At 37.1% G+C, this 576,716-nt stretch overlaps 1 protein-coding gene across 7 annotated transcripts; it reads left to right on the top strand.

Moving 5' to 3' along the window:
* Window positions 1-140,658: 140,658 nt before the first annotated feature.
* Window positions 140,659-568,838, top strand: LOC142323195 (Fanconi anemia group J protein-like). 7 transcript variants are annotated; one of them, XM_075362514.1, is made up of 18 exons: window positions 140,659-140,789; window positions 153,540-153,706; window positions 156,572-156,683; window positions 306,950-307,213; window positions 448,811-448,908; window positions 458,118-458,350; window positions 460,454-460,543; window positions 464,688-464,823; window positions 468,264-468,482; window positions 472,303-472,473; window positions 479,413-479,580; window positions 485,593-485,757; window positions 490,537-490,770; window positions 497,968-498,152; window positions 517,757-517,967; window positions 538,802-538,914; window positions 542,265-542,391; window positions 568,027-568,838. In XM_075362514.1, the coding sequence occupies exons 2-18, from the start codon at window positions 153,578-153,580 to the stop codon at window positions 568,099-568,101; spliced, it is 2,730 nt and encodes a 909-aa protein (XP_075218629.1). In that variant the 5' UTR covers window positions 140,659-140,789; window positions 153,540-153,577; the 3' UTR covers window positions 568,102-568,838. The 7 variants fall into 7 exon arrangements, with proteins under 7 accessions (XP_075218629.1, XP_075218627.1, XP_075218631.1 ...); XM_075362512.1 differs by having other exon boundaries at window positions 448,808-448,908; XM_075362516.1 differs by lacking the exon at window positions 568,027-568,838 and adding an exon at window positions 553,152-553,982 and having other exon boundaries at window positions 448,808-448,908.
* The last annotated feature ends 7,878 nt before the right edge of the window (window positions 568,839-576,716 follow it).

The following is a 576,716-nucleotide window of genomic DNA, read 5'->3' as shown; positions in this document are numbered from 1 at the left end:
CTCTGAAAGCACGTCTGATCGCAGTGACATCCACAACACTCCTGGTAATGCTTGACCTGGTAGCAACAACGTGTACAAAATAATCATTTAATCTCTCCCGTTTTGTCTAACGGTGGTAGATGTGGTATTTAAAGATTTTCATGAGTTTTACACAGTCTCAACGTTCATTTATTCTTGAGAGTTATTTTAAATCGCAATCGTTTTTAAAATGTCATGAAGACATTGCAGTAGCTTTTCTTCGATCAAATATACGCAATAAATCAACAATTTTAGAGAAATCGGTAGTGTAAACGAACGAAAATGGCCGACATTTTTAAATTACGGCCGTAACTCATTTAGAACGTGTACATGCGTCCTTTGCTTTATCACCTTTTAAGTCATGAAGAAGGCTACCTCACCTAATCAGAATGTCATACGGAAGTGTCCGTAAAGCCAGAAAGAAACTAAAATTACGTCTGCACGTATTCATGTTGTGTAGGAATCGCGAGAACCCGATTATGGAAAAAGACTCAATAATTAAAAATGTGTTTTATTCGTGGCAATATTCGGATCTCGGATAAAACTTGTTTTAGCGATGAGGCATGGTTTCATTAAACGGCTATGTAAATAGCCATATAGGTTGTTTGCCTTTATGCAGCCAGAACAAGCGATATCGGAGTGCAGAAAACCATCACGTTTTCCACTAGACTAATTACTTGTACATTCAGAAAAGATCGGAGTTTGGTGCACGATTTCTGGATGAGAATAGCGGCAAACAATAACATCTGAATTCTACCAGCAGACTATAACCGACTTCATCGAGCTGCTACAAGAAGGTGAATGCGAATTCTGGTTGCAACAAGACGATGCAACTGCCCGCATTACGAACCACTCAATGTTGCTACTACGAAAGTTCTTTGGGAAGAAAGACTTTTCCTGATGTTCATGGCCGTTTAGGTAGCAAGATTTATTTCTCAATAATTTTATTTCTTCAGGGTTGATTAAATAAAAGGTTCAGATATATTTATCGCATAATCGATCGACTCAAACGGAACACTGAAATCGAAATATCTCGCAACGTTAAAAACTAGGCTGCTGATATGAAGAAACGTTTGTTGCGTGTATCGCTGCAAACGGATGGCATTTTATAATAATAATATTTATCTTCCAAACACAGCATACGATCAAAATAAACAATTACAATTACAGTATGTTACTTCCTTAGACAACTGCGATTGTAACAAAATCATGTCTTTCAATAGTGTGATACTTTTAACGATATACTACTTTTAATTGTGTATATCTAACGGTACGGTAATATTTACTGTTGTAATCTTTTGTAGTGAGGAAAAAAATTTGTTTCGTTCTTTTTAAACTTACTTTTATTTAACCAAAATAAAATTCATCTTCTGTTTTTAAATATTGAAGACTAAAATAACTCAAGTACTGTACAGCATCGTTTTGGAAAATCTGGTACCACTTGAGGATAAAAATCCTGTTTTAGAGGTCGCCTACAGATTAATAATGATGCTTATTGCACGCGGTCAGAAATGGCGGAAAAAATTACAATTACTGAACTGATAAGCAAAATATCAATAAGGGGATATAAGTCACGCAAATTTTGTCATTTATTGACCGTAAGGGTGCCTACCCCTAAAATATAAAACAAATAATATCGTATTAGAAGTGGAGTATTACTTCAGTTGCAGGATATCTTGTTAAAGTAAATTTTAACACAGGAACCGAAAAAGTGCTCGGTAGTTTCATATCGGATAAGACAGCATTTTATAAAGATTTTAAATGAATTTATATTCTTGCACTTATTAACATAACTCGGCAAATTGTTAAAAATCTTTGGAGCTAAATCTTCGAAAATACATCTTACGAAATTTAGCAGGCAAAAAATTTCCCGTGCTTCTTAATTCTACTGACGATATTTAAGTCCCTTATCACCACTCATAATAAACAAAATTAGTAGAATCTTATAAAATTATAAATGTGTCAAAGGGACCAACTGTAGAAAATGAAAGAGTTGGAATGAATTCGTAACGGCTGGCATTTTACGTACAATATGAATAGAATATTTCTGGCCAATAACTAGGGATCGTTTTTTATTTAAGTACGCACTACCCCGACACTCGATTCCATTTTTATTCGATCTCTATCAAAGCTATGTAAAGCAACATTAAGACACTGCACAAGAATATCTAAGATAGTAACATTTGCTCACCTAACAGTAGATTTCATTTTTTACAGTAAGCATGTAAAACATTACTGTCAATAATTATACTAAGTATTTTATACTGTCTACGGTCAATATTTTCCACAGCTACACTCAACATCTCAGGGACAACTGAGCCTATGTTATTTATGTTATGCGAGTTACTATTTATTTCACCCTTTAACTAAAAGATTATGTAAACAGAAACGTTTCATACGATTACATTTTTTTAACCGTAACTTAATCTGGAACAAATCTTCTTCAATAAATGTTAAAACTTGGTCGACATTTTTTCCTTTGTAAAAAGGGACAGTATCATCAGTAAGTGAGGTCAGATGACCTGGAAATTTCCCAGAACAGAAGTCATTAATGTAAATTAGGAATAGAAGCGGGTTCAAGACCAAACTTTGCGGGACATCAAATTCCATTACTCCTTCCTTACTAGAGTATTTTAAATTTACCTTTTCGGGTTCTTCCCCTATAGTAGGATTTAAACCGATCATGAGCTAAACCTCTCGCACCTACTTTTCTACCTTACTTAGCAGTGTACGTGGATGGACGACTTCAAATGCCTTTTGAATATCCAAAAAGAAAGCGGCAATCTTAAAACTATCATCGATGCTATCGACCGATTGTGAAACAGATTTTAACATAGAATTTTCAGTACCCAAATTCTTTTGAAAACCAAATCGATTTATATCGAAAAAGTTATTTTTATTTAAAAAAATTAACTAATCTTATCTTAACAATGGTTTCCAAATCCTTAGGAAACCGTGATAGTAGGCTACTGGTCGGAAATTTTCAAACATAATTGCTATCATCTGTTTTATAAATCGGAACAACTATCGCTTTTTTAAGTTTCTCAGGAAATTCACCTGGATCCAAACTTAAATTCCATAAAAAAACAAAGACATGAGATATAAGAACATGTACATACTTAAGGGAAATAAAAGATATCTCGTCATATTGTCAAAGGGGAAAAACGAAATGGAAAAGAGAGAAAGGGTAAAAGAAAAAAAGGGAAAGCTTAAATTTTGTGAAGTTCCGTATAATGTCCATTTTGTTAATGTTTTATCGAATTTTCAATTGTGTTCATTTAATCTACATATATACTCAAATCTAGCAATAGCGAAGCATTGCCAGGTCTGCTAGTTTAAAAGTGTATTTTTTCTAGTTTTGTAAGTGTATTAACTAGGGATTCCATACCGTGAGTATAAAGCAAGAATTTGTAATCGTTACCAAATAATTAGATTTAAAATTTCATCCTCCATCACCGAAATGTCATAGGCGTATTTTTATGAACTAAGAAATACTTCTTTTGCCGATCACTAACATCTGTAAAATTCAAAAATACTACAAGCACATTTATCAATAGATAGCGAAATTCAAATACCATCCACCGATAAGAAGGTCATTTCAAATTTCTTGACCTCGCGAGGAATGTCACTTCGTATATATAACGACTACCCCCCCCCCCGCAATAATATGGTTATAACTGGAGTAAAGATATAACCTTCAATTCTATAATTATTTAATTCTACCTCGTAGAAATCTAAATCTCAGTTAATACAATGATTTTTGGAGATAATTTTAAACCGAGAATTTCATATAAAAATAAATCAAATTTCCTGAGCAATTTCCTAATATTCTGATTAAAAATAAAAGTATATCTTCTATTTTCAATTAAGAAATAAAATTGAAGGATAAAAAACTAAGCATTAGTATAACTTAAGTAACATGTCAAAACACATAAATAAAGTTTTTTTTAATATCATCCCCCGTAGTAAATACGATTACAGGAGCTCCGTAAGTTTTTCGTAGAACGTACCCACAAGTATTTTCACCGCCTTTCCTTCATCGATTCTCTTGCCGTTAAAAACACACATTCCTACGAACAGCCGAGAGAATTTCATTAATGTATACACGGGTTCATCCTTAGGCAGTCCTCAGTTTTTTGTTGGGAAATCTCTTTTAGCACGTCTTTTATCAAGATGCTTTCTTTTACCGATCTTTTCGCAAAGCGACTATAATCGCTGCCGAGATATTCTAGCTCGGCAACTCGTATCGGTTTCGGTTACATGGTAGTCTAAACTGTTAGTAATATTTCGAAGCGCTAAATCTAAATCTTCCTTTTTCTGCTTTGTTATACCTTGAATTTCTAAATTCTGTTACCACATACATGCCTAATTTAATATCGGCGCACGAACACGGTGTAGCAACTCAGATGTAAGCTGGCGCACATCTGGTATACGGACGCGCTGATACAAGCATCACTACCGCCGCACCGATGACAGCGTAGTTCTCCCACCATAGCGGCGCTGCGGCCCCACCGCTCTCAGGTTCCAATAAAAGAGCGCGCACGAGAGTGAATTTTCAATTGTTGACCACCACCTGGAGAAGACCAAGAAAAAGAAGATTGAAGAAGACAGAAGTTCGCTGGCCGCCTCAACGTGAGACCTCCCGGCGGATGCCAACATCCCCGCCGACGGAGTTGCTGGACGCGAATGCTACCTTACCGCTCCAGCTCCAGCTCGCCGGGCTTTAATCGCCCTGGCCGGCAGATTCAGCAGCAGGAGACGGCCCAGTGTGGGCGATGGACGACCGACGCCGACCCGATACTGCGGAGCTCTGGGGGCCCTCACTGCCACGCCGTAGTGGGGACTCAACTGCCACTGAGGGAAAGCCCGGTCTGACTTAAATGGACGAGCCGCAACTCCCTGATTTTGCCGGAGACCAGCTTCCGGACCCAACAGCTCTTCTCAGAGCTAACGCAAAAAACGGCCCTTTTCAGAACCACCATAACGTTAGTAAATGCCACATGCCGTCGAAGCCATTCGGCGACAATACTTAATAGCCTACCCGAAACTGTTCGAGGTCGCTAATTTTTTTTGCTAATTTACGTTTAATATTTTTTCTGCGTTTAGCTCACCAGAAAAATTGACTACCTTATTAAGGATATGATGTATTTTTTCTCTTGAGCTTCGAATTTTTCAGTCGATGTCTCGATCACTTTACGTCATCCCTTGATCGAATAACCCAAATTTCTTTCCATTTTTCAGTTTTCTCTTTTCGTTTCGTTCAATAATTCCACTGTATCCTTCATTGTAGTCGAACTTTCTTCGTAGACAGATTGCTAAGCGACACTCCCTTTTTTACGTAGAGTACATCTTCAAATTTTATTTTCTTGTTCGATAAAAATAACATCTTCTTGAGTAAAATTAACACATCGGTGTGAGATTGCTGTGTCGGTTTTTTTGCACATAGTACTCCTCACTCCTCTCAATGTTTTAAGATAAGATGAACAGAACATACTACGGCCTACGTGAAAAACTACAAGACGAGAAACACAATTATTATAACTAAATAACTATTTTAATTAAATAAATTAAATGAAAAATTACTATACGATCGAATAAATAAGTATTAAATAATTACCTAACGCGTACCACTGTCCAGACAAACCTTACCGTACAATCGTTCGATCATCAATCGGTTTCGAACATTTATTGTAACAAAACATTTAAGTTAAGTTAGGAGATTATTTAGTATTTATTTATTTGTTTCATAAAATTTAATAATTTTTTTCAGATATTAGTTCCAGTTATGTTTTTTCTGTACGAGTTGAGTAATTTTTCACTCGCCCAATATTTACTGAATTCATTTTTGCACCGTATAATAACGATTAAGTCGTAATCTTAATAACATACAAACAGCAAGAGACTTTACCGCTCTTTATAAGACTATCTTTCTACCCGGCAAGGTGTAAACTGAAAACACTTATGTCGTCGTCTAGATCAAAACTACGATTTTGCAAATCATAAAGGCAACATAAGTAACAAGGTAAAAAATAATGAAATATAAAAAATACTTCGTGATGTATAATCAAGACAAAGCAATTACCAAATAAATTACTGATTATATTATAATTATATTATATTATATTGTTACTGATTACTCAATATAGATTATATTGTTAACTACACATTATAATAGTTTTTAACAACATAATCTATTTTGGTTACACACCTTGAGTTTCTTCGGATACTACGAGTATTTACAGATATGGTTTTCAGTAAGACGTCTTAGTATTACTCATCGTTCAGCTTTTAACGACCTTCTGATTTAATAAAAAATAAAATTACGTGATTTATTAGAAAACACCATAAAAACTATTGATTTACAGCATTATTATAAGAAATTTTGACAAAATTGCATATCCGCAGACGGCACATACGCGGTAGCAATTTTATACATTCGATCAGAATGTTTTAAAATCGATCATATAAATATATTACAAATTTATCTAAAACGATATAAAGATAAAAGAATAACGAATACGTGTTTAAATAAACACTGAGACTAGATTAAAAACTAAAAACATTTAGAAGTAGCCTATCATAACTTACAATCGCACGCTTCGATATTCTTAGTTGAAATGAGCAGGAAACGTACAAAATATGTGTTAGTTAATTTGAAGGCACCTCTAATCAGACTTTCGATCGAATCGGTAGTTCCACAAGATCACAACCGGAATTTCCGCTTGTGATCGGTAGTTGACTAACACTGCTGCACACATATCCCAATACGTTGTACTTCCAATACCAGTTTCCTCCTTCCATTTAAACCGTTTGCAACAAAGTGCGAGATGATTTTTCTTTCCTAAACGCTCAAGTACCTAATAACAAAAGCCATAATATATTCGTTAAAATTGTGCGAGCAAAAAAGTTTTATTTAAAAACAAGTAATAATAATTTTTAATTATCAAAATCATTTTTATAGTAACAAATTATGCGTCCAAATTTCAGTTCTACTTCAAAAAGTACGCATTTTTTTAACATTTAATTATAATGATCTTTTTCATAATAAAATAAATCGATATCGGCTTAGTATCATTCCATAAAGCGTACTGAAAAGTATTCAAAATTTAAATTTAAGAAATGTTTGACTTTCATATAACATAAAACTTTTGTTTTTACTGGTAGAACGAATCAAAACTTGTTTTAACTAATCGATTAAAAACATGTAACGTTTTAAAGCAAAAATATGTTTTCTATTTTGTTTTTTAAATTCTAATTTGAAAATACAGAACAATTAGTTTAACTAGTCATGCATCAAAAATCATAACTAGAATTCTATACAGAAGAATTGACAGGAGAGTGGAGGAAGTGTTAGGAGAAGACCAATTTGGTTTCAGGAAAAGTATAGGGACAAAGGAAGCAATTTTAGGCCTCAGATTAATAGTAGAAGGAAGATTAAAGAAAAACAAACCGACATACTTGGCGTTTATAGACCTAGAAAAGGCATTCGATAACGTAGACTGGAATAAAATGTTCAGCATTTTAAAAAAATTAGGGTTCAAATACAGATATAGAAGAACAATTGCTAACATGTACAGGAACCAAACAGCAACAGTAATAATTGAACAACATAAGAAAGAAGCCGTAATAAGAAAGGGAGTCCGACAAGGATGTTCCCTATCTCCGTTGCTTTTTAATCTTTACATGGAAGCAGTTAATGATGTTAAAGAACAATTTAGATTCGGAGTAACAGTACAAGGTGAAAAGATAAAGATGCTACGATTTGCCGATGATATAGTAATTCTAGCCGAGAGTAAAAAGGATTTAGAAGAAACAATGAACGGCATAGTTGAAGTCCTACTCAAGAACTATCGCGTGAAAATAAACAAGAACAAAACAAAAGTAATGAAATGTAGTAGAAATAACAAAGATAGACCACTGAAAGTGAAAATAGGAGGAGAAAAGATTATGGAGGTTGAAGAATTTTGTTATTTCGGAAGTAGAATTACTAAAGATGGATGAAGCAGGAGCACAATTAGCTTGTGCCGAATAGCACAAGCTAAACGAGCCTTCAGTAAGAAATATAATTTGTTTACATCAAAAATTAATTTAAATGTCAGGAAAAGATTTTTGAAAGTGTATGTTTGGAGTGTCGCTTTATATGGAAGTGAAACTTGGACGATCGGAGTATCTGAGAAGAAAAGATTAGAAGCTTTTGAAATGCGGTGCTATAGGAGAATGTTAAAAATCAGATGGGTGGATAAAGTGACAAATGAAGAGGTATTGCGGCAAATAGATGAAGAAAGAAGCATTTGGAAAAATATAGTTAAAAGAAGAGACAGACTTATAGGCCACATACTAAGGCATCCTGGAATAGTCGCTTTAATATTGGCAGGACAGAAAGGACAGAAGGTAGAAGGGAAAAATTGTGTAGGCAGGCCACGTTTGGAATATGTAAAACAAATTGTTAGGGATGTAGGATGTAGAGGGTATACTGAAATGAAACGACTAGCACTAGATAGGGAATCTTGGAGAGCTGCATCAAACCAGTCAAATGACTGAAGACAAAAAAAAAAAAAAATTTGAGAAGAAACTTGCGATAAAATAAAATAAAAACTGAAACTGAAAATTATTCAATAAAACTTTCCATTAACATAAAAAAATAATTAGAAAATTAAAAATAGAAATTAATATTAGAGTAATACTGAAATGTAATCCTACATAAATTTTCTAAGAATCACATTTCTGTTACGCTTCATGTAGTGAAAAAAAAAAAAAACAAATTTTTCCCCAATAACAACAGTGGATTATTACGTACATACAGTATTGTACTTGAACAACAATGTTGTTATAGGAACAAAAGAAAAAAAACAATATATTTCTGAGAAGTAAATAAAATCAATTTTTGATATTCCATGTTTCTTTTTTTTATCTCAAACTTCTATTTCTATTATATTCTCCCTTACTTTACTTATTGGCGTGTAGTTGATGAGGTATTGACAAAAGATTTGATTTATATCCTTTAAAATTGGCACGATCATAATTCTGTTTTAAATTATATCATAAGAGAAACGCCTGGAAATAACATTTTTTAAATTAATTTTTTACAAAAGCTGCATAAATAAATAATTCTTATTTTAATAATAATTTTAGCTCAGAAATACGGAAGTAAATATTGTATTAATATTTTATTTAATTTATGTTATTTATATATAACTAAACATTTTTGAAGTAAAGATCTGATCTGAAATAAATAGGTAATACATTTCTTGTCCCAGATTTGTTTGAAAAAAAAATTGCTATTGACTTACTACGGCGTTCTAGTTAAGCATGAACTTTTAGGATTTCGTTTAGACTTTTATCATATCTCTGTTTTTACAATACTCCGATATTAAGATAGTTTTTTAATTGTTCCTATTGTTTTTCTGATCTCTAGAATTTACTTTAAAAGTGTGTGTGTGTGTGTGTGTGTGTGTGTGTGTGTGTGTGCGCGCGCGCAAGTATATTACGAAGTTCTCACAGGACTTTGGGACTTTTATAACATATTCTTCTCGTGAAAATAATGGGAAGATTCATATAACATACGTCCTAAATGCTTTCTTTGCGAGTTATGGCTAGTAAAAGATTTCTCTCGGATTACAGCTACGGTGCAATGAGGTCGTACTGAAATTTTTAAGACATTAATTAAGGAACAGAATTATAATTTTCTAATGGCTCTTATGGTTTTTGATCTGCAAAATAGGATAAAATAGGTCCCAGAACCGTATCTGCAGTAGTTTTTGAGAAATTTCGGGTGAAAGCCAATTAATTGTGGTAAAAACCCCTGTTTTGTATGTTTGAGTTATATTATTAACTTTGTTAAATAGGTAATAAACACGTAAAAAGTTTAAACAAAACTTGTTGAGAATTTAATTTATTTTAAAAAAACATTCTTGTAGTTGTCGATTTGTATTCGACCAGTTGCAGAACTCCAAGCGAAGCGGATCGTCTCCTGGGTGTAGATGTTGAACTGACTGTTTATGATAAGGATAAAATTTGTTTTGTTTTAGTGTTCTCCAAAACGTCATTACTAATACCTGGACTACGCTTAATTTATCGATAATAATTTCAATAATAAACGCGTCGTGTTGGACAGATCGTTCATAGCCGGTAAAAATACCAGGTAGTGAACCTGTTTTCCGAAAACTGCGTAAAGTCGCGCTAATCGTTTTGGGATCTAGAATCCTGCGATTTGGAAATCGTATTTCATATTCTACTGTAGCAGCTGTGACATTACCATTACACATACCCAAAATGAATACTCTATCGGCGTATTAATCTGTTGTTAATAAATACTGCATTACTTCAAACCGAAGATTACGGCATTACGTAATCGCAAAACTAAAATTTAGAGCAAACCTTCGCTAACGACAGCACAGTTCACAGAAACCGATATATTTAATGTACCTTACAGAATGATTTAAACATTAATACAGAATTGCGCATTTTTGATCAGCTGTTGTTCTTTTATTGTCAATTTTTAAATAATAATTTTTTTAAATAATTTATTGTATTTCTGTCGTTAATAAAAAAAAACTATTATCTATGTAATCTTTATTTATTTATTTTTATTTTAGAATTGTTGTGTAATTTGCAGGTGTTTTTAAATGTTTTATTAGATTTTATTTTTACAAATTTTTCACATCATCAAAAAAAAATCCTAAATAAATTTACTTTATTTTTTTTACTTTAAATAAGTACTTTTCTGACAAATGTAGTGATATACTGTTTCTAAATAAAATTAGAATTTTTCTAAATTTACTTTGTTTGATTCAAGTTATCTTACATCATTTTATTCAGAATTAAATTCTCTACAAGTTTTATTTAAAATTTTTATGCGTTTGTTACCCAATTAAAAAACTTATTGTACGTCAAACAAAAAAACATCGGTTTTTACCCCAATTTATTGGTCTTCACCCCATATATCTCAAAAACTACTGTATATTCGGTTCTGGGACCTATTTATTCATTGTTTCAGATTAAAAAGCACAAAAAATCACTTATTCTGCCCCTTAATTGTTTTAAAAAATTTAGTACGACCTCATTTCACCAGAGTATCTAGAACCCGAACAAAATCTTTCACTAGCCGTAACCCGCCAACAAAGCATTTAGGACATGTTTATATGAATTTTTTCTACTATTTTCACGAGTAGAGTAGCTTATGAGAGGCCCGGGATAATTAAGTGATATATTCTATATACACACACTAAGTCCAAGATTAAATTAATATATATATATATACATACAAACATACAAGTGTGTGTGAGTGTGTTTATATTATGTATAAATCCCTCCCTTTCACAAAATCTGTTAAAATTAACTATCGTTAGTAGATTACAAAAATACACGATTGGCCAAAATCGGCTGTCGGGTTCACCTCAAAATAGCAGCCAAAATTTATCTCTTCTAAGAAGCATTGCGCAGTACGGTATAAGCTATCAAGTCGTTTCGAAGGCACTCATGTAAGGTTTACTAGAAGGCATAAAATATATAAATATCGTTTTTTTAAATAAAGTTTAAGATCTCAAATCGACGGAAAAAATAACTTCTCAATAATTAAAAAAAAAAAAAAAATTCAACTAAAGTGCTAAAATACGAAATAATTATATTAGCTTATACAGCGTAATTAGAAGTTAGAGACAATAACTTTGATAAAAGCGAATAAATAATTGAGACAACAGGAATAATAATAAGACGTTCGTTCGAGAAAATCTTACTAGAATTTTTCGTTGATAACTGGTTTTCACAATATCTCCTGTAGTAAATTTTTTCATGGTATCGTAAAGTAGAATTAGTAAACTTTTATATAATCTATTGTTATCATGATCATTTATACATTTTCTCTCTCTCTATATATATATATATATATATATATATATATATATATATCATATAACCTGTTAAATTGATTAGATTTACTCCTAATTTGGAGAAGATGATATTTTATAGTAGATATCAGTATATTTCTTCAGTTTGTAAATAATTCATTTCGTTTTATCTTGAAAATGAAGCTTTGTGAGGTTCCTTCTACCGAGGAAGCCACAATTACATTTCTTCGATAGCGTCGTGGATCGCTTTTTGACAGAATCAGAATATTTAGGTGGGTCTATTTTTTTCATATATACACTATACGTTCATAAGACAAAAGAAATTAAGGGACAAAAGTAGGTTAACTAGATTTAGGGTTAGCAACTACTATTTTTTAATTACACAGTTCATGTGATTCAGATGCACGGAGGTAACATTTACAATTATCAATTAATTATAATAAATAAAAACCACAGCTACGTACGCAAAATGGTATCTCCAAACGTACAGAGGACTTGATGAGAGAAGATGAGCAGCCCCAAACCTTTCAGCGAGGAGTGTATCCGATCTAGACTTGGATGCAATACTCCCCCACACCGCCCGGGCCGGTATCTTCCGATACCGGCCGCAAAACACCCTCTCAATCACCATCGGTGGTATCAAAGACGAATGATGATTCCATCTCCGTGGCCTCAGACCCACTTTCTTCAGAGGTAGAAGCCGTCAGGAGAATGGAAAAATAAATAAATAAGGTAGGCCTAAGGGAAATAAGGCGAAATGTGTATGTGATAAATTTAATGCCAAGAGGACTGTTTATTGACGATATTTTATGTATTTAGTGTTTTCTAAGCTACTGACAAATTTATTTTAAGCATGTACTTTTTAATAACTGCGGGCCCTTTGCACCCGTTTTTAGTTTTGACAACATTTCTTAGAAACGTATTATATGTTTTTAAATGGTAAAGGCTCTATACGCACTCGTCATCTTGTGTTTTTTGGGGATTTCTACGACAAGCCTGTTTTTCAGGATGATTTGTTTGACAAGACCGGTCTATTGACTTGATTTTTATCCGGGTAGGAATATTTTTAACCTGAATGAAAAGCTAATGATCGTACTAGTTGAAGCCCACATCCCAAAAAAAAAATTAAACTTAAAACTTTAAAACTTCAGACATGTAACGTTCAATCGTCTATCCGATTGAAAGCAATCAAGGTAAAGATTGGGTTCGGTCGATCGTTATGTCAAATCGTTTGAAAGAGTAAAAAAACGTGTGATGTACTAGATAAGTTAGGTTTTATATGCATGACAGTAAATCATTGTTACGAACTTGGAGTCGTGGACGGTTGATATTTTTTCAAATTAACATAGTCATTATTGATATCGATCATTTACATTTCAAAAAACTTTACGTAAAAAAATTCTACTTTTCCATCTTATTTTTTTTCTAATAAATTTCAAAACAAAAATTTAAATTCTATGGAACGATTGAACATACTTAGATAAGAATAAATTGTACTGTAATGTAGTATAATTAAACGGTTCAAACAGTATATATGCTTGTCAAAGAGCGATGTACAGAGTGTCCGAGAAGTCCCGCACCGTAGATGAAATTTTAATTTTTTCCAGTTTTTTTTTTTGTCTGACTGCAGGTAATGTCGCTATCTCAGGAGTAACGTGTGGAAATCATGCTGTTATGGGGCTATGAACATTATTTTACAAAGAATTTGTAGTGCATTTAGTTCTGAGAGAATATATGTGTGTGAAGTAAGGTCGACTGAACATGTACAAGTGTTAAAAAACTTTGACCTTAATTAAAAACAAAAGGAATCGAAGCATTTCCAGACATTTTTCTTTATTTTTACTTGTAGAACATATTTTGAAACTTTTTCATTTCTTGGGAAACACTCCGTATATTTATAAAGCGGTGTAAGTTCAGGGAAATTAGATGGCATACTGTAATTAAGTGAGAAATTCCTAAAATCACACAATCCTCTCTTAGATTTAACCGATTAATTTGCATGTCATAGAAGCGAATTATAATCGAATAACGTTTATCTCCCCGTTTCTTTATTTATTTTTATCAAACATGGGACAAATTATAATATCGTAAAATACATCGAACATCGATCTATAAAACACGTCACAAATGATGCAGAAAATAAATGGTAGCGGCATAAATGCAAGAATTTACGATACCATGTGCTAAATAAAATATCGGTTCTAAAAGAAGCGAGAACCGTAGCTAAAACTCTGCTTTTACTGTACACTCGTTTGTCATTATTTGCATTCTTAAACGGATCCGGATGCTGCTCTCCGCCCGGACATTTATCGACGAACTACGGTGCGACAACGAAATGAGTCTGATGCTGCGAGCGACAATATATTCGAAATGTTGCGACGCCCTCGTGTGCACGCCCGTTACGACATCGAGTAAGGTATCTCACCGAACAAATAACGACGCTACCGTATAAAGATTATACGTACTTTAGTGTGTGCGCAACTTCCATCGCCGTTATCTGATCTCACATCTTAAACGACATCGGCGAATCGAGATCTAGATACGTATTTTACATAAATTGTGAATAAAATTTAACCTCTACCGATTGTAAAATCGTATATACACCGCACATTGATCTAAACAAATCCTTCGCGTGTATGTATTTATCTTATAAAAATTTTGCAATCAAAGAAATACAAATTTTAAACGTACAAACAACCGTTAATTGTTATACATCAACTATTTAGTATTATATGAAAAAACCGTTTTATTATAATCAGTATAAACATGTAAACAAAAACGTACATTAAAGAAAGTAATAAAAAAAATTTAAGTAAAATATATAACTGTTATATTATATATAACAGGGAATACCTTTGATACAAATCGACTAAATAATAGTAATAACTTACGTAAAAGATTGCATCTAAAAGATTGTTTCTGCAGTTCTCGCTTTTAACAATACTAAATATCTATTAGAAAACATTTGAATGTCGTGTAATCATTTATTACCGAGGAGTGAAATTGAATTTGAAAATAAATAAGAGTAAAATAATATAGATTTTCGAAGTAAAATAATTTTTTTATGAAGAAACAAACTTCTAAAATTAAGCTAAATTCAAAAATTTTATTACGATAGGAAAATAATTAATAACGATAGAAACCTTGAAATACAGTGCAACAAAGGAACGCTGAAAACCGGATGGGTATACAAAATTTGAGTCTTAACAGGAAGAGGATCGGGGTGAAATTTTTTACATTTGTAAACTGAATATGAATCATCTCCCTCTATGAATCATGAGACCTTGCCGATGATGAGGGGACTTGAGTGCTCAGTGATACAGAGTAGCTAGACCGAGGGTGCAACCACATCGGAGAGGTATCTGTTGAAAGCCGGACTAAGGAATGATTCCTGAAATAGGGCATTCCAACACCATAGGGGGAACACACCCACCTTGTGACATTTCCGGTTTCCACACCAATCCCTCATTCCGAGCCCTAAGGGACTTTATCGGAGGTCGTCTTTAGACCCTGATTACATCTCAGTCATCAGCCAAGACTTGGATGACACTGATGTAAATGCCTCGGCAGACATTTGCATCAGTAAACAGTAAAATACAAATCAAATTTTGCCTTCACATAGGCTTCAAACGGACATCTTCACATCCAACCTAACATGATTCCCTCAAACTAACTGACCGAAACCGTGGAAGCGCAAAACCCGCGCCTAGTCCAGATTTGGCAGCACCGTTCGTAACTGAGAATGCCTCAGAAAACGAACGAGTGATAAAAATAAATCAGTGCTACACTCATACCAATCAAAATTATGTTTAACGCAACATAGAAATTCAAACCTACACCGAAATAAGTCGACCAATTTAGGTCACCTAACAAGTGGAGCGTAACCTCATTCCAGTCCGCACAGGAGCCGAGAACAAACCACGCACAACAACCCGATTCCATCATGGAGTCTTACGTGGCATTACCAAGTCACGATCAGGACCGCCACCGGTGGAGGAAGCCACGCCGGCGGCGCGGCCACCCCACCAGCGGGAGCCCCAAATCAAATCACAAACAACACCAATGTAACCGTGGCACGATGCTCTACCTCCAACCAATCCAATGCCTAAACCGAAATCCTAGCCAACCGGGATCCTACCACGATCGAGTACCTCGATTAAACTACCTCTGCAGACCTACACATCGCAAGGGCGCGAAGAAAACCAGCCACTATAGACCACTCCTCGCGGGTCATCCAGTTAATGCGCTCATTCCAGAAAGGAATGTATTCCCTCAAGTTCTATAACAGCCCGTGAACGTTCGACCTCGTATCGGGGAGAGACGTAGAGGACGTGGTACACTGTATCATCAGTCCTACAATCCGGGCATTGACTCTAATCCACCAAACGAAACCTAGCCAAACTCGCCCGCAAAGCTCCATGACTGGAGAGAAACTGTTTGATATACCGATTGGGGGAGACACATCCAATCGCACCTAAATCAGACACTATAGGAAATATACCATGCGCGTAGCGACCTGTGGGGGGTTCGTTCCACCTGACCTGCCAAGACGCAAGGCCCCGGACTTCAATCTCCTGCTTTCGTTCTGATTTACCTTGGAGATGTAGCGTTCCGTCCGCAAATTATCCAAGTTATCCGTTGGTTTGACCCCGGCTATAACACAGACTGCCTCCCGCGAGATTGTTTTATAACCGCCTATAACAGCCAGAAAGAGGAGGCGCTGGAACCGCAACAAAATGTCCGCGCAATACCTAAAAGTCATGCGGTGAGCGCAGACAGGGGCAGCACACAGCATAATAGCTTCACTGAAACCTTTGTAAAGGATACGCATGGTACGGTAATTCAACCCTCAATCGGAATGAATGACTGTACGGATTCCATAAAAAACTTCAACGGCCTTTTTTCCACATAATGTAGATGTTTCTTTAACCGAAAATTTTCATCAAGGATAACACCCAGGTATTTTTCAGCCGTAACGTACCGAATGGGGCGAACAGCCATCCAAACCGGGATTCGTCGGGCAGAAGTCAATCGGCCTTTAAGCAATATCATTGTGGTTTTTTCTGGGCTGAAAATCATCTTTAGTTGGAGACTCCTCAGTCAAAGTGCCTCACAAGCATGAGCTGCCCGGAACTTTATCTCATTACGTAAATCCCCCTCAATCAGTAGCAGCGCGTCGTCAGTATAAGCGACGACATTACAACTACATGACAGCCTTTAACGCAACATGGAATCGAATTCTATGATCCAAAGAAAAGGACCCAAAATACTACCCTGAGGACATCCTTAGTTAAGGTCTTAAGAACCTCCGAACCGCCGTCACGCAGGGAAACAGTTCGATGGCTGAAATAACTTGAGAGCACTTCTAATTCATACCGTGTACACTTTTGCTTCTGCATCTTAAACAGGGTAGAGGGCCACCATAAGATGTTAAATGCCCCGGATATGTTCAGAAAAATCCCTAATACATATTTAAATGGTCCAGAGGAAGCTATATCCATCACCTTTAGTATGACATCATCAGTGCTCTTGCTCGGTCGGAAACCATACTGGTTGTTCATTAGGAAATGAACAGTGACCAATCTAACATTAATATGCAAATATAGGACCTTCTCAGAAATCTTTCCAATCGCAGACAAGAGCGTTAGTGGACGGTAAGAAGAACTAACAGTAGGATCTTTGTCACCACCTTTGAACAACACCACTCCAAGTCTTCACGCTTCCAACACGCTGGAAAGTGGCCAGCGAAAAGCAACCTATTATATATGTTCTAGTTAGAGGAACAAGGACTACTGGAAGCGCCCGGACGAGGAGCTCCACTGTAATACAATCATATCAGGGGGATTGTAAGTCACTCTCGAAAATAGCGACTTCCCGTCTGACACGCTGGTGATATGAAACCTCATACACCATAGTGTTATACGGGAGCAAATCATTCAGCAAAATATTAAGGACACGATCCTTATCAATTACTATTTCATTGCGGGTCAGCAAAGCTGACAAGAGGACATCTTTCCTGCGCATATGTCCAAGGGCTCTATACACAATGACCCAAGGGTCTTTATTCCCTTGCTGCTGAACGAAGGAATGCCAGGAATTATTTTGGAGGACCTAATGCTATGATAGAATCTAGCCCTTCTTCTCCAGTAATCCGCAGTTAGGGCCGCACGCCAATCGGGATCACCCTCTCATTGTGCATCCCTTCTGAGTCGATTCACAGACTGCTTCGTTGCTGTCAGATTTCGAGACCACCAACCAGAGATACGATCACGGCCAGTGCCTCCAGGAATGGCGGATTTAGCCGCCGCCACCACCGCAGAAGTGAAATTTTCTGCCAGAACATCTAATGGCAGGTCGTCAAGATCTCGAGAAAAAATATCCAGTCTGGACTCCAACAAAGAGAAGAATTTCGGCCAGTCCGCCTTGCTATGCAGGAAGGGCCCCCAGTAAACAGGAAAGTGTCCCTCATGGCCATCGCGCAGCTTATCCGCTGTTTCAAAAGTATTAACCGATGATCAATAGAATAGTCGTCGACCACATACCAGTCAAGGTTCCTGCCAGGATTGTCCCTACCAGTGTTGATGTCAATATTTGTACCTGAAAAGGGCCTTGGTTCGTTAACCATACGGACTAAAGTGGCCATCTGGTCTGCAGCATTAAAGACCTCAAAATTGTGCTGCGCAATGAAACTATCAATTAAACTACCGCCATGATCAGTGATCCCAATGTGCCAGAAAACCGACTCTGCATTAACATCTGCACCAATGAGGATTGAGCCATTACCCACAATACCAAGGATCCTATCCCATCTTGCTAGATGTTCCTCAGTGGAATTCCTGTATTGGGAATATGAACTAACAACTGTAAGGTTATGTTTGCGAATGGCAAGTCTGACTACAACATGATGCGCAACAGAAACCTGCCGTATAAATACACTATCTAGCGATTTCCTGCACAGAATAGCAGACATATAGGTATGCCTTACACAAAACTTTTCCACATGTGAAAACCGGCATATTACCCCTAATTATATGTGGGTGTTGCAGAAGAACAACATCGAGACACCGTCTCTCTACAACCTCACGTGGACTACATAAGCACACTGGGCAATTAGTTGATCGAAATTAATCATCCAAGGAATTAAAGTGCAGCGCAACGGCCTTTCCGTAACAGCCACACTCCTTACTAATAACTGGGTGCTTATGATTCTTCTGCAATCTGTTACAATTAGCACAAGCCGGAGCCTCGGACCAATGCGAACAATCATCACGCTTCTGGTCCTTCTCATCACAATGGGCACACACCAAGAGAAACTTACAAAATTTAGCCACGTGACCAATTCTGCAGCACTTGAATCATCTTTGGACATCCACGTACCTTTTTACCAGGCAGGACCATGAATCGATAAACAGTCTGCCTGCAGACGTAAAATTTTGAAACAGACCAGAACCTACATTAAGACTCCGTGATATTTCTGGGTATCACGGCTACCCGCCTTAAAGACCAGCCTGCAGTCCCGCCGTAAGGCGGCTTCATCCAAATCAGTGTTCGAAGAGCGAAAATAGGGACGAGGTGCTGGCGATTGAGGAAAGCGTTTTGTATGGCTGTTTCCATTAACACTAAATGGTCAATGGAAGATCGTCCTTGTCGGAAACCACACTGTCCTGGAGATAGAAAGCCATGTTTCTCCAAGTACCATGTAAGCCTGTGGTTTACCATTCTCTCCATGAATTTACACAAAACTTGTTAATGAAATAGGGCGGTAGTTTGAGGGGTTGGTTTGGTCTTTACCAGGTTTTAGTACTGGTATAATAAATGTTTCTGACCAGTCGGGTGGGAAGACTTGTTCGGAGAATAAACCGTTGTAGATATTCAAAAGATGTTGTAGGGCCGAATTAAGAAGGTGTGAAAGCATGGCAAGGCGGATGTTGTCTGGTCCAGGGGAAGTGCCACGTGTGTTATTAAGTGCATGTAACAATTCCTTAAATACGAATGGGGTGTTTAAATCACCTACCGAATCACCTATGTTTAACGACAATACTTCTACCTGTATCTTGTACATTTGAAAATCGTTATTATACGATGAGGTGAGAGACACCGAGCAGAAAGATTTTGCTAGAGTATTTGCCACAGCCGAAGGTGATAAAAGGAGTTCTCCTTCGTCAATAAGACCGAGAATAGATTGTTTCGTGATCCGAAAATTGCACGGATTTTTTTCCACACAGTAGACGTGGGAGTAGTGCGTGAGATAGTGTTCACGTATTTCGTCCATGAACTCCTCTTAGCGTTCAAGAATACCCGACGGCATACTGCTGTAGCCCTGCGGTATAAATTTAGATATTCAGGTGTAGGCCTACGATTAAATTTGCGTAGTGAAATGACGTCTAGGATTACCCGATGTTTGTGGGATATATCTGTTTGCATTCTCAAGTATCATGGACGTAAAAGAGGAATATTGGTCAAGGATGTTCGCACCATCGTCATACTGTGATTGGAAGGCTTTATTGTATCCATTCCAATTCACCTTATCAACAATCCATCTCCGTGGCCTTCTTTTAATCTCACAGTCTACACCGAAACCAATAATAATTGGTCTGTGATCACTGCCGCGAAGTCATCACAAACAGACCAATTAAGATGACGGAGTAAATTCCCTGAGCATATGGAGAGATCGACGTTAGAGAAAGTACCAGATGACAAGGACATAAATGTGTGTGATCCATTATTCAGTAGACAAAGGTCCAAGTCTTTTCTCATTCTATTTATCATATTTCCCCGAGTGGAGCAGAAGGTTGAGCCCCAGGAAATATGGTGGGCATTGAAGTCTCCTACTATTAACGATGGAGATTGTATTTTGGTGAGGAGATCTGAAATATCTAAAGCACTAAACTCAGTGTTCGGTGAGAGATACAGATTGCAGATATGCAATTTGAAGGGGATAGAGACCTTTACTGCAATAGCAGGAATGAGAGTGATTAGTAGAATCCTTGCAGCCGACACTCCATTCTTATGAAAATAGCCACTTCATTACTCTCTCTACTGTCTACTAGACAGTCGTATGTCTCACAGAAGTACCCTCTGAGTGTAACTGGTTCATGTTGTAGAAGGTGAGTTTCTTGGAAACACATGATTAGTGGATCATGTGCGTGCGCCAGTAATATCTTCAATGCGGGACCAAATACCTCTAACATTCCACTGAATAATGTTCATAAGTGTACAAAAAATAAAATAAATAAATAAATAAAAAAAATAAATAATTAAATTTCGGAAATTATATAAAAATTATATTATACGTGATTCGGTTTTTCTTTTTGTATTTTTTATTTTAAAGAACTCCGATGCCCTAGGGTGGTTCTTCAACCATATCTTCCAGTATATGAGGTGATGGTATAGAGGAGGAGATTTGTTTGAATGGGATGCTGCAGTTGACGTCCCAGAGGGGGTGTTTATGTGGGATCCCTTTACGAGAAGCTTATTAGGTGGCTTACTGCCAGCTGTGATAGTCCCTACTCGGAGCCGGTAAGACTTTAGGAACAGGGACTTTCGTATGTATCACACTGTTAGATTCACTAACTGCGAAGAAAGACTTTTTATTCATCTTTGTCAGCTCTGATATAGTGGCTGTAAGTGAAGCTACTTGAATTTTAAGCTCATTGCAGGATCCGCACTGCAGGTTATTAACATTTGTAAGAGTTTGTTTCGATGTAGCGGTGGCAAGAGATACATCTGGTTTAACCAGGTTCCATGAATTATTTATCTTTTTATGTTCTCTGCGTGCAGCCGGGAAAGATAGCTTTTACTCCGTACAGATTTTGAGAATTGCCTTTTCTTCTTTAAAGGTTAGGCAGTTTCGGGAGCGGGCTGAATGTGAACCACTGCAGTTTGCACATTTTTCACTTTCTTCGCAGTTAGTGTCATTGTGACCTTCTTTAGCACATCGAGCACAGATCTCAGTTTTCGTGCAAGATGTTGTAGTGTGACCAAAACCTTGGCATCTGAAACATCGGGTTGGGTATGAATGGTCGTACCCGAACCGAGAGATAACCCACGTTAATCTTCTCTGGTGGAACAGGGAGATTGAATGTCAGTATAAGAGACGGTGTCGGTTCTTCTGTTCCGCTCTGCCGTTTCATTATACGTTTCACTTCAATAACATCTTGGTGGCGAAGCTCATCAAATATTTCAGTGATATCTACATCTAAAAGGTCTCGACAAAAAATTACACCCCGGCTCGTATTTAACGTTTTGTGGCACACTGCACTGATATTTATACCACCCATATTACGGAGGTAAGATACATCGACTCTGTTCATCGTTGAATGTTTCGATTAGAATCGATCCGTCACGAAATTTCCTGATGATCTTCGGGGAGTCACTTGCACCTGTTATAGTTTTGTTTATTAAGAAAGGTGAAACCTTTTGGAGGGAGCCACCTTACTGACTATTTCGGCGAACAACGAATCTAATATTTTTAGAATTCAATTCTAATAATTTGCGGTTCTCTTCGGTAGGACTTTTATCCTCGTCATACAAAGCTGACCAAGGTCTCTTCACAAGACTAGATTTGGTGGTTTTTCCAGATGGACCACCAACCATCATTGTATTTATTAATGGAACTGAAAGTTTGGTCACGCGAGTACCGGCGAAAAATTGACCACTTCAGCAGAGCTCACGCGTACTGGAGCTAGAGCTAAATACAACTGGGATCGCCTTGGTGCCCAGAGGACAACATTCGAGACTCACTAAGTAGAGCCGTTCACCCATCGGCGCGATTTGTTCCCTCCTTGGGTTACGGTTGCGTATCGTAAGATGTCGCAACACCACTGAGTGTAAATGTAAGAAATATCAGTGTAGGGTGTTGTTATGTAATTATGTAAGTGTGTATGTTGTAAATTATGTAATGTTCTTGGTGTAGTATATGTGTACAATGTAAAGTATTCTGTAGCTCACTCTATAGTGGGAAGAAGAGCTGCAGAGGCTAGGCCCGTGGGGACGGCAACCCCCAAAGTCTTAAAGAATAAGACTCCCCATAGGGGCCCCACGTTACTTGCCGTGATACGGTTTAACAGGAGTCGTCTTATTGACCTTCAACTGATTACATCTCACAGTAATAAGCCAGACCTCAGTTACGATGCCACCGATGTAAATGCCTCAGTAAACATTTACATCGGTGATTTTTTTAACTCAGATTTTGCCTTCGCTGCAGGCCTCATACGGACATCTCGAATGTCCTTAACAACCGCATTAGGCATGTAGCGGGGGACGCCGTCCCTGTGATGTACAAGCATAGGAAGATTGCTCGGATGGATTACACGGTTTTGGGCCGTCATTTGTGCATAGTGTACGGAGGTGTCTTCGAAAGTATAGTCTCTTATGCTGCGTCTATTTGAGAGCATAGGTTGACAGAAATAGAGTATTTGTTCAGAATTTAACGAGTGCCCAGCGCAGATCATTAATAGTATGCATTGGTGTTTTTAAAACAACCTCCTACGAGGCTACTAACGTATTGGGAAAGTCTCTCCCAGTCGATTTATTGGTGAAAGTTCGAGTGGCCAGGTGGAAGTTGAAAACAGTTACGGAGGTATTTGGGATGCGGTTTTGAGCCGGGCTTCTACCGGAGCTCAACGGTGATCACAATGCACCGGTTCTAAATTTCAATGAGTTGCATATATCCCGGTTGAGGAGAAGGCTTTACAGTTTTTCTATGGATGCATGACTGCAAGAATGGAACGCTACGACTAAAGGAAGGTCCTTATATAGATTTATACAGTACTTGGGGGGATCGTGTGCCTCTTCTTCGTTTTTAATAGCAACGGATGCCCAGGTCCCCTCCAAACACGCTTACTTGAACCAATATTTATATTCGGTTCCGCCTGGCAGCTCGTGAGCTGTGCGTCTGCGGGTAGGTCCATTCGAACGAACACATAATTTTCGACTGCCCAGTTCTTGGGGGGCCAGAACTCAGGCCACCCTGGAACTTACAGGTCAAGGGGAAAATTGGCTTCTCATAAGCGTCGAGTCAATCTAGCATGAGCCGCTTTGTCGGGCCGTGTGGGTGTTCCTTGATGCCGTTGCTTTGGTCAACCGGCATCAGTAGTTAATTTAAGGGAAAGACTCCTATGTCGCTGGTGTGGGAAGCTACCCGAGAGTTACGGCTGGCTATCAGACAATTAAAGTTCCAAGCGGTTTAATATTTGAAGACAGGTACTTGCTGGCATTCAGCGACCTAGGCGTGGCAGTGAATTGCTGTCCTGATGACATAGATTTAATTTATTTAATGTCATATATATTGTAATAGTTGATGGGGTGCGCCGACCCATTTTAGAATATATGACAAGTAAGCGGTGGGACACGAAGGAAGTGATATGTGGCACCATGCTTAGCTTTAGGAGCTAATTAAGACACTAGTCGCTAAACCGATTTGAGGTTCAGTAGATTTTTGTCGCACAGACATTTTATCTTATGCTTTAGGGCGACCGAATGGGGTGGTGGCGGGAGAAGTAACATGCATATCAATCTTGAATGTCCTACATCGCCCTCTAAACCAGCGAACCGAGTTCGCGGAAGCACGAACCCTGCGCCTAATTTGTATCGAGGAAATAGAAAAAATAACATACCACCAGCAATTTTGTTCGCAACTTCCTTAGTTAACTCATTTAAGTTCATACCCGAGATTCTCGCTTCTCGGCCTCTGGGCCCGTACTATAAAGCTTGTGTTTTGCAACCGGTGCTGTCTGATTTTGCAAGCGGCAGTGTCCTACGTTCACGTCGTCGGGGTTGACAACTATCAGCAGCGGTTAGTCAACCTGCGTTGCTGTGAAGTTTCAACCGAGCGGCAGCGTAGTGTGTTGCAGTAGTGCTGCTGTCGGCTAAATAAGGACGTTTCCTTTGAAACAACGTGTCCCCATTTTCGTAGTTGGTGAGGACAGAAATTTTTTCAGATCCTCTGGCAGGTTCGAGAAGCGGTTTTCCGCTCCAACCTAGCCGGTGGTAGGAGTGCTTTATTCTTCGACTCCCCGACTGGGCTGCCGAACAGACGGTCCGTCGGGGTATAAGAGGTTTAGACGCTCACCTAGTTTTGTGGTAGGTGATAGTTTTAAACAAGCTGTGATTGTAGTGTCTGGCAACACAGTTGGTGTAGTGTCAGAATCAGCGATGGAGCAACCCGGGGGAGGTTGCATGGATGACTTGGTTGGTCTGGCCAAGGACCTGGTCTCCGGTGACCCCTTCTTGCCGAGGAGGTCACTCGGCAGGTCGCCGCCGAGGCCCCGGTCCTCCGATAAGGAGGTCACAGAAGCCCCTCGGGCAGTGGAGCGTCCAAGCGCAGCGGCATTGCAGCAAATCCTGCCCGAAACCGCGGTTCCGAACTGTCCGGTGAAGGCGAAAGCCGGGCCCGTCCAGCGAGGACCAGGCAAAGAGGGGGGCGCCAGGTCAGAAGTGCGGCGATCTACGAAGTCCGGGAAGGAGGAAAGCGGAGACGCCAAATCCGTTCCCGCGCCCAAGGCTCCGGAGGTTAAGCCTGTCGAAAGGCGGGATGCCTCGGGGGCTGGAAGTGTGGGACGGATTGAGGAGATGAGGGCTGTGGGCCAAAATCTCCTCAAAGAAGGAATCTAGAGTCGCGGTGGAATTACGCCACTTAGTCGACTCTTATTTGAGTGAATGCACGTTGTTGGTTACCGGGCTGGCATTAAAGTGCGAGGACCTCCAGGGGGCAAACCTTGCGCTGGATTCAGTCGTCAGTCGACTATTCGGCAAGGTGGACCAGGTTGTGGAAGGAGTTCGAAACTTCAAGCCTGTAACGGGTGAGGCTTTGGGCGAGCTCCACAAGTCAATAAAGAGAGTGGAGGAGAAGGTAAAAAAGCCTGTCTCCTTCGCCTCTGTAACTGCCGCGCCTGTGCCTAAGCGGGTAGGTCCGCCGCCTCCAGCACAGGCGCCGGCCAAAATTAAGCGGGCCACTGTAAAGGTGGTCCCAATTAAGTCTGGTCAGGGGGCTTCGTCGGCTATGACGGAGCTAACCCTTAAAAAGATCCTGGACCCGAGGAAGGAAAAGTTCCAGATTTTCCGGGTCACGAAAACCAGGGATCATGGTGTAGTCCTGGAGGTCATAAATGAGCGGCAGGCGAAACAACTGCTGGAGGCCGAAGTTCTTGTTAAGAACGGACTGAAGGCTCAGCTGCTAGCCGAGCGGAAGCCGCAGATATTGGTGTATGTTATGCCAAGGGCAACGCGGGTGGAACAGCCTGAAATCCTCGCGGCGATACAAGGTCAAAATCCAATGTTGGATATGTCCGTCGAGGACTTCCTTAGGGAAACTAAGGTGATCCGGCAGCTGGGGAGAAAGGAATCCCTGAAGAGTCACTGGGTACTCGAGACCTCGAGTACCCAGTGACTCTTGAATAATCAAAGATTATTCTTTGAGTGGACGGCCTGTAGAGTGGTCGACCATATCCAGGTAGCCCGATGTTTTAAATGTCAGGGATTTGGGCACACTGCTCTCCGATGCCGTGCGCAGAAGGAGATGTGTGGCCACTGTGCCGCTCCGGGGCACAGGGCAACCAACTGCCCTGACAAATCGACGCCACCGAAGTGTGCCGCCTGCTGCCAGGTGAAAGGCAGTAATGCTGGACACAGGGTAGGGGGCCGGTTGTGCAAGGCGTACGATATAGCACGGACTCGAGCTGTAAACAACACAGCTTATGTCGACGCTTGAACGGTCAGAAGCCCCAATATAAAAATTGGAAGAGAAAAGATTACGGAGTAGAAGAATTTTGTTATTTGGGAAGAATTACTAGATGGATGAAGCAGAAGCGATATAAAATGCTGAATAGCACAGGCGAAATGAGCCTTAATTCACAAATATAATTTGTATACATGAAAAATTAATTTAAACGTCAGAAAAACGTTTTTGAAAGTATATATTTGCAGCGTAGCTTTATATGGAAATGAAACTTGGACGACCGGAATAAGCGAGAAGAAAAGATTAGAAGCTTTTGAAATGTGGTGCTGTAGGAGAATGTTAAAAATCAAATGGGTGGATCAAGTGACAAATGAAGAGGTGTTCTGGCAAATCGGTGAAGAAAGAAGCATTCGGAAAAATGTAGTTAAAAGAAGAGACAGACTTATAGGCCACAAATTAAGGCATCCTGAAATAATCGCTTTAATATTGGAGGGACAGGTAGAAGGGAAAAATTGTGCAGGCAGGCAACGTTTGGAATATATAAAAAACTTGTTCGGGATGTAGGATGTAGGGAGTATACCGAAATGAAACTACTGGCACTAGATAGGGAATCTTGGAGAGCTGCATCAAACCAGTCAAATGACTGAAGACAAAAAAAATTGAATAATTAAATCTGATTCGTCGGCAATATTTTAAGACGCCAAGATTGAGTTAACTTAAGGATCTAATGATTAAGGATAAGATCTTAAAGATCTAAAGATGTTAAAATCTTTAGAGGAAGATAAGAGTTTTATACGAGTATTTTATGAATTTTTAAAAGTGAAAATTTCTAACAAGATAATTACTAAAATTCTGACGTATGTAACACTTGCAAGATATATCTTTCTAATACCTCTTCTTTTTTTTCTATTCCGTTTGGGATACGCATGACAAAAAGTAGGTAGATTATACTAGTTTGTTAATTTATATTAGAAGTTATGGCTTTACCCGACATCTACTTCGACCGTCAGACTTACCACACAGCCGACGGGTAGGAAAGAGAGAACCTGTCTAAAGACAGCTTCCCTATCGAAGAATTTCAAGAATGCATTGGTTCTGCAGGTCTGAGAATCCTCGACTTGAACTTAGCTATACGAGTTCTTCAGTCGCAGAACTGAACTGAAATGAGGAACGACGGGTCGAGGTTAAGAAAAATTAATAGGTAGTAAGAAAAAATGTATTGTAGGAAAAACTTAACAAGAGACAAGACGCTTCACCCGAGAAAAACTCAAGATCTAGGAGGTCCGACGTTACAGTGTCAAATGCGCAGAATCGCCTGGATACATTTATAAGATTTCTTTACAAGTAAAGTTCAACTACTTTAAAATATAATGTAAACTCAAGATCTACGACCCGATTCGTGCAACGGACGTCCATTTTGTTCACAATTCTCCAGAGATTGGTGAATTATTTTAAATAAAGTTGGTACATTTATGTATTTGTATCGAACAGTTTAAATGTGTGCTGCAAATAAAAGTTAATTTTCCTCCGGAAATTACAGATCAATCCGGCAGCAGTCTTAAGAGATAATTTCGTCCCTCAACAATCGTGTGGCGTTTAGAAGTAGCCGACGTAAATATAAACAGTTAACTTAGATTCCCACGGAAGATTTTTAATCGAACGTAAAATACATAACCGTACCGTCCTGTCGCTCTTCTTGAAATTCATCATTTATGTTTTTAAATTTACGCGCGTTTACAATAGACGACTGTATGAAAGCGATTAATAAAATAATATTACAGTTTAGAAAACTTAGTTATTAGTACTCGATGATAAAATTCATTGTATCGACGTAAATTGTAAAGAAGTGAAGAGTATAAAAGTAAATAAACGGATGTGTTATTTTAAAAATTGAACTTAAATAAAATAACGCGTTGTTCTGACAGAGTCGGTAGACTCTTGTTGAGCTTTTTTTCCTGCTAAGAATAAAAGAAGAAAGTTATTTGGCGAACGGAAGCGGTTTTGTATCTTTGTATTTCAAATCATCTTCGGGTACTTGAAACATCAGTGTCAGAGTAAGAAGACGTATGACGGTGGACGGAGAAAGAGAGGACTCGCTCTTACGGAGACAAATTGCAATCAGTACGGATGCTATTATAATTTGAAAAAGGCAGAAAGAGATATAACGAATAATTACAAGATCGACCGGAAGAGCGCCTAAAATAAACAGAGACAGCACAGTAGAGACGGACTTTAAATAGCGGTCGACCGAGTTGCGTCTTTAAAAGGCAGCTGTAGAAGAAAACTTGTAAAAACGATTGACATTCGAGACCGGACGCGGTGACGGCGTGAAAAATAGGACCTGTACGGCGTGAAAAAGAAAGCAACCTCCGGCAGATCAGAGCCTCGTGAGTCAACGGGTCACATGTCGATTTATTGAACGCGGATCTAGGTTCCGACCGTCGTCTGCCGCAGAGCCGGGCATCGGCTTTCTCTGCCTCTTTTTTTTTTACATGTGATCTTTTTTTCTCTCCCGTCAACAATTTGAAGCTCTTGCATGAAGAAACTCCCTGCATGCACCTTATTTTATAGCAGCCAATTAAAGTGTTTTACGCAGTCCTCGCTTCGTGACAAAATTTACAAGAATTTAAAATAATGAGACATCCTCTTTCTATCCTCGTTTACTTCATTGTTCTGAGCGAGCGACGGACACAGTGTACCACCGGATAACACACTCCACTTATCAAAATTTACTACGAAACTACCACACTTTATACCGACTTAAAACATTCCACAATAAATAAAAAAAACTTCCAAACAGACGCACGTGCACACGCTAATACACATGAACACGAACGCATTCGCACTAATACATAATTAAACGCAGTACATTTTTATAAAATAAAATTGTATAGTAAAGGCTTAATACCGCAAAGATAATGTTACGAGATAAAATTACACCGTTATGTAGAACTCTGGAATCTAAGTCGGTTAAATAATAAATTATACGAATCCGTGAAATTTAAATGTTTACAAAATAAATAAAAAATCATCAGGTGAAAACACTGTTAATTTTTTCTCCTACTCTCACAAAATATTATACGTAATGATTTTTTTCTCAGAAAAGTGTACATTAATTTACTTTTTTCCAACACCTGCTCCAGTATTTCTTACGGTTGTGACTAACATAAAACGGCTGACGTAAAAGCGGTACCGGTTAGATATACTCTTTCTGAGAGTAATTATATTCAAGAAACAACCGGTCTCTGGTAATAAACATTCGAAATAAAAGGGCTTCGTATATTGATCGCAACCGTCTCAATACTTCACGTTTAAACTTTACCAGCTGTATTAATTATAAAAAAAATTTCAATAGCTTTAGAGTATTACGTAACTCATAGGGTAATTACTAGGTATATAAAATCTAAGCGACGAATATGTAATTAAGCTTTTAACAGTAATCGTATCTATGAATACGTCTCCCGAGAGATGAATCTGAGTAAAAAATGGTCCTTTTGTAAAACCAATAATCGTTTACTCTTAAAAAATAAGAATATCCGCTTCTGCACAATCAGGTAATGAATTTAACGCGATATTTCAGTTTACGTAAAAAAGTGCCCATAATCTTTTTTTTTTTTTTGAGGGCGATAAACGCCTGCGCGTTATCATCGCCCGGAATCTTTTTTTTATATAAAAAATTAAAGGAATTAAAGCTAATCTAAAAGATGAATAAAACTTACAACTAATATCACAGATAAAAACTAAAATAAATCCAAGAGTAAACAGAATTTTACAAAGTCCGAAATGGGTGTAAAGGGCCCATTCTCGGATAACAAAAAGACTAAAAAGAAAACTAAAAACCGTAAAGGATCTGACATAAAACTTAAAACTAGGTTAAAAACTAAAATAACAAAATTAAATAAAACTTAAAACTAAGACAAATTATATAATTAAAACTAGGATAAAAACAAAAATTAAAAAAGTGAAATAAAACTTGAAACTAACATTACTAAACTCTTACAACTAATATCACAGACAGTCTTTAAAACATAAAAGTAAAAATAACTATATAAAATTTAACAAATTCCGATAGGGAGTGTAAAAGGCTCCTAAATCAGATTAAAAAATTTAAAAAAAGAAACAAAAATATTTTTAAAAAAACAAAAAACAAACTTATTAAAAACTCTTCCAGCATTAAAAAAATATACGCAACAATATTAAATTTTTTGTATTAACCCAGCACTACGCAAAAATAGAAACATCCGGGTTAAAATTTCATTATCATTGCACAAGACACCACGGATGTTTCTGGGTAGATTAAATTTGCGACGCAACGTCGCATAACATAGGCCATCCCGAAGTATGTGGCGCACAGTCATGCGGCAGTTGCATCGGGCGCATAGGAGTACTTGTCCTCTTTGTCATCTGGTACTCATGTGTGACCCTCGTGTGTCCTGTCCGCAATCGACAGAGGACTACTTCCTCACGCCGAGTTTTTCTGTATGAGGAGTCCCATGGCAACACAGAATCTTTAATCTGCCGGAGTTTATTATCAACGGTAGCCGTCCAGTCAGCTTGCCACTTTGCTCTTAGTGATTGTATTACATAATTAACAAAATCAGAAGTAGCAACTCGGGTGGTGAAAGGAGGCTGATTACATGCTTCTTTGGCAGCGGAATCTGCATGTTCATTACCTGGAATCCCTACGTGGCTAGGGACCCGGCCAAAACTTACTTCTGTGTTGCGATTATTCAACTCGACGATTGCGTTGTAAATTTCAATGACGATAGGATGTGTGGAATAAAAGTTTTTAAGGCTTGGAGAGCACTACACGAGTCACTGCAAATAAGAATTTTTCTATATTTAGGGTTAATGATATTTAGAGCCTTATTTATAGCGTATAGTTCAGCCGGTAAACACACTCGTAATACCGGGTAGACCAAACATATAAGTTCTTTCATCGACAACAAATGCACAGCCAACTGTATCGTTTTGTTTCGATCCATCAGTGTATACAACATTTGCTTGAAGAGAATAGGTAGTTTTGATTGTTTATTTTATGTCGTAAGGTCAAAATTAAAATTCATAAGGTTTATTCTCCACGGAGGATATGAGCAAGGATAAGTAGGAAAGAATGACTGTGTGTCAACATTTATATGCTACAGCAGACGTCGGGTACGGACACCTACAGGTGCAGTACAACGTGGATGGTCCTCGTACTTTCCTAGCTCAGTCTTAAGGATTTCTAAAGACTGAGTCAAGAGCCGGGTGATTTGGCTGTCTCGTCTATCCCAAAGTGATGATTCACCACAGTCTACAAGTAAGCTTGCGAGAGGACGTGATCTAAACGCGCCTGTGGTAAGCCGAAGGAAATCATGATGTACATCATCCAGCATTTTAAGCACGGTTTGACGAGCTGAAGAGTAGGCGACACAACCACAATCTAAACGGGAACGAACAAAGGAATAGTAAAAACATATCATACATGACCTATCGGCTCTCCAGTTGGTGTTAGTAAGGACTCGCATCATATCTAGAAGTTTGGAACATTTTTTTTTCAATTCTTTTAAATGTTTGACCCAAGTAAGACGGCTATCAAAAAATAAAGGGTTTCGTAGCCGAGAAAAGACTACACATTTTGTGTTTTCGGATGAAAATGTGAAACCAGTAATCCTGGACCAACCTTCAAGGTGAGATATAGTGTTCTGCAGTAGTCTCTCTGCTGTGGGTGTTAAACGGCTTGCAATATAAATAGCAAAATCGTCAGCAAATAGAGAACATGAGACAGGAGCCTGCACACATTTGGTAATACCGTTTATGGCTACAGAAAATAAGGTGGCACTTAATACACTACCTTGGGGCACTCTATTCTCCAAGATGACACTATCTGAGAGCGAATCATCCACACGAACACGAGCCGTTCGGTGATTTAAGAATCCCCGGATAAAAGCAAGCATATTGCCCTTGATTCCCCATTCTTTGAGAGCGTTAAGAATACCACGTCACCAGGCTGTGTCATACGCCTTTTTTATATCGAAGAAGATAGCAACGAGGTGCTGGCGATTGAGGAAAGCGTTTTGTATGGCTGTTTCTAGTGACACTAGATGGTCAATGGAAAATCGTTCTTGTCGGAAACCACACTGTTCTGGCAATAGAAAGCCATGTTTCTCCAAGTACCATGTGAGCCTGCGGTTTACCATTCTCTTCATTATTTTACACAAAACGCTTGTTAATGAAATAGGGCGGTAGCTTGAGGGGTTGGTTTGGTCTAACCTAACCTAACCTAACCGGGTTGTGTGATAAGTCGGCCTGCACACTTGTGTGTAGTGTGTCGCAGTAGGGGCACAACTGGCTGATACCGCCTGAATATGGAACAGTGGGGTAGCAGTGAACGCTGGGGCTGTAGAAATCTCGCTAGTCTGCAGCTTCTTTTCGTAACTCGGTGTGACAAAACGTAGTAGCTGGGAAACCTGCAACCACTACAATAGTTCTGGCTTTTCACCTCCGGAAAAGTTACTTGACGGCAAGATTTGAAAAATATGCTATCTTGGTCGCCTGTCCGGTGACGGGTAGATGATCCGAGTCCGCTAGTGCGGGCGAACCTGAGAAGTTCTCTGTGTGTACAGACGGCTCCATTGGCGTAGAAGTGGGTCGTAGAAGTAGAAATTGGAAGGAGTTACGGCACTACGACGGGTATATGTACAGGTGCACCCCTGGCGGTTTGTGCTGTTGGGCAGCGGGGCGGGAAGAGAGTCGGCACGGATGCAGCCCTCATAAAGGCCTAGCCAGAGAAGTTGGCTGTCGCTAGGCCGGTGGTGCTCAGGTGTCCTCTCCCATCTCGTGGTTCGCGCTGTAACCAGTAGAGGAACAGTTGCTGCCATGTCTGTGGTAGTGAGCGGGGTAGCGGCTGGGCATGCGCATCCAGATGGTGAACTCTGCCTACGCCGAACTCACTCGTCCTACTCCGGTAGAGGACCCTGTGATTTTAGGCGCGTGTACGGTGCACCCCTTTCAGGATAATATAGAGATAGGCCTGTCTCCTCTCGCATGCAGGAGTCAGGTGTGCCTTCAGTTTCGTGACCCTGCCCGGGTGATGGTCCGTGACCGATGCTCGGGTATGGCTGGCCGGCGATTATGCGGCGTCCGGAGGGGGCTGTGAGGACCTGTGAGCCCTGGGACATACTCACTGACTCCCTGTACACGCTTTCTAATAACAGGTGCGTCCAATTGCCCATTATGGGTAAAGTTCACTACTGATCTTTGCTTTTCTGTCGCTGACTGCAATTTTCACTCTTATCTGCTAGCCTTGTTTTCTTAACTTACCTAGTTGAATTTGCGATCTCCTCGATTCTCTAACTTTTTCCCTTAACAAAACAAGGCACAGATTTCAGTGAAAACCAATCACAGCAAAACTCTCTCATCAGGATTTCGCTACAAATCCCTCTTGTTCGTTTGGAATACGAACAAATGGCGAACCCGAACCCAGGAGAGTCGGGCTAGAGTACAATGCAGGGTGGACCGGTATCCTGCAACCTGCCTGAAGGCGGTAGTTCTCTCTTGCGTATGGAGTGGGAGAGACTCGACAAGTTGTGCTCCGACGTGGTTTGAGCGTTGGAGAACGATAAGGCTTGGAAGTTAAACCGAGAGACTTAGGACAAGGTGGCGGCGCCCTCCGGGGCATTCGCTCCCTGTTTGAAGAGGTGTCCCTCGAACAGGCCAAACTGACAGGCCTGAAGTTAGGCTTACAGCATGCCTCAAAGGAGGCCGTTAACGGTATACGGGCTCTGTTTACAGAGCTTAAGGGTACCGTGGTGTCGGAGGTAAGTTCTGCGAGCGCATCGTCCGTTCAGGGAGGGATGCAGGAGGAGCTGATAACTATCCGCAAGGAGGTGGCTACGCTATCTTTTGCTGAAGTAGCCAAGAAGGTGCCGCCTGCCATCCGGGGTGGCAAAAGTGTTGCCCCAGTGGTTCAAAAAAGACCGCGAAGGACAGTCCGGCCGTACTCTTGTTCCCCGAGGAAGAGAGCAAGATGACGACTATGGAATTAGAAAAGAAGACGAAGGAGGTGCTTCGTCCTGTAGTTAACGCCCTGCAAGTCAGGCACGTTAAGCAGATCTCTGGTGGTGTGCTAGAGGTGATCAACAAGGCTCAGACGAGCCTTGTTATCAGCCAGGAGTGGGCTAAGGCCGGTATTAAGGACAAAGCTCCAGTGAAGAGGGACAGAAGGTACTCATCTCTGATGTGCTCTCGGACGCTGACAAGAAGGACTTGTCGGCAGCACTATTGCGACAAAACTCGCAATATTTGTCAGGAATCACCAAGAAGGACTTCCGCACGGAGTTCTCCGGGAGGTTCCGCCGCCACAGTCGTGCGTGTGATGCAAACACCGTAGATGTGGAGTGTACTCCCCGGCTAAGAGACCTGCTTCGGAGTCGGGACCGGTGGTTCATCGGTTTCGGCTGCTGCAGGATAGTGGATCACGTAGCTCCGCTACATTGCTTTAAGTGCTTCGCGTTTGGCAGCCTAGCCAAAAGTGATTCAAGTGAGCCACTCTGCCGCATGTGCGGCAACGAGCCATAAGATGTGGAACTGAGTCAACTTACTTGCTTGAATTGCACTCGAGCCGGCAAGTCTGGGGCTGATGTTGATCACGCCACCATTAGTGTAGACTGTCCGATAAGGAAGAGGGCCTACACAAGGGAGTTGCAGCAAACTTTCTATGAGTAGGCTACAGATAGGTCAGGTTAATGTAGACCGTTCCAGGACTTCCCTGGATAACTGTATGAGAATCGCGGAGAGGCTAAAATTGGACATTATGCTCGTTCAAGAGCCTTATTGTATCCGTAATCGTATCCCAGGGCCGCGTGGGCAAACGTTTTACGTGCGAGCGGAGCCGGACCATATTTGGGCGGCCACTTATGTGGTAAATCCAAGATTGGGTGCAATCATGGTGTCGCAATACTCCACTGCGCACTATGTCTGCGCGGAAATTAAATTTGAAGCGAAAACCGTATTCGTGGTTAACATATACTATCAGCACTGAGACCCGCCGAACAGATATATCGACATGGTTAGGCAGATTTCTCGTGCATACGAGGGTGCGAACTTGATTGTGGGTGGCGATTTTAACGCGCAGTGTGCGCTGTGGTAGGGTGAAGGAGTTACCGATAAAGGTAAGGCATTTGAGGAGGCGTTCATTGAGTCAGGTCTCTTTGACCTGAATCAGCCTTCGAGGTCTCATACGTTTGAAACCCTGTTGAGCCGGGCGAATATAGATATCACTCTTTGTAATGGGAATATCTTTAATAGAAACGAGATTGGACGGTACACCCGGAACAGTTCAGTGATCATCGCTTGATCACGTTTGACATTTGCATGGTACCTGGCGAGAGAGTCAATCCCTCGGTTAAGGGAAGGCTACTCACGCGAAAAGCTGATTGGAGGAAGTTTGATGAACTTCTGCGGTCTACGAATTAGGTCGAGGGTGGAATAACGCCGAACCCAGTGGCGCGAGTACCTCGACGATTAATCGATATCGCAGAAGCTTCCATGCCACGAGCGAGGGGAGCCGTTAAGTCCTATTCTTGGTGGTCTGGTGAATTACACAGAATGGGGAAAGAAATGTATAAAAATCGAAAGCTATTCCAGTGGTATCGGAACCCCGAAAGGCGGGCTGTCTTGCTGGAGGCCTGGAAGGTTAGCAGACGCCGCTTTGTGAACACGGTGTTCACTAAGAAACGTGCTGCATGGCTCAAGTTTGTCATGAACAGCAGAGAGGACCCTTGGGGGCGGTATATAAAGTCGCACTCAAAAAGAAAGTTAGTTCGGAAGTTTCTTCTACCCTTCGTGCGAGTGCCAGTAGTACTGCGCCATATGCGCTTCGTGCCTTTCTGCCAGCGGACAGTGGCCGATGGCCGGGACTAGGAATCTTGAGAGATGCTCAGACCCTGTTGGAGATTGGAGTGAACAACAGGTAAAGACAGCGGTCTTTTCCTTGCCAAATAAGAAGATACCAGGCGTTGATGAAATTACAGGCGAGCTTGTTAAGCGAGCGTGAGGTAAGCTGAGAGACCTCTGGTCCGACTCTATAGTGCGTGTCTGACCCAGGGCGTCTTCCCGGATGAGTGGATGGTCGGTGATCTCCGACTGATCCTCAAGTCTGCTGACTTGGATAGGACGGTTGTGAAGTCTTATAGGCCTATAACCTTGCTTCCCGTTCTCAGCAAAAGTTTGGAAAAACTGATTTCATATCGCCTCGATGAGCTCATGAGGATATGAGTAACAGACAATTTGGTTTCACACCCGCTGTGGGTACGAGTGATACTATCGACTTTGTGGACAATAAAGTAAAGAATAGAGATGTAAAATGATGCTAGGAATTAGCCTAGATATTAAAGGGGCGTTTGACAAACCTAGGTGGCCGTATATCCTAAATGGTCTACTGGATCTATGATGTCCTGGGGATATACATAGCTTAATCGTAAGCTACTTTGAAAACATGCGAGTCCAGCTTACTATAGGCCGTCATACGCTTATGCAGGAGTCGTCGAAGGGTTGTCCACAGGCGTCTGTTCTCGGGCCGGTATTCTGGAATTTGATTGTTAATAAGTTACTCATCTCGGATTTAGGTGACGGGTGTACCTGCATCGCATATGCAAACGATGTTATGGTGATTGTGGAAGGTAAAAATAGGGTTCACCTAGGATTCAAATAGGGTGGACCGAAGCCAGGGCCTGCACAGCCCTAGATGTGATCTCGATTCGGGGCAAAAAAGAAAAAATGCAGTTTTCCCCTGATAAGAGCAAATTTATTAGCCTCCGGAACATGAAATCGTTTTCGGTACGGAGAAATGTTAAAGTGGACGGGGTCCCTATTCCGTACGCGGAAAAAATTAAGTATATAGGCATCTGGATCGGTGAAGAATGCTTCTTCCATAATGTTAGCTATCTGTGGGATAACGCGTTATGCTCGCTCATGAATTTGAAGAGCGTTTATAATAGAGAGTGGGGCCTTGGTGTCCGAGCGTGTAAAGAATTTACGGGGTGGTGTTTGAGGCTATTCAGACTCACCCGTCTCATAGCTGGGAAGGAATTGTTACGAAAAGGACGGTTCGGGAAAAACTGTTGCGCACCCGGCGCCTTGCGCTTATCACAGTATATAAGTCGTATAAAACGACATCTACTGCGACATTGCCTGTACTACCGGGGGTGATTCCGATAGATCTCCTAAAAAATGAGCGTTTGGAACTTTATAGGCGAGTGAAAAACGGTGAGCGTAAGAGTGTATTTCGAAAAGAACTGAGGGAGTCTACGTTTAGGAATTGGGAACGCCGTTGGGACAACAAGACCACGGGCCGGGTCACGTTTGAATTCTTTCCGAATGTGAAGGATCGAATGAAATTGAAATGATACAATTGGGATCATTATACCTCCAAATTCCTGACGGGCCACGAGAATTTCAATAAAATGCTGTATCATCTCGGACTCAAGCAGAGTCCGCTCTGCGGCGATTATGGTGTTGAGGAGACTAATTTTCATGTACTGTTTGACTGCGGGAAATACGATGTAGTTCGTGAATTAGCCGAGAGAATTATCGAAACATCGGAGTGATTTAATTGGTTAACTGGCATTTCTCCCGCCACCCCCCCATTCGGTGGCCCTAGACCATAGACCAAATGTCAGTGCCAAGATACGGCTACTGTGCCTCTAAAACAGTTTAGTGACCTCGTTACCTTAAAGCTCCTAGTGAGCTACCTATCAGCGTGAGCGGATTAAGCAAGGTGCTATTCACCACCCGCTTATGTGTCCCAACCGCTTACTTGTCAAACTAAATCTAGATCGGGGAGGCGCACCCCTTGTTAAAGGCAGCCCAAATTAAAAGGACTAAGGTAGTCTCACTTAAACCTGGTCCAAGGGCTTGATCGGTAGTGACGGAGCTAACCCTTAAAAAGGTTATGGACCAGTAGAGAGCAAGGATCCAAGTTTCCCGGATCACGAAAACACGGGACCATGGCGTGATTTTGGAAGTTGTTTGTGAGCGGCTGGCGGCTAGACTTCTAGTTGTGCTAATTGCACAACGCCAACATCATGGGAGTTACTGTGTTAATGAAAACGAATATGAGCCCTATATAACCGTTCCACATATCCAAAATTTGTCTGAAAAACTTAAAAAAGTTTTGAAACAAGAATTCAAAGTCGTATTTAAAAATTTCAACAATTTTAACCATCTTTTCTCCAAATTGAAATCGCCAATCGTCAAACTTAAAAAGCCCAACTCACTATGTAATATTCAATTTAATGATTATCAGGAACAAAATATAGGAAAATCGCCCGGTATTTATGGAGGCCCATAAGTACCGAAAACATAGAGTTACTGCCTTATCCAAACATGAAAAAGAAAATAAACACAGTTCTAATTCTGAACTGTGTTCATTTTTATAACGTTCCAATTATAAGATTAGAACAAGAAAAAAGTTTAGTTTATGGTGTAAACAATTCTAGAAGGTTGATACTTGAAACTATACATATTTTCAAATGTAAAAATTATATCGACAACAGAACGGATATTAATGGTTTTAGTGATGTATGTGCTAGTATAATTTGTTATATATCTGATTTAAATCGCATGATTAACGATTAATATGTAGGATTAAATTGTATCTTATAAAAGAACTGCTATTTAGGTATATGTATATGATTTATTATTATTTATTAAATTTCCAGTTTGGCTGAATAATAAGACCAGTCCAGTATTGTTTAACATACGATTAAGTAGGTTATGTTTTCAGTTATAGTTGAGAAAGCTTCCAATTTGGAGCAAAACTTAGTTTTCTTCTGTTTCGTATTTGTTTATATTTATTTTTGTATAATAATATTCTAACTTTATAAAATGGTTCTATTACCTAAAGAGTTATAAAATAAAATATTTGTTGTCTACTAAACAAACAACCAAGAAGTTTCTTTTATGATTATGTATATATAATTTGACGTTCCTTTCGTTAAATTTAATCAACTGATTTGAACTACTTTGAAATTTACATAAGTATTTACAGATCGAAGAAAATAACCCTGCTGACTGTGGCCCAGTCAACTAACAGAAGAGTTCATTTTACATTTTCTGATTCTGTATCAATACGCTGAATATCATAAACAAAGTTTTGACAATCCCGGTTTATATTTCATAAAACGTTTACAAAAATATTGTTTAAAAACAAAATAATTCTTTTGTTTTTTTTAACCGAAAAACAAAGATAATCCTGGAAAAGTGTTTTTATTAAGTATAACTTGTATGTGAAATATTCATGAAATAAAATGTGTCCGTTTTAACAAGCCCCGTGGATTTAACTCGATAAAGAATCGACTTTCAAAATATTCTTACCGCTAACGTTATTCCGTTTCTATAAAATTACAGATGATATGAATAAATCAAACGGAATTAAAAAGAAAAACTGGTATTTCATAGAGTACACACGAAGGTTTTTCTTAAATAAACAAATTTTGAAAGTTAATTTCCTTTGACGTAAACGCAATTTTTTTCACAAGATATAAACCCTTTAATCTAAACAAAGCCGTCGGTAAATAAAAAACGTTCCTGCAATTTTTTTTTAAACCTTTTATCAAAGCAAGGATTTTTCATTAAATAATATAGTTAAATTTCTGCGATCTGAATTTTTAAATACTTTAAAACAAATCCTGAAGATAAATTCGATATTTGTATATCGTTATGAAAAGCTTAAAACCCCGTATCAGAATGATACCCGAGAATATTTGCGTGAATAAGACGAATCGTAGTAATTAGTTTTTATGTCGATGTTTTTATAATGATGTTTGAAAGAACTGCTAGTATGTTGTGACGTCGGGTCTACCAGAGGCCGGTCCGCAGTCGCGGGACAAGACAATGAGATAGGAATGTCGCCGGCTGAGACAATTGACGAGCTAACACCGTGCATGTGCAATCACTGCACAGGCCTAGCTGCCCTGCCGGCTCCTTTGTCTCTCCCTCCGGCTACATATCACACCTGCTCGTTCACCGTTTCATGTCGAGCTTACAGTTCGAAAGTCTCTACAGCGGTGCTTTCACTACTGTAATTCTTTGCGATCTCCCTCTTATTCAGCGGCTGACCGGAGTAAGTTTCTGTTCCTTCCCGCTGACCGACACGCGCCGATCTAGATCGTACGTTCTATTTTGCTCTAAAAGTATTATCATTAAATCGATATTAATTCATCATTTATTTAACATTAAATTTAAAAAAAATATCTATTTTACTTAATAACTTAAAATATTATCTTAATAACATTAATATTGTTACATGTAGTAAATACGTTGAAATTAAAAGATTATAACACAAAATATTTTCTTTAACATATATGATATACGCGGAATGTAACCAAAGACATATAGTGACTTGGGTTACATTTCACGCACCGTTTTACCTAGCTAAGAGATTAATCACTAGACGCCCATCAATAAGCTCCCTTTAATGAATAATCCACCTTCAAAATCTAAGTCGCAAAGATTCTATCAACGGCAGAAAATGATATAGCAAAGAAAATTATAACACCTACGAATTTAAATTATACATTTAATAATTAAAATAAATAATCGGGGTCCAGAGCGGATGGAGAAAAAAAATTAAAAATTGCATAATACCCCGAACCAATAATTTCATTACTTTGTCTTAAGAGACTAATGTTAATCTATTTTCGTTCAGTTCCAACTTTATAATAATTATTTGTTTATCTCCTAAATCAAAAACGCCTGATATTGAACAAATGAAAATCTTTCTACTTTGCTTCTATAATTCTGAACAAAAAGTATAACTATTTACGTGGTTATAATTAAAACGTAACAAAACTAGAAGATAATAAGGCTGTTTTCCTCGGGTAGAGTAAGCGTATTGTTCACATAATGGCAAAGATTATCTGTTATTCTACTAATTTAATTTTATTACTTTAATATGACACCGAACATTAATTTAATAAAAATAACATTACAAAAGTGGTTTTTTTCCTTTGTTTTATGATAATCGCTCCGGTTTTGTCGATCGAGCAGGTACAATGACAGCTTACTTTACAGATCTTACAATAAACCCTTAACCGGGGTGTAGTAAACAACCGGTTCATTTTTACTTTACCGATCCTAATATAAATATCAATTAAACTGCGGAATGTGTTTGCAGTTATATTATTGTTTAAATAAATACTATGTTGTTATTTTCATGAAATGTAAATTCATTTTGCTTCTTTCTTTTTAATAATACTTACGTTCCAGATCGTAAAAATATTTCGTGCAACTCGTAAGCAAATTTCTGCAACATAGCTTCCGGTTTCAATTGACAGAGTCGCCACCTTCAATATAAAAATCGCTCGGTAAATTTGTGGAACGCGCTTACCATCTGCCTTATTCATTAATGAAATTAAATCTCGACTGACAGTAATAATCTAGAAAACCGGTTAGGATTCTTACAGAAGATCTCGAAAATTCAAAATAATAACTTGAAACACGGGAATATAATAACGATGACAGTAATTCTTAGTAGGGTAGAACTGCCTAGGATCTTACTCTCGGTTTCAACCGATCTAAAGCTTTTCGGTGAAACTGTATGTAAACCGGGTACGGAAAAAACAAATCTTCAACTTGTGAACGAGTGGGAAATTTTACCTACAATTGAATGTGACTGCTGACTGACGATGGAGGACTTCATCGGATAATGTTTGAATGGAACCTACGGTGAAGGTCCATAGGATATTTATAAAGCGACGCTGTTAACATCGTCTCCATGTCGCTAACGTTATATAATTTACCGATGTTGTAGCATATTACAAACATTGTCTGACAATTATAATTATTTTAATAGTAAAAATTAAAAGTCATCAAAAACCATGAGGTAAATAAAAATAACTGATTTTATATTATATAAATTTTACATTATATCTTTCAAATTGATTTTACATTTTCATACAGATTACTTTATACACGCGATACTATCTTGTGTAGATAATGCGGTACAAGAATTAAAGAAAAAGCAAAGATAGAGATGTTAAATTAAAGGAAGAGAAAACAAAGATACAATGAAAGTATATCTGGATTAATAATCTGTTCGACCATGTAGAGGTCACGACCATGCTATAAGTGTCACGGCTTTGGGCACACCTCTCTCCGATGCCGTCCGCAGAAGGAGATGTGCGGCCACTGTGCCGCTCCGGGGCACAGGGCAACCAATTGCCCTGCCAAGTCGTCGCCTGTTAAGTGCGCTGCCTGTACCAAGGTGAAAGGCAGCAATGCTGGACACCGGGTAGGGGGCAGGCAGTGTAAGGCGTACTAGATCGCTTGGACTAGAGCTGTAAACAAACAGCCTAAGGCGACGCCTGAACGGCGGGAAACCCTTGGGGACAGCTTTCACCAATTCGAACGCCTGCACCTGGGGCAGCTAAACCTGCACCATTCCCGGGCGGCCACGAGTGAGGCCATGACGCTCCTTGAGAAGTACGACCTCGAGGTCCTCTTGGTCCAGGAGCCGTACGCGGTCGCGGATAGGGTGGTCGGCTTCCACGGGTGAAAGTGATTCATTCTGGTGGGGAACGGCCGCTCTCTGCGATCGTGGTGGGCTCTGACTCTGTGGGTGTCTTCTGGATGCCCCAGTGGTCTGACGAGCAATTCACCGTCGGGCGGATCACGAGGGGTACGCTCGATGTCGTACTAGTGTCGGGATACATCCAGCTTGAATGGAGTATCAAAGACGTGCTAGCGAAGTTGGGCAGGATTCTGGATCGATAACTACCCATCATCCTCTTGCCGGTCCTCAGCAAGTTGCTGGAAAGGCTGGTTGCGGAACACTCTGGGAAAACATTGATATGAACTGATTTCTAAATCGAGATGAATATGGCTTCATGAAAGGAGTTGGCACCGAAGATTGCATCATAAATGTCTTACCAAGGTGGAAAGCGCCGACTGCAAATACGTTTTGGCCATTTTTATTGACATTGAGGCAGCCTTTCCATCCTTGTGTTGGAGTTATATCCTCTATGAATTGCCACGCCGCAATGTTTCCGAACCCCTGTAGGCCGTGGTAAGAGACTATTTGTCTAGCCGCACGGCTCTGATTAAAGATGCGCACCTAGTTGTGGAATAATCCGTCACCAGGAGAAGCCCGCAGGGTTCCGTTCTCGGTCCTCTGCTGTGGAACTTGGTGTTTGATGGATTTCTGGGGTTGACATTCCCAGAAGGGGTCACGGCCCAGGTTTTCGCCGATGATTGTCTCCATTTAGTTCGTGGTAATTCACGACCGCAGCAGGAGAATAGGGCGCAGGCGGCTTTGTCAACCGCCGCGGGCTGGATGTACATGCAAAATTTAAAGATTTCTGTGCACAAGACGAAGTTTATATTTCTGAAGGGTACAGACAAACTATCAAGCAGTCGTTACCCCCACATTGAGTATAAAGGCTGTGTAATCACCCGAGTAAGGGTTCATAAGTACCTAGGTGTTTTGTTTGATGACAAATTCCTTTTTAGTAACCACATTAACAAGTTGCGTCGGATGCCGTCTCTGTGATGCACAAACTTAGAAGGATTGCTCGGAAGGATTACGGGCTGTCGGGCCGTCAAATGTACTTGGTGTACCGAGGTGTCTTCGAGAGCATGATCGCATACGCGGCGCCAATTTGGGCGCGTAGGTTGGATAGAAATAGAGCACTGCTTCAAAATGTATGGATTGCCCAGCGCAGAGCTTTTATAGTATGCACTGTTGTTTTAAAAACAACCTCCTACGAGGCTACCACCGTATTGGGAAAGGCTCTCCCAATCGATTTAGTGGGAATGTTCGGGGAGCCATGTGGAAGTTGCGAAGAGATCGGTAAGCCGAGGCATTTGGGATGCGATTTCGAGCCGGGCTAGAACCGGAGTGGAACGGCGATCACAATGCACCGGATCGAAATTTCGTTCAGATGCCCATTTCCCGCCTACGGAAGAGGCTATGGAGCCTCGTGATTGAGGCATGGCAACTTGAATGGCACACCACGACTAAGGGAAGATCCTTGTATAGGTTTATACAGGATCTGGGGGATGGTGTGCCTCGAATTCATTCTTAAGGGGAGCGGGTGCCCAAGTGTTCACAAACCATGTGGATTTGAAGGAATATCTGTTTAGGTTTTGCCTAGCGGCTGATGAGTTGTGTGTCTGCGGGGAGTTCCAGTCGAACGAGCATATGATGTTCGACTGCTCTGCTCTTGGGGGGGTGCAGAGACCTTGCCACCCTGCAACTTAGAGGTCAAGGGGAAAATTGGCCGCTCATAAACGGCGAGTCAGTGTGGCGAGAGCCGCATTGTCGGAATGGAGTTGCTAGATTAGGTTGCGAAATTCAACCGTCATCGCTAGAGTTTTTTAATTAATCTGGGTTATACTGATTCTTATAGCGCCGCTGTGGGAAGTTTTTCCTGAGATAAAGGCTGGCCACCAGCCAGATTCAAGCTCGAAGCGCTTTAAATGGTGGAAAGGCACTAGCTGGCATACAGCGACCGAGGCGTGAAAGCCTAAATTGCTGTCTTTTATTTTATTAACGTTAATGACTTTTATTAATTAGTAACAAGGGGTGCGGCTCCCCGATCTAGATTTAGTTTGACAAGTGAGCGGTTGGGACACATAAGCGGATGGTGAATAGCACCCTGCTTAATCCGCTCACGGTGATATGTAGCTCACTAGGAGCTTTTAAGAAACGAGGTCGTTAAACTGTTTTAGAAGCACAGTAGCTGTTCTTGGCACTGATATTTGGTCTATGCTCTAGGGCGACCGAATGTGGTGGTGGCGGGAAAAATGCCAGTTAACCATAATAATACTCTGTTTACCACCTAGTCCACCGTAACCAGCCCATGTACCAGTTATCAAAATTACGAGGGCCATTTTAAAGGTGGTCCCGATTACAACTCGTTCTGAGGCTTCGTCAGCTATGATGGAGCTAACCCTGAAAAAGGTAATGGATCCGAGGAAAGAAAAGCTCCAATTTTCCCGGGTCATGAAAACAAGGGATAATGGCGTTGTGCTGGAGGTGGTAAATGAGCAGAAGGCGAAGCGGCTGCTGGAGGCCGACGCTCTAAAAAATGACGGGCTGAAGGCTCAGTTGCTGGCCGAGCGAAGGCCGTAGATGTTGGTATATATCCATGGCCGGACTCCACCATGTCGAACGCTTGCGCATGGAACAACTAAACCTGCATTATTCGCGGGTGGCCACTAGTGACGCCATGAGGCTCCTGGAGGAGTACAACCTTGAGAACCTTTTGGCCCAGCAGACGTACGCGGTCGGGAATAGGGTGGTCGGCTTCCGCGGGTGGATGTTATTCATTCTTGTGAGGTACGGCCGCTCTCCGCGATCGTGGTTGACTCAGATTCGTTGGTGTCTTCCGATGACCCATTGGTCTGATGAGCAATTCACTGTTGTGCAAATCACGAGGAGTACGTTCGATGTCGTACTGGTATCGGATTACTTCCTGCTTTGATGGAGTATCGATGACTTGCTGGCGAAGTTAGGCAGGATTCTGGATGGTCTCCCGGGCATTAGATTGCTGGTTGCTCTAGACGCTAACGCCATGTCTCCCGCCTGAGTTTCACCAGTCACTGGCCCCAGACGCGCTGGTCTCGGAACAGTTCATTGAAGCCAGGAACCTCTACTTGATTAACGACGCAGAAACACCGCCAACGTTTTTTCTGAACTGGGAGAATGTTCCATCGATGTCACGTTGGTGACGGGCGACTTGCTACGAAGTACAAGTAGGTGGAATTTCTGGCCCGTGGTCATTGTGACTGATTATAGGCTTATAATCTATGAGATCGATTACGGAGGCAGCCTAAGAACTCCAGATTCGGGTCACTACAACCTAAGGAGCCTGGATCAGGACAAGCTGCGGCGCGAGTACACAGCTGCCTTGCAGCGGTTGGAATAGCGCATGGAGCACAGGGAGGTGGTGAAATTGGTGGCTAAAAATTCGGCCGGGCCATCAACGCTGGCTGCGATAGGGTCTTACGGCGGCCTTGGCAATAGACAGACCTTTAGATAGTGGCCAGTCCGCTGATTTGATAGTGCCTGGAGCCTTCATAACCGCTGATTCCGGGGAGCCCTGTCTATTAAACGTAGGGGGAAACTTGGGAAAAAGTGGTAGTCCTCTGACCTTAGTGTGCTGCGCGCAAGAGATAGGTCCGCTATGAATAGATACCAGCGTCGTCCCTAACGGGCATTATTGTTGATGACGTGCGCGCTGAGGGTCTGCGAATTAACCGGCGTGCCCGTAATGAGTATGTTCATGCTATTAAAAAAGCCAAACTCAAGTTTTGGCAAGACTCCATGCGCGAGTTGCAGCGCAACCCCTGGCAGCTCGCAAAATCATGTTACCGGCCAAAGCCATTGCACGTGCTGTCCAGTGTTCGATGCGGATTTGGCAGCGGACCTACCCGCTTAGACGCAGGCAAGGCTGCTAGCGCGGCAAAAGAGACAGGCTTTTTCACCTTCTCCACCACACGTTTAATCGATTTATAGAGCTCGCCAAAAGCTTTACCTGTCACTGGTTTGAAGCCCCTAACTTCCTCCACAACCTGGTCGACCTTGCCAGACAGCCGTGTCAAAACTCAGTTCAAGGCAAGGTTGGTGCCCTGGAGGTCCTCACATTAAATACCAGACCCGAAACCAGCATAGCACATTCGCTCCAGTAGGAGTAGACCAACTGTCAAAGCTACAGGACAACTCTTGACTCGTTTTTAAAGGTTATTTTGGACCACTCGGCCCGCATCTCCTCGATCCGTCCCAAGCCGTCAGACCCAGAATTCACCTCCCTCACATCAGGCTTCCCTCCAGCGACTTCCCTCTCAGGACCGATCATCGCTCCCCCGCTTTCCGCCTTACTTCAAGGGAAGCCGCTCTTCTGGCTTGGCTTTCCCTCCATTGCCGTGCACTCCTTGTGCGGATCCGACCACAGTCTTCCCCGCACAATTTGTAGCAGAGGTTTCAGCAATGATTTTGGTGCAATCCGCTGCGCTTGGGTGTTCCCCTACCCGAGGGGCCTCCGCGACCTCCTTTGCGGTGGGCCGGAGCCTCGGCGGAGACCTGTCGATTGACCATCTCGACTGGAAGAGATCACCGGACACCAGGTCCCAGGCAAAAATGACCAAGTCCTCCAAGCAACCTCCCCCGAGTTGCTCCATCGCAAATTAAAAATACACAGACTGTGCCGCCAGAAACTACGAACATAGTATGAATGAAGCTATCACCTAAAACAAAGCAAGGTAGCGTTTAACTATTTCTATTAATGCGTCTGTTCCGCAGCCCAAGTTGTAAGTTTACAGAACGGGGCCAGAGGCCGAGAAGCGGTCATCAGGATACTGCTAATGTTATTTAGTAGCTTAAATTTGCGACGTAAGACCGCATAACGTATGAAATTCTCAAGGATGTAGCGCACAGTTAAGCGGCAGTCATCTTACGCATAGTGGTGCATTTTCCGATGACAACAGATAAGAGTGAGTTGCTCTCGTATGTCCTATCCGCAATCAACAGAGGATCACTTCCTCACGACGAGTTTTTCGGCATGAGGAGGCAGAATCTTTAATGTGTCGGAGTTTATTATCAACAGTAGCCGTCCAGTCACCTTTCCAATTTGCACATAAGGATTGTTTTATGTGATTAATAAAATCAGAAGTAGTAACATGAGTGGTGAAAGACGGTTGATTACATGGGTCATTTGCAGCGGAATCTGAATTTTTATTACCCGGAATCCCTACGTGGGTAGGTACCCAGCAGAAACTTACATGTACCACAAATAAAGATATTACTGTCCTTAAAGTTTTTATATTTATAGCCTTATTTATAGCGTATAATTCAGCGGTAAACTCATTCGTAATACCAGGTAGACCAAACATATAAGTTCTATCGTTGACAATAAACACGCAACTAACAGTAAAGTACGCCAGAGTAGGCGACACAACTATAACCTAAACGGGAACGAACAAACGAATAATAAAAATATATCATGCATGACCGATCGTCTCCCCAGTTGGTGTTACTAAGGTCATGCATCATACGTAAAAGTTTGGAACATTGTGTTTTTAATTCTTTTATATGTTTGACCCAAGTAAGACGGCTATCAAAAAATAAACCGAAAAACTTGACGTGGGAAGAGATAGGAATAAGTTCTCCATTCAGAAAAACTTGCAAATCAGAAGGGTTCTGTAGCCGAGAAAAGACTACACAAGTAAATGCTAGACAATGTTTCAAGGTGAGATACAGTGTTCTGTAGAAGTCTCTCTGCTGTGGGTGATGTTCGGCCCGAAATGTAAATTGCAAAATCGTCAACAAATAGAGAATATAAGACAAGAGCCTGCACACAATTGGTAATACTGTTTATGGCAACAGAAAATAAGGTGGGACTTAATACACTACCTTGAGACAATCCATTCTCAAATATGACACTACCTGATAGCGAATCGTCCACACGAACACGAAACGTTCGGTGATTTAAGAATCCCCGGATAAAAGCTAGCATATTGCCTTGGATTCCGCATTCTTTGAGGGTGTTAAGAATGCCAAGTCGCCAGACCGTTTCGTAAGCTTTTTTTATACCAAAGAAGATAGCGACGAGGTGCTGACGGTTTAGGAAAGCATTTTATATGGCTGTTTCCACTGACACTATGGTCAATGGAACTATGACCACTATGATACTAATGACACTACTGTACTAATGACACTATGGTCACTAATGGTCAATGGAAGATCGACATTGTCGGAAACCCCACTCTTCTGGAGATAGAAAGCCATGTCTCTCAAAGTACTATGTAAGCCTGTGGTTTACCATTCTCTCCAATACTTTGCACAAAACTATTTTTAAAGAAAGAGGGCGGTAGCTTGCGGGGTGGCTAGTTCAATCCTTGTAGACGACACCCCATTCTTCATGAAAATTGCCACTCCACCACTCTCTCTACTGTATACTATACAGTCATATCTCTCACAGAAGTACCCTCTGAGTGTTATTGGATCATATTGTAGAAGATGTGTTTCTTGGAAACACGTGATTAGTGGATCATGTGCGTGCACCAATGCTCTAATATCTTCAGTGCTGAACCTATGACCTCTGATATTCCACTGAATAATGTTCATAGGTATAGATAAATAAATTCAGAAAAGTATAAATAATTAGTTTTACGTGATTAAGTTTTTCTTTTTAGTATTTTTTGTTTTAAAGAACTCCGAAGCTCCGGGGTCGGGTTGTTCTTCAACCATGTCCTGCAGTATATGAGATGATGGTGGAGGAGATTTAGTAGATGGGATGCCGCAGATGACATCCCTGAGGGGGTGGTTTCGTGGGTTCCCTTAAGAGGGAGCTTATTAGATGGCTTACCACCACCAGCTGTGATTATCCCTGTCCGTAACGGTCAAACCTTGGGAACAGGAACTTTCATAGGGATCACACTGTTGGATTCACTAACTGCAACCAAAGACTTTTTGTTCATCTTTTTTCAGCTGTAAAATAATGGCTGTTATTGATTCAACTTGATCAGATAACCTTTGAACAACATTTTTTACCTCACTCCAGGATACGCATGGTGATTACTTAAATTTGTAGGAGCTTGTTGTGATGTAGCGGCAGCAAAAGGTACGGCTGGTTTGACCAGATTTCTTGAGTTAATAGTATTTTTATATTCTCTGCGTGCCACCGGAAAAGATAGTTTCTGCTCAGTCGAGATTCTGAGAATTGCCTTTTCTTCCTTAAAAGTTGGGCAACCTCGTGAGCGAGCTGTATGCGAACCACTGCAATTATAACACATTTTTCATCTTCTTGGCAGTTAGTATCATTGTGTCCTTCTTTAGCACATTTACTTCATACCTCTGTTTTTGAGCAAGATATTGTCGTGTGACCATACCCTTGGCATTTGAAACATCGTCGAGGGTTGGGAATGAAAGGTCGTACTCGAACTGAAAGGTAACCAATTTTTATTTTTTGCGGTGGGACTGGAAGGTTGAAGGTCAGTATAAGAGAAGGTGTTGGTTCTTCCATTCCGTTCTGCCTTTTATCACACGCTTCATTCTATGATAACTTGAGCAGGAAGTTCATCAGCATAAATTTCGTTTATATCCATTTCCAGAAGATTGCTGCAAAAAATTACTCTCCGGCTGGTATTAAGGGTATTGTGGTTGTCGCACTTATGTTTTTGCTGCCTACATTGCTGAGACGTAACAGGAACGACCCGGCTCATCATTAAATGTTTCTATCAGAATTGTTCCGTCTCGTAGTTTTCTGAGTTCTATGAAGAACCAATAGAACCGGTGACACATTTGTTAATCAGGAAAGGTGAGACTTTTTGAAGGGAGCCTGCCACCTGATTACTCCGAAGAACAACAAAACGAACATTCTTATATATGACATTAGAATATATTATATTCTCTTTTGCAGTAACATTATACTCGTCAGATAAAGCTGACCGAGGCCTTTTCACTAGACTAAAATTTGTTGTTTTTTCAGATGGATCACCAACCACCATAGGATTAATTTTTGGAACTGAAATTTTGGTCCCAAAATACCAGCGATATAATGGACCACTCCAGCAGAGCGCACGCTTACTGGAGCTAGAGGTAAATACAACTGGGTTTGCCCTGGTGCCTAGAGGACATCGTTCGAGACTCAACACGTAGAGCCATTCACCTATTGGCACGATATTTCCCATTTTGGATTACGGTTGCATTTCGTAAGATGTCGCAACACCACCGAGTGTAAATGTAAGAGAAAATTGTGTTGGATGTTGTTGTGTAATTGTGTAAGTATGTATGTTGTAATTTGTGTAGTATTCTTGGTGTAGTATATGTGTGTAGAGTAAAGTATTCTACAGCTTAGTGTGTAGTGGCAAGAAAAGCTGCAGAGATTAGGCCCGTGGTGAAACCAACCCCCAAAGTCTTAAAGAATAAGATTCCCCGTCGTGGAGTCGTGGAGGCCAAACTCTCAAACACACCTCGGTGTGTTTGACAGTATGGCCTCTTATGCTGCGTCCGTTTGGGTGCATAAGTTGGATAGAAATCGAGCACTTATTCAGAATTTAATAATTCCCACCACAGAGCCTTAATTGTATGCTCTGGTGTTTTAAAACACCTCGTATGAGGCTAGCATCGTTAATGTGGCGAGAGCATCACTATCGGACTGTGTGGGTGTTCTTTGCTGCCGTTGCGTTGTTCAACCGGCATCAGTAGTTTATTCAGGGAAAAGACTCCTACCGTGCTACTGTGGGAAGCTATCCGATAGTGATGACTAGCCACCAGCCAATTAAAGCCCCAAGCGCTTTAATATTGGTATATAGGTACTTTGTGGCATTCAGCGAATTACGTGTGGCACGAATTGTAGTCTTGACCAAGAATTTAATTTATTGAATGTCATATATATTTTTATTAGTTGTCGGGGTACGCCTACCCATTTTTAGTAATATTTGACAAGTGACTGGTGCGTGCCACCACGCTTAGTTCGCTTACGAAATAAGGTTAGTTCTAGGAGCTAGTTCAGCTTAACTGATTAGTCGCTTAACTGATTGGAGGCTCAGTAGTCGTTTGTGGCACATACATTCGGTCTTATGCTTTAGGGCGACCGAATGAGGTTGTGTCGGGAGAAATGCCATGCATACCAATAATCAATAATACTCTGTTCATTTGGTTATGAAGTAGAAGAATAATACACAACAGGATGATTCACCGATAAGAAATAATGTAATTTTAAAATATGTCACAATATAAGAACGGGATTAAAATTACAACAACAAAAAAACCGATAATCAATGAATTACTACGAGAACATACCGTACTTTACTAAGCTCATTCCACACTTCTATAAGTCGCACACCCGGATATTTGGGTCGAAATATTTGAGTTAATATGTAAATTCAAGTAATTAAACAAAAAATGTGCAAAAGGTAAATAAAATTAATTAAAACAAAACTAAAACTTTTTTGTTAAATGAGTTTATCACTTTATCACTTTTTTGAAAAAATAAATCAAACCGTTATAACTGGTGTCCCAAATGTAAATGGTAAATTTAAATGTTTGTGAACATTGGTTTACTATCACAAACATTTAATTTACTATCTATTCAAAGAACAATAATATAAACAACAATATTAGTATATCAATTTCTATTTGCAGGAGTTTGTTAGTACCACAACCATTTACCTCCACGCATGCTTGAACATGTTTGAAAATGTTTGAAACTAGCGAAGGAGCGATCGCTTTAAAAATTCAGTTAATGTTATTTTTTCAATTCCTCCAAGGTACGAGGATCGTTTTTGTAAACAGATCCTTTCATTGCTCCCCGTAAATAAAATCAGTATGTTTAAGGTCTGGGTATCTCCGTAACCGGATGTTCTTCGTAATCAGCCTATTCCTCGATCTTGTTGGAAGTAAGCTCCAGCAATTTATTCCTTATCGTTTGGCCGATGAAAGGATAAGTGATTTTATTGCGATAACATTCCGACTTTACTACGGTCGGGAAAACGTGGACGATTATCCTGACTCGATGTAATCGCATCTGACTTCAATTTTTTCGTCATGTAACTAAATGTCGTTCCAAGATTTCATAAGGGTTATTCAAAGACCACACCCGACCGTTCCGACTGTTGATACGGTCTGATAAATAAAACCGGCTTTCGTTTGACAAACATATTAAATCGAGAATGTCTCCTCCTTTTCCGTTTATAAAATCTGAAAACCACTGGCAACATTCAACAAGTTTAGGAAAATCTGCATCGTGTAACTTATGCTCTGCAATTTTATTTTTTAGTTCACGCTGTGTGCGTGTTATCCCTTGAAATATTTGCTGTTTGCGTCGATTTTCTGATATAACACATAACTTTTCCTGTAACAGGATACAAGCAGATGGTATTCCAGGCTCCAGTGAGTCTTTAATAGATTCGATTTCTCGGACCTTATCGATTGAGTTTTGCACAACATCGCGATGCGCAACACCGGTATCTGGAAACCATTCATGAAACATTTTCTTCGCATATTTTGTGTACTCTCTATCACAAATGTGAGACACATTTTAACGAAAATAAATCGCCAATTATAGTGTTAAAACTACTATCACGCACTGGAAACAAAAGAATGAATAAAAAGAATTTCCAAACATGAATCATGGAAATCAGCTCTAAACAACGTCAGCTGTTAGTTTCGCTGTTGTCAATATCAGAAAAAAGTTAAAAAAAAAGTTTTTTTGAATCGTATTACGGTAACCGAGAACCAAAATCTTTTGTTCATATGTATAATTGCATTTGGGACACCCTTTTTAACATTGCTTCAGAAAAAAATTCTAAATACTATCTTTTTTCTTATAAGCTTTCGTTCTGTAGGAATTTTTAATCCTAGCAAGGAAAAAAGTGATTTTAGATAAATTTCAAAGGTGACTTTAAAACGTATTAATAATTAGTTTAAAATTAGGAAAACTTACTGAGGGATAAAACCGGGAAATATAAATATTTAAACACTAGACGTATAATAAAAAATACATAGAAAATATAACGTAAAAAGAAGGAAATTCAGAATCGATTCAAAGTAAAACCTGATTTACATTTATTGTCATTGCGTTTAGGTACTTAGTCACTTGCTTCAATTTAATCGTTTTTAAGTCTCTGATGCAATTTATTTATTCAAAAAAAATTACATTAAATACTCCACAAAATTAAAAGATTTGATTACATTCTTACGAAAAAGATTGTTACGTAAACCAAGTTAACCGTACTACAGTCAAGGTCACCGTACATATATCAAGAGTACAATCCGTGAAAAAGTTTTTCCGTTACGTTAATTAATATTTAAACGATATAGCGTCCTATAGAGCTATAAATATCGATTAATTTAGTAAGTGTTCTCTTTAGTTTTTGATTTCAAAATCGAGATTTTAAATCCCTTATAAAATTCTTCTGCTTTAAGTAAAATATATTTACAGCGAAACAAACGTACTCTGCTGCAACGTTGTCCGTTTGTTTATTTCTGTTTGCTTTTTTTTATCTTCGCTTTTCTTTCGACTACATACCATTAAACCTAGCCGACTAACATAAAAGAATCCTCTTTCTGCGATCATTTTGGAATTTTATCGAAGAGGTGGCTAGTACTCAACGGCAGCGTACGTATCAGCCGCACATACATGTTCGCCACATTTTCTTGTATTAACAAGCCGTCCCATCCCTCAGTAGTTCAAACAGCAAAAGCGCCACCGATTCTATTGCCACAAACGATTAGCGAATGCCATTCTGATTTTTAGCATCGCGTTTAATATATCAATCCTCGTGTAAAAACATAAATATCCGTAAGTCAGCGTGAAACCTTTATAACTGTAACACACTAATAGGCTATAACTCTTTAACAACTACAGAATAAACCAGTTTTCAGTATCTCTATAACATTTTTTTTTAAACATCACTCGGTCAATAGAATATTTATTTCTAATTATTTTTTATTTTATTTTTAACACCGTTTTCAATATTAATTTTAAAAAATGCTCTTAACTACAAAATTGTTACAAATTTAATTTGTATTAATTACTTTACTATTAATTTTTACAACCTAAATAATAATAATAAGAAAAAATCCGATAATTGCCCAATATATATAACTTTTCTGGTCTTAGACGAGATGAATTTGATATGGTTTTTACAGCCGCACAGCGTTTCTAATAATAATTACAATTATTTATGACAAATAACAAAATAGTACGATCAATTAACACAAAGTTTACTTCTTTATGTCTAGTAATTTATATTCAATGGATTTTTTAGATTAATCGATAAAACAAAATTTAATTTCCTTAAATTAAATAAAATGTATTAATGCAAAATAAATATAAAATGCAAATTAAATACAGATATCAGGAACTGTAGGTTTAACAGTATCTGGTAGACTATCGTGGGACCCGAAAGAGGTACGACACCGATAAAAATCCTTTAATCGGGTTGTAACTCGACTAAAAGTTAGAAAGATAAAGTTAATACATAAGAAATAAAAAAAGGTTAAAGATTAAGCCAGAGAGTATTATGAATCGATATCTAAACACTACAAAAAGTTGTATAAAATATAATAAAATGGAATTCAGCCCCGGACAAATCCAAACCCACGTCCGCGCAATATAATCTACGCATACGTCCAGGGTGGGCATCAACATAGTACTTCGGTATTTCCACGTATGTCAGTCAATACGGCAACGGTCTTGCTCAGAAGCTCCCTCATGGAGTACGGGATTGGCAGTCCCGAGCTGTCCGAGCTGGTTGCGGTTGTGCTTCTCGGTTTCGCAGATTGTAGCGGTGGCGGAAAGCGTGATCGTGAACTGTTTTGCAGACGCTGGGCGGGGGGAGGACGGGAAGTGCCCATCCATTTCCCGGTTGGGGTGCCGGGTTTAGGTTGGGCTGCTGTGAGCTTGCTCTTCCGAAGTCTTGCGCCGCCTAGTGTGAGTCAGTCACTTTGGCCCTTGGCATGGATTGTCCCATGGTGGAAAGTATCGGAGCCCTTACTGCTGTGTGCAAGCCCTGGGAAGTCGGTATCGTGCGTCAGGCAGTACCCCCCCCCCCCCCCGAGGTTTAAGTTTTGGGAAGCGGCTGACTGAGGAATCCAGGCTGGATAAATGATCGGGGGCACGCCCAACCGTCTCTCCGCCCGCACCTAGCAACATATTGACGGGCAAACCATAGGATAATGGAACTTTCAACTTCCACAACTTCCGTGGCAGAGGGTCGATATAAAAAGCCTCGTCCTGATAAGCCTTTGTTTTAGCAAGCAAAGAGGAGGAAAAATGTCAAATTTATCGATAAAGAAGAGTTCATAGTTTTTGAAAAGAAGAATCGAACCGATTATCGACCTAAGAGTAGTGGCCAATTCCCAATTATTTGGTAATTTAGAAGAAAGGAGGAGATTTTTCGAAATACAGTCCTTTCGTGATTGCTTGTGGGATCATGGAAGCTGCTGGAGGACTTGTTAAAAACTAGGAAGACGGGTATGGAACTGTTTGTAAAAACTGTAAACGACCTACAGGCATCACGTCTTTTGAAAACCACGAAGATTGGTTTATTTGATATTAAAGTTGTTCCGCATTGCACACTTAATACGTTCAAAGATATTGTAGTATACAGAGATTTGCTAAATTCCACTGAAGAAGAAATCGTTGAGGAGATTCATGCACAAGGAGTTTTTGCACGCGACGCAACAGAGAAGTTTTACCCTCTGCATCCCATGTTCTGACGTTTAATAAAACTAAGTGCCCGGAAAAAAAGGCTGGATTTCATAGATTGGATATTGGATGAAAGGACGTCTCATCCCAACTTCACTACGGTGTTTTGAATGCCAGAGGTTCGGTCATGCAGCTGCGCGATGAACGAGAAAACAAGTCTGTGGTTGCGGGGACATATTACATTCAGATGACTCCTGTAGGGCGTATCAATCCACCAGATTGTGTGAACTGCAATATACATCGCTCATCGAGATCAATGAATTGTCCAAAATACAAGGAAGAATTGGCAATACAGGAGCTAAAGACTATTCAAGAGATCATTTACTTTGAGGCCAGGAAAATCGACCTCAGCAAATCGCCAAAGGTCACGTCCTACGCGCACGTTCCTTTCACCCGTGTTGCCATCTTTAAACCAAAGAACGTGTTAACTGGACTGCGCCAGCCTTAGTTAATTTAGTGGAACAAATTATTAACCAGAAGATCAAGAACCGATAAAGTAGAGGAAGCAGACCTACGTCGTCAGACTAGAGAACTGACGCTAACGAACGAAAAGGTTCATCTCCACCAAGGAATGATCTTTCAATAAGTTCCAAGGCAAAGGAGAGTGAGCGGGTAATGAACAAGAAGCCTGTAACTAAGATATAAATCGCAAAAATCCCAAAAAAAGAAACAGAAAACAGAAGTAAAATTATTAGAAAAATAAAACGTAAAAAAAAAACAAAAATGGAGCTTCTAAAAGCGCAGAGGCATTTAAGTGCGAAAGCGAGGATTTTCGCCGTCTAACATTTTTTAGCGGTGAGTGCATCCAATCCTAACTGTTATATACTTCTCACCACGCCACCGGAGCTGGTTTTGTCTGATGCCAACAGCGGGAGTTCCTCGGTGATTTCCAGCGAGGAATCTGTAGATTCCATCTCCGAGGCCTGGAGTTTGATACCTTGGAATTTGACATCGAGGCGTTTAGGAAGATGGAGAAGGGAACTAAAAAAGGATGGCCTAAGGGGAAGCAAGAAGAATGAAATTAAAGTAATTTTATTCATGTGATATATTTGCAGCATTTAAATATTTGACGTTTCATTGGAAATGGTGCAAATGTTTTAATGTGTAATTTTTAGGTGATTTTAAATGGAAAGGAACCTTTACATCCTTGCCATATTATGTTTCTTTTGGGGTTTTGTAATATACCTTGACAAGTATATTTCTGGATGATTTGTTATGACAAGGCTGTCTACAAACTACGTCGGTCGTGTTTTTAACAGGGTGTGAAAAGTAATTTTTCTCTATTTTTTCTTTTGATGTGGAAGGGGCTAATGACTATTGCAGTCGACGCCTCTAAAACTTCAAAAAAAAAAGTCGAATTAAGACGACTTTTGGAAGTTTGGGTCCCGTATGTTAAATTCTTAGACTATTACGAAGCTGATAAAACTTCACGTACAAACCGTTGAAACTTTCCCTAGAACAATTTAATTTAATTTAAATTGGTTATTTAGTATTGGAATTTACTTCTGAACAATTAATCAAATAAATAATGCTGTTAAAAATGTTCATTCCTCTTTGAAACGTATTAGCCCACCTAATTTACATTTGGTATGCTTGGCATTTCTCACGCCACTACCCAATTCGGTCGCCCTAAAGCATAAGACCGAATTTCTGTGCCACAAACGGCTTCTGAGCCTCGAAACAATTTTGCGACCAGTGTTCTAAATAGCTCCTAGAGCTTACCTAACAGCGTGAGTGGACTAAGCGCGGTGCCATACACCACCGGCTTACGTGTCACAACTATTCACTTGTCAAATATTTACTAAAATGGTTAGGCGTACCCCGTCAACTACTAAAAATATATATGACATCCATAAATTAAAACTTACTTTTTCAAGACAGCGATTCGCTGCCAGGCCTAGATCGCTGAATGCCAGCAAGTATCTGTACACGATATTAAAGCGCTTGGAGTCTTAATTGGCTGGTGGTAAGCCATATATCTCAAGGATAGCTTCCCAGAGCAGTGCGTTAAAAGTCTTTCCCTTAAGTAAACTACTGACCTGGACCCGGCCGGCGTGGCTGGTTTTGGGGGTGCGCGCGCTCCTTGTGCTGGTCGCGCTGGTTTGAGGCAAATGGCATAAAGAATGAGACCCGGTTTCTGTCTGCGGGGTTGGGGAACGGCATAGCCGGGCTTTGCCCTCGTCGGCGGGAATTAGAAGCAGGCAAGAAAAGATCTAGTACCGGGCCGGTTGACCTGTCGTGCCGGGTGTAAAACCGGTGGGCGGGAAGACCGCCTTAGAGTCAAAAGACACGTCTTTGGGCCGAGTATACTTAATTGGATGTCCGGTCCAGGGATGTAGGGGGGAAAAAAAAGAAAGTAAACTACTGATGTCGGTTGAACAACGCAACCGCATCAAGGAACTCCCACACGGTCCGACAATGCAGCTCTCGCCACATTGACTCGCCCCTTGTGAGTGGCCAATTTTCCCGACAATTTTATTTTTGGGTAAAACGGTTAATAAACACATAAAGGTTTTAGACAAAACTTGCAGAGAATTAGATTCTGTATAAAACGGTACGAAACTAAATACAAACGTAAGAATTTCGAAGTTTATTAATAACAAAATATACAAAATGTGGCTTTTTTTATGACACGTTTGGACTATTACATGTGGGGCCGCTGGAAAATATTAGTATATGAAGAGAAGTATAGAATAAGAGAAGAAAGGGTTAGTTATTGTACCGTGCGGTACAACAAACACAAAAAATCCTGTTGAAATACGGAAAGCCACAAAAAATATTGCTCGTTGGGCAGAGTGCTGTATCCACTATGGTGGAGGACATTTTAAGCAGTTTATTTAATCGTCTGTGTTTGTAATTGTTATTTTCTTTATGTATTTAATTCTTTTATTTTGTAATATTAATTATTTTTTCGTTAATACCTACTTAAAATCTGTTTAATACCCGTTTAACAAAATTATTTTACGCCAGACATAAAATAGTGTGTTTTTCGACTCTGCCTATTAGCACATATTTCTCAAAAACTACAAAGACACAGTAGTGGGACCTATTTTTTTTTTCAATTATTCAAGTCAGCTTTCATGTAAAACCAACAAATTTACGTTTTAGGTCGAGTCCCATGAATTACAGTCTCGCTTAATTTTACCGAAGGTAAACTAGCAATATCATCGATAAAATATTTGAAATTTCTGTTTATATATATATATGTGTGTGTAAAAGAGAAAAATCACTAATCATAGAATGATTATAGAGGAATGTAATTTTATTTACAGATCTTCTTACAACAGCGTTTATACTTTCATTGTTAAATTTGTAGAGAGAATTTGAAGAGTAATTATTACTATCGTCAGCTTCTTTTTATCTTGAAGTGTGTTATACTTCTTCATGAGGACATAACATCATAAAGATAATTGCCCAAAAAAGAAAACAAACTAGAAAGATGACAATGAGTTGCGTGAGAAAAAGAACGAAATAAAAACTAGAAAAAAGGTGTTTGTACCGTGATGAACATATAACAGTCTTATAATGGAGTAAACTGGTATTGTCGTTATAAAAATAATAAGTACGGAAATATTTATTAAATGAGACGACATATGTGCATATAGTAAATGGGGCACGTGCTGGAAAAAGAAGACTACGCCCGGGAAGTCAGAATATATTAAACAAGCTTGTACAGTTTACATATAAATATACACCTCAGGGCGTTGCTTGTGTGGGCGTATGCTTTTACTGAGTCTGCTAATGTTTTTGTCCGAACCGACTTAGTCGTCCGAACAACTAAAATCAGACATAAAATCTTACAAAATGTGTCTTCCTTTACGACAAAAAAATAAAAACTAAAGATCATATTGTTTTCATTACGTCACGTTATTTTGTCCTATAACATTACAGTGATAAGCATACGTCATCCAGTTTTATCTCTTTTATTTATAAATGCTGGGCTTACTTACGGGAACTAATTCGATAAATTAAATTGCCCGTATCAGTTTTTATTTACTTATTTTTAATTATAGTTTTCACGACATATACCATTGCCGATGTGTTCGAAGCTTATCAACTCGCTACATAGTAACAGAAAAAATCCATCGCTTTTGCACATGTCGGTTGTATATGTATAAACTACGTACATCCGCGCATAAAATCAACATATATAATCTACTACTAGACTATAATACTAGAATGTAATGTCAGTAGATTTTACTTTAAATGCCACAATATGTATAAAGTCAAATGAAAAAATTATGTAATAAAAATATTAAAAAAACATCGAATTAAATTTAAGATAAGTCAACAAATAAAATTAGAAAATTTTTCTTTCCTGACAAACGGTTTGATATTTTTCCTTAACTGAATTGTACTGAAGTTTTGATGAAAGGAATGACTCTTCAGGGACACAACCAGGGCGTTAATATTTACGCGCGAAGAATGATAAAGCAAAACTAAGGGACACGGAGTGAATGTAGTAGATATAGAGAATGATAAACGAGATATACAGTGGGAGTAGAACGGATGTGAAGAAGAAGGCAGTAAACGCTTGGCTTCTTCGTTAGGTCGGCTCGTAAAGATGATCGGCATATAAGATAAACCACGGCAGTAAAACTTAACATGACAGTTTGCTACTGGACTTTCCCTTGTGGTAAAATTCAAATGAAATTATTCGGTTTACGTAAAATAATATATATATATATATATATATATATATATATATATTGTGTGTGTGTGTGTGTGTGTGTGTGTGTGTGTGTGTGAGCGTGCGCTTTACCAAATTTTTTATTAAAAAAATGATAAGGTCACATAAAATAATTTTACATAAATAGCATAATATTTGAGCATGAAAGAATACAAAAAAAGGCGTAAAATGTAAAACCAAAAAAGGTAATGAACTGATATATGTAGCCTGCATTTATCTAGAATTTCTCTACGGGGAATGATGCAGAATTAAAAAAAATATATATTGAAAATGGTGAAAGAACACGTATCATTTCCTTAATTTTTTTAAGATAACCATTATATTAAACAATTTTAATTTTACTTCAGAATTATGATAATTTTTAAATTATGTTAATACAATAATTTCTAATTTATATTTTCGTTTTATTATTAACCTTATGGATAAAACCTTATGTTTTAATGAGGCAAAACCATATTGTTTTCATCTGGTAGATGTCTAAGAGAGAAAAATGGTGAATTTTCGCTATTTTCGGTTATTACATCCTGAAATCTGACAAAATCATTGTACTTTGGAGATATTAATGAAATGCACAAACACTTACATAATAATAGTTGATTTTTTCTTTTAATTACATATTTACATAAGTCTGTTAAAACCCTAACATTTTGGAATCGGAAATTTTTTCCTGTATATGTGGTGAACAGATATACAAGTCTTTCAAATTTCAGGCTGAACGTTTCACTTACAATATTCTGAATCAGATAATCAGACGGACACGCGAGTATTGTCGTGAAGAGTTCGACAAATTCTAAAACCCAAACGGAATAAATTAATTAAACAAAAATTAAATCACAAGAAATATATATCCGTACAGAATGATTATACATATTAGGTTATACATATAACCCTATACATATTCGGTTGAAAATGTATAGCGATTGCTAACGAATTCAGGCGATACCCAAAATCGTTTATTAAAGATTGGCATAACGTTTACAGCCAAAGGCATCAATTATATTTAAAATATTAATTATTTTTCTAGCGTATTCCTGTTTTTTCTTTCAATTAATGGAAGGAACATCTTCCTCTGCCCGTAATAAGTATTCCGAAGTATTTAACACCGAATGTACTATAACACTTATTCTAGACGATTAAAAAGAAAATTATCGGTAAATCATTTGAGACATAAATTAATAAATAAATCATAACTGCGAAAAATAAGTTTTAGTTCTGATCCGTTTTATATATTTTTAATTGCGTAAATTGATTTTTGTTTAAATTAAATCTTTTTTCAACGAAAAAATTTCTTGATTTCTTACATACAAGTAATGCCTTCGCATTATTGAATATGTCAATTATAATTACCTAATACACAAATAATATCACAAAAAATTTAACTTAACGAAGATGGGAAGCAAAGAACTACGTAAATAATCAGTATTCTGTGATTTCAAGGCTTCATTTTATTAAAAAAAAAAAAAAAAAAAAAAAAAAAAAACAATTTATTCGTTATAAGAAATAAAATAAACGGTAAAAGTGTCCTTTAACGCTATTATCATTTTTTATATCAGCTCACACAGTGTCATTACAGAAAATTCAGTGAACAACATTTTGGTCGATTTCTATGTATTTAAAATTCTCTGTATGTTTCAGGTATGAAAGTTACGTGTAATTTTTAATTGTCTAAGTGCTGGACGATAATCTCGGCTGTTAACCAGGCTGAATACTATCGTCGGGATGCGACAGTCGGGACAGTTAGTAGTCGACTTATTCGATTATACAACCGATTATCATCTGAGAGTCGATTAATTTGATATTTTTGGGTTGTGCCACCCAAACAGCGCGACTATGTGCTTCTAGAATTGAACGCCCTTCGCATTTCAATCTACAATTTTATTTAGTTACAAAACGAGTTGTCGTCGATTATCGATTTATTTTCGATTATCTGATTTTTACTCCTGATTCAATGCGTCTAACCCACAACGTTTTTAATTAATATACTGTACATTAACTTTACTTGATCTTAATTTTTAAATCTACAGGTAATATTTTAACAGATTTTATAAAATGTGTGTGTACCATACGTACACGCATTTTAAAAGCTTATTTACTAACGATTTAATATTAAAATAAAATAATCCTCCTATACTTATTACGCAGTAGAAATTACTTTAATAGCTTTAGAATTAAAATAAAAACTACGAAAATATTACAAAATGTTTATGAAATCCTTTATTTTTTTGAGCGATTTAGCAAAGTGGTTTTAAAAGTAAAACGTTCCTGCTGTTTCAACAGTTTCATTACGTTTTTCTTTTTTATTAGTTAAATTCGTCGATGTCTCAAGAAATGTCATCGTCATCCATTTAATTATTTTTCTACCACTGCCTTATAAACTTTAAATTATAATCTGAAAATCAAGATCATCATTGTTACGATGAACAACCGATCTACTCATATCGTTTTCGTTTGAAGGTAATCGGTGAGTATTCTTACTGTTTTTTTTTTTACTCTCCGACTCCGAACGGATTGGGAAGAAGAAAGGATTGCAATAAAGCATTGTATTTTCAGTTTACTGTAATTTTTGTGACTTTTTTTAAAAATAAATTCTGTTGTCAGTTTAGGTACACATGTTTTTAAAAATGAAACATACGATATCCTATGAACATGGAAGAATTTTACTTTTTAATCTTTACAACTAGAAGAAAAGGTTTTTTTAGAAATTTTTAACGAAAAAAATATATTTTTAAAAATAATCTAGATAAACAGTCGATAGACGTTTTGATAACCGATATTTTATTATATTACAATCTTTTCATCAGACATCAGACACGATTGTGTTTTGTTGAGAGATTAAAAATCATAATTTGAAGATATTATATCGATTAAACGATCACGCAACTGTTTATAACTGAAATTTCAGTTATTTTAATAGTATCCGCATATATCGGGGAACACCATGTTAGTACCCTTACCCTGATATTGAAGCAAATCCGCATCCTAACTTTCGTACAATGACGAAATTGCGATAAACTAAAAACATGAAAGTAGACTGCAAACATTTTTCTTATTTATTTGTTTTACGCAATTCACGATGCATTTTTGTTTTTGATTCATATAAAAATGATTTCGATTTTTAATGACTGTATCTGTTACGATTACTAAACCTTTTAATAACCAAAACTATATGTAATTAATAGAATTCTTCTAGTAAGTAAAAAAATTGTATAAGATGTATACACTGAGAGATTTATTATTATAATTATAGATATAATGCTTCGGTAACAATATAATCAAGTATTTTTTTCGCAAAGTATGTGAAAGGATTACATATAAAGGTGACGCGACGGTGTTTTACTGAAAAAACCGACATGTACAATATGTAAATTCTACTCATCTATTTATGTATTCGTGGAAAGCACAAAGTGTCCGTGTCCAGCGGGAATTGCCTTTGTCTCCCACGTAAAGCGGCTGTGTCACGTAGCAGTTAGACCTGCGGTTGATTTATAACACGTCTTTTAAGAAGAAGAAATCTCAGGATGAATCTGAGAACGTCTACTAAGACTTTGTAGTACCGTTAACGTGTCGTTTGTTTGCCAAATTTCTCAATCAGAATACCTATTGATGTATTTAGAATTCGTCAGTATATATACCGATGAGTTCTAAAAGACAACTCTTTACGAAAAAATAAACATTTTCTAAATAAAAGCATTCGATCGTTAAAAAATAATCTTTTTATCATAATTTAAATAGATTACACGGTAAATAAATATTATAATAAAAAATCATTTTTTTATGTGACTACAAATTTCATATTTTTAACAAGAATTTTTTATCGATTAATCCATAAAAGATTTTATTAATTAATTTTATTGGATTTTTATTAATTAATCGATTTATAACATCATTATAAAAAAAAATATTACCAGCCAACAGACATAATTTCAGGATTTCCTTTTATTATAAACGCTCAACCAAATTTGAATGGTGACTTATTCAAGGTTTCCATACATTAACTGCTTCCCATATACTCTTCTCTCTCACTCATTCTCTCACTCACTCTCTCTCTCTCTCACACTCTCTCTCTATCTATCTATCGCTCTCTCTCTCTCTCTCTCTCTGTGCAGGTGCGCGAGCGCGCGTGTGTATGGATTAGAGCAATAATTCAACGTTCGTTTAAAACTTAAACGCTCCTTTGGAACAATTATTTCACGTATTTTTTTCTCCGGACTGTACTTCCCGCATGATAAGATGAAGAAGATAAATAATAATGCACGGCCCATAATTATTGGTGCACAAGGTGAAATACTCAACACTCTGCATGATTCAGTGAAAACCCAAGGCGTTACCTAATCTCTACCTCACTGTGCAGAAATTTGTAGTTTTGGAGATGTGCGCATTGAGGAAATACTTCTCTTCTGTCTTGGGCAGCTGAAAAATCTATAAATTCGGAGGCACCCGGCATCTGGTCAATTCGGCCTTATATTTAATTTTTGATTTTAGACATTTTATTAAGTTTTCCATAGCAAAACAAGAGTTCAGAATGCATCCTTTGCTTAAGCCGGCTGAGACATTTTAAATACGATACAATAGTAATTTTTTCTTTGTTTTGTCAAGGATGCCCTCCATATCTTCCCTTAGAGTCATTCCGCATTCCTCCAAGAAGATAACCCTTTCGACTGTCGTAGGCGACCTATCCAGTGTTCGGAAGAAGGTACAATAGAACAGAACAGAAGATTCTTAGTGTAATGCATCTTACCTAACCGGAAATAGGAATGGGAATAATCTAAAACAAACTTCATTTAACCACTATGGACTAATTTATAAATTATTTATCATTTCGAACCGAGTCCTCCTATCCTAGTGTGAGAAGGCGGCCACTTAGTTTCCAACTGGCTCAGGGCGATCCAGGTCGCCCTTTTTGGCCCTGAGGTCGCCCCGAAGAATCGGGTCACATTCTTGGAAACATAACCGCACACACATCGTGGTGGGTCGGCACTCCAATATCCGCCTTTAAGGTCCCTCGATCTGCTGCCCACAGAGCATTCACGAAAAAGGTGCGGTCGGCGCTCGTATATCAAGACAATAGAGGTAGTCGGTGAGTGGCTCTTACCCTTTGACAAGCGTGGAAGTACCCGCACCTGTTAAAAGCGATATTCGCCATAAGCCGGTCGTTACGACCCTCCCGGCTTTGTCGGTAGCTCTCCGTAGCTGAGTTTCAAATCAAGCATCATATCGAGGTACTTCGCGCGACAATCATCCTCGACTCAGATATGGAAAAGAGTACCATTAAGCTTCTTTGTTAGATCCACGGTATCAATCTTGTCGAGAGCTACAGACAACCCACGGTCGTCCAGCCAGGTAATAGCCCTGTGTATCGCCCGGCTGAGCCTCTGTTGGGCACGCGGTCTGCAACAAGCAGTGTAACATCCAACCGAGGCCGACTATTTCGGCAACTGCCGAAATAGTAGGCCTCGGTAGGACACACTTTCGATCTTATGCCTAAAGCATAAGACCGAATGTCTGTGCAACAAACGGCTACAGTACCTCAAAACAATTTAGCGACCAGTTTCCTAAATATCGCCTAGAACAGCGTGAGGGAACACTTTCTAGTCGTCCTAGAAAGTGTTCCGAATGTCAGGGCCGAGGATTGACCCCTTCGAAACCCCTGAAAGCATTGCAGTCCTACGCCAGTCTGCTGTGGTCTCGCAGATGAGACCGCCGACTCTTACGTCTACGTCCACCAATCTGAGGAGGTACCGAGACACGTGGAACGAATGCTCCTGGACCCAAAATATATCGCTCCACCGTGTGGAGCTGAAGCGTTTTTCACGACTACCGTAAAGAGGAGGACCATACGGCGCGAAAAATAATTGTGCTCGCCGCATTGCCTCATCAAACACTATCTATTTGATTGCGCCCAGAGTCGAAAGATCCTGCCGGAAACCGTACTGTTGGATGACACACCACCTGCCTGATTAATCGCCCCAACTTTCCTCTCTCTTAAAAACTTCTCCAATATCTTTCCAGCTCTGTCGAGCATACACAGTGTATGGTAGGAGGACGGCGATCCGGGTCTCTTTTGCCATTGGGATTAGCACAAATTGCACGGTCTTCCATCTGACACTGAAGGCCCCAGACTCTAAACATACACTGTACATGCCTAGAAGCAGACGGGGCCTGCAGTGCCCCATCAACTTGAGGACTTCAGTCAAATGCCATCGAGGTCAGGGGCTTTTCTGGCTTTCAGCGACGGTAGGACTCCCTCCAGCTCCTCCATCGAGAAGAGTAGGATCACCCAAGTTGCCGAAGTCCCGCACGGTACGAACCAAGTAAGCCAGAAACAGCGTCTTAATTACCTGCTCCGCGTTAGCCACATATAGCGGAGCTGGTGACCGCAGAACCACAGTCGCCGGATCATTATTCTGTAACAGTCGCTAAAAGTCTGTATCGATCTTGGCCAGTTGATGCCAGCAGCTAGCTTTGCTTGCGGCTGCTTCTTTGCCGCCTTTTTTCAGCAGACCAGTCGTTTGCATCCATTAAATTTTTTGCACGATGCGCCACTCGTCTCAGCCGAAGACAGTCCTGGTGTAACCCCACAAACTCAGTGGTCAGCCATTGCCGCTTAAATAACTATGAATATATATAAAAGGCTATAAAACCAGTCGTCAAGGAAAGCCTTCGTCTTCACATGCAAAGAGAAGAAGAGCGTTGAATGATATAAAATTAAATTAAATAAAAAGAAAGATAGAACTAAGTTATGAAGAAAAGGTACTGAAGCGATGACAAAATATATAACGTTAAAGAAGAAAGAAGGGGATTTTACCAAAATCAGTACTGATCTTGGTGTTTGGATCTTAGTTGTTTGAGGGACCAGAAGTCCTGTTAAGGAGACAAGGAAGAAGACTGTTATGAAACGTGTGTTGAGATCGTCAATAAACTATAGTCGATACGGCTACTCAAAGCCAGAAAGACGAAACTTGTTTCATAGAAAGTTAAATGGCTCCAAGTGCGTTATTCCGTGCAGGGGCTTGCTAAACATCATAAAAGTAGTTTGCTTGGCATTTGTCCCACCACAACTCCATTTGGTCGCCCTAAAGCATAAGACCGAATGTCTATGCAACAAACGGCTACAGCACCTCAAAACAATTTAGGGACCAGTGTCCTAAATATCGCCTAGAACAGCGTGAGCGAAGTAATTATGGTGCCATCCAACTTACGTTTCCCAACCGCTCACTTGTCACATATTTACTAAAATGGGTAAGCGCATGCCGTCAACTACTAAAATATAAATGACTTACATAAATTAAATCTTACTTCGTCTAGACAGCAATTCGCTGCCAAGCCTAGGTCACTGAACGCCAGCAAGCACCTGATCACTATATCAAAGCGTTTGGAGCCCTAATTGGCTGGTGGTCAGATATATATCTCTAAGTTATCTTCCCACGGCAGTGCAGTAGGGGGTTTCTCTTAAGTAAACTATTGATGTCGGTTGAAAAACGCAACCGCATCAAGGAATTCCCTCACGCTCCGACAATGAGTCTGTTGCCACATTGACTTGCCGCTTATGATTGGCCAATTTTTCCCTTTACTTCTAAGTTACAGGGTGGCCCGGTCTCTGTCCCCCGCCCCAAGAGCAATCCAGTCAAAAACCAGGTGCTCATTTCACTGGACCTGCACGCAGACTCACAGCTCATCAGCTGCCAGGTGGAACGAAAACAGATATTGGTTCAAATTAATATATTTGGTGAGCATCTGAGCACCCGTTGCCCTCAAAAACGAACTCGAGGTATATCATCCCTCAAATCCCGTATAAACTTGTACAACGATCTTCCCTTAGTCGTGATGTCCAGTTCTACCTTCGATTGCGAGGTTCTGCAAACCCTTCCGCATGCGGTAGACGGGCAACTGAACAAAATTTAGATCAGGTGCATTGTAATCACCGTTCCGTTTCGGTACCAACCCGGCCCAAAACAGAATCCGAATATCCTGTATATGGCTTCATGAAAGGGTTTGGAACCGAGGATTGCATCTTAAATGCCCTTGCCGAGGTGGAAAGCGCCGACTGCAAATACGATTCGGCTTTTTTTATTGACATAGAGGCAGCATTTCCTTCCTTGTTTTGGATTTTAGTCCTCTATGAATTGGAACGCTACAATGTTCCCGAAGCCCTGCAGGCCGTGGTAAGAGACTATTTGTCAAACCGCACGGCTCTGTTTAAGGATGCGCACCTAGTTGTGGAAAAATCAAAGATGCCTGGGGAGGCCCGCAGGGTTCCGTTCTCGGTCCCCTTCTGTGGAACTTGGTGTTTGATGGATTTCTGGGGTTGACATTCCCATAATGGATCACGACCCAGGCTTTCGCGGATGACTGTCTCCTTTTAGTTCGTGGTAATTCACGACCGCAGCAGGAGAATAGGTTGCAGGCGGCTTTGTCAACCGCCGAGGGCTGGATGGACATGCAAAATTTAAAGATTTCTGTGCCCAAGACGAAGTTTATGCTTCTGAAGGGTACAGACAAACTATCAAGCCGTTATAACTCCCACATTAAGTATAAAGGCTGTGTAATCACCCGAGTAACGTTTCATAAGTACCTAGGTGTTTTGTTTGATGACAAATTGCTTTTTAGTAACCACATTTAGCAAGTAGCGGCGGACGCCGTCTCTGTGATGCACAAACTTAGAAGGATTGCTAGGAAGGATTACGGGCTGTCGGGCCGTCAAATGTACTTGGTGTACCGAGGTGTCTTCGAGAGCATGATCGCATACGCGGCGCCAATTTGGGCGCGTAGGTTGGATAGAAATAGAGCACTGCTTCAAAATGTATGGATTGCCCAGCGCAGAGCCTTGATAGTATGCACTGTTGTTTTAAAAACAACCTCCTACGAGGCTACCACCGTATTGGGAAAGGCTCTCCCAATCGATTTAGTGGTGAATGTTCGGGCAGCCATGTGGAAGTTGCGAAGAGGTCGGTAAGCCGAGGTATTTGGGATGCGATTTCGAGCCGGGCTAGAACCGGAGTGGAACGGCGATCACAATGCACCGGATCTAAATTTCGTTCAGATGCCCATTTCCCGCCTGCGGAAGAGGCTATGGAGCCTCGCAATTGAGGCATGGCAGCTTGAATGGCACACCACTACTAAGGGAAGATCCTTGTATAGGTTTATACAGGATCTGGGGAATGGTATGCCTCGAATTAATTTTTAAGGGCGTCGGTTGCCCAAGTGCTCACCAACCATGTGGATTTGAAGAAAAATCTGTTTCGGTTTCGCCTGGTGGCTGATGAGTTGTGTGTCTGCGGGGAGTTCCAGTCGAATGAGCATATGATGTTCGACTGCCCTGCTCTTAGGGGAGCCAGAGACCGGGCCACCCTGGAACTTACTGGTAAGGGGGAAAACTGTCCGCTCATAAACGGCGAGTCAGTGTGGCGAGAGCCGCATTGTCGGAATGGAGTTGCTAGATTAGGTTGCGAAATTCAACCGTCATCGCTAGAGTTTTTTCAATTAATCTGGGTTATACTGATTCCTATATCGCTGCTGTGGGAAGGTTTTTCCTGAGATAATGACAGTCCAACAGCGAGATACAAGCTTGGTCAGCTTTGTATGACGAGGATAAAAGTCCTACCGAAGAGAACCGCAAATTATTAGAATTGAATTCTAAAAATATGAGATTCGTTGTTCTCCGAAATAGTCAGTAAGGTGGCTCCCTCCAAAAGGTTTCACCTTTCTTAATAAACAAAACTATAACAGGTGCAAGTGACTCCCCGAAGATCATCAGGAAATTACGTGACGGATCGATTCTGATCGAAACATTCAATGACGAACAGAGTCGATCTATCTTACGTCTCCGTAATATGGGTGGTATAAATATAAGTGCAGAAAGCCACAAAACTTTAAATTCGAGCCGGGGTGTAATTTTTTGTCGAGACCTTTTAGATATAGATATCACTGAAATAGTTGACGAGCTTTGCCACCAAGATGTTGTTGAAACGTATTATGAAACGGCAGAACGGAACAGAAGAACCGATACCGTCTCTTATATTAACATTCAATCTCCCTGTTCCACCAGAAAAGATTAAATTGGGTTACCTCTCGGTTCGGGTACGACCATTCATACCCAACCCACGGCGATGTTTCAGATGCCAAGGTTTTGGTCACACTACAACATCTTTTACAAAAACTGAGATCTGTGCTCGATGTGCGAAAGAAGGTCACAATGACACTAACTGCGAAGAAAGTGAAAAATCCGCAAACTGCAGTTGTCCACATACAGCCTGCTACCGAGATTGCCCAATCTTTAAAGAAGAAAAGGCAATTCTCAAAATCTGTACAGAGTAAAAGCTATCTTTCCCGGCCGCACGAAGAGAATACAAAAAGTTAAATAATTCACGGAACCTGGTTAAACCAGATGTATCTTTTGCTACCGCTACATCGAAACAAACTCTTACAAACGTTAATAATCAGCAGTTCGGATCCTGCAATGAACTTAAAAAACATGTTCAGATGCTTTCTGATCAAGTAGCTTCACTTACAGCCACTATCTCAGAGCTGACAAAGATGAATAAAACGTCTTTCGTCGCAGTTAGTGAATCCAACAGTGTGATACACACGAAAGTTCCTGCTCCCAAAGTCGTACCGGCACGAGTAGCGCTGTCACTAACGACACTATCACAGCTGGCAGTAAGCCCCTAATAAGCTCCCCGTAAAGGGAACCCACATAACCACCCCTCTGGGATGTTAACTGCAGTATCCCATTCAAATAAATCTCCTCCACCATCACCTCATATACTGGAGGATATGGTTGAAGAACCACCCGATCCTAGGGCATCGGAGTTCCTTAAAATAAAAAATACAAAAAATAAAAACCGAATCACGTAAAACTAATTTTTATATAATTTCCGAAATTTAATATTTTTATTTTTTTTTTTTTATTTTTTTTTACACTTATGAACATTATTCAGTGGAATGTTAGAGGTATTTGGTCCCGCATTGATGATATTATAGTACTAGCGCACACACATGATCCACTAATCATGTGTTTCGAAGAAACTCACCTTCTACAACATGAACCAGTTACACTCAGAGGCTACTTCTGTGAGACATACGACTGTCTAGTAGACAGTAGAGAGAGTAATGAAGTGGCTATTTTCATAAGAATGGAGTGTCGGCTGCAAGGATTCTACTAATCACTCTCATTCCTGCTATTGCAGTAAAGGTATTCCCTTTAAATTCCATATCTGCAATCTGTATCTCTCACCGAACACTGAGTTTAGTGCTTTAGATATCTCAAATCTCCTCACCAAAATACCATCTCCATCGTTAATAGTAGGCGACTTCAATGCTCATCATATTTCCTGGGGCTCAACCTTCTGCTCCACTAGAGGAAATATGATAAACAGATTGAGACAAGACTTTGACCTTTGCCTACTGAATAATGGATCACATACATTCATGTCCTTATCAACTGGTACTGTATCTAACCTTGATCTTTCCATATGCTCAACGAATGTGCTCCATCATTTTAATTGGTCTGTTTGTGATGACTTTCACGGCAATGATCATAGACCAATTATTATTGGTATCGGTGTAGACTGCGAGATTAAAAGAAGAGCACGGAGATGGATTGTTGAAAAGGCAGATTGGAACGCATACCATAAAGCATTCCAATCTCAGTATGACGATGGAGCGAACATCCTCGACCAATATTCTTCTTTTACGTCCATGATACTTGAGAATGCCAACAGATATATCCCACAAACATCGGGTAATCCTAGACGTCTTTTCGTTCCATGGTGGAACGATGATTGCAAATATGCTATTAGGAATCGACGGCAGGCACTACGCAAATTTAATCGTAGGCCTACAACAGAACATCTAAATTTATACCGCAGGGCTAGAGCGGTGTGCCGTCGAGTATTCTTGGACGCTAAGAGGAATTCATGGACGAAATACGTGAGCACTATCTCACGCACTACTCCCACGTCTGCTGTATGGAAGAAAATTCGTGCAATTTTCGGATCACCGAAACAATCTATTCTCGGTCTTATTGATGAAGGAGAACTCCTTTCATCACCCTCGGAAGTGGCAAATAGTCTAGCAAAATCTTTCCGCTCGATGTCTTTCACCTCATCATATAATAACGATTTTCAACGGTACAAGATACAAATAGAAGTATTATCGTTAAATATTGGTGAATCGGTTGGTGAATTATACACTCCATTAGTATTTAAAGAATTGTTACATGCACTTAAAAACTCACGGGACACTTCCCCTGGACCGAACAACATTCGACATTCCATGCTTTCCCACGTTCCTAATACGGCACTACAACAACTTTTGATTATTTTCAACGGTTTATTCTCCGAACAAGTCTTCCCACCCGGCTGGTCAGAAGCATTTATTATACCAGTACTAAAACCTTGTAACGACCAAACCAACCCCTCAAGCTACCGCCCTATTTCATTAACAAGCGTTTTGTGTAAAATAATGGAGAGAATGGTAAACCACAGACTTACATGGTACCTGGAGAAACATGGCTTTCTATCTCCAGAACAATGTGGTTTTCGACAAGGACGATCTTCTACTGACCATTTAGTGTCACTAGAAACAGCCATACAAAACGCTTTCCTAAATCGCCAGCACCTCGTCGCTATCATCTTCGATATAAAAAATGATGATACCGGCAATAAATTGATTCCTTTGTTTACAATTTTACCCACCACCTTTTTGACACCTTTTAATGCTTTATCACCAATATAAAATCCTAACACCCCTGCAGCTCCTACTGTTATAGTTAACAGTCGACCGCCTCGTTTAAGACTGGCTATTCGTTTAGATCTTCTCACCTAATCCTTTCGAACAGGAGAACGTTTTGACCTCCTCACTCTTGCCATGTTGGACAGACAATGAACATATTTACAATCTTTCACCCACTTACATTGGATCCGTGATCAGTGGTCGTAACATGTTTTCCTCCTCCTCCTCCTTCTTCTTCTTAGTAATTCTGTCATTGTTTAATAATTCCATTAGCACTTTTTAATCAAAGTGTTTATTAGTTTTGACGTCAACGATTATAAGAAATCTGTAAAATTTAATAGATGCTTATCGACATATCCCTTAGTAGCGAGATCGGTAGATTTTATAGGTGTCGTGGTGTTCATAATACTACTCATTAATTTTCGTAGATGCAATTCCATATCGTCTACGTAGGACTTTGTAGCGAGATCGGAGCTATTCTTAGGTATACCAGCGTTATTGATAACTTCTCGCTTTAATTGTCTTCTTTTCATCGGAAAGGTTTGTCTGTAAATAGTTGACAGTAACGACGTCTGTTTTTTCAATTGGTTAACTGATATCGCATAATCGCTTCTTTGAAAAGAAGAGTGCGTTGTTATCCATCGGTGAAACTGACAGTAAGTATTTATTATTCTAATCGATTTGGTTTACCAAATTTTCTACGTAACCAATTTTCTACTATCGTCATCATCAAAAGGCGTTCCAACATTGCACAAACGTCGTTTTTCGATATCGAAATTCCAGTCGGCTGTTTTGTCGAAACAATTTGAGTTGGTAGTTGGGTGATGGCGCGTGCACCTTCAACGCGAGAACGTCCGAACTTGTCGATACTCACCTTCCGACTCTTTAAAATAAAACGTTTTCTCTACCACCCCACTCCTTTATGTATCCACCTTCTTGCAGTTCTTCTATGATCGAAACTATTTCGTTATTATGACCAGTATGACCAGCACGCTTTGAAGCCACCAATAGACGCAGTCTATCGCAAAGTTCTTTCGGATCGTCCCAGTACACGTAATCTGGTCTAACCGTTTTCTTCGCCTTCATAAGCAGACCTGTTCCTGTTATTGGACTTTCGTTATCGTTTTGACTCGCGTATCGCTTCCAAGGAAACAGTTCTTTAATAATGGTATTGTATTTGTTATATTTACTGGAGATTATACGACCGGTACTATGATTCTTATGCGCTTTTGTATATTCCAAGATTTTCTTATAGTTGTGTAAATATTTTTCGTGTAATTGTGGGGGTAAATAAAAAATATCAACTGATACAAGTCAACGGTTCCAATATAACTTTTTTTATCCATAACAACTGTATTTCCTTTGAACACAACCTCCTTTTTTCCAATCATGCACCGATCGTTACTGTTTTTCACTCCGCACACGTTGTTGGTTCTCTTATTTTTATCGGTTACGGCTAGATTCAAGTAATTATTTGCATAAAAACCCGGTGATTTCGATAACCGCGTGTCTACAGTTTTGACAATCTCTTATTTTTGGAGAACTAAACAGTCTTCTCAAAGCCGTTGGTGAAGATACGCTACCCTCATCCTTTATATTCATCACCTCCTCCTCCTTCTTATCCTCCTCTTCATTTGTTTCATTTTCAATATTATCGTAGTTTTGTTTAAACATCTTATTAAGATCGCAAAGCGGATCGACAATAGGCTTAAAACGCTTTTCCATAACTTGCTCCGATTCCGTTATTCCTTGCGTAACAGCGCGATGTTTTCTTTTAATCGAATCTCGTATTCTATCGATTTCTATTACCAACTTCGCAGACGACGACGACGAATCGACTTCATTCTTCTTCGACATCATGGTTACCAATGATCGGAAAACGATCGATCACATCACCAACTTAGTTTGAAAAAATCCGTGTCGTTTCTTCCAGGCTATACCGCACAGACTTTTAAATCGATCGAATTTCATATCGGTATTTACGTGATCTTGATGGATGTGACGTAAATTGAGATCGTCCCGTTTGAATACGAGAGCCCAGTGCAGAGCGGCTGACGGAATTTAGTAATTAGGAACCCGGGTGGCTAGGTTCCGCCTGGGCAGTTGATTGACCGAAGATAAGCGCTTCGGCAACGAGTCACGATTAGTTTAAGAGGTGTCAATTTGATTTGATAAGCCGTCGGCGGAGTTGCGGCTGCTGCCAACGGGCATGAAATTCCTTGTCCAGGTGGGTGCGGTCACGCTTCGACGGAGGCATTTTCTGAGCATACGACACTGTCAGCGGGACGTGGCTGCGTGCCGCTTAGGTGGCATGCAGCGGCGTTTCGACGGCGGTTGATGGAGGAAGGTGAGTGTCACGCAGGACTCCGCGATGGAGCTGAGTGGAAGTAGGCGTTTATTCTTCTCTCCCCGGTAGACCGGACCAGAGTCCGTTAAACTTTGCATTCATGATGAGGTTAATATTAGCGGGGTTCTTTAAGGAAACTAGGTCTAAATTTCGTTGCGATTAACACTTTTAGTGGGAAAGTTGTTGTTGTGGTTAGTTATTGCCTCGGATCCGAGACGTTCAATGAAATTGGCTCATTAAATGATTAGAACTAGGCGCGGGGTTTTCGGTCCGCAGTTAGGTTTCTACCTTAGTTTCTGGGGGCGACGTGGTAGCTGGAGGTGTCCGTTGTCTTCTTCTGAAGGCATATACCTAAAACTATCTCGGGGTGAATTTAGTGATGCAGATGTCCCTCAGAGCATCTGCATCACTGGCATCTCAGCGGGGCCTGAAACGAACGCTGTGGTATGTGATCAGTTTGAGGGCGAGAAGATGTCCTACGTCAAAAGCCACTACTGGCTAGGAACAGAGGGGATGGTGTAGCGACCGGACACGCTACGAGGCGGGATCTTCTCTTAGCGGAGGGGGGAATCGAGATGTTTGAATACGAGAAGAAGGTTGGTGTTGTCCTGTACAAGGTGCTTGCCAGCCTTGGAATATGTCTGTGTGAGATAAAAGCTATCGATGTTGTGACGTCCCATCGCAAAGTACTGCCGAATATTCTTTTGCTTTTCGCAGGCTACATCGTCGAAAATCATTATCGAATTCGTTTCCGCATCGTCGGGCGCCATAACATGATCGTTTTCAGAATAGGCAAAATAACCGATCTTCTGTATTCCAGTCATCACTTGTTCTAGAAATTTATATTTCGGTTCGGACAGCGATTTAGAAAACAAGTATATATTTCTTAACCTAGAGCCGTCGGGTGAAAACAACAAGTTGAAAAGAAGATTTGTTTTTCCGAAATTGGACGGTCCACAGATATTATATCTTATTTTCGGTAGAAGAGGACCATGACGTCGGTCTTTTCCCTCACCACACCCGGCTTCTGTATATTCGTCAAATTTTGCAGCGTAATATTACCGACCTGTTGACGTTGCAACCTCATGTTTGGGACTGACCAGTTCACCGTATCAAATCGGCCTTATTTATCCAACTATTGTGTTTTCCGTCGAACCCTTGCCACTTTACAAATAATTTATCACATTTTCTTCGTAAGACTTTCTCAAGTAAATACAAGTTATTTTTAACGTTAGTTTGAGTGAGCTTTTCACCGTTTATTTAGCTATTAGCCCTTTATAGAGGCAATGGAAAATCCATCTATTTGAATGGAATTCATTTTACTATCAATGTTAGGTTTGATGAAGCGATTTATTTTAATTGATTCAATCAAATGCAACCAGCTGTATAAATTTGCTTATTCGTACTCGATCGCCGACTTTAAATTTCGGTAATGTAGGCTTTTGATACAGTACCGTGTTGAGTCGTCTTAAAACGACGGATTCGTTTCTCTTATTTACATCTTTAGGTTTCATTCCGATAGACCGATGGCGAGTAACGTTATATTTAACGATCAATTTCGGAAGTAAATCCAACCACTTTTACGTATCCTGTTCCGTAAACTTTCTCCACATCATTGTTTTCAGAGTTCGGTTAAATCGTCCGACGATAGAAGCTTTTTTATCCGAATGTGTAGAATAATGATTTATATTGTACGAAGCCAATAACTTTTTCAGCAGCGGATTGTAAAACTCCTTGCCCGAATGGGTTTGAAAATGTCGCATCAGATGTTTATCCAATATAGGTTTAAGGACCTTGGCGATTTCCGCACCGGTTTTGTTTTTCACCGCCACCCCGATCGCCAATTTAGAAAAACCATTTATCATCGTCAATATGTAATGATAACTTTTGTTGGATTTAGCATACGGTAACAAGGTCATCTTGATACAGGTCTGAAATTCCTTTCAATTCAACGCATCTTGTGGGGTAAATTCGACGCGCCTGACGATGGAGCTCTTTAACTGTTGACGCCTTCACTTTCATTTTTGTACTGACTTTGTGGGTGTGTGTGTGTGTGTTTGTGTGTGTGGGACAGGTTCCATCGAAGACGGATCACATTTTTGTGTATTGCATGGATAACCGCTAGTAATGCCATTTCTGGTTATATCTGAACAAATTAAAATAGATTGTTAGATAGTTCTTTTTTAACACAGAAAGATGTTATTTATTCTGTGTTTTTGTGAGTTTCAGTTGGTGAATAAATGTAAATAATTTTTTTATTTTATGTAATAAATGTTTTACCAATTTTTTGATTGTTTAATACTTTTTTTAACAATTTTTTAGTTATGTAATAAAGTTTTAATAATTATTATTTTATACAATAATATACATATATTTTTTTAATTTTATTTTTTTGAAAGTTATTTAAACTTACCTTGTTAATTAAGATGAAATCACACGTGGTAATTTGTGAACAGATATAAGAGATAATGATTTTGCAGCAGACGATGTGATCGCATTAAATGAAAAATTGCGAACGATGAAATCGCGCGAGGTTTTTCGCTTACATATACCACCTGCTGAAAGAATGCGTGGTCGTTTCTTAGAATTACACGATAAACACTGTTCAGAAATGTTCAAGGTTACTACTAACTGACACCAGGCTTAGACGGTTGTATTCCTATTGGTTGTGACGTGTGTGTGTGACATCAAGATCAAACTATAGATAGTCGTTATTTGTGTATGGTAATTTTCCTGTTCAATCATGTTGGAGGTCGACCGGAAGCGTAGCCATTGTAGAAGGGGATACGATGGCCTTGTATCTGTGTTGCGCTATCTGTGTTCCGCTTTGAATCCGGCGCTGCGATTGGTCCGTAGGGTGTCAGTCTTAACACACACATGCACACAGCTGGTACTGCTTCACTAGTGCCATGTTCGTCAACTGTTCTTCAGTCGCGCGCCACACCTCGCACTGTCAACAACTACGCGCCGCTACGTCAACGCATACATGCAAACACACACGCATTCTCGGCCGCCGCCGTTGCCTCCTGGTGCACGAACCACGTCAGTTTGCTGGAATAGCGGGTGACGCCTCCCGGTGAAACGGTCACGACGATCAGGATTATCCTCTAGGTACGTTAATACTTACTTAATGGTGGTGGCAGTAGTAACTATCTACGTGTTTCGCATGCGTGGCCGCTTTGAATCCAGCCTGGTATGTATTTATACCTCTATTTATTTTTCCGATCGATAAAATTTTAAGAAATAATAATATTAGTGCCACCATTTATTTATTGCAAATAAATTTTGTAAGATAATTCTATTATATATAAATGGGCTTTTCATACAATCATTTAAATGAATTCAAGGTTTTTTTTATTCCATTAAATAAAACTAAAAAAAAAGAGTATATACTTTAAATTTTCTTCTGTTACAATAATACATGTTATATATGTCACCTTTATATTAGATGTGGGGGCGTTAAAAGAGACTTTTTTTTCTTAACAGGTATCAATTAATTGTTGCAAACTCTGTGTTCATCAATTATATTTAATTCCTGTATGTAAATTTACTGCTTTATTTGTAATAATAGAAATAAACAGTATAGTGTTTGTGTGTCGCATGACGCTACTGTCGATATTTGGAATCTCATAACACACACACTTCCTAGATATTTTATTTTTTATTTTTTTTATATACAGGCATCATATAAACAATGTCTTAATGCTTAATGAATGGTTACGCAATATATTAGTGAAAGTTTACGATCTCACACACACACATACACACAGAGTGAGAGAGAGAGGGAGGGAGAGAGAGTTTTGCGTTACGATAATTTAGCATATTCCTATGTTTGTGATTAGTGTTGTTTTATTTTACATGTAGGCTCGTGTCTGCATCGGTGGTGGTAGTTGCAGTAATGATCTACGTGTTGCGCATGCGCGGCCGCTTTGAATTGGCGCTGTGATTGGTCGGTAGGCTGTCGCGCTTTCGCGCCTACCACTGTAACAGACGTTCAAAATAAAACGCTCAACCTTAGGCCATGTTCGTCAGATGTTCTTCAGTCGCGCGCCACACCTCGCACTGTCAACAACTACGTGCCGCTACGTCAACGCACACACGTGAACACACGCAGCCGCCGCCTCCTGGTGCACGAGCCACGTTCGGATGCTGGAGTACCTGGTGACGCCACCCGGTGTAACGGCCACGACAACCAGGATCATCAAGGTACGCCTAAATTTTTATTCACATATACCCACACACACGCACACAGATAATATATTTCATTTTTCACAACTTAAATTCAACACTTTTCACCGAATACAGAAAAAACGGGAAAGGGTAAATTCCAACGGAGGAAAAGGGAAATTCCAATATGGCTGACGCCTCCATCTTGTCAGGGAAAAAGTGAATAGGGAAATTCCCTCAGTGAAAAATAGAAATTCCAAGATGGCAGACTGTCCGCCATATTGGAGTTTGACGCCGTATCCCCATTTCCGTATTACTCTGGTGTTCTTCGGAGAACCAATAGAATCTGTGACACATTTGTTAATCAGGAAAGGTGAGACCTTTTGAAGAGATCCACCCTCCTGATTATTCTGAAGAACAACAAAACAAACACTCTTATATTTGATATTACAATTGTTTTTTGCAGTAACATTATCCTCGTCAGAGAAAGCTAACCGAGGCCTTTTCAGTAGACTAAAATTGTTGATTTTTTTCAGATGGACCACCAACCATCATAGAATTTATTGTTGGAACTGAAATTTTGGTCCCACGAGTACCGGCGATATAATGGACCACTCCAGCAGAGCGCACGCGTACTGGATCTAGAGCTAAATACAACTGGGTTTTCCCTGGTGCCCAGAGGTCATCTTTCGAGACTCACTACGTAGAGCCATTCACCCATCGGCACGGTAGTTCCCACCTTGGGTTACAGTTGCGTTTCGTAAGATGTCGCAACACCACTGAGTGTAAATGTAAGAAAAAATTCTGTTGGATGTTTTTGTGTAGTTGTGTAAGTGTTTATGTTGTAATTTGTGTAGTTTTTTTGGTGTACTATATGTGTATAGTGTAAAATATTCTGCAGCTCAGTGTGTAGTGAGAAGAAAGGTTGCAGAGGCTAGGCTCAACCCCCAAAGTGTTAAAGAATATGAACCCCCGTCGGGGACCTCCTTTGCCTGCTGATCTTGTTCAGTTAAGACTTCAAATTAACGCCCGACTTGCTGGCTACAGTCTGGTTTGAATGCGCCTTCAGGCATGTTGTATGTCACATTACAAATGGGACCCATATCGAACCAAAGAGAACGTTGGGTGACAAACTTTACATGGTTTACTATGAAATGAGATATATTGATCTTATGAATACTCAGACTCTAAAAAAGTAGAGTTTGAATCATATATAATTAATCCAGAAAACAAAATCATAATTTCGATTAATTGAAGTTGATATTCGAATAACAATACCAGACGATTAATAACTAATACCATCAGTAATAATATCAGTAGAATAATAGCAGTATAGTATTAACAGTCTCAACCGAATTGTAAGGTATCTTAATAAAATTTTAAATGCCTTTAACTTTGTGAAGTCCTTTTGGAATCACCTGGTAGTTAAATTCCGTATTGGTTAAAATTACGACCCTTAATCCCCACCTAAATTTTAAAATACTTAATTTAAGAAACATGTATACACACACACACACACACACACACACACACACATATGCACATACATATATAGAAAAAACTTACAAGTTAATTGTTCAAGGATTATCATCCCCTCCATTTAAAAAATTAACTATCTTAAATATTCATATATATTTACTTTGAAGAATATATTTTTCTCATCTATACATTATTCATTGTTGCAATCACTGTCGCCTTATTCAAGATCTACATCTTGTTTATATCTTTTATTAAAGTTATTTGCCGCCGTGGCCGTTTTTAAGACCGTGATTAGCTTTTACTCCGGTTCCCAGAAACGTTTTCGCCGCTTTCATTCTGAGTATGTAAAACTATAAAAAGATCATTTGAAAAATTTTAGTCGAGAATAGTTTTTGAATTAATGAAATAACGCATTTATATTTTCTACTCGGTAGAAAATTTCAGTGACTAACACCTGTTAAAGAAAATAGTAAATGAAAGAGCAGATAATTTTAATGAAGAACGGTTTTTAAATTTTTTTTAACTAAAAGAAGCTGAAAGATCAAGTAAAAAAATTTGTTCAAAAATTGTTGTAAAGAGAAAAAAGGATTTAATAAATATAAAAAATAAAAAAGCTCGTAAAATACTGAATAACTTTCCCGGCTATTAATAATAAAAATTAAAAAGGTTAGAGTCAAAAAAAAAAAAAATAGAATTAATATTTTAGAGGTGGGGAGTAAATTTTAAGAAAACTTTTCTAAATATAGTCATATATAGGTTAAACTTAATTTGCTTAGGTAAAGTCTTTAAATCTAACGCGCCTTTAATGAAAGTTAAAATAAGAGAGGAAATTTTCTAAAAAACTTTTCAATATTTTCGGTCCAGAGCCTATAATTTAAAAAAAAAATTAAACTTTTTGGATCTTTATATATGAAGTATAAACTTTTAAAACGTCTTTGAAATTTTCAAAACTAAAGGGAGATAGAGCAAAAGAACAAAAAACATATGTTTCAATTTTAAGAGGTAGAGGAGGTGATTTATTTTGAAAAAGATTTTGGATTATTTATATATGCGTTGCAGGAAACAAATTTGTTTTGATAAAGTTTTCTTTAAAATGCCGCATAGAAAATCAAGATTGTTTTTCTCGCATCTCCCCCCTCCCCTACAAAACTGCAATAACGAATTTTGAAAAACGTTAATACGATCAATGCTCCATGGGTAATAAACCGAGCTCCAGTTGTTGGAGCTCGGCTTTCCTCGTAATTATAGAAACATTTGAGTCAAATTTGAAGAAAATCGGTTCAGTCAATCTGAGAAATAAGGCCAAAACCAGTGCGACACACATACAGTACGCACTTCCGTACATATATCTGTTATTTTTTTTGTCTAGTTGAACTACTCCGACCTTAAAACAATACAAATTTGCAAAAATAACCGGTAATCGATTATTGACACGATCACCATAGTTCCACCTTTAATATAGCTCTTCTAGTTATATTTGTCCGGAAAGTAAAAACTTTAGCAAAAAAACTGAAAAAAGGATCGAATTTGTATTCACGAATAAAAAAAATTACTAAAGAACAAATTATTTTAATTCTGAGAGGTGATCGTTGAGTCCAGCGAGCATTAAAACACTGTCACCTAGTTTTTTGGGTTTTTTTAATACACGTATATATATATAAAATTTTATTAAAATATTTCCTAATATATGTATTTAAACTTACATAAGTAGACAAAGAAAATTAAGCGTTTCCAGACGCTTAACAATATAAATTCTATTATTTATATTAGTGGAAAAAACACGCTAGTAAAATGTTCTTTACTTTTTACACCCCTTAAAAAAAATAATCTGACGCTCCATGCTGTAGTAAATAAAACTATTATAACTTTTCAGGGAATATTAGGAAATAACATCAAACATACAAAAGACTGATGAACAAAATTTTATATTATTAAAATTAAAAATATCTTTAACGCTATATTAAAGAATAATAAATAAAAAATAAATAAACATTTTTTTAATAATTAAAATATATTTAAATAGAAATTATCAGATGAAATAAAAGCGTAATTAATGTTGTCTTTATATTTGCTTCAGAGTGGATCACAATAAGCCAACCGTCCTTATGCCAAGATCTCCTTGAAATATTGTAAAGCAAAATAGATGGGTTAGAAGTAGAGGGTTATAGCGTCGTCTAAATAATGCGTCTTAGTACGTCCTCTTTCATTGCTTTATAAGGCGTTTACAAGACGTACAAGTTGCAGATTTCAATTATGAGATAGGACTCACCGTTTAAACCGAAGCTGTCTAGGAATAGGAGTTGAGAATATGAATGAAATAGAAGCGAACGGTGTACATTTCATTAATGTCGTGTCAGGGATATGATACAGTATACAACATTTTCAAATATTATTAAAGAAAGAGAGAGAGAAAAAAGAGAGCAAGTGAATGAATAGAATGAAACTGGAAAAGAGACTACGCACTTTATAAGAACTCGTTATTCCAAGCTAAGATCTTCAAAAGAAGCATTACTGATATTATATCAACAAAAAACAAATGCTAAAAGAAATTTTCTTTACGAAAACCATTCTTTGAAAATTAAAGTATTTAAAAAAGGAATTAAATATAATGCACCATTTAAACTGTAAAAATTTATATTTTTGAAGGAGATACGAGTATTCGTAAATAAGTCGGTCAGGTATTACAGTTAAGGTTTTTTAAATCTTAATATTTTCATCGTTCGACTAATTAATTTATAATGTGTACTTCGATTCTTTCTATTTTGAGTAAATATTTTAATTGAAAAATTGTACTGTTTCTCTTACCGTTTCTCTCCCTACAGTTAATATAATTACAACCTATTCTACTAGTCATAGCAAATTTTATCAGAGATTATCTTACTTCTGTATAAAGAGACGACCTCTTTTACGTCTGCTTCCGATAACGGCGAAAACTACTGAATTGAATGTTACGAAATTTTAAATGTAGCTTTCTTATGGCCTCCGGAATGTTTACCGCTGTTCAAATTTCACCGATCTCACTACTAAAAAAATCACAAATTCAATAACCTAGCATAAATAAATAAATAACGTAGAATCTCTTTTATTAAATTTAATGTCGCTGTCTATACAGATTGACAACGTATATAGCTATCACTGTTTACGTCAATACAGACTTCTTCAGACAGTTGTTACGTGATTTGGTAAATTTAATGTCATCGTCTATAAAAGGTCAATTTCTATTAGAATCGTAATATACGTAAAAACAAATCAGCTTGATAATAAATTTAAAGGGAACAACGAATATTTACACGTTTAATTAAGTTCTGATGGTTTCAGGAACATTGAATTTCGATATCGACTTCTTCAGGAAGTTTTACTAAATTTAATGTCATCGCCTAATCTGACGGCAATCCGCATGAGCTCATCCTCACGAAAATAAACTAGCATTATGTAGAATTTTATATCTTGAACTAAGAAGTTCCATCGGTGCGAGTCGTACACACCATCGGATAGATTCGACTTTCATTCGGTATTAATATTTCTACAACGCCCAAGTTTGCGAGGTCACAGACGATAGGAAGAATGTCTAGGAATGCTAGAATTTAAGATCGTATACGACGTGAATCTACGACAGAACGTTCTCAAAGAGTTACGAGCTATAAATTAAGTTCGATCTTGCAGAAATAAGTTAGCTCTCAAATTGGTTTTTGATTATCACCCTGAAATTGACTTTCAAAATTTAAAAATTGAAATAAGTAACATCATTAAAGTACGTAAAGTGTGCGATCCCAAAAAAAGGTACGATAAAAATTTCTATACTTTGTTGTGCCGAGGACAAAGTTTTGAACGACTTCAGTATTCTGATTTCATTAAAAATTTGATTTTGGGACAGATCTATTATCTAAAGACTACATTTTATCAGGTAAGTCGTGAATAACGATAACTCTGAAAGCGGTAGCCCACACTCAATTATTAAAAAAGATTATTTCCAGTTTTTGAAGTTCTATACGAATATAGCGCGGGCGAAGCCGCAACGGCGTATACTAGTCGTTTATAATTCAAAACTTTAAAAGTCTCGATCATCTTATTTTCTGCAAAATAAGATAATATTATCTTATTATTAAAGTAGAAATATTACTTAAAATATAAAATATCCTAATGAATAAAATATTACATTCGAACACGCAAAAATACATTATAACTCCTTAAAGTATATTTTATACTGTAATTAGCGGCGTATAATTTATTCGTAACTGTTTTTAATTTGAAGCGGGCATCAAAAATCTGAAATTCAAATAAAAATTGAGAAAGCATATTTAAAATTATAAAAAAGAAAAACATTATTTTGTGTTTTTTATTTATTTTATTTATCTGCAATAATTACATGTTTATAACAAATATATATCTGTAGGGATATAATTTTATAGAATAGCTTGAAGAAATCGCTATTGACCTCTACAGCAGTGGATTCGATTTAAAGATATCTGAAAATCATCGCCCGGATCAAAAGAAAACTAGATTAAAATTAATCTGTAAAAGAAAAACAACTACAGTGAATGTAAATTACGTAAAATATGACTAAACAACTTAAAAATTAACATCATTAACAACTTATTAAATATCACACACAACAGAAAAAAAATAAAATAAAAACTAAAAGAAGATTAAAATTAGAATATTAAAAGAGAGGAAAAACAATTAAAACTTAAAGCTAATATCACACGTATCACTAAAAACTTAAAACTAAAAACACAAAAAGATTCTTACAACTAATATCACAGTCAGAATCTAAACAGTAAAATAAATTTATTTAAAAATAAGAACAAAATTGAAAAAAAATTTTAACAAAATGCGTAAGGGGTGAAAAGGGTCCCCTTCACGGAAAACAAAGTAAGTTTATAATAAAAATAAAATAATAAACGGTCATTAAATGTTGTCACGTAACTTATTAATGTTCTTCGGGAATCCACTTGAACCTGTTACAACTTTGTTTATTAGGACCTTCCTGACTATTTCGAAGAACTAAAAATCTGATGATCCTGTACTGCAGACTTGACTTGTCACTGTTTAAATTAAAATTACGTTCTGAACGGTTTCTTATCTTGTTTACAAATCAGTCAATACACTGAAAAATTTCTTTGTACACAGCGTTTTCATAATGGTTCGATAATTTATCTGAACGGATTACAATTTTTGATTCCAGTGACTCAAATTATAATTGCATTCTGTAGGTTGTGACTTTAAAATTATCGTTTACAATAACAGTAGTTATATTATAGCTTACACGAAGCGTTTTTAATTAAAACAAAATATCGGATCGGTTAAAACATAAATTAGTTTCTAGTAGTGCGGGAAGATTATTTAAAATTAATTACCATCGATTCGTTTTTGGTGATAAAAGATTATAAATAATTGTTTGCGTGGTCGTGTAAAAAATTACAACCTGATTCTTATTGTTAATTAATTTTTAAATTGTGTAAATGAAATTTTTATAGAGAAGTAATTATCGGCTAATTATATAATTATGAGTGAGAAAGCCCGTTGACCTCGGGGTTTATAATATTGTTGTCGGCAGTCTGTTTCATTAAAATACAAAACGCGGAAGCATTTGCAGCATAATAATTCTTCTAAGAAAAAATTCCTTTCGTTTTTGTGTTTCGAAATTTTTTTATTATTTTTTTTTTGTACGAGGTTTAAGGTTTTTTTTTACTGTTGTTTCTTACCGTGCGTAAAATTTATATTATACATTTGTTTACAAATCGCTCAAAAACTGTGAAAGATTTCTTAATATACAGCGTTTTTTAAAGATTATGTAGCAGAAATAAACCGACGACTAGTTCGTTAACTTCTATAGTGAAAGGAAATGACGCGGAATGAGCGGAAGGAATGATGGTTACTCGACTTCTGAGCTAACACTGCCTTGACGAAAAACGAATTTTCAATTGAAATTGTGGAAAATCGATCGATGCGGGAAGAGTAGATGCGTACATTTTCACTAAGGACATTTATTTTTCAAAGCGGAACACGAATGCGTCGACCGTTAACAACTGAAAATACTTTTTAAAAAAATCTGCGGCCAACTGAAAGGACTTCATGCGTTGTTAAAACCGTTTAAAGTTTTCTGGGTCAAGGAATCGATAAAAAAGGTACCGATTTCATATCTTGAAAGATTTGATAGCTTTTCACTCAAAATTCTTTAAAATCGGTAAGGTAAAACTCTAGAAATAAACGTGTTTTTATACAAAAAAAATCTGTCGTTAACCCAAAACACTGTTTCACCCAAGCCTTAAGACGTTACAACACGGTACAAGAAGATATCGATCTGTTAATTTGTTAAGATTTATAAACGACTACAGAAAGTAAGAACGCTGCGTTTATGCGTGTTTCTGAGTATGTTGTAGTGTACTGAATCGAACACGGTGCTTCAAGGATAATATTGAGGAAGCAGACGCAGACGTTAAGAACATGAATAGAGTATACCGTTTGGAACTGCCGTGATGATACAGAAATAACAAATAAAATGAGCCGAGAGTTATTAGACGTGAAATTACGTCATCCGTCAGTCCATCCACTGCTTATTAAACTCAAGACTGGGGATGTCGTACGGTGAGAATCGCCTTTAAACACGCCAGCAATCACGCGCGGGTAAGACTAAGCGCGACTAAATCCGGCAGCGGTGGCGTCTGTTTCGCATTAACCGAGACTAACGACTCCCGTTCGTCTTATCCCACCTGACTTTTCTCACCACCCGTGTATAGAACCATCGATCGTTCCCCTCTTACCTTTTAATAATTTCCTTTTAAGAACCAGAGTCCTATTATATTAAATAAATTCGTGTCTCATCTCCGCTCCCTCTTTTATTTTACTGACAAAAGTCATAAAAAGACTTAATAAATATGTTCGTGTCAACGCGACCGTTAAGTTAACGTCACACGCTGGATGATTTCTCCCGCTATAAACAATAATAAATATGGAATAATGGGCTGACGACTTAGGTCTTTTGAAAAAGTACAGTAGATATGCGTAAAAATATTTTAACTAATTAATCTCGGATCGATTACCATCGAATTAATCAACTACATATAAAACCAGAACTGTTTTTTAATTGTTCAAATATGTTGGTTTTTTCATGATACTTTTGCAATTTTCCCCGTTTAGAAACAATACAAGAGATAAATATTGAAAATTAAAAAACAGGTCTGCCGAATAAAAAACATTGCTGACAAATATTGCTCTTTAATATACGATAATTGAACAGCGTGCGGGTAACAATTTTGTATATATTTTTTTCAATTTTTCTAAATCTATTTAAACATATATATATATATATATATCGTCAGTCAATAAGTAATAAGGTGCTAGCGGAGAGACGAGTGGGCGTACCCGAATCATTGATCCTGCCTGGGTTTCCCCAGTCAGCCGCCTCTCACAGGTTTAACAGAACCCGGGGAGCCAGGTACTGCCTGACCCACGATACTGATAACCCAGGGCTCGTGCGTAGCAGTAGCAGCTCCAATAACCTTACTCATGGGACAATCCCTGCCATGGATCAAAGTTACTGAATCACGCTGGACGGCGCAAGACTTCTGCAGAGCAAGCTCACAGCAGCCCACCCTCAACCCAACTCCACAACCGAGAAGAGGGATGAGCACTCTCCGTCCGCAACTCGCCAAGCGTTGGCAAACAGATCACGGTCATGCCTCCCACTCCTACTGCAAACAGAAAAACCGAGAAACACCATTGCAACCAGTTCGGACAACTCGGGACCGCCAATCCCGTACTTCATAAAGAAATCCTGAGCAAGACCATGTCCCCGTTGCCCGAAAAAAGTGCAGCTACGACGGTACCATGTCGTTCCCTGCCATGGACGTGTGCGTACATGTTGATTCATGGACGTGGGGTTGGAATTATCCGGGGAATTACCCGCAATGGTGTTGGGATGAACGGACGCACATCAAACCTATGAAAACCTACCATTATTTTCTCCGAACATTCAGGTCTGCTTATTGTTAACACGTGTAACGCGGAGGATAAAACTTCTCCGTTTCGTCGCGTGCTTAACCGTCGACATGCAATGACTCCCTGTGCGTTAAGCTCATCAAAAATGTCATCTTCGGCTTAATTAAGCAAATCTCTGCACACAACTATTTCTTTAGAGGTATTTAGAATAACGTGACCGTGTGGTAAAATTTCAACGACGATAAGTCCAATCTTCTTTGCTTTTAATAATCGAGACGACTATAAGTCGTTAACGGTTTCAACAAATAATCCCGTCGCAGCCTTCTTTGTATCTTTAATCGGTCCTCCAGCAGCTCCGGTGATGCCACGAGCTATCACGTAGGGGCTGATATTAGAAAAAATCACCACATATCTGCGAAACTGCTCTACGCGGAGAGAGAGGTGACCAAAGCCTTCACATTTGAAGCTCCAGGGTACTTCTGTATGATCAACGACACTGCATGAAGTCCACCCAAGGAATAGTCGACCACCGGCTACCAAGACCTGCCAGATATTAAGCAAGGTCTCAATCACCCAGTGGCCCATTGAGGCTTCTTTCCACCCCAACTGCCGGACCACTCTGGTTTCCTTGAGGAAGTCCTCGGCAGCCATATCCAACGACGGATTTTGGCTGTGTAACGCCATGAGGATTTCGGGCTCCTCTGCTCTCGTTGCCCTTGGCAAATCGTACACCATTATTTGTGGCCTCCGCTCGGTCAGCAACTGAGCCTTCAGTCCGTTCTTTTTCAGAACGTCGGCCTCGAGCAGCGGCTTTGCATGCTGCTCATTTACCACCTTCAACACGACGCCATTGTCCCTTGTTTTCTTGACCCGGGAAAATTGTAACGTTTCTTTCCTCGGATCCAGGACCTTTTTCAGGGTTAGCTCAGTCATGACTGACAAAGCCGCCGGACCAGGTGTAATTGAGACTACTCGACAGTGGCCCTTTTAATTTTTGCAGCCAGAGCCTGGACTGGCAGCGATGGAATAAACCGCTTAGGCCCAGGGGTGGCAGTTACCGCAGCAAAGTAGATAGTTTTCTTAACCTTCTCCTTCACCCGTTTAATATTTTTGTGAAGTTCGCCAAGAGCTTCACTTATCACCGGATTAAAACCCCTGACTCCTTACACCACCACTACCTCCATAGCCACGCTCACCCTGCACGGTTCCATTTACTGTTTTCCCCGCACAGCTCGACGCAAAGGTTTCTGCAGAATTTTTAGTGAAATCCGCCAGCAAACAAGTACGCTCCACTAACCTTGTGAGACCTCCGAGACCTCCTTTGCAAAGAACAGGGGTTTCGCAGGAGACCTGCCGATTGACCTTCTCGGCAAGAGAGGGTGACCAGCTACCAGGTCCTTCGCCAAATCGACCAAGTCGTCCAAGTAACCTTTTCCGGATTGCTCCATATCAGTTTTAAATGAAATAGCACCGACTGAAACGTGAAGGAAACTATCACTTATCTTAAGATCTGCTGAGCGTTCACAATCTCTTTCCCGAGCAAGGCCGTCCGTTCTCACACAACCCATTCGAGAAAACAAAATCTAAAAGCTCCGAACTTATACAACCCGCGAGGTCAGTATGGCTTCATGAAAGGGGTTGGCACCGAGGATTGCATCTTAAATGCTCTTACCGAGGTGGAAAGCGCCGATTGCAAATATGTTTTGGCTATTTTTATTGATATAGAGGCAGCATTTCCTTCCTTGTGTTGGAGTTCTGTCCTCTATGCTTTGGAACGCCGCAATGTTCCCGAAGCCACACAGGCCGTGGTAAGAGCCTATTTGTCTAACCGAACGGCTCTGTTTAAAGATGCGCACCTAGTTGTGGAAAAGTCCGTCACAAGGGGAAGCCCGCAGGGTTCCGTTCTCGGCCCCTGCTGTAGAACCTGGTGTTTGACGGATTTCTGGGATTGACTTTCCCAGAAGGAGTCACGGCGAGGCTTTCGCCGATGACTGCCTCCTTTTAGTTCGTGGAGATTCACGAACACAGCTGGAAAGCAGAGCGCAGGCGGCCTTGTCAACCGCCGAAGGCTGGATGGACATGCAAAATTTAAACATTTCTTTGCCCAAAACGAAGTTTATGCTTCTAAAGGGCGCAGACAAATTATCATGCAGTCGAAACCCCCACATTAAATATAAAGGCTGTGTAATCAGCCGAGTAAGGGTTCATAAGTGCCTAGGTGTTTTGTTTGATGATAAGTTGCTTTTTAGTAACCATATTAAGCAAGTTGCGGCGGACGCTGTCTCTGTGATGCACAAACTTAGAAGGATTGCTCGAAAAGACTACGGGCTGTCGGGCCGCCAAATGTACTTGGTGTACCGAGGCGTCTTCGAAAGTATGATCGCATACGCGGCGCCGGTTTGGGCGCATAGGTTGGACAGGAATAGAGCACTACTTCAAAATTTAAGGAGTGCCCAGCGCAGAGCCATGATAGTATGCACTGGTGTATTTAAAACAACCTCCTGCGAGGCTACTTCTGTATTGGGAAAGGCTCTCCCAATCGATTTAGTGGTGAAAATTCGGGCAGTCATGTGGAAGTTGCGAAGAGGTCGGGAGGCCGAGGCATTTGGGATGCGGTTCCGAGTTTTTCTGCGTGAGGAGTTCCATGGCAACACAGAATCTTTAATCTGCCGGATTTTATTATCAACGGTAGCCGTCCAGTCACCTTGCCACTTTGCTCTTAGTGATTGTTTTACATAATCATTAAAATCAGAAATAGCAACGCTGGTGGTGAAAGGAGGGTGATTACATCCTTCTTTGGCAGATGAATCTGCATGTTCATTACCTGAAATCCCTACATGGCTTGGGACCCAGCAAAAACTTACGTCTCTTTTGCGATTATTCAACTCAGCGATTGCGTTGTAAATTTCAATGACGATTGGATGTTTGGAATAAAAGTTTTTAAGGCTTGGAGAGCACTAAACAAGTCACTGCAAATTAGAATGTTTCTATATTTACGGTTAAAGATATTTAGAGCCTTATTTATAGCGTATAGTGCACCGGAAATTACACTCGTAATACAGACTAGACCAAAAATATAAGTTCTATCATTGACAACAAACGCACAACCAACGGTATGGTTTTGTTTCGATCCATCAGTGTATACCACCGCGTCTGGTTACATCTTGGAGAGATCACACTGAAACATTTGCTGGAAGACAGTAGGTAATGTTGATTGTTTTTTGTATGTCATAAGGTCAAAAGTAAAATTTATAAGGTTTATTCCCCACGGACGATATGGGCATGGATACGATGGAAAGAATGACGGCGTGTCAACAGTTATATGCTTCAGCAGACGTCGGGTATGAAAACTTGTAAGTGCAACACAACGTGGATGGTCCTCATACTTTCCTAAATACGATTTCTAAGGAAAATTTTGGGGTATATAAATTAAAATCTAATAATGTGTTAAACAAAGATGGTACACCGATTTATAATACGAAAGGTGAAGACGATAGGTGGGTGGAATATATTGAAGAGTTAAACGGAGCAAATGAATTAGAAAATGGAGGTATAGAGGAAGAAGAGGAAGTTGAAGAGGATGAAAGGGGAGAAACAACACAGAGATCTGAATTTAAGAGGGCATTAAAAGATCTGAATGGCAGAAAGGCTCCTGGAATAGACGGAATACCTAAAGAATTACTGCGCAATGCAGGTGAGGAAGCGATTGATAGATTATACAAACTGGTGTATAATATTTATGAAAAAGGGGAAGTTCCGTCTGACATGAAAAAGTGTTATAGACATGATACCAAAGAAAGCAGAGGCAGATAAATGTGAAGAGTATAGAACAATTAGTTAGTCGATAACGAGTCATGCATCAAAAATCTTAACTAGAATTCTATACAGAAGAATTGAGAGGAGAGTGGAAGAAGTATTAAGAGAAGACCAATTTGGTTTTATGAAAAGCATAGGGAATAGGGAAGCAATTTTAGGACTCTAGGAAGATTAAAGAAAAACAAACCAACATACATGGCATTTATAGATCTAGAAAAGGCATTCGATAACGTAGACTGGAATAAAAATGTTCAGCATTTAAAAAAAATTAGGGTTCAAATACAGATATAGAAGAACAATTGCTAACATGTACAGGAACCAAACAGCAACAGTAATAATTGAAGAACATAAGAAAGAAGCCGTAATAAGAAAGGGAGTCCGACAAGGATGTTCCCTATCTCCGTTGCTTTTTAATCTTTACATGGAAGCAGTTAATGATGTTAAAGAACAATTTAGATTCGGAGTAACAGTACAAGGTGAAAAGATAAAGATGCTACGATTTGCCGATGATATAGAATTCTAGCCGAGAGTAAAAAGGATTTAGAAGAAACAATGAACGGCATAGATGAAGTCCTACGCAAAAACTATCGCATGAAAATAAACAAGAACAAAACAAAAGTAATGAAATGTAGTAGAAATAACAAAGATGGACCACTGAATGTGAAAATAGGAGGAGAAAAGATTACGGAGGTAGAAGAATTTTGTTATTTGGGAAGTAGAATTACTAAAGATGGACGAAGCAGGAGCGATGTAAAATGCCGAATAGCACAAGCGAAACGAGCCTTCAGTCAGAAATATAATTTGTTTACTTCAAAAATTAATTTAAAGGTCAGAAAAAGATTTTTGAAAGTATATGTTTGGAGTGTCGCTTTATATGGAATTGAAACTTGGGCAATTGGAGTATCTGAGAAGAAAAGATTAGAATCTTTTGAAATGCGGTGCTATAGGAGAATGTTAAAAATCAGATGGGTGGATAAAGTGACAAATGAAGAGGTATTGCGGCAAATAGGTGAAGAAAAAAACGTTTGGAAAAATATAGTTAAAAGAAGAGACAGACTTATAGGCCACATACTAAGGCATCCTGGAATAGTCGCTTTAATATTGGAAGGACAGGTAGAAGGAAAAAATTGTGTAGGCAGGCCACGTTTGGAATATGTAAAACAAATTGTTAGGGATGTAGGATGTAGAGGGTATACTGAAATGAAACGACTAGCACTAGATAGGGAATCTTGGAGAGCTGCATCAAACCAGTCAAATGACTGAAGACAAAAAAAAGGTGTAGTATATGTGTATAGTGTAAAATTTTCTGCTGTTCAGTGTGTAGTGAGAAGAAAAGCAGCAGAGGCTAGGCCCGTGGGGACGCCAACTTCCAAAGTCTAGAGATTAAGATTCCCCGTCGAGTAAATGCTGTTTCCGAGGTGGAAATCGCCGACTGTAAATATTTTTGCAATTTTTATTGATCGCATTTCTTTCCTTGTGTTGGAGTTCTCTTCTCTATGAGTTGGAACGCCACAATGTTCCCGTAGCCCTGCAGGCCGTAGTATGTGACTACTTGTCTGATCGCACTGCTCTCTTTAAGGATGCATACCTAGTTGCGGAAAAGTCCGTCGGCAGGGGAAGCCCGTAGGTTTCTGTTCTTGGTTCCTTGCTAAAACCTGCAAGGGTTCCACTGTTCCGTTATTATTATTATAGGGTTCAATTATTTTGCGGGAACCTGGTATTCGACGGATTTTTGGGACTGAAATTCTTGGAAGGGGTCACGTCCCAGGATTTCGCCAATAATTCACGACTAGAGATAGAAGACCTGGCTACGGCGGCCCTGTCACTGCAGAGGGCTGGATAGACATCCAAATTTTAATGATTTCTGTCCCCAAGACGAAGTTAATGCTTCTCAAGGGTGCTGATATGTTATCATACATTCGCAACTCCAGTATTAAGTATAAAGGTTGTGTAATCAGCCGAGATCTAGTACAAAAGTACCTAGGTGTTCTTTTTTTAATGAGAAGGTGCTGTTTATCAACCACATTAGGCAAGTAGAGGCGGACGCCGTCTCTGTGATACACAAGCTTAGGAGGATTGCTCGAAAGGATTACAGACTGTCGAGCTATTATTTGTACATGGTGCACCAAGGTGTCTTCGATAGTATGAGCTCTTATTTGGCGTCCGTTTGGGCGCACTTATTCAAAGTTTAAGGAGTGCCCACCGCATCATCCTATGAGGCTACCACCGTATTGGGAAAGGCCCTCCCAATCGATTTTGTAGTGAAAGTTCGGGCGGCCATGTGGAAATTGCGAAGAGGCAGTGATGCCGAGGTATTTAGGATGCGTTTTCGTGCCGAGTCTGTACCGTAGTGGAACGGTGATCTCAATGCACCGGTTTTAATTTCGAACATTTGCCCATCTCTCTCCTGCGAAGGAGGCTACAGAGCCTCGCGATGGCTGCATGGCAGCTGATTTTCATGATCGTGGATATTCACCAGAAATTATAATTTGGTTAAAGAGTTCTAGTATTTTCTTCCTTGCAATGACATCTGGCATTCTATTCATTTATATCGGGGTTGTCTGTCGGGCGTTCCCCGGATCATAGATCCTGTCTGGGTTCCCCCAGTCAGCCACCTTCTACAAATATAACCCGGGTCGGGAGTAAGGTACTGCCTGACGCACGATACACCCCACAGCTCGCACATAGCAGTAAGAGCTTTGATACTCTTACCCATAGGACAATCCCTGCCAAGGCTCGAAGTGACTGACTCATACTAGACAGCGCAAGACTTCGGCAGAGCAGGCTCACAGCAGCCCAACCTCAACACGGCTTCACAACCGAGAAGAAGGATGAGCACTCCCTGCCTGCATTCTGCGTCAGCAAAACGGATCACATTCATGCCCCCCCACCACCGCTGTAAACAGCGAGACCGTAAGCACAGCCGTTTAATCCGTACTATTTATTTCTCTATAACGTCGTGAATAAATTAATGACAATGTTCCAATTAAAATTTAGTGTGATTCCCTATTACGTCGTCCATGATAACATTTGCTTTTCCAGAAACACTGTTTTTGGTACAATATTCCGAAAAATAAGATGAAACATTCTCTTTATTAGAACAAGGCATACCTATAGCTTTTGCCGCTAATAAGGAAACGACCAAGTTTTTGTCAAACAAAGACCCTAATCAACGAAACTTTAAAGAAGAAAGGGCGTAAAAAACGTACGATGAACTTTACAACGAAAAACTAAAAAAAAAATATTAGCTGAATAAACATTGTTTCTTAGAATATTTTTTATACCTTACTATTGTACTTATGTAGATTATCGATTTAGGTTAATAAAAAGATAAACAAAAATCTTTAGAAAAAGATGCAGTTCAGTTAATTTAATTTTTTTTTATACTAATATTAAGAGAGAGTTTCGCTGTAACGAAATCATAATAGAACCGAAAAAAATTTTAAAATACTTAACGTAGAAACCCGGTTCAAATAAAGTCATTTCGGCTAAAATTTCTGTTTTTCGGAGGAGTAATTACGACGTTAAAACTGGACATATAATAATTTAATTTAGCGTTCTACAGATAGATATGTGAACAATAGGAAAGTCAGAGGGGAAAAAATAAAAGTTTCTGAAACGCGCCGTTTCATACATTTTCGAAATTAAAGTGAACCCTACATAACGGGAAAGTCGTAAAGCTATATCGGAACTTTATAAAATAAACTTCCGTAAATTCTTACGTTTGAGATAAGAACAGTTCGAGCAAAAAAACTAATAAAAATATCGAGGTTAAAGTTCGGAACGTATAAACGATACAAAGAGTTTTAACCTCCTCTTAAATCGTTTTTTTTTTTTTTACCTAAAAAAAATTACAGAATATTATAATATTATACGAGTAAGTTGAGTGAATTGATGTTCCTACAGAACCGAAGATGAGATACGGGATACCGCAACCCTCTGTCCGACGTCATCCGCTATCGGTTCCCCTAGAGGTCGATTCGAGGTCATATTATCAAACGACAACATCGCGCTGCTCGATATCTCAAACAGGGATCTAGCACCGAACTATTTGTGCGGATCTCTATCTGAAACTACCCTCTTGAAATAACAATCCGGCCGCAGACCGCTGACCGTAAAATCTTCTAAATTACGCCGACGATTCATTTTTGATAAGGTCCACTTCCTCTAGGAAGCCCCTATGTGACGAGTACGTAAAATAATAACTCGTGCAGTCGTGCACAATACCACCGTATTGATCCTTTTTCTTTCGAATTATTCGGTACGCTTAAGAGCAATCGACGAAAAAAAATATTATTTCATTTAAGTTTTTATTTTCACTTACAAAGAATTCGATACGATTTTTTCACGATATTCGAATTAATGCTATAACGTACAACGGTAGTTTACAAATACAATTAAACTTTGCTATAACGTGTTAAAACTGTCACGTTTTATAGATTATTAGTGTTATTTAAGTTACCGATATGTATTAGAACAAAATTGATAATAGTTTGGTGATACGTTTTAATTATAATGGTAAATCTACATTTCCGCTGAAACTAGCAAATTACACAGTTCACTGAAACAATCGTGGTAAAATATAGGAGTGCTAATAGTCATCATACGGGTATCTAAGGCAGGTCCCTGGTACCATTTCTGTCTCTATTCTCTTCTATTTCGGCTTCCTTCTCTCTTTTAAAGCATCTTAACCGATAACTTATCTAAGCACTATTATTAAATATTTATTATATCTACGTCTATAATATATTTATAATACTCCCATCTAAAATATTAAGTTTCATTTTTAGGCTAATACGGAAATTCAGAACTGGTTTTCAGGTTATAAGATTTCAGGTTTCCAGGGAACTACTTTTCAGGTTGCCGGTTTTGTACCGGTAAGTATGATTTATTTAAAATTATTTTTAATTAATATAAATTCAATTGATTAACATTTATGAATGTGCAACTTTACTAAAACCGTAAGTCATTTGTTATTAAAATACAATATTCATTTCTATCAGAGATAAACAACTACTTTCATGTTACAAAGCATAATCGGGCAACGACAAAAGGATTTTATTTATTATGTTTCAATTGCTATTTTCAGTAAATTTCCTGACCATTTAACAGATCTTACGACCGATATAATTAAAATAAACCTTTCTTTGAATAGAAACAAATTTCAGTTTGAAGAGAAAATATTTTGTACCTTTTTTTTATATAAATATAAATAGCGTATTTTTGGGGACTTTTAAAATTCTATTTCCGTTCTTCTTAGGTAAAAAAGGGAATTAATTAGAATTTTCTTATTCTTAATAGATAAAACTCACATCAAATTGTAAAAAAATTAAAAGGAATTGCATAAGACCCACTTATCACTTAGAAACTTTTTTAAACTGAATAAGTGCCTTAAAATTTCAATAAAAGTATTCATTATTTTTACCGTACCGAATAATTCATGGTGTTAAGAATACTACGTCGCCAGGACGTGCCGTACGCTCTTTTTATATCAAAGAAGTTATCGACGAGGTGTTAGCGGTTTAGGAAACCGTTTTGTATGGCTGTTTCCATTGACAGTATGGTCAATGGAAGATCGTCCTTGTCGGAAACCACACTGTTCTGGAAATAGAAAGCCATATCTCTCCAAGTACCATGTAAGCCTGCGGTTTATCATTCTCTCCATTACTTTACACAAAACGCTTGTTAAACAAATAAGGCGGTAGCTTGAGAGGTTGGTTTTGTCTTTACCAGGTTTTAGTACTGGTATAATAAATGCTTCTGACCAGCCGGGTGGGAAGACTTGTTCGGAGAATAAACCATTGTAAATATTCAAAAGATGTTGTAGGGCCGAATTAGGAAGGTGTGAAAGCATGGCAAGGCGATGTTGTCCGGTCCAGGGGAAGTGTCACGTGAGTTTTTATGTGCGTTTAACAATCCCTTAAATACGAATGGGGTGTTTAATTCACCAACCGAATCATCAACGTTTAACCATAATACTTCTCTCTGTATCTTGTACATTTGAAAATCGTTATTATATGATGAAGTGAGATACACCGCGCGGAAAGATTTTGCTAAAGTATTTGCCACAGTAGATGACGAAAGGACTTTTCTTTCATAAAGAAGACCAAAAATAGATTGTTTCGGTGATCCGAAAATTGCACGGATTTTTTCCACACAGTAGACGTGGGAGTAGTGCGTGAGATAGTGCTCACGTATCATATAGTGCTCACACAGAGACTTTCGTATGTATCACACTGTTTGATTCACTAACTGCGACTTCTTATTCATCTTTGTCAGCTCTGAAATATTGGCTGTAAGTGAAGCTACTAGATCAAAAAGCATTTGAACAAGTTTTTTAAGTTCATTGCAGGATCCGCACTGCAAATTAATAACACTTGTAGGAGTTTTTTTCGATGCAGCGGTGGCAAAAGATACATCTTGTTTAACCAGGTTCCGTGAATTATTTATCTTTTTATATTCTCTGCGTGCAGCCGGGAAAGATAACTTCTGCTCAGTACAGATTTTGAGAATTGCCTTTTCTTCTTTAGAGGTTAGGCAATTTCGGGAGCGGGCTGTATGTGAACCACTGTAGTTTGCACATTTTTCACCTTCTTCTCAGTTAATGTCGTTGTGATCTTGTTTAGCAAATCGAGCACAGATCTCCGTTTTCGAGCAAGATGTTGTAGTGTGACCATATCCTTGGCATTTGAAACATCGCCGTGGGTTGTGTATGAGTAGTCGTACCCGAACCGAGGTAACCCACTTTAATCTTCTCTTGTGGAACAGGGAGTTTGAATGTCAGTATAAGAGACGGTATCGGTTCTTCTATTCCGCTCTGCCGTTTCATTATACGCTTCACTTCAACAACATCTTGGGAACGAAGCTCATCAAATATTTCAGTGATATCTATATCTAAAAGGTATCGACAGCAAATTACTCCCCTGCTAGTATGTAACGTTTTGTGGCATTCTGCACCGATATTTATACCACCCATATTACGGAGACGTAAAATAGATCGACTCATCGTTGAATGTTTCAATCAGAATCGATCCGTCACGTAATTTCCTGATATTCTTCGGGGAACCATTTGCAACTGTTATAATTTTGTTTATTATGAATGGTGAAACCTTTTGGAGGGAGCCACCTTCCTGACTATTTCGGAGAACAACGAATCTAATATTTTTAGAATTCAAATCTAATGATTTGCGGTTCTCTTTAATAGGACTTTTATCCTCGTCAGACAAAGCTGACCGAGGTCTCTCAGTAGACTAGATTTGGTGGTTTTTTCAGATGGACCACCAACCATCATTGTATTTATTATTGGAACTGAAAGTTTGGTCCCACGAGTACCGGCGAACAATGGACCACTCCAGCAGAGCGCAAGCGTACTGGAGCTAGAGCTAAATACAACTGGGTTTGCCCTGGTGCCCAGAAGACATCGTTCGAGACTCACTACGTAGTGCCATTCACCCATCGACACGATTTGTTCCCTCCTTGGGTTACGGTTGCGTTTCTTAAGATGTCGCAACACCACCGAGTGTAAATGTAAGAAATATCAGTGTAAGATGTTGTTGTGTAATTGTATAAGTGTTTATGTTGTAATTTATGTAGTGTTCTTGGTGTAGTTTATGTGTATAGTGTAAAGTGTTCTGCAGCTCACTGTATAGTGGGAAGAAAAGCTGCAGAGGCTTGACGGACGGCAACCTCAAAATTCTTAAAGAATAAGACTCCCCGTCGGGGCTTCTGAATAGGTGACCTACTGACCGATCTCACCCTTTTGACCTTGTTCTAGGCTACTCTTTCAAAATAAAGACCAATCCTTCTATTATTCCTGCGACCTGCTCCTAGTCACGCTAGCCGCATCACGATCCTCTACGCCAAAGACTACATTCTGCTTTGCTTGCAGAAATATCTTCGAAATTTCTTTCCTAAAATGGAGGATGTTTCCATCCCCGATCGGTAAATGTAAAACGGAAAACGATTAAAAAAGTGGATAAGGGGGTAAGATATTAAAAGAGGGGAAAAAAGGACGGTAAGAAACCGGGTCCAAATCGGACCACGGGGGGAAGAAATCCCCAAATTAAATTCGGTGGTAAAGGGGAAGAAAAGGGGATGGGGGAAATGAAGAAAGGTAAAAACCAGGTCAAAAACGGACCACCGGGTAGCGAGAAATCCCCGATTTATAAAACCGACTCGTATCCCTGTACTTATCCTACTATAGTATACATTGTCAAGTATCTTCACTACAGAAATAGACTATAAAATAATTAAATTTAATAAATTAAGTCTACTCTTATCAACGATAACACAAAGATTATAAATTTTGCATGTATAAATCAGAAAAAAAATACACGAAAAATATTAAAAAAGCACATTGCACACGCACTCTCGCACAAAACGACTAACACTCAATTATACTACAAAATATCACGCACAGATACATACCAAACATTCCATAAAAGCTTCACAAACCACTATCAAAAAAGCAAGTAACTCAGACACAGATCTGGAAGATCTAAACCATCTCAACAGGTCTAAACTAACAGACAATCGTAAATTACATCAAATTCGCGCATTGAAACAATTAGAATTAACCAGAAAGAAGGACGACGAGGACTTACAGACCTAAAAATATTACACAACAAGCGAAATAACAAACGTAAGATCTTATTTCAAGAAAAAAAACACATAAATTAACAAAGCAGACAAACAATGTACACCAATCAATCTACAACAAAAGGACACTTATAACATCCATACAACTACAGAAAAACATAAGAAAGAATCATGGGCATGAAAAGTACCCCACGGTAATCACTACAACATAATGCAAGACCCAAACATAGAACGAACATTATCATATAAATGGCTCACAATAGGACAAGTATTCCCAGACATTGACGGATATGCACTACCCACACAAGATAAATTAATAACCACGAAAAACTACAGAAAATACAAAAACATCGAAACAGATACTTGCAGAAAATTACTACAATTCAAAGAAAGTATCTAACGTATAACAGGAAGTGTAAAATACTCGCTGGAACAGACTACACTGAAACAAACAATGCAACACCGAAAATAGTTCACCAAGAACTTGCAATTATATATGGACTTATCACAACAAACTTGTCTTACTTGTATTATGTTTTTTTATTTTTTGTTTTGGTAGGCGAAAAATGCTTTCGCTTTATCATCGCCCGGTTCATATATAATTTAAAAGTTAAAAATTGTTTAAAATAAAACAAGAACATAAAGGAATACTAGATTAAAATTAAAGTAAATATAAAAATAATAAAGGCTTAAAATCTAAAAGTTAAAGACTATAAAAACTACCAACTAATACCACAAAAGCTAAAAAAAGAAAACTTAGAACAATTATCACAGAAAAGAAATCACTAGAAACTAAACTAATATCACGTAAATCTTACAACTATCACAGTCAACAATAAAATAAAATAATTTCAAAACAAACCCTAAAATATAAGTAATTTAACAAAATCTGAAAGGGGTGTAACAGCCCCTTCACGGATAACAGACATTAACTTTCTGAAAACCTACGACTAATCTACGAATACTAAATAAAGGTATATATTATATTTTATTAAACATATTTTTTTCCGTAGGAATAAGAGTATCTGATCTACCACTGTCCTGTCTTTGCATAGAATACGGCAACTTTTTCGAGATATTTTAAATTTGTGACGAAAGGCCGCATAACATACACAATCAAAAGGATGTGGCGCACAGTTAAACGGCAGTCGCGTCTAACGTACATTGGTGCGTGTCCTGCTGACATGAGGTACTCGTGCGTCACTCTGGTATGTTCTATCCGCAATCGACAGAGGACCACATCCTCTCGACGAGTTTTCTGCATGAGAAGTCCAATAGCAACAGAGAATCTTTACTGTGCCGGAGTTTATTATCAACGGTAGTCGTCCAGTCACCTTGCCATTTTGCTCGAATAGACTGTTTTATATAATTAATAAAGTCAAAAGTAGCAACACGAGTGGTGAAAGCAGGTTGATTACATGCGTCTCTAGCAACGGAATCTGCATGTTCATTACCCGGAATCCCTACGTGGCTAGGATCCAGCAGAAATATACTTGTTTGTTACGATTATTCAACTCAGTGATTGCGTTGTAGATTTCAATGAGATAGGATGTCTGGAATAAAAGTTTCTAAAGCTTGGAGAGCACTACACGAGTCACTGCAAATAAGTATATTTCGGTGCTTAGGGATAATGATACTTAGAGCCTTATTTATAGCGTATAGTTCAGCAGAAAACATACTCCAAGTAGACCAAACCTATAAATTCTATCAATGATAACAAACGCGCAACCAATGGTATCGTTCTGTTTCGATCCATCAGTGCATACCACCGCGTCTGGGTTCATCTGGGAGAGACCACAATGAAACATTTGCTGAAAGACATTAAGTGGTGTTGACTGTTTTTTTTTGTATATCGTAAGGTTAAACATAAAATTTATAAGGTTTATTACTCACGGAGAATATGAACACGGATATGTTGAAAAGAATGTAGATGTGTCAATATTTATATTTTGCAGTAGACGTCGGGTATGAGCAGCTACATGTGCAGTACAATGTGGATGGTCCTGATAACTTCCTAAATTAAGATTCCTAAGGACTTAGTCAAGAGCCGAGTGATTGGCTGTCCTTTGAGACGAGCAAAATATCATTCTAAAAGCTGGTCCTGTCTACCCCAAAGTGATGGCTTACCACAGTCAACAAGTAAGCTTGCGACAGGGCTTGATATAAATGCGCCTGTGGCAAGCCGAGTAAAGCATGATGGTTGCGTTTCGTAAGATGTCGCAACAACACCGAGTGTAATTGTAAGAAGAAAAGCATGTTGTTAAGTAATTTTTTAAGGGTATACGTTGTAGTTTGTGTAGTGTTCTTGGTGTCGAGTATCTGTATAATATAAATTGTTCTGCAGCTCTGAGAATAATGGAAAGAACACCTGCAGAGGCTGGGCGTGGGGATGCCAACCCCCAAAGTCTTAAAGAATGAGACTCCAGGTCGGGGTCTTGTAGTATGTGATAACATACACTTGTTATCACATACTTGTTGTTCTCTAGTACGTAGACACTTGAAAACATACTAGAAAACGCAAACAACAAACCATAGTGAGACAAATCATTAATCACAGATAAAACAATTACATGCAATAGACAGATATCATATTAATCAAGAAATCAGAAGAACATACGTACATAATAGATACTGCTATACCAAACGACAATATTTTAATATTGAAAGAAAGAGAGAAAATAGAAAAAAAAATTGCAATGGACCTGAAAAAAATCCGGAAACAGAACTTTACAACAATAGTACCGATCACAATATCAGTCAGAGGCATAACAGAAAAAACAATGACACGATGCCTGAAGAAATTAGATCTCCCAATACATATTCACGCCAACATACAGAAAGCCATAATTGTAAAAACAATTGCGTCAGGAAGTACCTACATTAGAAAAATATGTGAATTGGTACATTCTCGTCACATGATCTGAACAACCATTACGGTGAGAAGCTCAAAATAGTAATAATGAACCGGAAAATTCAACCCACGATCGTGCAATAAGATCTACGCACACGTCCGAAGCGGGCAACGACAAGATGCTTCGATACTTTCACTTATGTCAGTCCACGGGCTAAGGGGTATGCTCAGGAGCACCCCTATGGAGTACGAGAATGGCGGTCTGGAGCTGTCCGAGCTGGTTGCGGCTGTGCTTCTCGTTTTCGCTGTTTACAGCGGTAACGGGAGACATAACGGTTAACTGTTTTGCCAACGCCGGGTATTGTGTAGACAGGGAGTGTCCATCCCTTTTCCCGATTGTGGCTCAGCGTTGAGGGTTCGGTAGAGCTGCTATGAGCTAAGCTCTGCCAAATTCAGCGCTTGGCAAGGATTGTTCTATTAGTAAGGGTATCTGAGCCATCACTACTACTACGAGCCCTAGGATGTCGGTATCGTGGGTCAGCCAGCATCTGTCTCCCCGGCTCGGGATAAACTTATAGGAGGCGGCTGACTAGGGGAACCCAGGCATGATCTACTATCCGGAACACGCCCAGCCGTCTCTCCGCCCGCACCTTATGACATATTGACTGACAATACTATAAGGTATGAATAACTCTACATCCACATCTTTCGTAGCAGAGGGTCTACGTAAAAACTCTCGTTCAGGAGAGCCTTTTTCTTAGCAGGCAAAAAAAGGAAGAGCACCGAGTTCATAGAGACAGAGAAGAACACCCAACCTAAGTTTCCACCAATGAGCTTTAGACTATTTCCAAAGTATCTGCTGATAAAGAAGAAAGAAGGGGATTTTTCTAAAGTTAGTCCTTTCGTGATTGCTCGTGGGATCACGGAAGCAGCAGGATGACTTGTAAAAGAGACCAGGAAGATGGCTATGGGCTTGATTGTGGAGACCATCAATGACCTACAGTAAAAGCTACGGAGTTACGACTCATCGATGTTGAGATTGTACCGCATGGTACACTAAATACCAAGGGAGTAGTTGTATGCAGGAACTTTCTCAACTGCACAGAAGAAGAGTCGACGATCTCTTCTTCTGAAGAAGAGATCGTCGAGGAGCTTAAAGAACAAGGAGATGTTGCATGTCGACGTTCGAACACCCGATGTCACAGAGAAGCTGTACCCTCCGCGTTGCATGTTGTAGCATTTAACACACCCAACTATCCTGAAACAATAAGGCTGGTTTTCATAGGCTGGATTTCCGTCCTTTCATCCCGACTCCATTGCGGTGGTTTTTGATGTCAGAAATCTTTAATATATATTTTATTGTTTAACATCCACCTTGAGCTATTCCGGTAGCTCACCCCCCTGCAGTTCCTAACTATATGGCTTACCTGCAGTCCTCAAAATGCCCTTGGACTTTGTGTTGCAGCACCAGCCAGGCGTTGATGTGCTCCCTCATCCGTTCTCAGCAAAACCCTCCGGCTTCTTTGGGTAGTGCCTTAAATGGGTACACAAATACAGACCCAGTCATTTTTTCAACATACATCGCCATTCGTCCTGGTCTTGCATTCGTCCCGTCACCAAATAATAATTGTATCATCACCGTATGCCACGCATTCAAACACAAATTTCAATTAATCAAACACATCTTACGGGCCACCCTACTCTAAACAGAGTTCCCATTAACCTTAACAAAGAGAACGACCCCGAAGAGCCCCACATCTCTAGTCCATGCGGCTGTCTGTACTCTAATTACCTATACGATTTTGTAATAATTCTCGTGCCCGCTTATGAGCAGGATATTCATCCGACCAGCTATTACGTTGGGCCGGTTTCCCAACCCGATCACAATTCGGTATGTAAAACATTCGAACATACCGCAGTGAGTAGCACCAGAAAACAGTTGCTGTGGTGATCCATTACAACCGGACGACCCTGCAAGGATCCGCTGGTTTGTTTTAACTGCCATGGACATCATTCTGCTAGATCGCGAACTTATCCGATCTATGAGGAGGAAGTAGCAATACAGGAGGTTAAGATATTTAAAAGGTCAGCTACTTCGAAGCCAGAAAAATCGTGCTCAGCAGATCACCAAAGCTTAAGTACTATGCTCAGGTTGCTGCGGCTCCTACAGCTTTATTTAAGCCAAAGGACATAATTTCTGAACTGCCACCAGCATTGGCAAGCATGGTCGAATGTACCATCGACCATTTTGGAGTCCAGGTGGAGATTTTTTCTCGAGACCTTGACGGCCTGCCATTAGATGTACCATCGGTCATTAACTGAAGAATAGACCGATTATAGAGAGTAATCGAAAGCCGATGAAGAAAGAACCGGATGTTTCAACATAAAATATTGTTACTTAACAAAGGAATCAGTCTTCAACCAATCAAAAGGCGAAGGAAAGCGGAAACCGAAATGAAGAATCTGAAGTTAAAATACAGATTGAAAACATCCCCACTCAGGGACCTGTGAAACCAGAAATAAATATTTAGGAAAAGGAATATTTCAAAAAACCAACAATGGAGCCTCCGAAAGGACGGAGGCCTTTAGGTGAGAAAGCGAGCATTTCGACCTCCCCACACCCTTCTAGCGGTGAGTGCATAGAGTCTCAACTGCGATGTACTTCTGATGACGCCGCCGGAACTCGTGTCATGGGACCCCGACAGCAGGAGATACTCCGCGATTTACTGCAGAGGATCTGAAGACTCCATCTCAAAGGCCTCAGATATCTTGGAATTCGACATCGAGGCCTTCAGAATGGAAAAACGGAAGAAGAAAGAATGGCCTAAGGGAAATCCTAGGCGATAGAAATAATGATAAAGATAGTTTTTTCAAGAATTTTGAAGAAACTTAATCAAAGGAGTTTTAATTTCTTTATGTTTGACAGTGAATTTAGTTTTACTGTATCGTAACATTTCATAAGAACTGGTTTGGAAGCTAATGTGTATTTGAAGTGTTTTTAAAGTATCAGTTTTATATGATTTTTAAGTGGCAAAGGCCCTTTACACCCTTATCATGTTGTGTTTCTTTTGGCGTTGTTATTTCCCTTTGACAAGTCTATTTCTGGATGATCTGTTATGACAAGACTAGTCTACTGACTATGTTGCTTGTTTTTTTAACAGGGAGGGGAAAATAATTTTACTTTTTTCTTATTAATGTGGAAAGGGGCTAATGATCACAGCAGTCGATCCCCTAAAATTTCAACAAAAAAAAATTAATAAGATATTACTTCTACTTATTCGATTTTCAGCATAGAAATAAACTGGAAGTAGAATGTGAACTCAGTAGAATATAAAATAAGCAAATTTTTTTAGAATATAAAATTGTAAGAAAATCATTTCTGGTCCCCCATTCGAACAAGTTGGATATGGTTTTCAGTTGTATTCATTAGTATAAAAGAAAACTTTTGTTCCACTTTCAATCTCTTTGTAATCTTTGTCAATTTATTTTAATAAAATTAGACTTTCTAATACTTGATGAGAATGCTAATTTATTGACTTCCTATGATATATAGGAAGTTACATCAGATGAAGAAAAAAGGATATTTGAAGTTAACAGATGATAATTTCATTGGCAAATAGGAAATATTGAACAATTTCACCATCGAAAACCGAAGTGAAAAATATATAGACGAGAAAAATCCAAAGTAATGAAAATAGCAGGACAATTTTGAATAGAATTTTTGAAAAACTGAATCGTTCAATTCAGTAACCACAGGAATCAGTTTACGTATAAGCATGTACTTAATAGAAGATTATCGCAAAAAAAGTCACTTTAAAATCCCAATAAATATGCCAACGCCGAAATTGAACTTTTATTAGTAAACCAGTTGGATAAAGCCCTACAAAATTTGAACGAAACATTTCTAGTAAGTTGGATATTTCACGCAGTAGTGTACATAGCAATCTGAAATTAAAAATGTATATTTAAAATCGTATAAAGTCTAACAACAGATTTCTGTTTAACAGATGGCGCTAGTTTCCAGCTCGACGTTAGTAAAATGATAAAAACAGATTTACTAGAGTGACTTTCTTAATTTATTTATTTAACGTGCAGTACATAGTTGTGCTGTGTTTAAGGTATTAAAACTAAAGATTCAAATAAGCATAACAAATAAATAGGAAATGATGTATATATATATATATATATATATATATATATATATATATATATATAATTACATAGGTGCGAGTACAAATTTCAATTTTGCTGCAAATTACCATCCAGTTTTTCAGCCGTTCGACTCCAGGCGGAGTAGCACGATTTAGTTTGCTTGGCATTTCTCCCGCCACCACCCCATTCGGTCGCTCTAAACCATAAGACCGAATATCTGTGCCAGAAACGGCTACTGAGCCTCGAAACAGTTTAGCGACCAGTGTCCTAAATCACTCCTAGAGCTTACCTAACAGCGTGGACTAAGCGCAGTGCCATACACCACCGACTTACGTGTCCCGACCGCTCTCTTGTCATATATTTACTAAAATGGATAGGCGCACCCCGTCAAATACTAAAAATATATAAGACATCCATAAATTAAAATTTACTTTGTCAAGACAGCAATTTGCTGCCACGCCTAGGTCGTTGAATGCCAGCAAGTACCTGTCCACCATATTAAAGTGCTTGGAGCCCTAATTAGCTGGTGGTCAGCCATATATCTCAAGGTTAGCTTCCCACAGTAGTGTGTTGGGTGTCTTTCCCTTAAGTAAACTACTGATGTCGGTTAAACATAGCTACCTCATCAAGGAACTCCCACACAATCCGTCAATGCAGCTCTCGCCATATTAAAAAGCCGCTTGTGAGTGGCCAACTTTCCCCTTGACCGTGCTACTTTTAGTATCACGATATACATTTTGTGGGTCTCCGTTGGATGCTCACTGCGGGAAGTACTTAATTAGATGTTCAACAGTTCGGAGTGGCTCACCGCACTCAGAACCAGCCGTAAATGCCATTCCCCGTTTGTTCATTAGGTAATTACATCTACCATGTCCAGTTCCTGCCATACTGCCTTGACAGACTATGCGATAAAACTTGTGCATGCACCGCCTCTATCCATCGGCTGCCGTAGTTTTCGTCCTGAGATCTGCCATTGTTGTTTGGTATTAGTCTTCCTCCATCAGCTTTTGGGCCGGTTTCCAAGCATGTTTCTGAGATTTCAAGCGCCGATTAGTCGATTCACCAACTGTTGGGTAAAATTAACAAAAAATAAAATGACACATAGCTCGATCAGGTGGAGGGTTTTTCACGTGCTACAAGATTCATAATCATCCATCAGTTATCGGAACTCAGCCTGTTGTCGAGTAAATAAAAGATTAACTAAACGGAATGGCAAACATCTAAAATAATTTGTATATATGTTATCTCCTTACTGTCGTCTTTACTGAGACGACTTTTTTGTTTGTGACCGATAACCGCGAACTTTACTGAACCGATCGTTACGAAATTTTAATTGTAGCTTTTTTATGATCCCAGAAAAGTTTACCACAGTTCAAACTCCACCGATCTCCCTATTACATATATCATAAATATATAAATAACCTAGAACTTCTTTTAATAAATTTAATATCGTCATCGATATAAAATATAATTTTGTATTATTATCGTAGTACACGTAAAAACACATCAGTTTATAATAAAGTTAAACTGTATGACTACCGTTTTACATACTTAACGACTGAAAATTTATTATTCATTAAAATAATTGTATTTTATCCGGTAAGTTGTGAATAGCGAAAACTCGTAGAGCAACAGCCCACATATAATTACTAAAAACTATTTCCAATTTCCAATCTTTGAAGTTCTACAAGAATATAGAGTGAACGAAACCGCGAGAAATGCTAATAAAATTATATAAGCTATTACAATTTTTTGTAAGGAGATTATAAATTATACAAGCATCAATTGTTTTTATTCTTTTTACTTTATTTGGTAAAACGATTGATGGAATAATCTTAATCTTAATTGTTTTCTATTAGTAAAAATTGTCCATATCACGACCTAAATGATGCGTTCGAACTCCGTGAAAATCATAGCTTATAATTTGTACATCGTAAATCGATCTAAAAATAATCGCTGAAAATTCTACGCGTTCTATTCAAATATTTTAGTCCGTTACGTAAGTAAAAACTATCAAACACCGAGTGATGTTCGGTTGATATCAAAACAAAAGAATATTCGTTTTAAACAGCCGTTTTTCATCGAAAAATAAAAAATTGCCAAATATTTTTAACACAGAGCGACAAATTGACTCATTTCTTTTCGAATATACGTATACAATAATTTTTGTACAAATATAAAAGAAATACAGAGAACTGTGACGAATAAAAATGGAGTCGCACATACAGTATGCGTATAAAATAAATGAACTTTATGAACAAGAACGTTGTTGGTAAAATTGTATTCTTTAGGGGAGAGTTGATTCGTATACTGATCCTATGCAATATTGGATGCAGGACGGTTAGACCTGAACCGAGGCAACAGTTTTATTCAGTAAATCCACCCCATCAATTTGTGATAGTATCTCTGCCCTGAGGACCGGGATCGAATCAATTGATAACGTGGGGATCAGGTGCTCAGTCTTTAAGCTCCTCTCTCTCGCTTACCGTCCCTCTTTTCTCTTTCTTTCCCACTCTAACACTGTCCTTTGTTTTTAATATCGATCCTCTTTTTACAATTCTTTATACGCAATCAATAATTTCACGGATATTTACTATGAGAAATTTTTATACTTTTCCTTAGCCTATCGAATTGTTAAAATATAAACAAAGTACGAAGTTGTATAGACAAGTATTCGGTCGGTTATTTCAGTTGTAGCAATTAAAATTTAAGAATAATAGCTTAAAAATACTTTCATTTAAATCAATAAAAATTTTATCGAATATTTTCCTACGTTCAAGTCAGCGAACTGAAATAAAAATTACAGTTTACCAGCGAAAGAATCTGAAACGTAGTTTGCTATATCGAAGCCAATAATTTTACTGATGTCTGTTTACTGACACGCACGAGCGAGCGCGAGAAAAAACACTAACTACATAGAATAAATTTCCAATTTGAAAGAATATTTTACCGTTAAACTGTCACGTTATTAATTTTATACAAAAATAAACTATAAAATGTTTCTTTATATAGATTTCTTCAATGAAATATATTTATTTATATCAAAAATCTCCCTCTATGAATCATGAGATTTTGCCGTTAGTGAGGAGGCTTGAGTGCTCAGTGATACAGAATAGCTGGACCGAAGGTGCAACCATATCGGAGAGGTATCTGTTGAGAGCCAGACTAAGGAATGATTCCTGAAAGAGGCCAGCAGCTCTTTCAGTAGTTGTTATGGGCGTAGGTCAGGACGATTTAAACGGTCATATGAACATCACTCAATCTACTGAGAACTGCGCAGCTAAATCAATGGAAAACTACAGCTGTTTTTTTTCAAGAAAATGTAGCTCTTTGCATTTTCATACAAACATAATGGAGACGCCTTCCTTGGTAAAATATTCCGGAGGTAAACTAATGCCCCGTTCGGATCGCCGGGTGGGAACTACTAAGGAAGGGGTCACCAAAAAATTAAAAAATAACATTCTACGAGTCGGAGCGTGGAATGTTAGAAGTCTAAAAAGGTTGGTAGGTTAGAAAATTTAAAGAGGGAAATGGATAGGATAAATGTAGATGTAATAGGAATTAGCGAGGTTAGGTGGGATGAGGAAAACGACTTTTGGTCAGGTGATCTTAAAATAATTAACTCAGCTTCAAATAATGTGCAGGCAGGAGTAAGTTTCGTAATGAACAAGAAGATAGGGAAGAAAGTAGAGTATTTCAAAATGGATAGCGATAGAATCATTGTAATAAGGATAAAATCGAAACCTAAACCAACAACGATTGTTAACGTCTATATGCCTACATGCGCCCATGATGATGATGAGGTAGTGTGTATACGAAGAAATTGACGAAGTAATTAAACACGTAAAAGGAGATGAAAATTTAATAATAGTTGGAGACTGGAATGCAAGCATTGGAAAAGGCAAAGAAGTAAATATAGTGGTGAGTACGGGCTGGAAAAAAGTAATGAAAGAGGGGATCGACTTATAGAATTATGCACGAAGTATAATTTAGTAATTATCAACACCCAGTTTAAAAATCATAATAGAAGAATATACACTTGGAAAAAGCCAGGTGATACTACAAGGTATCAGATAGGTTATATCTTTAAGCAAAGATTTAGAAATCAACTCGTTGACTGCAAAACTTACCCTGGAGCAGACATTGATAGCGACCATAATTTAGTGTTAACGAAATGTAGATTGGGGTTTAAAAACCTGAAGAAAAGGTGTCAGATGAATCGATGGAATTTAGAGAAGCTTGGAGAAGAGGAGGTAAAGAAGATTTTTGAGGAGGACAACACAAGAGGTCTGAGTAAAAAAGATAAGGTAGAAAATGTACAAGAATGGGTGAATGTTAAAAAGGAAATTCTTAAATCAGCAGAAGCGAATTTAGGCAAAGAGAACTGGTAGAAAACCTTGGATTTAGATGATGTATTGCAGCTGATGGAAGAAAATAGAAAATATAAGAATGCTAGTGATGAAGAAAGTAAAAGGAACTATCGACAATTACTTTCACAGTCCTCTGGACTGTGTGACAGGTAGTCACTCAAGTAGGAGTTGATTACCTGTAAAAGGTCCAACGGAACCCTCGGCTTCTTTTTAGAGGAGATTTTTTACCATTCTGGCCGCATCTTCTCGTTCCGCCCCAAACTGTCGTACCCAGAGTTCAACTGCCGCACAGCAGGCTTCCCTCCAGGAACCTCCCGCTCAGGATCGATCACTGAACCGCTGTTTTCCGCCTTCCCAGACGTCGCGGGAAGCCGCCCTTCGGATTTGGCTTTCTCCCCATTGCCGCGCAATCTTTGTCCGTATCCGACCACAGTCTTCCCCGCACAACTCGTGACAGAGATTTCGGCGGGAGTTTTAGTGCAATCTGCAACATAAGGGCGCTCCACTACCCTTGTGGAGACCTCGGAAACTTTCTTTGCAGACAACCGGGACCTCGACGGAGAACTGCCGATTGACCTTTTCGGCTGGAAGGGTTCCCCGGCTACCAAGTTTTTGGCCAGGCCGAACAAGTCCTCCAAGCAACCTCCCTTGGACTGTTCCATCACAGCTTAAAAGAATAGCACCAACTGTGACGCCAGGCACTACGTACACATCCTGAATGAATCTATCACCTAACCCAAAGCAAGGTGAGCGTTTAAGTTCTTCCTCGAAAGGGGCGTCCGTTCTCATACAACCCACTCGAGTGGTAAAAAGGTAAAAGCTCCTACATGACCACCGGCGAGGTCGGAACGAAATCGCTTCCCGAACCTGCTAGAAGATCTGAAACTTTCCTTGGCCTCACGAACTACGAACGGGGACACCGATATACAAAGGAAACGTCCTTATTTAGCCGACAGTGGCACCACTGCAACAGACTACGCCGCTGTTTTGTTTGCACTCCACAGCAACGTAGGTTGATTAACCGCCACCGATCGTTGTACAACCCCAACGACGTGTACATAGGACACTGTTCTTGCAGAAAATTGCACCGGTATTGCAAAGCAAGTTTACAGTACGGAGCCAGAGGCCGAGAAGCAATCAATGCCATGTGGAGAAGATTATATCACCAAATCAACCGGATTCCGATGTGGCAGCCCCAGCGCTTCTAATCTGTGTGCATTCTTATCAACTACTGGTCCCGCCGTTCAACAACGAAGACAGGTCGATGTTCTCTATTTTTACCTGCAAAAGGCCTTCGAAAAGGTACCATATCATTTACTGTTACATAAATTGTTGTTCGATTTTGGCTTTAGCAAGAGTTACATTCGCTGGTTTGACTCCTATTTGCGTGACAGAATGTTTTGGGTCTGTTATGGTGGTTCTATCTCATAGCTTAGTTTTATGACTTCCGAAGTTTCTCGAGGCTCGAACCTCGGCCCTCTTTTGTTCCTATTGTTTGTTAACGATATTTTTCATGTGGCTGACACTAATTCTCTACTGTACGCAGACGACTTAAAACTGTATACTGTTACAGGGCACTGTATACTGTGCCGCTCATTTAAAGCTTCAGGACAATATCTCTAAGATATGCTTGGACCCAGACCAACTTGATGCCTCTTAATATTGACAAGACAAGAGTCTTGTCGTTCTGAAGACGTACAGTCTCCTCATGTTTCCGCTGCGTCAATAATGGAGTTCCAGTTTCGACAGTTGACGAAATTAGGGATCTTGGCGTACGTTTTGACCAAAAACTCTCTATGGTCAGGCATGTTGAGGAGATAGTCAGCAAGGCAAGGCAGAGTCTTGGTCTCGTTCGACGGTTGGCGAGGAAGTTTAGAGATGTAATCACCTGTCTCACTCTGTATAGATCCCTGTACATAACTGCATTGTCATCCTCATGTCGTCATCCATACGTTGTCATCTGAAGTATCTTACAGTAGTTTGGAACGGAGACAGGGATTTTACATCTGCAGTGAACGAGGATACCCAAGGGAAATTTATCTCATGGCTTCTGCGAAAGTTCCGTTTTCCCATCGATTATATATTAGAAGTTCGCAAACAACTTGGCCTTCCTTGCTTAAGTAACAGAAAAAAATGTTTTGATTTGTTGCACTTCCATCGTGTGTTACATGATCAGCTTGATAACTGCTCTGGCTTGGCTCTACGCGTCCCTTTTATGAAAATAAGCGATTTCAAACCTTTAAGACTGAACAGAAATCTTATTTGTCTCCGAATGCAAGGTGCACCGATGTTGCTAATGACTATAATGAGAGGATTGACTTCTTTATGTGGAATGAAAGATCATTAGTTAGAAGCTTTAAGTAACATTTGAATAACATGACATTTGCATTGATTTATGTTGTTTTGTACTGAGGTTGCACGAGAGGTAGTGGAGGTGTAACACAAAAGTAAACAGAATTCTTAAGGTAATTGCTTAATAATCATCGAAATTATAACTGTAGTTGTTTAGTTTTTTGGGTTGTTTTATTTAATTATAATATTTCATCGTAATTTGTAATTATTGTTATTTTTAACGAGTATTGTTATTGAAATTATGTTCTGGGTTTTATATATTTGAATTATATGTTTTTTTAATTGTAAAAATGTAAATTGTTACGTATGTCATTGTTGTAAAATTGAGTTATGTAAATAAAAAAATAAAATAATAATTATTGTTATTATTATTATTAAATACTTATGTATATTAGCTTGTTATTGATTTGTATCATGTATCATATGTACTAGTACCAATACTCATTATACTTGTATCATGTATCACACATGCCCTGTTTCTTTTGTTTTTTTCTGATGTGAATGTATTTAATTAATGATTGTATTTGTTCTTGTTTTTAAATTATTGTCAAATTGTTTAATTCACTTTATTATCGATTTATTGACATCATATAATAAAATTAAAATTGCATTTGTTGTGTTTTGGATTATTTCTATTATCATGTTATGCGTAGATTCATTACTTATATTTATTACTGCTTATGTATATATAAACTGTTATTTATTTGTATATGCTAATTTTATAAGTACATTATTGGTTTTTGTGTTCAATGTACAATATGCAAAAACTAAAGTTCTTGTTCTATTGCACTAAATAAATAAATTATTATTATTATTAACTTCTTTATGTCAAATTGGAGATCATTCGTTAAAGCCTTAAGTAACTATTTGAATAGCATGACATTTGTACTGATTTATGTTGTTTTGTAGAGGTTGCACGAGGGATGGTAAAGCTACAACACAAAAGTCAACAGAATTCTTAAGGTTAATACTTAATAATCATCAAAATTATAACTATATTTGTTGTTTAATTTTTGTAGGTTTGTAATTATTTAATCATAATAACTGTAATATTTCATCGTAGTTTGTAATTATTGTTATTTTAAACGGGTATTGTTATTAAAATTATATTCTGGGTTTTGTATATTTAAATTTTGTGTTTTTTGAATTTTAAAAATGTAAATTGTTAACTATGTAATTGTTGCAAAATTTAGTTATGTAAATAAAATAATAAAAATAATATAATATAATTATTATTATTATATTAGTTACTTATGTATATGTTAACTTGTTATTGATCTGTATCATGTATCACATGTGATAGTATCAATACTCATTAGGCTTGTATCAGGTATCATATATGCCCTATTTCTTTTTCTGTTTTTTTTTCTGATGGAAAGTGTTTAATTAATAATTGTATTTGTTCTTGTTTTCAAATTATTGACAAATTGTTTAATTCATTTTAATTACCTTTTTTTGGACATCATATAATAATATGAAAATTACATTTTTTGTGTTTTGGATTATTATTATTTCTACTGTTATCATGTTAGGCGTAGATCATTACTTAAATTTATTACTAATTATGTATGTGAAAACTTGTTATAGATTTATATATGTTAACGTTGTATGTACATTATTTGTTTTTGCGTTCAATGTAGAATATACAAAGGCTCAAGTGGCTGTTCTGTTGTACTAAATAAATAAAAAGTATTATTATTATTACTTTATTCAGGTAAAACGTTTTTATCAAACGTGTAGACAAACGAAATATTATATTTATAAGATTGTATTATAAAAATTAATTTAACGTAAACTTTCTTTATTAATGAGCGTTAGTTTTTGCACTTTTAGTTACTGCTGGTTACTAAAGATGAAAGATGAAAATATGGACTTACCCTTGTGAATTTAAATAATCATTATATTTGTTTAATGACATTTTTGTAATGTTAGCAACTTAAATAATACTTTAAAATTGTACTTAAAACCAGTGATTTCTGTGAGAGTGTTAACTGAATAAACAGCTATGTATTATAAATACATATTATATATATAATATTTCTGCTCTTTTCATTGGTGTGGTCAAAATAGGTCATTCTATTTGAAAAAATCGTGTTAACCTTGAAACAAGATAAATTTCAAGCTAAAGGTCAAATAAAAGGTCAGCATGAGGTGTCCCTCTTCAATCTCAGTAACTTTTGTTTCTTTTTTTTTATTGTGCGTAGTTTACGAGAAAATGAGACACTCTGTATACGTATAATATATTGAGACAGATGTATGTATATATATATATATATATATATATATATATATATATATATATATATACACATACATATATATACACACACACACACTCAAGTTTTATCTTTTCAAAAATGTTTTATTCATTTCTGTAATCAGGAAAAAAAGAAGAAGAAGAAGGAAGAAATCGGATATAAATGGTCGTGGTAAGATATACTTTACATATGTATGGGTTTTAGGTATATATGGGTTAAATAACATAAAATTAAAGAAATATATAACCCTTCTTTTAATTTATACTTAATATCAAAATAGATAAATAAATGGGAACAATTTATTGCGTAGTACAATAATCACTTATATAATATATCCACTTGTAATAATAATAATTACGATAAAATTAATAATAAACGGTTGACATCATGGTTGCGTGAACACTTTACTACGTTCGTTACAACAGTGAAAAGTATAATATGAAATGTAGTATATTATTCTATAAGGAAACTCTTAAATAGTATATATATATATATATATATATATATATAACAAACGAATTAGTAACTATCGTCTGGTACAAGGTACGAACAAACTATAAGGGAGTTTATAATATCTCCCCATTACTTTTTCTACGCTCGTTTCCCAGTTTAACCGCCACAATGAAAATAAATGTAAATTATAAACCTTATATATACTAAATTTTAATATTCTTTGTAATATTCTTAGTGTTTTATCACAATTAGTCTCAACTCTTGAGAGTTCAGTATGTCATCAAATGAGTTCACGCGAAGTTTTTATAATATTTATATAAGACAGAATTCATAATTCGTTATATTACTACACAAGTTTAAATGTAAAAGTTCGATTATTCGTATGGTTACAATAACAAATACTTAAAAATGAAAGAAAAAAGTTATTAAAAATCGTACGATCGATTACACTGATAAAAATAATTTTTCTTTCCTTACATGCGATATATGATTTTAATCTGATTTTTGACGCTGAAAACGAATATGAACTCAGAACGTAGCTGAAAGCATAGCTGTGTTGTTTATATTAAGCACTGGATTTAGGAATGAATTAATTTTGTTCAGTCTTATTGCTGTCTTAAGTTTGTTAACAGTGCAGTGTCATAATGTCTCGAAACGGTATAAATGATGTGGATGCCTTTTGTTATATATGTGGTGAGTTTACCGTGAAATCAAATAGAAAAAAAAAATTACACCTTTAATTAAAAAAGCATATCGTTTGTACTTTCAGTGTAAACTTGGAGATCAGGATAAGATGTGGGCTCCTCATATAGTATGCACTAATTTTTCTGAAAATTTAAGAGGATGGCTGAAAGGTACACGGAAGGCTTTGCCACATGGTGTACCTATTGTTTGGCGTGAGCCAAACGATCATGTAACCGATTTTTACTTTTGTTTAATAAGTGTGTCTGGAATTTCTAAAAATCTAAATATCCCTCATTGCAATCTGCAATCAGGCCTGTACCTCACAGTGAAATTATTCCAGTTCCTGAGCCAACTGTTAATGTATGTTCCGGCTCTCCGGGAATCGACGGTTATGACGACTTCAGGCACACGCAGGTCTGCAGACTGGCTACTACTCATGGGTACGTTCATTGCCCTAGGCCGCCGTAGAACTTTAACGCAGCCATCCCAACCCCTTAGGGGAAGACCCCCACCTAGTGACGTTCCGTTCGATACCCCCTTGCCCGTTCATGGTTGGGCTTTAACAGGAGTCGTCTATCACTCTTTGAATTTTTACATCTCAAAGTAATAAGCCTGGCCTCGTTGGGATGCCACCGATGTATATGCCCCGGTAGACATTTCCCTTTCAAGCAACCCCAGGAGTTCCCACCCCATCACCGGAACCCGCATACCTAAGCATACGGGCCCTCCGGGGTGGGACTATCCTCCCTCCCCTATCCTCGCGCCTATCGTCTGTGATGCCTCTCCTCTTCCTCTTTAGATTTGAGGACGGTGCTCGCAAAATTGGAAAACCAATCCCAGTTGTTATTGGATTGCATTAGCCGGCTAACCAGGATGTCAGGTGTCAGGTTATTATGCCTTATTTCACGTCTGAGACCCTCCCATCTATAGCAGTTGAATGAATGTGTGTCCCGCGTCGTCTTCTTCCTGACAGTACGGACACCTTGACGTCTGCCTTTTCCCGATTCTATTAAGGTATTTCCCGAACGACCCATGTCCTGTCATCAACTGAGTGGTGTGGAAATTTAGTCCGCCTTTCTCCCTACCCAACCGCTCTTTCAGATTGGGAATAAGTCTCCTTGTCCACTCACCTGTTTGAGCGGATGACCATGCGGTTTGCCAGTTGCTAACGACTGTGTCTTTTACCTAGGCTCTTGGCACACCTGCCGCCCTCATGCTTCGGCCTATTATCTGTAATTCAATGGGAGGCGTTTCAGCTAAGACACAGCTAATTTCTCTGATGAACGGATTTTAGATGTGATTTGAATGCCTGAATATCAGTCGCATTTCTTTGCACTTGGCATTCTATTATGCATAAATAAATTAAAAAATTTCCTTTAAACTTCTTATTTTTTATTGAAAAATATGTTTCATGAGATTCAGAATATTAATTTTATGGAATATAAAATTCATTCATGTTTCGTAAATATAAAAGTAAGTTTTCTCAATGCAAAAAATACATATATATAAATCGTAATCACGTTTATACTGCAAAACTCATAACCAGCTTTTGCATTGTGCTATACATTCGTTATACATTTGATCGCAGCACTTCTACAAACGGAAAAAATGAATTTATTCGTTCCCCATATGTCCTCTGTCCTTCGTATGTAAGAACGAATATAATAAAAGTAAGAGATACGGTTTATTCGGTAGGCGTCGGATCAATTAATTTGCCTTATTGTCCGTTTCCCGTAACCGATACAGAGTCACTGGACAAGTCTGCTTGGCGAAAGGAATCCGATGACTTTACGTAAGAAAAAATAACGCACTAATATGAATCATTTAAAGATATTTGTTAAATGTAAATTCCTTGGAATTATAATCAATAAATATTTGTTATAGAAAAAATTTACGATTAACATCTGTAGAAGACTACGTATTTTAAGATAAATTACTAAAACTAACGAGAAACAAAATTGAATTTGAAAAAATTGTTCGTAAACTAGTAAAAGTACAAACACTTTTACAGATTTTTAAAATCGATGTTATTTTAAAACAAACAACTAATAAACATTAATTTGACGCTTACTTCAAAAAGAAATTTAAAAAATTGAAAATGTTTTTTTTTTAATTTTAAGAAGATTCTTTTTATCGATTTTATTACGATTAAAAAAAAATCAAATTATTTAAAATTCTGTTTTATTTTTATGTTGTTATTTGTTCTATTTTTGATGAAACATGGTTATACCTTCAAATAACGCTACTCATTTGAAAAAACCCGTTCATAAGAACCTCCAAGTCAAAGAGAACTGCGTTTTGATAAAAATAAGGAAAGGAATGGAGAGATAAGAGTTAAGAGATAAGAGAATGTTAGCGAATGATAAATTAAGGCTCTGTGTAATGCGAAAAATATGTATTAATTCTTTACCTTTCGTTTGCCAAATAATTTTATTGATTTTTCGCACGAAGTTACTTTTTAAATGAGAACGATATCAGGCTATATATAACTACGCTATAAAAATTCAGCAGGAAGAAATTATAACGAAAATGAGATGACAAATATCTTCAAACATTCTATGTAGACGATATGATTTTTCTTCAAAAATTCTTTCACTTACTTTTCTGAAAAAAAATCTACCAAAAACAACCAAAGGAGAATTTTTTGTAAAAAAATCACCTTAATCGGAATATTTGGTAAAGATTAAGTCAAACATAAAAAATATAGGTACTTACGTATTAACGCCACCGTAGCTACAGCTGCTGTTTAGGTTATGTTGACTTCGTGCACTGACATATCGTACGTATATCAAAATAACCTAAGCTCTTACGTATTAACGCCACCGCAGCTACAGCTTTATTTAAAAACAAAGTAGTCAATCGGATTTCGGTGGATTAACATTAATTGGATTTCGGTGCTATAACATTAAGGTTATATTATTACTAAATTGTATATATTATGCATATTTAATGTTAATTATAAAAGGTTAGCGAGCGAAGCGAGCGTAGGTTATATTTAGTTATATACGTAAGTACCAAAATATATATTTGCGTAGAATTGAGAACCTTTTTTTTTAAATCAGTTAAAAATTATAGAGCGATGCAAATAAAACATTTTCTCATCTATTATATGTAAGCAATCGTTTTGTTACAAAAGGTATCCAAGTCCTAATTAAGAAAGAGTTAATTAACTATAAGGATCTAGAAAAAATAAATAAATCCTTGTTTTAAGTTGTCATTGCGAAAAGCTGCAACTTTAAATGAAAAAACTTCTATTGTACGTAAATTTTCGTATTATTTTATTTTTTATAAAAATTTGATGGAAATAAAATGTAATTTAGTTGAATTATTCTTTTCATAGTAAATTACTGACAAAATGAACAAAAAGAATTTATCGGAAAAACTTCTGTGGATCGTTATTAAATTCAAAAAAAAAAAATTTCCGACAAAAAAGTCAATGTTAAGACAGAAAAACAATTTTTATTAAATTAGTATAAATACTATACACGAATGAACGCATCTGCATCATCTACGAACGGTGTAGATCAACTTATCCACGCACAATAAACAAAACCGGAAGAAATTTAATTCCGCAGAACGCGTGTGCACGCAATAAAATTTGCACATTAAAGTGGTGGTCGTTTTTCCCTCTTCTTGTTAAATGAAAAAATATAAATGCGTTAAACGCCTTGGAAAATAATTTCACCCTTTATATTCGGTCGATAGATTTCATACTGTCGATCCATATGGCTTAACGGATAGGGTCCGCTCTTACAGCGTAATTATGTATCGATCACAGTCCTTTGGTCTCTTTGACTTGCACAGATCTTTTCAATATTTTATTTTATAACGATGCAATTATTAAATTATTAAATCACTGTTTACGTCAGAAAATGAATGACGTAAAACTTCAAATGTATACGATTAAAATATCATTAATAATTATTTTTTTTTGTTTTCATAAAATCGTTCTAAAAAATCTGACGTGACAAGTAATGATTTTCTTATAGCCGATTGGTTTCCACTAACAGAAGTTTTTTATGCTAAAATAAAGCAGTGATCGGTACGTTGTATAAAGTACATAAGATAAATTGACCTTAGAACAATATCTATAAAGAAAAAAGGGGAAGATAATACTCGTAATAGTATCAGCCGTACCGTTTTGTTCTTAAGTAATAAAATCGTGAGGAAAAGATGATTAACAATCCGTTTGTAAAACACTTAAATCTAAAACTACAGCAAAAAGAAATGTAAAGTGTCTCGCGGTAAACTAATACGGAACGAGCGCAGTTTTAACAAACGTTCTCGACACAATATCCACACTAGCAAATCACGCAGCTTTTCGGCGTCCAGTCCGTCGATGCACATATTAAATTCGTTAATATTAATTTCAGATTAAATTAGCATAAGGACATTCAAAATTATTTATAATTCCTTTATAATTTACTGTACTCCTTTTTTTAATGATTATTAAAAAAGGAGACTATTAAACCGAATGGCGTGCCTATGAAATAAATGAGTTTTTTTTGTTTTTCACAAAAATTAATTAATTAATGATTTTTACTGCTTATTTTTCTTTTTTCACGTATTTCAGAAGTTTTCTTGTGAAAAGATATACGGCTTAAACAAATTATTCTCAAACGACAGAATTAGTATTTCTCAAGACAAAAATAAGGTTTTACCGTTTTTATCTTCACACGGTTATTTACATTGAATTAATAAATACCGGCAAAATCTATTTTCCTTCGATTGTTATAATTTGTCTATTAAAAAAAGTAACCGAATATATTACGTACGACTTTGGGTTATTATTAATACGCAGGAAAAAAGGCCCCGGCTAGCTTAAGCAAGACGTGTGTGGTCTGAACGCTTGTTTTGCTATGGAAAACTTATTAATGTCCAAAATCAAATATTAAATGTAAAGCCGAACTGACAAACGCCGGGTGCTCCTGAATTAATCGAATTTTCAGCGTCCCATGTAAGAAATAAATATATTTCCGTGTCAGTTATACTTCCTCAACGACGTGTCCAAAATTACGGATTTCTGCACAGCGGGGTAAAAGTTAGATCAGGCGTGGCCAACAGTTGTTGCCTCCGGGCTGAATTGAAAAGAAAACTTTTTTCACGGGTTGTACGAAAGATTACAATTAAAAAATGTTAAATACAAAAACGATTCATTTAAGTAAACAAAATTTTATTATGGAATTTGTTTTACTTTTATTTAGATTCATTAAAGAAAACGTTTCTTCACAAATATAAGTTGAGCTAAAGATTACTAAATGTTTCTAGGCAAGTTTTTTAAATTTCTCTATTTTGCATTATTCAGTTGCTTATAAAAAAAGCTAATATTGAAACATTTTTCGCGGGCCGTATGTTGACCATGCCTGGGTTAGGTGAAACACCTACGGGTTCCAGTGACCCTTGCAAAATGTTGAGTATTTCATCTAGTGCACCGATAATTATAATTACGGGCATCGTTTTCACTTTACTCTGACCCTAGATATCCCTGATCTTATTTACCAAGTCCTGGTACTTGGAGAACGTTTTCGTATATTTCCTCTTCATGTTGGAGACCGACGGTGTGGAAACGACAACAATCCGGGTGGTCTTCTCCTTCTGCAATAACGCTACGATATCAGTGCGATTATGCTTCACCGGTCTCTGTGAGGATAGTGCGATCATGATAGATCTTACATTGATTATTCTCCATCACAAAAAGCGGAGCGTATCGATAGTACGGAACGGTCTCGTCAAGGGGTCCCAGGTATAGAGCAATCTTCTGATAGAGGATTTTCGTTATTTAGTTATGACGGGACGTGTACTCTTTCGGAGCCAGTACCCGGGAACCCCCGATCTCGTACTCAATGGATTCATTCATGGTGTCACACAGACGACATCGGTCTGAAAGTTCCGCGGTATCCTCGACTGTGTGCTTCTGATAACTTAGCTTGCCGATAGTGGAATCCTGAATCGTAAAAGCAAATCCCTGATTCGGCAAACTGCCTCTATTCTTGAGCCATGCGAAGGAAGCATCATAGTCCACTCCATCGTCCAACACAGGTTTGATAAACCACCCGTGAAGCTCACCAGCTCGCCACTGCTCTATGTCTTGTCTCATCAAGACAAGATGCTCTTGATGCTCTATGCTCTATGTTTTTCTTGTCTCATCAGTCGGGGCATCTCCTAGGGATTCGAACCCAGCATCTGCAAGGCGCAATGGAGTCAGACAGTCGTCTTCCTTCACTATTTCCCTGTGCAACAAGTCGGTAGTGCCTTTCTCATTGAAATAATCTTCGAGATTTTACAGCTGTTTAGTAAACCCCGAGAAAATTCAGGACACCTCTCCCCCTTTTTCCCTTGGCAGATGTAATTTTTTTTGTGAGCATCGACGTCTAAGGTCATTAACCCTCGTCACATTCTTTAAAGAGAATTGTAAATCACCAGAAGGTTTGTCAAATGTAAGGGTATAAAGGCCCCTTAAATTTTATTTAAAAACACAAAAACAAACATATAACATCAATTATTTAAAACATAACGCAGAAGTATAACGCTTAGAGGGTGTAAAGGGCCCTGACATTTACATAAAAACACAAAAAAAATTGTAGACATTAAATGCAGAGTAAAAAATGAAATACGAAAAGTCTTGAAAAATCCACGAATATTTGAAGAAATCTACGTTCGGGAAAAAGTAACTTAACATTAAGGATTCTCAATCAAACTAACTCATACCGACTTTATAAACTTGCTAATAGTCCGCTGGCATGTAGGTAAGCAACTATCTTTTATTTTTCGCCGTTTTCTAGATTACCAGCAAAATTATTTCTAGTTTGTACCTTTTTCTGAGGTCATATATTGCACCCTACGCTAGTAGATGCTAGACAGTAAGTTGTTTATCACATACATCGCACGTTGGTTTTTCTTGCGGTTAATAAATAAGAATTCGGTAATCGTGGGTGACCTATTCTGAGTCTGGTCACCACCACTTGTTCTCGGCGATTTGGTTTCACATGGCTATTCCATTTGTATGGAATAGTTTAAATTACATTTAATTTCTTATTTAGTCTTCTCCATTCATTACTCTACGTGTTTTTGATATTATTCGTTAGACGATTTATAACGTCTGCCACACGAATAGGCATTATATCAATATTCTCCCAAATTTTTGCCGTTCTGGCAGCTTCGTCTGCGCCTTCATTTTCTGAGATACCAGCATGCCCTGGAGTCCATATAAATACACATCGTTGTTATCCATTCGGTTTAATGTATTTAGAATAGACAGGATGTTTCCGATGAGGACATCCTCAAAGTTCTTGTTCCAAGTGGCAGTTATTACACATAACGAGTCATATAATCGTCAATTAACGAGACATATAATCACTCTCTCTTTGCAGAAATGTCCTGTATAGCGAAGATCTTGCTGTATAGTAATGAAATTTACCATATAAACACTGCCATTCTGGCAGTTCCCATGAATGCTCGAGTTCGGCTTAGAACGATCACTATAAATATTTATATATTTTTCATAGCTACTGACGATTGACAAAAAATGCTGTTGGATGATCACTGTTGGTTTCTCTTTTATTTTTCCGTAAGAGAGATCCGATCTTGTGTATGGCTGGTAAAAGCCACGGAGGTATTTTTCTTGTATAAATTGCTGATGTACTCGGATAAAGCGATTCCGTGTTTCGTTGTTAATTCACGATATCGTACTCCGGCTGGTCAGGAATATGAAGCACGATGTTCATATAATATCACAAAAAAAAAGGTTAAAGGTTTTACGGTTTATACCAGTAGGATAGGCCCACATATTTGCTGCTTATCTATTAATAAGGTCTCTGTTCTGTAATGTAATGGCATTATGTCGGCTTCTGAAATTAAACTGGTCGCTGGGCTTTTACGGAAAGCACCTGGGACATATCTGATTTGTTGCTATGTATTACGTCTAACTTTCTTAGATGGGACTTCCTAGCGGACGAGTATGCAATACACCCGTAATCGAGCTTCGATTGAACCAATGCTTTATATAGCCGCAGTAATATCTCTTACCTGATCCTCAGTTTATATTTGGTAAACAATTAACAATGTTTACGACTTTCTTCAATCTAACACTGAAATTCTGTATGTGTAGTCCCGAAGTAAGGAATTTATCTAAAATTAGATTTAAAAACCGTACGTACATAATTTTTTTATTGGATTGGATGATGATAACAGGACAACGATGAGTAGTTTTCTTCCTTCTGAAGTGCACAAAGCATTTATTCCTTGCAACTTCGTTAAGGGCGTTTGTTGCTAGTTGCAATTTATACCTCACCATAACTGTAATGTAGCTGGCATATACAATTGCCAGATAGTCGACATAAACACTTTTGCTGATTTCTGCTGGAATGGCCAATATCAGTTTATCGATGGCGATCGTGAATAAGAAACTGCTCAACGGCAAGTCTTGTGATATGTCATTTTCTAATTTTTTTTTTTACGAATACTCACAGCAAACGCGTACTTGTTAAGTACGGCCGTTCATGCAGTCGCAAAGTAACAAAGGTAGATTGCCGCGAATACCCCATTCATGTAGTTGAAGCATTATTCTATGACGCCAGGTTATATCGAAAGCCTTCTGCGGATCAAAAAAGATTCCAATAGAGTGTTTCCTTATGATGTAGCTGTTATACACGAGTATAATATTCTCTAATCATTTTATCAGCAGTTGAGTGGTATTGTTTAAAACCTGCTTGATGTGCTGATTAAGGATTTTCTCTTTCTAAAATCCGAACGAATCGATTATTTATCGTTTTTTTGAAAATATTTTCCTTAGCACACGTCAAGGAAATAGGACGGTAACTATGGGGATCTGTCAGAGCTTTATCTTTTATTGGAACTGGAACAATGTATTCTTTCTCCATTGCCGCGGGTATATTCCAACCCGCCATATCTGATTATGTAGTTCTAACAACCTACGTTTTGTAGTGGTGCTTAGCTGTCTCATAATGACGTAATGAATTTCGTTCGGACCAGAAGCTCTAATACCGGTTTTCTCCAACGTTTAACAAGTTCTTCTATTCTAAATGGTACATTATAATAATAATCCAGTTCTGAAATTTAGCAGACCCTAAAGTTCTGTTTTTCCCTTCTAAAAAATTCATCAGTTAGCCGATTTACTGGCTTCTTCGAAATGAATGGCTAGTAACTCTGCAATTTCGTTTGGAGAAATAACTTCATCTTCATACTGAAAGCTAGTTAGGGCAGTAAACTTTGAACGCCCACAAATGGCCTTCACTTTCTTCCAAACTATCTTTTGGAAGAACGTTTATTACACGACTGATGCAGTCGTGTTTCTGGTAATGGACAGATATTGTTGCCAGAATCGATTTTTAGAATCTGACATGTCTTTTTGCATACGCCCTGTATTTTTTAAATGTAATTGCATTTTCTAGTGTTGGACATTTCTCCAAAGAGTTGTATGCTTTGTTCTTTCTTTTTATAGCTTCATACTGTTCCACAACGGAACGGGTAGCTTCTTGAGTTTCGGAGTAAAATGTCCGCAGAGACATCTCTTACAAATTTTTTCCAGTAAGTTACAGCGATACTACCTATACCAAGTTTTTAGATACAAAACTTAAAACTCGTATATTCCCTAGTTCATACGTACAGGAAATAAACAACTTCCGATTTCAATGTGCTGGATTGCAACCGCATACTGCTCCTTAGATGAGCAAAATTGCGACTAGTCGCCTTTGTGCAATGCCATTTACCTTCCTGCCGCTTAACGAAAGAGACATTTCATGACTATGTACGCCAAACCTAGGATTATATAAAAATCTTTTGCTTGTAAAAAAATAAAACAGCATGTTGTTTATCTGGGACCTTACACATTAACTTAACAAAACCCATATAGGATGAAAATAATGAATACTAACACAGCAAATACACAGAGTTCACGATTAAAATAATCGACTGCACCGACTAACACACAGCCGGGGATATACCTGCGATAAGTCAGGTTAAGACGTAACAACAGGTATAAAGAACATTAGCGATTTAATATCGTTATTATTACTTAATCTATAAATATCTTATTTACCGATATTAGTAATTCAGAAAATGAAAATTAAGGAATGTGTCCGCTTTCGGAATAAAACCCAAATTAAAAACTGATGGATGTCTTTTCTCCTAGACTGAAGTGTTATATTGCTTAACGCGAAAGTATTTCTTTTGTCTTAATTTATTCAAACTATATTGTTATATTTTAGTAAGAAATGACTTCTTTGTCGTCATATGTTGGACATTCATAAATATAAAAGCACGGAAAATTTATTTACCGGCACCAAAGCTCTTATATCCCATTTTTATATCCTGGAAACTATAAATAACCGATAATTAATACAAATCCATCACTATATATATATATATATATATATATATATAGGTATTTTTATAATGTTTCCATTATGCGTATATTGTAAGCAAAACTTTCATTTAAAACATAGGTCTACTAGTAGTAATCAAGTAGTCTCGTTCGTGTCCAAAAAGAAAAATAGTGATTCCTTCGATGAGAGGGGAGGTTACTAGTAATGAAATGTGAAATGGCAAATTGTCCGAAAGTTACTATCAGCTTCTGCTAGAATCCGACCCTTCCACTAGGGTAGAGATGAGTTGCAGCCAAGCGATAGATAATCTTTATCAACCCTTATTAACTCAATATACACAAGGAAAAGTATCAGAGGGTTCGGTAGGCTCTGCAATTATCCCTTAGCAGTTTCTAACTTTACATGTTTCTCTTATACATGTCACCTTTGTTCCCTATTTTAATCCGCTTCCCCCTTCTAAAACCTTCCTTAGCAATTATCGTTTGCATAGGCCTATTAACTAGGTATTATAAAACTCAAAAAGAGTGAACGCGGCTGCTTCTATACGCGCGTAGCTTAATCGGTTATCGTACTTTTAAAAGAATACAGTTGTATCGCGATTTATTTACGTAGGGTATCTCGTGTCCTAAGCTCAAATAAATAAAGTAAAGCCCAGATTTCTAAACCGGGATCCAAGTTAACCGAAGCTTAGTTTATTTTTGATTAGGTTTCAAAAACTTTTATCGCAGTAACACACCGTTAACTTCATTCGATATTAAGAAGAACCACACACAGCAACGTTTTCATTCAACGACGGTTACAATACCGTGTATTTCAAAATGAATATCGGTATTTTAAAATATGTAATATTTGTTAAGATTTACTTACACTGATAAACTATTTGTGAAATTAAAGAATTCAAACAGCTTTTTTTATAAGTACTCGATATGAGCACCATTCGTCAAGCGGCACACATCCAGCCGATAGGACAGTTCATCCCATACCTTAATCAGCAAGTCTGGAGTAATCGATGCAACAGCTGCTTTAACCCTGTCTCAAGTCAGATAGGTTAGCCGGTAACGGTGGCACATGCACTTGATCCTTTATAAACCTCAACAAAAAAAAATCGCACGGGATCACATCGGGCGAACGTGGAGGCGACGGTAAACAAGCTCTGTCATCTGGTTCCCGGCAACCGATCCAGAGGTCGCAGAGAATTTCATTCAACCGATCGGTCGCGGACATAACGCTGCCGGTGAGGGTTTTTTTTGGGCGAAAAACGTTTTCGTGTTATCATCGCCCGGAATAAAAGCTTTCATAAGGAATTACAATAAGTGTAACATAATCAAATAAAATTATATAAAATTCAACTAAAATTAAAACTATATAAACTCCGAGAAGGAATGTAAAGGGCCCCTCCTCGGATAACTGAATGACTAAGAACTATAATTTAAAAAACCTACAAGTAAAATAAAAGCTATAACTAACAAAAAATTATACCTAATGTAAAACTAAAATATTAAAAATGAAATAAAACTTAAAACTAATATCACTAAACACTTAACCAATATCGCAAAGGACTTATAACTAATATCACACTCGGAATCTTAAAATAGGATAAAATTAATTTAAAAAAGTAAATAAATAAAATAAAAACAAAAAACACAATATAAAATTAATATAAATATAGAAATTAACAATATCCGAGAGGGGTGTAAAGGGAAGAGAATAAAAAAACACAAACAGAAAAAAAAAACAACACTATACACCACAATATAAAATTTTAGTTATAAGACCAGCACGATGCAAAAGCAAGAACATCCGGTCTAAAACTTCGTTGTCAGTAGTACGGAAATGGGGATACGGGCGCCAAATTCAAGATGTGAACGTGAAAACATTTGAAGTGAAAAAAAGAGGATCGACTAAGTTAGGAACCCTGGATGGTTGATAGTGTGTGTGTGTGTGTGTGTGTGTGTGTGTGTGTGTGTGTGTGTGTGTGTGTGTGTGTGTGTGTGTGTGTGTGTGTGTGTGTGTGAGTGCTATGGCGGTCGGTCGATAGAGTGAGTGAAATTTGTTCTACGTAATCGGTGAAATGATAATTTTTATAAATTTTAATTGTTAGTGTCTGTAACCGCCGCCGCCGCAGTGATCACTGACGTTGAGTTTTAACGTCATATCAGTCTGTGTGTGTGTGAATAAAAATTTAGATGTACTTTGAGGATGTTCCTGGTCGTCGAGGCGATCGCGCCGGGAGGCGTCGCCGTGTGCAACTGAGAGAGAGAGAGAGAGAAAGAGAGGTTCTGTCGTAGATCCGGCACGGGAGGCAGCGTCTTCGCGTGTGTTCGCGTGCGTGTGTCGACGGAGCGACTCCTAGATGTTTACCGTGCGGCTGGCAGCGCTCGAATGAAGAATCGACCAACCGACGCGGTCTTAGGTCGGCGCAGCGTTCCTCCTTTATAAAAAATCCATCTAAACTTGTAAAAAGAGAGGCAATAATTAATATAAAAAATCCGCATGATGAAAAATGTTTCCTTTGGTCCGTGTTACCATACCTACATGACCAGCCAGGTCGTAACTATCGTCAGAGTTGGTATGCCAGTTATGATCATGACATTAACTGACCGGGATATCATATCCAGTAAAATTAAATGACATTGATCGCTTCGAGGTGTTAAACCCCACAATAAGCATCAATGGCTATGAGGAAGATAATGATCGTCTGTACTCGGTACATGTTACAGAAAACCGCGATCGTACCAGCTGCATACACCTATTGCTGCTTACAGGGGAGACGAGAGATAAATTCCATTATTGCCTTATAAATACCAAACCAGGTAAAAATAGGCTATCTCGTCTCCTTTCAGGTTTTACGAAACATCGTTATAGCAGTCAATATTGCCCTTACAGTTTGGACCGTTTAAGTTCATCAGATCCACTTGACGCTACACAAAACCTAGACAAACATTTGATCGAGTGTAAGACAGGGTGCACAAAGGATAAGGTTACCCGATTCCAGTAAAGAAAAGGAATGCGTGATGAAGGTCAGGGACTACTCGTCCACACTACGCGTTCCGTATGCGGTGTATGCAGCTTTTGAATCGTTTGTACATCCGATGGACACTGCCAACCCAACACTAGTTTTACCGATAAGGTAGCCCATCATCTTCCGTCCGGTTACGCATACGTGATCGTCGACGAGGAAGGGCAGATTTGCGAATGTCCTGTAGTCTACCGAGCTAAAACTGAGGGTATTCAATTTTAATTCTTATTTTAATTAAAAGATTATTTTAATTTAAAAATGGGAAGATTTACCAATCCTACAGTTACTCTTTGATAAGATAAACAGCCCGTAGCTCTGATAAATGCTATTCATAATCGTCCAGAAGCGTCGCTCGTATCTTCTGAAGATGCTAAAGGAGTGTTTGATCGCGCTTTTAGTTAAAGGAGGACATGTTGTTCTAAGAAGAAATCTTTTTACCGCAGCTAACGGATCAGTAGAGACGATAATTGATAAGATATCATTTCGTGCGACTGAAAACGAAACTTACAATGATCATGTAATTGAGGCTTTTGAAAAACGCACAGGATCGGCTGTCTTCGATAACTCTGTGATTTTTACAGAAATAATCCTCGATTCTCACAGAGCTCAAGGAATAACTAGATAAGGCGATTCTGAATATCGGAGATATTTAAAGGAGTTTAAAGTCGGCCTAATTATGTCGCAATTTCACGGACAGAAACATTAAAAGGGCTGCTATTAAAAATCATCATTCAACTTTTAAAGGTTATTGAAAACTAATGAAAGTTCAGTAACGGTCAAACAGCGAGACTAGTTACTAGTCAGAAAAGACAGACCGCGGCCGGTACGATATGAGACTGGATTTTTTTATAACAGCAATCAGCTCCTTTTTTTTAGTCGTAAAAAAACATTGCGAATATATCATAGCGGCGGGAGAGGTTAAACGTTCAGAATTACTCGACACAAAACAATTACTGTATTTTTTTTTATTCCATTTATTAGCAACTTATTTACACTATAACAAGATCACTTCTCGGCCTCTGGCTCCGTACTGTAAACTTTCAATCTGCATTACCGGTAGCGATTTCTGCAAGGACAGTGTTCTACATTCACGTCGTCGGGGCTGTACAACAATCGGTGGCGGTTAGTCAACCTGTGTTGCTGTAGAGTGAAAACAAAGCAGCGGCGTAGTGTTTTGCCGTAGGGCCACTGTCGGCTAAAAAAGGACGCTTCCTCATTTTGTGTCGGTGTCCCCGTTTCGTAGTTGGTGAGGCCAGAAAAGTTTTAGATCCTCTGGCAGGTTCGGGAAGCGATTTCGCGTCAACCTCGCCGTTGGTCTTTAGGAGCTTTCAGCTTTGGACCTCGAGTGGGCTGTGGAACAGACGGTCCATCTTGAGAAAGAAATAGTTGAACGCTCACTTTGCTTTGTGTTAGGTAATAGCTTCATTCAGACTGTGTTTATAGTGCCTGGCGGCAAAGTCATTGTTTTATTTTAACTTCTGATGGAGTAACCCGAGGAAGATTACTTGGAAGATTTGGTCGGTTTGGCCATGGACATGGTTGCCGATGATCCCTTCCAGCCGAGAAGGTCAATCGGCAGGTCTCCGCCGAGGCTCCGGTCCACCGCAAAGGATCTCTCGGAGGCCCCTTGGGTAGTGAAACGCCCGGGTGCAGCGGCTTGCACCAAAATCTTTGCCAAAACATCTGCTACAAATTTTGCGGGGGAGACTATGATCGGATCCGCACAAGGTGTACACGGCAATGGAGGGAAAGCCAAGCCCGAAGAGCGGCTGAAACCTGGTCCGAGGGCTTCGTCAGTAGCGACGGAGCTAACCCTAAAAAAGGTTCTGGGCCCCAGGAAGAAAAGGATCCAGGTCCCCTGGGTCAACAAAACCAGGAACCATGCGCATTTGAGATCATAAGTGAGCTGCAGGCAAAGAAGCTGCTGGATGCCGATGTTCTAGTAAAGAGCGGGCTGAAGGCTCAGCCGCTAGCCGAGCGAAAGCCGCAGATATTGGTATATGATATGCCAAGGACAGCTAGGATGGAGGAACCCATCCTAGCTGTCCGGGATCGGACAGCTAGGATGGGTTCAACAGTCCCGACAGTAAGCCATAGGATGGCTTACTGTCGGGACGGACCCGTAACAGTAAGTCAGTCCGCTGATCTGAGAGTGCCTGGAGACGTCATGACCGCTGTTTCCGGGGCGCTGTTTGTTAGACACAGTCGGAGGCCCGGGAATAAGTGGTGGTGCTCTGACCTTAGTGTGCTGCGTGCAAGGGTTACGTCCGCTAGGAATAGGTAACAGCGTCGCTCCCAAACGGGGATCATCGTCGAAGACGTGCTCGATGAGCATCTGCAGATCTACCGGCGCGCTCGTAACGAGTATGTTCTTGCCATCAAGCAACCCAAACTCAAGTTTTGGCAAGAATCCATGCGAGAGTTGCAGCGCAACCACTGGCAGCTCGCGAAGTCATATTACAGGCCAAAACCATTGCAAGTGCTGTCCAGTGTTCGATGCGAGTTTGTGATCGAGACAACACTTTAACATCTGTGGCGACTTACCGAGCGTTGCTGGATACTTTGCTTCCTGATGATCCGAGTGGTGAAACGGAGATCGGCCTCAGGGCGGGTGATACACCATTCTCTGGCGTGCGGACTGTGGATCCCGTAGTTATAGACCAGGTGGTTTCTCGAGTGGCTCTGAGGAAGGCACCGGGGATTGACCAGCTTGACCCGGATATATTTTATCATCTGCTGCCTGTCATAAGAGAGCCGCTTGGCAGAGACTGTTCTCGGAGTACCTAAGATGGGGTTGCTTTTCTGCTTGTTGTAAGGTGGCTTTGGTGAGTGTGCTCTTAAAACCTGGAAAGGATCCCAGTGAGGTCAGTTGTTATCGACCCATCAGCTTTTCCGGTCATCGGTAAGTTGCTGGAAGTGGTGGTTGTGGAATGGCTATGGGAAAGCATTGATATGAACAGTTTTCTTAATTGTAGCCACTAAGGCTTCATGAAAGGGGTTGGCACCGAGGATTGCCTTTTAAATGATCTTGCTGAGGTGTAAAGCGCCGACTGCAAATATGTTTTGGCAATTTTTATTGACATAGAGGCAGCATTTCCTTCCTTGTGTTGGAGTTCTGTCCTCTATGAGTTTGAACGCCGCAGTGTTCCTGTAGCCCTGCAGGCCTTAGTACGAGACTATTTGCCTAATCGCTCCGCTCTGTTTAAAGATGCGCACCTGAGGGATGGTATGCATCAAGTTCGTTTTTAAGGGCAACGGGTGTCCAGGTGCTCACCAACCACCATGTAAATTTAAGCCAATATCTTTTTCATTTCTGCCTGGTAGCTGATGAGCTGTGCGTCTGTGGGGAGGTCCAATTAGGTTAAAATATAATGTTTGACTGCTCTTCTCTTGGTGTTGGGGGGTGGGGCGGTCAGAGACCGGGCCATCGTGGAACTTAGAGGTCACGGGGAAAATTCGCCGCTCACAAGCGGTGAGTCAATATGGTGAGAGCCGCATTGTCGGATTTTGTGGGAGTTCCTCGATGCGGTTGCCTTGTTATACCGACATCGGTAGTTTATCTAAGGGTATAAGACTCCTACTGTGCTGCTGTGGGAAGGTAATCTAGTGGTATTGGCTGGCCACTAGCCAGTTAAGGCTCCATACTCTTTAACGTGGTGAACAGGTACTTGCTGCATTCAGCGACCTAGGCGTGACAGGAAATTGCTTTCTTTTTAGTATAATAACAAGGGGTGCGCCTCCCCGGTTTTAGTTTTAGTTTTGTGACAATTGAGGGGTTGGGACACTGAAGCCGATGGTATATGGCACCGTGCTTAGTCCGCTCACGCTGTTAGGTAAGCTCATTAGGAGCTATTAGATTATTGGCCGCTAAACTGTTTGAGGTTTAGTAGCCGTTTGTGGCACAGACATTTGCTCATATGCTTTACGGCGACAGAATGGAGTGCCAGCGGGAGAAATGCCAGTTAAGCCAAATATACTATAACAAATGTGATCACAATGCACCGGATCTAAATTTCGTTTAGTTACCAATCTTCCGCCAGCGGAAGAGCTGCAGAGCCTCGCGATGGAAGCATGGCATTTGGAATGGGACACCACGACTAAGGGAAGATCCCTGTACACGTTTATACGGGATCTCGAGGGATGATATGCCTCGAGTTTGTTTTCAAGGGCAAAGGGTGCCCAGATGCTCACCAACCATGTTAATTTAAACTAATATCTGTTTCGGTTCCGCCTGGCGGCTGATGAGCTGTGCGTCTGTGGGGAGGTCCAGTCAAATTAATATATAATATTTGACTGCCCTGCTCTTGGGGGGGGGGGGGGGCAGTGATCGGCAACCTTGGAACTTAGAGGTCAAGGGGAAAATTCGCCGCTCACAAGTGGCGAGTCAGTTTGGCGAGAGCCGCATTGTCGGGCCGTGTGGGAGTTCCTTGATGCGGTTTCTATGTTCAACCGCCATCAGTAGTTTACTTAAGGGAAAGACTTTTAACGCACTGCTGTGGGAAGCTAACCTTGAGATATATGGCTGACTACCAGCCAATTAAGGTTCCAAGCGCTTTAATATCGTGGACAGGAACTTGCTGGCATTCAGCGACCTAGGCGTGGCAGCGAATTGCTGTCTAGACGAAATAAAATTTAATTTATGGATGTCATATATATTTTTAGTAGTTGATGGGGTGCGCCTACCCATTTTAGTAATTATATGACAAGTGAGCGGTTGGGACACGTAAGCCGGTGGTATGGTACCGCGCTTAATCCGCTCACACTATTAGTTAAGCTCTAGGAACTATATAGGATACTGGTCGCTCAGCTGTTTCGAGGCTTAGTAACGTTTGTGGTACAGACATTCGGTCTTATGCTTTAGGGCGACCGAACGGGGTGGCAGGAGAAATGCCAAGTAAACCAATAAGTACACTATAACAAAACCTACAATTTGTATACTTTATGTATTACGATGTTTTTTATTTATTACTCACTTATAATTATTCATAATAACCGAGGCTACCTACATTTTATCTGACCGTTTATCCGTAACAGGATTTTTTTCATCGAAATTATTATTCTTTTACTATTAACAATCCTGAAAATATCAGTCGTTTTGTCGATCGCGATCTAATTATAACATGTTATATACAGATTATTGAAGTCGTGACAATTATACCGAATAAGAATACATTTACACTAGTCGACATTAATATAAAAAAATTACCTAATATATATCTATTACCGAGTAGAGGCAAGATATAAAATGAACGTCTCTCAACAACAAGGGATGCATTAATCTATTTCTTTACATTACTTCATTACTTGTATCAGACTTTCTTAGACTGTGATGCAGGTTAAAACATCTGATGCGCAAGAGGAATCGGTCGCTTTCTTTGAGTGTAGTTGCGTATCGGCTCTTACAGCGAACAAATGAAGATCGGATTTTCGTTGGCATCGGGGATGGGGGTTTGATACGCTGCTACGCAGCAATATATTCGTCCCGATAAAGAAAACAGCAGGAAATCAATACAATTTTTATCCTCCTAGTTAACCTAGCCCGGATCCTCGTCATATTAGAAGACAATCCCCATTTACAAAACCGACTTGAATCTCGCTTCAGCTCCCTCTATCTTCAACCTCTGCTTTGCCGCTTTGCATACGTAATTTTTGTTTACTTTTTTATTTCAATCGTTTAATCTTTAATTCTGTATTCTTAATTTTTTTTTACAACTTGAAACATATAAATATTAATTAAACAATTAGTAATAAATACGATTTTTTTAAATAAAATTAAACACACCTAGCCACCGATACAATAGACCCTATTTTATCGGGGAAGTGCACAATTATTTTATGTTCACTATACCATAGACGGGTAGAGAGGTAATTACTGAATAACACTCGGAGGTTTGTAATAACCAAAATTAAAGTCTATTTTCAACTTTATTTATTTCAATTTTGTGTATAGTTGCTGTCGGATGAACCAGTAAAATATGGATGCATATGGCAATGGAAAAGCTATATTTGAAAATGTTATTTAATCGATAATAGTTTTCATTTGATTTTACCTCTATATGTTAAAAAATATATTTTGAATTTCGTGTATTAGCAGTGTACTATTTTTTAATGTAATAAAAATATTATAAAACAAAAAACTAAATAATACAATTGAAGTGTTGTTAGCTTGTATTTTATTTAGGGTACTTCGTATGTACTTAATAATTATCTTATTCTGTTTCACGTATACAGAATATTTTCAGGACGTATACAGTATACAACGATGCATTCGATCGCTGAATTGTAAATTCAAGGACTGCTACAACGGATTACAGAGTATCAGCCTTATGAAATACAGAACAAAATCCGGAGTAAAGCTATCGATATAAAAATGTTTTTCGTGATAAATGAAATATAAATTGCTTTTTAGTTAGTTCTACCGTAAGCATAGAGTGTTTATTTATAAATAAGTTTTTCTAATCCTACGCATACAGAAAAACAAAACAAGATCTCAGGGTTCTGTTACAAGAAAATTGATCGAATATCGATACGGTATCGCAAAGAAATATTGTGTGTAGTTATTACATGAAGACATGATTTGTGTTATTTAAAAAAGGCAGTCTTATAGTGCGGTGGAACTATCTGTAATTTTTTTTTAAACTTACAATACTTTTTTCATTTGCATTTCGATTTGTTAATAAGTAAAATTTGTACATCAGGTAGCTAATTTACTGAAAAAAATTACGTCTAAAACTAAAGTAAATGATGTTTATTTCATTTACTTTTCTTTGAATAGAGTAGACACCGTTATTATTTCCTAATAGTTACGATTATGTATTATTGCTTTATCGATACTATGGAAGTGTTAATCGATCGTTAATTATATATAAGTCGAAAGAGTATGTACTACAGAAATAATTCCTCGCACGCTAAGAACTTTCACAATATTCAAGTTTTTTGCAAAACTCACTGTATTAATATTTTTAGAATCGCTTAAACTTTTACATCCGGTGGATTCTTTCTAATTTATTAGTTAAGAAAAATAACTAGCTACAAGTGTAGCCTATTATAGAAGAATATCCGATAACCATCTTGTCTGTGGTCATTATAATAACATATACGAGTTGAATCGATTAATATTTCAATAATATAGATATCAACGTTTCAATAAGTTATAATGCAGGTAGATAATATTTCAATAAAATTCTGGGTATACAAATAATTTTTGTATTTATTCAATTACTGTAGATTTTAAGAATTTTCATAATTTTAACTGTCTTTTTATTTTTAAATTTAGAAATCTCATCGTAATATTAAACTCCTATAAATAATATGAAGATTATAATTTTTGGTAGGAATACACGATACGTCTTTTGAGAGAGTGAAAATAATTACGTAAGTTAGTTCGGAAAACATTTTGTGTAATAAGAATGGTTTTAACTGTCTTGTGTTCGCATTTTACACGCTAGAGCCTTCGGTTTTCTCAGCCCGCGTTTAGAAATATCGTCGGGATAGTTACAAAAATAATATTATGCTGTAAAAAAAGCAAAAACGATAACAAAAGTAAACTATTTATTATTTTTGTTATCATCTTCTAAACACTGTAATTGAAATTTTTTATAATATAAGTAAAAGAATGATGTTTGTTAAAATAAACATTTAATTAAGAAAGCTGTGACTTCAAAAGCGGGAAAGGTCACATTGAATGTTTAAGGTTGAATTAGGTTATGATTGTGTTTTGCTTGCTTGTCCTACATGGTTTATAGCTTTAGAAGTTTTGTTTGTGTATTAATGTTTTATCAAGGATATTCCTTTGACTGGTAATTCTTATACTTACAATGATTATCTTCACTTAAATTAAAATAGTGTTATATTTTGAAATCATCTGTGCTTAACCTGTTTGCTACTTATTGCAGATTTGAAGTTTAACTATACAGAATACAGTATTCTGATATTCAGAGTTACTTTTGTGTTGTCATTATATTATTACGCTGAATAACAATTAACTAGTAGTTATTAATTTTGTATATGATGTTTAATTCTGTCTGTAATTTTTTAAATAGAAGTGTATCAGTTTCAAATTTCTTTACCTTTAGATAAATTATCCTGCAAAATGTACCATATTGCTTAAAAATTATAAAGTGTAAACAGTTTTTTTGTCCTTTTGAACTTTGAAGTTTCAGGATGTTTTAGTGTGATATTTATCTTCTGAAGTTGATTAGTACAGTTTCTTTCCATTTTGGCAATATGGTTTGTTTTTTTATTATTATGTTATATTAAATTGTTATAATATTTTGATACCAGTATGTTGCTTTAAAGATTCATAAGTTTGAATATTTTGTAGTGCTAATTGTATCTCATCTTGTATAGCAATTTTTATTCTTTTTTCTTCATTACTGGTGAAACCAGGAAAGGTTAGTTTAGAAAAGACTTAATCATGCAAGGAAAAGAACGTTCTTGTTTATGAGTATTCAGTTAATTGTCATGATGTAAACCAACGTGTACAAATTGTGATGAGAATATTGCTTTGTTTATTTAATAGTTTATGTAGTATTTATATGTGTGACCCCCAGACTAGTGTCCTGCTTTTTCCAGAATTTTAGCGATTGTATTGAACACTAAATACAATTGCTTTTTAATCATTTATAAATAATGTTGGAAGAAATAGTAATTAAAATAATATTGCTTAGAAAGTTTCTGTGAATAAATTTTATTGTATATGGGCTTGTATTAATTCTCTGTCATTCCAGTCTTGCCCAGTATGTAACTTTTACAGAATCTAACAAGCTATTTCCATTTGAATTTTTTTATCTGTGATACCTAACCTTTAAAAAAATATAAAAATTGTTTAAATGTCATTGTTATATCGCTTTTAGATCCATCTTCTTTTTAATGGATATTTGTGTAAAAATTTATTTCTGTTACAAAGAAATTTCTCTGGTAAGCATAAAGATTTGGTATGAACAGTTTCTAAGGAAATTTAGAATAAAATTATGTACAATAGCATTTTCTGATTGAAATTTCTTTTAGAAAGAGAGATTCCATGGTTTGTGTTTATGGGCTATTCATTTACAGCAATACCGCACATGAAATGACAGTCAATCTGCGATAGCCTAAAGGTCATCTACATCATGTGCCACCTGTTACCAGAATCACATGCTACTGTTGACTTTGATAATCAAAGTCCTGTAATAATCAACCTGATGAATGCAGCACTGGTTGTTACTTCATTAGGCCACAAATGATCATCCAACTACTCATACTGCTGTGAGTTGTCAAATAAAATTTAGTGCTCTGTTCACTGTCATTCCTTGCCACAAATCAAAGTCTAATATGCCTACCAATCATTGTTAGGTAATGATTAGGAGGAGATAGATTTTTGTCACAGTTACACCTGATCCAGCATAGGCACAATCTTCCCTACTTTGGAGTGATAAAATGAGTCTATAGTATAAATTTTCAGGTTATTTCATTTCAAAATTCAGTTGATATATACTCTTGTATACATAAACATCTTTGGGAATAAAATTAATGAATGAGTAAATATGCTTATTTGGGAATATGTCTTACACTATTTTTTTAAATTATGTAATATCTATTATTTTCGCTGTTGTAGTAGTCAAATATTTAGACAAAAGGTATCTAGAATTCTTTAATCCAGGTTTTCAAAAAAAGATTAACACTGAGATGGCTTTTTGATTCACATTCACTCACTTTGTTGATCGATTAGTTCAAAATGGTATTCTATCCTATGGTATCTGCATTTCAGTATGTTGCAATTCTCATACTCTTTTTTCCAAATATTTTACAGTCTGATAAACCCAAGGTACTACAATTTAATATGTTGATAAGCATTTGATAATTAGTAGGTAACCATACTAGAGGCGGTCAACCGACATGAATTAACTTTTATGTTTATTGTGAATTTATGTTCAGTAATAATATATGCAGCTATAAATCAAGAAACCAGTTGTAAAAGTACAGTTTTTTCTAAATTATCTAATTAACTTTTCCTTAAAACAGAATTGAAGATATAACACTTATATTTTGTTGTTCTTTAGTGTCTATTATTTAGATTTCCTGATACTTTTGACAGTAAATATAAATGATATTGTGTAGAGCAGCATTTTCTGTAGAACTTTGTTCACTTTATTAAATGAACTTACTGAATCTCTCATGTGGTATCCAGTTTAAAAATATATTCTGTATTGGTTATGGATACAGATCTGTCTGAAACCTGTAATTATATGTTTAATGTTTTCTTGTTTTTGTCATTTTGTGTATGGCTTCTATGTAAGTGGTTTGCAATGGAGATGTACATGTGCTTTGAAGTTATCATAAATACTCCATTTTTCATTATGAAGGGAGTAAACATGAATTAAGAATGAAGTAATATAATAATCCCAAATTATTGTTATTCTGTTGTGTGCGTTTGTCTTATTATCCTGCTTTTCCTGTAAAAGCAACTAAAACAGTATGTGTTAAGTGATGTGCTAGTTACTTTCCAAGGTAGGATAGTTGTAGATTTTCTAACTAATTCAAAATTTATGTCAAGAAAAAATCACCAATAATCACCATTTTGGTTTTGATTAATGTCAGATGAACAGTGATATCCATTTTGCTGATAAAGATAATTCACTACCATTTCAAAAGAATTCCCCTCTCGTATCCAATCTAAAACAATAAAATGTTCCTCCATTCTCTTTTCTGGAAAAAGTTATCTTCAATCAAAACAAGAAATTATGAATATCTGTAGGATAAAGCTTTTCATTTGCGCATACATTTGTTGGTTACAGCCAATCTTTTGTAAGTCTATTGAAAAGATACTGTCTTGAGTAATGAAAAAAAATACCTAATATATTATGTAGGTCATGTTAGAATGGGTGGGTATGCTATTCCACAGACAACAAAGAAATATGCCTTAGCATTTGCTTAGATCCATCAAGGGAAACCATGGTAAAACGTTGATCGCAGAGCAGTGTCACAAAACCAACAATTAATTATAAAATAAAGTTAAAAATGTTTGAAATCAATAGTTGTAATTAAAGTAATTAACATATGCAATATTAATAAATTAGATATCTAATGATACTAAATAAAAAGAATAAATAACAATTTACAAGACATTAATGAATATTATTCGAACACATATTAGTATAAATTAAACAGAGTTGCAGAAAAGTTCAGGGTGTTTTTTTTAATTTTGTATTATTTAAAAATTCACAGATTAAGATTATTTATGTAAAAAAAATCATTTTATTTTAAAGAAATTGATGGGGAGATCTTTTAAATGGGTTAGTAATTTATGAAAAATGGCAACAAAAAGCATAATTAGGATTCTTGTAATGTTAAACTATTGCTCTAAGTTGCCAAGAAAAAGGTATTACTTGGTTTGATAGAAGTGATGGATATTATTATTTTTTTTTACCATGTTTGTATATACAAATGCATGAATTCATTAAAATGTTTATTTTTTACTAAATCTCCCATGTCTTGAATACTTATACTGACTTTTTGATGGTGCCCAAAGAGATGATATATTATGCAGAGATTAATTAATGTATGTTGATATAATAAATATTTAATAATGATGACAAGTTTAGTCTCTCGTAAAAACATTTCAAGTATAGTTTCATGTTATTGCAAAAATAATTTAAATTATCAAAAATAATTTGATTGTACCATGAGATTGGCACCATTTTTTTTGGCATCCCATGTTCATAAATGATACAAGAAGAACGTGGCAGTGTATCTGTGTAGTTTCATGTGGTCAATTTACATTTTAAAATTTTTATGTTTATAAAATAATTTTAAGTATTCATTAAGGTAGAGCATTAATGGGCCTGTTACAAACAAAAAATTTCATTTATTTTCCTTGTATTGTTATTAATTATTTTATTAATATTATTATGGTACTTTCAGTATTACCCAAATCATTCATAAGGCATCCGCTTTGAAACACAACATTCCTAAAATCTGCATGTTCTCCATATAAGTCCTTGTCATGTGTAGAATTTACTATAATAGAAATGTTACATAGGTATACATTTAATTATTTTCAAATTTCTCTTGAATTACTCAAATTGACTTAAACATGAGATTAATGTTTAATGTTACAAGATGAAGATAATCCAAAAATATCTTAGATATTTGGTACAGCTTTATTCTTTATTTTATAAGGATGTGTCAGCAGTATCCATCCCATCTCTATAATGGACTTAAAGTGTTGCTAAATACCAAAAACTTGAGTTGAATTGAGTATTTCATAGTGAGTGAACGTGATTTTTTGCTCTGCATTTATATTCATCCCATCTCTATAATGGACTTAAAGTGTTGCTAAATACCAAAAACTTGAGTTGAATTGAGTATTTCATAGTGAGTGGACGTGATTTTATGCTCTGCATTCATATTGTGTGTCATTTGGGTTTTTTGGTTTGGAGTATCAGGAATTGTTGGTGGAAAGTTAGTGGACATTTGTATAAAGTTTTATGAGTTTTGGACTACGGATTCACCTGATATTTCGTTTTTTCTAGTGTGTGTTACAATGTCTCCATAAGACATTGTAATATAGGAATTTATAACATAAGTGTAGTTCAGATTTTTCTAAGTCGTTAGACAAGTTTGTATGAGATTGTTACGTCATATTCTAGGTCGTAAACAACGACTTAGAATATTTTCAATATTTTACCAGTGAGTGAGCATTTATTAATAAGTGCTACACTAGTTATATAAGGGGAAAATTCCTTCCTCTGTATCTCCTACACTGTTCCTTACTTATCCTTCTCCTTCCGGATCTCCACCGATCTGGATCTTCCCGAATTTTTTTTTTACCCCCCCGGCAATCCGGGGTCGGATTTGGTGAGATAAATTTTTCTGCCCCCTCACCTTCAACCACCTTAAAATTAGCTGTGGGGTATCGTTGGTGGCAGGACGAGGTGTACATCACAGATCTAGTGAAATTATTCCTGTCCATCCCACCATAACGGAGAAAACTTCAGACAAAGAACTAGGAACTACTATGGAGTCGATAACTTTGCGGCAGGAGGACAATGGGGCCCTGGCCATGCAGCCTACCACCGGTGCAGCTACTGTAGAAGCTTTGGTCAAGGGTCAAGTAGAGGAGTTGGTCCGGAGGTTTGAGCTGCAGTCATTGATATGCATGCCATGAAGGAGGGTATGGTAAGGTGCTACAGACACTAGCTACCAGGCAACCACAGGTGGCTTGGTTCCTCAATAGGCTCGGCATAAAGGCAGGGACTGTTGTATCGGTTATAGTTGAGACTCGGCTGATTGGCGATGGTGGAAGTGATGACCGACCGATCCCCAACAGATTCCACGTGGTATATGTGGACTCTGATGACGATTCTGACTTGATCCAGGCGATAGTTGACACATTTGAGAAAGTACGAGTTAACAGTGATGGTAACATAGGACCACTGCAGACGAACTGTACGGTCAAGACGGCCATTTATGTGCGCAAAATAGTGTGGTGCGAGGGGAGGATGACTGGGTGCAAGTACCACCTCATCGCATTGGAGGGTAGGCTCCCTCCTGCATGGAGTGGTGATGAGCCGGCACCGCAGACGCATAAGACGGAGACTATTATGATTAAGACAAGCTTGACATATGCGGACCTGTTTAATATTCAGGTCAGAGGTGGTGGACCCTTTAGGTATTGAAATCTTATCCATTAGGAAGGCTTGGAATAAAATGGAGGTCAAAGTGAAGAAGGAAAAGGATACATCTGGAGCCTTGAGACAAGCTATTCCACGGAAATTAAGGAAGGTAGTGTCTCATGCAAACTAGGACCATTTCTCTCCGTATAAGAGACTTGAAGCAGAATATACTCCTTGAAGAGATTATACTAGGACTATTTGCGGTCTCTGGGAGGAATTGTCGGGGACCTGAAGGTCATGATTAGACCGAGCTGTGGAGAGACGGGTGGCAATGTGTCGCCTTCCGGCGCCATGTGCTGCTTCCATAGTACAGAAAGGTCGCCCCATTTGGTCGCCCTAAAGTATACGATAAAAAGTCTGTTCCACAAACGGCTACTGAGCCTCGAACCGTTTACCGACCAGTATCATAAATAAATAAGTAAGCTCCTAGAGCCTACCTAACAGCGTGAGCGGACTAAGCGCGGTGCCATATACCACCGGCTTACGTGTCCTAACCACTCACTTGACATATATTTACTAAAATGGGTAGGTGCACCCCGTCAGATACTAAAAAAATGTATGACATCGATAAATTAAAATTCATTTCAAGACAGCAATTCGCTGCCACGCCTAGGTCGCTGAATGCCATTAAGTTCCTGTCCACCATATTAAAGCGCTTGTAACTTTATTTGCTGGTGGCCAGCTATCACTCTCGGGTGGGTAGCTTCCCACAGCAGCACGGTAGGAGTCATATCCGAAACCGCATCCCAAATACCTCGGCCTCACTGCCTCGTCGCAACTTCCACATGGCTGCCCGAACTTTCACCACTAAATCGATTGGGAAAGCCTTCCCCAATACGACGGTATTCTCGTAGGAGGTTGTTTTAAAAACACAAGTGCACACAATTGAGGCGCTGCGCTGGGCACTTCTTAAATTTTGAACAAGTGCTCTATTCATATCCAACCTATGCGCCTAAATGGGGGCCGCGTTAAGTGATGCTTTCAAAGACTTCTCGGTACACCATGTACATATGATGGCCCGACAACCCATAGTCTTATCGAGCAATCCTAAGTTTGTACATCACTGAGACGGCGTACGCCGCTACTTACTTAATGTGTTTGCTAAACAGCAACTTCTCATCAAACAAAACACCTAAGTACTTATGAACTCTAACTCGGGTGATTACACAGCCTTTGTACTTAATGTGGGGATTCCGACTACGATAATTTGTCTGCATCTTTGAGAAGCATGTATGTCGTCTTGGACACGGAAATCTCATATTTTGCACGTCCATCCAGCCTTATGTGGTTGACAGAGCCGCCTGCGCTTGATCTTCTAGCTGCTATCGCGAATTACTACGAACTAATAGGAGGCAGTCATCGGCGAAAGCCTGGAGCCTGGGCCGTGACCCCTTCTGGGCATGTAAGTCCGAAAAATCCGTCAACGACAATGTTCCACCGCAAGGGACCGAGAACAGAACCCTGCAGGCTTCCTCTGGTGACGGATTTTTCCACAACTAGGTGCGCATCATTAAACACATCCGTGCGGTTAGACAAGTTTTCACTTACTACGGCCTGTAAGGCTACGGGAACATTGCGGCATTCCAACTCGTGGAGAACAGAACTCCAACACAAGGAAGGAAATGCTGCATCTATGTCAATAAAAATTTCCAAAACATATTTACAGTCGGCGCTCTTCAGCTCAACAAGAGCGTTTATGATGCAATCCTTGGTGGCAACCTCCTTCATTAAGTCATACTGCTCTTCATTTAGAAAAATAGATGCTTTGCCAGAGCTGTTCCACAACCAGCCTTTCCAGCAACTTACCAATAACTGGCAAGAGGCTGATGGGTCGATAACTACTGGATCCTTTCCTGGTTTTAAGAGCACCCTCACCAAAGCCACTTCACCAAGCCGGAAAGCAGCCCCAGCTAAGGCACCTTGAGAACAGCCTGCGAAGCGCATCTCTTGTGACAGGCAGCAGATGATAGAATATATCCGGGTCAAGCCGGTCAATCCCCGGTGCCTTTCTCAGTGCCATTCGAGAAATTACTCTGTTTATATATACGGGATCCACAGACCGCACGCCAGGGAACGTTGTCTTATCCGTCCTGACGCCGACTTTTGCTTCACTCACCGGAGCATCTGAAAACAGAGTATCCAGGAACTCTTGCCAAAACTTGAGTTTGGCTTCCTTGATGGCATGAACATACTCGTTACGGGTGCGCCGGTAGATCTGCGCACGTCGTTGACGATAATCCCGGTTAGGGGGCGACGTTGGTATCTATTCCTAGCGGACCTAACTCTTGCGCGTAGCACACTTACGTCAGAGGACCACCACTTTTTTCTGGGTTTCCGCCTGCGTCTAACAGACGGCTCCTCGGAAGCGGTGGTCATGACGGCTCCAGGCACTCGTGATCAGCGGACTGGTCACCGCTTAAGGGTTCGTCGATTGGCCGAGGCCGCCGTAGGACCCTATCGCAGCCAGTCTTGATGGCCCGCTCGAATTGCTTAGCCATCAATTTACCTCCTCCCTCTGCTCCATGCGCCATTCCAACCCCTGCAAGGCAGCTTCGCACTCACGCCTCAACCTGTACTGATCCAGGCCCCTTAAATTATAGCGTCCCGAATCTGGAGCTCATAGACCGCCTCCGTAAACAATCTCATAGGTTATAAGCCTATGATTGCTCACACTGGCCTCGGACCAGACAGTTCAACTACTTGTACTTTGCAGCAAGTCGCCCGTCACCAAATTGACGTCTATATAACTTTCTCCCAGTTTGGAAGAGGACGTTGGTGTTTGTTCTGCGTCATTAATTAATTAAGTAGAGTACCTGGCTTCCACGAACTTTCGAGACCAGCGCCTCTGTGGTCAGTGTGTGGTGAACCCCAGGTGGGAGACGGCATTGGCATCCAGAGCAACCAGCACTCTGGTTGCTCTGGCTGCCCGGGAGATCGTCCAGAATCCTGCCCAACTTCGCCAGCAAGTGATCGATACTCCATCCAAGCTGGAAGTATCCCGACACCAGTACGACATCGATTGTACCCCTTGTTATTCACACGACAATGAATTGCTCATCAGACCAATGGGAAATCTAGAAGATACCCAACAAGTCTGAGTCAGCCACAATCGCGGAGAGCGGCCGTTCCTCACGAGAATGAATAACATCAACACCGCGGAAGCCGAACACCCTATCCGCGACCATGTACGGCGCCTGGACCAAGAGAGCTTCAAGTTTGTACTCCTCAAGGAGCCTCATGGCTTCACTGGTGGCCGCCCGGGAATGATGCAGATTTAAATGCCCCAGTCCCAAGCGTACAACATCGTGGCGTCCGTCCTCAAAGGCTTCCCTTAATTCAGGCGTTGCCATAAGCTGTATTTTTCGCAGCCCTCGCCCGAGCAATATCATTCGCCCTGCACTGATTACCTCCGACTCGGTGTCCAACATCGCTGCCTTCACCAAGGTACAGGCGGCGCACTTGGCAGGTGCAGACTTGGCAGGGAAATTGGCTTCTCTGTGCCCCGAAAGAGCATAGTGCCCATACATCTCCGACTGCGCTGTGCAGCGGAGAGAGGTGTGACTAAAGTCCTGACACTTAATGCATCGGGCGACCTCCATATGGTCAACGACCCTACATGAGGTCCACCCGAAAAACAAACGTCCACCGGCCACCAAGACCTGCCGGATCTTAGGCGAGGTCTCCAACACCCAGTGACTGGCGCTTTTTCTTCCCCAGCTGCCGAACTACCTTGGTTTTACCCAAGGAAATCTTCGACTGCCATATCCAATAACGGATTTTGACCGTGCATGGCGTTGAGGATTTCGGACTCCTCTACCGTTGTTGCCTGTGGCAGATTATATACCAATACTTGTGACCGCCGCTCAGCCAGCAACTGAGCCTTCAGCCCGTTCTTTTTCAGAATGTCCTTACTTAGTCGACAGTGGCACTACTGCAACACATTACGCGGCTGCGTAACCCAAAATCCACAGCAGCGCAGGTTGACTGACAGCCACTGATCGTTGTCAGCCCCGACGACTGGAAAGTAGGCACGCTGTACTTATTATGGGTATTCTGTTTGCTTTGGCAGATGGTTTCGAGACGTTGCGCTCCAAGCCCGCGCGGAGGTCAGGGTAGTTAGGTCCCGAAGCCTGCTCCGAGACAGCAGAAGCGTTACGCTGATGACAGAGACAAGCGTGAGACTAGTCAAGCCTCGAAGCAGCCCGAAGTCATTTTTGTGAACAATCCTGAGGGGTCTACTAAGACCAGTAAACAACTGAAGTAGGATTTCCAGGTCGCTCTTCGTAGAGACCGTAAAAGCTCAAGATCAGGGAAATTAAAGAGACCTTCAAGGGGCTGGTAGTGGATGCGAATGATAAGGAGACAGTCCAAGTCATCTTGGAGTCTCCTGAGGTAAAGAAGCTCCCGTAGGCCCCGGGTCATTGTCTACGACATTGACCGGCGGCTATCCGATGAGGAGGTTCTGTCTCTCGTTAGGGAGTAGAACACCGAAATGGATGAGGCCGACTTCAGGAAAGAGTGTAGGCTTACTCTTCAAGATTGGTAAGATTTGGTGATACCGCTGGGCATCACCCAGTATGTTTTTTTACCTGGCGCTGGTCTCTTTAAGAAGTTTGTGTCTGAGGGTAGGTTGTACGTTGATCTCACGTCCTGTAGGGTTAAGGAGTACGTGGATGTACAAAGGTGCTTCAAGTGCTGTCGTTTTGGTCACAGAACCAAATTCTGTTAGTATGCGTCGGTCTGCGCGCATTGTGGCGAGGAAGGTCACAAGCGCGACGAATGTCCGCAGAAAGCCAACGTTGTTCGTCAACTGTAAAAGGTTGCGCATTCGATCAACAATAAGGACTGTGGCTGTTACTTTCGTGCGGTATAATTGTATTTCAATTCCTTGGATAGTTAGTATCTTTTGAAGCTTGCTGTTTGTATGCAGAGTTAGGAAATTTGTTCTTGTGAGTCTCGGGGTTGTTTTCTACAACACCCATCGCAAGCTGGGTGATCTGCCAGGTCATTTTGTTGTCTGTTCTCTGATGTCATGATCCATCTCCTCTCGGATTCGGAGGGCTGTAGGTTTATTTCTTGCAACGCCAAATCCCTTCTTTAGCAGTATTAAGTTTCGACCGTGGGGTTCTAGTGTGGTAAGACGGTTAGCAGAGTCGCTTCCGCATCGGACAAGAGTGGATCTGTCTTAACTTCGCTAGTCTCAGTCTTAGACTGAGTTGCCGTACTTACTGATGGTGTGGACCTGGTAGAGTTTAGTTTTTTCCTTGCGGTTTCTACCGTCGTTGTTACTTGACTAGTCTGCTGCTTCTCTAACCTGCGTTAGCGTTTGTGGGTACCTTGTCCTGTTTATGATCTTGGTTGGCTAGGGCTCCGCCCAGGCAGTTGAATTGGCCAGAGGTAGGCGTGCTAGGCACCGTGCCTCAGTTAGATTTTCTAAGTTTTAATGGAGGTTGTGCCCGGGGAGTTTTCTCCCCGGGTGTGATTTACTAACTATCATGGCGATTGGTCAGGTGCACACTTATTAATAGGGTAATAAGTTAAATGTCTGTTGCGATCAACCTAGTGCCAATCCGAGTGGTTCTCAAGATGGAACTGAAGTGGGAGTGTAGAGGTTATACTCAGCTTCCGAACGGACCAGACCTGAGGTCCTCTGGGACTTGGTTTATGCTGGCTGCACTCCAGTCGCTTAATTAACGATATGTCGTTGCGGTAATTTAGACTGAATTTGCTGTTTTGATATGCTGTCATGGCATACTTGTTGCGTTTTACGTACTGGGTACTTATCGTTTAGGGCGCACTAGTGGTGACAGGCGTGGGGTCTTCTATCGTCCGTGTGTACGCTTGTAGCTTAGTTCCTGAGGGTTACGTGGTAGTATTAAGTGTCTGATGTCTTCTTTGAAGGCAAAATTTACTGGGGCGAAATAACTGATATAGATGTCCTTCGGGGCATCTGCATCGGTGGCATCTCACGAGGCCGGACTGAGCCCTGTGGGTTGTGATCAGTTTGAGGGCGATGACCTTTGATTAAGCCACACTTAGCTAGGAACGGAGGGGGTGGTGTAGCGACCAGACATCCGAGGCGGGATCTTTCGCCCCTCGGGGGGGAATCGAGATGTACTTGTTAAAGCAATATATCGCTACTGGTAGCAGTAAATACAAGTTTTACAGCACGGGGCCAGAGGCTGAGAAGCGATACAAATGGGCAGGATACATTTAGTATTTTACACACTAAAGGCATTTTCACACTACAAAATTGCCGTTTCATCTCATCCTCTTAAACAATATCTAATGGTGGTCCTAGCGGTTAATAGTTGTGGGTAATCGGACTTGTCATTCCCAACAATGAAGCCAGTTTCAAGAATAACAAGAATCCCATGCCAGGCCTAATAGAGAAATGGAAAACTAGGTGGTTTCCCATTGCCATTATCACTAACCTAAATTTGCAACCGCACTGAGTTTCAATAAAGAAATGGTTGTTATATCAACATTAGAGTGTTATTATAGGGCTAAAAATGGAACAAGGGTTCTGACCGATCCAATTCCTTACCACTCTTTCAAGGAAGAAGGAATAAAGATTGAAGAGGAAGAGGTCGACCATCTCATTGAGGGGCTACCTCTGGTAAGAGTATATGTATTGTCTTGCCCAGAACCCTGATTGCTGTGTTACTCCAATACATTCTGTATAATCTTTGAGCTATATAATTTGAAGAATAATATTTCAATATACTGCTGTATGTTGAATTACTATTTATAGAGTCCATAAATTATGTACTGTTATTTTTTTGGCCACCTTTTATTTACCTTAGTTATTTATGAAATAAATTTTAACTAAAAATTTGACATTTTTTTAATTTTAATATATAGTTCACATAATTGTTTTTGTCTCTTTTTCAGTAATTAAATTGGAATTGGAAACCGTAAATTTGGAAAAAATGTCTCTATGCAACCGTACAACTGTTCAAAATGAAATTGGTAAGCCTGCTTATAAAATAAATCTGCAAGACATTGAAGTGATGTTTCCTTTTTATCCATATGAATCACAGCTTGTTATTATGAATATGGTAGGTGTTATTTATATGTAAATTAGCTAATTTTATAATTTAATGATTGTGCTTTTGCGATGCTATATTAGTAATAAAGTATGTCTTGTGGTAATTTATGAATCGGTATTGCTGTTAATAATTTAAACTTGGTAAAAGTTGGAAACAAGTCGGAAACCAAATTACCAAAAGGAAACTTGTACCAAAGGAACGCCTTTTGTTCTTACAAAATATTTAGCTTAATTTACTAAGTACCGATAATTAAGAAGTCTATAATTTCATCAATGTTTCAAGGTATCGTAACATAATAAATAGTTTATAGACTGATGTGTTGATGAGTGCACTTTCATGACAGTAATATCTTTAAACAAACCCACTCTTGACAAATCAGCTGATTTCGAAAGGTGGGGTGTTGCAACGTTAAAATCCTAGTAAAGGCAGTTACATTAATTCGGATTTGAATACTAGATCGTGGATCGCGTTCTTTGGTGGTCGACCTGAGACTATGCAAGACTACACTTCACGTACACTCATACATATCATCCTCTTAAGTAATACCTGACAGTGATTCCCGGTGGCTAAACGGGGAAAAAATATATCTAAGCAAATTATGCATGGAATAAATACACAAGTGAATTTTAATATAGTTTTATAGATTTAATGAAATTACCTTCAACATTATTACCGATAACCATTGAGGGAAAGCTTATGTAAAATATTTTAACCTTGTCTTGGCTACTTAATGGCATGGTATACGTTGCCGTTACAATTACAAACAAATATGTGATATTTTCTATAATTTTTAACAGTGTAAACTTAACAACAATATACTATTTTTATCACTATTGTAATATTTAGATCAAGTCAGTGTTAAACGAGTTCGCAGTGACAAAATTAACATACTATACTGGACGATTTCCAGTAGTTTCTGATGGCTTGTAAACACATACGGTGAAAAATAGCGGAATATTACTATCTGTAAAAAATCAAAAAAAAGTATTTTGATGTGATATTAGTTTATTGTGGTAGTGAGAAAGTATTGATCTGGTAATAAAAATTGTATTAAAATAGATTGAAAAGGAAGTTCGAGATATCATTCTATAGTGTCTGATTATAAATGAAGATTATGTGTAATTGTACTTCATCATGATTGTTTAAGTCTATTTTCTTTAGCGAAGTATTATATGTTAATAAAATAATGTATAATTTTGTTTCTTCTACAGCATTTTTACAATGTTTTCTTTATTATTTCACCGATAAATAATCTGTCTACATTATTGATGTTAAATGCAATTTTTCTTTTAATTTTTTTTGTATCCTTGATAAAACCGTAAACTACATTCTCTTATAACCTGATGGTTCTGTAATGCCTGAATCTTTTCAGTGAGTAGCGTCTGAGTAATTGAAGAATGTAAAATAACTTAACAAGCCAATAGCTAAATCCAGGTTCTCTCGATCACTCAAATTATTTTTGATTTGATCCAGCATTTTTATTGAGCGTAGTACGTCGTGTACTGATGGAATATTTTAGTGTCTAATAATTAAACCATCTATACTGATATCCGATAAATTTGATTTCTGTTAAATAACTTAAAATTATATTTAGGACTTTATAATATCTCTTAAATAAATAGACTTTTTCAGATGTGGATTTCCATATTATATACCCTATTTTCGAATTATTTAAGCACTTTATCGTACCGCAATTACTATATATTATAATTTATAACTTTATTGCAATAATACAAAATCTACGTATACATTATTTGATGTCTAAAGTCGTAGATTGTACCGGGTGGGATATGCTGAACGGGGAACAAAAGAGTAGCTATTAGGGTTAAAGTTGGGAAACCCAACCGAACAACTTTTTTTGGTAGACCAAGACAACTTTGGGAAGATAACATTTGGTTTGTACTGATTGGGGCAAGTCAGGTGTAGTGATTGCAAATAGGTCAGGTTGGCTCTAGATAGGGAGAATTGGCGGACCGTTGTAATGCAGCTATTAATTTAAGAATTCCTGAGAACAATAAAGTTAGTAAGTACATTTATGTTTTACTTAATAATTTTCATTCACCAATTTTTCATACATTTATGAATCTAAATAATCCATCAATCAACCTGGTAGATTTTAGAGGTTGGACTGTATTTTCATAGGTGATGAATGAAGACAACGCCTTGTTGTTTGTTTAGTAATGGTTTAATGAATTATTGTTTTGTATAACTTGACATAACTACGTATAACTTGACATATAAAAATAAAAAATAAAACATTAACACTAGCGTTCATCCGACAAAGAATGGAGTCCATCCGGACTAAGAGTATGACGTGACCGCCTTGGATCAGATTCGAGCGCCGAATGCTAGTAACTATAAGAAACACTGATTGTCCATCCGGACGAAATGAAAAATGGGATTCTAACATAGAATTCTAGTACGGCTTGACTCTCTGGCGAGCGCTAGCACCCACTTGATCGCAGCACCGGATGGCTCGACGTGGAACGGAACACAACCGTAAGTTGTTTGCTTCTAAAAGATTTAATGATCTGCACTTAATCAGCGTAGTACATCTGAGCAGTGTTCCTTGGACTTCATATAGCAGTTAATGCTACTATCAGCTGCTATACAGTGTTAAAACAGCCTTTAGGATGATGAGTATATTCGCAGAAAGTAAATAATTCTGTTTTAATTATGTGTGTTGTATATATCAATTATTTACATACTTAAAATGTCCTTGAGATTTGAATAAATTATATCTTAGACATATTTCAAACGTATGTCATAATACAGTTGATTATAAAATTGTAAAATGTTTAGTTACTTAGAAAATGTAACAAATCATGTCCTGTTTCTACTTTATCCTTAATTATTTGCAATAACATTTTTTAGGTCATAAATGCATGCGATCGAGCCGAACATTGTTTAATTGAAAGTCCAACGGGATCAGGAAAAACACTTGCATTTTTGGCGTCAACATTAACATGGCAAAAGGCCTATAAAGGTATTTACATTGTATACATTTTATTTTTTTTATGTATGTAAACATTTCATTTAATTTCTTTCTAATACCAAGGGAGATTATATCAATTAGGTTTAAATTGCGTTGCTATTAACTAATTCTCATAATTTTTTTTTTCATTGTTCATGCAGTAATTTGAGATGCAAGTTATTGTGATAGTAATGAATTCGTATGTGTCAAAGTGTAAAATCTAAAAAAAATTAATTGCAGAATTTATAAGGTGATGTTTGTCGGGGAGATTTCACTTTCAGGTTATCAAATGATATTATTTTTAATGTTTACACAGTACCTTGATTCAAAGAAGAGAAATAAATCAAGAAAGAAAATTTCGGCAATCAACTTTATGATTTCAAGATTTGTTATCTTTCATGCTGCATCCGTGACAGATTTGTAGGATCTCAACATTTTATGTAGAAGGTCTCAAGTTCAAATTGAGTCCAGGCTTGTCAGATTTTATTCATTTAAAACATTTTCATTCTATATTTATACTTTTGTTGTAATCCCGTTTTTAGTATGACACGTTAATGCGCTATTTTTATTTTCTGTCTGATTTTTATATTTATATCGATGCTGTATAATGTGTACATTATGTTTTTCTTGTAATTTCGATTAAGTGACTTCATATTTAATCCTGCTAGTCTATAATACTTGCTGATTTTTTTCTGTTGTAATGTCGCAATTTTCTTATTCCTTTAAGATATAACTGTAGACACAGTGGTAGTGGGGATGTTATCCCCCACCATTTGTCAGTTTTACCGTGTACGAGTGTATAGAGCTTTGTGTACATCTTCGAGTGAACAATAAATACCTTTTTTGGCTAATTCCTTCTTATTCAACGGTAGTTTACATTATTTTTTCGTTCTTTGTAATTCAACTTATTTTTAATATTTTTCTTCTCTACACGCGACTTTTTTCGTTCTTTGGTCTTTAATGTCCTTTTATTCATTTTCTTCTTTACTGAAGCCTAGTCACCGTCGTTGTTATGTGAGGTTTCCCCCGTGATCAGCAATGACTGGTCGGTATTGTTCTGTGAAGTTCCTTCCATGACAGTCGCTGAACTGCGATTGAGGTCTGACACGATTTTCTGACTGCTTTCTGATATAACTGTAGATGTTTTTTGGGTTACCCCCACCACTTTTGACGAACTTTCATTTTGTTCACGTCTATCTTCAAAGTCAATATAATCATCCACCAGGGGTCACGGCCCAGGCTTTCGCCGATGACTGTCTTCTGTTAGTTCATGGTAATTCACGACCACAACTGGAAGACCGAGCGCAGGCAGCTTTGTCAACCGCAGAGGGCTGGATGGACATTCATAATTTAAGGAGTCTGTGTTGCCATGGGACTCATGTAGAAAATCTCGGCGTGAGGAAGTAGTTCTCAATCGATTGCGGATAGGACACACGAGTACCTGATTACAAGAGGACACGCACCCCTATGCGCACGAAGCAGCTGCCGCATGACTGTGCGCCACATACTCGTGGACTGCATATGTTATGCGGCATTGCGTCGTAAATTTAAACTACCCAGAAACATCCGTGATCTCTTGTGCAATGATAAAGAAGTTTTAAACCGGATGTTTATGTTTTTGCGTAGTGTAGGGTTAATACAAAAAATTTAATATAAAAATTTAATTTCTACAGTCCTATGTTTTGTTTTTGTTATCCGAGTAGGGAGCCTTTTACACTCCCTATCGGAATTTGTCAAATTTTATATATATATATATATATATTTATTTTGCTTTTATGTTTTACAAATTTCGTCTGCGATCTTAGTTGTAAGATTTTAGTAATATTAGTTGTAAGTCTTTAAACATAATAGTTTTAAGTTTTATTTCCCTTTTTTAATTTTTGTTTTTTAATTTAGTTTTAATTTTTTATGATATATTTTGTATTAGTTTTTTTTTATATTCTGTTAGTGCTTTTGTTATCCGAGAATGGGCCTTTTACACCCATTTCGGGCTTTGTTAAATTGCATTTTCTTTTATTTTTATTTTTTTACCTGTGATATTAGTTTTAAGTTTTACTTTTATCTAATAGTGATCATGCCACCTCGACAGTGGCCCTCTTAATTTTTGCAGCCGGAGACTGTACTCGCAGCGGTGGACTAAGCCGCTTAGGCCCAGGAGCGGCATTTACCGCGTAAAAGGAGATACGCTTCTTAACCTTCTTCACTCGTTTAATAGTTTTGTGGTGTTCGCCAAGAGGTTCACCTGTCACCGGCTTGAATCCCCTGACTCCGTCCACCTGGTCAACCTTCCCAGAGATCATTGAACAACTGTATCAAGGGCCCGGTTGGCGCCTTGGAGGCTTTCATACTTTAAAGCCAGCTCAGCAACCATCAAACTACACTCTTACAGGTGAGAGTTGACTAACTATCGAACTTCCACCGAAATCCAAGACTCCTTTGAGTAGAACTTAGTCCATGCGGAGCGCATCTCCTCGATCTTCCCCAAACGACCTTCCTATAGAAACGATCTTCCAGAACCAGACCTTCCTATAGAAGGCTTCGCCCTCGAGACCTCCGGTTTAGGGCCGACCACCACATCACTGTCCTTCACCATACTCGATTTCGTAAGGATGCGCCCCTCGGAATGGTTTCGTCCTCCACATCGCAACCTCCGTAGGGGAAGACGCCACCTTGTGATGATTCTGGTCGCTACACCTCCCCCGTTCCTAGCCATGATGGGCTTTAACAGGAGTCGTCTTATAGATCATCAACTGTATACACCTCACAGTAATAAGCCACCGCAAGCCTTGGTTAGGATGCCACCGTTGTAAATACCTTTGTAGATATTTACATATCTACAAAGATATGTAAATATAAAAGATATCACACCGGTGATTTTTAACTCATCTTTTGCCTTCGATGCAGGTCTCATACGGACTTGATTGTTCTACATCGTTGGCCTCTAAACTATCTAACCGAGTTCGCGGAAGCAGAAACACCCAAGCCTAGTTCTACATTTTACAGAGACATACAGGACATCGTCTACTCTACAGTCAGGGCATATGCCCGACTCAACCAGACCAAATGTAGCCTTACTATCCCTAAACGCACCATGTTCTAAGAGCATTTGCGTTGAGTACCGATTGGGAGAAACCCAACCAATTGCTCGCAACTCCCTAACATATTGATTTGTCTAGCATTTCTCCCACCACCACTCCATTCCGTCGCCCTAAAGCATAAGACCGAATGACCGTACTTCAAACCGCTATTGTTCCTGAAAATGGTCTAACGGCAAATTTCCTAATTAGCTCCTAGAGCATACTTATCTGCGTGGGCGGAATAAGAGTAGTGCCCTACACCACTCGGTTGCGTATCAGACCGGTCACTTGTCATATATTACTAACACGGGTAGGCGTACCCCGTCTACATACTAAAATATATGACCTGTCGATAATTTTAATTTTTTTCTGTCAAGGACAGCAATTTACTGCAACGCCAAGGTTGCTGAATGCCAGAAAATACCTGTCCACCATTTTATAGCGCTTGGAGGTATATTTGACTGATGGCCAGTCATTTCTCGAGGGTAGCTTCCTACAGCTAGCGGTAAAAGTCTTATATCCCCTAAACTATTGATGCCGGTTGAAGAAAGCAACGGCATCAAGGAACTCCCACACGGTCTGACAATGCGGCTCACGCTACATTGACTCTCCGCTTATGAGTGGCCAATTTTCCCCTTTACTACTAAGTTCCAGGGTGTCCTGAGTTCTGCCCCCCCCCCCTCAAAGAGCTGGGCAGTCAAACATCAGGTGTTCGTTCGACTGGACCTCCCGGCAGACGCAGAGTTCATCAGCTGCCAGATGGAACCGTAACAAATATTGGTTCAAATTCGCGTGGCTGGAGAGCACTTGGGCTCCCGTTGCCCTTAAAAACGAACTAGAGGCGTACCCTCCTCTCCAGGTCCTGTATAAATCTATACAAGGACCTACTCTTACTTGTGGCGTAAAAAGCCTCCTCCGCAGGCGGGAAATGGGCAACTGTTCGAAATTTAGAACCGGCGTATTGCGATCACCGTTCCGCTCCGGTACAAGCCCAGCTCGAAACCGCATCCCAAATACCTTGGCCTCTCTGCCTCTTCGCAATTTCTACATGGCTGTCCGAACTTTCACTACTAAATCGATTGGAAGAGCCTTTCTCAATACAGTGGTAGCTTCGTAGGAGGTTGCTGTACAACACCAGTGCATACGACTAAGGCTCTGCGCTGGGCACACCTAAAATTTTGAATAAGTGTTCGATTTTTTTCCAACGTATGCTCCCAAACGGACGCAGCATAAGAGGTCATACTTTCGAAAATGTTTGCAGAAAATTTTTCTGCACCGTTGAGAATCATACACTTCGACTTGGGCAAAGAAATCTTTAAATTTTGATGTCCATCCAGCCCTCTGCGGTTTACAAAGCCGCTTGCGCTCGGTTTTTTAGCTGTGGTCGTGAATTACCACGAACTAACAGAAGATAGTTATTGGCCAAAGCTTTTGCCGTGACCCCTTCTCAGAATGTCAATCCCAGCGTTCTGTCGAATACCTGGTTCCACAGCAGGGGAGTGAGAACGGAACTCTGCGGGCTTTCCTTGGTGACTGATTTTTTCACAACCAGATACGCATCCTTAATCAGAGCCGTACGGTTAGACAAATAGTCACGTACCATGGCCTGCAGGGCTACGGGAACATTGCGGCGTTCCAACTCGTAGAGGACAGTACTCCAACACAAGGAAGGAAATGCTGCCTCTGTGTCAATAAAAATTGCCGAAACATATTTATAGTTGGCGCTTTCCACCACGGCAAGAGAATTAAGATGCAATCCTCGGTGTCAACTGCTTTCACGAAGTCGTACTGTCCTCGATTTAGAAAATCTTCCATATAGATCTTTTTCCAGAGCCGTTCCACAACCAGCCTTTCACGCAACTTGTCGATTACTGGCAAGACGCTGATGGGTCACTCCACAAGATGCTGACCTCACTCTGATCCTTTCCTGATGTTAAGAGCACACTCACCAAAGCCGTCTTCCAACGAGTCGGAAAGCAACCCCAGCTAAGGCACCCCGAGAACAGCGTGCCAAGCGGCTCTCTAATGACAGGCAGCAAATGATAGAATATGTCCGGGTTAATAGATGGTAATAGAGTTTGTCATTGAAAAAGCGTTTTTGATATCCGTCATTATGCCTACATTTCTTACCGAGGCTACTTCTTGAGCGTTGATATGATATCGTATATCCTGGTATAAAAAGGCGACGGCAAAATTAAGTAATTCTGAAGTAATCGATTTTTCCGTTTTCTCCGACGAGTTTTCCAAATACATTCAGATAACTTTCACCTGGAACAGTGTACATATCTGATTGATTTATCGGGATTTTAATCTTCAGTTCTCCTCTTCAATTTTATTCGCCAATGAATAATAATTATGGAGTTGATTATATGTTAGGAAATCATCTGAACGCGCTACTTTATTGACTGTTGAATAATTCATCTTATACGTTCTATAATATGGAATTTTAATTTTAAAAAATAAAAATTCAGTTACAATTGTTTAGATTCTTTCAATGCCAACAACATGTTTTCTCGTTCGTCGTGCAGATTTAATAAATTATCATTTTCATCGGTCAACGATATAACTAAATCGTAAATTTCTCTCGCATCTACCGGTAGAAATTCAATATAAAATGGATATTCTTCAATCTTCTCATCGGGGTCTGCACTCAACGGAAACTCATATAAAAGAAGATCTTGATATTCGTTTCTAAAACTACCCGAAATAATATTAAATTTTACACGTACTAGGTTTACGAAAGCGACTTTATCATTTGATTCGAAAAATGTGTTATAGTGAAAATTAGTATGAAATAACATATTAATACAACTGAAACAATCAATTGAAACTTATGTACGAGTCTATATAGAAATAAATAAAGTGATTATCAAGAAACTACTGATCTAATGTGGCTGATATGTTTACTGTAAATGAACCAATTGAAAGTAAATGATAAGGGCATTTTGCCAAATCATTTCCAAATTCCTCATCAAAATCATTTTGATAATCATAATATTCATCTAATGTTGTGTAATCAAGTGTACCATCACTATGAAGAGTTATTTTTATGCGTCATTCATCCCATTTATAGAAGGCATAAAATGCAATAAAGTTATCAATAAATTCAGTAATTTGAGATTTTGTTGGTTTATTCCTTACCTTAAAGGACCAAGGGCACCAAATCCAGGTCGCTACAACCTAAGGGGCCTGGATCGACACAGGCTGAGGCGGGTGTGCGATGCTGCATTGCAGGGGTTGCGGTGGAGCATGGAGTCTAGGGAGGAGGTGGAATTGATGGCGGAGCTAATCGGCCGGGCCATCAAGACTGGTTGCGACGAGGTCCTACGGCGGCCTAGGCCAATGGACGGACCCGTCATAAGCAGCCAGTCCGCTGATCTGAGCGTGCCTGGAGCCGTCATGACCCCATTTTCCGGGGGGTCGTCTGTGGAAGGCAGACGGAGGCCCGGCAAGAAATGGTGGTCCTCTGACCTTAGCGTGCTGCGCGCAAGAGTGAGGTCCGCTCGGGCAAGATACCAGCGCTGCCCCCTAACGGGGATTATCGTTAACGACGTGCGCGCTGAGCGTCTGCGGATCTACCGGCGTGCCCGAAACAAATATGTTCACGCCATCAAGGAAGCCAAACTCAAGTTTTGGAAAGACTCCATGCGGGAATTGCAGCACGATCCCTGGCAGCTCGCGAAGACTTGTTACCGACCGAAGCCATTGCACGTGTTGTCCAGTGTTCGGTGCGGGTTAGGTGGTCGTGACCACACGTTAACATCTGTGGCGACTTACCGGGCGTTCCTGGATACTCTGTTTCCAGATGCTCCGGAGGGGGAAGCGGAAATCGGCGTTAGGGCGGGTGAAACACCATTCCCTGGCGTTCGGACCGTGGAACCCGAAGATATAGACCGAGTGGTTTCTCGAATGGCACTAAGGAAGGCACCGGGGATTGACCAACTTGACCCGGATATTTTCCATCATTTATTGCCTGTCATAAGAGAGCCACTGGGCAGACTGTTCACGGGATGCCTAAACTGGGGCTGCTTTCCGACTTGCTGGAAGGTGGCTTTGGTAAGGGTAATCCTGAAACCTGGAAAGGATCCTGGTGAGGTCGGCAGTTATCGACCCATCAGCCTCTTACCGGTCCTCGGCAAGTTGCTGGAAAGGCTGGTTGTGGAACGGCTCGAAGAAAGCATCGATATGAGCTGTATTCTAAATCGAGGCCAATGAAAGGCTTCATGAAAGGGGTTGGCACCGAGGATTGCATCTTAAATGCTCTTACCGAGGTGGAAAGCGCCGACTGCAAATATGTTTTGGCTATTTTTATTGATATAGAGGCAGCATTTCCTTCCTTGTGTTGGAGTTCTGTCCTCTATGCTTTGGAACGCCGCGATGTTCCCGAAGCCATACAGGCCGTGGTACGAGACTATCTGTCTAACCGTACGGCCCTGTTTAAAGATGCGCACCTAGTTGTGGAAAACTCCGTCACCAGGGGAAGCCCGCAGGGTTCCGTTCTCGGTCCCCTGCTGTGGAACCTGGTGTTCGATGGATTTCTGCGGTTGACATTCCCAGAAGGAGTCACGGCCCAGGCTTTCGCCGATGACTGTCTCCTTTTAGTTCGTGGAAATTCACGACCACAGCTAGAAAGTAGAGCGCAGGCGGCCTTGTCAACCGCCGAAGGCTGGATGGACATACAAAATTTAAAGATTTCTGTGCCCAAGACGAAGTTTATGCTTCTAAAGGGCGCAGACAAATTATCATGCAGTCGAAACCCCCACATTAAGTATAAAGGCTGTGTAATCAGCCGAGTAAGGGTTCATAAGTACCTAGGTGTTTTGTTTGATGATAAGTTGCTTTTTAGCAACCACATTAAACAAGTTGCGGCGGACGCTGTCTCTGTGATGCACAAACTTAGAAGGATTGCTCGGAAAGACTACGGGCTTTCTGGTCGCCAAATGTACTTAGTGTACCGAGGTGTCTTCGAGAGTATGATCGCATACGCGGCGCCAGATTGGGCGCATAGGTTGGATAGAAATAGAGCACTGCTTCTAAATTTAAGGAGTGCCCAGCGCAGAGCTTTAATTGTATGCACTGGTGTTTTTAAAACAACCTCCTATGAGGCTACTACCGTATTGGGAAAGGCTCTCCCAATCGATTTAGTGGTGAAAGTTCGAGCAGCCATGTGGAAGATGCGAAGAGGTCGGGAAACCGAGGTATTTGGGATGCGGTTTCGGGCCGGGCTAGAACCGGAACGGAACGGTGATCACAATGCACCGGGTCTAAATTTCGAACAGTTGCCCATTTCCCGCCTGCGGAAGAGGCTTTGGGGCCTCGCGATGGAGGCATGGCAGCGTGAATGGCACACCACGTTTAAGGGAAGATCTCTGTATAGATTTATACAGGATCTGGGGGGATGGTATGCCTCAAGTTCATTTTTAAGGGCGGCGGGTGCCCAGGTGCTCACCAACCACGTGAATTTGATGCAATATCTGTTCAGGTTTCGCCTAGCGGCTGATGAGTTGTGCGTCTGTGGGGAGGTCCAGTCGAACGAACACCTAATGTTCGACGGCCCTGCTCTTGGGGGGGCCAGAGACCGGGCCACCCTGGAACTTAGAGGTCAGGGGGAAAACTGGCCGCTCATAAACGGCGAGTCAATGTGGCGTGAGCCGCATTGTCGGACCGTGTGGGAGTTCCTCGATGAGGTTGCGATGTTCAACCGTCATCGGTAGTTTAAGTTTAATTTTATGGGGATTTATTGATTCCTGTGGCGTGTCGGTGGAAACCTTCCTGGAAATAATGGCTGCCATCAACCAATAAAGCTCCAAGCGCTTAAATGGTGGACAGACACTAGCTGGCAAACAGCGACCGAGGCATGGCGGTTTAAATTGCCGTCTTTTTATTTTTTTGTAACTATTATAGTTTTAATTGTAACAAGGGGTGCGCCTCCCCGATTTAGTTTTAATGTGATAAGTGAGCGGTAGGGACATATAGGCAGGTGCTGTACGGCGCCCAGCTTAACCGCTCACGCAAGATAGGAGCTCATTAGGAGCAATTAGGATAACGAGGTCGCAAATCTGTTTCGAGGCTCAGTAGCCGTTTATTGGCACAGTACATTTGGTCTATGCTCTAGGGCGACCGAATGGGGTGGTGGCGGGAGAAATGCCAGCTAACCAAATTACCTTAAAGGAAGGTTCGGGAAGCGATTTCGCTCCGACCTCGCCAGTGGTCATATAAAAGCTTTTAACTTTTGACTCCTCGGGTGGGCTGTGGAACAGACAGTCCGGTTTGAGAAAGATTAAGTTGGACGCTCACCTTGTTAACAGGTGACAGGTTCATACAAGCTGTGGTTGTAGTACCTGGCGACACAGCTGGTGTATTAGAGAGCTCGTCCAGCGATAGAGCAACCCGGGGGAGGCTGTTTAGAGAACTTGGTTCGATTGGCCAAGGACCTGGTTTCCGGTGACCCCGGTCTTCCGCAAAGGAAGTCTCGGACGCCCCTCGGGTATTGGAGCGCCCGAGCGAAGCGGCATTGCAGGACATTCTGCGGGACACCTCTGCTTTGAGCTGTGCGGTAAAGGTGAAAACTGGATTCGCTCAGCAAGGGCATGGCACTGTGGGGGGGGGGGGGGCGCCAAGTCCGAAGGACGCCTTCCAATGAAGTCAGGGAAGGCAGAAAGCGGTAGCGCTAAGTCCGTTCCTGGGCCTAAGATTTCTGAGGGGAAGCCTGTTGAGAAACAGGTGACCTCTGGGGCTGGAAGTTTGGGACGGATTGAGGAGATGCGGCCCGAATGGTCCAAGATCTCCTCTAAAAAGGAATCTAGGGTCACTCTAAAGTTACGCCAATTGGTGGCCTCGTACCTGAGCGACTGTGCGTTGATGGTATCGGAACTGGCACTTAAATGTGAAGGCCTTTTTTTTTTTTTTTTTTTTTTTTCACACTACTCCCCTGGGCCGGTCCGACTGGTTGGTATTGCGCCACCCAGGGGAGTGTCTGGTAAACAATAACGAGCCTCTCCGCCTACCGGCTGAACATCCGGCATGGCAGGTCGGCTCGCCGGTGTCAGCTCTTTTGAGTGATTTTCTGTTTGCCCATTTGGAAACCACGATATACCTCAAATAGCCGTAACGTGGCACCGGGTCTTTTCTTACTCTTCTTCTTCATCGGAACCTATGTAAACCCTTGGAGTCCTCAGTGGATCATTGAGAACGACACACCTCAGCGTGCCGTCTCTGATCACTGAGGCTGTCCACCCTACCCTATTCTACACTAGTAACCTAGTTGCCTTTCATGTATATCCTTCTCTGTTAATACTGCTACTATAAATTCCGTAACGTTCTTCCAGTTTATTTCGCTCCTCAACATGTGATCTAGGACCTCTGCTGGGCTCATACCTATTATGCCACAGTTCCTCCTTTTAATTGCCCACCTCTCGCAGCAGAAAAATGTGTGTTCTGCATTGTCAATTCTCTCACAGTACATACATTCTGGACCTGGCCTTCTTCCAACACGATGGAGGTACTCATTGAAATTGCCATGACCTGTAAAAAAACTGCGGGATATGATAATTTAACTCACCATGTTCCCTGTCTAACCATAGTGCAAGATCTGGAATCAACTCCTTGGTGCATCTGGCTGGTCCATCCTCCTGCCATCTATTTTGCCATCTATGTCTAAGTGTATCTTTTGCTTCATTTGCTTCGAGGCCTTGCGCCCTCTCGACTATATTTAGGGCCATTAAGTCTATTGGTGGCACCCCAGACAACACGCACAACGCCTCATAGGAGACCATCCTGTAAGCTGAAACAACCCCCAGCAACAGCCTCCTATGAGTACTAACCAGTCTGTTCAAATTTATTTTAACCCTGACTGAGTGCCACCACACTGGCACTGCATATAACATCATAGACGTCACTGTGGACGCTATCGCCCTTCGCTTAGTGGGTCTTGGAGCTCTCTGCGAAGACATTATTATATTCAAATTCTTAGTCATCTGTTCACCTTTGGCACATATGTCTATTATATGCTGGGTGAACCGGCAATTCCTCTCATAAGTCACACCCAGGTGTTTAATCTTTTCGACCTCTGTTATTTGTTGGTTTCCAATTTGGATAGCCGGACGGTCTAAAATCCTCTTCCCTGTGAACATAATATATTTACATTTTTCTATTGCCAGCTGGAGTCCCCTCTCTTTCAACCAATTATGTATCGTCCGTAACGTGTTGTTAGCACTCTCTTGTACATTGACAGTTGTTTTACCCTTGATGAGTATCGCCAGGTCATCGGCATAGGCAATTACTTGTACCCCATCCTGATAGTCTAGTCTTAATATCCCATCGAAGGCCAGTATCCAGAGTAAGGGTCCCAGTAAGACCCCTGTGGCACACCGCCATAAATATTGAAACGTAGGCACTCACTCTGCGTCTCCATCAAGCATTCTCTATTTGAGAGGTATTCCCCTATCTGCCTTCTTAAATAAGGACTGATACCTTTTTCCACTAATGCCCTATTTATTGATTCCCACTTAATAGAACCAAATGCATTTTTTACATCTAAAGCTATGAATAGGGGAATACGCCTCGTTCTCCATGTGCCGCTACTAGTATCCTTAGCCCAGTCGATCACCTTTGTCGCCGCCTGTATCGTCGAACCACCCTTCATGAATCCAAACTGATTTCTACTAATGCCTATTCCTTCCTCAAGTTCCTTAAAGATTCGGCCAGCGAGCATCTTCTCCACTACCTTCGCCATGGTATTTAAAAGACTCAATGGTCTGTATAAAGGTTCTCCATTCTCATTTGTGCCTTTTGGGATAAACACCACCCTAGATTCCTTCCAGATTCCTGGAAATGTCTTGTTTTCTAATCCATGGCTGGCAACATCAAGCATTTCATAAGGAATTCTCTTTATCAGCCCTTTAAGGAGTGCCGCTGGAATTCCGTCTGGACCCGGGCTCTTCCTATTACCCAGTTGTGCTACAGCCAAGTGCAGTTCAGAGAACGTGAAGCGTCTGGGTTCGCAATCTATAACATTTCCTGCAGTTTCTAATCTACCGGGGAATAGCTCATTAAATTGTTGTTCTACCTGCTCATTATTTAATACGGACAGACGCCTTCCAAATCACTTAGTGATTATTTTGTTTGCCTGTCCCCAGGGGTCTCCGTCAAACTCCTCGCAGAGTCTGTGCCATTGTTTTTTTCTTAGACATACGAATAGCTTTGTTTAAGGCCCGTCTGGTCTCTTTATAAGCCAGAGATGCCTCCTCGTACTCCTGTCCGCCTCGCATTCTGAGTCTCTGCTTCCTTCTTCTGCGCGATTGTAGGAGCCCTCTCAGTGTTTCAATCTCCATATTCCACCAATACACTGAGTGTCTGTTGGCTCTTCTGTGAGCTACTCTGCCCATTTCTTGTCTTATAACGTTAGTCAGGGCAACTGGTGTCAGATTCTCTAAGTTGATAATCCTTTCGGCCGTTCTATCGATTATGATCTCGATCTTTTCCTTTGTAAAACTACTATAGGGCATTTTCTCTCTATAGTCTGAGCCTTTTATAATAATCATAGTGGCATGATGGTCACTCGCCACATCATGTGGTAACACTCGCCAGTCCCAGTGTTCCCTACTCCATCTATCGTCTATGATTGTTAAGTCCAAGACTGACGAGTGTCCTCTCGCCTCATATGTAGGGGTGCCATCATTTACACAATGACAGCTAATTGCCCCCATCATATCCGTAAGGATCTCACCTCTGCGATTGGTGTATGCGATCCCTGCTGCAATCGCTTTACTATTGAAATCACCTAGAATAATGACTTTCTTCCTAGCGTTATTTACTACTCCTTGTATTATGTCTAGTCTTCTAGTAAATTCATGTATGTCACAGTTTGGAGACACATAGGCACCAATCGCTAGTGTTGAATCTGACTCCACCGCCAACATGCCTCCAGATCTGGACGTCAATCTCCATGCTATCCTGCCACTTACATCCATAATTGCCACGTCACCATTTGTATCCACCATCCAGCCTGATCTAGCAACAAAGTACTTGTTCGGCTCCGTGATTATCAGTAAATCAGCCCTCTGCTCTATGACCAGTTCACTAACCAAATCATGAGACATGGTGCTTCTGTTTGCGTTAACCATTATCACCTTAAGCATTTTAATGTTTTGAGCACCCCCAGCCCCCGGTGCGGTGTTCTTGGCTCCCACAGTCCAGGCAGCTACTATTCTCCCAGCATTCAGCAATCTTGTGTTCTCTGCCCCCACAATTGAAGCAGAGATCCATTCTCTCAGGGCCCTTGCACTCATGTTTACGATGTCCAGTATTCCAGCATCTGAAGCACTTTTCCTCTGATTCCCTAATATATGCCCGACAATTTACCCAGCCAATCCTCAACCTTTGTTCCACCAGCTTACAGGCAACCCTATACGAGGTGATAACTGTAACATTTTGGGTCTCTGCGTACCCTTTTCTAATTGACGATATCTTGATGTCCTCATCAGTACCTACTCTTGCAGTAATTGCAGCAAAAATTTCTGTCTCAGGGGTGTCATATTCTACATCCCTGATGTGAACTATTGTGCGCCTTCCCGCTTTTGTACGCAGGTCAACATGCAAATCTGCCGCCTTATCTCGTAGGTTACTTGTAAACTCAGCAGCTTTCTGCGCTCCCTGAATTCTCACGTGGAGTTCTTCATTCCTGCCCTTACGTAAGGAGATGACCTCTTTTGCATCTTCGCTACTTACTGCAGACTTCATCGTTTTAAGTAAATCAGAATAGGATTTTCCAGCTGCTTTGATAACCACAGTACGACTGTCAACTGCCGGTGGTGTCGACTTTTTAATATGGGCTTGTCCAGACTTGCCTTGTATAGCTTTACCTTAAACTGGGATTGTAAGCACTTTAACCGCTACTTCCTCGTCTCTCCCCAAATAAGATATTAATTTCTTCATATAGTTTCCAATATTATTATTGGGGACGACAAAAACTAAATTACCAGCCTGAGGAATAATCTTCCTTAAAGCCCTCAATATAGCTCCCATTGTGCTCTTCTCAGTAGCATTACCATCATAGTAGATTTTGTATTTACTTTTCTTAATGTTGTCACAGTCTCCAAGAATTGATTGTACATCTTTACGAATGTCGCCTACTTTGTATTTGGTACTAATACCTTCTTTTTCATCCCCTTGACTTGATTTACTTAAATCACTAACAGTACAAGAGTCCACCACCTCAGAAGCAACTCGTTAATCAAACTAATTTTGTTCCGCAAACTATTTGGCCACCTTTTGGGCAGTAGATCTATTATTTGCTCATCTGTCAGCTCCTTAGTAAGAATTTGCTCCATCTGAGTAGCCTGCGTAACAACTGATAAAGGGGACGAGACTTGCGTCAAGGCATTAAGCCCATCATATATGCCTTTGAGCTCCTGCTCATGTGTACTTATGTATTTTGAGAGACCTGGTCCCATATGCTGTCTCAACGCCACCATAGTTAATCCCAATTGGTAAACCAGATTGCTAAGGCTCTCCGGCGGTCCTTCTTCTTCTTCTGAGGACCCATGTCGGGGTCTCTTTTTACATTTACCCTCCGTTTTCTTAGTAATGGTAACCTTTTGTGAGCTAGAAGCTCCCTGCGATGATCCCTCTAAAGGGAGTGATCCTCTTCGTCTCATATTAGCGCTGTTGGACTATGGGGACGATCCCGAGTCTAACAAGTACCCACTCGGGGATGGGAGCCCCAAAAGAAATTTGGGGGGGGGGGGGGTCGGGGGTTTGGTTTAATGTATCAACCCAAAAATAGGGTCCACAATTTGGGGGGGGTTGGGGGACAGTGGGTAGGAAACTTTTTGGGATGGATTTATAACTTGGGATGAGGGTTGTAGGACGAGTGGTTCAGAAATTATTAAGGAACAAAGAATTCCCTAATAAAAACTAGTCTAAGGACTTAGAAAAATTTCACTCATATAACTACTAATACACGAAAAAAATTCCTAAGTCCTTGTTTACAGTTAATTTCAGACTGGTATTAGCCTGTCGAATAACTTAGAATAATTTGCTATTATAAGCTCTATTATAACCTCACAAAAACTGTTAAAAAGTTATTGTACAATAAGTTTACTCACTTTTTATACACACTAGTAGTCTTTTCGTTATTGATAAAAGTCACCAACACTTTAACACACTATAATATCTAAGATTTAGCGAGTAAAAAACACAAAAATATTGATCTCATTAATGAGAACAAAAAACTATAAAAAACTTGATAAATCCGCAACCAAATAACTCAAAAATGATAGCCCGTATTCCTTGTCCAATCCACTTATGGTTCCAGTCCACCAAATAAATGTAAAAACCAAAAAACCAATCGAAAATAACAAACAACGCGGAGCTCTAGAAAGACACTCAACACACCGTGCAGTCCACAACTCGACAGAAAAAATGTGAAGGCCTCCAGGGAGCGAACCTTACCCTAAAGTCAGTCGTCAGTCGACTGTCCGGCAAGGTCGACCAGCTTGTAGAGGGAGTCCGCGGCTTTAAGCCGGTAACGGGTGAGGCCTTGGGCGAGCTCTAAAGGTCTATAAATAGGGTGGAGGAACAGGTCTAAAAGCCTGTCTCTTTCGTTTCGTAACGGCCCCGCCTACGCGTAAGCAAGTAGGTCCCCCGCCGCCAGCCCAGGCGCCGGCAACTAAATTTAAGCAGGCCACCTTTACGGTGTCCTGCTTAAATAAAACCTGGTCGGGGGGCTTCGTCAGCTATGACGGAGCTAAACCTAAAGAAGATCCTGGACCCGAAGAAAGTAAGGTTCTAAGTCTCCCCGGTCACTAAAACCAGGGATCACGGAGTAGTCCTGGAGGTAGTAAATGAGCGGCAGGCTAAACAACAGCTGGAGGCCGAAGTTTTTGCCAAGAACGGGCTGAAGGCTCAGCTGCTGGCCGAGCGGAGGCCGCAGATATTGATCTATGAAATGCCAAGGGCAACAAGCGAAGAGGGGCCCGAAATCCTCAAAGCGATTCACAGCCAAAATCCAGCGTTGGATATGGCGGTCGAGCACTTCCTTAGGGAAGCCAAGGTGGTTCGACAGCTTGGGAGGTAGGAATCCCCGAAGAGTCACTGGGTTCTCGAGACCTCGCCTAAGATCCGACAGGTCTTAGTGGCCGCTGGAAGGCTGTTTTTCGGGTGGATTGCCTGCAGGGTAGTCGACTATATTGAGGTAGCCCGATGCTGTAAGTGTCAGGGCTTTGGGCACACCGCTCTCCGAAGCCGAGCGCAGACGGAGATGTGTGGCCACTTTGCCGCTTCGGGGCACAGGGCGACCAATTGCCCTGCCAGATCGTCGCCTGCCAAGTGCGCCGCCTGTACCTTGGTGAAAGGAAGCAATGCTGGACACCGGGTCGGGGGTAGGCAGTGCAAGGTGTACGAAATTGCTCGAGCTAAAGCTGTAAGGAACACAGCTTATGGCGACACCTGAAAGGCACGAAGCCCTCGAGGACGGTTTCCACCAATTCGAACGCCAGCGCCTGGGGCAGTTAAACCTGCATCATTCCTGGGTGGCAACGAGTGAGGCCATGAGCTCCTTGAGGAGTACAACCTTGACGTTCTGTTGGTCCAGGAGCCGTACGCGGTCGCGGATAGGGTGGTCGGCTTCCACGGGGTGAGTGTTATTCTTTCTCGTGGGGGACGGCCGCTCTCTGCGATCGTGGTGAGCTCTGACACATTGGGTGTGTTCTGGATGCCCCATTGGTCTGATGAGCACCGTCGAGGGATACGCTCGATGTCGTACTAGTGTCGGGATACTTCCAGCTTGGATGGCGTATCGACGACTTGCTGGCGAAGTTGGGTAGGATTCTGGACGGTCTCCCGGGCACCAGAGTGTTGGTTGCTCTGGACGCTAACGCCAAGTCTACTGCCTTGCGAACTGGGAGAAGTTATGTAGATGTCACATTGGTGACGAGCGACTTGCTTCGAAAGACAAGTATTTGGACTGTCTGGCCCGAGGCCAGTGTGAGCGATCATAGACTTATAACCTAGTATTGCTTACGGAGGTGGTCTAAGAGCACCAGCTTCAGGTCTCTTTAACCTAAGGGGCCTGGATCTATACAGGCTGAGGCGTGTATGCGATGCTGCCATACAGGGATTGGAGTGGCGGATGGAATGTAGGGAGGAGGTGGAATTGATGGCGGAGCAAATCGGTCGGGCCATCAAGACTGGCTGTGATGTGGTCCTACGGCGGTCTATGCCAATGGACGGGCCCATCATACGCAGCCAGTCCGCTGATCTTAGCGTGCCTGGAGTCGTCATGACCCCCTTTTCCGTGGGGGCGTCTGTGGAACGCAGCCGGAGGCCCGGTAAGAAATGGTGGTCCTCTTATCTTAGCGTGCTGCGCGCAAGAGGTAGGTCCGCGCGTATAAGGTACCAGCGCTGCCCCCTATCGGGGACTATCGTTAACCACGTACGCGCTGATCGACTTCGGAACTACCGGCGTGCCCGTAATGAATACGTTCACGCCATCCTGCCAAGTTCTGGCAAGATTCCATGCGTGAGTTGCAACGCAATCCGTAGCAGCCCGCAAATACTTTTTACAAACCTAATCCATTGCACGTATTGTCCAGTGTTGGGTGCGGGTTTGGTGGTGGAGACCACACATTAACATCTGTGGCGATTTACCAGGCGTTCCTGGATACTCTGTTTCCAGATGCTCCGGAGGGTGAAGCGGAAATCGGCGTTAGGGCGTGTGAAACACCATTCCCTGTCGTACGGACCGTGGAACCCGAAGATATAGACCGAGTGTTTTCTCGAATGGCATTGCAGAAAGCACCGGGGATTGACCAACTTGACTCGGTTATATTTAATAATTTAAGAGAGCCGCTTGGCAGACTGTTCTCGGGGTGCCTAAGCTGGGGTTGCTTTCCGGCTTGCTGGAAGGTGGCTTTGGTTGAGGGTTCTCTTAAAATCTGGAAAGGATCCTGGTGAGGTCAGTAGTTATCGACCCATCAGCCTCTTGCCGGTTCTCGGCAAGTTGCTAGAAATGCTGGTTGTGGAACGACTCTGGGAAAACATCGATATGAACTGTTTTCTAAATCGACATCTTAAATGCTCTTGCCGAGGGGGAAAACGCCAACTGCAAATACGATTTGGCAATTTTTATTGATATAGAGGCAGCATTTCATTCTTTGTGTGGGAGTTCTGTTCTCTATGATTTGGAACGCCGCAATGTTCCCGAAGCCTTGCAGGCCGTAATAAAAGACTATTTGTCTAATCGCTCGGCTCTGTTTAAAGATGCGCACCTAGTTGTGAAAAAGTCCGTCACCAGGGGAAGCCCGCAGGGTTCCGTTCTCGATCCTCTGCTGTGGAACCTTGTTTTTGACGGATTTCTGGGATTGACATCCCCAGAAAGGGGTCACGGCTCAGGCTTTCGCCGATGATTGTCTCCTTTTAGTTCGTGGTAATTCACGACCGCAGCTGGAAAGTAGAGCGCAGGCGGCTTTGTCAACCGCCGAAGGCTGGATGGACATGCCAAATTTAAAAATTTCTTTGCCCAAGACGATGTTTATGCTTTTCAAGGGCGCAGACAAATTATCATGCAGTCGTAACCCTCACAGTAAGTGTAAAGGTTGTGTAATCAGCCGAGTAACGATTCATAATTATCTAGGTGTTTTGTTTGTTGAGAAGTTGGTTTTTAGTAACCACATTAAGCAAGTTGCGGTGGACGCTGTCTCAACGATCACGAACTTAGATTGCTCGAAAGGACTACGGGTTGTCGGGCCGTTAAATGTACTTGGTGTACCGGGGCGTCATCTAGAGTATGATCGCATACGCGGCGCCAGTTTGGGCGCATAGGTTTGATAGAAATTGAGCACTGCTTCAAAATTTAAGGAATGCCCAGCGCAGAGCCGTAATATTATGCACTGGCGTTTGTAAAACATCCTCCTACGAGGCTACTAACGTATTGGGAAAGGCTCTCCCAATCGATTTAGTGGTGAAAGTTCGGGCAGCGAAGTGGTCGGGAGGCCGAGGCATTTGGGATGCGGTTTCGAGCCGGGCCAAAACCGGAGCGGAACGGCGATTGCAATGCACCGAAGCTAAATTTTGTACAGTTGCCCATCTCTCGTCTGCGGAAGAGGCTATGGAGTCTCGCGATGGAAACATGGCAGCTTGAATGGCACACCACTACTAATGGAAGATCATAGGTTTGTACAGTACAGTACAATAGTAGATTATAAGTTTATACAGGATTTGGGGAATGGTATGCCTCTATGTTCATTTTTAATGGCAACGCATGCCCAGGTGCTTACCAACCAGGTGGATTTGAAGCAATATCTGTTTCGGTTCCACCTAGCAGCTGATGAGTTGTGAGTCTGCTGTGAAGGCCAGTCGAATGAGAATATGATGTTTGACTGCTCCGCTCTTGATGGTTGGGGGGGGGGGGACAGAGATCGAGCCACCCAGGAACTTAGAGGTCACGGGTAAACTAGGCCGCTCACAAACGGCGAGTCAATGTGGCGAGAGCCGCATTGTCGGACCGTGTGGAAGTTTCTCGATGAGGTTGCGATGTTCAACCGTCATCGCTAGAGTTTTGTTAATTTTAATTTTTGGTTATATTGATTCCTATAGTGCCGCTATGTGAAGTCTTTCCGTAGATAATGGCTGGCCACCAGCTAGATATAAGCTCCGAGCGCTTTAAATGGTGGCAGGTACTAGCTGGCGTGACAGATAAATTGCTGTCTTTTTATTTTTCTAACTTTTTCTGTTTTATTAGTAACAAGGGGTGCGCCTCCCCGATTTAGTTTTAGTTTTGACAAGTGAACGGCTGGGACACCTAAGCGGGTGGTGAATAGCACCCTGCTTAATCCGTTCACACTGATAGCTCACTAAGAGCTTTTAGGTAACGAGGTCGCTAAACTGTTTCTGAGGCACAGTAGCCGTATCTTGGTACTGACATTTGGTCTATGCTCTAGGGCTACCGAATGGAGTGGTGGCGGGAGAAATGCCAGTTAACTAACAATTACCTTAAAGGAGTAATTAATTTTAAATGTATGTGTGTGAGGGTTTTTGCATTCAATTCTTGTGGACAATTGTTGTCTATTTTGTAAACGATTAAAAATCTAAATCAATAAACTATTATTGATCTTTTCCCGACGTTGATATGATTACATCAACGTTACTACTTGGAAGTAAATGATAAGAATGTTTTGACAAATCAGCATAAAATTCATCAGGTTCAATATAAAATTCATCTATTACAACAAAATCGCAAAAACCATCACCGTGAATAATTATTTTTATATGGAATGTATCCCGATGAAAATAATTTTCAGTATCTTTCGCTAAGTTTTCAATACAAGTTTTAATTTTCTGTTTTATCGGTTTGTTAGATAAGTAAAATGAATATTTAATATTAATTTTTCTTCTAGGCTTAAATTCAGATTCTGTACTACTATAAAAGAGCTCCATATTATTTAGATATATACAGAAAAGATGTATTATCAATAATGTATTTCTTTTAATTTGTTTTACAATAAAAAAATTGGTGTTAAATAACATCACTCAAATCTATTCATGAATTGTAACTTTTACCGAATGCTAACTATTTTTCATACGCCTCGTTGTCTTATCGTTTGAGTGTTTTCTCAATTTGATATACATCTTGGTGTTTTTATTTTTTTGTAGTTGATAAAAACGTCGTTTTATGAGTTCATTTCTACTATCGATTAGTTCATATGTAAGTGGTCGGGATTCAGCGTGCACCGTATGTATTTTAAATATTTCATTAGTCCAGTTCTGTAAATAACCTTTTTCGAATACTTTTTTTTTTCTTGTACGAAGGTAATCGCCAACATTAAATTTAATTTTTACAACACCCTTTTTTCTATCGTATTTTTTGTTTAGATTTGCAAGCGCTTGCGATTCATTCCTCTTATTTACATCCTTGGTTTTAAACTTTGTAGCTGAATTCACAGTATTGTTATACTCATCAAGTAGGGCTTGCAAGATATCAATCCATTTGTAGCTTCCCTGTTCTGTAAATTTAGTCCGCATTTTCGTTTTTAGAGTTCTATTTAAGCGTTCAACTACAGCAGCTTTTTTATCTAAATATGTGGAATAACGATTTATGTTGTATTGTTTCAACAGATCTTTCACCTGTGAATTATAAAATTCCTTTCCCTGATCCGTTTCAAAATGCTTCGTGTTATGATTATCAAATATCGGTTGCCAAGCGGAAGCGACTCTTTACCCGACTTATTTTTTAACGGTATAGCGTACGCGAATTTGGTAAAGCAGTCAATAACAGTCAACAAATATTTATAACATTTATTGGTTCGAGAACAAGGTATTGTTTCGACTACATCTGCTTGCATAAGATCGTTTAACCTTTAATTTGGTCTTTCTAGTAGCATAATTACGTCTAGCCGGCTTGTGCAATTCTTTCACTAAATCGGCTTTAATGGACATCCCTGTTTTAAAGTAAAGAAGAAAAAATAACATAAATAATAATGTATTAAAAAAATAATAATGTCTATTACATTAATCCGACTCGCCTTCACGTTCTTATTTTGTTGTTGCCGCGATTTGCAACTAATTAAAAGTTTTTTCGTATAACTTATCTAACTTTTGTATAAAATCATCAAATTCCATATTTATATTAATATGATTACGTTTTCTTTTAAATTTAAGATCTGTAATAGCAAGATTATAAAATCGTACACTACTCGTATCTTTTAATTTTTTATAAACTATTTTAAAATTGGGATATCTTTTTTTTAGTTTATTCAAAGTTTCATCTAGATTTCTATATTGAACGCAAATAGCATAATATTTATACTCTTCATTATCTTTATTTTTATCCAAAATTATAATGCAATTGTCATTTGATCGATCGGAAAAAGTGGAGATAAATATGGTGTGGCCATTGTTTTAATTTTTTTACGTTACGTTTAATTCGTTAATTTGCAAGTTACGTTTTAAACTTTCATCTACAATTCAATTACTTTGTTTTAGCAATTCTTGTTTATTTTCTATATATCGCAGCTTCGAATGCAGCTGAATATTATCGTTTTAAAAATCTTAGATTAATTACTCTTTTATAATTTTATAACATTTATCACAGATCTGTTTCGAAATCCAACTTGCTACATTTAAAATTAATTTTTTTCTTAAATAAGTACCAGAAATCACCAAGTCTAATGGGTTTGTACCCTTTGAATCTACTTTATATAAATTATTTTGGTGGTCGGAATTCCGACTACCAAATGTTTCTAAGTTGGAATTCCAGCATCGGCTTTTTTCCAGAAAAAAAGCCAAAGTCGGGATTCCGGCATCGGCTTTTTTAAAAAATTCAGTTAACTATTGTTTGTTTATTTTCCAACCAATTTTTAAATTTTTTCCACCGTCTTACATAATCTTGTCGCATTAAAAAAAACCTGTATCTGTATCAGTTATAAGCTTAAAATCTCCGAAAATACTATACCAATAATTATGTTTAATTTGTTCATAACACACATCTATTAAACTCATTTATAAAAATATAGTAAAATGATAATTTTTACCAACAATAAAATGCTGATTTTAAATATTGGATACTTTTATATATAGAATCATAAAAATGTCTAATATCTTGGATGAATTGAATAGTTTAAATTATACAAATGATATTAGTGAAACGGTCCACAATAGGCGATATAGAATTAAAAAAGTGGTGATTTAATATTGCATCAATTGAAGGTTTCGGAAAAATATTTTTATCGCAAAGATTTAACGATCTTACTGAATCATTTTATTACGATAACTCTCAAATACATCAGCCGACAGCACTTCATCCAATGTCATATAGAAATCGTGGTATTCACTTAGCGTTTTAATTTTTAATCTATTCCAAACGTTTTGCGCGTGCATATAACCCGATTTAGGGATATTTAGTCGCTTTAAACCATCATAAAACATTTCGATGAGTGGCAGTTGTGTTTCATCGAAAACAGATGCCGATTTAATATATGTATATGGATAAATCCTGTATGTTGAATTAACAACTTTCACATATCTATATTTTAATTTTATTATGGCGATAATTTTTTTTGTATCGCTTTGAAACTGTGAATAAGTTGTTTTAAAGAACAAAAAAGCTATGTGACCGTCTGAAAATTTACGACAGCTATGAAATAAAATTTGTACTAGTTCATTAAGGCTAAAACATAGAAATTGATATGATTCCATAAATCGATCAGATATTTTATTCTTGATTGTTATAGATATAAGCTTTTCAGTATCGTTTGCTAAATAAGAAATTTAAAATTTGTCTTTCAATTCATCCATCGCCAATACGATGTGATGTGAATCGTAACCGCGTTAATTATGAAATACTACTAGAATTGTTATGAGTTTACAAATTAAATTGCAATTTTCATGTGTAGCACCAATAAATTTACCAGTAGTATGAGAATGATGTCTTACACGATTCTCGTCACCATCAAACTCATAACCACATATAACATTTAGCGGCTGTTCTGCGGTCATAGTTAAGGATATTCCGTCTAATAATTTCTTTGCAAAGTAGGCGATTTTTTAATATAAATCATTAAGAAATCTTTCAGTGACCTTATCGTTAATTGTTTGGGCTCTATAGAATGTTTTTTCTACACAATATTCGTTTTTATCTATTATAACATAACATCCAGACGGTTTACGAGCATCTGTTTTTGTTTTATAACTAGCGGCGGGTTCAGGATACGCGATATGATTTGGAATGATAACGATTCAAAATCTGCATATATAACAAAAGGTGCGTGTTAGGTTGAAGAATAATAGCTGTACGATACAATATTACCACGTGTACTTGTCTCTCCCTCACCGATCCGTTCTTTTGGCGTTCTAATTCTCTGAACCTTTCTTTGCGTACAATCTTCAGTTCGAGTCTTCTTTTTTTGCTTCTACTTCACTAGTCCAAGATTTAAAACAGTATTAACATTTTCTACGACTTTTATTCACACCACCCAACAGTCTTGATAAACCGTTATACTTATTTTCCATATGTATTAGTGTATAATGACTTCGATTTAGGTCAACATCGGTAAATAATAACAACCAAATCACAATTTTTCGACTATTATTATTATTACTCGCCCGTTTTGCATATACATTATTAGAATTAAATGATCTTCCTCGCGTTCGATATCATAAAACACATTTACACCAATATCTGTGTTTTTAGCTTCAAATTTATCAATATCTTTAACGCAAACCGGGTACTTTATTCCATTCAAATTTTTTGTAGAATGAAATACGATAATTCTTTCCGCTTTGGGGGAATAGGTGGCTAGAATACACCGCAATAAACATTTTTCATCGTCATTCTTTAGATTTATTACAGCACGATTCTTTCTCTAGGCTTTCGGTAATTGTAAATACGTACTCTTTCCTCCATAAACTGGTTCGAATTACGATACAGAAAGATCCAATCTCAATATTTTATTTATTACCCAGCCGCTTCCCATTTGAATAAATCTTTCAAAAGATTCGTTAATTTTTTCATAACTTTCTAATTACTGTTCGTTTAAATCGGCTTGATTTTAACAAACATTTAACGCATATCGAATACAACTATGTAAATTGACTTCAGAGAAATCGTGATGGTTATCGATACATTTCTTCACCTCAACAAGAACAAAAATATAATTTTAATATCGTTTCCTTTATATTTTTCTGCTTGGAATTAAATATCATCGCTTTCGTAGATATTAAAAATTCATAAATATCGATATGATTTATATCGCTAACATTCGACGATTGTTTTAATAAGGAACCAGCTAATGCTTGTTTTTCATTTGGAATTTCAATAAATTTCAACAAATCAGAAACAGAAACATCTTTTTTTAGTTTGTCTTACAGTTTTAAATACTGTACAGTAAAATCATTAATAGCACTATTATATCGAGCCAATATAATCGATATATTTTAACAAAAAGTTGAGTTTTTTCAGACTTTAAATCTGTTAAAATTCCTGTCGGGGAAGAAATGAAAAAAGTTTTTTTTATATTCACAAATTAATTTGATATTAATTTCATTGAGAGAGTAGGTCTTATATAAACGTTCAATATCATTTCGTATGTTATCAAAAATGTAATTAAATCGTATTCGTTAGATAGAATACTATATTAGGGTCAGACGGGTTAGACTTATCTCGTTCGAATTTCATAATTTTTTTCTCTCTGATTAATAATTTTTAATTTTTATAAAGTAATACTGTATTGCTTTTACGATCGCTATATATTTAGATATAGATTCAAAGGTCGATGATATAAAGAATGATTGATAGCTGACGTCATGTTATAAGGGACGGGATTCCCCTTGACGTCATCAGCAGTTTATAGTAAATGTTTATAATCAAATACTTTATTAAAAAAGTAAGACGAATAAGGTAGAACCTCAGGATCATCTCAAGCATATGTTTTACTATGATTTTTTCAGTAAATCGACTGTTTCAACATGTAGATTTAATGTCAACGTACATCGATCGTTGAAAGTAGCCGTTCTTAATGTATTCGAATAAACCCGTGAAAAGAGATGTTTAGGTTCAAGCTCCGATTTTTTTGTTAGTTCTTTGTTGTAATTTTGGGTGCATCCCAAACATATGTTTTAATATGTATTTTGCTGTAAATCCTCTCTTTCAGCGTGAAAATTTAACTACAAAAAGAGGGTAATCTTGGAAAACATACCCTCAGGTTCTGCGCCAAATTGATTCAAAGGATCAAAGGTCATAGCGGGACTGAAATGTGAACATACTATACTACTTTTGTGTGATAATCTGCAAGTCGTAATGTATGTAGTGCAGCTTTCTTGATTCGTTTTCATTGGTGGCTTGCATCCCGTATTCTAGTGAGACGTTTACCGATAACTTGTTACAACTCTAATAAGCATATCAGGATGTGTTGTTAATTAGAACCTAAAAACTGAATCTCGGCCTCTCGGTTTCAAAGAGATATTAAATTATAATATAACCGGTCCGAAGTGTGTTGAATTGTTTTGCATCTGCGTAGAAAAACAGACGCTAATACTCTGCATTACACCGAATAAAACTGTAGTGTAATATATTTGAATATCGACGATATTCTAGGGTCTGAGACTCCTGTTTTGAAAAATACTCCTTGTCTTTAGCGTTTTCTAAAAGTATTCTGATATGCTAAACAAATCTCTATTTTACACATTCGATGGCATATATTCAATTTTTACACATATGCCATCAGAAACGTAAGTTTTAACAGCACGCGTAAGCTTAAAAGGTAGGCCGTCACTTAACCTGTTATTCTATATTGTTACAACTCCTCGCTTGCTGCGGTTAAAGATATTTACTTTATATTTATAAAAATAGTGCGTCCTAAAGTAAATTATTTGAAAAACTAAACGTTTGTACAGTTGAACTCGATCATTTTTTAATTTTTCAGCGATTATTTCTTACAAAATTAAATAATCGCTATGAGATTTAAAACTTTGATTGAACCGTGTTAAAACTGGTTTTCTAGATTATAATAGTAAGTGTTATTTTTATAAATATAGATATCTATATTTTAACTTTAGTAACTGGTGAATTGGAATTAATTTAGATCGACAGGTGAGTTAAACATTACTTTACATGATCTTTCCGGCTCATGTTTGTTTCATTTCAGCTTGAGACGGCCAGTAGTTAAAAAATTTGTTTATACAATAATAATTAACTGTAGATTTCTTCCCGGTTATTAATATTTTTTTCTGTAGTTTGGATCCTGATGGTTTATAGATCCACTTTTATAAATCTCGAGATACTTATTACCGAAAAATATTTATAATTAAGTATGTTATAATTTTTAAATAAAATAGTTTTTAATATTCTTATATTTTTTTTTTTTTTTTTTTTTTTTTTGTTGGATAACCCATTAAAATTTGCGTATGTAGGAGGCAAATGTTATGTCGTTTATCGATGTTGCATTATTTTTATTTCAGAGAATTAATTTATATCCCAGTATGAGTGTTTTCTTTTTAAGTTGGGTGGTAAACAAATTTTTTGTGCGTGTTGTTTTAACAACTGCGACTGCTTAACTTGATGCGCTGGACGACACTGCCTATTTAAATGTGCCTAAGGAAAAAGATTGATAAGATGTCGTCCATGCCTGCAGTTAAGTCAGTGTGTGTATGTGTGTGTGCGCGTGCGCACGCGCGCGGTGTAGTTCCAGCACCTAGTAGCACTTTTATCCTCTTCACCTCTAGCTGTATTATTTACGAGTGCTCTTGACACTTGGGTCGAGTGGCGATGATGTGTTGTGCCAAGGTAATAAAGAAAACCTTCTTTCACCCTCTGGCTAGAGGCGTTTACAAAAAGGCTAAATTTCCCTTGCATGTCTTAAAAACTCGCCTCGACTTGTCTGGGTTTTCCTTCCCCTCAACCGTTTGTTTCCATTCATTCAACCCTCCTAGTTATAGTTCACGTTTTGCCATCGTAATTATTATTATTTTTTTAGAATAATGCCTCGACTTTCTTAGTTTTTCTTCTTGTAAATTTATTTTTATTTACGATAGAATTTTAACTTATTACTTTTGAACTTAAAGCCTCAGAATTTTACGTGTTCAGAACACGATCACTCTGTTGATTTTTTAAGAAAGTATTACGGCCAGTTAATGCTGCGATTAGTCAGATGGTTTCTGAATTTTCTGGTCTCGGATTCAATTTCAGGCCGAAGTTTTAAATCAGTAATCTAGCTCATTTCGTATTTTCTTTTAAAATATTTTTCCGTTAACGAATATCCGAAGTTAGTAACAGTAAAAAAGAAGAAAAACGTTCGATAAGTCTTTTGAAAGCTTTTTTTTTAATATCTTCAATCGGGGTTGAGTGTTTAAGTTTGAATCCCTAAACGGGTTCCATCAGTTGAATAAAAGTACATTCATTTACCTGAATTTCTCAAGCTGTATAATTTATACAGATTTTTTAAACAATTTGTGTTGTGTTATTTACTTTAACACCGATATTTGATTGTTGAAAATATATTATTTTTAGATTTCTTTGGCCTGTGAGAAGTACCTTTTAATTTTGGGATTGCCAAAAATAAGAATTTCTTGAAAGTAGTAATCTATAAATAAAGAGTGAAGATAAATTATTCTGCTCATTTTAGGGGTTAATAAAAAAATGAACAAAACAATTTAGTGCACGTTGATTTTTTTCAAGCATTAGTTTAGGTATTGGAGTTACTAATGATCTTGAATGAACACGCCGGCGCGATGTAACGACAGGGGGATCATCAGTCAAGCAATGACTATCTTGAAGGAGAAATGATGTGCGCGTACTATTTATTAATGGTTGCAGACGTTTTCGTTTAGAATTCAGGCGTGATCCTTTAACAGTAATTTAAGATATCCGGAAGAGAACTACACAAAAAAGGTGCTGGGAGACCTCCCGTCTCCGAGCAAGTTGTGGATCGAGTAAAAGTAACTTTTCAGAGAAGCCCGGGTAAATCGACTCGTACGACGTATGAATTTAGGCCTGGGAATACCACAATCGATAATCGTGAAGGTTCTACACAAGCGCCTAAAACTTAACGCATACAAATTTCAGTCGGTGCACGTGATTGAAGATGATAAACTGCGTCGTTACGATTTTGTCGCGGACATTCTTGGTAAAGTGACCGAAGGTATGCGTTTTTTAAAAAAAAATCTTGTCTGATGAAGCTACCTTCCATGTTTCTAGTAACGTTAACCGCCATAATAGTCGGATTTAAGTAACGAGAACCCTTACGTCGTTCTTCAAACACAGTAATCTAGCAGGAAAATTAACATTTGGTGTGCGTTGACTGCTCAGAAAGTGATCGGACCGTTTTTCTTCATCGGGCCAACAATTACTCCAGCTAGTTATCTAGACATGTTACAGGAGTTTGCAGCATCACAAATTGAACATCGGCTCGACGTTTACTTCGAACAAGATGGTGCACCACCGCACTGGATTTACAAGTAAGGGACTGCGTACATAAATAATTTCCCAATGTTGTATTGGCCGTGATGGATAGATTCCCTGACCACCTCGATACCGCTGACGTTATGCCACTCGATTTCTTTCTTTGGAGGTTTGTCAAAGACAAACGTACGCAACGAATATTGTCGACATCGATGAACTAAAGTGAAGAATGGAAAGCGTAATTAATAATAAATTACGCTTGCCAGATAATCTTCGTAATGTGTAGTGTGAAATTGAATACCGTGTAGACATATTACGCACCACAAAAGGTGCTCCTGTGAAGTTATAGCTGCCGCAATGTATCTTGAAGCTTGGACTACGACGGCTAGTACAGTACCTGTTATCCAAACTGATGACATTCAGTTTAGTTTTCACGCGCAAAAGCAAATCGCTTTCTTGTAAATACACCTTATTATCTTATGTTACCGGATGGTATTACGAATTACTTTTAAATATTTACTAATTCTGCTGTTTATACTTATAAACGATTTAGCATTTTTCCATAAAAGAAATATGGAAAATTTTGCTATGGAATATTTTTAAATGTTGTAAAAACGAAGGCGTATTCTCAACAACTGTTATGATTACGTCAGCAGAAAAACGATAACGATAAATTAACTAACATTATAATTGTCTGACGTTTATAAACATAGTCTATAAACGAAATCTATCGTGATTTTACTTATTGTAAAAATAAACACGGACAAACCAAGTATTATAACTCAGGAAATAAGTCATCTTTTTTAGAATCGTATCAAGAAACAATGTAGATATATTGTTTTCTATGTGCTCATAGTTTTCAAATACAGCCAGGACAACGTAAAAATAAATAACCCATAAACCTGCGTTATTGAATGCTTGAATATAATTCAATTAACTAACTAATTGTCTTGTATGTTAAGCATATTCTGCATCTGACTACCGGAAAAACGCTTAGGATCGAAAATAGGCTGATGTTGTACTTCGAAGAGTCATATATATTATCTTCCCACACAACAAATAAATCGTCGTGTAGTGATTACATGCCGATACAATGCCGGTAGTGCATTAAGGTGATGGCAAGCAAGTGATGTGGTGAGAGCAAGGCAATGGGCGAAAGCCAAGTTCGAAGGGCGGCTTCCCTTGAAGTCTGGGTAGGTAGAAAGCGGGAGCGCGGGTCCGGTCCTGAGCGGGAGGAGGCTGGAGGGAAGCCTGCTGTGAGGCAGGTGACCTCTGGAGCTGAAGGCTTGGGATGGATTGAGGAGATGCGGGCTGAGTGGTCCATGATCTCCTCAAAGAAGGAGTCGAGAGTCGCTCTGGAGCTGATCTGCGCCTGCCAAGTGCGCCGCCTGTACTCTAATGAAGGGCAATGATGCTGGACACCGAGTCGGAGGCACGCAGTGTAAGGCGTGTAAGATCGCTCGTGAAGACTAAGAAATACAGCTTATGGCGACGCCTGAATTGTGGGAAGCCTTTGAGGGCAGACAGTCTCCACCATGTTGAACGCTTGCGTCTGGGGTATTTAAGTCTGCATCACTCCCAGGCGGCCACTAGTGAACCCATATGGCTCCTTGAGAAGTTCAACCTCGAGGTCCTCTTAATCTAGAGCCGTACACGGTCGGGGATAGGGTGGTCGGCTTCCACGGGATGAATGTTATTCATTCTCGTCTGGGATGGCCGATCCCCGCGATTGTGGTTGGCTCAGATTCGTTGGGTGTTTTCTGGATGTTGCAATGGTCCGATGAGCAATTCACAGTCATGCGAATCATGACGGCTACGCTGGATGTACTGGTGTCGGGATACTTCCAGCTTGGATGGAGTATCGACAACTTGCTGGAGAAATTGGGTAGGATTCTGGACGGTCTCCCGGCCACCATAGTGTTCGTTGCTCTGGACGCGAACTCCAAGCCTACCGCCTGGGATTCACCACTCACTGACCCCAGACGCGCTGGTGTCGAACAGTTCGTGGAAGCCGGAAACCTCTTCTTGATTAATGATGCGGAGCAGCCACTAACGTTCTCTTCCGAACTGGGAGAAAGTTACATATACGTCACCTTGGTGACGGGCGACTTGCTTCGAGGTACAAGTAGTTGGACTGTCTGGCCAGAGACCAGTGTGAGCGATCATAGGGTTATAACCTATGAGATCGCTTAGGGGAGCGGTCTAAGAGCACCAGAGTTTGGTCGCTATAACCTAAAGGAGACTGGATATGTACAGGTTGAGGCGTGAGTGCGAAGCTGCCTTGCAGGGGATGGAGTGGCGCATGAAGAACAGGAGGAGGTGGAATTTTATGACTGAACAATTTCTTCCGGGCGATAAAGACTGGCTGTGATAGGGTCCTACGGCGGCCTCGGCCAATGGACGCACCCTCAACAGCAAGTCAATCCGCTGATCTGAGCGTGCCTGGAGCCGTCATGACCACTGCTTCCGGGAGGCCGTGTGTTAGACGCAGGCCCGGGAATAAGTGGTGGTCCTCTGACCTTAGCGTGCTGAGCCCAAGGGAGTTGAGTGGGAGAACTCGGACTGTTAAGACGTGCTATTTTCGCTCCGATGTTTTTTGCTTTTTGATCGAGTTTTTTCGGCTTTATCTATCAGGAAAGTGCTGTTTAACATTGTGATTGGATTACTGGACAAGTCTAAAGAAAAAATAGAATTTTTGGTTAACGGATTACTAAGTTTTTTAAATTTTTTAAAAAAACCTTTTTTGTTTTTTTTAAACGGAAATTTTGGATTCACATCGAGGATGGATATACAAATAAGTGTTTAAAATTTTGTGAAAATTAGACAACGGACAACGGAGTTATTTCTGTTTTTTATAGTGGACATTTCGTGCAAGTTAATACAGTAGAGTGACGTTACTGTATTTAACGTAAACAAGGACTTGGAAAATTTTCCACTAATAACAGTAAGTTTACTGAATTATATGTGTTTACAGACTTTTATAGGGGTAACTTTAAACGTTCATATCTTGTTACCCGCTAGTCGTAGACCAAAACCGTTCAGGATCTATACGAATTGGGTCATTTCCTATCGATTGACCCCTTATTATATTTTTTTATTTTGGGGGACCGTTTTGACTCCCCATATTTTTGACTACCCCACGTGTGGGGTATCAAATTAAAGGGAATTACTTGGAGAACACCACTGCTACATAGTTGTTGAGTTTATTTATCATCCATGGTGGATAGAGCAGAACAAAGTACTGCTAGTGGACAGGGATCCTCTGGCCTTCCGCCGCTGAAACCGACTGATCCCAAAGGAAAGGAAAGAATTAGACAATCCTCCTCTGAAGAAGAGGTCTATACTGGTGGCTTAAAGGAGGTTACTCTTCGACTAGGACAAGCGATGATGCGTTTCAAACAACATCTGGGACATGATAAAAACATGTTAAATTATATGTATGAACATAGTAAAGAATTAAGAGAAATATACACCGTTTTAAAACATCTGCAGGAGACTACGACTACTCCAGAAACCAGTTCGCAATATACACAGACTGATATGCTTCCAGGTGCAGATCAGGAAGACATATTAAGTCTTGAACTAACTGATGAGGAACTTCTGGATATGACCGCTAAGAAATGTTCTGCCTGGACAATGTCCAAAGCCAAATTAATTATCTTGCCTGCAGAGGGCGTTACAGATACCTGTCAATTTATTGATATCATTAAGTCGAAAAGAACAACGGCAGAAGACAAGAAGCCTGGAACGATAGCTGTAGACACTCAGACCAATAAGTATACTGTTTTTTACAACTCGACAGATGGCGACAGGGCTTCGGCTGGGTGTATACTAGGTGCGGTCAAAAATATATTATTAAGGGCCCCTAATATGGCGTTTGTTCTGCCAGGTGGTCCTTTTGGTGTCGTGGTCAAGAAGATAATTATTTATTTGTTCAGGGCTAATGAGACGCCTGCATTGATGGTAGCGCCGAAAAAGACTGAAGAGAGTAGGACGCGTTCTAGGTCCGCTTCTGCTCGGCGATCAACACCTCCTGTGGAGGGCAGCAAAGTGGTGGTTGTCAGGTCACAGGGCAAGACGTATGCAGACCTACTCCGGACCGTAAAGGACAAGATATTTAAAGACGAGGCAGGGGAAGTCCTATCCGTTCGTAAAGGTAGAAATGAAGACTTATAAGTCAGAATTAAAGGGGCTGAAGATGCGGCTCAGTTTACTGCAAGATTGAGAGACAGGGCTTCTGACCTTCAAGTTGATATTCGAAATAGGAGCGACCGACGTGCAGTGGTGCATGTTAAAGACATGGAAGAGGGCACCACAGCGCAAGAATTAAGCGAGGCTATAGCGGCTGTTATTGGTGTCACTGAATCCTTCAGAATTACCTCATTCCGGCAGGGATATGGAAATACTCGAAATGCGACAGTAATAACTAATCATAGGGCTGCAACTAAATTAATTTCTAGTAGAATTAAGGTTGGCTGGGTCCACTGCCGGGCTTATATTAGGACTGATAATGTGAGGTGTCAAAGGTGTTGCGCCACTGATCATACGAGTACGGTATGTAAGGGTCCGGATAGGTCAACCCTTTGTTACAATTGTGGTCAGAAAGGCCATGTGATAAGAGGCTACAAAGTGCCTAGACTGCAACGGCACAGATCATCGCACCGGAGGAGTGCAGTGTTGCCTACCTAAATAATGGTTAGAATAATTTTATCAAATGCCAATAGGAGCATACTGTCCCACGATTTGGTAGGAGAGATTGCAAAAGACCTCGAGGCCGATCTGATCGTCACCACAGAGCCTAATCTGAGAACGGCGGCAAGAAATGACTGGTGGGCTGACGCGGTTTGGGATGTTGCCATTAATAATATCTCCGGCCGTTTTGTCTGGCACCTGCTACATAGAAGTGAGGGGATCCCAGCGGTTGCTCATCCTGAATTTGTTCTTATTGCTGGTTATGTCAGTCCAAATATAACTATCCGCGACTTTGAACAATACATTAGTGAATTACAACAAGTTATTTAGCGGGTACCTGGAAGATCAATACTAATGGGCGATTTTAATTGCAAATCCACCATAACTGGTAGTTCATATACTAACGCTAGGGGACAGATTTTTGTTGATATGATGATGGCTACAAGGCTGATTTGCCTTAATGACGGCACCTTCACTTATGAGGCGAAAGGACATCGTGCAGTGTTGGATCTTACATTGGTAGATGATAGATGGAGTTCTTCCCTTTTTTGTTGGAGTGTCCTTAAATCTGAAACTGGAAGTGATCATTCAGCTACGTTATTATCCTTTGACGATGGCCGATCGGTGAACAGGAGTATACCGGCACTGCCGAGACTATCCAAAAGGCAAGTGGAAATTGTGGCGGATAGAGTAGCCTGCAAGTTGTCGGATGGCAGGAAGGACACGCTGTTCGTATTGCAGGATCTTATAGCTGTGGAGATGGGGAGGATACCTCACAACAACAGGGGGCATCAGCCGGCATACTGGTGGACTGCTGACATTGCTGATCAGAGACGGACTTTACAGTATTGGCGTAGAAAAAAGTACAGACTACGCAGAGTTGGAGGTGTCGCTCTTAACCATGCCATGAGTAAGTTCACATATGCTAGGCGGGCATTAAATCACCTAATTAAGACCAGCAAGAGAGAGTGCTGGAAAGTGATATGCGGGGAGCTTGATTCGGACCTGTGGGGGAAGGCATATCGGATAGTTACTGGTAAGCTAGGAAGACGATTGCCCCTCCTTACGGCGGAGACCGCTGTGGAACAGCTAAAAAGGCTCTTTCCGGTACCTGAATCGGACCCTCTGGAATTGGTGAATTGCGAAGCTGGTCGTTTCACTCAGCAAGCTGTCGCCTTGGCTGTGTCAAAACTTAAGGAAAAAAGAGTCCAGGTCCGGATGGCTTTCCTGTCGCGATTCTCAAGGGACTTTATAAAAGAGTCCCTTGGGAGATAACCGATGTGGCCAATTTTGGTGCAGAGAATAAGACTTTTTCTAAGTGTTGGAAAGCCTCGCGGACGGTTTTTCTACCAAAGAATACTGCTGGTTCTTCTGAGATCGGATACCGTCCGCTCTGCCTCATTAATGGAATGGGCAAAGTGGCGGAACGACTTATCGCAAATAGGTTAATACAATAATTGAAAAACAGCGATGGGCTGCATAAGAATCAGTATGGTTTTATTAAAGGAAAATCCGCCATGAATGCCATGAACAAAATAATTAAATGGGCTATTACAGTCATAAGCGGTATATGGCGGACCAGACAGATCCCGCTCTTGATAACTGTAGACGTTAAGAATGCCTTAACGTCTAGATGGGATCTAGGCCTTCGACCTTAAGATGGGATTAAGGCCTAGACCTTAACGTCTAGGTTCTGTCAGATGAGATGTAATTACGACAGCGCTCAGTAAAAGAAGTGTTAGTTCAGGTCTTCGGAGACAGATTGCTGAGTACCTTTCCGACAGATGGACCAGGGTAAATACGCTGGAGGGAACATTAGATTATCAAATTCATGGAGGAGTTCCCCAAGGATCGGTCCTGGGGCCACTGTTGTGGCTTATTGCTTTCGACGGGGTACTACGATTGCAATTACCTGCCGGGGCCGAGGTCGTCGCATATGCGGACGACTTAGCGATTATGGTTAGCGCCAAGACTGAGTCAGAATTGAGACCTCTGGGAATAGAGCACTTGAAATGGTCAGTGAATGGCTAACAGAACAGGGACTGACGTTATCTTTGATTAAGTGTGAGTATTTAATGATCGCAGACAGAAGACAACTACGAGACCTCGAATTGAAAATTGGAGATCATAGATTGAGAAGGGTAGTACAAACTAAATATCTTGGCTTGATTATAGATAAGTCTTTAAATTTTGGTCCCCACACCGTTGAAAGATGCAAAACTGCTGAAAAAACACTCAAGGCCATTTTATTGTTAATGAATAGACGTGAAGCCCCACGTTCGTCCAACCGCAAGGTTTTAGTTTTCGCTTGCACTTCGGCCTTACTGTATGCTGCGCCGGTTTGGTATAGAGCAGTATTTACGGAGAGAAACGCCAGACGAATGAGGAGTCTACATAGACATGCTTTGGTTGGGGTGACGTCCAGTTACCGTACAATATCTTATGAAACTGCATGTGTCCTGGCGTCGTCAATGCCCATAGAACTCCAAGTATTGGAGCGATGGCTTCGATTCCAGGGCATGGAACGGTGTGATGCTTCTGACGTGGTCAAACAGTCATGGCAGCGGAGATGGAGTCAACACGACGGGTCTGTGTGGACAAAAAAGCTGACACCACACATTATACAGTGGGTGAATCGAAAACACGGCGAGGTCAGTTACTATGTATCTCAGATGCTTTCTGGACATGGAAATTTTGTCAATATTTACTTCGTTTTGGCAAAAGGAGCTCCCCACGTTGTGGGTTTTGTGAAAGCGACGACACAGCTGAACATACAATTTTTGAATGCCACAAATGGACAATATCTAGGTTCCGGATGGGAATACAGAAGCTCACACCCGAGGATCTAATCAGTTTCATATTGGGCTGTGAAAAAACTGGAGTATATTTGAAAAGTTCTCTTTTTTAGTCTTAAAAGAGAAGGACGACATCGAAAGACATATGGGGTAACGATGGTAGTAACTGTAGTACAAAGATATTCATGTATATTGTCTCCTTATGAAAGTCATGCCTGGGAGTAGGCGTTATGTGATCAGTTTATTGGGTAATATAGACCGATACCCGGCCTCGCTGTGGGGGTCTGGGGCGGCATCGCCGTCCTGGTGCCTCATGGCGGGGTTTGAGGCAGGCAAACTATTAAGACCGAGTCCCGGTTCCCGGGGCGGGGCTGGGAACGGCGAAGCCGGACCTGATTTTCCTGTCTCGTGGATTAGAGGCAGGCAACAACAATAGATCCGACCGGGGAGGCTGACCTGCCGTGCCGGAAGTTTAGCCGGTGGGCGGGAAGGCCTCCTTAGAGTAAATGGGCACTTCCCCGGGTTGAGAATACTTAAATGGATAACCGACCCAGGGGAGAAGGGATATCGAAAAAAATATATATATATACCAGCGTCGCCCCCTAACGAGGAATATCGTCAACGACGTGCGCGCTGAGCGTCCGCAGATCTACCGGCGCGCCCGTAATGAATATGTTCATGCTGTCAAGGAAGCCAAACTCACGTTTTGGCAAGACTACATGCCCGAGTTGCAGCACAACCCCTGGCAGCTCGCAAAGTCATATTACAGGCCGAAACCATTGCACGTGCTGTCCAGTGTTCTATGTGGGTTTGGTGGTCAGGACCACACTTTAACATCTGTGGCGACTTATTAGGCGTTCCTGGATACACTGAATCCGGATGCTCAGGAGGGTGAAGCGGAGATCGGCGTCAGGGTAGGTGATAACCATTCTCTGGCGTGCGGACTGGATCCCGCAGATATAGACCGAATGGTTTCCCGAATGGCACTGAGGAAGTCACCGGGGATTGACCGGCTTGACATGGGTGTACTTTACCATTTGCTGCCTGTCATAAGAGAGCCGCTTGGCAGACTGTTCTCGGTGTGTCTAAGCTGCGGCTGCTTTTGGGCTTGATAAAAGTGGCTTTTAGTGGCTAAAGTGGTGCACTTAAAACCTGGAAAGAATCCTAGTGAGGTCAGTAGTTATCGACCCATCACCTCTTGCCGGTCACCGGTAAGTTACTTTAAAAGCTGGTTGTGGAACGACTCTGGGAAAGCATTGATATAAATCTTTTCTAAATTAAGGCCAATATGGCTTCATGAAAGGGGTTGTTACCAAGGGTGGAAAGCGCTGACTGCAAATACGTTTTGGCAATTTTTATTGGCATAGAGGCAGCATTTCCTTCCTTGTATTGGAGCTCTGTACTCTATGAGTTGGAACTCCCCAATCTTTCCGAAGCCTTGCAGGCCGTAGTAAGAGACTGTTTGTCTAATCGCTCGACTCCGTTTAAAGATGCGCACCTAGTCGTGGAAACGTCCGTCAGCAGGGGAAGCCCGCAGTGTTCCGTACTCGGGACTGTCCAGTGGAACCTGGTTTTTGATGAATTTCTGGGATTAGCATTTTCAGAAGCGGTCACGGTTCAGGCTTTCGCCGATAACTGTCTCCTATTAGTTCGTGGTAATTCACGACCACAGCTGGAAAGTAGAGCGCAGGCGGCTTTGTCGACCGCGGAAGTCTGGATGGACATGCAAAATGTAAAGATTTCTATACCCAAGACGAAGTATATGTTTCTCAACGGTGCAGACAAATTATCGTGCAATCGTAACCCCTATGTTAAATGCAAAGGCTGTGTAATCAACGGTGTCAGGGTTCATAAGTACCTAGGTGTTTTGTTCGATGAAAAATTTTTGTTTTAGAACCACATTAGGCAAGTAGTGGCGGATGCCGTCTGAGTGATGCTCAAACGTAGAAGGATTGGTCGGAAAGACTATGGGTTGTCGCGCCGTCAAATGCACATGGTGTACCTAGGTGTCTTTGAGAGTATGACCGCATACGCGGCGCCAGATTGGGCGCATAGATTGGACATGAATAGAGCACTGCTTCAAAATTTAAGGAGTGCCCAGCGCAGAGCCTTTAAAACATGCCTATTATGCACTGGTGTTTTTAAAACAACTTCGTGTGAAGCTACTACCGTATTGGAAAAGGCTCTTCCAATTGATTTAGTGGTGAAAGTTCGGGAGGCCGAGGCATTTTAATGCGGTTTCGGGCCGAGCCAGTAACGGAGAGGAACGGGGATCTCAATGCACCAGATCTAAATTTGGTTCGGTTGCCCATCTCCCGTCTGCGGAAGAGGCTTTGGAGCCTCGCGGTGGATGCATGGCAGCTGGAATTGCACGCCACGACTAAGAGAAGATCCTTGTACAGGTTTATACAGGATTTGGGGGGATGGTATGCCTCATGTTCGTTTTTAAGGGCAACGGGTGCTAAGATGCTCACCAACCATGTGAATTTAAACCAATACCTATTTCGGTTCCGCCTGGCGGCTGATGAGTTGTACGTCTGCGGGGAGGTTCAGTCAAATGAGTATGTGATGTTTGACTGCCCTGCTCTTGGGGTGGCCAGAGACCGAGCCACCCTGGAACTTAGAGATCAAGGGAAAAATCGGACATTTACAAATGGCGAGTCAGTGTGCGTGAGCCGTATTGTCGGATGTGTAATTTCCTCGATGAGGTTGCGTTGTTCAACCGACATCGTAGATTTTTTAAGGGAATAATGACTCCTATCATGCTGCTGTGGGAAGCTAATCCAGAGATAACATCTGGCCACCAGTCAGATAAAGATCTAAACGTTTTAATATGGTGGACAGGTACTAGCTGGCATTCAGCGATCGAGGCGTGACAGGAAATTGCTGTATTTTAGTATAATACCAAGGGGTGTGTCTGCCCGGCTTTATTTTTGTCGTATACAAGTGAGCGGTTGGGACACGTAAGCCTGTTCTGTATGGCACTGTGCTTAGTCCGCTCATGCTGTTAGGTAAGCTCCCTTGTAGCTATTAGTTATCGGTCGCTAAACTGTTCGAGGTATAGTAGCCGTTTTTGGCACACGCATTCGGTTTTATGCTTTTGCACGACCGAATAGGATGGTGGCGGGAGAAATGCCTTGCAAATCAAATCAAATCCTCTGAGGCCGTTTGGCAGCAAATCGGCGTGTCCGTGTTTCGATGGCAGGTCAGCGTATAAAGTCTGTCGAGGTTCAAAAGTACCTCAGGCTGTTTGTTGATGAGAAACTGCAGTTTAAGAGTACCTTCTATACGTCGTGGATAAGACCTGCAATGTCTTCTTCGGTATTCGGCTTGGGGTCTTAAATTTAAGACAATGAGCATTCTGTATCAAGGAGTGTGCGAGGCTATGTTATATGCGGTGCCTGTTTGGGCGGATAGGCTAAAATATAAAAGTTATCGAGACATGTTATTGAGGGCTCAACGCCTAATATTGTTAACGGGAACGGGTGGTTACGGTACTATTTCACCGGAGGCCGTCTTGGTGATTGCAGGCGTGAAACCGATAGACTTGATTGCGTCTGAGAAGCAACAGCGGTATGTTGCTAAGAACAATATACCGCTATTGTTGGTTATTTGATTTCGGACTAAGTTCAAGAAATTGAAGAACATGGCCATGCCTTATGACAGGTCAAATGGAATGAGACAGAGGGTGGGCGTTATACACATGATCTCTTTCCAAATGTTATTGATTTAAGAGACGCCTCTAGGGTACACCCTAATAAATATATGACGCAATTTCTTTCCGGCCATGTTCTTTTCGGGGTAGACTGCAGAAATTCGGCCTGGTAGATTCTGGGATGCGTCCTCAGTGTGAACAATTGATACCTACCATTAATTAGTTAATGCGCATGGAGACCATCTGTCGGCTTGATCTTATCTAGTCGGCGTTGGATCTCCGTGTAAACTGGAGGAGCAGGCCGAATGGGCAGTATTGGAAAGTTTTACGGTGTACTTGGCAAAGGAGAGGATTTTTCAGGGGATCTAGAGCCCTGCTTGAATTTCTCTTGTATTCTGTTTTTGTTTTATAAATTATGTTTTTGTTGTTGTTTTTGTCCTTTAATTTGTTTCATTGTTACTGTGTTGTTATTGTTCCTTGCAATATTTTTATGTTTAGTGTTGTGTGTTGAACTCACTTTTACCTTCTACGGGTAGGTAATTCAGTTCCTTTGTTTCGTTAAGTCCTTTCAGTCTTGCTTAAGACTCGTGAGATGTGTTTTGTTTTGAGTTCATTAAATAGTAGAAAACAGATAGGAATTTCACTCGCATCCTGGCCGAGGCGGACTAGAATATGTCAAAAGCCGAGGTTTCGAAGATGACCTCCGGTAAAGCCCATAAGAGGTTGCGGATGGTGTCTTCCCCTACGGGGGTCAAGTTAACGCAACAAAAAATAAGTTCGGGTACCTTTTGATCCCACCTTGTATTTAGGAAGCACGTTCTGAGCATAATGTACACGCTTAATAAATATATATGGCTAAATAGTTGTGCCAAATTTTAACTTTTTGGTCGATAGGTTCTCAGGATATGAAGTAAAAGCTGTAAAGAAATAACATGAAATATCCCCCCACCCGTCTGATCGACTTAGAAGTTGGTAATTTTAAATAACTAAGTACTTTCAACCGACTAGAGCTCAATTTTCTTTCAACCGTTGTACAAAAAAATTAAAAACAGCAAAAATTACCCTTCTCGCTTTTTTAATATTGTGCAAAATGTAATGCCATCGATGCCCTGTTTATTGAAATTTTTATACCGTTTTCGAAGAATTTATATTAATCCCTTCCGGTGATAATGATTAAAACACAAGCCAACGCGTGTATACTTGCATACATCCTCTAGAGATTTTTATAACTTTGTGTTTTTTTTTGGAGTAAGGCGGTGTATTGAAATGACGTTTGCAAACATTCCCGTTACCGAAAATTTAGCCGATACACTATAGACAGACACTTTCCCTTCTGCTGCAGCAAGACCTGTATTAGGCCCAGGAAAGTAAAAATATTATTATTCTACCCGATGAACTTCAGCTTTGAAAGTTTAAAAAATAATAACCGGTTATTCCTTCAACATGTAAGTAATAAAAGTTTGTTAATTTTCTTTTCTTAGTTCCGAAAACAAAAAATGAATATTCATATCCATAATATTCATAACATTAAACGATAGTTTAATGTTATCATTTCTGTCAGTCGTTTACATTTCTATTTTTTCCGTTTACTGAGATTTATCTCCCAAGGAATGTTTTTTCACCTTAACTAAATTTGTTTTTTTTTTATTTCACAGGTTGTTTCTACCGCTCGCTAATATTCTGTATTTTTTATTTTTTTATTTAATTTGCATAGTATTTTACCAGTCAATTTCTTGAAATTAATTTCTTTAGCGTAGTTTTTACATCTACGTGTGAAAGTAGTCGGCCGGAAGGCTAGGTTTTTTTTTTTTGTAAATGGAAGTATGAAAACGGCATGAAAATTTTGTTTCGTATAAAAAAATTCCGTGTCTGACCGTAATTCCAACCCGAAACCACCGGTTGAAAGGCGAGACGCAATCTCTACGCCGCATAGATCGCATTCCCGTATCTCGTATGTTATTGAAATCACTGTTGAGATGACTGTGTATTTAGCCGGGACTTTTAGAACCATCGCTTATTCCTTTTCATCTGAGAGGCGTACGTTAATATCTACGATCGACTTAATTATATTCAAATCGGGTAATGATGATTTTTCAGTGTTGTTAGTCGACGTGAGCGTCTAGTAATCTATATAATTTTAAAGGGTTCTGCGTGAACTAATTTTACCTCGTTTCTGGGGTTCTCGGTTTGAAAATCGTCTTACTATAATCTATTTTTTCGTCTAGTATTTTTGAAAAAATGAAAATAAAACAGTATTTTTGCTAAAGCAGAATCGAGACTTAAATTGCGTTTATTAATGCCGGAATGTGGCGTGTAAATGACGCTGCTTATATCATTCATTATGCTAGTTACGTAATGGTTTTTTTATTTATTTTTATTTTTTTTTTTACATCGTAAAGGTAATTGTTTGTTTGGAGTATTTTACTGTAATTGTAATCTTCGTAAGAATTTGAATATATCGGTGTAATTTTACGGATTCTTTTTAAATAAGTATCCGGGGCTAGTACGATCGAAGGTAATCTATTTTTACAGGTCACAAAAAATTAAAATTGGGAATCGCTGCGTTAAAGCATCACGGGTTAGTAAATTTGTTTAAACCGGACAGTATAAAAACAATAAAAGAAGACAAAAATGACAATATTTGAAATTACTAATCGAGAATGTAGAATGTAAGTGATATGTCGGCACAAAATAGAAAAAGCGTGGAAGCATATCGAAACAGTCGAACGACCCTTAAGGCTTAAAGATTACTTTATATGTATACTACGAGTATATACCTTTACTTGATTTATTAGGGGGCTTATGTCATTATACTTAAACTACGTATCGACCGCTGACACCAAGTAATATTATTTATTGAACGACGGCAAGATCCGAGTCGATCTGTTATGTTATATAAAGATATTAATTTCTTCTGTATGTTTTTGAAGGCTTTGTTTTCGTTACGAGTATCTTATTTTTTTTTTTACTGTCTATTAGTAATTTAACATATAGGTAGTTAAGGAGAAGGAAAACAGGTCGAACAGTCTTCTAGTTCAGCGATCATGTTTCTTAAAGTAAAACCTACCTTATTTTGTCTTTAATGTTATTCCGTGACAGCGTCGCTGGTCTGCATGGTACGAGGTTTGTTTTTATCGGTATAATTTTTGTTCTCTTTTTCTCTACTTTTTTAACAAACTTGGTCGGAAAGGAAAAAAATTACCGGACCGTTTCCAAATGTGTCTTATTCTGTGTTGTCACCTTCGAAGCGTGGTGCTTCGCGTGATTGCGTGCTATAGTCGCACGGTCGTACCACTTATTTTGTGATACAAGAGATGCAAATGCATGTGTGTTAGGCCTGCACCCGCTTATTTTAATTAACAATCGGGAGTAAATACCTTTACCGTATATTCACCTCCCATCCCGATTTATTTTACTTACGTTTAATTTGACTTAATAACATTACATTTTTCCTATCCGGTGTTACAGCTCGCTTGAAATTATTAATTAGTTTTTATTTAATTTTTCTACAATAACGAGTACAAATTACAGTTTATACTTTTTTGTAGCTTATTTATTGAGAACTTTTACCGCTGAACCGATTTAATAAAGAAAATCCTCGATTGATTATATTTTCAGGAGATATACGTATACAATTACACGGCAAATAATCTTACAGAAAAACTTTACGGTAAATTTATGTTAAATTAGTTATTATTTCTAACCCACCGGGTCGGTCTAGTGCTGAACGCGTTTTCCCAAATCAGCTGATCTGGAAGTCGAGAGTTCCAGCGTTCGAGTCCTAGTAAAGTCAGTTATTTTTACGCGGATTTGAATACTAGATCGTGGATACCGGAGTTCTGTGGTGGTGGAGTTTCAATTAACCGCACATCTCAGGAACGGTAGAATTGAGACGGTACAAGACTACACTTCATTTACACTCATACATATCATCCTCTTAAGTATTATCTGAAAGGTAATTACAGGAGGCTAAACAGGAAAAAGAAAGAAAGATATTATTTCTTAATTTTTACAAGATATTTCATTATAGTACGCATCACGAAAGAAAACGCTTCTCTTAGAGTTATATATTACGAAACATAGAATGAAAAATAATTGGGTTTTATATACCTATCAAACCTTCTTTTTTACTGTGTAATTCTATAGAATTTTAATTTATTTGAAGAAAACTAATAAGAATTACATCTGATTGCAAATAAAAGTACCCGGTTTTTTGCCTTTTTTCCCGGTAGTTCAACGGATTTTATTTCCGTTTACAGAACGTATAAAAGCTGAACGTTTAAGTATTTGTAAAAATAGATTTAGCCGTCGTTTGAATGTTTAAAAACAAATTTCTTCGGTTTCAGTCGAACGGTCGATTATAACAATAAACTACTATCTCGGTCCCGATTAAATTTACGAAAAATAATTTCTCTGAATCGTGTGTTCCCCCGATTCATCATTTGGTGTTCTGCCTGGAGGCAGGATAGAAACAGCAGCTGCTGTCAGATAAAAAATCGATTATGAAAAAAATTTGGATTTTCATTAAAATTACTCCCGATTTCGGCCGTATGTTAAAAAAAGAGTACAATCGCTTCACATAAAAGTAGAAGATAAGACAGATCGTTTATACTAAACTGTATAGCTGTCTAACGGGCTGCTAAAATTCCCTGCCGTTTTAATGGACGTATCCTTTACATCCCGTTTTTCATCCAGTTTTAATTGAAATAATGAACTATGTTTAAATTAGAATCATTAAAAACACATTATCGAGAAAAACATATAAATTTTTTTTCGGTGCTGTTTCTCTTATTAAAACCGATCATCGGAAAAACTTATTAAAATATGTACTATAAATAATTGTAAGACGCGGGTAAAATAACTTCTCCGGTGGTCTATTTATCACAAGAATGTGCTCTTTCGGTTTCGTGTGATTCATATAATCGATGTTTTCGATATAAATCCTAATGTTTACGAATAGGTTCGTATAGTACGACTCTTCAAAGACAAGCCTTTTCTTTCGTCACGCATACTGTAGCTCCTACACCTAGTTTCGGGTCTAGTCGGCTTATACTTTTGTTAGGAACATGATGTTCCGGAAATATAATAAAAATCCGGTAAATATAATCTCTAAGGAAAAACATTACGGTTGAAATAAACGGTTAATTTTGTATTTCCATTTTCAATACCTCGTATTAACTTGTAAACCGCATCCTGCAAACGTATCTATAAACGAAATGCACAAAATATTTTCTTATCAAAATAAGTGCTTCTGAAAATATCGCTGGTAGATTTACTGAATCGTTAGATATAGACTGTTCAAAAATGTTTGGTCGTCGACGTTTTAGTTATCATACGTCATCGATCCGCTAAAAATACTACTAATTAAACTAATCGTATTAACCTTTTAGGCATAATCTTAACCGGTGCCGTATAATCATGTCTTCATTCATCGAAGTAGATGAAACATTTTGTAAATCGGTCAGTTTTCAAATAAGAAAAGAAAAAATAGTTTCGATCTATCTGAAATCTCGTTTAGACTTTTCGTGAAGTGTTTATATGATTGTTTTTATTACCCTCTTAACAAAGTTATTTTATGCCAAACATAAAATAGTGTGTCTTTTGTCTTTTACCCCAGATTTTTTGAAAACTTCTAAACATACAGTTTTCGACCTGTTTTTTTTTTTTTATCTTTCAGGTCAGATTTCATTTACAACCGCTAAATTTACCTCTTAGTTTGGATACCAAAAATTACAGTCCGACTTAACTTTACCGAAGGCACAGAAATCAGGACGAAATCTTTCGCTGGCCGACACTCGCTAACGAAACGTTTCTCAACTTATGTTTATATAAACTCTTCTTTTTTTCATCAGTAGAACAAGTCCTGAAAGTTTGTTATATTCTCTGTGAATAATTCTGTAAACCGTTTTGAAACTAAATGCATTTATTTCAATTTTTTGTGACTATTTAGTATAAAATCAACTAATTGTCGTTTTTCCTCGTTTGATTCTTTTTATAAGAAACACACAAACTTTATGCGAATGTCTCGCGGCTTGTTTCAAGGGCAATAATAGTAATCTCTCTTTAAGAAATTAGTTACGTTAAAATCGTTGAATTAATAATGGAAGTTGGCGTGTCATTCTGTAGATTTGTGTTTGGAGAAAAAAGAAAATAAATGTATGATGTTAGTTTCAAGTTCAGGTTCGATAAAATGTTGAAAATTGATATCCGTGGTTCTATTCAAATAAGATGTGTGTTCTGGAACCTCGTCTGGCTACCTTCTAGCGGAGTTTCGGGTTAATAGTTCCCTACAACATAATCATGAAATAATAGTGATCTGTACTCGACCTGCAGAAAGTAACACTTTGAAAAGTAACGAGTGAAAGTTATATGTAACCAACTAAAGAAACTAGTTCACGAACGATTACGGAAATTTAACTTATGATTTAAGCGGGATTCATGACTACATCTGTCACGCTCGTTCTTCGTTTCTACCAAAACTACCAAAACCAATGAACATTTTTAAATAAAGATAAGAAAGAATCCCTTTTATTAGTATATAGTACGGAAAAGAATATTTAGATGTTTTTATAGTAGCCGACTTTAAGTTTTTGATAGAGTTTAGGACAATTTACTATAGTTCACTTATTTATTTAGTAGTATCTTTATAAAAAAAAAACGCAGTCTTATGACGTACATTTTTACGATTTGTATAAAAGTTTAATTGTAGTGCAAAATTCCGATACAGTCTTTTTTCGTAATCCTTTAAATATCATTGTTTTATGCATATGGAAACAATTGAAAGCCAACATGATTATTTTAAATCTGATTTAAAAACATTGCAAAGAGCATTAGAAGTATAGGTTAACTTGAAAATGATGTGAATGTTGTAGAATTATACAGCAAAAGAGATGTGTCGCTCAGGTGAGCGATGAGAAAAAGGGATATATTATCTTCATTTCTCTTCATAACCCCATTTGCTCTGAATCTTGTATAACCTCGGGCGATCGATAAGATTTTTCTTAAAATATTTTCCGTAGTGTTCTTTTTGGTAATAAAAAAATCACTGTAGATAAACCTTCGTAATGCGATCGTTAAGACTAAATTATCAATTTTTTTAGAATTCTACTATAAATTCTTAATAAACTTTAGCTTAAATTACGAGAACGATTTACTTTATTCTTTCTTTTTTGTTCTTCGGAATATTTCTGATTTCAGTGATATCGCTAATTACATTTTTTTAGTAGACAATCGTTCTGAAATAATTTGATTCCTGATCTGTTTTTGGGATTATTTTTTAAGTAATTCTTACTAGCGAATAGAAAAACAAGCGGTAAATCGAAAGACGGACGCTCAAGGTTCGTTAGAGTTATAAATAAAAACTGTAATTACTGCAAAAAGAACAGAAAACAGTATCGAATGAAACTAAATAGAAATAAATAAAAAATGTATGGAAAAATAAGAAGTCGATTTGAGTCGCTGTTTCGCGCTGTAACTTGGTGACATCATTCATCATCTAAGAGAGTGAACATAAGGAAGTGGTAGGGAAGAATAGAAAGCTGCAGTAACGTCGAGTTGACTTGGGGGGTTGTATGGATGTTGTGGGGGAGATTTGGCGCGGCGGTCGATGCTAAGAGAAGTAAGAGGCATAAAGGGGAAGGAGAAGAATCAGGCGAGGAAGGGAAGGGAGCTTCCTAGAGAAATGAGTCATTTTGAAAATGACACTTGACTTACCGGCAGCTCCACAAAAGACGGAATCTCACCGAGACATCACATCTTGTTTTACACTATATTAATTTTTTTAAAAGTGTGACACGTTAAGGCCCATCCACTAAACGTTCAGAGAGTTTTCTTTTTTGTTCTTTAAACGTTGTCAAGAATGACAGAGCGGAGTCTAAAACGAGTAAGTGGGCTCGTAAAATTAATTAAATAAACTTTTTTTTCCCAAATTAGACCTTAAAATCCCAAACGTGCCGCTTAATGTCGATCAGATTGAATAACCCTTTGCGGTTTACTTGCTTATTATTACGATAATATCAGGTTTGGAAATCTAAAATCTTACTGAAGTAACGTACGCGATTTTAATAAAATTTACGAAGCTTTGCCTATCAAAACATTTTTTTTAAATTTTGGTTTTCTACTGCATTTAGCGTAAACCAAATAGTCGTAACGTTAATTTTTTATTTAAACCATATTAAAATAATTCCAGTAATCGGTGTTATCGTACTTCTCAGTCGACGACTTACTGGTTTTTTATATGAATGCAAATTAGCTTGACAGATCGGGACTTTACCCGTTTGACACCCGGTAGTATCGGACCCCTTGTCCTTTTCAGTCCACGACTTCAGAGATCGGCAAGTTTATTGCAAACATACGTTTTGATGATATCGGTAGCTTCTAGATTAGCCGATCTCGAGTTCAGTTCCGGACAACGGTCTGACTTTTCGACTCATCTTTCTCACTGAAATACGTGTATAAGAATGTCAGAGGTCGTAATTAATAAACTATAATGAAATAACGGGTCGTACAGTGAAAAAGTAACATTTCCTTTGTAAGACTGTGAGACCGGCATAGAAATCCAGAGTTTTCTACGTCATCTTCTGCAGCTTTATTCAGGCTTTTATTTAGAACGTCAGGTAGCTACACCCTTTACTCGAGAATTAAACGCGTATATGTACGTGTGTTATACTACAGCTTTTCCTAACTGGGAAGTGTTGTTAATTAGACGCCGATGATTGGCGGCTCGGATACGCAAGAGGTAGTAATAAAAGTTAACCGATGCGGCTAGGTCTCGATTTATCGACTTCTAGGACTATAACCGATCCGGTATAGATAGAAAATCTTAACTCGCATTAAAAAGATTAACTCCTGAGTTTCGATCCGTGTATCTTCCGCATGAAAATGAAGGCGCTTAAAATATGTCTTTTTCAGCACCGTTTGCGGTTAATGGAATTATTAAAATCTTAGCCGGTTTTAATAATTTCACGTTCGATGTTTTTAGTTATTCAGAAAGACTAAATTTGAATTGTTGAAAATGTTATCGTAAGAGTAAATTTTTTTCTCGACAGAATTGATGTACTCTTCAAACTGTAGTAAGTCGTTCGTTCAGTCATTTTCCATCAGAATCGGAAGTGTGCATGGTAAAAGCATAGTGCCATTTATAGAGTATAAGTAGAACTGTATTTTCCGTCTAAGAAATTACTGTTTTACGAACTATTATTGATTTTAAATACTTAGTCAGTATGTTACTTTTCCCATCGTGCAAGTTTTTTTTTTAATCTGTTTACTTGATACTTTCTTAATCTGTAATCATAATTTTTCATCAGACTATTATTTTTATGTAATTCTTTTATTTACTTGAGAAATTCATTGTTCTATAAGCCCCTTAATTACAAAATGGAAGGCGTAACATGCGCACGTACCGTTGCAGAAGAAAGAAGAGGACAGATAAATTCTCCGTGTAATTTTGACAAATCAATGTATCTCCATCAGAGGGCAGCATCTTTTGTAAATCGGTGCACGTAAGCGATATTCATTTTCTGTCCTGGTGCGGACATCTCCGGAGAGATGATTACAATAGAAGCAGTAATGTAGCTCATTAAGTTATCGATGTCTGAGACCGGAGATATATATATATACTGTCTGTGATATAAACCTAACAGTAGAAATGAGATCGGGATATATCAAAAGAGTGTGACGGCCGTGGTGATAGATATTACTCGTCCAAGTTTAGAAACACATAGATGCTCATTTTTTCTACGTGGAGTGTCTGAAGTAGTGTTTGCATCGCTAATAATAATAATAATAATAAAAATGATAACGATAACGATAATTATAATTATAATGATAATGATGATCATAATCATAATCATATAGTGGAGGGGATAGAGTATCGACAGAAACTATCCGGTCTCGATACGATCAATTTCCGTCTTGCGCGTCAAATGAGTTTTCTAAATTTTGACCGATAACATACAGAGCTTTTTACATTTAGATAAAAAGTTAATCCTATGATTTTATTGCGCGTTAAACGTTATTGAAATTTATTTTTGGGTTGCCTTGCGCTCTGGAACACTGCCCACAAATAATTTTTACTTTTGTTTGCGACCTTATGTCTATATTAATGCTAGTGCTGTGAAACGCTTTTTAACCCGAAACCCGAAAAAGAAACATTTTACGAAACCGTTGTGTTCATCGAACCGATTGCGCGCGCGCGTGTATGTATCGTAGAAAAAAAATATTACATTGTAAGCCGCTAATTCTAAAAGTTAAATATATTTATTAAACGCAAAAATATCCAAATTATTCTTTTTAAAGTAAAATTTGTATACAGTTTAATAAATTTATGAAACCCGGCTCATCTTCATCATTACCTCAAATCATTAATACTAATATACCCTCTAATACTCAAGCTATAACATTAAATTATATGTTTATCCTTTTCCGAGATGTGAAGCAAAAACGAAAAATCGATTTGCATACTTGTTATCTAAATAAATAGAATTTTGTAAAGAATATTTTCGTACTCTAGGAAACAAAATGTTTAGAAGTACAAAAATCACTCGGAGAGATTTTTTGACCGATATGGATAATTATCTATTGTTATATACCGTAAAAGCCAGGAAATTAAATTATCCCTAACCGATTGTGAATTTACGCGACTCATATTTCTTGTGTAATACCCCGGTATCGGTTAGTTTCATGCTAAGTGTTTTAATTAAAAAAAGGTTTTAGGGGACCTGACGTGAGATACAGAAACTTATGAAACCGGTGTTGCGATTCTCAAGATAATGAGCATCCTGTGCCGACTGTAATAAAGAAGGTAAAAATGAAGTAGTGGTTTCTCGCATACCGGTGTAGCTTACCAGATCGCCATGCCAAGTCCACTGAAATACAATAGATGTTCAGGTTTATAGGTAACACTGCTTTGTTCGCTACAGGAACTAGTTATATAGTGAACATCATTGCTCTCAGAGTAAGAGAATTCGATTAACGCCTCGTATCTCTCAGACGCTTTAGATTCATCGCAACCGTAAAAGAGAGCGGGAAGAAAAGTTTAAATATAGCATAAAATAGAAAAAATAAAATAAAATAAATAATTCAAATAATAAATAAAATAAAATAAATAATTTTCTAATCTTCCCGTACCGGAAGGCAAGTGTTGACCGACTGCGCCGCTAAACTTAATACATTCTAAACGATTAACAGAAAATCTTTTATTAAACAGCGTACATATAAAATTTGATGTACGCCTGATATTTTGATATTTTGGATGAAATACATTTTTTTAAGTTTAAAAATACAATTTTTGTTTGTTTTTTTAACGCGTTCTCAAAGCTACACTTTGAGAATAAATTTTATATAAAGTAATAACAACTTTATTTAACATAATAAAAACGATTCCCGTTTTTACGTATTATAGGGATTAAAAGAAAATAAATTTACGAACTTTAGGAAATTTAGAAACTAATCTTTTATTATGTACGCGTATGCGCGCGTGTACCGGCTCGTATAAAAACATCGACATCTGTTTATTTACATAACTATCGTTCAATATTTAATATTTATATTGCTTTTGCTTAAAAAATGTACGATATACAGTTATAATTTTTTGTATCGATGTTAGAGATACATCACACGCTATCTGTGTGTGAAGTCTGAACTAAGAAGTAATCGATCGGGTACACGTTCAACCGAGACTCTCGTCGGTTCAACAAAGCGCAGACGATTTTTTTTTTCTTTAAATTTTTCCCTTTTTTGTTTTACTATTTTTTTTACAACGTCGGCCGATCTCTTTACTTTCGTTGTTAAATCCTGACTTTAAATTATTTATTTATAGCTCCTATGTTCTTCTCGTTTAAAAATTTTAAAATAACGCATAAACTTACGTATATTTGGGAGGGCAAAGCTAAAGATTTTTGTTTTTAAGTTATGTACTTTTTACAAATGTTTTACGATATTTAAATAAAAATAAATATATAGAGCCTTTATTTTTTCCATAAATATCATTACGTATTACATCTATAAAAGTAAAACGGTACTGTAACGTAATAGGTATAAAAAGATTACATTTTTAAATAAAATAAATATATATGCGTACACGAGTAACTGTCGGTTTACTTAATCGTTTAAACGTTAACCTTAATTAAAGGCTATCGTTTTGATAGCCGGTTATTTAATGTTTAAATGAATTATACTTTGGAAATAAGGCCTGCTAATCGACATAGGCCTTCCCAGGTTCGTAAATTTTGTCGCCTCTTTTTTCATATCAAGTCATTTTCTTTAAAATAATTTTCTCATTTAGTCTTTCGTCTACCGACCTATTTTGATCTCCGGTTTGGCAAATCTGGATTACTGTAAATCTGCCTTACCGACGTCTATCTGTTAATAAATAATTTCTTAGGAAATATCGGTATATTTGGCGATCTATTTTTAGACATTCTGCTCGGATTATTTGTTCATAGTAAGGCGATAAAATGAAAATGCACATTATTTTTCACATTTGTTCTTTAATTTCAATAATTTTAATTTGATTTATTTGTAACTTTCGGGTGGTCATTTCTTTCTAAAATTAACGTGCAAGTATTAAGATGCTCCGGTTTCGAAAATAATCAATTCGCATAAGATTTTGTAGCTTATCGGAGGTTACTAAGCTTCTTTAATAAATTAAAGAAAATATAGATCGTAAAAAAAGCGAATAGAAGCGGCAAAATACTATCTAAAAATATTTGAAAAATAAAAAAATAATAAAAGTAAAAACAAAGGCTTGCAAAAGATAGTATAAAATATCGTTAAAATAGTCCGAAAACCTCTTAAACTCTCACTAGGACTGACCGGAGCCCATAAACGATATTTTTTAGTTTTAATCTAATTATTAAGATTTTTTTTAAATAAACATTTATTGTGGATATTCAACTGAAGACTGAATTTGTAATCTAGTGTGTGCCCATCGGTTTATGAATTTTTTGCTGGATTTATCGAATTTGAATGATTTTTTTTTAAGTAATCGTGTTTAAATGCGCGTGAGGTTTAACTTTTCTTCTAATATTAATTACGGTACAAGATATTTTCTTATTAACGTTATTGTCTTAACGAATTTGTTTTAATTTTAACGAGCGATGAGAGATTTGCCGATTACATTAAACTATTAATCCCCTAGCGACTTAATCAAAAAGGTTAACTAAATTATTATTTTGTAGAAAGTTATTCGTTTACGTCCATTATTTCTTTCACACTCGCTACTCGGTACTCGTTATTTCTCGTACTCTCTTCCTTCTTTTTAATTAACTTTTTTTACTTTCGCTAGCATTTATCACTTGTCGTTAGTTTTTTATCTTTTTTTCACGGAAACTATGTTTCTAATCTTCCTGAAATCAATTTACACCTCGTTTTCTTAGTAACCGTGGTACGGATTATCGCTTTTTTTCCATTTTTTTTTTTTTTTTTAGAATGATTATACCTTTTCGTATGAGCGCAGAGGTTGGACTGAAATAGAGCATTGCTTCAAAATTTAAGGAGTGCCCAGCGCAGAGCTTTAATTGTATGCACTGGCGTTTTTAAAACAACCTCCTATGAGGCTACTACCGTATTGGGAAAGGCTCTCCCATTCGATTTAGTGGTGAAAGTTCGGGCAGCCGTGTGGAAATTGCGAAGAGGTCGGGAGGCCGAGGCATTTGGGACGCGGTTTCGAGCCGGGTCAAAACCGGAGCGGATCGGTGATCACAATGCACCGGAGCTAAATTTTGTCCAGTTGCCCATCTCCCGTGTGCGAATGAGGCTTTGGAGCCTCGCGATGGAGCATGGCAGCTTGAATGGCACACCACGACTAAGGGACGATCCTTGTATAGGTTTATACAGGATTTGGGGAGATGGTAAGCCTCGATTTCATTTTTAAGGGCGATGTGTGTCCAGGTGCTCACCAACCATGTCGATTTAAAGCAATATCTGTTTCGGTTCCGCCTGGCGGCTGATGAGTTGTGTGTCTGCGGAGAGGTCCAGTCGAATGAGCATATGCTGTTCGACTGCCCCGCTCTGGGGAGAGGCCAGAGACCGAGCCAACCTGGAACTTAGAGGTCAGGGGGAAACTTGACCGCTCAGAAACGGCGAGTCAATGTAGCGACAGCCGCATTGTCGCACCGTGTGTAAGTTCCTCGATGAGGTTGCGATGTTCAACCGTCATCGCTACAGTTTTTGTTTAATTCTGGTTATATTGATTCTTACAGCGCCCCTGTGGGAAATCTTTCTTGAGATAACAGCTGGCCACCAGCCAGATATAAGCTCCAAGGGCTTTAAATGGTGGACAGGTACTAGCTGTCATTCAGCGACCGAGGCGTGACAGCCAAAATTGCTGTCTTTTTATTTTATTAACTGTTCTTATTTTATTAGTAACAAGGGGTGCGCCAGATTTAGTTTTAATATTGACAAGTGAGCGGCTGGGACACGTAAGCGGGTGGTGTATAGCACCCTGCTTAATCCGCTCACGCTGATAGGTAGCTCACTAGGAGCTTTTAGGTAACGAGGTCGCTAAACTGTTTCTGAGGCAAAGCAGCCGTTCTTGGCACTGACATTTGGTTTCATGCTCTAGGGCGACCGAATGGGGTGGTAGCGGGAGAAATGCCAGTTAACCAACAATACCTTTTCGTAAACGAAACGCCTTGTCAGGTCGCTTACATTTATCCGTTATTAGACGCGATTGGATAATAGTCCGGTTATAGTCTCAGTTTTTTAATTTTAATATTATTTTTATTAGAGACGAATTTTGTAGCGTACGAAGAAAACCGAACCCTAATCTTCCGAATAGAAGGCGGAAACGATACAAGCCTATCGCGGAAATTGCACTTGTACGTTGACTATCTTAAAAGTAAAAGCTTTTCGATCGTTTATCTTGCGAAAGTCGGCGCGCCCACAAAGAAGGTTTGTATGATCGTTGTAGTCTACCGCCTAACATCCCTGATTACGTCGATATTTACGCGTTTAAAGTTTTCAAATGTGTAGGGCTGTAGATGTTGCCGCCGATTTTCTAATACAGATAGCTTTAATTTTTTTAAAAATGTGATACCGGTTAAAACGTTTCGGCATTGATCGTGACGAAACTTACCGTAAAGTGCCAGGGATATTAAATCGCACTGACCGAAATCGACAATGGGGGTGGCTTGTATCGAAATCAAGGAATTACGGTGTTACATGTGTACTGGCGTCCGCGTTCTCCCGCTGTGTAACGTCATTAACCGGGGAAATTAGGATGAAAAAGTTCCACTTACGCGTATTTACTTGTAACTGACTTCAAAAGTTGAAGAAGTTTTTGGGCGGCTAGCTTCGTAACGATGAATCGAGAAAGCTATCCAGTAGTGAAGCGAACTGACGGCAAAGGAGTATGACGAGGGTGTCGTGAACTTATGGCTTTCACGACAGATTTTCTTTATGTCGGTGATGATTTTAACGAAATCGAAATACGTTCATATTTATGATTTTTATTATAAAACTGCTTCTGTTGAAAGTAGAGCCGTAGTGTGTAGAAAAAATGTACATCGATCGTTTAAACTATAAGAATTGTTGAACGTTTGAAAACTATTTGAAAAAAAAATTAAAATCAGGTGTAAAAATTTAGACAAATTAAGTTTGTTCGGTTAAAAATAAATTATTTCACTAATTTGTTTAATAAAAAGGTTTTCGTATTATTTTTATTCTGATAAAGAAACACTGAAAAAAAAAAATTAATTCTCAGGTCGATAAATTGGAATAATAAAGTTGAAAATTTTATAAAAAGTTCAGCTTCTCTACCTCCTATATAATTACATCCCGACCGACTTATCCCGTATTTTAAGTGTTCGCGTTCATCTTTTATTTTTTTGTTGTAGAGGTAGGGAATCCATTTTACAGTCGCCGAAACAGTGTCGGGGTCGCTAACAGGTCCCGCTAAATTTTATGTATATATAATAAATATATTAATATTTATTAAGAGCGTATGTGTACCTGCGCACTACCGACTAAACCTACACCTCTGGCTATCTACCCTCCTGGCATAGCTAATAAAGCATTCCTTCAGGTAGGGGGAGATCGCCCATACACACAGTCATACGCTGAATCATATTACCAGTAAATTCATAAATTGTTAATACAACAATACATAATGTACAATACTTAATACACACACACACACACACACACACACACACACACACACATATATATATATATTTATATATATACATAATACGTATACCAATTATACATAATAAATACAATAAGTGCAATACACATATCAATAGCAAATACCCTTATCGATATCAGATATATTTCATATAATAAGTTATTACATAGCAATAAATGTGAATACACATGTCAATTCTAAATATATATTATCAAACATACAACGTGTCACTTGTGAAGTGCAAAATACGAATACTTGTACAAGATAAATTTATTACTATGAAATGATTACAATATATTATTTACGTGATACAATACATGTAGTAACATGTTATATACAACAATACAGTAATATAATAATACGTAATACATAATACAGATACAATGATATACAACAACAATACAAATACATAATACACAACAAATACAATAACTACTACGCATATATCAATAGCAAATACACATATCGGTTCCAAACATCTATCATACAATATGTTATCACATAACATTATATATGTCAATTCTAAATATATATATATATATCACAATATATTACATATCTCATTATATAATATATATCTAACATACAACGTGTCCCACGTGAAATGCAAAAACATGAAATACAAAACCTTTTACAACATCACTAACAATACTAAAAATACAAACTTATACAAGAATTACTGACAATGATTACAACATATTTACGTGATGTATACAACAATACAGCAAGCATAATATTTACACAGTGTAATTTTTTTCGCGTTCATCTACCGAACATTCTATAATTTATTTTTATAGGATAGTAGAGGACCAGTACTTAAATTAACGTAACTAATAATTTTATTTTATAGATACATAACTTACTGTCCGGTTCGTAAGGCTTCCTTTCAGACAGCATCAGCTACGGTTTAATCTCCACTTTTACATTTTTAACTGATTTTGAGTGATTTTTTTTCTTAACAGTATTTTAAAAGTTAATGCTTCAAAGATGACGGACGCGTATTAGGTTATAGTATCCAGAAGACCGTCAAGTATTTTAGCTATTTCGACAGGGATATCGATATAATTAAGTCTTAAGAAAACGTTACCGAACGAATTAAAACATTGATTTTATATTGCATTTTATGTAAATAGGGTGATTATTTACCTAGATATAAGGATAATATTATCAGTGTACCGGTAAAATAAGTGGATCTGATTGCTCAGAAAAATTGCTCGTTTGACTTTCGGTTACGTTTTCGGCTTTTATTATTAGCCGCTTCATATTCCGGACAGGATTGGAATTTTTCACGCTTTATTTATTTAACGTATTTCATTATACAAGCCTTCAGTATTCCTGTGATCGATAAATCGTCCAAACATGGTGCAGAAATCGCTTACGACGCTGAAGCACAGTTATTTATTCTTTCCAGTTGTTACACGCTTACGCCCGATTACGGTTATCCTGCTTTTTTTGGTTTCGTAAAATATATATATATATAAATAATTTTTTAGCATCCGAAATCACAAACTAGCCGATTTTCGAATCCAGAACCTCTCTCTTTCTGTTTAGCCTCCGGAACCACCGCGAGATATTACTTCAGAGAACGAATGAGGACGATATGTATGAACGTGAACGAAGTGTAGTCTTGTACGGTCTTAGGTCTATCTTTCCTGAGACGTGCGGTTAATTGAAATCCGACCGCCAAAGAACACCGGTATTCACAATGTAGTATTCAAATCCGTGTAAAAGTAACCGCCTTTACTAGGATTAGCACCTTAGAACTCTCGACTTGGAAATCAGCCGATTTGTGATGACGAGTTTACCGCTAGACCGGCCTGGCGGGCTGGAATCGAAAACCTGCCGGATAAAAAGTAGAGACGCTTTCGCTTAACCGCGTACGTGTAGTTTCTTTTAATCTTTTCTTTATTTCCGGTATCTGGAGAAAGCATTTCATAATGTTGAACGTAATAAACCGTTTAACATTTTAAGAAAATTTGGACGTAATTATAGGAAGAAAAGAGTTATCTGTTCTGTAAAGGAATCGAGTTGTAATCGTCAGAGTAGAATATGAAGAAAGGCGTAGTTCGGTTTAGAAAGGTTTGTCTGCGTTCTTTTTAACTTGAGAAAGAAGAAGCGATGCAGGAAACGATGAAAATATTTGAGAGCGGAACAATTATCCTAGGAAAAAAATTCGGAATCGAATTAATGTTTGGCGTAAACGAAAAACGAGTTAAAAGAAATAGAAAGAAGCGTAGATTTATTTTTAAAGGTTTAATTGAAAAAATAAATAATAGTAAAACAAAGGTAATGAAATGAGAAAGATGGGAGGATAATAAGGAATTGAATATTACGATAGAGACGGACTTCTGTTATTTAGGTTATAAAAAAATTACGAAGCACGGACGAAATAAAGCAAACATCAAAAGCAGATCGGCAAAAGAAAGAAGAGCTGTCATGCTAAAAATAAATTTTTTATCGTCAAATAGTAGCTTCCCGCGTAGTGGATTCGCCCGCGCTTTATGCGTATAGAAGTTCAAAAATCGGAGGTTGTATTTTTAGCGATTACGTGCGCATCCTTGCTTATCGGCATTCATAACGTAACATATTTCTCAAAGGTCGAACTCGATTTTGAATCGAGCGTTTAAGTAAGTCTCTCTTCAAGTCTTCGAAGCCGATGAGCTGTGCGTCTGCGGGGAGGTCCAGTCGAACGAACATATGATGTTCGACTGCCCAGCTCTTGGAGGGGCCAGAACTCAGGCAACCCTGAAACTTAGAGGTCAGGGGGAAAATTGGCCACTCATAAGCGGCAAGTCAATGTGGCGTGAGCCGCATTGTCGGACCGTGTGGATGTTCCTTGATGCCGTTGCCTTATTCAACCGGCATCAGTAGTTTATTTAAGGGAAAGACTCCAACCTCTCTCCTGTGTTTAGCTACCCGAGAGTTACGGCTGGCCATCAACCGATTAAAGCTCCAAGCGCTTTAATATTGGCGGACAGGTACTTGCTGGCATTCACCGACGTAGGCGTGGCAGCGAATTGCTGTTTTAACGAGATAAATTTAATCGATTGAATATCATATATATTTTAGTAGTTGACGAGGTGCGCCTAACTATTTTAGAATATATGACAAGTGAGCGGTGGGACACGAAGCAAGTGGTGTGTGGTACCATGCTTAGTTCGCTCACGCAATTAGGTTAGCTCTAGGAGCTAGTCAGGACACTGATTCGATAACCGTTTGTGACACAGACATTCGGTCTTATGCTCTAGGGCGACCGAATGGGGTGGTGGCGGAAGAAATGCCATGCAAATCAAAAATCAAGTCTTCGAAAACGCTCTGGCGTTTTCAAGTCTTTTACGATCATAAATTCTAATTTATGTAGACGTTCTTCCTGTCTGTGACCACGCCGACCTAGGCCTTATGATAATAATACCGAATTTAAAGCCTTTTTTATGCTATTTTTGTATACTGTTTACCCTGATGAAAGTTTTTATTTCAGGATATAAAAATCTACAGAGTGCTACTGTATTCGCACGAGGATCTGTTCTCGCGTGACGCTGCCAGATTAAACGATGACATTACATTTTTTAAACCGCTTAATAATTGTCTGAAGAATTCTATATTGACATAGATAACGATCGATATAGACGATGACATTCAATTTAGTGAAATAAGTTCCAGGTTATTTATTTGTAGGTTTCTTTATTTATAATTTATATAGTAGTGAGATCGGTGAGGTTTGCATTGCGGGTAAGATTCCGCGAAAAATAAGAACGCTGCAATTGAAACTTTGTAATGTTTAGTTCAGTAGTTCCCGCGGTTTTCGGAACAAACGTGAAAGATCGTCTTTTTGTATTAATTCACTATTATTAACAGTGAAATAAATATAAATTTTAACAAGTTATATTTATCGTTACATACCCGAAACGCAGATTCGCCATATTTTACTTTAGGCGCGATATAACCAAAATGCCCTATCTGTGGATTTATTTATGTAATAATAGTTTATTGTAAAACAAGAATTTAAATAATGTATAAAAATTTCCGTAAAGTTAAAGCGGAAACCAAATAAAAATTAAGAAAACTTACTATTAAGGTATAAATAAAGGCCATTTCTTGAAAATACTCTTTTAGAGTGTAGAGGTTTATAATGGTGGAATACGAACACTAGGAAAAACAAAAAAAGGATTGAAATAGTTTCAATCTTGTCAGTCGAGTAGAAAAAAAACATTATTTTTGATTTGAAAATTGAAAGAATTAAAGCAAATTTAGCCTGCTTTTTTTAATTTTAAGATTACAATGTAAAAAGATGAAAACATTCAGTCGAAGATAGATTTTAAAGATTTAATGACTTCGAAATCACCACTGTATAGAGATTCAAAATTCTTGTACACTGTACTGTACTCGCCTAACGTTTGGCCAAGAGAAAGCTATTTAGTGTGTTATTTCGAATAAAGAGGGGATAAATTATCCCGTTAATAATCTTATCTGATGGTATCGGCGACCCGGCTACTTTCAAAGGCCCCAAAATTGCATTCGTTCGTTGTTATAATACGAATGGCCGATCCTTTGTACAATCGAAATGGATATTCGTTTACTTTAAAGGAGTTCTCTCTTTACTACAAAGCTAAATTCTCTGGCTACATCTTGATGCCGATGCGTGTTTATATAGTGTATTATTATACCCTTGTCTATGTTATTACAGATACAAAGCGAAATGACAATCAATCCGGCTCACGGATACCGCACTAAACTGAACTCTGTAGTGCATTATTCAACTGTAACATCATCCGTCTTCCCACCCCATTCGTAGAATGTCTGTGTTCGCTCGATCTCATCCTGCTCTTATTGTGTGCGATCGCGCATGCGCGCACACGCTACGCTACATATACACGGAGATTTCAGTGACATAAGTTTATAACTATCTGTCTTTATGTTTCCTTTTTGTAAATTTTCACTGTAACCGATGCACCTTCTAAATAGCAATATACGTCTGTAGCTTTGGTACAACTTTCGTTAGCTATGTATTTTTAATCGAGATAAAGTTCCTATTTTCTTAATGTTATTTTAATCGAAATCGGTATGAAAAATCATCTATTACCGTATACTATTGCGTTACTTCTGCTGAGGAACATCGTATAAGTAAAGGATATTAAAATATATATATATCGTGTTGACTAAATCGCTTTAAATTTTTTATTTTAAAATAACGTAGTTCATTTTTTTCTCGCTTAATCGAAATATAGTAGTGAAAAAATATGCCTTTAACTAAAATGGACGAAAAGAAAATGGACAACGCATTTGTTTCATCGCCCCGACTTTATTTTTTATATTAATTAACGGCCCGCTACTTCAAATTAGCGGGCCGTTTTTTTTTTTTTAAAAGATGAAAATGCAAAAACAAAATGCTTCGGTAACGATGAAAAAATAGCTTGTTACCCCTAACTGCTGGCCGGCTGCCCGAAGCGAGTGTATTTTTTTATCAGAAATTATGTTCTTTGTTCCTAATTATTTTTTTTTTTTAATAAATTAACCGATTTCTATACGGTTTACTCGAAATTGTTTATTTCTAAGGAAAAATATTTTTTTAACTTTATATCCGAAATTATGTTCTCTTTTTAAAATAACTTTTCACCGGATTAAATTTCGAGAAGTGTTCTCCGTACGAACGTAGCGGCCAGCGATAGTCATCAATAGCAAGCGTTTTTTCATGTAAGCCGTCTTATATTTCAAAGCCGTCTTATATGTGTTATATGTTGTATATGGGGAGGATGCGCTTTAAATTTGTAATTTTTTATATTTGGTTTAGTTACATGAGTTTCTAAGCGGCCTCACCATTTTGACGTAAAATTTAACGGCCTAAAATTTGTTTTCATCATTAGGCTAAGTATAGAAAACAAATTGCGTTTTTTATTTACGGTTAAAAAACTTTTTTTCAGTTTTCCTGTCGATTTAATTTCGGGTTAGTTTGTCCTTAATTTATTAAGAAATCTTAACTACGATAATTTTTTAATCTCAAATGTAATTTGTACATTTTTAAAGCGGTTCCGCCAATTTTGACATCGATCAGACGACCTGTTTTAGAAATTCATTTCTATACAGGGCTAATCATTTAGCGTAATTGTAATACTGTAAAAGAGGAATAGACGGGGAGAATTTCTGTTTTTCACCTAAGAGAGTGCAAGAAATTCAAACAAACCTTAAAGGAAAGAGAAAAATTTTCAATAAATATCGGTAGCGTAAACCAAAATTCTACTCCTTGACAATGAGCGTTTCAGTTATTTTCGAGGTGGATCGTTCGTACAGCAAGCCGCTGTGTGAACCTACACGTACAATAATTGTACTCGGCTAAATTTTTGGCCAAATCCTATCTTATTAATTTTAACCTTGACGATAATTACTTATTTTTTGCATTACTTAATTCTTTTTTATTATTAAAATTTCTTTTGATCGTTAGTTAGCTTACGCTATTTTATTTGCATTAAAAATCATTTCAATTGCACTGGTATATCTCAAATAAGTAGGTAGATTCAAACTATTCTTTCGCTCGCTTTGAAATTTGAACGTTAGATATTTAATAGGCTACTATAACGATTTCTGTGTATTCTAAATCAGGTTATAAGCAGTCTTTATGATAAAAGAAATACCTGCTTCGTCCTCGTAAGTGTTTCAAAATTCATTATTTTCATACTGTGCATATATTTACATTTATTTTCATTATTTGCGTACTCTTAATCTAGTTCCTATTACACAGATTAAATAAAAGTAATAATAAACTTTGTTTTGTTCAAATATTTTTCCATCGTATTCATCTGTTCGCAAATATAAAACCTTCCTATAACACTGCGTATTTTTCATTGCTTTCAGCAAATGGATTTTCAACATAACCTTTCAATTCACCTGAAGACTTTCAAGAACGTCAGGAATCGTTACCCTTCACCTTTCTTCCCGCCAAAAAAATCCGGCAAAGTATACCATGACTTTCCCGGCTACGCCGGTAATCAAGTCACGATTACCAAAATAAGATTTAAACATCGAAATTCCCAAATTTGAAATACTAAAGGTTTTGATTTTAGGGGCTTCCTTACTCTGTGGGGAAAATTTAGGAAAATTAATTTACAAAAACGTTATCCCTTCTTACTTTAAAAAGGAATCGTTTAATACACTTAGGGAGCGCGTTATTTCTCATCCTTTAAAGTAATTGATTTTACTTTTTTGATGTTAACAGCTACCGACAATAAGTAGGCCTACCCTACGTAGAAGTGTTATGCTATTACGACGTTCCAGGATTTTATCTACACGATACGAATTTTTAAATTCTTCCTTTCTAATCGAGCTCTGCCAAATTATTCACTGGTCTATCGTGATCTCCATGCGATAACCCTCTCGAGCGATGTAACCCGAGGAGAGAACGGTCAGTCGGATGAGCTGCTAGACTGGCTTATAGCAGTGTTATAACTAAAATAAAGATAATTTATAAGAGAATCGTGTGAAAATATAGAAAAATAGAGTGCAACTTTTATGAAGGTAATGAAAAAAGTTGTTTCTCATTTCGGGACGGGAATATAATATAGGGGCCAAAGTTACTTTAATTTTAATAGCTCTTAAAGTGATTAAGAAAAAAAAACAAAAAAAAATTTTAGTAATAAAAATTAAACGAATAAAAAAAACAACCAGAAAATATATTTTTTTGAGGTGGGGAATAAATTTTAAAATTTTTCTTAAAATATTCATATATAATGTTACGCTTAGCAAATTTGTTTACGTGAAGTTTTCTCTAAATCTAATAAGAATGTTTAACTACAGTCGGGGGGCTGTTTAATATGGAATAATTACTATTCATACCTCTTTTCGGTAGGACAGTCACTACTCAGAGCCTTCCGACTGCATTAAATATTTTCGTTGAAGGACAAAATTTGTTATCGATGTAAGACTTTGTGTGAACTTAATCATTAGACTTAATCATTTAAATGCCTGCTTTTCTACAACATGAAAAATATATTTAAACAAATTAAAACTGTCTGAAAGTTTATCGGTCAGTCATTATTATTTTGTTTAATTTAATTAAATATTGAATAACGATGTTTAATCCTTTATTTCCATATTTTGTTTTCTTTTTTTGTAGTTCAATTTATTAATTTTTGTGCAGTTGTATTTTTTGATTTGTATAATTGTTTTTATTATTTAATACTTTTTAGCGATCATCAGAAACATTTGCGATTTGTAAATTTATGGATATAGCGTATTTAACGTACTGAGCCGAATGAGGAAACTGTAAATATTTCAATTTATTTGCTTAGTTGGCGTTTTTTTTTTTTGTCTTCAGTCATTTGACTGGTTTGATGCAGCTCTCCAAGATTCCCTATCTAGTGCTAGTCGTTTCATTTCAGTATACCCTCTACATCCTACATCCCTAACAATTTGTTTTACATATTCAAAGCGTAGCCTGCCTACACAATGTTTTCCTTCTACCTGTCCTTCCAATATTAAAGCTACTATTTCAGGATGCCTTAGTATGTGGCCTATAAGTCTGTCTCTTCTTTTAACTATATTTTTCCAAACGCTTCTTTCTTCATCTATTTGCCGCAATACCTCTTCATTTGTCACTTCCACCCATCCACCCATCTGATTTTTAACATTCTCCTAGAGCACCGCATTTCAAAAGCTTCTAATCTTTTCTTCTCAGATACTCCGATCGTCCAAGTTTCACTTCCATATAAAGCGACGCTCCAAACATATACTTTCAAAAATCTTTTCCTGATATTTAAATTAATTTTTGATGTAAACAAATTATATTTCTTACTGAAGGCTCGTTTCGCTTGTGCTATTCGGCATTTTATATCGCTCCTGCTTCGTCCATCTTTAGTGATTCTACTTCCCAAATAACAAAATTCTTCTCCCTCCGTAATCTTTTCTCCTCCTATTTTCACATTCAGCGGTCCATCTTTGTTATTTCTACTACATTTCATTACTTTTGTTTTGTGCTTGTTTATTTTCACGCGATAGTTCTTGCGTAGGACTTCAGCTGTGCCGTTCATTGTTTCTTCTAAATCCTTTTTACTCTCGGCTAGAATTACTATATCATCGGCAAATCATAGCATCTTTATCTTTTCACCTTGTACTGTTACTCCGAATCTAAATTGTTCTTTAACGTCATTAACTGCTAGTTCTATGTAAACATTAAAAAGTAACGGGGATAGGGAACATCCCGGTCGGACTCCATTTCTTATTACGGCATCTTTCTTATGTTCTTCAATTATTACTGTTGCTGTTTGGTTCCTGTAAATGTTAGCAATTGTTCTTCTATCTCTGTATTTGAACCCGAATTTTTTTGTAAATGCTGAACATTTTATTCCAGTTTACGTTATCGAATGCCTTTTCTAGGTCTATAAACGCCAAGTATGTCGGTTTGTGTTTCTTTAATCTTCCTTCTACTATTAATCTGAGGCGTGAAATTGCTTCCCTTGTCCCTATACTTTTCCTGAAACCAAATTGGTCTTCTCCTAACACTTCTTCCACTCACCTCTCAATTCTTCTGTATAGAATTCTAGTTAAGATTTTTGATGCGTGACTAGTTAAACTAATTGTTCTGTATTCTTCACATTTATCTGCCCCTGCTTTCTTTGGTATCATGACTATAACACTTTTTTTGAAGTCTGACGGAAATTCCCCTTTTTCATAAATATTACACACCAGTTTGTATAATCTATCAATCCCTTCCTCACCTGCACTGCGCAGTAATTCTACAGGTATTCCGTCTATTCCAGGAGCCTTTCTGCCATTTAAATCTTTTAATGCTCTCTTAAATTCAGATCTCAGTATTGTTTCTCCCATTTCATCCTCCTCAACTTCTTCTTCTTCCTCTATAACACCATTTTCTAATTCATTTCCTCCGTATAACTCTTCAATATATTCCACCCACCTATCGACTTTACCTTTCGTATTATATATCGGTGTACCATCTTTGTTTAACACATTATTAGATTTTAATTTATGTACCGCAAAATTTTCCTTAACTTTCCTGTATGCTCCGTCTATTTTACCAATGTTCATTTGTCTTTCCACTTCTGAACACTTTTCTTTAATCCACTCTTCTTTCGCTAGTTTGCACTTCCTGTTTATAGCATTTCTTAATTGCCGATAGTTCCTTTTACTTTCTTCCTCACTAGCATTCTTATATATTCTACGTTCATCCATCAGCTGCAATATATCGTCTGAAACCCAAGGTTTTCTACCGGTTCTCTTTATTCCGCCTAAGTTCGCTTCTGCTGATTTAAGAATTTTCTTTTTAACATTCTCCCATTCTACCTCTACATTTTCTACATTTTCTACCTTATGTTTTTTACTCGGACCTCTTGCGATGTCCTCCTCAAAAATCTTCTTTACCTCCTCTTCCTCAAGCTTCTCTAAATTCCACCGATTCATCTGACACCTTTTCTTCAGGTTTTTAAACCCCAATCTACATTTCATTATCACCAAATTATGGTCGCTATCAATGTCTGCTCCAGGGTAAGTTTTGCAGTCAACGAGTAGATTTCTAAATCTTTGCTTAACCATGATATAATCTATCTGATACCTTGCAGTATCGCCTGGCTTTTTCCAAGTGTATATTCTTCTATTATGATTTTTAAATTGGGTGTTGGCAATTACTAAATTATACTTCTTGCAAAACTCTATAAGTCGGTCCCCTCTTTCATTCCTTTTGCCCAGCCCGTATTCACCCACTATATTTCCTTCCTTGCCTTTTCCAATGCTTGCATTCCAATTTCCAACTATTATTAAATTTTCATCTCCTTTTACGTGTTTTAATTGCTTCATCAATCTCTTCGTATACACACTCTACCTCATCATCATCATCATGGGCGCTTGTAGGCATACAGACGTTAACAATCGTTGTCGGTTTAGGTTTTGATTTTATCCTTATTACAATGATTCTATCGCTATGCGTTTTGAAATACTCTACTCTCTTCCCTATCTTCTTGTTCATTATGAAGCCTACTCCTGCCTGCCCATTATTTGAAGCTGAGTTAATTATTCTAAAATCACCTGACCAAAAGTCACCTTCCTCTTTCCACCGAACCTCACTAATTCCTACTACATCCACATTTATCCTATCCATTTCCCTTTTTAAATTTTCTAGCCCACCAACCTTTTTTAAACTTCTAGCATTCCACGCTCCGACTCGTAGAATGTTATTTTTTAATTTTCTGGTGGCCCCTTCCTTAGTAGTCTCCACCCGGAGATCCGAACGGGGGACTAGTTTACCTCCGGAATATTTTACCAAGGAAGGCGCCTCCATCATTGCTATATGAAAATGCAGAGACCCACATTTTCTTGGAAAAAAAGCAGCTGTAGTTTTCCATTGCTTTCAGCTGCGCAGTATTCAGAGGACTGAGTGATGTTGATATGGTCGTCATTCTGACTCACTGACTGACTTAAGTCATTCTGACTCACGCCCCTAACAACTACTGAAAGAGTTGCTGCCCTCTTTCAGGAATCATTCCTTAGTCTGGCTCTCAACAGATACCTCTCCGATATGGTTGCACCTTTGGTCCAGCTACTCTGTATCCCTGAGCACTCAAGCCCCCTCACCAACGGCAAGGTCTCATGATTCATAGAGGAGGTAGTTGGCGTATACCGATCTAAACTTACATATTTTTCAAGCGATTGAGTTTTTACCGTGCGATTCATACAGCAATTTTCTGGAATCCAAACAACTAATGGCTATATTCTCCGATTGTCTCATGCGACGTAAGCCTGGCTCTTAGCAAAGATGTGAGTGCTCAGATCTACAACAGCTCTGTCTAGGTATGTCCTTGTAGTTTATGCTCCGTCACAGCCCAGCATAATATTAGCGCAGCATACCTCTTTCCACTTTGGCCTCTAAAGCATCAAATTCGATAGTTGTGGGTTCGATCCTCTGTCTGATACCGACGACTTTACCTCTAATCGTATTGTCATTTAACTCTGCAAAGACCGTTAGTGGGAGCTCGCCGGGCACAAGATGGTCTCGGCGTAGCGCATGCCACTCGATTTTTCTGAGTGTATCAGTTAATTTTTGTTCTGGTTTGTTTCCGTCTTGATTTTGTATTATACCAGCAAATATCTCGTTTGAATTTTGAAAATCGGACGATTATTTGCAACGATATTATAAGATCACCCCGTTGCACCTCCCAAAACACCGTCCCAGGCGCACCCCGTTTGTTACCAGTTGATGGTGATGATTGGTCAAGCCTTGCACGAGGTGCTCAGATCACCTCACACGCAGTCCCCACGGGAAGCCCATCATTTTAAATTCATTTAATATAATTTTTATTTTCGATTCGACCGACTAAGGATCACGTTGCACAGCTTTAGACTTCTTTCTCCTTTTCCAAAATTGCTTCATTCTTTCCCTGTGTTTTTCTCTTCTCTCTTTACTCATTTTAATTTTTAGTTTTCGGCTCTTTTGGAAATTTAGACTCGTGTATTTCTTTTCTAAATGTGTTTCTATTTTCAATTATTTCTTCTGAGATATTTGATATTTTTAAATCCTCGTCAACTTCTTTAAACCATGCAATTTTTGTTTTTCTGTTTTTAAGATATGTAAATAACCGCTTCATAGGTCTGTTCTCATCCATTCTGTATAGATATCCATTAAATTTAATCTTCTTTTTCTTATTGTAGTTTCTATTTATTCCAGATTTCTGTAAATTTCTTCTGAGTATTTTTAAGCCTATATTCTCCATTGACGATTTTAGGGCCATGATTTTTTTCTTACTGTTTTTCTTCTCCGTTTTAATTATGTTAATCTTTGAACAATTTTGCAAAAATTCCGCTCCGTATAGGGTTTCCAGTAAAACGACTGTTCTGTAACGTCTAATTTTCTCATTTTTTGTAAGGGAATTTTTGTTATGTAAATTTTTCGTTAAATGAAAAGCCGCTTGCATTTTTCTTTCTCTAGTTTTCATTTCTTCTTCTTCCAAAACATTTGGTGTCATTACTTCTCCCAGATATTTAAATTCATTTGTTCTTTTAATTATTTTGTTTTCTGAAACCTTGATAATTTTGTTTCTATTGCTTTCACTATCGGTAAACCATTCTGTGTTTTCAAAGGAGATTTGTAAACCTATTTTATTCACACATTTTTTTAACGCTTGGATTTTTAGTTTTTAATTCTTAAATTTTCCTGTAGTTCCTAATTTTACATTCCTATGAATTTGTAGTTCTAATCTTTTGTTCCCCATTCTCTGATTGATTTTTCTAACGCACAGTTAAAGAGGATCGGAGACAATCCTCTGTTTGCCTTACTCCTGTTTTTATTTCAAAACGGTTTGATAATTGTTCTAAAAATTTTACCTTGAATGCATTTCTGTAAGTGTTTCTCTAATTATTGTTTTATTATCGATTCCAAATTCCTTTAATTATTTTAAACAGAGGGTTCCTATGAATGGAGTCGTACGCTTTTTTGAAATCAACAAATACTGTTTTTAACTCTGGGTTTGCTGTTTTTTGATACTATAATTTTAAGTTAAAGAGTAGTTCTGCGTCGCTTCTTCCAGGTCTGAATCCATTTTGATATTGTCCTGACTCTTTCTATTATCGGTTGTATTCTGATTAATGAAGCTTTCGATAATATTTTAAATGGAATTGATAAGATGGAAATTCCTCTGCAGTTATTCAGATCCGTTATATTTCCTTTCTTAGGTAGCGGGTGTATTATTACCTTCTTCCCGTGTTTAGGTATTTTCTCTATTTCTCAAATTTCTTTAAAGAGATTTTCCCATTTTTTGCACAGTTTTTTAGATGTATGCTTTAGTATTTCTGCCACTTTGTTATCTTCACCACTCGTTTTGTTATTTTTTAGATTATTAATTATTTGTTTAATTTAGTCAGAGTTCGGGGGACCGGAATGGAAGTGGCCCCTCTTTTTTAATATTTTTAAAGGTGAATGCTTCTGTAGTTTTTGGGCAATTTAACAAGTTTTCAAAGTATTTTTCTAAGAAATTTAAGTTGTTTCGCGTGTTTATCATTATTTCTCCCTTTTCATTTTTAAAATTAGTGCACATCGCTTGATATCTTTTAATTTATTTTTGAAAGTCTGTTAGAAATGTCTAATATTTTTCTTAAAATCTTCCTTCAGGGTTTCTAATTGTTTTCCATATTTTCTCTTTTCGCCTCGGATTATTTTAGAGACATCTCTTCTGACTAGCCACTCTTCTCTGTTCTTACAATTCGGTTTAGAGTCATATTTTTGCCTTGATTTTCCTCTCGTTTTTAGTGCATTTTCACATTCATTCCACCATTTATGTTTTTTTATTTTTTTATCTAGTGAATGATTCTTCTACCGATTTTATTATCTTAGTTTTTAAATTCCTAGTCGCTCTTTAATTTCAGCTATTCTATTTTTAAATTTGTTTAATGATTCTTTGCTTATATTTGCTCTCCTTACATTAGATCTTCTGAGATTCGATTTCTATTTTTTGATTTGGTATGTGGAAAGAAATCTAAATTTTATGTTCTGTTAGATAGTTATCTGATTCGAAATCACTTATTCTGAATTTAGTGTTTAAAATTTCCCGCATGTTTTCTCTGGAGATGGCAATACGATCAATTTGAAATTCTTTGAACATAGGATCGGGTGATCTCCAAGTTGAACTCTTTTTAGGGGATTTTTTTAATCTTGTTGTCATTAATCTTAAGTTAAACATTTTACGCAAGTTAATTAGACTTCTGCCATTTTCACTAGTCTTTTTATGGGCTGGGTATTTCCCGTTAATTTCATTTTCTTTTTCTTTTCCTATTTTGGCATTAAAATCTCCTAATAAAATTTTTTTATGCTTTTTATCTTATTTTGTCAATTACATTCTTTAAATTTTCCTAAAATGCATCCGCTTTTTCTGGGTTTCTTTGATTATCTTGTTTAATCGGGACATGACAGTTAATTACATCGTAATATTTATTTTTACATTTAATTGTTAAAGTAAAAGATCTGTTGTTAGGGGTTCGTATTTAATTATATTATTTTCGTAAGACTTATCTATTAAAATGCTGTATCAAATATTATTAGGTTAGAATTTTGCAGTCTTTCGACCAGTTTACCTTTTAGTATTTTAAATTTTTCAAAAGAAATATTATTTTCATCCGTGAATATTGTTTCTTGGATTGCGCAAATTTTGATATGATATGTATTGAATATTTTTGTTAGTTCCATTAATTTTCCAGTTTTATTAGGGAATTTTCATTAAGTGTTGTAAAAAAATATTTTCTTTTAATTTTAATTTTCTGTCTGGATTTCCAGGATTCTCCGATAAATCAAAAATCCTTTTCTTATCTGACTCCGCAGAATCCAAGTTAGCCAATCACATACTTTTGTACGGTGGATTGTGATTACCACCTGCGGTTATAGTTTTAGTAAAAGACCTTTACATCTTTACTATGATTTTTAAATTTTGTCAAAGATCTTCCTGACGAGAATTTTGACAGTAAGACTGCAGGTATAAAGCTGCAGAATTTTCTCCGATTTATTTCATTTGAAAATATGTAACTATCCGGCGGCACCGCGTGGAGGCTATCCTCATCTTTTGGCTCTTATAAAATCTTAAGATTTTTACCACACGTTTTTCGGAACGGAGACTTCACTGCCTACTTTTTTATTTTATTTAACGTAAATTTAATTCTACTTTTGTTGTATTATTATTCATTCGATTGATTTGAACCGTTCAGTTCAAACCCAGATAACACGTGATAGAGACTCACATCTCAATTCCACCCCGAGGGGAGAAGATCCCGCCTCGTAGCCTGTTAGGTCGCTACACCCCCTCCCCCCGTTCCTTGCCAGTAATGGCTTTAACGGAGGACATCTTCTTGCCCTCAAACTGTAACACATTCCACAGTGTACAACCCGGCCACGGGGAGATGCCACCGATGCAGATGCCCCGAGGGACATCTACATCGGTAATTCGTCACGAGAGATAGTGTTTGAGCTCTGCCTTCCGAAGAAGACAGCTGACACCTAACGCTAAGGCGTTGCCCTCAAGAACTAAGCAAAAGCCTAACTCGCGGAGAACAAGACCCCGCGCCTACCACAGTCAGCTTAAACTATACTACGCCACTAGTGCATAGATGCATCAAGTTTGCCACGACAGCATATCTATCAGCAGATTCAGTCACCGCAACGGATCGTAAGAATTTAAGCGATGATAGAGACTCACAGTTTACAGTTCATTAATTTAATTCATTAAAGTTTGTGCTTCAACCTACAAATCTCTACTACTAAATATATATATTTATACATATAGCCTATGACATATCCGGTAACGTAAGGATTCCAACGCGAGGTCATACATCTAAATCGGTTTTAACGTTGAGCTGCTAAACATACATACACACTCCGTAAATACATTACAATCCTTTTTAGGCAGTCGTATAAAAATGATTGTTTCTTAAATACGTCATCTTACCCAATAAATAAACCAAAATATAAACAAACTGGAGCTGATAAAAACACTTTTATTAAATTGTTATCTAGAAGTTGTGCAGTTAGCGCTTATAAAAGGTTCTTGGCTTTTAATAAGTAATAAATTTTATTGTATTTATTTTTTTAAATATAATCTATACGGTAGTAATGAATAATAAAAAAACTAATAAACCTACGTACAAATTTTCTTGAAATACGTGGTATAAGAAAATCGTATTAACTTACAAAAAAAAAATTCTATTTATATTATTTGCGTGTGAGGCTTAATTTATTAGCGTTTTTGTTGCGATTTTCAATCGAGTAAATTATACGCTTATCTCATTTGGTTTTAATGTATTTAAAAATACATAATAAATTACTGGTAATTTTTTGTAATATTTTGTCTTACAAAAAAATCAATAAAATAGTATGTAATAATGATAATCAATGTAGGAAAAATAATATGGATTTATCAGTAATAAAGACGAACAGTTTTTATAAGCGATGTTAAACATATATAGATATGCACACTTTTTTAAAAATAAACTAGAAATGATAACTACTATTTAAAATTGTCCTACGAACACAGAATTTAAACCGGGTTATTCCTTATAACATTTTCTATTATGTAATTATTGATAGATTAATTATTTGGAGGTTAGTAATTAGCTGTAGTTCTTTAAAAAAACCCCTAAAATAAGGCGTCGAGGCGGTCGTTAATCCGTTATTTAATGTTGGAAGAACTTTGCAATGTCAGATGATGCTGTTCGGCGCCCTCACAACCGAATTGAAATGAAGCCCGACTCCAAAGGCCGTTAGATCTGACACTAATCAGATCTATGTGTAATAATAATTTAAATGTAATTTTTCCATACTAAAAGTAATGGATAATTAGCGACTGTTTTGAATTTTTGTGCTAACCGCTACAGCTTCAATTATCGACCGTTATACTTTTTAAAATATCTTACTTTTTTAATCTTTCTTTTAATATCTGATACAAAAGTAATCTAATAATCGATACTGCGTTTTAGTGTTTATATGATCTGATGGCCTTCTTCATCTTCTTTTTTCTTCTGTGTCGCACATTATTTTTTTGTTAGATTCATTTTAATGTTAGTTTTTAATTTTTAACTTTGTCAGTCGACCGGTTTTACGTATCTTACTGTATTTCTTTAGTCTTTATCGTTAGATTTTCTTTCGTGTTTCACTATCATTTTTTTTTCTTTTTATCGTCTCAAAATTAATTTTTGATATGTTTTCTACATGATTTTTTATCTTGCGTTTAATCTGCTTTTGATGTTTTTCTCTTTACTTTAACTATCCTTTGTAGATTTTACCTCCGTAAATAACAAAATTCATGAACCTTTCGTATCGCTCTATTACCTTCCTTTATATTTATTTTACCGTTCTTTCTCCCTTCTTCCATTCTTAAGAATAAAAAATGAATATTCGTAATTTGGTGTATCATACATCTTTTGTTTATAAAAATAATACGGTGAATTAGGAACGTTATTAAAAAAAAAACACGTTCTATTGTTTATTATTAACAGATGTTACTAAAAGGATTTGTTATGTATTATTTCCGTACGGTATCGATCTTTCATTTTCTCCATGAGCGAAGCGGTTCCTTACCGTCTGGTAACCGAGTCGCATAGCACGTAAGAGTTATTTTGACGATTTATTTATTTTATCTTTGTTATTGTAGTACGAGTTAATATTACTGGAAAGGAAGTCCTTTCGTAAAATTATAAAAAAAAGCATTTTTTGTGAAAACGGTTTAGAATTTTATTTGTTTTAATTCTTCTTTGCCCCGATTAATTAAGGAGGTAATAGAGCGATACCAAAGGTTCAAGAATTCTGCTATTTACATAAACAAAATCTACAAAGTAAAAAACACTCATCGAAAGCAGACTAAACGCAAGACAAAAAGAAACTTAATAAAATTAATATGTCGAGATCTTTTAAGAAAGTAGATTATAGTAAATAAATAACAAATAACTTACCGTAAGATATGGTGGAGGGGAAATAACCTAAGTTTAAAAATTAAAAAAAAAATTCCTTGAAATTTATTAAAAACTCTGTAATTTTAGATGGAATAGTCTTTTCACAAAACTCCATCATTACCTAGTTACAAAAAAAGGAGAGGTGGTATCCGCGTTCTGTTTACGAAATGAACAAGAAAAGTTTCAAAAGAAAGGTGTTTTAGTATTTTGTCTGTCGAAACGTTTTGTTAGGATGCATATAGGGCGTGAGCGTAAAAAAACAAATAACGAGAATCGACTTAATTTTAGGCCGATTTTTTTTCTCGAGTAAGTAAATTGAAAAAAAGAATTTCATAAAGAGGTGTAATAATAAATTGGAATGGAGAAATAACGGCGAGATAAAATTTCCGTAATAGTCGCTATATCTTTTTTAAGTAAATTAAATAATAACTAATTATTTTCATCGCTAGAAGAAGGTTCGTTAAACCTGTTTTTTGACGATCATGCGTATTCCGGTACTGTATATAAGGTCATCGTAAAATAATGATTGGGTTTACGGCTCGAATTAAATAAAAACAAAAAGTACTTCCGGTTATATCGGCTTGTTTTTGGAATTTTCTATCGGTTATAGCTTTGTTGTATTATCAATAAATTTCCATAAGCGTGTCCGTATACGATTTAACATATATTCTGTTACGGTTGTAATCGATTCTTTATTCTTTCCTTTAAGTGGCTCAGGACGCGTAATTTCTACGAGTAAACAATATTTTTAACATAACTTCACAAAAAAAAAACTAGGGCTTAGCTCCAGATTTTTTGGAGGCAGGGTATAAGACCTCGGCTTACCTAACTGTCTGCACATTTCTCATACAAAGCCTGGCGAACGAATGCGTTAAAATGTGCGGTACTCCATCTCGTCGGTAATAAAATCGATGTACTTTTCAGGAAAGCAGTAACATATCAAGATAAAACTTTTCTTAGATTTTTTTTAAAAAAAGGCCTGATTACACGATTTTTTTTAAACCGCATCAATTTTTAGATGTGTCGCGTACGTGAAAAATTTCATGTCGGTTTTCACATCTCCGTATTTGTGAATCAAGTCTATTAATGCATTCCTTAAAGTGAAAAATAGCTTCAGCCGTAAAAATTACACTATTATACAAACGATTCGTTTGTTTTCACTTATTTTGTCTAAAATTTCAAAAGCGAATTTTAAACTTAAGCGATTAACGACTAATTTAGAAGTATCCTGTATATTTATATAACAAATATAAACTCTGGAAAAAAAAATAATAAAACTTTCGTCGGATTTAATTTAATCTTTAAAATTGTCCAATAAACTCATCGAATAATTAATCTGATTAGTTATGTTCTTCGATTCGATAACAAAATATTAATTGTCATAAACAAAAATCGATAGACTCCCCCTACAGGGGGTTTTCTGTATGGGATCGGTTTATTTCTTGCAGTCGTTGAAATTTATATGCGTACAAGCGCATTCTTTTACCCATAACTTGATGGAATTTGTAACTCGGGGCTTCGACGAGCGATAGATGTATCAGGACGCCTGATAGCAAATCGTCTGATTCGTTAAACGCTTTCTTTTGATACTGTCGGCCTTCTGGGTGATTTCTGTTTAAGAACAGATCCTGTTTCTTGGGCATCGTATATCGTTTACGCGCGGCTCCTTTACCTACGCGTGTTCGATTAAAATCATCGACCGAAGTTGATCATTTTAATCGACCGAGCTTTGAGTATTTCAATAGAGAAAAAGCGCGGTTCGGCTTTTTCTCTAACAGAAAACATAGTAAACAAAGATACACATCTCGGCAATAATACAGAAACCGATTACCACGAGCTAAAACGGCTGTTATACAAACTTTTCAAGTCGAGGTCTCATTGTTACCGATATAATTTCTCAAAATGTCCCTGATCCCTTGATATTTTTTCCCTGTTTTGCCTCCGGGAATTACCGTTCAGGTATTACTTCAGAGGATGAATGAGGATGATGTGTGTGAATCTAAATGAAGTGTAGTCTTGTACAGTCTCAGTTCGATCGTTCCTAAGATGTGTAGTTAATTGAACCCCAACCTTTAAAGAACACCGGTATCCACGATCTAGTATTCAAATCCGTATAAAATTAACTGGCTTTACTCTCGACTTCCAGATCAGCTGATTTTGGAAGACGCGTTCACCACTTGACCATCCCGGTGGGTTCTGATCCCTTGATCTGAGCTACTGAAACTTCACCGTATATATTCAGCGTTTCCTATGAGAATTTACGTCGCTCATCTGTATATGATTTTCTGTTAAATCTAATATTTCAAGAACTGTTATCTGATTTTAATAAAAATAATAAGTGTTCGAGATTATTTATTTATTTTCTAAATATCGTTTGCGGGAATAATAAAACAAACTTTCGCGTAATTTAATTAGGACTTACCGCATTAAAACAGGAAAACGTTATTCTGTAAAATACGATACGCTCTAAATTTTAATCCGACTACTTAAAATAAAAAATAAAAAACCCTTACGTAGGGGGAGGCTATCGGTTTTTGTTTGTTTATCTGTCGCATTAGTACTTTTGCTGCATACAAGTGCATAATAACACATTTGACGAGTTTATCGGATATTTTTTAAGATTAATGTAAATCCGACAAAATTTTAACTTTTGCAAAGGTTATATTTGTTACATGAACGTATATATGTTTAACTATTATATCTTAGCGATCCGTATTTATTTATTAACTACCACAGTTTGATGTAGTTATGCGTCGGTAACAATAATAGTTACATTATTATACATAATTTTAGTTCTTAAATTCATTTTTAGAATGTATATTACTGCGGATTGTAAAAATATTTAACAATATATTTTTTTTAAAGTAGAGCTTTAATTATATCGAGAGATGAATTTATAAAATTATCTATAACTAATGTAAAATGATATTGTTGCGATGAATATTAGAAAACGGCGAAATTTCGGAATCGGTTAATAATGGATATGACGCATCCTATTTAATTTGCAACAGTTTGTTCGTAGAAGGAACAATAAAGATCCGAAAAAAGAAACGATGAAGGAAGTAGGTGAAAATATAAATTAGGCTTGAAAGGTTACTGAATGATATGAACGTATCGATCGTGGAGAGATATTAAATTTTGAAAAAGTATAACTAATATTAAATTTATATTGTAATATTTAATTTATTTATACACAAAGAGTAAAGATTATAAAATTTTCCGTTATAAATTTTAACGCATACATATATTCCATTAAATAATTCTTAATACTTATAATAACATTACTGACAAAGTAAATTTCGGTAATATACGTTTTACTCGCCTAGTGCAAATTTTTAAGGTAATTCAAAATAAAGGTAACGATTCGATAACCTATTAGATTCCTTGCTAATCGAAGCAGATCGGAGCGCATTCCATTTGCGGCGATTAATAAACGATAATTATAACAGTAGCCACGGTTTTACTGTAATAACGATTAGATAATACGCATTGCACTTTCGCTTTCCTTTACCGATTAAAAAGATACCGTCCAAATCTATACGTGACTTTTCTTTCTAGTTTTAGAAAATAAATAATCTGCGTGAAAATGAAATGCATTGCCTACATACTTACCGAATCGCATGAATAACGTTCTTCCGTAAACTAAGATGTAGCCTACGCGTAGCGGGGTCTCCCCTAATGATATGCGACTAAATGCGATAGAAAGGAATATTACAATGGTACTTTAATTATTAGTATAGGAAAACACAATTTACCTTCTGGTGTTTTGTAAACGAATTTTTTTTTTTTTACTCGGGATGTTTTATAAGTCCATGCTACAATAAAGAAGCCGAGATTGTTCGAGATTAATCTTTTTTGTCGTTTCTCGTTATAATCTTTCCAGTCTATACATTTAGTCCGACGAGTTTTTTATCCCGTTCTTATGCTGTGATTTATCCAAGTCTTCAAAATAGGCACATGTTTCGGCAATAACTTTACAGTTTGGCGTAAATCTCTTTCTAGCTGGCCGTTTCTTCGTATTTGGAAATAAATAATCCGAAGGCTTTATCAAGTAGGAGGGGATGCGGAAGACTTTCGTAGCGTATTCCAGCAATTTTGTTACGGCGGTTGTCGGTGCGTTGTATCGGCTATAAAGAATCCTCTTTTTCGTCAAATTTGGTTGTTTTTTCTTTATTTCCTCGTTTAGATGATACATTAAAGATGCGCAGTACTGCCCGGTTGTCGTTTTACTCTTCTCGAGTTAGTTAATTAAAATTCTGTGACGGTAACCGTTACCCGTCCTGCTGATGGAACAGTTTTCGCCTTCTTTGTAGCGAGTTCTCCGGCTGCAACCTTCTGTTTTGACCATTTCAGGTGTTAATAATGCATCCGAGTTTCGACTGTTCTGAAACAGAGTAAAACTTCGCTTCGATCGCCGTGAAACGGTCCCGAATCTCGCTTAGAAACGTTTACTAATTAAAATTTCTAATTAATTATGAGCAAACGCAGCACCTGTCTAGCGGATAGATTTTGCATACTTAAATATTTGTATAAAATATGATTCGCCCGTTTGTTTAAGATATCGTCCTACCTATCTCACACGCTTTCGATCGCTTTTTCTCCATCAGAATATCCTAGATTCTTTTTCAATATTCTCTGCCTGCAGAGAATACCAGCGGTACGCTGGTGCCGGAACGCCGTTCCAGTACTACTTTTTGGGAGAAATAAATATTGCCCTTTCACATAAAATTTGTTCCATCTTAAAGTCTGGCTCTATTTTAAGATAAAAAAAAAATAACTAAATTATAAAAATCAGACTACACGAAAGCAGTCAAAAAAAGTTAAACGTTTGACATGAAGAAGATAGCTTTGCTTCTTATCGGTGTAAATGATGAAATAACGCGCATTTTTCTGGAAAATTTACCCGCGCACCTCTGGTTGTAAGCTCAACAGGCCGTCTAGAACATTCAGTCATTTTCGTTCACCTGATCGTTCAGTGAATAACCGAACCGTTTCTAAACTGTTCCTATCGATGAAGGCGACTCACTTTAATATTTATTCGGCTCGGCTTTAGTTTTTCGTGTGGTTTTGCCTTTTGTAAAGTAATGTTAGATTGCCGTACGAAATTCTCTTTATCCGATTTTTAATACATCCCAATATTTGATCGACTATCGACAGAATTATGAATGTATGTGAATAAAATTTGGTGTACGCTCCTAGCAGAGATGCAGAAAATGCTTTCGACAGTGTAGGACGAGTGCTGTCTATTGAATTCGCAGGAACTTATTAAACACCTCTCATACTTTGCAAAAATTACAAAAATGGACGTTGTATGAAGAGCAGGTTTACAAATGTAAACAACTTTCTTGTATTCAACATATATAGAAATTAAAGAGAATTTTTTATGATAATATTTGCCTAAAAATTAGTGTTTACTGTAGCGAAATATGGATTATAGAAAAGCCATAAACGAAAAAATATGGAATTTTGTAGTACGATATTGTGGAAGAATGTTGAAAAATGATCCATTAAAGTTCAAAATTAAATGGTTTTTTTACATAATTAAGATTAATGAAAATGATGTGGCAAATTTTTTCCTGATGTGTTAACACGTCTAGTTACTTAATTACGTAATGGAAGTTAGTAATAAACCGTAAAAGCTGTTCGCCGAATCAGCGATTAGAATTTATAAAGCAAATAATTAAAGATGTAAAGTACAAAATATTCAGTACTGAAGTTAAAATATTTGTAAAGAAATATAAAAATGAGGTTTTTTTTATAGAAGAATAAGGAAATCTTTCCGATTCTTACGTAAAAAAAAAGTTTTTATATCAACATAAATATTTGAAAAAAAACTTGTCACAATTCTCACACGTACATAATTCATCACTTTCCTTTAGCGTTTCGATTGTGTTGTCCACCATAATGTGTCATATTTTATTCCTCATCCGTTTTATACGAAGATAAAAAGTTATCATAAAACCAGCCTGATTTTCAAAGAACCGATTTCTTTATTATCCAAGTTTTTTCCCCTATTACGTTCCTTTTTGATGATTATTAAAAAATGTATGTTTGCAGGTTTTTTCTCTTTTTTTAGTTTTACGCTATTTCACTAAAAAATTTGATTTTTATTTATGTTTTTTGCAATAAAAAAAAAGAAGTTGAAACGCTAGTAGAATGACTGAATATTGGAATACTTTTCTCTGTTGATAGAACGTACTTTAAAATTTAAATTTACGAAATTTAATTATTAAACTTGTATATTAATACCATAGTGTGTTTTTAACGTATATCAATACCCAGCAGTAATAAAGTTGAAATAAGATACCGCTCGTTTTTAAACATATTATTCGTCAGAAACATTTTTTTAAATAGTGGTGTGTATTTTTTGCGTATCAGGAATTTTTTCTTAGCTGTGATTTTGTGAAATGAGAGGGCTTCTTATAGTTATTTAAAAATCCGTTACTGTATCGATATTGCATCATTATTATTAAAATATAATTTTCAGTCGTTTGTTTAATTGGCTATCATAAAGTTTTAATTCATATTTAATTAAATATAAAATATTAATCGGTTCCTCGGTATTGTTCACTGCAGCTGTACTGTTCCTCTTCTTTTGTGAATTAGGATATATGTATGAAAATAAATAACGTTAAAATAAAGGCAGTGGAATGTTACAGAAAAAAAAGAGATTACATATTAAGATATGAAACGGAACACAAGAATGGCGGGAGTTTCAATATTTCTCCCTACAGATCGCAGAGCCTGGACAATGTCCCTTGCTGCTGTATCTTTCTATTATCGGGCGGATTTAATCGGTTATTTAGTGGCGGTTATAAATTTTAAGTTTTATTTGCGGACGGATTTGGTAATTTGCGTTCCTATCCGTATGGACCAGCGTGAAATTTATTTACTGGTTCTGGCCGTGATAGCTTTTGAGCCTAGTAATCCTGGCGTGATTCCCCTTCAATCCATCCGCTGAAGTATACCTTCAGTACCAGCACCTATGGGCTAGCAGAAGTGCGCCTACCGGAGCTCTAGTTATTTGGAGGAAGAAATGCGCCCCGTGCTCCGGAGGGAGTCGCATATGCTGACTAAATGAGATTGTAGTCTCTTCGTGGGACGGTGTGGGCTGTTATCTAGCTTTTTATAGTTTTAACAAAATCTAATTGCGAAAATGGTCGTGCGGTTTCCATTTATAGGTTGCACGATATAGAGGCTCTTAAGCCTGGTTTGTCATTTTTTGACTCTCGTACCGCCTTCTTCACGGTGGTTCGTTTAATACGGCATGAGGCCGTTTTCTTATACCCTGTGGAGTACGGTCCCCTCGGCAGATGTCCCAGAGACGGCCGTGTTCGGACACGGCCGCTCTTCCGAACAGTCTGCGTGCCTGCGCCACTCCCACTTCGGATACGGTGTGTAGTCCCGCATCGTAACGAAGAGTGACGTTTCTGACGAACCACGGTGCTCCAAATATCGTCTGCAACGCTATGTTTTGGACGGCTTCTAATTTCTTTTGAAGGGTGGAGTTCAACAAAGCTCCCCATGCCGGGTAAGCATATGTTAGAATCGGCAGGACGTATAGCCGAAAAATGAGCAATTTGGTCGCCAGTGGATATGGGTTGGCACTGTTCAGTACTGGGTATAGTGAGGCCCTGACGGCCTTTGCCCTTTAGGTCACATATTTAATATGTTCTCCTAAGGTAAGCCGTTTGTCCAGGACTACTCCCAGGTACTTGAATTTTTTCCCAAAAGGGATTTTCTCTCCTGAGATTTCCAGCTGCCTGGCTGGAGCACGTGTCTTTTATGTGAACATCACTGCCACCGATTTTTCACCGTTGACCTTGATTCTCCACATATCGAGCCACGGCTCTAATAGATCCAGTTGCAGTTGGAGTCTCCCGATCGTGTAATCTTCACTTCCGGATTCATAATAATATGCCGTGTCGTCTGCGTATAGAGATGTTTTGACTCCTTCCGACAGCGGCATATCGTTGACGTAGGCCGTGTACAAGAACGGCGAAAGCACTGCTCCTTGGGGGACTCCAGCGGCTTCGTCTATGGTGGAGGAGATTGTTCCCCCTACGCGTACAACAAATTGTCGGTTCTGTAAATAAGACCGCATCAATCTGACATAGCGACAGGGAATCGTCGTATGTGCGAGTTTATACAGCAAGCCGTTATGCCAAACTTTGTTAAAGGTTTTAGCCACGTCTAGAAAAACGGTTGCAGTTACCGCTTTTCTATTTAGGCCTCCGACAAGACTGTCAATTATTTTAACCAGTTAGAGGGTCGTCGAGTGGCCCTCCCTGAACCCAAATTGCTCAGGCCGTACTCCTTTTCCCAAATGTCGCCTAAGTCTCTCCAGGAAAATCCTTTCGAATAGCTTTGACAACACTGGTAATAAGGAAATCGACCTGTAATTCTGGGGAAAGAGCAGACTTTTCCCAGGTTAGGGTAGGCGTACCACCTTTGCAGTTTTCCAGCAATTCGGAAAATATCCAACGTACAAAATTGACGTGAATATTGTGGTTATGGTCGCTATAAGAGCGGGTGGAACATTCCGGAATGCGTGGGCACCGATCCTGTCAACACCCGGAGCTTGGCTCCCGGGTGTTGGCAACCCGTGTGGCAAATCCGTGGCAAACCCGTGTGGCTTTGGTTGCAGCGGAATCCTCCGCCTCAGTGACTTGGCCTATTTCTAGTGGGGCGTCCTCCACCTGTGCTAAATAATCTACGAGGAAGGACTCCAATTCGGTTGTGTGGTTGTTGTCGTTCGTGGCGAGAGCGGGGTTTGGAGTAAATTGGTTCTCCAGTGAGTCGGCGAAAACCTCCGCCCTGTCCGCCTCCGAATATGCCAAAAGGCCTCGTTATCCCCCCCCCCAAAACCGGGTGGCGGGGCTTCTTTCCTTCTCGTAGTTTTTTGTTTAGCCTGAACACCGAGGAGTGATCGTCTGAGACCGTGGCGAGGTATTCGTTCCACGAATCCTCTCGATGTTGTGTCAGCAGCTGTTTCACTCTGTCCGTTTGAATATAAAAAGCCCTTTTATCATCGGGGAACAGGGTGATTCGGTACCTCCTCCTCAGTCGGCGCTTTTCTGCTATAGCATCAGAGACGTGAGGTGGGAGATTATTACGGATAGGCCTCGTGATCTTTTCCGTAGAGCTGTTTGACAGAGCCTCGGTCATTGATGATGTGACGCGTTCCACCGTGTCGACGATTTCCTCCGGTGTGGTAAGGAATTCAGGATTCGGTGGTCTGTAATCCTATTGGAGTTTCATAGAACCTTTTCCACTTCACTAACCTACGGGGTATAGTCGGGGAGTCTCGGCCGCCCCCTACTTGGCACAACTCCAATAATACAGAAGAGTGGTCCGAGCTGAGGTCTTCTATCGTTTCAATCATGACCGGAGTTGTTACCGCCTTCGTGATTGCGATGTCGAGTACATCAGATCTCGATCTGCCCGTTCGATGAACGAAGGTGGGCACCTCGGGGCCTATGACGACTAACCGGTGTGCTCGTGCTCTTTCGTATAGCAATCTGCCATTTTCACTTGTCAGATTGCTATTCCAAGACTCGTGCATAGCGTTGAGGTCGCCCATGAGTATCATGGGCCCATCCAAATTTTCTAGCACGGCATCTAGATCTGCGCCGTGCTACTGCACGGGGTACTGCTGAGTTTGGTTTATTATAAGCCGAAATCAGCCGATACACTGTGCCTAAATGCTCCACTTGTTCACAAGTCTGCTCCATTACGTTAATGTGGAGGTCGACCCGCGCGTGTATATGGCGTCTGTGGACTAAAATTGCGGTTCCGCCGCTGGAAGTGCGTCCGGATCGTACTGGCCTATCTATCCTATACGTAAAGTACTTCCGAATGGTCAGTTGTTTGTTCGCGTTCAGACAAGACTTAGACAACAGAATCACGTCTATTAGTAGATCCTCGGCCAGACGGTATAGTTCTGCCGTCTTGCCTACTACTGAATTGGCGTTCCACTGTTGCAATCTGAGAGTTTGCCTAACCGTACCTAGATAGCAGGTTCATGAGGCACTCTATAATGGACTGAATGCAGTCCTTAAGAGATTTTGCTTGGAGCAGGCTGGGCAATATTGCTACAGTTTCCGGGAGGACATCTTTAATTGTCACTTGTGACAAGAAATCCTTGCTGGAACTCACCCTCGGGAGTGCAGTTTTATTTATTTTGCCGCTGGAGGATCCGGGAGTCGTTAACGCCTTTTTGGTGGGGCGTGGGGTTTCTGGGATCTTGGTGTGTTTGCCAGACGTCGTGGGTTTGGCACCCGCCCTCTTTGATTTTGCAGATTGTTTGGCTGCCTTTTTTTTCTGCGGAGTAGGCTTGTTCGGCTTTTTTGCCTCCACCTTTTTTGTAACTATTGCCGGTTTAGGCTTTGTTGGTGTGGGGGTAGGTGATTCTATTTTTTTTCCACCGTCATCGTTGCCACCGGTAAAACTACCTGCGGCTGGGGGCTCGGTTTCCCCCTCCGGCAACTCGTGCCCAGCTTCGTCCGTCAGTAACAGCGGACGTTTTCTGGGTGCCCTTTTGCTTGTTCAGCTGCTCTTTATAATAAGGACAGCCCCTGTAATTGGCCGGGTGAGGCCCCTTACAGTTTGCACACGAGGCAGGCTTTTCGCGCGACTTCAGACACGTCGCCGTGTCGTGGTCTCCACCACATTTCACGCAGAGCTGTAACCTGCGGCAATAGTTCGACGAGTGGCCGAACTTTTTGGCTTCTGTGCCGGACCTCCTCGAGACATAAATGCGGTAACCTTAATTCTACAATAGAATAAGTTTTCCAGGTCATAGATGCCCCTGGTGGCTGGCGTTCGTTTTAAGGCGACGAGGCACATGGGGGTCTCCCTTCCGTCACTCGTCGTCAGATTTTTAACTGAAACTGTCTCGTAACCGAGCGAGGTCAGCTCCTCTTTTACCTCTTCCGGGGTGACCCCATAAGGAATGCCACGGATAACCACTTTGAGCTGCTTATCTTTTGGGAGCTGAAAGGAGCGAAAGGCGACTCCCTTGGAATGCAGAAAACTCTGTACTTCCTTGAAGTCGCCTTCGCTGCTTAGCTGCAGTCTTACAGAGAGCTCGGTACTTTTGAATATCAAGCGTCCTCTTATAATGGCGGAGATTGCTCTCGCCAGCTTTGGCCACTCTTTGGGGCAGTCCAACATGATAGGTGGGATTTTCTCCCGCCTAGTGACCGGAGGTTGCGAGGAATTTCCATCGATATCCTCCAGGGTGGCAGCTGCCGTTTCAGAGCTGCCCCTCGGAGTGTTGATCACCCGTGGTTACCGACCTACGCTTTTGGCGTTTTCTTGCTCCCACACCGTTATCCTCTCCTCCTTTCTCATCAGAAAGTTCCGGCGAGGGTGAACGAGGGGGAGGAGGACGGGTTCGGATTAGATAGCTTTCCATTAAGAAAGAATCGGAGGACGGCTAAAATTTAAATTAATATTAAGTTATTTAACTATTTTTGACTTCCGTGAAAAGTCTGACGTAGAAAATTAAAAATAAAAAGGTTAAACTAGAAGTAATTTAATATAATATAATAAAATTATTTTTTATATTACGTTTAATTTATATAATGTCCAATTTAACGGTTAAATTAATTTACGAATTAAGAATAAAATTACTTGTAAAAGTTCAGTTGTATTCACTAATACAATATTAACTTATAGATAATAAACAAGTATTACAAGTATTAACAAGAGCTATACAAGTATTAACTTATAGATATAAATAAAATTAGTAAGTTTTTAAACAAAGGTTTAAAACTTATCCGGTCGTTGACAGTAACTTTGGTGTGCGGTTGAGACCCTGGGTAGGCGTCCTAACGGGATGTCGCAGAGGTCACATGGTCATGGACACAGGTAGCCGGAAACAAAGCGGAACACCGATACACAAGCGCTAGTAACACACACTAACGCAGGAGTTCTATTTAACACAACCTTTCACGTTCACTTCTCAACAGAGACTCCATATTAAGGTATGTAAACGCAACGTAACAGAAGATGAAAATCTATTCGGTTAGTGAAATTACAAAAGATAAAGTAGACATCACAAGCGAAGTGATGCAAGTAAGATATATCATTATATCTAATGCAGATGTAACTAAGAATTATAAAAATATATTATTAGTTTGCGGCTTAAACATTTTTGTTAATTTTAAAATTATATCGACGATCGAGGGGGTAAACAGAAATTTAAAAAATAGAGCACATATAAATGCGGTATTACTGGAGGATATTATTGAAATAAAAAAATTATGAAATTTTTGACAAAAGATGAACCATTAAAAACATTTTATACATGGTTAAAACAGGTTTATTTTTTTAATAAAGGGATGTGTAGATGTTATTAAGAAATGTTAATAGATAAAGACGAAGATTGTAATTTTTATTAAACGAATGTGTGAAAAAAGGAAAAAATTGTCAAATCGCATAATTTTTGCGATCATTTTAACAATTTCAGCCGCTTGTCGATCTACTTGAACAAATACGGTGACATCTTGTTCTCAATAAAATGCTGAACGTTTTATTTAATAAAACCTAATTCGAGTAAACCGCAACAGTTTTGTTGGCCGTCATTAAAAGTAACCTTTAAAGGTGAAAATGTTGGATTGCATGTACACGAGATTTCATTAAAATATCTCGACTGTTCTTAAGATAAAATCAAGTGAGATAGGACATTTTTCACATGAACGTTTTTGTTTATTTCAATGTCCTGTATCAGTTCCTTAAGTTTGTCAACTCCTTGTGTAGCTGTGTGGGGAGGTGTTTGCCAAACGCACACACACACACATATACACACAGTAGCCGCCACGTAACGGCGACCTTGGATGTTCAGCCCGCACGTCACTGATATACTGTTGTTCTCTGAAACATTAGCACACCATGATCAGCCGTGCAGCTGCTGTTTACGAAGCGGTTTATTTTTGCCTGTTTACAGTAATAAGAAAGTACATCATGTATCAAATATAAAACGGTTATTTTTATTTTATTTATATTTGTTTCTCTTTTGCTTTTCCATGTATGTAAAGTTCAGTTCTGTGGTTCTGCGTCACGGTAAGATTCTTTTGGCGTGTGTCGTGTATTTTGTTACATAGTCGATTAATGTACGATACGATATTTTTTAACAAATATTTGCTGCGGTTTACGGTTCAAACTTTTTAAAGTAGTACGTTCACGTACGAATAATTATGGCCGAATTTAAATCTGTTGTAAAAGGTGAAAATATTCCAAGACAGTTGCGCGAAATTGTAAACAACCTGTACGATTTCATGAAGAAAGACTCTAGCTGTAAGAAAAAAAAAAAAAAAAACAAAACAAGTATTTAATTGTTATAGAGAAGTGTGAAGAGAGAACTGCAGCTGCCTGTGGCATCTCCAGAACTCGGGTTCAAAGCCTAATAAAAAAAAAAATATATAACTTCTTCGATCTGAGGGGCCAGTGTTCGTTCATCACCGTGAAAAAAACGTTCTAAACCGGTTACCGGATTAGATGATTTTGATAAAGGTGTGGTTAGGCGAACTGTGAATGAATTTCACTCAAAGGTAGGGGAGATGCCAACGATTAACAAACTGTAAAGAATCGAATATTAAAATTAATTTTAACGGCAGTGAAACTAATTTAAGAAGAATTGTGTTTTTAGTGGCGCAATACGGAAAAAAAAATTTAGTTTAAAAACATGATATAAGGCAGAAAAGGATTTCATATTGGCAGGCGATCACTGATTTTAGAAAATATAACCGGGCGATTGTATACTTACCTGAATCCTATGTTTTATCATCTCATTCGACGGCAAAATCACGGGCTGACGACAGCGGTGCAGAACTTCATTTACCGATAAATAAAGGTGAATGCTTAATTATAATTCACGCTGGATGTGAAACGGACTTTATTCCAAACGCCATTTTAACTTGGACAGCCGAATCAAAAAGCGGTGATTACCGTGATAATACGAATACTGAAGATTATTTGAAACGGGCTGAAGAAAAATTAGTTCCTAACCTTCCTTCTCGGTCTATAGTAATTATCGACGATTCTTCGTACCGTAGTCCCCGTTCTGAAAAAAAAACTTCCAGTATCATCGAACAAGAAACAAGACGTCACTGTTCTGCTACGTAATATGGAATATGAAACATCATACTCCATTTTTGTTTCAAATTCTTAAACCGCATCGTATGAACTAATTAAGTCGAACAAAAGTAACAGAAAACGATACCGATTTGACCGGTCGCTGGAAGGAAGCGGGCATCAAGTTCTACGGCTTCTATCTTACCGTCCGATTTAAATCCGATCGAGACGGAACGGTCAGAGGTAAAACGATGTGTTGCGAGCTGCAAGACGACTTTAAGATGTCAGAAGTGTAGAAACTATGCGAAGATAAAATGAGAATTCGAAGAACGACGAACACCGGAAACCTTACTCAGAAAAGGCGGTTATAGGCGGTTACAGAACAGTCTCGCGGGAGGCAGTCTGTGTTATAGCCAGAGTCAAACGGATAGATATCTTGGCTAGTGAGCGTAAGGAACGCTACATTTCCAAGGTAAATAACCTATTGACGTCAGAATGAAAGCAAGGGATTGAAGACCGGGACCTTGCGTCTTGGCAGGTCAGGTGAAACGAATCCCCCACAGGTCGCTACACGCATGGTATATTTCCTGTAGTGTCTGATTTAGGTGCGATTGACTGGCTCTCCCCTAATCGGTATGTCACATAGTTTCTCTCCCGGCATGGTGCCTTTCGGGCGAGTTTGGCTAGGTTTCGTTTGGTGGATTCGAGTCGATGCCCGGATTGTAGTGGACCACGTCCTCTACGTCTGTCTCCGATACAAGGTTGAACCTTCAAGAGCTGTTAGGGAACTTGAGAGAATACATTCCTTTCTGGATCTCCGTATTAACTGGATGATCCGCGAGGAGTAGTCTATAGTGGCTGGTGTTCTTCGCGCCCTTGCAATGTGTAGGTCTGCAGAGAGAGTTTAATCGAGGTACTCGATCGTGGTAGGACCCCGGATGTCTAGGGTTCCGGCTTAGGCATTGAATCGGTTGGAAGTAGGCGCATTGGCATCGTCCCACGTTTATATCGGTATGATTACATTGGTATGATTAAATGGCAGAAAGGCTCCTGGAATAGACGGAATACCTGTAGAATTACTGCGCAGTGCAGGTGAGGAAGGGATGATAGATTATATAAACTGGTGTGTAATATTTATGAAAAAGGGGATGTTCCGTCAGACTTCAAAAAAAGTGTTATAGTCATGATACCAAAGAAAGCAGGGGCAGATAAATGTGAAGAATACAGAACAATTAGTTTAACTAGTCACGCATCAAAAATCTTAACTAGAATTCTATACAGAAGAATTTAGAGGAGAGTGGAAGAAGTGTTAGGAGAAGACCAATTTGGTTTCAGGAAAAGTTTAGGGACAAGGGAAGCAATTTCACGCCTCAGATTAATAGTGAAGGAAGATTAAAGAAAAACAAACCGACATACTTGGCGTTTATAGACCTAGAAAAGGCATTCGATAACGTAAACTGGAATAAAATGATCAGCATTTAAAAAAAATTAGGGTTCAAATACAGAGATAGAAGAACAATTGCTAACATGTACAGGAACCAAACAGCAACAGTAATAATTGAAGAACATAAGAAAGAAGCCGTAATAAGAAATGGAGTCCGACCGGGATGTTCCCTATCCCCGTTACTTTTTAATCTTTACATAGAACTAGCAGTTAATGACGTTAAAGAACAATTTAGATTCGGAGTAACAGTACAAGGTGAAACGATAAAGATGCTATGATTTGCCGATGATATAGTAATTCTAGCCGAGAGTAAAAAGGATTTAGAAGAAACAATGAACGGCACAGCTGAAGTCCTACGCAAGAACTATCGCGTGAAAATAAACAAGCACAAAACAAAAGTAATGAAATGTAGTAGAAATAACAAAGATGGACCGCTGAATGTGAAAATAGGAGGAGAAAAGATTACGGAGGGAGAAGAATTTTGTTATTTGGGAAGTAGAATCACTAAAGATGGATGAAGCAGGAGCGATGTAAAATGCCGAATAGCACAAGCGAATCGAGCCTTCAGTCAGAAATACAATTTGTTTACGTCAAAAATTAATTTAAATGTCAGGAAAAAACTTTTGAAAGTAAATGCTTGGAGTGTCGCTTTATACGGAAGTGAAACTTGGACGATCGGAGTATCTGAGAAGAAAAGATTAGAAGCTTTTGAAATGCGGTGCTCTAGGAGAATGTTAAAAATCAGATGGGTGGATGGGTGGAAGTGACAAATGAAGAGGTATTGCGACAAATAGATGAAGAAAGAAGCATTTGGAAAAATAGAGTTAAAAGAAGAGACAGACTTATAGGTCACATACTAAGGCATCCTGGAATAGTCGCTTTAATATTGGAAGGACAGGTAGAAGGAAATAATTGTGTAAGCAGGCCACGTTTGGAATATGTAAAACAAATTGTTAGGGATGCAGGATGTACGGGGTATACTGAAATGAAGCGACTAGCACTAGATAGGGAATCTTGAAGAGCTGCATCAAACCAGTCAAATGACTGAAGACAAAAAAAAAATGCGTTTAAACTTGAATAACCTAATTTAGTTTAATAAATTTGCGAATCGAACTTATATCATTAACTAGAGATAGCAACATACACGATTGAAGTATTACCTGTCTGTTATTTTCATTTGAGAAATGGGGCTTCTGTTTACACTGTACAAAATATTTATAGTAATAAAAATAATATTGTATAAATTAAATTTCCACTTTCCAGCAATTTATACTTAGTAAATTAAATCAAGAGAATGCTACTTTATTTTCAATATTTGGTTTTAAAATACATTATTTACAAAATTAATCTCGATTCGAGCGTAAGTTGTACAGCTTAATTTAAAAATCGTCGGCTGGAAAATTCAGAATATTAAGATAACATAAAATAATACTATCGATGAAACAAGAACGCTACACTACTTAGTAATCTTAGTAGAATAATAAGCTGACAAAGAAAACATCACTAAATACAAAATTAATACCGTTATTACTTCTAATATTATCACGCTGTAGTTATCTTTCTAGGAAGAAACGTTTCCCTTTAATAGAAACAAAGTCAAATTTATTATAACAAAATGGAAATTAAAAAAAACTAATTAGAATAAATGTCAAAAAAAGTTGCGCGATTAAAACTTAAAGGTGAATTTACTTTACGAGTATTTATATTTAACGTAATTCATTACTATAACGTAATTTAACTTCCGAGTACGTAAAAAATTAAGAGATTACATTTATGATTTACCACCGATTACATTTAATTTTTAATCTCTCGAAGATAATATCTTCAATAAATTTAGGTTAGTTCACGTTAACTTAAAACAACCGGAACTTAGGTGAAAAGTAATGTGAAACATCGATGTCGAAACTAAAACGGAGAAGATCGCTATACCGCCGTACATAACCTTTTAATCGTTTTTAGTCGATATCCTAAGCAGACGACAGTCGAACTCCCGAACAGGTTTCTATTTAAAAAATGCCGCGCATCTCTGCGATAAAGTGGCGCCTTATCACACTCCTCTCCGTTCAAACTTCTATAAATAAATCACGAGACGACTTGTTCGACCCTAGTCGGCGACACCTCCGCTCGGCGAGGACAGGGAATCGAGCGAAAAAATGAAAAATATCCTCTTTCTCTTCCATATTACAAATAGAACAGCGCAGATTTACATTTCTGACCCGCGGCTAATGATTAAGATCGATTATTCCACACCTTTTCATAAACCATTTAATTGACGAGAATTTATTTCCTGCGGAAGATAATTATTTCTTCTCACGATTCTAATTCAGCAATTTATAATGAATATTATACGATGAAACCGCCGCGTTCAGAATCAGATCTCCTCTGTACTTATCTCTCATTCTTCCCTACAATCTCTCCGTCTCGCCTTTAGCTAAAAATACTTTTATTAATTATCTTTTTACACCAGACGTTCATCGTTTTTATGGTTTTGGTAAACGTTGTTGTAAGTGTAAATATAATACTATCTTAATTTATACAAAACTAATTTTTGATGTCCTTTTAACTTTACATAAAATAGTAAAATCTTTTGGACAATATTTCATGCATTTAGATAAAAGAGCTAACGTAATACCGTGAGAATAAATAGTCATTAAAAAAGGGAAAATACAAATTAAATTAATCGAAAAATGAATGATTAAATGATAAATGAATATATATAATAATAATAATAATATATAAGGTATAATATATATATATATATATATAGGAGAAAAAACGGAAAGAATTTCAGGACACATTTTACGGGTGAAAATAAAGAAAAAGATTTATATAGACGTGAATCCAGAATCGTTTCGAGTATAAATTGCGAAAAGTTTCGTCCTGATTTCTGCCCTTAGTATAAAATGAAGTTATTGAAACTTAATTTACGGGGGAAATTTGATTGTCTTTGACGTAAAAATGTAATAAAACAAATTCCACAACACTATCGATTGTAATTTTTGAGAATATTATTGTAAAACACGAAAAATTGGTGTCGTAAAACACAATTCTTTGTTTTTAGATTTGAGGTGGTATAATAACTTCGTTAAATTAAAAGTAAACTAAAATTTAGAGAGTTTAATTCTGAGAAAATTTAAATAAGTAACATCTCCTGAACATGAAGAAGAATTGCTAAATCTGATTTTATTAAAAACAAACAGACCGAAAAAGGCGAAAAAATATTTTTTAATATTATTTTTAAACTTAAAAAGCGGATATTATTTCAGTATTGGAAAATATCTAGAAATAAAATCAAGCGTCCGTCGAATTTACTCCGTAATTTAATTACCAGTAATTTCAGTTTCGTTTCACTTTACTGTCGAAGCAGAAATCACGGCGAAAGAAAGCGTTTTCCGTGAACTCAATTTTACGTGAACCTTTTTCTTTATTTTCATTCATAAATATGTCATGAAATTCTTCAGACATATGAAATTCTTAGCGAGGCGCTCTGTACTGCGTACGAAAATAAAAAAATAAAAAATTATGGTTTCACACTATTAGAACAAAAATTATTAAATAAAATGTAAACGGTGATTGAAAAAAAAAAAAACTTGATAAGTAATAAAAAATGGAGTTTTAAAAACTTTAAACAAAAGATTTTTTCATTTCTAACGGGAATTATTTTCAATCTTGCAAGAATAATTTTTTGTCATTTATTCGCTAAGGAAAAATGTTACGGTAGATTTCGTGAAGAGAGAATAAATTAAAGCAAATACGAGTAAATTTGAAAAAATGTATTTCCTACTAATGTTATTTTTGGTATTCTAAATCAGGATCCCCATCCGGGTAATAACAAAATATGGTGCCCAGAGGAACAGCGGGTAGTTCAGTTCGTTTAATATAACGTTTTTAGTTTTTTTATTATTTTTTTTTTGCTGTAGCTCCGTTCTATCCGAACACTCTTTGTTAGTCTCCGCTGTTGTTTCACGTCAGTTTCTCCTTCCCTAATATCTCACACTGTTCACTTTTGATCAACGTCCTCTCTCTTTTTATACTTTCGGTGTATACAGTTGAGCCGCATAGATAGACGGATAGGGTAGGAATATGTACTATCATCTTGTACGATTGCGAACCGATCCCCTTTCCTTATCCATTGAATTGTGTTGCCTATTTCGGCTGTTTCAAGCTAGTTTGTGTATATAATCGTTCAAGAAAGGAAACCCCTGTTTATTTGTTAGCTCACTTTAATTTTTAGCCTGTAGTATTTCTATTCACGCACAAGTATGTATGTATGTGTGTGTGTGTGTGTGTGTTGCTCGTTGAAGAGGTACACCCCAGCTGGTACATTCATTGAAGACGACTGCATATGTTTTTATTCCTTTGAACAATGAGAACATCTTAAAGTATAATATAACCTACGTTGTATCTATATGTCTATCTGTCAGCCCTATAGACCATAAGATTCGCCTATCTTCTTTCGAGGGGGGGGGTCCGATCTTCTTATGTATTTTAGTATTTTGTTATTATTAGTTTTCATCGGTTAGTTGTAGTCTCAGTGAGAGCAGTGATAATACTGAATAGTAATATTAAAAAACTAAGGGCGGGACCCCTTTTTTTCAAGTCGGCACTTACATTATGTATGTCGCTTAAGTAGTTTTTACGAATGTTTTGATATTGCGGTACGTATTATCTTTTTTTTTTAAGGTAGTCGCTTCGATTATTATTTTTCATATTTTAACAACCTTCAAGAATCCTTCTTCGTGTATATGTTACAAATAATTCTAATGTATAATAGATTTTTTTTAAATCTTGACAGAGTTTCCTCGTCGCGTATTACTTTATATTTCTAAAAGTTCCTCCGATATTTCAAAATCGCAATATAAGTTTTCATTGTTTTTTTTAATTTTTATTATTATTATTATAAATTAATAAATATTTTATTCAGTTTGGTACGTACTTATACTTTATATAAATAACAGGAAACTATAAGTGTATAAAAACGCTGGTCGGATCAGGAAAATTTGTGGTAAAATTTTCATCGGACAAGGTAGTTAAAAAAATCTGTTAAACAGTTTATTAATACTTAAAAATAATAATTAATTGAAAAAACATAAAAGTAGAGACGGCGTTAATGGAAATTATTTTAACACATATCGTTAAAAAAAGATGCAGAAAATTTGGGCGTGTTTTCTATTCTTCTTTAATCGGTGTTCCAAAGGTGTTATGTAATAATTTATCGGCGAAGTAATAGAAGATGTATAAAAGGATTTTTCTAAGTTTAATTAAATTGTAATTTATTAAAATGACAAGCATTATAAGGACGTCAAAATATTATGCTGTCAGAAAAATATTTTTATCTGGTTTCATTTGATGGATATTTTTATTTATTTATTTTTTTTAATATAAATTATCCTTTTTCTACCCAAAGATAGGACATTCGTAAATATAAACGCTAGAATGTTAGAATTTTTAATTTATTAAATATTGATGTGCATGATTTTCATACTTAAGAACTTATGGATTATTGTACTGTCAAAAGTTGATTTTACAGGTTTTTTTCTGTCTTGAAAACTCGTTTTTATTGAAGAAGCCTTTAAAATAATATTTCAGTGTTTTAAGTCAGGAGTAAATAATAATAATTAATATTATATAATAATAATATTATATATATTATAATATTCTTAACATTATTATTATAATATTATATATTATATAATAGTAATAACATTTATTTCAGAAAATTAGCATACGATCTCAAAATTAAACGATTACAACTACAGTATATTTCCTTAGACGACTAAAATTGTAACAGAATCGTATCTTATAATACGTAATGTAATACTTCTAACGGCATACTAGTGTGTACATCTAACGGTACGATAGTATTTGCTTTTTCAATATTTTGTACTAACGTAAAACAATTTGTTTCATTCGATTTAAACTTACTTTTATTTAACAAAAATAAAATTCATTTTCTGTTTTTAAGTATCGATACTAAAATAGTTCAAGTACTATATAACATCGGTTCAGGTAAAATTATCGAATTCGGTTGGAAAATTAGGTACCGCTTTAGGATAAAAATCCTGTTTTAGAGGTCACATTCAAATTAATAATGATGCTGCACGCGAACAGAAGCGGCTGAAAAAAATTACAATTACCGAACCGATAAGTGGAAATAAAATCACTCAAAGTTTGTCATTAATTTACCATACGGATGCCTTTCACTAAAAATGCAATATATATATATAAAATATTTCTATTAATAATAATTATTAAAAAACGTACATTTGTATTTGTAATTTTTTAGTTTTAAAATACCTAAAATTTTGCATATCCTCTCGGACGGATAATTTTTCTAATTTTCTTTTAATTCGTACGTAATCTTTTTATAAAATTTAAAAAAATGAATACGGTCAAAAAAAATAGAATAACAGTTACACCTGGTTATTTACGTATTATTGCTATATTCATATTTGGTACCGAAGACGTATGTTTAAAATGCGGCCGGGCCACCTACTTGTTAATGTGTCGTATTTGTTTTCCCATGAGAGATTGAAGTTTGACGCGTCTATTATAAACGAATGAATAAGTGAATGAATGTATGATGTTAGTTAGAAAAGGTTAGGATTTGAAAGTCCATTCGCGATACAGATCGGTAACGCTATTAGAATACATTAAACTACCTATTATTGCGGTGGGGTAACGGATCGACCTGTTTGCTACATAACCGATAGGAGGGTAATTTTTTTTAAAGATTAGAAGTAACTTTTTAAAAAATACTGTAGGTTATAATATATTTTTACGAATAATTAACACGTTATATTATTAAGTAAATAGAAAAAATACGACGCACGCATTCGAAAATAGTTTAAAATAATGCACTATTGTTTGTTACTATTACAACGATAACAAAGATCGTATGTAATAAGAACTAATATTATAAATTTTGTAAATAGCTCAAATTTGCTACAGAAATGTTCAGAAGGAAACTATCTAAAATAATTTTTAATGGATTGTACTAAACGTTAAGCGAATTACATATCTCGCCGGCACGGGAAAAGTTAAAACCGTTAGAAATAATTTTGTGATAAAAGATACGATCGATATATATTCAATCGATCGTTAATTGTTTTTTTTTAATTATCGATAAAAATATTACGTTAATTGTAATCGTATATTTAAAACAAAAATCTATGAAAAGAGACAGAAATGTTAATTTAATCGGTGATTATTTCGAACGAATTTTAATTTTAACCTTGTTTACACCGCAAAGTTTTTTTTTATGAAGAAAATTTTCGTAGAATATAGCTTTATTAAATGTGTTGTCTTCATTTCATTTTATACTTAAAAAAATTCTAAATTTCAGTTTTGTTTTTTAATATAATTATTTAAAAATTATATTAGTCGCGTTATATCTTTCCCGATAAGTTTGAATCTTCATATAATGGTAAACGATCTTATTTTCTATCTATGTACCTATCGCTTTTCTGTTAACTTATACGGTTTAATTTACTGAAATTTGTCTTTAAAAAACTAAATAAAAAATAAACTTTTTAAATTAAATTATTAACTTTTTTCAGCTTTACTCCTGTAAAAAATACAGAAAAATGTTCTTAAGTATGCCTTATTAACCGCGTAACAACAGATCATTTTACTCGACCTTTTTGGGTCGTTTTATACGATTTACATACTGTGATGAGTGCAAGGCGCTGGGTGCGCACACTTTCCCACGAATCGTCCTTCTCCCAACAAGTCCTCCACAGCTGTGAGACGCGTAAGTCAAAATAGCCTCAAACACCGGCCGATATATTACTTTACATGCTCGGACACCCAGGCCCCACTCCCTATTACAAATTGATGAGCGAGCACAACGCATTATCGCCGAGATAGCTAACGTTGTGGAAGAAATTGCATTCTTCACCGATCCAAACCCCTAGATAATTAATTTTATCCGCATACGGGATGGAGATCCCTTCATTTTCAACATTTCTCCGTACCGAAAGCGATTTCATATTCCAGAGGCTAATCATTTTACTTTTATCAGGTGAAAACTGTAGTTTTGCTTCTTTTCCCCATGTCGAGATCACATCTAAGGCTGTGCAGGCCCTGGCCTCGATCTGAATCTTATTCTTACCTTCCACAATTACCATTATATCATCTGCATACGCGATGGAGATACACCCGTCACCTAGATACGAGGTGAGCGACTTATTCACGATTAAATTTCAAAATACCGGACCGAGAACAGAGCCCTGCGGATAGCCCTTCGTCGGCTCCTGCATAAGCGTGTGACCGCCTATATTCAGTTGAACAGTTGAACTCACCTGTTCAAAATAACTTACTATTAAGCTGTATATATCTTGAGGACATCCTAGGTCCAGTAGACCGTTAAGGATGTAAGGCCACTAAGCATTATCAAACGCCTCTTTGATATCTAAGCTAATTCCCAAAACCTTTTTACACCTACTATTCTTTACTTTACTCGCCACAAAGTCAATCGCATCACTCGTGCCCACACCGCGCGTGAAACCGTATTGTCTATTACTGATACCCTCAGGAGCCGGAATGAGTTCATCGAGGCTTATCGTAGGCCAATTACGTTGCTTGCCGTTCTTCACAACCGTCCTGTCCAAGTCTGCAGACTTGAGGAACAGTCGGAGATCCCCGACCTTCCACTCATCCGGGAAGACACCCCGGGCCAGACACGCATTATAGAGTCTAACCAAGGGGTCTTTCAGCCTACCCCGTGCTCGCTTTACAAGCGAGCCCGTAATTTCATCGACACCTGGCGCCTTCTGGTTTGGCAGGGAAAAGACCGCAGTCTTAACCTGATGCTTACACCGATCCCCAATAGGGTCCGAGCATCTCCCAAGATCCCGAGTTCCGGCTTGTATTTCGCGATGAGAGACATCGTCCGAGACACCATCATCCGTTGGCAGCAAGGCACGAAGCGTGTATGACGCACTGCTAGTTGCGTCCGTAGTGTACTCATCATTCGCACGAAGGGTAGAAGAAACCTCCGAACTGATTTTTTTCCGATTTTAAAGTGGGACTTTATATACCGCGCCCCAAGGATCACCTCTATTATCCGTGACAAATTTGTGCCACGCAGCACGTTTCTTGGTAAACACCGTGTTCACAAAGCGGCGTCTGCTAAGCTTGTAGATCTCCAGCAATACAGCCCGCCATCGGGGTTTCGGCCACGCTGGAATCGTTTCCGATTCCGCTGGAATCGACCCCTCAAACGAGGGGTCGATTCTCTCGCCGGATCTCAAGAAAATTTCAAACGTGATCAAGCGATGATCACTGAACTGTTCAGGATGTACCGACCGATTCTGAATACCGTTAAAGATATTCCCGTTACAAAGGGTGACATCTATATTCGCCTGGCCTAACAGGGCTTCAAAGGTATGAAACTTAGAAGGCTGATTCAGGACAGTGAGACCTGATTCAATAAACGCCTCCTCAAACGCCCTACTTTTATCAGTGACTGTCGCCGTGCCAGAGTGCAGACTGCGCATTAAAGTCACCACCCACGATCAATTTTGCACCTTCGTACACACGAGAAATCAGTCTAACTGCGTCGATATATCGACGGGTATCGGTATGGACAGTAAACGTTAAATACGAAAACAGTCTCCTCTCCTAATTTGATTTCAGTACAGACATAGTACGTAGTGGAGTATTGCGACACCATGAGTGCACCCAATCTCAGGTTCACAACCTAAGTGGACGCCCAAACGTGGTCGGCTCCGCTCACATGCAAAAATGTTGCCTCACGCGGCCCTGGGACCCGATTACGGATGCAATAAGGCTCTTGGACGAGCACAACATCCAACGTTAGCCTATCCGCGATTCTCACACAGTTATCCAGGGAAGTCCTGGAACAGGCTACATTAACCTGGCCTAGGTTATTGTCGAATCCCCGACAGATATTTCAATTCTTTCGCAATATCGCTGCCGGCAATTCTTTCTTGTCGACGTCCGAGGGTACGTCGTAGACGAGCACCCTCGGTCCTTTCTTCATTGAGGCCTTGGCCTTAATGCCGGCCTTAGCCCACTCCTGACCGATGACAAGACTCGTCTGAGCCCTGTTAGCCTCCTCGAGCACAATGCCACCCGAAATCTGCTTAACACGTCTGACTTGCAGGGCGTGAATAACCGGGCGAAGCACCTCGTTCGCCTTCTTCTCAAGTTGGTAGTTGTTATCTTGCTCCCTTCCTCGAGGAACAACAGCACGGCCGAACTGTCCTTCGACGGTCGTTTTTGAACCACCGGGAGAACACTTCTGCCACCCCCGAAAAGGATGGCGTAGCCACCTCCTAGCGGATAGTAACCAACTCTTTTTGCATCGCCCTATGAACGGACGATACACTCACCGAGTTGATTTCAGCCACAATAGCATCCTTAAGCTCTGTAAACAGAACCCGAATGCCGCTGACAACTTCCGTCGACGCCTGCTGAATGCCTGAATTCAGACCAATCAGCCTGGCCTACTCGAAGGACACCTTCTCGAACAGGGAGCGAATGCCCCGGAGGGCACCTTCCACCTTATCCAAAGTGTCTCGGTTTACCTTCCGAGCCTTATCCAACGCGGAAACCACGTCGGAGCACAACTTATCAAGCTTTTTCCGCTCCACGCGTAGGAGAGAGCTAACACCTACGGGCAGGGTACCGGATACCAGTCCACCATGCTCCGCACTCTTGTTCGACCTTCCCGGTTTCGGATTGGTCATTTGTTCGTCCTCCACACGAACAAGGGGAATCCGCAGCGAAATTTCCGAACGAGCAATAATATGTTCTGCACTAGTATCCGTGCCTTGTATTTTTATTAAAGAGAAAGCAACAGAGAATCGAGGAGATCGTTGTTACTAGACAGGTTTTAGGAAAAGCAAGGCTAGAATAATAGTACAGGCTGTAGATGACAGTGATCGACAGAAAAACAAAATTTAATAAAAGACTTTACCCATAATGGGCCCTTGGACACACCTGTTGTTAGAAAGCGTGCGCAGGGAGTCAGTGAGGATGTGCCAGGGCTCACAGGTCCTCAAAGCTCCTCTCGGACGCCGCATACTCGCCGGCCTACCACACTCGTGCTCTGGTCACAGACCGTTTCCCGAGAGGGGTCACGAAACTGAAGGAAAGCCTAACGAATGCATGTGAGAGAAGACGGACCCGGCTCTATATTATCCTGAAAAGGGTGCCCCGTACACGCGCCTAACATCACAGGGTCCGCAACCGGAGTAGGTAGGGTGAGTTCGGTGTACGTAGAGCTCGCCAACTGATTGCGCATGCCCAGCTACTACCCCGCTCATTACCACAGACATGGCAGCAACTGCTCCCTCCCGGGTTACAGCGCGAACCTTCAGAGGGGAGAGAAGGACGCCTGAGCACCGCCGGCCAAACGACCGCCAACTCCTCTGGCTAGGCCTTTACGAGTTTTGTATCCCTACCGACACTCCTTGCATTGGCCGACTCTCTTCCCGCCCGCTGCCCGTACAGCACAAACCGCCAGGGTTGCACCTGTGAATAGTACCCGTCGTAGTGCCGGAACTCCTTCCAGCACCGACTGACGAGACCCACGTATACGCCGATAGAGCCGTCTGTACATACAGAGAACTCCTCCGATTCGCCCGCACTAGCGGACTCAGATCATCTACCCGTCACCGGGCAGGCGACCAAGATAGCATGTTTTTCAAATCTTGTCGGCAACTATTCTGGAAGTGCAAAACCAGAACTATTGTAGTGGTAGCAGGTCTCCCTGCCACCACGCAACACCACACCGAGTTACTAAAAGAGGCTGCAGTCCCAGCGTTCACCGCTACCCCACTGTTACATCTTCAGGCGGTATTAGCGAGTTGTGCACCTACTGCGACACACTATACACGACTGTGCAGGCCGAATTACGGACACAACCCCGGCCCCCGAGCCTATGGCCAAGGTCCGCCAGGACGGATACTAACCCCGCAATTATCGCGTGTGCTCGGCCACCTTAGAGCACTATTTCCCCGCAATTTAAGACCGCATCCGCCACCTAGGGGGTATTAAGACGACAGACAGCCGCATCCTGTAGAAAAACCCAACCGTTTGTTTTTTATTTATTCTTTAATATATATTTGGTTTGCTTGGTATTTCTCACGTCACAATCCCATTCGGTCGCCCTAAAGCATAAGACCGAATGTCTGTGCCACAAACGGCTACTGAGCCTCGAAACAATTTAGCGACCAGTGTCCTAAATAGCTTCTAGAGCTAACCTAAAAGCGTGAACGGAATAAGCGTACCATACACCACTTGCGTGTCCCACGGCCCACTTGTCATATATCACTAAAATAGTTAGGCGCACCCCGTCAACTACTAAAACATATATGACTATCAATAATTAAATTTATCTTGTCAAAGACAGCAATTCGCCGCCACGCCTAGCCCGATAAATGCCAGTAAGTACCTGTCCACCATTAAAGAGCTTGGAGCCTTAATCTGGCTGGTAGCCAACCATATCTGTCGGTTAACTTCCTAGAGCAGCGCGGTAGGAGTCTTTTCTCTTAGGTAAACTACTGATGTCGGTTGAACAAAGTAATCGCATCAAGAAACTCCTACACGATCCGACAATGCGGCTCTCGCCACATCGACTCGCAGATAGAATAATATATCTGGGTCTTTAATATATGCAAAATGTATATTGTAGTCCATGGTTTTTTTATTATAATATTCCATTAATTATTTTTTATGATACCATGTTTTAAATTGTTTCCGCAATATTTTCAACTTTTTTTTAATATCCTTTTTAACTGAGCATTATTACCTTTATATCCCTTAAAATCTTTGATGAAATAATCTTTTGTAATTTTGTTACATCTAATATAAAAACTTGGGGATATCCAAGAAGCGATTGCTAGTATTTAATCAGTACAAACACAGGTTCCTCTCATTATGTTGCAATTACCACCGGTAAATTGAAATATTATTCCATCGGATGGGTTTCCAGCCAGTATGATATATTGTAGGAACTGTTGAGATTGTTTTTTTTTTATCTCAATTTTTAAATCGTTTTCCACTATCATTAAATTTGTAACATTTAAAAACCTCGTATTCCTGTCGATAATTAGCTTGAAATCCCAAAAAACACCGTACGAATATTTGCGTTTTATTTGTTCGTAACGTACACGATTAATATGCTACTGCGCATTCGTAGAAAAACTGTAATTTACATTACGTAAAGATCAAAGATCAATGGTATTGTAATATTTATCTAAACCAGTATATTAAAAAAAAACCAACTTATTATGAGTGATTGACAGTTGCTGTGGAGTATCCCCCGACGTCATAGACAGTCTGTAATAGTTTATGATAAAATATATTTAATAACAAATTATGATTTCTGATATAGAATCTGTTGTACGATCGATCAACTTTACTCTATTTTGCAGCTTTATATGAAATTATTTTAGTCTCACAAATCTGCTGGAACATATGCAATAAAGAATTATTAACTTAAAAAATGATGCTCTGATTAAGAATGTTTACATGGGGATACAGACCTAACGGTAAAACAAACTCATCTAATATAACAGATTGAATAGTTGTAATGATCATATGGTATTGCTGTTAACATTCACTGTATATATATTTACGCGTAAAAGATAACCTACAACTTATGTAAGATAATTTGCACTGGATATCTCACTAAGCTGGTATAGCCGATCGGTTTAAGGCGCCAGTTAACGGCGTGCAGTAGGGAAGCGGTTTGAAACTTAGTTGTCTTTTTTTTTTTCATTTAACGCATGTTTTACTATGAATTTTTCAGTAATCAACCAGTTCAACATATAAATTTAACGTGAACACGTATTCGTCATTGAAAGCAGCCTTTCTTTAATGTACTTTTATTTGATTCGAAATGTATTTTGAAGTTTTATTTAATGTATTGAATAAACCCCTGAAAAGAGAACCTTACATTCAATCGTCATTTTGATTGTTCGTTCTTTAATGTATTTTTTTTTTTTGAGAGGTATCTGAGACGCATGTTTACTAGCAATTTTTCAGTGAATCCACTCTTTCACCGTGTAAATTCAACCGCAAACACACATTCATCACTGAATCGTTCAACAGCCAAAAAAATCAAATAACGAACAACCAAAATGACGGTTGAATGTAAGGTTTACATATATATATATATATATATACATACATATTTCCGTTATTCTCAACATAAAGGGTTACATTAATTTATTCGTTTACAGCCTTTTAATGACTGCGAAGTATACGAGGTAAAAGCGACACTACCCAGATGTATTGTTTTCTCTGTTTCCCGGTAATATTCAATAATTATGATGAATAGAATGAAGGTGTATCTTTAAGAGCAGAATATCATTTGTATTCAGTTACTTTTCCTTTTTTTTTGGCATCTCGATATACTACGATATATTCGGTTCATCGAAGAAGACCGGGGGAATCCGCTTTTCTACTACTCCTAGTATTTTCTAATTACGTAAATCTGGCATGGAAATCTTGCTCTCGTCAGAAGTAGTGATTCCATCCGATTTTGGAAGCGACTATTATTTCACGTCAAGTCATCGACAACTTTTACGGATATGGTTCTTAATTAATATTCATTTAAATAAAAATACAATAACGGTATTAAATTAAAAGAAAAATCGGTAAAATTAAGACTTTAATTGAAGTCGTTTAAATATGACGGTTATTAATTTTTCTACTTTCCAAAAAAAAAAACGTAATCGTAATTTTATTGAAAGACTTTTAATTTTATTGAAAGTAATTTTTGCTGAATCCGATAAGATTTCTTGATGAAAGTTGAAAACTTTGATTTTTATTTCTAAAGATCGTAAAGTATGTTATTGTTATTTTGATATTATTATAAACGTTGTTCTTAAAGCAAGAAGCATCATTATATTCTACATTAGTAAATTACTGTCGAAAATAAATTAATAAATATATCTGACGTCTACTCGTACGTCTATCTGTTAAAATTCTTGTTGCGGGATCAACGAAATTTACACAGATTAAACTAGACTGAAGATTTGTATTCGTGTACAGTTTGTGTGTGTGTGTGTGTGTGTGTGTGTGTGTGTAGAAATCGATTGATGCCGAGTGAATGCGAGGGCCAGAGGGAGAGAAGCGTTATTATTGTACTTGGAAATCCGCCATTTTCAATAGGACTCGAAACTGACTTGCACTTTTAATCAGCGGGAAGAATCCCTTCATGTATTCCTCATGTATTCTAACAAGCGAAAGCCAATTTCCAGAACCTACTCCGCCATCCCCGACTACTTGCAGTAATTGAGCGGCAGTCACCATTACTAACCCCTACCGTCTATAACGTCTGCAACGATTTAAAAAAAAGCTTTGTACACTCACTCACACAAATACACACTCTTTTGCGCATAAAAACGTTTGAAACTTGTTGAAAATTACGTTTTTTTTTAGAATCGTTCAATTAAAAAGAGATTTTTCTTTTACGAATTCAAAAAATTAAAAATACTATTGTTACATTTCATCTCGATATTAAGTTTAAAATCCCTGCGTTTTCTTTATTAAAAAAATGGTCTTATTCACTTTTTCGTTTTTGAAAAAAAAAATATTCCGAGTTAAATGTTTTATTTTCATTTTAACATAACATTTTATTATATTCCACAAAGATGTAATTGTCAAAAAAATTAAGGTAATTAAAAACTATATTTTATTTAAAATATACATTTATTTAATTAGATTTATCTCTTTTTTTATCTGAATTTACGATTTTTTTTCTAATTACCAGTTTACATAAAACTGGAATTTCATAGTAATTTATCATAAAATGTAGTTAAAAAATCTCAAACGACAGTATTACGCGGCTACAATTCGATCTTAAGCGTTCGTTCGTCTATTAGTCCGTCGCTCTCAGTAGTCCGGTCTACGCTTTACACTACCGGATTACATGTAAGTATTCGTTTTCGTATCCTGGAGACACTTTAATCACCCGTTAAATCGTGGAAATCTTTGTAGCCATCTCGCCCGTTATTTTTGGAGAATTCAAACTAGAGTCGACAATGAAACCAAGTCGGTAAAGATCATCGAGTAGGTATCTTTTCCAGATTATTTGCTATAAAAATACGGGTTGATTTTCTTATCGGAATATATTTTAAAATATTTTCTACAACCGGTTTCCTTCAACCGCAATAGAATAAGACTGTTCTGCCCTAACCTAAATTTGAGTAAATTTCTATTTAATGTTCCAGTGGCCGAAATTTCTTTGTCATTAAAAATTTGAATTTGTTGTCAGCGATGTTATAAAATTGTGAAGCGATGGGAAAATTTCCCATCACTTTCCATTATTATTTCTATTTATTTTTTCTTTTACGTATATGTAATTCATTATTTAATAAAGAAAATTTCAAAACTCGTCAACTATTTCGTTAGTACGCTTAAACTTCACCGACATATAGACGATTCTATCTCCGTAAGACGTTTTTTTTGTTTTTTAATCGCATGTTTATATGCCAGATTATTGAAAAATAGTTTTCATGCGGGTTTATTCATTTGTTCAATTAATAAATTAAAAAACGGGATTATTTCTCAAAAATCGTTAACAAAGATTTTACTTAAAATCTAAAACTAGATCTTCATTTCGATCGTTAAACGCTCATCATCGATAACCGCTAATGGAAAAGTATATATAAGAAATTAAGTAAACAAATTATTTAATGTATTAATAAATGAAAAATAATAAATAATTATAAAAAATATTTATTCATTTTCCTAATGCGCACACTTATCCGATTTTATTATGCACACTATACAACTAGTTCAACTAGTAAAAAAAAGCAACCCTCTCCCCGCAGTCCGATGAGAATAGAATGTCGCGTATAACGTGTAAACGAGACGTACTCTTGTACCGACTCAGGTCGACCGTTCTCTATACGTGCTGTTAATTGAACCCTAACAACCAAAGTACGCCATGGTATTCACCATCTAGTATTCAAATCCATTTAAAAGCGACTAACTTTTACAGGATTTGAACCTCAGAACCTTCGAATTCGAAAATCAGGTGTTAAATAACCGATTTGCGGCAACGAGTTACCCACTAGACCAGCCCGGTGGGCGTAAAAAATACGAACACACTAATAGAAATTTTTTACAAAACACTGTTAATGAGTATTAAATTATCATTTAATAATCTTTTTTATTATTATTTCTTATTTTTTCATTTTTTTACTATTTTCTTGTATATGCAGTAGACCTAACTACGAAATCGCCTTGTAATTTTAGATTTTAAGAAAACCTTTCTGAGCGTAATCTTGTTTTCTAACTTATTTCGATAACCGTTCAGCATAGTTCTTTATTTATATTCTTTATAAGCGGGTTTAGTTGTACGGTTGAAATAGAAAATAATAAACGAACGTTCATAAAATTTTGGATTTAAATAGTAAAATTACAACAATAAAGTTAAAATAAAGAAAATAACACGAGCGATCGAGTTACACAAGCCGATGATAGTTTTTATGCTGAAAAAAAATCTTCTGGTGGTCAAATATATGTTTCGGAATTAAAAATATTTTTTTTTTAAATTACTTGTACTCGTCATATTTTACCTTGTATTCTCGTTACAGAGACATCCCGTCGGATGAACGACAAGGAACATCTCGCATGAAAATCGGGACGTCGCTTACTCGGTTATTCGTTGAGTTAAAAGTCGTAGGTAAATGATTATATTAGGATACCGAGGAAATGTTTAGTACCAGAATAGGATTCTGTATTATACAACAACGGAAAAAGGTAGAAATCCAAAATATATTACTGATTTTTAGGAAAGTTTTGTTAAGTCTGTGGTACATGTAACTTTTATTGTAAATATAGTTTATTTTCTAAAACATATCTTTTTTCAAATGAAATTAATTTTTTTTCACAAATAAATTATTGGGTTTTTTCTTTTTGATTTGATACTAAATTTGATCTAATATAAATTTTATGAATACAATTTAATTCCTATCGTCAAACTACTCAAATGTTAAGGTTTATAACCGAATATTCACGTTATTTGAAGAACTAATATGATGTTGACAACTATTGTAACTGTAATCGGGTTAAAATCGCTGTTGAATGAGATCGTAGAATCGTGTGAACCTCTTAAGTAGGCGCACGCGTGCTCATGCCACACGCCCGGTAAATAGATATTAAGAAAAACGGTAGGCAGGTACTACCACCTGTCTACAATTCCTATATATATATATATATATATATATATATATTTTTTTTTTATTATATAAAATACCATGATTTGTTCGTTGTCAATTAATGTGCGAATATAGACTTTACGTCGACCTGATTTTTTTTCTTCTAATATCCTTAATTATCTGTTTTATTACACATTCTAATGTGTCCCTTTGTTTAAAAAGCTTTCTTGCAAATTTCCGTTCGTTACTAAATTAAAATGAACTAATACTAAAAACTTGTAAGATTATTATAATTTTTTTTTAAATCCGGATCGCGAACAATAGGGTTCCTTGTCGTGGTCGTCGTCTTACAAAACAATCTGTATTGCAAACTAGAGGATATATCGGTTTTTAAAAACTACAGCAGTCAGTTTAGTCGATTCAAACGCAATTTTCGTTAAAAAAACCTTGATAATTAGATATCTTTAAAATAAATATACCAGAATATCTGCGTTTTAGTTTTTTAGCGACATTTGTTCTTAACTCCAGTATTTTTCGATGGATCTTTATATATCTTACTATTTATATTTATTATACATATTCCTTTCTATATATATATATATATATATTTTTTTTTTTTTTTTTTTTGAACTAATAGAACGGTTATAGAGGTAAATTTATGCAGATTACTGCGGTAGTAGGTTTGTACTTAGGCTTAAACTGATATCTCATAATTTGCGTAGTCATTTTTCGTATTGTAATTTTAAAGTCGCCGATTAAATCGCATTTTACGAGTTAACTGTACGGTTCCGTATAGTTAACTTCTAATGAAATTGGGCTTAACATATTGTAACCTACTAAGACGGGTTGTTGCAAGTGTACCAACTCTGAAGTGGTGAATATTTTTTTAATAAGAGACTAAACGACCTCTCTGAAGACAGTGCTAACATGATCCATTTGAATCTTTGTACTGCCAAGCGCGAAATTCATAGTCAAGCGTTAGGACGTAGAAAATTTCTAGGTCCTAACAGCTATTATATACATATACGTACCCCAGGGCGCCCGGGGTCAAAGTCGTTGGGGTACTACCCCGACCACTTGTGGGGACACCTGTGGGACTCTTGCGGGTTCACTTTTGTGGGTGTAACTCTCATGTTTTTTTTGTGGGGACGCCCCTAGTGAACGCTGATCATGGCCTCTGAAAGCAAGAAAGACCAACCTATGATGAAAAAACGGGAAGAAAGCGGAGGGAGAAGACTACCATCACCCCCGCACCTCTTAATTCACGTCCTGTGACACCGGAGATGGAGGTCACCCCACCGGATCATGACAAAGACTCCGAAGGCATGGACAAAGCAAGGATGAGCCCTTCCAGCAGCACTGATGAGAACAGAGTGGATATAGAAATCGTGCTGGAGGGCCTTGAGGAGATACAGAATTTTATGAACTGTATTAAGGGAGGACGACCGATCCTCAACAAAAAAAAAATGGCGAGAGTCCGGAACTGGATTTAAGGCATTGCCCCCAGAATTGGGGAAATTAGAGGAAGGGGCTCTTCAATGGATAGGAGTGCAAAGACTCTGGGACCGGGACAGACTGCGATCAAAGAGGTCCTTCAGTCTGGAACGATTGCAGACCTGAAGACGGTGGTTGAGAGAAGATGGTCTCCTTTGCTGTTCGAAAAGACGAAAGACCACATCAAGGGCAAGGTGCTAATACTGGTTGTCCATGACGATCCCACTAGTCGTTACTCAGAATACGTGAGCATGACTGCGCAGTCCCTTCTGAGGTTAAGGGACTGTCGGGGAACGCACGCATTCCTGGGAAAGTGTCACGGACGATTGGAGCGGTCTCTTTTCTTAGGGACACAGAGGAATTAAAGCCTATGGGAGACAGCTACGTTCTGCTGGTGAATGGTGAGAGCATAGACGCAGTAAACCATGTGACAATTGGATTAGACAGGGTTATCCGTCACGCCGATGACCCTTTTGTTTTTGTAGTTCCCAGGGGAAAGCTTGGAGGAATTCTTGAATATCTTCGTAATCATATCTCGAACATAATTAAAAAAGGGGGAGATAGCCGTTTCCATTTTTTAATTGTTTACTTTTAATGTATGGAGCAGTCATAATAAATTGAGCTCTAGTACGATGTAAATACTTATTTAATTATTTAAAATTTTAAGTCCATCAGATTTAGGTGCGGGGGTTGTTCCAGCATTATTTCTAAACAATTTTCTGTTCTCAAAAAACCCATTAAGTAAAAAAAAAATTTAATTTGGCGCAAGTATTTGATTATATATCCCCTACGACTTGGTTTTTGAACCCATCAGACAAGGGGTATCACTGTACCCGTATTTTTTTAGTAAATTATAATTTTTTCAGACTCGCTGAATAACGTAGCGACAAATCGGGCCGACTTATCGAAGTAAATAGATAAAGTAGTAGATAACTTTTTAAGTCTCCGAAAATACTAGGGTTTGAATGGGGTCCGTACTTAAAATATCATCTCTAAATTTGAGAACCAAACTGTATCTAGTGTTAATGAAGATGACTTGGGAATTTAAAACAAAAAAAAAAGGGGGCTATCCCTTGAGACCCGACATAAAATTAAAATTGTATTTTTTTATTATTTCCGTTTTTGAAGTCGTTTTAGAAATGAAAAAAAAGAGTCGGTTGTCTAATAAAGGAATCGGATCAGACCCGAATTCTCTTTTGTTTGTTTTAATTTTTTTTGGCACCGAACTATAAATATCGCATAATTAATTCGTTAATTATTAAAAACCTTTACTTACCGTTACTTATTTTATTTAAATATTTGTCGAGGGCAAAGCCGAGGAAGTTAGGCGCCTCTTTGCCGGATTTCTTTCTGTAAATTGCGAAAATTCGTCGTATTTTAACGTTATTTTTCGGTCCGAATAAAAGTAAAATAAAAGCACGATATTTCAGTTCTTACTCGTAACATGTTACCCTACTGTCTAGATCTGTACCTCATTTTTTTTTTTTTTTGTGGGGTGTACGTAAACGTTATAAGAATTTTCTAGCGTAACTATAATGAATATTTTACACGATCGAAATAGGTCCTCGTTACGTCTTCGCTTAGGCTCCCTCTTGATGAAAAGTAGATTTTTTGATTATTATTTCAGAAAAAAGAGCGTGAATAACTAAACTTTTTTAATCGCGTAAGAATACATTTTAATAAAAAAAATTCTACACAAAATAACAGTTTTTCTTTATGGTTTCCAACAACGTACGGGGTTTTACTCGCCGTGGAAAACTGTTTTTTTTTCGGGAGGGTAAAAAAATTTATATTGGTAGGTATGATCGTCCGACAAAAAATTTGACCAAATTCAACGCCATGTGGCGTTCCAGTAAGTAAATGAAATAAAGTGCCAATCGAACACTGTAATACCGACGGTCAAGTCAAGTCACTATTCAATTGAGTATAGTGCTTCTGCTGTTTCGAATCCTTCTATGTTTATTGTTATTCTTCTGTCACTTATAACCAATACAAAAACTTTTCCAGTTTTTCAGGTTAGGTGCCTGTTTATTGTTTTACTTCTAACGCTATTTTCAGTTTTTAGTCTGTTTTTTTTTTTCTAAAATGCCTCGGAAGCGCAAATCTAACCTGTCCAGGGATTCATCACGGGCCCGGGCGGCAAAAGTTGCTCGAATTCAGGAATCTTCCGCTCACGCAGAACTAAGAGGACAACAACAAGCGAGGCGACAATGTGCTTTGAGGGCTGGTGAAACAACTTCTCAGAGACAAGAAAAGTTAGATGAGCAAGCTGAACGCCAAGCTGCCTTAAGAGCAGCTGAAACGCCAATTCAAACACAGATTCGTGTAGAAAGACAAGCTGAACAGCAGGCAGCTATAAGAGCGAGAGAAACTCCAGAACAATCGCAGGCGAGAAGAATCGTTCATGCAGAAATGCAAATCGCGCGCCGTCGAAATTTCATGCGTAACAATTGGTCTGTATTTAATAATTCTGAATTTCAATATGATCCTACACTTGAATACCATAAGCATTCTTTAATTTGTATTGGCTGAATGAATAGAAAATATCAGCATTGTGATGGTTTGAAATGGAACTGCTGGAATGTGCTGTTCCAGTGGTAAAGTTTCGCTTCCTTTACTTGGTGAACCAGAAGAGCCTTTGAAAACTCTATATTTAAGTGTTACAGATGAGTCGAAGCAATTTTTAAGTAAAATCAGAAAGTATAACTCTTGCTTCCAAATGACATCCTTTGGAGTAGATAAAGTGATAAGAATATCCGGATTTTCACCAATTTTTACTGTACAAGGACAGATATATAATCAAATTGGATCGCTTTTTCCAGCAGATAATGAACAGCATAAATTTTTGCAGGTGTATTTTACGGGTGATGAAGAAAATGAAGTAAAACGTCGTTGTCAGTATATTGAAGTAGTCGAAAGAGATACAGTATTGAAAATTCAACGAATATTACTCAGCCACAATTTGTTGGTAAATACCTTTAAAAGTGCAATGGAAAACTGGCCTCCAGATAATTACATAGTGGTCATTCATGCTGATCGGACTCCACGTGGCGAACATGAGAGGCGTATAATGCGCCGATGATCAATGAAGTTGCTGTTTTGGTTACTGGTGACCCCTACTCTCCACCAGACATAGTGTTACGGGCACATGATAATACGCTGAAACGCGTAGCCGATACTCATAAATTTTATGATGCTTTGCAGTACCCGTTAATTTTCAGTAAAGGTGAGCCAGGATATCATTTCAATATTCCAGTCATTAATCCAACAACAAGACAGCCAGTTGCCAATAAAAAAGTTTCCTGCTTGGACTTTTATGCGTATCACATGATGCTTCGAGAGCACGACTTCAATCTCCTTTCGCGGTCAAGGCAACTCTTTCATCAGTTCTTGGTAGATATGTATATTAAAGTAGAGAGGGAACGCCTTCGTTACATTTCTATAAACCAGACGAAATTACGAGCTGAAAATTACATTCATCTACAAGATGCGATTAGCGCAGATGGTAATATTAGACCTAACGACATAGGCAAGGTGGTTATTCTGCCTTCTACTTTTGTGAACAGTCCCCGTTGTCTGCATGAATACACTCAAGACGCTTTCGCTTATGTACGAACTTACGGCAGGCCTGACCTCTTTGTAACTTTTACCTGTAATCCTTCGTGGCAAGATGTAACTAAAGAACTAATGCCCGGGCAAAAAGCCACCGATCGATATGACATAGTTGCTCGCGTATCTCGTTTAAAGGTTCACCGCGAGCGAAGCCGCGGGTAAAAGCTAGTAAAATTTGTAAAAATATACGAAAGATTAAGTTTGCTAAATTTTAAATTAAACAAAAAGCAACTTTTTATTGTGTATATACTACACCGTCTTTTATTATTAATTAACAGCAGCGAAATATGTACTTTTCCTTATAATCGTAGGTAAGAAAAAAATTGTAGTTTTTCAATTACAATCCGATACAAAAAATAAACATTAAAAAAATCTTTTATACATTTACAGGTTTGTTTTTTTTATATATTAAGTATATCTCACAATTACACAATTTTATTCTTAACGTGAATTCTTCACCTTCAAGATATCGTTATTCTATATTTAATGTAAGTATTTTTGAAGTAATATTTATTTATTCTTTACTATACGTAATTTGAGCCCAAAAAAAATAAAATAAATAAATAAAAAGCGGTTAAAAAAATAAATTTACAATTAGATACGTATTTTGACTGTTAAACAGTAGATAGAACGGAATTATTAGTCAAGGTAAATATTATATAATATGTAAAGTTAAATGAAATAACGATTAAATATTCAGTATATATAGAACACTAGAAAAAAATTCTTTTTTTGTACATTGTTTGCATAATTTTGTATTTTCTCTTTTCCCAAAATATTCTCATTGTGATTATTTCTGCCGTCTATTTTCTTCAAGGTTTAGGTTTTTCCTTTCGAGGAAACCTTAAGAATTAACTTTCTAAATTCGTCTCTATGTTCTATTTTATCTTTTGTGATTCCTAAACTTCTGAGATCTTTTTCAACTTTTGCAAACCGTTTAAGTTTTTCCTTCTATCAAAATAGTTGAATATTTATCGACTCGATCTTTACCTCCCGTTCTATAGATGCCACCGAAAAATCTCAGCCTTCTTTTGTTTATTGTTGTTCTATTCTTTTATAAATTTTCATAAATTTCCACGATACTTCTAAATCTGTATCGTTGATCTTCTGTAATCGTCGGGCCGTTTATTTTCGTTCAGATTTTCATTACCAATCTATATATTTATTTACTAGAGACGATTTGTGAACATGCAGATCCGTACAAAGCTTGCATTAGAATTATCGTTTTATGTCATATTTTAAGTTTTAGATAAACATTTTTCGTCATAAACGTTACGGATCGCAGGCCTTCTTTCATTTTTTTCTGTTTATATTTAATCGCTTTTTGACTCTTAAGATCTTTGATTTCTAAGATTTTAATATTATTCGTTAAATCTTTTTTAAAGAATTAGAGAACCGTACAAACCTGACTTGTAACTTATCGGCGCATTTTTCTAATTGTGAAATTTTGTTCTATTTCTAATTCTTTTAGTTTTATTCTTATCTCTCCTTAGGTGCGTTTAAATAAACAAGGGAATATTGATATTCCATCTCCTTGCCCGACTCCCGTCTTGATTTCAGAGGGCTCAGACAATATTCCCGTAAATTTAATTTTAGAATACGTTTCGGTTGATAATTTCCTTTATGTTATTTATAGTTTTAATATAGTTTCTAAATTCTTTTAATATCTTAAATAGTGATTCTCAACGAATCAAATCGTAAGCTTTTTTGGTCTACAAAATTCATAATCGTTTCAGGATAGTTACTTTTAAAATAATTTAATAACATTTTAAAGTTAAAAATTTTCTCTGCACGACTCGGCCTAAAACCATTTTGATATTCCCGAGCTATCTCTACTGTTTCGCGTATTTTATCTAGTAGACCTATGAATAATATTTTGTACGGCCACAAGTTGCAGAGTACAGATATACCTCTATAATTACTTAAATCTTTCTCGTCCCTTTTTTTATATAATACACGAATCGTACCATTTTTCCTATCCTTGGTCATTTTTTCAGTTGCCAAATCTCTTTGAATAACGATAATTTCTCTACAAATTCATCGTTAGCGTAGTTCGACATCTGTCTTCTCGACTAGTATTATTGTTTTTAAGTCTCTTTATTATGCGAGTTTCTTTATGTTGCGGTTCGGAATTTTGCATATCGTTGTCTGTTCTCAAAATTAAGTTTCGTCGGGTTCAGGACAATTTAGTAAGTTTTGAAAATAATTTGCTAAAACTTTCAAGTTATCTGGAGAGTCCATCGTTAACTCCTTTTTCATTTTTGAAATACGTATGCATGTGGGCTGTGATAGCTTACGATTTGGTGTCTGATAGCTTGTTAAAATCACTCGTATTATTTCTGTTAAAGCCATTTTCCGTTCTTTCTACAGTTTGTTTTTCAAATTTTAGTTTTTCCGCTGTTATTATTTTGGACGTTTCTCTCTTACACTTCGACCATTCTTATATTTCTTCCTCTGTTTTTGTGGATGATGGAATTATATTTAAGCCAAAATTTATGTTTAAATTCTAAACCTTCATATTTTTCGTTCTACCGTTTTCTCTTTTTCTTTTTAAAGGGAGGAAAAATATTTTCTGTGCGCTTTTATTAGTTTCTTGTTTTAAGTTGTTCTGATCGTTATATTTAATTCGTTTAATTTATTTTCGAATTTTTCTATTTCAGTTTTACCTATTTTTTTACGTTTCTTTCAAAAGCTTGTCGTCATAGATTTCAAGTTAAAGGTTTTTGAAAAGTCGATAAGTTTTCCATTCATATATTTTTTCTTATGAGCCGAATATTGTTCTGCCAGCAAAAATCTTTTTTTTTTTTAAATTTCTACAAGCACTTCTCTTATTTCCTTTTCTACTCTTTTTTTACTGTACCTTCGTTCTCGATTGGAATTCTATTCGAGTATGTATAGTTTCATCAGCGAATCTAAATGCTATAGTCATGCCATTTTCTTTAGTAAGAATTATTTTAAACGGATTTTTTCGGGTATTTTTTGCTAGCTGTTGCAAATCTTCATTTTTAATCCCTTGATATTGTAAATTAAGGCATTTTCAGTATTTTAAGAAGTTAACATCGAGGCTGATTCTTGAGTAGTAATTAAAATTGCCTTATTCAAACTAGGAATAATATTTTCGGGAAACCTCTTGTCGGCAGAAATAACGTTATGGAGGAATACGAGTTGGTAGATACATTTAACAGGTTCAAGCACAAATTTTACTCCCACGCTTTTGTTGTATGCAATTTATGTTAAAGACTGACACCTGAGTGGGTGTAACGATATGAGGGAAGTCATCTGGTTTTGGTGTTAGTACACGACGGATCGTATTTGGTGTTGTTAGCTCAAATTTCAAGGTCACCAGGGTCAACACAATGCAATCCGTGTTAGTGACGCAGCCGACCCCTGAGTTTATATAAGCTCATAATGGATCGTGCTTGGTGTTGATGTTAGCACATGATGGGTCGTATTTAGTATTGAGTTTGCACACAATCACGGCTAGGAACGGAGGGGGTGCTGCGGCGACCGGAATCGTCGCATGGTGGGCGTCTTCCTCTACGAGGGTTGGGATGTTGAGTTTGCACAGATTTTACCGCTACCACCATTTCACGTAGATAAATTGTAAAGAAGCGATTAAATTGTAGTGAAGTCATATATGACTTTGCTGTCGATGTTAGCACAGATTTTACCTTCGTCTCCACTCCTTGCATCCCAACCACCGTAGGGGAAGACACCCACCTTGTGACGATTCCGGTTGCCACACCTCCCCCGCAGTGGCGGGTACCCTGAAAAGCCCACACCACCAAATGTTGTTCTTAACAACGAAATTTAAACCTAGTTCCCTTAGTGAAGCAAAGATGTAGTTCAAACCCCAGACTTTGGTTAGCTGGCATCTTTCCCGCCACCACCCCATTCGGTCGCCCTAGAGCATAGACCAAATGTTCCGTGCCAAAAAACGGCTACTGTGCCTCAAAACAGATTTGCGACCTCGTTATTCCTAATGCTCCTAGTGAGCTCCTATCTTGCGTGAGCGGTTAAGCTGGGTGCCGTACAGCACCCGCTTATGTGTCCCTACCGCTCACTTGTCAAATTAAAACTAGATCGGGGAGGCGCACCCCTTGTTACAAATTAAAACTAAAAAAGTTACAAGTTAAAAAGACGGCAATTTAAGCCGCCACGCCTCGGTCGCTGTCAGACAGCTAGTGCCTGTCCACCATTTAAAGTGCTTGGAGCTTTTACTGGCTCCAGCCAGTAATGGTGGCCAGCCATTATTTCGGATAAGGACTTCCCACAGCTCCGCTAAAGGAATCAATAAATCCCATTTAAATTTAAAATCTAACGATGACGGTAGAACATCGCAACCTCATCGAGGAACCCCCACACGGTCCGACAATGCGGTTCTCGCCACATCGACTCGCCGTTTATGAGCGGCCAGTTTTCCCCCTGACCTCTAAGTTCCAGGGTGGCCCGGTCTCTGGCCCCCCCAAGAGCAGGGCAGTCGAACATAAGATGTTAGTTCGACTGGACCTCACCGCAAACACACAACTCATCACCCGCTAGGCGAAACCTGAACAGATATTGCATCAAATTCACATGGTTGGTGAGCACTTGGGCACCCGACGCCCTTAAAAATGAATTCGAGGCATACCATCCCCCCAGATCCTGTATAAATCTATACAGGGATCTTCCCTTATTCGTGGTGTGCCATTTATGCTGCCATGTATCCATCGCGAGGCTCCATAGCCTCTTCCGCAGGCGGGAAATGGGCAACTGAACGAAATTTGCAGTGCTCTATTTCTATCCAACCTATGCGCCAGACTGGCGCCGCGTATGCGATCATACTCTTGAAGACACCTCGGTACACCAAGTACATTTGGCGACCCGACTAATGGGACCGGCTAGGGACCGCCTGGACAGTTGATTGGCCGGAGGCAGGCGCATTGGCATCGAAAGAATGTGGTTTATTTTTGGCTGAAAAGCTATCGGCGGAACGGCACCGCACTCCCAATGGGAATGGATGCAGTGCAGCCGTGAGGTGTGGCAGCGTTTTGACAAGGGCAGATTTTTAAGAGCAGATGACAGTCGGCGGGATGGCGACTGCATTGCTGAAAGCATGGGACACCATGCAGCCGTGAGGTGTAGCGGCATCTCGACGATGGTTATGAAGTGAATGTCGTGCGGGACTCTGTAATGGACCTGAGTGGAGTAGGCAATCAATTTGCGTCTCCTTGGTAGATCAGACCGGAGTCCGAACTAAATTACCTAAGTCTGGGGTTTCTGAGAGCTGTTAACAACACAGCTTATGGCGACGCCTGAACGGTCAGAAGCCCTTGGGGACATCTTTCACCGTTCGAACGCCTGCGCCTGGGGCAGATTAATCTGCACCATTCCCGGGCGGGTGAGGCCATGAGGCTCCTTGAGGAGTACAACCTCGAGGTCCTCTTGGTCCAGGAGCCGTACGCGGTCGCGGATAGGGTGGTCGGCTTCCACGGGGTGAAAGTTATTCATACTCGTGGGGGACGGCCGCTCTCTGCGGTCGTGGTGAGCTCTGACTCTTTGGGTGTCTTCTGGATGCCTCAGTGGTCTGATGAGCAATTCACCGTCGTGCGGATCACGAGGGGTACGCTCCATGTCGTACTTGTGTCGGGATACTTCCAGCTTGGATGGAGTGTCGATGACTTGCTGGCGAAGTTGGGGAGGATTCTGGACGGTCTCCCGGGCACCAGAGTGTTGGTTGCGCTGGACGTAAACGCCAAGTCTACCGCCTGGGGTTCACCACTCACAAACCCCAGAGGCGCTGGTCTCAAACAGTTCGCAGAAGCCAGGAACCTCTACCTGATTAATGATGCGAAGCAGCCGCCAACTTTCTCCAGTGAACTGGGAGAGAGTTATATAGACGTCACTTTGGTGACGGGTGACTTGCTTCGGGATACAGGTAGATGGACTGCACCAAATCCAGGTCGCTACAACCTAAGGGGCCTGGATCAACGCAGGCTGAGGCGTGTGTGCGATGCTGCCCTTCAGGGATTGCAGTGGCGCATGGAGTCTAGGGAGGAGGTGAAATTGATGGCGGGGCTAATCGGCCGGACCATCAAGACTGGCTGTGACGAGGTCCTACAGCGGCCTAGGCCAATGGACGGACCCGTCATAAGCAGCCAGTCCGCTGATCTGAGCGTGCCTGGAGCCGTCATGACCCCATTTTCCGGGGGGTCGTCTGTGGAAGGCAGACGGAGGCCCGGCAAGAAATGGTGGTCCTCTGACCTTAGCATGCTGCGCGCAAGAGTGAGGTCCGCGCGGATAAGGTACCAGCGCTGCCCCCTAACGGGGAATATCGTTAACCACGTGCGCGCTGAGCGTCTTCGGATCTACCGGCGTGCCCGTAATACATATGTTCACGCCATCAAGGAAGCCAAACTCAAGTTTTGGAAAGACGCCATGCGCGAGTTGCAACGCGATCCCTGGCAGCTCGCAAAGACTTGTTGCAAGCCAAGGCCATTGCCCGTGTTGTTCAGCGTCCGGTGCGGGTTAGGTGGTCGTGACCACACTTTAACATCTGTGGCGACTTACCGGGCGTTCCTGGATACTCTGTTTGCAGATGATCCGGAGGGTGAAGCGGAAATCGGCGTTAGGGGGGGGGGGCGTGGTGAAACACAATTTCCTGGCGTTCGGACCGTGGAACCCGATGATATAGACCGAGTGGTTTCTTGAATGGCACTGAAGAAGGCACCGGGGATTGACCAACTTGACCCGGATATTTTTTAACCATCTATTGCCTTTCATAAGAGAGCCGCTTGGCAGACTGTTCACGGGATGCCTAAGCTGGGGCAGCTTTCCGGCTTGCTGGAAGGTTGCTGTGGTAAGGGTACTCCTGAAACCTGGAAAGGATCCTGGTGAGGTCGGCAGTTATCGACCCATCAGACTCTTGCCAGTTCTCGGCAAGTTGCTTGAAAGGCTGGTTGTGGAACGGCTCGAGGAAAGCATTGATATGAGCTGTATTCTAAATCGAGGCCAATATGGCTTCATGAAAGGGGTTGGCACCGAGCATTGCATCTTAAATGCGCTTACCGAGGTGGAAAGCGCCGACTGCAAATATGTTTTGGCTATTTTTATTGATATAGAGGCAGCATTTCCTTCCTTGTGTTGGAGTTCTGTCCTCTATGCTTTGGAACGCAGCAATGTTCCCAGAGCCCTGCAGGCCGTGGTAAGAGACTATTTATCTAACCGTACGTCACTGTTTAAAGATGCGCACCTAGTTGTGCAAAAATCCGTCAACAGGGGAAGCCCGCAGGGTTCCGTTCTCGGTCCCCTGCTGTGGAACCTGGTGTTTGATGGATTTCTGGGGTTGACATTCCCAGAAGGGGTCACGGCCCAGGCTTTCGCCGATGACTGTCTCCTTTTAGTTCGTGGTAATTCACGACCGCAGCTAGAAAGTAGAGCGCAGGCGGCTTTGACAACCGCCGAGGGCTGGATGGACATGCAAAATTTAAAGATTTCTGTGCCCAAGACGGAGTTTATGCTTCTGAAGGGTGCAGACAAATTATCAAGCAGTCGAAACCCCCACAATTAATATAAAGGCTGTGTAATCAGCGGAGTAAGGGTTCATAAGTACCTAGGTGTTTTGTTTGATGATAAGTTGCTTTTTAGCAACCACATTAAGCAAGTTGCGGCGGATGCTGTCTCTGTGATGCACAAACTTAGAAGGATTGCTCGGAAAAACTCGGATTTTATGTATCAATAATTTAATTTTTTATAGAAACAGGAAAAGCATTAGGTTTTCTCTGTTCAAATAATAATTAATTTTATCGTCTCCATGATCTGATGGATCGATACATTTCTTTGTCTGCTTCCACTTCGTGCCGATTTCTTGGCCTCTTTATATCTTCTACATCCGTTTTGTGTAATTCTAATCGCTATTTATCTTCCTGATTTTATCCTGTATACTTCCTTTAGATCGGATGATTTTATGTACGCACCGCTATCGCAGATATTTTGGAAGATTCTATTTTTTCCAATTTTTCTTATAACCTCTTCGTTCAGTGCTTTATCATCGCGCTATTATTGTCGTAAGGAGCCCCACTTTATATAAATATTTATACAAATTTCTTTTCTGCGTAAGCTCTCTCTCGGCTTGTAAAGCTGTTTTTTTTTTGACTCTGCTCCCCTGGGCCGGGGTCCGACTGGTTGGTATATTGCCACCCAGGGGAGTGCCTGTTATACTCTAAGGTGCTCCCCACCTACCGGCTGTATGTCCGGCAAGGCAGGTCGGCCCACCGGTCAGGTCTTTTGAGTCTCATTTGCCCTTTTGTATCACTACGCCATACCTTGGAAAGTCGTGACGCATCGATGGGTTTTTTACACTTGTATAGACCTATTCTCCCTCGAAGTCCCCAGTGGATCCTTGGAACTGACACACCTAAGCATGCCAGCCCTCACCACTGGGGCTATCCACCCTACCCTAATCTATTCACTCAGAAGCCCAGTTTCCTCTCGTCTTCGTTTTTTACTGTTAAAATATTCCTGATAGTTCCTTCAATTCTTTTCCAATTGTCCTCACTATGTAGCATGTTACTCGTAATCTCCTCAGGTCTCATCGTTGATAAATTTGTGTCTCGTCTATTTTGTATCCATCTGATGCATTCCTTGAAGGTACGGTCTGCATCGTCCTCAATGCCGCAGTACATACAGGCCGGCGTTTGTCTTCTCCGAACTCTGTGAAGGTAATAATTAAAATTACCGTGGCCCGTAAAGTACTGCGACAAAAAGAAGTCCACCTCCCCGTGTTTCCTATTGATCCAACTCTCAAGGTCAGGGATTAGCTGTTTTGTCCTGCTAGCAGGTCCTACCTCTCTCCACCTTTCTTTCCACCTAGTTATCAACCTACGCTTAGCCTCCTGAGTTTCCAGTCCTTGCGATATCTCTACCCTGTAATGGGCCATTAAGTCGATTGGAGGTACTGCTGCCAAAACGCAAAGTGCCTCATAGGAGACTGTTCTGTAAGCGGAAACTACTCCCAGCAACAGCCTCCTGTGCGTTCTCATAAGTCTATTTTTGTTTTTCTTGATTCGAAATGAAGTCCACCATACAGGCGCTGCATACAATAAAGATGATACAACTGCCGATGCTGTCACCTTTCTTTTGGACGCTCTAGGAGCCTTCTTTGTTGACATGATCATATTTAACCCTTTTATCATGTTGTCCGCTTTATTGCATATACTATTAATACGTTCAGAAAAGGTACAATTTCTCTGAAACAGAATTCCCAGATATTTCAGGCAGCTTGTCTCCGTTATTTCCTGTCCATTCACAACAATGTTTGTGAAGACGTTCTATAACTCTTCTACCAGTAAACTTGATGAACTTACATTTATTAATTGATAACGTAAGTCCCTTTTCTTGCAACCATTCATGTATCTTTGCAGGCGCCATATTGGCCTTCTCCTGCACCTCCAATCCCGTCTGGCCCGTACAAGGACTGCCAAATCATCCGCATAGGCTATTGTTTCCACACCAGGCGGATAGTCCAATTGTAGAATTATCATCAAAGGTGAGGACCCACAAAAGAGGACCCAAAACCGAACCTTGGGGAACTCCACCGTATATATTGAATATCAATTCTCCTTCTTGTGAATTCACTGTACAAGTCCTTTCTGAAAGGTATTTCGCCACCTGTCTCCTCAAGTACGGGCTGATGTTTTTTGCCTGTAATGGCCTATGAATCTGACTCCACTTTACTGTGCCGAAAGCATTTCTAACAACTAAGGAGACAAGAAGCGGAATTCTTGTAGTTTTCCATGTACCACTTTTTACCTCAAGGGCCCAATTTATTACCTTGTTGGCAGCTAATACGGTGGAGCGTCCTCTCCAAAAACCAAATTGATTTGGGCTAATCCTTCACCTTCTTCAACTTCTCTAGTAATTCTGGCGGCCAACAGTTTTTCAACCGCCTTTCCCAGATTGTTCAATAGACTAAGTGGTCTATACTTCCCTTGACCTTCTTCATCATTACTTTTTGGGAGGAGTGGTCTTCCTCCCTCCAACATCTGGGAAAAGAATCCCTTTCAAGCCCATAACTGGCCAAGTCCGTCATTTCCCAAATCAACTTCTTTATTAAGCCTTTCTGTATGGCTGCTGGTATGCCATCGATGCCAGGGCTCTTCTTATTACCTAGCTGTCCAATTGCACAAGCCAACTCGATAGGCGTAAATCGACTAGGTTCAAACTCTGGTAAAATAACTCCAGTTTCTTCTTCACATGGAAAAAGTTCTTTAAACTGAACCTCTGCTTGACGTTTACTGAGTGTTGGTAGACGCCTGCCGAATTTCTTCATTACTATTTTGTAGGCTTGGCCCCAGGGATCCTTGTCCAAGTCCTCACACAATCTCATCCACTGATCCCTCTTCGACTTTTTGATGGACCTGTTTAGCAATCTTCTCGTTTGAACATATGAGTGGACTGCCATGTCATATTCCTGACCACCTCTAATTCTAAGCCTTTGTTTTTTTCTTCTAGCTTTTTGTAATGCTCTCCGGTAGCCCGCTATTTCATCAGACCACCAGTATACTTGTCCCCTGCGATTGGTGGCTCTAATTTCCTTGTCCATTTCCTGCTGTATGATCGTCGTTAGAGTATCAGGTGTTGCCTCTAATATATTACGGAGCCTATATGCGACCCTTTCTACTATTCTTTCAGTCTGTTGTGCCGAAGGTCTTATTGGAAGCTGTCTATCCATGGTTACAAATACTCCATCCTTCATTATTAACTTAACAGCAAAGTGATCGCTTGCAATGTCCTGATCTAATACACGCCACTCATATTGCCATCAATGATGACCAAGTCCAATACTGAGCAATGGCCTCGAGCTTCAAACGTCAGAGTATTATCATTTATACAATAGTATCCAAAGGACTCCATTAAATCTGCAAGTAACTCTCCTCTCCCGTTATTATAGGAGCTACCAGCTAACCTCGATTTACAGTTGAAATCACCCATCATTATGACCTTCTTACTCTCACAAGATAGTATTCAATGAATACTATCCAGATACTTCTCGTAATCTCCAATACTTATGTTGGGTGATACATATCCTCCTGCTATAATTGTGGAGTCCGTCTCTGCCACTACAAATCCCTCTGTTCTTGTTTAGAAGCTCAATGCCAATCTTCCACTCATATTTTTTATTACTACATCTCCAACAGTGTCAGCCATCCAACCGGTTTTGGCTGCTTCGTAGATATTAGGCTCCGTAATTATTATTATATCTATATTTTGTTCTATAGCCAGTTCATTTATCAAGTCAAGGGACAACGAGCTCCTGTTTGTGTTTGCTAGAAGTACTTTAAGCATTACTGTTACTAGTGCATGCCCAGGGTCCCGTTCTGTGGTCTTGACTGCCACAGTTCAGGCAGTTTTTGGGTTCCCGACAGTCCACTATTTAGTGACCCCTCCCTCCGCAGTTAAAACAGAAGTCCATCCTATCAGGGCCCTTACAGTCTTGCCTACGATGGCCTGAACCCCAGCATCGAAAACATTTATCTTCTTCTTCCCTAATAAAGGCTCTGCAGTTGACCCAGCCGATACGTATTCTTTGTTCAACTAGTTTGCAGGCAGACCTGTGCGTTGTCACAACCGTCACATTTTGCGTTTCCGCATAACCTGGCCTAACAGATGAGATCCTCGTCTGATCTTTATCTTCAACTCTGGCCATAACCGCTGCCAATATCTCATCTTCAGACGTGTCATGTTCTATGTCTCTAATGTGAACCACAGTGCGTCTGCCTGCACGTCTCCTGAGATCAACCTGCAGATCCGCCGCCTTGTCACGAAGAATATTAGTGAAGTCTGCTGCCTTTTGTGCGCCCTGAATCCTCACATATAGTTCTTCGTTTCTACCTTTTCTTAATGATAGGACGTCCTTCGCCTCATCACTGTCTACAGCAGACTTCATAGTTCTTAATAATTCTGCATAAGACTTTCCAGCAGCCTTAACTACAACTGTACGGCTGTCTTCCGCCGGAAGAGTAGCCCTTTTAATTTGACTTTGGCAGAGCCTAGTTTGTGCCGCCCTCCCAACCGTGTGCATAGTCAGTACTTTAACCGGTTCTTGTCTGTCCCTTGCTAAGTAAGAAATTATCTTTTTAGCATAATCGGCTATATTATTATTAGGCAATATAAATGATACATTGCTTGATTGTGCTATAATCTTTTGTATGGCTCTTAAAACAACACCCATTGTGACTTTATCAGAGTCTGATGAATCGTAAAAAATTTTATATTTACATTTCCTTACATCGAACAAATTGTCACCTATAATTGTTAATTCATCACGAAATATTTCGCCAGCTTTATATCTCGGCCTCCGTGTTTTAGTATCTTCTCCTGTATTCATTTTATTTATATCGCTAATACTACATGTGTCACCCACCTCTGAGGGCAACTCTGTAACAGATTTCAGTTTTTCTCTCAAGAAGTTAGGCCATTTTCTTGGTAACAAGTCTAATAATTCATCCTCTTCTAACTCTTTGGCCAGTATTTGCTCTAAATCACTCTCCGCGACCACTATGTCTGTCTGTGTGGCCTGTGTGATTTTTTCAAGAGGGGATGACAGCTCAGTAAGAGCATTTAGTCCCTCATAGATCTTTTTCAACTCTTGTTCATGAGTTCCTATATACTTGGCCAAACCTGGCCCCATATGTTGTTTTAACGAGAGCATAGCTATACCAAGCTGGTAAATAAGACTCCCCAGAGAGTCTGGTGAGACGTCTTCTTCAGAGGACCCCTGCCGGGCCCTCTTCTTACCTTTTGCCTCAGTCTTTTTGGTACCTGCCGTCTTCTGAGATCTGGTACTTTGTGATGATGTACCCTCTGGTGGAAGAGACCCTCTTCTACGCATCATGTATTCCCGGATACTCAAGGACCGACCCTAAGTCCAACGGGGTAGGGGCCCAAAAAAAAAAAAGCTGCTGTTATGTCTTTTCTTCACGGTATATTATTTGTTATCTCCCTACTCAGATTACAAAATCCTGTCACCGTTGTGTCACTATTTTAATTACTTGTTATTCTCCACTCTGTCGCAACTTGTTCTATCTTTACTATTTATTAACTTTCATTATACTTTCGTTATATTTACTTTCAAATTGAATTCTCCTCCGAGTAATGAATTCTGGCCGTTCATTACTTCATCTCATAATCTCCTAGTTTTAGCTTAATAAATAACATCCGGTGAATCTTAACATTTTTATTTTTTGCCCCTGGACGTTTACTCACTCTGCTCTCCAATTTTTTCATAAGTTCTATTATTACCTCTCTTATACATAAATCAAAAAGTAAAAGGATCTTTCCAGTAATGCAGTTTGCTTCTCCTCATTTACTACTTCTATTCCGATCGTAAGATTCATATAAAGATTATAAATAAATCTTATCTCTTTTTTTATAATTAATTTGATGGTTAAAATTGCTTTTCATGTATTAGTGCTTTATGTAAAACCTAATCGGTTTTCATCTGTCATATCCTTTACTTATTGTTTTATTCTTCTGTTAAATCTTCTAACTGATAAGTTAGAAGTGTGAATCGTGTAATTTATAGCGCGGTATTCTTATGTTTATTCTGAAAACAGTTTTGATTTAGTCGAAACCAATTAAAATTAATGTAAGTTGTTCTTGTTCGTAATAGTTATTACATTTGTGCATGTATTCCCTCTTTTTTTTCCTGTTTAGCCTCCGGGAATTACCGTTCAGGTATTACTTCAGAGGATGAATTAGGATGATATGTGTGAGTGCAAATAAAGTGTAGTCTTGTACAGTCTCAGTTCGACCACTCCTGAGGTGTGTGGTTAATTGAAACCCAACCACCAAAGAACACCGGTATCCACGACCTAGTATTCAAATCCGTATAAAAGTAATTTATTTATTTAGCCTTTACTACGACTTGAACGCTGGAACTCTCGACTTCCAAATCAGCTAATTTTGGAAGACGCGTTCACCACTAGACTACTAGAAAACGGTGGCTTGCGTGTATTCCCTGTAGGTACTCTTATTCTTACGCTCTTCATGTTTACAACATCCATTTCTTTATTTTCGATTAGATTTGTATAAAATCATACGGTGTAATGCTTATTTAGCTTTTTCGCTTTATAAATATAAAAACATATGATTTTATTCATCCGCAAAGAATCAACATTTGAAGTCAATTTTTTCTTTATTTTTGTTTTCTATTACGTCTTATTAAAAACATGAAATGGTAACTGTTTTTATAGGTATTTTTAATAATTAATGATACGGTACATCTCGTATTTTAATTTAAAAAAAGAAGAAAAATAAATATGTTTAATTATATATTCATACGTATATATATATATATATATATATGGATGAAAATAAGATTTTTTTTATAAAAATGATTACAATTATAACACTATCACTGTACATTTTAACCCTGTTATTAATTTAAATTAGGTTCAGAACGGATGTGTAACGAAATGAAACTCAGAAAAGAAAAAAAATATATATACACTTAAAAAAAAAATATATAAATGTGAAATAAAATTATATTGAAAGTGCGTGCTCTCGAACTTTTTTCTATTACTCGTAATTAAACGAGTATTTGTAATCGCTCTTACGTTTCTGTCTTCTTTTCTTCTTTACGTTATGAATCGTAATTTATACTTAAGTTCCTTTCCGATCGCCGTGAAAGTTTCTACTTTTTACGCTACAGTATATTTTATTCCGACTAACGTTTTGCGTTACTGATATTCTTCTCTACATACTATTGTAATATTTAAAGTAGGGATTCCATACCGGATTACATGTATCCCCTTATGTATAAAACCTACAGGATTATATACCAGGTGTACGCGAAAAAATTGAATAGCGGCTTAAAATGATATATAAATAGATAATATTAATTATAAGAATTTTTTTTCAGATTTTTGTTTGATTTCACGGTTTATTTAAATAGTTTTATTACATGCACAAGTAACCTGGGGAGATTCCAGTTAATTTTGTTTATTAAAATCCACTTTATCGTGATTTATTTTAAAAATACGTGAAATCTTTTCGATTAAAATATCTTACCCCGTTAAGTTTGCGACAGTATTAAACAAGTTAAGAAAAAAAAACACAAACATTCAAACCGGAAATGTTTTAGTTAACGTTGTTTATTACAGGTGTCTTACGTAACAAATTTATAGAGCCGATTAAGAATAAAAAGCTAAAATTCACGTCGATTCGTTAGACGTCTATTGTTACTTTAGTTAGATTATTATGTAACTATATGCTACAACGATCACAATGGTATTCTAGATTTGCTGTTCTTCTTTTAACAGTAAGAAATTATTCCAGGATCTAAGGAAAGCATGGAAATCCTTGATTACAGCAGCATTAAAATGTCTATACTTAACGATTAAAAAGATATGGTTTTATTTTACCTTAATACTTAAAAATGTTGTGATGTAACTATAATAAAAAAATAAAATGCGTACAAAATAAAATAGTTTTATTTTTTTTACGCAATAATTAACAAATATTTTAAACGTATTTAAATATAGTTTAATTATATGTAGAAAAATCAATTTATATAATTAGTAGTATATAAAACGGAATATTATTTTATTAAAAATATTGCATTTTTATTAAAGGAATTTTTTTAAAGTAAATCGATCTGAAGATATTTTAAGCGATTACATAATTTTTTTTAAATGTTAATTAGCATAACAAGGTCTTTTCTTGTAGGCCGGAGTATTCTGCGTAATACAAAAGCATTTCTGTTAATATTATGTTAAATCAGTCATCGGTTTTCATATTATTTCATAAGGAGCTCCGAGTTACATTAAAATATTTTACACGAGAGTTTACGACTCGTTCGGGAAAGTTGATTCGATTAAAAAGAAAAATCGATAATATTTGCGGAACAATTAAAAGGGGTCGAGACATTACCGCTTAAAATTGTTTAAATATGACGGCTGTATCTGCATTTGTATACTGCAATGAAACGCGGGTTGAAAACAGAAAGCAGGATCGACGAATGGATACTCTGCGGTTCGTGGGAGCAGTTAAAGGATATTTCAGGACAGGCGGTTTAGAAATGAGGATAATCGGAACGAATTACAAACTACAAACATCGCCGAGCTTCGACCTTATCGTCTCGACAGACGGTTAAAACGTTTGCCGAGAATAGACGACTACCGTTGAACACGTGGAAATATCGACCCGAATGAAGAAGATACCCTGAAAGACCGTGTACGAGATAGAAGTATTGATGTCGGAACAGGTTTCGACAGGAACCTTATCCGTAAAGAGAAGAAGAAGAGTTTATGTACCCGAAATAAATACGCGATTATAAAGTATCTTCCTCAAATAAACTAGTATAGCTGTTGTCATCCTTTATCGATCAGTTATTTTTTCACTAAGGCTCTGTCATTAACATTAAAATTAGGCACATTCGTCTTGTCCTTTCATAATGATAGCAGTTGAACCAAATTTGATAGGTTGTGTTTATAACAGCTTAACATTTTTATTTAACTTGGTACCAGTTTAAATTGTGTGTTTACATAAATGTGTATCGATTGGTTTTACATTTATTTACAAAGTGGACCGTTTTCATTTACAACTTAAAAATTAACACACATACACAAAGCAATTAAACTTACAAATTTTATATATATATATATATATATATAGAAAGAGAGAGAGAGAGAGTTTGTAAAAAGAATAGAATTATATAAGGCAATATAGTATTGCATAATCAAAATCTTTTGATTCGATAAACTGATGATCGATAAATTAGTAATTCGGTTTTTACCAGTAGATTTTTGTTTTCAATCCGATCATTATGTATTTTAATATACTTATATTTATATTCAGATCTTTCTTTTCGCGAAAATCGCGATTCGAATCCAAAACCTTCGAGATGAAAGGCATAGACACTATCGTTCCTCCACGGAGTCGGTAAAATAATAATAATAGAGCCGATATAAAAAAAACAAAAATAAATTTTTCTTTTTTTTAAATTTCTGTTTTGAAGTCGGAGAAAAATAACGGGTTAGTAAACTATTGGTTGGCGCCGATTTTAAAAAGATGAAATTTAAAAAAAAAAATTAAAAAAAGTACTTCTATTTTCTTTATTACTTTTTACTTTTTTATTTTAAATTTTTTACGATTTGTTTCATTTAAAAAAAAAATTAAATAAATTATTTTTTGTTATTCCGAAAGTCTTCAGACATCTAAAAGAGCTTTCTTGATTTGGACCCGTAGGAAGCTGCATCCCTTGTTCGTGTAAGGAGTTTACGTATAGATCGTAACGTTTGTACACCACCAAGGTCAGAGTATATGTTGTACGTTGTTAATAAGACGCCGTAGATTGGTGGCCGAGGATAGTTTCGAGAAGCTATTATCTTTAAATTATCACATATCATAGAGATTCTATCGCATATCATAGTGTTTACCTCCGCACAGGAAAGCTAGCTCTTAACCGTGCGCTTCACTCCGACATGTTTTCTTTTTTATGTTAATTTTATGTAATTTTTTTTAACGAAGAACGTAATATGTGGGCAGTCGTTTTACTTGGAGGCGGGGATTTTTAATTTTTTAGATGCACGGAAAGTTAAGATGTTTTTAAATTGTTACCGATTTCGATTCTTTTAGTTTTTAAATGTGGAAAAGCGATCATACATCGGTAAATGGGTGTGTATTCTGCCGCGTGTAGTAGACGAATGAGACTGCTTTTTGATAAGATATCCGAATCGTTGATGTAGGTTTTCTTTGAAATTTTTTAATTAAAAATAAAATTCATAGTATATTCTATATTATTTATAAACGTACACGATATTCAATCATTTGTGTATCTGGGCTCATGATCGTTCTTTTGCGTACGTTCGTTTTATCATCAGGGGTTTTATCAGACGGAAGTATTAGTTATAGTGGGATTTTTAATAGTAGGCGCGGTTATCATAGCGCGCTGGAAAGAGGGTGCTATAGTAAAGGGTAGGAAAATACGTGATCATCATGAGCCGCTGTCGGTTGTACGTTCACGAGGGGTTGTCGAGAGCTGCCTGTAAGGGTCTGTAACCGATCGCTGTGAGTGCCCCCGACGAAACGGCATATCACCGACACCAGGATTACCTCCCCTCTCGTTTTCTCCCTTTCCGTTCCCCTCGCGCTCTCCGTGGCTTACAATTTCAATAATTGTTACGGACACACGCACACAAATAAACGTACATACATATACGTACACATGCACACACGCATAACATCCCTCTATGTTCGATAGTCAGCAGCCATTTTCCGAGTTCATGGCACACCCTCTCGTCCGTGTTCTCGCTTCACCCTTCCGGTAGAACCCTCGTTGTTCTTTTATGCTGTACTCCTGTAACTCCCACTGCACAGTCTTTTATCCCGGTAAGAACTTATTCCCGTTCGGCCCTTTTAATGTGTACGCGTTTCCTACGAATGTTTCCTCTCTTTTAAAAGGTTCCCCTCGTCAGCCATTTACCCTGTCTTCGTCACCACCACTACAATCCTATAGATAATTAAATACCACTGATCTCCTCATCGTACTAAAGTATTATTACTAATTCGTAGTACATTTAATTGTGTGTGTGTGTCTCTTACTTTAGATTCATATTTCTGATGTTTAATTTTTTAAATTTACGGCAAAACATTTTAATCCTGTTTAATGCGATTAATTTTTTTTAATATAATCTAATTATTTATGTATCACAAAAAATGTCACGGTCGAATTTTATAATTTTCTCTTTTTATTTAAATTGGTATTTATTAATTTAATTACCATCGACTGACATTTTCAGAAATTATCATTACCGGTTTGATTTTAATATTTGAAACAAACTACCCTGGCACAACAACGCGAGAATATAAATATTAAATACGTCTGGTACAAGGATTTCGAAATTTTTGTTGTAAAGGATGATAAGCATAATTATTTAAGATTGTTAACTTGAGTTCGTTAAATAATTTATCGTTTAAATAATAATCTATTTATTGCATTTTCATTGTCGATTTATTTGACTGCTATGTATACGAGTATATATATATATTTTTTTTATAAGCTTTTATTTAACTCGCTTTAGGAATAATCAATTCTTGCAACTGCTACATTTTTTGATCTATCGTATGAAAATCAATGAAATTTGGTACACGTATGTAACTTCGATGACAATACAGCACTACGGTGTTGGAATTTGATATGACCCACCCCCATGCTACCACGCGCTACCCCTACGCTAAAATCATGCATTTAGTTGAAAATTTTCACTTCTCATGAACTATCGTATGAAAATGATTGAAATTTGGTACACGTATGTAACTTCGATGTGTAAAAATAAATATTTTTACTTTTTTTTAGTCTTAAAAAAATACAAAAAAAATTACAAAAATATATTTGATTACAAATAAAAAATTATTTTTTAAAAAAGCTTTTATTTAACTAATATTAATATTAACATTAATAAAAAAAAGGAAACAAATTAGAAAAACCCTCTAAAAAGTAAAAAATAAGAATTAAATCAAATTGAGAATTTTAAACTGAAAAATATAATATAAAAATCTAATAAATAACCAATAAATAAATGTAATAATTATTAAATTTTAAAATTAAAAGTAATGAAAATATTTAGTTAAATAAAAGCGTGGCGCAGTTTTTATAACAATCTTTTCGAATAAGTATTTATAGACATTTGCTGTATTTTAAAATGTATTTTTTGTTTAACGAGGTTGTTTAGTATATGTATATACTTTATTTATCTGTAATAAAATAACTCGAGTTTTAATTCTTTGACGGTTGAAATTTGCACCGAGATGACCTTTAAGGGTTAATAAGATTAAAAATAAAAATTAAATTTAGAAATCTTGCACAAAGTTATTACATTTTGACGGTAATCTGAAAAATGATTAATTATCATCGTTATTATAACTGTAATCGGAATTATGAATTCGTTAAATAAAAATTCATAATTAATTAAAATGAAACTTTTAGCGGAAAGAGTGCGTTCAATTTGGCTTAGATTACAAGCAGAATTCCAAGACGAACTTCAACTATGTGAGAACACGAACAAAGAAAGCGATCGGTTGCATTTTCCCAGATTGTTACTTGTAGCTAGTCTGTCTCAACTGGAGAGGTTCCAGCAGACCTTTCCGCCTCCTCGCTTCGTTATTGAAAATGAAAATAAAGATTAATTGTTGTAAAACTAAATGTTGTTTTGTTTTAAATAAATTATAAAAACACGCTTTTATTTAACTAAATATTACTTTTAATTTTAAAATTTAATAATTATTACATTTATTTATTGGTTATTTATTAGATATTTATATTATATTTTTTAGTTTAAAATTCTCAATTTGATTTAATTCTTATTTTTTCCTTTTTAGAGGGTTTTTCTAATTTGTTTCCTTTTTTTATTAGTGTTAATATTAATATTAGTTAAATAAAAGCTTTTTTAAAAAATAATTTTTTATTTGTAATCAAATATATTTTTGTAATTTTTTTTTGTATTTTTTTTATATATAATGATTGTTGATCCGATGAAAAATTGCAGTTATATTTTTTTCACCTCCCTATTACAGGTGTACAGATTATTAGTTCACAGTTTTTCTGAATTTCTAGAAATTTTAAGTGTATATTGAACCAGGATTAACTGATTTAAAGTATTATATATTTTGTTGCGATGATAAAATAAATATTTTTGAGGGATCGATTGAGACCGCTGATTATCTTAATACTGTAAATCTATACGGATAGTTATCTGTAATTAATTTATCTAATAGAATATCTGACAAAGATGCGGATAATATTTTTGTTAAAACTCGGTAATCGTTCTAAATGTTTTGTATTAAGCGGGAAACTTGAGTATCATTATCCGGTTTAGGTCTATCGATTTTAATGTCGGTACGAACGGTCCGCTTCGTTACAGCTATGTATAACAAATTAGAGACGACTTAATTCATAATGTCAGAGATGAAGATCGGGATGGTGTGCTGGCTATCGACAATATCGATTTTTCTAATTAATGTTTCGTCGATAAATCGTTTTATTTATCGTGTCTTCCTTTCAGAGTAGTGTTAGGTGTAAAAATAAAGTTAATTAATAAAAATCTTCAGTACATAATTTTATAAAAAAATAAAAAACAGATTACAACTTCTGAACGCTACTTTAAAAATGAATTATATACTAAATATAGAAATTTACTGAATAAGCTTTTATCGAGATATGTAAATTATTAAGTATTATAGTGCAAACATCATCCGGAATAACGACGATTACAATAAGCGAGGGTGATTAGCGAGGCGACAAATGTTCCTAACAAGAACTCTTATTTTCTCATAACTGAAATTAAAATAGATGAATCTGTTACACCGATAACTGAAAATTTTAAAAACTGTTCTGTTCGGTACATTTTTTTGACAAATTTTGTGGTTACAATTAGAAAGCGTGTATTACCTGGAGACAAAAATTATAAACTCGTGCTTTTAATCTGCCTATTACTCATGTATTTTTCCAAAAATTTATAAAGCGTCTGATTAGAGGACTGGATATTAATTATTGACCGATCGTTTTGACGTATTCTTTCGCTAAGATCTTTGAATAGTATCTAAAAAAATTAGTTTCCATTTTTTTTCTTTTATCGTGTAATAGCAAAAATTCAGTTCCGCTTTCGGAGGGTAAATCTTTCGTTAACCCTTTATTTGTATTAACTAATAAGTAAAACTATTGACATAAAGCACCTCCCTACGGGGATTTTTTAGAATATATTATAAAGGCCTTCGATTTTATTAATCGTGCTATTTTTTTAAGTAAAATATGGTTTTCGAGGTTCTCTTAATCCGATGAGGTCTTGACCGATATACAGACTTCGGGCTGTTAAGAATTAACGGTTCCGATCTATATATATTAAATGTGGAATCCCTCTGAGAATAATATCTCACCCCGTCTTTTTCGTTTTATATAAAATATGTGTTGACCGTAGGACACGAAAAAATCAAGAGGAAATATTTATTGTTTCGCAGATGATACAGCTATTGTTTTTGAGAGGATATAATAAGTCTCAAAAACAATGGAATATCCGTAGTTAAAAATCGGTGTGTTTATCGATTTCGGCACTTAACTGTTAAAGAAAAACTAGGGTTATACATATTAACGCTGCAAATTATGAGATTGAAAAAAGGTTATGACTTAGTCGTAATTACAATCCTGTTAAACCGTGACTAAAGAGTTGTATAATTATCTATTTCACTTTGGATTGTAGTTATTCGGGTGATTATATTCTTGACAGATAAAATTTATTATTTTCAGGAGTTTTTAAATAAAACTACATTGCAGATAATTTATTATAGATTAGTACAGTCAGCGATCGTATACGGCGATATTTTGCGGGCTGATGCTTACGAATGTCATATTAGATCTTTACGTACGGTTCGAATTCATTAATAAAAATTACAAGTACAAGTTTTTTACGTAATGCAGACGATATTCTACTGAAACATTAGAGTTCAGGGTGCTGCAAGCCTTTTCATTATACTATAAATCCTAATTATTTTCACGCTTTATTACTCCTTTTTCTTATTCACGCCCCTTACCCTTTACACTTTTAGCTTATTTATTTTTACTTATTATTTTCCTTATATTTTTTTTTTTACTCTAAATTGTTTTTGTTTTGCAAAAGTTCTTGATTCGAGTGACTAATAACAACGATGTCTGTATTCTTAAATATTAAACAGCGTTATTCGAGAGATATGTCTACGATTCAGGTGCAGATTTGTTAATTAAATATAATATAATTATAAAAAAGTATTAACTCTATCTGTGCTTTTAAAGATAAAATCTATTACTACTATCACTAATTTTAATCACTTTTTCTGATCTTGACGAATTTGATTTTGTTGTCGCTTATATAATTATAATAAATTTATTGACCTATTTGTAATTTATTTGACATGTTAAGATTGTGTAAAAGTATTACTTGTACTTTTTAATTATACTTTTTATCTGGCTCCCGCTAACCGACAAAAATCGTGTGGCTTTTGATATACAGAGTATAACGAAGTTCTTCCGGGAATTTCATAACCTATTCTACTGAAAATAACGGAAAAAGTTCATGATAAACACACGTCCTAAAATGCTTCGTTTGCGAGTTACGGCTAGTGAAAAAATTTGCTCGTATTTCAGCTATCCCTGTGAAATGTGATCGTATTGAAAATTTTTAGGACGTTAATTAACGGAGAGAATAAGGGATTTGTTATGGTTTTTGACCAGAAAAATCTAATAAAATAAGTCCCAAAACCGTATCTGCATTAGTTGTTGAGAACCAATAAATTGGAGTAAAAATATTGTTTATGTTTAACGGACGATAACTTTGTTAAACAGGTAATAAACGCATAAAACTTTTACACAAAACTCGTATAGAATTTAATTCTGAACAAAATGGTTTATGATAATTTGAATAAAACAAAAGGAAAGTTAGAAAAATTCTAATTTTATTTAGAAACAATAAATTATTACATCTGTCAGAAAAGTACTTATTTAATGTAATCAAAAACCAAATTCTTTTTCACAAAGAGAACTTCGTGATACACCCGAATGTGAGCTCCGTTATATTTTCATTACACATTATGTAGCATAAAATCAATAAATAATATAAAAATTAATTTTTAGTGATGGCAAAATATTTTATATTAGACAGATCGAACGAATGTTTTATCATTAATACAAAGAACAAATTCAAATATTACACGCATCAATGTTAATAAAAAAAGAATATCTACAAAAATATATTTAGTTAGATCTAGTAAATTTTATACACGCACATAAAAATAATTTGAAACCGAATAATATGAGATTTACAAACTGTCGGTCATTTTATTTTATGGAAGTACGAGTAGGAAGGGGTAAACTCACTTAACATCGTTTTACATGTGTCGGTATTCGGGGTTTTTTTTCATTTAGCGTACACAGTGATGGAACTACTGCAGTCTCCGGCCGTCATACCGAACGAATGGAGCAAATATGTTGGTATCGCTCCCCGGAGCCATGCAGGTCCTAAAGGGCCAAAGCACAACACCCATCCCGCCACGGGTATGTGGGAGTTAACCTACTAAACCAAAAACTGCGCCTTATTCCCAGTCTAGGAACTGGATGCTTAAGGCATGCGCGGTTTCCAGACAGGTATGAATCCTTAGCGGGATGCATCGGACGGTATGTTCATCCAGTCCCATCCGCTTGAATGGCACCAAAAATTGATGGCTCCACGGAGGGGTGTCGCGTACCGGGGGTCCGGTGTCCCGGAAGTGTAATTACCGCCGTCCATCCGCGCTTGTGCGGGTACACGACGGTTCCGTTGTTAGGCTGACCTCTCCCCCAGGCCAGTCAGCTCCACAACGCCGTTCCTCGATACCCAAATCTTCATGAGGTGTTCAAGTCATCTTCTTGGTAGTCGGCATCTTCGCTCTGGTCGTATGGCGACTAGTTCTTTTCTAATAACCAAATCATGTGAAGCACGCTTCTCGGTCCTTATACTTACATCGTAATATTTCGTCGACAAAATTTAGAGATATAAGGCCTATTCCTGTGTTTGTATCTCCTACCTTGATGCTCACTGGCTGTATCCCTCTTACGGTCATTAGAATAGCCTGAGTTTTCCGTCATGAAAGTCGCAATCCGGCTTCGCCCAACCAGATCTCAATCTGAGTGATGACTTCGGCTCTACTAACCACCAACTCCTTCGATTTCGCCGACACAACCAATGCCAGGTCGTCGGCAAAAGCGAACATATGGACACTATCTGGGAGGGCCATTCTCAGTAGCCTATCAAACTCGATGTTCCATAATATGGATCTCTGAGGAACGACAGGTCATCTTGAAACGTCGCCTACCTACACCATGTTGGTATATTAACTATCTTTCACTTAAGTACGCTTGTACCATGCATCTGAAATAAGAACTAATGTCCCAGTCATCCACCGATTTAAGCATGAATTCTCATTTCAGGGAATTGAAAGCATTCGAGATATCTAAAAGGACCACTAACGAAATCTGTTTGGTCCTCCATGTCCCCTAGGCTGCGATATCCACTCTTTCCATCAAGGTTCTCACATCATCCACTGTGGATCGCCCGGGTCAGAATCCGTATTGCCTTCATTAAACTCTCCCGCCTCTTCAACCTCTATCAGCAACCTGCACGTGGGCAGCCGATAAAAGGTTTTATTAACGATATTGCCCAAGCAAACTGGTAGAAGGGCCGTTGCATCCAAATGGTCTGTCATGCTCAGCAAGACTAGTCGGGACTTTTTCTAGTCGCTTGGTATGTAATCATTCTTCAACATCCAGTTGGATGCATGACGAGTCGCCCCTTCGATTTTCTTGACACCTGCCTGATCGCATTCTTCTAAGACAATGTGTATCAGTTGTGTGGGAGTTTGAATACCACACATGGCGCTCCCAATTCTTCGAGAGTAGCGTTAGATCCCAGCTTTAGATACGATGGTGCGTGCCGACTGGGAAACTCTCACTAGCTTCATCTCGAACAGAATGAACCTGTGATCTGAGAGGCTCTCACAGTCAAGAACCTCCCATCCCACAACACTATCCGCCGAGGAGTTTGTGACGAAGGTGAGATCGATGCAAATAGCGATCCCGCCCTTCTCAAAAGTTGAATCCTCGTTATTGACGCAATTAAGCCCCAATGAGTGTATCACCTCGGCCAAATGGAGACCTTTCACGTCTCTCTTTTTACCAACAAACTCAGTCGATTTTGAATTGAAGTCGCCCGCACACAAGAATGATGGTCTTCCTCAGGTGACGTGCTACCTCTTCTTGTAATAAATCTAGAATTTCCTAAAACTCCTGGATCGTCGACCGTCGGTGGAGAATACCGCCACTTCCCTTAAGTTCGCTCAGACAAAACCCCCAGAGGCCTCACTACTTACAATAGGCATCTTCGCCTTTGGAAAGACAATTCCTGCAGCTGTTCTACGATCTGTAAGAAAGTGTGCTCCAGTCACGGCAATAACATTCGGCTCTGATAGAATTATTATATCGACATCTCTCTCTAGCGACAACTCCCACGCTAAGTCTACTGAAGGACGACTCCAGTTTTTATTGTTTTGGACGACTTTCATTTTTTGTTCTGGCATTCTTCTGACTTATGTTCCTCCGTACCACATGCCAGACAGCGGCATTATTTTGAGTCTGCATTTCTGTGGCCAGTCCTGCCAAAGTTAAAACATCGGCTCGTCATGTCAGGTTCCTTGCAGTTCTGGGGCTTATGCCCCATTCTCCAACGCCTATAACAGCGAGCCTCGGACTCTCGGATGTAGGCGCGGCACTGGACTGACACCGGACCCGCTTTTCGATAAACTTCTTAGCCGATCCAAGACTCATTACTAATGTGACGTTTTGTGTCAGCCCGTACGCCGGCTTTAACACGGTCACCTTGAACTCATCGCTGGTCACTATAACCTGGGCCACTGCGTCTCTGACGTCCTCAGTGGTGGCGTCTACATCTAAGATCTTCATGTGAACTACCTACCGTTCGCTTCCAATCTCGTCCAAAGATCCACATTAAAATCACTAACTTCATCCTTGAGAATGACCTTAAACTGTTCTTCCTAGCGGACCCCTTTCACCCGTATATGTAAGTCTTCACTTAATCCTTTCCTTAGCGAAAGGATATCCACCATCGCCTCTTTAGGCACGCTATCTTTAAAGGTCTGCAAAAGGGCAGCGTGGGATCTCCCTTCGGCCCTGACCGCGACAGTTCGGCTGTCTGGTACTGTCTGTGTCGATCTGTCTCTACTGAGGCTTCTCGCTCCCGATCTCTCTTGAGACTTTTTGTGGTAACACTCTAATCAATGCATTTCCAGATCTGCCCAAGAATGACAAGATGCACCTAACAATAGCTCCAGTTTTCTCCGCGGGTAAAATAAAACCCGAGTTATCCGCTTCCGAAATAATTTTTCTCGAAGCCTCTAGCAACGACAAACCCATTTCTTCTGCATTTTTTGAGCCAAAGAAGTACAATGTGTACATTGTATACATATCCAAAGTATACATACTGCCGAAGATGGTGTCACCTCCAACTAGCACCTAATTTTCCTTAATCACATTACCTTCCCACTCCTCAACAGTCGGTCAGCAACATAACCGATCATACGTTTGCCGGCTACACCTCCACTACGAATAGCGAGATTAAAAATCAATAATATTCCCTTCAAATTCGGAGATATTGTCTACTAAGTCAGTACTTTTGAGCATATCCGCCGGCCATCTTCGTTTCAATATCTGTACTAAGTCATTATCCGTCGGATTACTGACTAAGATGTCGAATATGTCCCTATCTTCCTTTCCTCTGAGTCTGGTTTGCCTGTGTCACCTTGACGAAGGGGGGCGATAACTCGCTGAACCCGTTGAGTTGCTCAGTCAGTTGTGTCTCCATACCTCTCTATACCTCCGATTGGTGGTTGAGATTTCGTGTTAGTCTAGCAGCCATTTTGCCACTATCAGACGATATTTATCTAATAGTGGTTATTTCCTATTATCTGGAGTGTATTATATGGTAAACTGTGTTTTGATATTTAATAAGCAATCGCACTAGTCCAGAGTACGAGACGATTAACGGTTATTTAGTTATTAAGCATTATTAGTACGAGTACGAAGACCACATGGTGAAGAGTGACACGTGAACTTGATTAGCGGTAAAACCTAGTTTAATTTAGTTCATAGTAATATAAGTGCATATGTTTGTATTTATAAGCATCATATCTGAATGATAAAAATTAATAATAAGGTTACATTAAAATATTTGATTTTAATTAATCTAAATTTAGAGGTTAAAACTAGGCTTGTTAACGTCCACCAGATTTGGCGCGTTAACAACCACGTTGCAAGAAGTGAGCTTTTAGTGTAGTTTTTAGTGCATTTTCTAGTTTAATACAGTTACACTTACTTAGTTTATGTTTGTACTATTAATTGTTACCGTTGGCCTTTGGAAAATTATTATTTAATTAATTTTTTCGGCTAGGTCCCATGGGAATTTATATAGGGGAAAGTCTTTCCCATACATCTCTGCGCTAGAGACCCCGGGCTCAATACCTCTCGGGCACCGAGAGGTATTGAGCCCGGGGTCTCTAGCGCAGAGTAAATCTGAGAGATATAAATGAGATATAAAGAGATATAAGAGAGTAAATCTTGGAGATATACTGGTGGAAATGTATGGGACCGTGTCTGCCATCTTCGCCAGGAAGATCCTGGAATGCGAAGGGAGGAAGACGGCGGAATTATATTCTAGTCGCCTCTAGAGGCTGACTCCCTCTTGTTCAGAGTGATGGAACGCAGAATGCGTCTTCGCACAAAACGAAAACGATAATATGGCAATCTACTGCTTCTTATGAGGACTTGCTAAAGAAAGTACGAACCGAGGTCACGGTACCGCCTGCTACGGAGATGGAGACTAGTCTCCATACGGAAGACTGGGAGCCGTATGGAGATTAAGGTTAGAGAAGAAAGGAAGAAGGCAGGCGAGTTCAAGGAGGCGGTCACCTCCACGATAAAGGAGGGAAAGGTGACAGCGAAGTATAGAACTGCGGCCCTGAGAATCAAGGATCTCGAAAGCAACATTCAAGGGATGACATAAAAGAAAAGCTACGGGAGATCGCTGGTCCGTATCTGCCCAACGATATGCGTTATTCACTAAGGCCTGGCTATGGCGAGACAAAGGTTATCATATGGCGAATTCCGGCGCCATTGGCTGCGCAGATAGCGAAGAAAGGCCGTGCAAAGATCGGCCATGTATCCTGCAGAGTGGGTTGACAAGGTGCAGCATTTGAGATGCTGTCGCGCTTTGAGGCGGGCCACACTGCCACAACACTGCCAGGAACTGTAATGATGACGACAGATCTGTTGCCTATTTTATTTGTAAAAGAGTGAGCCACAGGACAGCTGACTGCGGGGAAGCGCCTAGATGCCTGACTTCTGGTACACAGGGTCATCGTACTGACGCCGTTACATGTCCCAACGGAACAGGTAAAGAGACAGTCGATGATAACCGGGAGAGGACTGGTCAGATTTCGGCTCGGAAATGAATCTAAAAATTATTCATTTAATCTGAACCATACGAAGCTGGCCAATGACATGCAGGTCAGGTACGCCTCGGAGATAAGGGCGGATATAGCGCTCATCTCCGAGCCGTATGTTCCTCGCACCAGACCGGAGTGGATACTGTCTACGGATGGGACTGCGGCCGTTTTGATGCGCAGCCAAACGCCTATAAGATAGGTCCATCAAGGAACTGGATTCGTCAGGGCTAGGTTTGGACTAGTGTACTATTTATTACTCATGTTATATCTTGCTTAATATATGTAATGACAGGTACGATGTGTTTGCTTGACATTTCTCCCGCCACCAATCCATTCGGTCGCTCTAGAGCATCAAACCGAATGTCAGTGTCACAAACGGCTACTGAGCTTCGAAACAGTTTAGCGGCCAGTGTACTAAAGAGCTCCTAGAGCTTACCTAACAGCGTGAGCGGAGGTAAGCGGAGACGCTGTAAGCGTCTCCTGTCAGAGGTGGACACAGACCCCGGGGGAAACCCTATTAGCTTATTGTTTAAAAGGATCCTGAGATCGAGAGAACCTACTACCAGAGACTAAAACGAAATAAGGTGCATTATTGCGGGTCTCTTCCCTCGTGTAGAAGTTGCCGCGTTTGGTGAACAAGGTGATGAGTTGCTGTTTTCTGTAGAGGACGTGAATGCTGCTGTGGCGCGTATGCCAACAGATAACTCTACAGCCTGACAGGGTGGTCAAGGTAATGGCTCGGGCCTCACCGGAAGCATTCCTGGATCTCTTTAATGCATGCTTCGAAGAAGGAGTCTTCCCGGAAAGGTGAACCAGACCGAGGCTGGTGCTAGTGCACAAGATGGGGAAGGATGCGGAACTTCCCACCGCTTATAGGCCGCATGCAGTGATAAACGCAACTAAATTACTAGAGTGCATATTGTGCGCAGAATTGCTGAGACTGTGGAAGAGTCAGACGGTCTCTGCGGGACAATTCGGTTTCCCCAGCGGTAGGTCTGCCCTTGATGCGGTTACTGCTGTCTGCGAGTGGCCCGTAGAGTAATTCGTCATGACGATGGCCGGTCCACAGGCAGAATGTGTGTGTTGGTTACTGTTGGTGTTAGAAATTCTTTCAGTAACATCTCAAACACACGGCTATCGGGCGCTCACTTGACTCGCCCAAGGTGCGCGGATATATTCTGAATTATTTAATCATACCTAACAGATGGAAGCTAATCTGTGATGTGGAGGGAAGTGTAATAGAGCGAGTGCTGGTTAGGGGAGTGCCGCAGGGTTCGGTCTCTACACTGACCCTCTGGAACCTCACATACGACGACGTTTTCCGTCTTCCACTACCTCCAGGATTCACTTTCGTGGAGTATGCGGATGACCTAGCATTGGTAGTCGAGGCAGTCACCAAGAGAGAGGCGGCTAGGAAGATCAACATTAGAGAATCGATGCCAGGTGTTGAACTGAAACTAGCGCGTGAAAAAACCGAGGCTGTGGTGATCATTACGGCTAAACGGTATCCTAGGCTGATGATCACCGTGTAAGGGCGGTGCATCCAGTCTATGCCGGCTGTTAAATACTTGGGCGTGTTGATTGACTCCAGGCTACGCTTTGGGATGCATACTCTAGAGGCGAGCAAAAAAGCTAATAGAGTGTAGGGAATAGTTGTTGGTTTGTTGCCCAACTGTAATGACCCTAAACAACGCAAGGAAACTTTTAACAAGCGTAGCCCGCTCAACGCTTCTGTATGGCGCAGAGGTGTTAGCGGGAGCCATGGTATATGTTATATACAGGGGGGTGCTGGAGGCCCATCACAGAAGGTGCGTTCTCCGTGTCATTTTCGCATACAGGACTGTTTCAGATGTGGCGGCAGAAGTCCTTGCTGGACTTCTTCCCATACATCTAGTGTTAGAACAATGAACAAGAATGTCGAGGGCAACGGCTCTTTCATCAGAAGAGAGGAAGAGACAATCTGCTGAAATATTTTCTGAGATGTACAGTATATGTCAACGTAGATGGGATGGCAACCTGAAATCCTCAGGGCTATACACAGCCAAAATCCTGTGTTGGATATGGCTGTTGAAAACTTCCTCAAGGAAACCAGAGTGATCCGGCAGATTGGGGCAGAAAGAGGCCCCGAAGAGCCACTTGATAATTGAGACCATGCCAAAGATCCGGCAGGTGTTTGTGCCCGGATCTTGTTCCTTGGGTGGACGGGGCTGTCCACCATACAGAAGTAGCCCGTTGCTTCAAATGTCAAGGTTTTCGACACACCTCTCTCCGCTGTAGAGCACAGTTGGAGATGTGTGGTCATTGCACCCTTGCTGGTCACAAAGCAGTTAACTGCCCTAATAAGACCGCGCCTGCAAAGTTCGCTCCCTGGGCCTTGGTGCCGGACATCGGGTTGGGAGCAAACAGTCCAGATCGCATGACGTAGTCCGGGCGAAGATCGTAAACAATACGGCGTATGGCGACGCCTGAATTGGGGGAAGCTTTCGAGAACGTTTGCGCCTGGGGCAGTTAAACCTGGATCATTCCCGGGCGGCCACCATTGAAGTCAAGAGGATTCTTGAGAAGTACGACCTCGAGGTTCTCTTGGTCCAGGAGCCGTACACGGTCAGGGATAGGGTGGTCGGCTTCCACGGGGTCGATGTTATTCATTCTCGTGGGGAACGGCCGCTCCCTGCGATCGTGGTCGGCTTGGTCTCCTTAGGTGTCTTCTGGATGCCTCAGTTTTCTGATGTGCAATTTACCATCGTGCGAGTCACGATGGATACGCTCGATGTTGTACTGGTGTCAGGATACTTCCAGCATCGATGGAGTATCGATGACTTGCTGGCGACGTTGGGCGGGATTCTGGACGGTCTCCCGAGCACCAGAGTGCTGGTTGCTTTGGAAGCTAATTCCAAGTCTCCCGTCTGGGGTTCACCACTCACTGACACCAGAGGTGCTGGTTTCGCACATTTCATTGAAGCCAGGAACCTCTACTTGCTTAACGAGGCAGAACAACCGCCAACGTTCTCTTTCGAACTGGGGAAAAGTTACATCGACGTGACCTTGGTGACGATCTGTTTAGGTGTACAAGTAGTTGGACTGTCTGGCCCATCGTTTACGGTGGCTGTCCAAGAGCTCAAGATTCGGGTCGCTATAACCTAAGGGGTCTGATCAGCACAGGCTGCGGCGCGAGTGTGCGGCAGCCTTATAGGGGATGGAATGGCGCACGGCGCACAGGGAAGAGGTGGAATTGATGGCTGAACAATTCGGCCGGGCCATCAAGACTGGCTGCGATAGGATTCTATGCCGGCCTTGGCCAATGGACGGATCCTTAGGTAGTGGCCAGTCTGCTGACCGGAAAGTGCCTGGAGCCGTCATGTCCGCTGCTTGCGGGGAGCCGTCTGTTAAACGAAAGCGGAAACCCGGGAAAAAGTGGTGGTCCTCTGATCTTAGCGTGCTGCGCGTGTCCGCTAGGCGAAGATACTAGCGTCGCCCCCGAACGGGCATTTTCGTTAGTCATGTGCGGGCTGAGGGTTTGCGGATCTACCGGCGCGCCCGTAATGAGTACGTTCATGCAATAATGGAAGCCAAACTCAAGTTTTGGCAAGAGTCCATGCGTGAGTTGCAGCGTAATCTCTGGCAGCTCGCGAAGTCATGTTACCGACCAAAGCCATTGCACGTGCTGTCCAGTGTTCGATGGTTTTTACTACACTTTAACATTAGCGGTGTCTTACCAGGCGTTCCTGGATACTCTGTTTCCAGATGCTCCGGAAAGTGAAGCAAAAGTCGGTGTTAGAGCGGGTGAGACACTACCCCCTGGCCAACGGGCTGTGGAACCCGTAGATATAGACCGAGTGGTTTCTCGAAAGGCACCGGGGATTGACCTACTTGAGCCGGATATTTTCTATCATTTGCTGCCTGTCATAAGAGAGCACCTTGGTAAACTGTTCTCGGGATGCCTAAACTGGGGTTGCTTCCCGACTTGCTGGAAAATGGATTTTGGGAGGGTGCTTTTAAAATCAGGAAAGGGTCTGAGTGTGGTCAGCAGTTATAGACCCATCAGCCTCTTGCCGGTAACCGGCAATTTGTTTGAAAGGCGGGTTGTGGAACTGCTCTGGGAAAGCATAGTACGGTGATCACAATGCACCGGTTCTAAATTTCTTTCAGTGTTCCATCTCCCGCCTTCGGAGGAGACTTTACAGCCTCGCGATGGATGCATGGCAGCAAGAATGGCACACCACGACTATGGGAAGGTCGTTGTGTAGATTATACAGGACAGGGCGATGGTATGCCTCCTTCCTTTTTAAGGGCAACGGGTGCCCAGGTGGTCTCCAACCACGCAAGGCCGCAATTGGCCACTCATAAGCGGCGGGTCAATGTGGCGTGAGCCGCATTGTCGAACCGTGTGGTAGTTCCTTGATGTTGCTTTGTTCAACCGACATCAGTAGTTTATTTAAGGGAAAGACTCCTACCTCGCTGCTGTGGGAAGCTACCCGAGAGTTATGGCTGGCCATCAGCCAATCAAAGCTCCAAGCGCTTTATTATTGGTGGACAGGTACTTGCTGGCATTCAGCGACCTAGGCGCGGTAGCGAATGGCTGTCTTGACGACCTGTATTTTAATTTATTGAATGTCATATATATTTTAGTATTTGACTGGGTGCGCCTACATATTTTAGAATATATGAAAAGTGAGCGGTAGGGCACGAAGCAGGTGGTGTGTGGCACCATGCTTAGTTCGCTCACGCAATCAGGTTAACTCTAGAAGCTAGTTAGGACACTGGTCGCTAAATTAATTCAAGACTCAGTAGCCGTTTGTGACACAGACATTCGATCTTATGGTGTAGGACGACGGAATGGGGTGGTGGCGGAAGAAATGCCATGCAAATCAATCTTCTTTTAAGTGTATTTTTCTAAATGCTTCTTTCTTTATCAATTTGCCGCAACACCTCTTCATTTGTCACTTTATCCACCCATCTGATTTTTAACATTCTCCTATAGCACCGCATTTCAAAAGATCTTTTCTCTTCAAATATTCCGACCGTCCAAGTTTCACTTCCATATAAAGCTACGCTGCAAACAGATACTTTCAAAAATGTTTTCTTGACGTTTAAATTAGTTTTGATGTGAAGAAATTATATTTCTGACTGAACGCTCGTTTCGCCTGTACTATTCGGCATTTTATATCGACATTTTATCTTTTTCATTAATATATTCTGTTTTTTTATTGAAATAGCTCAAAATGTCAACCAATTTTTAACGTAGATTTGTGCGTGAGAAATTGTAATTTATTTATTAGTTTTTTTGTACTACTATTTATTACATTTTATACCTCGTTTCATAATAACAGTAAAAAAAAAAAAATAAATAAGAAGAAAAATATAATTATATCGAGATTGACCTTTAGAATTTTATTTACTGTTCTTTACTCTGTTAATCTTTGAAAAAACGTTTTAACGTAATTCTTATTTTACGCTCTTATATAATGTGCCAAATATAATATCCTTAAAAATCTGTTAATAATTTTTCGTCTTCAGTTAATGTCCCTATTTCCCCCCACGATAATCAATGTTATTTTTAAAAAAAGCCACCTGTGATCCGTTTTCAGTAAACAAAGAAATACGGAAATTTTTTTAACAAGTTTAAATAATCGTCGTTATGCTTGGGATGGATAATTATGAGAACCGATTGATGGAGTATTTGAAAAAGCTTCTGTAAGAAAAAAAGAGAGAACGGGAGATAATAATTAGACTTTTTTTTTATATCGTTCTCATTTTTTTACTAAAGAAACTTATCGAATCGAAATCGCTAGTTATTTTTATAATTTCTGACTAAAAGTCAATGTTCCTCGAAAAAAAATGGCCAACAACTGTAAAATTTTTGTATCCAAGTCGTCGAAATTACCGTATTTATTCGAGTAGCCCCCGCTCCCGAATAAACCCTGCACCTTGATTTTCCGGACCGAAAATCTAAAAAAAAAAATCGAGTATATACCGGTGTTTTCAAGCGCAACAGATATGAATAAAAAATACGTAAATACGAAAATATTCAGAAAGTAAAGCATCTAATTTGTTCATTTAAATTACAATATTTATATTACATAAATAATTAATTACCGTAAGTACTTGTTTAGTTCAGAATCAGTAGCCCAGTAAAACGAAAAGACAGTATCATGTTGAAAAGGATCATTTCAATACGCTTTTTAATATGGGATTTTATTTTTAATTAATCACTGTCACTGTCACTGTCAATGTCTGTAGAAGAGTTACCGGTAGTCTCCACGTCGCTCTGCCAAAGGTTTTTGGCAGTCTTCACTACCATCAAGCTCATTAGATATTCCGCATTTTTTAAAACCTTTCCTTACTAATTTCATGGAATTAATCGACTTTATTCAATGATTTAGCGATTTAACAAGCATATGATTGACACATTTCTGTCGTGACAGCATAACTGCATTTCCTTTTTTCATAACAAAGTCGTACAGTTTTTTTTCTGTCTGTGTATTTTGGTTTTAAGCCACGAAAAACCCTTTTATTACCAGTGCCTTTCACCAGAAGTTGTTTCTTCTTACGCCAGTCTCGAATGCAGCTTTCATCTACGTCGAAGTTTCTTCCTGCCGCCCGATTTCTAATTTATTCAGCCTCTTCTATAACGCGCAGTTTTTCATTTACTATAAAAGATCGTAGACGCTGTCCTTTTGTACTCATTTTAATGGCGTAATTAAAATAAATCACCGTATTAAACTTTACAAGATAACTAAACAGATAAAATGCACATAACCGTCCACATATGCAAACAGTACAACGACTTTGGCGAATAGACAAGACGACGATGGGTAACCGATACTGTAACTGTAGTATCATTAGAACTGGATGCAGCCTATACAGAATGAATCGGTTTTATAGAAATACCGTAACTTCGTTCCTATCGTTAAGATGAACAGGATGTTAATAATTAAGGATGTAGTCTGTATAAGCGGCATCCGGTATTGATAAACGAAAGCCTAATGTAACTATATTTATGCGATTGAATTGAGGTACTTCTAAGAAACGTTTATTTTACATAAATTATCCTGGCTAAAGGCTATGTTTCAGTAAGCTCCGCACCCTTATTTTTTCTCTCCAATACCAAGAAAAACAGTGCGGTGGGTACTCGAATAAATACGGTAGTTGTTGAAACGGTGAGAAAAAAATTATTAGGTGGTTACTGATGTATTTTTCAGTAATTTCTTCAATTTTAACTCAACTATTTTTGTATATGGGGTGATGATCGTAATAATTTTTTTCAAGATTCGTTCTGCGGACAGGTGGATATCGCATAAAATAAATTTCGATCGTTTATGTTGATTTCGATTATATATGTTATTTAGCTTTTGTTTTTCAGCTTTTTTTTTCTTCATCGCTTAAAGGGTTATTAAAATTAAAGTAGCTTTGGCGCCTATTTTATATTCCGAACTGGAAATGAGAAGCAAGTTTTTTTTTCATTACTTTCTTAAAAGTTATACTTGACGGCGTAGCCGAGAAAGTCTCGCGATCCTCTGCCGACTTTGTTTATCTACTAGTGATGATTATTTAACAATCGAAATGCGATTTCTTTTAACGGTTCTTCAAGTTTTTCTCTTTTTTATTTATTTTTTGTACGTTTATATTTCAATAACTATTTATTTAGCGCATGTTTTTATTTGCATAATATTAATTGCGGTCGATTATTTTTTCTAAGAATATTTAAAAAAAAAAAAGAAATATTCCCTGTATTTACTTGTCTAGCTGTAGTGTGTTCATTGCCGTTTAATTTATTTTGTTGTAGATAAATTAAAGAAAACTATTGCCGATGAACGTAACGAGACTGTCGTTCGCTGTAATAGACCGAAGCTCGACGATGTCGCTCCACAAATTAATCGGATCGAGCGGAATTCTCCGCAACCTTGTAATTCCAATCTGATTATTGAAAAAAAAACTACAGGTAATAGAGATGATAGAAAAGGAGAAGATGAAATAGAAGAGAATAAAATAAAAATCAAAGAAGAAGAAAATGATGAAGAAAAAGGAAGCAAGTCACGACTTCCTTCCGGTAAGTGAAATACAATATTTTAACAGGAGTAACTATTGCAAATTTTTAAAACAATTCTTTAACTACATAAATGTGTGAATAGAGAGCGATCGATTGAATATTTTATTAAACTAAAAAATTTAATTTTTGTATAATATATTTCATTTTACAGGTTATTTGTTTCGTTTAAATTGTAATTTACATGAGAATAACGGTCGAAAGTCAAGAAATTAAATTCTCGATCGCAAGAATTAGGTTCTTTACTTGAAATTTTCTTTGTTATTAATAATAGATCCGTTCATATCTTTTCCTTTAACCGCATTAATCACTAACTGAAAATGAAAAAACAGCTCTTTTCGGAACTCCCTCGATAAAATGGTTTTTTTTCTTTTTTTTAAATCAAAGTTACTTTTCAAAACTTCTTTATTTACATTTTGAACTTTTCCTTTATATCGCATCGTCAAGAGCGCCAAATTTTGACGATTTAAAAGTTCAAACGGCTTAGAGCAGGCGTATTATTCCTCGATTTAACGTTTTAGAAAAAAAAGAGTACGTAAAGAAATTTTGCAACGTTATCATCGATATATAAATAGCTACATGTATACTAAGAATCTATAAACATAAATAAAATTACTTCAGAACGTGTAATAAAAACAATGAAAAATCAAAAATTAAACTAGAGAAAAAAAATATATAAAACACGCGAAAGGGAATCTACCTGAAAGGATCATTATCTTGCAAACGCTTTCGCATTTTACATTTTAATAAAAGAAATTGTAAACAATAGTTTTCTAAAGAGCTTGTTGTATTTTTTCATACGATGGACCTTATTGCTAATATGTTTATTTATAAAATACGAAAAAAAGCAATTCTTCTCGATAACATTGAGTGCGTTCGTTAAACGAACTCGAGAACCGTTAATATCGTTTATATAATAATGCGTTTAATTCTTTTATTATTTTTTATTGTAAAAAATGAAAGTATACTATCTTCAACTTTATACCGGGTGATCATTTGAAAAGTTACCACGTTTATTATTCAATAGCTATCAGTCCACCGTATTTGGGACTGGTAGCTGGTAGCAAAAACTATTTGGGGGTAGTACTTTATTTAAATTTCAGTCCAACAAAAATAACTATAAAATTACGTGATACTACTTAAACCGTTTGAAATAATCATAATCTGTGGATTAAAACTGTGAAAACTGTGGAATAAAAATGTGGTTTATAGGAAATTGATGTTTTTATTTGGAAGCAGCCATTTTGTTTCTATACATTCTAGAAGGTTGAAATTTCCACATAGTAATTTTCCAACCTTCGTTGATAGCTCTGTAAAGTTTCAATACAATCGGTGGTGGAATGGCGAGCGATACTAAATCGAAAGCGTATACCTCTTCGTGGGACAGACGGTATATGTGAGTGTATGTGTGCATAGAGAGATTTTTTTAATTTAAATATCTTATAACACGTATTTTTTAATCCTTTTATTTTGATTTCGTTTTTATCTATTAAAGGTATATATTCTACAAATTTTCACGAGAGATTTAATGAAAATATATTTTAAATCCCTGTACGTAAGGTTAAGTAATATTTTGTTAAGTTCATACGTACCTAATCGGCAGCTTCTTAATCGTACCTTAGTATATTTATATTTAGAATTTTTATATGTTTGAGGTAATTAATAAAACAAACCTGAATTTTCCAGTCGATTATTTTTTCAATCGTTACTCAATTTTAATGCGTTTGTGTTGTTTTTTTTTTAATATAAGATCACAATTACTTTTCGGTTATGTTATAATAGTAATAATAATAACATAAATAATTTAAATAAGAATATAGAAAAAAGAAAATTCTACTTTTGCGAGAACAATTTGCAATATCGGATCACAACCCAGAGTAATTCTTATTTTTTTATTCTTTTTTATTATTTATTTATTCAGTTTTTCTTATTATTTATTCCGTATTTCCTTATTCTTTCGAATAAAGAAAACGTATTTTACCTTCCTTTGTTTCACGATGTACAAACATATATCAAACGAGTGTCGGTGTTCGTTCCGTATCGGTATACGGTTTCTTCGCTCAGTCTCTACAGAAAAATATTCCTTTCTTTTTTATTCGGATTCGTTCTTTTTCCCCTTTCGAAAGAATCCGTAAAAATATCGCAATTGTTTCTTTCAAAAAGAAACGTTAACCGTATAGCCTAGAGATTCTTTTGAAGAGATGAACGAAGAAACGTTGAAGCCTCCGGGTACTCTTGGTGGTTCGCGCTGTGCGTCGGGTCAGGTAAGGGGAGATAGATAGTTCGAGGGAGGTTTGTTCTGTTGTTTGCTATTGTGTAACCGTTTATTGTGTGTGATATCTATATATTAAAAGAGCGCGCAGAAAAAGGGCATTTTTCACGTATCGGTGAACACATCTCTTCAAATCATGTCTATTAATGCTACTGTGTATTCGCAGTAGGCGGCTCGGTTGTTATTAAACAGATTACACCGAAACTTCCCTCCTCCCACTGCACAAATGTGGATCAAGATTATTTTACTGAATTGATCGTACGATAAAAACGGAACGAATATATACGCCTTGTTTCCAGGGTCAAACTGCAAACGGTTCTCGTATTAGACTATTTATTATATATCATAATGGATTATATTTTACAAGATTCTGATAAACATTTTCTATTTTACAAACTAATATATATACACGAGTATATTTCATTACATACAAACTCCTACATTAATAAATATTAAATCTGACTTAATAATTTCTGAAAATATATTATTTACAAAGTTTACGGTCATCTGCCCTAAGGCAGATATATCTTCACTGTATCTTGTCTCTCCAATTTCCTTTATCGCCCGCTAAAAAATTAGTAAAATCCTGGTAGTACGCGTTTCCCTTTAGATTGTTTATATTTTCCGCCGACTTTTTTCTAATTTTTTTCTACTGATATTTCACTATTTTTTTTTTGGCCCTCTTACGATACGACCCAGCCGGGTAGCGTCCCTGTTACAATCGCTCTGATTAAACTCTTACGGTATTCTCGTTTATTCTTCTAATTACACCTACATTTTTTCTCTTTATCTAATCTCCTCCGCGCCCAAATTTCAAATTGGCAGAAGATAAAAAAATAAGAGCCCAGAAAAAAGTTAAAAATTATAGCATACCTGTAAGGTAATCTAACAAGAAGCCAAACGTTCGGCGGAGAATAGAGAAGATGTAACAGATACGGATAGCGACCTCTCAGGGTGGATTTCATTACTATATAAAGAGACGACGTCTCTTTCGTTTATTCCCGCTAACCGTGAAAACTGCTGCACCAAGAAATTTTAACTGTAGCTTTCTTATGACCCCCGGAATATTTACCGCAGATCCAAACCTTGCCAATGTCACTTCTATTTTAATCATAAATTAAAAAAAAAAGTATAAATAAATAACGTAGAACTTTTTTGTAAGATTTAATATCGTTATATCGATCGTTGTCTATATCGATATCGGTTTTTTCAAACAGTTATTATACTATTTACTAAATTTAGTGTCATTGTATAAACTTAATCGGTATTACTATTGCAATATTTGTAAAATGAGACGTGTTTGATAATAGAATTAAAGGGAATAACGACTATACACATATTTTATAAAATATTGATGGCTTGAGGAATATTTAATTCGATACCGAAATCGATTTCTTCAGAAAATTATTATGTTCTATTAAATTTAAGGTCGATTTTCTCTTCATACATTGAAAATAAAAGTCGGTTCTCCGATTTCTGTTGTTATATAACCTTCAACCTCCCGATCTATGCGATGGTACCAGACAAGACTACAGATCAGAGCTATGCGTAAAAATACCATTGAAGGTAATAATTCTTACCAGGCCAGCGGCAGGAAAGACTGCGTTTATTCCTCGAATCCCCATTATCTCTACAGATTAACATTTCAATTTAAACGTCTACAGTTCCCCGTCAAAGTTTCTTTTGCTGTTACTATTAAAATATATAGTAAGGCCAAATCTTCAATCGCGTCGGAGTGGATCTTCGTTCAGAGTATTTCTTCCACGACCAATTATACGTATAAGCTCTCTTATTTTATTTACTGAAGATTTGTTGTTCAATCAAATTAATTTGTTTTGTGAATAGCAATAATTCTTGAGAGCAACAACCGAGACATAGTTACTAAAAAATCTATTTCCTATTTTTTATGTTCTGCATGCATATAGGGCTGAAGAAGCCGCGACGGGGGATGCTAGTATCATTACATTTATATGGTGTTATATTATGTTTATATAACTATGTACGTGCGTAAAATTAATTTAAGTCATACGTGAAAATATTTCGTATCGTACAATCATTCAAACGTATTCAAAACACCTACAGGAAAATAAAATCGCTTGTATATCAGTTGTCATATCAAAAAAAAAGTTAAATTGTTATATAAAACCTTTTTCCTTTCTGAAAAATTCGGATAAGGATTACACAGATTTCTTTTTCTAACATTACTGACAGCGTTGCTTAGCGGTCGAGTACAGTAATATATTGGCGCAAGTGAATGTCATCACGAGTGATGGGTAAATTTCCGTGATTTTTTTTTTAGGGGAATGCTCCCGGAAATTTTTGGAATTAATTATTTTTAATTGAATTTGTATTTTACATCCTCCCTTTTCCTTTAAAAATAGCTACGGGTAAATTATAGATACAAATGCACATTCTTACTGTTGTGTGCCCCTGCTGCTGAGTCCTAGAGGGTATATTTGTGCTAGCCTAAGCATAATGCGACCAGATTTATTACTCTAATCCTCATATTTAAGGTTAAAAACCGTACAAATCGCTTTAATATTTATAAACACCACAAAATTCACTCTAAACTATCGCTAATTTCTACGCCTTATTCTTCATCATCTTCCTCTCCGCTTCCTTCCTCTTCACTTTTTTGAGAAGTCGGCCGTTGCGATATGGTGGCTTTTGAAGTCACCTGAGAAACACGATCGGGCTCTTTCTGAAAATGATAATAATTGTAGCCTATAAATCTAATTTTCCCAGCCCTTTCCGTCGTTAGACGATTTCTTTTTTTTCTGGATAAAACAGAAACGACTGAAGCTCCTCTCAGTCGCCGCTGATATCGCTGGAGCGATATGCGAAAATGCGATCGATTACTTTACTTTAGTCAGTCCTCCATAGTAGTTCTGACCACCGTTCTACGGGTGCCGTGCTATCTATCGACCTTCGCGGGAAATCTATAGCCCAGATATTTTGTTTCTTGCTCCTGCATCCTACTAATTACGCCGTTACAGATTTCTCATTCGCGGGCATTTTTTAGGCTATTCGGTCGATGAACACCATTCCGTCAATTAACTCCTCGGCTGTGCAGTTTGACCCCTGTGAGGCTGGATTTAATTAATCGGGTGCACAAATGTCTTCATTCGTTCTTGAAAATCTTCACGTAGTCGTTTTGTTCCGCGCTTGAGAGGAAGCTGTTCGGTAAAAACCGATAAAATCTTTTTCTAATTTCTTTAAATACCACACACTTTGTAATTAAGTATTTATCGCCTTCCAGAACAAGAATCGCATCGCGAATCGGTTTTAACAATGAAATAAGTTTTTCTACGAGAACCAAAAAATACCTCGTCATCTAAAACATTAATTTTTAACCTCCTTATGGTGTTCAAATAGATCCTCGAATCTTTTTTCACAGACGGTTGCTGAAAACAGTTTTTTTGTATAAACTTTTTAGGCGATGTAAATTTGACAAACGATGAGTTTTACGAGGAAGCCTTAATGATATGCGGGTTTTGTTTATCTTTCGCAGTGGCACAACCTTTGGCTATTTTTATCGTTCTAGCGATATTAATTGCACATTTAATCAAAGCGGACGCTGTCGTGGTGAAAAGGATTCCCCGTTCAAAAGAACAACTGTGCGTTGTTCTCTTCAAAAGTTTTCTGTAGATTTCTGGCGTTACCTCCCATCAATGCCAAACATTTACGGGCTTCGTACTCGTCTAGGACATCTTAAATTTGAGAAACGAGGTAGTCGGAGTCGCGCCTGTTTTCTTTTGTATTCACAAAACTTAGCGAAGATAGGCTTTGGACGTACTGATGAGGAGATCGGGAAATTGAAAATACTTTCATTTCGAATTTTGCTGCAACCCGCACACTGAGGAATCGAATCGTCAGACGTGTCGATGACGTTACGAACATCAATCGTACGATTGTACTCCGTATCTAAGAGGGCAGTAGATAGATAGGGAATTCCTTGATGCTGGTGTCAATGAATACCTCAAATATTGAAAAACTCCTTCCGTAGCTCGTGCTCAAAACTCCCTAATAGTGTTCCGGTAACGTGCGCATATTCCATCATAACGATTGCTTTCACCAGAAATAAATAAATTTACATTTGTAAACCCACTACCCTAGAGCACGGTGCATTCACTACAAACTATATTAATTTAGGACCCCAAAAATCGTGCATTTTGTCAAAAATATTAGCTTCCTTCCCTATCTGTTACGTTGATTTACGAGAAGGCAAGAATACTTATGGATTTAGTATTAATCTGTCGACTTTCCCTTATCGAGACAAAATAACTAACGAATATCGGCGGATCTGCGTCGGGAGTGAATAGAGGATATGGGACACGTGCTCCTTGGCGTAAATGGAGTCGTACCGTCTTGTTACTCGTGTTCCTCGACGTCCACATCTTCCTCGCTGAATAGGTGATTGATTTTAAATTTTATTCGTTTTATGTCAAAATTGTTGTTTTTCATCGATCGGCATTTTAAAACATTTTATCAAACGAGTGGTTTTTTTTATGAAGCGTTCTTCTGGAGGTACACAGTACGTTAAAAGATAACAAAATAATTTAGCGTAAATATTGTCGAATAAGCATAAATTAATTGTATGTAGTGTTTGTAAATTTGTGTTTGTGTATGCCGACAACGCCATATAGCAGATAAGAAAAACGTATATATATAGTTTTAGTCTTGATAAAACAGTCAAATGTTACGCAGAGATAACCGATTATTAGCTATTATAATTCGATTAACTATTTTATCGTCCGTACTTTAATAAAGTAATGTTATTTTTTAAATATATCATTTAAACCGTATTCTTTAAGAATTAACCTTTACGGCAAACGACCGATTTACTTCGACGAAAGATTTAGGAACGCTCACTGAATCTGTACCTTGCCCTACATTTTTGGGTAAAATTAGATCGATAATAATGATATATGAAGTTCTTACTCGCATACATACACCTCCTTTTTGTTCTTTACTCTCGTTTTGTAGTGTTCCCGTACGGAGTATCTTTTTCTTCCCGTTTTTAAAGCGGGAGAAAATTTACACGAAAATTAATCGCACGAGAAGTTAAAGATCCAAGTTATCACGGTACGATGCACTGCTAACCGGCGAAGATTCTGACACAGCGTTTTTATGATGGTGCAGTTCCTTTTTGGGAGCGGCTCAATTTATTCACAAAAATTTATGAAATAATGAACTATTGAACCGGTGTGGATACGCGGTCATCGCGTCGATTACCAATACCGTTTATATAAGGGATCGGGGTCGATACCGGCAGGTACAGGCTTTGGACAATAAGATTTATTTACATGAATATTTTTCGTAACGGTACTTGGATCGGTTACTATTGCTCTATGAACGGCACAAGACAGTAATCCTATGCTATTTTCAAAATAAATGCACTTTCATTATTTATTGTCAATCGTTTGTCTATATGGGCTGCATTGTTAGGGCCGTATTTATATGCGGGTAGTAGGACCAAAGTATCATAAGCGAAAGACGTACCTAGGTATACGAGTTTACGTAGATTTATTGAAATGAACATCGATGCTCATGTAAGCTAAAAAAATCGCCTAAACAAAATCCCCAATTTTTTCTGAAAATTAATTTTTGGAAGAGTATTCGCAATAAACAAATCCCTTCTCGGGAATATTCTCGACACACATCTTAGAACATAAGGACTGAACTACGAGTAACAATTTTTTCGGCATACTGTGGATGAATAGACTATACAGTGTATGGATTCAATGTGTATGCTGTACATTGTTGGTATACATATATCTAGCGAAGATAGATCGTTCAATTAAGCGTATTAAACTGGAGCCGAAACATATTTTATTGTATAAATATATATATTAGAAAACGATATCATAATAGTAATAATACAATGAATTTTTATTAAATAACTTTCTAGGACAGATCGAGCTAAACATAAAAATATTTTTTCCAATGAGAAGTAAATATTTTTTTCATTGTTTCGTCGTCTTGCATTGTCACTTAGTACGCAGTACAATATTATTTAAAACTTCTTTCACACAGACTGATTGATGATTGAAATACAAAACCAAAAAAAAAATAAAAGATTCCCTTTTGTACCAAACAGCATTGTCATTTCTTGGAATTTAACTTGTAGATATCCAATAATACAACCCTTTATGAAAGAATAACAGTCAACCTTATATGAATACTACTATACGCCTTACGCCGTATAGTAATCGGAAGTAACTGAACGTTCCGTTAAGTTCGGTTGTGGATTAATTAGATTAAATTTCGTAATGTTAAGTTGTTAATCCGAATCTCCGAAATATCGATAGATTGATAACTAGTTTCTGAATAATAATTATTATTATTATCAGAACAATTCATTTCATCAGTGCCGGTTTAGTATTCGATGAGTCAGTGCTCGCCGCTCCCTAATTGTGTCTCGGCTTTTCGTACCGAGTCTGTTAAAAATTTTGGTGTAGTTATTACTCTATTAATATATGAATTCGTCAGTTCTGAAATAATTTGCATTAATTAAAAACTCCATATTCATTTTTTGTAGGATGAACGTTTTTTAACGGCATTCTGTTTTAAGTGTAAAGGTAATGTACAAAACGTAAAAGAAACTGTATAATGCAACGACTGTACAAAAGGTTTTCATAAATTCTCTTCTCCTATTTCCCAAATTCAAGATATTTCAATATTATTTACTAATATATTATAGGAAGCTATATATTTCTCTTTACATATCGTACATTCCATATTCTTAAATTTTGCACATTTTTTTCTAATTTACTATTATCCATGATAAGTTTATCAAGGTGAGCTTTAATGTCGTCTGTCTTTGTGTTGAGATTTTATAATTTCAAACTTAGTTCAGTAATTTTTTTTGAAAAAAAAAATGGAAGTAAGGTCGGTGCGTAGTGAAGATATCGTATCAACAATTCTGTTAAATTTATTTAAACCCGACCGTCTTATCCTTTTTTGTTACACAGTTGTCTCATTTTCATGCACCTCTTACTTGTCCAAGGTTGTGTGTAAGGTTTTCATCCTGCACGTACAAGATTAGAATCTAGGGTAAAATAAAAAAAAAACGCACATACACATTGAATCCATACACTGTATAGTCTATTGATCCACAGTATGCCGAAAAAATTGTTACTCGTAGTTCAGTCCTTATGTTCTAAGATGTGTGTCGAGGATATTCCCGAGAAGGGATTTGTTTATTGCGAATACTCTTCCAAAAATTAATTTTCAGAAAAATTGGGGATTTTGTTTAGGCGATTTTTTTTAGCTTACATGAGCATCGATGTTCATTTCAATAAATCTACGTAAACGCGTATACCTAGGTACGTCTTTCGCTTATGATACTTTGGTCCTACTACCCGCACATAAATACGGCCCTAACAATGTAGCCCATATAGACAAACGATTGAAAAAGAATTGACAATAAATAATGAAAGTGCATTTATTTTGAAAAGATAAGACGTTATTTATTTTACAAGACCGACGTAATACGTTTCGTAGTTTTAACAATCATTTTTTTTAAACTAATTATATAAACTATTATCATTTTTATCGTTTTAAGTAATTTTTAATTTATATATTTAATTAATTCTGATTACTTTTTTAATCTTTTTTTTTACTGCAACAGGGTGAGTAGACATTGCAGCAGCAATGTCCACTTTAACGTACAACGACTTCTACCCTTTTTCATTTGATGATAGTACAGAAGATTGCCAGTTAAGTAACTCGGAAAACCTTGGCGTGATTGAATCGGGAAAAGAGATTGTATTTGACAGAAGAACCCCCTCTCGCTCTCTCTCTCTCTCTCTCTCTCTCTATCTGTGTGTGTGTGTGTGTGTGTGTATTCTCTATTAGTCGTTAAGGGGGTTCATATCAGACGCCCCTAGGCTGCATGATGTCATCCGAATCGGCTACGACTAAAAGGGTGTGTGTGTGTGTGCGCGTGCGTTTAAGGAGAAGTCTATTGAAAGGGACGGGTGAGTGAAATCTAGTTATAAAGCAAGGGAACACAGAATACTGAGGGTAGGTGAATTAATTAAGAGAGTCTTTCTCTCGACCTGGAGACTTGTTTGGGTGCAGGGGTTAGCACCGCGTCGGCGGCATTTCATAAAAATGGCAGCTCGAAAATGGCGGCATCGCTACAACTCCTGCCCTTTATATTTCGAACCCCTTAAAGTACAGTGTCAGGCAAAACCAAATACGTGCCGATGTCGGGAAAGCGTACGTACTAATACTTCACTTTTTCAACCTCTCGGTTATTTAATGTTTCTCACCTTTCTTTATTAGCTATTCGATGAGACAAAATTAGAACTTCTTTTAAATCTCACAAGATTTTTCAAAAAAGAAAAAAATTATTTTATTCGTAATACGTTTGAGAAAAAGTGGAAAACTTAAAATATTAAAACTTTATCAAATATTTCCTTAAACGTTTGATTATTTTTTGTAGAATGCGTCAACTCATGAATTCGTTGTCGCGTATTTTTCGTTTGAACTATACAACACTAAATTAATAAAAACTATACGTGTATTACAGGAGGAATTCGGAAACCAGGCTCTGCCCATTACACGCTCGCACGAAACTAACTTTCTTTATCTTAATTTCCTGCGTCTCCCTCGTAAAATTACACCGAGAATGTACGGGTTCTAAAGGTTCCGGTATCCTAACAGAGTTAGACCCGCACTTAAATCACCGAAAACGAGGAAAAAATTAAGAATAAAGGTTAATGTTGTACGATGAGAAACGACAACTTTTCTCAATATATGAGCCGGAAGGAAATTGCAAGTAGTCCTGTAAGCCGCTAGCGCTTTTTTTGCCGTTAGTCTCTCGGAAGGTTGAGGAACTTTTAACTTAACGGGAATAAAACATCACCGATTAACATTTTTACATCGGTCGGTTTAAATATATGCTGCAATAGTGATTCATTTTTCTCCAGAAATCAAAGAAACATCTGCAGACAGGGTGCCTAAACAAACAAATCGGCCTATCCCTAGATAGACGAATGGAAGTATCAAAGTGAGTACCTGTTGTTAAATGAACTTGTTTCCTTTACACCTAAGTCCAGAGCACAGTAGGTAAAATGAATGTAGAAGATAAATAAAAAACAAAGTTTTTTTATTAATGTAAATACATAGTTCAATAATAACTTCGATTAGATCGTCATTTATTATAGTACACGGCACAATTATCTTGGTAACCATTCGGTTGGATATTTTTACCTTACTTTAAAAGTTTGGAGATCCCGTTGCTGAGAATTTGGGTATATATTACCGATCATTATTTATATACCGCTTATTTGGTTATTTTACGACGTAAAGGAGGTCATTAATTTGTCATTTTATACTAATTTTTCCAGTCTTTCTCACACCTGCGATGCTTGTAAAGCGTCTGAGGTTTAAGAAGTAGTAATCGGTTGTCTTCTCTAAGAGAATTGATATTCATGTACAGCCGTTCCATATAGAGAACAGTATGTAGGTATCGCTTGGCGGGCTGAATATCACTAGCATATCTGTGGACTTGACGTGGCAACAAACAACATACATTTATTAAAAAAAATTTTTTTTATAATCTGTAAGGTAAAGCTTAGAATAAAAAAGCATTCCGCGTCGGGCTTACTACGGAAAATTTTGAGCGATGGGGTTTTTTCCCCTGTTCTTCTGTGGTCGTAACGAGTTTTTGCTTATCGGAACGTCTTTATCCGATAATACAATCGGCCGCAGAATACAGCTCGTAGCTGAGGGCGGTGATGATAATTTTGCTCGGACGATTTACTATGTACGGTTTATAGATGGCGATAACACTGTAAAAGAAGTTATCTTCTGTTAAGGTATCGCTGCTACCGCAGAGGAGAAGACTTCTTCCAGATCCTTGATAATCTTTTATCCGAAAACGGTTTGAAGCGAGCTAATCGTGTCGGTGACTGTTACGGAGGATCGCAGGTCTTTATTCGAAGAAAGCCCCTGAAGCGCTGTGGACCCGCTGCGTTATGCACAGGGAAACGCTCGCGTCAAGATATCTGTGACCTAAATCGAACCGGAAATATGAACTCTTAATATGAATATAAAACCTCAGCCGTTGAAGGCGAAATTTTTCAAATACTACGTTAGGATGGGATCCGAACGTACGTCTTTTTTGCATTACAGCATTTCGCAATGATTTTGTTACGGTATGCATCATCCCGTTTGTTTGGATTGCGGAAAAAAATTTATTTTTTTAAAAAAGAAATGAGGAACATAAGTATACCGAACGTTTTGCGGATGAAGATTTCTTGGTAAAACTAGCTTAATTCATTTATAATAGCTTAATATAATTATTAATAGCTTATGACATTTTTGAAATCTTGAATACTCTTAATCTCTCCCGACATCTTTTAAAATCAGTTGAGAAAGTTTTAGGTTTAAAAAAATAATAAATTTACGGAAACGAAAAACGAATGAAGTCGGAAATAAGAAACTTTTCTCTTGTTGCAACAGTTTTTGACCTCCAGTGGAGTCGATTTCTATCTAGGTATAAATTACATTTTTGAAGAACACTTATTCCAGCTTATCGCTTGCTTTGAGAGATGATATCGATAAATTTGCATGGATTCAAGGTCCGTTTGGTGTCACTACTCCGTTTTAATTTAATACTGTACAAGAAGAAAATCTGATGGAGTTGCCTTGACGGTAAACCGGATACAAAGTTTAACAGCGTTAAATTAACTGAATTTTGGATGTCAGTAAAAATGAATATCCACTCCTAATTGTTAATACCTAATACCCCTTGCAAAAAATGATCGGCTATGTCACAAAGTATACTTTTGTTAGAATTTAACGTAGGGTGGCTTGGGAAATTATTGATTCAGCAAGGACGCCGAGAATCGAATAAATTTGGGAACCACTATTAGAGATTATAATTTTCCCGATGAACCTATTTATCTATACTCATTTTTTCTTCTCTATTAATAAATAACGTGATTTGTAATATACGTATTTTCATTTTCTGCAAATTTTTTATTTAATTTTTTTTAAATTTGTTTACTTTTTTAAATTAATAAGTGTTTTTTTTAATACTTTTTATATGTGTGTACAACCGGAAACCTTCAAATACGTACACAAATATCCGAACAAAGCCGTAAGTAATCCGTTTAGAACCGCAATTAGAACACGTAAAGGTATAAATGAAGTTTTTACAGTTTAAGAAGCGTTTACATTACGTATACATGAAGATTTGATGACTGTGTCTTTTTACATCGTGCAAGTAGCACAATTAATTTCTTCGATTGTCAGGATCAAGAAATGATTTTTGTACTGTTATTTGTACAATTAGTTGATTGTACAATAGTAATTCTTGATATCAGCTGTTCGACTGCGTGAAAAATTGTTTTATTACAGTAACAGACACACCAAATTTCTTATTTAGAAATAACTCCTGACTAATTACTAATTCTTGAAAATAATCGATAACTTAGAAACCGTTGATCGAAAACCCTCCCAAATTTGGCGAGGACAAACTAATCGATTAGTTAGAGCGTACTTTATACTTGTCTTTCGTTTTATATAGGTGAAAATACAGTTAAAAGAGTAAAAATAATTTTAAAAATCATAAAAATCTATCTTTTTTCAGTTTTTCCGTGAAAAATGTTTGTAATGAAATGAAATTTTTTAGGTTAACAAGAAATTTATAAGGGAATAATGAAAAATTATTTTACGGGATTATGAAGGAAGTTTAGCGATAAAAAAAAACTCATCAGAACGCGTGTAGTGAATATAAACAATTTAAATAAATGAATATCGTACTGTTTTTAGTCGCATATCGCCTTCATAGCGAGTAGACTTTACATAAGTATTTTTATATTTGATGTATTGCAGTAGGTACGAACTAACCCATTATCGATGCGCTGCTACTTGCTGTAACTATTGTATGTATCTACCTAATTGAAATCGGATAACAGTCTAGAGGGAAGCTCTGTCGTTCTAAAACAACCGAAACACATACAACATACACACACGCGCATATATATATATATATGTGTGTGTGTGTGTGTGTGTGTGTACATTCAGATGATGGAACAGTAGTCGTGTAACGTAATGCAATGCATTAGTATACCCGTCCTGTATTCTAGTCTTTTCTAATATTCATGAGCTGTAATGGATACATCTACTCTACCACAGTCGCTTAACTGTACCCAATAAGTCGCGGGGGTTTCGATGCGCGCGTCGCTCCTGCATTCATGTACACACAAAAATAAGGGCAAGATTATTTGTTAGTTTAAAACAGTTTGCGCTTAGATAAATGTGTATGTGTAAATATGTTTTAGGAGAATTTGTTTGTTACGTAACTTTGATTACTCAATTTGTAACATTTTTAACTACTCTTGTACAAAATATAGTTGAAAAACAGTCACATGATCTTTTTAAATTCTATTGTGTCTAGTTACGACTTATCGCATTAATTTCGATCAAATTTAAAAGAATTATATTCAATTATATTACCTTTTAATTTGAATAAATAATGTTATTTATATTCTCACAAAAGTCAAATTTAGTTTGCTGAATATATCAAAGTTAAGGAAGTACAATGAAAATTAATTTTTTTGGTTATTTAACTAAGGATCGCGTTTACATAGTTCGAGCATGTTTTTCTTTTCCCGAAAGATCATTCTTTCGCTCGATTGTTGTTCCTTTCTTCAGTTTATCTTTTAAGGTGTGCTCCTTTATCTTTTCTCTGGAAGCTTAGATTATCGTATCAATTTTCTCAATTCATCTCGGTCTTCAGTCAGATCCTTAGTGTGGACTTTGCGGTTCTGTTTTCATAAAAACTGACTATATGTTTTGTCAATTTGTTGTTTATTCTGTATAAATGTCCGTAAAATCTTGATCTCCTTTTTCGGATGACATTACCAATTTTTTCTGTATCTTTGTAAATTTCTTTTTCACTTTTCAATTTGTAAATTCCATCTTCATATTTTAGTCCGTATATTTTTCTTGGAATTCTTTTCTCTACTTTTGTTATTTCTTGTTTTGAAAAGTACTGTAAACATTCTGCACCTTACAGCGCTTCCGGGAGGCCGCAGTTTTATAATGCTTTAATGTTCATGTATTTATTAGAGATGATTTATTTTATTTAATAATACGAATATTATTTTCATAATAGTTAAATTTTTGATGAAGTAAAAAATAACTTAAAATGTTGTCATTAAATTATTATTTTTTCTTATTTTACGTTCTTATAAATTGTTTGTAATATCACTTTTTTTTATGGAAAAACCCAGAATTTTTATCGTTTAATATTCTTATTATTCCAAAGGTCTTCGTCATTTTTTTCTTATTTCCTGTAATAGACGGAATACCTGCAGAATTACTGCGCAGTGCAGGTGAGAAAGCTATTGATAGATTATACAAAATGGTGCGTAATATTTACGAAAAAGGGTAGCTTCCGTCAGACTTCAAAAAGAGTGTTATAGTCATGATACCAAAGAAAGCAGAAGCAGATAAATGTGAATAATACAGAACAATTAGCTTAACTAATCGTGCATCAGAAATTTTAACTAGCATCTGTACAGTAGAATTGAAAGGAGAGTGGAAGAAATGTTAGGAGAAGGCCAATTTGGTTTCAGGAAAAGTATAGGGACAAGGGAAGCAGTTTTAGCGCTCAGATTAATAGTAGAAGGAACATTAAAGAAAAACAAACCGACATACTTGGCATTTATAGACCTAGAAAAGGCATTCGATAATGCAGACTGGAATAAATTGTTAAGCATTTAAAAAAAATTAAGGTTGAAATACAGAGGTATAAGAATAATTGCTAACATTTACAGGAACCAAACAGCAACAGTAATAATTGAAGAACAGAAGAAAGAAGCCATAATCAAAAAGGGAGTCTGACAAGGATGTTCCCAATCCCCGTTACATTTAATTTTTACAAAGAACTAGCAGTTAATGATGTTAAAGAACAATTTAAATCCGGAATAACAGTACAAGGTGAAAAGATAAAGATGATACGATTTGCTGATGATATAGTAGTTCTAGCCGACAGTAAAAAATATTTAGAAGAAACAATGAATGGTATGGAAGTCCAACGCAAGAACTACCGCATGAAAATAAACAAAAAACACGAAAGTAATGAAATGTACTAAAAATAACGAAGATGGACCAGTGAATTTAAAAATAGGAAGATAAAAGATTATGGACGTAGAAGGATTTTGTTATTTGGGAAGTAGAATTACTAAAGATGGACGAAGCAGGAGCGATATAAAATGCCGAATAGCACAGGCGAAACGAGCCTTCGGTCAGAAATGTAATTTGTTTACATCAAAAATTAATTTAAACGTCAGGAAGAGATTTTTGAATGTATATGTTTGAAGCGTAGCTTTACAAGGAAGTGAAACTTGGGCGATCGGAGTACCTGAGAAGAAAAGATTCGAAGCTTTTGAAATGCGGTGCTACAGGAGAATGTTAAAAATCAGATGGGTGGGTAAAGTGGCAATGAAGTAGTGTTGCGGCAAATTAATGAAGAAAGAAGCATTTTGAAAAATATAGTTAAAAGAAGAGGTAGACTTGTAGGCCACATACTAAGGCATCCTGGAATAGTCGCTTTAATATTGGAGGGAAAAGTAGAAGGAAAAAATTGTGCAGGCAGGCAACGTTTGGAATTTCTAAAATAAATTGTTAGGGGTGTAGGATGTAGGGGTATACTGAAATGAAACGACTAGCGCTAGATAAGGAATCTTGGAGAGCTGCATCAAACCAGTCAAATGACTGACGACAAAAAAAAATTATTTTTCAAGTACAAAACACATTTGCATTCGGTCAACAGAATTGAACCAAAAATTACTCACTAAACTGAAGAATCTGTGTTACATTTTAAATATATATTGTTCGTGTTACGTAGTAATCTGAATGTAACGTATTGAAAACCTGTAATGAAAGAATTAAAAAGTCCTTGTAATTTTAAGAGAAGCGCTTTTATTTAACAATCATCAAAAAAGGAGCCTTCTTTAAAACCGGTTAATAATAAAAAAAAAGTTTTGAAGGATTTTTTAACCTCTCTTGTATACTCCACGGAGTGTTCCACGTATACTCCCAGTAATATACTACTGGGTAAATCGTGGAATTTTTTTAAACTAATTTCTACGGTAAAAATTTGAAATCGCTTCGATATTAAAGACCTTAAATCAATATTTTTGGAAGGTCAGTCGATAATATGGAAGTGTATATTAAACTGAATAAAATGACTTTTATTTTTCAGTAATAATTCTGTAAAGATTTTCCAACGATTATTAAATATGTCTATTAAAATGTGCAAAATTTCATAAACAGTTTTATTAAAATCGAAATAACATTTTTGAAATTTTAGATATTAACCCTAAAGCAGCATTTATAATTTTTACTACGGCAGCATGTTATTGCGACCTGCGGGCATGTTATTTATATTATAAACGTGCGACGAACTTAATGTAAGTTATTTTAATTAAAAAATTGGTTTGTTAAATCTTTTCAAAATAGTGATAATTTTTGTTCATATTAATCAGCTTTAAATATGTGTAGGCTATTCTTACATTACTTGAACTACTGATTTCATGTCGTTGTTTGTTTTTTTATTTTTTAAATTGTGTATTTGGTTGTAATAATTATTAATTTTTACTTTACTCTTCGTAAAGTTTATTTTTCCTTATCTCTTTTGTTGTAATTATAAACATATTCATTATTTTTTAAAGCTAAAGATTATATGTAGTTACGTTGTGTAAAGTTACGTCGTGTTAAGTTGTAGACTTTAAAGTTAAGGTTTATTTGAGCGTACACAAATACTAAACTGCCCGTTAATGTAAACCTGTTTACGTAGATCTAATTCAATTTTTAAATCGAAGAAAAAATAAACTCCTTGAAATAATAGAATCGGCATAATTTTATATTTTATTTGCGTATAAAAGAACACTTTAAGCGTTCCAGTTTTGAAAAGTGGAAATCTAAAGGGATGTGCTGATGAAAATTGAAACCGGAATTTCTTTTTCATCTTATCTTAAGCGAGACTTTTTCTTGGTATCAGATGAATTTAAATACTGTTGATCGCTGAGGACTACTTGAAATTGCTTTTTTTGGTTACGTAAGGCAGTTTTAAAACTGTTAAATTTTCAAAGCGGTTTTAAAAATGAGGCACTTTTTACTCTCTTTTTCATATTTTGTTTACGGTTGGATATATCTTTTAAACTTTTAACATAGAGAGCTCTGTTTGCTCTTTATTTACTCCTTTTTTTTTCAAAAATGCAGAAAAAATAAAAACATGGAACGAATTATACACCGTAAATTCACCTTGTACATTAAAACTAAATAAATTCGAAATCTCGGCAAGAAAAAATTAAGGATACGTTGTATTTAGCTTTTATTTATTGTATTCTCATATTAAAACTTATTTTCCAATATATTAAATTATTTAGAAGGTTGTCTTAAATACACTTCCAGTTACCTGGATAGTTATGAGGATGGCGATCACGTATAATTGACAAAATAAAAAAAAATAAAATATTTTATAAATTATATACGAGTAAACTGTAAACGTTACATGTTCCGTACCTTACATAGGAGTTAAGTAGAGATAAATTCGTTAAAAAGAAATATTATTGAAATTTAGAAATCGTTTAATTTAAAAATTAAAACGCTTCTGCTAATTAGTGTAATAAATTGGTCGTCGAAACTTGTTTGAAATCTATTTTTGACGTATCATTATCATATGATTTTACCTTGAGGCGAAATCCTTTACACCACGTCAATCTACATCCTACTCTATTTCCGGCTAACTTTTTAAGATCCTGACAGCTTCTGATTCATAATAGGTCGTGTATAATTTTTATTATTTTCTAGCTTCTTTATTCACCTCTACTTACTCTTCTGGCATCTTTTTGTTTGATTTTTCTTCTTTCTTTAAATTTGCTATTTTGAATCGTTTCGATTAAACTTGTATTCTCTTTATCGCTGTCCTCTGTTACATATCCGCTTAATATTCTCTATGCCCGTATGTTATACGCCTCCAGCCATCCTTTTTCTCTACTTAGTATCCCATATGTTACACTGATATGGAAGTAAAATATACGTCAGTGAAGCGGGAAGATTTAAAACGCCTGTATTTAAATAGATTTTTATCGTAAAGTGAATGTTTCTACAGTTTTCTGTTAAGTAACACGTACCGTTTTATTTAAAAAAAAAAAAAACAAAAAAAAACGCTCGACAGGTGGGCATCGTTACAATCTAGACACTCTCTTAATCTTAATCGAAAATTTTTCATTACCCACCTTAATACGACCGGTGTAGTGCGTATAGCTTCTTGAATTTTTAATTTTAGTTCCGCTAACGTTTGCGGTCGCTCTACATACATCTCGATGTTGAGCAAGCCCCAGTGAAAAAGGTCGTATGCGGACAAATCAGGACATCTAGGCGGCCGAACAACGTCTTCGTTTTTGGATACGATACGGGTCGAAAAGCGTTCTCTTAAAGTACTAGTAGACGCACGAGCGGTACGGTTTGTCTTACTGGAACAGCGTAATTTATAGAACTTAAACTAATTCTCGTCTCTAAAATGTTGTGTAACTTGCCGAAGTAACGGTTGTAGCGTTTACTGGATCGTCATGGAAAAAAGAACGGTCCGTAATGCCAGATAACGAACGCGAATACCGCACTGCGACTTTCGGACTTCGTAACGGTTTCTCGTGTAACTAAAGCGGGTTTTCAGCAGTCCAGGTGAAAATTAGTTTAATCTGACATAAACATACGGTGGATTAAGTTTTCATCACAGTCCAAATACTGCTGCAACATTTCCCGACAAAGATTCATGCGAGCGAATTTTACAGGGGTGAAAACTTAAGTCGTTATATACGATTCGACGGATCGGTGGTTCAGTGATATTCAATGGAAACGCACGTTTAATCGTAGAACGTTTTGGACTACGTATTATGGCAGTTAGAAGTCTATCGATATTTATTGGTGTTCTGACATTTTAAATTTGATGCGGACCCGATTTCCTCAAACTTTTTACCCGTGATTTAATCGCACGAACAGACGGTAATCGCCCGTGATACGGAAAATTAAACCGATTGTAAAATAACATTCGAACAATTTTTGCGGATTCACCGTTTTTATTAAACGATTTAGCACAGAAAGCACGATGTGCACCCGACCGTTGTTCCGTGTTTACTAAACGGCATTAAACCGCTGACAGAAGAATATCATCGAGTTCAGCGCTTTCACCCGAACGTCAAATGAATAACCGGGCTTTGAAATTTTCACGCTTCACTGACGTACCCTTTATTATAACCGATTCAGAAGACGCTTTCTTCAATTGTAGCGCTTACTTCATAATAATTTTTAGTTAATGTTTCTTACCCGTTGTTTCCGTGCAACTTTGTTTTCTCTTTCGCATGCTTTTGTTAACGCGATGCCTATATCGTATTGTTTTATATGTTAAATTCTTCCTTCTTTTGTGTAGATATTCATCGGTTGTTGTCTCCTACTCGCATTACTTTCACTTTGTAACATTATTTTTCATTCTGTATTCTGTTTTTTAGACGTGTGTACGATGTTAAAATTAAATTCTTTTAAAATAACGGGTGATATATTTTATTCGTCGGAACAGATTCTTTTTTTTAAAATTAATTACAGTTGAGGTTAGATTATTTTGTTTATTTAATTAAATACATTTTCATTCAGGATCTTCGCGTAATGTTCAGTGCTTTTCGATGCGGACTCCTGAAACATATCGGGTTGAACTTTCCCTCGATATAACTTTTAGATTCGTTGCGTTTTTTTCACCCCCAAACCTCGTTAGCTACTTGTATCCGGGCACGATTTCGTTGCTAATTATCTATATTTTCAGTATCGATTTATTTTATCGCGTGGAACTGCTATTTTCTATTCGTATTAAATAATCCGTATTTATTTCGTTTATAATTCCGAGTTGTATCCGGTAAAATATTTTTCACATTAGAACTTTATCTACATATAATATATAAAATCTTTATTAAGTAATTTTTTTTCTATTCTTTTTTCGACGGGATTATTTTTATTTAGCAGATTTAAACAATCACTACAGCTTCCTATAAAAATCGGTTCTCGGTTTAAGCGGTAAATAATTTGTTTATCGTCGAATTAACGTTCATAAAATCGGGTGAGAAAGTGTTACCGAAAAATATTAATGTTTTTCTGGTAATTCAAATGCGATCTAAACATTAGTATCGATTCCCATAGTAAACTAAACATCGCATCGGCTTATTTACAAAGACTTACTTTTTCCTTGTTTAAGGTATATTTTTATCTTACTCAGAATTTAAATATTTCTTACGGTTTATTTTTAATTTCGTAAATATTTTAAAACAAGAAATTTCGCGCTCCCCCTGGATAATCGAAAGTTTATTTTTTCGTATTGGTCAACGGTTTTTTATCGCGTCTATATTTTTCTACGTTATTTTTATTTGAATTTCGTTATTGCAAATTATTTAGCAGACGTTATTTGTATCTTTATTTCTATCGATTATTACGTTAATAAAATATCTGAGAATTATTCCGTTTTACCTTCTATAATTAGTGTAATTAGTGTATTTACCTTCTATAATTAGTGTTCCAATCTATAATTAATTATTACATTTTTGTGTACGGTATGAATATAATCAAATAAATGTTCAAGTGTATTTATTAAACGGCTTTTAACATTCGTGTTTGGCTGAGATGTGGTTTTTTATATAATGGAATCGTTGTATTTAAGTTTAAAACTTTCATAAAACATTTGAAGGAAGAACAGCTATTATAGGAAGTAGAGACGCAGTTGTTTTGAGATTATACAGTTATATTTTAAAATTGCATTTAAAAAAAATCATATTACGATTATAAATTATTTATACTTTGTAAAAAGTACCTAAATTATGTTTTAATTATCTTTTTTGTATGTCGTTTATCGTTGTCTTTACGGTTAACAAATTTTTTAATTCTATTTTAATCTTGTTTATTAAAAAAAAACGTTTGAGGTTTATTTTAAACCGAATAATAGTCTAATCCTTAAGTTTAGATGGAGTTGATAATTAATATTTTAAGAAAATATTTATAAAATTGTTTTATTAATATATCGTATGATTCGCGGTTTTATGTTCTTTTTTTATTATTTAAATAAGTTTTTAATTAAAACTTTTAAAAAAAACTATATTTATTTTATTTTTATTTTAATAAAATCGCTTAAAGAAAAACATTGAAGTACGGTTCGGTACAAAAATTATGTATATAAATGTGTATTGTATACGATTACATAAAATGTGTAAATATGTATTGATATTTATATAAATGTGTATCTCGACCCTTAAACGATCGTCCTAAGTAGAAGCAGCTTAATTAATAAAACTACAAAAAAGAAACGGTAAATATGTAAACGAATATAAACGACTTATAAATTTATTGTTTATAAAGCTAAAAACAACAGAACGAAATACCGTTTAAAAAATTATTTATCGACATTCTTTCTTTACTTTTAAACAACGCCGTATTAAGGTTTATTCTATTTGGTGTAATCAACCTGTTTTATTCTACGAAAATTAAAAGTTAAAATAAAAACAGAATATATATTTTTTTAGAGGTAGGGAACACTTTTTAAGAAAGACTTTTCTAAAAATATTCACATATAAGTTAAGCGTGATGGATTCGCTTAAGCAAAGGTTTTAAATTTTAACATGCGTTAAAAAACTGACTTCTATCTCAGAAAATATTTATACAACGGTGGCCGGTTAAAAACAAAATACATTATTATTCCTGTCTGCAATTATAGTATCGAAATAATTTTTAACGTCGCTTTACATAAAAGAAATTCAAAAACATAGTAATGTATTTACTTTTATCGATTGTAAAGACACATTGAAATTGCAATTATATCGGAAATTAGTTTAAGTAGTAATTACGTCTATAAAAAATAAATTTATCTTCTAATTTTATGTTTGTAGGGGCGTTGTAGTTTCTATTTAACAAATTTTCTAATCGTGACATTTAGAAATGCTACTTAACGGACCGTTTAAGTAATTTTCTCTAAAATACTTTTTCTGTATAATGAACAAAAAGACTCGTCGAAATCGGTTCGTTTAACGTACAGTAACGCTTGAAATTATTTTTTTTTTAAAGATTTACGCATTAATTACAATCGCACAGATAAATTTACTGAAGAAGAAGCTATGCGATTAGCTTCTGAAGATTCTTACGCGGAAAAGAATAATTTCTATATAACTATGAAAGTGTTCCGCGTTTTATCGCGTTGTTAAAAGAAAAATCTGTTCCATTCGATTTGGTCCTACCGTTTTCGATCTATGTGGCTACAATTATCTCTCGATTTTTATAATTATGCGTATACAAGGACGATTTTACCGATGATATATTGTTTTTCACAGAACTTTTTATTTTTTTTTTTTAGATAGAAAAATGACTTAAATTTGTTAAGAACTTAACTTTCTGTGGTAGAAGATGATTTTTTTTCAATAATTTTTTGTTCGAATTTGCATATGTACGAGGTGTGATCAAAAAATACGGTGAATAATTTTTTAATAAGGTTACATAGAATTCGATTTAATCTCCTTCAAAGTACTGTCCTTGGCTAGCAATGCACTTATCCCAACGTTGACTCCATGACTGGAGGCATTTCTGGAAGGCGTCTTTCGGAAGGGCTTTCAGCTGCTCGGTCGTGGCCCTCTCAATGTCAGCAATGGTGTCAAAACGTTTTCCTTTAAGCACAATTTTAATTTTTGGGAAGAGCCAAAAGTCGCATGGTGCTAAATCCGGTGAGTATGGTGGATGTGGACAGACAGGAACACTTTTTTCGGCCAAAAACTCGCGAATGAGAAGCGAGGTGTGACACGGCGCGTTGTCGTGGTGAAGAAGGAAGCCATCGGTCCATTTTTCTGGTCGCTTTCTTCGTACGTCGTTTCGCAAACGTTGCAGTACATCCTTATAAAATTCAGAGTTTACAGTTGTTCCCCTTGGAACGAACTCAGATCGCACTATGCCCTCACTATCGAAAAAACAACGAGCATGACCTTGATGTTGGATTTTGACTGACGTGCCTTTTTAGGGTTAGGAGATGAACCGGTTTTCCATTGGGAACTCTGCATTTTGGTCTCAGGGTCATAGCCATAGACCCAAATTTCATCTCCAGTTACAATTTTGGCCATGAAGTCCGGATCTGCATGAAGACGACCCTTCAACTCCGTGCAAATTGACACACGATTTTCCTTCTGTTCATCACTCAAAAGTCTGGGAACAAATTTTGCACTCACTCGTCTCATTTGCAATTCATTTGTTAAAATGCTTTGAACGGATCCGTACGAGATGTTAAGGTCTTCCTATAGCTCTCGAATACTCATTCGCCTGTTTGAACGAACCATTGTTTCCACTTTTTGCACATTTTCAAATCTTTTTGAGGTTACTGGACGTCCCGCACGCTGCTCGTCTTCCACAGACTCATTTCCGTTTTTAAATCGGTCATACCACTTGTACACGGTCTTCAAAGTTACCACATTATCGCCGTACACCGATTCTAACATTTCGTGAGCTTCTTTGGCACTCTTTTGCGACTTAAAACAAAACTTAATGTTAATGCGTTGTTCAAAATCCATTTTGCGCGACAGACACGATAAACACCACCTCACTCTAGCGGCTCTAGCAGCTGACTGGCAAGCTCGAACGTGTTACAACTTGTCCCTGCCTGTCTCAGTTAATCACGCTATTGGACAAATTACAGCATATGGATGTAGCGTCGGCAGTTGCCGCTATAAAAAGTCATTCACCGTATTTTTTGATCACACCTTGTATGCAGATATATTTTTTTGTTTTATGTTTTTTCAGTGTTTTCTAATATCGTACAACATATTACTTTAGAACAGGGTTCAATTTTTACGTATTACGTTTTACCTATTAATGTAATCACCACAGATATCGATTTCTTAGATTTGTGTAGGAAAGTCGATTTAATTCTTAAAAGCGTGTTAATACGGTTTGACCGTAACAGGCGTCTTCTGAATTTTAATGAAATTTGATATGTTTGTTAGATCAAGTTTCGAAGATAAACAAAGACTTATTTCGGTCGTTTTATTTCCCCCGAGTTCTTATATTCTGTGTGACTCCTGACCGATCTTCTGATCGGTGATGAAACCGCGTGGTATTTTTGCTTTTTACATGCCGCTATATTATTTCAGGCTTTATAATCGAAACCGATTTTACTTTATAAAATGTTTACTATTAATATAAAACATTTACTATTGCAAACGTAATAAATAAATACGTCATAAACCGTACGTAAATACAAATGATTTCGAAAGTGATCGGTTAAAATAGTTACAAATGTAATTAATGAAAACACAAATCGTACGTAAAACAAATAAGGAAAAAATATCCATCAATTTATACGACTGTTCAAACTATTAAAATGTTAATTCGTATTTTAAAGATCGATTTTAAATCGAGCTAGCTTATCCTTACTTTAAATCTATGTAAGTCGACCTTGATTGTTGCACCGTACTGCAAACGATTAAAAATTACCCATGTTAAATAATAAGTGTACTTCTAAGTATCTTGTTCTGCGAATTACGTCCGAATTTAATATCTACTTCCGATGTTATACGAACGAATGCAACCCCATATTTCTGTAGTTTTAACGCTAGAATGCCCATTTTCATGATATATAAGATGTTCATTGTCATCAACCGTTATTAATTTAAAGTTAAGTACAAAATACCGTATTGGCTTCTTTTCTGTCGTCGAAAGACGAGTATAAAATAAATCTCCCATAAACATTCGTAATTATCTAATTGAGATCCTTAATGATAAATTATACTCTTCTTCATAATCGGTCATTTTATTGTTCGAATAATTTTAATAAGTATTTGAGTATTGTATATATATATATATATATATATATATATATATATATATATGTGTGTGTGTGTGTGTGTGTGTGTGTATAAAAATTATATTAATACCGTGTGTAATATTGCTATGTTTGAGATGTACTGGTGTAATAATAGCAGTAACATAGTCTTTGTTAGTTTTGACTTGCTTTAAACCAAATAAATATTTTTAAAGTTGGATAACCTACTGTTAGCGGATAATATTGCAACGCGGTATGGAATTGGTTATATTTAATTTATCGTTATTCCTCGATATTGTAGGGATATTTTATGATTATACATAGAGTTGTGAATTCTGTCGTTCGGATGAGAAATGATTCTGTAACATTAAATAAGGTTTTGAAATGATAGCGGTAATACTGTAATAACGGCGTAAACCGAGGGCTATATGCGAAGTTATAATTAATCCTCTTAAGGTTTCAATTTATTCATTCAACAAAAACGAATCGTAATAATAATTGTTGAATCGTAACTTCCATTCGATAATTGTCAAGACAAAAGCCGAGCCCCATCTTGATATCGTATTGCGGCTGCGGGTTGTGGCCGATGCGGCCTCCGACTTATTAATTAGACCCGACAACAGAGGCCGAGAAGCAGCGGCGGGCGTGGAACCAGCTAACGGGTAGGTGGCGTTGCGGTGTGGTGTGAAGGTGGCCATGTTGGTCGGGTGCCGGCGGGCGTCACCTCAGGTGTGAGGCTAGCGAGGCGTCGTTGCCATAGCGACTTCGGACTCCGCCTCTCACCCCCCACTCCTGTCCACTTGCTATTGATTACTGAGAAGAACGCGGCATCGCTCGCGCCCGCTCTACACTCTTTTAACACACGGACTCTCCGACCCTTCTCCATTTATAAAAATGACTTTCACTACCGGCCTGTTCTCGATAACACTCCATGCGACATCATTATTAGTATTATTGCTATTTTTTTATTCGTCGAAAAATAATAAAGTATTCACCGTTTATTACAAATTGGAAATCCGTGCGAGTTTGCGCTTATTTTTTAAGTTTATCCGCATCCTGTAGGAATCCACTCGGCGATACCTCCTGACCACGTTCTATTTGTATTTTCCCATCCTTGTTTAACATCATTTTACCTTAATTTTTATTACATTTTTCCTTTTGAATTTCATTTAATCTGTTATTTAACACTTTTTACATGTAAAAAAAAAATACTAACAGTAAAAAAAAAAAACATAACACGTAGACCGCTCCCATGTTAACGTGCGGTAGTGTAATTTATCGAAAAAAAATTAAACATTAAAAAAAGTTATTACTGTTATTTTTAAATTCAAATCTCTTTAATTCGACATTTTGCATTCAGCACAAAATTTTAAAAAATCTACTAAACCACTATCTGACGCAGACCTAACAAAAGTCGAAAGTTACAGAAAATCAAATAGGTTTCTTCTATTTTTAGTACCTTTTGAAGTCGGTGTTACTATTATCGTTTTTTAAATTTACTTAATCTAAAATTTCTAGTTGTTTTAAGTAAAACACGGGTAAGCGTACGGAAAAATGCAGTTAGGCGATATTTCTTGTTATGTTATTTAAGATAAATAGTCTAAATTAAAAAAACGTAGAAAAAGTGCGCGTTACGTTATCAAACATGAAGTGGCTAAAGGCGACCAAAATTATCGGCTACAACGAATCAAAATCACCTTCTCAAGGTTAAACACGGATCGAAGCTCGTTCATTCATTTTTTGATAAATGACGTAACCGTATACGTGTTAATACTTAAATAGCATACCGCGATTGCGTTTCTCGCTTGCTACAGAAAGAATTTAAATGAACTAAAGAAAGAGAAAATTTTAATTAACTTATCGACATACGATAAAATTAAAGACAGAATTTTAGCCTGAGAATAACCTTTAGGAGATGGATCTCAGTAACCGGATGTCCCTGCTGTTTGTCGTTTTAGTGCGACGACGACGACATACTCCGACTGCGAACAACAAAAGGATCGCTTCAAATATTATTTTACCTAATGTGGATTAAGATGGTTTTTTTTTTATCTTGTAGGCCTACCTGTATTAAAATGAAAAAACATGCGTTAGAAAAAAAATGTGTAGTTTTGAAACACGACCGAGCATATCGTGTAAACAGGCTAACAAGTATGCAACCTGTTTTATTTACATAAAATACGGAAAACCATTCTTTGCGTACTAATAAAAAAATCGTTAATTAATCGAGCAGCTTTCAACAATTAAGACGCGCGTCCACTCGTAGCCTGTTTACTACGAATCATAAGCTACGACTTAGAATAGATAACGACATGAAGGAATACGTAGATGTTTTTTACCTCGCGTTTTCCGGGTGATTTTCCTGAAGTTACATTTGAAATACTAATTTAATTATATATGATTCAAACGTTTATCATTACGCTACAGAAATAAGTTAATACGATTTCCTTTTCGCTATTTTCGATTTTCATTTACTGAAATACTTAATTTTTGCCCGCAAAGGTCGAATTAAAACTTTGCCGATCTGAAATAAAACGTTTGTTTGTGTGTTTTTGTATGTGTGAGTGTGTGCGTGTGCGCGCGTTGGCGCACACCAAAAACCGAGTTGAAGGTTAACTGATATTGGACCAAACTATAGCGATAAAAGAATTTCTGTTAGAAGGCGGCGAATTATATTAACTAAAACTTAACCAATTTTTTGGAGTCATTAGTCAATCAACCGGTTCGATGCTGTTATCCATTCCTTTCTGTTTTGTGCTGCTCTTTACTATATTCTTCATCCACGGTTAGTTGTTTCATATATTCCGATGTTTTTCTTCCTAAACGGTTTTCTTCTTCTACACGGCTCTTTACAAAATTCTTCTACTAATTTATTAGAAATTAATTGAATTCTTATTCGTCTTAAGACCTTTTCGTTTTGAATTTTATCGACCCGCCTAATTTCCAACGTGTTCCTGTAACATCGCATTTCAGTCATTTACTTTCTGTTTTTTTTTCTGTTTTCATGTTATAAAGTTGTAAAGTTCTGCAATCTAAAAAATATTTAAAAAAATATTCTTATAACATCTTAAGAGTTGGATTTTTATGGCTTTTCACTCGCTTTCCGTTTTAACTTACGAGGAAAATTTTTAGATTTTAAAAATTATTTGTTTTTTTTTTTTTTTAATAAAGTTTTTTTTACTACGATAAACTTTTGCTGTACAAATATCTTCACGGACAGTGCTTTTCGGTTATACCTTACCTAAACGGAGACTTGACGATACCGAGGAAAAACAAGGAATGACCTTGCCATTGCGAATAAACTTCTTTTTTATTCATTTTGTAATAAATATTCTGGTAAAAATACAATAATCGGTTTGAAGATGTTTTTATAACTAAAATTACTTTACGATTAAATACATTAGTCGTATAAAATGTTCAGATTTTGCGTCAGGCCAACCAGTCTTGAGCATCGAGCCACTGACGCAGAACCTGAACCTTTTTTTTTACGAGAGTGCCCCCCTGTTTCTAGTTAAATGTTTACCATAAAAGAGTGTATTTACTACAAAAAGCACAGAAAAACACGACTCTGTCTCGCTTTCACAAATCAATACATCAAATAACAATTAATGATTGTGGCAGAAACTGAACATTTTTTTACGAGCCCCCCCCCCCTCTTTCTAGTTAAATTTTCACCATGCAAGAGTGTATTTGCTATTAAAAGCACAATTCTGTTTCCTATGACGTCAATGGGGAATTTCCAATCTTTTACATGTATATATACATTTATATATATATATATATATAGAGAGAGAGAGAGAGAGAGAGAATGTTAACATCAATATCATAAGATTATTTAAATTATAATAAAAATGCAAAAAACCCTGCAATTCGAACAAGTTGATGATGCTAGAAAATAGTATTTTGTTACAAAAATCTGTCTGACAAGTATGTTTTAATTACATTTTCAGATAATATAAAAGATGATATTGAACAATTATATAAAAAATACACTTCTAATCCATTTACTATACAATTAATTGGTGAATATAATAAATATTTATTTATTTCTTGTGAAAAAACTCTATAAATCAAACAAATTGAAAAAAATGAAAGTTTTCGTGGAAAATAAACTGTCTATTGATGCAGCCTTTAAAATTATAATTAAACAAAATTTTAATATTCGGAATAAATTAAATAGATATCTGATATTAAATATCTGTTTCTGAATTGATGTTACATATTCAAATGCCAGATACAAAACAAGCATTAAGCTTGTGGGTCTTTAACAAAACAATCGTGGATTGTTAGCGATAAAAATTTTGTAGATATTTATGAATGTCTAATGGATATGAAAGGTAGGGTATTTAACGCTATAAGATTACTAGTTGAAAAATAAAAAGGAGACATTATTAAATATTATGTCGTCGTTGTTGTTGAGTTATAAAAATGCGTGGCTGATAAATGTAATTTTTGTGAAGATAACTTACACAGCAGCACTCGATTTGCCTTAAATGTATGTGAAAATCCAAGCGAATTAAATGAACAGTATTTGGAAGCCTATGAAAAAATTAACGAATCTTCTAAAAGACTTATTGAAATGGGAAGTGGTAGGGTTATGAATAAAATATTAAGATTGGATCTTTCAATATCAGAATTCGATCCGCTTTATGGTGGCAACAGTACATATTTACCAGTACCAAAAGCTTTATATAATAAACGCGCTGTAATAAATGAACAAAATGATGATCAAAAATGTTTTTATGGTCTATTCTAGCACATTTACTTTCTAATAGTAATCATAATTATCGTGTTTCTTCTACAAACAATTTGAAAATCATTTAAACATGAATGGAATAGACTATCCTGTTTGTGTTAAAGACATTGATAAATTTGAAGCTCAAAACCCAGATATTGGTGTAAATGTGTTGTGTTATGATATCGAAGATGACAAAGAATCATTTAATTCTAATAATGTATATATAAAACGTGTGAATGATAATAAAAAAATCGTTGTTTGGTTGTTATTATTAACCGATGTTAAATTACTTTGCTCTCATTACACTCTAATAAATATGACAAACGAACATAATGGTTTATCAAGGATTTTGAGTGATAATAATAAAAGTTGTAGAAAATATGAATATTGCTCCTATTGTTTTAAATTTCGGACTAGTGAAAGCGAAGCTAAAGAAAAGCTTGCAATACATATTGAATAGTGTAAGCAAGGAAACGTTCAGATAATTAGAATGCCAAACGAATGGATCGGTAAAGAAGAGAACTGTAGACGTGGTACTGTAGTATCGTTTAAATACTATTCTTCAACATTACGCGTGCCTTTTGTTATATACGCAGATTTCGAATCGTTTATCATTCCAAATGATATTACGAATCCTGAACTAGCCACTAGTAATACTACAAAAATACACAATCATAAACCATCTGGTTACTGTTGTGTTATACTAAATGAAAACCTTTGTGTTGTAGAGTCACAGTTATACAAAGCTACTATAGATGATGATAAGGTAGTTGAAAAGTTTCTCACTGATTTATGTGATAAATACGAATATTTCAAAAAGGAATTATCAACTAATAAATAGTATACTATGGGTGAAAAAGATCAAAAAAGATTTGAAAAACATCTAAATGTGTTATATGTGGAGATTAGATTGTTGAGAATCGTTTAAGACGTCATTCTCACATGTGGTAAATTTATTGGCCCTGCACGTGATATCTGTAATTTAAATTGTAAGCACATAACGTTTATTCCAGTCGTATTTCATAATTTACGTGGATACGATTCACATCACATCGTATTGGCGATGGATAATTGAAGATAAATTTGAAATTTCTTGTATTGCAAACAATAGTGAAAAGCTCATATCTATAACTCTCAAAAATAAAATATCATATCGATTTATAGATTCGCATCAATTTCTGTCTTATAGCGTAGATGATCTGGTACACAGTTTATTTGATTGTGGTGGTTCATTTAAAAAGAAGAAGTTGTTTAAAACAACACTCTCAATTTGAAAAAAAGATACAAAGTAATTATGATGAAAAGAATAAAGATAGAGATTTGTTGGATATGTTAATTTGACAAAAAGGTGTTGATCCATATACGTATATTACATCAGCATCTGTTTTCAATGAAACACAATTACCAACCATCGAGGCGTTATATGATGATTTTTCAGAGAGCAAACATCTCTGAATCTGATCATAAACATGCTCAAAATGTTTGGAGTAGTTTTAAAATTAACACGCTTGGTGAATATCATGACTTCTATATGAAATTGGACGTCATACTGTTCGCTGATGTATTTGAAAGTTTTTATAATCAAATGATTGACATAAACAACTTGGATCCTTTTCATTATATATCCGCTACGCATTTATCATGGTATGCAGCACTCAAGGCTACGAAAGTACAATTATAACTTCTTACAGACCCGGATATGTATTTGAAAAAGGCATTCGTGGTGGCGTGTCGATGATTCCCAATCGTTATGAAATTGCAAACGATCCGAATAAAGATAGTTATGATGAAAATGAAACCGAAATTCATTAAATATTATGATGTCCGATCTCTTTATGGTTGTTGTATGATGGAACCATTGCTTGTAGATGGTTTCAGTTGGTGTGATGAAATCAAACTGGAATATTTTTTCAATGTGAAAGATGAGAAAGACGATGACGAAACGGGTTATATTTTAGAAGTTGATTTAGCCTATCCCAAACACTAATATGAAACACACAGAGATTATCCACTCCAGAGAAAAAATTTGTTCCCAATAGTATGATTTCTCCATTTCTGTCTGACGAAAAACGAGTGGCGTGTAAAAATTATTGTGTACTGTGGAACATAAACACAAATACGTTGCAAAGTATAGAACGTTAAAATTGTATCTTCAACAGCGTATGGTGCTGACGAAAATACACAGAGCTATTAGTTTTAATCAATCTCCATGGCTGAAAGAATGTTAGGAAAAATTTCAATGCGTGGTGTAACACAAAGATTCGATTGAAAAAAAAATGTATAAGCTATTCAACAGTGTACATGGTAAAACTATTGAAAATGTAAGAAAGCGAATCGATATGCGTTTGATCAACGACAAATTAAAATTTAAAAAATTAAACGCCAGTCCAAGAGTAAAACATTATTATATTTATGGAAACGATGTAGTTGGAATATCAATGTTGAAAAAATATATATACTTAAATAAAATCAGTGCGTAAATAGGGGTACGGCGTCAGTAGTACTCCTTCCTTCCGCAGGGAGCGCTAGCGTCGCTGTCCGCCATGTTTTTTTCCCTTTGCCCTCAGCGGGATGTTTGAAATTCTGCAGGGATGCCAACTCGAGTAATATATATATTCGCTTTGAATATTATTTATAATAATTAATTCAAAGGTTGGTACCGCTTTGGAACAGCTGTTGGTTGTGTAGCGGTCGGTTTGAATTAAATAAATAAACAATATTGAAAGTGAAAAAAAAGCTGGTCGGCTAGGATTGGAACCGTGTAACGACGGGACGCGACTGACTGACGCCTTAAATCAATCGGCTACAGTGGCTCCCTGACATAGCGAGTGAAATAAGTTGCATGTAAATCCTCGTCGACGACGAGAGAATAACTATAACAGTCCAGCCGCCATCTTGTGACGTTACACCTAGCCCACAATACGACATACGAATGTTTGACGCGTGTACGTGTGAAAAAATCTGTCTTAATTTTTATAGTTCCGTGACGTCACACCTAACATACCTTATATATAAAACTGAATGTCTGTATGTGTTAAACTTTTTTTTTTAAACGGTAACAGTTTTCAATCCGATTTCTATTTGTTTCTAATCTTATATGATGGTTAGTAGTAAATCTGCAAAAATAAAAATAAAATATTAGTTTAAAAATAATAATCGTATTGTTGCATTTCTACACCACCCAAGCGGTAGCAACCACGGCGCCTTGAGATTTTATTTTTGTTAGAATGAAATCTCTCCCCAGTAGGCCTACAAAACACTCGTACAAAAAGCAAATGATTTAAAATATAAGCTGAAAATTAAGTTGGATACTATAGAAAATACTCCGAACAAAAATAAAGAGAGACTTGTATTCTGTGTATAAAAATGTACGTAAATAAAAATAAATGGTCGCATTTCCACACCACCTAGAACCTAGCAACCGCCGCGCTAACGAATATCTCTCCGGTAGGCCTACGAAACATTCAACAAAAAAGACATCTTCATGATATTTCTTTACAAGACCGTGATGCGATAAACATCAAACGCAGATGATGGATACCAATAAATTTGCACAACACATCTATCTGAAAAACCCGTTAACTTTCATTTATGTATGCAAAAAAATTGCAAGTTTACCAGTATCCATCATCTGCGTTTGATGTTTATCGCAATATGGTCTTATAAAGAAATACCATGAAGTAACATTAAAAATGTTTCGCATACATAAGCCGTGTAAAATATTATTTAAACACTCTCCTCACCATTTGCAACATAATCCGATAGTATGTAAATCTATTACCAGATGATGTCGCGGGCTTTGGAACCAGTGCATTCAATAAACGTAATTAAATATAGGTTTTTAAAAACAACAGTTAAAATTTATTGTATGGGGGTTTAAGGTGTTTTTTTTTTTGTGCGAGTGTAATTCTTATGTTGTTCCTGTAATGTGTTGTAGTCTTTAAAAAGACTTTTTAAAATATCGTTTAAATGAAAAAATTAGTTTTGATGAATGACGGTTTTCTTTATCTTCTTCTTCGTCTCTTTCTTTGCGTTTCGTAGTCTTGTATAAAATTAAATAAAGAGAAGCGATATGACGTCCTCTCATATATCGATTAGTTTTAACGTAATCGATTTCTGAGTTTTCATCCTTGTCGTACGCGACCATCAGCGGTTGGGTATCATCATCATCACATCCGTCAGAACGACTGGTAGAACAATCTACCTCACCGCGTGTCCTGAAGGAAAGTCCTCCGTCAGACGCTACATGAGCGGTTACTCTTCGATTTTCATTCGCAACGTATATTTTTACAGCGAGTACGTTGTTTTTTCGATGAGATGTATCGAGATCTTTTAACACCGTCGCGTCCAACTTCATATTCGACGAACGATTTAATTTGAACGCCTTTACCGTACCGTCGTCACCGTAGAATCCGGAAAATAGTACCTCTATACTGTCAATAAGTGCGATAGCTTTATCACCGCATTAAATTTCGCAATAATACTTTCGTCCATATGCGAAATCATCATAGAAAACTATCTTCACGATCAGGTTATCACCGTTTTTATCGAAATCGTGTTCAGATAAATCGACAATATATGCAAAACTCTTTTTCAATTTAAAACACATAGGCGTCAGACGTCGGTTACCGACATATTATTATTCAATATTATTCAGTGGAATGTTAGAGCTCTTCGGTCCCGCATTGAAGATAATACAGTATTGGCGCGCGCCCATGATCCACTAATCATGTGCTTCCAAGAAACTAGAAACACATGTTCTACAAGAAGATCCAATAACACTCAGAGGGTATTTCCGTGATACCACCGCCTATTAGTAGAGAGATAGGTAATCTTATTAGTAGAGATTGCTTATTTGCTTATCAGTAAAGAGAGCGATGGAGTTACTATTTTCATGAAGAATGAGGTGTCGGCTACAAGGATTCCACTAGCTACCCTCATTTCTGCTGTTGCAATAAAGGTCTCTATCCCCTTCAACTACATATCTGTAATTTGAATCTCTCATCGAACTCTGAGTTCAGCGCTCTAGAAATCTCAAATCTCCTCACGCAAATACCATCGCCATCGTTAATAGTAGGACACTTCAATACCCACCATATTTCCTGGGGATCACCATTCTGCTCCACTCGAGGAAATATGATAGCAGAGTGAGACAAGACTTGGACCTTTGTCTACTGATTAATGGATCACACACATTCTTGTCTTTATCATAAAGTACTGTATCTAACCTTGATCTTTCCATATGCTCACCGAGTTTACTCCCTCATTTTAATTGGACTGTTTGTGACGACTTTCACGGTAGCGGTCACAGGCCAATAATTATTGGTTTCGGTGTCGACCGCGAGGTGAAAAAATGGCCACGGAGATAGATTGTTGAAAACGCCGTTTGGAACGGATACCGTAAAGCCTTGCGATCGCAGTACGACGATGGTGCAGATATCCTTGACCAGCTTTCCTCTTTTATGTCCATAATACTTGAGAAAGCTAACAGATGCATCCCACAAACATCGGGTAATCCTAGACGTCCTTCCGTTCCTTGGTGGAATGATGATTGTCAATTCACTATTACGATTTAAAAATAACGATTTTCAAAGGTACAAGATACAAATAGAAGTATTATCGTTAAACATTGGTGATTCGGTTGGTGAATTAAACACCCCATTCGTATTTACAACATTCTCCTCGGTACGCTGTCACATCTTCCTAATTCGGCGCTACGATATATTTTGAACATTTGCAATTGTTTATTCTCCGAACAAGTCTTCCCACCCGGCCGGTCGGATGCCATTATCATACCGGTAGTTAAACCTTGTAAAGACAAAGCCAATCCCTCAAGCTACCGCCCTATCACCTTGACAAGCGTTTTATGCAAAGATTGGAGAGAACGGTAAACCGCAGGTTTGGGTCAAATATATCAGAGCATTAAAAACAAAATGTTCCAAACCTTTAACACCAACTGGGGAGACAATCGGTCATATATGTTACGTTTTTATTATTCCTTAGTTCGTTCCCGTTTAGATTATAGTTGTGGCGCCTCGTCATATCGTACTTAGAATGCTGGGTGCTGTACATCATTGCTTTCCTTCGGCTTTCCAAAGGCGCATTTAGATCAAGCCCTGTCGCAAGTTTACTTGTTGACTGCGGTGGCCTTCACGTTTGGATAGACGGGACCGGTGTTTAGCATCTTATTTTGCTCTCTCAAAGGACACCCAAATCACCCAGTTTCTCACTCAGTCCTTAGGAATCCTATTTTAGGAAGGTATGAGGACTATCCGCATTATATTGCACCTTTAGGTTTTCGTACCCGACGTCTACTGCACCGTATAAATGTTGAAACACCTTCATTCTTTCCAACGTATCCGTGCTCATATCCTCTGTGGGGAATAAACCTTAAAAATTTTACGTTTGACCTTACGATATACAATAAACAATCAACACCACCTACTGTCTTCCGGCAAATGTTTCAGTGTGTTCTCTCCGAGGTGAACCCAGTCGCGGTGATATTCACTGATGGATCGAAACAGAACGATACCGTTGATTGCGCATTTTTTGTCGATGATAGAGCTTACATGTTTGGTCTACCCGGTATTACGAGTGTGGTTACTGCTGAACTATACGCTATAAATATCATTAACCTCAAGCACCGAATATCCTTTAGCGCTCTCCAAACCTTAAAAAACGTTTACTCCAGACATCCTGTCGTCAGAGAAATCTACAATTCTGTCGCTGAGTTGAATAATCGCAACACAGAGGTAAGTTTCTGCTGGCTCCCTAGCCGCGTAAGAATTCCGGATAATGAACGTGCAGATTCCGCTGGCAAAGACGCATGCAATCAACCTCGTTTCACCATTTGCGTTGCTACTTCTGACTTTAATAATTATGTAAAGCAGTCTCTTCGAGCAAAGTGGTTATGTGAATGGACGGCTACCGTTGATAATAAACTCCGGAACATTAAAGATTCTGTGTCGCCATGAGACTCCTCATGCAGAAAAACTCGTCGCGAAGAAGTGGTCTTCTATCGATTGTGATTAGGACATACGAGAATCACACACGAATACCTGATTCGTGTGTGCTGGACACGCACCCGTATGCGCCCGATGCAACTGCCGCAAGACTGTGCGGCAACTACTTGTGGATTGCATATGTTATTGCGGCATTGCGTCGTAAATTTAAACTGCCCAGAAACATCCGTGGAGTCTTGGGCAATGAAAATGAAGTTTTAGACCGGATGTTTCTATTTTTGTGTAGTACTGATTTTATTAAAAAAATTAATAGTATGCGTATATGTTTGGTATTGGAGGAGTTTTTAATCAATTTGTTTTTGTTTTAAATGTTTGTGGTCCTGTGTTAGATTTTGATTCTGTTGTCCGAGAAGGGAGACTTTTACACTCCCTGTCGGACTTTGTTGAATTTTATGTAGTATTTGTCATTATTTTTACTTTTATGTTTCTTTTAAATAAATGTATTGTGTTTTTAAGACTCCGACTGTGATATTAGTTGTAAGGTTTTAATGATACTAGTTTTAAGTTTTATTTAATTTTTGTTTTTAACTTAGTTTTAGTTTTTATTAGTTTTAAGTTTTACTTCATTTTTATTATTTTAGTTTTTAACGTACTTTTATTTTAGAAATTTTATGTTAGTTTTTTTATTCTTTCTGTTATCCGCGAATGGACCCTTACACCCATCTCGCACTTTTTCAATTCTATTACTTTTAGTTTTATTGTGGATTTTAGTTTTTAGACTAGTCTTCTTTTCCTTTATGTTTGTTTTTTTTTTAATTTCTGGACGATGATAACGCGTAGGCGTTTTTCGCACTCCAAAAATGAAATAAAAACCGCCATTTTTTGTGCCGAGTTGTGTTTGCTAGTTTTTGCTTGGATACTGTCTTTCGGAAATTTTTCGACGAATATTTAACGCGTTTCTAACGGATTCAAGAAAGCATATAAGGTTTCTCTGAGCAACCCTTTCCTCGATGGAATGAGGCGTTTTAGATTAACACGGCTGCCAAGAACGAAACTACACCGCAGTGAAGCGTGAACAGTTAACAGTTCATTTTCTTCACTGATACCTCCATAAACCACTGTATGTTTCCATTTCACTCTGTTTCCAAAGCGTTATCGTAAAAATATTTTTTTCTTCATCATTAATGAATACATATCGCAAAGGTTTAAGAACATCGTTTTTTTTCTTTGCTTGTGCGGCTGATAGGCTGAATATTTAAAACGAGATCGTACGCCTTATTTAACAGCACTTATTTCTTCAACACTTCATTCGCATCTATACGGCCAAAGTAAAAATTATTTAGTTTGTATTTTTTGAAAACCTTTGCTATAAATAAGTACTCGCCGATCAAGAGGTTTGAACGGAAGTTTTTTGTAATTACAATTTTTGATATTTGTTTAGTCGTACGCGCTGCCGGTCTTGACCTAGTACTTTCAATAATTCAGTAAAACTAATAGTATAAACGTGTACACACATTTGCGGTTAATGCAGTATTAAGAGGCCGTTTGAAAGAAATAAAACAGTCCGGTGTATTCCTATACGACTTGACAAAAAGTTAAACACTACCCTACTTTTGCAAAAAAATGACTTTGGACGGTTTAGAATGTAGCTCTTCAATTATTTGTAGTAAAACAAATATTTGTAATTTATATTCTCAGCTTTCGATCGGTTGAAATAACGATTAAAAAAAAAAAATCGCTAAAAGTTTGAAATTATTAATGAGAAATTTCATAGTTGATATTAAATGATTTTTTTTACCTTATATGAATTTTTAAAAATTTAAGCGATCGATTTTTAAAAAATGTTCCTTAATCGATCGCTTGGAGAATCTAAATTTCCTGGTATTTAAGGGTTTGTAATTAGATGATTAGCTAACATCATTTTATTTAATACGGTTAACTAAATCATGAACTTTTAAGGGCTTTAAGCTGTCTATTGTTGCAATTTGCCCCCCCCCCCCCAAGATAACTAATAATGTAACGCGATTTAGAATCCTTGAAATGATTTTATAATGAAAGTTATTCATTTTAATTTTTGAGGATTGTAAGTTATTTTGTTAGATGTTCGAATCTTACATTTTATAACAAAATGTTTATTTTATTCGGCCTATTTCATAACATGTTAAATATTATCTTTCAGATTTGGATTTTAATAAATCTAAAATTTTCTTAAATATTTTAAAGAAAAGAATTTTAAATAGTTTTTAAAAAATCGTTCGAAATCAAAAAAATGTAATATAAAGCCAGCAGATTTATGACAGAGTATTTTACTGTGATAAAAGATTTAAGTGTTTTGTTAGATTTCTGGATTTTCTTCAGTGGAATATGATGACGTGCAGAAACATCATGTGACGTGATATAACGGTGAGCAGGAATTTCAAAGGTGTTAGTACAGTCGGGTCCATCCTGTAATACTGGTTGATTATTTCGAATAGTTGAGGTTATGATACTGAAAAAAATGAATCTATCCGACATAAATTCAGAGGATACCTATAAATCGGAAGAAAATTCAGTCTGTTTTCGTTGGTTCATATGTTCGTATAGGGGCATCTGTCGCTCGGTTTCTTGCAGCAATCCTTTACGATCAAATAAACATTTTCATAGATTACTTGTTAACGTTAAAGAAAACATCGATAACTGTGATTTAATATTTAATAATTGAGTTTGTAAGATGACACATGTTTCGAAAATAGAAACTATTTGTGTTTTTCTCATTTGTATGTTTCAGATAAAACAAAAATAAATTTAACGGATTTTATTTGTTTGTTGTAAATGATCATACTTTTTTTATATTATATACATTTCACATCAGGTTTTAAATTACAAATTAATAAATAGCAAATTCTTGTGCGATCACCAAATTTTGTTACGCGATTTTTTTTATTTCTGTCTATCCACACCCGTATAGAATAAGACGGATAATCTTAAGGATGTATGAAGAGACCGTCAAATATGGGGAAAATTTGGTTTTCATTTTTTAAATAAATATTTTTATTTAAAATGAAGTTTGTCACGATCGTTAAGAAATGAGATACAACGAATTATACTTTAATAGATATAAAACGATAAGGAAAGCCCGTTTAATCAAGAAGTCGACTCGTGTTAATCAGGACTTCAAAAAACGAGTAGGTTTTAATTCTTCCCTTCAGGTTATTTTAGTGTAATGATACGTATTAAATTACTTTAATGTATGAAAATAAACAGATTACTCGTAGAACAGTTTTTCACCGATAAGATTCTGACGGTGGTGATTTCCTTCTGTATCGTGTAGTATAAAATCGTTAATCAAAAAATGCTTATAATTAATTTTATTAATATAATTTCTAACTCCGTATAGTCAAAATTCCGTTATATGCCTGCATATCTTTAAACATTTATATCGTTGTATGTTCATGTAAAAATATTAAGCGAGTGATAGTCGTTAATGAAAAGCGTTATGGGAGCGAACCGATGTAATCTAATCGCGTTGTTGCGATCAGCACGGCGGTCAGTTCATTACCTGCATTAAGTTATAACGTTCAGTTTGTGATTTTGTCAAAAGCTATGGAGGTTCCCGCCAATATTTCCGATTCGAATGATTTGTGTAAGTCTAAAGAATAAGCGTGTTTCTTTCTTTCAAAAGTGTAATATTTTATTAAAGGAGTAAATGTGTAATAATCGTACGACGTGACGTTAAGTGTAATCGGAAGTCGAGAAAAGCGGCGTCGCAAAAAACCGAGTAGACAAGACGTTTGGTTACGGCCTAATTCCTGGTTACAAGATTACTGTACGAAAAGTATTGTTTTTTGTTTACAGTCGGGGCTACGAGATTTCGATTATTTTTCGAGCGTGAACTGCGAATAACCCGCTACACGCATGCGGTTTGGTGTAAGTATTTCCGAGAAGCGTGTGCCGCTAAACTTTTATAAACATCCGAAGTAATTGGAAGACCGTCGAAATCGATATTTACAAAACGCAAATATAATGTCGGCCGAGTTCTCGAACAGCAGTGGGTTTTTGAAGCGATTTCCCGTGAAACGGGTAAAACATCTGATCGTTTGCCGCCTATTAGTGTAATTAACCGTATCGCATCCGTAACTCGTATGAAATTTCAGAATAGATCGTTGTACAACGGTATAAGTAACACGAATAAACATTACAAACGTATTACTGTCGACCGCACCGAACAGTTATGGATCCCGTATCAGGTTAGCGCACTTATACTATTGAAATAATGCGGGACGTTGCGAAATCTTTTTTTGATGGCATTGTGGAATTCGCTCACAAACGATAGAAAGATATCTGTGTGAATTTACGTGAAGGAAAAGCCTATCGGCAGACGCCAACCGTTTAACCTATACTGAAAGACGTTGGTATTTATCGGCCGCCCCAATAATGTATGTAATTTTCTCGGTTTAATAACAACATATATCGTTCGATTTCGTTAAAACTAATTATAATAAAGTGAAATAACTTGTATTAAGAAGTTTTTATCCTATCCTAAATATAAATATAATATTATATCGATAAGTGTAAAGATGTTTAAAAATTTTCAGGCATATTACCCACTGAATTTTCCGACTCTGTGCCGTACATCTGTACGAGTTATAGTCGCAGAGTTTAAAATTCTACTACTAATAATGATAATTCAAAATTTTAAACGATCGACTTGGCAGTTTATAATTGATAGCTGTAGGCTTTCGGTATCGCTCTAAAAACAGGGCTTATTTGAAAAATTGTCTAAATCCAATCCAACTAATCAGCCGAGCAGAATAAATCTTTTTTTATACTTTTTGAAAATAATACGACTCATTTCCAACATACCTATCTTCAAATCTTAAAATTCGATCATATATAATATTAAATGGACTATTGGCTTGTGTTTTGTGTTCGATCCGGCCGAACGCCAGACCCTCGTTGCCCTTTTTTGGATATTTTAACGGTTAAAGGTCGGTACGATCTTGTAAATTATTTTGTCTCTATATATCTTTGATAGGTCGCAGTTCCTCTTTAAAGTTTTAAACAGTAGCTGAATTAATCTATAATTCAGAGGATCCAAACTGTTAATCGGGATTGAATATTTTTTGTTGTAAAATAATTCTAACCCTGTGAGAAAACATAAGTACCGTAGTGGAGTTTTTTGTAAGTTGTGAAATTTCCTATCGATTGTGTGATTGTTTTCTGTGATTTTTGGGTTTTTCCCGTGTCAGAATTTACGAATCTTTAAATTACGAAACCTAATCGCAAACCAATCTTCTGCGAGTTATATTATTTATAATAGCCCGATATAATGTACGGAAAAAATCAAATAAAATCTCATGCGGCGTAAAAAGGAGTTACCGATCGACTTGTCTAACCTAACCTACATGATAAGTAAACGATCGGTTTCCCTGCGACAAATCTTTCTTAAAATCAAAACTTGCTTTTTAGTATGGGTCCGTATTATTGTTCGATCATTTTCGTTATTTTTTACACCTGTTCAGAGACCGTCAATTTTTAACTGTGAATACTTTTCTACAGGAAAATATCTCGAATATTTTTTTACCCGTTTGCCGGTTTTTTTAAGATACGCCTTTTGATCTAGTATTCATACTGCACACTGCCTGACAGTAGACCTATGAATAATCGGTTACCTGATCGGAAGGCTTTTTATTTTTTGCTTTTTTAATTTAGAAAACTAAATGATAGGTTAAAAATATAGTTTCGCGTATGCTTCTCCGTACATTCTATTTCGACTTGAAATATACCCCTATAAATACGGTTTCGGGAAGGTTTTAAATTACCAGAATGTTTCGTCGCGAAAGATTTAAAACGTATCTATATAATGCGCTAACTACCTTACTATCGGTCTGACCTGTTACCTGTAAAAAAGAGTACTCGGTCGTGTGGTATTTACGCGGGTAGGTATACTAGATTTAAACATCTGGGTTTCATAAAAAAACAAGATAGGAAATCGGTCGATATAGAGACACCGGGACGGTAAGTACGGCTTGAAAAGATTTGGAAAATTTTGTGGTATCAGAAATTCGGATAGAAAAGATAAGCGGCAAGAATTTATAGACGGTCTGCAGAGAGAAATAAACGATGATTTTTTTGGAGAGAGAACAGGAAATCGTTGGCGATATTGGAGAAGAAAATTCTGAGCAGGTTTTATAAAAGTGCTAGAAATAGAAATAATGCGGTAGAAATAGACGATATAATATGGGGATTATTATCTCGATTAGGAGAAGCGGTACATAAAGTTTAAGAGACCGGAGAAGTACCTCGGATTTTGTTATAATTTTTACTATACCGAAGAGAACAAGAGTCGATAAGTACGAGTACTACCGCATTATCGTTCTAACATCTTACGCGTCAAAAGTACATTCAAAGATGAAAGCGCGACGGAAGGTGTACCGGATGAAAATCGGTTAGATTTCAAAAAGTACTGTATGCCGTTCGGTCATCAGAATAATTTCTTTTAATAAAAACAAACTGAATTTTAAATTTATACAAAGAATTACAGAAAAGAATAGTTTCATAGTTTGAAGAGCTATTAAATACGAAAATTAATAAAGAGCTGAATAAGGTAATAAGAAGCGACCGAAATAAGGATAATTAGGATTTAAATAGAGGAAGATAATATACCAGAAGTTTCATAATCTTTTTTATGTTGTCGGTAAACTTTCAACCGTAAAAAATAAGGTTCACGTCGATACTAAATCGACGCATACAAGAAAAGCTTTCGTGAAGTATTAATTACAGATATATTAATTAGTTTTAAATATTCGGTTCGGTATGTAGCGCTTTACGGTAGAAAAATACGTACAAAAATTAAAGCAGAAAGGAAAACGATAGCGGCCTGTAAAAGTCTTCCGTTATAAAATAAAATTAGATGGTGTCGGTGGTCGGATAGATTGTAAAATGAAAGATCGTAAGACGAATAGAAAGGAAAAATACATTCATGACGTGTAATCCTGTAAGCGATCCTGAAACGATTCGTGTCCGTGAACCGTGTATTAAAACGTCCAGATTTACTTAATTCGGCGATAGAGTGATTTGTAGAGGATAAATAACGACGGTAACATGAACACGGTTATATACAAAACCTAACCGAAAATGTGTGATGTGTGCACCGTTTTAATATTAATCATCCCAGAACATAAAAAAACAAGATTTTTATACAAAATTTGTATAAAAATACAAAAAAATACTTAATTAACTTTTTCTATAAAGTTAGTTAAATTACGATTAAAAGGAAACATTAGAAACTAGCGGTTTTTTTTTCGCCGATTAGTCGATAAAGGACGAATGTCGGCAGGTCGTCTTTCATTATATACGTTAAGTGTTATTTTATTAAGAAGTCTATTACAGTTTTTCTATCTTAGCTTGTAAAGAGAAACGTAAAAAGAGTTTAAAATATAGATAACGGGGGTAAAATATTTGTTTGGCGGCGGTCGTAATGCTGCTTTTTGAAAATTAAAGCGGGTATTATAGGTCGGCAGAGCTATTTACCCTTAAAAAATCGAACGTGTGTTGTTGTGCCGTACAACCGTTTATATATTATAAAGCCACTTATTTCTGTCATGCTAATACACAGCAAAGGAACAATGAACCGCCGAATGAATGAACTAGAAGCGGTGATGGAATAAAGCGCAACCGCTTTCAGCTGCAGCTGTGTTAAATACAGTGGCTGGATGAACGTTGCGGTCCGGGGTGTTCCGGTACTCGATATCGCTATGTCGGCTACCGATATGCCGCCACAGCTCTTTCTGTTGGTATTGAAAAAAGAATCCCTAATAAGCGACTAATAATAGCTTTCTCTTTTCGATATCCGCGACGAGTACAATCGGCGCGGTTAATTATTACCTTTAACAAAACAAAAAAACAGTCTTATAAGGTTGGTTATTCCGAATTTAGCTCCGTAATTTCATATAATCCTTGATTTCGATGAGAAAACCTGTCATACAATAAGTGAGTAGCCGATCTAACCGATAAGTTGTTCGTTATTTGTCGACCTAAATAACTTGAACTGTAATATAGTTTTATCTGATATCGGTAATCCTAATTGTCTATCTATCTACAGTAAAACTCTTAAATACTTTCATCCTTTGATCTTCAATATCTTACTTAATTAATTTAATTTTCATCTCATATATATATATATATATATATATATAAAATTCAAGTATAATTTTTTAAATTCAACGAATTATTACAATGATTTTATCGTTCCGATTCAAATTAATATTACAGTCAGTCTCCGAAATAAATTTCTTCCAAAGTCTTACAAAAATTCCAAACCGGTTGAATTTTTACAAATACAGGTCGTATTTTTTTGTAACGATCAATATTAAAAAAAAGGTACTTGTTCGATTTTTATGGTATATTAATACAAAAAAAAAAGGTGTAACTTTTATTTTTTGTTTATGAAGTATTTCAATAAAAAAATTATAAACTGAAATGATTAGGCGAAAATGGAAAAGTATTTATACGAAAAGATATTTTTGTTGTTTTTTAATACATTCTTAACCGTTCTTTACATAAAGAATGGTTAAAGTGTTCTAAATAAATTGAAGTTTTACGCGGATTTTTGAAATTAAATAAAGGAAATTTTTTTAAAACCGGTTTGCAGTAATTAAAAAAGTATTATATATTTTAATAAGGGAGTGATTGATTTTTTCGTTAAGTATACTGTTTTTAAGTTTTTTTTTATTTCATGAACAAATGTTTGCTCGGTCTACGGGCTTTGTATGATTTTTTTCATAAATATAAATTAATTCATAAAAATTGTGTTAAGCGTAAAATCCTTTTATCTGTATAGCCTGAAAAGGTGCCGTAATTTATAAAATAAACGTAAGACGGAGCGATGAAGTACAGTAAAATATTCAGAATTAATTACAGTACGATGTACTCCTAATACAATCCAACTTAAATTTTGTTGCGATAACCGGTCACGGTATGTGACCTTCACTCGTATCGGTCGCGTACGATTCAGTTTCACTGCCTTGGCGGCCTGTTGCTGCTTAGCGGCCGTGAAAGTAAATCGGGGAATAGTGCTTGTCGTTTTTCCTTGTTAAAAATACTGAACGGGTCGAGCAGAGAATCCGCGTTAAGTTTAGTCAGAAACTTCGTGACAGACACGCAAGTAGATTCGATAAAGAAGATTCATACAGTTTTCAGTGATGAAGCTGTGGGTGTTACACAAATAAAAGAATGGATCGTTGTTTCCTAGATAGCCAAACGTTTGTCGAAAATATTGAACGCGCTCTGGCAGACCTCCTTCCGCCTGCAAAATTCGACGGAAGTTCGACAGATGATAAACGATCGTCGCATAACAATTGACGAGCTTGAAGACAATATAGGGATTTCATTAATTCGGTGCGATGGACTTTAACGGAAGAACTTGGGATGCGGCGCGTCCCATCCCGTATCGCCTCATCCCGTAGCGCGTCTCAACGCGCTTTTTTATCACTGGTGATAAAAAGGAAAATTATCTGCAAGTTGCGTAACACTCGCTGGAATGTACTTATAATGAACCTAATTTTATGTAAAAATACTAATCGGAGTTGAAACACGGGTCTACCTACGGCTATATGACCCTGAGGCAGAGGCACAGTCGTCCCGTTGGAAAACTTCCAACGGGACGACTGTTTTCCACGGCAAAAGAAAGCAAAATGATCACGAAGCAATGTGAAGGCCGTGTAGGCTGTCTTTTTTGAATATCGAGGCACGATTCATTATTACGCTCCTAAGGACAAGCTGTCTATAAAACTACTTCTTAGTCGGCTACGAAATGCTGTTCGGCGCAATAAGCCGCATCTTTGGGAAAATGCCGATTGGAAATTCATCACCGCTCCAGCCCGTGTATTGGATTTAACCCAAGTATTCCTGGGAAAACAAGGGATCGAACGATTTCAACAGGCTCCTTACTCACTCGGCACGGATCCCTGAGGTTTTTGGCTCTCCTAAGCGTAAAATTTCGCTCGTAGGAAAGAGATTTGCAGACAGAAGAGATCAAAAGAAATGCGACAAGAGGACGTACGGCGCTCGCTAAAAATGACTTTGAAAAACTTTCGGCAGTAAAAATATCGCTGGAATAAGTGAGTGTTACATAGAACTAAACAGGTTAAATTTTCTTTTTTATGAGCCGAGGTCGAATACCTTTTGATCTTATTTTAACTGGAACTATTAATTTATGTCTGCTGTTTTGAGCGTCTGAGGTGTTAAAAACATGAATCGGAATCTTACATGTACATTTTACGTCCTAATCTGATACTAGTTGTTTAACTTGGTATACACTAATATATGTTCAGTATAACTAAACATTTTGTCATCGGTGTAAAAACACACTTTTAGAATTGAAAAAAAAATGGCTTTTTAATTACGTAACAAAATTGTTAAGTCGTGGACTGCTAGCTTTATTTACTGATCGATGTTGTCAAAATAGAAACTTATTTTTTGTAGAATACCTATCGCGGTGTTTCGATACAGTACACCATACGCCGTCGCTAAAAGGATGTACAGATAAGTACTGTAACCAGAAGTGTGGTGCTTATTGTTGTTGTAGCGGTCTACGTGTACTGTTCGTGTAAAAAACGTTACCGTCTTTGTGAGTAGTGTTAAGATCGGCTTGAAGTAGGCATATATATAACCTCTATATACGTACTCCCTCCATGAATCACAATTCCAAATAGCACAGGCGAAGCGAGCTTTCAGTCAGAAATATAATTTGCTTACATCAAAAATTAATTTAAACATCAGAAAAGTATTTTTGAAAGTATTACAGCGTAGCTTTATAATGAAGTGAAACTTGGACGATCGGAGTATCTGAAAAGAAAAAATTAGAAGATTCTGAAATGCGGTGCAGTAGCAGAATGTTAAAATTCAGATGGGTGGGTAAAGTGACAAATGAAGCGGTATTGCGGCAAATAGATGAAGAAAGAAGCATTTGGAAAAATATTGTTAAAAGAAGAGACAGACTTATAGGCCACATACTAAGGCATCCTGGAGTAGTCGCTTTGATATTGGAGGGACAGGTAGATGGGAAAAATTGTGCAGGCAGGCCACGTTTGAAATATGTAAAACAAATTGTTAAGGATGTAGGATGTAGGGAGTATACCGAAATAAAACGACTGGCACTAGATAGGGAATATTGGAGAGCTGCATCAAACCAGTCAAATGACTGAAGAGAAATATATATACGAGGTGCGATAATAAAGTAATGAGACTAATGCGAAAAAAAATGTTGCTTACCGTTTTAGTCATGTTTAGTGTTGTCTCCTTCAAAGTAGTTCCCCTCTGATTGCACACACCTATTCCAGCGCTTCTGCCATTGATGGTAACATTTCTGGAACTCATCTTCTGTAATATCCTCCAAGACCCTCGTCACAGCTTTTTGGACATCTTGTGTTGTTTGAAAACGGTGTCCCTTGACCGCCATTTTGACTTTTGGAAATAGAAAAAAGTCGCACGGAACGATATCTGGTGAATAAGGTGGCTGTGGTAGTACTGAAATTTGTTTTGAGGTTAAAAATTGCCGTACTGACGGAGCAGTATGGGATGGCGCATTATCGTCATGCAGAATCTAATTATCAGCAATGTCGGTACGAACACGAAGAACTCGTTTACGAAGTCTTTCTAAAATTTCTTTGTAGAAATATCGGTTAACTGTTTGTCCAGGAGGCACCCACTCTTTATGAACAATTCCCTTGGAATCGAAGAAGCACACTAGCGTGCATTTCACTTTTGACTTTGACATGCGACCTTTTTTTGGTCTGGGTGATCCCTTTGAGCATCATTGTGAACTTTGCCGTTTTGTCTCTGGATCGTATTGAAAAAACCTACCTTTATCACATGTGATAACACGGCTCAACAAATCCGGATCGATTTCCGTTTGCTCTAACAGATCGGCTGCCACATTTTTTCGTGTTTCTCGCTGTTGTTGTGTGAGATTTTCGGGGACCATTTTTGGACAAATCTTTCTCGTGCCAAGATCTTCAGTTAATATTAGACGAACCGTTTCTCGATCGATGATATCGTCGCGTTTTCACCTGATTTAACGCAAAAAGAAATGGCATACCGTTGCGCAATATTTTGCGGTTTCATTTCTGTGACGAGAGACACAAACACATGTTCACAAATTACAGCACAACTCACGAATGAGCAGTTGCATCAATGTGCCGCTTGGACTAGAATTAACTTATAGACCAAGGTTAAAGATGGTGTGCCTACGCAAGCTGCAGGGTTGCCACATCTTGCAAAGAAAAATCAGTCTCATTACTTTATTGTCGCACCTCGTATATATATATATATATACGTAATAATATATTATACAGAGCCTAGACATCAGTTGTAGGACAAATTTCTGTTTGAATTAGAGCCCTTCGTAGCTTAAGTATAAGAAAAAAATCTTGAAAACTTTAGATTTAGTTTCTTTCACGAAAAAATAAAATTAAACAAACTTCTTATTGTTACGAACAACCGTATAGTCTAAACATTTTTTTTCTATTAATAATTCTAAAATATGTCTTTAGCACAACCAATCGAACCAGATTTTGTAAAAACGTTTTCTGTCGTTTTCATAACTATCTCGCGAGACCGATGCTGCTGTTTTCGCCCGTTACTAAAGACGGTCGCATAGACTAGTGAAAAGTTTTATTATAAAGTTTATTTCAGTTTTTTTTTCGTAAAATTTAATGTTTTTAGATCAGAATACAGGTGTTCCGGCGTAAATTAAGTAGCCGATTCAGTACATAATAATAACAAAAAAGTTCACGTAAACCAATTCCCCTTATCTTGCTTCATTCTCTGTGTTTTTCAATAAAAATTTATATCTTGAGAACCGGATTGTGATATTTTAATGAAATCTGGTGTACATGTAACCGCCGACAACATGTGTACAAAACAAATGAAAAATTTTACTTTTAAAGAAATTATAAAACGGCGACCTTTAAAATTTTGTAACCGTAAATATCTCCGTAGATATTGGTTTTAACGAATTATAATTACCGCTTTTATTGGAAACAAAATGGCACTTATTTGAAACCGGTCGATAAACTACTGAAATATGGCTCTTTTTTGGTCTTTAATCATGTGACTAGTTTGATGCAGCTGTCCAAGATTCCCTATCTAGTGCTAGTCGTTTCATTTCGTTATACCCCTACATCCTCTGTCCCTAAAAATTTGTTTTACATATTCCAAACGTTGTCTGCCTGCACAATTTTTACTTCTACCTGTCCCTCCAATATTAAAGCGACTATTCCAGCGTGCCTTAATATGTTGCCAGTAAGGCTGTCTCTTATTTTAGCTCTATTTTTCCAAATGCTTCTTTCTTCATCGATTTGCCGCAACAGTTCATTTGTCACTTTATCCATCGATCTGATTTTTAACATTTTCCTGTAGCACCGCATTTCAAAAGCTTCTAATCTTTTCTTCTCAGATACTCCGATCGTCCAAGTTTCCCTTCCATGTAAAGCGACACTCCAAACATATACTTTCAAAAATCTTTTCCTGACCTTTAAATTAATTTTTTATGTAAACAAATTATATTTCTGACTGAACGCTTGTTTCGCCTGTGCTATTCGGCATTACATCGCTCCTGCCTCGTCCATCTTTAGTAATTCTACTTCCCAAATAACAAAATTCTTCTACCTCCATAATCTTTTCTCCTCCTATTTTTACATTCAGTGGTCCATCTTCGTTATTTCTACTACATTTCATTACTTTCGTTTTTTCTTGTTTATTTTCATGCGGTAGTTCTTGCGTTGGACTTCCATACCATTCATTGTTTCTTCTAAATATTTTTTACTGTCGGCTAGAATTACTATCAGCAAATCGTAGCACCTTTATCTTTTCACCTTGTACTGTTACTCCGGATCTAAATTGTTCTTTAACATCATTAACTGCTAGTTCTTTGTAAAAATTAAATGTAACGCGGATTGGGAACATCCTTGTCGGGCTCCCTTTCTTACTACGGCTTCTTTCTTATGTTCTTCAATTATTACTGTTGCTGTTTGGTTCCTGTAAATGCTAGCAATTATTCTTATACCTCTGTACTTCAAACTTAAGTTTTTTTAAATGTTGAACAATTTATTCCAGTCTGCGTTATAGAATGCCTTTTCTAGGTTTATAAATGCCAAGTATGTTGATTTGTTTTTCTTTAATGCTCCTTCTACTATTAATCTGAGCGCTAAAATTGCTTCCCTTGTCCATATACTTTTCCTGAAATCAAATTGGTCTTCTCCTAACACTTCTTCCACTCCTCTCAATTCTTCTATACAGAATTCTAATTAAAATTTTTGATGGATGAGTTGAGCTAATTGTTCTGTATTCTTCACAGAGAAAGCTTTCTTTGAAAAGAAAGATTTCTTTGGTATCATCATCTAACACTCTTTTTGAAGTCTGACGGAACTTATCCTTTCTCTTAAATATTACACACCAGTTTGTATAATCTAAAAAAAAAAATTCAAATCTTTTAATGTTCTCTTAAACTCAGATTTCAGTATTGTTTCTCCACTTTCATCTTCTTTAACTTCATCTTCTACCTCTATAACACCATTTTCTAATTCATTTCCTCCGTATAACTCTTCAATATATTCCACCCACCAATCGACTTTGCCTTTCGTACTATAAATCGGTGTACCATCTTTGTTTAACACATTATTACGAATGTTTGATTTTTTTATCCGATTAGGAGCCTTTTACACTCCTTATCGGAATTTGTTAAATATTATAAGTTATTTTTTTTAATATCTTAAAGACTGACTGTGATATTAGTTGTAAGATTTTTGTGATATTAGTTTTAAGTTTATTTCTTTTTTTAGTTTTAAGTTTTATTTAGTTTTAATATGATAGTTTTTAACGTAGTTTTAAGTTACATGTTAGTGTTTTTGTTATCCGAGAATGGGCCTTTTACACCCATTCCGGATTTTGCTTACTGTAATAGTAGTTTTAAGTTTTAATTACTTTTACTTTTACTTTTATTTATTTATTTTCCGGGCGATGATAACGATCAATCGTTTTTCGCCTTAAAAAAAAAAAAAAAAAAACATTATTAGATTTTAATTTATGTACCTCAAATTTTCCTGTATGCTTCTCTATTTTACCAAGATTCATTTCTCTTTCCACTTCTGAACACTTTTCTTTAATCCACTCTTCTTTCGCCAGTTTGGACTTCCTGTTTATAGCATTTCTTAATTGCCGATAGTTCCTTTTACTTTCTTCACACTAGCATTCTTATATTTTCTACGTTCATCCATCAGCTGCAATATATCGTCTGAAACCCAAGGTTTTCTACCAGTTCTCTTTATTCCGCCTAAGTTTGCTTCTGCTGATTTAAGAATTTCCTTTTTAACATTCTCCCATTCTTCTTCTACATTTTCTACCTTATCTTTTTTACTCAGACCTCTTGCGATGTCCTCCTCAAAAATCTTCTTTACCTCCTCTTCCTCACGCTTCTCTAAATTCCACCGATTCATCTGACACCTTTTCTTCAGGTTTTGAAACCCCAATCTACATTTCATTATCACCAAATTATGGTCGCTATCAATGTCTGCTCCAGGGAACGTTTTGCAGTCAACGAGTTGATTTCTAAATCTTTGCTTAACTATGATAGAATCTATCTGATACCTTGCAGTATCGCCTGGCTTTTTCCAAGTGTACATTCTTCTATTATGGTTTTTAAATTGGATGTTGGCAATTACTAAATTATACTTCGTGCAAAACTCTACAAGTCGGTCCCCTCTTTCATTCCTTTTGCCCGGCCCGTATTCATCCACTATATTTCCTTCCTTGCCTTTTCCAATGCTTGCATTCCAATCTCCAACTATTATTAAATTCTCATCGCCTTTTATGTGTTCGTCAATTTCTTCGTTTACACACTCTACCTCATCATCATTTTGGGCGCTTGTAGGCGCATAGACGTTAACAATCGTTGTCGGCTTAGGTTTTGTTTTTATCATTATAATGATTCTATCGCTATGCATTGTGAAATACTGTACTCTCTTATCTATCTTCTTGTTCATTGCGAAACCTATTCCTACCTGCCCATTATTTGAAGCTGAGTTAATTATTCTAAAATCACCTAACCAAAAGTCGTTTTCCTCTTCCCACCGAATCTCGCTAATTTCTACTAAATCTACATTTATCCTAGCCATTTCCCTCTTCAAATTTTCTTACCTACCAACACGATTAGACTTCTACCATTCCACGCTCCGACTCGTAGAATGTTACTTTTTAATTTTCTAGTGACCCCCTTCCTTAGTAGTCCCCACCCGGAGATCGGAACGGGGGACTAGTTTACCTCCGGAATATTTTACCAAGGCAGGCGCCTCCATCTTTGTTGTATGAAAATGCAAAGAGCTACATATTCTTGAAAAAAAAGCACCTGTAGTTTGCTATTTTTTTTTTTTTTTTTTGGGCGAAAAACGATTGGTCGTTATCATCGCCCGAAAAATAAATAAATAAATAAAGTAATTAAAACTTAAAAACTACTATCACAGGAAGCAAAATCCGGAATGGGTGTAAAAGGCCCATTCTCGGATAACAAAAACACTAACATGTAACTTAAAACTATGTTAAAAACTATCACATTAAAAATAAATAAAACTTAAAACTAAAAAAGGAGATAAAACTTACAACTAATATCACAGACGAATTTAAAAACATAAAAAAAACAAAAAAATATAAATACATATATATATATATATATATATATATAAAATCCGATAGGGAGTGTAAAAGGCTCGCTACTCGGATAACAAAAACAATACGTAGGACTAGAGTAATTAAATTTTTTGTATTAACCCTATACTACGCAAAAACAGAAACATCCGGTTTAAAACCTTTTTATCATTGCACAAGATACCACGGATGTTTCTGGGTAGTTTAAATTTACGACGCAATGCCGCATAACATATGCAGTCCACGAGTATGTGGCGCACAGTCACGCGGCAGTTGCATCGTGCGCATAGAGGTGATTGTCCTCTTGTAAACAGGTACTCGTGTGTGACCCTCGTGTGTCCTATCCGCAATCGACAGAGAACTATTTCCTCACGCCGGGGTTTTCTGTATGAGGAGTTACATGGTAACACAGAATCTCTAATCTGACGGAGTTTATTATCAACGGTAGCCGTCCAGTCACCTTGCCACCTTGCTCTTAGTGATTGTTTTACATAGTTAATGAAATCAGAAGTAGCAACTCGGGTGGTGAAAGGAGGTTGGTTACATGCTACTTTGGCAGCGGAATCTGCATATTCATTACCTGGAATCCCTACGTGGCTAGGGACCCAGCAAAAACTTAATTCTGTGTTGCGATTATTCAACTCGGCGATTGCGTTGTAAATTTCAATGACGATAGGATGTTTGGAATAAAAGTTTTTTAAGGCTTGGAGGGCACTACACGAGTCACTGCAAATAAGAATTTTTCTATATTTAGGGTTAATGATGTTTAGAGCCTTATTTATAGCGTATAGTTCAGCGGTAAACACACTCGTAATACCGGGTAGACCAAACATATAAGTTCTTTCATTGACAAAAAATGCACAGCCAACTGTATCGTTTTGTTTCGATCCATCAGTGTATACAACCGCGTCTGGTTTCATCTTGGAGAGAACACACTGAAACATTTGCTGAAAGACAATAGATGGTGTTGATTGTTTATTGTATGTAGTCAGGTAAAAATTAAAATTTATAAGGTTTATTCTCCATGGAGTATATGATCAAGCATACATAGGAAAGAATGACGGTGTGTCAACATTTATATGCTGCAGCAGACGCCAGGTACGGACACCTACAGGTGCAGTACGACGGGGATGGTCCTCATACTTTCCTAGATTAGGATTTCTAAAGACCGAGTCAAGAGCCTGGTGATTTGGCTGGGACTTGATCTAAACGCGCCTGTGGCAAGCCGAAGGAAAGAATGATGTACACTATCCAGCATTTTAAGCACGAATTGACGAGCTGAAGGGTAGGCGACACAACCATAATCTAAACGGGAGCGAACAAAGGAATCATACATGATCTATCGGCTCCCTAGTTGGTGTTATTAAGGACTCGCATCATATCTAGAAGTTTGGAACATTTTGTTTTCAATTCTTTTAAATGTTTGACCCAAGTAAGACGGCTATCAAAAAATAAACCTAAAAACTTGCCGTAAGTAGAGATAGTAATAGTCTCTCCGTTCAGAAAAACTTGCGGAATAGAAGGGTTTCGTAGCCGAGAAAAGACTACATATTTTGTGTTTTTGGATAAAAATGTGAAACCAGTAATCCTGGACCAAGCTTCAAGGTGAGATATAGTGTTCTGCAGTAGTCTCTCTGCTGTGGGTTTTAAACGGCTTGCAATATTAATAGCAAAATCGTCAGCAAATAGAGAACATGAGACAGGAGCCTGTACACATTTGGTAATACTGTTTATGGCTACAGAAAATAAGGTGGCACTAGAAGATCGTCCTTGTCGAAAACCACACTGTTCTGGAGATAGAAAGTCATGTTTCTCCAAGTACCATGTAAGTCTGCGGTTTACCATTCTCTCCATTATTTTACACAAAACGCTTGTTAATGAAATAGGGCGGTAGCTTGAGGGGTTCGTTTGGTCTTTACCAGGTTTTAGTACTGGTATAATAAATGCTTCTGACCAGCCGGGTGGGAAGACTTGTTCGGAGAATCAACCGTTGAAAATATTCAAAAGTTGTTGTAGTGCCGAATTAGGAAGGTGTGAAAGCATGGAAAGGCGAATGTTGTCCGGTCCGGGGGAAATGTCCCGTGAGTTTTTAAGTGCATGTAACAATTCTTTAAACACGAATGGAGTGTTTAATTCACCAACCGAATCACCAATGTTTAACGATAATACTTCTATTTGTATCTTGTAACGTTGAAAATCGTTATTATATGATTAGGTGAGTTATCGAGCAGGAAAGATTTTGCTAGACTATTTGCCACTTCCGAGGATGATGAAAGGAGTTCTCCTTCATCAATAAGACCGAGAATAGATTGTTTCGGTGATCCGAAAATTGCACGAATTTTCTTCCATACAGTAGACGTGGGAGTAGTGCGTGAGATAGTGCTCACGTATTTCGTCCATGAATTCCTCTTAGAATCCAAGAATACTCGACGGCACACCGCTCTAGCCCTGCGGTATAAATTTAGATGTTCTGTTGTAGGCCTACGATTAAATTTTCGTAGTGCCTGCCGTCGATTCCTAATAGCATATTTGCAATCATCGTTCCACCATGGAACGAAAGGACGTCTAGGATTGCCCGATGTTTGTGGGATATATCTGTTGGCATTCTCAAGTATCATGGACGTAAAAGAAGAATATTGATCGAGGATGTTCGCTCCATCGTCATACTGAGATTGGAATGCTTTATGGTATCCGTTCCAATCTGCCTTTTCAACAATCCATCTCCGTGGCCTTCTTTTAATCTCGCAGTCTACACCGAAACCAATAATAATTGGTCTATGATCACTGCCGTGAAAGTCATCACAAACAGACCAATTAAAATGAGGGAGCACATTCGGTGAGCATATGGAAAGATCAAGGTTAGATACAGTACCAGTTGATAAGGACATAAATGTGTGTGATCCATTATTCAGTAGGCAAAGGTCAAAGTCTTGTCTCAATCTGTTTATCATATTTCCTCGAGTTTGCTATTGCTTTCAGCTGCGCAGTACTCAGAGTATTGAGTGATATTGATATGGCTGTTTAAGTCGTCCTGACCTACGCTCTTAACAACTACTGAAAGAGCTGCTGTCTTCTTTCAGGAATCATTCCTTAGTCTGGCCATCGGCAAGGTCTCATGATTCATAAAGGGAGGAAATATGGCTAAAATTGTTAAAATAAATCACAAAAATTTAGCAGTCTTACAATTTTGTTGCTATTTTCGCTTCCTTCAATACAATAATAATTTCTATTATTAGTAATAATAGGGCAGGTTATTTTATTCACAACGAAAGGCTTAACATTTTATTTAATAAAATTTAATTCTATGAAACTAATATTTTCGAAGGTATAATGATTAACAAATTTTAACGGCTGCCATTATGTAATTTTAAAAGGTAAAATGTTTAAACGTATTTACATCGTAGAAGATGTTGGATTACATGTGCAAGAAATTTCATTAAAATAATATCCAAATCCGTTCTTGAGACGTAAATTTTCATTGAAAATATAAAAAATTGGTGGACAGAGGGGAAAATGGAGAGAGGTAGGCGTCTGTCCGTATGAACATTTTCGTTCATTTTTGTAACTATCGCGAATTATCGACTTAAGTCAGCCAACACCTCCCATGATACTATTTATATTAGGCCCGATTACATTTTTAGTTCAGAATTACCAATTTACTCTGTACAACATTTTGCTTAATTAATCGCTTATGCTTAAAATCGAGACCTAAAATGGCCGCGTTAGAATTGCGACTCGCCATGATGTTATCGAAAAGGTGTGAACATTTTACCCGCTACCTTCTTCCCTAAAGATATCTCCTTTCGTAAACGTCTATGTAAACGCTTCTACAAATGTACTGTGTTCTCGGCCTCTAGCCCCGTATTGCAAGCTTGCATTGCATTATTGGTTGCTTTTTCAGCAAGAGTAGTGTTCTACGTTCTCATCGTCGGGGCTGTACAACGATCGGTGGCGGTTAGTCAACCTACGTTGCTGCGGAGTGTTACACAAAACAGCGGTGTAGTGTGTCGCAGTAGTGTCACCTTCGGCTAAATAAGGACGTTTTCTTTGTGTGTCGGTGTCCTTATTTCGTAGTTCGTGAGGCCAAGGAAATTTCAGGTCCTCTGGCAGGTTCCGGAAGCGATTTCGTTCCAACCTCGCTGGTGGTCATATATTAGGAGCGTTTTAGCTTTTGACTGTTCGACCGGGATTGTGTAAAAACAGACAGCCGTGCTCAGACTACATTTGCGGATGCTCATATGGTATTGTGTCAGGTGGTAGTTTCTTACAAGCTGTAAACGTAATGCCTGGCGTTGCAGCTGGTGTAGTTTTTCTTTTAGCGGCTAAAGCGGCAGTTCGGAGGGAATAGCGTGGACGATTTGGTGGGTTTCGCCAAGGACTTGGTAGCCGTTGACCCCTTCGCACGGCGAAGGTCGATCGGCAGGACGCTGCCAAGGCCGTGGGTTTCGGCTAAGGATCTCGTGATCTGCGCGGGGAAGATACCCCTACCTCCTCGTGTTCAGGTGGCATTGCACGAAAAACCTGCGGTAGCCTCTGCTTTGAGTTGTGCAGGGAAGGCAGTAGCTGGAACTGCACCAGGACAGCACATTGGAGAGGGGCGAGCCAAGTCAGAAGGGCGTCCTCTTGCGAAGTCGATGGTGGCTGACGACAGCGGTGTGGTGGTCTACCCTGAGCGGGAGTCTCAAGGAAGAAGCCTGTAAAGGTAAACTCCGGGACCAACACTTTAGGGCGGATCGAGGAGATGCGGTCCAAAATCTCAAAGAAGGAGTCGCGTATTTCGGTCGAGTCCGGCAGCTTGTCTACTCGTACCTGTCTGAATGTAGCTCGATGGTTGTTGAGCTGGCGTTAAAATGAGGCCCTCCAGAGCGTTAACCGTGCCTTAGATTCAGTCATTGATCGGCTATTGGGCAAGGCGGACCAGGTGGTGGAAGTAGTCAGAGACTTCAAACCGGCAACACGGAGGGTCGTTGTTGAGAATCACACTTCTTTAAACGTCTGGAGGAGAAGGTAAGAAAGCCTTTCTCCTTCGCTGCGGTAACAGTCGCACCTAGGTCTAAGCTGGTAAGTCCCTCACCGACACCCCAGACGCCAGCTTACAAAATTAAGCGGACCATCGTTAAAATGGTCCCAGTAACCGGAAATTTCGTCTGCAGTGACAGAGCTGACTCTGAAGAAAGTCCTGGACCCGCGCAGGGAAATGTTTCAGATCTCTCGAGTCACAAAAACAAGGGAGCATGGGGTGGTCCTGGTGGTCGTAAACGAGTAGCAGGCGAAGCGGCTACTGGAGGCCGACGTTCTGAAAAAGAACGGGCTGAAAGCTCAATTGGGCCGAACGGAGTCCACAAATATTGCTGTACGATTTCCCAAGGGCAACGAAGGCAGAGGAGCCCGAATCCTCAAGACGATCCGCAGCCAAAATCCAGCATTGGATATGGCTGCCGAAGACTTCCTCAAGGGAACCTGGATGGTCCGGCAGTAGGGGCGGAAGAAAGGCCCAAAGAGCTACTGCGTAATTGAGACCTCGCCTAAGATCTGGCAGGTCTTGGTGGCCGATGGTCGGTTGTTCCTTTGGTGGACCTCTTGTAGGGTCGTCGATCATACAGAAGTACCCCGTTGTTTCAAATGCCAAAGCTTTGGTCACACATCTCTCCGCTGTAGGGCACAGTCGCAGATGTGTGGTCATTGCGCCCTTGTGGGGCACAGGATAGTTAACTTCCCTAAGAAGACCGCGCCTGGAAAGTGCACTCCTTGTGCCTTGCTGAAAGTTTTTGATGCTGGACACCGAGTCGTAGGAAAACATGCAGTTCGCACGACATAGCCCGGGCAAACATCGTACATAATACGGCGTATGGTGACGCCTGAATTGGGGAAAGCTTTCGAGGGCGGTCGTCACCATACCGAACACTTGCGCGTGGGACAGTTAAACCTGCATCGTTCCCGGGCGGCCACCAATGAAATCATGAGGATTCTTGAGGAGCACGACCTCGAGGTCCTCTTTATCCAGGAGCCGTACACGGTCGGGGATAGGGTGGTAGGCTTCCACGGAGTTGATGTTATTCATTCTCGTGGGGAACGGCTGCTGTTTGCGATTGTGGTCACTCGGTCTCGTGGGGTGTCTTCTGGATGCCACAGTTTTCTGATGAGCAATTCACCGTTGTGCGAGTCACTACAAGTACGCTCGATGTTGTGCTGGTGTCAGGATACTTCCAGCTGGGATGGAGTATCGATGACATGTTGGCGAAGTTGGGGCGAATTCTGGACGGTCTCCCGGGCATCAGAGTGCTGGTTGCTCTGGACGCTAACGCCAAGTTTTCCACCTGCGGTTCACCACTCACTGACTCCAGAGGCGCAGTGTGCTGAGTCAGCCTTCCAGGTTTCGTACTTCTAAGTTTGATCCTCCTAATTTTTACATCACTGAAACGACGTCCGCTGCTACCTGCCTGATGTGGTTGTTAAACAGTAACTTTTCATCAAACAAAGCACTTAGGTACGTATGAATTCTAACACGACTGATTACACAGCCTTTATATTTAATATGGGGGTTTCGACTCTACGATAATTTTTCTGCACCCTTGAGAAACTCAAACTTCGTCTTGGGCAAAGAAATCTTTAAATTTTTAATGTCTATCCAGCCCTCTGCGGTTGACAAGGCCCACTGCACCCGGTCTTCTAGCTGTGTACGAGAATTACCACGAACTACCAGTCACCGGCGAAAGCCTGGTCCATGACCCCTTCTGGAAATGAAAATTTCAGAAATCCGTCTAATACCAGGTTTCAAAGCAGCGGACCGAGAAAGGAACCCGCCGGCTTCCTCTGGTAACGGATTTTTCCACAACTAGGTGCGCATCGTTAAATAGAGCCGTACTGTTCGATAAATAGTCACGTACCACACCCTGCAGGCCTACGGGAACATTGCAGCGTTCCAACTCATAGTGGACAGAATTCCAATACAGGGAAGGAAATGCTGTCTATATGTCAATAAAAATTGCCAAAACATATTTACAGTCGGCTCTTTCCACTACGGCAAGAGCATTTAAGATGCAATCCTCGGTGCCACCCCTTTCGTGAAGTCATACTGGCATCGATTTAGAAAAAGTTGACCTCAATGCTTTCCCAGAGCCGTTCCACAACCAGTCTTTCAAACAACTTGCCGATCACCGGCAAGAGGCTGGGTCAATAACTGCGGACCTTAATATGGTCCTTTATTGGTTTTAAGAGCACTCTCACCAAAGCCACTTTCCAACAAGACGAAATGCAGCCCCAGATTAGGCACCCCGAGAACATCCTGCGAAGCGGTTCTCTATGACAGTCAGCAGAGGATAGGATATATCCGGGTCAAGTTGGTCTATCCCCGATGTCTTTTTCAGTGCCATTCGAGAAACCACTCGGTCTATATCAACGGGATCCACAGCCCGTTCGCCAGGGAAGGCCGTAGCCCGCGTCCTAGGCCGACCTCTGCTTCACACTCTAGGGCATTTGGAAACAGAGTATCGAGTAACGCCTGCTATGTTACCTTAGATGTTAAAGTGTGGTCACGACCACCAAACCAGCATCGAACACTGGACAGCATGTGCAATGGCTTTGGCCGGTATCATGATTTTGCGATCTGCCAGGGGTTGCGCTGCAACTCGCTCGTGGATTCTTGCCATAACTTGAGTCTGGCTTCCTTGATGGCATGAACATACTCATTACAGGCGCGCCGATAGATCCGCAGACCCTCAGCGCGCAGGTCATCAACGATTATCTCTGTTCGGGGGCAACTCTGGTTTCTCTTAGCGGACCTAACTCTTGCGCACAGCATGCTATGGTCAGAGAACCAGCACTTTTTCCCGGGTTTCCGCCTGCGTTTAACAAACGGCTCTTCGGATGCAGCGATCATAACGGCTCCAGGCACTCTCCTATCAGCGGACTGGCCACTATCTAAGGGTCTGTCCATTGGCCGAGGCCGCCATAGGACCCTATCGCAGCTAGTCTTAATGGCCCGGCCCAATTGTACAGCCATTAATTCCACCTCCTTTCTGTGCTCCATGCGTCATTTCAACCCCTGTAAGGCAGCTGCGTTCTTGCGCCGCTGCCTGTCCTGGTCCAGGCACCATTAGGTTATAGCGACCCGAATCTGGAGCTATTAGGCTGCCTCCGTAAACGCTAAACGATCTCATAGGTTATTAGCCTACGATCTCTTACACTGGCCTCGGGCCAGACAATCCAACTACCTGTAGTTCGTAGCAAGTCGCCTGTCACCAAAGTGACGTCGATGTAACTTTCCCTCAGTCCGGAAGAGATTGTTGGCGGTTGTTCTACGTCGTTAATCAAGTAGAGATTCATAGTTTCAACGAACTGTTCGAGACAAGCGCCTCTTGGGTCATCGAGTGAGTAAGTTATACTTACTTTATTTCTTTTCATTTCCCATTACTTCTATATAATTAATTATTTATTCTCCTTTAACCGTAGTTTGGCCATAGACTATTTAATGTCGCATCGTCAGAAATACGACGTTTTGACCATCTGAACTCGGACTAAATTTTCCGTAGACCAGAGTAAGGTAATAATTTTCTGTTTCGGACAAAATTTCAACTCGTAATCATCTCGTATGTAATATAAATCTTTCCATACGTTCGACTGATTTGTGAAAAAATCGGCAGTATAATATAAGGTGCGATAACAAACTATCTTTTCATACGTCGATGATACGGGTCGATTTTGGAAAGCTACACACCTTGAACCTTCTACTCTTTTCTGAGCGAAAGACACAGAACGTTCTTTTATACAAGTCAACGAACCGATTTGTTCTGTAGATTATTAAAAAAAAATTACCTAGATTTTCTATTTTTTATCGCATCTGATTGATCAGAAACGTCCGCTTTATTAAATTATACGATTTACCCGTTACTTTAATTTTAACTTTTCTTGCCAAAATTTTCTACCTATTTCTATAAAATTCATCCTTCGTTCTTTAATGTTATATCATCGGTTAAAAGTAAGTAATATAAAAACCTTAGTTTCTGAATCAAAACAACCTTCTATCCCTGTCATTCTTACTTTCAGGGAAAGCTGGTGCATCCAAGAGAGACCGTGTTTTTAAATCAATCTTTTATGTATTTTTTCAGTAAATTCACTCTTTTTCTATGTAAATTTGACAATGAACGCATATTCATCGAGGAAAATATACACGTAGGTTGTGCGTTAAAAATCGTAATTGGTTATTTCATGTATAAACAACTTTCTTTATACAAAAAAAAATTAAATAATAAGCGATATTTTCAAGTTAGTATTTTCTTTAATCGATTATTCTTGTTTTATTACTTTTCCAGTTAACGGTAAATAAGCAACTATAGTATCATATATTAATAAGATATGCTGTTGTATCGGACTTGATGTTTTCTTCAGTTGCAATTTTAATTTTCAAATCAACAGCACCTATACATTCATCTTGATCAGAACAGTCAATTACATGTAATGGATAATTGTCTTTATAATCGCAAAATTTGTATGGTGAGTCGATATTTTTATACGACTTGAAATTCTGTAAATAGTTTATACATCAACGTTTGATTTCCTTCTAAATTTTCAGAAAAATTTACCAAATCTGATGTTCATTTATTAACATTTTCGCCTATAACTTTTCCCTTGGTAAACAAAAAACTATCGCCGGAACCGTATATATATGTATATATATGGTTTGTTTACAGCGATTCTAATTTCTGCACCGTTATCGAATTCATTTATAAACGGATAATGTTTATGGTATTGTTTATACGCCAATGAAACATCTTGACGTTTATATTTTTCAACGCTTAAATAATTCATTATTTATCTATATAAGTGGAAATTCAATTTCAATGCTTTACTACTTAACAGATTTTAATTTTCCACTTACAATTTCAAGGCCTAAAACCTTTAACTTTTTAATGCGTTATTCGGTCAATTTGAAACGTTTTTTTAACAAAAACATCATTACACAATTATCATCGGAATAATAGATAACAGGCATATTGTGTGTATTTATAAAACAGAAATAATTTATTTAGATACTCTCAATGTCAATTACAAGCTGACATGTTCACCTCGTAAATTTAATAAATTGTCATTTTCTTCGGTCAATTGTATCTCTAAATTGTTAACTTCTTTCACAATTACCGGTAAAATATAATATGCAATGGATATTCTTCAATTATATCAATAGAGTGGACAATTAAAGGAAATTCATACAAAATAATGCCCTGATTTCCGTTTTTTAAACTGCCAGTATTAATAATGCATTTTACACGTTTAACATTTACAGGAGCAATCTTTATCGGTTCATCTGATACATGAGTTATATTTGTTATTAAAAGTCTCGAGCTATAACCCTTTAACTACCGATACTGCAATCTTTATCAGAAAAATCTATCCATACTGTGTTTTTAATTTCAGTCTGTAATGTATTGTTGTTTGCTTTAATTACATTTTTTTTTTGTCTTCAGTCACTTGACTGGTTTGATGCAGCTCTCTAAGATTCCCTATCTAGTGCTAGTCGTTTCATTTCCGTATACCCCCTACATCCTACATCCCTAACAATTTGTTTTACATATTCCAAACATTGCCTGCCAACACAATTTTTTCTTCTACCTGTCCCTCCAATATTAAAGCGACTATTCCAGGATGCCTTAGTATGTGGCCTATAAGTATGTCTTCTTTTAACTATATTTTTCCAAATGCTTCTTTCTTCATCTATTTGCCGCAGTACCTCTTCATTTGTCACTTTATCCACCCATCTGATTTTTAACATTCTCCTGTAGCACCGCATTTCAAAAGCTTTTAATCTTTTCTTCTCAGATACTCCGATCGTCCAAGCTTCACTTCCATATAAAGCGACCCTCCAAACATATACTTTCAAAAATCTTTTCCTGACCTTTAAATTAATTTTTTATGTAAACAAATTATATTTCTGACTGAACGCTTGTTTCGCCTGTGCTATTCGGCATTACATCGCTCCTGCTTCGTCCGTCTTTAGTAATTCTACTTCCGAAATAACAAAATTCTTCTACCTCCATAATTTTTCTCCTCCTATTTTCACATTCATTGGTCCATCTTTGTTATTTCTACTACATTTCATTACTTTTGTTTTCTGCTTGTTTATTTTCATGCGATAGTTCTTGCGTAGGACTTCATCTATCCCGTTCATTGTTTCTTCTAAATCCTTTTACTCTCAGCTAGAATTGCTATATCATCAGCAAATCGTAGCATCTTTATGTTTTCACCTTGTACTGTTACTCCGAATCTAAATTGTTCTTTAACATCATTAACTGCTAGTTCCATATAAAGATTAAAAAGTAACGGGGATTGGGAACATCCTTGTCGGACTCCCTTTCTTATTACGGCTGCTTTCTTATGTTCTTCAATTATTACTGTTGCTGTTTGGTTCTTGTACATGTTAGCAATTGTTCTTCTATCTCTGTATTTGAACCCTAATTTTTTTTAAATGCTCAACATTTTATTCCAGTCTACGTTATCGAATGCCTTTTCTAGATCTATAAATGCCATTTATATTTAATTACAATAGATTGGTTAAAGTTTTTCAATTCGGTTTGTATACATTCACTAGTATCTTCAATCTCATAACTGCCTGTCGTTATAGTTATGTAATGTTTTCTAATTAGTACATAATTATTATTGTTTTTATCTTTTTTTACTTCTTGATCAAAACCAAAACGTCATTTATTATTTTTATTTTCTTCTCCATTTGGAATGTTTTTCCCAGTCATTAACCCTTATAAACCCATTTCATATTGTCCTTTTGAAAGATCGATTGGCAGAAAAAAATATTTTTAATCACTGGACTGTTACCATCAATCGATAATAAACGCGTCATTTCTTTTAATAGAAAAAAAATTATTCGCTTAAAAACTCTAAACATAATCGGCCGCAAATTATAATCATCAATTAGATATCTAGCTTTATTGTACGATACATTGCAACCATCACCGAAATAATTCATCATTATTGGGGGATGTATATTGCTGACTCAAAATAATCTACTTTTTTTTTTAAACAAACCCCCGATCCGTGCCGGATCCAATTGAACTGTTTAAATTAACTACAGCGCGTTCATTTTTTTCTAATTTTTTTGGTTAATGCATCTCGCATAAAAACACCCCTAAAATGTGGAATTTCAACTGATTTGCATATTTAATCAACACGTAATTATATAAACCGCCTTTCTGTATTAAAATTTATTTATTTTTCTTAATATTACCGCCTTTCTTTAATTTTAATGTCAAACCCTTCTTCAGTTTCAATCTTTACCAAATTTAGATTTAAGTTTCATCGCGTTAGTTACAGCGTAAGCCGCTGCTCTTTCAGTTAAGACTGCTATCCGGTGCCAATACACATATCCAAGCCTGTTCTGCTAAAACATTATTGGCCGCCGATCTTGTTCTGGCGTCTGAATTTTTCGAATAAACTATATAGTGTAATTTACTACTTTCATCCACTTTATTAATGCCTTTAACATCGCGTTTTAATCTTTTATTCAATTTTTTACCCGGTCCGCAATAATTGCAACCCGGAATATGTGCTTCAACCGGTAATAAATCTACAGCTCTATTGATTACTGAACCAATAATTCCACGACTTTTTTATGTTCTTTTTTTCATATCTATGTATAAAAAAATTTATTTTTTTCAAATACATTATCGGTATAAAATTGCAAACAAGATTTAGTGCCCACAGATTAGAGGTATCAAAATATTTCATATAAAGCAACAAAATACAATAAACTTATTGATGAAACTGATCTAGCCAGCCCGTGAAGATCTTCACAGGTTAGCCAGCCAGTGGTATTATTACTAATTTAAATTTTCTCTTCAACTTTTTTTATATTGATTTCATGTCCTCTGATTGATTGCGATATCAATTTGACATCTGGTATTTAGTCTTTTAAATGTCATATCAAATGATACCATTATAGATTTTATATTATAAATTGTGTCTGTTATTTCTTTTATGTGTTTTTTTAACATCGTCTGTAGTTTGATTCAATCTTTCGAGACCGAAAAACTGTTCACTGAAACTAGATGTATATTCGTGAAACATATTTTTAACCCACTGAAAATTGACAGCACCTACATCTTCAACTGGATTCGAAACATTACACAATCTATGATTTTTCATATAATTCCCATCATCAGTCATCGAAAACCGATCCTCGGAGGGCCTCTAAAAACCTTTTTTTTATTTTTTCTTGTGGCTAATTTTAAACGTGACATTTATATATATATATATATATATATATATATTTGTGTGTGTGTGTGTGTGTGTGTGTGTGTGTGTGTGTGTGTGTGTGTGTGTGTTGTGAGTGTGAGTGTGAGTGTGTATATATGTATATATACATAACATTTCTGGAACTCATCTTCTGTAATATCCTCCAAGACCCTTGTCACAGCTTTTTGGACATCTTGTGTTGTTTGAAAACGGTGTCCCTTGACCGCCATTTTGACTTTTGGAAATAGAAAAAAGTCGCACGGAACGATATCTGGTGAATAAGGTGGCTGTGGTAGTACTGAAATTTGTTTTGAGGTTAAAAATCGCTGTACTGACAGAGCAGTATGGGATGGTGCATTATCGTGATGCAGAATCCAATTATCAGCAATGTCGGCACGAACACGAAGAACTCGTTTACGAAGTCTTTCTAAAATTTCTTTGTAGAAATATCGGTTAACTGTTTGTCCAGGAGGCATCCACTCTTTATGAACAATTCCCTTGGAATCGAAGAAGCACACAAGCATGCGTTTCACTTTTGACTTTGACATGCGAGCTTTATTTGGTTTGGGTGATCCCTTTGAGCACCATTGCGAACTTTGGCGTTTTGTCTCTGGATCGTATTGAAAAAGCCAACCTTCATCACCAGTGATAACACGGCTCATCAAATCTGGATCGATTTCCGTTTGCTCTAACAGATCGGCTGCCACATTTTTCCGTGTTACTCGCTGTTGTTGTGTGAGATTTATGGGGACCATTTTTGCACAAATCTTTCTCATAGCAAGATCTTCAGTTAATATTAAACGAACCGTTTCTCGATCGATGTTGAGTTCTTCTGCAATCATTTTCACGGATAATCTTCGATCAGATCGTACGATTTCACGCACCCTGGTCAAGTTGACATCTGTCCGTGAGGTTGATGGTCGTCCACTGCGGTCTTCATCTTCAACATTCGTTCTGCCTTCACTAAAAATTTTATGCCACCGAAAAACTTGAGCTCTTGACATAACCTCTTCTCCAAAAGCCTTCTGAAGCTTACCGTAAGTTGTCGTCGCGTTTTCACCCGATTTAACGCAAAAAGAAATGGCATACCGTTGCGCAATGTTTTGCGGTTTCATTTCTGTGACGAGAGACACAAACACATGTTCACAAATTACAGCACAACTCACGAATGAGCAGTTGCATCAATGTGCCGCTTGGACTAGAATTAGCTTATAGACCAAGGTCAAAGATGGTGTGCCTACGCAAGCTGCAGGGTTGCCACATCTTGCAAAGAAAAATCAGTCTCATTACTCTATTGTCCACCTCGTATATATATATATATATATATATATATAAGCAAATTAAAAACATATACTCTGTTCAAATTCAACTTGTTTCAATTCGTTAATTATGAATATAATTTTATTTGAAACAGCCGTTTCCGGCATCATATTCACCTATTAAAGTGTTCAATGTACTAATTTGTTCGGAAGCGTTTGATACGGTTAAACACCTATCGGTTTTTTTTTAAGGAAAAGGTTTTCTAATTTACTTCATAATATTTAAAAGATTTGTTTGTTTTTACTGTACTGGCATCTGTTAAATGTGCACCAGTTTGTTTCAACATTTCAACATAAGTTAGGATATCTGTTGTATGAAAATTTTTTAGGTCTGGATTTTTATAAATTAACAACTCTAAAATATCCGATGTGGCCGAATAGATTAAATTTTCGAAATTGATTTTATCATCAATAAATGCAATTTTCGTATTATCCAAAGTGATTGTACAAGATGAGCAACTTGAAACCACTACCCAACACTATTTATGAAAACTCTCGCACACCTAGCGCAACTAGCGGATGTATATATTGCTACTGATTGTTGCTGCCATTTGTCAGGTGGTTACGTGTCAGTGCAGTATACGTTTTGTTGCAGTGCAGTTGTGTTTGTGTAAAATGCCTTATTCAATACAGAACAGGATAGCTATATTTGAGGCCTATATTCGTTCTGGATCGTTTGAAGAATCACGTCAAGTATTCGTAGAAAAATGTCCGAATTTATTTATTCCAGCGAAGAGGAGCATACACGATTTAGTTGAAAAATGGCGTACATCAGGTTCGGTTTAAAATGCTAAACGAAATAGGAAACCTTCCGTTAGGACTCCGCAGGCCATTGCCGATATTGAAAGGAGAATTACTGCCAGTCCAAAAAATCTCTACGCAAATTATCTTAACAATCTGGTGTTAAATACACATCTTGTAAAATTCTTCATGGATTAAAATTGAAACCGCACCGCGTTACAACTGAAGGAGACAGACAAACCGAAACCGAAATGTATGCGGTTCCAGCCTGAGTGGCTGCAGTGGATCGGAAACGGAATGTGGGCAGGCTGGCCTCGCTGCAGCGAAGAGCAACAATAAAGGTGACGGCTGCATATCGGGGGAGGGGTGGAAGTGCTAGCGGGCATCCCTCCGATCTCGATCGGGGCCAAAGAGCTGATAAGGATGCAGCAGGGTACATCGAAGATGTCGGCAAGACAGCTACTACTGCAGGAATGGCAGGGCCTTTGGAATGCTTCACGGAAAGGGGCTTGGACTAAACGGTTGATCACCCATTGGCCCCCCTGGATTCTAAGGAAGCACGGGGAGGTTTCCCAATTGCTGACTCAGTTTCTTTCGGGGCACGGGGAATACGAGGCTTATCGTTTCAAGTTCAAGCGACGAAACTTCCCATTTTGTGTTTACTATGGGCAGCTAGACACCCCGGAACACACGATCTACAGATGTGAACGGTGGTTGAGTCGTCGTCGGCTACAAGGGCTGAACTGGCTGACGTCAGAGAATATGGTTGTCCATATGCTTCGGGAACGACAACAGTGGGAAGAGGTGTCCAGGTTGATCACGGGCATTCTAAAGACCAAGCTGGAAGAGATGATAGAATGGAGGCCTGACTGAAGCGGAGCTTTCTGTGAACAACGGGTACCCAGGAGAACTCTTTTGGGCTCACATTTACGTAGTGTTAGATCTTTTGTTTTTTCTTGTACAAAAAAATAATAAAATAAATATAAAAAAATAATAATAAATAAACAATTTTGTATACGTGTCTTTTAGTCGCCTCCATATTAAGCATGGATTTCTGCTGTGTTGTTTATAAGGAACTTGTGAAGTCTTGTCATTTATTATGTCTAGTTGTAAGTTTTTATCTGTTTTGCCATTTTCTGTTTTCTGTATGCTGTAGGATTTTAGGTCCATTATGACTGGTTTGATTTCAAAAATTATGACGCCTTGAAATGCTAGGAGTATTCTGGGAAACACATGTTTGTATAAATGAGTGTATTATATGGAAAAAAAAAAGGTCGCGAGGGGTTGAATCGTGAACACGTATAGGGATAAGGGAGGTAGCCTCAATTCTGAGGACGTTTTTAATCCATCCACATGCAAGAGTGGTTGGATTGGGGCGCTCCGATAAAGCACTGACGACCCTCAAGGTATGTGAGGTGGGCGCGCGATTCGAGGGGTATGCGTGGGGTGCATACCTGGACTCTGATTAAGGTATAGGAACGGAAAGGGTAGCCTTTCTGGGGAGGGGCGTCGTGACAATCAGAAGTGGTGGTCATGATGTCTCAATGAACCAGGAGGGACCCCGACGGGTAGGACAGCGATGTTAGCTGCATCCATAGGGTGGGTTAATCTGCAGCCATGTCACTCAGACCGACCGAGGCAGCGTCTTCTAGGCGATTACCGGTTGCCCCTGAGTGGTTAAAAAGGTCCGGAAAAAAAAGAAGACAAACCGAAACGGCTTGATTATTTCAACTGGCTTCTCGAAATCATCGTTGGTGGACAGATAAACCAGATGTCGTATTTCATGTCAGACGAGGCACGGTTTCATTTATCTGGCCATGTTAATTTGCAGAACACAAGGTATTAGATGGCGAGGAATCCACGTAATATTCGAGCGTTCACTTCACGAGAAAATTTGTGTTTGATGTGTCGTTTCCGGTAATTGTATAGTGGGACCAATATTTTTTGATCGGACTGTCAATACATAAGTTTACCCCACAATTTTCGAAGAATTCTATGCGCAATTAACCGATAATGAAAAAGAATACAGCTTCTTCCAACAACACGGAGCAACGTGTCACGCATCAAACGTTTCACTGAATCGCATTCATGCAGCTTTCACAAATGAACTAGCTGTCAGTAGGTGACGGTGGCCTCTATGTTCCCCGGAGTTGTCTACTTGATATTTTTTCCTTTGGAGCTACTTAAAGGAGAGAGTTTATGCATCTAGTCCCCACAATATTGATGAACCGAAGCTGAAAATTCAACGAGAAATCAACGCAATTGACAACAACGTTTTGCGTCAGACGACTCTCATGATCAATCGAGCACAAAAGGGCATCGATGTCCAGGATGGTCATTTTGAACATCTTTTGTAACAATAAGGTAAATAAATGCAACATTTAAATTACGTTTTATGATTTCTTATTTGATTTATCCGTATCATTCGTAAAATTTCATTCCAACATAACCTACCTATTCTGCAGCGGTTACGTTGTTTGGTTTTATTTTGCTCACTCTGTGCTTGTGTTTTTATCATATGTTACACCATATACATTATCCGATGATGTAATACCTAATTTTGACTTTAACAGTGTTAAAGATAATTCTTCTGTTAGCGGAACTAAAATTAAAAATTCAAGAAGCTATACGCACTACACCGGTCGTATTAAGGTGGGTAATGAAAAATTTTCGATTAAGATTAAGAGAGTGTCTAGATTGTAACGATGCCCACCTGTCGAGCGTTTTTTTTTTGTTTTTTTTTTTTTTAAATAAAACGGTACGTGTTACTTAACAGAAAACTGTAGAAACATTCACTTTACGATAAAAATCTATTTAAATACAGGCGTTTTAAATCTTCCCGCTTCACTGACGTATATTTTACTTCCATATCAGTGTAACATATGGGATACTAAGTAGAGAAAAAGGATGGCTGGAGGCGTATAACATACGGGCATAGAGAATATTAAGCGGATATGTAACAGAGGACAGCGATAAAGAGAATACAAGTTTAATCGAAACGATTCAAAATAGCAAATTTAAAGAAAGAAGAAAAATCAAACAAAAAGATGCCAGAAGAGTAAGTAGAGGTGAATAAAGAAGCTAGAAAATAATAAAAATTATACACGACCTATTATGAATCAGAAGCTGTCAGGATCTTAAAAAGTTAGCCGGAAATAGAGTAGGATGTAGATTGACGTGGTGTAAAGGATTTCGCCTCAAGGTAAAATCATATGATAATGATACGTCAAAAATAGATTTCAAACAAGTTTCGACGACCAATTTATTACACTAATTAGCAGAAGCGTTTTAATTTTTAAATTAAACGATTTCTAAATTTCAATAATATTTCTTTTTAACGAATTTATCTCTACTTAACTCCTATGTAAGGTACGGAACATGTAACGTTTACAGTTTACTCGTATATAATTTATAAAATATTTTATTTTTTTTTATTTTGTCAATTATACGTGATCGCCATCCTCATAACTATCCAGGTAACTGGAAGTGTATTTAAGACGACCGAAATGATTCTAAATAATTTAATATATTGGAAAATAAGTTTTAATATGAGAATACAATAAATAAAAGCTAAATACAACGTATCCTTCATTTTTCTTGCCGAGATTTCGAATTTATTTAGTTTTAATGTACAAGGTGAATTTACGGTGTATAATTCGTTCCATGTTTTTATTTTTTCTGCATTTTTATTTTTTTTTTTCTGCAAAAAGGAGTAAATAAAGAGCAAACAGAGCTCTCTATGTTAAAAGTTTAAAAGATATATCCAACCGTAAACAAAATATGAAAAAGAGAGTAAAAAGTGCCTCATTTTTAAAACCGCTTTGAAAATTTAACAGTTTTAAAACTGCCTTACGTAACCAAAAAAAGCAATTTCAAGTAGTCCTCAGCGATCAACAGTATTTAAATTCATCTGATACCAAGAAAAAGTCTCGCTTAAGATAAGATGAAAAAGAAATTCCGGTTTCAATTTTCATCAGCACATCCCTTTAGATTTCCACTTTTCAAAACTGGAACGCTTAAAGTGTTCTTTTATACGCAAATAAAATATAAAATTATGCCGATTCTATTATTTCAAGGAGTTTATTTTTTCTTCGATTTAAAAATTGAATTAGATCTACGTAAACAGGTTTACATTAACGGGCAGTTTAGTATTTGTGTACGCTCAAATAAACCTTAACTTTAAAGTCTACAACTTAACACGACGTAACTTTACACAACGTAACTACATATAATCTTTAGCTTTAAAAAATAATGAATATGTTTATAATTACAACAAAAGAGATAAGGAAAAATAAACTTTACGAAGAGTAAAGTAAAAATTAATAATTATTACAACCAAATACACAATTTAAAAAATAAAAAAACAAACAACGACATGAAATCAGTAGTTCAAGTAATGTAAGAATAGCCTACACATATTTAAAGCTGATTAATATGAACAAAAATTATCACTATTTTGAAAAGATTTAACAAACCAATTTTTTAATTAAAATAACTTACATTAAGTTCGTCGCACGTTTATAATATAAATAACATGCCCGCAGGTCGCAATAACATGCTGCCGTAGTAAAAATTATAAATGCTGCTTTAGGGTTAATATCTAAAATTTCAAAAATGTTATTTCGATTTTAATAAAACTGTTTATGAAATTTTGCACATTTTAATAGACATATTTAATAATCGGAAAATTTTTACAGAATTATTACTGAAAAATAAAAGTCATTTTATTCAGTTTAATATACACTTCCATATTATCGACTGACCTTCCAAAAATATTGATTTAAGGTCTTTAATATCGAAGCGATTTCAAATTTTTACCGTAGAAATTCGTTTTTTTTATTATTAACCGGTTTTAAAGAAGGCTCCTTTTTTGATGATTGTTAAATAAAAGCGCTTCTCTTAAAATTACAAGGACTTTTTAATTCTTTCATTACAGGTTTTCAATACGTTACATTCAGATTACTACGTAACACGAACAATATATATTTAAAATGTAACACAGATTCTTCAGTTTAGTGAGTAATTTTTGGTTCAATTCTGTTGACCGAATGCAAATGTGTTTTGTACTTGAAAAATTTTTTTTTTTGTCGTCAGTCATTTGACTGGTTTGATGCAGCTCTCCAAGATTCCTTATCTAGCGCTAGTCGTTTCATTTCAGTATACCCCTACATCCTACACCCCTAACAATTTATTTTAGAAATTCCAAACGTTGCCTGCCTGCACAATTTTTTCCTTCTACTTTTCCCTCCAATATTAAAGCGACTATTCCAGGATGCCTTAGTATGTGGCCTACAAGTCTACCTCTTCTTTTAACTATATTTTTCAAAATGCTTCTTTCTTCATTAATTTGCCGCAACACTACTTCATTGCCACTTTACCCACCCATCTGATTTTTAACATTCTCCTGTAGCACCGCATTTCAAAAGCTTCGAATCTCTTCTTCTCAGGTACTCCGATCGCCCAAGTTTCACTTCCTTGTAAAGCTACGCTTCAAACATATACATTCAAAAATCTCTTCCTGACGTTTAAATTAATTTTTGATGTAAACAAATTACATTTCTGACCGAAGGCTCGTTTCGCCTGTGCTATTCGGCATTTTATATCGCTCCTGCTTCGTCCATCTTTAGTAATTCTACTTCCCAAATAACAAAATCCTTCTACGTCCATAATCTTTTATCTTCCTATTTTTAAATTCACTGGTCCATCTTCGTTATTTTTAGTACATTTCATTACTTTCGTGTTTTTTGTTTATTTTCATGCGGTAGTTCTTGCGTTGGACTTCCATACCATTCATTGTTTCTTCTAAATATTTTTTACTGTCGGCTAGAACTACTATATCATCAGCAAATCGTATCATCTTTATCTTTTCACCTTGTACTGTTACTCCGAATCTAAATTGTTCTTTAACATCATTAACTGCTAGTTCCATGTAAAGATTAAAAAGTAACGGCGATAGGGAACATCCTTGTCGGACTCCCTTTCTTATTAGGGCTTCTTTCTTATGTTCTTCAATTGTTATTGTTGCTGTTTGGTTCCTGTACATGTTAGCAATTGTTCTTCTATCTCTGTATTTGAACCCTAATTTTTTTTAAATGCTGAACATTTTATTCCAATCTACGTTATCGAAAGCCTTTTCTAGGTCTATAAACGCCAAGTATGTTGGTTTGTTTTTCTTTAATCTTCCTTAATATAACTATTAATCTGAGGCCTAAAATTGCTTCCCTTGTCCCTATACTTTTCCTGAAACCAAATTGATCTTCTCCTAACACTTCTTCCACTCTCCTCTCAATTCTTCTGTATAAAATTCTAGTTAAGATTTTTGATGCATGACTAGTTAAACTAATTGTTCTGTATTCTTCACATTTATCTGCCCCTGCTTTCTTTGGTATCATAACTATAACACTTTTTTTGAAGTCTGACGGAAATTCCCCTTTTTCATAAATATTACACACCAGTTTGTATAATCTATCAATCGCTTCCTCACCTGCACTGCGCAGTAATTCTACAGGTATTCCGTCTATTCCAGGAGCCTTTCTGCCATTTAAATCTTTTAATGCTCTCTTAAATTCAGATCTCAGTATTGTTTCTCCCATTTCATCCTCCTCAACTTCCTCTTCTTCTTCTATAAAACCATTTTCTAATTCATTTCCTCCGTATAACTCTTCAATATATTCCACCCATCTATCGACTTTACCTTTCGTATTATATATTGGTGTACCATCTTTGTTTAACACATTATTAGATTTTAATTTATGTACCCCAAAATTTTCCTTAACTTTCCGGTATGCTCCGTCTATTTTACCAATGTTCATTTCTCTTTCCACTTCTGAACACTTTTCTTTAATCCACTCTTCTTTCGCCAGTTTGCACTTCCTATTTATAGCATTTCTTAATTGCCGATAGTTCCTTTTACTTTCTTCATCATTAGCATTCTTATATTTTCTACGTTCATCCATCAGCTGCAATATATCGTCTGAAACCCAAGGTTTTCTACCGGTTCTCTTTATTCCGCCTAAGTTTGCTTCTGCTGATTTAAGAATTTCCTTTTTAACATTCTCCCATTCTTCTTCTACATTTTCTACCTTATCTTTTTTTACTCAGACCTCTTGCGATGTCCTCCTCAAAAATCTTCTTTACCTCCTCTTCCTCAAGCTTCTCTAAATTCCACCGATTCATCTGACAACTTTTCTTCAGGTTTTTAAACCCCAATCTACATTTCATTATCACCAAATTATGGTCGCTATCAATGTCTGCTCCAGGGTAAGTTTTGCAGTCAACGAGTTGATTTCTAAATCTTTGCTTAACCATGATATAATCTATCTGATACCTTGCAGTATCGCCTGGCTTTTTCCAAGTGTATATTCTTCTATTATGATTTTTAAATTGGGTGTTGGCAATTACTAAATTATACTTCGTGCAAAACTCTATAAGTCGGTCCCCTCTTTCATTCCTTCTGCCCAGCCCGTATTCACCCACTATATTTCCTTCCTTGCCTTTTCCAATGCTTGCATTCCAATCTCCAACTATTATTAAATTTTCATCTCCTTTTACGTGTTTAATTGCTTCATCAATCTCTTCGTATACACACTCTACCTCATCATCATCATGGGCGCTTGTAGGCATATAAACGTTAACAATCGTTGTCGGTTTAGGTTTTGATTTTATCCTTATTACAATGATTCTATCGCTATGCGTTTTGAAATACTCCACTCTCCTCCCTATCTTCTTGTTCATCAAGAAACCTACTCCTGCCTGCCCATTATTTGACGCTGAGTTAATTACTCTAAAATCACCTGACCAAAAGTCGCCTTCCTCTTCCCACCGAACCTCACTAATTCCTACTATATCCACATTCACCCTATCCATTTCCCTTTTTAAATTTTCTAGCCTACCAACCTTTTTTAAGCTTCTAACATTCCACGCTCCGACTCGTAGAATGTTATTTTTTAATTTTCTGGTGACCCCTTCCTTAGTAGTCCCCACCCGGAGATCCGAACGGGGGACTATTTTACCTCCGGAATATTTTACCAAGGAAGGCGCCTCCATTATTGCTATGTGAAAATGCAGAGAGCCACATTTTCTTAGAAAAAAATCAGCTGTAGTTTCCCATTGCTTTCAGCTGCGCAGTACTCAGAGGACTGAGTGATGTTGATACGGCCGTTTAGGTCCTTCTGACCTATGCTCTTAACAACTACTGAAAGAGCTGCTGCCCTCTTTCAGGAATCATTCCTTAGTCTGGCTCTGAACAGACTTAATAACTTGACTCAAGACTCAAGTTGTCTTAATAAAATTAAAAATTGCAATTATTACGTATCAACTGTTTTGGAATTTTAGAATATGTTTGCGCTAAATAAAAACAACTGATATAGTTATCCCAACCTCTGGAAAAATATTTATCGACATTGCTTTGCTTTTCTTTAATTACGTCATCGAAAATTATTGAATGCGGCTTGGCATCTTCCGGTGATATAATTTTATCATTTTCAGTATATTCATAGTAACCGAGTTCTCGATTTAATATCATCAATTCCGATAGTGTGTTCTATTCACAGGTTGATGTAAAGACTTGGAAAAAATGTACTGATATTTAAAGCGTAATCCGTTTGGTTGAAATTAAAGGTCAAAAATTACATTTGTTTTTCCGCGATTTGAAGGGCCGCATATAATGCTTCTAATAGTGTTTGGTTATAATGAACTGTGTTTATTCCGTTTACAATTACCTCACCCAGTTTTGAATTTGCATTCATTATAGGGAATTTTGTTTTTTTTTGTATTTCCTTCATCTCTAATTATGAAAATATTGAAATTGAAAAACAATATATTATTATTGATAAAATTACATCAACTCTGCTGATTTTATAAAAATAAGGGCTTTTTGACAAATCATCATGAAATGGTTTTCTAAAAATCTCTGTATTATTATAACATTCATCTGTTACATTGATACATCCCAAATTGTTATTATGATAATTTATTTTTAAATGTATTCTATCACAAAAATCATCAAATAATAACGATTCAATTAAATTTTTAATTTCAAGCTGTACATATTTTTGAAAATTTAATGGTTTTTTTATATGGAAAGAATGAATATTCAAAGTTAAATTTGGAAGGAAATAACCAAACCATGATGATGAAAATCTATATAATAGTCCATTAATTATTCACCGACAATTTTATTATTACGAAGCTTTATATCTAATAAAAAAAAAAATAAAAAAATGTTTATCGATAAATTATTAATTTAATTTTAACTATCTTACGTCTATCTGTGAAATATTTAAATGAAAATTAATAACCAACAGTTAATATATTTACATAGACTTTACTAACTGAAAGTAAATGATAAGTACTTATTAAGAAATTATCATAAAATAAGTCAGTATCAATATAAGATTCATGTATTGCAACAAAATTGCTAAAACCATCACCATGAAGAGTTATTTTATAGGTATTCTAACCCAACAGTAATTTTGATAAATTATACATGTGAAATCTTCAATAAAATCTTCAATTATACGTTTTATTGATTTTTCAGATGATGGAAAAAATGAATATTTAACATCAAATATTTGAGGAATTATACATTCTTCAGGTTTTTTAAAAAGCTTAATATTATTTATCCATTATCAATAAAGTATTGGTTTTAATTTAAACATCAAGTAAGTTTGACACATTCTTCACGAGATGTAATTTTTTTAACAAGCATTTTACTTGTGTAATATATTTGTACAATCAAATAACACATTAATATATTAGAACATATGGCTACTACCGATTCCAACATTTTGAATCTATATATAAAATATAAAAAAGGAAAATCAATAAAATATTTATTCAATATCACTTAAATCTATCCACGAATTGTGACTTATCGAATCCTAGCCGTTTTATAAAGGCCTTATCGCCTTTTCTTTTGATTATTTTCTCAATTTGGTATACATCTTTATGTTTAGTATTTTGTAGTCTGTGTTGATAAAAGCGACCTTCCAAAATTGAATTTCTGCTAACAATCAATTCATAAGTAACGGATCTAGATTCAGAGTGTACTGTATGTATTTTATATATTTGATCGGATCAATTTGGCCAATAACCTTTATCGAATGCTTTTTTTACGTCCGCTTATACAAACGTGATCGCCGACTTTATATTTAACTTTTACAAATTTTGATTTCCTATAGCATTTTTTTATTCAACACTTGCGCTTCATTGTATTATTTATATCTTTTGGTTTAAATTTTGCAGCTGAACGCACAGTATTATTGTATTCAGCTATTAAATCGTGAAGCAGATCAAGCCGTTTACAATTACCCTTTTTTTTGTAAGTTTAGTCCACACTTTCGTTTTCAATGTTGTATTGAACCGCTTGATAATATCCGCTTTTTTATCTGAAAATGTTGAATAATGGTTTATGTTGTATTTTTTCATCAAGGTTTTAACATGCGATTTATGAAATTCTTTACCCTGATCCGTTTGTAAATGTTTCATTTTACATTTTTCAAACATCAGTTCTAACGCCGACCCAATTCCTTTACCGGTTTTATTGTTTAACGAAATAGTATATGCAAATTTAGAAAAACAATCAATAACAGTCAACAAGTATTTGTGTCCATTATTAAATGAAGTATACGGAATCATTTCGACTAAATCGATTTGATAAAGATCATTTAGGCCTTTAATCTCGTTTTTTCTAGTCTGATAATTGCCTCTAGCGGGTTTATATAAATCTTTCGCTAAATTCGGTTTTAATTGACATAACTGTATTAGAAGAAAAAAATTTTTAAGAGATTTATAAAGTATTTTTCATATAAACTAATTCATGTTTAAAACTGTCAACACTCATCATCGTATGAAAACGATTGGAGTTTCTTTTAAAATGAAAGCGCTCTTGAATAAGATTGAAAAGCTTTACGCTGTTTGGATCTTTTAATTTTTCATAAATGATTTCAGATTTTAATTTGATATTTTAATTTAAATTTATCTGTTACCTTTGATAAATTTCTATATTGGATACGGATTGCGTAATATTTAAAATCACCCGGTTGATTTTTATTTAAAACAAGACAATTGACTTTACCTTCATCAATTGTTTATGATAGAGCCACAGTTTAAGTGTCTTTACTTTCTTGTTTAACTGACCCTTTTGTAATATACGATTTAAATTTTTACGAGCAAGTCTATTTTTTTCCTTTTCAACCTCTTGCAATTTCTGTTGCGACTGTGTATTAATATGTTTAATTTCATTAAAATCTTTGATAACGTAAACTTTAACTATCCTATAACACCTAACGTAAAAGTTTGGTGATGACCAAACTTTAAGAATTATCATCATGAACATAGGTTCCTTTTATGATTTCGCAATTACAACTGGTAAATTTAAACATTATCTCATAGGCTGGGATTCCAGCCGATGAAAGATGCTGCAATAACTCTTGAGATTTTTTGTTTTGAACCAATTTTTAAATCATTTTCCACCCACCGATTTGACGTAATTTTGTTGCGTTAAAAAACCCATTTCGATAATTAGCTTAAAATCGATAATAAGCTTAAAATCACCAAAAATGTTATCTTAATTTAGTTATCTTTAATTTGTTCATAACAAACGTCAGACTCATTTTTACAAATCTATAAATTTACAACAAAAAAATTTGACGAGAATTAAATATTAATTTAGTATATTTTACTTTTTTATACAGATGTAAAAAAAAGTCTTAATATTTTCGAAGCGTTGAACGGTTTAAATTATAGTAATAGTTTAAAAAAACATTAGTGTAATGATGCTAAATACAAAATATAGAATCGAAAATATGGAGTTTATAAACACTAGAAAAAGTGAATCGATTATTGCAACAAATGAAGATTTTGGTAAAATGTTTTTACCACAAAGATTTAGTAACATTACACAATCAGATTTGGAAGAAGTTAATCAAACAAAACATGTTTGCACCGTATATAAAGAACTAAAAAAATTAACAACTGCCATAATTTTCTTGATGTAGTCTATAAAAAATTTATTTATGTAAAATGTAATATTAAATTGTACATTGTTAGATAGACTTTTCTAAGAAATGTAAATGTAAAACCTTATCTCATCGATCTCATCATTGTGTCATGGTTGATAAATATCTAATGAGATCTACTTGTAAAATGTCTAACGAAACTAAACAACGTATATAAGAAAAATTTAAGTAATAGAGAAATTAAAAGTAGCAATAAAGTGGATGCAAATTAAGCTACTTTTCGTTTTTGTTTTAGTAATATATCCATTGATTTTTTATGACCATAAGGGAGTGTGTTTATATTGTTTTCCGATACAAATCTTTTTTCATCATACGGGGATAGATCTTTTTTACATCGTTCAAGCGAGTAAATTTGACGATTAAAACTACGTAATGAATTTGATAAGCAATATGTGAAATTGATGTGTACATCATTTTTAACATAGTCCCCTTGCATTTCAATGCACTTGGTCCATCGTTGCACAAGCTTCCTGATGTCCTCATAAAAGAAGGTTTTCGGTTGAGCTGCAAGCCAGGACTGCACCGTTTCTTTCACTGTTTTTTCCGAAGTAAATCGACGGCCCCTTAATGCCTCTTTTAGTGGACCAAACAAGTGAACAAGTGGTAGTCAGAAGGGGCAAGATCAGGACTATACGGAGGATGAGCCAGTACTTCAAAGTTAAGTTTCTGGAGCGTTTCAGCAGTGTGGGCAGCAGTATATGGACGGGCATTGTCGTGTAACAACACAACACCTTTCGACAGTAATTCTCGATGTTTGCTTCGAATTGCAGGCTTCAGCTTGGCAGTAAGCATGTCACTGTAACGCGCACTGTTTATTGCCGTGCCCCTTTCCTCATAATGTTCCAGTACTGGGCCTTGTGAGTCCCAAAAAACCGTAAGCATCAGTTTTCCTGCGGACGGTTGGGACTTGAACTATTTTCTGCAAGGCGAATTTGGATGTTTCCATTCCACACTCTACTGTTTACTCTCCGGCTCGTAACGATGGATCGTGTTTCGTCACCAGTGATGATTCTTGCTAACAAGATATCCCGTTCGTTACCGTAGCGATCCAAATGTTTTTTTGGCAGATGTCCAAGCTCGTTTGTTTATGCGACTGTGTGAGTTGTTTTGGGACCCATCTTGCACAGACTTTATGAAACCCAAGTCTGTTGTGAATGATTTCGTAGGCAGAACCGTGACCAGTTTGCAGACGATGTGCCACTTCATCGATAATTACTCATCTGTCTAAGAAAACCATGTCACGTGTACGCTCAATGTTTTCCTCGTTTGTGGCGGTAAACGGTCGTCCGGTTCCTTCGTCGTGCATAACACTTGTGCGACCATTTTTGAATTTTTCAATCCATTCTTAGACTTTCCGTTGGGGCAACACACTGTTTCCGTACTGTGCCGAAAGTCTTCGATGAATTTCGGCCCCTAATACACCTTCCGACCACAAAAAACGAATCACTAAACGTTGCTCTTCTTTGGTACAAACAGAAAGCGGAGCAGCCATGGTTAACGGCAGGGCAACGATAATGGAAATAACCTAGTACCATTAAACCTGCACAGAACCACGCATGCGTCATCTACGCAACACACGACAGTACTACCAACATAAACAAAAATATAACTAAATTGCGATTAATAATTGACTTATCCTCGTATCATCATCATATAAAAGAGAACCTTTTTTAATTCTTTTAGCTGTTTTTTTTTTTTGCTCTAAACAACCTACATCATTTCCTGAAAAGTATCGAATACATCTTTGCTCTTAATCCAACAAATTCGTAAATAGGACCTGCTTCCATTTCATCTTTTAAACGAACTATATCTCGTTTATTCCGTGCTTAAACACTCTAATTTGCATGATCTAAGTAATTTTTAATCACGATTGAAAATTTTCTTTTTTGGTAAAATCGAATGTAATAACGAATCTGTATCAGTCATTAGCAATTTCTTGTTCATAGCCGTAAAAAGTGGTTGTAGTGAAAATCATACATGATTAATTTTGCCAAATCCGTTATGGTTAAACCTATATATATATATATATATATATTGTCGTCAAAAGGCCTTGACGGCCCGTCGCACTTAATAACCTTGTAGTAGCCCTGAGAAGGGCTGTTGTCGTCGATTGGCTTCGACGGCTCGTTGTAATTAATATCCTTGAGGTAGCCCTGAAAAAGGTCGTATTTTTCGTTAGCTTTGAGTAGAGCGGTTGGGTCCGGAAGCTGGTCTCCGGCATAGTCGGAAATTGAAACCAGACCGGGCTTCCCCTCAGCGGCAGTTGGGTCCCCACTACAGCGTGACAGTAATGACCCCCACAGTTCCGTAGTATCGGGTCGGCTTCGGTCGTCTTTCGCCAGCGCGGCCGAGGCGAAATCGCTCGAGGTTCTCGAGCGATCCCACGCTGGACCGGTTCCTGCTGCTGATTCCACCGGCCAGGGCGATTGAAGCCCGGCGAGCTGGAGCGGGAAGGTAGCGTCCGCGTCCAGCGGCTCCCTCGGCGGGCCGGCTGGGCCTGCAGCTCCGGCGGGGATGTTGGTTACCGCCGAGAGGTCCCACGTTGAGGCGGCCAGGGAACTTCTTCCATCTTCTTCTTCTTCTTCTTGGTCTTCTCCAGTCGGTAGTCGACGAGGATTTAAAAATTCATTCTCGTGCACGCTCGTTTATTGGAGCCTGAGAGTGATGGGTCTGCAGCGCCGATATGGTGGGAGATGTGCTGTTATCTGTGGGGCGAGAATGACGCTTGTACCTGCTCGTACGTATACTGTGCTCCCCCTGACATCTGAGCTGCTACCGTTGTCGTCCGCCGATATTAAATTAGGCATACGAGGTGCGACAATAAAGTAATGAGACTGAATTTTCTTTGCAAGATGTGGCAACCCTGCAGGTTGCGTAGGCACGCCATCTTTGACCTTGGTCTATAAGCTGCTTCTAGTCCAAGCGGCACATTGATGCAACTGCTCAATCGTGAGTTGTGCTGTAATAAGTGAACACGTGTTTGTGTCTCTCGTCACAGAAATGAAACCGCAAAATATTGCGCAACGGTATGCCATTTCTTTTTGCGTTAAATCGGGCGAAAACGGGACGACAACTTACGGTAAGCTTCAGAAGGCTTTTGGAGAAGAGGTTATGTCAAGAGCTCAGGTTTTTCGGTGGCATAAAATTTTTAGTGAAGGCAGAACGAATGTTGAAGATGAAGACCGCAGTGGACGACCATCAACCTCACGGACAGATGTCAACTTGACCAGGGTGCGTGAAATCGTACGATCTGATCGAAGATTATCCGTGAAAATGATTGCAAAAGAACTCAACATCGATCGAGAAACGGTTCGTCTAATATTTACTGAAGATCTTGGTATGAGAAAGATTTGTGCAAAAATGGTCCCCAAAAATCTCACACAACAACAGCGAGTAACACGGAAAAATGTGGCAGCCGATCTGTTAGAGCAAACGGAAATCGATCCAGATTTGATGAGCCGTGTTATCACTGGTGATGAAGGTTGGTTTTTTCAATACGATCCAGAGACAAAACGAAAGTTCGCAATGGTGCTCAAAGGGATCACCCAAACCAAATAAAGCTCGCATGTCAAAGTCAAAAGTGAAATGCACGCTTGTGTGCTTCTGCAATTCCAAGGGAATTGTTCATAAAGAGTGGGTGCCTCCTGGACAAACAGTTAACCGATATTTCTACAAAGAAATTTTAAAAAGACTTCGTAAACGAGTTCTTCGTGTTCGTGCCAACATTGCTGATAATTGGATTCTGCATGACGATAATGCGCCATCCCATACTGCTCTGTAAGTATAGCAATTTTTAACCTCAAAACAAATTTCAGTACTACCACAGCCACCTTATTCACCAGATATCGCTCCGTGCGACTTTTTTCTATTTCCAACAGTCAAAATGGCGGTCAAGGGACTCCATTTTCGAACAACACAAGATGTCCAAAAAGCTGTGACGAGGGACTTGGAGGATATTACAGAAGACGAGTTCCAGAAATGAATCAATGGCAGAAGCGCTGGAATAAGTGTGTGCAATCAGAGGGGAACTATTTTGAAGGAGACAATACTAAACATGACTAAAACGGTAAGCAACTTTTTTTCACATTAGTCTCGTTACTTTATTGTCGCACCTGGAATATGTGGTAACAATATATATATATACGTGTGACTTTGTTTAAAAATATTTTTTTCTTCAACATTGATAATAATTCAACCACATTATTTTCATAAATGTAATAATGTTTTACCCTTGAACTAGTTTTTTAAATGTTTACTTTTATTAATTAAATGCATTTCGATCCGCTTTCTTACATTTTCAATAGTTTTCTCAAATACACCGTCTATTATTAATTTATATACGTGTTTCAATCATATCTTTTGTATCGCACCACGCTTCGAAATTCTTCTCTACATAATCTTTCAACCGTAATGATGTATTAAAACAAACAGCTCTGTGTGTTTTTTAAAGAACCGACCCCCAAGGTGGGTGTCTTCTCCTACGGGGTTGGGATGTTGGATATAATTTTAAGGTTCTATAATGTAAAACTTATTTATTTTTATCTTCTAAAGTGCGCAATAACTTTTTACTCGCCACTTGTTTTGATTTTTGAGAAATGGAGAAATCATACTATTTTTTCTCTGGTGCGAGTGGATAATCTTTATGTGATTCGTGTAAACATTTAGGATATGATAAATCAACTTCTAAAATATAACATGTGCATGCATCATCTTTAAAACTGTTTAAATTGTTTTGCAAATATTCAATTTCGTTTTTATTACACCATCTGAATTCGTCTACCGGCAACGGTTCCATCATAAATTTTCTGTAAAGACTTCGGACATCATAATATTTTACTATTTTGATCGGTTTATTTTCATCATTATTATCTATTAGCGGTTCGTTAGCCAAAGCATATCGATTGGAAATCGTTGACACGCCTCCTTGAATATCTTTGTCAAAATACAAATAGATGTCGAGATCTGTAACCAATTCTAATTGTACTTTAGTAGCTTTTAAAGCGGCTTCCCATGATAAATGCGCTGCAGAAAGCTAGTGACAGATTTAAATCGTTCATTTTCATAATTGTGTCACGCAAACTTTCAAATACATCAGCCAACAGCATGACGTTCAACTTCATATAGAAATCATGATATTCACTGAACGTGTTAATTTTATATCTATTCCAAACGTTGGAACGTTTGCGCTGGTTGATAACCTTTTTTAGGAGATAGGTTTTTCTTTAAATCATCATAAAACATTTCGATGGGCGGCAGTTGTTTCATCCAATACAAACGCAGATTTAATATATATATATATATATAGGGATAACCTTTTTGTCGAATTAACAAGTACAACATATCTGTATTTCTTGTATCACGATTATTTAATATATCACTTCGAAACTGTGAGTATGTTGTTTTAAACAATGACCTCTTGGTTGAAAGTCATTGAATAACCAGCACCAAACAAACTTTGAACCGATTTATCCAGACTATCAGACAAAATTCGATATGAATCTATAAATAATACGATGTGAATCGTAACCCCCTTAAATTGTGAAATATTACTGGAATTTGCGTTTTACGCGTTTACAGTTTAAGTTACATTTTTCATGTGCCGGTCCGGTAAATTTACCACTTGTATGAGAATGATGTTTCACACGTTCCCTTAACTTGCTGCCACATACAACGCATTTAGTGTCTTGTTGAAACTTTTTATCATCTTCTTCAGTCATATTTAAGACTTTTTCAGTTAATTCCTTTTCAAAATATTCATATTTTTTACATAAATCATGAAGGAATTTTTCAACTACTTTATACGAATCATAGAAATCACATTCATCAGCTGTACGTTTCTTCATTTCGACACCACAAATGTAATATTTAATAATGTGTCCTTTATATTTTTTCGCTTGAAATGTTATAGCATCGAATACCTTTTGTTTCATATTCATTCAAAATTCGTAAATATCTATAAAATTTTTATCGGCGACATTCCACTAAGCTTGTTTTTTATCTTCATTTGTCACAATATGTAACAACAGACCAGAAACAGATGTACATATTTTTTAGCTTGTTTTTCAGTTCAAAATACTGTTCAGTTAATAGAGGATTTATTTTGAACTAAAAGTTTTATTTTTTCCACTTTGACATTTGTAAAATGTTTTTTACTGGTAGAAACAAAGATAGGTTTATCATATTCACAATTTAATTCAATAGTAAATTCAGTAAGAGCGTATTCTTTATATAAACTTGTAATATCATCTTGTATGTTATTATATTATATATAGTCGTTGTTATTATATACGTTATTATACTGTTACTGTTATTATATATAACAGAATACTATACTATGGCGGTCAGATAGAGGTTAGAATCGTTTGATAATTTTACTCGTTCAAAACGTTTCATTTTTTTGCTCTCTATTTAATAAAAATTTTTATTTACATTAATATCTTATTATATTTTTACTACAGACTGCATGCTGCCGCTTTCCTATTATTTTTCTACGCTAACCTTATCTGGATGGCCGTTCGACCGAGCCAGCGGACAATTTGTTGCTGTGGACCCGGGCCGTGACTATTCGCTTTCGCCTCGGCCGCGCCACGATTTCCTCGGCCCTTCTGCGTTGCTCTAGTACTAGAAAACGTTTTCATAATTATGAAATAAGCCATAGGCGAAACGTTTTTAGTCTGTCGGAAAACTGCGGTTATCGTCTAGATCAAGTAGTGACGTGGCGCTTCGAACTGTTGCGCAAAAACCTCTAATGTAATGAATCGTGATATACATAATATTACAGTTATCTTTTAATGCATATTATAGGGTATAGAAAAAATAACATATTTGAACGGTTATATTATCACAGCGGATCAAAGTCACATTTGTACAATATTACATTTAACTAGTCTTTTTTTTATTAAAGAATGATTTTACGTTATCGACAAGCCGTAAAATAAATTCCAAGAATCAGACCGTTGAAAAAGATCGGGGAATCTCCGTACATTAAATAACAAACTACGATTTTTGACGCAGAACCTAGTGTATATTTTCCTTGATGAAGATGCGTTTATTGTCAAATGTACATAGTAAAAGAGTGAATTAACTGAAAAAAATACACAGTAAGAGTTTTTTAAAAATCATAGTCTCCCTTGGACGCTTCATCTTTCTCTGAAAGTAAGGATGACTGATCAAAGGTCGTTTTGATGTAGAACCTATTTTTTTTATACTACTAATGCGTTTTCCTCGCGATTCTGGTTTCCCTCTTTTTTCTACGGTAAGTGCTACGTTAATTTCATCTCTGATTCGTCCATTCTTTGTTGTTTTTTATCCTGTCGATTAAATAATGAAATTTTTCGATTTATATATTTTTATATTGGCCTATTAAAGATGGATTATTTTCCTTTTCCTTTTCGAAATAATATTCATTTGCGTCCTATCCTTTTTCTAACGTGCGATATACCGTATTATTACGTTCTTATATCGTAATATTTATTAAAATTTAGTCTTTTTTATGTATATAATCAGTTTTTTCTATGTGTAACTTGGCTTTTATTATATTTGGCAAGAATATAGCCACACATACGTGGCCATATACCGTACCAAGAATAAAGAATACGACCGCATATAGAAAACGAACAAAACTGTCAGTAAAACGCATTACTTCATTAGTAATGTGCTGTAATTAGGGGTTAAATTGTAGTGCTGCATATTATGTCATGACTAAATAATCATGTTATGAGGCTAACAATAGGTGGTCGTCAAACATCAGACGATTATTATGATGCTCGTGGTGATGATGATGCCGACGATAGTAATAATAATAATAATAATATTAGAGGTAACAGAATACAGAGTCGGTTAGACGAAGAGGTAAAATGCAGGGAAGGGTAGCTATTACAACGGTACTGTTATGGATTATATAACGCAGACAGGTAACCGAGGTAAGGATAGGTGCTGTGACTAGGTATGCCTGGTACGGACAGCATCCCGCAGCGAACGCTTCTAGAATATGACCGTCGTCGCATTTATATGAAATGTGTACAACCGTCCCAATCTGTAAATACTGTACGCCATTAAATAGTAACTTTGCCGTTTCCTCCGATTATTGACCTTTAAGTTATTAATATAATGTCATCGAACTAATTACTCGTAATACCGTAATCGTTGTTTAATCCGTAAATAATTATCGTTATAATTCAAACCTAAATTTTTACGGGAGTTTGAATGAAACGGTAATATTTAAGCTGTTTGGACAACAAATTTAATCTACTACCCGATTACAAATACTACTTTGAAGTCGAGTTTGAGGTTAAATATCGCAGGATGGATTTTGAGGTTTTCATAAAGTATACGTAATTAAATTTTAGTCCGTTAAAAGTTTTACGGTTGTTAATTATCATTCGTACGCTACATTTGAGAGGTTTTTACGAATAAAAAAAACCTTTTTTTAAAACTTGGATCTGAATAGATTACTTTGGACGGTTATAACTTGCGAAATTCATAACCGCATTTTTTCCGACTCTAAGAAAGATCTCTCTCGGCTTCGTTACCGATTCGGTATTTAACGTAAATAAAATCTTAAGTTACGACGGCAGAACGCAGTCAACAAAAAATTTACTTAAAATTTAAACTGAGATGGTCGTTTCGGATGTAAAACAATTAACTTGAAATGCTACGGAAAATGTATTTATCTCTGTACAATACGCTAAGGAAAGGCAACGGTTGTGTATTGCTTTTTAGACATCGACGCAAACCCCCCGTAAAAGCGGTATCGGTGGTTAAGGAATTATCCCCCGGATGTGCATCAAACAGATTTAAGACGAAAAAGAAAGTGAAAAAATTTTGAAAGTGCAAAAAAGGTAGTTAAAATTTTAATTTGTTTCGCTGGTCCGTCGACGCGTCCGATCGCCACCGTCGAGTCGTAGTTTGAGATCAGGACGTTACAAGTGTTTTTTCGATCGCGGAAGAAAATATTAGTTCCTCGCTATCGCATTATTACAATAGTATTCACATTTTCAGGAGGGGAGTGTTATTTTTTCAATCTGTATATTTGAACCCGTGTGAAATTTTCGCACGGGTTGCTTGTATATAGAAAATAAATAAAAGAAGTATTAAAAAATAAAAAGAAATACTCCGTCCATTAACAAAATTTTATAATTAGGGATATCAGTTTGGCGTTTTTGCGGTTGAAAACTATCGCAAGAAAGCTTTTTAAAAAGATTTAAACTTAAAACAGGCTACTGGATATCGGACCTCTATCGCTGTTCGGTGATGAAGTTAAGCTTCAGGAAATGTCACGGATTAGGCAGCAGATTTAATTTACTATTATTTTAAATATCGGTCGGTTGTTTTCCGTGTACGAGTTTAATATCGATAGACTTAAGTCCACATCGTTTTTGATATTGATCTTATCGGCCAATTTGTTATGGCTTTTGTCAATAAAATTGCGAATGATGCGATGATAATACAGGATTTTGTTTCCTATTTTTAGGCGCAATCTTGTGTTGTAAAAAGAATGTCTTACAGACATATTGCTTTTGAACTTTATCACAGCGATGCTCTAAGCGCATAGTTTGATCTTTGTTTACTACCTTTAGCTATTTTCTAAAGCCTAAAAAAGTCTTTTTTATTGTTTTAGCGTACAAAAGATTTCCTCTGACTACACATTTGGGTAAACATTCATATCCTTTCCCGCTTAGATTTAAACATTATCGACTAACGATTGGAATATTACCGCTACAGATAAAAACGAAAACTGCAAAATTAATAATATTCCTTCATCTTGAATTAAGAATTTTAATCGATCTTGTTAACAATCGATTAGCTAACTTCATTAAAGAATGCCATTTTTACTTCTTTTTGTGTACCTAGTGATCTTCAAAGATAACAAATGCCGACTGTAGTTTCAGTTGAACATTATCGATATGTTTTGGCTACGTCTAAGCGATCGAGTCCTGAAAAATTTTTAATTATTAAATTAAAAGTCATATTCGTAGCAATATTATTGATTTGTCATTAATACCTGTCAGGTCATCTTGATATCGTGAGATTAAAATATAATCTTTTTTATTTTTCTAGAAAGTGCGATCGTTTTGCCAATTCTGATGCGGTATTTTAAGATAAACGTGTTTCTTACATTTTAAGTAATCTGTTTTATATATTTTTATTCCTTTCTTCCTGTTCCGTTCCACATCGAGCCGTTCAATGCTGCGATCTAGTGGAGGCTAGCGCTTACCAGCGAGTTAAGCCGTGCGACTATTCTACGTCAGAATCCCGCGCAGTGCGGTCGTATTTTCATTTCAGTCCAAGGAGACTCGTAGGTTTTTGATAACGTTCAAGTTCAATTATGACTAAAGTGTCATACATTCTTTAGATTAATGTAACTATTGTAATTCAAACAAAATGTCATGGATGACAAGAAATTAAATATAACGATTCAAGAACATAGCGTTGCTTCATTTCATCATCTACCATCTCATCAAAAATACATTTCACACTAGCTCTAAATTCTAACATATCTCTTTATGGTACTCCATCGCCGGATTGGTCGAAGGATTCACAAGGTAGGATTCGTAAGGTCAGATCAAGTCGCCGGATCAAGCGGTATTTATAAGCAGTTTTAAATAAAATTCTTAATGTTTCGTAAAAACCGTGTGAACACTAATTTCATAAATCAGTGTATTTAAAATATATAACAGTGTATAATTTCAATATATTCAAATGGGTTGTAACAGGCAGTTACTCGTAGGACTAGAATGAGAACAGGTATATTAAGCAGACCTTCAATACCGGTTTTGGTAAGCTTCACTATTAGAAATTTACGGCGTACTTACGCTCAGGCTTGCAGTTCAAGTTTCGTATTGTTCGTCGACCTGAAGATAGGCTGATGTCAGCTGATAAAATCTTATCGAATGTACATTCAAGCTATCTTGTTCATTCAACCTTATCTACTTTTACTAGTATTATTTTATAACTTAATTTCTTATAAATTTAATATTATTTCTGTTAATATTGCAATTCCAGTAAAAATGGAATGTAAAGATTTAATTAAGAAATGAGATATGAAAAACTGCATAGCAAAATTAAAAATATTCATTAATAATTTTAATTCCGAATCAGACGATTGTGATCTGTTCACTATAAAATTCAATAAACTATTAGATACGAAAAAAATTTTTTGAGTTCAATCTGAAATGCATAAATATGAAACAGATAAAAGATTTAGAGGATAGGAACATATATGATTACAATTTTGATAAACTTAAAACATAAAAAACTAGAAAATCTTTTCAAAATTTCAGACGCAATTGAGTCAAATAAAATAATTAACAAACCTAAAACCTAAATTACATTAAAACCTATACAAATTGAGCCCTTTCATGGTGATGTGAGAGCTTGACATAATTTTTTTGATCTTTTTAATAGTTTACTTCATAACCGCGAAGAATTTTCCGATGTCGAAAGATTTTATTACCTTACAAATTTCTTAAGGGGTAATGGTTTAGATGTAATAAAAAATTTATCAGTGACATCTGAAAATTATGAAACTGCCATAAAGTTATTTAAGGCTCGTTATGACAACAAACGACTAATTGCAGCCGAACATGCTATGGAAATTATTAATATAAATCCATTAAAAAAGGATAAATCTGAAAATCTATCTAAATTCATTGATCAAATTAATTCAACTATTAATGCATTGAAGAATCTAAATATTGATTACTTAGAATTTATTATAATACAGTTAATTACTCAAAACTTCAATTAAAATACTCTAAGAGACTGGGAAAAAACATTGGAAAATAATGAACTTCCAAAGATAGAACAACTCATTTCTTTCTTAGAATATAAGCGTAAATTACTTGAATCCACTGACACGATTCAATGTAATGAAAAGGTACAGCCGTCTAATGTAGGTTTTAGCGGCAAAAAATATGATTCAAATATGATTAAAAATATAGTTCTAGTAAATATGTATTTTATGTAAATAATTCCAATTATTTTATGCGCGAATTATGTAAAACTAGCGATCATAAATTGGATCAATGTAAAACATTTTTAAGTTATAATGTTAATTAAAGGAAAAATTTTATATTTCAGAAAAAATTATGTCTTAATTGTTTAAGAAACAACATATTGTGAAAAAGTGTCAAAGCAATCGAAAATGTAAAAAATGCTCACGAAAGCATCATACGCTAATTCATTTAGATAAAACGCTGCAAGAGTCACCAATTAAATCTTCTAAGCCGAATCAAGCTCCTTCGGTTAATAGTTCATATTGTACTTTAAAATCAGAACCTAACAAGTCTGTTTTACTTGCAACAGCTGTAGTTAATGTAAAAGATAAAAAAAGTAATTTCATCCAAGCCAGGGGCTTACTTGATTCCGCTTCGATGATTTTATTTTGTACTGAAAGGTTTGCTGCTAAACTTGAGCTTCAAACCAAACCTGTTCTAATGCCGATCTCAGGTATTAGTAATGTTGTTACTAAATCTAAGCTAAGTGTTGATTTAAATATTAATTCTAGGTATGAAAACTTTAATTTTAGTTTGAAATGTCATGTACTGCCATCTATTACAGGTCTGTTACTTAATGATTTTGTAAACGTAACTGACTGGGAAATTCCTTCTCAACTTTTCCTTTCCGATTCTAATTTTAATATTCCTGGGCAAATCTACATTCTTCTGGGGGCTCAATATTATCTTTCTCTACTTAAGCCTGTTCAATTGACTCATAATTATAATCATACCATACTTCAAGAAACTCTTCTCCTTTCATAGTCTCGGGTCAAATCCCTACTAAATCTAGTAAACGGAAAAACGATTCAGGTTCAGTATCACTTTTTGTTAGCAATGAACAGCTTTCTTCTCAATTAGAATCCTTTTGGAGATCTGAAGATATCGAAGATCGTTTATCGACCAAGGAGAAATCTTTCTGCGAAAAACATTTCATTGAAAACACCTTTCGTGATGACAAAAGCAGATTTTTTGTAACTCTTCCTCGTAAGGAAAACTGCGCCTTAGGAGATTCTTATGAAAATGCAAGGCATTGTCTCAATTTGTTACATCGTAGATTTCAGAAAAACGCTAAACATAAAGAAGATTACTTCCATTTCATGAAAGAATATCAAGAATTAGAGCACATGTAACCTGTAGATTAATCTCAGTGTAAGGCTCCATCTGAAACCTTTTATTTGCCCCACTACGCAGTATTTCGTGAATCTTCCACCACTACTAAAACCAGAGTAGTATTTGACGGCAGTGCAAAAACATCAAACGGCCGATCACTCAGTTCAATTCTTTCTACAGGTCCAGTAGTGCAACAAGATTTATTTTCGATTATAATTCGTTTTAGAACTCATGGCTACGTGCTATCAGGAGATATTCCAAAGATGTATCGAAAAATTCGCATCACTCCCAGATTTTCCATTGCAAAGAATCCTCTGGTACGATAATAATAACTCATCAGTCATTCCATACAATTTAAAAACAGTTACGGTTTAGCAACTTCAAGTTTCCTAGCTACAAGATGTTTGATCGAAATTTCTAATCAAAATGAAGCCTTCTTTCCTGAAGCTTGCCAATCAATCAAGCAAGATTTTTATGTCGATGATTTGCTCACTGGTTGTACAGCATCGATCAGCTAAAAGAATTATACAATGATATTTCGTTATCGCTTAACAAATACGGACTTTCGCTTCATAAATGTCATTCAAATGTGCCTAGTATGATTCCTTCATCAAATTAGACAAAGATGAAAATATCAAAACACTTCGATTGTCTTGGAATCCTCAAGGTGATGATTTCATTTATCAAATCAAACCAAAGGATAATAATACTTCTTACACGAAATGTTTTGTTTTATCGATTATTTCTTCATTGTTCGATCCTTTGGGTCTACTTGCTCCTACAATAATTCTATTTAAAGTGTCCATCCAAGAGTTATGGTGCGCTAGCCTTCAATGGGATGAAGTTATTCCCGCTCCGCTAGCTGAAAAATGGAATTCTCTGTATTCTCAGCTCAAATCGTCAAGTAACTTTAAGATTCCTAGATTAGATAAAATCAGTAGTTTCCCTAAGAGTTATCAATTGCATGGATTTTGTGATGCAAGTAGCAGCGCGTATGGTGCTTGTCTTTTCATCAGATCTGTTGATGGTAATGAACACGTTGAAATCCACTTGCTGTGTTCAAAATCTAGAGTTGCTCCTGTCAAGCAAATCTCTATTCCAAGGCTTGAGTTGAACACCGCTCTTCTGTTGTCTCGTTTATTCAATAAGGTTAAGTCTATTTTAGGTATAAGATTTGATTCAATCCATTTTTGGTCGGATTCTAAATTAGTACTTTACTGCTTGTCTTCGCTTCCTAATAGACGGTAGATATTCGTCGCCAATAGAGTTTGCGAAATTCAAGAGCTAACTAAGGAATGATTATGGAAGCACGTTCCTTCTAGGCATAACCCTGCAGACGTCTTGTCATGTGGTTGTATACCGGATATATTAACCTCGTTACAATTTTGGTGGAATGGTCCGTCGTTTCTGAAACAAGATGAGGACGCTTGGCCATCCAATCCGCCTCTATCATTTCAATGATTACGCCAGATTCGCTTAAGGAAGAGAAGAAGTTTAGCAAAACTAATTTATTTGCAGTTGCTTTTCAAACAACAGAAACTTTAGGACTTTCAAAATGATTTTCTTCATTCGTACGAACATTAAACATATTTTCATATTGTCGTAGCTTCATTTATAATTTAAAAAATAACAATAATCGTATATTTTCAGATCTTTCACCGGAAGAAATCAATTCCACGTTGGCAATACTTATCCGTCATGGTGGACGGCATCTGATCCTGCTCCACTTACTCCTGGACATTTTCTAACCTTCGCTCCATCAACTTGCTTACCTGATCCTGATTTCTTAGGCATTAATGTAAATAAACTTACTAGGCGACAGCTTACACAAAGAATGTTGAAAGACTTTTGGAAAACATGGTTTATCGATTATTTACATTCCTTGCAGCAGAGGAACAAGTGTAAAATTTCAAATAATAACATTTGTGTTGGCAATGTAGTTATAATTAAAGAAAGTAATCTTCCTCCACTGATGTGGAAATTAGGAATAATTGTTGAAGTGTATCCAGGTAACAATGGACTAGTTCGATTAGTTTATGTGAAAACTACTAACCCGATAGTAAAAACCTATTAATAATTTGATTATTCTTCCAAATTTAAATGCTTGCAATGACATAAGCCATTCCGAATATAATCAATGAGATTTATTTAACGTCCTCCTAATGTATTTGTTTATTTCAATTTACTTTGATTGTAAGCTTTGCCTGTATCAATATTAGATTTGTTGAGTTTATTGTAATTTTTGTATTCTCAAAGTTAATGTAATTATTGATTGTAATACTCCTATTTTCATATTAAGTTTTATTTCATGTAATGCATCAAAGAATTGTAATTAAGGTAATTATAATTGGTGGGCGGTGTGTTCTGTTCCATGTCGAGCCGTCCGGTGCTAGCGCTCAGCAGCGAGTTAAGCCTACAACTATTCTACGTCAGAATCCCGCGCAGTGCGGTCGTTTTTTTTTTTTTTTTGTTTTTTTAGGGCGAAAAACGATTGGTCGTTATCATCGCCCGGAAAATAAATAAATAAAAGTAAAAGTAAAACTAAATAAAACTTAAAACTAAAAAAGGAGATAAAACTTACAACTAATATCACAAAAATCTTACAATTAATATCACAGTCAGTCTTTAAAATATTAAAAAAAATAACTTATAAAATTTAACAAATTCCGATAAGGAGTGTAAAAGGCTCCTAATCGGACAAAAAAATAAAATATTCAGAGAAAAAAAAAATAATAAAAAAAAAACTTATTTAAAAACTAAAAGTATTAAAAAATATAAGCAACAATATTAAATTTTTTGTATTAACCCTATACTACGCAAAAACAGAAACATCCGGTTTAAAACCTTTTTATCATTACACAAGATACCATGGATGTTTCTGGGTAGTTTAAATTTACGACACAATGCCGCATAACATATGCAGTCCACCAGTATGTGGCGCACAGTCACACGGCAGTTGCATTGTGCGCATAGAGGTGGTTGTCCTCTTGTAAACAGGTACTCGTGTGTGACCCTCGTGTCTCCTATCCGCAATCCACAGAGAACTATTTCCTCACGCCGGGGTTTTCTGTATGAGGAGTTACATGGTAACACAGAATCTTTAATCTGACGGAGTTTATTATCAACGGTAGACGTCCAGTCACCTTGCCACCTTGCTCTTAGTGATTGTTTTACATAGTTAATGAGATCAGAAGTAGCAACTCGGGTGGTGAAAGGATGCTGGTTACATGCTTCTTTGGCAGCGGAATCTGCATGTTCATTACCTGGAATCCCTACGTGGCTAGGGACCCAGCAAAAACTTAATTCTGTGTTGCGATTATTCAACTCGGCGATTGCGTTGTAAATTTCAATGACGATAGGATGTTTGGAATAAAAGTTTTTTAAGGCTTGGAGAGCACTACAAGAGTCACTGCAAATAAGAATTTTTCTATATTTAGGGTTAATGATGTTTAGAGCCTTATTTATAGCGTATAGTTCAGCGGTAAACACACTCGTAATACCGGGTAGACCAAACATATAAGTTCTTTCATTGACAACAAATACACAGCCAACTGTATCGTTTTGTTTCGATTCATCAGTGAATACAACCGCGTCTGGTTTCATCTTGGAGAGAACACACTGAAACATTTGCTGAAAGACAATAGATGGTGTTGATTGTTTATTGTATGTCGTAAGGTCAAAATTAAAATTTATAAGGTTTATTCTCCATGGAGGATATGAGCAAGGATACATAGGAAAGAATGACGGTGTGTCAACATTTATATGCTGCAGCAGACGCCAGGTACGGATACCTACAGGTGCAGTAGGACGTGGATGGTCCTCATACTTTCCTAGATTAGGATTTCTAAAGACTGACTCAAGAGCCGGGTGATTTGGCTGGGACTTGATCTAAACGCGCCTGTGGCAAGCCGAAGGAAAGAATGATGTACACTATTCAGCATTTTAACCACGAATTGACGAGCTGAAGAGTAGCCGACACAACCATAATCTAAACGGGAGCGAACAAAGGAATCATACATGATCTATGGCTGTCCTCTGAGACGAGCAAAATAAGATAATAAAAGCTGGTCCCGTCTATCCCAAAGTGATGGTTCACCACAGTCTACAAGTAAGCTTGCGACAGGACTTGATCTAAACGCGCCTGTGGCAAGCCGAAGGAAAGCATGATGTACACTATCCAGCATTTTAAGCACGAATTGACGAGCTGAAGGGTAGGCGACACAACCATAATCTAAACGGGAGCGAACAAAGGAATCATACATGATCTATCAGCTCCCCAGTTGGTGTTAGTAAGGACTCGCATCATATCTAGAAGTTTGGAACATTTTGTTTTCAATTGTTTTAAATGTTTGACCCAAGTAAGACGGCTATCAAAAAATAAACCTAAAAACTTGACGTAAGTAGAGATACTAATAGTCTCTCCGTTCAGAAAAATTTGCGGAATATAAGGGTTTCGTAGCCGAGAAAAAACTACACTTTTTTTTTTCGGATGAAAATGTGAAACCAGTAATCCTGGACCAAGCTTCAAGGTGAGATATAGTGTTCTGCAGTAGTCTCTCTGCTGTAGGTGCTGAACGGCTTGCAATGTAGATAGCAAAGTCATCAGCAAATAGAGAGCATGAGACAGGAGCCTGCACACATTTGGTAATATCGTTTATGGCTACAGAAAATAAGGTGGCACTTAATACACTACCTTGGGGCACTCCATTCTCCAAGATGACACTATCTGAGAGCGAATATCCACACGAACACGAGCCGTTCGGTGATTTAAGAATCCCCGGATAAAAGCAAGCATATTGCCCTTGATTCCCCATTCTTTGAGAGTGTTAAGAATACCACGTCGCCAGGCTGTGTCATACGCCTTTTTTATATCGAAGAAGATAGCGACGACGTGCTGCCGATTTAGGAAAGCGTTTTTTATGGCTGTTTCTAGTGACACTAAATGGTCAATAGAAGATCGTCCTTGTCGAAAACCACACTGATCTGGAGATAGAAAGTCATGTTTCTCCAAGTACCATGTAAGACTGCGGTTTACTATTTTCGCCATTTTACACAAAACGCTTGTTAATGAAATAGGGCGGTAGCTTGAGGGGTTCGTTTGGTCTTCACCAGGTTTTAGTACTGGTATAATAAATGCTTCTGACCAGCCGGGTGGGAAGACTTGTTCGGAGAATAAACCGTTGAAAATATTCAAAAGTTGTTGTAGTGCCGAATTAGGAAGGTGTGAAAGCATGGAAAGGCGAATGTTGTCCGGTCCAGGGGAAGTGTCCCGTGAATTTTTAAGTGCATGTAACAATTCTTTAAATACGAATGGAGTGTTTAATTCACCAACCGAATCACCAATGTTTAACGATAATACGTCTATTTGTATCTTGTACCGTTGAAAATCGTTATTATATGATGAGGTGAGAGACACCGAGCGGAAAGATTTTGTTAGACTATTTGCCACTTCCGAGGGTGATGAAAGCAGTTCTCCTTCATCAATAAGACTAAGAATAGATTGTTTCGGTGATCCGAAAATTGCACGAATTTTCTTCCATACAGTAGACGTGGGAGTAGTGCGTGAGATAGTGCTCACGTATTTTGTCCATGAATTCCTCTTAGCGTCCAAGAATACTTGACGGCACACCGCTCTAGCCCTGCGGTATAAATTAAGATGTTCTGTTGTAGGCCTACGATTAAATTTTCGTAGTGCCTGCCGTCGATTCCTAATAGCATATTTGTAATCATCGTTCCACCATGGAACGAAAGGACTTCTAGGATTACCCGATGTTTGTGGGATATATCTGTTGGCATTCTCAAGTATCATGGACGTTAAAGAAGAATATTGGTCGAGGATGTTCGCTCCATCGTCATACTGAGATTGGAATGCTTTATGGTATCCGTTCCAATCTGCCTTTTCAACAATCCATCTCCGTGGCCTTCTTTTAATCTCGCAGTCTACACCGAAACCAATAATATTTGGTCTATGATCACTGCCGTGAAAGTCATCACAAACCGACCAATTAAAATGAGGGAGCACATTCGGTGAGCATATGGAAAGATCAAGGTTAGATACAGTACCAGTTGAAAGGACATGAATGTATGTGATCCATTATTCTGTAGGCAAAGGTCAAAATCTTGTCTCAACCTGTTTATCATATTTCCTCGAGTGGAGCAGAAGGTTGAGCCCCAGGAAATATGATGAGCATTGAAGTCTCCTACTATTAACGATGGAGATGGTATTTGCGTGAGGAGATTTGAGACATCTAAAGCACTGAACTCAGGGTTCGGTGAGAGATACAGATTGCAGATATGCAATTTGAAGGGAATAGAGACCTTTACTGCAATAGCAGGAATGATAGTGGTTAGTTGAATTCTTGTAGGTGTCACCCCATTCTTCATGAAAATCGCTACTCCACCACTCTCCCTACTGTCTACTAGGCAGTCGTATCTCTCGCAGAAGTATCCTCTAAGTGTAATTCGGTCATGTTGTAGAAGGTGAGTCTCTTGGAAACACATGATTAGTGGATCATGTGTGTGCGCTAGTACTCTAATATCTTCAATGCGGGACCGAATACCTCTAACATTCCACTGAATAATGTTCATAAGTGTAAAAAAATAAATAAAAAAATTAAATTTCGGAAATTATATAAAAATTAGTTGTACGTGATTCGGTTTTTATTTTTTGTATTTTTTATTTTAAAGAACTCCGATGACCTAAGGTCGGGTGGTTCTTCTACCATATCCTCCAGTATATGAGGTGATGGTGGAGGATATTTATTTGAATGGGATGCTGTAGCTGACATCCCAGAGGAGATAGTTATGTGGGTTCCCTTTATGGGGAGCTTATTACGTGGCTTACTGCCAGCTGTGATAGTCGCTATTCGTGCCGGTACGACTTTGGGAACAGGAACTTACGTATGTATCATAGTGTTTGATTCACTAACTGCGACGGAGGACTTTTTATTCATTTTTGTCAGCTCTGAGATAGTGGCTGTAAGCGAAGCTACTTGATCAGATAGCATCTGAACAAGTTTTTTAAGCTCATTGCAGGATCCGCACTGCTGATTATTAACATTTGTAGGAATTTGTTTAGATGTAGCGGTGGCAAAAGATACGTCTGGTTTAACCAGGTTCCGTGAATTGTTTATCTTTTTATATTCTCTACGTGCAGCCGGAAAAGATAGTTTTTGCTCCGTACAGATTTTGAGAATTGCCTTTTCTTCTTTAAAAGTTGGGCAATCTCGGGAGCGGGCTGTATGTGGACCACTGCAGTTTGCACATTTTTCACTTTCTTCGCAGTTGTCGTTGTGACCTTCTTTACCACATCGAGCACAGATCTCAGTTTTCGTGCAAGATGTTGTAGTGTGACCAAAACCTTGGCATCTGAAACATCGCCGTGGGTTGGGTATGAATGGTCGTACCCGAACCGAGAGGTAACCCACTTTAATCTTTTCTGGTGGAACAGGGAGATTGAATGTTAATATAAGAGACGGTGTCGGTTCTTCTGTTTCGTTCTGCCGTTTCATTATACGTTTCACTTCAACAACATCTTGGTGGCAAAGCTCATCAACTATTTCCGAGATATCTATATCTAAAAGGTCTCTACAAAAAATTACACCCCGGCTCGTATTTAACGTTTTGTGGCATTCTGCACTTATATTTATACCACCCATATTACGGAGACGTAAGATTGATCGACTCTGTTCGTCGTTCCTGATATTGTTCGGGGAGCCACTTGCACCTGTTACGGTTTTGTTAATTAAGAAAGGTGAAACCTTTTGAAAGGAGCCACCTTCCTGACTATTTCTGAGAACAACGAATCTAATATTTTTATATTTCGATTCTAACAAGTTGTGGTTCTCTTCAGTAGGACTTTTATCCTCGTCAGACAAAGCTGACCGAGGTCTCTTCACAAGACTGTATTTGGTGGTTTTTTCAGATGGACCACCAACCATCTTGGAATTTAATATAGGAACAGAAATTTTAGTCCCACGAGTACCGGCGAAAAATGGACCACTCCAGCAGAGCGCACGCGTACTGGAGCTAGAGCTAAATACAACTGGGTTCGCCCTGGTGCCCAGAGGACATCGTTCGAGACTCACTACGTAGAGCCATTCACCCATCGGCACGATTTATTCCCACCTTGGGTTACGGTTGCGTTTCGTAAGATGTCGCAACACCACCGAGTTTAAATGTAAGAAATATCAGTGTAGGTTGTTGTTGTGTAATTGTGTATGTATGTATGTTGTAATTTATGTAGTGTTCTTGGTGTAGTATATGTGTTTAATGTAAAGTGTTCCGCAGCTCATTGTATAGTGGGAAGGAAAGCTGCGGAGGCTAGGACCGTGGGGACGCCAACCCCCAAAGTCTTAAAGAATAAGACTCCCCGTCGGGGACAGTGCGGTCGTGTTTTCATTTCAGTCCAAGGGGGAACTCATAGTTTCTTGTTAATGTTCAAGTTCAGTTATGACTATAGTGCCATACATTCTTAAGTTTAATGTAACTATTGTAATTCAAACAAAATGTCAAGGGTGACAAGAAATTAAATATAACGATTCAAGAAGACCATAGCCCTGCTTCATTTCATCAAAAATACAGTCCACACTAGCTCTAAATTCATTCAGTTCCCTTTATTTTTCCTTGCGTAGCCAGATTGACAAATGCTTTTTTTTAATGATCTTCTATATCGTGTTCTTTATTCTGTTAATTTTTTATTAATTTCTTTCTTTTTTTTTTCTCAAACTTTATCAACATACGTAATTTTTTTTTTTTTGAAATTGCATTTAAAACTTTTTTTTTAATCTTTCTGTGAATTAAAAGCTATTCTTCATTAAAAATATATTCTAATATCGGTGTACTTTATTCGTGCAATAGGCTCTGTAAAAAAATAGTTGCAATTTTTTTCTGTTGCGTAAAGCGGTTCTTTACTTTGCTTGACACGTGTAATACGATCGAGAACAATCGGTATCAGTCGGAGTGGATACTTTGAAACTAATAATGCTCGTTAGTATAGTCGGTTCTTTGATAAACAGAACAAAAATATTATTTGTGAGTTGAATATCGCTTGTATTTCGGTGGATTCAGCGCGTTGATATATTAGTAATATTACATATTGTCGTATTGTAATATTACATATAGGGAAACCACTTCGTTACTAAATTTTTCATATGAGGTCCTTGTTATTCCTAAGTACGATTTTTACTATTAACGGAAGTTGTGTCCTGTGTAAGGCGACCTTGTAAGTTTTTTCATCTAATCGAGAACATTTAATACTTTTAAAAAATTCCTCGACGATCTTAATTGTCTTTTAAAAAGCGGAAATTCAATAGAATCCGTTACTTTTATTCGTTCTATTCGCATCCGTTGTTCGCAGCCTTATTTTTCAAAATAAAATAATAATTTGTAAACGATAATACAAAAAATAAACTTTCTAAGTGGATGGCTATTGAAGTTATTTCAATTTATAGACGAGATAATTAAATACCTACCGTTCATTGTAAAATATTGATTTTTATCGGTATGTTTTGTTTTTTATCAGTATATATTCATCGGCTAATATATTTTTCCTGCGGGTGGTCTAAACGTTTAAATTATTTCGAAAGGAATTTTTTAGTCGCACTGTGAAAAATGCCACTTTGCTATTCGACATTTTTTCCGATTATGATTATGATTTTTTAAAAAAAACACAATGTTTGTTCTTTTGATGAAAAAACTTATCGACTGTCGCTGTTTTCCATTTAACCTAACAAAACGTAAAAATAAATGAAACAAAATACATAGTACGCAGTTAAATATACTTGTATCACCATCGCTTAAAAACATGTTTCTCACACACATAAACGCACTTTCATACGCACGCTCGTAATGTCACTCTCTCTCTTTTCAGTACTATTTACCTTCTTTTATTATCCTTATTACTCCAGTTATTAAGGAGTCCTTATTACTCGATTGACTGATGTATATAAATAATAATTATAATAATAATGATGATGATGAAGACGACGGCGACGGCGAAGGTGATGGTAATGATTATAGTAATAATAATAATAATAATAATTCATGCGTCTGTTAAAAACAGATACTAGTAGAAGCAAATTCAGTCCATCGTCTGAATATTTTAGACGCGATTCTCTTAATCCATTTTTTAAGGCCGTCATTTTTTCGATTTGAAATTAAAGATTTCTTTAATATATATTATTATTTATATTTTTGAACCGTTAAAAAAATTAAGACGTTCAGTAACCGAAAATATAAAATCGGAAATAATTTCACGAATTTCTTTTAAATCCTTCCTTAAAAAGAATAATCGAATAAAATTAAGTAAAAACCTAAAATTAAAATAAATTCGCGTCACAATACTTGGAAATTTCTTGTATTTTACTACTTTTAATTGCTGTATATCGAGTGATGACCGATCCGTCCAGGTGATCGGATATCTTGGGAAAAGGTGTAATTAACCGCGATGTTGAACGAGTACTGTATAGGCTTAATGGGTCGCTGTAAAACGTATCTAAGATAAAAGGTTGTTCGTGTCGAGAGATTGTATATATATATATATATATATATATATATATATATATTTGTGACTCCGCAAGTTTAACGGTTCATTTTACCACCCGAAGATTACATTTTTCTTATACCGATGTAACGATTAGTGAAAGCTAATGAAGATAAAAAAATGAAAGGTAATAAGATAAAAAAACAGAATCGTATTACCATACCACAACATGTACTTGTGCAAGTTTTGTGGGCGTTCAAGAGCTCGGCGACCGGCGGTCGGATGAGTGAACCGCAAGAGGAATAGTTATGTCGGTCGAGGAAACGTGTATAGCGGAAATTACACGAAGTAAGAGGGGAATTTAACAAAAAGAGATTTAAACCGCGGCTGTATCGTTATCTATCGGCTCTTACCCGGATTTTAATCCTATTGTAAAACAGTACGAAAAAAAGAATAATGTCCAAAGGATGACGACGGTGTGTGCCGGGTAGCTCGCCGTCGCACGGTATCGCTAATGAAGTGAGCCCCGTGACGGTAGAAACCCTAAAGCTTCCGACCCCTTCCGCCTCCACTGTTCATTAGTACTCTAAATCCACGTCTACTGCTGGCATTAATGTTAACATTCAGCAGCAGAGCACAATCCCTGTTTCTGGCCTCAGGGAATAGTCCTGTACTGTTCGTAACTTGTAATCAATTTAACTCCACCGCACACGATAACAGCAAACACGCGCACGCATCCTCACTCGTACACACACACACACCCGAAATTATGTTTATAACGTTGTATTATAGCCTGTAGCAGAAACCTTTTGATAATGATTACTTACCCGGAACGGACTACAGTAGTTGGAAAGGGGATTCAGTCTTTACGCAGATCCTCTAACTCTTATTTGAAAAAATAAATATATTAAATCACGCATACGAATTGTTATTTAAAATTAAAGAGATAATTGAGAAATGAAAATAAATTTTCTAAAAAGAACAAATTTAAATATTTTATGGGAGAATTATTTCCCATAAAGCAGTGCATTTTTATGCTTTAATTTATAAAAATTTAATAAATGCTATAAGCTTGCTTTATAACTTGAAACTACGATGTTTAACATCGCTTACTTAACAAAACTAGATTTGTTCTACATTTATATACGTATTTATACATGTATTTCGTCTCTATTTATATATTTACGTATTGAATTTTATTATTTACACATTTTTCTTCTCTAAAAAAAAAAAATTGTTTTTTCTGTGCGCTATATTTGTCGCGCTATGTATCATTAGAAAAATCGTTTGAAGTATTTTTAAGTAGCTCGTAATATTGTCCGATTTTTACCGTAGCATCTTACATGAGAAGTTTTGACAATTCCCTCTTTTTGTATTAATATATCTTTAATTTCTTTATATCTACTAACGATGATTATTTAAAAGTCAAAATGGACAGCTATATTAGTAGCGTAGTTTTTTCCCGATTAATTTCACGCGTACTAACTCGCTTCATATTAATTGTAAAATAAAATTCAGTAGAGTTGTTTTATTCCTGGGTCAGTTTTTCTGTTAACTTCTACAAATTCATTTAATTGCTGAGATTAATCTTGAAAAACCTGAATAAAAACAAAAGATGAGTGACTTTTTTGCTACCTATCGACTTTGCTCGAATTTACATCCGTGTTACAACAAAAAAGCCTAAAAATGTATTCTATAATAAACTAATTTTTCCTAGTTTCCCTCTCCAAATTGGCAGTTTTTACGACCGAATCGTATGAAGTTATATGTTTCTTTCAAATCACAAAACTATTTAAGTCAGGACTAAGTTGGTTTTTTATTTTTATCTGTTTTTGATTATTAAATTCTTTGTTATGCAGTATAACCGGCCGGCTATTTTCTTTTATAGATAGCAGTACAATAATATTTTGATATGAACAATCAAAAGAATTAATAATGTGCTATATGGACGTGTTAAATTGCACAGGCACCAGAAACAGCTGTTAGCAACCTAAACGATTGCCGTATAATATCGTTTTCAATGATTTGCTTTAATGTTCTACCCTTGTAATAATTAGTTACATTATCAAACTTTGACTATAAGATTCAACGCAGTTTTTGCAAGAGCATAAAGTGGAAAAAACGTTCATATTCATTAATAAAAAAAAAAAAATGGTATGTTCAATTTTATCAGTTAAATTTAAAAATATGTACATTAAAAACAGAAAAGAATGTGTAAAAAAACAGAGTTTCTGATTTCAAAAAATTAACAGTACTTATTGAATTTAGCATTTAAACTGAAACATTTACTTTACTGAATTTTAGCATTACTTACTGAAGTTATTACAAAACTGTTCCTTTTAAAATAGGTTTAACAGGAAAACCACTGATCTAACGCCAAAATCGGGCAAGGACAATCAGAAAATATTAATGATTTTGTATGTTTCAATACTGCGTAAAGTCGAGTTAAAAACCTTGTAGGGGAAAAAAGGGTATTTACCTGGATTTTTTAACTTCAGCATAAAACGATTGCGTAATTTAAAAGAAAAAAATTAAGGAATAAAATTAAAAATCATCGGCTGTTCTACCCTTATTACGAAGTTCTTATTTACCTTATACTCGTCGACAATATAACTTATAAGTACAGTGTATAGAAAAACTTAAAACCAAAGTACAGTGAAATCAAGGGTGGATTAGGAATATCGTTTGTAATAACCCTCTGGGGTGGAATTCTAGCGGAACTGTTTATAATGCAATCTGATACACTCTTCCCCACACCGTACCATTAGATTCTGGGAATGAGCAAGGATCGTCTCTAAACTAACAGTTTTCCTTAGGGAAGCCTGATCCTGTTTCAGGTGGTTTCTTTAACATACAGAAGAAAAGCAATTTGTTGCAACGTAAATTTATTTATCGTTGACAAGTTATACTGCTTCTTTCTTGACTACTAATACCCGCAGTCTTCCCTGTGTTTTATAACCGGTTGATCGAACCTAGAATGGTTTTGAATGGAATTATTTTATCGATTCCGCGTTCATTACCACAATATAAGTGAGTAGCAGGCCTCGATGAATTATATCTTACTTTTCAGTTGGATAAAATAACTTGCAAATAATTTGGTCCCGGTTAATAGCAAAATTGTTATATTTATTTTTTTTGTCTAAATTACCGTGTATTAGCACAGATATTTTTCTTAAATATGTGGCTTAATTTATTCAAATTAAAAAGAAAAGAATGAAGCATTATCACCGTCGTCAATCATTAATCATCTTCATTACTATTATAAGTGTCATTATCATCATTACTATCATCGCTTCTCGACCTCTGGCCCCAGGTATAGGCTGTCTCGTTCTGAGTTGTTTCAATTCATGGGTTGAGAAGATTTGATAGTAATAATAAAATCTGGATAATAATTACTTTTCATCTAAGCTCCATGTAGTGAATTTGTAGATTTATTTTCTACTCTCTGTAGTATATTGTCATTTTTTGACCTTTTTTTTGGTGCTGCTTCTCTACTTAGGCCGTTTTCCATCTAACAGTCTGTGTGTCCTACCTCGAAGCTGTGCTGGGTGGCTCGTTGCTATTTCAGCCGGTCTGGGCAACTTGCGGTGGTTTTAGCACTAGGTATAGCTTTTTGGTTTTTTTCTCCCACAGTACCGCTAAAAGAACCGACGTTCTTACGGTTTGACCTGTTCACCCCTAAATTTTTTGTTGGATAGTTTCACCTTTCCCCGTCGGTTTATAACATCTTCGCTATCAGGTAGGTGATGAGATAAAAAAAAACCTGTTTTTGGACGATAGGTAAGGGAAGCGACCACTTATTTTCTGCTGGCCTTTGGCTAAAGGCTAGGTTTTTTAGTTTTGAATTTTTGCTTTTTTCCCACATATTACGACTAGTAAATGCCACAAATTTTTCATACGTAACTCTGACCGGTTAGAGTTCAACATGCGGAGCCGTCGAGTTTGGACGTGTTTGAATAGGCTCTGTTGAAAAATATTTCATTTGGAATGCAAAGTTGGCAGGAGTCTATTACTCCCTACTTTATCGCAGAACCTGGACAGAGTCCCTTGCTGCTGGATCATTCTAATCGGGCTTGTTTTTAAAAGGGTTATTTTTTAATCTCGGATCTAATTTTTTCAAGTTTTGTCTATTATTATTTTAGTGAATTTAAGACGGATTTAATTGCATTCCAATCCGTTGTTAAACCAGCGTTATCGAACCCATTTCATGGGCCGACCGCGGAAGGCTAGGCTTATAAAGCCTGTCCTCCCGACGTAATTCCCCTTCAGACCGTCCACTGAAGTCCTTTCGGTGCTAACTCTTTAATAGGCTAGCAGGAATACGCCACAACGGGGCACTAGCTATAAGGAGGGAGCAATGCGTCCCCTTTTCCGGAGGAGTCGCAATTGCTGGGATATTTTGTCTTACTGTAAGTTTTTTTTAAATTTAGACCGCGTTTTTGTTTTATGCGCGACTTACCGTGTTTGACGTCTTCAAACTATATAACTCGCGAAAACTTTTCACTCGCGACCCCGGAAACGCGTCTGACGCACTATTCCGTTTATGGCTCATGCGATATGGAGGCCCCTAAGCCTGGTTTGTCGATTTTCGGCTACCGCACCGCACCATCACGGTGGTTCGTCCAGTACGGCGTGAGGCCGCTTCCTTACAACTGTCGGAGTTGGGTCCTCTCGGCAGATGTCCCGCAGATGACTGTGTTCGGACACAGCCGCTCTCCCGAACAGTCTGCGCGCCTGCGCCACCCCCACCTCGGACACGGATTGAAATCTCGCATCAGATCGGAGAGTGGCGTTCCTGACGAACCACGGAGCTCCAAAGATCGTCCGCAACGCGATGTTTTGGACGGCCTCGATCTTCTTTTGAAGCGAGGAGCTCAACACTGCCCCCCATGCCGGGTAAGCATATGTTAGAATCGGCAGTACGTACAGCCGAAAAATGAGGTGCTTAGTTGCCAGTGGGTACGGGCTGGCACTGTTCAGCACTGGGTATAGCGAGGCTCTGGCGGCCTTAGCCCTCCGGGTCGCATAATTTACATGTTCGCCGAAGGTAAGCCGCCTGTCCAACACCACCCCCAGGTACTTAACTGTTTTCTCAAAAGGGATTTTCTCCCCTGAGATTTCCAGCTCTCCGGTCGGTTTTCGTGTCTTGCATGTGAACATCACGGCCACCGATTTTTCACCGTCGACCCTGATTCTCCACATGTCGAGCCACGGTTCCACTAAGTCCAGCTGCCTTTGGAGCCTCCGGACCGCGTAATCCACATTTGCGGATTCGTAGAAATATGCCGTGTCGTCTGCGTAAAGGGCCGTTTTGACCCCTTCCGACAGCGGCATATCGTTCACGTACAAAGTGTACAAGAACGGGGAAAATTTCATTTGTGGAGTTTTTGTTGTTGTTTTTCGTATTTTAATAGAGGGTTTATTAGTTAATTTATGTATTGTTTTTAGGGATTTGTTTTATTTCGTCGGTTTATTTTCAATTTTTTGGTTGTTCAGGTAGCCTTTGTCTGGCTAGGTTTATTTTTAGGAAATGTTTTATTTGGGTTTTCTTTGAAGGTTATCTGCTGTTAATTACAATGGTTTTTATCAATTCATAAATATATATTATTCGTTTATGATTGCTCTGATCGGTTGCTGTTCGTTTGGTTAATTGTGATTGGGTGCCGTTACTTTGCTATACGACTATTTATACCTTCATTATTTTGTTGTTAATTTATTTTTATTTTGTATTGTTGGTTTTCTTTTTGGTTATAATAAACGTATATAATTGTTATTGGAAATTTAATTTCCAATTAAATTTCGAACCGTAGACATCAAGTCTCAACGGAAGAGGGGCAAAAGGGAGTTGGAGAAGTCTGCACAGCAGAAATTACAAAAAAACAAGCAGGAAAAATTACAGAAAGAAAAGGAGGTACAGCGAAAGTTGCAGAGAGAGGAGGAGGAGGAGGCTGAACAGAAACCAGTGAAAGAAGCTCGGCTGAAATTTGCTATGGACGTCGTGGAGTTCTCCTTTGAATATGAGATGAGCATCGGAGTCGGATCGAGGATTTGCGGATGATCTCACAAGGATCCGGTATGAGTAAAGAAGGTTAAATCGCCTTTGAAGATTAAAGAGGATGCATCAGCCGCTCTGAATAGGTTAGAGTGGAATTAGCCTCCTCTGAGTTGGTATCTAATGATTTGATGACCTAATTGATAGATATGTTTGAGAGTTTGTGTACTGAGGTGTAGAAGTTTTTGGGTAATAACAAAAATGTCAATGAGAAAAGCGTTCACTTTGTTCCGTCTCGGCTTCGTCGGCTGCGATTTCTGCACTTATTGACGTTAAGGGACATGATCGTTTGTAAGGTTACATTCAGGGATTTAGGGCTGGAATGAGTGAACATAATAGATCTGTTGCGCCGCCGGTTGTGAAAAAGCTGGGTTCTGACGTAGTTATGTCCAAGCCGAAAATCTTGCCGATTGATAAACCTACAGTTGTCATCTCTGTGACCCTTTCAAAGGAGAGATAATAAAAAAGTTTTAGGCTAGGAAGGAAGGCTTGCAAATTTTAAGTTTGAAGGATTTTTCGAAAGCTGTCAGGATCGTGATCGATCATAGTGAGACGGCTTCGTCTCATGCTTATAATATTATAATATACACACAATTATATTATAATATTACACTTGTAATATAATAATATATACACAATTATTAAAAGGGTATAATAATATATATTATTATATGTATGATTATTTTAATTCTACGTTTACAGCTGTGGTATTAATTTTAAATGTATTTTAAGAAAATTTTTATCGATGATATTAGTAGTAAGTTATATTTAAACTTTTAGACTGTTCGTAGGTAATAGATTTCTTTTATAAAACCATATTATTCCGGGCGATGATAACGCGAAAGCATTTTTCGCCCTCCCCAGAAAAGAAAATTGCCTTCAGAGCAGACATTTAGATATTCCACTCTTCTACTCGCTTCCGATTACATTGAGAAAAATTTGGATAAAGTAAACGAAGCTATTATTCACTAAGTTTGGTTAGCGTGAAAATGCAATTGCGTGAGCTAAAAATTCAATAGGCAGAGTATATCCCGGAAGATAAAAATGATTTCTCCAAGAGACGGGTAGCGAATCCATTTATTAAAACGTTGTTGAAGCTGCTAAATTACCGGTTGAGATTCACGACAGGCTCATGATTTTTCTGCAGATAAAACGTTACGATTACAGTTCACATCTGAAGATTTAGATACGTTTTGACTCGCTCTCCCAAGTGAATATGGAAATTTAGTCACAGAAACATTGTAAATATTAATCCCTTTCGGCACCTCTTACCTCGGTGAAAAACGTTTTTCGTCTACGTTTCGCTAAAATTACAATATAGAAATTGTCTTTTATCACTTGAAAAAATTTGTTTTTGTGTGGAACATAGATCGACGTACGAAGAAACTTTTAAATGAAAAACAAACTCGACCGTCTCATTAATTTATTTTCTTCTCATGTGTGCTTATAATTGTAAGTAAAAAGTTACAATAAATGATATTTTTTCTAGTTAAATGATTTCATTATTGTTTACATGTAAAGTTGTAGGCTAATTTCGCTACTCCCAGTTAGAGAAACGCTGGTGTAATATGTAAGGCGATAATTATCTTTAAGGAAGTATGTACGAGTATATACTCGTATTATACCTTGTGAAACCATATATCTTGTTTTAATTAGTTAAAACCCGACTCTTATGCGTCGCTACATAAAACAAACAAAGAGTGCAACGTCATCAAAACTAGAATTCTTAAGATCTTCTCTGGAAACCGGAAGTCCATCTCGTCCGTAGTTTTTCAGATCAGGAAATTATTACCTTACCTAATTATCAAATCTAATCGTTTTCAGTGATTATTATTACACTGACTGACTTAAATGTGTACTTCGACAAACCGTTTTCACCTTCGTTAATTAAGAATACCTGTTACAAAGGTCATTTTTTTATTGAACACCCTTTTATTTATTTATTAACTATACATTCATATTTACATATACATATTAACATATACATATTAACTATACATATTTATTTATTTTTTTATTAACTATACATTCGTTATATATTATTTTACAGGATAAGGATTTTACTTCTATTCGGCCGGATTAGGATCCGCGGAGTTCTCTACGATTGACGAATTGAAGTAGGAGAAACGTTTTCTTAGCGAGAAGTTAATTTTTTATAAAAGTTCCTTCTAAATTCTAACAGTAGTTTTAATAAAACTAAGCTTATAAGAATTATCTGTTAGCAAAGATTAGATGATAAATTTTTAAAAATTCGGAAACGTTACACTACGTTCGTAAATAAGACCTGAAGTAAAATGAAATTATTAAAGGTAAAAAAGTCATGCGGCTGACCGTATCAAATTTTATGATTTTTTTTTTTTTTTTTGTGAATATGTCCTCAAGTAATTTTAATAACGTGTATTTTTTTCTAAAATCTGGAAAGGTAGCGGCTGTATAAGCTTTCAACGATTGTATATTCTTTTTAATTATGTTCTTTCTTATATTAAAATAAACTCTGGTCCTGCATGTATGCTTCTTGGAAGTGTTTGTAAGTATAGAATAACCGGGTGGCTAGTGCTGAGGTCGTTAGCGGTTTGCTTCTGGTCTAGATCATATAAAGCGGCCCTTTCCCCTCTACTCATTCATATTTCTTTGTCCGGTCCTGTTAGATCAAAGAAGCCGACCGGCATCATATCGCCTTCTTGCCGATGATATATATATATATAAACAGGTAATACTCGTACATCGTTCGCAGTTTTTTTTTATTTCCTTTTTTTTCGTTCGTCGAATACGAAGTTTATTAATGTACGGGTTTCGCTCCTTTTAAAATGAAACGATTGAAAAGTACGTTACTCGATTTGAATTACGTAATTCTTATATTTTTACTCTCGGCCGTTTATTTAACTCGTCACAAATTTTGGTTTTAGATTACGCCTTCGATACGATTTGAATCTATCGTCGCATTATTAATAAGAATATTTTTACATCTACGATTTACATCCTAGTTCGCTTCGATCTATCTTATTTTTCTGGAGTCCATTTTTTGTAACAAAATGTTTGAAATTTTTGATAAATTAAAAAGCGAAATCAAATCTGGGTATCGTTCTACGTTTAAAATCTTAAATTACTCTTTATCTTATTCCTCGTACATAAAGTGGTAAAAACACTTCTTGTAATAGTGTTTTAAAGTTATAAAAAAATTATTTATAAAGGCATTAAACCCTTTAACACTCGTTTTATATCTTTGCCAATGAATCTGAGTATTACTAAACCACTTCGTAATAACATTATAAAGTTTTGTCGGTCTCTTAATTATACCCGGTCTGTTTTCTTTCTAACTGTGCAATTTTTTTTTCATTTCTAGAATTTTTCTTTTTTTTTTTAAAGTATTTTTTTTTACTACTTTTCAACGTAATTACGGATTTACACCCGTGTGAAACACGAAAAAACCTAAAGTATACTTTATTAACTACGTAATAATAACCGATCTTTTTTTTCATGTAATAGCTATTTCAATAACGGATTATTATTTATTTTATTTAAATGCCTCGTTCATTTTGGTAAACAGAATAAGAAAACGTCCAATATAGTTACCAACATTATTATAACAAGGATAAGATGCTATTTGAAGATCGATTATGTATTTTTTAAAAATAACTTTACATTAATTTCTATGGAGAGGAAAAAGGAATTTTAATAAATTCCATCGGATCTACATTACCGTGATGAACAATATGATTCTATTAACTACATTAATGAACAGATATAAAAAAAAAGAAAGTTTTCAGTCCGAACACGAATGATGACCATGAAGACAGCGTTGAAAACGTTATGAGTAATAAAACGATGTAATATCGTCCCTTTATCGCATTTTACTTAAATTTTACATTATACATTCCGACTCCAAAATAAGAAATTAAATGAACTGTAAAAAAGTTTGCTTTCACGTTTTACTTTTAAGTCGGGTATCGTATTAGGGATTCTTTTTCCTTTAGTGGAGCGTTTTTTTAATCGTGGAATAATCGTGTATTGTGGCTATCTTAATTCGATCGTTCATGAAATATTAGGACGGGCGCATCCTTTTTTCTTAAAAACCAAGAGGAAATTTATTGGTGCGCCTGATACTGGGGAGTTCTGATCGTGTAGACCTTTTTACTGTGTATCGTACTGTACGTTGTGTTATCGTGTAGAAATGCGATTTGTTTATACAAACCAAAGGCGATTCGTTTTGATTTTATATCGGCTACAAAATTATTATTCATATCCGTTGTTAATACCATAATCGCTTGTACATTCTACCGTTCTGGCAAAACTGTTGATATTATTATTAAAAGTTTGATTATTTCTTCTACGATAATTTTTAACATGGAATTTTTGATATTTCTATAAACAAAACTTTAAGTTTTTACTTATGTTACAGGCAGAGAAAAAGACTTTCAAGTCAATAAGGAGTATAGAGAGTGCGTTCGTAAAAAAAGATCGACTAACACAGCATCGGAACGGTTAATTAAAGTCTTAATCCGTTAAAATTATTAAATAATCAGATAACATATTATTCCAAATAATATAGTCTGTAAATAATAGTAGAACCGTTTTAATATTTTACAACATATTTAATTTTTTTCTGAATAAAATATTACTAATCTCTTTTAATCTGGAATTTTAACATCCCCGCTGAAACCGGGCACTATTTTCTTCTTTTTTTTTTATTATTATTAACTTTCACCCGATTACATCCCTGTGTTGTTAAAAACCGCTGTACCCATTTTCATTTTCAGCCATCATTTTCATGGAAAATGATTGCTTTTATTCATCGGACGATTAACACTGTGTTTAAAGTAAACAATATACTAACAGTATTTAAAGTAAAAATTGTAATTTTTGACGTCGTTTAATCGAGATCAAAGAATTAAAATATTTAAAAGGTAGAAAATATACGTTAGAGTTCTTCGGAAAGTTCTCGTCCTTTCACAGAGGATGGCGCAAGTATTACCGAACGACTATGATATTTGTCGAGTACAATCCTTTAAATGGCGTGCTAAGAAGTTTCAGACGCGTACGTTTAGTCGCTTGTTTGTGGGTCCGTACGTACGTTTGTCGGTGGCGATTGAATAATGCAAACAAGTTTTGTGAAAAATGAATAAAATTGAAGTTCGAGCTGTTATAAAGTAATTTGTTTTAAAACGTTTAATCCTGACGGACAAACAGAAATAATTAATTCCGCTTGAAAAAATTTGCAACCTTCGTTTTCGACTGTAAAAAAACGTGGTCATACATCCGTTCTCGAACGCTCGGGACGCCCAAAAACCGCTGCAACCAATGAAATTGTCATATATATTAACAGGGCTGCATTAAATGATCCCCCGATCGAAGTACGCGAGCTTGCTGACGTCTCAAATATCTAGATAAACCGTGTCGGTTCCGATTTACACGATATTTTGAACGCGAACAAGCCTTTTGCTCGACGGGTGCCGCGTTTGTTAACAGTCGACTGCAAACGCATTCGACTGAACGCTCTTCTCGAAGATGTTTAGAATTAAACGCGATTCCGCTCGGTTTCATCGACCTTTTATAACAAAAGATGAAATAAGGATTCACTGTCACACGTCAGGGATCAAAGAATAGACGGGAAGGAAGAAAGTGAAAAAGGTTCCATCTGCAGTAAAAGTCACTGCTACGGTTTATTTGGAATTCTCGTAGTGCGGTACAAGTAGTTTACCTGGAGAAATGCGTGACCGTCACCGGGAAGTATTACGCTTCACTACCGGTCAGACTGAAGGGTTCTGTTTCAGGCTAAACTTTCACATCTGGCCGAATATAAGGTGCTCTTTCACCACGATAATGCGCCTGTACGCAGGTCTCGGGTCGTGTAAACTCCACGATCTTTGCTTCGAAGTGCTTCCGTATATGCCCGGATTCGGCTCCCAGTGATTACTTTCTTTCCACAAACCGGAAGAAACGGTTCGCCGGGTGAACATTCACTTCAAATGAGGAGTTCAGTGCCGAGACAACCGTTTATTTCACAGAGTTGGATGAATCGCATTATACCGAGGTTATTAAAAGGATGAAAAGTCGTTGAATTAAATTTATTGAATTACAAGATGACCGGTTGGAAAAAAGAGAATAATAATTTGAAAAATATTGAATTTTCTTTGTCAGGCCGAGCACTTTCCGAAGGACCTTCGTAAATTAATGGTTGTCACTAAAAATTGTTTTTTTTTTTTTTGTTTTGTTTTTTACGTGTTTAAAAATTATTAGTTAACGAACTGATAAAGAATGAAAATGTAATTCAAAATAAATCTAAATTGAATTACACTGGACATTCTTTAGATAATTGAAATCGATAATTAAAATAAAGCTATACAAAAAAGAGTGAGTGTTTTAAATTAAATTAGCAAATAAGATTTAATTAAATATTGACTTACAAAATAATTACTTACTACCTCTTATGACTGATACCGCTACATGCCTCTGGGAAAAGTAAATATTTATGTTATTTAAACATTTTTATTAAGTAGTTGTGAAACAGTTTTGGGTAACAGAATACTACTCTGTAATAAATCCTATAGTTTTCTTCTTCGTCTGTTTTTCGTAATATAAATATTTTTCTTTACTCTTTCAGTTGATAATACGCTGAATTAATTAGATTGAGTATTTATTCGAACTCAAGTTATTTTGTAATAAAGATTTTTTTTCAATTTTTAACGTAATCTTACTTTTTTATTGAAGATAATTTAGGTTTACCTCAGAAGAAATCTATTATAAGGTTAAAAAAAACGAATATTTATTTATAAAATAACTTCTCGTAAATCGTTTTAAAATTTTCAATTTAATTATTGAAAAATGCTAAAGGAACCGCATTGTTATTTTATACCGCGTTTCGTTTGTTAATCACGATAATAATCATCTTCTGAATTAGGACTAAACATTTTGAAACCGTAACAAAATAACATTTATTTTTAATTATATGATACATTAGCATCGCTTATAACGATACTCGACCGTTTTACTATTACACTAACTGCAGGGCGTGCCTAAGGCACGCCTCCGCAGCTAGGCCCTCCAGGCGGGCGGCGTCTCGGAATGGGATTATTAGGTGTCAAAATTGATTACCTTTTGTGTAAAAACTTTTTTTTAATGATGAAAATCGGTAAAAAGAAAGTTAAATTAGAAATTTAACTCTAGAAATTGATAATAACGAGTCGGGATTTTCCGCTAGTGATCGGTACATTCCGGTGCCTGCTTTTTGGTTATAGTTCATTTTATGAAGAAAAAGTCACATAAATAAATTAAAAAATTTAAAACACCACTGTTAAATTAAACGCACTAACAGGTAAAAAATAGTTTTAAGACGGTATCTCAGAATGGATTTGATGGTGATACGTAAGATTATGTGAAAGTCATAGTTTCAAATTAAAAATTTAATGTTTTTGCCAATTTTTTTTATGCGTGTTTGCACCCCACTCTTTAGGCTTTTCATCACGCATAAGAGAATATCGGCAAAAACGTCGATTTTTTAATTTGAAGCTGTGACTTTCACATAATCTTACATATCACCATCAAAGCTTGTTGTCAAATTTTTTTACATATATTTTTTTTATTTTGTACTTTTAGTACGTTTAATATAAGAGTAGTTTTTAAAAAGTTTTTTTATGTATTTTTACTTTTTAGTCTTCACAGCTGCGCTAGCGCACAGGTTTGAGCGTATTTAACGAAAGATCGGATCGGTACGTTTTACGGTGGGTGAGTGCAATCAAAACGATTTAATTTCCGGATAACCAAGATCCGGTCGATCAAGACTGTACCCGATGCGTTGAACAGTTAGCGCTCGACGTGCTGATACATACGTCGTTTGAATCATGAAAATTGGACGAGCAGTGGCCGAGATATTACGGTAGCACCCCATCGCACCCTTCCCCAATTTCCGAACGGCGCCACATAAAAATATTATCATCCGATGGGTACACCGGGAGCGAATGGAGTATCATCGAGGGGGTCGAAAAAATTTTTCAGAGTGTTAGGACCGACCTTTTTCGTGATATTTGCGATTTTCGTCTGAAAATTCGGATCCGATTAAAAACTATTAATTTCCCCAACCTTCGAATAAATAAATTAAATAAATTTCGCATATATATATATATATATATATATACGATATATCGATATATAATAATATAACAAGTATACAACTGACCACCACGAGACATATACTAACGAATCGGAATTTTTCGAAAATTCCGGTGCTAAGCTAAGGAGGACGCACACACAGTCACACATATAAATGCCGTTTAGTTGAGAAGGATATAGTTTTTAACATAAAATAGGTAGTTCCTATTTTTATTTATTGTCTAATGAAAGTTGCAACTTATCGGAAGTAAGGTACACGATAATATTATAGGTTTAACTAACCGTTCGTTTCTTTAAGTTATGTAAAATGTACTAACCGTATATAATATTTTTTGTCTAGGTAAATTTTGAGTTAAATCCGGACTTCAGAAACAAATGGATGATTTCTCTGTTTAACCTTGACTAACGAGTAATCACGAAATACGGTTTATTTGCATTCCTAATATCGCCCGACGGATATTAGAATTAATATATATTCGTTAGATTTCGTTTACATCTTAATTTATATTAATATCACAGAAAATTTGCATTTTCCTTTTATTAAAATATGGTAAAAAGATATAAATTTTTTTTGTCGATCCAAACAGACCCCGATGTTATATACATGATATTAAAAATTTCGTACCGTTTAATCGATGAAATACCGGGAGACAACGGTGTATCTAAATCGAGTAGTATAAAGAAAAAAGCCTTATATTAAATAATATAGTCCTTGGACCGTATATCGCGATAAAATAAATTCAGAAAACGTATAAAAAATAATAACAATTCGGGCCGCTTTTGATAAAACTTAAACTAAATCTAATAGTAAATGAATTTTCAGAATTTACGTATAATTTGTATTACGTTTAAAGATACGAAGATACTCGTAAACGCAGAGGCGTGTTTCTTTTATCTGGACGTATTAATTCGCAACCATTTATTGTACGATTGAAAATCCTCATAAGATGTTCGAGCGTCCGCTTCACAATGGGGAAATCAGTGTACGGTGCAATATCGATGTAACATTTCTGGTAATCGTAAAGTGTGGTCGATATTTTTTGACCGTGTTGTCGATAAGAATATCATATAAATAAGAAAGTCAAATAGAAGCGTACCGTACAATTTTCGAAGAATTCTATACTCGGTTAGGAGATCGTAAAAAAGAGTACGGCTTCTTCTAAACACATGAAATACAGCGTAATACATCAAGAAGTTTACTGGCACAAGTCGATACGTTTTTATAGAACGAACTGTCAGCAGAGAGCCTTCGCGTTCCCCAGATTTGTCAAGTTGCTGTTTTTCCTTCCGGGCTACTTGAAGGATAGTTTATACAAAATGAATCAAAAGTATGGAAACCCATCGACAACTTTAAAACCGTTCCAGATAGAATAGTGCAACTTTCAGGATAAGGTATTGGTCAACTACTTTACCTTTTGATGAAAAATAGAATTTCATCCCCTTCCTGCAGGAGGATAGCAGGGTTAACTCAAATATTTTAAATGACAACACCCTTTGTGTGAACCTCATTTTAAAGGTCTCTTTAAGGAAAAAAAAATGGTATAAATAAAACGTTTATACGAGATCTGTAACCGAAATGGCAGCGGGATAAATTTTTGATTTTGGAAAAATTACTCTCGAAAGTACGTTTAGTCAATAGGGGTAATAAGTCGCTTACCCTGACTGTTGAATTCCGCATAATATATCAAAAACGTTTTTTACATCTTTCAATGACATAATTAAAAAAAGAAAAAACTGTGAGGATTCCGATCATACAAAACACACTCTTGTTTACTCTTTATTAAGGAATTAATCTAACATTTACTTAACTAGGCTGAAAAACATATGCGAAATTCCGAATAACATATCAAAAAAGTTAAAATTAATCAATTGTAAGGTCAGCCGATCCTAAATCAGTAATAATTCCTACATCTGTTTATAACTCCTTCCAATTTTTAATATGTAATTACATCACATAAATTTTTTTGTAAGTTAAAATAATGAAATTTACATTGACATCAGTTAAATCTTCCTGAAGAGCTCTATTATCGCGGATATTTTTAAATCGTTTAAAAATAAGAAGCATTTGGGTTTTTTTTAATGCACAAAGGAAGCTCACTAATATAATCATTACTTCTCGGGATATACCAAACCTATCCGTAAAATTTCCAGAATTTCTTTTCTTAAAGATAACAAACAATTTACGATTTCTAATATAAATATTGAAGAAATATCGTCATTGATATATGGAATCGTACATCACGGTTGTTAGTATCAAACGCGTTTTTCAAAGATTAATAAAATAATAAAAAGAAACGTTTACGTAAAGTTGCGCATCATGAATCCGCGCCAATCGGACGGGATTTTAAATGTTTTAAATATTTTTTTTAAAATATATTACGCGCTTGAATTTTTTAATAAATTACACGGTAGGTAAAGAATTAATTACTAAAATACCTACTGTACAGTTTTAAATATATATTTTTCAAGAATTAAATCGGTCACCGATATTGTATAATCATGCTCGTATAGGATATCTGTTGTGAATACGGGCGGAACGGGTGTTTAAAGAGCGTGCTCGTGCAATATAATTTAACTTTAGGTACTAGATTTATTTTTTGTTAAAACTTATAAGTACATCTTTTTCTTAGATAAAAAATTAAGTATTTAATTACATTATATATTAGCCGATAATATTTTTAATCTCAGTCACTCGTTTCATAACGACGAAAAAAAATTAAGAGTAGTCTTAAATAATTTTTTGTAAAAATAATAATAATTTTGTAAATAATTATTAATAAATAATAGTTTTGGTACAAATATTTCTTTGTGAACCTAAAGAAAGAGACCGAATTAAATCGCCCTTTTTGGATATATTTTAACCTGACTCGGCTTTAAAATAAAAATTGAAAAGTACCCTTTTATCGTTGGTCTTATCGGTGGTCATTTTCTTTCAAGTAATATCTATAGTTGTGAATAGCAGTTTTAAAAATGAAAAAAAAGTTCCTTTAATATGAATAAGAAACGGCGTATAGCGATTTAAAATAACCACAGGTACGACAGACAGGGACCGATTAATAATTACAAAGGGGAATTTATTCAAAAGTAATTATAATGCCATTTACTACGGAAGGAAATAATAATAACTTTAATATATTTCCTACATCGATTAAAAAGGTGCAAAGAATTTTAATTAATTTTTATATGCAGATTTTTCACGAAGCATTTAATTATTTTTCTGTATGTGCGTGCGCGCACACACGCGCATTTAAGTCAAGATTAAGAGTAAATAAAAAGCGAGCAAAAATACAATACTTTTGTTTACGTTTTCTACTGTTAATATAATATAATTTTAGTTTTTTTTCTACAATATATTAATTAATGTAAGGAGTAGATTATAAAAAATAAAATTATATTTTTAAATATACTTTACGATAGTCGATATTTTAATACAAGAGAAAACAATAGCGTGTCTCTAAATTCAAAATTATAACAAATTCGATTGAATGAAGCACTCACACACACACACACACACACACACACACACACACACACACACACACATATATATATATACGAATGAGTTAATGCAGGGTTAATAATGTTATACTACCTTTCATTCATAATTAGCGAATTTTCCATCGATTGTCACCGTTCTCAATTCTAATAAACTTGTTACAAGTAAAATAGTTTTTAAATTATATATTATAATTTTTTTACGCTACGAATAATTAAAAAAATTATTCAAGGAATATCATTCGAGAAGTTAGTAAAAATTTAATTAGATTTTTGAAAATCTGTTCAAAACTGAATTTTTTTTCTTTTACAGAATACGACGTAGTCGGTAACAACATATGATATTACTAAACGAAAATCGATGTTTTAAATACAACAAGGTTTCCATTGAATCCCTACTACTAAACCCCGATATTAAATTCGTCTGGATAAATTTACACTCGTCAAATTCAAAAAATTTACCGGTAAAGAATGGTTCGGATCTCCCCAGCGGTTATTAAATTCTAAACGAAAATCGGTACAAAATACTGACGTTTAATGTTAATAAATAACTTAGAACGTTTGTACAGATTTTTTTTTTTTTTTTAATTAAATAACCGTTACGCCCGTTTGAACGATTCTTTCACACTATGTTAATCGACTTCGAGGTAGGTTTCAAGCGTAAACTTTTGCGGACGACTGCGTTTACCGGTTGAACAGCGAAGGTCAGTCGTAATTTATAATATTACATTTTAGTCCCTGACTAAAAGACATCGTAAGAATTAGATGTATGGTTTCGGATCGCTTCTCGGCCGCTGGTATTGTGCTGTATAACTTGTGTTTACTGCTACCGGTAGCAATTTGCTTCTACAAGTGCAGCGTTCCTACGTTCACGTCGTCGGGGCAGACAACGATCAGTGGCTGTCAGTCAACCTGTGTTACAGTGGAGTTTAGGCTACATAGCTGCGTAGTGTTTTGCATGAGTGCCACTGTCCGCTAAGTACGTAACTCTGGTCTCCTTGAGTGCGTCCGGAGTACTGTGATTAGATCTGCTTTTGGTGTTTTTGGCTGCTGGTCGTGTGTGTACCTTCCAGTAGTTCAGGCTTACTGATTTGTGAGATTGCGATCACAGTTAGCACTTTCTATTTAAGACTCGTCGTTTCACTTGCTACGGGAAGTGAAAGGAGTTGCTTTGTGCGACGCGTACCCGCCTCATCCCGGCTGAAAGGTGGCAACGACTCCTGGTTGTAAGTCTCTGTGACAAGCAAGGGAATTTTCCCTACTCCTGCTTGCGCTCTTATCAGAGCGAGGGCCGTGATCCGTGGTTTTGTGCCGTACGTTCTACGTATTGTACTCAATCGATCCAGAAGCGGCCAAGAAGTACAAAGAGTGACAGGGGAATACAGAAGGTCCCCAGCTGTCCGTGGCTCGCTGCGGGCAGTAGTCACATTCGTGGGTTTGCCCTGAGATTGTAGAAGGAAGGCAGCGAGTATGGCTCGTCCCAATAGCAGTCAGAGTAGGGTCTCTCTGGCCAGCATAAAAGACCAGCTGTTAGTTCGGTCTTTTATGACCGAACTAATAACTGTTAGTGCGGCCTGGGCGCAAGAGGGGAGCGGAGATTTCACCGTTCCCCTATTGCTCGGAGAGTGAGCTCTCTGAGATAGAGGGAAGGGCTCCCACCCGGGAGAGTAAGCGAGATAAATTGCTGGAGGATTTCTTGGCTGCCCAGGGTAAACCTGGCAGCGGCTCAACAGAACATAGACAATCTCTTCGATTTTATCGAAGGCCCCCGCAGCGTCAGCGCTAGTGCGAGAGGCAAGATGTTGCCGCGTTTGCGGCATGTTAAGGGTGTGCTGTCTGCTTTGGCAGATGGCTTTGAGAAGTTGGCCTCCAAGCCCGCGGAGGTCGAAGTAGTTACGGTCCCGACGCCTGTTCCGAGGCAGAAAAGGCGTTTCGCCGATGTTGTTAAGGGCAAAGGTGAGGCTAGTCAAACCTCGAAGCAGCCCGAGGTACTGTTCGTCAACAAGCCTGAGGGGTCTACTAAAACTAGTAGTCAACTCAAGGAGGATTTTCAGGTCGCTCTTCGTAGAGACCGGAAAAACCTCAAGATTAGGGAAATCAAAGAGACCAGCAAGGGTCTAGTGGTGGTTGCTAACGACAAGGAGACAGCCCAGGTCATCACGGAGTCTCCTGAGGTGAAAAAGCTCGAGGTTAAGGTCAACCCGAAGCGCAAGCGTAGGCCCCGGGTCATTGTCTACGATATTGACCGGCGGAATCCGATGAGAAGTTTCTGTCTCTCGTGAGGGAGCAGAACACCGAACTGGATGAGGCCGAATTTAGAAAAGAGTATAGGCTACTCTTCAAGACGGGAAAGCGTGATGCCCAGCGGTATCACGGTGTGTTTGAACTCGTTCCTGGTCTCTTCCAGAAGTTTGTTTCAGAGGGTAGGTTGTATGTTGGCTTCACTTCCCGTAGAGTCAAAGAATACTCTTTGTCCACGAGTCTTACTCATTCGGCGGTAGGGTGGTGGGTTTACAAAGGGTAGATGTTATTCATTCTCGTGAGGGACGGCCGGTCTCTGCGGTCATAGTTGGCTCAGATTCGTTGGGCGTCTTCTGAAGTCCCCATTGGTCTGATGAGCAATTCACCGTCATGTGAATCACGAGGGGTACGGTCGATCTCGTACTAGTATCTGGATACTTCTAGGTTGGATGGACTGTCGATGACTTCCTGGCGAAGTTGGGCAGGATTCTAGACAGTCTCCCGCGCACCAGAGTGCTGGTTGCTCTGGACGCCAAGACTCCCGCCTGGTGTTCACAACTCACTGACGCCAGAGACGCTGGTCTCGACCAATTTTTTGAAGCCGGGAACCTCCATTTGATTAACGATGCAGAACAACCGCCAACTTTCTCTTCCGAACTGGGGAAAAGTTACATCGACGTCACTTTGATGACGGGTGACCAGCCAATGGACGGACCCTTAGGTAGTGGTTAGTTAGCCGGTCGTAGAGTGCCTGAAGCCGTCAGGACCGCTTCTTCTGGGGGAGCCGTCTATTAAATGCAGGCGGAAACCCGAGAAAAAGTGGTGGTCGTCTGACCTCAGCGTGTTGCGCTTAGATCTGCCAGGAGAAGATACCAGTGTCGCCTTCTAACGGGGATTATCATTGATCACGAGCGCGCTGAGGGTTTGCGGATCTACCGGAGCGCCCGTAATGAATATGTTCGTCCTATCAAGGAAGCCAGACTCAATTTATGGCAACACTCCATACGCAAGTTGCAGCGCACCTCTGTCAGGTCGCAAAATCATGTTACCGGCCAAAGCCATTGGCTTTGGTGAGGGTGCTCTTAAAACCTTTCCTTCCTTGTGGTGGAGTTCTGTCCTCTATGAGTTGGAACGCCGCAATGTTCCCGTGGCCCTGCAGGCAGTGGTACGTGACTAATTGTCTAACCCTACGACTCTGTTTAAAGATGCGCACTTAGTTGTGGAAAAATCCGTTACCAGCGGAAGCCCACAGGTTCTGTTCTCGGTCCCCTGCTGTGGAACCTGGTATGGTATTCCATGGATTTCTGGGATTGACATTTCTAGAAGGGGTTACAGCAACGCTTTCGCCGATGACCGTCTGTTGTTAGTTCGTAGTAACTCATGACCACAGCTAGAAGACCGGGCTCAGTCGGCCTTGTCAACCACAGAGGACTGGATGGACATTCAAAATTAAAACATTTCTGTTCCCATGACGAAGTTTATGCTTCTCAAGTGTGCAGACAAATTATCGTACAGCCGTAGCCCATATTAATTGTAAAGGCTGTGTAATCAGCTGAGTGAGAGTTCATAAGTACCTAGATTTTTTTTTTATGAAAGGTTGCTGTTTAGTAACCACATTAGGAAAGTAGCGGTCACAGTTTCAGTGTAGCACAAAGTTGGGACGATTTCTCTGAAATACTATGGGTTGTCGGGCCGTCAAACGTATTTGGTGTTCCGAGGTGTCTTCGAAAGCATGATTTCATAGGCAGCGCCCGTTTGGGCGCGTAGGTTGGATATGTATAGTGCACTTGTTCATAATTTCAGGAGTGCCCATCGCAGAGCCATAATTGTATGCACTGGTGTTTTTAAAATAAACTCCTGCGAGGCTACCACCGTACTGGGAAAGGTTCTCCCAATCGATTTAGTGGTGAACGTTTGGGCAGCCGTGTAGAGATTCCGGCTTGGAGGCCGAGGTATTTGTGATGCGGTTTCAAGCCGGGTCAGTATTGGAGCAGAACAGTTATTGCAATGCAACGGATCTAAATTTCTCCCGCCTGCGGAAGAGGCTGCAGAGCCTCGCGATGGAAGCATGGCAGCTGGAATGGAACACCACGACTAAGAGAAGATCCTTGTTTAAGTTTATACAGGATCTGGGGGGATGGCATGCCTCGAGCTCCTTTTTAAGCGCAACGGGTGCGCGGGTGCTTACCAACCATGTTAATTTGAACCAATATCTGTTTCGGATCCGCCTGTCAGCAGATGAGCTGTGCGTCTACGGGGAGATCCAGTCAAATTAACACCTGTTTGATCTGCTCTTTGGGGTCCAGAGACCGGACCACCCTGGAACTTAGAGTTCAAGGGTAAAATTGGCCTCCACAAGCGGCGAGTCAATCTGGCGAAAGCCGCATTAACGGACCGTGTGGGAGTTCCTTGATGCGGTTGCTTTGTTCAGCCGACATCAGTACTTTATCTAATTGTAAAGACTCCTACGGAACTGCTGTGTGAAGCTAACCTAGAGATATATATGGCTGATGACCACCTGCCACTTAAGGCTCCAAGCGGTTTAATATGGTGGACAGGTACGTGTTGGCATTCAGAGACTTAGGCGTGGCAGTTAATTGCGGTCTGCACGAAATGAATTTTAATTTATGAATGTCGTATATATTTTTAGTAGTTGACGGGGTTCGCCTACCTATTTTAGCAAATATATGACAAGCGAGCGGTTGTGACACGTAAGCCGGTGGTGTATGCCTCCGCGCTTAGTCCGCTCATGCTGTTAGGTAAGCTCTATTTAGGAGCTATTTAGGATACTGGTCGCTAAATATTTTGAGGCTCAGTGTCCGTTTGTAGCACATACATTCGGTCTTATGCTTCAGGGCGACCGAATGGGGTTGTGGCGGGACAAATGCCAAGCAAACCAAGCCAGGCGCAGAAATTAAGACGTTTCGGTTTATGTGTTTTCCTAAATTGTAGCGCGGTTATTACATGATACGGTTTCAAATTTAAATCGTGAAAGGTCGTACGGCAAGGTGTGTAGTTTACACACTTCTCTTCGATTACACTCTTTTTCGCGTTTGAAAATGACCGCGATGTACGCCATTTTTTGGCCAAGTTGTGTTTACTATTTTTTCTGGGATGCTGTCTTTTGGAAATTTTTCTTCGAATATTTGACGCATTTTTAAAGGATCCAGAATTCATATGAGCTTTTCCTCAGCAACTCTTTCCTCGATCGAATGAGGCATTTTAGATTAACACGGCTGCAACGAACGAAACTTCCCCGCAGTGAAGCGTGAACAGTTAACGACCGACGACAGTAGATGACATACACAACCGATAGAGACGCTAGCAGTAGCAGCGCTGAAGGTGACCTCAAATAACTGCAATTCGAACCGGTTCGGTTCGGTTTTAAGTCGCTCATCCGAAATTTAGAAGTAGACAAACTAATTTGTTACTTTTATATTATTTAAAGTTGTTCATTCTTTATATGTAAGCCGCGCCACGGTATTCATGTACACATTTTAGGAACGGAGGAGGTGGTGTAGCGACCGAACACGCTACGAGGCCGGTTCTTCTCCCCTCGGGGGAGGATTCGAGATGTACACATTTTAGAGCGTAAGTTATTTTACAACGCTGCTAGTGAATCGATCCCGTTGCTCCATCTTGTTGGGAGAAGCCGTACTCTTTTCCACGATCTGTTAACTGAGCGTAGAAATGTTTGAATATTGTACGGTACATTTCTGTATCGACAGTTCTGTCAAAGAATATCGGTCCCACGAAACAATTACCAGAAACACGCTCGCACATCCGGTGAGGATATTCAGCCGTCCGATCCTTACCACGTCGTACATGAAATACAGCGTCGAGTCTTTCTGTTCATCGACAACTTTATTGAGAAGTTTATTCTCTTATGATACGGTTTCAATTTTAAATCTAAAGAATTTTACAGCAAGATTTGTATTTTACACCGATTTTTTGTGTTTTCTTACGTATCAATTTTTTTGGACCGCCAAAAATATTTTGAATGTGGCTGTGATCTCTGGAGTCTTAACGGAAGGTTACCTATTTCCCTCTTGCATTTGAAACCGATTTTGTTTACTTCATTCTTTTCCCGAATGGTGTACGCTAATTTTTTTCGCAGATACTTGACGCATTTCTTGAAAGGACTCGGAACACATATAATCTCCGCTATAGCGATCCGTTCCTCGATCGAATAAGGCGGTTCAGCAAAACACAAATGCAAAGAACGAAACTATACCGCAGTGAAGTAACAGTTTACGACCGACAACAGTCAACAGTAGTAACGTTGCCAAGCGATAGCGGTGCTAGATGTACCAGCATTAAAAGTGACGCTCGAATAACTACACTTCGACCCGGATCGGTTTGGTTTTAAATGGCTCACTCTGTATTTGTACAGTAGGCTTTCTAACAGAAATATTAAATAATATTTTTAATATAAAGCCATTGAAGTAAGAATTTTTTATATATGGAATATGAAACGAATAATCGAGGATAAAAATGTTGTAAGTATGTTGAGATTAAAAAATTACCACGTAACTAGAAGGAATGGAGAATTACTTAAACCGGACGACTGACTGACGATTTCAAGAAAAGGGCGATATTTTTAACCGAATTTACTCACGCCGAAGAGGTTAAGAGGTTTTCCTTTATTTCTATAATCCCTCCGCCCCCCGCTCCCATCAAGATATCATCTTTAATTTGGCATTATAATGAAAAAAAAAATACTAATTAATATTATAAAAAATTACGTCACTGATCGATAAAATTATGCTTTAAAACGTCTCCGAAAAACAATCATTATTTTGCTACAGGAAGACGATATATAAAACGAAACATATACAAAGGAAAGCGGATGAAAAATATTGCATTAGTAAAGAAGAAAATCACAATTAATATAGCACTTTAATAATTTTTAGCCGTTTAATAATTTTCAATTATTAAACGGGTAATCTTATTTTTTCAAATTATTTTACCTCAAAAACTCCTGTGCTGAAGCAAACAAAATGAGCAGAAGAATCTTGAAAAAAAAATTACCGATACTTATTAATACTTACATATAATAATGGAACAGCATATGGCATTTTATGCGATAAAAATTTTGGTCTGAAACTTAAAAGTTTTAAACCTAAAAAGTAAGGTTCCCCGAGTTTACAAACATTCCCGGAACTTAATTTTTATAACTAATAATAATTTTTATTTTATAGGGTGTAATGAGTTACGAAACCTTTTGAAATCCCTCTTTTACAACCTTGCCATAAAAAAACGATGAACTTTTATGATTTCAAAAAACATTGCGCCTGCTTTATAAAGTTATTAAAATAAAATAATAGATCTATTTACTGACAGATTTAAATTTATTTATTGATCCGATCACTCCCTGCAGATTTTTTTTCTGTTTATCTTCTTTAAAAATTCCCATTTTCAATACCTTTTAGTAAAGATTTATCGATAATTTTGAATAATCATTCTTAATAATTTCTGTATTTTTTGGTTTTGAATATTAAAATCGTTAATAGTTTTTATGATTGTAAGTTAGAGTAATAAATATAATATACAGAGTTATCATAAAAGAATGGTGCGGTTTTAAACATGGTTTAAATTAAAACAGAATTACCTACAGTTTATGTTTTTTATTTTTCAAATTTGTCGTCTCAAACATTTTTTTACATAATTGATAAATTTCAATATGTGCGCCCTTAGTCGGTCGACAAATGTCCAAACGATACTCAACTTCTCTCCAAACATTAGTTAACATTTCTTCGTTAATGGTTGTCATCGCTTCGTTAATCCTGTTTTTTAAGCGGTTTAGGTCACGAATCTTTTGCGTATAAACAACGCTTTTGATGTACCCCCACAAGAAAAAATCGCAAGGTGTCAGGTCTGGACTCCTTGGAGGCCAAAGTACGGGGTCCTTGCCGGCCTATCCATCGATCTCCAAATTTTTCGTTCAAAGCGTCCGTGACCGATGCATTGAATTGCGGGGGAGCACCGTCTTGTTGGAAATGAAGTCGATGAATGTTTTCGAGTTCATCCGGCTGAGGAAAGCGATAATCGGTTAACATGTTTCGTCTGGTACACTTGGTCTGCCGGTTGATTTCTGTTTCTTAACCGATCCGGTTTCTTCGAATCGTTTGAACCAACGTGTTATGTTATTTTTGTGTGGTAGATCTCTTCCGAATTCACGTCGAAACGCACGTTGAACTAAAATTACGGATTTTAATTCGGCCATCAATAAAACACACTTTGCTTTGTCTTTATCCGAGAACATAGTAACTCACTAAACTCGCCGCAACAACAATACAAAAACTGACGTTGTGGTTACAACTGCTGATAAACAAACTTTTGGGTTGGAGGCTTTCAGGGATACCAATATAACATCTAGAAATTTCCCTACAATCTTCCTATGAATTACTGAAACCGCACCATTCTTTTTGATAACCCTGTATTATTTGCTAATATATATATATTGTGTTACCACATATATGCCTAATTTAATGTCAGCGGGCGAACACTGTGGCAACTATGTGAGCTGACGCACAGTATACGGACGCGCTGATACAAGCATCACTACCGCCGCACAGATGACCGCGCAGTTCTACCACCATAGCGGCGTTGCACTACCAGCTGGAAAAGACCAAGAAGAAGAAGATGATGGAAGAAGACAGAAGTAGTTCCCTGGCTGGCTCAATGTGGGACCTCCCGGCGGATGCCAACATCCCCGCCGGAGCAGCAGCCTAGCCGGTCCGCAGAGGGAGTCGCTGGACACGGCTACCTTCCCGCGCTCCAGCTCCAGCTCGCCGGGCTTCAGTCGCCTGGCCGGCGGACTCGGCAGCAGTAGCCGGCCCAGCGTGGGATCGCTCGGGGAGAGCCGCCTTGGCCGCTCCGGCAAAGGACAACCGATATTGCAGGGGTCTGGGGGCCACGTTGTAGTGAGGACCCAACTGCCGCTGAGGGAAAGCCCGGTCGGACTTCAATGGACGAGCCGCAACTCCCCGTCTTCGTCGGAGTCCAGCTTCCGGACCCAACAGCTCTTCTCAGAGTTAACGCAGAAAACAGCCGTTTTCAGGGCCACCACAAGGTTATGGATTACGAACCGTCGAAGCCATTCGACGACAACAGCCCTTCTCAGGGCTACATTAAGATTAGCAATTACAACGAGCTGTCGAATCTAATCGACGACAAAGACACCATAAGGTTAGTAAGCGCCACGTGCCGTCGAAGCCAATCGGCGACAATATATATATATATATATATTATAAAGGTTAATTTTCATCGGATTGTATATTCGATTAATAATTTATTTAATTTAGATTAATATTCGTATATAAATTACTTTACAAATTTGTTAGTATTACCATGTAATACGATGACTGCATTATTACCTGCCGTATTACAGCATTCTCAGGTGATATATAAATAAATGAAATGTAATTAGTTTGTATTCCATATTTAATTTTTGTTTATGGCCATATATACAGATTTATTTGTATTTACGAATTATAGATATTTCATAATTGTAATCGGTCGACTATATTTATGTAAAGTATATATCGATTATTGTTTGTTTACATAATTTTAATTATGCGGTGTTTGTGGTAATAAGGCTAGTCGCGGTACGTTTTTGTTATCTAAATAAATAATATCAGCCGATGAAAAACACCGCTTAAAAATTTTATATTCTACATCTACTATTTTCTACAAATTGAACTCGATAAAAGTAAACTGAAAATTTTACTGGTCGGTTATCGGGAAACAAATAATTAAGAACACGATCTAAAGACTCGTTTACTTTAATCGTTAAATGTGCTTTTCGATTACTAGAACGGTCATTATCGGTTGTTAAAACGGAATCGGTCAAAAATAACCGTTACAAAGAGTAAGAAAAGGGGCGAATTCAAAAATAGAAATAGAAATCTTTCTTTTGTACGTAATGTAAATAAGAAGTAATTCGATAGGAACGATCCGAACAAAAAGCGGGTTACCTTGGTTATCTTAACAGCGAATTTGTATTATTTTTTAATGCTAAAAATACAGGCGTCCTTTTTTTTACTTTTAGCCTATCGATTCGTTTTTCGCCGCAGTTGAACGTCGATCGTTCGCGTATGATGAAATGGAAAAAAATTATGTAATAAACTTACTTATAGTATACGTTTAGAAAGAAAGAAAATTTTAGTAAAACATCTTCAAGATTAAATTTTATTAGTATAATACGTGTTTTTTCCCGGTTGAAAAATACTAAATATATAGATTATTTACCGAATGTAAACGTACTACAAACGCGTTAAAAAGGAACAAGTGTTGTCGATACGAAGGTTTTCATATCGTTATCGATGTAATTATTTTAATCGCATAAGAAAATCAAAAGGAAAAAGACAGAAAGAATAGGAGAAGTAATAAGAGGTAAAGAAAAAATAGAAAGCAGATTATCAGTTATTCACATTACAAATTTCGCAAAACTTTGAGCGATTCGTAACATTATTTTACAAATACAGTGAGATCATTTTATCGCGCACACCATTCGTCTTCAGCGCACCGATATCGAGTAAAGATGTTGAATTCCATTAACACTGATGTACTAAGAAGGGCGTCAAAAAATACGGTGCGTAGGGTTCGGACCTGTCTTCAGGAAAATGGTGGACATTACATAAATGCGAGTATCTCTGTATTATAGTCCGTAGTGGAATTATAGTGTACAGTATCGTGATGCTCACTATAAAATGATCGCGTTGTATAAGCAAATCACCAGCGAACGGTTCAACTGTCGGATTGAAACTATCGATTAGGCAAAGATACGAAGTTAAAAATAGATAAAAATAATAATTTAGCCTAGATCTGTTAAACGGTACGTAAAGATTAATTTGCTTCGGTAACTTTGAAACGTATGTTATCCGATAATTTAAAGAAAATATTAATCGCAATGCATCCCCCGTCTGTTACTTAATAATTCAAGATCGAATATAGTTCGTAAAGTATGTGCGTACAGATCAAACGGATAAGATAAATTACATATTTTATAATACTAGAGACCCGTGTACCGATTCTATACACTCCATAAAAATCATATAATAAATAAGGACTATAGATTATCTACCCGTATTCTGACTTTATTCTAATTGCAGAACGGTACTTATAAAATCTATAGAATAACAGAAAGATAAGAAAACTTGTTATTAGATTTATTGTTTTCTTTTTATTTATATTTTATACGTACGAAAGAGCTGCTTTAAATGATTATCGAGATAAATTGAAAAACAAGATTACGCTTAATAAAAATCCGTGATAAAAAAAAATTCTATTTAAGATCTAACTCTAGATGGTCATTTCAATTATTACAAAAATTAAAATATGTTAATATTTCACGCGTACTTAATAATTTTTAAAACAAATTTTTGCGCAATCTTGTTTCCCAATTTATATAATTTATTACAAGGCTGGAGATAACTTTTCCGGCTGCACCGGTCAACTAAGAAAAGGGTGAAAATTTTCGGCTAATTTTTTTTTTTTCAAGAAATACTCAGGGATATAAAAAAATCACGACTTTTACATTTTTAATGCAACGGGTAACTTCCGACACGGATTTAAATTTAAACTAAATTTTTTAACGATTTTTAAAAAATTAAAAATATTTTTTGTAACCGCAGACTATTGGAGTGGGCAAAAGGTTTTTGTAGGGGGGTTGAAGTCCTGTCGATATAGAAAATATAGCTGCAGTAGTCTGCGGTAACCCCTTTTCTGAAGCAAGATATAGCTAAAAAAAAAAATATATAGTCATTTTTTGACGTGGGAGTGAATATTAAAAGTTTTTGTTAATTTGTGATCTCGATTAAAGAAACTTCAACTTTGTAATTTTTTGCCAACGCGCCCCGGTAAAGGTTTGAAATTTTATTTCGACCGATACATTCCCGCTCCTTTTTCCAAGTTTTGCAAAAATTTAATACATTCTTTACCCCCGAAGGTACCTGTCTACCGACTTTGAAGAAAATCGGTCGACGGGGTGCGGAGTTCGATCGAATACAGGCCGATTACATACGTACTTACACACAAACGTCCGTCTGACAAAAAAATACTTTTTGAACTCGAGAGCTTTGGAATAAAAATTCTTTTCGTAGATTACTTGTTGTTTATTTTTTATTTTTTGTTAAATGTCTCCTTAAGGCGTAAAACTTAAAAACGACCTATATTTTTAGTTTGTTTTTTGACCGGTCAGTATGCTTTCCCGTTATATCTGTAGCAACATATATTGCTAGAACAGGGAAAGTAAAAACAACACCATTTTTGTATCTTTTGCGTTAAAAGTTATTCTCCTTTGTTTTTAAGTTATGGAACGTGTCATAATACTTCATCGTTAATGTTTTTTTCTCTTTCGTACCGTTTAGTGCATTTCGGCTGCATTTCATCTCCGTACCTAATTTCCGGTGAGAAACCGATATTTTCCCTTAAAATTTCCCATCCAGTGTCAGCGATGTTTTGTCATCTCTTTAATTGTTAAATCTTAATTTGAATTTTTTTCAATCTCGCGTATATCTTGGTTATATTTTTTTAAACTCTGCCATATCAAATTTTACACTGGGCTGTTTAAATATGTATATATATAAAACATTACTATAAAATAAGTTTTATAAGAATTTTAAGTTAATAGAAGAAATAAAAAATAATTTAAAAATAATTTTTTTAGTATGTAATGGTTGAAAATTACGTAGCATATAGTCGTGGAATTCCCAGAATAATAAATTAACCTACAGAGGAAATATTTTCCTTATTTTTCGACAACATCCCATTTTAAGTTCATTTACAGTAGACGTTTTATAGAAAAAAAATCGTTATTTTGGTTATCCGGATATTTTTCGAAAACTTTTAACAGTTTTCTACCTTAGTAAAAAAATGTCGGATTATACACGGGAAAACTAGTTCTCCAAGTAATTGATAGATTTCCCGCAGTTTGTTGAAAGGAACAAAACTATTAAGTATCCGTTTTTTATCACAGCAGTTAAGAAATTGACCGAACTCGGTCAAGTTTGAACGGCTCAAACCAGACACGCTGTAATGTTACAGTTTTTGTATCCTGATTATAGTATTGTTTTTTTAATTCAAACTTTAAGACCTAAATAACGTTTTTTATTATCTTTTTGTAATGCCAATACGTTCAGGTCGTCCGAATTTTCATTTACACCATATTAAACTAACGGTTGTTATCGGGTTTAAGCGTTACAAGAATATAAATTACAATTATTTTTACCGCCGTTGTAATTCACGAACATTCCTTTGCAGTTATAAAGCTGATAATTTTACGACACTATAAAAATATCTTATCGGAAGGACGAATTTTTAAAGTAAAACTTCGTCCTACGAATTTTACACCGTTGTGTACGCTTACACCATTTTCCTTTATTAACGGATTTAAACTTTCATAATTAAAAGCTTTTGATTTTTGTACGTATACGATTAAATTCAAAAACGAAAAGCTTTAAAACGATTCGCGTATAAAAATTTAATGAATATACATCGATGAAATTCGCTTAACTAAAATAAAACCGAGTTTTTTTTATTTCTGAAAAAAAGAGTGAAGTTGCGAGCTGTTTTTATTGTTTTTAACGTATTCTATCGGTAATTTTATTAAAAAATTTCCTTCTATTTTTTCCCGAAGCGGCTACGCTTTAATAACTACTTTTAGTTGAAAAATTACGTTTGAGTTTACCTCATGCTAATGAATATCAATCGGATACGTTAATATATCTCGATATACACGTAAAACATGTATATATATTTAATACGCTACGGAATTATTGTTTATACATTTTTACTGCGCCCTTTTCTTGTTGTAAAAATATTATTACCGGTTCTACCGTTTAGATCATCTTTCTTAATTCTAACGGACGTAACATGTTTCTTTAATGTTTATTTGATTATTCGTCTCAATACGTTAAGTTATTCGCTTTAATTTTATCCTGTGTTAACTCGTTTTAATTAAATTTTCTACAAGATTTTTAAGTAGAGAAATAAAGTCAAAAAGTTTTTCCTTTTTATCATCTTACGAGTTAAATAAAATAAAGTTTAGGGGAGCATCATTAATTTTTTAACGTAGAGTGACACCTGCTGCAACCGGTAGTACGCTTCGTAGCGCGCGTGCACGTGTGAATCCAGGCGCGTCTATTCGTACTGGACACGGGGACATGAAGCGCGATCAAAGGTGCGAGTCGACGTAGTGTCTATAGCGGTGATCGCTTGTCCGCTGCCATGGCAACGCTCGTATTACTCCGTGTCACAGCGATTCCTATTGGCCCTTGTTCAAACAAGGGCCTGACTCCCTATTGGTCAATAAAGAAGTGTGCGAGGGAGAGGTGTCAAGATGGCCGCAGCCCCTCTCTGACGTCACCCCCCTCGTAGTAATTGTTGCTGCATTCTGCCGACCTTTCGCTTAAGATGGATGGATACGAGGACAAAATATGCGATAGCCAGCAGACAGATCGATATGAACCCGGGTCGCCTAGGGTAGGGGTTGGAGAGGTAGCGTTTCTGGTTCCGTTCCTTGTAGTATTATCTCTTGTCGTACCGCACAACCCATCTGCATTTTTACGGATATTTTAAAGGGACGGTGTGCGGTTTATAAATAGCATGCTTGTTATAACAGTTACGACCGATGATTTGTTGTTTTTTTTTAACATCAGACTTATTATCATTAAATTATTTCGGTACTAAATACAGTAACGTCGAATGTAAAATGAGAATTTGGCTTTATTTACTACGGTTAACTAATGATATTGAGATAAAAGAAAACAGGATTACGAGACTGTTTTTAAGCGCGCGTATTTAAAGATAAAAGGTAATTGGAACTTACTCCTTTATTGATCGAATAAATTTTAATCGTACCAAAAGTTTGATATCGAATGAAAAACTATTCTGATAAAATAATTGCATTTTTCAACCGTTACAAAGAACTATTTAATATAATATATCGATAATTATTCGTTCCTAAAATAGAACTCGACCGACTATCGAATGCACTGGGCGATTATTATCTAATTTACAGCGCAGCTATATTTCATTACTCGGTTGCAAAATGTTAAAAGGAAAGTTAATTTCGATACTGTTGAACTTTGCCGCTATTTATGTAGAGTTTAAAATATAAGTTGTTATATTCTGGAAGCTCTAGTTATCCTGTACAAAGTTAACGAATAGAGATTAATCGGCGACCTAGGTTCTTATTCATAACTATAGCTTACATCTTCGGATCACCGATTTAAAATATGTTTTTAACTATAATTTGTTTTTAAAATTATAACGGTACTGACAGTCGGACTACGGATAAGCGATCGTTTAATTGCCGCAACTTTCTAAAACCCAGTCAGTTAATTGCCTGTTTGATACCTGTCGTCGCCGACTTATTTCATCGTACGGTATAACGTAGTTTTTACGGTATTTTTTTCCGTTTCTCTTTGATCCGTGTGATTTTTAGTTCTTTAATATTTAATTAAACTAGACGCTTATATATATTTATCAATAATTCGCTCCGTAATTGTAGTAAAAAAAAAATAATAATAATAATAATAATAATAATAGAGGTTTGTCTTGATTTATTCTGTTTTCCATTAATTTATGCGATTAGTGTTGAGATTTTTTTTCTTCAAAAAACCGAGGTGTATTTTTTTTATTACTCTTTAATCTAACAAGAATTTACTGGCGTGTGAAAAGTAGAATTTTTTAAAAAATATTTATTATTAACTGCTTAAAAAAAGCGATCTTTTCTAGGTCTTATTTTGAAAGCGGACACATCTCCGAAATTGCTATTATAATAGAAAAAATAAGTCTTACTTATATTCACTATTTTGGACATCAAAAGACGATATCCTTTAAAATTTGATCGATCGTATCCCTTATCGATGTTACGTCGGCGCCATATTATTCGCGTAAATAGAAATATAGCGTAAATCTCGATGTATCATACTTCTTACGACTGCGGCGTTTGTACGCACGGTAACTCGATCTTGGAAATTAACCGAGCGATTAACAGTTTCACATGCAAAATTGTAATCTTGTAGATCAGATATACGGTATCGTCGTAACTCCGCAGACTGTCTGAAATTTTGTTTGTCCCAGGTGTAATACCGTCCTTTAAAAGACTATGAAAACTGTTCCGTTCGTTCGGCGACCGCGTATACGAAACATTTTTTCGTTTCTGTACAAATACCCGCTTCTGAGGGTAAACTTGTTGTACCTTCGCCTTGAAAAAAGAAATTCGTCCGTTTCTACGTTCAGACTATTCCCGCCTATTATTATTGGATTACGGGGTAGCATGTCCACATACACTTTCCTTATTAAATACTTCCGATCGGTTATAGTGACACTGCTCGTCGTGCCAAACTCTTCGTTACAAAACTTAAAACTGTATATTCCCTACTCCAGCCACGCAGGAAATAAACAACATCTTCCGGTTTCATCTTTCCGGATCGTAGATGTACCCCTCCTTAAACGAGCAGAATGGCGACAATTCGCCTTTGCAGAAGGCTGTTTTCCTTCCCCGTGGCTTAACGAAAGGGACATTTCTTGACCCTGTAGGCCAAACCTAGGAATATGTAAAATCGTTTCGGCTTATAAGAAACGAATAGCGTGTTGTTTATCTGCCATCTCACGGATCAAGTTCATCAAACCCGTGTGACGAGAACGGCAAGCTGACGCAGCCTAAGTACCTATAACTACGATAAGGTAATGTAGGTTTAAATATAATTTATTATAACTACAGTAAGATAAACATTAGCGATTTAATACGGTATATTATCGTTTAATCCGTAAATAATTTACATAACGAAATTAATAATTCCGAAAATGAAAATTAAGGAACGCATTTGCTTTCGAAGTTGTTGTTTTTATCGACCCTCTTTTCTTGCTGTCATCTCCTAATTTTGGCGTTTTTAGACAAAAGGTTTTAAAGTAATATCTACTTTTCTGTACGATAATAAAAAAACCGATATTACTTTTATGAAATAATATAAATAGCGTATTAATAAAAGCGTAATTAAATATTTTGTATTAGGGTTGTGTTTGTACTACCTACAGTATTTACTTTCGTAAATAAACGATAACCAGCGGCTTGCATATGCAGCAGTCTTAAAGCGCATAACAGCTGTAAGGTTTATTTATTAGGTGATGGTTAAAGTACGAGCCTTTCTGCGACTGTTAATAATGTAGTCTATTATAAAATAACTTTTTTTTGTTTTATTACATATACCGAGTTAATTTTAGTTACCGTTGAAATTTTCTTATTTATCTAATTAAGTATATTTTTTTGTAAACGACCGTTCTCGACCGAAATAAGAAACAAACTAATAAATAGTAGGTAAGTAACTTAAAATCGGTAATTTAAAAATGCCAAAATCGGTGGAGGACTTTTGTGGAGATTAGCGTAAATTTGGTTTAGAGTTAAATTTAATTTTCTATTGTAACAGTGGAGCTGTTGAAGTCGACAAGTTATTCGCCGAATAATAATAATTTAAATAATTTATAGTAACAAATAAATTTTTCTTTGTACAATTCAAAAATGGAGATCGTTTCCAATATATCGGTTTATCAGACCGCCGATTTGCATTTTTTATTTTTAGCGTGTTAAACTCTTTTTATTAATATTTGTTTTTTATTTCTTGAACTGAAATTGTGACGAATATAATTTTATTCAACCAGAACTTGGTTTTTAATACGCATTGACGGTCGTATTGCGCTGATGTTTTTATAGGTAGTGCTATTATACTTTACAACTAAGAATGTACTCTTACATCCCCTTCCCGTAATACTTGCCTATTTCCAGCAGCTTATAATAACACCTATATTACACCGAGGGCGGGAATAAAACAACAGCTGGAATCGACGAATGTTTACGTGTGTATATTTATATTGCTGTTCGTGGAAATGAATTTCGTACGCTAGGAGTATTAATTCGTCATTTATACCGACTCAATTTTGCATTATATGTTGTATTATTTAATTATTACAGTTAAAAATATTCGTGTCAATATTATTTAATATAATTTTGTAATTCCAAAGCTATTTTTGTTTCTTTAAGTTAATCGGCTTTATTCCAGATGTTTTTATTATTGTTATTCTTTTTGGCTTTCGGTTTGTTACACGCTAGCTCAAAAGTAGTAAACCGATTGTAGTATACAATCGGAATCTCTCCAACCTTTTAATATTTTTCTAATTTTATAATGTATGGATAAAGAGAACCTTTTGTTTTTCATAATTTATATTCAGCTGAAATTAAATATACCGTAATTTTTTTTTTTTTGTTTCAGCAGGAGAAAATTTTTACTTCGATTTTGGAAATGACGATGATGTTTTTCAATTGCCGAAGAAAAACTCACGTTCAAAAGCCTATCCTAAATGTAAACCGCAGGTAACTTTTTTGTTTTACTTCATATTTACCGTAGTTACGCCAGAAAACGTTACAAACCCGATTAAAAAAAACGTATTCACGGGTAGTTACAAAAGCATTCGATAACTTCAGGTACTTTTTTTTTAAGAAGTTAGGAGGTTAGTAAACGGTTCGACCGTGCGCTTTATGGCGATATTCGATACTTTCTCGTACTCCGCCGAAAACAATATAACTTTCCTCGCAGCAATATTATTATTATTTAACAGTCTATTTATAACTTTTTCTTTCGATTTTAAATTTTATCCTACGCTCGTTATAGCTAAACCGATGTAAACGATGCGGTGAATAACCTTCAGAAATGAAGGTGCGGGAAGGAGAAGATGTCTAGTACCGCCGAGTGATGTATAAACATCGGCCCTTCACTAGAATATAGAATATGAGAATACTCGTACGTACAACATTTACAAAGCAAATGTGCATCCGTTTTTTTTTATTTTCTTAAAAATAAAGAAACAAATCTTTGGCTGCAGCAGTGTACGACGTTCGATATCCCGCTTGTTACAAAGATGTACGTAAATTACTTTCGTAATAAAAGGTACGTATAAACATATGTCAAAATGCTTCGTTTGCCGATTACGGCTAGTGAAAGATTTCGCTCGTATTTCACTACCCCGATGAAACGAGGGAGTACTGAATTTTTTAGAACGTTAATCGAGACATTGAATTAGTGATTTCTTATGCTTTTCGACCTGAAAAATCGAATGCGATCGGCCCCAGAACCGTATTTGCAGTAGTTTTTGAGAAATCTGGGGTGAAAACCAATAAAACTGTAAATTAATACATTTGTCAGAAAAAACTTGGTTAATGTAAACAAAAACCAAATTATTTTTCGGTGAAGTGAAAAATCTGTAAAAACAAAATTTACTATTAAAGACTGCTGTTAAAATGTTTTAAAAAACTGGAAATTACGTAATTTAAATAAAATTACTTACCTAATTTTTTTTATTAAGGACAGAAATACAATAAATTATTTGAAAAATTATTACTTCAAAGTTAGCAATAAAATAGCCGATCTACGATGCGCAATATCGCATTACTGTTTAAATCGATCTGTGAGGTAAATTAAGTATTTCTTGTGTTGTGAACTGTCGTTAGCAAAGGTTTTCTGTAAATTTTAGTTTGAACGTTATCGGTTTGCGGTGAAGTAATGCCGTCCTTATTTACGACAGAAGAATACACTGATACGGTATTCATTTCGGATGTCTGTAACAGTAATGCTACAGCTGCTGTAGTAGAATATGAAATACGCTTTCGGAGTCGCAGGATTCTAGATCCCAAAACGATTAGCGCGACTTTACGCAATCTTCGGGAAACAGGTTCGCTACCTAATACTCGTACCGGCTAGGAACGATCCGTCCAACATGTTGCTGTTATTGAAGAAATTATTATCGATGCGGTCTAGGCGTCAGTATACGATGTCTTTCTGATCGGATCGGAGTTTCGCATTCGACGGTTTGGAGGTCACTTAATCAAAAGTAGTTTTATCCTTTTCGTAAACAGCCGGTTCAACATTACACCTAGACGGTCCGCTTCGCTTGGAGTTCTGCAACCGGTGAAATGCATATCGACAATTCTACTAGTATGTTTTGTTGACCGACGAGACAAATTTCACTCAAGATGGCCTCAACAAATTACGCAAGGAGCTTACATGGACAGAAGTAAATCATATAACGGTGGAAAGCAATTTTAAATACCGATTTAGCTTCAATTCAAAATCAGCTGTTTGAACCGTTCACATCAACCGGTCGCTTAAATGCTGAGTTCTACTTGCTGCTGTAGCTGCTTGAAGATGTTGCTCTAGCGCCGAGACACAAAGCGTACTTCCAGCACGATGGCGCGCCTACTACCTCTCTTATGTCGTTCCACTCACTTAAATTATCATTTTCCTGAGAAACGGATCGGTCGTGGACGTCCACATTCCTGGCCACCCAGATCGCCTGATCTAACTTCTATAGAGTTTTGCGTCTGTGGATGAATGAAAAATATTTTATACAAAACAAAAATATATTCTCGTGAAGAACTAATTGTCCGCATTATGGATGCGGCTGAGCAACTCAAGGACAGCCCTGAAGAACTAGAAAGAACAACAAAAACGGTACAGAAGCGTGCTAACAGATGTTCTGTAAATGGCGGTCTCATTTTTGATCATTTATTATTAACTGATACGTATGATGCATTTTTATCTAGTGCACTGTTTCTAAATAGAATCCAAATTTTTCTAACTTTTCTTTGTTTTTTTTTTTTTTATTCGACGTATTTTATACCGTTTTGTTCAGAATTAAATTTTCTACAGGTGTTTAAAAGTTATACATTTTATTACCTATTTAACAAAGTTATTGTACGTCAAACGTAAAAAGCAGAGTTTTTATGCCACTTTTTATTGATTTTAAACCCAGCTTTCTCAAAACTTACAGCAGGTACGGTTCTGGGACTTATTTTATAAGATTTTTCAGATTAAAAATCATAAGAAATCACTAATTCTGCCCCTAAATTAACGTCCTAAAAATTTCAGTCGACCTCATTTCACCAGGGTAGCTGAAATCAAAGTGAAATATTTCACTAGCTGTAACTCTCAAACGAAGCATTGTTATATTTATATGAACTTTTACCATTATTTTCACGAGTAGAATAGGCTATGAAAGTCCCGCAAGAACTTGGTGATACACTTAAATCTAATGGTGTCTGTGAGTTTATTAGGCATGCAAAAACTATTCGACCGATTAACGTGAAACTTTGCATGATCATAGTTTTTATATCTGGAAAGAACGTGGGTCTACTGCCGTTATGAATTTCAAGACGGTGGTCATTTTAACGGCTTGAGGTAACAAACGGTACTAGCCGATATTCAAATTTACTATGGCTAGGTTTAGCCATAGGTTTTTGGTCAAATCGAATTCAGACACCGCTTGAGTATTTGAAATTAAATTATCTACAAAAAAGGGTTATTTGTCTTTTTCGATATCTTACAATAGTAGATAAATCACGGGCGTTCTGCCGCAAACAAAATTGTTATTTATGGCAATTTTATGATTCTTTAATGTTTTTTTTTTCAATTTTTCAACATTTCACAATCCTTTACAAGCACTATTTTTAGATTTTTAAATTTTTTATATAAACCTGATACAATACATATAAATTGGGAATTCACCCGAAAATTTGACCTTTAATTCTAAACCTAACTTTTTTTTGCGTTGGAGAAAGGAAAATCTGCTGCCAGACGCCCAGCGGCCCGTACCGCTGGCTGTGGGGTTTCCCGCATAAGGCGGGGATCCATTAAAAACTCTCCCCCTCCCACGGCGTGGTGGCGGAACCACCAAGTGAGGTACACATCGTTACCACACGAGCCTACGAGTACTCCGAGTATATTCCATCCGCAAAGGCTTCTGGCGTCCCCCAAGGGCACCCAGCGGCGACGATCCTTTTGGATCTCCGTTGACCACCCCCGAGAGTTGGCCTTCCACCCCCACTTTGGGACTGCACACTACCCTATTCTCTTCCTTCTTGTAATTTCACGGAAAGAACTCTTGAACCATCTCGAGCACCTGTCCCGACCTGCATCCGAGCCTATCATACTTCATCACCTCCTCAGGTGAAACCGCCCTATCAAAGAGTCGCTCCGAAGTCCATCTTGGACATCTGAGAAAAGTATCTTCTACGTCAATCTCGTCGTCACAGTTGCGACATAAAGGTGAGTCACGCCTGCCCTTGGCGTGGAGGTAGACCTCGAAAGATTGGACCGTCTAAAACTCCTCCTTTCCATGCCTTCTCTTGATCCGCCGTATGAACCTAAAGGTCCATTTGCCGGTAACCGCGTCGGACCATTTCTCAATCGACTCTGTCCTTTCAACCGAGGCGTCTCTATCCTCATATCTTTCTAGACGTTCAACCGTCAGCAGGTCGACCGGAGGCATGCCCGTTATCACCAGCACCGCCTCCAGCGACACTGACCTGTACGTCTGCGCCACCCTGAGTGCAAGCCGTCGATAGACACTATTAATCCTACGTCTATTACGCTTAATTTTAAGGGTTTCACACCACACCGGTGCTGCATACATGATTGCGGAGGTCACCGTAGCCGGAATAATTATTCTTTTAGAGGATCTAGGACCTCTAACATTCCTCATAGGTCTGATAACTTCTGAAGTCAATCTCACGGCCTTTTGGCACATCTACGTTACGTGTGTTTTAAACCCCCTCATCTCATCGAGCCAAACACCAAGGAATTTGGCTCTTCTCAAGGGGGATTACTTCTGCGCCCTCTAGTTCAACCGAAAACCTTGGCATCCATCTCCTGCCCGTCATCAGCAAAATTTCGGTTTTATACGCAGATACATCAAGACCTCACGTCTGCAGCCACCGCGTCAAGTCTGTCAGTACATTGCTTCCTAAGGCTTTCACCTCTTTGCCCGACCTCGCTATGACCACCACAGCGAGGTCGTCCGCATATGCCACAAACACCACTTCCGAAGGAAGCCTCCTGTCCACAGCAAGTCGTCGTAGACCCCGATGGGGAGTCTTATTCTTTAAGACTTTGGTGTTTGGCGTCCCCACGAGCCTGGCCACTGAAACTTTTCTTCCCACTACACACTGAACGCCTATAACACCACCATACGCCTATACTACACCAAGAACACTACACAAATTACAACATATACCCTTACACAACTACACAACATTCCACACTGATTTTTCTTACATCTTCACTCGGTGGTGTTGCGACATCTCACGAAACGCAACCGTAACCCAAGGTGGGAACTATCGTGCCAATGGGTGAATAACTCTAGGTAGTGAGTTTCGAACGATGTCCAATGGGCACCAGGGCGAACCCAGTTGTATTTAGTTCTAGCTCCAGTACGCGTGCACTCCGTTGTAGTGGTCGGTTTTATCGCAAGTACTCGTGGGATCAAAATGTTAGATCCAAATCAATATTGTTTCCTTTATATTTTTCTGCTTGGCATTTTATAGCACTAAATGCCTTCGCTTTCAGACATTAAAAATTCATAAATATCTACATGATTTTTATCGCTTACATTCCACAATTGTTTGGTAAAGAACCACCTAATGATTGTTCTTCATTTGGAATTTCTATACACGACAACAAATCAGAAACCGAAATATCTTTTTTTAGTTTGTGTTTCAATTTAAAATATTGTTCAATTAATTCTTGAAAAGCACTATCAATAGACAATACACTGTCAACAAAAAGTTGTATTTTTTCCGATTTGAAATCTGTTAAAATGCCCCTGGGGGAAGAAATGAAAATAATTTTTTTTATATATTCACAGTTTAATTTAATATTAATTACATTGAGAGAGTACTTATTATATAAACGTTCAATATCATTTTGTATGTTATCTAAAAATGTAATTAAATCATATTCGTTAGTTAAATTTTTGTAACAAAATACTATATTGGGGTCAGATGGGTTAGAATCGTTTGATAACTTATCTCGTTCGAATTTCATGTTATTTTTGCTCTTTGATTGATAATGTTTATTTTTATAAATCGATACGGCATTGCTGTTAACATTCACTGTATACATGTAGATATAGATATCAAAGGTCAACGATATATAGAATGATTGACAGCTGATGTCATGTTATAAGAGACGATTCCCCATGACGTCAACAGCAGTCTAGTAAATGTTCATTAATTAACAAACTAAGACGAACTAAGACTAAACTTCATGGAGCATCTCAAGCATGTGTTTTACTATGGCTTTTTCACTAAATCAACCATTTCAACATGTAAATTTAACGTGAACACACATTCATCATTGAAAGTAGCCGTTCTTTAATATATTCGAATAAACCCGTGGAAAGAGATCCTCAGGTTCGAACGTCATTTGATTGTTGGTTATTTGTTGTAATTTTAGAGGCATCTCAAACCCGTGTTTTACTATGAATTTTGCAGTAAATCCACTGTTTCAGCTTGTAAATTTTACTAGAAACACATGTTTCTAGTTATATACAAACAGGTGTTGTGTACAATTAAAAACCCCTCATGGTCAGCTCCAATTACAGACTTGACCACCACATTCGGCAGGCGATCTGGGCCCAGCGCTTTTTCCGAAGGCACTCGCAACATCGCAACATCGCTGAATTGAGCTCCCTAAATTCAAACAGTTGTTTACTTTTTTTCTTTTTTCCATCTTTCTAACGCCCTTGACGTTGAATTCCAAGGTGCCTGAGGCCTCGGAGATGAATTCTTCCGATCCTCTGCAGTAAATTGCGGAGGATGTTTTGCTACCGGCATCAGAGTCGAGACTCGATGCACTCTCCGCTTAAGTGTGTGGGGAAGCTGAAATGCTCGCTCTCTCATTTAGAAGCCTCCGTGCTTTCGGGGGCTCAATTGTTTTTGTCCAACACTCATTATCTGACTCCATTAATTTTTTTTTTTTTTTTGATTCCTTGAATGGGGATTTTCTTGATTTGAACTTTGACTTGCGATGTTTTTGGCTCTTGCTTTCTTTGGGCTTTCGCTTCATTTTTCTTTACCTTAGAACTAGTCGTAGGCTCATTCGTAGGTTGTACAGATTTTTTTTTTGAGAAACGTTTGCTTTCTTCTCCGTCTGTTTTTGGCTATTTACTCTTGATGCTCAATCGTTCAATTCTTCATTGATGATTTTTCGAGCATGTTTACTAGGAGTGGTGCTAGTTAGGAGATTTTGTCGTCTGGAGCTACTGGAGCCTCAGCAACCTGAGCATAAGACGCAATTTTTGGCGGTGTACTGAGCACTTTCCTAGCTTTCAAGTAGCTGATCTTTTGTATGGTCTTCATCTCCTGAACAGCTACTTCTTCCTTGTAAGTCGGACAATTCCGAGATCTCGCAGAGTTGTGTCCATGACAATGGGCTCTTAAAGTTGGGTCCCTGCACGGGTCATCATGACGTAATAGCTCACCACAAACACACATTTGTTTTCTGGTACATTGCGCCGCTTTGTGTCCGAATCTCTGTCATCCAAAGCACCGCAGAGAAATCGGGATAAGCGGACGTACATCTAGTCTATTGAAACCAGACTTTATTTTCTCTGGACACTTAGGTTTATTGAAGGTTAGAACATGCACCGCAGATGGTAGAACTTTATTGCGTTGTGTGTTCGATCGTTAACACCCTGCAACTCCTTGTTCATGAAGTTCTTCAACGATTTTTTCCTCTGTGCAGTTCAGCAATTCCCTGCACACGCCTCTCCTTTTGAGATGTTTATCATACCATGTGGTGCAACCTCAATGACCATAACTCTAATCTTCGTGGCGTTAAGTTTCCGTATTGACTGTGAATCGTTAACTGTTTCTACAAACAGTCCAATACCAGTCTTCCTTGTTTTCTTAACGGGCCCTCCTTCAGCTTCCGTGACGCCTCAAGTTACGAAAGGGCTAATCTTCGAAAAATCCCCTTTTTTTTCTAGAACACTAAATATTTTGGAATCAATCCACAAAAGGTCCAAACTTAGTTCGATCAGTCTTTACTACATCACTAAACTCGACGCTCCTCCTTCTCTTCACTTGCGAAGACAAAGGCTCTCCAGGAGTAAGGTTTTTATTTGGACCCTCTGCCACAGAAAGTTGAAAATTAGATTATAAAAATGAGATGCCAGAATATGTTAAAAAGTGCGGGAAGAGAGGCAGTTGGGCGTGTTTCGGATCACTGATCCTGCTTGGGTTCCCCCAGTCAGCCGCCTCCTACAGATTTAACCCAGGCTGGGGAGTCAAGTACTGCCTGATCCTCTATATCGATGTCCCAGTGCTCACACATAGCAGTAAGGGCTTCGATATCCTTACACATGGGACAACCTCTGCCAAGGCCAAAGTGACTGACTTGCACTGGGTAGCGCAAGACATCAGCAGAGCACACTCACATTAGCCCATCCTCAACCTGGTTTCCCACCAGTAGGAGGGATGAGCACTCCTGTCCACAATTCGCCCATCTTTGGCCCTGTTCGTAAAAACAGATCATAGTCATGCCTCCCCTGCTGCAAACTGCATAACTGAGAAGCACAATCACAACTAGTTTGCACAGTTCGGATCCACCATTTCCATATAACATAGTACATGTGTATATATCTTTCCAATGCAAGACTAAAGTAACTTCGTGTAAGTACTTAAATTCTGTTGACCTCAATGTAGAGCTAGACTTACATCATTTTATATTTATGAAATATGCCGTATTCTCACCCATTATTCTTTTATAGCATTTTTTTTACATATTTTTACTTGGATTTTTATTATGCATACAGTAGTGTGTAAATTAACCTGAAGGAGCATTTTTCTGTTCATTTTGTAGCTCTACTGCTTCACCTTGGATTACTTCCATTTTAATTAAATGGAATTATAGTTTCCATTTAATGTCTAATTAAATTGAAGCTACACTGCTTCCATTTCATATGTTTTCATATAAATATTATGTTGTTTTGTTTTATCACCATAGTTTAGAAATATTATTTTATTTGTGTAATGCATGCAAAATAATGGATGTTGGAAAACATTCAAAAATTGTGTCTTTTAAATCATACCTGTAGGACTCAACATATAGCTTTTGAGTGTGCTGTTGGATTATGTACTGTGAATGTTATTGTATATTTTTTTAAAATCAATTGGTTCCTTCTCACATCAAAGAAAATACTACTGTGGCTGTAGAAAAAAACTTGTCTATCACAGAATAAGTTGTTTGTGAGTAAAAGTAAAATTGATCATAGATCATTGGTTGCAGATTTAAATCAAGAGTTATTAATCAGTAAAATAAACATTCAACACGGACTACTTGAAACTTGATGGGAAGCTCACCAGCCTGCTAAAAAACAGTTTATAAGCAGTAATTGTACAAAAAAACAGCTCTTACTGATCAAATCATGTGTAGACTGGACCAAAGAAGACCTTAAAAATATATTCCAACAACATTTAGTATGATTTCATGCTGCCAAAAAGGTGAAAAAGAATAATAAAATTTTAAAAGAATGATTCAACATTTAATTGTTCAAATTCATTTGTTGGTTGGCATTCAAGTGCCCAAATAAAAATTTACTGTACTTAATTTATATAGCTTTACTGACTAGCAATTGTTAGTCAACCAGATTTATAACCAAAAAGTGTTAAAATGTGAAAATTTGATAAATATATCCAGATTTATTTTCTTTCATGCACTGATCACTGATTACAGTTTTTGTTTTCAGAAAAGGCACTTAAAAATGTTCACCTCTGAAAGTGTAAACTCATTAGATTGCAGCACACCTGTGAAACACAAAGCATCAGAATCTCCTAAATCAGTTATTCCCATTTCCATTTTGAATCTTGATGTAGCTAAACATAGCCCACAAGAAAATCAGTTAGAATCACCAAAAAATGAAGTTGAAACTCCAAAATTACAAAACAACAATCAGTCAAATTCATCTTCAGAAATTTTCAAGTAAGTAGTCCAACAGAATGTAAGTTTTGTTTTTTATTATATTGTGTGTTAGACTAATGCTGAAAGTTACCTCGCTTGCCTTTCTGTGGGAGGTAGACAGTTTAGAGTCCAGCCAGACCAATTATATTATAACGTTAAATAATTCATTTATAACCAATTATATTATTCATTATAACAATTATATTATATTATATTATAAAGGTACCTGGACTGTCCATTGGCCACCACTCTATTTTTAGATTTTAATTAACAACAGATCTTGGCTTGGTGATATAGGAATATAACAAACTAGTGATATACTCACTAAATAAAAAAGGATACAGCTGCCTATAAAACCTAAATAAAAAAACCTGGATGTAATGTCTGGAGACTTATAGAATGTCTTATAAATCAAGCATCAGTTTATATTTTTATAATAGAATTTTCTAGAAAACCTTTTTATCAAATAACTTACTGTTTTTTAACTCGAGTTAAAATACAATAAGTTATTCTGTTTTCAGTTATATTTTTTAGTATATGTATTGTGATATAAATTTTCTATTTATTTATTTGTGATTTTGTACGTATACCCAGACATCCAAGCCAACCTGAAGTTGCCTAAGTTTAGTGAACGTATAGCTTTTTTGTATGACCAGGGTTGATTCATGTGAAATCTGATCAGAGTATCTAGTACAGTATCGGCCTGCAATTGGACAGCAATAATTACAAAGTATTGACCACATCAACTGATTGAGTTTCAGACTTTCAGGCGTATTTGTGATATCTGTTTTTGTGGGAAAACACTAAGAAATATTATTAACACCTGAACACTAAAAACAAAAGAATACCACCGTAAAACCTATTAATCAAAACAGATATTTAGATCTGAAGAAATGCTGTACTAAAATTAAAATAGTCATAATATATAAAAATATTTGTGGACAATAGCATGCGATGGAAAAAGAGAAAACAAAATGAAGCAATTTTAAAGGGATCCTTGTCAAAACAAGGAACAGCAAAAAAAGGCAGGTGTAGAAATTCCTAATTTTGAAAATCCAACTAAGAAAACAGTATACACAAAACAAAAGTATAGTTAAATATAAAAAAAATAGTAAATAAGAATTAATACAAACATCCATTAACTGAAAGTAATCTTGGCAGAATATAAAGGGCTTTTAATTAGAAGGAAAAAGCAGTATTGTAAAATAAATTAAAGTTCTGGCAGGTCTAATGATTAAAAGAAATTTAAACAGTTTGTATATTTCATCCATGTTATACCGTACAATACTGTCATTTAGTATGCTAATTAAAATTTGTACAGTAATGCCTCATAACTTGGCAATTAAACTTACAATCAATATGAGTGTAATGAATTGTTGCATAATCTTTTAGGGATATATTAGGTTCATGGGTGATAATCCCATAACTGGGTGTTAATTAAAATTCCCAGTAATGGGATATAATCAGCGATTAGTTGATAAAACAACTGAAATTGATTCTCATGTTGTGGTTCATGAAAACAGATATAGCTGTGTGAAACCAACAATTCTGTTGGATATGAAGTAAATATATCAGGTAGCATTTGAAGTTCATGCTCTGAATTGCAGAACTCAACAAATTGGTTTAGTATTACCAGTTTAATGTGATGATGGGCCATGAATTTGATATAAAGTTCAGGAGTGAGTGTCCTGATTTGTTGATGAAGACCGCCTGAGTTCCTTGAACAAACAAAAACACACACTTTGTTTAGATTTATCATTCTGAATCACAGTACTCAACAATACGTTAGTTAGTACTTGTTCAGTGTGATGATAGGCCATGGCATAAAGTTCAGTAAGTATGCTGATTTGTTGATGTAGATTTAAGCACCTGAGTTCCTTAAACAAGCAAAAAGACACACCTTGTTTAGATACATCAGTCTAAAATAATAATATAAATAATATTATTATTAATTACAATAATATTTGAATTCAGCTAACAAAGATGTTTGTAAACTCCTGCTTGAATATTAGATGATTAGTACTTGTGAAGGGTTATCTTGATGAAATAATAGTATATTTAAATTTATTATTTAATACCATGATTTTAATCCAGTGTCACTTATTGAATATTTTGCTGTTTCAGCTTTCCAAAAATATTTTATGCTACTAGAACCCACCAACAGATTGATGAAGTTATTAAACAGTTTAGAATATTTGGTCATAAAAATATTAGGTAAATATATTGTAAAACATATTTTTTTATGTGATTATATGAACATTCTGTCTGCATTATACACATAGCCGAACACATTTTCTCTTGTTAGTTTCTGCCTTTACAGCTATTCTTTGTAATATGGTAAGAAACTACACCTTAAATTTAGATTCTAAATTTTATCAAAATTGAAGAAACGTGCAATTTATATAAAAAGTGATGAGGCAAAACATTTATCTTGAGTATTTGCAATACTATATTGTCTTAACATAAAAAACAAAATACATTTTTAAGTAAAATATATTACCCAGTATTCTAACCAAAAGTTAAAAAATTTGTGTTTTGTTTATGAAGATTTTGTCTTACACATGTTAAATTCTACTGATGAGATAAAGGGACCTAATGTGGTGTATGTAAAACAAAAATTTTGACTGGAAGATGCGGTAGGGTATTTTTTTTTACCATGGCATTTTTTGAGATTTCAGTGTTTTATTTTTATTAACAATGATTTACCATCTGAAATAGATTTTAAAAACAGTTCAATTAAATTGTTTCCAGGTATTTTATTGCTTTTGTTATCTGTTCTCTAATGTTTTGTACTAGTTAGTCAATGGATTTCTTTTCACCAATAACATATTTATAGGATAATAATGAGGAAGTTCATATTGTAAATACATTTGTAATAAATAATTGGATTAGTATTAAAATTAAAATAGAACGTTTTTCACCATTAGTTATGTAATAAACTAGAAATATGATTGTTATTTTATATTACTTTTATTCTCAGTTTTTATAACTGTTACAATCCTCAATTTTATCTGATAAGCACCTGACCTTCAGATTAGATTTCTTTGTACTGCCACACAATATAAAACAGAATTTACAGATAGATTAGGAAGAGTTACCTCTACCACAAAAGAGACATACAACCTTATTTAAAGTATTACTTCAGAGAGCTTTCTTGATAGCAGATCCACACTCATAGTACTTTTGAGATCAGTGTATCATTACCCAAGATAGGATTAGCAAATTACTGATGAACAGTTTTGTCAACAAGCTAAATATATGTGACGACAAATTCTTTTACTCCAGTATTTCTTAAACTCCATGGCCTGATGATTTGATACTGATTACTGGTGAGGAAAAAGTAAAACACTCTTATCCTATAATCTTAAACTTACGACTACCTAACTTAATTATAACTGGGGGGTGGTGCTGGAGAGGAATTCTTTAACAAAGAAAAAATATTTTTCAAATAAAAAATAGTATAAGATTTTGTAAAAAAATTTACTGTTGTCACAGGTACCATCATATGTTAATTTCTTCATGAAATTTGGCCTTGTGTAAGAAGGCTTACTCATGTGAATTTGTGTTGAGTACATACCTACTAGTTCCATTTCTTATGTTATTCAAGGGTTATTCAATAATTAATTATAGACATAAATAGCTGTGTCAGCAAAACAATTGGTAAGAGGGTTATGATACTTTCAGAACAGTAAGTCAGTAACCTTGTAATGACTTTTGATCATCTATTTTAGTAAAATTGTTCTCATTATAACTTCAAATTCAAAATATTATGATAATGAGTCCTCTTGAAGTCTGCGAATTAGTTGAACAGCTTGCAGCGATCCAGTTTTTTGCTTTCCGAAGGTGATAAACTGGTTAATATTTACTTTGGTATTATCAAAACAATACGGATAAAGTCGTATAAACTGCAGAAATGTTTTACACGCAGGTGGATCAATCTTTGGTGATCAAAGAGCACCATTCTGAATGTCCAGTTGAAGTTTCACTCCCTCATCAAAACAGGCTAATGGTTTACAGTTGAGACTATAGCTGAAAAATTACAAGTAAGTGTTGGTACAGTTCGTAATATTGTCACTTAGCTCAAGTACCATAAAACAAGCATGGGTTCCAAGAGAACCCATCTCACATCGTGATAAGAAGTTTAATGATAAGAAAATTGGCTCTGATATCAAAACAAGAATTTCTTTGCAACAGGCTGATTCAGAAATGGGACATGTTGCTGGAGATTATGTCGAAAAACGAAAAAATGTCACATCGATTAAATAAAAGATTTTAGCCTCAGAACAAGTTGTGTCTTTAATTAATCAATGACCCTCATAGTTATAAGTGTCTAAATTTCTCTTAAAATCTGTCTGCCTACAATTAATTATTAATTATTCATAAATAGATAATGAAGACATCACAGTTCCAATAGCTTTCTTCTGTAACCTAATTAGATGATGAAATCCAGTAAAGTACTAAGTATTTTACATAAGAAATTTATCAATCTTTCATAGACTGTTCTCATCCATATGTCATACCAAGCTTAAATATTATTTTTGAAATAAAAACATTGAAGCCTTTTTTTAAAATGTAGCCTGTGTAAACTGCACTGTCTGTGTCTGTAAGCTGAGTCATATTGTCATTCCAAGGGAAGTTGTGATCAACCTTTACACTGAAGAACTTTGCTAATAAAGACTGTTTTATAGTATTGTTTCTGTATTGTTCTGTAGTGTTAGCTGTATTTACTTTTAATAATTTTAAAATTAGAATTATTTTTATTTATTAATCGATTACATTGAATAAGATATTGAACAATGGAGCATACAGTTTTTTCTGAAGTACTCATATTTATGTTAGAACTGCATGACGTCAGTGTTATATTATCTGAGTAAAATTATACTTGGCTCATTTTACAATCCCTCAGCTCATTGATGTAAAAATAAACTCAGACTTAATATTGAACCTGGTATAGTATTCCAGTTAATACTTCAGTAAATTGAAGCTGATAATTTCTAACTATTTTTTTTGTCTCTTTCTGTCACTGTACGTGTTGTTTTCTGTTTATAAGATGTGATTTAAACTAGTTATAGCTACATTTGTTTTCTCCAATTTTTGTCAAAGTATTTCAAAATTCACACGTTAACTGATAAGAAAAAGATAACTATGAATTAAATCATTTACTTAACTCTTTCAAACTGACTAGCACAAGGATGTGTTAGCCTCTGGCTATACGCCTCTGTTATTAATGTGTTTCTGATTAGTCTTTTAACTCTGTTGTCTCTTTGATTGATGTATTTTTCAGTACTTAAGTGTACACGTTTTCTTGAAATTCCTAATTTTTTCAGACATATTATCTCATACAGTGATATTTGAATGTTTATTATACAAAGAGTGGAATTTTTGTCTTTCTATATGCAGTGAATTTTTGTAGGACTATACTTATGAATAGATTATATTATTAAAATTTAATGTTTAAAAAAATTCTCAAAGAATAATTTTAAACTATTTATAAAAACCTTTTTTGATATAAATTCACATATGAAAAGCAGTTGTGTTTAGTTTTACATTTATCTCTGTCTTATACATTATAAGATTCATAGCAGATACATATAAATGATAAATAATTTGTTTCACAATTTTAGTTTATCTATTTAAGCTGTAAACAGTCAACTATTCGCTCAGATTTTAGATTCGTTTAAAAACTATTATCACAAAATATTATTAACACACTAATTTTTTTTTTAATGAAAACTGTAACGGAGACAAGCATTATATCAATCTCATCTGAATTTGATTTGCTTCTCAAAATGTAAGTTGGGTTTGTTGCACTTTCTCTTAAACCTTCTTTGATGTAATCTTCAAGGAAAATCCTCACTTATCCATATGCTAGTATCATGTGGCATATGGAATTATATCATGAATCATTCAGCCAGGCTTTTGCTGAAAAGTGTTTTCTCATTTACAGAAAATAAAAAATAGTTATTTATTTAAAAATTTTCAATAAACTGAATCAACATGTGAAATCTAATTACATCTTCACACTGTACTACATCATATAATAATACTTAAGGTCTCGTCTTTCTCATTTGAAAGACAATCATTTGAGGCTTATCCATTAAATTTTTAAATCTATCGATCCTCAGTTCTGCCTCTTGGCCATCGTTTGTTAATTAGTTCTAATTAACATTACTTTCTGGGCTTACACATCTAAAATGTGATATGGCTACATTACTATGTCATTTTATGAACAAATGACACAGAACCTTTAGATATTCTGATTAAATAAAATTGTGACCAGACTGTCCTATACTCACTCAGTGAAAGTCGATAATTTATTTCAATTATTATTTGTCAATCAATTTTTGTTTTGTAACAGGATGACCATATTATCAAGCCGTGACCGAACTTGTGTCCACCCAGAGGTGAGTCGCTGCCATAATAGTGAAAAGAATGAGATGTGCAATCGTTTATGTCATCCACCTGAGTTAAATAATTATGGACAGCTTGAAATGGTATTTTTTTTAGTTTGTGTGTGTATATATATATTTTTTTTTTTAATTATCAATTCATATGGATTAAATAGCAAATTAATTGTTTTGCTATCGCTTTGTGACTGAATGTTATATCTCTTATAATTTTAACAAAATAAAATTTTACTCGGCCTAGAATAAGATTAAATTATACCTCTGATTGTTACATACGAACTTCTTGGTTAACAGCATGCTGAAATAAATGGAGACATAGAGGAATTGTAAATAGAAATAACTTACCAACTAATAGTAAACTATTGTTATACAACCTTACTGTATTTCCTAACTGAATTTTTATGCAGTTCTTATTACATTCCCATATGCACATAGAAATTTTAGTTAGTTATGGATTTAATATGTTCATTAACTCCCAAATAAGCTACTAAAGTAGCTTATAATTTTTAAGTAGCACTTTTTCCTTATATTAATTTAATTTTTTAGAATTATGATTTTTAATTTTAAGTGAAGCAATTTTACTAAATTTTTCACAATGTGACTATAGTGCAATCATCTCTGTAAATAAAAAAACTTCATGCTACCACATGAATCTATTATGTGACCATAATGGATTCATGTGGCAGCAATTTGAGCCTTTCATTTGTCATGCAGTCACACATTTATTAGAGCTAAATTAAAAACTCACTTTTGTGAAAGAAACTATGTTTCCTTTTTTCAAATTTTCAGAATAAAAATTTGTTTCTTGTTGTGAAGTTCAAAATCTCTTGTTGGATAATCAGTTAAAAAAAGTATAATACACCGTTATTACATATTTGTACATGCAAATCAAGGTACTTAGTGAAATCAATATGTTTAACTGATATGAGCAGCAGATAATATGGTTGCCTAGGCACCCAAATAATCTTATTTAGAATCAAGTTTATTGTTGGTGATTCTGGGTTTTGAGGAATAGTTTTGTTCATAATATTGACCCGACAGTAGTTTGAGTCGCTTTCTACGACCTGGTTATCATCACTGCTTCCATTCTTTATTAAAATTTGTTTTATTTCTTAATTTTACATGGTTTTCTTTACATTTATTCATTACCTCTTCGTAAAGAATCCAGATATTTATTTGTCATTGACAACATCGATCTGAAAAAAACTGCAATTATACATGTATTCATGTTCTTTGTACTGCAAATGGCATGCTAGTTAGATACACAACTGGAGGCCTAAGATAATAATGCAGTGAATCTGTGACATTAGAATTATAATAATAAGAAGCAGGCATTAAATTTGCAAATTGATATTTTCTATTTTTTGATTGTGGCTTTGATATTTAATATTTTTAATTTATGTCAGACTCTTATTTTTTTTTTAATATGATTTGACATGAATATACAAAAAATGAATTAAATAAATTTAAAACATAACCTAAGTAATGTAGTCTAAACTGGCTTTTTGAAACCGGAATAGGTATAAATGCCTACTCTAGGACAGAGGAAGAAAAAGAAATCGTGTAATGAATTCATACTTTAAAGATTCGCAGATTATTTCATACTTTATTAACATTTTAATTTACATGTAATAAATTTCAAATAAAATTATTTTAGAGCTCTTGGTTTCACAGCTTTTCACGCGTACATGTTTTTCAGCATTAATGAAAGATTCTGATAGCATTATGTTAAACCATAATTATCAGTTTTTCCTTGGTTCATAACTATGAGTCAGTTTATTTCTGAAGCGGTTTTTGTTTTTCTAATTAATGTAATACAAGAAATTAATTCTTGACAGTAACTTTTAACAGATCTACCGTTAGTGCACGTATCTTCTAGAATAGCAAATCATTGAATACAGCGTCCATTTTCCTGGTCACCTCACGATTTACCTTACGACGATTTACCTTCCCACTTAAATGAAAAGAGCCTTATCACTAAACACTAAGTGTGTTACAAAATTGTCATCTTCTGCCACGTGGTTAAGGATGAATTCACAAAACTCCACACATCATTGTTTGTCATCTTTGTAAAGAGCTTGCAGTAACTGAATCCTGTATGGTTTCATAAGCAAATGTTGATGAAAAACATGCCAGATAGTCATTCTGGGAGTGTTTAGTTCTCTACCGGCACAGCAAGTTGTTTTTCGGGGACTACATGAGAAACTGGTGGATGTGCTCCACATCTTCATCTGACACATGGGGTCAACCACATGATTTCCCCTTACACAGACAATCCATATCTTTAAATTGTCTATATCATCACTTAATGCTGTGATTGGTAGGAAGTTCAGCACTGTTCAGAACGGAAATCACGCTGAACAGTAATTACAGACTCACACTGCACAAAGCGTAGAACACAAAATGATTTCTGTTGTGGAGTCACCATTTTGCTATTTTCTCTAACACTTAAGTGAACAAAGTTCTTGTGTTATCTAGCGGCAATCGCATGAAACTCGAGAGTTTCCTCTTTCTAACAGTACTTTGCTTGATCAAAATGGGTTAAAAGCTGAATAGTTATGAAATTTTAAAATCATATGATTCTTTTTGGGCCACACTTTAAAATCACAATGACTAATTTGTGCTCTACTAGCTTAACAATGACTGTGTTAGTCAGCAATGGGTTGTAAAGGCAGAAAAGAGTATGAGTTAAAATCTGCCATAAAACCTTATTTTTAACCTAATTTAAGAAGAGATATACATTGGAGACTCAACCTACCAAACATCATTGCCATTGAACACACAGACATAACAGACAGAATTGCCAACTTGATAGATCGCCTATGAAGAAACACAACTGTTTCTTTGTTTATTCACAAGCAGCAGCTGTATAAATATAATTTCATCAGTAAAGCTATAAAATCGTGTTACTAATTACTAATCGTGTATCTAATTACTTTGTGTACTCACATATTTGTTTTATACATTGTGAACACTTAGTTTATTTAAGTTCGTGTAAAACATATGCACTGTAATCATTTTAAATTAAATCTTTTAAAAAATTGCAACTATATTTTTTTATTGAATTTCAATCATTGGTTTATTGAATTGTCTTTCAATCATATTGGTTCTTGACCTTACAGTGTTCATGCATGTCTGTGTTTATATGGCAGTGAGTTAGTACCGCTGATGTTCATGGGTTAGCATCTATTCTATATACTTCTTGCGTTAGTCCACTTAAAAACTTTACTGATCTATAAGCTATTGCTGCAACAGGTGCTCTTATTCTTCCAAGAATTGAAATATAATAAATTTTTTTCAATGTAAGAAATTATTGATCGATAAAAATGATAAAATCTTCATTCTATCAGTTTTATATTGTGTATAACTTAAATTAATATAAATTAATTTTTAAAGCTTGCATTTTAGATAAAGATGCTAATATGAATAATTAAACTGCTTTTATTTAAATTTTATATTTATGATGAAATATTAGATAATAACTATTGAATTCGTTGTATATTATTTTACTATTATTAAATTTACAGGAAAAAAGATGTATTTTCAATGAAAATGTGGACAGGATAAGTTTTCATAAAAAGCTAGAATCATCTGGGTTTCCAGAAATATGGGATATAGAAGATTTAGTTAAACTTGGAAAGAAATGGAAAGCGTGTCCATACTTTGGTGCTCGTTCACTTAAGATCACAGCTGATATAATATTTTGTCCTTATAATTATTTAATCAGCCCCATAATCAGGAAAAGTGTAAGTTATACAGTAACATTTATTTTTTTAAATTAATTTAAATTAGCACATACAAGGTGTAATCAAAAAGTAATGAGAATTTTAATTTTTATTGAAAAGAATTTACTTTCTCTTTTATATTAATATTGTTCCCTAGAAATGCCAGCATTTTCTCTATCTTCAAAATATTTGTGGAAAGCATTTTTTTAAGATCTCTTGGCAATTTTTTACTTTACTCCATCTATTGTAAATTGTTATCCTTTTAATGTTCTCTTAATCACTGGGAGCAAGATAAAAGATAAAGTGTCATATCTGGAGAATACAAAGGTTGCAGGATCAGTATGGTGTTACTTTTGGCAAAATAACCATGAATTAATTAGTGAAGTGTGAGCTGGAGCTTTATCGTGGTGCAAAATCCAAGAATTGTTTGTCCCATTTGTTGTCATCTTCTTTGGGTTGCCTCATACAAACTATAAAATTACTAAGTAATACTGTTTGTTAGGTGTACAATTTTGTGTAATAATCTATATTGAATGACCCATTGTAATCTAAAAGAACAGTAAGGAAAATTGTTACATTTGATTGAACCTGGCATACGCTTTGACTCGTAGAATGTTAGAAATCTAAAAACCGTTGGTAGGTTACAAAATTTAAAGAGGGAAATGGGTAGGTTAAATGTAGATGTAGTAGGTATAACGCAAGGTTCGGTGGGAAGAAGAAAATGACTTTTGGTCAGGTAATTTTGGAGTAATTAACTCAGTGTCAAATAATGGGCAGGCAGGAGTAGATTTCGTAATGGACAAGAAAATAGGGAAGAGAGTAGAGTATTTCAAAACGCATAGCGATAGAATCATTGTAATAAGGATAAAATCAAAACCTAAACCGACAACGATTGTTAACGTCTATATGCCTACAAGCGCCCATGATGATGATGAGGTAGAGTGTGTATATGAAGAGATTGATAAAGCAATTAAACACCTAAAAGGAGATGAAAATTTAATAATAGTTGGAGATTGGAATGCAAGCATTGGAAAAGGCAAGGAAGGAAATACAGTGGGTGAATACAGGCTGGGCAAAGGGAATGAAAGAGGGGACCAGCTTACAGAGTTTTGCACAAAGTATAATTTAGTAATTGCCAACACCCAGTTTAAAAATCATATAGAAGAATATACACATGGAAAAAGCCAGGCGATGCTGTAAGGTATCAGATAGATTATATCATGGTTAAGCAAAGATTTAGAAATCAACTCATCGACTGCAAAACTTACCCTAGAGCAGACATTGATAGCGACCATAATTTAGTGATAATGAAATGTAGATTGGAGTTTAAAATCCTGAAGAAAAGGTGTCAGATGAATCAGTGGAATTTAGAGAAGCTTGTTGAGGAGGAGGCAAAGAAGATTTTTGAGGAGGACATTGCAAGAAGTCTGAGTAAAAATATAAGGTAGAAGATATAGAAGTATGAAGAATGTTAAAAAGGAAATTCTTAAATCAGCAGAAGCGAAATTAGTCAGAACAATGAGAACTGGTAGAAAACCTTGGATATCAAAGGATATATTGCAACTGATGGATGAAAATACGAGAATGCTAGTGATGAAGGTAAAAGGAACAATGGACAATTAAGAAATACACTAAACAAGAAGTGCAAATTAGCAAAAGAAGATTTGATTAAAGAAAAGTGTTCAGAAGTGGAAAGAGAAATGATCATTGGTAAAATAGACAAAGCATACAGGAAAGTTAAGGAGAATTTTGTGGTACATAAATTAAAATCTAATGTGTTAAATAAAGATGGTATACCAAATTTTAATACGAAAAGAAAAGTCTGATAGGTGGGTGGAATATACTGAAGAGAGGAATATATTCTAATATATTTCTGATTAGAGGAATATATTATTACATTAAGAGAGGAAGGATAGTACAGAGGAAATGAATTAGAAACTGGTGTTATAGAGGAAGAAGAGGATGAAAAGGGAGATACAATACTGAAATCTAAATTTATTAGAGCATTAAAGGATTTGAATGGGAGAAAGGCTTCTGGGATGGATGGGATACCTGCAGAATTACTGCACAGTTCAGGTGAGAAGGTGATAGATACAAACTGGTATGTAATATTTACAAAAAAGAGGAAGTTCTGTCAGACTTCAAAAAGAGTATTATTGTTATGATACCAAAGAAAGCAGGAGCAAATAAATGTGAAGAATACAGACCAATTAGCTTAACTACTCATGCATCAAAAATTTTAATTAGAATTCTGTACAGTAGAATTGAAAGGAGAATGGTAGAAATGTTAGGAGAAGACAGATTTGGTTTCAGGTAGTGTACCCTATACATTACCTGATACCAAATCTGTCAAGGGGACAAGGGAAGCAATTTTAGCACTCAGATTAATAGTAGAAGGAAAATTAAAGAAAAACAAACCAACATACATGGCGTTTATAGACTTAGAAAAGGCATTTGATATTGTAGGCTGGAATAAAATGTTCAGCATTTAAAAAAATTTAGGATTCAAGTATAGAGATAGAAGAACAATTGCTAACATTTACAGGAACCAATCAGTGATAATCAGAGTGTAAGAAAGAACAGTAATAAAAAAGGGAATCAGACAATGATGTTCCCTATCCTCGTTACTTTTTAATCTTTACATAGAAGTAGTAATTAATGATGTTAAAGAACAGTTTAGATCCAGAGTAACAGCGCAAGGTGAAAAGATAAAGATGGTATGATTTACTGATGTATAGTTATCCTAGCCGAGAGTAAAAAAGATTCAGAAGAAACAATGCATAGCATAGATGAAGTCCTACACAAGAATTACCACATGAAAATAAACAAGAGCAACATTAAAGTAATATAATAGAATAGTAATATATAATATAGTAGAAATAAAGTAGATGGACCTCTGAATATAAAAGTAGGACAAGAAAAGATTTTAGAAGTAGAAGGTTCTTGTTATTTGGGAAGTAGGATTTCTAAAGATGGATGAAGCAGGAGCAATATAAAATGCTGAATAGCATAGACGAAACGAGCTTTCAGTCTGATATATAATTTGCTTACATCAAAAATTAATTTAAACATCAGGAAAGCATTTTTGAAAGTATATGTTTGGAGTATAGCTTTATATGGATGTGAAACTTGGACAACCGGAGTACCTAAGAAAAAACAAAGCTTTTGAAATGTGGTGCTACAGGAGAATGTTAAAAATCAGATGGGTGGATAAAGTGACAAATGAAGAAGTGTTGCGAGAAATCAATGAAGAAAGAAGAATTTGGGAAAAATACATCTAAAAAAGGGAAGAGACTTATAGGTCACATCTTAAGGCTTCCTGAAATAGTCGCTTTGATATTGGAGGGACAGGTAGATGGGGAAAATTGTGCAGGCAGGCAACGTTTGGAATGTGTAAAGCAAATTTTTAGGGATGTAGGATGTAGGGGTATACCAAAATGAAACGACTGGCACTAAATAGGGAATCTTGAAGAGCTGCACCAAACCAGTCAAATTACTGAAGAAAAAAATAAAATATGCAACTAATTTTATGAGGTGACAATGGATCATGCTCTAAAAATGTTATTGTCAGAATTGAAGTAAGTTCTTCAAACTAATTTGTGTGGTGTTGTAAATTTTTTCTTTTAATGCTTTTTTTCTTAAATTTTCATTTATAAATCTTTTATAATACTGAAAATGACTCTTTAAAAATTTTAATTTGCATCTAGTTATAGGTTTTTGTTTTTCTTAAACATTTGTTTTGCATTCTCTGAGTCATTTCATTTCAATAACCATTTAGCATTGCCCTTAATTTTTAATTTTTAACCTGTATCTTTTTGTATAACAAATTATTTAATTTCAGATGGAGATCAGTTTAAAAGGTCATATTATTGTTTTAGATGAAGCCCATAATATAGATCAAGTATGTAGAGATTCAGTTAGCTTTTCATTAAATGAAAATTTACTTATTAGTACAATTACAGAATGTGAAGAACTTGAAAAAGCATCAGAAATGAGTACAGATTACAATATGGTAAGTGATTTTCTTAACTTTTATCTATACTTTTATATGAAGTTTGCCCAGGGTAAACTCAGAAACTATTGAATTAATGTAATTCCTTTTCTGTTCAAAGGCTTATTTCTTCTTGAGTAACGCAAGCTGTATAATAATCACACCACCCTATGAATTTCACCAATCGTACTCCTTCAACATAGTATAGACAATAATAATACACAAATAAATAATAAAAACTGATTACAAAAATACCATTTATCAAAGGTCTGCTAAACTCTGGGATCTGGTTCTTCAGGTCCACTAAAGGGGTTACTACCAGGACTGGTAATGATGTGAGCACTTATACTCTGCATCTTTCAGATTAACATTGTAAAAAAAATGAAATTGTACTTTCTTCAAAAAGTTTGAATTTCAAAGTTATCTTTACTTATACATTGACGTACCCAAAAACTAAGATATTTCTGCATATATGTGTAGATCACTTCCATTTGAAATCATGGGCTCATGTTTTTCCATGCATCTTCATCCTACATGCATGCATGTTCATATTCATTTGAATTAACTTTACGTGTACACACATCATTTAATGTTGTTTTAATCTAACCTTTGTTTTACTTCCCGTGCATATGTAATTCAGAGGTTTTTCTTTAAAACCAAACAGTCGGGTAATTAAAAAAAATTTGTGTAGAATTTAAATCTAAGTAAGGACTTAACCACCGTATTTCTTATTATGAAGTTTTATTACAGGATTTCTTCTGCATATAAAAAACACAGTTTGAATTTTATTAAAAGACATCAAAGTCCTAATTACTTTTACTGGCTCTTAAATGGCTTATTAATAGTTTTCTATGATTTTATTTTGATTATCTTTCAAATTCAAGCAATGAATCATTTTTAAAATATACTGTGGTTTCTCCTCTTATAATGAAGCAACGATGGTGAGAGGGAGAAAGCAGAGACAATGAGAAATTATGTGTTTGGTATGAAATAAATTTTAAATAGAACAAAGACAGCCATTATATTGTAAAACATATACACAGTTCTGTCATTTAAAGAGAGCAAGAGTATCATAGAAGGGGTAACCTGTGCCAGATGGTAATTCCAAGAATTCATGGGAAAATAGTGCTCACTAGAGCAAGGCAGATAGAGAAAAATCCACATGGTACAGCCTCCTGGCTTGATAGGAGAGCACATGAAGTAGACTTCAAACATTTACTGCAGTCTTCATTTGTTCAATGAATATATAACTTCCATTATACTCTTAGAAGAATAATTAACTCGACTTCAAATTATGGGCAGGCATGATTAGGTTTCATAATGGACAAGAAAATAGGGAAGAGAGTAGAGTATTTCAAAATGCATAGCAATAGAATCATCGTAATAAGGATAAAATCAAATCCTAAACTGACAACGATTGTCTATATGCCTACAAGTGCCCATGATGATGATGAGGTAGAGTGTGTATACGAAAAAATTGTCAAAGCAATTACACACATAAAAGGAGATGAAAATTTAATAATAGTTGGAGATTGTAATGCAAGCATTGAAAAAGGCAAGGAAGGAAATACAGTGGGTGAATACAGGCGGGGCAAAAGGAATGAAAGAGGCGATTGACTTACAAAGTTTTGTACAAAGTATAATTTATTATTTGCCAACACCCAGTTTAAAAATCATAACAGAAGAATATACATGTGGAAAAAGCCAGGTGATACTGCAAGGTATCAGATAAATTATATCATGGTTAAGCAAAGATTTAGAAATCAACTCATCGACTGCAAAACTTACCCTGGAGCAGACATTGATAGCGACCATAATTTAGTGATAATGAAATGTAGATTGGAGTTTAAAAACTAGAAAGGGTGTCAGATGAATTGTTGGAATTTAGAGAAGCTTGTTGAGGAGGAGGTAAAGAAGATTTTGAGGAGGACATTGCAAGAGGTGTGAATAAAAATGATAAAGTAAAAAATGTAGAAGAAGAATGGTAGAATGCTAAAAAGTAAATTCTTAAAAGAGCAGAAGCAGACATAGGCAGAAAAAATAGAACTGGTAGAAAACCTTGGATTTCAGACAATATATTGCAGCTGATGGATGAACGTAGAAAATATAAGAATGCTAGTGATGAAGAAAGTAAAAGGAACTATCGACAATTATGAAATACTATAAACAGGAAGTGCAAACTAATGAAAGAAGAGTGGATTAAAGAAAAGTGTTCAGAAGTGGAAAGAGAAATGAATATTCGTAAAATAGACGGAGCATACACGAAAGTTAAGGAATATTTTGGGGTACGTAAATTAAAATCTAATAATGTGTTAAACAAAGATGGTACACCGATTTTTTAATACGAAAGGCAAAGTCAATAGGTGGGTGGAATATATTGAAGAGTTATACGGAGGAAATGAATTAGAATATGGTGTTATAGAGGAAGAAGAGGAAATTGAGGAGAATGAAAGAGGAGAAACAATACTGAGATCTGAATTTAAGAGAGCATTAAAAGATTTGAATGGCAGAAATGCTCCTGGAATAGACGGAATACCTGTAGCATTACTGCACAGTGCAGGTGAGGAAGCAATTGACAGATTATATAAACTGGTGTGTAATAATTATGAAAAAGGGGAACTTCCGTCAGACTTCAAAAAGAATGTTATAGTCATGATACCAAGGAAATGTGAAGAATACAGAAGAATTAGTTTAACTAACCATGCATCAAAAATCTTAACTAGAATTCTTTACAGAAGAATTGAAAGGAGAGTGGAAGAAGTGTTAGGAAAGAACCAATTTGGTTTCAGGAAAAGTATGGGGACAAGGAAAGCAATTTTAGGGCTCAGATTAATAGTAGAAGGAAGATTAAAGAAAAACAATCCTTGGCATTTATGGGACTAGAAAAGGCATTCAGTAACGTAGACTAGAATAAAATGTTCAATATATTAAAAAACTTAGGATTCAAATACAGAGATAAAAGAACGATACCTAACATTTACAGGAACCAAACAGCAACAGTAATAATTTAAGAACATAAGAAAGAAGCCGTAATAAGAAAGGGAGTCTGACAAGGATGTTCCCTATCCCCGTTACTTTGTAATCTTTACATAGAACTACCAGTTAATGATGTTAAAGAACAGTTTAGGTCCAGAGTAATAGTACAAGGTGAAAAGATAAAGATGCTACAATTTGATGATGATATAGTGATTCTAGCCGAGAGTAAAAAGGATTTAGAAGGAACAATGAATGCCATGGATGAAGTCCTACACAAGATCTACCGAATGAAAATAAACAAGAACAAAACAAAAGTAATGAAATGTAGTAGAAATAATGAAGATGGACCAATGAATGTAAAAATAGGAAGAGAAAAGGTAGAAGAATTTTGTTATTTGGGAAGTAGAATTAGTAAAGATGGACGAAGCAGAACCATTTGGAAAAATGTAGTAAAAAAAGAAGAGACAGACGTATAGGGCACATATTACGGCATCCTGGAATAGTTGCTTTAATATTGGAGGGACAGGTAGAAGAAAATAATTGTGCAGGCAGGTAACGTTTGGAATATATAAAACAAATTGTTAGGGTTGTAGGATGTAGGGGGTATACCGAAATGAAACGACTAGCACTAGTTAAGGAATCTTGGAGAGCTCCATCAAACCAGTCAAATGACTGAAGACAAAAAAAAAAATACTCTTAGAGTAATAATCGACCGACTTATGATTACTTACACACTCCATTTATGTGTTTATCAAACGTTGTTTTGAATAATTCTGAACTAAAATTACTTAATTTTACTTAAGCAATTAACTGGTTTACAAGCAGGTTAAAAAAATAAATAAACGGAACATAAAAAATTAAAGCCATAGTAAACACAGAAAATACTGTACTAGTAAGTATTATTAAATTGGTTTTGGTGCATGTTATTGTGTCTCTAGAGTAATGAAAACTTACTACTTGTTTAAAAAATAATGTAACATTATTTACACTAGAAATCCTTCAGACAAAATACGAACACAAAAGCATATTGACTTAGAGTGAACATTAATTTGTACTCGTGATTAGAATGACAGTCATCACATGTTTAATTAAAATTGATTTGTTGAACTAGGACAACTTTTAGAAAGTTTCTAAAACCTTAAGTTTATCCATTTTTTTTTAATATCTTTTTTTATGTAATTTTCTAGCAATTTTTTTCATCTAAGGAGTTGGTATTGTATATTATATATAGTATTATTTCATGACAAAAATGCATACATTAATTTATTGCTTTAAACTATCTGTCCCCGTTTTTCTTATGGCTGTAACACATGTGAGATACAAAAGAAACCAGAACCAGAGTTGCTTTTTTTGAAATGAATAATGTACATCATACTAGCAGGTATTTGTAGTGAACAGATGACGGTGTCAATTGTAGGGCTCAATATCACCTGCATTTCAGTAGGTTTGGCATATATTGATAAAAGAATGTATATTTGGCTCAATAGAAGGCAATGGGAAAGCATTTTACTTCTCAATCCCCTTAGTAATCCTGGCACGAGGGTGTTGTTATTATTGATAATGGCTATATATTTTTAGGAATGACTTTTCATTCATCTTAAGTTGTCTACAACCATGACTTTATAACACTTAAATATATATATATATACAGACTGTTACACAAAAATGAGATTTCTTCATTACAAAGTCATTAGTTTGAGTCAGCAGTACTGTTACGATGTCATTTTCTACCCGGTCGGGGTTCTGTTTAATTATAATAGCATATTGGTTGGAAGTAATCTTTTGTTTGTGCTAGAAGCATTATATGAATGGAAGAATTGTACGGAATGGAAGCATTGGCTATTATGGAGCTGTGCAAGAAGAATTCTGTTGTCATTTCCAACTTTGACATCATGGTCTCTGTTCCATCAAATCTTGTTGCAAATCAAGGGTCACAAAAGCTATAGATTCAGTACAGAAGCATTTGAGTTCGATAAAAAAATATTTAAATACCAGAAACTGTTGAAGCAGTCAGAATTTTTTTCCTACCATGTCAATAGCCTCACTGTTCAGTTACTGTAACTTCAGAACAATGCAGTCATGCAATTCAAACATTTCTCAGTAATAAACTTGGCAATTATTTAGTGAAATCGTACATTGTTTCAGCCCATTGAAAATTAACCGTATTGTGTCTCATAACAGCAATATAATTTGGCTTCTGAGATCACCAGATCTTTTGTTGTGTGATTTCTTTTTATGTGAATTTTTTAAAAGCCAGTTGTTCTTTTGTCATCCTCTTAGCATTAATAAACTAAAGGCTAGAATTTGTGAAGAAATTAAAGCAACCACAAGAGAGACGTTACAGCAAATTATATTAAATATGCCTTCATAAGTGTTAAGGTTGTATACTTCTAAATGATCGCTGACTGCAGGATGTTATCTGAATTTGAATGGTGTATTTTTGCATTTTAATAGCTATGTAAGTATCAAAATAGAAATAAGTTAAAATTTCATTAGTGTACGTGTTTTTTAAATCACCAACCCCACACATCATCATGTACAGCAATATTACTTATATATTAACATGCCTAGTACATCTAAATTATTTTTAAATACTGTCATGCCTAGGGTGGAAATATGACTGCCATAAGTTGCTGAGACTATTTGGAGAAGATAGAGTATACTTTGAATCAAAAGTGGAGGGGATTCAAATTTGTAGTTACTTATTCACTATTCTTCCGCTACAGCAATATTCACCCGATCCTTTTACCACAATTCATCTTGCTGTTTGCAATTTAGCCGAAGGAAAACTGAGTGGATTATTGTACAACTATTCACTGTTATAAAATAATTGTGACATTCTGTATATTTACTATAAGAAAGCTGATAGAATTTTTCAGTAAATTGTTTTTAAGCTTTCTGTTACTTTATTGCAATCTTCATGAGTAAAGAATTAACTTGGCACATATCTGTATTTATATTTTTAAAGAAATTAGGAAGTTTACGGTCTCATTCAGTCTTTAGGTGTAATGAGCAGCCACCAGGTAGGTTTGCAGGCAGCCCATTCACAGCAGATCATGACTAGGATATTCTAGGTTCAAAGGTCTTTCACATTCTCTCCACAGTCTGAGTAAGTGTACAGCCTGCACCCACACAACTTAGAAAGGATTTAGAATGAGGAAAATGAACAAACAATGAGTAAGGGCAATATAACCATAGAGGAATTGCCACATGGGACACAGAATTTCATCCAAATGTCTTTCTCCAGGTAGATTCCATCCTGCTCATAATCCTTCAGCAGTTTAAGACATGTTTACCAAAAGATGAGAACAGGATGTTATGGATCAACAATTTTATACTTTATTAAATATATGCTGAAACTTATTTGTTTTTCTCCAAAAACTAAAGCAACTTAAGTGCAGGCTTAGACTTCCTACTCATGCAGTTCTTTTCTGAACATTTTTAATAGGGCGAGGACAAGGGTATATGCTGTTGCTGATCTCCAGAGTTATATAATGTAAAACATTTTCCACTTAACTTTAAGCATTATAGTCAGACCCCACTGAATGGTAATTCAGTACAATAAAAGTGATTTATTATCTTACAATACAAACGTTATTCGTGACAATTTGAAATTTGGTTGACAATTTTCATCTTCCATGAAAATATTAAAGAAGACTGAACACAGATGAATAAATACTTCCATTAGCTAACTCCATTTCTGTTTCTTTTCCAGCTAACTCTTTTATACTCCAGTTTTAGTTTATTCTTTATAGTATTTCACTGTAGAGTGATCATCTCTTTTATTGATTTTTTGTGCGACTGCAAATTAGTTTGATGGAATGGAATTTTGCTCTCTGAAAGTGCTTAAGAAACTAAAATACATACATGTTTTTATATCAATCGTATGCATTTATTTTTTTTATATATGTGTGGCATATCCTATTTTTCAGTTTCTCATGAAATGTTTTAAGAGCTAAGAATAGCATTTTTTTATTTTTGCAGTCTGAATACCTCAATAAAATTTTAAAATGGACAAAGAAAAAAAGTGACACTATGTTAGTAAAAGATTACAGTGATTTTAATAAAGCAGAATGTGTACTTTCTGTTAATGAATTTGTTGCTGCAGCAGAAAATGCTGAATTCGGCAAAGCACAATTTTTAGTATTTCAAGTAAGTTAAATAATGAAATGGTTAATTTTATCTATTTTCTTTATAATTTACATTTTTATCTGCACTTTTTATCATTAAACTGTTTGATTCTTTTAAATTTAAATACAATAAGAGTCCTATAATTTAGACAATGCAATGGCTATTTGTAGAAAATGTAATTTTAAAATAAATTGGAAAACAAAATTATGCTCAAATACCATTTACAAAACTTCTAATTAATCAAAACCTACACGGTCATTTTGATTGTTAAACAAAAATCATCAGTAGACATAGTGCAAAAAAAATATACAAAATAAATGAGAAATGCAAAAACTTGCAATAAAAAATATTAATTGATAAATAAACAGTATTTGTGAAAGTCTGCTGTAGTATTAAATGGTTATCCCCTCCCTTATTTGTTTTCATATACAGGGATATCTCTCTTGATTGGTTTAAGGTTCTTGCTATCTTTATCTTTCTTGAGATAAGTTTTTTATCAAGTCTTTTCTGTTATGCACCCTATTTTTTGTTATTATAAAATTATGATATAATGTTGTTTAAATCATCATATTAAATGATTAAATAATGTCATAGACAAATAATTTTGTAAAACTGTTATCTATGTTGGCCTTTATGGCTTACAGACAAGATAGTGATCTGGTATTGTCTGTTTGTACACAATGTAATATCCCATTGTTCTGTGCACAAAAATTAATTTGTCTGCATAATACTGTTCCATTATTCAAGCTATTGTTTAGTTAGCTTTAGTTAGTTAAGTGTACAGAAAATTAATGTGGGGAGTAAAAAGTGTAGCATAATTTTTAAAAGTACTTTATAGGTTACTTTTCTCCATATAGTAAGTCTCCTTTCATATGACCTTATTACAAAATGATAAGTGAAAGTTTGCCTTTTGTTAATAATGTTTATTGCATGTTTCTTTGTAAAGTTAACGTGATGTTTCATTAGTTGCCATGTTACATTACACTAGAAAACCATTGTTGAAAAGTATTGTTATGGGTGACACAACTATATCAGCTGAAGGTTGTCCTGCTTTACTGTAACTTGCAGTATCCAAATGTGAATCTCCTAGTCTTGTGTTCAGATGGTTGCAGGTTTCAGACTCAGCAAATTTATTGAAAAAACAACAAAAATTTTTAAATAATGGATAAAAAAGAGTGCATGGTGCATTGCAGAAAGACCTATTTTATCTGTCTAACCTGTATAAGAAGCACATATTAAGTCACGGTAAGCAATTTGAATATATGTTTAAGTGGTTTAGATGTTTTCAAATTAAAATTTACATTTTCTATTGGGATCACTTAAAACAACAGTAGTTGTTTGTATCTTTTACTTTTATTTTTTTACTCATTCAAAAAGCACCATTAAAAATAGTTTTTTATAAAATTTTGCAAGTATTGTTTATTTATCAAGTAATATTTGTATGATTTATTATTATTTAATTGGACTCTCGAGTATGCTGGTATCTCACGAAACAAAACTCCATATGAAGCCATCAGAATGACAACAAATTATAAGAATACAGATATAATCCCTATTTGAGTGGCAGACGTCAGAAACTTTGGGAGTAATGAATGGAGAAGATTAAAATTAAATTAAATGGAATTAAAATTACTCAATAAATGGAAAAGCAATGTAAAACTAACTCTCCGGGAACAAGTGGTGTTGATAAGACTGAGAATTGGTCACACATGAATGACAAATTCATATACGATGCTTATTGTTGACAAAAGACCAATATCCAGTGTATGTGACAAACCTCTCACTGATAAGCTCTACTTGAAGAGTATACAATGTATGAAAACCTCAGAAAGAGGTTTGGATTAAGAAATGATATTGCTACTAATTAGGAAAATGGCAAAGAAGAAACAGTAATTGCTTAACTTTATGCTAATGGATTACTAACCCATTTGTAGTAAGTCTTCGGTAAAATAAGTTCTGTGTTATACTTGCTTAAGGATCCCGTATGTGATGGACCTTTACACCTGAGCATAGGATTTCTTTGCTTCTTTAAAAATTTCTAGCATTCATGTGAGGTAACAGTCAATAAAATTGAATGTTTTTATCTGAAATATATAGTAAATTTATTTATATACATAAATAAATAATATGTTAATGAATTATTTGAGTTTAAAAAAAAATGATATATATATATATATATATAATTTTTTTTACTTTAATTAAAATTAAATATTAATTTTGTTTTACATCACTTTTTTCCACATTAAAACACTTTCGGGTATATGCCCATCTTCAGTAATATTTTTTTTTTCTAAATTTTACTTTTTACATTTACGCAATACATAACATGATACGTTAAAAACGTTTTTGGAACAAATTTGTTCAGGCAATAAAAACACATTTAAAAAAAAATTTAAACTGTTATTAATATTAAAATTTCCTTCACCATGCTATTTATATGTTAATAAAGTACTGTACTGATTATTTAATTTATTTAAAATTCCTTATCAATTTATTACCAACTTAAATAATATAAGAATGTCCCTAGCAAATTCTGCTGCATTTCATGAGGTTAATTTATGTTTACGATATATTGCAGCTGATGGATGAATGTAGAAAATATAAAAAAAGCTAGTGATGAAGAAAGTAAAAGGAACTTCGACAGTTAAGAAATACTATAAACAGGAAGTGCAAACTAGCAAAATAAGAGTGGATTAAAGAAAAGTGTTCAGAAGTGGAAAGAGAAATAAACATTGGTATATTAGACAAAGCACATAGGAAAGTTAAGGAATATTTTAGGGTACATAAATTAAAATCTAATAATGTGTTAGACAAAGATGGTACACCGATTTATAATACGAAAGGCAAAGTCGATAGGTGGATGAAATAAATTGAAGAGTTATATGGAGGAAATGAATTAGAAAATGGTGTTATAGAGAAAGAAGAGGGAGTCGAAGAGGATGAAAGAGGAGAAACAATACTGAGATCTGAATTTATGAGCATTAAAAGATTTGAATGGCAGAAAGGCTCCTGGAATAGATGGAATACCTGTAGAATTAGTACACAGTGCAGGTGAGAAAGCGATTGATAGATTATACAAACTGGTGTTTAATATTTACGAAAAAGGGGAAGTTCCGTCAGACTTCAAAAAAAGTGTTATAGTCATGATACCAAAGAAAGCAGGGGCAGATAAATGTGAAGAATACAGAACAATTAGTTTAACTAGTCATGCATCAAAAATCTTAACTAGAATTCTATACAGAAGAATTGAGAGGAGAGTGGAAGAAGTGTTAGGAGAAGACCAATTTGGTTTCAGGAAAAGTATAGGGACAAGGGAAGCAATTTTACGCCTCAGATTAATAGTAGAAGGAAGATTAAAGAAAAACAAACCAACATACTTAGCATTTGTAGACCTAGAAAAGGCATTCGATAACGTAGACTAGAATAAAATGTTCAGCATTTTAAAAAACTTAGTGTTCAAATACAGAGATAGAAGAATGATTGCTAATATTTACAGGAACCAAACAGCCACAGTAATAATTGAAGAAAATAAGGAAGAAGCCATAATAAGAAAGGGAGTTCGACAAGGATGTTTCCTATCCCCATTACTTTGTAATCTTTACAAACACTAGCAGTTAATGACGTTAAAGAACAGTTTAGATCCAGAGTAACAGTACAAGGTGAAAAGATAAAGATGCTACGATTTTCTGATATAATGATTCTAGCTGAGAGTAAAAAAGATTTAGAAGGAACAACGAATGGCATGGATGTAGTCTTACGCAAGAACTACCGTATGAAAATAAACAAGAACAACACTAAAGTAATGAAATGTAGTAGAAATAACAAGATGGACCAATGAATGTAAAAATAGGAAGAGAAATGTTTATGGAGGTAGAAGAATTTTGTTATTTGGGAAGTAGAATTAGTAAAGATGGACGAAGCAGAAGTGATATAAAATGCCGAATAGCACAGGCAAAACGAGCCTGCAGTCAGAAATATAATTTGTTTACATCAAAAATTAATTTAAATATCAGGAAAAGATTTTTGAAAGTATATGTTTGGAGCGTAGCTTTAAACATTATTAGATTTTAATTTATGTACCCTAAAATATTCCTTAACTTTCCTATGTGCTTTGTCTAATATACCAATGTTTATTTCTCTTTCCACTTCTGAACACTTTTCTTTAATCCACTCTTATTTTGCTAGTTTGCAGTTCCTGTTTATAGTATTTCTTAACTGTCGAAGTTCCTTTTACTTTCTTCATCACTAGCTTTTTTTATATTTTCTACATTCATCCATCAGCTGTAATATATCCTCTCACATCCAAAGTTTTCTACCAGTTTTCTCTTTGTTCCGCCTAAGTTTGCTTCTGCTGATTTAAGAATTTCCTTTTTAACATTCTCCTATTCTTCTACATTTTCTACCTTATCTTTTTTACTCAGACCTCTTGCGATGTCCTCAAAAATCTTCTTTACCTCCCGTCCTCAAGTTTCTCTTAATTCCACCGATTCATCTGACACCTTTTCTTTTTTAAAGGTTTTCAAACCCCAATCTACATTTCATAAAATTATGGTTGCTATCAATGTCTGCTCCAGGGTAAGCTTTGCAGCCGACGAGTTGATTTCTAAATCTTTGCTTAACCATGATATAAACTATCTGATACCTTGCATTATTACCTGGCTTTTTCCATATGTATATTCTTCTATTATCATTTTTAAACTGGGTGTTTGCAATTACTAATTTATACTTTGTGCAAAACTCTATAAGTTGGTCCCCTCTTTTATTCCTTTTGCCCAGCTCGTATTCACCGACTATATTTCCTTCCTTGCCTTTTCCAATGCTTGCAATCCAATCTCCAACTATTATTAAATTTTCACCCCCTTTTATGTGTTTAATTGCTTTGTTGTTTGTGTTTATTTGCTTTGTCTTTCTTCATATACACACTCTACCTCATCATCATCATGGGCACTTGTAGGCATATAGATATTAACAATTGTTGTTGATTTAGGTTTTGATTTAATCCTTATTATGATGATTTTATCGCTATGCATTTTGAAATATCTACTTTCTTCCCTCTCTTCTTGTTTATTACGAAACCTACTCCTGCCTGCTCGTTATTTGAAGCTGAGTTAATTTTTCAAAAATCACCTGAACAAAAGTCATTTTCCTCTTCCCACCAAACTTTGCTAATTCCTACTATATCTACATTTATCGTATCCATTTCCCTTTTTAAATTTTCTAACCTACCAACCTTTTTTATACTTCTAACATTCCACACTCTGACTCGTAGAATGTTATTTTTTTATTTTTTGGTGACCCCTTCCTTAGTAGTCCCCACCTGGAGATCTGAATGGAGGACTAGTTTACCTCCAGAATATTTTACCAAAGAAGGCGCCTCCATCTTTGTTATATGAAAATGCAGAGAGGTACATATTCTTGGAAAAAAAGCAGCTGTAGTTTGCTATTGCTTTCAGCTGCTCAGTACTCAGAGGATTGAGTGATGTTGATATGGCTGTTTAAGTTGTCATGACCTACGTCCTTAACAACTACTGAAAGAGCTGCTGTCTTCTTTCAGGAATCATTCCTTAGTCTGGCTCTCAACAAATACCTCTCCGATATGGTTGCACCTTTGATCCAGCTACTCTGTATCATTGAGTGCTCTAGCCCCCTCACCATCATGATTCATAGAGGAAGTATAGATTATTAGTAATTAGATTAGATTATAGATTATTAGCGGTTGAAAGCCATCCAAAGATTCATTTGGTTTTGTTACAAAAAAAAATGTGTTTAGAATTTTAAGGACTTTAAACAGAAGTTTATAGTTTGTAACTTCATAAATTTTTTCATTTTTTTCTCAGTTTTCCTTTTAAATAAATAAATGTTCAAATAATCTTATCTTATCTTGTTCTTTATCTCATGAACTGTGTGACTGCATTTGACATTCAATAGCACCTGACTTCCTTATAGAAAGTTGAATGATGTACTAGAGTTTCCACCTGTGTATTTATATGGGAATTGTATTACTTAATTCTGATGTTTTAATTTTATTTTCAGAAATTATTTGAAGCTAGTGAAAATGAAGTCATTGAAAAACTATCTGGTTCATCCAAAACATGCATAGAAAGTCTTATACTTGTTCTTCATTATCTATTTAAGTATGAGTATAAGAATGATTTCAATGTTGTACTTGAAAAGAATCTTGAAAGTCTTGAGGACATGGTGAGAAATTAAAAAAAAAAATGTTTTATTGTAATTAATATTGGTATAAGATACATCTTACATCTTATACGAACTCTTAGGGTGAAAAGAAAATTTGTGACAGAATTTTGCAAAGAGACATTGTATAGGCTGTGTATTCAAATATCCAGGTTCAATTTTGATAATAAAGATATATTTAGTTGGTAAAAACTATAGAAGACAAAGACTGGAATATATGAAACAGATAATTGAGAATGTAAGATGTAACAAATATGCTAAGGTTAAAAAATTAGCACACAATGGAAAAGAAGGGAGAACAGCATCACCCCAGTTAACTGATTGTGACAAAAAAAAATGAATATTTCATTTGAAATGAAACATTTCAAAATTGGTATCAAATTAGAATTTATATGGGTAAACAGTGATTACTTTAAAATATATTTCAAAACAACCTATGGTTAAAGGTATCTTTCTTCATCTTGCCTACCCTACGTATTCTAATCACTTAGCTGTTAACTGCTGGATTTTTTAGGTTTTGGAGCTCCACATTGTATGTTTTTGCTTGTGTTTACCGATCTTAAAAATGTTGCCTATTTCACATAAACAAATATTTAATTTTAATCACTAATGTTTAACAATGAGACTGATTCAAAACATATATTTTTATGTTTTGTATTTTAAAAGATATGATTATTTCTTATGGATGAAATAAATTGTTTATTTAATGAGCATCTGTAATTTAACTTGAATATTTTCCTTACACAGGTGGCACAAAAGCAGCAAATGATTTTTTTAAACATTTATAGAAAGCAAATTTTTAATTTATTTTGATTAGGAATTATAAACTATAATTTATGGAAATTGTTTTTAAGCTACTTTTGGAGCACTATGTTGCACAGATGACCCCCATTTTCTGCCTCACAAAATTGTGCTATCTCTAGAGAGTTTTCCATGATGTCGAATAAAATGTTCGGAATTAGGACTTCAATTTCAGCTTGAATAAATTGTTGGATGGTCATTGGCTTATTAACAAAAACCTTCTCCTTTAGATATATGCAGAGAAAATAATCTGGGGCTTTTAAATCCAGTGAATGAGGAGACCTGTTGCTTGCAGTTCCTTAAAATTATTCTTTCACTAAAAATCTTTCTTAAGAGCTACTGAGTCTGCCTTTGTGTGCATTGGCTCCATCTTGTTAGAACTACATCACTACATCTTGTTGGAACAGCTGACTTTCAGGTGATCATTTCTGTCAGGTCACAGAAAAGTTTGAATCACATGCCAGTATCATTCAGCAGTTATGGTTATAGCAATCCTTTCAACATATTCAAAAAATTATGGCCCAATAATCCTTTGAGATGTAATATCACAGCAGATTGTATATTTAAGCAGATGTGATTCTTTCTGGTGAATAACCCTTGGATTTACAGTTCCCTGTATTCAGTGACTTTGTTTGTCAAAGTCATTCAGATGAAACTGGACTTCCTCATTCATCAAATTATGCATGAAGTTTTTATTTTCTCATGTCAATTCTTGGCACTGTACAGCATAATTTAGGCATTGTTCTAATCTCTCTGCTTCAATTCTTACACGAGTTGAAGTTTGTATGAAAGCAGTCCTTTACCAATATTTGCTGGAATGATCTCCAAGTAATGTTAACTAAAGAGATTTTCTTCGAGTTGATGTTTCTGAGTTCTCTTCAACACTCTCTTGTACTTAAATATTTTCATCACTTAGGCTGTATGTGATCTGGATTTTAACATATCCCTTACTGAACCCTGCTCTTAAAAATGTTCCACCAAGTGCCTAATCATGTAAGTGGAGGGAGGATTCCTTGTATTGAAATAACTGCAATACGTTTGTTAAGTCTATATTATTAAATGTTGGTTATCAAAATTAGATTTTATGATTTTCATTCGCTGAGCAGCTGTGTATCTTTCCATCATTAATTTTCCAGATTTCCATTATAAGGTCTGAAAAGAGAATGAACAAAATCAATTAAAATTAAATATTTATGAATCTTTCAAATCGCTAGGCTTCTTTTGCACCACCTAGTAGTTTCCATAAATAAATATTATTCCTTTTTTTTGGGCCATTCAGTATATATTTATTTTTACAAACTTATATAATTAAAATTTACATCTCTGTCCATTATTATTTTTATTTCTACTTCAGTCTTATCAAATAGATACATTTTTTAAAAATCAGTATTAAAAATTGTAAAATTGACACAGATATCATTTTTTGAAAGTTTTCTTTTTATAATATGAGATTCACTTATCTGATTTAAATTAAACCATCACCATTGGAAAGCTTGATTATTAGAATTTATGATAGACTATTTAGCATTTCAAAAATACGTCTAAAATGTTGTACCTTCCCTCTTAGTTAAAAATGTTTTGCTATATTCTCCCAAAAATCTGTGAAACAAAATTATATCTCATAGCATTAATGACAACTTTTAATTTAAATATTTTTTGAAGATTTGAGTTAGGTATGCATTCCTTATGATAAAACATGGTTCTTTGCCATTTTCTTGCATATAGAAAAATGCATTTAATGTATAGCGATATTTGTTTTTTTATTTTATGCAAGGATTCCATCCCTCTTTTGGTGAAAAATTAACTATTGCTTTTTATTTATGTTGCATTTTAATAAAATTTTATAAGAACAGTAGTTAAAGTCCATGTTTTTTTCAACAATACCAATTTTTCTTACAGTTGTTGCAAATTTAATGGTTTTAATTTTTATCCCCAAAATGTTTTGATGAAACATAGCAAGTAAATATGTAAACATATTGTCAGCAAGTAAATATGTAAACATTCTGTTTGAAATGCTGAAGCATCAATGTTATTCAGTCTGCAAAGATTTTAGTCAATACAATATACAGATTTATGGAATAACTGTTGCAGTAAGTAAAATTAATTGAGTTTTATAAAATGTTGGAACCATTAAAAAAAAAAAACAAAATCAAATTGAGTACAAATTTGTTTAGAGTTAGTATAAAGAAATTTGATTTATCTGAAATTGTTTCATGTCTTATTTTTTTTCTGTTATTCCACATATTTTTAAAATATTTAACATTTTTCTGTATATACCTCCCGTGACCGACCAACACATGGAACTGTTTTTACCCCAATGTCTAACCAGTATACAGCATGAATAAAAAAACCTGGGCTAGTCTACTTAAATCCCTCCTTATTTATTTATTAATTTCTTTTCTGTAAATAATTAAATCACTCTTTTTAAATAACTAACAAATTTTTCCATTACTTAAAAGAATATGTGATTATGATTATGTTGAAATATTTACCCTTTATAACTGACCAGCCAATCCTTTAACGTACCTCCCTTCTAACCACCACGATCAATCAATGTTCCTGTAGCTCTCTGTCTCTACCTTGTCATCCTGACTGCATAACTAACTTAATTCCTTTCCTTGCATCCTGGTTTTTAAGTAGAATTCTTTTTCTACTTTTAATGACTAGCAAAACTGACTAGATTTTTTTATCAATATTAACTATTTAGAAGCACTTGCCCTCTGGTTACGATTGTGTAACCATATTTAGATCAAAACACCCGCATACCGTGATTAATCAGTATAACTAGAGCTCTCTTATTACCCTCATAACTGAATAACTTGCCACTTTTTCATCTCATCTCACTGATTCTTACAATATTCTACCTAAATATACATTGCTTAATTTAAACTATCAATGCTGCCATTCTTTATTTACTTCTGACATTGAGAATATTCTTATATTTTCTGATAGTAATCTTCTTAAAAATAGTCTATACTCACAAATTGATTAAGGGACTATACATTCTGAATATTTTTACCTGAGAGTTTACAACCATAATGCACAGACAGAAATGAAGAACCGACTTCCTCAGAAGAAGAATCGATTTAGCGTTACATTCAGCTTAGTAGTACAATACTAATAAATAGTTAATTTTAAGTATTTGTTGCTCAGGCTGTATCCACCATCAGTCAGGTAGCACCCTTGCATACTACTGAAAGGACTACTGCCCTCTTGAATCATTTCTATTCAAGCCCCTCTACAGATACCTACTTGTCTCTGTAAGTATCTATGGAACTTCTAAACTCCTGTACCAACTCGATCCTGGTCTTAACGGTAAACTATCCTAATCGAAGGCAGTTATTTTGCAGATCAATTCTTCTACCCTATTCCCTTTCTTTTTCATCCTTTTTTCCTTAGTTTAGTACCTCAGGAAATATGTCACCTCCAGTCTGTTTCTATTTGGCACCTTATAGGAGCCAGCCAGGCAGACTTTTTATTGGGTTAGCAACTTCAGAATTGTTCTAGGACTGTTTCCTATGAGGGGATAGCATGAAGGATTAATGTAGCAGATGAGTTGCCTATCACTGAAGGTGCTTTCTACTCCTATAATCAAATGTAATCCATCACCAACTGCAACTTCTCATTATTCTTAAAGAGACACTTAATATAGGACTTATTAAATACTTATTGTAGAATGATCTTTTCATTTCACTTGATTTTTTTACAGACATAAAAATGATAATTGTTGAATAAGTAATAAATTTATCGAATAAAATATGAAAAACTACATTAAATGTTGTTCTTAATCAGATGTATTAATAAATAGGACATAAAAATAATACATTTTTATCCTTTTTTTTTTTTGTATATAAATAATCTCCAGTTTTTATTCAAATAAAAAACAATTTTCAAAAATTACTCTATTAACCTGCAAGCTGTTTGAATTAAATTAAAAATTAAGAGAGAATATATTAATTTTAGTTTTTATCATTTTTAAAGGAGCAGAGTCATTCAAGATTTGTACAATTAAGGTCACAAAATAGAAAACAGTGGAAATGTTGTTTACATTTCTGGTGTTTAAATGCAGCTGTGATCTTCAATGATGTGAAGGATCATGCCCGTTGTGTAATTCTTACATCTGGGACATTATCACCGATGGATTCATTTGATGTTGAATTAGGAACAACTTTTCCTCACAAAGTTGAATTATGCAGTCAGATTACATCCGATCAGGTAAGTAAAATAATAAATTCTTTAGTTACCCTTTCTATATAATATTATATTATGTGTTTTATCAATTTTTTCTAGGCTGATGTCCAATTATATGCAACGTCTGTAAATAAAGTAATGAGACTAGTTTTTTTTTGGCAGTCAAAGTGGCAACACTGTAAAGTTACTAGTAAACATATGGCTATAAGAACAGCTGATTTATATTAGGTATTAATATTTTTAGTCTATTGTTGCCATGTGAGTCGTAAACAAACCTTTTTGTGAAACGAGTTTTTGTTGTGCGTTACAAAAATGAGCGATACTAAGTATGAGCAATGTTGTGCAATCAAGTTTTGTGTTACATTTAGTGATAATGCTACTGAATCTTTTGCAAAATTGAAAAAGGCATATGGAGATGACACTCTGTCGCAAGCTGAAGTTGTTAGGTGGTTTAAAGCATTTTCAGATGGTTGGGAATCAGTTACGGTCGATCCACACTCTGGAAGACCATTAATGTCAAAAAGTGACAATAATGTTGAGCAAATCAGAGACTTGATGCGGTAAGACCGGCAATTAACTATCAGAATGATTGTAAAACAATTGAATTTGAATCATACTACCATCCATCAAATTTTGACCAATGAATTGGACATGAAGAAAGTTTGTGCAAAATTGGTCCCAAAAAAACCTCACTGTTGAACAGAAAAACCATGGGGTAGAAGACTGCCATGATCTTATAGAGCAAATTGAAACTGATCCTGATTTTCTAAAAAATGTTATTACTAGTGATGAATCTTGGATGTTTGAGTACAACCCAGAAACAACACCAGAGCAAGGACTGGCTTACTTCAAACTCACCATGTCCCAAAAAAGCAAAAATGAGCAAATCAAAACCACACTAATTTGTTTCTTCGATAGTAATGGCATCGTGCATAAGGAGTGTTTGCCTACAGGACAGACTGTAAATCAATATGTTTACCAAAATATTTGTGAAATATTTGTAGAAAAGAGTTGCCCACGTGAGACCTGCCATCAAACACAACTGGATGCTGCATCATGACAATGCACTTTGTCACACTGCACTCTCAATTAATGAATTTTTGGAAAAGAAAAACATTCCTGTAGTTCCTCAACCACCTTATTCACCTGACTTGAGTCCCTGCGACTTTTTCCTGTTCCCAACTTTAAAAAACACCTCAAAGGATATCATTTTGGAACAGTAGAAAACATAAGAAAAAATCGAACCAACCATGTGAAAGATATTCGGATTTCTGTTGTGTGGGTTCCCAAGGTAACTATTTCAAAGGTGATAGAGTCCATGTATAATTGGATTTTAAATAAAAAGTTTTTCTGAACTAGTCTCATTACTTTGCTTACTGACCTCGTGTATATTGTTCCGTTCCATGCCGAGCCGCCCGGTGCTGCGATCAAATGGGTGCTAGCGCTCACCGGAGAGTTCCGCTCGTACTAGCATTCGGCGCTCGAATCTGATCCAAGGCAGTCACTTCATACTCTTAGTCCGGATGGACTCCATTCTTTGTTCGGATGAACGTTAGCTTTAATGTTTTATTTAATTTTATATTTTTTATTTTTATATGTCAAGTTATACTTTATGTTACAATTCATTTCATTAACTGTCAAAATGACAATTCATTAAACCATTATTCAATAAGCAACAAGGCGTTGTCTCATTCATCACCTATGAACATACAGTCCAACGTCGCTCTAAAATCTACCACATATACATATATATATATATATATTTAAAAGACTATTGTGTGTGTGTGTGTGTGTGTGTGTGTGTGTGTGTGTGTGTGTGTGTGTGTGTGTGTGTGTGTGTGTGTGTGTGTGTGTATGTGTATATATATATACCGTAATAACAGTTATGCTTTCTTATAGATGAAATGTTATAGTGTATGTAAATGCTAACCCTGACCACAAGATTATTATCCCATTCCAATCAGTTAAGAGTAATTAATTACTGGCAGAGTGCTGTATACTAAAAAATATTATTAACTGTAAATGCTGCTAACAGTTACCTCAAATCCAGGTTTATCCAAAAAAATTTTTAAAGATATAGAATTTTGTAAAAAAAACACTTGAAAGATTAACTGGCATTTCCCCCCACCATAAACAAAACCTTAATTTTCAAAAAATTGATAGTAGTGATAATAGAATAATATTTTATAAAATGTCTTTTTTACCTGTAGTTATTTTAATGACATTATTTCAGTTTATATTAGATTTTTTTATCGACTGTGTTGTTTACGACTTTTTATCTCTAAACATAATTCAAATAATTATTTTTGCTTTTGAGGTGTGTAATTAATCTGTGATTGCATTTCACATAGCGAGTAGAAAATTACCTTTATTTGTGTGAGGAGACAAATTTGTTGTTACGGCAAGGTTGCTTCCTCTTACCGCTGGTGTTGTCTGTAATAAGTCGATTACAAACCGTATTTACTTGCGTAAGACGCCCACCCGAAAAATAATGGGTTAATTTTTGGAAAACATTTAACGTGTAAAATTTTTAATTGATTTTTGTTTATTTTTTGTACGATAAAAATTAAATACTAAAACTAAATTGTCATTAATTACTGCATTATATACAAAAATCACGGTATATTGATAAACTCTGTAAAAAATACGGAAGCACACGTACGGTAGCAGGCACGTCTGAAACAAAAAAGAACAAAGAGCCTATTGTAGCGACATTATACAATCGTTTTAAAAGACAAGCGAGTTAACACACTAATATGGTAATTGGTTTTCTTGGCATTTCTTCCATCACCACCCCATTTGGTCGCCCTAAAGTATAAGACCGAATGTCTGTGCCGCAAACGGCTACTGATTCTCGAAACAGTTTAGCGACCAGTGTTCTAAATAGCATCTAGAGCTTACCTAACAGCGTGAGCAGACTAATCGCGGTGCCATACACCACCGGCTTACATGGTCCAACCGCTCACTTGTCTTATATTTACTAAAATGGGTAGACGCACCCCGTCAACTACAAAAAGTATATATGACATCCATAAATTGAAATTTACTTTGTCTTGACAGCAATTCGCTGTCACGATTAGGTCGCTGAATGCCAGAAAGTACCTGTCCACCATATTAAAGCGCTTGGAGCCTTAATTGGATGGTGGACAGCCATATATCTCTAGGTTAGTTTCCCAAAGCACTGGTAGGAGTCATTCCCTTAGGTAAACTACTGATGTCGGTTGAATAAAGTAACCGCGTCAAGTAACACCCACACGGTCCGACAATGCGGCTCTTGCCACATCGACTTGCCACTTGTGAGTAGCCAATTTTCCTCTTGGCCTCTAAGTTCCAGGGTGGCCCGGTCTCTGCCTCCCCACCACCAAGAGCAGGGCAGTCAAACATCAGGTGTTCATTTGACTGGACCTCCCCGCAGATGCACAGTTCATCAGCTGTCAGGCGGAACAGAAACAGATATTGGTTCAAATTAAAATGGTCGGTGAGCACCTGGGTACCCGTTGCCCTTAAAAATGAACTCGAGGCGTACCATTCCCCCAGATCCCGTATAAACTTGTACAGGGATCTTCCCTTAGTAGTGGTGTCACATTCCAGATGCCATGCTTCCATTGCCAGGCTCTGCAGCTTCTTCCGCAGGCGGGAGATGGGCAACTGAACGAAATTTACATGCGACGCATTGCGATCACCGTTCCGTTCCGGTACTGGCCCGATCCGAAACCGCATCCCAAATATCTCGGCCTCCCAACCTCTTCGCAATCGCCATATGGCTGCCGGAACTTTCACCAATAAATCGATTGGGAGAGCCTTTCCCAATTCGGTGGTAGCCTTGTAGGAGGTTGTTTTTAAAACAACAGTGCATACAATTAAAGCTTTGCACCGGGCACCCCTTAAATTTTGAACAAGTGCTTTATTCAAGTCCATCCTATGCGCCCAAACGGCCGCCGCGTAATAGGTCATGCTTTCGAAGACACCTCAGTACACCATGTACATTTGACGGCCAGACAACCCATACTCCTTCCGAGCAAACAGAAGAATATGCAACAAGAACTTTTAAATTTCTCTGAATTATACAAAATATTCTAACACAAAAACATCCAAATAAACAAATACTTATAAAAAAATAACCGTAATCAAATAAAAAATAATAAATATAACCCGAACAACGAATAAATCCATACCCTCCCAGCTTTAATATAATACCAGCTAAAATCATAGAACCTCTAAGTTTGTGCATCACTGTGTGGCGTCCACCGTTACTTGCCTAATGCGGTTGCTAAACAGCAACTTCTTATCAAACAAAACACCTAGGTACTTATGAACTCGAACTCAGCTGATTACACAGCCTTTATACTTAATACGGGGGTTACGATTGTATGATATTTGTCTGCACCCTTGAGAAGCATAAACTTCGTCTTGGGCACAGAATCTTTAAATTTTGAATGTCCATCCAGCCGTCCGCGGTTGAGAAGGCTGCAAACTAATATGGTGAATCTGAAAAAGTAATTCTTACCTGTTTTTAATCTTCATTGCTGAATCTCCGTCTTCAGAAGGAGCGTGATCGTCTTCGTTCCACACGGCAGAGTCTTCGCTTTCGTCTAGGCCATTAGAAATGCAGCGTTTCTTGAAGCTCTTCTCATCTGATGGTTTGAAGTAAAATTGCATGCATCCAAGATCCACTCGAATATTAATGTCAAACTCGGCTTTTTCAGTCGCTGTAGGACTGTAGGCCATCCGATCCGAATAAAAATTTTTCAAATAGACTTTGAAAAGCCAATTAACACAAACAACGAATGGCTGGGGTAATGACGTCGTTCAAGGACTTCAACCTTGCACCGTTTTACTTTTTCAAATTCTTTTTTCACATCGTCTGTTTGTTCGCGAAAACTGTGCGCTAACATACTTTTCAGTTTTAAAAGAGCACCGGTTCGCCGCTCCCGACTCATTTTACTCGCTTTAAAACTAACGCCTTATCCGTCCATCCTTTTTCTTGGCACCTAATGATGGCACCAGCAGGTAATTTTTCATCCTTTGGAAAGGTTTTTCTTTTTTATTCAATAAACGGTGGAAGTTTTTGCCATCGGCAGATACTGTCAACGTGACTGTACATCGTCGTTTTTCATTACTGTAAGTACACACGCGAGCAGTTTTATCACCGACAGCGTTAATCGTTGAATCTGCAGGTACGTCAAAGTAAAGTGGTGATCGATCTGCATTTCCTATCTGCCCCGTGAAAAGATATTTTCTTGTAACTGAATTACACGTGTCTGGAAGGCCGATAATTTTCCTCGAAGGCATCCGGCAAACATTGACAAATAAATGTACATTTTCTTATCGATAGTTCATACCTATTCGTAAAACGATTTAACCATCTTCGACTTGCTTTAAAATTTTTTATTTTAACTTTCCTCGCGATTTGTGCGGCTTTAATCTTGCCGACACGTTGAAAAAACAAATTCGCACTCGCGTACGTCTTGAAAGTAAGAAAACAACCATTCTGTACAGGAAACTTCAGAATGGTTGAACCGCAAAATGCTGTTCTACTTTTACTGCTATCCGTAAACTTTTCTTATTTATTTTTCCAATCTCTTATATACGATTCCGGAATATAAAATTTACGGCTACCGCACTGTTACCGATTTCCTCACCTGAGCAAATCAATTTTTATTTTTCGCCGACCGTAAACGAACTCAAACGTTTTACCAAACTCATTTTTACTAGCTCGCTTTAAGAACAAACCGGAAAAATTGAGTATAAGTATAAATCGAACGCACAATCTACCTTCATTCTACTAAAACAAAATATATATGTTATGTGTTTAGCTGAAACGACTTGTGTCCTATACAAAAATACAAATTATGAACGATAAAAAATGTTATAATAACCGGAAACGGGGAGATAAGCAAAAATATACTTAAGACAAAAGATTATAAATAGACGATTACAATATAGTCTACATAAGGGATGTGTCTCGACATAAGTTGCTGATGTGAAATCAAAAGTAATTAAAATACATGCTACGATTTGTTTACGTTACTACCGTATATTAACATATTATACTAAAATATGCTGTGTGATGGTAAATTCAGATATTGCACTCTTATTTGGAATTCCAGATTGCCATGCACTGAGAGTTTTTATAGTGACTGTTTTTTATCGGTCGAGTGTCCGACGCCAAACTGACACGTGCTCACCATTTATGTAAGTACAGTTTCCTTTCGTAAAATAATCAAATATTGCAGATTTTTGTTTAAATAAATATAAATTTCTTTGCATTCAGTTTCAATTTTATTAATTTTTTACAGTGTAAATATGAACGTGAATGATCAGAATTTCGAAGAAGCAATTCTTCATGAACTGGATGGATGGGAAAGCAAGGATTCGAATATTGATGGACCAAATAGGGAACAAGGTACAAATTATAATCAAGAATGGGCTACAGATGGAAATCGAGAGGTAGTTGCTGTAGGAAATGAGGAATAGGCTGTTGATCAGAATTATTGTATTGTCAGCAAACATGATAAAGATTCTGAGGTCGAAGATTCAGGAGGTGGTGAAAATGAAGGGATTATAAACTTGGGGAAGTAGATGAAAGCGTTTATCTGAGTAAATCCAATTTTAGATGGTCTAAAGTAGAACCGAGAAGAAATGTCCGAGTTGCGGTATACGAACTGGTAACAGGCATAATGTTCAAAATGAAAGTGAAATTGGAGTATGAAATAAACTATTTTCCTATTTACTATTTTAAAGTATTTTACTGTATTAAAAAGTGGTTTAAAGTATCAAAGATGTTTTAAAAACCTTTATTCACTTAACAATAACGAAAATTAAAAACGACGTAAAAAGTAACAAAAAATTAAGGGGTGTCAAAATGACGTCACCTCACCGTATGTATCGGTGAAACATCACCCACCTCACCAACTGAAAGTTAAAAGAAAAAAGGTGCGCATCGTACGCGAGTAAATACGGTATCTTTGAAAATTATTAGCTATTTTGCGTCCCGACCAGAAATGCAAAAATCAATCTCCTTGAGGGCGTTTATTTTCACTCTAACGGTCTACATGAAATATCTTACGCTAGCCAATTTTCTTCTGTAAAATGAAATTTATTTAAATTGTAATATAATAACCTTAGTTCAAGTTATGCAAGTGTTTGATACTATTTATCCTGCTATTCATATTTATGTTTTGATATTATTCATATTAATTCTTTTTTTCTCCTTTTTAGTTGTTTGCAACTGCTGTTTCGGTCGGTCCAAACGGCAGACCGTTGATGATGGATTTCAAAAATATTAACTCGTATAACGTACAAGATGAACTCGGTAGACTTATTCTTACTATAGTACAAACAGTTCCTGAAGGAATATTGTTATTTTTTCCTTCATATACAGTTAAAGACAAAATGTGTAAAAGGTCAGTTTGCATTCGTTACTAAAATTAAGCTGTAGTTTTTATTATAATCGATCTAATTTCTTGTCGTTAAACCAAGTGTTAATAACCTTATATTTGATTCCAAGTAATTGTTATTATTTTGAATGAGGATTCTTCATCGTGAAAACTGTTGTTCACCAAAGGAAAATTTTTCTAAAAGCATTTTCCCTATAAAACTTACTTCAGTTTTTGCTTGCTTTTCTACATTTCCCCTAAAATTTGTTTTTAACTCTTTTGCAATGATGAAATTAAAAATTCTGTTTTTATCAACAAAAAAAAATTTGGAGCTCCCTTTTAAATTTCACTGTGAATATTGTTTAAGATTCTATATACCACTATTTTTAATCAATGGAACTTCTCACTAAGATGCTTACCAAATGAATAAATCATTAAAAAATGTTCCTAGTTGAGAAGGAAGTATAGCACCGTCAATAATTATTAAAATTGTCACAAATTTTAATTAGATTTGTTATTTCAAGAATTTCTTTCTTTAAGTATATATTCTAAGTAAATAAATGCAAAAGAAAAATGATCTTTTATCAAGAAAAGAATACTCATTTCCATTTAACACATTCATCAGGTTTCAGTCATAAAGTTTATCCTAAACTATGCCTGGATACAAAAGGCCTTATTTGTTTTGTTTTTCATATGCAGTAGCCATGTGCGAAATTTGATCTCAATCGTGTCATTTGCCTTCTAACTATTACACTGTAAACAGGTCCGCTCTGTTAGCAGTTTGCACCAGAGGAACAACAAGCAATGTTTCAATTTCTCTGGTGGAAGGGTGTGAAAGGGGCTGAAATTCATAATAGATTTGTATCACAATCTGGTAATAGTGCTTTATCACATAAATGTGATTTTTGTGGATCAAGACATTTAAAATGAACAAAGAGGGAGCAGAACATCTTTCAATCTTCACCATGGACGACAAGATTCAGTAAGTTCGAGAAATGGTTCTGGCAAATAGGGGAGTTACTATCAATGAGTTAACATGTTTTTTGAACATCAGTTATGGTTCTGCCCAACAAATCGTTCATGATGAGATTGGCTTCCATAAAGTCTGTTCTCAAAAAAGTGTTATTGTTGCATGACAATGCCCACCACACCATTCAAACCATCAAGTTGAATTTTGATGTACTGGTACATCCTCCCTATGGCCCAATTCTTGCTTCCTCCAACTTTCATTATTTTGGGCCTCAAGAATGCTTTGTGACATCCTCAGGCTTAGTCCTATGAAGGAAGTGGTGCAAAAGTGACTTCATGACCGACCGAAAACCTTCTTCTTGGAAGGAATACACAAGCTTATGGAGCACTGGACCAATTTAATTGACATGAGAGGTGGTTATGCAGAAAAATGTTGTACATGTTGAACCCCTACCTTTGTATAATTAAAATTTAGAATGAAAAGTATAGATAATTTTTGATTTGCCCTCGTACCAAAATTTTGTACTGGTAGGCTTGTTTACTGTATTTTACTAAGGAATTTTTAAATAGCTTTTTTTTTTAGTTTTGTGTATAAGTATAAATGACTGGTGCCCCGACGGGGAGTCTTATTCTTTAAGACTTTGGGAGTTGGCGTCCCCACGGGCCTAGCCTCTGCAGCTTTTCTTCCAACTATACAGTGAGCTGCAGAACAATTTACATTATACACATATACTACACCAAGAACTCTACATAAATTACAACATACACACTTACACAATAACATCCTACACTGATATTTCTTACATTTACACTCGGTGGTGTTGCGATATCTTACGAAACGCAACCGTAACACAAGGTGGGAACAAATCGTGCCGATGGGGGAATGGCTGTACGTAGTGAGTCTCGAACGATGTCCTCTGGGCACCAGGGTGAACCCAGTTGTATTTAGCTCTAGCTCCAGTACGACGGCGCTTTGCTGGAGTGGTCCACTTTTCGCCGGTACTCGTGGGACCAAAATTTCAGTTCCAATAATAAATACAATGATGGTTGGTGGTCCATCTGAAAAAACCACCAAATCTAGTCTTGTGAAGAGACCTCGGTCAGCTTTGTCTGACGAGGATAAAAGTCCTACTGAAGAGAACCGCAAATCATTAGACTTGAATTCTAAAAATATAAAATTCGTTGTTCTCCGAAATAGTCAGGAAGGTGGCTCCCTCCAAAAGGTTTCACCTTTCTTAATAAACAAAACTATAACAGGTGCAAGTGGTTCCCCGAAGAACATCAGGAAATTACGTGACGGATCGATTCTGATTGAAACATTCAACGATGAACAGAGTCGATCTATCCTACGTCTCCGTAATATGGGTGGTATAAATATTAGTGCAGAATGCCACAAGACGTTAAATACCAGCCGGGGAGTAATTTTTTGTCGAGACCTTTTAGATATAGATATCACTGATATAGTTGATGAGGTTCGCCACCACAAGATGTTGTTGAAGTGAAGCGTATAATGAAACGGCAGAGCGGAACAGAAGAACCGACACCGTCTCTTATACTAACGTTCAATCTACCTGTTCCACCAGAGAAGATTAAAGCAGGTTACCTCTCGGTTCGGATACGACCATTCATACCAAATCCACGGCGATGTTTCAGATGCCAAGGATATGGTCACACTACAACATCTTGCTCGAAAACGGAGATCTGTCCTCGATGTACTAAAGAAGGTAACAATGACACTAACTGCGAAGAAGGTGAAAAATGTGCGAACTGCAGTGGTTCACATACAGCCCAATCCCGAGATTTCCCAACCTTTAAAGAAGAAAAGGCAATTCTTTAAATCTGTACTGAGGAGAAGCTATCTTTACCAGCTGCACGCAGAGAATATAAAAAGATAAATAATTCACGGAATCTGGTTAAACCAGATGTATCTTTTGCCACCGCTACATCGAAACAAACTCTTACAAATTTTAGTAATCAGCAGTTTCGGATCCTGCAATGAACTTAAAAAACTTGTTCAGATGCTTTCTGATCAAGTCGCTTCACTTACAGCCACTATTTTAGAGCTGACAAAGATGAATAAAAAGTCTTTCGTCGCAGTTAGTGAATCCAACAGTGTGATCCATACGAAAGTCCCTGTTCCTAAAGTCTTACCGGTACGAGTAGGGACTATCACAGCTGGCAGTAAACCACCTAATAAGCTCCTCGTAAAGGGAACCCACATAACCACAAATTCAAATTACATATCTGCAATTTGTATCTCTCACTGAACACTGAGTTCAGTGCTCTAGATGTCTCAAATCTCCTCACGCAAATACCATCTCCATCGTTCATAGTAGGAGACTTCAATGCCCACCATATTTCCTGGGGTTCAACCTTCTGCTCCACTCGAGGAAATATGATAAACAGAGTGAGACAGCACTTGGACCTTTGTCTACTGAATAATGGACCACACACATTCATGTCCTTATCATCTGGTAGTGTATCTAATGTCGATCTCTCCATATGCTTACCGAATTTACTCCCTTATCTTAATTGGTCTGTTTGTGATGACTTTCACGGCAGTGATCACAGACCAATTATTATTGATTTCGGTGTAGACTGTGAGATTAAAAGAAGGCCACGGAGATGGATTGTTGAAAAGGCAGATTGGAACGGATACCATAAAGCATTCCAATCTCAGTATGACGATGGAGCGAACATCCTCGATGAATATTCTTCTTTTACGTCCATGATACTTGAGAATGCCAACAGATAATCCCACAAACATCGGGTAATCCTAGACGAACTTCCGTTCCATGGTGGAATGATTGGTTAACTGGCATTTCTCCCGCCGCCACCCCATTCGGTCGCCCTAGAGCATAGACCAAATGTCAGTGCCAAGATACGGCTACTGTGCCTCTAAAACAGTTTAGTAGTGACCTCGTTACCTAAAAGCTCCTAGTGAACTACCTATCAGCCTGAGTGGATTGAGCAGGGTGCTATTCACCACCCGGTTATGTGTCCCAACCGCTCACTTGTCAAACTAAAACTCCTGCCCCCAAGAGCGGGGCAGTCGAACATTAGATGTTCGTTCGACTGGACCTCCCCGCAGACACACAACTCATCAGCCGCTAGGCGAAACCTGAACAGATATTGCATCAAATTCACATGGTTGTTTGAACACTTGGGCACCCGACGCCCTTAAAAATGAATTCGAGGCATACCATCCCCCCAGATCCTGTATAAATCTATACAGGGATCTTCCCTTATTCGTGGTGTGCCATTCATGCTGCTATGCCTCCATCTCGAGGCTCCAAAGCCTCTTCCTCAGGCGGGAAATGGGCAACTGTACGAAATTTAGACCCGGTGCATTGTGATAGCCGTTCCGTTCCGGTTCTAGCCCGGCTCGAAACCGCATCCCAAATACCTCGGTTTCCCGACCTCTTCGCAACTTCCACATGGCTGCTCGAACTTTCATCACTAAATCGATTGGGAGAGCCTTTCCCAATACGGTAGTAGACTCATAGGAGGTTGTTTTAAAAACACCAGTGTATACTATCAAGGCTCTGCGCTGGGCACTCCTTAAATTTTGAAGCAGTGCTCTATTTCTATCTAACCTATGCGCCCAAATTGGCGCCTCGTATGAGATCATGCTCTCGAAGACACCTCAGTACACCAAGTTCATTTGACGGCCCGACACCCCGTAATCCTTCCAAGCAATCCTTCTAAGTTTGTGCATCACAGAGACGGCGTCCGCCGCAACTTGCTTAATGTGGTTACTAAAAAGCAATTTGTCATCAAACAAAACACCTAGGTACTTATGAACCCTTACTCGGCTGATTGCACAGCCTTTATACTTAATGTGGGGGTTACGACGGCTTGATAATTTGTCTGTACCCTTCAGAAGCATAAACTTCGTATTGGGCACATAAATCTTTAAATTTTGCATGTTCATCCAGCCCTCGGCGGTTGACAAAGCCGCCTGCGCCCTATTCTCTAGCTCCTCTAGTTCGCTGGAGAAAGTTGGCGGATGCTCCGCATCATTAATCAAGTAGAGGTTCCTGGCTTCTGTGAACTGTTCGAGACCAGCGCCTCTGGGATCTGTAAGTGGTGAACCCCAGGTGGTAGACTTGGCGATAGCGTCCAGAGCAACCAACACTCTGGTGCCCGGGAGATCGTCCATAATCCTACCCAACTTCGCCAGATCTCCATCCATGCTGGAAGTTTCCGACACCAGTACGACATCCAGCGTACCCCTCGTGATCGGCACGACGGTGAATTGCTCGTCAGACCACTGGGGCATCCAGAAGATACCCAAAGAGTCAGAGCCCACCACGATCGCAGAGAGCGGCCGTCCCCCACGAGAATGAATCACTTTCACCCCGTGGAAGCCGACCACCCTATCCGCGACCGCGTACGGCTCCTGGACCAAGAGGACCTCGAGATCGTACTCCTCAAGGAGCCTCATGGCCTCACTCGTGGCCGCCCGGGAATGGTGCAGGTTTAGCTGCCCCAGGCGCAGGCGTTCGAATTGGTGAAAGCTGTCCCTAAGGGCTTCCCGCCGTTCAGGCGTCGCCATAGGCTGTGTTGTTTACAGCTCTAGCGCGTGCGATCTCGTACGCCTTACACTACCTGCCCCTGACCCGGTGTCCAGCATTGCTGCCTTTCACCTGGGTACAGGTGGCGCACTTAGCAGGCGACGACTTTGCAGGGCAATTGGTTGCCCTGTGCCCCGGAGCGGCACAGTGGCCACACATCTCCTTCTGCGCACGGCATCGGAGAGAGGTCTGCCCAAAGCCCTGACACTTATAGCATCGGACTACCTCTACATGATCGACAACCCTACAGGCAGTCCACCCAAAGAACAATCTTCCACCGGCCACTAAGACCACCGGTCTTAGTACCCGGATCTTAGGCGAGGTCTCGAGAACCCAGTGGCTCTTCAGGGATTCCTTCCCCCCCAGCTGCCGAACCACCTTGGTTTCCCGAAGGAAGTCCTTGACCGCCATAGCCAACACTGGATTTTGGGTGTGGATCGCCTTGAGGATTTCGGGCTCCTCTACCCTTGTTGCCCTTGGCACATCGTAAACCAATATCTGCGATTTACGCTCGGCTAACAGCTGAGCCTTCAGCCCGTTCTTGGCCAGAACGTCGGCCTCCAGCAGTTGCTTAGCCTGCTGTTCACTTACGACCTCCAGGACTACTCCATGATCCCTGGTTTTAGTGACCCGGGAAACTTGGAACCTTTCCTTCCGCGGGTGTAGGATCTTCTTGAGGGTTAGCTCCGTCATCGCAGACGAAGCCCCCGACCAGGTTTTACAGAGACCACCTTAACAGTGGCCCGCTTACTTTTAGTTGCCAGCGCCTGGGCTGGCGGCGGCGGACCTACCCGCTTAGGCGCAGGCGTGGCGGTTATCGAGGCGAAGGAGACAGGCTTTTTTACTTTCTCCTCCACTCTCTTAATGGACTTGTGGAGCTCGCCCAAGGCTTCACCCGTTACCGGCTTGAAGCCCCGAACTCCCTCCACACCTGGTCGACCTTGCCTGACAGTCGACTGACGACTGATTCTAGCGCAAGGTTCGCACCCTGGAGGCCTTCACATTTTAATGCCAGATCCGACACCATCAGTGAACATTCGCTCAGGTATGCGTCCACTAACTGACGAAACTCAAGAGCGACTCTCGATTCCTTTTTGGAGGAGATCTTGGACCATTCGGCCCGCATCTCCTCAATCCGCCCTATGCTTCCAGTCCCAGAGGTCACCTGCTTTTCAACAGGCTTCCCTTCCGGGACCTTAGGCCCAGGAGCGGATTTAGCGCTTCCGCTTTCCGCCTTTCCCGACTTCGATGGGAGGCGCACTTCGGACTTGGCGCCCTCCTCAGTGCATGCCCTTGCTGCACGGATCCGGCTTTCGCCTTTACCGCGCCGCTCGAGGTTGAGGTATCTCGCAGGTTTTTCTGCGATGCCACTTCGCTCGGGCGCTCCACTACCCGAGGGGCTTCCGAGACTTCCTTTGCGGAAGACCGGGATGACCTGCCGACTGACCTTCGTGGCACGAAGGGGTCACCGGTGACCAGGTCCTTGACCAATCCGACCAAGTCCTCCAAACAACCTCCTCCCGGTTGCTCCATCGCTAAACTAGAAAAAACTACAACAGCTGTGTCTCCAAGCACTACGATCACCGCTTGTTTGAAACTACCACCTGCCACAAGAACAGGTGAGCGTCTAACTAGATCTTACTCGACCGGACCGCCTGTTCCGCAGCCCACTAAAGGAGTCAAAAGTTAAAAGCTCCTATTGACCACCGGCGAGGTCGGAGCGAAATCGCTTCCCGAACCTGCCAGAAGATCTGAAACTTATATGGCCTCACCAACTACGTAAAGGGGATACCAACAATGCAAAGGAAACGTCCTTATTCAGCCGACGGTGGCACTACTGCAATACACTACGCTGCTACTTTGTTAAAAACGCTGTAGCAACGTAAGTTGACTAACAGCCACCGACCGTTTTACAGCCCCGAAGACGGGTACATAGGACACTGTTATTGCAGAAATATCACCGGTAATATGCGTGCAATTTCCAGTACGGGGCCAGAGGCCGAGAAGCGATCAATGGTGGAATGATGATTGCAAATATGGTACTAGGAATCGACGGCAGGCACTACGCAAATTTAATCGTAGGCCTACAGCTGAACATCTAAATTTATACCGCAGGGCTAGAGCGGTCTGCCGTCGGGTATTCTTGAACGCTAAGAGGAATTCATGGATGAAATACGTGAACATTATCTCACACACTACTCCCACGTCTACTGTGCGGAAAAAAATCCGTACAATTTTCGGATCACCTAAATAATCTATTCTCGGTCTTATTGATGAAGAACTCCTTTCATCACCTTCGGCTGTGGCAAGTACTCTAGCAAAATCTTTCCGCTCGATGTCTCTCACTTCATCGTATAATAACGATTTTCAAAGGTACAAGATACAGATAGAAGTATTATCGTTAAACATTGGTGATTCGGTTGGTGAATTAAACGCCCCATTCGTATTTAAGGAATTGTTACACACACTTAAAAACTCACATGACACTTCCCCTACACCAGAAAACATTCGCCTTGCCATGCTTTCACACCTTCCAATTCGGCACTACAACATCTTTTCAATATTTACAATGGTTTAATCCCCGAACAAGACTTCCCACCCGGCTGGTCAGAAGCATTTATTATACCAGTACTAAAACCTTTTTTTTTTTTTTTTTTTTTTTTTTTCACTCTACTCCCCTGGGCCAGTCCGACTGGTTGGTATTGCGCCACCCAGGGGAGTGTCTGGTAAACTCTAACGAGCCTTTCCGCCTACCGGCTGAACGTCCGGCATGGCAGATCGGCTCGCCGGTGTCAGCTCTTTTGAGTGATTTTCTGTTTGCCCATTGGGAAACCACGACATACCTCGAATAGCCGTAACGTGGCACCGGGTCTTTTCTTACTCTTCTTCTTCATCAGAACCTATCTAAACCCTTGGAGTCCTCAGTGGATCATTGAGAACGACACACCTCAGCGTGCCGTCTCTCACCACTGAGGCTGTCCACCCTACCGTATTCTACACTAGTAACCTAGTCGCCTTTCATCTATATCCTTCTCTGTTAGTACTGCTACTATAAATTCCGTAACCTTCTTCCAGTTTATTTCGCTCCTCAACATGTGCTCTAGGACCTCTGCTGGGCTCATACCTATTATGCCACAGTTCCTCCTTTTAATTGCCCACCTCTCGCAGCAGAAAAATGTGTGTTCTGCATTGTCAATTCTCTCACAGTACATACATTCTGGACCTGGCCTTCTTCCAACACGATGAAGGTACTCATTGAAATTGACATGACCTGTAAAAAACTGCGTGATATGATAATTTAACTCACCATGTTTCCTGTCTAACCATAGTGCAAGATCTGGAATCAGCTCCTTCGTGCGTCTGGCTGGTCCATCCTCCTGCCATCTATTTTGCCATCTATGTCTAAGTGTATCTTTTGCTTCATTTGCTTCGAGGCCTTGCGCCCTCTCGACTCTATTTAGGGCCATTAAGTCTATTGGTGGCACCCCAGACAACACGCACAACGCCTCATAGGAGACCGTCCTGTAAGCTGAAACAACCCCCAGCAACAGCCTCCTATGAGTACTAACCAGTCTGTTGAAATTTCTTTTAGCCCTGACTGAGTGCCACCACACTGGTACTGCATATAACATCATGGATGTCACTGTGGACGCTATCGCCCTTCGCTTAGAAGGTCTTGGAGCTCTCTGCGAAGACATTACTATATTCAAATTCTTAGTCATCTGTTCACCTTTGGCACATATGTCTATTATATGCTGGGTGAACCGGCAATTCCTCTCATAAGTCACACCCAGGTATTTGATCTTTTCGACCTCTGTTATTTGGTGGTTTCCAATTGGATGGCTGGACGGTCTAAAATCCTCTTCCCTGTGAACATAATATATTTACATTTTTCTATTGCCAGCTGGAGTCCCCTCTCTTTCAACCAATTATCTATCGTCCGTAACGTTTTGTTAGCACTCTCTTGTACATCGACAGTTGTTTTACCCTTGATGAGTATCGCCAGGTCATCGGCATAGGCAATTACTTGTACCCCATCCTAATAGTCTAGTCTTAATATCCCATCGAAGGCCAGTATCCAGAGTAAGGGTCCCAGTACAGACCCCTGTGGCACACCGCCATAAATATTGAAACGTAGGCACTCACTCTGCGTCTCCACCAAGCATTCTCTATTTGAGAGGTATTCCCCTATCTGCCTTCTTAAATAAGGACTGATACCTTTTTCCACTAATGCCCTATTTATTGATTCCCACTTGATAGAACCGAATGCATTTTTTACATCTAAAGCTATGAATAGGGGAATACGCCTAGTTCTCCATGTGCCGCTCCTAGTATCCTTAGCCCAGTCGATCACCTTTGTCGCCGACTGTATCGTCGAACGACCCTTCATGAATCCAAACTGATTTCCACTAATGCCTATTCCTTCCTCAAGTTCCTTAAAGATTCGGCCAGCGAGCATCTTCTCCACTACCTTCGCCATGGTATTTAAAAGACTCAATGGTCTGTATAAAGGTTCTCCATTGTCATTTGTGCCTTTTGGGAGGAACACCACCCTAGATTCCTTCCAGATTCCTGGAAATGTCTTGTTTTCTAATCCATGGCTGGCAACATCAAGCATTTCATAAGGAATTCTCTTTATCAGCCCTTTAAGGAGTGCCGCTGGAATTCCGTCTGGACCCGGGCTCTTCCTATTACCCAGTTGTGCTACAGCCAAGTGCAGTTCAGAGAACGTGAAGCGTCTGGGTTCGCAATCTATAACATTTCCTGCAGTTTCTACTCTACCGGGGAATAGCTCATTAATTTGTTGTTCTACTTGCTCATTATTTAATACGGGCAGACGCCTTCCAAATCGCTTAGTGATTATTTTGTATGCCTGTCCCCAGGGGTCTCCATCTAACTCCTCGCAGAGTCTGTGCCGTTGTTTTTTCTTAGACACACGAATAGCTTTGTTTAAGGCCCGTCTGGTATCTTTATAAGCCAGAGATGCCTCCTTGTACTCATGTCCGCCTCGCATTCTGAGTCTCTGCTTCCTTCTTCTGCGCGATTGTAGGAACCCTCTCAGTGTTTCAATCTCCATATTCCACCAATACACTGAGTGACTATTAGCTCTTCTGTGAGCTACTCTGCCCATTTCTTGTCTTATAACGTTAGTCAGGGCAACTGGTGTCAGATTCTCTATGTTGATAATCCTTTCGGCCGTTCGATTATGATCTCGATCTGTTCCATTGTAAAACTACTATAGGGCATTTTCTCTCTAGTCACATAGTCTGAGTCTTTTATGGTAATCATAGTGGCATGATGGTCACTCGCCACATCATGTGGTAACACTCGCCAGTCCAAGTGTTCCCTACTCCATCTATCGTCTATGATTGTTAAGTCCAAGACTGACGAGTGTCCTCTCGCCTTATATGTAGGGGTGCCATCATTTACACAATGACAGCTATTTGCCCCCATCATATCCGTAAGGATCTCACCTCTGCGATTGGTGTATGCGCTCCCTGCTGCAATCGCTTTACTATTGAAATCACCTAGAATAATGACTTTCTTCCTAGCGTTATTTACTACTCCTTGTATTATGTCTAGTCTTCTAGTAAATTCATGTATGTCACAGTTTGGAGACACATAGGCACCAATCGCTAGTGTTGAATCCGACTCCACCGCCAACATGCCTCCAGATCTGGACGTCAATCTCCATGCTATCCTGCCACTTACATCCATAATTGCCATGTCACCATTTGTATCCACCATCCAGCCTGATCTAGCAACAAGGTACTTGTTCGGCTCCGTGATTATCAGTAAATCAGCCCTCTGCTCTATGACCAGTTCACTAACCAAATCATGAGACATGGTGCTTCTGTTTGCGTTAACCATTATCACCTTAAGCATTTAAGTGTTTTGAGCACCCCCAGCCTCCGGTGCGGTGTTCTTGGCTCCGACAATCCAGGCAGCTACTATGCTCCCGGCATTCAGCAATCTTGTGGTCTCCGCCTCCACAATTGAAGCAGAGATCCATTCTGTCAGGGCCCTTGCACTCATGTTTACGATGTCCAGTATTCCAGCATCTGAAGCACTTTTCCTCTGATTCCCTAATATATGCCCGACAATTTACCCAGCCAATCCTCAACCTTTGTTCCACCAGCTTACAGGCAGCCCTATACAAGGTGATAACTGTAACATTTTGGGTCTCGGCGTACCCTTTTCTAATTGACGATATCTTGATGTCCTCATCTACCTACTCTTGCAGTAATTGCAGCAAAAATTTCTGTCTCAGTGGTGTCATATTCTACATCCCTGATGTGAACTATTGTGCGCCTTCCCGCTCTTGTACGCAGGTCAACATGCAGATCTGCCGCCTTATCTCGAAGGTTACTTGTAAACTCTGCAGCTTTCTGCGCTCCCTGAATTCTCACGTGGAGTTCTTCACTCCTGCCCTTACGTAAGGAGATGACCTCTTTTGCATCTTCGCTACTTACTGCAGACTTCATCGTTTTAAGTAAATCAGAATAGGATTTTCCAGCTGCTTTGATAACCACAGTAAGACTGTCAACTGCCGGTGGTGTCGACTTTTTAATATGGCCTTGTCCAGACTTGCCTTGTATAGGTTTACCTTCAACTGGGATCGTAAGCACTTTAACTGCTACTTTCTCGTCTCTCCGCAAATAAGATATTAATTTCTTCATATAGTTTCCAATATTATTATTGGGGACGACAAAAACTAAATTACCAGCCTGAGGAATAATCTTCCTTAAAGCCCTCAATATAGCTCCCATTGTGCTCTTCTCAGTAGCATTACCATCATAGTAGATTTTGTATTTACTTTTCTTAATGTTGTCACAGTCTCCAAGAATTGATTGTACATCTTTACGAATGTCGCCTACTTTGTATTTGGTACTAATACCTTCTTTTTCATCCCCTTGACTTGATTTACTTAAATCACTAACAGTACAAGAGTCCACCACCTCAGAAGCAACTCGTTAATCAAACTAATTTTGTTCCGCAAACTATTTGGCCACCTTTTGGGCAGTAGATCTATTATTTGCTCATCTGTCAGCTCCTTAGTAAGAATTTGCTCCATCTGAGTAGCCTGCGTAACAACTGATAAAGGGGACGAGATTTGCGTCAAGGCATTAAGCCCATCATATATGCCTTTGAGCTCCTGCTCATGTGTACTTATGTATTTTGAGAGGTCCCATATGCCGTCTCAATGCCACCATAGTTAATCCCAATTGGTAAACCAGATTGCTAAGGCTCTCCGGCGGTCCTTCTTCTTCTTCTGAGGACCCCTGTCGGGGTCTCTTTTTACATTTACCCTCCGTTTTCTTAGTAATGGTAACTTTTTGTGAGCTAGAAGCTCCCTGCGATGATCCCTCTAAGGGGAGTGATCCTCTTCGTCTCATATTAGCGCTGTTGGACTATGGGGGCGATCCCGAGTCCAACGAGTACCCACTCGGGGATGGGAGCCCCAAAAGAAATTTGGGGGGGTCGGAGGGGTTGGTAAAATGTATCAACCCAAAAATAGGGTCCAACATTTTTGGCGGTGGAGGGGGGTCAGAGGGTAGGAAACTTTTTGGGATGGATTTATAACTTGGGATGAGGGTTGTAGGACGAGTGGTTCAGAAATTATTAAGGAACAAAGAATTCCCTAATAAAAACTAGTCTAAGGACTTAGAAAAATTTCACTCGTATAACTACTAATACACGAAAAAATTTCCTAAGTCCTTGTTTACAGTTAATTTCAGACTGGTATTAGCCTGTCGAATAACTTAGAATAATTTGCTATTATAAGCTCTATTATAACCTCAAAAAACTGTTAAAAAGTTATTGTACAATAAGTTTACTCACTTTTTATACACACTGGTAGTCTTTTCGTTATTGATAAAAGTCACCAACACTTTAACACACAATAATATCTAAGATTTAGCGAGTAAAAAACACAAAAATATTGATCTCACTAATGAGAACAAAAAACTATAAAAAACTTGATAAATCCGTAACCAAATAACTCAAAAATGATAGTCCGTATTCCTTGTCCAATCCACCAAATCAATGTAAAAACCAATCGAAAACAACAAAAAACGCGGAGCTCTAGAGAGACACGTCTACACACCGTGCAGTCCACAACTCCACTAGAGTACTAAAACCTGGTAAAGACAAAACCAACCCCTCAACCTATCGCCGTATTTCTTTAACAAGCGTTTTGTGTAAAATAATGGAGAGAATATTAAACCGCAGGCTGACATGGTACTTGGAGAGACATGGCTTTCTATCTCCAGAACAGTGTGGTTTCTGACAAAGTCGATCTTCCATTGACCATTTAGTGTCAATGGAAACAACCATACAAAACGCTTTCCTAAATCGCCAGCACCTCGTCGCTATCTTCTTTGATATAAAAAAGGCGTACGACACGGCCTGGCGACGTGGTATTCTTAACGCTCTCAAAGAATGGGGAATCAAGGGCAATATGCTTGCTTTTATCCGGGGATTCTTAAATCACCGAACGGCTCGTGTTCGTGTGGACGATTCGCTCTCAGGTAGTGTCATCTTGAAAAGTGGAGTGCCTCAAGTTAGTGTATTAAGTGCCACCTTATTTTCTGTAGCCATAAACAGTATTACCAATTGTGTGCAGGCTCCTGTCTCATGTTCTCTATTTGTTGACGATTTTGCTATTTACATTGCGAGCCGTTCAACACCCACAGCAGAGAGACTGCTACAGAACACTATTTCTCACCTTGAAGCTTGGTCCAGGATTACTGGTTTCACATTTTCATCCGAAAAAACAAAATGTGTAGTTTTTTCTCGGCTACGAAACCCTTCTATTCCGCAAATTTTTCTGAACGGAGAGACTATTACTATCTCTACTTACGTCAAGTTTTTAGGTTTATTTTTTGATAGCCGTCTTACTTGGGTCAAACATTTAAAAGAATTGAAAACAAAATGTTCCAAACTTCTAGATATGATGCGAGTCCTTACTAACACCAACTGGGGAGCTGATAGATCATGTATGATACGTTTTTACTATTCCTTTGTTCGCTCCCGTTTAGATTATGGTTGTGTCGCCTACTCTTCAGCTCGTCAATTCGTGCTTAAAATGCTGGATAGTGTACATCATGCTTTCCTTCGGCTTGCCACAGGCGCGTTTAGATCACGTCCTCTCGCAAGCTTACTTGTAGACTGTGGTGAACCATCACTTTGGGATAGACGGGATTAGCTTTTATTATCTTATTTTGCTCTCTCAAAGGACAGCCAAATCACCCGGCTTTTGACTCGGTTCTTAGAAATTCTAATTTAGGAAAATATGAGGACCATTCACGTTGTAATGCCCCTGCCGGTGTCCGTACCCGTCTGCTGCAGCATATAAATGTTGACACACCGTCATTCTTTCCAACGTATCCGTGCTCATATCCTCCGTGGGGAATAAACCTTATAAATTTTACTTTTGACCTTACAACATACAATAAACAATCAACATTACCTACTGTCTTCCAACACATGTTTTAATGAGTTCTCTCCAAGATGAACCCAGACGCGGTGGTATACACTGTTGAGTCAAAACAAAACGATACCGTTGGTTGTGCATTTGTTATCAATGAAAGAACTTATATGTTTGGTCTACCCGGTATTACGAGTGTGTTTACCGCTGAACTATACGCTATAAATAAGGCTCTAAATATCATTAACCCTAAATATAGAAAAATTCTTATTTGCAGTGACTCGTGTAGTGCTTTCCAAGCATTAAAAAACCTTTATTCCAAACATCCTATCTTCATTGAAATTTACAACGCAATCGCCGAGTTGAATAATCGCAACACAGAAGTAAGTTTTTGCTGGGTCCCTAGCCACGTAGGGATTCCAGGTAATGATTAAGCAGATTCCGTTGCCAAAGACGCATGTAATCAACCTCCTTTCACCACGCGAGTGGTACTTTTTATTTTTTCGTAATTGGTATGTTTTACGTAATTAATTTTATTAATTACGTAAAACAATCTTTAAGATCAAGGTGGCAAGGCGATGGCTACTGTAGATAATAAACTCCGGCAGAATAAAGATTCTGTGTTGCCATGGGACTCCTCATGTAGAAAATCTCGACGTGAGGAAGTAGACCTCTGTCGATTGCGGATAGGACACACGAGTACCTAATGACAAGAGGACACGCACCCCTATGCGCTCGATGCAACTGCTGCATGACTGTGCCCTACATACTCGTGGACTGCATATGTTATGCGGCATTGCGTCATAAATTTAAACTACCCAGAAACATCCGTGTTGTCTTGTGCGATGATAAAGAAGTTTTAAACCGGATGTTTCTATTTTTGCGTAGTGTAGGGTTAACAGAAAAAATTTAATTTCTATAGGTCTGTGTTTTGTTTTTGTTATCCGAGTAGGGAGCCTTTTACATCCATTTCGGACTTTGTTAAATTGTATTTTATTTTTTCTTTTATTTTTCTTTTTTTACCTGTGATATTAGTTTTAAGTTTTACTTTTATCTACTAGTTTTAATTACTTTTATTTTTTTTTCCTAAAAAAAAATTTGGGCGATGATAACGCGCAGACGTTTTTCGCCCTCAAAAAAATAAATAAATGACTGGTATTACAGATCATTTGAAAGCTAATTCTTTGAATTTTTATTTTAATAACCAGTGTGATATCCATGTGAGAATTTATAAAGTTAAAATATAAATAATTAAAATGCACTAAAAGTTTTTTTATTCGAATTGAAAATGTATAACTAGGAATTTTTTTAATATTCAGTATAAATACATTTTATAGAGATTATTTTCATTTTAATAACCTGACTTTTCAGTATATTTGAGTGCATAAAATATAAGCTATTTTATAATAGGAGAAGGGTTATGAGAGGTGGAATGTCAGTCTAACTTTGTGAACCCTTTACTGAAAAATTTTCTTCCTGTTTTATTTTTTTCCTGGTAGAATTACTTTGTTTCACATATAAGTTTTTTGGCATCTGTACTATTATTTTAAGCATGTAGGTTTTTACTGTTACAGGATAAATGACCTGAAATCCTTTCAGTAATTATATCTGATTTATAATTTGATCATTGACTTTTTTGCTAATTAAATTATTAATTTGAGTGTCACTAAATTTATGTAATATAAATATAATCTCACTGTATTTTAATGATTCACCACACATTTCTAAAAATAAAAATTTTAAAGAAAGTTTGATATAAAAACAATGACAACTCTACACATAAAATTCAGATTCATTTTTACCATCAGTAGCTGTTACATTATCATTTTCAAAATATCATCACACACATGACAATACAGATATATTGAAAAGAGTATCTTCAATTGAGACTAAAAAAAAATAAAGAATATGTCACAACATATATTGATTGCCTTTAGAACTTCTAGAAGTAGAGATATTACAGAAATAAACAGTTGTCACTTTTTCAACATATAGTGTGCATTTCAAAATACTTCTGATGGAAAATTGACAGTTTTCACTTCCAGGGTTAAATATATCTATGTTAATAAATGTACTACCAATTGTATGGTAAATGAACGAACTCTATCGACAGGCAACTTTCAATCCTTAGAATATTTTCTATGTTTCTCAATAATTATAAATTCCACATATGAGGTTTGATCAAAAATTTTGTGCAGTTTTTTTTAATTTTCATTGATGAAAATATCCAGATGAATAGCTATTTTTTTTTCTGATTTCATGTCGTTTATATCTGTCTTCAAGTCCAACCCTATCATGTCTTCAAGTCCAACCATATCAGACATGAGGTTAGAGTTGACAGCCAACTGAATAAGTTGTAATGATTTTATAATGGAGGTTCAAATAACTTACTTAAAATTTTGCGTCAGAAATAACATTAAGAATTTGAACAGGATAACTTAATGGCAGACAATCAAAATCAAGCTACGTGAGAAGACACAAAAAAAAAAATTTTTTTTTGTTTTTTCATTAAAAACATAAGTTAAAAAATTTTTTAAATAAAATTTCAATATAAGATAAAATTATGTAAATTTTGATCAGAATTATTTTGAGATCAGGTAGACAGTATTTTTTATGTTTTTACTGAAAAAACAAAAAAACGTACTTTTTTGGAGTCTTCTGCTACATAGCCTGATTTTGATTGTCTGCCATTAAGATATCCTACTCAAATTCTTTATACATAAAAATCTCTAAAAAATAAAATTCAGGTTAGTAATAACTTTTATAAAATATTGTACTCATCAATTTAAAATAATAACAACATAGACCCTTGACCTGTGATTCCATGTAATGTTGTTCCGAAGATAAAATTGTTTTACAAATTGAATGACAGCTCATAAATGATTCTGGTATAGATCTGAAATTTAGATACATTAATACAATACATTCAGAAAGTCAGTGTGTAGTATGCTTTAGAATTATGTGATGCATTCTCTTCTTTCGGTGTTAGGTTGGTTGCCCTGTGGGTTTGTTGGGCATTGCTCAGTAATAAACCAAGATGTCAGTTCAGTTGTGATTGAACATGCTTCATTTCCTTTCGGGTTGTTTTGTTTATCAGAATCAATAGTTGCGAGAAATGTAATAGTCCACTTGGTAGAGGAATGCATTTTTCTGGTTGAATATGTCTTTCGTGAAGGTGAAAAGTATGCTGATTTAGTGAAACATAAGCTTTCTGAAAAGTTTCCAAATACTCCTGTTCCTCATTGCAATGCAGTATGAACTCTTGTTGAAAACTTTCAGGCAACAGACTCTGTTGAAAATGCTGATTGATGTAGAAGACCACCTAAACTAAATGAACAGAAGCTGCTTGATATTTCAGATGCTATGGGCAAAAGCCATCCAAGTCAATGCATACGGTAGCACAGCAGCAAGATATCAGACTTGCTAAAGCTGTAAGAGAAAACTGAAACTTTTCCCTCTAAAGTAATGTTTGTTTAAGAATCGAAACCTACAGATCATGGCAAAAGACTAAATTATTGTCAATGGTTTTAAATGTTTTATTGACCTAAATTCTGTAGTTATCCTCAACGTTACGTTTTTTACAGATGAAGCATGGTTTCATTCGGGAGGGTATATTAATTCAGAAAATACACAACTATGGTAGAAACTAACCCCCACAAACAATCTTTATGCGAAGTGAAAATTGAAGTCCGGGTCGGTATGAGTAGAATCTGCATTGTGGGTCCAATCTTTTTTGAAAATACACTTAATAGTGATGATTATTGTGCTCTTTAACAAACTTCATTAGTCAGTTAACAGAAGTGGAAATCAATCACGGTTGGTTCCAACAAGATGTGCATTGACAGTGCACACAGCTAACAAGTCAATGACCTTTTTATGAAATGTCTTTGGTGAACAAATCATTCCAAGGGGTTTATGGCCTGCACAATCACCCAATCTGACTCCCCCAGATTACTTTCTATGGGGGACAGCAAAACAAGCAGTGTATCACAACACATATGATTGATGAACTAAAAACTGCAATAACAGCATTCATACAAGACATTCCAGAACGTCAGCTGCTTAAAGTATTTGAAAACAAATTGAAATGTATGCAGTGTTGAATTGATGTTGGAGGAGGTCATTTTCAACACCTTTTATAAACTATTCCAGTTATTGTAATATCCATTTCTATAAAATAATGAAATAAAAATAAAAAGTAATAATTAAGAAAGTTTTGTCATCAGACTTCCATAATTCCAGTGCACAGCAACTTTCTGAACACTGTAGAATAAACTACTTTGAGTAAAAATATTAGGATGGGACTGGTGAAGTAATAATTTAATGGTAAGCAATTAAAGTCAGGCTGAGCAACTGAAGACTCTAAAGGTGGTGCTTTTTTCCATTCTCACAGCAAATTATACTTTAAAAGATTAGTAAAAATCACCAAATGCAAAACAAAATTATGTAAATTTTGAAGAAACTTGTTTTGAAATTGGATGAGTAGTTTGTCTTTCATAAGGTTTCAAACTCAAGTCCAAATAATTTCTGCACTGAAGGTGCACAAAGAAGGTACTTAGTTACCTTAGGAACTTAGTTAATTCCAAACCTCCCAATCAAGGAGATTATATTCTGTTTTTGTTTCTCTTTTAATTAGATTATTTTCTAAAATGTAGGTGGCGTGAGTCTGGTATGTTAACTCAGATTTCTCAGTGCAAAACTTTGTTTGAAGAACCAAAGACTACAAAAGAAATGAAAGAAGTAATGTCTGCATACTTTGCAGCAAATTTAAATCAAAAGAAAGGTGGATTAATGTTTGCCATATTTCGTGGAAAAGTGAGTGAGGGAATCAACTTTGAGAATGAACATGCAAGAGCTGTAATAGCAGTGAGTATTAATGCTTTTGTATTTATATTAATTTATCAATCATCAAACACTCATGGTGAGCCTGAAGTAAAATTAAATCAAAGGTTTTCTTACTGCCAATTTTCTTTCTGATTTCTAATTTAGTGTCACAGCATCCTTTCAAAAGGATGGATTTCAAAAGGAATTTTTGACAAAATAGCTGATTATTTTTCTAAAAAAAAATCCAGTTTTAGCATTAAGAAAATTCAGAATATGGCAATCAAGTAGAAAATACTGCTGTAAATGTTATTTAATTTTTATTAAAGTACACGAATTTACATATTTTCAATTATGTTGAAAATAAAATAAAATGCAATATTCTATAACAATTAATGCAAATACTATATATCTATTTCACAGAAAATTCGAGTTATTAATCATTTTTTCTCATTGGCTAATATTACATGGTAAAATGCACTGTGAATTTAGATACGAATTATTGTATTGGCATAAATAGCATGTATAAGTTTTTTCAGATAATCTGGATGTTTTGAAAAACCTTGCAAATCTCCCAAGATAATTTGAAAAAACACAGATGATTTGAAGTGCACAGATTCCAGTGCCTGTTCACTGAAAAATCCTAACCCCGCTTCTTTTTTTATCACAAAATTGCGCTTCATGAAATAAGACCGCATGAACTTTAGGAGTAATGCTGACTCCTAAGTCTATGTAACTTTGTTTGAAAGACTCTATATATTTTTTGTATCTTTTTTCAAAACATGCATTCACAACATTCCTGAAGTTATCAAAAACTGTTATGTATTTTACTAAACCTATATTTTTCATGCTGTGCAAAACATCCACATTATCCAGAAGCCTTTTACATAAATTACCCTTGAAGGTTGGAGCACTGTAGCTGTAACTGACTTCATGCTGAACATAACAAGCTTTGGTCCAAGGAAGAGATTTTTTTTCATAATCTTTGGACATGTGTGCAAAAAGCGTATTGACTACACCTAACATCATTAGGTGTAATTCTAGCCGTGGAATAATGTCCAAGACTATCTTATTTTTAATCTGTCGCAAATAAAGGCGGATGAATACAGTTGAAATAATCTTTCACTTGTTCTTTCTTAGATCCAGTCACATACCACTTCTCACAATTTTCCAGTACATTTTTTGGAGATCTGAGAGGGCTACAAATTTTGTTCATTTTTTCTTGTGAAACACCAAGTGCATGGGTATAGACTACTATGTGACATGTTACTGGCTAAGATATTTGTCAACTTGAGGTCAGTTGCGATTGTACCTTCAAACGTTTTTGCACCTAACTCAGAAATTGATCCACATTTTCTTAGTTTTCTTGAGAATCTGAAGCAACTGCTTATCAATAACTTTTTTACTCCAAAATTCTTAAACTTCTTCGCAGTGATACCTTTGTACTTAGAAAGTTTGGGTTCATTAACTGTGTTGGGTACTGACTGTACCGAAAGGTAAGTTTTCAAAAATCCACATTCATCTATTCCTAATTTTAGATGCAGATATGACATTTGTCAAATTGTTTAATATGTTCAACAGAAACCTGAAGATTGGTACAATAAATAATTTACCCATCACTGGAAATTTCTTTGGCTTTTATGTTTATCGAATTCTTTATACGCAAAAAAGTAATCAACGGAATGAGATTTAACTGCAAGCTTTGTCTTCGAACCAGACTCAACTGCTTTTCTATCACAAGTTGCTATATGCACGGCATGAACAATTGAATGAATCTTATGATTTCTTAAATTCAGATCAGTTTGAATTTTAGATAAATTATTAACAGATAACAATAATTAAGGGACAAATAGAAAAACCAATTAAAGTATTATCTCTTATTATTGGTGAAATTGTTTACATTTATCCATCACTGGCTGTTATAAAGTATATAATGTAGTAAGACTCATTAATGAAAATAGATAAGAGATTTATTGAAATGTTCATGAATTATTTAATCATTACTAGTTACAAACCAATTAGAGAAAAAAACTATTAATGACTCAGTTTTATTGTGATATAGTTTTGACCTGTACTTAAATAAATTGGTAATATATTTATTTACTTTTAGCAATGTTCCTGTACATTCGTATATATTTATTAATAATCTAATAACATTAACAGCAGTATTTTTTATGTAATTGCCATATTCTGTATTTTCCTATTTCTCAAATTGGATTTATTTCAAAAAAATAATCAACCATTTTTTCAAAAAGTTATCCGCCGATTATTTTTCTTTTGAGAGAACGCTGTGACACTGTAGATTAGAAATCAGAAAGAAAATTGGCAGTTAGAAAACTTTTGATTTAATTTTACTTCAGGCTCACGATAACATTCTATACTACTTTACTGAAACATTAGTATTATGTATTAAAAACGCTAAACAACAGATATGATAACAAAATCTTACCAAAACATAGATAAGAATTATTTTCATCTAGAATTTCAAGAATTTCTTTCATCTATGTAAAATACAAACACAATAATTATTATAGAATACATACAATAAAAAAATTTATTAAAGTTTAAATCATTTCATTATCTGTCATGATTATGATAGGAAATTTTGGTTAATGACAGTGTCAAATTTGTTGATTTTTTTAATAAAGTTTTAGAATAATAGTAAAATATTATTCTAAAATGAATAAATGAATTATTATTATTATTCATGAAGTGCATATTTCATCATAATTTTACACTACTTCTAAGAGAAATTCTTCAAATCATTACATTTTGAGAATTGTTTTACTATATCTGGTGTTTATATTTAGCTAAAACTTAATTTTATCTTTAAACATTTTATTAAATTTTAAAATATGAAAATTTAAAAAAATACATATATGTATTTATGAATATTGTTATTGCATATATAACAAATATATAATATGTAAATTTCACTGTTGTAAACGCGTTTCCATTTCTCTTGAGAATGTTTGTTGTAATATATCAGCATTTATAGCACAACACAATTATTGTTATTGATCGTAGTTTTAATTCTTTGTGCCAGTAACAGTGGTCAGTAGAAACTTTGATTTGGAATAAAATGTGGATGTACTTAACCCTTTGTTCATTAATGTGTGTTTCCTTAGAGCAGTGAAAATATACAATTCCCAACCAGATAAAAACTGCATGTTTATATATATTTGATTATCTAATAGAACTGTAAATGATGAGACTCTTCTTGTTCTGTTTTTTTTTTTTTTTAGGTAGAATCTTTTTTCTTCATAATAAATTAAACATTGCATAGTAATTTTTACGTTTAGAAATTTAAATATACAAATTGTCAGAGGATAAACAGTCTTCTGAATTTGTAAGTTTCTATTTTAAATATTTGAGATTAGAGTTTACAAGGAATAAGAAACCTAGATTTATCTGACAGAGACTTCAATTACTAGTTTATACACCCACCAGATCAGAGTCTATACATTATCAAAGAATAGTAGAGATAGGAGACAATCAATTTACAAACTAGCTACCTCTGATCAGGAAGTAATGTAATAAAAAAAAATTGCATTTTTTTTTTCAAGATTTTAAATCAAATTTTATGATAATTTTAGTTGCATGATTCATTTCTTAGAAAACTTTTAGAAGTACTTTTAGAAAACTTTTAGAAATTTTTTACGTGATAGGTTTAAAATTAAATAGTTTCAAAGCTATTACAATTTTTATTAGTTGACAAAAGCAAGTATTATGTAAACCAAGAAATATTGATTTTAAAAAATTATTTTAATGTAATTTAATGAGTTTTCTGCTACAAATTTACCTAAGCATCTAATAGTTTACCTCATTGAACTAGTAATACTGAATAAACTAGTAGTTATATCATTACATAGATTCTGGTTTTCCAGCCATTTTTTTAAAAACCTACAGAATGAACATATCTAAATATTTATTTTAATATTTTAAGGGCTTGTCTGTAATGACTTTATTGATATTATTCTAGAATTATTTTAATATACTATCTCCTTCAGATATTTCCACCAAAATAAATTTGGAGGACCCAGGAAATTTGTTCAAGTCGGTTAATTTCATTATTGTTAGTAAATATGATTACCATCATGTCTTTTTTTTTAAATTCATTTGGCATAGTTCTTGTCCTACTAAAATTGAACAGACATGATAATTGCAGAATTTTACCATACTTTGACAACTTGTATAAGATGCCCCCCTCCTTGCTGAGATGACAGTCAAGTTACCAGGAGAGCATTGCGGGGTTTGTTAAACATATTCTGTAAATATTAACATCAATAGCCAGCCTCTTGTAAACATATTTTTAATACTACTATCATCACAAAATGTTGTATAACAACATATACTGTAGTTTTCACTACAATAGGAGGGAGCATCAAGAAATTCCTTTTAAATGGAACTGCTGTAAGATATCCTCATGAAATTAACTTCTAGTAAAAAAAAGGAATAAATTACATTCCTGCATGTGGTTGAACAGGTGATGACCAGATTTTTGGCATTGTTATTCCCTCATATGATAAACTGCAGTTTGAGGACTTGTGAATCAATTTAAATAAGATTTTATTGAACTACTAGTAGACCCAGCAATGCTTTGCTATTACTATATTTGTATGTATATATATATATATTGTCGCCGAATGGCTTCAATAGCACGGGACACTTAATAACCTTGTAGTAGATCTGAGAAGGGCTGTTGTTGTCATTGATTGGCTTCCATGGCTCGTTGTAATTAATAACCTTATGGTTGCCCTGAGAAGAACTGTTGTCAAATGGCTTTGACAGCTTGTAATTTACAACCTTATGGTGACATTGAAGAGGGCCATTTTTTGCGTTAGCTCTGAGAAGAGCTGTTGGGTCTGGAAACTGGTCTCTGGTGAAGTCGGGGAGTTGCGGCTCGCCCATTGAAATCAGACCGGGCTTCCCCTCAGCGGCAGTTGAGTCTCCACTACAGCGTGGCAGTGGTGGCCCCGCAGTATCGGATCGGCGTCGTTCATCTTTAGCCGGCGCGGCCGGCTCTCCCGGCTCCCGGTTCTCCCTTAGCGAACCCTCGCTGGGCCGGCTCCTGCTGCTGAGTCCGCCGGCCAGGGCGATTGAAGCCCGGCGAGCTGGAGCGGGAAGGTAGCGTCCGCGTCCAGCGGCTCCCTCGGCGGGCCGGCTAGGCCTGCTGCTTCGGCGGGGATGTTAGCATCCGCCGGGTTGTCCCACGTTGAGGCTGCCAGGTAACTTCTTCTGTCCTCTTCCATCTTCTTTTTTGTCTTCTCCAGGTGGTGGTCGACGATGAATTAAAAATTCACTGTCGTGCACACTCTTTTATTGGAGCCTGCGAGTGGTGGGGCCGCAGTGCCGCTATGGTGGGAGAATTGCGCGGCGGGAAGATAAAAACTAAAAAAGTAAACAAAAACTTACGACTAATATCACAGCTGAAAGTTTTATTTTTAAAAACACTTAAAACTAAATCACAACTGTAAAATATGAAATTAAAAACAAGCTTAAAACTAAAAACGTAAAATTTAACTAAAATAAAAAGAGTTTAAAAAATTCCAAGAGGGGTTTAAAGAGTCCCTACTTGGATAAGGGGAAGACTAAAAAATTAAGATAAAAAACTAATCCTAGTTAAAAACTAAAATATTAAAAAACTAAAAGTTAACAACTAATAACATAAAATACACTAAAAAAAGAATAAAACTGCTATCACAGATAAAAAACTTAAAAATAAATAAAAACAACTATGTATAAAAACAAAATAAAAATGAAAATATAACAAACTCCGAGAGGAGTGTAAAAGGCGCCTTCTCGGTTAACAAAAGAAAATATAAACACGTACCACTATTAAAAGGTATGCGAAATATTAATACATCTACGATATAAAAAGACCTGGTCCAAAACCTCCATATTATTGCCCAGGATTTGAAAAATTTTCCTGGGCAATTTAAATTTACGACGCAATGCCGCATAACAATTGCAGTCCAAAAGAATGTGGCGCACAGTCAAGCGGCAGTTGCATCTTACGCATGTTGGTGCATTTACTTTTGACATTAGACATCCGTGTGTGACTCTAGTATGGCCTAACCGCAATCGATAAAGGACTACTTTCTCTCGACGGCGTTTTCTAACAGGCGAGTCCCATGGCAACACAGTGTTTTTAATGTATCGGAGTTTATTATCCACTGTGGCAGTCCAGTCACCTTGCCACTTCGTTCGAAGAGCGTGTTTTACACAATTGTTAAAATCTCATGTAGTAACACGATTGGTGAAAGAAGATTGACTACATGCATCCCTAGCAGCAGAATCAGCGCGTTCATTGCCCACAATTCCCACATGGCTAGGGATCCAGCAGAAACTCACTTGTGTGTTCCGATGGTTCAATTCGGCGATTGCGTTATAGATTTCGTTGACCAACAGATGTCTAGAGTAAAAATCTTCCAAAGCTTGGACTGAACTAAACGAGTCGATACAAATAAAGATATGACGGTATTTTGTGTTAACGATATTTTAACGCCTTATTGACAGCGTCCAGTTCTGCAGTAAATATCCTTGTAATACTATTAGGTAGACCAAAAAGTATAGATTCTATTAAGAATAAATGCACATCCAACTGTATCATTCTGTTTCGATCCATCTGTGTATTCTATTGCGTCTGGGTTTATTCTGGAAAGGATATGGTGAAAATTTTGCTGAAAGACGATAGGTTTTAATTGTTTCTTGTACATGGTGAGATCAAAAATAAAATTTATAAGGTTGATTTTCCACGGCGGATACGAACAGGGATACGTTGGAAAAATAGGAGGTATGTCTACGTTTAAAAGCTGTAGTAACCGCCGGATACGTACACCCACAGGTACAGTGGATCGTGGATGGTTCTCATAGCTTTGTAAATTAGGATTCGCAAGAACTGTAGTAAATTTGATTAGCATGGCATTTCTCCTGGCACCACCCCATTCGGTCGCTCTAAAGCATAAGAGCGAATGTCTGTGCCACAAACGGCTACTGAGCCTCGAATCAGTGTAGCGACCACTGTCCTAACTAGCTCCTAGAGCTAAACTAATTGCGTGAGCGAACTAAGCAAGGTGCCACACATCACTTGTCCGTGTCCCACCGCTCACTTATCATATATCACTAAAATGGGTAGGCGCACCCTACCAAAATATATATGACATTCAATAAATTAAATTTATCTAGTCAAGACAGCAATTCGCTGCCACGCCTAGGTCGCTGAATGTTAGCAGGTGCCTGTCCACCAATATTACAGCGCTTGGAGATTTAATTGGCTGACGGCCAGCCATAACTCACGGGTAGCTTCCCACAGCAGCGAGGTAGAAGTCTTTCCCTTAAATAAACTACCGATGCCGGTTAAACAAAGCAACAGCATCAAGGAACACCCACACGGTCCGACAATGCGGCTCACGTCACATTGACTCGCCGCTTATGAATGGTCAATTTTCCTCTTGACCACTAAGTTCCAGGGTGGCCTGAGTTCTGCCCCTCCCCCCAAGAGCTGGGGAGTCGAACATCATATGTTCGTTCGACTGGATCTCCCCGCAGACGCACAGCTCATCAGCTGCCAGGCGGAACCGAAACAAATATTTTTTCAAGTTCGCGTGGTTGAAGAGACCCTGGGTACTCGCTGCCCTTAAAAACGAAGGAGAGGCATACCATCCCCCAAGTCCTGTATAAATCTATACAAGGACCTTCCCTTAGTCGTGATGTGCCATTCTTGCCGCCATGCATCCATCGCGAGGCTGTAAAGCCTCCTCCTCAGGCGGGAGATGGGCAACTGAACGAAATTTAGAACCGGTGCACTGTGATCACTGTTCCACTCAGGTGCAGGCCAGTCTTGAAACCGCATCCCAAATACCTCAGCCTCCATTCCTGTTCGCAACTTCCACATGGTCGCCCGAACTTTCACCACTAAATCGAATGGGAGAACTTTTCCCAATACGGTGGTAGCCTCGTAGGAGGTTGTTTTAAAAACACCAGTGTATACTATTAATGCTCTGCGGTGGGCACTCCACTCCTTAAATTGTGGAGAAGTGCTCGATTTCTGTCCAACCTATGCGCTAAACGGACGCAGCATAAGAGGCCATACTTTCGAAAAGATATCGGTACACCATGTACAAATGACGGCTCGACAGCCCGTAATCCTTCCAAGCAATTCTCCTAAGCTTGTGCATCACAGAGACGGCGTCTGCCGCTACTTGCCTAATGTGGTTGTTAAACAGCAACTTCTCATCAAACAAAACGTCTAGGTACATATGAACCCTTACTCGGCTGATTACACAGCCTTTATACTTAATGTGGGGGTTACGACTGTACGATAATTTTTCTGTACCCTTGAGAAGCATAAACTTCATCTTGGACACAGAAATCTTTAAATTTTGCATGTCCATCCAGCTCTCTGCGGTCAACAAAGCCGCCTGCACCCGGTCTTCTAGCTGTGGTCGTGAATTACCACGAACCAACAGGAGACAGTCACCGGCGAAGCCTGCGCCGCGACCCCTTCTGGGAATGTCAGTCTCAGAAATCCGTCAAATAGCAGGGGGCCGAGAACGGAACCTTGCGGGCTTCCCCTGGTGACGGACTTTTCCACAACCAGTTGCGGATCTCTAAACAGAGCCGTACGGTTAGACAAATAGTTACGCACTACGGCTTGCAGGGCTACGGGAACATTGCGGCGTTCCAACTCATAGAGGACAGAACTCTAACACAAGGAAGGAAATACTGCCTCTACGTCAATAAAAATTTCCAAAACATATTTACTTATTTAAGAACTGTGGTGAAAGCCGATTGATTCGGTTGCCCTTTAAGACGGCAAATTAAGATGCTGAAAGTTGGTCACGTCTATCCCAAAGTGATTGTTCACCGCACTCAACAAGTATGCTAGTGACAGGGCTTGATCTAAAAGCCCCTGTAGCAAGATGAAGAGAAGCGTGATGTACAGCATCTAACATTTTCAGCGCGGTATTACGCGCTGAAGAGTAGGCGGTACAACCGTAATCTAAACGGGAACGAACTAAGGAATAATAAAATCGCAACATACATAACCTATCGGCTCCCCAATTGGTGTTGCTAAGAACTCGTAGCATATCTAGCAGTTTGGAACATTTACTTTTTAGTTCTTTTATGTGTTTGATCCACGTAAGACGGTTATCAAAAATCAAACCTAAAAACTTAGATGGGTCCCGCAAACGAGAAAAGACTACACATTTTGTTTTCTCAGGTGAAAATGTGAAGCCGGTCACCTTGGACCAAGCTTCAAGGCGAGATATTGTGTTCTGTAGTAGTCTCCCTGCTGTGTCTGTTGAACGGGACGTAATATATACGGCAAAATTATCAGCAAACAACGAACATGGAACAGGAGGGTGCACACAATCAGTAATACTGTTGATGGCTACAGCGAACAAGGTGACACTTAATACACTTCCTTGAGGGACTCCATTCTCTAAACTGACCCTACCCGATAGAGAATCTCCAACACGAACACGGAAAGTTCGGTCATTTAAAAACTTGTGATAAAAGCCAGCGTGTTGCTTTTTACTCTCCATTCTTTGAGGGTATTTAGGACACCACGTCGCCAGGCCGTGTCGAACGCCATCGTGATGTCAAAGAAGATAGCGACGAGGCGCTGGCGTAGCAGGAAAGCGTTCTGGGCTGTTTCCAATGACAAAATGGTCAATGGATGATCATCCTTGTCGAAAACCACACTTCTCTGAAAATAAAAGGCCATTTGTCTCTAAGTACCATGTGAGCCTCCGGTTCAACATTCTTTCCATTATTTTGCATAAGACGTTTGTCAAGGTGATAGGGCGGTAGCTTGAGGGGCTTTCTATGTCTTTACTTAAGCACTGATATGACAATGGCTTTTGACCAGACCGAAGGGAAAGCTTGTGAGGAGAATAAACCATTATTAATTCACAATAGGTGTTGTAGCGCTGAATTTGGAAGGTGCGATATCATAATGAGACGAATGTTGTCAGGTGCGGGGGAGGTCATGTGAGTTTTTAAGTGCGTGTGACAACTCGTTAAATAAAAATGGAGCTTTTAATTCACCGATGGAATCACTAACGTTTAACGGTAGTACTTCCGTCTTTGTTTTGTACCTTTGAAATTCGTTACTGTATGATGAGGTGAAAGATACCGAACGGTGCAGAAGGTGATGTAAGGAGTTCTTCATGAATAAATCTGAGAATGGATTGTTTTGGTGATCCACAAATTGTACGGATCTTCTTCCACACAGCAGACGTGGGAGTAGTGCGTGAGATGGTGTCCACGTATTTCCTTCATGACCTCCTCCTAGCGTCCAAGAATACTCGGACTACATACTGCTCTAGCCTTATGGTGTAAATCTAAGTGTTTATTTGTAGGCCTGCAGGTAAATTTGCGCAGTGCCTGTCGTCGATTGCTAATAGCATTTCGGCAATCATTATTCCACCAAGGAACAGAAAGACGTCTTGTGTTTTGCGATGTTTGTGGGATATATCTATTAGCAGAAGTATCAGAGACGTAAGCTTGTCAAGGGCGTCTGCACCATCGTCATACTGTGATGGGAAGGATTTATGGTAACCGTTCCAATCTGCCTTTGAACAATCCATATCCGTGGCCTTTTATTCGCCTTGCGGTCGACACCAGTGGTTATAATAATTGGCCTGTGTGCTCACTGCCGTGAAGGTCGTCACAAGCAAACCAATTAAGACGAGAGAGTAAATTCGGTAAACATAAGGAGAGGTTGATGTTTGACAGTGTACCAGAAGATGAAGACATAAATGTGTATGATCCATCATTCAGAAGACAAAGTCTTCTGTCCAAGTCTTGTCTGACTCTGTTTATCATATTTCCTCGAGCGGAGCAGAAATATGAGCCCTAGGAAATATGGTGGGCGTTGAAGTCTGCTACCACTAACGACATCAATGATGGAATTTGCTTGAGAGATTTGATATTTCTAGAACATTGAACTCAGATTTCAGTGAGAGATACAAATTGCAGATATGTAATTTAAACCGGAATGAGATTTTTACAGCAACAGTAGGAATGAGGGTAACTAGTGGTAGTCTTGTAGCCGACACCTCATTCTGCATGAAAATAGCAACACCACCACTCTAGTATCTACAAGACAATCGTAACTCTCACATGTATAGCCTCTGAGTGTTACCGCATCTTGCTGTAATAGATGTGTTTCTTGGAAGTACATTATTAATGTTTCATGTGCACGCATCAGCACTCTAACATCTTCAATGTGGGACTGAAGACCTCTAACGTTCCACTGAATAATGCTCATAAAAATAGTTAGATACAAAAATACAGATAAATATATATGAAAAATTTAGTTCTAAGTGATTCAGTTTTTCTTTTTCAAATTTTTGGTTTAAAAACCTCTGATGCCCTAGGGTCGGGCGGTTCCTCTACCATATCCTCCAGTAGATGTGATGTTGGAGGGGAGATTTAGAGAAATGGGATATTGCAGACATCCCAGAGGAGGTGATTGTGTGGGCTGCCTTTAGAAGGAGCTTATTGGGTGGCTTACCACCAGCTGCGTTTACTCCTGTCACAAAGGGACAGGAACTTTCTAGAGGATCCCACTAATGTTAGCTTCACTAGCTGCAACTACCAACTTCTTACACATCTCTGTTAAGTCAGAGATAGTTGCAGTAAGTGAAGTAACCTGATCAGATAACCTGAACAAGCTTTTTCAGTTCACTGCAGGATCCGCACTGTTGGTTGTTTGCATTTATAGGGGCTTTAATTGATGTCGCAGTAGCAAAAGAGATGTCTGATTTAATGAGGTTTCAAGAGTTAACTGTCTTTTAATATTCTCTTTGGTTGGCTGGGAAAGAAAGCTTTTGCTCGGTATAGATTTTTAGCATTGCCTTCTGTTCCATAAAAGTTGGGCAATCTTAAGATTGAGCTGAATGTGTTCCATAAAAGTTAGCAAATTTTTCTTTTCCCTGGTAGTTGGTGTCATGACCTTCTTTTGCACATGAGCGCAAATTGCAGATTTTGAACAAGAAGTTGCGGTATGACCGTACACTTGGCATTGAAAGCATCATCGTGGGTTGGGGATGAAAGGTTGCACTCGAACCGACAGGTAACCCACTTTTACCTTCTCTGGTGGTACCGGAAGACTAAAAGTTAATATAAGGAAAGGTGTAGGTTCTTCCACTCTTCCACTCTTTATTCTTTTCACCTCCACAACTTCTTGGTTGCAAAGTTCATCAGCAATTTCATTCGCATCCATCTCCAGAAGGTCACGGCAAAAAATTATCCCCAGCTGGTATTTGTTGAGATGTAACAGGGAACGCTCTGCTCATCATTAAATCTTTCTATCAGAATCGTTCTGTCTCATAGTTTTCTGATGTTCTTCAGAGAACCAATGAAACCGGTGACACATTTGTGTCACCGGTCCAATCAGGAAAGGTGAGACCTTTTGAAGGGAGCCACCCTCCTGATTATTCCGAACAACAACAAAATGAATATTCTTATATTTTAGATTAGAATTCAGTATATTCTCTTCTGCAGTAATATTATCTTCGTCAGAAGAGCTGACCGAGGCATTTTCACTAGACTAAAATTGGTGATTTTTTAAGATGGACTACCAAATCTTTTCATAGAATTTATTTTTGGAACTGAAATTTTGGTCCCACTAATACCTACGATATAATGGACCACCCCAGCAGAGCGTCCGCGTACTGGAGCTAGAGCAAAATACAAGTAGGTTTGCCCCGGTGCTCAGAGACATTATTTGAGACTCATTACATAGAGCCATTCACCCGTCAGCACAATAGTTTCCACCTTGAGTTATGGTTGTGCTTCAAAAGGTGTCACAACATCACCGAGTGTATGTGTAAAAAGAAATAATGTAGAATTTTGTAATGTAGTTGTGTAAGGGTATATGTTGTTAATTGTGTAGTGTTATTGGTGTACTGTATGTGTATAGTGTAAAGTGTTCTGTAGCTCAGTGTGTAGTGGGAAGAAAAGCTGCAGTGACTAGGGTCTTGGTGATGACAACCCCCAAAGTCATAAAGAATAAGATTCCTGTCGGGGAACCAAGGTTATGTTTAATAAACCGGTTCCTATAGATCATCAAATTTAAAAACATTGAATGCACCCTCAGTGCATGCTTTTGGCATTTATTAGTGGTTAATGATGCTCCAGAAACATAAAAAAGAAGAGTGAAATAAAAATAAGACAGACAGTTTTAATAGGAAAAAATCATTTAAGCAATAGAAATTGTTAACAAGTAATAAAATCAAATTACAAATGAAGAAATAATGTAAAGGCATCTCTTAAATAGTCATCTGATTAATTCACACCTGAAAATTGATGAATAAATCAAAACAGTACCAATAAAGTTACCTTTATAGGTACTGTTTTGATTTCCTAAAAGAATGCAGAAAATCGTAATAGAAGTTATTTGATTCAGTTTCTGAGAGTTTTGGCTTTGACACATTGAAACTAATTGTAAATTGAATAAAATAGTACAATCAGATTTTTTTTTGTCTTCAGTCATTTGACTGGTTTGATGCAGCTCTCCAAGATTCCCTATCTAGTGCTAGTTGTTTCATTTCAGTATACCCCCTACATCCTACTTCCCTAACAATTTGTTTTACATATTCCAAACGTTGCCTGGCTGCATTTTTTTTTCTTCTAACTGCCCCTACAATATTAAAGCAACTATTCCAGAATGCCTTAACATTTGGCCTACATGTCTGTCTCTTCTTTTAACTATATTTTTCCAAATGCTTCTTTCTTCAATTTGTCACAACACCTCTTCATTTGTCACTTTATCCAGCCATCTGATTTTTAAGATTCTCCTGTAGCACCAGATTACAAAAGCTTCTAATCTTTTCTTCTCTGGTACTCCGATCATCCAAGTTTCACTTCCATATAAAGCTACACTCCAAACATATGCTTTCAAAAATCTTTTCCTGATGTTTAAATTAACTTTTAATGTGAACAAATTATGTTTCTGACTATAGGCTCGTTTCGCCTGTGCTAGTTGGCATTTTATATCGCTCTTGCATCGTCCATCTTTTGTAATTGTTTTTTGTCCAAATAATAAAATTCGTCTACTTTCATAATCTTTTCTCTTGCTATTTTTACATGCAGTGGTCCATCTTTGTTATTTCTACTACATTTCATTACTTTCGTTTTGTTCTTGTTTATTTTCATGCAGTAGTTGTTGCATAGGACTTCATCCATGCCATTCATTGTTTCTTCTAAATCTTTTTTACTCTCTGCTGGAATTACTATATCATCAGCAAATCATAGCATCTTTATCTTTTCACCTTGTACTGTTACTCTGGATCTAGATTGTTCTTTAACAATCAACCGCTAGTTCTATGTAAAGATTAAAAAGTAACGGGGATAGGGAACATCCTTGTTGGACTCCCTTTTTTATTACGGCTTCTTTCTTATATTCTTCAATTATTAATGTTGCTGTTTGAGTCCTGTAAATGTTAGCAATTGTTCTTCTATCTCTGTACTTGAACCCCAATTTTTTTAAAATGCTGAACATTTCATTCCAGTCTATGTTATCGAATGCCTTTTCTAGGTCTATAAATGCCAAGTATGTTGGTTTGTTTTTCTTTAATCTTCCTGTTAATCTGAGCCCTAAAATTGCTTCCCTTGTCCCTATACTTTTCCTGAAACCAAATTGCTCTTCTCGTAACACTTCTTCCACTCTTCTCTCAATTCTTCTGTATAGAATTCTAGTTAAATTTTTTTATGCATGACTAGTTAAGCTAATTGTTCTGGATTCTTCACATTTATCTGCTCCTGCTTTTTCCTTTGGTATCATGTCTATAACACTCTTTTTGAAGTCAGACGGAACTTCCCCTTTTTCATAAATATTACTCACCAGTTTGTATAATCTATCAATCGCTTTCTCACCTGCACTGCGCAATAATTCTACTGGTATTCCATTTATTCCAGGAGCCTTTCTGTCATTCAAATCTTTTAATGTTTTAATTCAGATCTCAGTATTGTTTCTCCCCTTTCAAACTCTTGAACTTCCTCTTCTTCCTCTATTACACCATTTTCTAATTCATTTCCTCCGTATAACTCCTCAATATATTCCACCCACCTATCGACTTTTCCTTTCATACTATAAATTGGCGTTCCATCTTTGTTTAACACATTATTAGATTTTAATTTATGTACCCTAAAATTTTCCTTACTTTCCTAACTTGCAATGTCCTCCTCAAAAATCTTCTTTACCTTCTCCTTAACAAGCTTCTCTAAATTCCACTGTTTCATCTGACACCTTTTTTTCAGGATTTTAAACCCCAATCTACATTTCATTATCACTACATTATGGCACTATTAATGTCTTCTCCAAAGTAAGCTTTGCAGTCGATGAGTTGATTTCTAAATCTTTGCTTAACCATGATATAATCTATCTAATACCTTGCAGTATCATCTGGCTTTTTCCATTTGTATATTCTTCTGTTATGATTTTTAAACTGGGTGTTGGCAATTACTAAATTATACTTCGTGCAAATCTCTATAAGTCGGTACCCCCTTTCTTTCCTTTTGCCAAGCCCGTGTTCACCCACTATATTTCCTTCCTTGCCTTTTCCAATGCTTGCAATCCAATCTCCAACTATTATTAAATTTTCTTCCCCTTTTATGTGTTTAATTGCTTCGTCAATTTCTTCATATACACACTCTACCTCATCATCATCACGGGTGCTTGTAGGTATATAGATGTTAACAATCGCTGTCGGTTTAGGTTTTGATTTTATCCTTATTACAATGATTCTATCGCTATGCATTTTGAAATACTCTACTCTCTTCCCTATTATCTTGTTCATTATGAAACGTACTCCGGCCTGCCCATTATTTGAAGCTGAGTTAATTATTATTATGAGCTGAGTTAATTATTTGAAGCTGAGTTATTTGAAGCTAAACTCACCCGACCAAAAGTCGTTTTCCTCTTCCCACTAAACCTCGCTAATTCCTACATCTACATTTATCCTATCCATTTCCCTCTTTAAATTTTCTAACTTACCAACCTTTCTTAGACTTCTAACTTTCCACGCTCCGACTCATAGAATCTAATTTTTTAATTTTCTGGTGACCTCTTCTTTGGTAGTCCCCACCTCCGGGTGGGGACTACCAATCCAAACGGTGTACTAGTTTACCTCTGAAATAATTTACCAAGGAAGGCGCCTCCATCTTTGTTATATGAAAATGCAGGAGCTACATTTTCTTAGAAAAAATTAGTTTGCTATTGCTTTCAGATGCGCAGTACTCAGAGGATTGAGTGATGTTGATATGGCTGTTTAAGTCATCCTAACATACGCCCTTAACAACTACTGAAAGAGCTTCTGCCCTCTTTCAGGAATCATTCCTTAGTCTGGCTCTCAACAGATACCTCTCCAATATGGTTGCACCTTCGGTCCAGCTACTCTGTGTCACTGAGCACTGAAACCCCCTCACCATCAGCAAGGTCTCATGATTCACGAGACCTTGCCAATGGTGATATATACCTATATACCTGTATATATATATATATATATATATAAAACAACATGTTATTAGTAATGAATAATCAACATCAAGCAAAAACTACTGAAAATAAATTGATGAAAATTTGTGTTCACGTTCTTCTTATGGTGTAAGTGCACACCATGACAGGTTGTTTTGAAGTTCTGAATTTAAAGAGTTAAAATGGAGTAACAATGAAATTTACTATTTCTTGAATTTCTCAGTAAGAAATGTAAATATCAGTTTGATTTCTGGAGTGTGTAATCTTCATGTGAATAACTAGAAACTAATTTGACCTTGAAAGGCGTGAAGAAATGTAAACAAATTTTTAATAATGGTTTCAATATTCCCCATTTCCACCTATAATAAATGAGATAGATATTCACTCGATTTGGGCTTGCAAATATTTTTCAGATAAATATCTAAAAACCATTTTTAGGTTTTTTGAATTTTAATATATTTTAAGGGATAAAAACATAAATTGTTCTTTACATTTTTTGTTACCACTGTTGAATCAATCTTTATAAGATTTGGTAATATTGTGATGGTAATTTATGTTTATAATTCTGATTATATATTTTTTGCGAGTGAAGCCTTGATGGTAAATCTATAAACTAATAAGTGGATCCTGTACTGTCCAAACTGTTACTCTGAAGAAATTACAATACACTGATAGTTTTCATAAATTAAACAGGTTTTAATTTTTATTTATTACTATTCTCACAAGCATAAATTTAATAAACACAGGGTTCCAAGGGGCAGAGGGCCTTGTTAGATGCGAAGGGTAAGAAAAGCAAGCCCAGACTGCGACTGGAAACACAAGTAACCATGTAGCACAGGGGAATCTGTAATGGGGTTGCTAGTTTATATATATTAAAACCTACACTGTGATTAAAATTGTAAATATTAAACTAAGCATTTGTTTCTTAAAACAACTGTCTAGATTGTTTTGCTTCAGTGGGAGTTAGCTCACCAATAATTTCTTGACAAGCTACACTTTGTATCACCTAAGAATCCACTTTCACCTTTCTGACTTTTTCACAACCAGGAAAGTTTTGGATGTAATTATCATAAAATTTGATGATATATGATAAAGATTCCTGAAAATCTTCCAGTTACTTTTGACTGAAAAGAGAATGATACAGATGAAGTTTCATCTCATATCATTCAATACCTAAAAATTCTGGAGCAAGTTGTGATCACTGCCACTCAAACCATCATCTAGAGGTTCCTTGAGCAGAAACTCATATTATATACTTATATTAGTCAGTTCTAATATTATTATCTTTGAGATTCCTACAATTGATATACATTACATGGTTCAGTACAGTACAATAATGTATTTAGTTTTGGTATTCAGAGTAACAATAAGTCAAGGAACTGTAAACAAGGTTAACAATGCAAATGAAAATACATTAAAATAAAAGATTTCTCTTTTCAAATGTTTGAATTGGTTGGAGAAATTTGTAGTGGAAATTACCTCTTACTCGCACACCAGTCAAACGGCGACTGTCCTGAAACACAACAACTCGCACACAGCATGCAGCGCGCATGCGTGCAACAAACATCAAAGTAATCCTAAACAACAAATAAAATTCTCTTGAGTGCTGAATTGGAAGTTAGCTTCAACAGGACTGGGTCTTGTCTTCAGGCCACCTCTGGATGATCTATAAAACAGTTTTTGAAAGTAATGTCCTACACATCTGTAGTATGGACTGTAGATTAGAATTAAATAGAGCCCTTATTCTAAATTTACAGACACGTCTAGCATAGAGCCCTGAAAGTAAATACTTCTGTCTTAAAAAAATGTTCCTATGAAACTATCATTGTACTGGGAAAGGCTCTTCCGATAAATTATTCTGAAGATACATCCTCATATACTGAAATAATAAAGGGGCAGAGCTACTTGGTGAGCATTTCACAGCTGATGAAATAACAATGAAGTGGTATAAGAGAATTTTTAGGTATAAGAGAATTAATTATAGGTACACTGCCATACAATACTTGAAGAAGAGAATTCAAGCCCTCGCTTTGGAAGCATGGCAGAACAAGTGAATTACTTCACCTAATGGAAGGTCATGTGTGAATTCATACTAAACTTGAAAGGATGGTATTTCTGAAGCTCTCTCTAACTCTTCAAAATTTTGCCAATATTTAAAGGTTGGTTTGTGGCTGATGAATCTTGTGCCTGTAAAGGCAGGATCCAGTCAAGTCATCGTTTGATGTTTAACTCATCTAGTCATTGTAAGACTACATACCTTGGAAATTTAAGGTAAATAGGAAAGTAGCTTTCTCTTTAGTAATGAGGTATTATGGTATAAGCCTCATTTTGAAACACCAAGAGATTTTTTTTACGACATTGCAGAGTTAGACCATCAATGTTATATTGAAGAATGCCTCTGTTTTCTTTGAAGGTATATTTAATCCTGATAATAGGATTGAATATACCTGAATTAGGTACATTTTTTGGGTAGGTTCTAAGTCTTTATAAAGACATTTAATACCAAAATGATCATTTACCTTAAGTTATAGTTTGTATTTGCAGCACAACTAAGCCACCTACGTAAAAAAGAAAATTTGTTTGAGTTATTCTTAAGTTACTTTCAGGTTTTAAATTATTGGAGTGTGTGGGTGACAAACACAATTTGACTAGAGCCTGATCAGTCTACTACCAGTAATACTTTTATTTTAAACTATATTTTAGCTTTTTATTGTTATTAATTGATCACTACTAATTTAATATTAGTAGGAGTTCATAGGAACAGACACCAGGTGTTTAATTTAAGATGACCTAAATTAGGCGAGGTGGCAGGATGCATGCCAGTAAACCCAGTTTGCCTAATTGATATACAAAAAAACCCTAGATTCAAATTTCAATTTTTTTGGTTTTTTTTATAATCAGTCACAATTTTCTCATTTCTATACTAGCATTTGCCTACAAACTTAGGTAGAATAAAACCACTTAAGAAAAAATATTTTAAAAAATGGAAGTGCTTCTTGCAAAGTGGCAAAATCGAAATGTTTGACTGGTTTGAAACATATGCTAGAAAGTGTAATATTGGAAAGAACAAAGGTAACATAGCCTATTCAAAGTACTAAATAATCTGAAAAAAAAAATAGAATATCAAAGTCCATAAGAGCAACTCAGAAAGATGATATTGCTGATATGAGAAACCTGCCTGATACTTTATTTATATATATAAAAAATTATACCAATTCTGTCTGTAACTGAACTTTACAGGACCCATATCCACACCTTCAAGGTTTTAAAAAAAAAAATTTTAAATGCCCCATTTGACAACATTGTTATGTATATATATTAAATTATCTCCTATATGTGTGTCGTCACCTAGCGGTCGCATTACTTAACATCTAAAATCCAAATTTTAAAGGTCGATATTCAGGGCTATGAGATGTATATAAATCAAAATAAGTTTTAATTAATTTGATTATATTCATGGCTAAAAATATGAAAAATAAATTTAAATAATCTGTAAATCAATTGACAACGGACTGCTTCTAGCGGGAGCCTTGTGCAGCTGCCCGGCGCAACACCATTGGTTCATTGGAATCTGAAGCCACCGAAACTTTGCAATGGCACTCGACTATATATTAAAAAATATCGTATAAGCAACGTTTCTTACTGGAGAAAATATAGAAGATGTTTTCATACCAAAGTTTCCAATAATTTCAACCGATTTTCCATTTCAGTTTAAACGTTTGCAATTTCCTTTAATAATATCTAACATAATGACCATCAGAAAATCACAAGGACAATCCCTAAACAACGCTGCATTACTGTTGGGAAGTAGTTGTTTTGATCATGGTTTTGTTTGTGGTGTTCTCAAGAATCAATTCTGCAAGAAATTCTTTCATTCATCCTGAGATTCGCCAAACAAACAACATAATTAACTTCGTGGGATAATATTTTTTTATTCTTTTCTACTTTAATGTACTGTAATATATTACATATTAACAATAATATATTAACTTATATATAATACTTATATATAAACTTATAAATATATATTAAATTATAATAATAATATATATAATAATATATATATATTTTTTTTTTTTTTTGATTTTACTATATTTTTATTGTTCGGCGATATTATCCAACATCCACGTGTAACTTTTAATTAATTTGATTATATTGGTGGTTGTTTAAAAATCTTACAGAAGTTGTCGTTTAAAATTTTACTTCAATAAGTAAATCATTTACTCCACTAAAAGACTACTCCCGGGACGGCAAAGACGGCACAGTCGACTTTAACAATAAAAATATAAGCCTATCCCTCCCCGAAGGGCTAGCCGGCCCCGGTGGCTAGTACTTCATAAAACTATCTATTCTTTAATCTACATTAAGATATTTTTTTTATTTTCAGATCGGAATACCATACCCAAATGTAAAGAGCACTGAAATAAGACTGAAACGAGCATATAACGATAGAATTGGCTCACTTGATGGAAATGAGTGGTACAAAATTCAGGGATTCAGGTATAATGACAAGAATTTTTCTATATTTTTTAATTTCTTAAATGTTTTATAATTAACATTTTCTTATTTATGTAATATTTAATAGGTGCATGACCATTTATTTGTTTACTTTTGCTTACTTTCTGTGAATATGTTTTGTCTTCCGAGAGTATTTGCTTTTTTTTAGTTATTAAAATGAATAGTTAAACTCTTTTCTCACCTATCCATGCATTTATATTCATGAATGTATAATTTTTACTAAAAACAATAATCATTTATTATTTAAAAAAAACAAAAAAAAAACAGAATCCACTTCTATCAAACCAGATAACAGTACTGTTTTCGTGAAACTCAACATTATACTTCAGCTTACGAGAAAGTGCTTTATTATATAAATGCTTTATTATTATATAAACTACCCTGACCAGCTAGCCTGGGGCTCTGCCCCCTGGATCCTCAACGCGTTTGTAATTTCGTGTTTGTGAGAATATAAAGTACTTTAAAGAAAAAAAAATTAATTTGTAGAGGATATTTTTCTGAACATTTAGGTGTTTTTATATTTAAAATAGGCGTAAGGAGTGAGTAGATATAGAATTTAACAGTTTTTAATAGAAATATAATGTTTAATGCTAGCCGCATTGATTACAGGGAGTTGGCTTACTGACGCCGTCTTGTTCGAGGTTGTGTAAATTGCTAGTGCAGCTGCTGCTATTGGCGCAGAGCGGACCGTGTGATGCGCCGAATGGCTGCACATAAACACCTCTCCCGCTAAATAAAAAATATTTTTTTATTGCTAAATATTAACTAATTCTTTCTTTTATTAATGAAATTAAATAATAATAATTACAATAAAAAATTTATATAAAATATAAATTAAAATAATCTACGCTTAGAAATTAAATAATCTGTAAATTAATTGACAACGGGCTGCTTCTAGCAGGAGAGAGTCATGGATGAAGCCGTGTGCAGCCACCCGGCGCGACACCATTGATCCTCTCTGCTCCAGTACCAGCTTAAATAAAAATGTGAGCACATATGACAAACAAACAAACCCTTGCACCATCATCTTTTATAGAGAATGATATGTTCTTAAATAATTTTCATTAATATCTTCCGAATTATGTTTTTTCTTTTTTAGTTAGTGTATTTTATTCGTTTAGTATCTTCACATACTTACTATAACTTTTTATTTTAATTAAAGTAATTTCAATATTATTTCACATGTTTATGTTTTAAATAATTAATATGGATTTATATGGAATTTAACCAGCTTTATTATTTATTTTATATTTAATTCTGTATTTTGTGATCCTGCTCTGATCAAGCTTTTATCACAGTTTCGCTTTATCTAACCAGGCAAATGCTGGGGCAGTTAATTTTTTTATCTGTGAAGTAGCAACCTACCTATGTCTAATCTCATTTATATAATGTACTATTATGTACTGATCTGAATAAAAGATTTATTTTATTTTTAATTGCATGCTTTAAAATAATAAAAAGATTGTAAACTATTTGTTTTCAAATTAATGTAAGTTGTTCTTCCAATGGCCTTGGAAAAAAAACACTGCAAAACATACAGTTACATAAACCACAATTTCAGAAAAATTATGTTTGTGAAATTGTTTATGTTCTTCTTTCAAAGCAATTGAAGAACAGATTTTATTAATTTGAAAATGAGTTTTCTTACATTATTTTGTAATTTTAAAATGTCATAATATTTTTTCTTGGTCAGTGAAATTAGGTGCATGCTGCTACCGTTCACAAGGGACAAATGACCTTAGCAGTTATTAATACTTAAAATAAATAGATTAGCAGGAAGTCTGTAAATATTTAAGTTATTTTACTTTATTACATGACCACAAATGAAAATGCACAATGAAGAAATCATATATTGTCGCCGAATGGCTTCGATGACATGTGGCACTTTATAACCTTGTGGCAGCTCTGAAAAGAGCTGTTGGGTCCGTAAGCTGGTCACCGACGTTATTTTTGAGGTAGACGCATTGGCATCATGCCACGATTATATTGCTATCGTTTGTGATTCGATTTGGCGCTCCCACTGGCGGGGGTGGCCGCGCTGCCGGGGTATCGTAGTCCGCGCGACCGGGGGCGTGGCTTCGTTCCGCCAGTGGCGGTCCCTGATTGTGACTTGGTAATGCCGCGCGAGACTCAATCTGTTGGGACCGGGTGGGAATGCGGGGTTTGTCCCCGGCTCGTGGACGGACCGAAATGAGGTTACGTTCCCTTTGCTAGGTGACCTAATTTGGTTGACTTATTGGATGTAGATCTGAATAACTATGTTGCGTAAAACATAATTTTGATTGGTATGAATGTAGAGTGCTACATTCAATTGACTTTTGATTTGACTTACAACTCGTTCGTTTTCTGAGGCATTCGCAGTCACGAATGGTGTTGTCAAATTTAGACTAGGCGCGGTGTCCACGCTTCCGCGGTCTCGGTTAGTTTTTTTGAGGGAATCATGTTAAGTTGGATGTGAAGATGTCCGTTTGAGTCCTACGTGAAGGTAAAATTTGATTTGTATTTTACTGATGCAAATGTCTGCAGAGGCATTTACATCGGTGACATTATGACCGAGGCCTGGCTGATGATTGTGAGATGAAATCAGTTAAAGGGTCTAAAGACGACCTCCGGTAAAGCCCCTCAGGGCTCGGAATGGAGGGGGTGGTGTGGTGACCGGTAACCTCAAAAGGTGGGTGTCTTCCCCTACGGGGTTGGGATGGTCTCCAGCGAAGTCGACTTGGCTGTAGTCGGAGAGTTGCGGCTCGTCCTTTGAAATCAGACCGGGCTTCCTCTCAGCGCCAGCTGGGTCCCCACTACAGCGTGGCAGTGGTGGCTCCCAGAGTCCCGCAGTGTCGGGTCAGCGTCTTCGTCTTTTGCCGGCGTGGCCGAGGCGGTTCTCCCTGAGCGATCCCTCGCTGGGCCGGCTCCTGCTGCTGAGTCAGCTAGCCAGGGCGATTGAAGCCCGGTGACCTGGAGCGGGAAGGTAGCGTCCGCGTCCATCGGCGGGCCAGCCAGGCCTGCTGCTCCGGCGGAGATTTTGGCATCCGCCGGGAAGTCCCACGTTGAGGCGGCCAGGGAACTTCTGTCCTCTTCCATCTTCTTGGTCTTCTTCAGGTGGTGGTCGACGATGAATTAAAAATTTACTCACGTGCACGCTCTTTTACTGGAGGCTGAGATTGGTGGGGCCGCAGCGCCGCTATGGTGGTAGATCTGCGCGGTTAGCTACATAGCGAGAATGATGCTTGTGCAAGAGCGTACGTATACTGTACTCGCGCTGATATCTGAGCTGCTTCCGTTGCCGTCTGCCGATATTAAGCATATATGAGGTAATAATATCTTTTTTTTTTCAGAACCCTAAATCAAGCATTAGGAAGAGTCATCAGACATAAAAATGATTGGGGAATAATCTTATTAGTTGATGATAGATATAAGTATAATGAAAATAAAAAACGTCTATCAAAATGGATAATAAATAATGTAAGTATTTATTTATAAGTCATTACTGAACCATTTAATCTAATTTTACCATCATCTTAAAAGTAAAAATATCCTGTATCAAAATTTCCTTAAATCTAGATTATTATAAAGCAAATTTTTATAATAGAATTAATGATTGTTTATAACTCCTAAACTTATAAATTGAATTCGTTAAGATTTCTTGCATTACTTAAAAAAAATTGTAAGTAATTTATTAACAAACCTAAATAAAGTACATAATAGTGTTCCTCTGGAACTGAAAACAGTCAGAGAAACAGTTTTAAATGAATTTTCCTACTAAAGAGTGAGATTGTATTGAAGAAAGCAAAAAAGGTTTTCATTTAATTTTATTAAATTTAAATAGTAAGGAATAACTTTAAATCAGTTAAAGTATAACCAAGCTGTAGTCTACTGGTAGATTAAAAAAAAAATCTTATTTTTCCATAATTAGGGAATAAGTATGAAAAGAATGAAATAGCCAATCAGTTGACTGGATTGATACTTTAATATAATTATCTATTAGTTTCTTATGCACACTAATCTTTTAACAACATAACTGTTACATCCTATATCCTCAGTTATCTGATTTATAAATTCTCATCTTTGCCTTCTTTTACACCTTTTATCTTCTGCATATCCCTCTATTAGCTATTTAACTAAACCTAGATGTCTTAATGTATAACTTACTGAACCACTTTTATCAGTTTTTATTTTATAAAACCTCAAACTGCAGTGTGTGTATATATATATATATATATATATATATATATATATACGTATTAATTTATTAAAATTAATTATTTTTTTTATTGTATTTGTTCATATCTTCCTCTGTACTAATTAATCAAGGACAAAAGTAAAATCTAGCTTTCCACCAGATGCTTCTTACCTTATCTTATTATTTCTCCAAATTTTATGGTAAAAGCACTTTGGAGGTTTCCCTCATCGTCAGTTAATTAAAATTTTTTAAAAAATTACACACTAAAAATTATTGTGTTTTGTAAAATATGTAGTCAAAAATTAATATAAAATAAAAACAACCTGTGGCTAGCCACACATACAATACTGCACTAATATTATATGAATTTTATTTAAATAATTTATACAAATGTGCAGCTATCTATGGCAGTTTTGACAAGAAAATCATTATCAAATTCTGTCTGCATATTAATCAAGTTGAACTTTTGTCTATATTTGTACGTATATTATTTTTCCAAAATGTCTAATTTTTTATTGTTATTATCACATTCTTTTGTAATTTAAATTATTTTTAGATTTGTACCATAGTAAAACTTATCTACGTAAATTACAGCAACAAATGCACTTAAGTAGAGAAAGTTTTTATAATTACTTTAAATAAAAAGTATTAAACAAATTTTTAAATATCAGTAATTCATTAAAACAAATATTCTCATAGATTTGACATAATTTAACTGACCAAAGCGTGTAACACATGTAGGCTATATACCATACTGGTATGTACTATTTGATTAAAAAAATTTATTAAAATGTAAATGGATTTTATTTAGGTTAATCCTTTAATTGATTCCTTTTTATTTAAAATTTAATTTTTTTGTATTTAACATCAGCTGGAAGTAACTCATCAGCTGGACCAGATCTAATGAAACTTTCTTTTCTTTTTTTTCCTGTTTAGCCTCCGGTAATTACCTTTCAGATAATACTTCAGAGGATGAATGAGGATAATATGTATTGAGTGTAAACAAAGCCTGTAGTCTTGTACATTCCCACTCCTGAGATGTATGGTTAATTGAAACCCAACCACCAAAGAACACCGGTATCCACAATCTAGTATTCAAATCTGTGTAAAAATAACTGACTTTACTAGGACTTGAACGCTGGAACTCTCGACTACCAAATCAGCTGATTTGGGAAGATGCGTTCACCACTAGACCAAGCCGGTGGGTAGATCTAATGAAACTAAAAACACTAATTTGTAGGTCTACAGCATTTTTGAAGATGGGGGAAAAAGTCTAAATGAAATTTTAATTTTGTTTTGCAAAGAATTCTATTCTGCAATAAAAAATATAGGTCCCTATTTAAAATAATTAAGTTGACTTTGAAATGACCTTATCAAGGATAGAATAGATAGTGAACGCATTTCCCCTTTAAAATGGAAAAACTTTAATAGGGAAGATTTTTTCCTAAAATGTGTAGTTTTTGAGATACACAAAGCAATTTTAAGCTGTCCCAGTTTAAATGGACCACCCCTAGTATATAAATACTATATAAATATTGCTTTCAACAAAAAAGCAATATTTAATTTAAAAGATAATTTAGAAGAAAATAAATGTATTGTACTTAAATCAAGCAAGATGGACTTGTACCTGTCCTCGATCCCACACGCATTCCCATGACCCCTCATTACTTGTTGCGCCATGTCTCCCTCGCCATCAGCGGTAGAGCACCGCACACAATATCCCCCCACTCAATGTCCATCGGTATATCCGGCAGCATAATCCAACAACAACATGAGCAAAGACACATAATACAATCATAAATTCCTAACCTAGCAAAGTACATTAACAACTACAAAAACAAAACACATTTCGACGCCTCTTTTGACATTGTACTTAAATCAGATAAAACAAACATGCCAGTTATTATGTTAATTGACAAATATAATTTAATGGAAAAATATATAGCTGAAAATAATTTTACACAAATAAAAGACCCAACTAATAAATTTATAAAGATTACAAAAAGTTTATTAACAAGCTATAAAGCAATTCTTAATTACAATAATAACATGAGGTTCACACTAGATTATATCCATTTAAACCATCTGTCCCCAAACTTACTGGTCTTTCTAAAATACATAAGCAAGGTAACCCAATATGTCCATTAATTAATTTCAAATCCACACCTTATTATTTTATTACTAAAATAATTGATAAAATACTCAGATATAAAATCAATTTATGAAATAAGTATAATGTAAAAAATGGGTATGATTTAGTTAACAAATTAAATAATTTAACAATAAATGAAAATACTAAAATGATAAGTTATGACGTAACCAACATTTACCTAATATATAGATCAAACTATTTGTATAATAAAAAATAAACTGAAAAATAATAATGAGGATCCAAAATTTATTGATAATATTATAAGCATCATTAGGAATATATGTCAACACATTTATTTAGAATATAATCATGTATTTTATACACAAGAGAATACTTTACCGATGGGATTTCATTTATCGGCTGTTATGTCTGAAATTTATTTACAAGAATTAGAAAATAAAATAGTTTATGGAATTACCCACATACACAAAGTTCAATTACGGGTTCGTTACGTTGATGATATTTTGTAATCTATGAGCCTGTTATAAATGATGAATAATGAAATCTATGAGCCTGTTATAATAATAATCTATGAGCCTGTTATAATTTTGAAAAATACTTAATTCATATCATATTAGTTTAAAATTTACGTTTTGAAACAGATAAATGCAGAAAAATAAGTTTTTTAGATGTTAACATAGAAATTTATAAAAGTAATAAAATTATAATGTCCATAAAAAACCAACAGCAAGTAAAATAACTGCTAACAGAAGATCGAATCAGCCTTGGGCACACAAAATTAATATGTTTACAAACATGCTGAATAGAGCGATACATTACACACAGAATAACGAAAAATTAAATACAGAAATAAATATTATAAAAAGTATTGCAGTAAAAAATGGATATAGCACCTCATTAATTGATAATATTTATAAAAAATAAAAACTGAAATCTAGTAATGCAACCCTCCTCTATGAATCATGAGACCTTGCCGTTGGTGAGGGAGCTTGAGTGCTCAGGGATACAGAGTAGCTGGACCGAAGGTGCAACCATATCGGAGAGGTATCTGTTGAGAGCCAGACTAAGGAATGATTCCTGAAAGAGGGCAGCAGCTCTTTCAGTAGTTGTTAGGGGCGTAAGTCACAATGACTTAAACGGCCATATCAACATCACTCAGTCCTCTGAGTACTGCGCAGCTGAAAGCAATGGAAAACTACAGCTGTTTTTTTTTCCAAGAAAATGTGGCTCTGCATTTTCAAAAGCAATAATGGAGGCGCCTTCCTTGGTAAAATATTCCGGAGGTAAAATAGTCCCCCGTTCGGATCTCCGGGTGGGGACTACTAAGGAAGGGGTCACCAGAAAAGTAAAAAATAACATTCTACGAGTCGGAGCGTGGAATGTTAGAAGCTTAAAAAAGGTTGGTAGGCTAGAGAATTTAAAAAGGGAAATGGATAGGGTAAACGTGGATATAGTAGGAATTAGTGAGGTTCGGTGGGAAGAGGAAGGCGACTTTTGGTCAGGTGATTTTAGAGTAATTAACTCAGCGTCAAATAATGGGCAGGCAGGAGTAGGTTTCGTGATGAACAAGAAAATAGGGAGGAGAGTGGAGTATTTCAAGCCGCATAGCGATAGAGTCATTGTAATAAGGATAAATTCAAAACCTAAACCGACAACGATTGTTAACGTCTATATGCCTACAAGCGCCCATGATGATGATGAGGTAGAATGTGTATACAAAGAGATTGATGAAGCAATTAAACACGTAAAAGGAGATGAAAATTTAATAATAGTTGGTTGGAGATTGGAATGCAAGCATTGGAAAAGGCAAGGAAGGAAATATAGTGGGTGAATACGGGCTGGGCAAAAGGAATGAAAGAGGGGACCGACTTATAGAGTTTTGCACGAAGTATAATTTAGTAATTGCCAACACCCAATTTAAAAATCATAATAGAAGAATATACACTTTGAAAAAGCCAGGCGATACTGCAAGGTATCAGATAGATTATATCATGGTTAAGCAAAGATTTAGAAATCAACTCGTGGACTGCAAAACTTACCCTGGAGCAGACATTGATAGCGACCATAATTTGGTGATAATGAAATGTAGATTGGGGTTTAAAAACCTGAAGAAAGGTGTCAGATGAATCGGTGGAATTTAGAGAAGCTTGAGGAAGAGGAGGTAAAGAAGATTTTTGAGGAGGACATCGCAAGAGGTCTGAGTAAAAAAGATAAGGTAGAAAATGTAGAAGAAGAATGGGAGAATGTTAAAAAGGAAATTCTTAAATCAGCAGAAGCAAACTTAGGCGGAATAAAGAGAACTGGTAGAAAACCTTGGGTTTCAGATGATATATTGCAGCTGATGAATGAACGTAGAAAATATAAGAATGCTAGTGATGAAGAAAGTAAAAGGAACTATCGGCAATTAAGAAATGCTATAAACAGGAAGTGCAAACTGGCGAAAGAAGAGTGGATTAAAGAAAAGTGTTCAGAAGTGGAAAGAGAAATGAACATTGGTAAAATAGACGGAGCATACAGGAAAGTTAAGGAAAATTTTGGGGTACATAAATTAAAATCTAATAATGTGTTAAACAAAGATGGTACACCTATATATAATACGAAAGGTAAAGTCGATAGATGGGTGGAATATATTGAAGAGTTATACGGAGGAAATGAATTAGAAAATGGTTTTATAGAGGAAGAAGAGGAAGTTGAGGAGGATGAAATGGGAGAAACAATACTGAGATCTGAATTTAAGAGAGCATTAAAAGATTTAAATGGCAGAAAGGCTCCTGGAATAGACGGAATACCTGTAGAATTACTGCGCAGTGCAGGGGAGGAGGCGATTGATAGATTATACAAACTGGTGTGTAATATTTATGAAAAAGGGGAATTTCCGTCAGACTTCAAAAAAAGTGTTATAGTAATGATACCAAAGAAATCAGGGGCAGATAAATGTGAAGAATACAGAACAATTAGTTTAACTAGTCATGCATCAAAAATCTTAACTAGAATTCTATATAGAAGAATTGAGAGGAGAGTGGAGGAAGTGTTAGGAGAACACCAATTTGGTTTCAGGAAAAGTATAGGGACAAGGGAAGCAATTTTAGGCCTCAGATTAATAGTAGAAGGAAGATTAAAGAAAAACAAACCAACATACTTGGCGTTTATAGACCTAGAAAAGGCATTCGATAACGTAGACTGGAATAAAATGTTCAGCATTTTAAAAAAATTAGGGTTCAAATACAGAGATAGAAGAACAATTGCTAACATGTACAGGAACCAAACAGCAACAGTAGCAATTGAAGAACATAAGAAAGAAGCCATAATAAGAAAGGGAGTCCGACAAGGATGTTCTCTATCTCCGTTACTTTTTAATCTTTACATGGAACTAGCAGTTAATGATGTTAAAGAACAATTTAGATTCGGAGTAACAGTACAAGGTGAAAAGATAAAGATGCTACGATTTGCTGATGATATAGTAATTCTAGCCGAGAATAAAAAGGATTTAGAAGAAACAATGAACGGCATAGATGAAGTCCTACGCAAGAACTATCGCATGAAAATAAACAAGAACAAAATAAAAGTAATGAAATGTAGTAGAAATAACGAAGATGGACCACTGAATGTGAAAATAGGAGGAGAAAAGATTATGGAGGTAGAAGAATTTTGTTATTTGGGAAGTAGAATTACTAAAGATGGACGAAGCACGAGCGATATAAAATGCCGAATAGCACAAGCTAAACGAGCCTTCAGTAAGAAATATAAGTTGTTTACATCAAAAATTAATTTAAATGTCAGGAAAAGATTTTTGAAAGTGTATGTTTGGAGTGTCGCTTTATATGGAAGTGAAACTTGGACAATCGGAGTATCTGAGAAGAAAAGATTAGAAGCTTTTGAAATGTGGTGCTATAGGAGAATGTTAAAAATCAGATGGGTGGATAAAGTGACAAATGAGGAGGTATTGCAGCAAATAGATGAAGAAAGAAGCATTTGGAAAAATATAGTTAAAAGAAGAGACAGACTTATAGGCCACATACTAAGGCACCCTGGAATAGTCGCTTTAATTTTGGAAGGACAGGTAGAAGGGAAAAATTGTGTAGGTAGGCCACGTTTGGAATATGTAAAACAAATTGTTAGGGATGTAGGATGTAGAGGGTATACTGAAATGAAACGACTAGCACTAAATAGGGAATCTTGGAGAGCTGCATCAAACCAGTCAAATGACTGAAGACAAAAACAAAAACAAGTAATGCAACAATGTTGAAACGTGTAAATAATAAAAGTATTGATGAAAATATTTATATAAAATATTCCTTTACTAATAATATTATTTAAAATTTTATTATGAAATATATAAACCAGCACATAAACCATACAATCATATAATAAAACATTTGAAGCTCCATAATTATAGTAATGATCTAATGATTTGTGTGGTGTCTATAAAATAACATGTAATGATTGTAATAAAAATTATTTTTGGAAAACTAATAGATAATTGAGGGCAAGATTTGCAGAACAGTAGATTTTATAAAAACAATAGTTAGGTTTCTCTAATCTTGCTGACCGTTTAATAGTTAACAAACATTCCATCACCGACTTAGGTACAAATTTAAAAATAATTGAAATTACAAAAAAATGTGATAATAACAATAACAAATTAGACATTTTGGAAAAATATTATATATACAAATATAGAGAAAAATTCAACTTGATTAATATGCAGACAGAGTTTGATAGTGATTTTCTTATCAAAACCGCCATAGATAACAGCATATTTGTATAAATTATTAAATAAAATTCATTTAATATTAGTACAGTACTGTATGTGTGGCTGGCTGGCTACAAACTATGTTTTTATTTTATTTTAATTTTTGACTACATATTTTACAATAAGTGATAATTTAGTGTGTAATTTTTTTTAAATTTTGATTAACTGACGATGAGAGAAACCATCCAAAGCGCTTTTAACGTAAAATTTTGAGAAACAATAAGATGAAGTGAAAAACATTGTTAGATTCTGTACTGCTGGTGGAAAGCTAGGTTTTACTTTTGGTTGATATACACGTACATCTGCATCAAAAGTAGCTCGTCTCTTTGGAAGATTTTGTCACAACTTTCTCACTTTTAATGTTCATCTTGAGACCTCTTCATTTGATACTTCACAACTCCTCTGATTTTCACCCTCCTCCTGTATCATCACATTTCAAAGGCCTGTGTTCTTTTCCTGCTGTCTTTGTTTCATTATTATTTAGTGCTACATCCGATGTAAAAATTTTAAAGACTGCTCTATAATTCTTAAATCTATATTTGAGTAGCAGACTTCTCCATTTCTGCAGGAGAGTTCTCTTTGCTTTCATCAGTCTGCTTTTGACATCTTCATTACTTCATCCCTCCTTTTAATTGTACTCACTAAATAGCAGAATCCTGTAACTTCTGATATGTTATATTAATCCCTCATTATTCTCATTTCTATTACATTTCATTAAATTTATTTTTTTCTCATTATTTTCAAAGTAAAATTCTCTTCCACCGATAAATCTATACCATTCAATATTTCTTTTTTTCAATAAAAAAGAACAATGTCATCAGCGAATCTTAACTCTAATTTTCACCCTTGGATTATTATTCTGTTCTCAAATTTTGCCTTTTAGTTCTTGAATTACTTCTTCTGTATAACCATCCTTGTTTCATTCTTTTCTGAATCAGATCTTGCTTTTCTTCATTGCCTGTTCTTATATCTGCTACCAGATTTTAATACAGATTTTATATAAACCTTTATTTGCATTTCAGTCTGATTTTCCATAAAATGTTGAACATTTTGTTCCATTCTACATTACCAAACTCCATCTGCACATCTATGAAAGATGGCTTTATTCTCCCTTCTAAGATTAATCTAAAGAGGATTATACTATAATTCCTTAACCAAAGGTTTTGTTTATTTTTCTACCTTACCTCATTAATTCGTATCATATCTAGCTCTAACCTATCTACTTTCACAAAGTAGATATACCTAAAAGTGATAGACTTTAAATTATTTAGCCTAACACTCTTACTTTAAATTTTTAGCACTTCTTACACTATAGCTCAAAGAACACTTTTTTTATACTTCCTGAATACCTTTATAATCTCTTTCTCCTCTTGAGGAGTCCTCACTTGGAGATGCAGTTAGGAGACTAATTTTTCTTTCAGAATACTTTACCAAGAAGATGCCATCATATTTATTTTAAAAAAGGAATGTGCTGTTTTTTTTTTTGTCTAAAAAAAAATACAGCTGTAGTTTTCCATTACTTTATGTTAGACAATACTTAGTAAAGACTATAATAAAAACTGAATTATAAAAATTAAAAAAACACTACTGCCAAAAAATAAGAAAAGTAAATAAAAATTGAATTAAAAAAACGACAATAAATTGAACTAAAAAAAAAAAAGACAAGCTATGGAAATTAAGGAATAAACGTCGTTATGCAGTATTTAATTAAATAAAATAATGAGTGACCGATCAACTTTCAGACAATTTTAATTTGTTTAAATATATTTTTCATGTTGTAGAAATAGCAGGCATGTTTAAGGTTGTTTAATGATTAACCCTTTGCGCTCGTTTAGTCCCTTTAACAAAGTGTCTCAGGAGTTGTATGGCCACTGTGAGTGGCCCCGGAATTTTCTCTACCAGCTTGGATTTTTTCACAGTCACATACCTCCCTGCTTGTATGGCCACTAGGAGTGGCCCGAACAAAATCCCATGAACATTTGCACGGCCAATGTGAGTGGCTGTGACATTTGTATGCTATTTCAATATAAATATCGTTTTACACTGCTTTTCACATCCTTTCATCACTAGAACCTGTTAAAACAAAGGATTGTTTTGTATGCAGTAACAGAAGTGCTAGTGGGGCAAGGAAACGTACCAGATATATGTGAAAAAATGTGCACTGCACAACCTGGATTGTGTATTGGACAGCGCTTCAAACAGTACCACACACTCAAAAGACTCAAGGAATAAAACACTAAACAAACACTTGTTTTATAAATTTTCTGTTTTTTATTCATTTTTATAATATTCTGTTTATTATTCAAATTGTTCTTCATGAAATATAATTTTTTCTCTTCGGCCTCATAACATAAAGCAATTCTAAACTCATTATCTGTATTTTACCCTGTCAATAAATCAAAACTATTATTATTATTCAACTTCTGTTTTTGTATTTACCTTTATTCATATAATATTAACATAATGTTTTTGTGAGGCCTAATAAATTACGCAATACTATGTTTATTTATTTTAAGATTGTAAATAAAAAAGAGCATGTTTAAAAAACTATCGTGTTTCTTCTTCTGTAAATGCTCTTTATTTCAGATAATAGTCGAGAAAATAATTCCAAGTTATTGACAGCTGGTGGTTGATATGGCAGCCGAGCAGCGGCAGACAAGCAAGCAGCCACTCACAGTGGCCATACAACCTGAGAGAACTATGCACATGGAACATATTACAAGTTGTTCGGGAATGGTGGTGGCCTTTTAAATGCAAAGGGTTAAGTTCTCACCAAGTCTTACATAGACAAGAAAATTTTGTCCAACAAAAATTTTTAAATGCAGTCAGGGACTCTTTAATACAGGATAATTACTATTCAGAGCCCCCCTCCCCTACCAGCTGCACTTTAATAATTTTGTTGAAGGACAAAATTTTATTTTATGATAAGGATGATAAATACAGACAAACGGGAGATTGCTTTATCTTTACCTCATCCTCACCGTACCCACCCCACCATTTGATCAGTTTCTCCTCTCTTGATGTTCAAATTGCGTTAAATGTAATTCTTTATATGATTTGCAATTTTACTTTACTCTTTACACTTCAAAAATATATTCCACTCATAACATTTAATAAAAATATCCTCAACCCATGATTTAGCTGGACAAAACTTACGTGAATTAAAATCATTCCAGAAATTATATGTGGCAGAATAGTACAAGCAGTGATGGTCTTCAGCTTCCAATCAATAAAGGAACTCAATTAATTATCTGCCTTGATGGATCTTCTAAGCATGGATTTGTACGGAATGCCAACCAAATTAACCTTTCAATTAAAGTGCAAAGAAGATTACCATCAGGAGAATAAATGAAGTTTAGAAAGATGTTTATAAATCTGCTGTTTGGAAGAAGTTTGTGTAAGAGCACAGTTTTGAAGAAGGCTGTGTAATTGTTATGGAAATGTAAGTTACTATTCTGTGCTCCTGGATAAGATTCTGACAAGGAAAACATCAAGAAATTATAGTCTGATTAAATGAACATAAAATATAGCATGATCCTTATCATACAGTCTCAGAGCTCCTGGCAGTAGTCAAATAGCACCAGCTGAATTATCAAATATAAGAAATGGCTAAAATAACAACACATGGGATTTGAAGTAGTCGGGCTACCTTCCGACCTCTGCAGATATAATCTTATAATCCCTAATTTGGACTCAAGTAAAGGAAGAGGTAGCAGAGAAAAATAATATTTTTAAACTGGATAATGGCAGGAAATTATTTAAGGATGCTTTAAAACAAATAATGGTAGACTAAAAGAAATGTATCAAACTTTTGAAAAATTACTAGGATAATATTTTATCAGTGAAGGTTTACAAGATTATACTAAACAATAATATTTGTTTAAATTATGTGACTGCTCAATGTAGTCATATAAATTTAACACTGGCTGAATGTAGGTTCTAAAAACAACTTGAAATTGAATTATTTTTATTAAATCTTTAAAACAAAGATATATGAAAAAATAAATATTGTTGGGTAAACAAGAAGTGTTTTTATCTGTTCAACTATAAATAAATGGCCAGGGTAATTCTTGTTTTAAGCATGTGTTCTTTATTTATTATTTTATAATAAAATTAAAGTACTGTTTCTTAAAATAAAATAATTATTTGATTTTACTTGAACAACATTACTAGCTTGATTTTTCTGTAAAAAAAAATGTTTTTTTTTTTAAATAAAAAGAATTATTATTTCATATTAACAAACTGTATTTACACCTTATGATTGTTAACATGTTTTTAATTTAACAATACTCTTCATTATCATAAAAAAAGAAATTTGAGAATTCATATCTACTGTAAAATATATATACAAATGCAGTAAATAAATAACTTTTAATATAATAACAGTATACTACTTGTTATGCTATACAACTCCCAGGGAACGGTGATTGGTTTTCCGTCTGCAGGAATTCAAACGGTGGCAATCAGAATCGATAATAGATATGTTTGGACTGATTTGAGTCGATTGACTATATTCTAGTGTTATAGATCCCCTAATACTGGAGTGGAAGAATTTTATAAGTTTCCTGGATGGACTTTGTGAAGAGATTATTAGACATAAGCGGAGAAATTTATTAATAGTAGCGGATTTTAATGCAAAATGCCCAGATTTTGCAGGAAATGTTGATAGCATTAGAGGATAGCGCTTAAGAGACGGGGTCAGTATGTTAGGTTTGACCTACATAAATAGAGAAGGTGAGACACGTTCCGGAAAGGAAACTCGATCTGCGGTCGACCTAACATTCGTCTCAGAAGATCATGTTGGAGGATATTTCGGTTGGCCAATGCTGGAAGAAGATTCATTGTTTGATCATTTGTTTGTGGTCTTTGAAAGTAGACAGCCGAGCGCCCCAATTTAGGAAGTGGTCTCCCGAAGTGACTCTGTTCGTTTCAGTGAGAGAAAAAGACCTAGAATGACTGAGATGGTAATTCCGGAGGAAATACTGGACATAAAACATGAAGAATGCGAGAAGTCCGGTATTTTGTTTAATCGACACAATTCTAAGCACGCATATTGGTGGAATGAGGAGATTGGTTTGCATGGCATTTCTCCCGCCACCACCCCATTTGGTTGCTCTAAAGTATAAGACCCAATGTCTATGTCACAAACGGCTACTGAGCCTGGAAACAGTTTAGCGACCAGTGTCCTAACCAGCTCCTAGAGCTAACCTAAAAGCGTGAGCGGAATAAGCGTGGTATCATACATCACTCGCTTACGTGTCCCACCACCCACTTGTCATATACCACTAAAATGGGTAGACGCCCCCCCCGTCAACTACTTAAACATATATGACTATCAATATATAAATTTACATCGTCAAAGACAGCAATTCGGTGCCACGCCTAGAACACTGAATACCAGCAAGTACCTGTCCACAATTAAAGCGCTTGGAGCCTTAATCTGGCTGATAGCCAGCCATTTCTCTTGGTTAGCTTCCTACAGCAGCGCGGTAGGAACCTTTTTCCTTAGGCAAACTACTGATGTTAGTTGAACAAAGCAGCCACATCAAAGAACGCCCACATGGTCCGACAATGTGGCTCACGCCACATTGACTCGCCGCTTATGAGTGGTCAATTTCCTCATGACCACTAAGTTCCAAGGTGGCCTGAGTTCTTGCTCCCCAAAGAGCTGGGCAGTCGAACATCATGTGTTCGTTCGACTGGACCTCCCCACAGACGCACTGCTCATCAGCTGCTACGCGGCGAAACAATTATTAGTTTAAATTTACATGGTTGGAGAGCACTCAGGCTCTCGCTGTCCTTAAAAACGAAGGAGAGGAATACCATTCCCCCAAATCCTGTACAAACTTATACAAGGATCTTCCCTTAGTTGTGACGTGCCATTTTTGCTGCCATTCTTCCATCGCGAAGCTGTAAAGCCTCCTCCGCAGGCGGGACATGGGCAACTGTTTGCCCATGTTGCCTATGCCAAATTTAGAACTGGTGCATTGAAATCACCGTTCCTCTCCAATACAGAGTCGGCATCCTGAAAACCTCGGCCCCCTGCCTCTTCGCAATTTCCACATGGCCGCCCGATCTTTCACCACTAAATCGATTGGGAGAGCCTTTCCCAAAACGGTGTTATTCTGGTAGGAAGTTGTTTTAAAAACATCAGTGCGTACAATTAAGGCTCTGTGCTGGACACTCCTTAAATTTTGAATAAGTGCTCGATTTCTATCAAACCTATGAGCCGAAACGGACGCCGCGTAGATCATACTTTCGAAGACACCTAGGTACACCGTGTACAAATGACGGCCCGACAGCCCGTAATCCTTTCTAGCAATTCTCCTAAGCTTGTGCATCACAGAGACGGCGTCCGCCGCTACTTGCCTAATGTGGTTGCTAAACAGCAACTTTTCATCAAACAAAACACCTAGATACTTATGAACTCGAACTCTGCTGATTAATCAGCCTTTATACTTAATACGAGAGTTACGACTGAATGATAATTTGTCTGCACCCTTGAAAAGCATAAAATTCGTCTTGGGCACAAAAATCTTTAAATTTTGAATGTCCATCAAGCCCTCTACGGTTGACAAAGCTGCCTGCGCTCGATATTCTGGCTGCGGTCGTGAGTTGCTACGAACTAACAGAAGACAGTCATCGGCGAAAGCCTGGGTTGTGACCCCTTCCGGGTATTTCGTCCCAAATAACCGTCGAATACCAGGTTCCATAGCAAGGGATCGAGAACGGAGCCCTGTGGGCTTGCCCTGATGACAGACGTTTCCACAACTAGGTGCGCATCCTTAAACAGAGCCGTGCGATCAAACGTCACGTACTATGGCCTGCAGGACTACGTAAACATTGCGGCGTTCCATCTCGTAGAGGACAGAACTCCAACACAAGGAAGGAAATGCTGCCTCTATGTCAATAAAAATTGCCAAAACATATATACAGTCGACGCCTTCCATCTCGGCAAAAGCATTTAAGATGCAATCCTTGGTACCAATCCCTTTCATGAAACCATACTGGCCTCGATTTAGAAGTGAGTTTATATCAATGTCTCCCTAGAACCTTCCCACAACCAGCCTTTCAAGCAACTTGCCGATTACCGGCAAGAGGCTGATAACTGCTGACCTCACTCGGATCACTTCCTGATTTTAAGAGCACCCTCACCAAAGCCACCTTCCAACAAGTTGGAAAGCAACCCCAGCTTAGGCACCCCGAGAACAGTCTTCTAAGCGGCTCTCTTATCACAGGCAGCAGATGATAGTAAATATCCGGGTCAAGTTGGTCAATCCCCGGTACCTTTCTCAGTGCCATTCGAGAAACCACTCGGTCTATATCTATGGGTTCTACAGTCCGTACGCCAGGGAATGGTGTCTCACCCGCCCTAACGCCGACTTCTGCTTTACCCTCCGGAGCATCTGGAAATATAATATCCAGGAACGCGTGGTAAGTCGCCAAAGATGTTAAAGTATGATTACGTCCACTAAACCCACATCGAACACTGGACAGCACGTGTAATGGCTTTGGCCGGTAACATGACTTCGCGAGCTGCCAGGGGTTACGTTGCAACTCGCGCATGGAGTCTTGTCAAAACTTGAGTTTGGCTTCCTTAATGGCATAAACATACTCATTATGGGCGCGCCGGTAGATCCGCAGACCCTCAGCGCGCACGTCATCAACAATAATACACGTTAGGGGGCGACACTGGCATCTTTTCCTAGTGGACCTAACTCTTGTGCGCAGCCCGCTAAGGTCAGAGGACCAACACTTCTCAGGTTTCTGCCTGCGTTTAACAGACGGCTGCAGGCACTCTCCGATCAGCGGACTGGCCACTACCTAAGGGTCCGTCCATTGGCCGAGGCCGCCGTAGGACCCTATCAGAGCCAGTCTTGATGGCCCGGCCGAATTGCTCAGCCATCAGTTCCACCTTCTTCCTGTGCTCCATGCTCCATTCCAATCCCTGTAAGGCAGCCGCACACTCGTGCCGCAGTCGGCCCTGAACCAGGCCCCTTAGCTTATAGCGTCCCGAATCTGAAGCTCTTGGACCGCCACCGTAAGCGATCTCATAGCTTATAAGCCTATGATCACTAACACTGGCCTCGGGCCAGACAGTCCAACTACTTGTACACCTAAGCAGATCGTCCGTCACAAAGGTGACGTCGATGTATTCTCCCAGTTCGGAAGAGAAAGTCGACGGTTGTTCTGTATCGTTAAGCAAGTAGAGGTTCCTGGCTTCAACGGACTGTGTAAGACCAGCGCCTCTGGAGTCATAGTCTACGATCCGGTGCGCACCCACGATCCCCGGGTACCTGAGTACGAGACTCATCTCCCGCGTTGGAAATTCGCCACTGGAAATTCGTTGGTCATGCTTCATCAAAGTTTAGCCGTCGTCTCAAAAAAAGATGCGAGTTTTAATACCTCGCCGCAAAAAACGAATGAAGTTACATTTACTTCATTCATTAGCTAAGAAAGATAGCTAGCCGAACTCAACAAATCAAGGACAGAACCCTACATTTACTCTAAGAAGGGAGACGCTGTTGCCCAGCGGAGACCACGTGGAGGTACCTCTCCGCATGACCAAAAACTTGGAAAAACTTCCACAGGGGCTCCTAACTAGCCAAGCCCGTTCAAGAACGAGCGCGTATAGCTTCGATCCCAGATAGGAAGGAAACAGAAAGTAAAAAGTAAGAAAGAAAAATTTGTGTAAGTGTAACCAAGCCGTTTTTAAGAGTATTTTAGGCGTATATTGTATGTAATTTTTTTTGTCGTGGTTCGGCTTGTGGAAGAGTGTGTTTTCAGCCACACGGATATGTCTTCGGACTAGCAAACTAATCCGATGTTGTGTATGTTCGCTAGTGTATTTGTTCGTGTGCCGCGTGGACGTTTATACCACCTCAGCGTCCAAAGCCAGAATCCTCTTTTAGCGTTGGCAACCCTACCTGTTGATCACTTCGAGCAGTCCTGTCACCTGCGTGCCTTAGCGATCGTGCTAACACTAAAACTAAGACTTAAATCTAACTACAAACTAGACTTAACCTAAGATAAGACAGACCAGGGTTGCCCCTCAACCGCGCAGAACACCCAATTCGTGTACGAACTCGGTGAAGATCCTACACGCTGCCTTACTGCCCACCATTTCACGGGCTGTCCAAAAGTTACTCTTATATCACGATATCTACCAAGCGAAATATCCCGAATCACCTCGTGCCTCGCACAGTCAAACAGTACGTGGGAACTCGATTCATCAATCCCGCACTCATCGCAGAGTGGGCTCTCTTTGAGACCGAGGTCGAACAATGTCTTATTAAAGTTACCGTGGCCGGTCAGGAATTGGGAGGTATAATGATCCCAATCCTGCCACTTTAACTTCATCCGCTCTGCCACATGAGGGAAAAAATCGTAAGTTACCCGACCGGTGGTCGCGGTGTCTCATCGAGCCTGCTAATTTTGTAACGTTAGCTCTCGCTCTTTTTTCCGAACTGAGCGCTTATCCTCACCGTTTTTAACCCGCCTATAAATTTCCGCACGTTCAACCACGAGTAAATCTGTTGGGATTACCCCCGAAAGAACTGGCAATGCTGCCGCCGAACTCATCTTATATGACTTGCAAACGGTAATGAGAGCAAGGCGCTGAGTTTGTAATAATTTCTCTCGAAAACCCCGTTTCTTTGCTAGGTCACTCCAGCTGTGTGACGCGTAGGTCAGTATCGCCTCGAATACTGTGCGATATATCACCCAGCACGCAAGGACGCCCAGGCTCCACTCCCTATTGCACACACTTTTCAATTTAACCAAGGAACCGAGCGCGTTGTCACATAGGTAGTCTACATTAAGGGAGAAACTACATTCCACCCCAATCCAGACACCTAGGCGCTTTATCTTCTCGGCATAGAGTAACAGAACTCCGTCTATCCTAACATTCCGGCGCACCGAAAGGGATCTTGTTTTCTTCAGGCTAATAATTTTACTTTTCTCCGGTGAAAACTGGAATTTAGCCTCGTAGCCCCAGTTAGAGATTACGTCTAGGGTAGTACATGCCCTGGCCTCTATTTCGGCTCTCGTATCGCCTTCCACAAGCACCAATATATCATCCGCATTAGTAATGCTCGTGCATCCCTCACCGATCTGAATTTAACAACTTGTTGATGATGATATTCCAAAATATTGGACCGAGGACAGACCCCTGCGGACAGCGCTTCGTTGGCTCTTGCGCCAGCATCTCACCTCCGGTAGTTAGCCGAACTTCTCTACTCCGAAAGTAGTCAACGATCAGCTTATATATGTCCCGCGGACATCCAATACACATCAGACCATCCAGGATGGACGGCCACCAGGCATTGTCGAACGCTCCCTTTATGTCTAGACTGATACCGAGTATCATTCTATACCGACTAGTCCTAACTTTCGTCATAACGAAGTTAATCGCATCCGCCGTTGCAACACCGCGCCTAAACCAAATTGCCGAACACTGATCGACCCACGAGTCCGGAAGAGCTAATCAAAGCGACTGGAAATCAGTTTCTCGAGCACTTTTCCGAGCACTGGAAGAAGCGTTATTGATCGATACGATTTCACGGCAGCTCTATCTAAGTCAAGTGACTTGAAGATCAGCCGGAGCGCCACTGGGGTCAGTGAGTGGTGAACCCCAGGCGGAAAACTTGGCGTTAGCTTCCAGAGCAACCAGCACTCTGATGCCAGGAAGACCATCCAGAATCTGCCCTAACTTCGCCAACAAGTCATCGATACTCCAACCAAGCTGGAAGTATCCCGACACCAGTACAACATCGAGCGTATCCCTTGCGACTTGCACGACGGTGAATTGCTCGTCAGAAAACTGAGGCATCCAGAAGACACCCAAAGAAAATTCCCACGAAAATTAAAAACATTAAGCCCGTGGAAGCCGCCGACCACCCTATCCCCGACCGTGTACGACTCCTGGACCAAGAGGACCACAGGTCGTACTTCTCAAGAATCCTCATGGCTTCATTGGTGGCCGCCCGGGAATGGTGCAAGTTTAACTGCCCCAGGCACAAGCGTTCAATATGGTGACAACCGTCCTCGAAAGCTTCCCCCAATTCAGGCGTCGCCATACGCCGTATTATGAACAATCTTTGCCCGAGCTATGTTGTGCGACCTGCATTGTTTGCCCCCGACCCGTTGTCCGGCATCAATGCCTTACACAAATGCACAAGGAGCGCACTTTGCAGACGCGGTCTAATTAGGGCAATTAACTCCCTTGTGCCCTGCAAGTGTACAATGACCACACATCTCTGACTGTGCTCTACAGGAGAGAGAGGTGTGACCAAAGCCTTGACATTTGAAACACTGGGGTACTTCTGTATGTTCAACGACCCTGCATGAGGTCCACTCAAGGAACTACCGGCCACCAACACCTGTCGGATCTTAGGCTAGGTCTCAACCACCCAGTGGCTCTTTGAGGCCTCTTTCCGCTTCAACTGCCGGACCACCCTGGTTCCCTTGAGGAAGTTCTTGGCAGCCATATCCAACGCTGGATTTTGGTTATGCATTCGCTTCAGGATTTCGGGCTCTTCTGCCCTCGTTGCCCTTGGCAAATCATATATCAATATTTGTGGCCGCCGCTTGGCCAGCAACTGAACCTTCAGCTCGTTCTCTTTCAAAACGTCGCCCTCCAGCAGCCGCTTTGCCTGCTGCTTATTTACTACCTCCAGCACGAAGCCATTGTCCCTTGTTTTCATGACCCGGGAAAATTGTAAACTTTCTTTCTTCGAATCCAGGACTTTTTTCAGGGTTAGCTCTGTAATGACTGACGAAGCCCCCGGACCAGGTTTAATGGGAACCAGCTTGACATTGGCCATCTTAATTTTGACAGTCGGTACCTGGGCTGGCAGCGGTGGAAGGCTTTTTAACCTTCTCCTCGACCCGTTAATACTTTTTTCGAGCTCGCCAAGAGTTTCAGCCATCACCGGTTGAAACCCATTGACTCCCTCCACCACCTGGTCAACTTAACCAGGGCTTTGACACAACTGTATCAAGGGCCCGGTTGGCGTTCTGGAGGCTTTCACAGCTTAAAGCCAACTTGGCAACCAAACGACTACATTCGGATAGATAGGGTCGACTAACTGCCAACCCTCCACCAAAATCCGTGACTCCTTCTTTGAGGAGAATTTAGTGCATGCGGATTGCATCTCCTCGATCCTCCCCAAACCATCAGCTTCAGAGCTAGACCTCCCTAAGGAAGGCTTCGCCTTAGAGGTCTCCGGCTTAGGGCTAATCACCGCGCCACTGTCTTTCATCACCTTCGACTTCACCAGGAGATGCCTTTCAGACTGGCTGCCCCCTCCAGAGACTAGGTCTCCCTGCACGGTTCCAACCAAAGTCTTCCCCGCAGAGCACGACACTGAGACTTCGACAGGAGTTTGTGCACAGTCCGCCGATGCACGAGGACGTTCCACTACCCTCGTGGAGACCTCCAAGACCTCCTTCTCGGAGGACCGGGGCCTTGGCGGAGACCTGGCGAGCGACCTTCTCGCCTTGAAGGGTTTGCCGGCCACCATGTCCTTGGCTAAACCGACCAAGTCCAGGCAACCTCCTCCGGATTGCTCCATAAGCGCTTAACAGAACAAGCACCGACTGTAACGCCAGGTACTACGTTAACAGCCTGAATGGATCTATCACCTATCACAACACCAGGTGAGCGTTCACAATTTCATTCCCGAGCAACGCCGTCCGTTCTCTCACAACCCGCTCGAGAAGTTCAAAGCTTAAAGCTCCTAATGCAGACCACCGGCGAGATCGAAGCGAATCGGTTCCCGAACCTGTCAGAGGATCTAAAAAAATTCTTTGGCCTCACGAACCTATGAAATGGGGACACGATGCAACAAAGGAAACGTCCTTACTTAGCCGACAGTGGCACTACTGCAACACACTATGCGGCTGTGTAGCCCAACTCGACAGCAGCGCAGGTTGACTGACAGCCACTGATCGTTGTCAGCCCCGACGATGTGAACGTAGGCACGCTGCACTTGTAGAAAGCAATTTATTGCTACTGGGTAACAGTAAATACAAGTTTTACAGCAGGGAGCCGGAGGCCGAGAAGCAAATGGAATGATGAAATGAGGAGATAGGGAACCTCAGGAAGAAAGTGTGGGTGGCACGTAGAGTGTATCAAAGAGCAGGTAGAAGAAACGACTCGAAAATAAGAGAGGCAGCAAGACAGAGATATATAGGGATTAAATATGAATTAAAAACAGCGATTAAAAAGGTCAAGCAGAGATGCTGGAAGGACCTATGTAATGACGTACACCGAGACTTGTGGAGCAGCGGTTTCAGAATAGTTACTGGAAGACTGGGCAGAAGACTGCCTGCCCTGACTGAAGATCAAGTAAAAGCAAGTTAGGGAATTGTTCCCTCAGTACGAGAACCCCTTCCGAGATGAGATAGTAGCCGGTGATATTAAGTGCTTTAAGCCCCATGAGCTTGTCAAGGCCGGAAGAAGGATACGATTGCATAAAAGCCAGGGGCCGGATGGACTTCCCATAGAAATTATTAGGATACTGCTGAAGAAGGTAGTGGGGGAAATACTGTAGATGATGAACATTCAAAATGTAAAGATTTCTGTGCCCAAGATGAAGTTTATGCTTCTCAAGGGTGCAGACAAATTATCATACAGCCGTAACCTCCATATTAAGTATAAAGGCTGTGTAATCAGCCGAGTTAGAGTTCATAAGTATATAGGTGTTTTTTTTTGTTTTTTTTATGAGAAGTTGCTGTTTAGCAACCACATTAGGCAAGCAGCCGTTTGCCGTTTCTGTGATGCACAAGCTTAAGAGGGTTGCTCGGAAGGATTATGGGCTGTCGGGCCGTCATTTTTACATGGTGTACCGAGGTGTCTTCGAAAGTATGACCTCTTATGCTGCGTCCGTTTGAGCGCATAGGTTGGAAAGAAATCGAGAACTTATTCAAAATTTAAGAAGTTCCCAGCGCAGAGCCTTAATTGTATACACTGGTGTTTTTAAAACAACCTCCTACGAGGCTACCACTGTGTTGGGAAAGTCTCTCCCAATCGATTTAATGGTGAAAGTTCGGGTGGCCATGTGGAAATTGCGAAGAGGCAGGGAGGCCGAGGTATTTGGGATGCGGTTTCGAGCCGGGCCGGAGCAGACCGGTTATCGCTATGCACCGGTTTTAATTTTCTGACAGTTGCTCATCTCCCGCCTGCAGAGGATGCTTTACAGCCTCGCGATGGAAGCATGGCAGCAGGAATGGCACGACACGACTAAGGATACGTCCTTGTACAGATTTATACATGACTTGGGGGATGGTACGCCTCTAGTTCGTTTTTAAGAGCAAATGGAGCCGATGTGCTCTACAACCACGCGAATTTTAACTAATATTTATTTCGGTACCACCTGGCAGCTGATGAGCTGTGCATCTGCGCGGAGGTGCAGTTGAACGAACACATGATTTTTGACTGCCCAGCTCTTTGGGGGCCAGACCACCTTGGAACTTAATGGTCATGGAGAAATTGGCCACTCATAAGCGGCGAGTCAATGTGGCGTGAGCCGCATTATCGGACCGTGTGGGAGTTCCTTGATGTGGTTGCTTTGTTGCATCATTAGTTTAAGGGATATAAGATTCCTACTGCTTGCTGTAGGAAGCTACCCTTGAGAAATGGTTGGCTATTGGTCAAATACAGCTTCAAGCGCTATCATATTTTGACAGGTACTTGCTGGCATTCAGAGACCTAAGCGTGGTAGTAAATTGCTGTCCTTCACGGAAAAAATTTTAATTTATTGACAACTCATATATTTTAGTATGTAGACGGAGTGCGCCTACCCATTTTAGTAATATGTGGCAAGTGAGCGGTGGGACACGCAAACGAGTGATGTATGGCACTACGCTTATTCCGCTCACGCAGTTAGGTAAGCTGTAGGAGCTAATTAGGATATTAGTCTCTAAACCATTTTGAGGCACAGTAGCCGTTTGTGACACGGCCATTCAGTCTTATGCTTTAGGGCAACCGAATGGGGTGGTGGTGGGAGAAATGCCAGACAAACCAATTCGAAATGCTCCCTGAGGGTACAGAAAATAGCGTTGGGACGCTATTTTCTGTACCCTCAGGGAGAGAGGGATTGACGATTATCTGAGACGGATGATACAAAGATTTCTAGAGGATAGATACCTCACATATTATTTGGAGAACTCGCAGGTAAGATGTAGGGCCATAAGTGGGGTGCCGCAGGGCTCTGTTATGGGCCCCACCTTCTGGAAGTTAGTGTATGATGGGGGTCCTTCAATTGGAATTTTTGGAAGGGGTCGTACTGTTGGCCTTCGCCGACGACCTGGTGTTAGTAATGTCGGCGAAGATTGAAAAACAAGTGGCCATGGCAGCAAAATAAGCCATAAGGTTGATATGTGAATGGATGGTCAATAAAGGACTTTCCTTGAACTATGAGAAGACGAAATATGTGGTACTGGAAGGAGGAAGAAGGGTTCTGACAGATATTCCGATTGTTGTCGAAGGAAGTATCCAATTGGTCACAGCGGCAAAGCATTTGGGCATTTGATTGGACCATAGACGAACCTTCTCGGTCCATGCGAGGGAGACAAGTGTCCGGGCTGGACAGGTGACAAAGAACTTGAGTTGGGTATTGAGCAGTATCACAGGGCCTAGGGCATCTAGGAGGAAGGCCATGTTGTTAATTCCATTATTTTATATGGTATATCGGTCTGGGGGAGAGCCCTCGAGATAGACAGGAACAGATGTGCCCTTTAGGGTTTAAAAGGAGGGCGACTATTTGGATGGCGTCCGCTACTCATCAGTGTCAACTGAAGCGATATTAGTGGTTTCTGTTTTGCCTCCATTGCAACAGTTGGCGGAAATGAGAATAAAAATAATGAGAGGTGAACACAAATATTCAGCATACATGGAAATGATTCACCAGTGGCAAAACAGATGGGACGGAAGTGTTACAGGCAGATGGATGTATCGCCTGATTCAGCAGATTGAACCTTGGGTCATTCGAGAATTTGGTGAGCTTAATTTCTGATTAACCCAGTTCCTAACCAGCCACGAGGTATTCCGGTCATATTTAAACGAGCGCAGAAGAGCTAGTGACGCAAACTGCCCCTACTGTTGGAAGTATGGCTCTCCACAGCATGAAGTCTTTGATTGTGAGAGAGGGTATAAGATTGAGACCGGTGCCAATATGTGACAGGCCACCTAGATGTAGATAATATTATACAATGTATGTTATCAGAAAAAAGTAAATATGGAGTGGTATCTAGTTTTGTGACAAAAATACTTCAGCAGAAGAATAGAGATGATAGTGGTGGAACATCACGGGCATGAAGTGCATCATGAGTTAGCTGATAGGGGAAGGGCAAGTAGCTCTCATAGGGAGGGGGACAGCTTGCTGAGGTGAGCTGTCTCTTATGAGTGATCAGCGATCCTGGGGAAGATTTAGGATTGGAGAAGACTGAAATCTGGAAATGATGCAATAAAAAATTCCTGAGACCAGGTGAAGTACTAGACTGGAGAGCAAAGGGGTGATGGACAGCCCTCTGTGGAGCCATCGTTCATCTATGCTTATGCGGATGGGCGGTGGTGATGAGGCACGGGGACTCTTGACCCATCGTGGTCATGCTATGCTTAATTGCTGATGTGACCTCAGGTTGGGAGGAATGGTGAACTAGGAGTTTTAGTCAGTAGGGTGCAGGCACACATAGGCTCTAAATAACATCTAGCCGAACCCGTGAGAGTCCGACATGCCCTACTTGTGGGGGGGTATGTAAATAGTATTTCTCCACAACACCGACAAAAAAATAAACTATGGAAAAATGGAATAAAGAATTTGCATTAAATTTTGCTTTATGAATGGAATGAAATGCAGCACCACTTTGGAAATGTTGAATATTGCTTTGATGATTCTTCTTTGAATAAAACAATTGTTATAAGTGGTATAAATGTTTCCAAGAAGGCCATGAAGATGTTGAAGATGATGAATGCCCTGGACGTCTCAGCACATCAATTGATGACAACGTCAAAAAAGTGAAGAAAATGATTATGGACAATCACTGAATCACTATCAAAGAGTCAATAAGAATTACTACCTGGAAGTACTATGCCGTTTACGTGAAGCAATCTGAAGAAAATACCAGGATTTGTGGTGAAACAATTTATAGCAATTCTACCATGATAATGCACTTGCTTGTACTTCACACTGCTTTTTCATGAATCTTTGTCCAAAAACAACACCATTACCATGCCTCAGTCTCCGTATTTGCCAGATATGGCCCCTGTAACTTCTTTGTATTCCCCAAGCTGAAAAGAGCCATGAAAGATGACGTTTTGTCAACATTGAAGAGCTAAAGACAGAATCGCTAAGGATCTAAACACCATACTGGAAATTGCATTCCAGAGGTGCTTCAAAGATTGGAAAAAACACTGACACAAATGTGTTATATCCGAAAAGGAGTACGTTGAAGGTGACAAATTCAATATTGATGAATAAATCAAGATTTTTTGATAAAAAGTAAAATTCTGCATATTTTTTTTTATCAAACCTCATTATGAGAATTGCATCTGCCTGACTTAACTTGAAGCACTTTCTAATAGCTAGCAGTAGATTTGGTAACTCTGCTTGTAAAACTACCTGGGACTCTGTCTTCTGTCGTGACAAACATAAAATGCTGTAGGCTAAGGTTACTATTTGATAACTTCTTATTCTTGAAATCCAACTGTAACTATAATTTTCATTTATTTAATGTAATTACAGTAGGAACATCAAAAATCATACATCCATTAAAACAATAATCATCAGTACTATTAGCTTAAAAATTATGATGAACAAAAATATATTATTAATTTCATTTTTTTTCATAGGTAGAAAAATGTATCTATGAATAATTAAATACTGTTTATTATTTACTTTCCTTTCTAAAGAGGTTAGCACCTTGGAAGTACTAATTGCTAATATCTTAATGCCAAAATAGTAATATTATAGTTATATTTTATCATTATGTTATAAGATGGTGAAAATATTTTATAGTACTAACAGATTGAAATTATTTATTTTTCAGATGCAGCACAGTATCCCATCAAATTTGTTGACATCTGCTCTTCAGAAATATTGTACAGAGAAATTACAGAGTTAACTGATTTTTTTTTAAACTTAATCAACCACTAATAGTGTTATAAATACTTATTTATAGTATTGTTTATTAACTATAAAAGAACAAAAATATTTTTTATTTTGCTGACATTTTGTGCTAGCAAAATTATCCTTGTAAGCTTTTAAATAAATATACTTATTCATCCTACCATTATAATTATAGCATGTACACACACACACACACACATATATATATAAACAAACTGAAACAAAGAACTTAATCAGCAATAAGTTTATTCAGTACTGCTGTCATTTTCATTTTTCACTCATACAGACAGTGACCATGATCTGTGATTTAACTCTAGTTAAATTTATTAGTTACTTTATTACTAACTTTACATTAAAAAGATGTTTGACAGGAGAGATAGGAAATAAAAATTAAATTATTGTTCTGTTACTTGAATCAAACTAATTGGTTACTTCTATAGCTATTACAGTTTTGCATATAATTACTTTTTTTTAATTTCAGAATATCTAGAAATTAATACAAAAATAAATTGAATGCAATTAAAATCTGCTAAGAAACACAACCTTAAAGTGTAAGAAAATAAATTAATTGTAACTATTGTTAAGTATGTTTAAATTTTATTCATCTTAATACTGATAAATAAATAACTAAATTCTATGACAAAATTAGCTTTAAATTTGTTTGAGTAAATTTACCATTATAATTGTTTAGCCTTTACAGTTTTTTTTTTTACTTGAATAAAACTGTTTACTTGTTTCAATGATTTTTATTAATTTCTACTCATGCAAAGGATCTGTTGGTTTAAATAATTTTTTGTAGACTGATTGGCAGAATTTTTTACCTATATGCTGTAGAAATATTAGTATCATTTTTATTTTTCAAGTTTTTTTAACTGTATTTTATTAGTCCTCTGTGCCTTTATTTTAATCTACTGTTTTTAAATGAATTAATTGAATTTTAACTACTAAAATTATAGACAATAAGGCTATGATAATGTAAGATAATAAGGCAACTTCCCCTGTTACAAAATAATTTATTTCAAATAAATAACAGAATAAAAGTGCTCCCCAGAAATTCTTAAAATAGAAATGTTCTACTCAAAAAGAGTGTAGTGTAGAATTATGCTGCTAAGTGTCTCCCCTCATTTTATCAAGGAACAAATCAAACCCTTACCATGACTATATTTGATAACAGTTTGTGTTTTTATGAATTTAGTTAATGGTGTTTTATGTTTGCCAGCACGGTGAATTTGGAACAGCAAACATTTTATATTAAATTTTGTTTCAAACTCAGGAAGACACTGGCAAAGACATTGAAACAAGTTTTTGGTGTTGAAGCTATGTGTCAGAGTCAAACCTACAAATACTTGAGGTGATTCAAAAATTGCAGAACACTTATTGGAGATGAATGTTTTTTTTTGATTTTTGGTGCCCTTCAACTGCAATCACAGATACAAATATTACCAAATTCTGTGAAACAATACACAATATTTGTGAAGGTTTGTCATGCAGAACTGGCCAGCAAATTTTGTTGAAAGAACTCGGATTGGCCTTCTTATACCAAGATTTATGCTGCATCTACTCACAATTAAATAAAAATAAATCAGTGTGTGCGGTAACTCAAAAAAATTTGACTGTCATCACACCTAATTATGCATCCTATCTAGCTTCTTTGATTTTTTCTCTCAGGTTGAAAATGATAATCAAAAGGAAAAATTTGGCACACTAAAGGAGATTTAAGAGGTACCAGGATACACTGAAAAATCAGGTACCTGATGAAAAATACAACCAGAAGTATTTCTAATCATTAAAACCATGTTGAAGAGAGGATGATCAGGAAATTACTTTGAATGACTTGTCAGTTTGTTTATTTTGTAAGTTTATGATTTGTTATGAATAATATTTTAGCTTTTATATTATATAAATATAAAAAACATTTTATATTTATATAATTTTTATCACATTTAATTACATTTTGTAAAAAGTAATAACTTTTTTAAGCGTGAAACTAAACAAAAAGACAGAATCCAAAAACAGAAAGATTAGCCTCGACTCCTGACTGGCTGATTTGCTTTGACATATTTATGTAAAATGATTGATAGTTTTACCACAAATTCTCATCGGTTGGCTACCTATTCATTTTTATCTATTTTTATACAATTTTGTCATAAACTTATTGGATTTTGATAGTTAAAAGTGTCTAAAAAAGCTACACAAGATGTTGATAAACAACTATCCCCTGTACCACAGAATAATTTTATTTCAGTTTCTATAGAAAAAAATTGTATCATTTGATATTTTGGTATGAAACAACAAAGATATTATGAATTTACCTTTAATAGTAAATGACTGGCCTGCTCTTTATCTCATAATTCTTAAAATAATTATGAAATTTCCAGAAATTATTATTGGTTGGCTGTATCTTTCCCGTCAAAGTATTTTTACTAAGTTTTGGGCTTATGCTTATAATGTTCATCAGCTAAGAAAATTAAATTTATCTATGCAGAGATCTGCATTGATGTCCACAAATGTTTTCCCCTAGAAATGCAATTCCCTCAAATTTAATTTTTATGATATGATTTCGGTCATTGACTGTCTGCAAATATTCTTGTATCTTTTTTTTACCTCCACCTTGCAGCCTGTTTTAATATGAACACAGCCACCAGGGAGAATCAGAAGGATTTACTCATTCCTGCATTACTTTTGCCATCTTCAATTTTCATATGGATAATCTTCACCATGGGCTGCATCTGTTTGGTTGGCAGCATAATCCCCACATTGTTATCCAGGGAATGGACACCAAATTCCCTCCAGCATACTTTCCTCTTCTGCAGGAACTAATCATACACACAAACACTGTGTGTTCTGCAGTGTCATCCTCCTCACAATAGTTGCATTGCACAGAGATTCTCAATGTGCACACAGGTATGCTTTAAAGCACCTGTGACCAGTAAGGAACTGGGTCAACTCATACCCTGATTCCACATGCTTGCAGTCCAGCCACCTCTGGAGGTGGAGGTCTAGAATCAGCCTGTGAGTCCATCTGCCCTTTGTTGACTGATCCCAAAATACTCATGTATCTGGAAATGGATAGGTGTTCATCCTAGCAGAAATCCCTCTTATTAGTTTGTAGTAACGTGGGTTTTATTCAAACTAAATAAAATAATATCTTTTAAAGTAGATTTTAAATTATGTCATAGGTGGATATATGTAATAGGTAGGGAATGAAATAGAAAAATTTTAGAAATGAATTTCATTTGTTTCATTAACACAACAAAACCAGTTGCCAAATTACAACCGGTATAGTGAAATTCCAAAAACCATAAACCTGCCTAAACTTCATAACTGGAGGCAACACTGATTGTCTTTTTTCATTTCAAAATGCAATAACTTGAATATAAATTACCATTAGTAGGAGCAGCAAGTGATAACAATAAACCAATTAGCCTTTAACTCTGGTGTACCAACCTCTACAAGAATAATTACCGAACAGTTATTACATTCAAGATAAACATCATATTTTGTTACACTTTTCTTATATTTTTAAGATTTTAACTTATTCATTGCAAATATTACTGACCAACAATTTTTTTTAGTTAACCAGCTACCTCAAACGAAAAGACAATTGCAGTAGAGTGGTTTAATGCGTTTACAATTATAATGCGAGTATTTACAATTTCTTAGTAGGCCTTCTGTACTATAATGTTATGTCCTTTAATATTATTTCATTTTTTATAACATATTATAATTGTTTGTATTAAATGTCTATTATTATTTAAAATTAATTTGACTAATTATCTACATGAATATTAGAAAAAAGGTCAGTCCCAAGTTAATATGATTAAATTTACAGTTATGGAAGAGTTAAATTATTCAAATCAAATTTTCAACATTGTATTTAAATAGAAACTCTTAAGTAAGTATCAAGTATATTCCTTTTATTAAGAAAAAACATTAATTAAAAAATCCTGTTCTTTTTATAAAAAAAAGTTATTCATTGTTCGGAAGGTAATTATAAAATAACATAACTATATTGAGAATAATATTTCAATCTAAGTGCTACAAAATAAAAATAGTAATACTGTTTCCTTTATTCAGATCTTCATTAATTCCCCTGTAAAGAATATACAAAATTATATTCATAATATTGATGAAAATAAAGCATTGTTTAATTATCCAATTAATTACTATTTATGTTCAAGTTTGAGAATTTACACCTCAAATGGACTATCAGATTTTTATAAAGTAATCATAAATTTTTATTTTTTCTGTTTCATATTTGTTTATTGCCCTTAAAAAATTTTTAGACACTTTATTTGAGGGGTTTTTTATATATGCCTTAAAAAATAGCTTCGATTACCTAGGCCTTTCTTTGACAGATTATAATTTACAAAATCCATGATAGACTGTTTCAAATTTTAAAGCATTATTTTTCATAGTGTTTTAAATGAATCTGTCAAATCTCGTCCTAGTAGTTTTGTTAACAGACCTCACTCATTTTGTATGAAATTTAACAAACTGAGTTAATAAAATAAAAATGAACTGCAACGTGGAACTGATTATTGAAGGTTTATAAAATATTATTTTGCTGTACTGGCAATTTCATAAATATTGTTTCCAAGGTAACTGGACATCACTGATTGATGATTGCCAAGGAAATATCTCCACTAAAACCCCATTTTTTTTCATTTTTCAATTTAAAGAATACAATATTCAACAAAATTTAGTATCAAATAGAGTACTCGCCCAGCAAAATGACTGAATGAGTGCTGATGATCAGTGCTCTCTTCTAACAATTGTACTTTCTGCAATTTTGAAACAAAATATTTTATGAAAAATATTACACATATATTGTTCCATCCATAATCAAGCAATTTTGATAACAAAATTTTCATACTAATTAGAAAGTGTGTTTGGCCGCAACTGTACAAAAAACAGTTTGAAATGCCAAAAAGTTGAGTTAAAATTGGACCTCGCCTCATTTGGTCAATTACTTACTATCCTTGATACTTTTAATGTTTTTTATTTCCATGACTACAACTCCTAGAAATATAGAACATTTGTTGGCTTTATTACCAAATCGGTGTTTTAAATATTGTTGTGATGAGCATATTTCTAATTTATTATAATACGGTGGATGTGTCTATAAAGGAGGCAGACCCTACCAATATCAGTATTTTATACCTCCAAGGAATTTATTGATATGCTTCCAGAGCTCTTTTTCAGATTTATCTGAAAAACTTTCAAATAAAGTACACGAAGAATTTTTAAAGCCAGTGATCGTATGTAAAACTAACCAGATTAAATACGTGAGTATATTTTATAAAAATTTGATAGTATAAGATATTTATCCTCAAACTCAACTGTACATAACATTCAACTGAGTAGTAGTTAACATAAATTTCATATTCTTGTAATTTTGATTAAGTATTTTTTCTATCCATATTCTTCACACCTCGTTGAAGCTGCTGCACATCTTCCTATATGTAACATCATGACACTGGCAGAACCAGTTGTATCCATGCTGAAGTTATATCATGATTTATCAAACTTTTCTTTAAAATTTGATTTGCTGTAGCTTTTAATAAAGAATTGTAAGAGGGATCTCATTTGCTTTCTGATTTAAAAAAATTTTAATAGCTTGGGCCTCGTCTTTTCTTTTATTAAATCATAGTTTTTTGCGAACCTGCTTAATTTTTTTAGTTTTAATGACTAATCCCTAATTCGTTCACAATGTCTTTATGCGTTTGGATACTGATCACTTATATGTTCTGGTTGCTGAAATGTAAATTAGAACTTAAGAAATTAAAGAAGAAAAAAGCAATGATAAATTAAAGATAAAGGCAGATTAAAATAGAGACATAAAAGTAACTATTAAGTGAACTGTAGGAACAGGTTTAGAAATTATTATCAACATTTGTGGATGAATTAAAAAAAAGGAAGTAATTAAGGCACGAGGAAAGATTTCAGTTAAAAATAAAGGTGATGGTAGAAAACCCTGGATAACAAAAAATTTAATACTGATGTATAAATGGAGAAGTTCTGCAAGTGAGAGAGATGAAAGTAGTAAGATCTACAAAGGTCATGTCATAACTTTGTTTTTACTAGCTTGCCTTATAAAATTAATCAACGCAAAATTCACTTCCTGTGTATGTACTCATGATCTTCCTGAAATTGGATTGGTCAATTCAAATATGCTTCCCACCAACTTCCTATTCCTCTATAAATTGTTGCTGTTGTTAATATAAAGATGTGAAATGTTAAACTAATTACAGTTTAAGTTTAGATTCCCTTCGCCCAGTTATCCTAAAATCCTTTCCTTCAATGCTAAATTTTGGGAAGGCCAGAAGCAGAACTTTTATTGTTTTTCAAATGTTTTTGAGAGTTTTTAATAATAAAATTCTACTTTTATGGTACTGATTTTTTTTTAAAAGCAAAATATGCTGTTTATGTGTATTGTTCATTTACTGTTTGTGATTTTTGCAATCTCTTTATATGGTTGTAATCACATTCAGAAACAGAAGGGTATCTTTCATTTTTTTATCATATTTAGTTTTGTTTTTCTATATTTACTTTTTTATCATATCACTAAAGAAAATATAAAATCTAGTCAGCAACATATCTTTGTACAATTTGCATTTCATTATGTCACCAAACACCCAAAATATCTTATGTCTTTTTCAACATGCAGTTTTAGGTCATTTTAGCTTTCAAAGTATCATCCATTATTCATTAATTCTGTTGTATACAATATTTTAGTGATTAATTAAATAATTTTTCATTAATATTGATATAAATGAATAGTTGCACAAAAAAAATTGATATTAATGAAAACTAAAATTAAAATGAGAAGTTTTTTGCTTTCAGAGATGTACGAGTATATTTTTCTAATTTTTAATGATTAATCTTTTTCTCTTTTTGCTACTTTAATGTCAAAATCTATACTTAAGAAGATGATGGGGTAGCTATGTAAAATGAAAATGAGAAAATGATCTACAAAATGTAATATGATATATTTCAAATATGAGTCCACTACAGGTGAAGAGTCTGCCTGGGATCTTGGTATCATAATAACCTATTTACCAGCATATTAATTTACAGCTAAAAATGAAATTCTAATTAATCGAGAAAGTTAGTCAGAAAAACTACTTTAGGTTCAGACTGGAAAAAATATTCCCTTAAGTGGGATTTTAGCAATTAATTTGTTGTTATTAAACTGAATATGTCAAGTTTCTAAAACATTATTATACACTGATGTAATGATAATTTATTTACAAAACTCTTTTTACTAATTATACTCTTACACTTAGTATAAATATAAGTTTAAATTATCACTGAAGAAATAAAAGCTTTTATTTGAATTTTACTTTTCAATAGTTATGCGATTCTGAGAAATGAATGTGATGGGAATATATCAGACAATTACAATAAAATGATAATGAAACAATTCTTTTTATTCTGATTGATGCACACTGAAGATGTAAAAGTTATTTCCAAGTAATGGAAATATTATTAATTGAAACTGCCATGAAAAGTTTAGGAAAAAGTAATTTATTTTAATTAGATATTATTTAATAAAAATAACTATATTATCAGTATTGGAACTCCATTTTCTAAAAGTGTAGTTCTAAAAATTTCTACATGTGTGCATGTATTTTTAAAAACATTGATTGTAAATGCAACTAAAAATACCACAACAAAAATTGTGATCTCATGCATTGGTAAAATAACGTATATTATTTTGAAGAAAAAAAAAATTTTCTCAGCTATGATGAAAATTGATTAAATTTTTAAGACACCAGAATTACAATCTTTATAAATTTATAAAGTTTGTTACTTGGGAAAAAACAGAAATACAAACACTGAGACAAAGAAGGTGTTTTTTTTTTTGACAGAGATTTATGTTATCAAGAAAAAATACAGAAATAGTTAACTACATCATTGCAATTAAAATAACTAAATTTCTTTTCTTCCCTTAAAAACCTTTTTTTTAATGAAAACATTGACTACATGTTGTAATAAATATACCGACTTTTTGTTTCTAATTAATGTTAATTTTACAAAATCATAAAGTTTGCATATGTTTTAATTTTCTATACTAAATTTTGGAAGCTAATCAAATGAACAATTCATACAAGGTATAACAGTGGTGATTATTATTTCAAACTAAGTTTTCGGAACACAAAAATGAATGAGCAAGCCTTGATGTCAGTTTTTTAACTTACAATACACTGCATTTACACACGTTTAACTGATTATTATAAATTACTAAATGTTTTATATACAACTGGACGGTAATTTAAAAAAATGTGGTCTCTTATAATTAAAAGAAGAGTCGGTTAACCGACGCAAATCTTAGAGAGAGCTGCCGACACGGTTTACTTCATTTCCCGCTTTTTGTGGTGTAATTTTATTGTTTATCATAACTGGTTTATGACAATTCTTTAAAGTAACATCTGCTCGTTAGTACATCTCATGAATTATAATAATCAGAGTTAACTACAGAAGTTCATCCTGCGATAATTAAGGCGTGAAGTATTTAACTTCCAACGGTTGGCTAATACCATTTACCCTAATTTAAAAATGTTTAGCTTTGCATAATTAAAAAAAAAGTCCGTATTTCTATTAAAT

Source organism: Lycorma delicatula, chromosome 4, assembly GCF_047948215.1.
Source record: "Lycorma delicatula isolate Av1 chromosome 4, ASM4794821v1, whole genome shotgun sequence".
Lineage (NCBI taxonomy): Eukaryota > Metazoa > Arthropoda > Insecta > Hemiptera > Fulgoridae > Lycorma > Lycorma delicatula.
The sequence above is the reverse complement of the archived record's forward strand: the minus strand, read 5'-3'. Positions and strand labels throughout refer to the sequence as shown.

Coding starts and splice junctions, on each gene's coding strand:
- LOC142323195 (XM_075362512.1), top strand. CDS start 153,578: ATGTCTCTATGCAACCGTACAACTGTTCAAAATGAAATTGGTAAGCCT. Junction 156,684..306,949: donor ATGGCAAAAGGCCTATAAAG/GTATTTACATTG, acceptor ATTTTGTTGTAG/ATAAATTAAAGAAAACTATT. Junction 307,214..448,807: donor CAAGTCACGACTTCCTTCCG/GTAAGTGAAATA, acceptor TTTTTGTTTCAG/CAGGAGAAAATTTTTACTTC.